The 538,579-nt window shown below is 42.7% G+C and overlaps 2 protein-coding genes across 7 annotated transcripts; both read left to right on the top strand.

Annotated features, from left to right (window-relative positions):
* The first annotated feature begins 51,869 nt into the window (after window positions 1–51,869).
* ACOXL (acyl-CoA oxidase like) lies at window positions 51,870–447,381 on the top strand. The gene is made up of 19 exons (XM_053588707.1): window positions 51,870–52,072; window positions 83,367–83,463; window positions 102,072–102,155; window positions 118,322–118,408; window positions 118,712–118,810; window positions 122,744–122,858; window positions 123,162–123,248; window positions 125,108–125,180; window positions 129,635–129,767; window positions 175,135–175,169; window positions 237,346–237,462; window positions 277,988–278,141; window positions 296,798–296,887; window positions 332,088–332,197; window positions 340,244–340,355; window positions 376,777–376,864; window positions 393,743–393,813; window positions 425,226–425,327; window positions 446,544–447,381. Exons 1-19 carry the CDS (start codon window positions 51,948–51,950, stop codon window positions 446,742–446,744), a joined length of 1,980 nt encoding a protein of 659 aa, XP_053444682.1. The 5' UTR covers window positions 51,870–51,947; the 3' UTR covers window positions 446,745–447,381.
* A 2,271-nt stretch (window positions 447,382–449,652) lies between these two features.
* On the top strand, window positions 449,653–494,542 carry BCL2L11 (BCL2 like 11). 6 transcript variants are annotated; one of them, XM_053588712.1, is made up of 5 exons: window positions 451,298–451,577; window positions 452,455–452,591; window positions 452,772–452,861; window positions 476,036–476,145; window positions 490,228–494,542. In XM_053588712.1, the coding sequence occupies exons 1-5, from the start codon at window positions 451,300–451,302 to the stop codon at window positions 490,324–490,326; spliced, it is 714 nt and encodes a 237-aa protein (XP_053444687.1). In that variant the 5' UTR covers window positions 451,298–451,299; the 3' UTR covers window positions 490,327–494,542. The 6 variants fall into 6 exon arrangements, with proteins under 6 accessions (XP_053444689.1, XP_053444687.1, XP_053444686.1 ...); XM_053588711.1 differs by having other exon boundaries at window positions 452,772–452,876; XM_053588714.1 differs by lacking the exon at window positions 451,298–451,577 and adding an exon at window positions 449,653–449,892 and having other exon boundaries at window positions 452,455–452,876.
* The last annotated feature ends 44,037 nt before the right edge of the window (window positions 494,543–538,579 follow it).

Genomic DNA, 538,579 nt, shown 5'->3' with positions numbered 1-538,579 from the left:
GGCAGAGACAGATGAGAGTCACAGACGTTAGAAGCTTGTTGCAGGAAGTTTCATATGCCATTTCTTAATCCTAGAAGGATTTTTAGTTTTTCCTGAGAGCTTCACATTATTATCTTTACACGGCAGGAATAAATGAAGAACCTCTGAATAGTTTTATACTTTGTTGAAAAAAAAAACAAACCTCTAAAAAGCCCAAAGAAATACAGGCAACTTATATAAATCAATATAAGCAAAAAGTACCAAAGGACTGGCATCTTTAAAAAACTCACTCAGGCCTCTGACAGCACTCGAACTTTCATCTGTTCTCACCCTTGTCCTTTTTAACCTTCTCTGCCCTTTTCCTTCTGGCCTGAGTTGACAGTGAAGCACTTGTCATGGAATATCTTAGAGTCTATTAAGTAGTAATCCTTGCTTCATGAATCCATCCCTTCCATTCCTTTTTGGCATCATTGTTGCCTTAGTGCTTCTATTACCTCATGTTCCCAACTCCCCCCAGAGTAGGAGAGTGGAGGGGTGCCTTGGTCTGGGTGCGAGCTATGTCTAATTGTAGGCCTTTCCTGCAACAGGTGCAGGAATGTGCAGCCATCACTCTCTCTTCCTCTCCAACTCTAATTCATCTCATAAGCTGATTTCAATATTAAATATCCATCTATAAGAAACGACTCTAATAGGTTTCTATAATTATTAGGAAGGCCAATAGTATCTTCATTTAGATACGGATTTTCAGTGACTTGTTATTCTAACATCATAATTTCCAAACTTATTGGAGAAGGAAAACCAGGCCTCATCAAAGTACATAAGCTCCAATCTAAGAAGCAGCAAATGGACTAATGGCATCAAATTTCAATCTCGGTGTCAATTTCCTGATCTATAAAATGACTAAAAAACATATAAGGCTGGAGATTTATACAATAATTATAATAGTTACAGGAAACAGAGGAATGATACAGGGGATGATAAACTATTGAGAATAAAGTTTATATGCAGAAAGGAGCTATATACCTCCATTTTAGAATTTTTTATTCTTGTGACTTCACAAGTTGCCTATGGGACAAAGGTCCAGAGTCCACCCTATATCAGTCCTCCTACAGCCTAGGAGGAAAGATAGAAGGGGGGGCTAGGGTTGTGGCTCCCTGTCCCCCAAGAACCTCCCCAGTAACCTTTAATAGCATGTGCAGTCCACCATGTCATGCTGGTATTTGCATAAAGAGCCTAGTGAAATGTTATTTCCATTTGGAGTTTGGCAACAGAGACCAGAGGCCCTATCTCTCTCTCTCCTTTTTTCTATTTTTTTCCTGTTGGAGACAACTTGATTCTTCATAAATTTAGTTGTGCATCATGGATGCTTGTATGCTACCCAAACTGGCCTATCTCAGCTCTGGGTACCTCTTCAGACTCCCTCCCTCATATCAACTACAAACGTCTTTGGCTTCTGTTCTTGTGCACTGGTTGGATCCTTCCATTGCTGTGTAAGTTGTGCTGACTTGAATTCTGGGCAAACTGTTCACTAATACTTAGGAAACCATCAGAAACCAGACAAGGCTGCCCATAGTCTCCACTGCTCTTTAACATTGTAATGGAAGTTTTAGCCACCACAATTAGGGAAGAAAAGGTGATCAAGGGTATCCATATAGGGTCAGAAGAGATCAAACTTTCGCTCTTTGCAGATGATATGATTGTATATCTGGAAAACACCAGGGATTCTACTACAAAACTCTTAGAAGTGATCAAGGAATACAGCAGCGTCTCAGGTTACAAAATCAACATTCATAAATTGGTAGCCTTTATATATACCAACAAGGGTCAAGCTGAAAAAACAGTTAAGAACTCTATTCCATTCACAGTAGTGCCAAAGAAGATGAAATATTTGGGAGTTTATCTAACAAAGGATGTGAAAGATCTCTATAAAGAGAATTATGAAACTCTAAGAAAAGAAATAGCTGAAAATAATAACAAATGGAAAAACATACCATGCTCATGGCTGGGAAGAATCAACATTGTTAAAATGTCCATACTACCCAAAGCAATATACAATTTTAATGCAATCCCTATTAAAGCTCCACTGTCATACTTTAAAGATCTTGAAAAAATAATACTTCGTTTTATATGGAATCAGAAAAAAACTCGAGAGAGGGTAGAGCAAGATGGCGGCTGAGTAACAGCTTCCCTGCAACTGGGCACGGTGAGTCTGGGGAGATAAGACTCCAGACATCTCTGCCTGGTGGGATCTGCCTATAATCATCCCTTTGAGGATACAGGGAGTCAGCAAGGGACTTCTGGACCCCAAGAGGAGGACAAAAATAGTGGAAAACTGGCAAGTGGTTGCGTGTGTTCCATCAACCTAATCCCTCCGGCAACCATAAGTACAAGCAGCAGTGAGACTGCAAACTGGGAAGGCCTTACCTGTGAACTGTTTTAGTGTTTTTGGACTTGGCCCTCAGTTGAACTGCCTTGGGGAGAGATTGAGCAGGAGTGCGGACAACTTTGGGCATTGTCTAGGGCCCCAGACTGAGCCGCTAAGCCAGATTGAGCTAATAGTATTTGGCTGTGGGCTGCAGGGAGCCATTGTGAGAGAACTGCTCCCAGCAAGCTCTGCCCTCAGGGTCCCAGAGCAAGGATCGGGTGGGAGCTAGCAACTTAGTGACTGAGCACCCTAAAGGCTGGGACTGAGCTGCTTTACAGCCTTAACCCTTAGGGGTAGAGTGAGACTGGTTTTAGCAAACTGGAGCCTGGGGCTATTGCCCAGGGTAGAGTGCCGTGGTATCACAGCAAATAGAAACTTCAAACTCCTGGGCTTGGAGCCACCTGGACCTCCATAAGAGCTGTGCCGCAACCCCTGACGTGCGATGCACATTTGCAGGGCTTTCACATGCCCTGACTGAAAACTACGGGAGCCGCGCAGCCCCACGTCCTCCCTCCTGTATCCTCCCTCTCTCCACACTGGCCCGCTCATCTGGCCAGGCATACTGGTAGCCGCGTGCCCTCTGGAGCCCACCATACCTCTGCGCAGAGCCCTTCTCCTAGGCAGAGACTGCTGGAGTCTTGGGCTCTCTGTGCCAAAGTCACTGAGTGCCAGGCACTCCCAGAACTGTGCACACCACCTCTCGCCCTGTTGCTGGATCTGGGTGTGTCACATGCCAGAGCTGCTTCCACAACCAGAACTCCCTAGCTGGGGCACCCACAGAGGAACTACACAGGGTCACTCCCTACAAAGATCCAGCAACAATAGAGTGATCATGCTGGGGTCTCATGTTGGAGAGACACCTTCCCAACACTGAGGATGGCCAGAGGCAATGGTGAAAAATAATCATGAGGCAAAATCAACAGAGAAACTCTGGCAATATGAATAATCACAGTAGATCAACTTCTGCTAGGATCAATGGAGCGGACATAGCATAAGATCCCATGCACAAACAAATAGCTGAGATGTCAGAAATCGAATTCAGAATCTGGATAGCAAATAAGATGGAATTAGAATTCCAAGCAGTAACTCAAAAGATATCTCAAGAATTCAACGAATTCAAAGACCAAATGACGAAAGATTTTGACACATTGAGACAAGAAGTTCCAGCCCTCAAAATTCTGAGAAACACAGTAGAATCCCTCAGTAACAGAATGGAGCAAGCAGAAGAAAGGATTTTTGACATTGAAGACAAAACTTTCGAATGCTCCCAAACTCTCAAAGAGGAAGAGAAATGGACAGCAAAAACAGATCACTCTCTCAGAGAGCTCTGGGATAATTTGAAGAAAAATAATATTCGTCTTATAGGGATGTCCTAAAGCGACAAAGTGGCTTCGCAAGGCACAGAGTCTCTTCTCCATGAGATTATGAAGGAGAACGTTGCAGACATGCCAAGAGATTCTGAAAGTCACATAGCAGACAGTTTCAGAACTCCAGCACGACTCAACCTGAATAAGACAGCCCCCAGAAACATCATAATCAATTTAACTAAAGTTAATATGAAGGAGAAAATTCTGAAAGCTGCCAGAAGAAAGAAAACCATAACCTACAAGGGCAAGGATATTAGAATAACTGCAGATCTTTCTCCTGAAACCCTTCGAGCTAGAAGAGGATGGTCATCGACTTTTAATCTCCTAAAACATAATAACTTTCAACCCAGGATCCTGTACGGAGCTAAACTGAGTTTGATTTATGACGGAGACATTACATACTTCAATGACATTCACATGTTGAAGAAATTTGCCATAACTAAACCAGCTCTCCAGTACATTCTCAGACCTATCCTCCATAAAGACCAGCGCAATCCTCCACCAAAAAAGTAAACCCACCCAAAAAATTTTGATCAAATTCCAACTTCCACAGTTGCAAAAGGATTAAAAATGTCCACCAGACTCTCGAAAGGCTTATCAATATTCTCAATTAATGTGAATGGTTTAAACTGTCCTCTAAAGAGGCACAGGTTGGCTGACTGGATACAAAAACTCAAGCTAGATATCTGCTGCATACAAGAATTGTATCTTACATTAAAAGACAAATATAGATTCAAGGTGAAGGGATGGTTATCTATATTCCAGGCAAATGGAAAGCAGAAAAAAGCAGGCATTGCAATCCTGTTCACAGATGCAATAGGCTTTAAAACAACTGAAATAAGGAAGGATAAGGATGGACACTTCGTATTTGTTAAATGAAATACTCAATATGATAAGATCTCAATTATTAATATTTATGCACCTAACCAGGCTGCAACTCAATTTATAAGAGAAACTCTAACAGACATGAGCAACTTGATTTCCTCCAGTTCGATAGTAGTTGAAGATTTTAACACCCCTTTGCAGTGCTGGATAGATACTCCAAAAAGAAGCTGAGCAAAGAAATTTTAGATTTAAACTTAGCCATTCAACATCTGGACTTAACAGACATCTACAGAACATTTCATCCCAACAAAACTAAATACACATTCTTCTCATCAGCTCATGGAACATACTCCAAAATCAATCACATCCTAGGCCACAAATCTAACCTCAGCAAATTAAAAAAAATAAAATTATTCCTTGCATCTTCTCAGACCATCATGGAATAAAAGTTGAACTCAATAACAACAGGAATCTGCATACCCATACAAAAACACGGAAGTTAAACAACCTTATGCTGAAGGATAGATGGGTTATAGACGAGATTAAGAAGGAAATCACCAATGTTTGGAACAAAACAACAATCAAGACATGAATTATCAGAGCCTCTGGGATACTGCAAAGGCAGTCCTTAGAGGGAAATTTATAGCACTGCAAGCCTTCCTCAAGAAAACAGAAAGAGAGGAAGTTAATAACTTAATGGGACATCTCAAGCAACTGGAGAAGGAAGAACACTCCAACCCCAAACCCAGCAGAAGAAAAGAAATAATCAAAATCAGAGCAGAATTAAATGAAATTGAAAACAAAAGAATTATACAACAGATCAATAAATCCAAAAGTTAGTTTTTTGAAAATATCAATAAAAAAGATAAACCTTTGGCCAACCTAACCAGGAAAAAAAGAGTAAAATCTCTCATTTTATCAATCAGAAATGGTAATGATGAAATAACAACAGACCCCTCAGAAATTCAAAAAACTCCTTAACGAATACTACAAGAAACTCTACTCTCAGAAATATAAAAATCTGAAAGAAATCAACCAATACCTGGAAGTACGCCACCTACTGAGACTTTGCCAGAACGAAGTGGAAATGTTGAACAGGCCTATATCAAGTTCTGAAATAGCATCAACTACACAAAATCTTCCTAAAAAGAAAAGCCCAGGACCAGATGGCTTTATGTCAGAATTCTACGAAACCTTTAAAGAAGAACTAGTACCTATATTATTAAACCTCTCCCAAAATATAGAAAAAGAAGGAATATTACCCAACACATTCTACAAAGCAAACATCACCTTGATCCCCAAACCAGGGAAAGAACTAATAAGAAAAGAAAATTATAGACCAATATCACTAATGAATATTGATGCTAAAATACTCAATAAGATCCTAACAAACAGAATCCAACAACATATCAAAAAAATTATACACCATGACCAAGTGGGATTTATCCCAGGGTCTTAAGGCTGGCTCAATAGACGTAAATCAATAACTGTAATTCAGCACATAAACTAAAAAATAAGGACCATATGATTCTATCAATTGATGCAGAAAAAGTTTTTGATAATATCCAGCATCCCTTCATGATCAGAACACTTAAGAAATTTGGTATAGAAGGGACATTTCTTAAACTAATAGAGGCCAGCTACATCAAACCCACAGCCAATACCTTTTTGAATGGAGTTAAATTGAAATCATTTCCACTCAGATCAGGAACCAGGCAAGGTTGCCCATTGTCTCCATTGCTGTTTAACATTGTAATGGAACTTTTAGCCATTGCAATTAGGGAAGAAAAGGTGATCAAGGGCATCCACATTGGGTTAGAGGAGATCAAACTTTCACTCTTCTCAGATGATACAATCCTATATCTGGAAAACACTAGGGATTCTACTACAAAACTTTAGAAGTGATCAAGGAATACAGCAATGTCTCAGGCTACAAAATCAACACCCATAAATCTGTAGCCTTTATATATACCAACAATAACCAAGCTGAAAAAACAGTCAAGGACTCTATTCCTTTCACAGTAGTGCCAAAGAAGATAAAATATTTGGGAGTATACCTAACAAAGGATGTGAAAGATCTCTACAAAGAGAACTATGAAACTTTAAGAAAAGAAATAGCTGAAGATGTTAACAAATGGAAAAACATACCATGCTCATAACTGGGAAGAATCAACATTGCTAAAATTTCTATACTACCCAAAGCAATATATAATTTTAATGCAATTCCTATTAAAGCTCCATTGTCGTATTTTAAAGATCTTGAAATAATAATTCTTCATTTTATATGGAATCAGAAAAAAACCTCGAATAGCCAAAACATTACTCGGTAATAAAAACAAAGTTGGAAGAATCATGCTACCAGACCTAAGACTGTATTATAAATCTATAGTGATCAAAACAGCATGGTACTGGCACAAAAACAGAGAAGTAGATGTCTGGAACAGAATAGAGAACCAAGAGATGAATCCAGCTACTTCCGTTATTTGATCTTTGACAAGCCAATTAAAAACATTCAGTGGGGAAAAGATCCCCTATTTAACAAATGGTGCTGGGTGAACTGGCTGGCAACCTGTAGAAGATTGAAACTGGACCCACACCTTTCACCATTAACTAAGATAGACTCTCACTGGATAAAAGATTTAAACTTAAGATATGAAACTATAAAAATACTTGAAGAAAGTACAGGGAAAACTCTTGAATGAATCAGCCTGGGTGAATATTTTATGAGGAGGACTCCCCAGGCAATTGAAGCACTATCAAAAATACATTACTGGGACCTGATCAAACTAAAAAGCTTCTGCACAGCCAAGAACATAGTAAATAAAACAAGCAGACAGCCTTCAGAAAGGGAGAAAATATTTGCAGATTTTACCTCCGATAAAGGTCTAATAACCAGAATCCACAGAGAACTCAAAGGTATTAGCGAGAAAAGAACACGTGACCCCCTCTCAGGGTGGGCAAGGGACTTGAAGAGAAACTTCTCTAAAGAAGACGGATGCACGATCTACAAACACATAAAAAAAAGCTCATCATCCTTAATCATCAGAGAAATCAAATCAAAACTACTTTGAGATATCACCTAACCCCAGTAAGAGTAGTCCACATAACAAAATCCCAAAACCAGAGATGTTGGCGTGGATGTGGAGAAAAGGGCACACTTCTACACTGTTGGTGGGAATGCACACTAATACGTTCCTTCTGGAAGGATGTTTGGAGAATACTTAGAGACCTAAAAATAGACCTGCCATTGGATCCTATAATTTATACCCAGAAGACCAAAAATAACAGTATAACAAAGACATCTGTACCAGAATGTTTATCGCAGCCCAATTCATAATTGCTAAGTCATGGAAGAAACCCAAGTGCCCATCGACCCATGAATGGACTAGCAAATTGTGGTACATGTATACCATGAAATATTATGCAGCCTTAAAGAAAGATAGAGACTTTACCTCTTTCATGTTTACATGGATGGAGCTGGAACATATTCTGCCGCACTCTCGGCATCAAGCCGCAGCGAGGTGGCGCTGTCCGCGTTGTAAAACGCATGGGTAGGTGGTCTGTGCTCCCCGGAGCGAAGCCCCCAGCACCCCTAGTATGCACAGCAGCGCAGAAGTTGCCTAGCATGCTGTTTGTTGAACGTAATTACTTAAGGTGCGGCATAAAGCCTGAGGAATGCCTGTGAATGAAACCTGTCTGTTCAGTTGAATGCCTGATTGTCTTTAGAAACTAAGAATAAACATAATGACTTACTGATCCATAATTAAACATAGTAAGAATGCCTGTGGAGACTCAGTGTCTCCAGGGGGAACGGTGCAATAGCACGCCCCTATCATAAATGTCAGTGAATTGAGACAATGCAGGAGCAGCAAACAAGATGTTCCATCCAGATATGTGCTTACACCACCTACACCCACCCACGACTTAAAACTTTCCACATACTTTTACATTTCATATATTTCCTAATACTATAATCACTTACATAACCCACACATATATGAAATCTTTTAATCACATTAGAAGTAAATAATTTGTGAATTATTACTAATACTAGTAGTTATAAAGAAAGAATTTTCACGTTTTAAAACTTTAACCTTTGAAGCATTTACTTAGATAAGGGGTAGTGAAAGACACAACTGATAACCAATAACCTTTATTCCCCCTTGCGGACAGAACCCCTTGCGGGCAAAACCCCTTGCGGGCAGGACATTGTGCAAGTGGGATGGTTGAATACTCACATCTACAAGGTTAGATAATAACTTGTAAGGCTCAGCAAGTTGTAAAAATACCTTTTGTAATTTGTAATGCTTTGTCAAAAATGTATAAATATCAACTCAAAATTCAGTAAAGTACAGCTGCTTCCTTCATCACTTTGCTGTGTAGCAGTCTGTCATTTATCCTGCGTCGACCTCTCAACCAACCTGTACCGTTCGCCCTGAGCACCCTCGGACTGAGGCCCATCGACCGGCGGTCCGCGGCAGCTGGCGCCCGAACAGGGACTCGAAGGACAGGTGATCTCTCTTTTTCTTTCTTTCCTTCTTTTCAGGTTGAAGGCGACTCTCACCAGGGAGCTGCAGTCCCGCCGGTAAAGGCTGACCGGTTACGTGTGAGCAATCCGCAGGTATCATGGGGCACGCATTGGTTAAGGAAGAGCGTATGCTCAGTATCATGTTACAGCGTTTATTGGATAAAAATGGTTTTCATGTGTCCCTCAAAAGGTTGGAGGAGCTTATGCATTTTATAAAACTGGTTAGTCCTTGGTTTCTGGAGGAGGGCTCCCTATCTCTTTCCGATTGGAAACGAGTGGGGCGAGAGATGCGAGCTTATGTACAGGAGCGTGGGGAGCAGGTTCTGCCCCCAGAAGCCTTTCCTTTATGGCTACAGATTAGGGAACTTTTGGCCGACAATACCTTTCTGGAGGCTTTTGTAAGGGAAACTGCCTCGGAGGCTGGAGGCCCCGAAACTAAGGTGGCCCCCATTTATGATGAGGTCTCTCCGGAGGCTATAAAGGAACCTGAGCCGGCACAGGATGCTGAGGGCGTAATCCCCTCTGCACCAACACTTAAGGAACTTTTGCCGCCACCTCCGCCAGCTAATGATGATTTTTCTGATAATGATGAGTGGGATGTGGTGGATGAAATGGCAAAAGAGGATGAGGAAGATGATTTTATTGATCATCGACGTCCTTACCCAGCAGTTCGCATTCCAATGGCAAAACCTAGACCGGCTTTGCGGGCTCCACGCCCTCGTGTACCTCCCTTACCCCCCGGGGGTTTTCAGGCCGCCGTTCGTGAAGCCCGTCAGCAGGGTGATTTTACTTTCGCTTTCCCGGTACGCTTTTCTGATGATGAAAGAGTTGCCCCGGTCTGGGAGCCTCTGCCTTTAAAAACACTTAAAGAATTACAGCAGGCTGTCCGTACATCTGGAGCCTCTGCTCCCTATACCCTGCAAATTGTAGAGTCAATAGGTAGTTTGTGGCTTACTCCTTATGATTGGCAACAAACAGCCAAAGCCACACTTTCTCCAGGGGATTATATCTTATGGAGAACAGAGTATGAAGATAGATCAAGAGAAAGCATTAAACAGCATAAGGGAAAGAGAGGTGTACAGCCAACCATGGCAATGCTGTTAGGAACTGATAATTTTGCTTCTACAGAAGCTCAAACTACATTACCCCGTCAGTTCTTGGAAATGGTCACTCAGAATGCCGTTGCTGCATGGCGTAAGCTCCCTCCTCCAGGTACCAACAGTACTACTTTGGCAGGAATAAAGCAGGGTGTGGAAGAATCATATCCTGAATTTATTTCTCGATTGGAAGAAGCCATTACTAGAATGCTCCCGCCATCTGAGGGTACAACATTATTGCTCAAGCAACTGGCTTGGGAAAATGCTAATACGCTGTGTCAGGATTTAATACGCCCTGTCAGGAAGACAGGCACATTACAGGATTACATTAAAGCATGTATAGATGCCTCACCGGCAATCGTCCAGGGGATGGCGTTTGCTGCAGCGATGCAAGGTCAGAAATTCAGTTCATATGTCAAAAATGCTTTTAATAGAGATCCCAGCAACACTTGTTACAGTTGTGACCCCCCGCACGCTGTGCCCACGTGTTATAACTGTGGAAAACCGGGTCACATGCAAAAGGATTGTAAGAAATTTACCAATAACAATAATGGGAACAAGACCCATGGAATTCCCCCGGGTCCATGCCCTCGCTGTAAGAAGGGCAGACACTGGAGAAATGAGTGTAAATCTAAGTTTCATAAGGATGGGACCCCCTTGTCAGACAAGGGTGCTAATTCTACTGAAGGCAACAAGTCAAAAAACTAGATGAGGGGCATTCTCCCAGCCCTAACCCCAAGGGAGAACTGGCTGCAATTGCTGAAGTGCAGCCTGGCTTACAGCCTTCATCTACATTAAACCCTCTAGCCCCTGAATTTACTATTCATGACCTCCCACGAGGGACTCCTGGCAGCGCAGGTTTAGATCTTGCCAGCTCTAAAGATGTGATTTTATCTAAATGGGATGGTGTTACTCTCATTCCCACTGGTGTTAAAGGTAAATTATTACCAGGCACAGTTGGCGTCATATTAGGACGCAGTTCTAATTATACTAAACATTTTGAAGTTGTTCCGGGAGTAATTGACTCAGATACTGAAAACACCATTAAAGTTATGGTGAAAGCCTTAGTAGAAACCACTCAAATACACAAAGGACAGAGAATTGCTCAATTACTGTTATTACCATATGTGCCACTTCCTAACTATCATTTGCAAGAGGCAAGAGGGCAAGGACAGTTTGGATCCACTGATCAAGATTGTGTGGCTCTTATTCATGACTTGTATGATCGACCATTTTTAAAAATAAAAATAGAAGGCAGGCCTATTAAAGGCTTGATGGATACAGGAGCTGATGTAACTTGCATAGCAGCTTCTGACTGGCCAAAGTCTTGGCTGGTTCATAGAACCGGTTCTTCATTGATTGGTTTGGGTTCGGTTTCTGGTGTTATGCGCAGCACATCTTATGTAGCCTGGGAGTACAAAGACAAGAAAGGTTATATTCAACCATATGTGTTGCCCTCTCTACCCTATACCTTGTGGGGCAGAGATCTTTTGCATGTTATGGACATGAAGTTGGTTACTGCTGATCAATTAAATGATCAATGTTTTTCATAGGGGCCACTGCAGAAAACTATGCCTGTAAAATAAAATGGTTAACAGACACTCCTGTGTGGGTTAGTCAGTGGCCCCTAACAACGGAAAAATTACAGGCATTACAAATTTTAGTACAAGAACAATTAGATAAAGGACATTTGGAGGAGTCCACTAGTCCGTGGAAAACTCCTGTGTTTGTCATTAAGAAAAAATCTGGCAAATGGAGACTTTTACAAGATTTAAGAGCAGTGAATGCCATTATGGAAGACATGGGTGCCCTTCAACCTGGGCTCCCATCTCCTGTAGCAGTACCTGAAAAATGGTCACTTATAATTATTGATTTACAAGACTGCTTTTTTACTATTAACTTACATCCTGATGACTGCCCTCGCTTTGCATTCAGTGTTCCTTCTCTAAACCTACGGGAACCATTTAAAAGATATCAATGGAAAACTTTACCTCAGGGCATGAAGAATAGTCCTACATTGTGCCAGAAATTTGTGGCAGCTGCATTGGCAGCACTATGTGAGCAATTTCCTGATGCTTACATTATTCATTATATGGATGATATTTTATTGGCTCACCCACAGCTATTACAAGTACAATTTATCTTGGAAAGAGCTATAGAGCAACTAACTAAGTTTGGCTTGGTTATTGCCCCAGAAAAAGTTCAAAGAGATAAGCCACTTAGTTACCTGGGGCAATGGATTCATTCAGACTATATTACACCACAGAAAGTACAGATACGGAGAGATAAGTTACAGACACTTAATGATTATCAAAAGTTATTAGGGGAAATAAATTGGATTCGACCTTTCTTAAAAATTACTACAGGAACTCTTAGCCCTTTATTTGCTATCTTGCAGGGGGACTCAAATCCGCGTTCCCCAAGGCATTTAACTACAGAGGCCTTACAAGCTTTAGAACTCGTTGAGCAGGCTTTAACCCAAGCCAGGGTTAAACAAATTAATTATCAAAACCCATGGTCTTTACTTATTTTTTCTACTGAATATACTCCTACAGCCTGCCTGTGGCAGGAAGGAATTTTAGAGTGGATTCATTTACCACATGTGCAAGCTAAAATTATTGCAGATTATCCGTACTTAGTTTCATTACTGATAGACAAGGGAAGAAAAAGATCTCGAGAGTTGTTTGGTAAAGACCCTCATGTAATTGTAACTGCTTACAATAAAAATCAAATTGATCAGTTATTTCAAAATAATGAAGATTGGGTTTTAGCCTTACGAGGTTATACAGGTCAAATTTTATATCATTATCCAAAACATCCTCTAATTGAATTTACAAAAACAGTTTCACTTGTGTTTCCGCTTATGTGTTCTAAACAGCCACTACCTGATGCAATAACCTTATTCACAGATGGCTCCTCATCAGGAAGAGATGTAGTTTTCAGCTCAGGTCTGTCTCCTCTCATTAAGGAAGTAACACAGGCTTCTGCTCAGCAAACAGAATTGTGGGCTCTAATTACTGCCTTTAATAACTTTAAGCAGAAGTTCAATCTATACACAGATTCTAAGTATGTTGCTTCCCTTTTTCCAGCCCTTGAGACTGCTCTTCTAACAGGTACTTCTACTATCTTACCTTTATTAAAGAAGTTACAAATTTTGATTCAACAAAGAAATAATCAGTTTTACATAGGCCACATAAGAGGACACACAAGGTTACCTGGCCCTTTGGCCCAAGGAAATGCCACTGCAGATCTTTTAACACGTACCATAGTGGCATCAGTAACAGAAGCTGAGGAAAGCCATGCTTTACATCATCAAAATGCTAACGCATTAAGAAAAATGTTTCAGATTACCAGGGAGCAGGCAAGACAAATAGTCTTGAAATGCAAGGCATGTCCTCTTACTCATCATCCTTTAAAATTTGGAGTCAATCCTCGGGGCCTGCGCCCCAATGTATTATGGCAGATGGATGTTACACATGTACCAAGTTTTGGAAAATTAACATATGTACATGTCACTGTGGATACTTTCTCACATTACATCTGTGCCACTGCAAGAACTGGTGAAGCCTATAAAGATGTTGTACAACACCTGTTTAGCTGTTTTAAACAGCTAGGTGTTCCTCTTCAACTAAAAACAGATAATGCTCCAGCTTATACCTCACGAGCATTTGAAAAGTTTTGTGTACAATGGAAAATTGCTCATTCTACAGGGATCCCTTACAATCCCCAAGGTCAAGGTATTGTAGAAAGAACTAATCAAGTATTAAAACTACAAATTGAGCGCCTGCAAAAGGCTCACAAGTATTTCTCTCCTCATCATATTTTAGCTCATGCTTTGTTTGTTTTAAATCATCTAAATGTTAACTCTAATAATCAAACACCAGCTTTAACTCATTGGCAGCCGAAATCAGCTGCTGCATTCCCGAAAGTACTGTGGAAGGATTTGTTATCAGGCCAATGGAAGGGTCCCGATATATTGATAACCTCGGGATGAGGCTATGCTTGTGTGTTTCCCCAGGATGCCGAATCCCCCATCTGGATTCCGGACCGACTCATCAAACCGGCTCCCCCGGAGGATCAGACACAGGAGACGACGCCTACGGCGAATGAGGAACCTGACAGAGCAGATGAACAAAGTGAAGGTGCTGCCGAGACCTCCCAAGATCACGTGGACTCAAGTCAGAACTCTAGTGAAACAAGCTAAACAACTTATTTTAGCACAAAATAATCCTTTAACGCCTACCATGTATTTTATAGCTTTTCTATCTCTTATATCTACTCCTATAGCGGAGGGTGCAGCATATTGGTCATACATTCCTAACCCGCCGCTACTCCACCCAGTGGGTTGGTTAGATCAAGATCCTGTTAAAATTCTAACTAATGACTCCCTCCGGCTGGGAGGCTTGCAAGACTCAGAGTCTAGAAGCCATGCTGCGGCGTTAATTAACTTCACTGGTAAAGCCGATTCAATACCTATTTGCTTTACCCTGAGAGGCAAAGCACCTCCTTCCTGTAAATTCAGAAACAATCATTTGGGATTATTCACCTACTTCTTGTACTGATCATGTATGGAATTATGGAAAATTCCATCGGTATAGATGGTCTGGTGCCCCTCAACCTATACGACGATGGTTTACACCTGGTTTAGTTGAACCCATATGGGTGGCACAAGGTCAGAATAAAACTCAAATACATTATGACTTATTTAGACTTGTCGCTGCATCAAACTTAATATTAGAGAAGAAACCTGGCATGACCAAACCTGCAGCAATATCAGTAAGAGTTTGTGTTGGATATCCATATGCTTTACTTTTAGCTCCTAATAAATATTTAAATATTACTCAACTAAAAAATTCTTATCACATAACTTGTACTGCATGTAAAGTAACTAATTGTCTCACTTCTACTGATTTGTTTAATGAAAGACTGTTTAATTCTGTGTTAATTGTTAAAAGACCTTCTTATGTAATGTTACCTGTAGACTTACAAGATGATCCATGGTATGATAACTCTGCCTTACAAGTTTTACATACTGTTAATGAATTAATTAGACCTAAAAGATTTATAGCAGCATTAATTTTAGGAATTTTAGCTTTAATTTCCATAGTTACTACGTTTGCAGTAGCTACAACTGCCTTAGTGCAGGAAGTACATACTGCACATTTTGTTAATTCTTTAAGTAGCAATATTACCTTAGCCTTGATGACACAGGCCAGTATAGATAATAAACTTGAAGCAAAATTAAATATCTTAGAAGAAGTAGTATTAGCTTTAGGACAAGATATAAAGTTCATACAACATAAACTACAGACTAAGTGTCACTCAGCTTTTCAAGCCATCTGTGTTACACCTTTACCTTACAATCTTTCTACATCATGGGAAAAAACAAAGGCACATTTACAGGGTGTGTGGAAGGACAATGACATAACTCATGATTTACACACCCTCCAGAAAGACATCACGGCTATAAGTGAAGCTCATCTACCTACCACATCTCTGGATGCATTGGCACAATCACTGACTGATAATTTCAAGGCTTTAAATCCCTTAACCTGGATTCAGTACATTGTGTTTATAGCTATTATTGGATGTCTGATATTCTGTGTTGTTTTACTGTTACCATGTCTCTTGCGTTGTGTGTTTTCCTCCATAAAGGCTGTTCGCCAAGACCTCTTTGAATTACGCTTCACAAACAAAAAAGGGGGAACTGCCGCACCCTCGGCATCAAGCCGCAGCGAGGTGGCGCTGTCCGCGTTGTAAAACGCATGGGTAGGTGGTCTGTGCTCCCCGGAGCGAAGCCCCCAGCACCCCTAGTATGCACAGCAGCGCAGAAGTTGCCTAGCATGCTGTTTGTTGAACGTAATTACTTAAGGTGCGGCATAAAGCCTGAGGAATGCCTGTGAATGAAACCTGTCTGTTCAGTTGAATGCCTGATTGTCTTTAGAAACTAAGAATAAACATAATGACTTACTGATCCATAATTAAACATAGTAAGAATGCCTGTGGAGACTCAGTGTCTCCAGGGGGAACGGTGCAATAGCACGCCCCTATCATAAATGTCAGTGAATTGAGACAATGCAGGAGCAGCAAACAAGATGTTCCATCCAGATATGTGCTTACACCACCTACACCCACCCACGACTTAAAACTTTCCACATACCTTTACATTTCATATATTTCCTAATACTATAATCACTTACATAACCCACACATATATGAAATCTTTTAATCACATTAGAAGTAAATAATTTGTGAATTATTACTAATACTAGTAGTTATAAAGAAAGAATTTTCACGTTTTAAAACTTTAACCTTTGAAGCATTTACTTAGATAAGGGGTAGTGAAAGACACAACTGATAACCAATAACCTTTATTCCCCCTTGCGGACAGAACCCCTTGCGGGCAAAACCCCTTGCGGGCAGGACATTGTGCAAGTGGGATGGTTGAATACTCACATCTACAAGGTTAGATAATAACTTGTAAGGCTCAGCAAGTTGTAAAAATACCTTTTGTAATTTGTAATGCTTTGTCAAAAATGTATAAATATCAACTCAAAATTCAGTAAAGTACAGCTGCTTCCTTCATCACTTTGCTGTGTAGCAGTCTGTCATTTATCCTGCGTCGACCTCTCAACCAACCTGTACCGTTCGCCCTGAGCACCCTCGGACTGAGGCCCATCGACCGGCGGTCCGCGGCAATATTCTTCTTAGCAAAGTATCTCAGGAATGGAAGAAAAAGTATCCAATGTACTCAGCTCTCCTATGAAGCTAAATTATAGCTTTCACATGAAGGCTATAACCCAACTGTATCACAAGACTATGGGGAAAGGGCCAAGGAAGGGGAAGGGAGTGGGGAGGTTAGGGTTGTGGGAGGGTAATGGGTGGAGCCACATCTACGGTGCATCTTAGAATAGGTACAGGGGAAACTTACTAAATGCAGAATGCAAATGCCTACATACAATAACTAAGAAAATGCCATGAAGCATACATTCAACAGTTTGATGAGAATATTTCAGATTGTATATGAAACCAGCACATTGTACCCTTGATTGCACTAATGTACACAGCTATGATTTAACAATAAAAAAAATTTATTACAAAAAGAAAAAATAACTTTGACATTAAAAAAAAAAGTTGAACTCACCAATAACAGGTACTTGCATACTCATACAAAGACATGGAAACTAAATAACCATATGCTGAATGATAGCTGGGTCATAGATGAGATTAAGAAGGAAATTGCCAAATTTGAACAAAACAATAATGCAGACACGAATTATCAGAACCTATGCGATACTGCAAAGGCAGTCCTAACAGGGAAATTTATAGCATTGTAAGCCTTTCTCAAGAGAATGGAAAGAGAGGAAGTCAATAACTTAATGAGACATCTTAAGCAACTGGAAAAGGAAGAACATTCCAACCCTAAACCCAGCAGAAGAAAAGAAATAACTAAAATTAGAGCAGAATTAAATGAGATCAAAAACAAAAGAATTATTCCAAAGATTAATGAATCAAAATGTCGTTTTTTTGAAAAATTCAACAAAATTGATAAACCTTTGGCCAACCTAACCAAAAATAGAAAATTAAAGTCCATAGTATCATTAATCAGAAATGGCAAAGGTGAAATAACAAGAGACACCTCATAAATTCAAAAAATCCTTAATGAATACTATAAATAATGTTATTCTCAGAAATATGAAAATCTGAAAGAAATTGACCAATACTTGGAAGCGCCAACTTCCTAGCCTTAATCAGAAAGAATTGGAAATGCTGAATAGACCTATATCAAGTACTGAAATAGAATCAACTACAAGAAATCTCCCCCCAAAAGAAGAGTCCATGACCAGATGGCTTCACATCAGAATTCTACTAAACCTTTAAAGAGGAACTAGTACCTGTATCACTTAACCTTTTCCAAAACATAAAAAAGAATGAATACTTCACAACACATTCTATGAAGCAAATATTATCCTGATCTCCAAACCAGGAAAAGACTCAACAAGAAAAGAAAACTATAGACCAATATTTTTAATGAACATAGATGCAAAAATATTCAGTAAGATCCTAGCAAAAAGAATCCAGCAACACATGACCAAGTGGGTTTTATCCCAGGGTCTCAAGGTTGTTTCAATACACGTAAATCTATAAACATAATACATTACATAAACAAACTAAAAAATAAAGACCATATGATTCTCTCAATAGATGCATAAAAAGCTTTTGACAATATCCGGCATCCTTTCATGATCAGAACACTTAAGAAACCAGGTCTAGAAGGGACTTTTGTTAAACTGATAGAGGCCATCTATAGCAAACCCACAGCCAATATCATATTGAATGGAGTAAAATTGAAAACATTTCCACTCAGATCAGGAATCAGGCAAGGTTGACCATTGTCTCCACTGCTTTTTAACATTGTAATCGAAGTCTTAGACATGACAATTAGGCAAGAGAAGGTGATCAAGGGCATACAAATAGGGTCAGAGGAGATCAAACTTTCACTCTTCTCAGATGATAAAATTTTATACCTAGAAAACCCCAGGGATTCAACCACAAAACTCTCAGAAGTGATCAAGGAATACAGTAGCATCTCAGGATACAAAATCAATACTAACAAATCAGTAGCTTTTATATATATCAATAATAGTCAAGCCAAAAAGAGAAGATGAAGTAATAGTTTATCTTCTTTGTGCCAAAGAATGTATTTGGGAATTTACCTAACAAAGGACATGAAAGATCTCTATAAAAAGAATTATGAAACTCTGAGAGAAGAAGTGCTCTAGTGGCACAATTGGTTAGCCCATAGTACTGACAGAGAAACTCTGAGAAAAGAAATAGCTGAAGATGTTAACAAACGGAAAAACATACCATGCTCATGGCTAGGAAGAATCAACATTGTTAAAATGTCCATATTATCCAAAGCAATTTACAAATTTAATGCAATCCCTATCAAAGCACCACCGTCATACTTTAAAGATCTGGAAAATATAGTAGTTTGTTTTATGTGGAACCAGAAAAAATCTTGAATGGCTATTCAAGACATTACTCAAAAATAAAAACAAATCAGGAGGAATCACGCTACCAGACTTCAAACTATACTATAAATCTATAGTGATCAAAACAGCATGGTATTGGCACAAAAATAGAGAGGTAGATGTATGTAACAGAATTGAGAACCAAGAGATAAACCCAGACATTTATTGTCATTTGATCTTTGATAAGCCTATCAAAAAATATAAATTGGGGGAAAGATTTCCTATTTAACAAATGGTGCTGGGAGAATTGGCTGGCAACTTGTAGAAGACTGAAACTGGACCCAGACCTTTCACCATTAAAAAACATTGATTCTCACTGGATAAATGATTTTAACTTAAGACATGAAACTATAAAGATTCTTGGAGACAGTGAAGGAGAAACAATTAAAGAAATTGGCCTGGGAGAATACTTTATAAGGAGGACGCCCCCCCCCCCCCAGGCAATTGAAGCAACACCAAAAATATATTACTGGGATCTGATCAAACTAAAAAGCTTCTGCACAGCCAACAACACCATAAAGAAAGCAAGCAGACAGCCCTCAGCATGGGAGAGGATATTTTGAGGTTATGCTTCTCACAAAGGTTTGATAACCAGAATCCACAGCAAACTCAAACTTATTAATAAGAAAATAACAAGTAATCCCATTTCATTGTGGGCAAGGGACTTGAACAGAAGCTCCTCTGAAGATGAAGGCCCATAGACACATGAAAAAATGCTCACTATCATTAATCATCAGAGAAATGCAAATCAAAACCACTCTGAGATATCACCTAACTCCTGTAAGAGTGGCTCACATAACAAAATCCCAAAACTACAGATATTGGCGTGGAAGCGGAGAAAAGGGAACACTTCTACACTGCAGGTAGCTAATATGTCCCTTTGGGAAAGAAGTATGGAGAATACTCAGAGATCTAAAAGTAGACCTGTCATTTGATCCTGTAATTCCTCTACTAGGTGTATATCCAAAAGACCAAAAATCACTTTATAATAAAGATGTTTGCACCAGTTTGTTCATTGCAGCTCAATTGCTCATTGCCAAGTCATGGAAGAAGCCCAAGTGCCCATCGACCCATGAATGGATTAATAAATTGAGGTATATTTATACCATGGAATATTATGAAGCCTTAAAAAATATGGAGACTTTACCTCTTTTATATTTAGATGGATGGAGCTGGAACATATCCTACTTAGTGAAGTATCTCAAGAATGGAAGAAAAAATGTCCAATGTACTCAGTAGTATTATGAAACCAATTTATAATCACTCACACTTTCACATGAAGAATAGATCACAACTATGGCCCAGAATGAAGGAGGGAGGAGTGGGGATGGTCAGATCGAGGGAGGGTGAATTGTGGGATTACACCTATGGTGCATAACGCAAGGGTACATGTCGGATCTTTTTCTGCATCAATTGAGAGAATTATATGGTCTTTATTTTTTAGTTTGTTTATGTGCTGAATTACATTTATAGATTTATGTATATTCAATTAGCCTTGAGACCCTGGGATAAATCCCACTTGGTCATGGTGTATAATTTTTTTGATGTGTTGTTGGATTCTGTTTGTTAGGATCTTATTGAGTATTTTAGTATCAATATTCATTAGTGATATTGGTCTATAATTTTCTTTTCTTGTTGGGTCTTTCCCTGGTTTGGGGATCAAGGTGATGTTTGCTCCATAGAATGTGTTGGGTAATATTCCTTCTTTTTCTATATTTTGGAAGAGGTTTAATAATATAGGTACTAATTCTTTAAAGGTTTAGTAGAATTTTGACCTAAAGCCATCTGGTCCTGCGCTTTTTTAGGGAGATTTTGTATAGTTGATGCTATTTCAGAACTTGATATAGGCCTGTTCAACATTTCCACTTCGTTATGGCTAAGTCTCAGTAGGTGGCGTACTTCCAGGTATCTGATTTCTTTCAGATTTTTATATTTCTGAGAGTAGAGTTTCTTGTAGTATTCGTTAAGGAGTTTTTTGAATTTCTGAGGGGTCTGTTGTTATTTCATCATTACCATTTCTGATTGATAAAATGAGAGATTTTACTCTTTTTTTCCTGGTTAGGTTGGCCAAAGGTTTATCTTTTTTATTGATATTTTCAAAAAACTAACTTTTGGATTTATTGATCTGTTGTATAATTCTTTTGTTTTCAATTTCATTTAATTCTGCTCTGATTTTGATTATTTCTTTTCTTCTGCTGGGTTTGGGGTTGGAGTGTTCTTCCTTCTCCAGTTGCTTGAGATGTCCCATTAAGTTATTAACTTCCTCTCTTTCTGTTTTCTTGAGGAAGGCTTGCAGTGCTATAAATTTCCCTCTAAGGACTGCCTTTGCAGTATCCCAGAGGCTCTGATAATTCATGTCTTGATTGTTGTTTTGTTCCAAACATTTGGTGATTTCCTTCTTAATCTCGTCTATAACCCATCTATCCTTCAGCATAAGGTTGTTTAACTTCCGTGTTTTTGTATGGGTATGCAGATTCCTGTTGTTATTGAGTTCAACTTTTATTCCATGATGGTCTGAGAAGATGCAAGGAATAATTTTATTTTTTTTAATTTGCTGAGGTTAGATTTGTGGCCTAGGATGTGATTGATTTTGGAGTATGTTCCATGAGCTGATGAGAAGAATGTGTATTTAGTTTTGTTGGGATGAAATGTTCTGTAGATGCCTGTTAAGTCCAGATGTTGAATGGCTAAGTTTAAATCTAAAATTTCTTTGCTCAGCTTCTTTTTGGAGTATCTATCCAGCACTGCAAAGGGGTGTTAAAATCTTCAACTACTATCGAACTGGAGGAAATCAAGTTGCTCATGTCTGTTAGAGTTTCTCTTATAAATTGAGTTGCAGCCTGGTTAGGTGCATAAATATTAATAATTGAGATCTTATCATATTGAGTATTTCATTTAACAAATACGAAGTGTCCATCCTTATCCTTCCTTATTTCAGTTGTTTTAAAGCCTATTGCATCTGTGAACAGGATTGCAATGCCTGCTTTTTTCTGCTTTCCATTTGCCTGGAATATAGATAACCATCCCTTCACCTTGAATCTATATTTGTCTTTTAATGTAAGATACAATTCTTGTATGCAGCAGATATCTAGCTTGAGTTTTTGTATCCAGTCAGCCAACCTGCGCCTCTTTAGAGGACGATTTAAACCATTCACACTAATTGAGAATATTGATAAGCTTTTCGAGAGTCTGGTGGACATTTTTAATCCTTTTGCGACTATGGAAGTTGGAATTTGATCAAAAATTTCTGGGTGGGTTTACTTTTGTGGTGGAGGATTATGCTGGTCTTGATGGAAGATGGGTCTGAGAATATTCTGGAGAGCTAGTTTAGTTATGGTAAATTTCTTCAACATGTGAATGTCATTAAAGTATTTAATTTCTCCATCATAAATGAAACGCAGTTTAGCTGGGTACAGGATCCTGGGTTGAAAGTTATTATGTTTTAGGAGATTAAAAGTCGATGACCATCCCCTTCTAGCTGGAAAGGTTTCAGCAGAGAGATCTGCAGTTATTCTTATATTCTTCTCCTTGTAGGTGATGGTTTTCTTTCGTCTGGCTGCGTTCAGAATTTTTCCTTCATCTTAACTTTAGTGAAATTGATTATGACGTGTCTGGGGGATGTCTTATTCGGGTTGAGTCGTGCTGGAGTTCTGAAACTGTCTGCTATGTGACTTTCAGAATCTCTTGGCATGTCTGGAAAGTTCTCATTCATAATCTCATGGAGAAGAGACTCTGTGCCTTGCGAAGCCACTTCATTACTTTCCAGGATCCCTATAAGACAAACATTGTTTTTCTTCAAATTATCCCAGAGCTCTCTGAGAGAGTGATCTGTTTTTGCTGTCCATTTCTCTTCCTCTTTGAGAGTTTGGGAGCATTCGAAAGCTTTGTCTTCAATGTCAAAAATCCTTTCTTCTGCTTGCTCCATTCTGTTACTGAGGGATTCTACTGTGTTTCTCAGAATTTTGAGGGCTGGAACTTCTTGTCTCAATGTGTCAAAATCTTTCGTCATTTGGTCTTTGAATTCGTTGAATTCTTGAGATATCTTTTGGGTTACTGCTTGGAATTCTAATTCGATCTTATTTGCTATCCAGATTCTGAATTCAATTTCTGACATCTCAGCTATTTGTTTGTGCATGGGATCTTGTGCTGTGTCTGCCCCATTGATCCTAGCGGAAGTTCATCTACTCTGATTATTCATATTGCCAGAGTTTTTCTGTTGATTTCATCTCATGATTTTGTTCACCATTGCCTCTGGCCATCCTCAGAGTTGGGGGAGGTGTCTCTCCAAGATGAGACCCCAGCAGGATCACTCTATTGTTGCTGGATCTTTGTAGGGAGTGACCCTGTGTAGTTCCTCTGTGGGTGCTCCAGCTAGGGAGTTCTGTTTGTGGAAGCAGCTCTGGTGTCTGACACACCTCCATCAAGCAACAGGGCGGGTGGTGGTGCCCGCTGGTCTGGGAATACCTTGTGCCCAGTAACTTTGGCACAGAGAGCCCAAGGCTCCAGCAGTCTCTGCCCAGGAGAAGGGCTCTGCGCAGAAGCAGGGAGGGCTCCGGTGGGCAAGCGGCTATCAGAGTCCCTGGCCAGATGAGTGGGCCAGTGTGGAGGCAGGGAGGGTACAGGAAGGAGGACGCAGGGTTGCGTGGTTCCCGCAGTTTCTAGTCAGGGCTTGCCAAGGCCCAGCAGGCCCGTGTTGGGGGTTTGGGTCCGGCACAGCTCTTACTGAGGTTCCGGAGGGTGCCAATCCCAGTTGCCGTGCAGTTCTTTTTTTTTTTTTTTTTTTTTGTAGAGACAGAGTCTCACTGTACCGCCCTCAGTAGAGTGCCGTGGCGTCACACGGCTCACAGCAACCTCTAACTCTTGGGCTTACGAGATTCTCTTGCCTCAGCCTCCCAAGCAGCTGGGACTACAGGCGCCCGCCACAGCGCCCGGCTATTGCCGTGCAGTTCTTACCGAGGTCCGGGTGGCGCAGCTCTTACGGAGGTCCAGGTGGGAGCTGATTGTGGTCTTAGCGCAGCTCTTACTGAGGTTAGGGAGGGCGCCGATTGCCTATTGGTTAGCAGAGCCCAAGATTCCTGAGGATCGCTGTGGGGACTCAGCTCTGACCTTGTTTTTTTTTGGTTCTCTTGCCCCAGTTCTTTTCTAAGAGCCCTGGTGAGTTAACCCTGAATTGCCATATCCGGGAGGTCCAACAATGGCCGCACTTTACTAGTGCAGCGAGCTAAGGCTCTTGTAAGGCAGATTAAGAAGGATGGAAAAGTCATACACTTCATTAATGAGTACATATGGGACCCTCAGAAAGATTCTCATGATGGATTTTATCAAGTGCTTTTTTCTATCTATCACGATGATCACGTTTTTTTTCCTTCATTCTGTATTGTCTTGGCTGATTTTCATATATTGACTTACCCTTGCATTCATGGGCTAAATCTCATTTGGGCTTGGAATATTATCCTTTTCATATGCTGCTGGATTTGGTTTGCTAGTATTTTGTTGAGGATTTTTGCCACTCTATTCATAAAAGATCCTAGTTGTTAGTTTTCACCGGTGTAATGCCTTTGTCCAGCTTTGGTATCAGGGACACACTGGCCTCATAGAATGAGTTAGGAGGTATTCTCTCTTCTAAATTTTGGAAGAATTTGCAAAAGTTTGGTATTAATTTCTCCTTAAATGTTTGGTAGGATTCTGCTATGAAGCAATCTGATCTTGGGTTTCTTTGTTGAAAGGTGTTTTGTGTTTTTTTTTTTTAATTATTTCTGCAAAAGGTGTTTTTTTTTTTTTAGACAGAGTCTCACTATGTCACTCTTGGTATAGTGCCATGGCCTCACAGCTCACAACAACCTCAAACTCTTGGACTCAAGCAAATCTTTTGCCTCGGCCTCCCAAGGAGCTGGGACTACAGGTTCCTGACACAATGCCTGGCTATTTTTTTGTTGTACTTGTCATTGTTGTTTGGCAGGCCCGGGCTGGGTTCAAACCTGCCAGCCCCGGTGTATGTGGCTGGCGTCCTGACTGCTGAGCTACAGGCGCAAAACCTGTTGAACTTTTTTTTTTAATGGAATATGGAATGCCTAATCCAATCTATTCACTTGTATGGTTCTATTCAGATTATCCATTTTTTAATTGGGTCAGTTTTGCTAGTTTTGTATCTAGGAATCGTCCATTTCATCTAAGTTATCTGTTTTGTTGGTGTACAGTTGTTCAAAATGCTCTCTTGTAATCCTAAGAGCTGATCACTTAGGCATATTTCTAGCACACACCTGCTGTGTGACCAGTCATGCTGTGACTCAAACCAGGCACCAGGTGTACCTCATAAATGTTAAATGATGCTCATGGTCTAGTACATCTTGCCTCAGTGCTCTGAGCACTAAGAATGGCATCATTTGAGAACATTCCAAATTTAGTTCTTAAGCCTGGCTTCAGATGTCCTCAGAGATAAGCTAGAATTGAGTAATGCAGACCTGCTGCACTAACTCCTCGCAAGGTGTTAGCATGAAAATGTAATATGGAATGCCTATTTAAGTGCAGTTCACGGTTGTGCACTGTTCAATGTATGTACCGGGGCAAGGGTGTACAAATATACGTTTTAAAAAATCCTTTGAAACTAAGAAAATGGAAGAATGAAGTAAGTTACCTACATGTGTAGATTTAGCAAATGAATTTTCCAGGCATCCAAGAACTGACTCCAGTTATCCATTACCAGAAAATTTCAAACTTTATAAAAATAACTTTGTTTATGGTGTGTTTCCCCTTGTCACAGTGAGGTGGGGCTTTCTACTAACTTGTGACCTTTTGGGTAGAAATCCCTAAATAAATGGGAGGACAATGAAGAGCCTGAGCTCTAAAGGAATCTCTTATGATCATCTGAATGGAATGGGGGCAGTGATGACAGTGGGAAGCCAGCAGTCGCAGGTGCACTCTGAAGCTCAGTTTGGCCCGGCTTGGGGCTCTCCAGCTTGAACCTTTTGTAGCTACCCTCGCACATCTAGGCAGTATCTTTGGAAACACTGCATGCCTTAGGCTAGAGCGGTACAGCTTCACACCCCAGGCAGGCTTCATCTCCCCCTTCCTGTTAACAATGCAGTGCCTAAAGTCTTAAGCCAGGTGCCTCAGTCCACCTCTATCTGCTCTGCAGGGGCAGCTGTGCTGTGACCATTTCCCCCAGTCTACACTGGGGGCTGGACAGGGTCCATCATGGGGTTCCTGCCTCTGGTGCCAGTTAGGTGAGAGCACATTAATCTCCTTCCCTCCTCCCCTCTACCCCTCCTTCTCCGCTTGAGTTTAATTGTGTTTTTCTCTTGTGTGGGCAGGTATTTGTTCATCTGCTGGGGTCATGTTAGTATTGAGAACCTTGGATACTTGCTTTTTCATTCTCGTGATACTTTACTAAGGAGAATGTTCTCCAGCTCCATCCAGGTTAATACAAAAGAAGAAATGTCTCCATTTTCATGGCTATCATTCAGCCAAAGCATAAAATGTAAAATTAGCAGCTTAACTCTCTAAACTTCTTTTGACAAATTTTCCAGTTTCTTCAGTTCTCCTGGCTATAGGCTGGTGAGACAAACTGATTTTAGAAATACTCTCCTTTTTTCAGGGCAAATGATATTTTCCATACTTCCCATACATTGTATAATAAACTCACCATTAGTAAATGGTGTTGATTTTTTTGCTATTAGACATGCTACCAAATAACAAGCTTTTGCAATGGAATCCATTTGAGTTGTAACTTAAAAAATAATTTTTGTTGTTGAGAAGACAGAATTGGCCAGGCATGGGGGCTCATGCCTGTAATCCTAGCACTCTGAGAGGCTGAGGTGGTAGGATTCCTCGAGCTCAGGAGTTCAAAATTAGTTGGAATAAATGCAAGACCAAATTTCTACTAAAAACAGAAAAATTAGCTAGGCATTGTGGTGGGCACCTGTATTTCTAGCCACTCAGGAGGCTGAGGTAGGAGGATTGTTTGAACTCAGGAATTTGAGGGTGCTGTAGCTAGGCTGACACCACTGCATTCTAGCCTGATGTCCAAAAAAAAAGAGAGAGGGAGACAGAGAGAGAGAAGAGAGAGAGGGAAGACAGAATTTTTTTTCAGTTCTTCTGCTTTGTCCTTATAACAAATCCTGCATATACACTGAATATGGTAGCATGTTTTTGCATATGCCTTTTGAAATTACAGTCTTTGAAAACTTGTGTAGGTGCTCTACAAATTAAGCAGAGTGCCTTACTATTTGCCTTGACCAAAAAAGTAGCCATCTGTCTACTTTTCTTTGAACAATCTTCCTTCATAGGTAATTTTTCTTTTGGAGGATTCTGTTTTCTCTTGAGATGTTGAAGAAGCCATGCTAGAATTGAAGAAATAAGAGTAGATAGGGACTACTTTTATTATGAAAATCAATTGACAGGAAAATGGAAAGCAAGTTTGGGGCCCTTCCGCATCTGCCCATGTAGAGTGAGGTGGAGGCCAATTGTAAAGAGCAGCAGGCAATGTATGAAGCACCACTGAGGTGTGGAAGTACCTTAATCATCCACTAAGAATGCCTTCTTAACACTAAACACCATTAAATGCCTAACGTTCCAATGGTAGGTAAAATATCATTGATCATTACTGCCTCATCAAGTCACCACAAGCACATGTAACATCTGATGGTGTCAATTTGACTGTCAGTGCTTGGAAAATACCACACTGGAAGCCACGTGCTGAAGCCACATATGTGTACAAATAGCAAGAGGATCTGTATGTTTATTTTACATGAGGTTCTGACTTGACGTTGTCATCTATAAAGTTTATGTTTGAGAACCATGCAATTGAGTTCCACCAAAAAAATCACAAAAAAAACTCTCTCTCTCTTTTTTTTTTTTTTGCAGTTTTTGGCCAGGGCTGGGTTTGAACCCACCACCTCCGGCATATGGGGCCAGTGCCCTACTCCTTTGAGCCACAGGTACCACTAAAATCTCATAATGTTTTAATTAAGTTTACAATTTTGTGTTGGAATGCAATCATAGTCATCCTGGCCTGTATGTGGCCTGGGGGTGGCAGGTTGGACATCCTGACATATGTCCTTATTTGAAGAGTAGAGGAGACACACAGAGGGCAGGCATAAGAGAGAACACCAGGCGATGATGGAGCCAGAGGTGGGAGTTACGCTGCCACAAGCCAAGAAATGGCAGGAGTTGCCGCAACCAGAAGAAGCTGCAAGAGAGAAGCACGGGACAGATTTTCTCTCCAACCTCCCTGAAAGAAACTAACCCTGCCCAGACCTTGATTAGGACTCCGGCATCTAGAATTGCAAAAATACACAGAGAAAATACACTTATGTTGTAAGCAAGCCAGTTTATAGCACTTTGCTATAGCAGTCCTAGGAAACAAACACAAATGGTAGCCAGATTTAAAAAAAATAATTAAAAAATAGCATTTCCTCCCTATTAAACATGTGGTATCCTGGGAAAAGCATGGGTGGGGACTCCGAGGGACCTAGCTTTGGATGGTGACTATATTTCTTTCTTTCTTTTTTTTGAGACGGAGTTTCATTATGTCGTCCCTCAGTAGAGTGCCATGGTATCAGTGCTCACAGCAACCTCAAACCCTTAGGCTTAAGCTATTCTCTTGCCTCAGCCTCCCAAGTAGCCGGGACTACAGGTGCCTGCCACAATGCTTGCCATTTTTTTGTTGCGGTCGTCATTGCTGTTTAGCAGGCCCGGGCTGGATTTGAACCTGCCAGCCTTAGTGTATGTGGTGGCACCCTACCCACTCAGCTTTGGGTGCCGCCAGTGACTGTATTTCTTATTATGCATGTAACCCCTGGCAGCTAACTCTGAACTATATATATACATATATATAAATCTGTACAGAGGCTGCAAGTTAAATGGGATAATTTACATCTTATTTCTGGGTAAAGGATAATTCAATCATCCGTTTGGTTTGACTCCTTCATTGCCAAATCCTAAAATATTACACATTGACATCTGTCTTCAAAGGCATCTGGATGGATAAGAAGATGAGAAGGCAGGGCACTGTGAAAATGCAGTTAACACCAAAGCCTCACTGCAGCTTTTAAGGTGGTTTCATGAGCAATGAAGATGTATCAGGCTTGTCATGCCAACTGAGTGATTATCAGCGTCAGGGGCTCAACTGATCATCAGTGACAGGGGCTCAAATATAGTAACAAGGGGTTTATGATATCATGAAATGTATGTCAATCTTGTCCCCATTTTTGGCACACAACTAAAATTCTTGGAATATTCAAAATGGTTAAGTATCTTTTTGTATGTTAACAAGTTGACTGGTGACCAGTTGACCCCTTGACACTGACAACCACTTAGTTGGTGTCCCAAGCCTGATGCATTTTCATTGTTCATGAAACCCCCCTAGAAGCAGCAGCAAGTTTTGGTGTTAACTGCATTTTTGCAGTGCCCTGACTTCAAGTTGAGGGCTGGTTCCTGGAAAGACCAAGGCAGGATCAGAGGGTTGGGATTTTCCAACCCTTCCATCCTCTCCTGGGAAGGGAGAGGAGCTGGAGGTTGTATTGTTTACCAATGGCCAATGATGTGGTCAATTTCACCTATGTTATGAAAATTCCATTAAGGGATGAGTTCAGAGGTCTTATGGACACTGAACATATGGAAGTTCCTGGAGGGCGGTGTGTCCAAGAAAGCAGGGAGGCTCTACACCCTTCCCTCATGCTGTGCCCTGTGAATCTCTTCATCTATAGCCTTTATAATGTCCTTTATAATAAGTCAGCAAATGTAAGTAAGTGCTTCCCTGAGTCCTGCAAGCCACTCTAGCAGACTAATGAAACCCAAGGAGGGGGTTGCAGGAAGTCTGATTTATAGCTGGTTGTTCAGATGCACAGGTAAAACAAGCTGGGCTTGTGACGGGCATCTGAAGTGTTCAGAGAGGTCAGTCTTGGGTACTTTCACCATCTCCAAGTGATAGTGTCAGAACTGAGCTGAATTAGAGGACACTAGGCTCATGTCCACTGCGGAATTAGTGCTTGCTTGGTGTGTGTAAACCTGTCCTCGCCCCATAGTTGGTCACAGAAGTTTTCTGTGATGTTGAGATAGTGTATAAGAAAAATGGTTTGTTTTTTTCTACAGGGCTTATTCCAGGGAATCCCACTCTTCATGCAGCAGGGGATTTAGCAATGGAGGAGACGAAGATCAGATTGCCTTGAACTAGTTGCGGGGGCCACCATAGTGTGCTGCTTCAGCAGAAATTCTGAGTGGTAGACCACGGGCATTCTCATAACTCCACCCAGTTTATGGAACTAAGGAAAAGAAGGAGAGGGTTCTGGGTTGGCCAAGCATCCTGGTTTTCCCCAAACTGAGGAATTTCAGTGGTAATACTAGGATAGTTCTGGGCAAACTGGGGTGGTTTGTCACCTTGTAGGCCCAAGAGAGAAGGGCCTAGATTCGTGGCTATGCAAAAATGGTGCACTGGGGCAAAGACTCAACTCATAAAGGCGGTTTTGACTGTGGCTTTCCATCTAGGGTTCAAGTGTTGATGCCATGGTGCTGGGCAATGTGAACGATCACTTAGTTGAATACGTGCCATGTCCTTGTATGACATGGTGGACAACTTGCTATGCCTTTCCACTTTCCATTCTCCTGTTTTCTAGTAACAATTTTCAAGTCCCTTAGCAAAGCTATTCCTCTCCTGTTCTTAATCTCTAAGTTCTCTCTCTCTCATTCTCTCTCTTATCACAGGGAAGCACATTCTACCGGCCTTCACCCACTCCCAGAGGAGGCGACTTTGTCAGGTTTGGAGTCTAATGGGGGTGGAAGTTGGTTTCTAAAAGTGGTGACTGAGAGAGAAGAGTGGCTTCAAGACAGCCCAAGCCCTAGTCAGGTTAGCATGCAGCTGAGTGCTCTTTGGACATGTGTGTTCACACTGTCCGCCTGTGTTCAATGCCATGTTTGACAGTGTGGGTTTATATATTGGTGCTGGGAGGAGGGCTAGGATTTAACAGGCCACCTGCGCACTTCCTTGTAAATGACTGCTGTACATCCTAGATGTGGTGCCCGTGTATAGCATATAGCCCCAACAACTGTACATGGTGGTCCTGCCTGCTTGCCTCCTGACTTTGATTCTGCTAATCCCACTAGTGGGAATACTCTCCTGCCCACATTTTGCTGTGTTGTACTCAACCTTCAAGTCTCAATGTTCCCAAATTGAGTTTAGGGGCACCAACCTTCATGTATTTATATTTATACTGACTTCCACTCCCCAGAAATAGAAGTTAAGCATAAAATCAGGGAGGTTAGAACAAGGTGGGAATATCCCTTTAGAAAGGAAGTATCCTTCAAACCAAGGGTTGGAAGACCTCTTCCTTGAAAGGTCCAATAACAAATAGGTTAGGTTTAGTGGGCCATATGGTTTCTGCTACTAACACTGAACTCTGCTATTTAGGGTAAAAATCACCAAGAACAAGTGTATAAGCACTTATGTGAGTGAATAAGCATGGATATGTTCCAATAAAATTTTATTTACAAAAGTAACATGTGGGCTGAATTTGGTCAGAGGCTATAGTAGGAGGAGCCCTGATTTAAAATAGAGCAGAGGTTCTCAACCTTCCTAATGCCTCCTAATGCCGCAACCCTTTAATACAGTTCCTCATGTTGTGGTGACCCCCAACTATAAAATGATTTTCATTGCTACTTCATAACTGTAATTTTGCTACTGTTATAAATCGTAATGTAAATATCTAATATGTGGGATGTATTTTCATTGTTACAAAGGGGTTGTGACCCACAGGTTGAGAACTGCTGAACTAGAGGTTTCAAGCTGCCCCAAAACTCCATGAAGATGTTTGTGAAAAACAGATGCCCAGGCCCTACAGCTTAAGAACTCTGATTCAGAAGATTAGGATGGAGACTGGGAAGTGACATTTCTTTTTTTTTTTTTCTTTTTTTTTAATTTTTATTAAATCATAGCTGTGTACATTAATATGATCATGGGGCACCATACACTTGATTCATAGATCGTTTGACACATTTTCATCACACTAGTTAACATAGCTTTCATAGTATTTTCTTTTTTTTTGTAGAGACAGAGTCTCACTTTATGGCCCTCGGTAGAGTGCCATGGCATCACACAGCTCACAGCAACCTCCAACTCCTGGGCTTACGCGATTCTCTTGCCTCAGCCTCCCGAGTAGCTGGGACTACAGGCGCCCGCCACAACGCCCGGCTATTTTTTGGTTGCAGTTTGGCCGGGGCCGGGTTTGAACCCGCCACCCTCGGTATATGGGGCCGGCGCCTTACCGACTGAGCCACAGGCGCCGCCCGCTTTCATAGTATTTTCTTAGTTATTTTGCTAAGACCTTTACATTCCACATTTACTAGGATTCACATATACCCTTGTAAGATGCACCGCTGTAATCCCATTAATCCCCCTCCCTCCACCTACCTAAAATAAATTTATGTTCAAACATACACAAAATTAGAGATTAGTGTCAATATAAGTAATATCCATTCCACCATTATGTGTTTCAACATTCTGCTCTTAACTCATCACCTCTTCCCCATTTTCTTCTCCAAGGAGGTATAATAAAGCAAGTCCCAAATATTGTATCATTTTGTTTGAAACGCTTACATATGTGTCTCTAACAGAAAAGGACTAAATACACACACACAAACCCCAACTCATAATGCCATTATTATATCAAAAATGTTAACAACAATTTATCAATATCTTCTAATATCCAGTTTATGTGTAATTTTCCTCAGTTATTTCAAAATTTTACAGGTGGTAAAAGTTGAATACTTTTTACATAATTCAAACAGGTCTGCACATTGGTTTATGGGGCTTTTGCTTTGTTGCTGTGTTTTAACTATAGCAGTGTTCCTTTCTATTTCTTATGCTGGTTCTTGATTGAAAATACTTGACCATTTGTTCCAAAGAACCCTCTAGGCTTGGTGCCTGTAGCTCAGGCAGCTAGGGCGCCAGCTCATACACCAGAGCTGGCAGGTTCGAATCCAGCCCAGACCAAAAAATAGCCAGCGTTGTGGCAGGTGCCTGTAGTCCAAGTTACTTGGGAGGCTGAGGCAAGAGAATTGCTTGGGCCCAGGAGTTTGAGGTTGCTGTGAGCTGTGACACCACAGCACTCTACTCAGGGTGACAGCTTGAGACTCTGTCTCAAAAAAGAAAGAAAGAAAGAAGGAGGAAAGAAAGAACCCTGTATAGGTTTTTTAGAGGGTTTGGTTAATTTCATCTTCATTTTTGTTGTTTTTGTTGTTAAACATGTTTATCTTAAGAATGGTTAGTGGGTTCAAATGTTATCAACCAGATCTACCCATTATAAAGTCCTCACCAATCAACATAGCTATGTTGATTAGTATGATGTAAGCACTCCAATTTGTACAAAGAATCAACACATTGAAAATGGCATAAATGTATTTATGATCTATGTATAAAAGACTTAATAAAAAAAAATAAAGTCCTGCGTGTCACACTTTATGGGGGCATGACATGATTGCAAGAGGGACTTTACCTAACAATTGCAATCAGTGTAACCTGGCTTATTGTACCCTCAATGAATCCCCAACAATAAAAAAAAAAAAAAAAAGTTAATAAAAATAAAGTCCTCACCAACCTCACACTGTGTGGGGTTAACAGCCAGTGGTGACCATGTCTTTCCCACATCTATCATCTCATTAGGGTTTCCAGGTTGCTTTCTAAACTGTCATTTTGTCACATTTATTAGCTGAAATTCTTTAATCAAGAGCTGTTCATCAAATATTTGGGTTCCCTAAGAATAGGAAAGCAAGGATAAATATTTGATTCTTTCCCCTTATTTATCAAATTTAATAATAATCATCACTTCATGATTAATGTGGGGGTTTTAGTATAAATATTTTGGATTTTTTAAAATTTGATGTGCTTCAATTCATTATAGTTGTTTTTGTCATTGTTCAAATTGTTCCTTTGGGCTGGTGGAGGCCTCATTTGTCCTTTTGATATACGCTCAGGCTTCAAGTATGACATCTTTGCTTTCTGACATAACAAAGACTCCCAAGGTTCATCTTGGACATTCCTACACTAGCTCTGGAATCAGCCCTTTCTCTAAGGAACTCTGGTGGAAAACAGTATTTAAATATAGCATATGGGCGTTGTGGGCCTCATTGCTACTGGGTGGGTGTCACTTCTAGGCCTTTTCATTGGCTAGAACTAGGACATACCTCGTCAGTGAATCATAAACCACATAATCACACTGTTTTCAATCCAAATGTAAGATAAAGATTTAAACTAAGTTAAGCCAAGTTTGCCTTAACTACTTTGGTTTTAATACCTGTTCTCTTTTATGCTAAACATCTTTGTTTTTGTGCATTTTTGAGACAGGATCACACTCTGTCACTCAGGCTAGAGTGCAGTGGTGTCATCATAACCTCCAACTCCTGGGCTCAAGTGATCCTCCTGCCTCAGCCTCCTGAATAGCTAGGACAGCAGGTGTGTGTCACCACTCCTGGCTATAAAAATCTTGGATTCTAATGCCATTTATCTAGTTACTTATTTGCTTTCTATCATATACAAAATAGTCACAAAATAATGCCATCATTGCTACTACTGACAAGACTATTGAATACAGTATACAATTTCTCTGTAGTTCTTTATTAGGCTATGTTCCTAGTGTACACAAAGTAAATGAATTTTAAAGTTATTGGAAACATTTTTTTTTTCTTTGCTAGTGGTTATGCCACCAATTTAAAATGGAGTTAAGTAGTTTGTTTTTGGCTTTTAGGGACTGCTTTTTTTTTTCTGTTAGATTTTACTTTTTTTCTAAAAGGTTATATAAAACGTTTACCTAGTTCCAAAGCCAAAATTATAAAACAAGGTCTGTTCAGAGAACTTGCTTTCCATTTTCATATAGAGGAGGTCCTCAGGACCCCTGGAGAGTGGATGAGATAAGAAATAGGGTCTTGTCAGGCGGCTAAGGCTCAGCATGGGTGGGTAAGGGGCAGACCAGGTAAATCTGAGCTGCTACCTTTTCTGGGACTCCCAAAGTACTCAGACTCGAGGGTAATGGGAAGTATTGGAGACCCTATAGTTTCCCACGTCATTTTTCCCAGGCCCAGCTCTGTCAGTCGCTTCCTACAGGGTGCCGCTGGTCAGGCCCTAATGAGGCCAGATGAGCCTGTGTTCTGATACCTGGACATTTCCAAGGCCTACTGTAACAGATAAGTTGGGGAACTTGACTCGATGGTACCAGTCAAGGATCCCGGGCACTCTGTGCACCCAGTGAAGTGTGACTAACTATAAATTTAGTCTCGAATAAAATGCTTTGAAGATACAACCACTTTAAGATAGGAAGATATTGTGTAACTTTGTAACCTACAAGGGGAAATCTGTTTGTTGTGTTCTATAAATGAGAAATAACATTGCTGATGTTTACTTTTACTGTGAAAATAAAAAGTAACAAAGGGAAAGAGGGGACCGAGCAGTCCTTTGGAGAGATATCCCTGCTGCTCTCTGGAATAGCTGGCTTTTCTATAAATAAAAGTGAAACTGTTGGGGCGGTGCCTGTGGCTCAAGGGGTAGGGTGCCGGTCCCATATGCCGGAGGTGGCGGGTTCAAACCCAGCCCCGGCCAAAAAAAAAAAAAAAAAAAAGTGAAACTGTTGATCTCACATCCACTTTTCCATTAATTGGCTTGGTGATGGGCAGAGGGCCTCCTTGGTCCAGCAATAGCCAGATTACTCCATCAGAGACCATGCCCTGCAGTGTCCTCATCTGGAAAGGGACTGGCTGGACAGGCTCCAAGGTGTCCCCAGTACTGACATTTTATGGTTCCACAATTTCTACCAAACACATTGAGGTGTGTCCCTGAGAACAGACTGTGCCTCATCATAGAACCCTGAGCCCTGTCTTACACTGTTTATGCCCCAGGCTTCCATAAAAGCAGCATCCATAACGTTCACCAAGGCCCTCAGGTCAGCCCTGCCTGGGTAGTATGATGTAGGGGGTGAGCCTTGGGTAGGGCACTCACAGGCCTAGCACCTCTGCCATTAGAGCCGTGCACCCTTGGGCTAGTTAGTTAACATTGTTGGCCACTTGTCCGTGGAAGCAGCTTAGAGAACCTGCCTACCAGATAAACATGGCTGGACCAAGGTTGATCGAGCCTCTCTGTATGTTCTTGCTGAGGGGTGAGGGGTTTGCCTTTTGTACAAGGGCCAAGAGCCCAGGAGCATCACGGAGTGAAGCTGGCAGCAGTCTGTGGCCTCTCTCTGTAGTGAGGGCCTGGGCTTCAGGGGAGTCCCTGGACCTCCCTCTCAGGGGCCCACAACTGCTGGCTTCCTTTAATCCCCTTCTGGCCCAGCTTCAGGGACAGTGGGTTAGCCCAGCCTCACTCTGCAGGCATTCCTCTGGCATCTTGTCAGGGAGGGTTTTGCACCTGAGCCTTAGGAAGCTGGCACATGTACTCTGTGTCTTTGGCCTTTTATATCCTACTGATGGCCTTGAAGGAAAAAATCCCAGCAGAATGTTTTTTTTTTTGTAGAGACAGAGTTTCACTTTATTGCCCTCGGTAGAGTGCCGTAGCATCACACAGCTCACAGCAACCTCCAACTCCTGGGCTTAGGCGATTCTCCTGCCTCAGCCTCCCGAGTAGCTGGGACTACAGGCGCCCGCCAGAACGCCCGGCTATTTTTTTGTTGCAGTTTGGCCGGGGCCGGGTTTGAACCCACCACCCTTGGTATATGGGGCCGGCGCCCTGCTCACTGAGCCACAGGCGCTGCCCCCAGCAGAATGTATTTTAGGGCTGCCTAGAGGTCCCTACCCTGTTCTGGAGAGGAATGCAGTCCTGGTTCTGTATGTTTTGCCCCGGGGTTAAGGCATCTGGGAAAAAGGCTAGGGAAGGATTCCCAGGAGGTGGGAAAGGTGGCTGCCAAAACTAAGCCCTAGGAAGCAGCTGGCTGGGGTGCTGGAGAGGGCACTACCACCCCGTCAGACCCCTGCACACCAAATGTTGCTACCCATTGGATGAATACGTTATTGGGACAATTAGTGAAATTTAAACAAGTTGGATTGCATACTATTATTGTATCAATGTTGATTTTCTGATATTGATCATTATTCTGTAGCTATTGAAATGAATGTTCTTGTTATTGGGAGCAAATAACAAGGGAAGCTGTTGCTTCTTCCAACCCTAAAAGCCCCTGAAGTTATGGAATCTTTATTCCCTTACACCCCTGCTTGCAAACTGATCACTTCTTTTCTGAACTCATCTCTTATAATGCCTTGCCAAACACAGCCAACAGCAGGCATCATGCAGTGCTAACCTTGCGTTTTCAGCATCTTCTTCAGGAGTGATGAGTTCATCAGGTGTGCCATCTTCCTAGCCTCTTCCTGGAATCCTTGGTGTGCCTTGGCTCACAGCTGTCTCACTCCAGTCTCCAGAGTCTCATCCCTAGAGTCTTCAAAACAACAAGACCCTGCTGACACTCTGATTTCAGACTTCTACCCTCCAGATCTGTGAGCGAATTTCTGTTTATTGAGCCCAGTCTGTGGTAATTTGTCACAAAAGCCCTAGGAAACTAGTACAGTGGATGTGGAACCTAGTTAAGTCAAGGTGACTCAGGGCAATTCTACCGGGTCATTTCATTGGCAGCTTTTCCTTGCTAATAACAAGAGATTCTCAGAAGGTACGGTGCTCCTCAGTGCTGGCTGGTAAGTACTTCTGGCTCTCCCTACTCTGGACACCTGGGAGGATTACATTTCTCTGGCTCTTGGAGGGAGGTGTGGTATGTGAACAGATACTTCCAGTATCTTCTGGGATAAGCTACATTATTCTTGTCACTTCTAGGTGTACCTTTTACAAGCTAGCAGATCATTTGAACCACTCCTTTGTATTCTGATGTGGTGACTAGTGATGCTTCAGCTGGGAGCTGCCTGGCTCCATGAGGCCTGGGGTGAGCAGGTGGCCTTCTGGGCATCTCTAACATCCATTTGTCAAAAGCATTCAGGTCAGACTCTTGATCCTATCCTTGCCACAAGCAGCAAGGGAGTAGAGTTTGAGATTCCCAAGGATCCCTTTTTTTTTTTTTTTACTTTTTAATAACTATTGTTATTATATATTTTGTATACAAATATTTTTGCACATGTATGATTTTCAAATATTTTTCTCATTGTCAGTTGTCTTTTCACTTTCTTTTTTTATTCCAAAATACTAAGGGGGTACAAATGTTTTTGGTTATGTAGATCATTTTGTAATGTTCCCATCACCCAAATAGTGTTCATCATATCTATTTGGCAGGTTTTGCCTCTCCCCTCCACCCTCTTTTCACCTTTTTCATGGTATCTTTTGCAGTGTATGAATTTCTAACTTTGACAAGTTAAATGTATCTATTTTTTTCAATGTCATGTCTGAGTAATCATTGCCTCACTGACGGTCATCTAGATTTACTCCTATGATTTGTTTCTAACAGCTTTATAGTTTGATCTCTTTCATGTACATGTATGGTCCATTTGGAATTAATGTTTGTACAGTATAGGGAAGGGGTCCAACTATGTTCTTTTGCATGTGGATATTCAGTTATTCTAGCACCATTTGTTGAAAACACTATTCTTTCTCTCATCAAATTGTCTTGGCACCCTGGCAAAAATCAACTAACTATAAATGTGCAAGTTTTTTTCTAGACTCTAAATTCTCTTCTGTTGATCTGTATGTCTATTTTTATGCCAGTACCACACTCTCTTGATTACTGCAGCTTTTTGTATGTTGAACTTGTGTCTTGAAATCTTGCTTAACTCACATATTACTTCTAACATTTTTGTGTATGTGTGGATTCCTTAGAATTTTCTCTATACAAGATCATGTCATCTGTGAATTGACAGAGTTTTACTTAATCCTCTTCAATATGGATGTCTTTTATTTCTTTTCCTTGTTTAATTACCTGGCTAGAAACTCCAGTTCAGTGCAAAAATGACATCCTTGTCTCATTTCTGATCTTAGAGGTAAAACATTCAACCTTTGACTATTAAGCATGATATTAGCTGAAAGGTTTTGTAAATAGATTTTATCAGATTGAGGAAGTGTCTGTCTATTCCTAGTCCATTAAGTGTTTTTGTCATGAAGCAATGTTGAATTTTGTCAAAGGCTTTTTCTACATCTATTGCAATAATCTTGTGATTTTGTTGTTTTATTTTATTAATGCAGCATATTACATTTGACTGTTTTTTGCATGTTAGAACAACCAACCTCCTGTCTTTCCAGAAATTTGTCCATTACATCTAGGTTATTAAATTGATTGGCACACAATTGTTCATAATATTCCTTTACAGTCCTTTTCATTTCTGTAAAAGGAATATTAACCCTTCTTGAACTCTTGATTTTAGTAAGGTACATCTTTCTCTTTTCTTCCCCTCTTTCTCTATAAGTTTTGTCAATTTTGTTGACTTTTTCAAGGAACAAACTTTGGTTTTGATGATTTTCTCTATTGCTTTTCCATTCCCTATTTCATTTATTTCTGTTTAATTTTTATTCTTTCTTTCTTCTTGCTTTGGATTTAGTTGGCTCTTCCCTGTCTAGTTTCTTAAGGTGGAAGATTAGATTGTTGACTGGGAGATCTTTCGTCTTTTTTAAATGTAGGCATTTATAGCTATGTAAAAATGAAGGAGAAATAAGATATTCTCAGACAAACAAAAACTCAGAGAACTTATCACGAGCAAACCTCCCTAAATGCTAAAAGAAATCTTTCTGACTGAAAGATACTCTAAAGTAAATTGAATCCACTTGAAGCAATGAAGAGCACTGATAAAGGTAACTACATAGGTGAACATCAAAGATAGTATAAATGTATTTTTTATAATCATTTTTCTGCTGTCTTATTTAAAAGACAACTGCATAAAGCAATGATTAAACATTCGCAGTGATGTGCATACAATCTATAAAGATGTAACTTATATGATTATAACAGCAGAAAAGAGGAGGGAGGGAGCTAAGCTAAATAGGAGCAAAATTTCTTTCTTTTTTTTTTTTTTTGTAGAGACAGAGTCTCACTGTACCGCCCTCAGGTAGAGTGCTGTGGTGTCACACAGCTCACAGCAACCTCTTAACTCTTGGGCTTACGGGATTCTCTTGCCTCAGCCTCCCGAGCAGCTGGGACTACAGGCGCCCGCCACAACGCCCGGCTATTTTTTGGTTGCAGTTTGGCCGGGGCTGGGTTTGAACCCGCCACCCTCGGCATATGGAGCTGGCGCCCTACTCACTGAGCCACAGGCAAAATTTCTATACTATTGAAATGAAATCGGCATTAATCTGAATTAGGCTGGTTTAAGTAAGGATGTCAACTGTAATCCTCAGAGAAACTAAGAAAATAACTCAAAGGTATATAATAAAAGAAATGACCAGGGAATTAAAATATTACACCAGAAGGTATCTATTTAGCACAAAGGAGGAATAGAGAAAAAAGAGATAAGACATAAAAAACAAATATCAAGATGGCAGATATAAATACTACCTTACCAGCAATTACTTTAAATGTATATGGATTAAACACTCCAACTAAAAGGCAGAGGTTTCTAGGATAGACAAAATACACAATCCAATTATATGCTATCTCCAAAAGACTCCCATTGGATTTGAAGACACAAATGGGTTGAAATGGGTTTAAAGTAAAAAGAATGGGAAAAAATACACTAAAATTAAGCTGGAGTGGCTTTATCAATAATATACAAAATAGACTTTAAGACATAATTGAAACTAGATAGAAAGATATTTTTATAAAAATAAAAGGATCAATTGGCCCAAAGGTCGGCCATTATCTCAACTGATTGTTCAGTTACAGATCAAACTCCTTATTCTACTCTTTTCCCTTTCTCACTACTGCACTTGACTAGCCTTTAAAAAATAAAATAAAAGGGTCAACATAGAAAGAAGATATAGCAAATATAAACATGGAAGCACTAACTATAGAGCCTCAAAATACGTGAAACACAGACTGACAGAATGACAATTCAACTAAAGTAATTGAAGACGTCAATATCTCACTTTCAGTAATGGATAGATCAACAAGGAAACCATCACCATACCTAATTTTAGAACATTGTCATCACTCCCCAAAAGAAACTCCATACCTATCATTCCCCATACACTCTTCCTAGCCCCAAGATACCCCTAATCTACTTTCTGATTTTTTGTATTTGTCTATTCTGGACATTTCATATAAATGGAATCATACCAAAAAAAAAATGGAAAAGGAAAAGAATAACAACAACAATAACAACAAAAAGAAAGTCCAGTGCAGTGGCTCATGCCTGTAATCCCAACACTCTGGGAGGCTGAGGCAGGAGAACAGCTTGAGGAGTTAGAGACCAGCCTGAGCAAAGCAAGACCCTATCTCCACTAAAAACAGAAAAATTAGCTAGGTGTGGTGGTATGCACTTTAGTCCCAGCTACTTAGGAGGCCAAGGCAGGAAGATTGCTTGAGCCCAGGAGTTTGAGGTTGCTGTAAGCTGGGCTAAGGTCATGGCATTCTTAAAAAAAAAAAAAAAAGGAAAAGAAATCAATATTCAGCCTATTGTACCTGGCTTCTTTCACTTAGTGTAGTCTTTTCAAGGTTTCCACATTGCAATGTGTTAGTACTTTCATTTCTTTTATTCAGTTGTACAGATTACCATATTTTGTTTATTACTTTATCAGTACATGGACACTTGGTTTGTTTCCACCTTTGCCTGTTATAAATTATGCTGCTATGAACATTCTTGTACAGGCTTTTGTGTGGGTGTATCTTTTCCATTCTCTCGGGATTATACATAGGAGTGGAATTGCTGGGTCATATGGTCACTCTATACTTACCATTTTTTAAAATTTCAGAATGTTACGGGGGTGTAAACATGTTGGTTATGTGGATTACTTTTGTACAGTTTGAGTCAAGGTTATAATTGTGTCCATTCCCCAGATAGTGTGCACTGTACCCATTGTGAATTTACCTACCCTCTTCTCCTCCCTTCCACTTGCTTAATTTCCAATGAATTTTACTACCATATGTACACATGCATACTGACTGTTTAATTCCAATTTAAAATTGAGTCCATGTGATATTTGTTTTTCTACTTCTGTGATACTTTACTTAAGAGGATGATGGTCTTCATGTCCAACCAAGTTGCTCCAAAAGGCATTAATTCATTATTTTTTAAATGGCTGAGTAATACTCCATGGTGTATAGATACCACATTTTGTTAATCCACTCATGTACTGATGGGCACTTGGGTTGTTTCTACATCTTTATGATTGTGAATTGTGCTGCTGTGGACATTCAGGTACAAGTGTCTTTTTCATAGAATGTCTTTTTTTCCTTTGGGTAAATACTTAGTAGTATTACTGGATCAAATGCTCTCTCCATGTTACTTTCCACAGAGGTTGTACTAGTTTGCTGTTAAACCAGGAATGCAAAGTGTTCGTTTCCCTCTGTATATACACCAGCAGCTGTTGGCTTGTGACTTTTGTATAAAAGCCATTTTCACTGGAGTTAGGTGATATTTCACAGTGGTTTTCATTTGCATTTCCCTGGTGATTAGAGATGTTCAGCTTTTTTCATATGTTTATTGGTCATCATCTTCTTTTGAAAAGTTGCTATTTGTGTCTTTTGCCCACTTTATTATGGGGTTGTTTGATGTCTTCTTGCTGATTTGCATAAGTTCTCTTTTTTTCTAACATTAGCTGAGTTTTCAATTTTTTTCTGCTCATAAATGACTCTGAAAAAGCCCATATGTGGTAACTAACACAGTTGTGGTCTAAAGGCAATGTCGAGGTCAGGGTATGCCTCTCCAACACAATTTGAGAGCACTGCTCAAAATGTCCCATTCTGGGGTGGGGCAGGAGAAAGGGTAGTTGCTGTAGTTCGCCATCAGGGCTTCTGGTGGCAGGGTGGCCCCTGGGACTGCTAACTGACAGCTCAGGATTCCCAAGACTGCTTAATGCTTGGTGTATTGGGGGAAATGCCTCCCATGTGCTGCCCTGGGGTGCTTGACCAGCACTATCATTCCATTCTGGCTAGGGGAAGGCCAAACTCCCAGCTGGCCAGCGCTGCCTGGCCCAGGGGTGGGAGGCAGCGCCTCACCCCAAGCAGCCCACCCCAGGAGGACTTTTTGGTGACCTGCCTAATGTAGTGTCAAGGCTGAGGCCTGGCGATGGCCAGCAAGGATGGTGGCAGGTGTGGGTTTTGATCCAGACCATGGTGCACTGCCTCTAGGGGGCGACTAGAGCATGGTGCTGGCAGCCCTCAGCCTTGTCCTGTGGGTGTTGCAGGCACTGAGAGATGAGAGCCCCCATCCTCAGGACACAGAAGGCGGTACTGGATAGGAACCTATCCCAGAGAGTTGGCTGTGGTCCACCTGAAAAAGAACCCTGCTTTCCCAAAGGGGGGCCATCTCAGCTGAGCAGTCACTAGGGGCCAGGATAGGCAGGCCAGGCTGACGCCCAGCCCCAGTGTGAGAAGGGGCAGAGTTAGGTGGCGATGGGATGAACACAGACAGGGTGAGGTGAGTACATGGGCAGGCAGGCATACATGCAGCTTACTGCCTGGCCTTCAGAAGGCAAAGCAGCCCTCCTTGGGGTGGCTCACAAGGTTCAGGTTGGGTATGCAGGTGTAGTGGATCATGGGCAGAAGTCCACACATCTGCACGAGCAGCTCCTCCTCCGGGGGTGGACGGTGGTCCCAGATCATCTCATTCACAAAACCCTGGCTGTCGGCCCAGGGTTTGGGGGCTCTGTCCATTGTGTACCAGGGCTTCAAGAAAGGCGAATGTTGCTTTTCCCCTTCTCTCCCTCCCTCCTTTTCTTTCTTCCTCTCCCACCCCTTTTCCTTACTTCCTTTCTTCTTTCTTTCTTCTGATTTCCTTGAAAAACACATAGAGCTGCTTTTCACCATCTTCTGAAACAGTACAGGTGTCAACTGGAGCTCTGAGGTTTAGTTTTATACAGTGTCCCAGGTTAAATGTATGGGACAGGCCATTTTCTCCCCCAGCAGCCTGAACATTCCACTGGTTGGTCACCCATATGACTGTCCCCAAGAGTTCATCCAGTGCCAGGCAGGCTGCTGTGACTCCAGGGCTTTTTGTGAAACAGATGAGGTAAAGTGATTTCTCTACTGGTAGGAGAAAGATGGCGGACCACATGTGCGAATAAAAGCCTTCTTCGTTGGCAGCCTCTTGGAGACCTCTGCCTTTGTGCCTTCCTTTCAAGACAGTGTGGCTTCTCTCCTACTTTTCCTTGGAAACAGAGGAAGGAAAGTTTGAACACTGTATAAACATCAGCATCCCCCAAAGCTCCTGCTCCTGGAGAGGGCGATAAGGTAGGCAAAAGGGCTGGGAAGAATGTTTATTCTGCTGGGCTGTGGATCCAAGCGTCTGGAAATCTTTGGTGGTGCCCAGTCCAGTTTAGAAAACATGAAGGCATCAATCAGCATTGAGCTACAGCGGCCCCACAAAAGAGCCATCTTACACTGACGATCAGTAAATGAAGGAGGACCTGCCAGTGACCTTTCTTTCATGGGACTAAGGCTATCTCAGTGGGTTCTGTGCCTCTCTTCTTAAAAAACAAACGAAAGAAAGAAAGAAAGGAAAGAAAGGAAAGAAAGAAAGAAAGAGAAAGAAAGAAAGAAAGAAAGAAAGAAAGAAAGAAAGAAAGAAAGAAAGAAAGAAAGAAAGAAAGAAAGCAAGCAAAGAAAGTAAAGAAAAGAAAGAAAAGAAAGCAAAGAAAAGAAAGAAAAGAAAAGCGTTCCTGGACTTTTGAAGAGGAGACTCTGGTTGGGTTTTGGCCCCTGTGGCAATGTTATTGTGAGGAAATAGCTTTTCCAGCTGATAACTTCTTAAACCAAATTTCTTCACAAGTCGAACCTTTAGCCCTCATTATCAGTCAGAGCATATCTTTGTAATTTGTGTGTGCAGAGGGTAAATAGAACCCTAACACGAGACAGCTATGTATATAAAAAGCATTAGGAGCAGCATTTCCCCCGTAATGACAGCATTGCTTCTGTGGTGGTGGGAAGGGTGGGAAGACGGGAAGGTTGGAAAGGTGTATAATTTTGGGACCCTGGCCTTTTGAAATTGCAAGAATAGTAGCAGAAATCTTTTGTTTAAAAAATGAATTAAAGAGGGATTACCAGCCATATTTGTAGAATGCCATCTTGTTTCCACGTATTTCCATAGACAAAGTTCTCTGATTTGTAAGAAGGATAGATTAAGTCTGAGTTTTGGAGTTATAGGCCTATCTCAAGCTGCTACTCCATATCTAGAGGAGCCATAGAATGAAAAACTTACATGGAGGGCGGTGCCTGTGGCTCAAAGGAGTAGGGCACTAGCCCCATATACCGGAGGTGGCAGGTTCAAACCCAGCCCCAGCCAAAAACTGCAAAATAAATAAATAAATAAATAAATAAAAATAAATAAATAAATTACATGGAATTGTTAGGAAAGAGGAAATGGTATAATTCTTTTAATTCTCAGAGTGATTTCTCTCTGAAAACCTCATAAGCAACAAATTCTGCACATTACACACACATCCACCCGTACTTCCTTCATGATATAGTACAAGTGGATATGCTGAAAGTCACTGGATGTAACAATATATCCAATGAAAAGGAAAGGAATTGCTCAGTTCTAGTTGAATACATTCAGAATCAGGACACTTTTTCTAAGACAGATATGAAACTTACGCCAAAATTCAAGGTTCCTTAAGTTTTGGTTTTTCTTTTTTAATTCACAACCTTTCTCTTTAGCTGTGGATGTTTTGCTTTAGTTTTGAGCCAGGAGAAACTAAAGGCATCGGGGAATTCTTAAGGATCCTTAGTATGTTGTGTGTTGCCAGAGTCCAAAGTAGGTTTCTCTACTGAAATAGGCAAAGTGAGGCTTCTTCTGTTAGCATATTAGGAATATATATATATCACCCCTCCTTACACGCCACATCACACATATTCATTTAGATGTTTCCTCCTCCAGAATGTGAGCTCTGTTGACACAGACAGGATTGTATATATATATATATAGAGAGAGAGAGAGAGAGTGAGTATATATATAGAGAGAGTCTCCATTGCCCACTCTAGAGGCTAGAGTGCCATGGAATCAACTCAGATCACAGCAACCTCAAACTCCTGGGCTTAAGCGATCCTCCTACCTTAGCCTCCCAAGTAACTAGGACTAAAGTCACTTGCCACAATGCCCAGCTAATTATATATATATAATTTTTTTTTTTTTCTTTTTAGTGGAGATGGGGTCATACTCTTGCTCAGGCTGGTTTCAAAGGCCTGAGCTCAAGGGATCCACCCCCCCTTGGTCTCCTAGTGTGCTACCATTACAGGAGGGTGTATTTTTAGACACATCTATTGAAATGAATATTGCCCTTTTGAGTCGTCACCTTCAACAACATACTTTTCTTGATTCTATTGCTTAAAAATAGTTCCTACAACTTCGAATTATCTTCAGGAACAGTTTGAATCAAACCACAGCTTGTTGCACACACCATGTTTGATCTTGAATTATACTCTCTGGCTTGATCATTCACCTTATTCACCAAACGTGACCCAGTATGTTTGTTGGTTTCATTTATGCAAAAGCAGCTATCAGGAGTTGCTTTTATAGCATGCTGCCATACTAGGCACCTTGGAGAATATTAAGAAATGGGTATGGGGCGGCGCCTGTGGCTCAGTCGGTAAGGCGCCGGCCCCATATACCGAGGGTGGCGGGTTCAAACCCGGCCCTGGCCAAACTGCAACCAAAAAATAGCCGGGCGTTGTGGCGGGCGCCTGTAGTCCCAGCTACTCGGGAGGCTGAGGCAAGAGAATCGCTTAAGCCCAGGAGTTGGAGGTTGTTGTGAGATGTGTGAGGCCACGGCACTCTACCGAGGGCCATAAAGTGAGACTCTGTCTCTACAAAAAAAAAAAAAAAAAAAAAAAGAAATGGGTATGAACCCTGTCTGTGCCAACAGAGCTCACATTTTGGAGGAGGAAACATCTAAATGAATACATGCGATGTAGTGTGTAAGGAGAGGTGATCAACTCACTTCACTTGGTGGAAGGGTGTGGGGGACTTCACAAGGGAGGTGTTATTAGAGATGTTTCTTGAAGAATGAGTAGTTACTGGCAGGTTAGAGAAAGTCCAAGTCCAAGTACAGCAACCATGTGTTGTCCTAATTATAATCAGTTTTATGTGAAATAGAAGGTGGCAGGAGATAAAATTTGAGAAGGAAGTAAGGCCTGTATCAAGAAGGGCTTTTTACCAGGCTAAGGAATTGGGACTCTTAATATATATATAATATATATAATATAATATATATATATATATATCTTCCAAATGCCAATAACTGAAGTATATATAAACAGAGGTGCTCTGCTTTAGGTGGGATTTTGGTGGTCAGAGCTCCCCTGTCTCCTTGTTGACCTTCAGATACTTCTTGGAAGGACTACGGCTTCATGGAGAAAGCTTAAAAACCACCATTGGAGGTAGTTTATTATTTAAAAGAAAATAACATGTTCAAACATGTCTTTTTAAAAGATTACTCTTAGAGCAAGAAAATTCATGAAAGGGGTGAGACTGACACAAAGAGACCAGTGTGGAGGCTGTTGCATGAAAGGTGGGTCTGAACTAAGCAGCTGGCAGTGGGGAAGGGGTATGGTTGAGTCAGACTAGGGAGAGAAGACAGACAGGACTTAATGTTCAGGTGTAGAGAATACAGGAAAGGGTGAGCAAGCGGAGAGACTAAGATGCTTGCTAGGGTTCTAGTTTGGGTCATTGCACTGAGAGTGGTGCAGTCACCACTCTAGAGAAATGCAGAAGGGGTTCAAAAATAATCAATTCAAATGTGGATGGATAAAGTTGCATTGGGTGTCGGGGCCAGACCTCATTAGAGAGGTCTGCTGAAAAGTATAGAGGTCATTAGTCTTCATGGGACTCTTAACGTCTTTGGAAGGGGAGATCACCCACAGAGAGAACCGGCAGAAAGGATGAGAGAAAAATGAAGGGTATAAACTCAAGATAACAATAGCTGAGGGCTCCAGAATGAGGAGCCTGCACAGCAGACCAAGGGTGAGCTAAGTGTTGGGCGGTGGCCTACGGGAGAAAGGTGTCTACTGATGGAGAGAGGTCAAGTAAAATCATAACCGATTCTGAAAATAAAACCCACCCTCAAAGGATAAATATTTCTACCACTAGGGGCATGCAAAAGAATATGCCTCTTGCTCCTGCCATATATGGAAGTTTTATGGCTGTAATTGTTTAGTGGTTGCCTAATTTCCTTTAAAATGTTTTCATTTAAAGTAATAGAGTTAAGAATCTCTTTGTTAAACTAGCACACAAGGTAGATCAGCTAAGGTGAAGATAAAATGAAACAATGGTAATCCAAAAAGCATGGGTAGGCCCAGGCAACTAGCTAATCCTCACAGGAACCTGTGGAGAGGTTCTGTTATCGTTCGCATTCAAGTTATGGAAAGGACCTACAGCGAAAAGGTGACAGCTGGGATTTGAATAGCCAACACTCTAAAGAATATGCTTAGTCCTTTCTGATCTCGCCAGCATCTCCATAGCTTACTACTGAAAAAGGATTATTCATGAAATGAGATTTAGCCTCCAGAGCACATTTCCGAAACCCAAGGGTTTTCCCCCTTGTATTTTGAGGGTAAGGGAGAAAGAATGTGTTTTTGGTGTAGGAGAATATTTAAAAATTGGTGCTGGTTTGAAAACAGTTCTATGTTACAACTGGTGGAAAAATGGCCTAGTAACATTTCCTGGGTAAAAGTCAACCCTTGAGGAGCTGACACTATTAACTAGGAGGACAATATCTCTGTTAATTACCTTGTAAAAAGAATGTTCTTTTGACACTTTGGAATTTCCTTTTGTGCAATGATTTCTTTTAACCCTAAATTTTATGAAATACTAGATTTTAGAGACTGAATGCTCAAAGTTCATCCTTCCTTTTTCAATATTTAAAAAGAAATTTTGTATCAATTCGTTTTTATCATTCATATATATTTCTCTATATTTTTACTGCTTATTCATTGGATGTGTTTACTTGTGACTTGTTTTCTGCATTCTTTTTTGTTTTAAAAATGTGATGAAAGTGAAACTTTTAAATTATCAATATGTTTTATAAAATTTACATACAATAAAATTCACCTTTTGGGGACATAAAAAAAAGGAAGAAAAAAAAGAAAGGGGAATGTTGGTTCCTTAGTTCCTCCGGCTCAAGCCACAGGAAGAAGTTGCAAAGAACAGGAAGGCAAGATTCCAGCAGAGAGCAACTCCCAAGAGGGTTGGAGGCCAACAAGAAGGGCAAGTGGGGCAGATTCTTTCCCCCTACCCCACATTTCTGACAGTCAGTGGGCTCTGGAGCTGCTTCTCCTGAGGTTCCTGAATTTTAATTGTCCTTTGTTAACTAAAAACTACTTCTCAGTTTCACCATTTAGTAACAGAAGTTGGGAAGCAGTTGCCTCTTCTAACCCTAAAAGTCCCTGAATTTGTGGACCTTTAATCCTTTCCACCCTGCTTGCAAACTAGTGACTTCTTTTCTAACCCCATCTCCTTATAGTGCCTTGTCAGACATGCAGTGTCAACAATGCAATGTCAATAGCAGCCAACACGCAATGTCAACCTTGTGTCTTCAGCATCTTCTGGAGTGATGAGTTCATCAGGTGTGCCATCTGTAGGTAACAGCTTTGTCAAATGTTTGCCTCTTCATAACATAACCTCCTTCTGTTCAGCATTGGCCAATAGCATCCTCCCTGATCCTCTTAGTGCTGAGGCCAGTATACCTCCTTTAGTTTTTTATTTCATTAGCTACATTCTTCCAGTATCTTCCACGATAGGCTAGGTAATAAACAATCCTCCAAAAAATCTTAACATAACAATGTTCATAACAATAAAGTTTTTTTAAAATTTCTCACTCGAGTTACATGCACTTGGAAAGCAATTTACCTTCACAGTTTATAGGTCTCTGGATCAAGAGGAACCACATGTTGACTAGATGCCCTAGGGACCTGGACTTGATGCTGGGATGATATGGGCTTCAATTGCCTCCCTGGAGGAGTGGAGAGTGTATTTTGCCTGTGGGAGGGACAGGGTGCAGATCTGTTACTAGCATGGCTCACAGGCGACTTTGGGTGTGGTCTCCTGGGGATATCTGGGCTAGCACTTCCCTCTCCCATAGAGTCAGGAGTGAACTGCTTTGTCCAGTGGATTGTGGGTGGAAGTACATATATCCCTTCCAGCTGGAAGCTTTACTGATATTGAAGGAAACACGCCCCTTCTATTGGGCACAGGTGCTTGGAGCTTCGGTATCCATCTTATGGCTGGGAGGAAACAAGATAAAAAAAAAATAGGTGGATAGAAAAATAGAAAGAACCTGAGTTCCCAGGGTAGAGCCATCAAATTAGCTTTTGGGACTCTTCTTCCTCCATGCTTCCTGTGTGAGAAAGCAAAGCCCTTATTTGCTGCATTTGGTTGGATGTTGGTCCTTGCAGCTGCACAAGTGTGGTGGACAGAATAATGGCTTACCAAAGATGTTTACGTTTGAATCCCCAGAACCTGAGAATGTGTTGTCTGGGCAAGAAGGGACATTGGTGATGTGATTAAGTTAAGGATTTTCCTGGATTACCCATGTGGGCCCAACATAAACAAGTCCTTTTAAGAGGGAGGCAGAAGCAGAAATTGAAGTGATACATTTTGAAGACAGAGGATGAGGCCAGGAGTCAACAAATGCAGGCGCCCTCTAGAAGCTGGAAAAGGCAAGGAAAGGGATTTTTTTTTTTCCTGGAGTCCCCAAGAAGGAATCCAGCTCTGCCTGCACCTTGATTTTAATCCCATAGAGCCACTGTGGACTTCTGACCTCCAGAATTGTAAAAGAATGAATCTGCACTATTGTAATCCACTTGGTCTGTAGGAATTTGTGCAGCCTCCCAGAGCTATTACTATATAGATAGGGTGATATCCACCAACCTAATGACAACAGACTACACCCACAGGGTCATCTCCCCAGCAAAGTGTCTTTGGAAGGGAAGAGCTAACATGTTTTTGTGAATTTAAAAGGAGAATCAATAAAGCAGTTAGAGAGAGGAAAGGATATTTTCCACTTAAATTACAACATTTCCTGCTGGTAGAACAAGAAAATAAAGGAGGTTCTTGAGAGCCAGTTTGGTATTGAAGTTGATTACCTTGTTCTGTCTGAAGCCCTCAGCTCCCCTGGACAGCAGGCCTGGGCGACCTCCAGATTACAGTGATATTAGGGTTCACCGAAAAGCCCAGTTTGGGCGTGGATTTGAGCTGAGGTGCAACTGAGCTGAGGCCAGAGCCTGTTCAGGACATCTTGCATCTTGGGAGCCCGGCAAGGTAGCTGGTACTGAAGCCCCTCACGACTCTGGGGGCCGGCACTCCCTCCAGGAATTTAATGCTTGTCTCTTGTGGCCCACAAACCTGGACAGACAATTGACTCTCCAGGGCAAGAAGGTAGGGTTTGCTGTTCCTCCAAAGCGCAAGAGACTGCAGTAGGAGAGCGACCCGCCCGACATCTCTCCAGCGGCGCCCTGGGAGTGGGGTCAGCGCAGGGTAGGACCGGGGAGGGGACAGGAAGGTGAGGCGGGCGGAGACTGGCCTGCCGGGGTGGAGATAAAGAGGCGTGCCTCAGAGCCCCTCTTGCAGGAGCTCGGAGGAGGCGGGGAGGGACGCCAGTCCCACTAGCCCCACTAGCCACACAGCAGAGACTGAGGCCGGAGCGCGATGGAGCAGGAGCCCGACCTGGGGCTCGGGGACTCGTCCCTGCACCGCTACCTGGACGGCGAGTTCTGGACCCTCAAGAACGAGCTGCGCAGGCTCCTGGGCGGCTGCCCGCTCTTCCGGCACAGGTACCGCGCCGCTGCCCCCGCCCCAGCCCGCGCGCGCTCGGGGCCGGCCGGGCGTGGCCCCGGGGTCCCAGCGCTTCCCTGCGGACACCGGCTGGGGCGCTTGGGGAGAGGGCGAGGTGGGGAGTGGGCTGCTCCTCACCTCCGCAGATGATGCACTCTCCTGCCCACATGTGTGGGAGCAGCCGGCCGCAGCCGACCTCCTCGGGCTGCGCGGGGGCGGGGGGGAGGGTGTCCCCTGCCTGGTGAGGTCCCTCCCACGCGAAGAGTCTGGGCGCGAGGTGGGCCTCAAGGTGCAGGCGCGGCGCTCGGGCAAGATCGGCCTTCTAAACCTCTGTTGCGTCCCCGCCATGCGGAAAAGCGACTGAAAAACCCGTGTCGGGTGGGTGAACAGGGACGGACTTGCCCTGCCCAGGGCGAGTCCGGGCGTCAGGGAGTGGAGCAGACTTCCAAGGACCCCTCGGAATCCCCGTGCGCCCAGTGGGCCGCTGAACAGCAGCGAGGATAGTTTGGTGCAAGAGGGACTCAAGTCCACGGTGTCATCCGATGCCACCACAGCCCTGAGAAGTAGGCAGTGAAGTTAGGGCAGCGCAAGTTTGGAGATGGAGAAAATGGCCCAGTCCCTGGCCAGTCAGGACCAGAACTCAGCACTGTGTGTCACTCGGGGCTCTTTATCCTGTGTTCCTCTGGGAGGCTGATTCCCTTTTCAGGCAGTCTGAAAAAACGCAGTTAGAGCCCTGCTTTGGAGTTTTAGCTTAGGAAAGCCATTTAAAAACAACAACAAAAAAAACACGCCAGTGTATTCCAGTTAGCCGGTGCCAGTTAGTCCGCATTTAATTTACCTCCCAAGTATGAGCTGGGCTGAGAGAGGAGGAGATGGCTTGAAAGTCAGGCAGATGGGGAAGAATCCCGGGTTCCTGCGCTGGGGTGACTTAAGGGCAAGTGGGGGCTTAGAGGAGTTGAAGAGTGAGGGGTTTGGGGACGGGGTCGTCTTCTCCAGTGACTTTCCCCCTCTCTTTCCCGCTCTCCCCCACATAGGGCGTCAAGTCGTGGTTCTCCAAGTGTGGTACAGGGACCCCGGGGGTATCCATTTCGGAAGGTTCATGAATTTGAAACTATTTTTTATAATAATAGTAAAGTGTTATTGGCTTTTTCCCAATCTCATTCTCTCCCTAATGTACAGTGGCAGTTTCCAAAGACTACATGGTGTCTATTATTCCTTTGGATAAAAAGTAGAAGCAGAGATGAGAATTCTGCTGTCCTCAAATTAAGGCAGGCATTCAGGAGATTTTTAAAAACGAGGAACAATACTACTTTTCTTCCTAATTTACTTTTTTTTTTTCGTTTTGGGAAACAGTTATTTTCATAAAAACACTTAATAGATTTTTTACTGTTATTTTTAAACTGATTAATAACTACTTAAACATTTTTCTGTGATAATTTCTAATATAATGAATATCAGTGGATATAGCCATCCACATAAAAGCTCTTTGGGGGCCTCAATAATTTTTAAGAGTTCTTCAGACCTATAAATTTGAGAAGTGCTGCTTTAAATCATACTGAGTTCTGTTGCATCCATTTACACAGAAATCTGCTCCTATGTTCCTCGGGGTTTTTATTTATTCCTAGGCTATCACCTGTTTGCTTTTTCAATTTGGATAACTGTTGTTTAAAATGTGGAACAAAATTCTCATGTCCAAACTATGGATTTGAGCCAAGTAGAAGCTACTTCCTGGTGGACAGGAGGACCTGGATGGGAGAGCTGGCCCAGCGGTTTATTTCTGTGTGACCACCATTGTGTGAGATTTCCCCCCCCTCACTGAGCTTACATGGACTCATTCATGGAACAAGAATAATACCTGTGCTGCTGGGTTGTTGAGAAGCTTAAATGAGAAAGTGGGTGGGTGTTCAGTAGACACTGGTTGTGGAAGGACAAAAAAAAAAAAAAAAACCCACAAGAAAACCCCCACCAAAAACAGAAAAGAAGAAAAAGCAAAAATCCCATTACCTGAACAAACACTTTTCTATCCTTTCCAGTTCTTGTTTATTTATTTCACAATTTCAGAGTGGTGATAATGGCTTAGACAACATATTCTTCCCCAAAGGGTTAAGGAGTCTGATATCCATCTACTTGAAAGATCACATTGTACTCTTAGATTCTCAGCCCATGTTAGAAGACAGTGATCTTGATTTCTAGATGTCTTAACGTTCTGCTAATGTAAAATGCCTTGTAGAAGACCAGAAATAAAACTTCCCTATTCACTGAGACAATGTAAGGCCTCCTGGTGGCTGGTCCCCACTGTACCCCAAACAGGGCTTTGCAGTTAAAGTAGGGGTGTGCATGGGAGGGAGTGTGTGGCAACACTGTTGTGGGTGCTCTGGGTGGGTATCTTGGGAAGTGCACAGGGCCAGATACTCCCACAACAGAGCTCAGGACACAGTTTTCCTTCAGAAGCAAAGAGCTTGGGCAATTTCCTATGCATACACAGGTGGCTGCCCCCCTCCGAACAGGGTTTCATCCCTAGAATGCTGGCCATTGGCTCCAAGGAGCCATGTCCATGTCCAGCTTCTGAGGAGTGGCTTGCCCTCTCTCCCAGAGTCAAGCTTTCCAGGCTCGACTGGAAAGTCGAGGAGTGAGAGTCCTCACTCCTTGCTGTTGGAGTCCTCCAGATCCTGGGCATGCCTGGGGCTGCTCAGGGTCCCACCTGTCCCAGCATATGTCCCATCAAGGATTCTGGGTGACATGGGGCTCCTCAGTGGGGCTTGCAGGAAATGTTAAAAAGCAACATCTGAAATGAGGTAAGCTTTTAAAACACTTTTGAGCTTATTTATTGGCAAATGGAAGCTCTTACCTGAGCTCTCTCCCTGGCCAGTGAGTGTATAGCCATGGTGTACATTCCTCAGCCAGACAACTTAAATAGCCCTTCTGGACAGTTCTGCTCTTCCCAGACCTTCTCACACCTTCCACGAGGCTCCCCTCTCCAGCTCCCAGCTGCTTCCCTCCTGCCTTCTTTCTCTTTATTCTCTATCTTTAGCTTTTCCCCTCGGTCTTTTTTATACATGTGTTTCAGGAATGTACTCTCCGTCTGAACAGTCAAATGCTATCGAAAACTCAAAAGTTTCCCAAAGGGTTGCCTTTCCTGACCACTTTAAAAAAAAAAAAATTGTGGTAAAATACATACAATATAAAATTTACCATCTTAACCATTATCAAGCATAGGGGTCAGTGGTATTTAGTATGTTGTTTAGAATATACCACCACCACCTAGCTCCACTTTTTTTATTCTCCGAAACTGCAATTCTGCGTCCATCCAGTACTACCTCCCCAACGCCTGGCACCCTCCTTGCATTTCCTATCTCTGTGGATTTGACTACTCAGGGTACCTCATATGACTGAACTCATCTAGAATTTGTCCTTTTGTGACTGGATTATTTCACTTAGCATAATGTCATCGAGGTTTATCCATGTTGTAGTATGAATCAGAATTTCTTCCCTTTTTAAGTCTCAATAATATTTCATTGTACGTATAGACCACTTTTTTGTTTGTTTGTTTGTTTTTTGAGACAGACTCACTTTGTCACCCTTGGTAGAGTGCCATGGCACCATAGCTCACAGCAACCTAAAACTCTTGGGCTCAAAGAGATTCTCTTGCCTCAGCTTTCCTGGTAGCTGGGACTCTAGGCACCTGCCACATGCCCTGCTATTTTTTGAGACTGGGTCTTGCTCTTGTTCAGGCTGGTCTTGAACTCCTAAGCTCATGCAGTCCACCCACGTTGGCCTCCAAGAGTGCTAGGATTACAGTGTGAGCTGCTGTGCCTGGCCCTAGACCATATTTCGATTATTCACTCATCTGTTGGTGGACATCTGAACCCCCATGTTCAATACTTTAGTGTGGCTATAGGCTCTTTTTCTACTTTTTCTGTTTTTCAGTGAGTTCAGGTACACATTTGAACATAATTTTAATATTAGTAAGATCTTACAATGTGTTCTACAGCTTGCTTTTTTATAATTTGACTCTTATTTTCATTAATGTAATGTATGAATATACTTAATAAAATTGTACTGTGAGATTTGTCATTTGGACTGACAACCACCCCCATCCCTCTTCTCTTCAGCTCTCATTTCCTTTCCTCATGGGCAACCACTATTAATTCTTTTTCTTCACTTATCTGTTACCTTCATAATCCTAATAACATGCTTAAATGGCCATCTCTCAGTTATATACCGGTTTACCGCTGTGGAAAATGAAGATATTTCACCATAGCACCACACTCCTTTTCCTATTCTCTGAAAATCAGTGTTCACCAGTGTTCACCCTATTTGACCCTATAAATATTGTTCCCAGCCATGGTTCATGTTGTACCACATTTAATTTCCTTTCTGTTATAATTTTTTATTTCTCTGGAGATAATTATCCCCCTTATTCATTTGCTTAGTTTTCTATAAACTCATCACTCACTGACCTCCACACTAGATAGATACAAGGTAGGACAGATCTATCACAGGACAGAACAGAACACCACTCAGTGTGGTCAGACCTGTCAGGAAGCTCGTGGTTCCTGAATTTTGGCATCCTCATGGGCACATTGATCCTGGAGCCTGTTTACCTGTCTCTTCACCATTATTTTGCATATTTTGAAATTTTCTTTGCATCTCTTCTGTGGTCCAGTCATTATTTTTCCAAGCTTTCTCTTTCTTGGGTGCCCTTTGTAGAGGCTTAGGAAGGACCACATTCTTTAATGCTGCTCCTGTTAAGAGGTGTGGTTTGTGTCCCCTCCTCTTAAATCTGAGAAGCTTTGTGAGTGCTTTGGCCCACAGAATATGGCTGAAGTGACAGTGTGCCAATTTGCACCAAAGAGTCTAGTACCTTCCACTTTCTGTCTCTGGAGGCCCTGAGCTTCCACGTAAAAAGTTCTACTAGCCTGTGGCTGCCATGCTATGAGGAAGCCAGAGCTAGTCCATGTAGACTAGTGATTTTCAACCACTGTGCCCTGGTGCACTGGTGTGCCATGAAAAAATTTAAGATCATTAATTAAATTATTTTCTAAAGAAGTTCAAAGCATAGTTAAGTGTATTTTTTTCTTTTACTCTTTTTTTGATAAACATAATTTAGGTGTGCCGTGGAAGTTTAACCATAGGTTCAAGTGTGCTGTGAGATTAAAAAAAGGTTGAAAAACACTTATATAGAGGGGCTACATAGGATGAGGTTAAGAGATGCTAACATTCTCAACTGCTCCAGCCCCTTAGCTGTTCTGAGCTGGGACCCCACACATTGGGAAGCAGAGTGACAAGCCATCCTTACTTTTTCCCTGTTCAGATTCCATAGGATAATAACACTTGCTTTAAGATGATAAATTTTGGGTACATTCCTACACAGCCACGGATAACCAGAATAGTCTCTCATTTAATTTTTTCCTGAAAAAGGGTACCTGCGAATTAACTTTTTGAGATCTTTGCAATTTTCATGTCTAACAATATTTTTTGTACAGCTGACTGAAAGGTTGGGTATAGAATTCTGGGTGGAAAAAATTTCTCTCCTATTTCAAAGGCATCATGGCATTGCTTTCTTATATCCAACACTGCTATTAACAAATTTGACTGCTTCTGTGGCATGACCTTTTAGATACGACATTTTCTTCCTTCCTTCTGGAAGCTTCTAGGAGTTTCTTTTCAGTTATGGAATTTCATGATGGAGTGGCCTGACATGGGCCTTTTTTCTTTCAGCCTGTTGGGTATGCAGTGGGCCTTTTTAATATGGGAAGTCATGTTCTCTAGTTAGGTATACTGTTCTTTCATCTGGAACTCCTTTTGCTCAGATGTAGGACCTCCTTGCCTTGTTCTCTAATTTTCTTGTCCTTCCTTTGTTATTTTTGATTTCTTTATATTTTTGTTCTACTTCCTGGGGAGATTTTCTCCACTTTATCTCCCAACTCTTCTTGAGCTACTTTAAAATTATCTGCTGTCATATTTTTAATTTTCAGAAGTTCTTTTAAGTTCTTTGTTTCTTTTTTAATAGTGTGTGTTCTTAATTTCTGCTTACAAAATCTCTGATTTCAGACAATATATGGTGGTAACTTTGGAAAGCTTGCTTTCTGTTCTCTTCTTTGCCTCTGTTTCCTTTGCATTCCCGTTCTCCTTCTGTACTTTGACCTCTGTATTTGAGGCTTTCATTGAATGTCTAGTTGGCCTTGGGTAGTTCCAATCTGAGCAAAATGAGTAATATGGGTAGAATGCTGATTGCAAAGGGCGGCGTTTGTGGGGTACAGGGTTTCTTATTAATATTTTGTTTGGGATGGCGTTTATTTCTCCAGTAATGACTCTTAATCTCCTGAGAAATGGGTGGGTGGAGAATGAGGGACCGGTCCTAGTCCTTTGGCCAGGATCTTGGAATCACACAGAGGAAGGGACTGTGAGCGGGGCTCCCCCTAACACAAAACGAGGCTGGTGAGAAAATTGTGCTCTTTCTTCAGACAGTGAGTGGGCTTCCACTTGCTGGAAAATGGTTATATGCCCTGATTTTGTTAGATGCAGTCACTTTATGCCATCTTCTGAGATGTTGTCTAAGGTTTCTACAATATGGAGGCCACCTCTCATGGGTGACTGCCCTGCACGTTGGTAAGTGGTGGCCTTGGGAAAGGGGGTCTTCCCCTTGCCCCAGTGCAACCTCACTGTTGTCCTCTGCACCACCCTCTCCTGACAGTAAACCCTCATGCTTTAATGGGCTTGGGGAGGGGGCTTTGGAGACCAACTTGCCCATTCGTAAAGATGGGAGCAAAGGCTCAAAGAGGAGAAGTGATTTCCTCTGTGAAGCTTTAATACAGAAAATAAAATGTTCTTTATTAAAATATATATGCCAGGTGTAGTGGCGTGTTCCTGTAATCTCATTTGCTGTGGAGATGGAGGCAGGAGGATTGCTTGAGCCCAGCAGTTTGTGATTAGCCTGTGTAACATAGTGAGACTTGTCTCAAAACAAAATAAATAAATAAATAAATAAATAAATAAAAAAGAACAATGTGGGCTGTGGAAGGGCTTGGAGTGGCAAAGCCAAGAATAAGATCTCTGGTCTTCTGATTCCTAAAGTGGTTATTTCCAGTGTGTTTCTTTGGAGTATGATGGTGGTGTGTTAATTTACTAGGACTGCTGTAACCAAGTACCCCGGACTAGGTGGCTTAAATAACAGAAAGTGATCACTGTAGAGTTCTGGAGGGTAGAAGTCCAAGGTCAAGGTGTTGGCAGGGTTGGTTCCTTCTGAGGGCTGTGAGGGAGACTCTGTTCCAGGTCTGACTTCAAATTCTGTTCCCATCTGTCTTCAAATTCTCCCTTTTTATAGACACTGGTCATATCGGGTTAAGGCCCACACTAATGACCTAGTTTTAATGATTTCCTCTGTAAAGCTCTTATCTCCAAATCCAGTCACATTCTGAGGTGCCTGGGGGTTAGGATGCCAGCATTTGAATTTGGGTGGGGACGCAATTTAGCTTGCAGCAGGTGGTGAGCGTTGTGTAGTAAGAACAAGAACTTGCATATGTGTGTGTTTGGGTAAAAGAGAGTTTTATAAGTGTAAGTAGAAACTCCTCACCTCTGCCCTTAATTGGAACATCATCTCTCAGGAAATGCTGGATCTCCAAGCCCAGCACAGTGGTCGTTGTTGAGTGGGAGCTCAGAGTGTGTGCTGACTAGATGGGCAGGAATGAAGACACAACAGATAGAAAACCTTGGGGCAGGAAGGGACATCTAGGGAATTTAATCTAAGCAACCTCTATTTTTTTGAGATAAAGTCTCACTATGTCCCCCTTGGTAGAGTGCTGTGGCGTCACAGCTCAGAGCAACCTCAAACTCTTGGGCTCAAGTGATTCTCTTACCTCAGCCTCCCAAGTAGCTGGGACTACAGGCGCCTGCTACAACATCTGGCTATTTTTTGCTTGCAGTTGTCATTGTTGTTTAGCGGGGCCGGGGCCGGGCTCAAATCTGCCAGCTTCGGTGTATGTGGCTGACGCCCTACTCACTGAGCTACGGGCGTTGAGCCTAAGCAACCTCTTATATGTTGTTTCCTTCCACATCGTTCCATACACCTGCTCAGAGAAGCATGTCGAGGGAGCCAAGGCTGGTGGTTTTTCAAGTGTTTAACACAGTGGTGAGAGAGGGGAGAGGCAGGGGGATTCCTGCACATTTTCTTGCTCATTAGTCTCACAAGCCTGCAAAGGACAGCATTTTTCGAGGTCCTTATCAGACTTCATGTCCCTTCCCTATGTAGTAGAGAGACAGTTAGCAGGGCTTTCAGTCCTGAAAGTAAACACAGCAGGAAAGACAAAGGGTTCCAAGTTTGGGGCCACTATTGCTGTCTCCTCTTATGTGAATCCACCAGCTAAAACCATGACAGTATGTGGATTTTTAAAAAGTCGTGAGAGAACAAAGCATGTTTTTGATATGGACAATTCTGAGAAGGCTTTTTAAATATCTGGAGAGCATTTCCTCCCAGGTCTAGGTGTTGGGACAATTACTATAGTGATGCTTTGTGCTCTATGTGACTTTATTAAAGGGCATTGTGAATCTCTTACATCACTTTTCTCTTAAAAAATTAAATGTACACTAAAAAAGTATTATTAACTATGCACAAAGGAAGTTTTCTTTTTCCCCCTCTTCCTTTAGCAAGAAGCTCTGGGGCGATAGGTCATGATTAACTGCTTTGCTAGATGGGGGGATTTGGGTGCCTCCTTGGGTCCTGATGTCTTTGGGTGGCCGAGCTCCTGAGGCCCTTCCTCATCCCACTCATCTAAGTGCCCCAAACACTTCCAGGGCCTGGGCAGTGAAAAGAGAGGGACAGAAGGTGGGTGAGTTTGGGGAATTTTCCAACTATCTTTTCTATCACACTAGAGTTTAGGGCTTTCCTATACTTTCAATAATAATAGCATCGTAAAATTTCTTGAGCATATATAAAGCTAGTGCAAAATAGATTAAAGACTAATATGTAAATCTACTAGAAGAAAACATAAGAGAAAGCCTTCTAGATATTGGTTTGGGCAAATATTTCTTGGCTATGACCCCCAACACACAGGCAACAAAAATAAAAATAAATGTTTTATACACACACACACCACTCACAAAAAAACACATAAAGAGCTTTAATGGATATCCGAAAGTAGGGAGGGTGGGAGGGGCATGAGAGATAAATATCTACACAGGGAGTACAATGTACGCTGTGCCGATGATGAGTACACTAAAAGCCCTGACTTCAGTATGATGCATTTTACCCATGTAGCAAAAAACATTTGTGCACCCTAAATTTTTTTGAAACAACAACAAAAGAAGTCTAATCTAAAAAAAAAAACTTAAATGTAGTTAAAAAGAAAAAAGATAACCTGCCAATTAAAGCATGATAGTCTATTAGTTGTAAAATAAATATATTCCAATTTCAGAAATGTTAAATATGAAAATAAATGTGTATCTAAGAATGACAAAAAAACAAAGAGCATCTGCACAAATTAAAGGGCTTCGGCACAGCAAAAGAAGCAGTCAAAAGAGTGAAGAGACAGCCTATGGAATGGGAGAAAATATTTGTGAACAATACTCTGATAAGGGTTTAATATCCAAAATGTATAAAAGACTCAAATGACTCAAGAGTAGTAAATAACTCGATTAAAAAATAAGCAAATAACCTGAACAGACATTTCTCAAAAGAAGGCACAGATGATCAATAGGTTTATGAAGAAGTGCTCAACATTGTTAACCATCAAGGCAATGTAAATTAACATTACAGTAAGAATTCAGCTCATACCTGTTAGAATGGCTCCTCTCAATGAGAGAAAATAGCAACTGTTGCTGAGGATGTGGAAAAAAGGAAAACCTTGTACACTGATGTTGGGAATGTGATTAGTACTGCCATTATGGAAAACAGAATGGAGGTTCTTCAATAAATTAAAAATACTACTATCACGTGATCCAGTAATTCCACATCTGGGTATATATCAAAAAAGAAATGAAATCAGTATGTCTAAGAGATATCTGCACTCCCAAGTTCACTGCAGCATCATTATTCACAATAACCAAGATATGGAATCAATCCAGCATTATTCACAATGGCCAAGATAAAGAAACAATCTAAGTGTTCATGGATGGATGAATGGGTAAAGAAAATGTCATTTATATACAATGGAATACTAGTCAGCCTTTAAAGAGAAGGAAATCTTGTAATTCAGAGGACGTCATGCTTAGTAAAATAAGCCAGGTGCAGAAAGACAAATACTGTATGATCTTGCTCATGTGTGGAATCTAAAGAAGTTTATCTCGTAGAAGCAGAAAGTAGAATGGTGTGCAGGGTTTTGTGATTTGGGAAAGGTGACCATCACCTCCCTCCTGGCCTGTGGGAATTGTCTCCTAACTCCTGCAGGAAGCCACTCAGGCATGGCCACCTGCTGGCCATGAGAGTTGGTTTAGGCAGTGATATGATCTGATTTTGGTCACTGAATTATGGGAATGGGGGTGGGCAGGTGCTTGTTCCTGGAAAATGCTTCCTTGCTTAGTTGAGAGATCAGTCAAAGGGGCACACCCTCTCATTTTGTTCAGGGTGGAGTTTGATTGTGAAGCTAGACTTGCTGCAGCCATTTTGTCACCATGAGGCAAGCCAGCCTTAGGAGGAAGTGGCCCAGAGAGGCAGAGTAGGGAGACCTTAAGTTTTGAGCTGCTCTTGGGTCCACTCCTGAAGTCTGGTAGTGCAGCCACCTCTGCTCCCTTATCTCCTTGCAAAGGAGTTTCTATTCTCCTCCCTCCTTCTATTAATGTGTATAATTTTCATTTTTATTTTTATTTACTTTGTTGCACTCAATGTCCATAGTATCTCTTTTTAAATTCTCTTCTTTGCATCCTCCCTTGTGGAAGATGATGAGTTTGCACTGTGGACCCCTGCAGAATTTGATACAGTCATGTTCCACCAAGAACAGCCTTTGGGTGACTAACTGGATTACATTCATATTGTAGATGAAAACAAGGAGCCTCATGTTAATGAAAAAAAATTAACAAGGTTTATACTGTGGAAAAAGGAGAGCTTTACTGCTCATACAGGGTAGCAGCCTGTTGGGTGGCCATTCCAACAGGCTGGGAAGCAGAGCCCAAGTGAGAAGCCAGGCACTTGCACTTCAAAGGACAGACAAAAGGAACAAGATTTTATATTGCGTGAGATGGTTAAATATACATACTCAACAAGCTATAGGAGGAGTCATGAATATTTATGAAGGAAATCATGCGTTTGTAATTGTGCTTTATATCTCTCCCATTCTATCGTAACTGGGAACTCAGTTTTAAGATGTTTGTGGGGGTCCTGATGGCCAAGAGGGGTCTTCTCAGTTAGCAGAGGGCTTAGGATTTTATTTCTAGTTCATACCTGCAAAGCCAGCAGCCTTGACCATCCCATGGGCAGAGCACAGCCTCAGGAGGGAGTGAAGGCCTAGCTACATCCATCTGCCACAGGACTAGGCGTCCCTCCAACGCACACAATGGTTGGGGCTGCAAGTCCATTTCTGTTTCGTCAACTAGCTTCTCATGTGCCATTCCTGCCTTAGCACCTCCTAAATGCACCCTAAAAATAACCCTCCTTGTTTCAAGCATCAAGTCTGATTGCTAAGCCCATCATTGTCCTGGAGGCTGGGCCACTGTGATGGCCTAAACCCATCAAGAGCCACCCTGGAGGGTCAACAGCAGTGGGGAAGAGCCACCAGCAAGTGTCTGTCAACAGACCTTCACCTAGTGAAGGGACGTTTTCCTGTAGCTTGCAGTCTGTGTTTTTGTCTTAAGAGATTGCATCTGTTTGCATCCTCTGCTCATGTGGCCTCTTTCTCCCTTCACTTCCTGCCGGCTCCCTTCCAGTTCTCTCCACCTTACCACCCCCTGAGCTGCCCTCCCCTCCTGGGGACTCCTCCCCCTGCCACAGATGCCCACTTCTCCGCATGTGCAGGGCAACGGAGTTCTCACTTTGCCTTCTTGCCCCCTCTAAGCTCATCCTGGCAGAACCAAGGGAAGATAGTTGCTGAACCTAGGGCTTTCTCTTGCCAGAAGCAAGCATGCCATCTCCGGGGAGGTGGCAACAGCCCTGGCCATTGGGATTTAATGTAAAAAATTTCTCTCTGTTCCATTCTGTCCGGGAATCCTTCCTTCACTCCTGTCTTCCATGTCTGCGCTCTTTGAGGATAGGAGTAGCCCAGTTTATCTCAGATCCTTAGTGCTTAGCAGGGTTGGGTGTGTAATGAAAGCTCAGTGGAGAAAAAAAAGAAGGATGGAAGGGCAAGGCTGGAAGACAGACAGAACATCCCTTTCCCCACAGATACCGTGCTGGAGAGCCCGGGATACAGGGGCGTGGATGGGAAGTGCCCTTTAAGGATTCCTTGTCAGGCTTTGTCTCTGGTGGAGGGAATTTTTCTTCTTCCTCCCTTTTCTGTCTCCTGTGTTTCTGCAACTTTTGTAGACTTTGCCAATTAACAACTATGTCTTCCTGGTTGAGTGACTTCACAATTACAGTTGAACCAAAGTACTAAGAAAGTCCTCTCAGCATCTTCTGTCTCCTCTGCTGGTTCAGGGCCTGCATTCTTTGACAGTTACCACAGATGACTCAACAGTTTCTATTTTCTATTCACCCTTGCACCAGGCTGTGCCTGTGGCTCCGGGTTGGGGGAGGGGTGAGCGGAGGCTTTGAGGGCAGGAGGCTGAGCTGTGATCATCACTGTGGTATTTACTAGAAGGCAGATGGTTTCTTTGCTTTCTTCCTCTGAGGGTTTGCTCTCCACATCCACCTTTCTTTCTTTTTTTTATTTATTTTTGAGACAGAGTCTTACCATGTCGCCCTCTGTAGAGTGCTGTAGCATCGCAGCTCACAGCAACCCCCAAACTCTTGGGCTTAAGCGATTCTCTTGCCTCAGCCTCCCAAGTAGCTGGGACCACAGGTGCACACCACAATGCCTGGCAACTTTTTTTTTTTTTTTTTTGTAGTTGTCATTGTCGTTTTAGCAGGCCTGGGCCAGGTTTGAACCCGCAGGCCCCGGTGTATGTGACTGGTGTCCTAACCACTGAGCTATGGGTGCCGAGCCACACATCCACCTTTTATTTGCACGCATGCTTGGCAGTGGGTACATCTCCCTTTGTCATGGAGTTGAGGCATTTTTGATTCTTGCTGCTTTCCGTAAGAAGAGATCCTGAAGCAAAACTTCCAATGGGACCAGGCAAAGGGGACAGGTTATTAAAGTGGGAACATGTTGTGAATTCAGGATTGATTTTGAAGTTCATGTTAGTGCTTCATTCTAGGACAGCTGTGCTCCCTGGAGTCACACAGTGATCAAGGATTATTCCTTGTCACGAGGGCACTCAGTATGTATCTGAAGATGTATTTTCCACTAGGCCAAAAGTGATTTTATGATTTAGATTTTGAGAAAATCACACATGAACACTGTTTTTAGAGTGTTTCTAGTTGTCTTCCCCCAAATAAGTGGCTGAAGCAAAAATCTTACTCAGTGGAGGTTTATTAAGCCAAAGTTGAGGATGCACACAGGAAAAAAACATGAACTGCAGACAAAACTGTATCTGTTTGTCCAAAGGGGAATTTTGAAGTCTCGGTGTTTAAAGGGACACAGAAGAGAAAAGGTAGGGGCTGTGGGGATAGTGAGACAAAATGGTTCCATTTTTTGTGAGGCCCAGGAAAACGTACATTTTACATAAGATGAGGTGAATATTAGCAGAGAAAAAAGAGAGTGAAGGAAGCATTGATTATGTAGATGTCCTTAGGTAGGTGAGAGGATGCCTGATCTTGTCTCTGTTCTTTGCCTGGGAAGTTAAACTTGCAAGTCCTTATTAGTATGGAATCTGAGCAGACTTTACTTATAGGAGCTAGACACAGCCTGCAGACCTCAAGTCACATCTTTGCTTACAGGTCAGCAGGAATTCCCTTAATGTGTGGGTGCCTAAGGCTTTTCTTTACCTTCTCTTTTGCATAAGGAGTTGGGTGGCCCTGAGATTTTGATTTTCTTTTTACATAGGTTTTTTTTTTCTTTTTAATGCACAAAGGTTGTTTTTTTGGTGGTTGTTGCCTTGGTTATTGTCTCTATTTAAAATAAACTTTTAATTTTTTAACATTTTTGAATTCATGAACTAAAATAAAATCCTAAGCTTCCTGCTGACTGAATGGACCCCCTCTTGGCCAAAGGGACCGCAGAGAAACCTTAAAACTGAGTTCTCCGCTCTGACTAGAGAATAGAGGGCAGACACACCTCACTGTGTCTTCTTTTTTCTAAGGACTGTGAGGTTTTCTTCCTACGGGCTAAATACAAACCAATCTCATGATCCGGCCCTGTTGGAATGGCCACCCACAGGTTATAATCGGTTATGAGAAATAAAGCTCTCCTTTCCAAATTATGAACCTTATTATTTCTTTAGTTAACAAATTTATAGAAAAGTTGCAAAGATAGTATAGAGAGACAAATATACCTCTTTCCTATTGTTAATACCTTACACAACCAGAGCACATTTGTCAAAACTAAGAAAGCAGTACTGTTAGTTAAACTGTTACTGTTAGTTAAATTCTTTTTTTTTTTTTTTTATTAAATCAAAGCTGTGTACATTAATGCGATCATGGGACACCATACACTGGTTTCATAGACCGTTTGACACATTTTCATCACACTGGTTAACATAGCCTTCCTGGCATTTTCTTAGTTATTGTGTTAAGACATTTACTAATTTTCACATATACCCTTGTAAGATGCTTATTTGAATTTCCTTAATTTTCCCACTGGTGTGAAACCCATCCAGGATATCATACTGTGTTTTCTTTTTTTTTTGTTTTTCTTTTTGTAGAGACAGAGTCTCACTTTATGGCCCTAGGTAGAGTGCCGTGGCCTCACACAGCTCACAGCAACCTCCAACTCCTGGGCTTAAGCGATTCTCTTGCCTCAGCCTCATACTGTGTTTTCTTTTGTTGCAACTCCTAAGTGTCCCCTGGTCTGTGACAGTTCCTTGGTCTTCCCATGCCTTTCATAGTGCTTCTTTCCCATGCTTTTGAATAGTGCTGGTCAGGTGTTTTGTGTAACATCTCTCAATTTGCATTTGTCTGCGTTTTCCTCATGACCAGGCTGGGATTATGGGTTTTGGGAAGAATACCAGGAGTGGAAGTGCCTTCCTGGTCACATCATCTTGGGGTGCATTCTATCAACATGACTCATCACTGGTTAACCTGAATCACCTGGCTGAGGTGGCGCTTGTCAGGTTTCCCCACTTAAAGTTACTCCTTCCCCCTTTGGAAGCAAGTTCTAAGTGCAGCCATCATTGAAGGGATGGGTGGCGTGGAGATAGTTAAGCTCTATGTTCCGGAGGGGAGAGTGGCTACACAAATTATTCATTATGAGACATTTTCTTTCATGTATTTATTTATTTATTAAACCATTTGCTTATATTGGTATAGCCTCCTGTATATTTATTTTATGTTTTGGGCTATAATCCAATGATACATTTTGTTGCTCAAATTGCTCCAGCTTTGGCCTTGGAGTCCTTCCAGTTGGCTCTTGTGACCCTCTGCCATGCCCTGTCCTTTTCTTAGTGGAGTGTTCCTTACTTTCTGACTCTATAATATGCTCTAGGCTCATTTTGCATTATCCCCACCCCTGTCCTAGAATCAGCCATTTCTCCAAGGAGCCCTTGGAGTTTCTTTTATTTGAGAATAGTACAGTATGACTGGGCGCGGTGGCTCACGCCTGGAATTCCTCACTCTGGAAGGCCGAGGTGGGTAGGTAGAGACCAACCTGAGCAAGAGCAAGAGCAAGACCCTATCTCTACTAAACATAGAAAAAGTAGCTGGATGTTGTGGCAGGTGCCTATAGTCCCAGGAGGCTGAGGCAGGGGGATCACTTGAGCCCAGCCGTTTGAGGTTGCTGTGAGCCAGGCTGACACCATGGCACTTAACCCAGGCAACACTGAAACTCTGTCAGAAAAAAAAAAAGGAGTAGTACAGTTTTTAGAGAACACATTTTGAGCATACACTTGTCATTTTTACTTAAGAAAACAATGGCTTTACCATATTTCCCTTTCTGGTCATCTGTTTTTTCCCCCAACACCTTATATTTAAAGATTTTAAATATACAGCAAAATCGAAAGACCTTGACTTTGAACATCCATAGAACCACTACCTAGATTCTGACATTAACGTGCCACTATTCTTGCTTTCTTACTTTGTTTTTTCATCTGTCCATCCTGCTATCCACCAGATTCTGTATTTTGGGAGGCTTTTCAAAATTGCAAACATAGGTAAATGTCCCTCTAAATAAACCAGCAGGTATGCCATTAACAAAACTTTAATATGTGTTCAGGTCCTTTTAATTTTCTGTAAAATTTCATACAATAAATGCAAAAAATTCTAAGTATACATTCTCAGAATTTTGACAAATGCATACACCTGTGTAACTCAAATACCTACAACATATATAGAACATCGTCATGATTCCAGAAATGTCACTCAGGCTCTTCCCAGCTAACCCCCTGCCCCTCCCTCTCGGAAGTAACAACTACTATAGATTTTTCCTCCCACCATAGGTTAGTTTTGTCTGTTTCAGAATTTAATATAAATGGAATCACACACAACAGATTTTTGGTGGTATATTAATTCAATTTAATTCCATACAGCACTGGGCATGAATGAGCTCTGACTACAACAGAGAATAAAGATGACTCTCATTAGCCATATTGAATGAAAGAAGCCAGACACAAAACAATTAATAGTGGAATAATCCCATTTCTTTAATATTCAAAAGAAGTAAAAAAATTATTTATGATGTTATAAGGCAGGGCAGCAGCTAGCATTGGGGAGTACTGACTGAGGGGGACAAGATCCTATGTGCTGGTTCTGTAAGGTGGGTTTCCTTGGTTTGGGGTGGGATTACACAGGTGAGTTTACTTTGTGATAATCCCCTGGGCCATCCATATAGGACTCATGCCTTTGTTTTTGGTGTATATTATTAAAGTGCTTTTAAAATAAGATACTAGTTCATGGCCATCAATTTTGTGTGTGTATTAGCTATGTATTGATATGTAACAAATTTCTCCAAAATTTAGCAACTTAAACAGCAATATGTATTGTCTCAATGGTGTCTGTGAGTTAGGAATTTCAGAGAATCTAAGCTGGGTGGCCCTGGCCTGGGGTCTCCCATACCGTTAAATTTAGGATGTTGGCCAGGGGTTGACACTGGCTAGAAGAACCACTTCTAAAATGGCTTAATGACTTGACCGTTGGCAGAAGACTTCAGTTCCTCCCCATGTGGACCTCTTCATAAGGCTGCCTGGGTGTCCTTGAATCTCGGCAGCAGGCTTTCTCCAGAGAAAGTGACCCAAGAAAGCTCAATATAATGTTGCCTAGAATAATTTATGTGTGTCCGTAGTAGTACAGTCCTTTTCATTGCTAAATTATATTTCATTCTATGAATAGACCATAGTTTGTTTACCTTTCTTTTACTGGCAGACACCTGGGCTGTTTCCAGTTTGGAGCTATTATGAATAAAGCTGATAGGAACATTCTCTAAGAATTTTTGTGAATGTGTGATTTTATTTCTCTTAGGTAAATACCTAGACATGTAATTGTTGGGTCATAGGATAGGTCTACGTATAGTGTTGTGAAATCTGCCAGATCATTTTCCAAAGTGGTTGTATTATTTACAAATTTCACAACAAAGTATGGCAGCTCTCATCGCTACACATTCTTGCCAACATTTGGTGTTGTCATTAAAAAATTGTTTTTCTGGCTGTTCCGGGTGGGGGCGTAGTGTTGTCTCATTATGGCTTTCATTTGGATTTCCATGACGTTTGATGATTTTATGCACTTTCTTGCTTTCTTTCTGGACATGTGTATATCCCCTTTTGTGAAGTGTCTGTTCAGATCTTTTGGAGGCATCAATTTTTTTTGTGTGTGTGTGTGTGTGTAATTCTATGCAATTTTATCCCATATCTACTTTTGTGTGATCACTACCGTGGTCAGAGCACACAACAACATCACACCATTAAGAAACTCTCTCTATTGTTCCTTCAGTGTCAGACTCTCCCCATAGCCCTGGCAGCTACTGATATGTTCTTTGTTATCATAATTTTGCTATTTTAAGGATGCTATAAAATTGGGCACATATAGTCAATTTTTTGAAATAGGCCCTTTTTTTAAACAATGCCTTGGAGATCCATTCAGGTTGTCCTGGGTGTCATCAGTAGTTCATTCCTTTATATTTTATGAGTAGTATTCTATTGTGTGGATATGCCAGTTTATTTATCCCTCAGTTGGGAGATATTTGGATTTTTCCAATTTTTGATTGCAAATAAAGCTACTATAAACATTGGCTATTTCTGGTTTATTTTCATTGGGAAACAAAAGGTTTCCTTTCTCTTGGGTTTATACCTCAGAGTGAGAGTGCAAGGTTGTGTGAAAAGTGTGTACTTAACTTTGTGGCAAACTGTCAGACTTTTCCAGAGTGGCTGTACCATTTTACATTCCTACCACATGTGAGTAAGAGAGCCGGTTGCTTGGCATCCTTGTTAATACTTGTTATGGTCAGCATCTTAATTTTTGTCATTCTCATTGGTATGTATGGCTTGATTATTTTTTTGCTTAGCATTGTATGGTTTGGCCCTGGCCCACATGACAGGCTTCCCGGAGAGGGATCTGTCTTGTGCTGGATGCCCACACCACACACCTTTTGAAATCTGCCAGATCATTTCCAAAAGTGATATTAAACATCTCATAGCTGTCAAATCCTAGTAATGCTTTTATGCAGTCCACATAGAAAAATAAAACACAACACGTGAATAGATGAGGACCATAAGATACATATTGGACACAAAACTTAAGAGATTCTTTAGAAGTCTCTTAGTTCTCGTTGGTGCATGCTTTAGCTCAGAGGCTCAGAGGTCTGCAAACTTGTTCTTTGGAATAAGACCTGTTTTCCAAGCTAAATCCTGTACAGACCACCAATTGATAAGTCAGGTGACAGTGGAGCTGCTGGGCAGAGCTGGGTCTTCTCTGTCTTTCATCATGGCCCCCACAGCTGTCCCTAGATACTCCTTAGCAAGTGAGGCCTGACTTTTAACCCCAGGTCTAACACCATCCACCCAGCTGTTTTAGGTGGGAGTGTTCCTAGGCACAGGGACAGAATATTTGCCTTGCTTCTACATTTCATAGACCCAAGAAGACAGAAAGGAGAAATTATAGCTGAGAAAATACCAAAAAAATTATTTATGTACCCATTGTTATACAGACAGCATTTGAGGTAACCTGCCAAGATTGTTGAATGTGTAGGTTTATATTTAAAGGTAGTAAATACATAATCGACTGTGTATACCCTTAGGGGTATTGAATGCTCGGGAGTGTTTCTAAAGCCCTGATTTTTCCACCTTTTGCTTTAGAAGTGTTAGAAATTTAGATATCGTTCTTATGATAAACAGACATTTAAGCTTTTAGGCAGACAGTTTCTAAAAGACTTTTTCACACAGCTTAATTTTTTTAAACTATGCATTGGTTCCCATGGAGTTCAAATGAAGAACAAGCACCATCTAGTGGTTGTTTTTAAATATACAACTTAAAGTACATTTTTTTTTTTATTTGATTTATTTATTTATTTTTTTTATTGTTGGGGATTCATTGAGGGTACAATAAGCCAGGTTACCCTGATTGCAATTGTTAGGCAAAGTCCCTCTTCCAATCATGTCTTGCCCCTATAAAGTGTGACACACACCAAGGCCCCACCCCCCTCCCTCCGTCCCTCTTTCTGCTCCCCCCCCATAACCATAATTGTCATTAATTGTCCTCATATCAAAATTGAGTACATAGGATTCATGCTTCTCCATTCTTGTGATGCTTTACTAAGAATAATGTCTTCCACGTCCATCCAGGTTAATACGAAGGATGTAAAGTCTCCATTTTTTTTAATGACTGAATAGTATTCCATGGTATACATATACCACAGCTTGTACATTTTAAACATGATTTTTTTTTTTTTTTGAATAGGTGTTGTATTAACCTGGTTCACAAGTCAGAAAGCCTAGAAAGGTGGAGTACTATTCTCCATTTGCTCCCTTTCCCTGACTTCCACCCTATTTACACAACAGGTAAATGTTGTTGTTAGTTTCTGCTGTGTCCTTAAACAAATTAAAAAATAATCACACACACATCTGCAAGCAAATACATACATAATCTTCTCCTTGCATTCTTTGTTATATAGTGCAACAATAAAAGTAATGTATATTCAGTTGTTTGTCCCTTGATTTTTTTTTGTTTAAAAAATATATCTCAGCAACTTCCCTATATTGACACTTAAATTTTTCTTTTTGTATAATAATTAAATGGATGAACCATATTTTAGCCGATCACTCTTTTATCAGGGGACTTCTTAGTGTTTTCATTGCTGTACTGTTGTGAATAACTATTTCTGCCCACATAACATTGTGCTCATCCCAACCTGGGCATTTTGGGAGTGGGGATGGGAAGAATAGACTCATAATTAAAATGTCCAACAAGTCTCTGTTGAGAATTTATTCAATGTAAGGAACTTGGGTGTGATAGTTGAGAGATGCTAGTAATAACACAGTTTTCTTGAGATCTGTTTACTTGATAGCTTTAAATAATCTCTTAAGTTCTTTTGGCCAGAACTCCTCTACGTATGTGTTATCTCTTACATTTCTGCATGGACTGTGTAACACCATTACTAGGATTTGACGTCTATGAGAGGTTTGGTGTCAGTAAGCTCTGGAAACTTAACAGTGTGACAATAGATGCAAATTTGGGATCTTAAAATAGATGAATAACAACCATTTTACATTAACATTACTGAAAAAGAAATGTCAAGAAAGTAGTGAATAATTTATGTTCCAGAATCTTGCCTGTGATGCACTTCATAGCATTCCTATAGGCTCTGATACCTAGCCCTTGTGGTTTGAGGTTTCTCTTGGATGATAGAATGTATAATTTAATACATATTAGTTTATATATTTTAAAGGGGCTTGAATGCTTATATTACTCCCTAGGTATATAGGCTCCTTGCATGTGTGAAGAAATTAGAAGGGTAAATTTCTGGCGGTGGAATTGCTGAGTCAAAAAGCAAGATCATTTGTAAGTTTGACAGATACCGTCTAATTGTCACATGTGGAGATTGTACCAATTTATACCCTGCCTCCCTCCTCCACCCCAGGGCTAGTGCACGAGGGTATCTGTTCCCAACAACCTTGTCAACATAATGTGTTATCAGACTGGATTTTGTTCATGTGACAGGTAAAAACTGGTATCTCAGTGGAGTTTTAGTTTGTGCTTCTTTTATTGCATCTGAGAGCAGGGATTTATAGGTATGTTTAAGTATTATTTGTATCTCCTAGTCTGTGAACCATCTGGTCACATCGTTTGTCGGCTTGGTCTGTTTTTCATGAGTTACAGGAGTTCCCTAATTAGGAAGATTGGCCAATTTGCAGTGACATCAGTAACACGTATTTTGTGTCCATTTGTCATTGTCTTTTGACTACTCTTACGGTGTTTTTGTAGTCAGGAGGTTTTTGTCATTAGTCAAATTTATCAATCATTTCTTTAACTATTGTGTCACATATAGAAAGGTTTTTAAAATTCAGATTATGAAATCATTCTTCATTGTTTTAAGGCTTTGTGATTTTATTTGCCTCCATGTAAATAATTGTTCTATTTGGAATTTTTTCTGGTATATGTTGTGAAATAGGGGTCAGATTTAATTTTTTTTTTCGGTTGGCCACCAAACTGGAATGTTTCAAGGCTGTTTTTCTTTTCCTATGGTTTGATACTCTAGGTTTGTCTTACATATATTAAATTTCCATATAAATTTATTTCTGTTTCTCATCATTTTACTTTATCCCATTGGTCTATCTGCCTATTTTGTACCATCTGTGTTACTGAGGCCTTAATCTCACTGTCTGAGAAGATTACTCTACAGCTCTCTACTTTCAGAATTTTCCTGGCTATTTTTATTTGTTTCCTTTCATATGTGAAACTTAAAATCCTTTGTTGGCATTTTCATTTGGATCATATTCAATGTATAAATTAACACAAGGAGAATTGATTTCATTATAGCATTGTCTTCTGTTAAAAAGCATGCTACACATTTATATAACATGTGTTCAAGTCTCTTGTGTCTTTTAGAAGTATTTTAAAGTGTTTTTCATATAAGTTCTGTATATTTTTAAAGTTTATTCTTAAGTATATTTTTATTTTGTTTTATTAGTTCTGTAAGTGGGATCTTTAATGTATTTTCTAACTGATTTTTAATGTATGTGTATAAAAGCAATTGATTTCGTCTCTTAATTGTTTATTTTACTAACTCTTACTGTTTGTGATAGCTTTTAACTGATTGTCTAGGGACCTTCCAGGTGTAGAATCATATGGTATCAGTTAGCTGTGATGCAAATATTAGTGGCTCAAAACAACAGTTGTTTATTAGTGATCATGCATCTGGGGTGATAGGGATGATCTTCCAGTCTTAACTGGGCACATTCATGCGTTTTAGTCAGCTGTGGCTTGGATTGGCAGCTCTTCTGACCTTGGCTGGACTCTTTCACATGTTTGAGGGTTGCCTAGAGGCAAGGTAGTCCAGGATGGCTATGACCAAAACAAGCGAGCTCTTCCCGTATGCCTCTTACTTTAAATCCACATTAGTGGGGTAGCCTAGGCCTATTCTTAGCTTAGCCCAAGCATATTCCCATGAGTATTGAAAAGGGGCAAGATAATTTTTCAAGTTTTTGCTTCTTTCAAATCTACCAATGTTTTAATGGCCAAGCCTAGATTAAATGGGTGAGGATGTAGACTCTCCCTCTTTAATGAGAATTATAATGTTAAAGAGCAGGAATCAGGGAGAAGTGAAGCACAGGTGCCATCAACAGCAGCTACCTACCACATGCCTTGTCCACAAATAGTGATACTTTTACCTATTTCTTTCCAAGTTTGATTTCTCTAATATTTTCTCTTGTCTAACCAGCAACCATTTATGGTCATTGTTTTCAAAGAGCCGTCTTTTATTAATTACTGCTTCTGTTTTCTGATTACTTTTTGCTTTTTCTTTAACAACTTATTTATTTTTAGTTTAATGTGTTCTTTTTCTAACTTCTTTGGTCAGCTGCAATAACAATTGCTGTTGATACCTAAAATCCCTTTACCAGGACAGTCTACTCATCTATTGGCTCTTCGGTGATCGATGAGCATTAACTCATAACTGAACACTTCTCCTTTGAATCATCATTGACTATGGGATTTGTCTTCCCTGGAAATAAGGTCATGCTTTTTCTTTGGGAATTCCCAGGAGCCACTGACTGACTCACAGAATGGGACAACTCTGTGGTGCCACTCATACTATAGAGCTATGCAGGGAAGCAGGCTGAGGCCAAACTTCAGCTGACCCACGCCTTTGCAAGCTTGTGGGTGGCTGGTACTGGTATCTGCAGTCCTCCTACCATACTGCCAGTTGCCGATGGCTTGCTTCCCCATCTGCACTTCTTTTTTTTTGTTTGTTTGTTTTTTTTTTTTTTTTTTGTAGAGACAGAGTCTCACTTTATGGCCCTTGGTAGAGTGCCATGGCCTCACACAGCTCACAGCAACCTCCAACTCCTGGGCTTAAGGCGATTCTCTTGCCACAGCCTCCCGAGTAGCTGGGACTACAGGCACCCGCCACAACGCCCGGCTATTTTTTTGGTTGCAGTTTGGCCGGGGCCGGGTTTGAACCCGCCACCCTCCGTATATGGGGCCGCGCCTAACCAACTGAGCCATAGGCGCTGCCCCCCATCTGCACTTCTAAAGAATGTTCTATCACATCTGCACTTCTAAAGAATGTTCTATTGTTTGCTCAGCAACTCTAGACCCACTCTGGCCTGGCCAAACAAGCAAACCTGTCTTCCCAGTGAGATGTGGACCTCTTCCAAGGTTTTCCTCCCTTGGGTGCTCTTCCTGAGCCCTAGGGTGCTGTATGGAGTTTTCCTGTATCTTATAGAGACTCTTTTTATCATAGTTACAATTCTTTATAGTAAACTCTGCCTGTTTAACCTACTGTGTGATTTCTGTCTTCTGACTGACCCCAGACTGCTACATTTTGTAATTTATCAGTTCTTGCTTTGTGTATTTCAAGGCTTTGTTATTTGGGATTACTGTGTCTTCTTAGTGGATTCATCCTTTTATCATTATACTATCTCTCATCCTTAGTGATTTTCTTCATTCTGAAGTCTACTTTATTTGATATTAAGGTAGCTACTTCTGCTTTTTGTTTTTGATTAGTGTTTGCATGATGTATCTTTTTTATTCTTTTACTTTCAACTTGCCTCCTCCATTGTATTGGAAATGGATTTCTTGCAGATAGCATGTTGTTAAATAATTTTATTATTATTATTTTTATTTATTTATTTATTTAATTTTTATTGCTGGGGATTCATTGAGGGTACAATAAACCAGATTACACTGATTGCATTTGTTAGGCAAAGTCCCTCTTGCAATTGCGTCTTGCTTAAATCATTTTAAAAAAATGTATTCTGCCAATTTCTTTTTTTTAATTGTGGTATTTACACCTTTTACATTTAAGGTAATTATTTGTACGTCAGTGCTGAAATCTGCCACTTTGTTGTTTGTTTTCTCTATTTTTTGTTTCTCTTATTTTTTAATTTTCTTACCTTCCTGTGGGTTATTTAGATATTTTTTAAGATTGCCATCTTGATTTATTTATTGTGTTGTTGAGCATATCCCTTTGTATCGTCTTCTTAGTGGTTGCTTGAGGTGTTGTGATATACACACGTAAGTGATCATAGTATATTGGTATTGACTGTCTTCCACCTTAAGCATAGAAACCTAACTTTCTTTTTTTTTTTCTTTTGTAGAGACAGAGTCTCACTTTATGGCCCTCGGTAGAGTGCTGTGGCCTCACACAGCTCACAGCAACCTCCAACTCCTGGGCTTAAGCGATTCTCTTGCCTCAGCCTCCCGAGTAGCTGGGACTACAGGCGCCCGCCACAATGCCCTGCTGGAAACCTAACTTTCTTTTAGGTCCCTTTATCCTTCTACATTTAAAATATAATTTTTTGAAGTGTCCCCTTGACCTACATGGAACACCACATGAGACTGTGTTATAATTTTTGCTTCAAACCTCAAATATGATTCCAAAAAGTCATGAGTAAAGAAAAGCAAAGAAGAATTAAATAAATGGTAGGATATTTTATGTTCATAGTTAGGCAGACTCAATATTGTTAAGGTGTCAGCTCTGTCCAACTTGATCTATAGATTAAATGCAGTCTCAATCAAAATGCTAGAAAGTTATTTTGTGGACACCAACAAACTGATTCTAGGGCTTATATAGAGAGGTAAAAACCCCACAATCATTAATACAAAATTGAAGGAAAAGAACAAAGTCGGAGGACAGACACTAACAAACTCCAAGACTTACTATAAAGCTACAGTAATCAAGACAGTGTGGTGGGATTGAAAGACCAAACAATTGATCTATTTATCAATGAACAGAATAGAAATCCCAGGAATAAACCCACTAAATATTGTCAGCTTTTTTTTTTTTTTTTCAAGACAGGGTCTCACTATGTTGCCCTTGGTAGAGTACTGTGGCATCACAGCTCACAGCAATCTCCAACTCTTGGGCTTAAGCTATTCTCTTGCCTCAGCCTCCCAAGTAGATGGGATTACAGGTGCCTGCCACAACTCCTGGCTATTTTGTTGTTGCAGTTGTTTAGCTGGCCTGGGCTGAGTTTGAACCTGCCACCCTTGGAGTATGTGGCTGGCGCTGTAACCACTGTGCTATGGGCACCGAGTCTTGTCAGCTGATTTTGGACAAAAAAAGCAAAAGTAATACAATGGAGAAAAGGATGGTTTTTTCAAATATGGTTCTGGAACAACTGGACATCCACCCACAAAAAAAACGAATTTAGACATAGACCTTATATCTTTTAGAAAAATTAACTCAAAATAGATTACAGGCCTATGTGTAAAATGTAAAAGTATAAAACTCCTAGAACATAAGAGAAAATTTATGTGATCATGTGTTTGGCAATTACTTTTTAGATACAACATGAAAGAAAGAATTGATGAACTGAACTCATTAATGTTAAAAATTTATGCTTTGTGAAAGATAATATCAGGAGAATGAAAAGATAAGCCACAGACTGGGAGAACATATTTGCCAAAGACATGTCTGACAAAGGATTGTTATTCAAAATATATGAAGAACTCTTGAAACAACTGTAAGAAAATAATCTGATCAAAAATGGGCCAAAGACCTTAACGGACACTTCATTAAAGAAGGCATACAGCTGATAAATAAGCATATGAAAAATACTCCATATGGTGTATCATCAGGGAAATGAAAATTCACAATGAGATACCACTACACATCTCTCAGAATGACCAAGTCAGAACACTGACAACACTGAATGCTAGCAACAAGAATTCTCATTCTTTGCTTATGGGAATGCGTAATAGTACAGCTGCTTTGGAAGTGACTGATGATTTCTTACAAAACTAAATATACCCTTACCACAAGATCGAATAATCACTCTCCTGGGTATTTACCTGAAGAAATTGAAAACTTATGTCCACACAAAAACATACACATGGATTTTACAGAAATCTTATTCATAATTGCCAATAACTTAGAAGCAAGCAAGATGTCCTTTGGTAGTTGAATAGGTAAGCTGTGGCACATTCAGCAAAGGAATATATTTTAGCACTAATAAGAAATAAGCTATCGAGCCATGAAGAGACATGGAGAAAACTTAAAGACTTTTTACTAGGTGAAAGAAGTCAATCCAGAAAGGCTATACTCTGCGTTATTCCAATCATATACCACTCTGGAAAAGGCAAAACTATGGAGACAGTAAAAAGATCAGTGGTTGCCAGGGTTTGGGGAAGACATAGCATAGAGGATTTTTAGGGCAGTGAAATTACTCTAGTGGTGGCTATGTGTCTAAATGTACAGCACTAAGAATACACAGTACCAATAATGAACCCTAATGTAAAGTATGGACTTTGGGTGATAATGATATGTCAGCATAGTTCACCAATTGTAACAAATGTACCACTTTGTGGTGGATGTTGGTAGCGAGGGAGGCTATGCGTATGTGGGGACAGGGAATATATGAGAACTCTTTGTACCTTCCACTGAATTTTTCAGTGAGTCTCAAGCTACTCTTAAAAATAAAACCTATTAAAAACTCAGAAGAAGTAGTCTAGTTTATTATGTCTATTTTTACCCATTCTGATGTTCTATCCTTTCTGAAGGTTCTAGCTGCCTTCTATCATCTTGTCTCATTTTTGTAGAGAACTACCTTTGCCGTTCTTTCAGAGTAGACTTGCTAGCAAAAATTCTCTTAGTTTTCCTTGGAGAATGTTTTAATTTTTCTTCCTTCTGGAAGGATATTTTCGCTGGATATAGGATTTGCCAGTGACAGTTTTTTTGTTTCAGTGCTTGAAGAATGTTAAACCTCTTCCTTCTGGTTTGCATGGTTTTAGATAAGAAATCTCCACGGTTTCAGAATAGAAATATTTCCTATTGTCATTCTCCTATAAGTAATGCACCATTTCTATTCGCCTTCAAGATTTTTTATTTTTGTCTTTTTTTTTTGAAATTTAATTATGATTTTTCTTGGCATGAGTTTCTTTGGGTTTATCCAATTGTTTGCTCAGCTTCCTGAATCTGTAGGTTTATTATATCTTTTGCAAGTATGGGAAGTTTTAAGCCATTATACCTTATAATACTTTTTCATTACCAAAGGAGATGTCAGCTCTGTTGTTATTGTCCTAAAGGTTTCTGAGAAATAGCTGTCTTATTTTTCAGTCTACATTCCCTTTGCTGTTCAGACTGGACCAATTCTATTGATTTGTGTTCTAGTCTATTCAGACTGCTATAACAGAATTTCTTATACTGGGTTGCTTGTAAACAAAAGAAGTGTATTTCTCACGGTTCTGGAGGCTGGGAAGTCCAAGATCAAGAAGCCAGCAGATTTGGTGTCTGGTGAGGGTCTTGCTTTCTAGTTCACAGATGCTGCCTTTGCACTGTGTCCTCACATGGTGAAAGGGGCAAGGCCAGCTCTCTGGGACCTGTTTTTAAGGGCACTAATCCCATTCATGAAGGTGACGTTCTTGTGACTTAATCACCTCCCAAAGCCCCCATCTTCTAATACAGTCACCTTGGTGGTTAGGATTCAGCGTATGAATTTTGGGGGATGCACCAACATTCAGACCACAGCAATCTGTCATCAAGTTTACTGATTCTTTTCTCTGTCACCTACACAGTATTACTCATCCAGCGAGGTTTTTTATTTTGGTTATTATATTTTTCAGTTCCATAATTTCTATTTTTTTATAACTTGCATTTTTAATGAGATTTTCTTTTGTTCCCTTATTTGTTTTACAAGAATTTGTAATTGCTTGTTGAAGCATTGGCATGATGGTTACTTTAGAATTCTGGTGAGATAATTCCAGTGTTTATTCATGTTGGTATTGGTATCTGTTGATTTATCATTCATGTTGTAATGTTCCTGCTTGTTGTGATGGTTCTTAGTACAATGGGTTATTTTTGATTGTGTTCTGGACATTTTGGATATTTTATTATGTGGCTCTGAATCTTTATTTATTTGTTTGTTTATTTATTTATTTTTTAGCAGGGAATCCCCTGTTGAGCTGTAGGGGGATGGTTGTGTATGTTCAGCTTCTTGTTGGGCTGAAAATACAAGTGGAAGTTCAGTTATCCCCTTTGGCCCTGCTGACACCTACTCAGGAAAAGTAGGAAACCTCACTATCTCCTCCAAATGAGGGTGTAAGACCAGCACTTCACTTGGCTGAGCTACCACAGGAGGGGGAAGTTGAAGGCTGACCCACACCACTTTGTTGTCACAGGTTGTAGGTAGAAGCTCAGCTCCTTGATGAGCTCTTCCTTTCAGGGAAGGGAAGCAGTAAATCAAGGCCAGTTAAACCTCCCTTTCACCACCTCATTCTTCCATTTTTGATACAATGTGGGGGTAGAATCTCAGTTTTTCACTGGGCCCTGCCAAAAAGGTGCTGTGTGAAGCACAGGGGTGACTAGACTTAACTCACATCTCCTTATAAAATCTTGCTGCTTCTGGGTATGGAGGCTACCACTGGACTCTGTTAATCTCCCTGGTACTACCTGCTTCTGCTGGGTGGGAGATAGATGATCACCTCCCTACTTGGCCCATGTCCACCATCAGGTAGGGAACATGGACCTGCCTGCTCTGCCAGGCAAGAGGTGGAAGGTTAGACCCCCACTCAGTCTTGCAGAGAGGAGTTGGAGTGTCACCTCCTGCTTCCTTGGGGCTGGTGGGTGGGGAGGAAAATCAGTGCCCTTATTCAGTGCCACTGAAATCAGGAGGGTGGGGAGGATGGGTGTGTTTGCTGATGTTGTTTTCTGTTGTAGAGCAGGTATTTCCAAGATTTTTTGTTGGTAGGACACTCTTTTCCCATCCTTCAGCTAGAGAGAACAGACTTTTCTTGGAGACCCTGGTTTGGGGGCTTCTGCACCATCCTATCTACCACATGTAAAGACGATAAGGAAGCCCAGGGAATCCATGCCAAAGGTGGACCTTCTTCTTTGCATCTTCCTGTGCTTGTTTTTGTGTAAACTCCAGCCAGGCCTTTTCAGTTGTAAAAGTGTGAATCTGGGAGGAATGGGAGTATGGGATTTTGGCAGAGCTGGAAGTCTCCTATTAAATACCTTTCCATCATGCACATACCATAAATAACAAGAGGAATATGTGTAATAGTAAAACGCAATAAAATAACTAGGAAGTGGTGAGCTTTAAGGATTTATTATCTTTTTTTTCCTTTTAAGAGACAGTGTCTCATTCTCTCACCCAGGCTGGAGTGCAGTGGCATGATCAGAGCTCACTGTAGCCTGGAACTCCTGGGCGCAAGTGATCCTTCTGCTTGAGCTTCCTCAGTAGCTGGGACTACAGGTGTGCACCACCACATTTGGTTAATTATTCTTAACTTTTTTACAGAGACAGGGCTCTTACTCTGTGCCAGGCTGGTCTTGAACTGCTGGCATCCAGCCATACTCCTACCTTAACCCCCCCAAAGTACTAAAATTATAAGGCATAAGTCACCATGCCCAGTACATTACCTTTGATTTTAATATGATTTATTTAAGTTTAATGTCATGTCATATCAATTAATTCTTAGTAATGGCTGTGTGTAACAACCAGTTTGCAAAATTTCTTACCATTTAACAATCGGATCTTAAGAGGTGACACAGCCCATCTAACATACCACTGGTTTTATTTAATGCAAAGATCACCTTTGGTCACAATTTCTACTTTGCTACAAGGTGATTTTTTTCTTGTGTTTATAGCTTATTGATAGATGTGTTGCTGAGTTAGTTACAGTTATCGTTCCTGTCTTACAGAGGAAAGGAGGGAGATAGCAGGAGGCTGAACCCCTTGATGTTGGTCATGCAGTGGCAGAGTCAGGAATCAAACCTGAGTGAGGTTCTTCTGGGTTCCACTATGCTTTGCATTGAGAGATCTTAGATGGCAGAGGTGGAACAAATCATTCTGCATCAGGTTAGGTTCATTGAGAAATAGACACCAACATGGGCTAAATGTGCAAGAAATGTGCTGAAGGAAAATACCCAGGAAGGATAAAGGGGAGGCAGATGGATGGGTGGGGAGACACTTCAGACCCTTCAGGCCGCAGGTCTGCCCCCTATAAAGAGAGAGAGAGAGGAAGGGGTGGACCTGGGAAAGCCTTCAACCTCAGAACAATGTGATAAAGTCTTCAAGGGCCAGTGGGAGGGGGGCTTGGGAGCAGAAGTTGCCCCTTGGGAAGACCTGGATGGAGCTGTGCTCAATCATCAGCTGGGAGCAGCCTTAGGGTGAACTCTGCAGCTAACTCAAAGGTGTGGCAGCTGCTGGCAGGTGACACTCCTTATGGTCACCACAGTCCACCCCTACTGCCTCCCTCTTCCCCTTCTCACACATGCCACTCTTGGGCCATCTCAGACACAGGAGAGTGTCTGCAGTCTTCAAAGCCCTACAGAACAGGAGATGCTGCAGTCTTGTTGTAAGATGCCCTTGTCAGGAAATCGTCCCCTCTCTCTTCCCACTTGCCCGGCTGTATTGAGCACATGGTCTGTGTGACACACACACAGTGTATATGACACACATAGTGTACACAAGATCAAAGAGACACAACATAGACATCTGCTCTGGGCTCTGGCTTCAAGCATCACGGAGCCTCCACTCAGTCACCAACAGTTCAATGCATTATTTTGTGTCTGTTCTGCACAGGTATGATTTAAGTTTGGACGAAATCAGAGCTTTGACAGTTCAGAGAGTGAATTTTACCATGGGTCTACCTCTGTTAAAGCGTGCAGTTCAGGAACAGGTAAGTGTCTTTGTTATTTTGGTATGTTTCTCTGTGTGTGTGTGTGTATGAGAGAGAGAGAGAGAGTTTTGTTTTGTTTTTTTAGAGACAGAGTCTCACTTTATCACCCTGGGTAGAGTGCCATGGCCTCACACAGCTCACAGTAACCTCCAACTCCTGGGCTTAGGCGATTCTCTTGCCTCAGCCTCCCGAGTAGCTGGCGCTGCAGGCGTTTTTTGTTTTGTTTGTTTTTGTGACTTGCATAAGCACATGATCCCATGTTTGGGCAAGCTGACAGCTGGTGTCTGCGGTGGGGGAGGGTCTCCTTTGGCCCCCTTTCTGCCTAACGCTCTTCCCTCCGTTCTCCACAAAGGCTAGGGAATAGGAGAATCAGCAGAAGTAATAACATAATTTGTTTATGAAACCAATATAACTTTAGGTAAAAGCTAAATAGCTAAGAAATAGAAATAACTCATTTAGAGGCTTTTAAAACATTTTAGAAGAAAGACTGCGCTGTGCAAGTTCCTTTGTGATGTCAGCATTGGGAGCTATGTATTTTAGCCAACTTTAAATTCATTTCTATTTCATTGGGCTTCACTGGCTTTCTTAACCTAACAGTTTACATAGGAAAACAACATTTCTCCTGGTGAGAGCCCTAGGGGAGGCCTGAACTGGGGTCTGCAGCAGCAGAGTAGCTGGCTGAGATGCTGTTGAACCTGTCAGGCAGTGGGTGGGGCCTCTCCCTGCCCAGTGTGGTCTGTAGAGGGAAAGTCTGAGGATTGTGGGGCAAGGTTCTCCCTCTTCAGGAGCCAGTGGGGGCTCCTTTCTCTGTGGGGTGTAGATCAGGGCCAGTGGGGGCCTAGAATCCACACTTGAGAATTGACCCCATACCCACACACCCTTTGGTAATTTGCCCTGAGGAGACAAGCACTGAGCCTGTCATTTTCTCAGGGTGGAATTATAGGCAGAGCCTTGACACTGACGGGGGGTTGGGGGGGAGCTGCAGTGTCACACTGAGATGGAGAGCTTGGGGAGGGATGTTCACTCGGCAGAGGTAAACTCCCATGTGGTAGAGTGCAGTGTGTTTGCAAAGCCTAAAAAAATCATTCCATACCAAGCAGTTCAGCAGAGATTTTCAAACTAGTTAATTGCCTCTTGATAGAACATACATTTATTGATGTGAATACAACCAAAAAAAGAAAAAACACCCACCTACCCTCTCTGCTTATAGACACTTTCTCTATCAAGAACCTGGTCTCCCAACGGTCAGTGTGGGGCTATTTGGAAGGTGAAATCTTGGCCTGTGTGGCCAGCCTCTTGCTCCCTTAATCAGCCCAACATGTCTATGGCTTAACTTAGTGTCAATACTCAAGACCCGGACATGAGAGCTGATCCCTTAATGAGGCTCGCTAATTGCCACCCGACCCACTGAGTCTGAAGGATTAGCCTCTCTAATCTTGCTCCTGATGAAGCGTGCTGAGCCCTGGATCCAATTATCTTTCTGTTTTCTGGGCTCCTTTAGAGGCCTTAGGCAGCCTGGACAACTCTCTGTCCCAAGTGATGAGATGTAATTCCTCCAGGAGGCACACGCTCCGTCCCAGTTCATTTCTGTTAGTTATCTCTCCCATTTGGCACCTCTGTCTGTGTGAATTCACCAACGCCAATAAACCCGATGGAAATGAAACCGTCCATCAGCGCCGCAGACTCATCTCGCATCGTGCGGGTGTCTGAGGCTCAGCAGCACATCTGTGTTTGAAGGCTCTCAGGTTCCACCCTGTAAGCAGCTGGAGGAGCTGTCCACAGCCAGTAATTCTAGAAGAAGTGTTACATGATTCATCTGCCTCTTAATAAAAAGATGGTGTCAGGGCCGTTCTGCCTGTGCGGGGAGTGGTGCCAAGTCTGCCCATCTCCCCCCAGCCCCCACTGCTGTTCACTCTCCTGGATGATCCGATGAGCTCTGAGGCAGAACTTGGTGTGTGATGTGTAATGATGATGTTCTCAGGGACAAATGAGGAGGAAGCCTCATCCTTCCCAGGTCTCTATGGATGGTGCACAGGCCAAGAGTAAGCCAGGAAAATATTTCCACTCTGTGTTTTCCTCTGTGCCCATCTGTAATAGATTCGAGATGTTCCAATGATTTTAAGAACAAAAACAGTATTCAAGTCTGATTACAGTGCATGCACGCGTGCACACACCATTATTGCACTCTGTACCGACTTCTGCACCTGCTGCTGGTGACATCACCTTTGTGCCTCTCAGCCAAGAGCTGTCTTGTTCCTCTGAAGATTTAGAGTTAGAACCTGGGTGGTGGGCATAGATGACTATTTGTATTTCCAGACAAGGAAACAAAAGACCCGTGTTGTACATTTACTTTGTGGCAGTGCCTTGTCCTGTATGTGGGGCAGCTTCCTCAGAGACACTTGTCCCTGGAAGCTGAAAGAGGCTGACAGCTTCACCAATTGTCTCCATCAAACAGAACAGCTCCAATTTACTGAGTACATACTCTGTGCCAGCCACAGTGTCAAGAACTCTAACTGGGTGATCTTATCCAGTGTTCACAACATCCCTCACGACATTTCCATTTTACAGATAAGTAAACTGAAGCTGAATAATTGGCCTAACATTAGTTATACAACTAGTGAGAGTTGTATATGTAACTAATGGAGCAGGGAATCAAACCCAGGTGGTCTGCTTCTTGAGCCCCCCACCCACCCCTACTACACACTGGAATCACCTGGGAAGCTTTCAAAACTCCTGCAGTCCAGGCTTCTGCTCGTGCCCACGTGTCTATCTCCCAGGTGATCTGGGGTGAGCACTGCTGCCTTCTGCCTCCTTCCCCAGACCTTGTCTCTCCCAAATTGTCCCCATTTAGCCTTTGGTCCCTGTTAATCATGATTTAGGGCTGGCTTATCGGGAAAAATTCCATCTCAACATTTCTTTCCCCCAGCAGGGAGCTGGCTGGGTCAGTGTAGGATGGGTTGGGAACAGGCATCTGGATAATGAAGCACCCGCCCCAGGACTCCATCCCTCTCACCCCACAATCATCTTCTCTCCCACCCTGAGCCCCTCCCCTCCTTAACCCCATGGTTCATGTTATCTAAACCAGTGTTTCTCAAAGCATCGTGTGAGGATCCCCTGGGTGTCCCTGGGACCCTTTCAGGCTACATGAAGAGTAGATAACCAATCTCCTGTGTGTAAGACTGGATTTTCATCATAAACGTTAACCAAAACAATACATCACAACAGATAGAGCAAAGGTAGACATGAAAGTGCAGCTTTTTCATTAAGTATCTGAACCAGATTAAGCCAGACATTAAAACAATTTGCAAATATGTAAAACAACGCCATTCTTCTCATTTTTTTCAAATTGTGATTATTTCTCAGAAAATGATGCTATTTACATTAACTCGTAATAGGTTTATTACTGTAATTTTAAAATGAATAAATATTTTTAAAGTCCCTAGTTTTTTTTTTTTTTTTGAGGCAGAGTTTCACGTTATCACCCTTGTAGAGTGCCATAGCGTCACAGCTCACAGCAACCTCCAACTCTTAGGCCTAGGTGATTGTCTGCTTCAGCCTCCCAAGTAGCTGGGACTACAAGCGCCCACCACAATGCCTGGCTATTTTTTGTTGCAGTTTGGCAACAAAACTATCTATCTATTGGTAGATAGAACCTGCATAAACAAAAGCTATTTGGAATCCTCAGTAATTTGTAAGAGTAAAGGTGTTCAGGGACTATACAGTTTTAAAAAGTTTTGATTCACTGTTTTCTCAGGAAGCCCAATTTTAGCAGCTCAAAGGGGAACTGGAAGAATATTGGCACTCTCTCTATATAATTATTATAATTACCTATTATTTTGATTAGAATTTTTAGATAATCTCAGTTTGGGGAGTTTTGTATTTAGAGAAATACTAGATGGGTGATCAGATCTAAAATAGAATAATATTCTAAGGTCATCTCACCTTAGAGGGCATTTGGGAATAGGGAACATGGTTACTTTCCTAATTAACCCCTGAGAAAAAACCCAGACTTTCTCAGGTAGTGTTATATTTAAGGTGAGGAGCTGAGCTGGGAATATGCCAAGAGGCTAAAGATGTTTGTTCCACCCCTGGTCCTTTACGCAGGCCCTGCCTAGGCCTCACCTGTTGCCCACAAATGCCAGTACCAGCCCTAGCTGATCTCGAAGTCGATGACCATTACACCTTCCCCACTCCTGTCCTGGTTTCCGACCCACTTACTTACTTTGGGCCTTGGCTCTGTCACCCTGACCTTGGCTCCACCCTTGGCCCTCTGGCTTCTGTTTGTACTGGAACCCAGACTCTTCCTAGTGGGCTGTGACAGGCTGCCTTGGCTCTCGAGCCTGTGTACTGCCTTTGGCAGGAGTCCCTGTCCCAGCTCCAGCTTTAGCTCTACAGATTTGAACACTGGCCACTTGGCCAACACTCTGGCCAGGCCAGCCCTGGCCCTGTGAGATATCAAGGAGGATTTGAACAGGGATGATGGGACTGAGTGGCCTGTTTACAGAAGTCCCTCTGTGTAGATTGGCACCTGAACTGAGCTGTCATCAATGATGGCCACAGGGATTACTTGAAAGGCTTGCCAGGGAGAGAGTTGGGACCTGCCCAGGGGCTCTGGTGTAGCTGAAATTATAGTGCTGTTTATTTTTTGACATTGCTATCATTCTGCATGCTGAAACTTTTAATTTTTAGGCGTACTTACTACTCTTAGAATAAAATATTATGTAAAAAAAAAAATAATTGTTTCTTGCTACCGTTTGCTAAGTGCCTTTGGTGTGCCAGGGGAGGTGATTCATTCATTTCATAATTATTTGTAAAGCACCTGTTCTGAGCCAGGCACTGTCCAAGGGGCAGTGAAAAAAGCAGGCAAAAAGTACCTGTCATTATGGAACAAGTCAGATAATAAGTGAATAAACCAGTACATTTAGGGTATGTCAGATGCTGATGGACACAGCGGATAAAAACCAAGCATGGTAACTTGGAAAGGAAGAAGTAAACAGCTCTCTGTTGGCACATAAGGTGATCTTTTATTTAGAAAACCCTAACGATTTCACCAAAAAAAAATCTGTTAGAACTAATCAACAAATTCAGCAACGCAGTAAGATTAAAAACTAATGTGCAGAAGTCAGTTGCATTTCTTTACACTAATAATGAAGACGCCATGAGGGCATTGAGAAAACAATTCTATTTATAATAGTGTCAAAAAGAATAAAATACTAAGGCAGACATCCTCAGCCTTTTGGCATATTCCTGGCTTCGCTCCTTGGCTTAAATATAACGCTTCCTGGGAAAGGCTGCTTTTTTTCCCTCAGGGGCTAATTAGGAAAGTAACCATGTTCCCCGTTCCCAAATTCCTTCTAAGGTGAGCTGACCTTAGAAAATTATTCTATTTTAGATCTGATCACCAACCTGGTATTTCTGTAAATACAAAAACACTCCACACGGAGATTATCTAAAATTCTAATCACAATAATTAGTCAAGGAGGTGAAAGAATTGTATATTGAACAATAACAAAATTATTGAAAGAAATGAAAGAGCAAAAATAAATGGAAAGACATGCTATGTTCATGGATGGGAAGAATTAATATTGGTAACATGTCAATACTACAAAAGCCATGCACAGATTCAGTGCAATCTCTTTGAAAATCTCAATGATGTTTTTTGGCAGAAATAGAAAAGCCCATCCTAAAATAGTGGCAGGGCTGGCACCTCACATATGTGATTAATGATCTCTGACAAGGGTGCCAAGACCATTCAGTGAGGAAAGAGGAGTCTTGTCAACAAACAGTGGTGAGACAACTGGACATCTACGTGCAGAAGAGTGAAGCTGGAACCTTACCTTACACCATGTGCAAAAATTAACTCAAAATGGATTAAAGACCTATTTAGAGCTGACACTACTAAATAAATAGAAGAACACATGAAGGAAAGGCTTCACAATATCAGATCTGGCAAAACTTAGATAGAACACACAAAGAATAGGCTTTTGAAAACATTTTTAGTAAAAATTTGTCTACAAATAGATTAGATTACATCAAAATTAAAAACTTTTATACCTCAAAAGACACAATCAATGGAGTGGAAAGGCAACACATGGCATGGAAGAAAATATTTTCAAACGTTATATCTGATGAGGGATTGTATCCAGAAGTTAGAAAGAACTCCTGCCACTCAATACAACAACAAAAACAAACAACTAGATTAAAAAATGGTCAAAGGACTTGAAGAGACATTTCTTCATAGAGATGGCCAATAAACACATGGGGAGATGCTCAACATCACTAATCATTGTTTTGATTAGAAATTTTAGGGGAAATTGTAAGTAGGGAAATGAGAATCAAAACCATGATGAGACACCACTTCGCACCCGTTAGGATTGCTATTATAAAAATAAAACCCAGGAACAAACAAGTGTTGGGGAGTAGGTGGAGAAACCGGAAGCCTTGTGCGCTGCTGATGTGGAGGTGGGAATGTGAACTGGTGCAGCCACCGTGAAGGCAGTGTGGCATTTCCTTAAAACATTGAACATACAATTACCACATGATCCAGAAATTGTACTGCTTAGAATTTCAAAGAAGGTGAAAGCAGGGATCCGAACAGATATTTTCACATCCCTGTTAATAACAGCATCATTCACAATAACCAAAACATGGAAACAACCTAAGTATCTATTGACAGATGAATGGACAAACAAAATGTGGTCTGTACATATAATGAATATTATTTACCTTTAAAAAGGGAGGAAATGTTGAGACATGATGCAACGTGGATGAACCTTGAGGACATTATGCTGAGTGAAACAACCTGGTAACAAGGAGACCAAGACTGTCTGACTCTATGTACATAGAGTGAGGTATCAACAGTAGTTAAATTCATAGAGACAGAAAAGAGAACTGTGGTTTCCAGGGTCTGGGCAGAGGGGAAATGGAGAATTGTTGTTTAACAGGTGCAGATTTTCACAGTGGCAAGATGTGAACATCCTGGGAATGGGTGGTGGACATAGTTGCATAACACTGGGAATGTACTTAGGGCACAGAACTGTACACTAAAAATAGCTGAAATAGTAAATTTTATGTTATGTGTATGTTAAAATTAAAAAATAAGCATGTAAAAGTGCTAGGGAGAGTTGGGGGGTGGCACTGGGGGAGTGAGCGAGGTAAAGGTTGGGGTGGCACCTGGGGAGTGAGCGAGGTAAAGGTTGGGTGACACTGGGGGAGTGAGCGAGGTAAAGGTTGGGGTGGCACCGGGGGAGTGAGCGAGGTAAAGGTTGGATGACACTGGGGGAGTGAGCGAGGTAAAGGTTGGGGTGGCACCTGGGGAGTGAGCGAGGTAAAGGTTGGGTGACACTGGGGGAGTGAGCGAGGTAAAGGTTGGGGTGGCACCGGGGGAGTGAGCGAGGTAAAGGTTGGATGACACTGGGGGAGTGAGCGAGGTAAAGGTTGGGGTGGCACCGGTGGAGTGAGCGAGGTAAAGGTTGGGTGACACTGGGGGGAGTGAGCGAGGTAAAGGTTGTGGTGGCACCTGGGGAGTGAGTGAGGTAAAGGTTGTGGTGGCACCTGGGGAGTGAGCGAGGTAAAGGTTGTGGTGGCACCTGGGGAGTGAGCGAGGTAAAGGTTGGGGTGGCACCTGGGGAGTGAGCGAGGTAAAGGTTGGGGTGGCACCAGGGGAGTGAGCGAGGTAAAGGTTGTGGTGGCACCTGGGGAGTGAGCGAGGTAAAGGTTGGGGTGGCACCTGGGGAGTGAGCAAGGTAAAGGTTGTGGTGGCACCTGGGGAGTGAGCAAGGTAAAGGTTGTGGTGGCACCTGGGGAGTGAGCGAGGTAAAGGTTGGGGTGGCACCTGGGGAGTGAGCGAGGTAAAGGTTGGGTGACACTGGGGGGAGTGAGCGAGGTAAAGGTTGGGGTGGCACCTGGGGAGTGAGCGAGGTAAAGGTTGTGGTGGCACCGGGGGAGTGAGCGAGGTAAAGGTTGTGGTGGCACCTGGGGAGTGAGAGAGGTAAAGGTTGGGGTGGCACCGGGGGAGTGAGCGAGGTAAAGGTTGGGTGACACCGGGGGAGTGAGCGAGGTAAAGGTTGGGGTGGCACCGGGGGAGTGAGCGAGGTAAAGGTTGTGGTGGCACCTGGGGAGTGAGCAAAGTAAAGGTTGGGGTGGCTCCTGGGGAGTGAGCGAGGTAAAGGTTGGGTGACACTGGGGGAGTGAGCGAGGTAAAGGTTGTGGTGGCACCTGGGGAGTGAGCGAGGTAAAGGTTGTGGTGGCACCTGGGGAGTGAGCGAGGTAAAGGTTGGGGTGGCACCTGGGGAGTGAGCGAGGTAAAGGTTGGGTGACACTGGGGGAGTGAGCGAGGTAAAGGTTGTGGTGGCACCTGGGGAGTGAGCGAGGTAAAGGTTGGGGTGGCACCTGGGGAGTGAGCGAGGTAAAGGTTGGGGTGGCACTGGGGGAGTGAGCGAGGTAAAGGTTGTGGTGGCACCTGGGGAGTGAGTGAGGTAAAGGTTGGGGTGGCACTGGGGGAGTGAGTGAGGTAAAGATTGGGTGACACTGGGGGAGTGAGCGAGGTAAAGGTTGTGGTGGCACCTGGGGAGTGAGCGAGGTAAAGGTTGGGGTGGCACCGGGCGAGTGAGCGAGGTAAAGGTTGTGGTGGCACCGGGCGAGTGAGCGAGGTAAAGGTTGTGGTGGCACCTGGGGAGTGAGCGAGGTAAAGGTTGGGGTGGCACCTGGGGAGTGAGCGCGGTAAAGGTTGGGTGACACTGGGGGAGTGAGAGGTAAAGGTTGTGGTGGCACCTGGGGAGTGAGCGAGGTAAAGGTTGGGGTGGCACCTGTGGAGTGAGCGAGGTAAAGGTTGGGTGACACTGGGGGGAGTGAGCGAGGTAAAGGTTGTGGTGGCATCTGGGGAGTGAGCGAGGTAAAGGTTGGGGTGGCACCTGGGGAGTGAGCGAGGTAATGGTTGGGTGGCACTGGGGGAGTGAGCGAGGTAAAGGTTGGGCTACACTGGGGGAGTGAGCGAGGTAAAGGTTGTGGTGGCACCTGGGGAGTGAGCGAGGTAAAGGTTGGGGTGGCACTGGGGGAGTGAGCGAGGTAAAGGTTGGGTGACACTGGGGGAGTGAGCGAGGTAAAGGTTGTGGTGGCACCTGGGGAGTGAGTGAGGTAAAGGTTGTGGTGGCACCTGGGGAGTGAGCGAGGTAAAGGTTGTGGTGGCACCTGGGGAGTGAGCGAGGTAAAGGTTGGGGTGGCACCGGGGGAGTGAGCGAGGTAAAGGTTGTGGTGGCACCTGGGGAGTGAGCGAGGTTAAGGTTGTGGTGGCACCTGGGGAGTGAGCGAGGTAAAGGTTGGGGTGGCACCTGGGGAGTGAGCGAGGTAAAGGTTGGGTGACACTGGGGGAGTGAGCGAGGTAAAGGTTGTGGTGGCACCTGGGGAGTGAGCGAGGTAAATGTTGGGGTGGCACTGGGGGAGTGAGTGAGGTAAAGATTGGGTGACACTGGGGGAGTGAGCGAGGTAAAGGTTGGGGTGGCACCTGGGGAGTGAGCGCGGTAAAGGTTGGGTGACACAGGGGGAGTGAGCGAGGTAAAGGTTGTGGTGGCACCTGGGGAGTGAGCGAGGTAAAGGTTGGGGTGGCACCTGGGGAGTGAGCGAGGTAAAGGTTGGGTGACACTGGAGGGAGTGAGCGAGGTAAAGGTTGTGGTGGCACCTGGGGAGTGAGCGAGGTAAAGGTTGGGGTGGCACCTGGGGAGTGAGCGAGGTAATGGTTGGGTGGCACTGGGGGAGTGAGCGAGGTAAAGGTTGGGCTACACTGGGGGAGTGAGCGAGGTAAAGGTTGTGGTGGCACCTGGGGAGTGAGCGAGGTAAAGGTTGGGGTGGCACTGGGGGAGTGAGCGAGGTAAAGGTTGTGGTGGCACCTGGGGAGTGAGCAAGGTAAAGGTTGGGTGACACTGGGGGAGTGAGCGAGGTAAAGGTTGGGGTGGCACCGGGGGAGTGAGCGAGGTAAAGGTTGTGGTGGCACCTGGGGAGTGAGCGAGGTAAAGGTTGGGGTGGCACCTGGGGAGTGAGAGAGGTAAAGGTTGGGGTGGCACCTGGGGAGTGAGCTTGTTAAAGGTTGTAGTGGCACCGGGGGTGTGAGCGAGGTAAAGGTTGTGGTGGCACCTGGGGAGTGAGCGAGGTAAAGGTTGGGGTGGCACCTGGGGAGTGAGCAAGGTAAAGGTTGGGGTGGCACCTGGGGAGTGAGCGAGGTAAAGGTTGGTGTGGCACCTGGGGAGTGAGCGAGGTAAAGGTTGGGGTGGCACCGGGGGAGTGAGCGAGGTAAAGGTTGGGGTGGCACCGGGGGAGTGAGCGAGGTAAAGGTTGGGGTGACACCGGGGGAGTGAGCGAGGTAAAGGTTGGGGTGGCACCTGGGGAGTGAGCGAGGTAAAGGTTGGGGTGGCACCTGGGGAGTGAGCGAGGTAAAGGTTGGGGTGGCACCGGGGGAGTGAGCGAGGTAAAGGTTGGGGTGGCACCGGGGGAGTGAGCGAGGTAAAGGTTGGGGTGGCACCGGGGGAGTGAGCGAGGTAAAGGTTGGGGTGACACCGGGGGAGTGAGCGAGGTAAAGGTTGGGGTGGCACCTGGGGAGTGAGCGAGGTAAAGGTTGTGGTGGCACCGGGGGAGTGAGCGAGGTAAAGGTTGGGGTGGCACCGGGGGAGTGAGCGAGGTAAAGGTTGGGGTGTCGCCGGGGGAGTGAGCGAGGTAAAGGTTGGGGTGGCACCGGGGGAGTGAGCGAGGTAAAGGTTGGGGTGGCACCGGGGGAGTGAGCGAGGTAAAGGTTGGGGTGGCACCGGGGGAGTGAGCGAGGTAAAGGTTGGGGTGGCACCGGGGGAGTGAGCGAGGTAAAGGTTAGGGTGGCACCGGGGGAGTGAGCAAGGTAAAGGTTGGGGTGACACCGGGGGAGTGAACGAGGTAAAGGTTGGGTGGCACTGGGGGAGTGAGCGAGGTAAAGGTTGGGGTGGCCCCGGGGAGTGAGCGAGGTAAAGGTTGGTGTGGCACCGGGGGTGTGAGCGAGGTAAAGGTTGGTGTGGCACCGGGTGTGTGAGCGAGGTAAAGGTTGGGGTGGCACCGGGGGAGTGAGCCAGGTAAAGGTTGGGGTGACACCGGGGGAGTGAGCGAGATAAAGGTTGGGAAACAGCATCCAGGAAGAGGGAACAGTAGTCAGCAGGGCCTGAGTGCAGAGAGTCCTGGGCTTGTTAATGGCACAAGAGCAGTGTGGTAGAGTTAGAGTGAGTGAGGACAGTTGGTTGAGGAGGGTGGCTCACTGAATCCTTTGGACAGGATAGCAGGGGAGGCCTCTGGAGGCACTGAAGACCTCGAGTGGCTGGACTAGTGAGGGTAAGATGTGATTGGCAGGGCTACAGGCAGGGGGTGAGTGAGAAGACGGAGCTGTCACCAGGAGAGAAGCAATGCTACTGGGAACCAGGGTAGCAACAATCAGTGTGATGAGAAGTGTCGGGATTAGAGATTCTACTGAAGGAAGAGCACCAGACAAATACTGATAAATAGAGAGAGAAGAATGAAAGGACCATTCTATGATTTTGATCTGAACAACTAGGAGGATGGGGCCACCAACTACTGGGGTTTAGAGCCCAGAGGAGTTGTGAGATTAAGTCAGGAGTTGGTCTTGGTATGTGATTAGGAGTTTGAGATGATTGGCAGAAAGAAATGGGAAAGGCACCAGCATAGAGATGAATTTAGAGCCATGAAGCTACATGGATCTCCAAGGCATGAGTGTTGACAGAAAGGAATATTGACAGAAAGGAGAAGGGCCCAGAATGGGGCCTGGAGGGCAGATGGGAAGGACCCAAGGGGAGGCAGGGGAGGAGCAGAAGAGGGCTGCCAAGCAGTTTGTGTGCATTATCCCAATAAATTCTCATGGCAAATATGTGAAGTACATATGACCCCTGTTCTACAGGTCAGGAGACAAAAATGTAGAGAGAAAAGGTAACTTGTCCAAAGTTAAATGGTGAAAAGAGCAGAGGCAGGATTCAAACTGGGCCTGGTGAATTGCACAGCCATGCATGGTGAAAGTCCACCCCATTATCAAAGTCCACATAATCTTTCTGTTATGGTGGGAGAAGAACAGAGGCCCAAGAGATTGAATATAATTCAGAGGCCCAAGAGATTGAATCTGTAACTCAGGATGAGTAGGAGACAGCCTGTCTTCCGAGTGTCCACTGTCTGGTGGGCCAGCAGGCAGTGTGAGCAGGTTGCCGGGCAGTGGCTCAGAGCTGGGCACTCACAAAGGTGCCCCCCTGGGCAGGCCAGGGTTGACACTGACCACCGAGGCTGCATAGAGCCACCATGACTTAGAATGTGTGTGTGGGACCGAGGGAGCCTGTCTGAATGACAGTGCCTGGGCACAGGCCAGATGTTAGGTTGTTTAGGCAGCATTGGGTGCAAGTTCAGCAAAGTGCTGACCAAATGCTCAGTGGTGTTATTGTTCAATCAGCCAGTTTTCAAGTAGCTATATGGTATGTTCACCTCTCACAAGGTAGAATCATGGGAACAATATTTACTCATGAACAAAATCTTAGAAGCAACCATTAATTTCCACTAAAATGAATGTAAACTACTGCACTTTCTCCTATCAGGAATGTGAGTACATGTATCAAACTAGTAGTGTCCATAAGATACAATCATTATTACTTGCTCCCAACAGTGACCAATTTTGTGATTACACTAGTCATCAGAAAAATTTCCAAAGGAATCTGAGAGGAGGCAGGTGCTGCAAAGACAAGTGGTATTAAATTTGAGGCAAGAATTTGGAAGTCCTACACTGCCGCGATCCTGCGATACTGTTGTTATGAGAAGAGAAGAGTCCTTAGAGCCACGGGAAAGTCACCTCTCATCATTGCTGTACTAGGCTTCCCTGGAGTCAAAGCCCTTTGGGAAGAACAGAAGTTCAAGGCTGCAGCCTTTTCTTGCGGGACTCTGAGTGCTCTGTGCTGGCAGCCTGCTGTGTGGACCCAGGACTCAGCAAGGAGTAAGATGGAGCACGCATGGAGGCCATAATGAGAGGGTTAGATTTTCTTGCAAGGGTAACTGGTGTCATTGGAGGTTTTCATCATGGAGGCGGGGAGGAGGGAGATATGACAGAATGCTTATTTATATTTATTGATTTATTTTTGAAACCCATCAATGGACACATATGTTTATTTAAAAAATTTTTTGACCCTTAAAGATGCTTATTTTTAAAATGTTATAGTGCCTTGATTGAAATTTATAAGTTGATCCAAAACATATGTGTTCTGACAATTAAGTTTAAGAACTCATTCTAGAAAAAGTGCTACACACCTCATTGCTGAATGTCACTATGGTCACCTTTGACATACGCCCCTTGGAGAAGCTATGGGTTACTACCTAATCCACTCCTCAGAGCAATTTTGGAACTCTTTTTTTCTGGAATGGCCTTCAGAGCTGTTGCCGTCCAAAAGTCTGATAATTGAGTTCACAAACTCATCCTAGAAAAAAATGCTCTATCCCTCATTGCTGAATATCACTGTGGTCACCTTTGAAGTTTTCCCCTTGGCCATCTGGTGCAGTATGATGATATTCAGCACCGAGGGATGTGGTGCTTTTTCTAGAATGAGTTTGTGAATTTAATTGTCAGACCTCTGTACAGTGACAGCACTGAAGGCCATTCCAGAAAAAGAGTTCCAAAATTGTCAGACCTCATATATGAACATGCAAAGAACTTAGAAAAGTTAAAACAATTTTTAAAAAGGACCAAGTTGGAAGACTCTCACTGCATTATTTCAAAATTTATTATAAAGCTACTGAACATTATGTGGTATCGGCATAAGGAAAGACAAATAAATCAATGGGACAGAATGGAGAGCACTGAAAGAAACAAACCCACATACATATGACCAATTTGATTTTTTAGACAATGTTGCCAAGACAATTTAATTGGAAAAGAAATGTCTTTGGAACAAATGACGCTGGAACAGCTAGATAAACATATAGGAAAAAAGTTAACCTTGATTCCTACCTCACCCTAGCCACAAAAATAATTTGAGGTATATTATACACCTAAACATAGACTCTAAAATTACAAAGTTTGTAGAATGACAGAGAATTTCCTTTACATTTTAGACTAGGTGGAGGTTTCTTAGAGAGGACCCCCAAATCGCTGAATGTGAAAAAGAAAGAATACTGCTAAATTGGTCTTCATTAAAATTAAAAATCACTGTTCACCAAAAGACATCATTAAGAAAACAAAAATGCAATTCAAAAACTAAGAAAAAATATCTGCAATGCATATATCTGACAAAAACTTGTGTCCAGACACAAAAGATTTGTATTCAGACTTTATGTATAAAGAATTTCTAGAACTCAAATGATAAAAAGACAACTTTTTTTTTTAAATGGGGAAAATATTTTAATAGACACAAATGACCAATAATCATATGAAAATATGTTTTTCATCTTTAGTCATCTGAGAAAGACATCTTTCAACCATAATGAGAAACCATTATGTTCTGGAAAAGTCTGGCAGTGCTGGCGAGGATGTGGAGAAACCAAAACTCTGATACATCACTGGTAGGAGCGTGAAATGGTACAACTATTTTCTAAAACTGCCCTTTTCTTACAAAACTACACCTCTGCATTAACCCTCCAAGTTGGCATTTCTGAGGATTTACAGAAGAGAAATGGACTTGTGTCCACAAAAAGATTTGTACGCAAAAGCTTATATCAACTTTGTTCATAATAGTCACAAATTAGAAACAAGGCAAATATTTCACAATAAGAGATTAGACAAATTATGGAATATTTTTAGATGGAAACAACTCATAAGAAAATGAACTATGAATATACACAATAACACGGATGCCATATTTGTGTGACAGAAGACAGACCCCAAAAAGCATATTCTGTGTCCTTCTACTGTGTACGTTCAAGAACAGGCAAATCTAGTGGATGGTGGTAAAGAGGGAACAGAGGTTGCCGGTGAGTGGGGACTCACTGCACAGGGGCATCAGGATCTCACTGTGGGGACTGGAATGCTCTGTGCTCCTGACTCGTGTGATGATTATGTGGGTAGGTAATTGACCAGAACTCATGCACTTAAGCTCTGTGCTTTTCACTTGATGTAAAATTTTCTTTAATACTAAAGTAATACTTTACTTAATAATAAGCAATAAAAATCTCATAATGCCTGAAGTTTGGGGCAGGGTGGACAAAGGAGGCCAAGTTTGGGGCAGGGTGGACAAAGGGGGGACTGTTATAATAGTTCAGGCATGAGAGAGTGGTGGGGAGATGTACCAAGTGGCCAGACTTGGGGCTTTCTGGAGAGAAGGTTGAGGCTGGTTAGCCCAGTAGGCAAGAGAGTCTTGCTTACAGCTCTAGACAACTGAGTCTTTGAAACCCATTTATTTGTGTGTTTTACTCTAACCCTTTTTTTCTAAAATAATTTGAAGCTAATTAGAACAAAGGACATGTATTCAATAAGGCTGAGAAGATATAACTAAAAATTGAAACCAGCTGAAAGAAGAAAGCAAGTATGTAAGTTTGGGGACTGCTATTATAAGACAGAGATCAGAACCTCTTTCTGCCCAGGCCCCTTGGCTGGAAACCTGACCTGGGCTGCTGATGGGTTGCCAAAGAGGCCATGCGGGTCTTTTAACATCAGAGGAAAGGCAGCTCAGACAACGCACACCCAACCAGGTCTGAATCATGTCGGTTTTACGTATTAGAGGAAGTATATATGTCTTTGAGAGACTCTTTGAGCTTATGAAACAAAAAATATACATTTGACAGGATTTGTAACATAATAGTACATCACAAAGTCTGCTACATCAAATGTTTTGCAAAGAAAAAGGAATATTTTAGGAAAATACCTCTGAGGCTGAATTTATTAAGTGGAAATGAAAATTTCATGGGCTGTAATTTTGCATAAACTATCAACTTGGGTATATTATCCATGTGTTTATGGGATTTACCTTCTGATGTGGAGATTGAGTTTGGTTTGAACATATCACATGTACATGGAGGCAGCTATTGATATGTGCAGTAGCGGAAATACTGGAAAATGTATGCAGCAAAACACATATTGATTACCGATTGATCATTATCAGTACAATTCAGTTAGTGCTGCCCATTCAATAAAAGGAGAAACATTCTTTAAGAACAATGAACTAATCAGAAATGTAAGAAGAAATGAAGAAAAGAGAGAATTTCTGTGTGAAGCAGATGTTAAAAATATACACCAATAAGGCCGTCATTCACATGAAGCCTCATCTCAGTTCTGGAACTTTGGTATGGCCTCTAGAAATGGACCAGTCCAAATGCACGGTTAAGTCAACATCAGAGAGTTAATGGCTCACACTCCTACAGACTTTCCCATCATGCCTAATAGCAAAGGTTACTGTCTCATGCAGAGACAGGGGAAAGGAAGTAATCGTCATAAACAATTTATAATTCTCCAAGATGGCTAAGTTTGGGGTTGATTTTTCAACAAATGTGCTTGCAATTTATTTCAAATGGTTGAGTAAAAGTGACTGCAGTTGGATACCCCTAATGACAAAGTCATACTCCTGCATTGACAATATATGTGAAGAGAAAGAAATATGAAGAAAACTGTGAACAGTTGGAAATGTTGAGGGATAAACTTACTCCTGATGGTTTAGTTTTGGTTAAAGCAGAGCAGGTGGATTCAGGCAAGGAAGGGTTTGTTGTGATGATTCCACATAGGGCGCCTGTCAGGAAGATGCCCTGGGGCACCATGACAGGTTGATGTCAGGTGGTTTCTGAGGACAAGGCTGGTGGTACAGAATAGGGGTGGATCAGTGATGCGGGCTGGGGCACTAGAGTCCCTGAGTGCCCTACAGCAGTGAGGGGCAGTGGCAGGATGTCCAAACAAAACTTGGAAGATCTGGTTTCTGATCCTTGCTCTGTCACTTACCATGTGACTCTGGATAAGTCAGTAGACCTCTTTGAGGCTGTTACGTGAGGTCGGCCCTTCCTGTGGTGTTCAGCCTCAGGAGTGTTGCTGTGAGAATTTGGGCACTTGGGCCCTCCACAAATGTCTGTGAAGATCTTCTATAGTTGTTTTTTTATTATTTGCTGCTAACTAACTCTCCAGTGTGCGCTGGGGCTGGAGTCATGCAGTGGTTCATACTCAAGCCTGAGATATTTTAGGAAATAATCAATACAAGATGCATTGGGTTGGAGCCATGATAAGAGTCATAAATCTTGACAGCCTGCTGTTTGATAAAATTAATAACATTTGAGAGAAACATTGTAAAACCCTACAGGAGGGGAAAATACAGAGTATGTTTGGGCAGAGAGCTTAAGCCAATGTGGAAACAGAGTCATCCAAGGAAGGTTGGTGATTGTCCTGTAGCTGGTGGGGCAGTGTACACACACACAGACACTTGCACACACCTGCACAAACAATGTACACACATGCACACGCACAGATGTATGTGTACACACAAATTTACACGAACACACGCACACATACACACATACGCACACACACACACAGGTAACAAGCACAATTTTTGTTGGCTGGGGCACGGAGCCAGGTGCAAAACTGTTTTTGTTTTTTTTTTTTCTTTTTTTTTTACAGAATCAGTATAAAATAGCAGTTGATTTCTCCATAATTATCAGAATTATTTATATTTGAGGTCTTGGCTAAGAGAGGCTGAAAGCAACAAAAGGTCTTGGACTATTGGCTCAGAAATCATCCTAGGAAGCCTGCCCTGTTGATATCTGTCATGCTTAGCTCTTATGAGATGACCTGATCCTTTAAATAAAAATTATCTCTCCTTTTTTTTTTTTTTACTCAAAAAAAAAAAAAAAAAAGAAGAGACTGGCAAATGAGGACAATTAGCATCAATTCCAACAACGGACAATTGCACTTTGCCCATTCAAGGGTCCACCATCTTCTAAGGAAATGCCTCTGCTTCTGAATTTTTGAAATGAAACAGGGACAGTACCTTTCCCTCCTCGTTGATGGAGTAGAGTGTGCTCCTATAGTGTGGGGATTTGTTGCTGTTGTGTTCAGTCAATAGGAAGCAGGGACTGCAGTCTCGTGGTTTTTAAAACATCAAAGACTTGAGATGGTCTATGGTTAGAAAAGAAAATGAAGAATATTGCTTTTCCTGCGACCAGAGTGTCCCCAGAGCTCCCCAATCCTCTGGCTCACATTAGGATGTTGCCAGAGCTTGAGCTGTTCTTGTTGGTCGGGATGTCAGTGCAGAGAGGGTGGGGCGGTGGTAACCGATGGAGGATTGGAGCAGAGCCGTGAGGGTGCAGGGCTGCAGAGGGAACAACGGGGAGTTGGAGGGGACAAACTGGCTGAAGGCAAAGCAGGGCCTGGACAGTTTGCCTTGACCTCCATGTGGGTGCAGTTGACTTTTGATTGCAGAAAAGTCTTTAAACACTGGGTGTGTGGTCAGAGACCAGAAGACCACATTTCAAAAAAGATGAAAATGTTTACTATAGTAGAGGGATGCGATTACTTTTTAATGTGAAAATTGCTTTCATTGTGCTTTTTATTATAAAAATGAATATGCATTTATTATAAAAACCGTGAATTTAAAGGGTCAGAAAACCACAAGGAAACCTTGACAATGGATCTGTCACGTTTTCAGGCAGAGAAAACAAAGAATTTTGTCGGTCGGAGCCTCGTCATCGGAGAAGTCCTCTCCATGGCGGACATGGCTACAGGAGTGAAGGTGAGAGGCGCTGGGCAGCCGGCTGTCGTGACCTTGTGCTTGTTATGGTTAGCAGGGAGTGAAATCTCTGACCCTGGCAGCTCTCTGTCTATTTTCTGGAATAGATTTAGGTAAAAAGGTACATCTCACAATTCGTCCCTCTGCCTTCCCCTTTAACCAGTATATCCAATTCTGTTTTTGTTTTGTCTTTGCTTTTCTTTTTTGTATAGTGTTACTACATTTGTACCAATCAATTATTTTCATTTATCTTAATGTTATAAAAACAGTATCCTTATCATTGGTGATTTATTTCCTTCGCTTAAATATGATTGTTAAGATTGATCCATATTGTTGCAAGTCTCCGTATTTGTTAACTAATTTTTTTAAAAAAATTTTATTTTGAAATAATTTTTGCAAAAGTCAAGAAAATAATGCACAGAGGCAAGTGACCTCTGCCCATCCTCCCCTTGTAGTGACATCTTCTTCATGTGCAGGGTGGTGCCATATAAAACCAGGACATTGACATTAGCGAAGTACTGTCAAGTTGGACGTGGATCCTACTCACACCCCCTGGCTTTTACGTGCACGTAGTTCGTTCTCTGTCTGTGTGTTTGTAGTTCTGTGCAGCCTGACCCCATATATAACTACCACAATGAGGATGTAGAACGGTCCCACTATCAAAAAGAAGCTTCATGGTGCTACCTAGTCCTGTTTAGTGGTATCCAGCCCACCTCACCCCGTCCTTTGGCAACCATTATTCTGTTCTCCAACTCTATGGTTTTGTCCATTTTGGAATGACGTCGAAATGGAAGTTCATTCATTTTCACCACTGTCTAACCCACAGCTTTTATCCGTCCACTTTCTCACGTTCTTTCCAGGTCTTTGCTAATGTGAAAGGTGTTGCTATGAATACTTTTGTTGTGTGGTGTTGAAGATGGGTAAGAGCTTCTCTGAGGTGTTCAACTAGAAATATAATTGCTAGTTATAGGATAAAGAAAGCCTAACTTTAAAAGGTAGTGTCAGTCTATCCTCCAAAGTCATTAGTTGCATTCACAGTCTCATCAGCGGCATGTACTCGTGTGGACCCACATCCTTTCTCACACTTGGAATTCTTAGACTTTTCTACTTTTGTCAAGGGAATGGGTATGAAATGGCATCCCACTGTGGTCTCATTTTGCGTGTTCCAGATCTTGAAGGTTAGTGGACAGAATAGCTCAGGTAGGCATAACTGTCACAGTGCCTCTTGGAGCCCTGAGCCTCCCAACAGAGGGTCATTTCTATGGCCTTGTATATGCTCTCCTTCCCCTCCCTGGCTACCACTAGGTCTCAAATAATTCTATATATTCAAACACTCAGTCTTGATGTCCCCAAAGGGGAGAAATTATAGTTAGGACATGAAGACAGAAAGACCAGATGGAAAGCCGGGTCATTGGCAATTATTTGTTTGTTGTAGATGTTTTCTGTGGGTAGGAATGAAAGACAAAGAAATCAGGGAATAGCGTCCTGTGGTGAGGGCATCCACCATCAGGTCCTTCCAGGGAGATGGGCCTCCCTGAGATTTCAGATAGACAGACACTCTTCTCTGTAGCTGTAGCTTTTAGGGTGAAGAACAGTCAGCTGAACTGCAGTAAGTAGATCCTGGTCCAGACTTGTGATCTGCAATTTGTCCTTTTACCCTGTCTCCTCCTGCCCCCCAATGCCACCTGCTTTCTCTTTGGCAAGGTTGTCACCATGGGGACATCTGCAAAGGTGGTGGCAGGGCCTGAGCAGGGCGTCTTCTCTGGTCTCCAGGGTCTTGCCCTGAGGCTGGTACACGAGTGCCAGGGAAAGTTTGAGAGGATGAGGGAGAGGTAGCCTGTGGTTTAAAGCAGACTTACGAAGCATTTCAACCAACTGCAATGTGTGCATCTAATTTAGATCCTGACTCAAACAACAAACTGTAAAGAAAAATTATATGTCAGTTGGGGAAATCTGAACATTGGATGTTTGATAATATTAGAGAATATTGTATTTTGTAGGTAGGATAATGGTTTTAGTTATGTTTTAAAAACAAGTCTTTATCTTTTATAGATGTGTAGGAAATATTTAGGGAGGACATGGTGTGATGTCTGGGATGAACACCAAGATGATCCAGGGTATAAGAAGGGAAAGTGTGTGTGGGGGGTTGGAGGGAGATGAAGCAAAGTGGACCATGAGTTGCGCATCCTTCAGTTCATTGTACTCTTCTGTTTCATTTAAAATTTCACATGGTAAGTTTTTTTTGAAAAGGTTTTACTCCTGAGTATTCTAGAAGGAAAATGGAATAGAAATAGTTCTTTTAAAATAGTTCCTTTATCATGTCACTCTGTTGCTTAAAACCTTCCCGTTACACTTTAGGAAAACCCTCCAATCCTTGACATGGCTCATGGCTCCGTGCAGGGCGTGGCCCTGGTCACCTCTCCAGATGTGTGCTGCTGCTCTTTCCTCTTCTCCCTAGGCCTCCTTCTGGTTCTTTTGCCCACTTTTGGACCACTCTTGCCCCCCACTCTACACTGACCATTACCCTCCTTCATCTGGCTGATACCTGTTCATGGTTCAGGTCCCAGTTGAAATGTCCTTCCGTCAGGGAAGCTCCTCCTAAACTTGCCATTTCAATCCCATCTGCTTAATGGCACCTGTCTTTGTTCCTTGTAGTTTTTCTTTTTCTTTTTTTTTTTTTTAATTTTTTTTTTTTTTTTTGTAGAGACAGAGTCTCACTGTACCGCCCTCGGGTAGAGTGCCGTGGCGTCACACGGCTCACAGCAACCTCTAACTCTTGGGCTTACGCGATTCTCTTGCCTCAGCCTCCCGAGCAGCTGGGACTACAGGCGCCCGCCACCAAGCCCCGCTATTTTTTGGTTGCAGTTTGGCCGGGGCCGGGTTTAAACCCGCCACCCTCGGCATATGGGGCTGGCGCCCTACTCACTGAGCCACAGGCGCCGCCCTCTTTTTTTTTATTAAATCATAGCTTAATCGTACATTAATGCAATCATGGGGCACCATACACTGGTTTTATAGACCATTTGACACATTTTCATCATACTGGTTAACATGGCATTTTCTTAGTTATTGTGTTAAGACATTTACATTCTACATTTACTAAGTTTCACATATACCCTTGTAAGATGCACCGCAGGTGTAATCCCACCAATCACCCTCCCTCCGCCCATCCTCCCTGCTCCCTCCTTTCCCTTTCCTCCTTCCCCCTATTTTTGGGTTATAACTGGGTTATAGCCTTTATGTGAAAGCCATAAATTAGTTTCATAGTAGGGCTGAGTACATTGGATACTTTTTCTTCCATTCTTCAGATACTTTACTAAGAAGAATATGTTCCAGCTCCATCCATGTAAACATGAAAGAGGCAAAGTCTCCATCTTTCTTTGAGGCTGCATAATATTCCATGGTGTACATATACCACAGTTTATTAATCCATTCGTGTTTTCATCAAAGCATGTACCCATTTTGAATCTAAGTAGCATTTATTCATCTGATTACTTTATGTCTCTTACCACCACTAGAGGGCAAACTCCTTGAACATTATCATTCCTACCTTCTTGGTACAGAGTGTCAACATGTGAGTATTAAATAAATACGTAGAACTGAAACAATATGACAATTGTTTCAACAATTTCTCAAAAGGCTAAACATAGAATTACATTATGACCTGGCAGTCCATTAACTAGATGTATACCCTATAGAATTGAAAGCAGGGGCTCAAGCAGATACTTGTATGCAAAGGTTCACTGTGGCATTATTCACAATATCTAAGGTGGAAACAAATCAAGTGTCCATCAATAGATGAATAGATAAACAAAATGTGGTGTATACACACGATGGAATACTATCCAACCACATAAAGGAATAAAGTTCTGACACATGCTACAATGTTGACAAACCTTGAAAACATTATGCTAAATAAAATAAGCCAGATACGAAAGGACAAATATTATATGAATCTACTTACATGAAACATCTAGAATAAGCAAATTTATAGAGACAGGAGGTAGATTGGAGGTTCCTGGAGCCTAGGGGGAGGGAAGAATCTGAAGTTATTGCTTAATCTGTAAAGAGTTTCTGTCCAGGATGATGCAAAAGTTTTGGAAATAGTGGTGATGGTTGCATAACATTGTGAATAAATGCCACTGAATTTTACACTCAAAGATGGCTAAAAGGGCAAACCTTATGCTATTTATATATTTTACTGCAATAAAAATAAGAATTAAAACATTATTGTTAACTCTGTTAGCTTTCCCACATATTGGTCATTGTGGGAGATTTTCCCCCACTATTTTTCCTGAACTTGGAAATCCTAGGCAGTTAGAGGCACCTGTAGATTGAGTCCCTGTATCTGGCCAGCAGCGCCATGGTTATCTTTTCTGTTGGTGGTGGAGGGAGATGTCCAGGAGGGCATGTGGTGTGCTGGGAATAGTTCCTGTGAGCTCTGAGTTGGTCGGGGGCTCCCAGATCCCACTGCTAGCCCAAGAGCAGCTGGTGGTTTCTGCCTTCTGCAGGAGCTGGCTGTCAACTGGAGGAGGGGATGTCAGCAGCAATGTGTCAAAGTCAACTGTGCCCCACAAGTCCAGTCCCCTTTTATCTCTCCCTCCAGGTCTGTGTTTGTACAGGGGCTTTGCATTTTCCTGAGTGCTTTGGACTCACATAGCCAAGTGCTGGCAGGGCTGGGGACTGGCTCTGGGCACAGCTTACAGTGGCAGGGGTGGGCATACCAGGGAGGTGCCAGAAGAAAAAGACTGTCTTTCTTTGAGTCCCCACTCTAGCTTGGGAGCAAGCCCAGGTCTTCTGCCAGAAATGTGGATGCAATCTGGAAGGACTCTAAGGCTGAAAAAAAAAATCACAATTTGCTTCCTTTTCTCCTTCCTTGCAGCTGCTCTCTTTTTCTTCATTTGAATCATCTTGCTATCTGTCTTAGCCTGCTTGGGTTGCTGTAACAAAATACCACAAACTGGTTGGCTTAAACAACAGAAATTTATTTCCCCACATTTCTGGAGGCTGGGAAGTCTAAGATCAGGGTGTCAGCATGGTCAGGTTCTGTTGAGGGTTCTTTTCCTGGCTTGCATATGGCTGCCTTCTTGCTGACTTCTCATTATGGAGAGGTGGTAGTCTCTCTGCCTCATCTTTTTTTTTTTTTTTTTATTAAATCATAACTGTATATAATGATATGATTATGGGGCATCATACACTCACTTCATAAACCATTTGACACATTTTTATCACAGTGGTTAACATAGCCTTTCCGGCGTTATCTCAGTTACTGTGCCAAAACATTTACATTCTACATTTACCAAGTTTCGCAAATACCCCTGTAATAGGCACCACAGGTGTGATCCCACCGATTCCCCTCCCTCTACCCACCCCCCCCCTTTCCCACTTCCCCCTATTGTTAAGTTGTAGCTGGGTTATAGCTTTCATGTGAGAGTCCCAAATTAGTTTCATAGTAGGGCTGTGTACATTGGGTATTTTTTCTTCCATTCTTGGGATACTTTACTAAGAAGGATATGTTCCAGCTCCATCCGTGTAAACATGAAAGAGGTGAAGTCTCCATCTTTCTTTAAGGCTGCATAGTATTCCATGGTATACATATACCACAATTTATTAATCCATTCGTGGATCGATGGGCACTTGGGCTTTTTCCATGACTTAGCTACTATGAATTGGGCTGCAATAAACATTCTGGTACAAATATCTTTATTATGTTGTGATTTTTGGTCTTCTGGGTATATGCCCAGCAGAGGAATTACAGGATTGAATGGCAGATCTATTTTTAGATCTCTGAGTGTTCTCCATATATCTTTCCAAAAGGAATGTATTAATTTGCATTCCCACCAGCAGTGCAGAAGTGTTCCCTTTTTTCCGCATCCACGCCAACATCTCTGGTCTTGAGATTTTGTGATATAGGCTAGTCTCATTGGAGTTAGATGATATCTCAAAGTAGTTTTGATTTGCATTTCTCTGATGATTAAAGATGATGAGCATTTTTTCATATGTCTGAAGGCCGTGCGCCTGTCTTCTTCAGAGAAGTTTCTCTTCAAATCCCTTGCCCAGCCTGCGATGGGATCCCTTGTTTTTTTCTTGCTGATGCTTTTGAGTTCTCTGTGGATTCTGGTTATTAAACCTTTGTCAGAGATATACCCTGCAAATATCTTCTCCCATTCTGAGGGCTGTCTGCTTGCTCTGCTTACTGTGTTCTTAGCTGTGCAGAAGCTTTTTAGTTTGATCAAGTCCCAGTAGTGTATTTTTGAAGCTGCTTCAATTGCCTGGGGGGTTCTCCTCATGAAATACTCACCCAGACCAATTTCTTCAAGGGTTTTCCCTGCATTCTCCTCTAGTATTTTTATAGTTTCATGTCTTAAGTTTAAATCTTTAATCCAATGAGAGTCTATCTTAGTTAATGGTGAAAGGTGTGGGTCCAATTTCAGTCTTCTGCAGGTTGCCAGCCAGTTCACCCAGCACCATTTGTTAAATAGGGAATCTTTTCCCCACTGAATGTTTTTAATTGGCTTGTCAAAAATCAAATAGCGGTAAGTAGCTGGATTCATCTCTTGGTTCTCTATTCTGTTCCAGATATCTACTTCTCTGTTTTTGTGCCAATACCATGCTGTTTTGATCACTATCGATTTGTAGTAAAGTCTGAGGCCTGGTAGTGTGATTCCTCCTGTTTTGTTTTTATTTCTGAGTAACGTCTTGGCTATTCGAGGTTTTTTCTGATTCCATATACAACGAAGTATTGTTTTTTCAAGATCTTTAAAATATGACAGTGGAGCTTTAATAGGGAGTGCGTTGAAATTATATATTGCTTTGGGTAGTATGGACATTTTGATAATGTTGATTCTTCCCAGCCATGAGCATGGTATGTTTTTCCATTTGTTAACATTTTCAGCTATTTCTTTTCTTAGAGTTTCATAGTTCTCTTTATAGAGATCTTTCACGTCTTTTGTTAGGTAAATTCCCAAATATTTCATCTTCTTTGGCACTCCTGTGAATGGGATAGAGTCCTTAACTGCTTTTTCAATTTGACTGTTGTTGGTGTATATAAAGGCTACCGATTTATGAATGTTGATTTTGTAACCTGAGACGCTGCTATATTCCTTGATCACTTCTAGGAGTTTTGTAGTAGAGTCCCTAGTGTTTTCCAGATACACAATCATATCATCTGCCAAGAGCGAGAGTTTGATCTCTTCTGACCCTATATGGATACCCTTGATCGCCTTTTCTTCCCTAATTGCGGTGGCTAAAACTTCCATTACAATGTTGAAAAGCAATGGAGACAATGGGCAGCCTTGTCTGGTTCCTGATCTGAGTGGAAATGATTCCAATTTAACTCCATTCAATATGATATTGGCTGTGGGTTTGTTGTAGATGGCCTCTATCAGTTTAAGAAAAGTCCCTTCTAGACCAATTTTCTTGAGTGTTCTGATCATGAAGGGATGCTGGATATTATCAAAAGCTTTTTCTGCATCAATTGAGAGAATCGTATGGTCTTTCTTTTTTAATTTGTTTATGTGCTGAATTACATTTATAGATTTACGTATATTGAACCAGCCTTGAGACCCTGGGATAAAACCAACTTGGTCATGATGTATAATTTGTTTGATGTGTTGCTGGATTCTGTTTGTTAGGATCTTGTTGAATATTTTTGCATCTATATTCATTAGTGATATTGGTCTATAATTTTCTTTTCTTGTTGGGTCTTTTCCTGGTTTGGGGATCAGGGTGATGTTTGCTTCATAGAACGTGTTGGGTAGTCTTCCTTCTTTTTCTACCTTTTGGAACAGGTTGAGTAATATAGGTACTAATTCCTCTTTAAAGGTTTGGTAGAATTCTGACGTGAAACCATCTGGTCCCGGGCTTTTCTTTTTAGGGAGGTTTTGTATAGTTAATGCTATTTCTGAACTTGATATGGGTCTGTTCAACATTTCCACTTGATTCTGGTTAAGTCTTGGAAGGTGGCGTGCTTCCAAGTATAGGTCTATTTCCTTCAGATTTTCATATTTCTGAGAATAAAGTTTCTTGTAATATTCATTAAGGATTTTTTGGATTTCTGATGAGTCTGTGGTTATTTCATCTTTGTTGTTTCTGATTGATGATATTAGAGATTTTACTCTTTTTTTCCTGATTAGGTTGGCCAGAGGTTTATCTATTTTATTGACCTTTTCAAAAAACCAGCTTTTTGATTTATTGATCTGTTGTATTATTCTTTTGTTTTCAATTTCATTTAATTCTGCTCTAATTTTGGTTATTTCTTTTCTTCTACTGGGTTTGGGGTTGGAATGTTCTTCCTTTTCCAGTTGCGTGAGATGTCCCATTAAGTTGTTAACTTCCTCTCTTTCCGTTCTCTTGAGGAAGGCTTGCAGTGCTATAAATTTCCCTCTTAGAACTGCCTTTGCAGTGTCCCAGAGGTTCTGATAGTTTGTGTCTTCATTGTCGTTTTGTTCCAAAAAATTGGTGATTTCTTTCTTAATCTCATCTCTGACCCAGCTATCATTCAGCATAAGGTTATTTAACTTCCATGTTTTTGTATGGGTATGCAGATTCCTGTTGTTACTCAATTCAAGTTTTATTCCACGATGGTCTGAGAAGATGCATGGAATAATTTCTATTCCTTTAAATTTACTGAGGTTAGACTTGTGACCTAAAATGTGATCAATTTTGGAGTAAGTTCCGTGGGCTGATGAGAAGTATGTGTATTCAGTTTTGTTGGGATGAAATGTTCTGTAGATGTCTGCTAAATCTAAATATTGGATGGTTAGGTTTAAATCTAAGATTTCTTTGCTCAGCTTCTTTCTGGAGGATCGATCCAACACTGCCAAGGGAGTGTTGAAATCTCCAACGATTATGGAGCTGGAGGAAATCAAGTTACTCATGTCTGTTAGAGTTTCTCTTATAAATTGAGGTGCATTCTGGTTGGGTGCATAGATGTTAATAATTGAGATCTCGTCATATTGAGTATTACCCTTAACAAATATGAAGTGACCATTCTTGTCCTTCCTTACTTTTGATGGTTTAAAGCCTACTGTATCTGCAAATAAAATTGCAACACCTGCTTTTTTCTGATTACCATTTGCCTGAAATATGGATGACCATCCTTTCACCCTGAGTCTGTATTTGTCTTTTAATTTGAGATGTGACTCTTGTATGCAACAAATATCTGGCTTGAGTTTTTGTATCCAGTCAGCTAACCTATGCCTCTTTAGAGGACAGTTTAAGCCATTCACATTGATGGAGAGTATTGATAAGTCTGTGGGATTTTGGGTATTGAGTTTTTCAAAGGTCCAGTGGACATTTTTAATCCTTTCGCCAGTGTGGAAGTTGGAGTTTGATCCGAAGTTTCTGAGTGAGTTTACTTTTGTGGTATAGGATTGGGTTGGTCATTGTGGAGGATAGGTCTGAGAACATCCTGAAGAGCTGGTTTACTTATGGCAAATTTTTTCAACATATGAATGTCATTGAAGTATTTAATTTCTCCATCATAGATGAAACTCAGTTTAGCTGGATACAAGATCCTGGGTTGAAAGTTTTTTTGCTTTAGGAGATTAAAAGTTGATGACCAGCCTCTTCTTGCTTGAAAAGTTTCAGCAGAGAGATCTGCAGTTATTCTAATATTCTTACCTTTGTACATTATAGTTTTCTTTCGCCGGGCTGCTTTGAGAATCTTCTCTTTCATGTTAACTTTAGTGAAGCTAATTATGATATGTCTGGGAGATGGCTTATTGGGGTTGAATCGTGCTGGGGTTCTGAAGCTGTCTGCTATCTGAATTTCAGATTCTCTAGGCATGTCTGGAAAATTTTCTTTCATAATTTCATGTAGAAGGGCCTCTGGGCCCTTGGCAGCCACTTCATCGTTCTCCGAAATTCCTATAACCCTTATGTTGTTTTTTTTCGAATTATCTGAGAGTTCTCTGAGTGAGTGATCCGTTTTTGCTCTCCATTTCTCTTCCTCTTTGAGAGATTGGGAGTGTTCAAAGACTTTATCTTCAATGTCAGAAATCCTTTCTTCTGCTTGCTCCATTCTGTTACTGAGGGATTCTACTGTATTTTTCATATCTTTGAGGGCTGTAAGTTCTTGTTTCAGTGTGTCTAAGTCTTTGGTGGTTTTGTCTTTAAATTCGTTAAATTCTTGAGACAATTTTTGAATTTCTCCTCGAATTCCTAATTCCATTTTATTAATCTTGTCTGCAAACCAAATTCTGAATTCGACATCTGACATCTCAGCCAGTTGTTTATGAATGGGATCTTCAATCCCATCTGCCGTATCTTTTCTTGGGGGGGTTGATCTATTCTGGTTATTCATGTTACCAGAGTTTTTCTGCTGATTCCGCCCCATGGTTTACTCCCTTTGGTTTTTCCCCTGGGGTTTTATCGAGGGCCCGTACAGTGATGTGGCCTGAGAAACTGGGGCCCTGTCTGGTGTGGTGGAGCAAAGTGGTTCTGTCTTGTTTTCAGCTGGTTTCTGTTCGATCCTATTACAACTTCTACTCTGGCTTGAAGTCTCAGCTGTGTGGAAAAATCAGCAATTAAGTCACCCCGCCTGCCCACCTCTGGCCCCAGTTGGAAAAGGAGAATCAAACCTTCCTACAATCGTACACCCAGGGCACCGCCTGAAAAGTCCTCAGTCTATTAGCCCAGTTCAAAAGGTCCGAATCAACTGTCTCAATCGGCACTTGTCTCAGGTTGAAAGGTTCAAGAGGTCTCTGGGAACTGGATCACAGGGGCCTGGTGACTCCTCTGACACAGCTCACCCCAGTGCAGCGTGGAGTCAGGAGGAGCCACCCAGCAAACAGAGCAGTCTGGGAAGGTTGACGTCTCCTTCCCCACTTTGCCCCTCCGTCGGACCTAGTCACTGGTATCTCTGCAGATGGCTAACCCAGTTGCCTGCAGTGAACAGACACTCCAGGGGTTTGCACCTGCCTGAATCGCAAGGAAGTCTGCCAGGCCCCCGCAGACTGCCGCTATCTAGCAGGAGGAGATGGGGCCTGACATCTTTGAGTGTTTGATGCAGGTGATGGGAAGGAGGTGTTCACTCAGGCTTAGCCCCGTCCCTGATGGATGCTGCTAACAGAACAGAACAGAACAGACAACTTTGTGAGGTCTGTCTCTGTTCCTGTCGTCGCCTACAGAAGACGGGCTGTTTTGAGTTCAAACGTCTTTGCTGCTGGAGAATTGCATCTGAACACCTCTCTGGGTCGGCCCCGCCCTGGAAGCTTCCCGGGTTTGTGAGCCGTGTCAGGAAATCCCCCGCTCACCGGTGGCCTCCTCTGGTTGCCCAGGGAGACAGGGGGTGTGGCCTCAGAATATCCAGAAGTGAGCGTTCTGCCGTTAAATAAAAAACGGCTGTTGATCTACCTCCAGGGAACTGCTGCTCTGGTGTGGGCACTCAGGCGACCCTTTTCTCCTCTGTCCCGTGCCCCAGAGTCAGCACTGAGCGGCCGCAGTTTGTGCTGGGTCCACACCCCTTAAGAGATCCCCCAAGAATCAGAACTCTTGGGGGATGGGCCCCCAGACCCCGATTGGGAGTGGGGGGGGGGGAGCTAGAGTTTCATTCAGTTTTACGCAATACTACGGGGGGAGGGCTCCTGCACTGCACCGCAGGGAAGTGCCGCCAAGGCTTGATTTCCCCTCAGCAGAGTGCCCTCTCCTCGCTCACGTATCCCAGAGTCAGCGCTGACCTGACGCAGCTCAGGCACTGTGCATTCCCCTCGAGAAATCACCCAAGGAGCCGAACTCCTGGGGGATAGGCCCTCAGACCCCGAGTGAGAGTAGGGGTTCTCAGCTCTCAGTGGGGAGGCCAGAGTCTTATTCAGTCTTGGGCCCCGTATGCCCGGGGAGGGTTGCTGCACTGCACCGCAGGGAAGTGCCGCGAGGCGTGACTCCCCCTCAGCCCGGTGCCCTCTCCTCACTTGCGCGCCTCAGAGTCAATGCTGACCAGTCGCAACTCGGGGACTGTCCGCTCCCCTTGAGAAATCACCCAAGGATCCGAAGTCCTGGGGGACAGGCCTCCGGACCTCAGTGGGCGGGAGGGGAGCGCTGGGGATTCAGGGTTGCCGGCAAAGGATTCCCAAAGTTTTATTCAGCCCTATGTCCGGCAGGAGAACGCCACGGCACCCCAGTAGGGGAGGTAGGTCCAGTTTTTAGAAGGTCTCTCCCGTGGAGTGTAGTGGGAGGGCCTTTAATTTCTGCCCACTTGTTCAATTGTGGGGCTCTTGAGCCGGTCTCATGGGGGAGGGGGACTCCCGTCCGCTTGGTGGTGGATTTTGTACCTTTTGTTTGCGTCCTTGTGATCACAACTTGCCTCAGTGGTGTTGATGTGCGTTCTTCAGCCTTCTCTCTTGGTGAGGCTCAAGTCCACCAGGATACTTACTAAATTCCTGTCCCTTAACTCTCCTTCTGGACGGGAGCCTTTGTTGAAAGCTGGCTTCAGTCCGCCATCTTGTCTCCCCTCCCTCTCTGCCTCATCTTATAAGGGCACTAATCCCATCATGGGGGCCACACCCTTATAAACTCTTCTAACCCACATTACCTCCCAAAGTCCTTATCTCCAAATACCATCACATATGATGGGATTAGGGCTTCAACATATGAAATTCTGGGGTGGGAAGGATAATTCTGAGTGCATTTATGAGATCACCCTTGTCTCAAAAACCACTTCCAGTGCCTCATTTTATCCCATTTGCTCTTGGAATGAAAAGCTCCTGAATGCACTTGAAGTTTGTTTAAGAGAAGGTCTGTTGAGCTGTTATATAGAAGGGCCTCTTGCAGCCATGGTACTGGCAGGCTTCTTGCATGAGGAGACCTCACTGGTCCATCATGGAAGGGACATGGTCAGAACAAGGTGGGCTCACATTCTGTCTGTAGGACTTCCCAGTCATGGCTCTGGCATGTTAGTTTTCTCTTTTGTAAAGGTGACATTGCTAATGCCCATTCATATGTTGTGTGCAGATTTCAATTGAGCCCTGTGCTAATCCTGGCACGTAGCAAGAGAGCGGTCCATGAGGGATGGGAACTGTAACCTCCTGGGACATGGGCAGAGGCCTCTTGTAAGAATCTTCTATCTAGTAGCTCTGTAGGTGAACGGAGGTGAAACTGACCTACCTTCCCAGGACTAGCGGAGCAGATTTCCCTCCCATTTTGGGGTGTCTCTTTCTAATTTCCATTTGAAAGCTAAGAGGCCCTGCCAGGGCCCTGTCCTTTGGCCCCTGTAGCCTGTCCTGACTGCACCTTCCAGCCTTCAAGTATCTCCAACTGTGGCCCCTGGAGGCTGCTGCTAGCCCTTGCTGGGCAATTCATTGTCATTATTTCACGAACCTGATGCTGTAGCTGTGCTTTTCCATTGAAGTGAGAGAGGAGAGAGCGGGCTTTCCCAGACAGAAAGACAAGGTGGGCGCATGCTCGAAGTTAGAGTTTTCGTTAGATTTTCTCCTTTTTATTTCCTTGCCCTTGCTTTTTCCAATCTCTCTTGGAACGGATGGACCTGTGTGTGTCCTGTTCAGGACCTGGGAAGTCACAGCAGCATTGTGACAGACACGGCGCCCTCTCAGAGGAGAACTTTGAACGCTCCCTCAGGATGGTTGGTGCCACCTCCTGTCAGGCTTAGCATCTCTGTCTTGACACACCTGTCCCTTCCTCCTGGCTCATCCCAGCTCCTCCTCTAAGCTGCCCCTCCACCTGGTGACTCAGGTTACAAACCCAAGGGTCTCTTGGAGTCCTTGCCTTCCTTCTCCTCCCAAATCCACCCCATTGGTTCTTTCTCCAGAATCTACCCTGAATCCCTCTGCTTCCCTCCCAGGAGGCACCTGCTGAAAGCATGTCAGGCCAGAGTCCACCAGGAGCTCTTCTTGCCCTTGGCCCAGCGTTGCTGTTTACCTGCCATTCAGAGAGTGTGGCTTTTGTGGGAGAAGAACCTCGCATTTGACCTGTGTTGGTTGGGGTTGCCCAGATACCACCTCTGTTAACTGTTGCAGTTTTCTCCAAACCTACAGGTTCAATCCCACAGCCCAGAGCTCCCTAAATACATTTGGTGAAAGGGGGATTTCAAAATGTGGGTTTTGAAATACTATGGGTTTTCCTCCTTCCTTAAACCTAGGAAATGAATATATTGTCAATAATGCATTAACCACCAGCCAAAGAGATTTAGCGGTGGAAAGTCCAACTTTAGTGTTAGAAAAAACACTTTTTTTTTTTGGCCGGGGCTGGGTTTGAACCCACCACCTCTGGCATAGGGGGCTGGTGCCCTACTCCTTTGAGCCACAGGCGCTGCCCTACATATATATATATTTTTAACTTAACTTCTAAGACGGTTTAGGGAGAAAACATGTTCTATTTGGATGGCTTACATTTCTGGTGCTGGAATTAGCAATGCAATTTGCAGTGCTTGTGACGATTCTGTGAAGTGTGCTGAGTCATCAGGGCATGAAATGTCTTCCCAGGATACTTTATGATTCCCCAAATGAAAAGCATTTCACTTGTCAGATGTGATTGGTGAAGTTTGAGTGTCCTGACATCAGAGCATTTTGGCTGCTCAGGGCTGTTGGAACCAATCAAGTGCCATTTAGGAAGTTAGCCCTAGGTTGATCGTACATGTGGGGGACAGTGGGTGCCTCCGAATGCAGTGACCCCAGGACAACAGTCCAGTCCCAACTTGCCAAAACAAAAGTGGCACTTCCTGGCTATTGTAACTGCTATATATAGAACGCATGATGAGCCGGGCATGGCTCTGAGCACTTTACGTGAGGAGTCCTGGGTGCAGCAGGCTTCAGGGGTGGGTGTGTGGGACCTGTCTCTCCCATCTCTGCCTCCCAGCCTCCACCTGGCCCCAGGGACTGGCTTCCTTTAGCAGCTCCTGGGGACCCGTCTCTCCCATCTCTGCCTCCCAGCCTCCACCTGGCCCCAGGCACTGGCTTCCTTGAGCAGCTCCTGGCCATAAGGATGCCAGCAGCAGAGGCCTCCATCCCTCCAGGTTCCACTGCATCACCAAGGAGGGCTTCTCTTTTGCAGTAACTCACCCACATGTTCCAGCTACCTCTTTGAGTCGACCCACCCAGGTCACATGTCTGTCCCTAGAGCCATCCTTATGGCCAGCGGGATGACCCAGATCCTAAAACTGGGGGTGGGGTGGACACCACACACAAACCATTTGGACCGATTCTTGTGGGGGATGGCTCCGAGGCAGAGGAAGACTGGGCTGTGTGGTTGGCTGGGGTATGGGGGGTGCGAGTGCTGACCTACAGACACAGTGGGTCCCTGCACTCAGTTCTTCTGTCTCTGCAACAGTCACCCTGCTCTTTCCAGATGGCCCTGTTTAAGCCCCTCTTCCTCATCTTCTTCCTCCTCCTCCCTGTCAGCACTACTTTTCCAGGGTTTCCAAAAGATCAGGTAGAGTGCTACGCACTCGCCCCTTGAGTTCTCACGGTACCCCTGTTGGGGAGCACCAGGTGTCAGGTGGCTGGGGTGGAGCCCCAGCCCTTCTCCCCTTTCTCGAGGTGTGGCCCCACAAGATACTTTCCCTCTGTGAACCCCAGTGTCCTCCACTGTTGAGTTGGGGTGATGAGGTTTTCTTTGCAGGATGCCGTGAGCATCGTCCAGCTTGTGTGCGTGGAGCTCAGTGTGTGGGTGCACTCCTCATTTGCTCCATTCGTCAGATGAGGAAGCTTGGGCTGCCGTGTCATCTGTCCAGGATCCCACAGCCAGTGGAGGCTGAATGCCTGGTCTATCCCATCGCCCCTCCCCAAAGCTTTCCTGCTTGCTGGCTGCTTCCCATGGTGGAGCTCCCCTGGCTGATGGGCCAGCGTCTGGGGTCACAGTGCACACACTTTGCTGCAGGCCTTCTGCATCCCTGGCCCTGAGCTAGAACTGGACAGACAGGGCAGAGTGAGCGCTCAGAACACTCAATGATGGGGTGGGGAGGTGGCCTTGAGCATGGAGGACTCCCTTGCTGAGTTGGGGTGGCTCCTCTGAGGCAGTGACCCACCATCCTTGTCTGCAGAGAGGAGCTGGAGCTTGCAAGTGGTGGAGGGGGAGGAAGAGGAAGCTTGCCACTGGTGGGACTTAGACAAAGTTTAGGGAGCCAAATAGATGCTCCTTGAATGGAGTGTGGCCAGTGATTTGTCATTTAGTTGTTGGCTCTTGCTAACAATTGCTTGTATTATCCTTGTTTGCAGTGTGGAATAATTTACTGGCTGTTTGGTGGTGCTGTCAGGAATCTCGGAAGCCCCAGACATGTTACTAAGTGGTTTCAGCCACTCCAGGTATGGCCTGGGCCTCAATAGATGCCTTCTATGGAGAGCCTTAAAAATCCTCAGTAGTTAGATGTATGTGTGTGTGTTTCAAGAATAAGAAAATAAAACAGAATTTGTGTTAGCAAAAGTCTCATACATGATGAGAATTCCAAGACTATCACTTTTTTATTGTGCGTTTGTCGTGTTGTTAAGCCTGTGTGAACTTGTCATCAGACTGAATTTTTTATAATTTATAAAAAATTTATAAATAACTATTCAAATCGTCACCCATCTGATCAGCTAATTCCCTTTCTAACATCTGGCGAACTCCAGGAGCAGAAATACACTGGGATGTTTGCAATGACCGAGAGGGGCCACGGGAGCAACGTGCGAGGGATCCAGACGGAAGCCACTTTTGACCGCTCTGCACAGGTGAGGACTCTGCCCATTGTCCTACTGGTCAGGGCTCTGACAGGAAACCTGCACAGAACCAGGCTCTCCCTCTCCAGCATCGTACCCTCTGTGTGTGCTCTCTGGGCCATGGGGCTCAGATGCAGAGCAATCGTCTAGGTGTTCTAGTCGAGGTGGGTGTATGCCCAAGCCCTCGTGAATCCAGCACCAGCCAGTGGTTAAATAGCACCCGTGATGTGCCAGGCACAGCTCTGAGCACACTGCGTGTGCTTGTTAACTTAATCCCTTGTCATAACTCCATGAGAACTACATTAAGGCCATTTCATTGTGCATGGTAACCTGCACTGACCTTCTACATGAAGGGTCAGCTTCACCAATCTTACTTTTTCATTTTCCTTTTTCTGATGTTTTTTTCTTTTCCTTTCCTTGTTTTCCTCTTCCCTTCTCTCTTTTTTTTCTGTTTTTCTTCCCTTCTTACTAATTGACAGAATATTCGCTCAGAATTGGTCTCTCTCCCCGTGATGGGTCTCAACCTGCATGGTGAACACTCTGTAACCCTTACGGCTCCCACGCTGTCCTGAACAAAGAAGCCACTGTTTACTCATGTCACTCTCCTTTATAGTTTCTGGCTTGAAACTGGGTAGTCCTAAGCATGATAAAGGGATAAACACGTTGTGAAGTTCTTTCTAGAAAGGAGGCCCTGTAAGTCAGTGTGTGTAAGCATGAGCTGGGTGTGGGTGTGGGCCTGGCGTGGACGTGGGGCTGCTCCGTCTGGCATTTTCCCTGAGTTAGTCCTTTAGAGTCTGACTGTTGTTAGCAGGGCCTCCTGCTAGGTGGAGGTGATCAGAGTCCAGAATGAAAGATTCAGGAGGAGGTTGTATTAGAAGATGCTCTGCTTTCCCTGCGGTTCTGGTGTTAGTTCTCTGCAGCAGCCAGTGATGTCCAGGGTCATGGTAAGAACAAGAACAGGCACTGATGTTTATTGACTACTCACTATGTGCCATGCTCTGTGTCAAATTCATGTAGTAGTATGCATTTTCTCCCAGGGACAATCCCATAAACATGACTTTAAACCTTTCATATTAACCGAGCACAGGTGTATTAGGCACTAGGTTAAGCCCTGTGTGTGCAACATCGTGTCAAATGTTCTGTAATCTTAGAACATATTAGAAAGGTATTATTGTCCCTACTTTACAGATGGGGAAACTGAGGCTCTCAGAGGTTAGAAAACTGACTCTGGTTACCCAGTTAATAAGCCAGTCTTACGTTCAGTTGTTACTGTTCAGTTAACAGTGTGGCTTTCCTGCTAGTGGTGCCACGCTGGCCTAATATCCTTCGGATTGGGGCTGGCTGGTTATTTTTCTCCCTGAGCTATGGTATCGAGGTCACCTTGCTGTCATTGATGGGGAGGGGAGAACCACCTGCAATTCTTATTTATTTGTTTCTTCTCACAATTATTTTTTTCCCACAAAAATAATTTCCTGTGTTGGTCCCCTTTTCCCCAAACAGCATAAATGATTTAGCTACCTGGTGTTTCTTGGCAGCTGCTGCTGTCTGACAGGGGAGTTGCAAAGTTGAAATCGTAATGACGGGGAGCCTCCGGTGAGCACTGTGCCCCCCTGAGGGTGGGAGAGAGAACCAGCCCATCATAAACTCACACCACCGAGAATTGACATAGCAGGGGATGGATTTCTCCCTTCATTGGGTTCTGTGTTTTCCCCTTCATTTCCCTTTTAAAATGTTAGAGAGTATTAAATGAGTGTTCTCTCCCTCAAGGACTGTTTGAATCTCTTGTATTTTCTTGGTTATTCATTCCCATAGGTTGGTTGTTTTATATTTATTTTGGGGGTAGGGTGGGTAGATTGGGTAGTGTTATGGATAGTTCAGGGGAAGAGAGAGTTTTATAATTACACTTTATGCTAACTAGCAAAAAGAAATGAAGTTATGAGCTCTCCAGCCCAAATCATCTTGTTTAGCATTTACAACACTGACCATTTTGCTGGCCTCCAATGAATAATTATTCTAGTACCTGACACTCAGGGTGTGTGGTATTTAGAGTGAGCTTTAACTCCAGGTTTTTGGCTGATGCAAACTTTCCAAATCAAGTATTTTGCCAGAAGTGACAGATCCCCTTTCCCAGGGTGTAGCAGATGTTTACAGGGGATGGAGGGCTTCCTGCCCCCTCCCCATTCCAACAGATCTCCTCTGCCAGGCCCGTGTTTCCTCGGCTACTTCCCTTTCTTCTCCCCACCTTCCACTCCAGGTGTAAGCTTTCCCCTGTCCACGTGGGTTGTGGCAACCATGGTGTCTTTTATTGTACCTAAACTCAAGGAATTCTTTTCTTTGAGAAGTCCTGGCTGGCTTGATAAGACAAGGGCAACCTCCAGAGACTTCTCTTAAAAAGATTCAGTTTGTCCATTTATGTTTCTGAACAGCCCTTGCACATGTTAAAAGTTTCTCTCTGCAAACCTATGTCAGAGAATGTTTTCTTAGGCTTCAAGACTGTATTTTTTGGCCAGAGGAAAAGTATTGTCCATATGCTTTATAGTCTGAAATCTGAGATAATCTTTGTGTGATCAATAGCTTGTTGGTTTAGTTCACATCTTTAACAGTGTCAACTACGATTGAATTTGCAGTTCAGCTCTGCCATTTCCCCTGGGCTCCCTAAGTTGTCCCGGGTACCCTGTATCCAGAGCTGGAAGTATGGTCAGTCCCTCCTTGGCAAGAGGTTTGAAGATAACCCTGGAGTCAAGTGAGATCAGGGATGACCACGAAGGGGAGTGTTTCCACTGTGAGCCTTGTATTGGCTTCCAGAGAGTAGGAAACAGGAGTTCTGAACAGACACTGAAAACAAAAAGCCTGCCTGTTCTTCCTGCTTCTTTGTGACCAGTGTTAGTTTCAGACTGTTTTGAGCTGGAATCCTTGGAGATATTCAGTGACAAAGTGCTTGGTACCTTCTGAGATTTTTCCCTCCTAAGATGGAGACTCATTTACAAGTGCTTTTGTTTTAAGAGCTTGACGCATGAACCTCTTGGGAGGACCTTTATTACCTTCACTGATCAGGAAAATAAAGAGGCAGGCTTGGAAACAGTCATCTGAAGGCTTAAATGGCTGATTTCTTTTTATAAAAACCAAAATTGTTATTGCTTGATATTCTAAGCAATGGCAGGAAGAGGTCACGGTTGCCTATTAGTCTTGCTTGCATCCAGGCATCCAGTTTTGGGCCTTTGGTTACTTGGTTGCTGTTGCACAGACCCTTGTGTTGGAGGCAGGGATGTTCAGGGCCCAGGAAACAGCAGAGGCCACGAGGAACCAAGTGATTTGCCCAGGAGGGGCAAACACTAGCAGTCAAAATCAAACAGACGGATGTGGACCCTGGAACAATCCATCTAGGGGCCCAGATCGTTGGCTGTTCCACCTTTTGTTGGTGGAACATCTCACACAGGTGGGGTGTATGGGGATTCAGGGGTGTGTGGAGAGCTGAGTATGGACCACCAGGGCTTTTTAGCAAGTTTGGTGTTAGAGTATTTAAAATTCAAAGCCTTAGTGTGAAAGTAGTCTAGAGAGAAAGACGTTGATAATCGAAGAAAGATTTCATACACGTCAGTCTGGCATTCTAAAGAAGAGAGACCAGGAAGGAGTGATAGTTTTCAGCTGTTGAAAAGTGGTAACTTACTCCTCTGATTGGATTTTTCTTTGAAAAATCACTTTAGTGTTCATTCATTTTCAGAGTTGAAGTAGAGATGATATGAGCGTTGAGGTGATAGCACAGTGGGGCTGGCTTCCCCAGGTGGAGGTACGGATCTTCCACTTGTCTCCTCTTTGCTGTGAAACCAACTGAACACGGTGCCCTGCACCCGGGGATCTATTTTCAAGTGTTTGTTGCCTTGAGCCAAGAACTTGAAATGAGCCGTAGGAACGGAAACACCCTGTCACTTTGCTCTTTCTGTGCAGGAGTTTGTAATTGACACGCCATGTGAAAACGCCAAGAAGATGTATATTGGAAACGCCATGCATGGGAATTATGCAGCAGTCTTTGCCCAGCTCATCATAAATGGAAGATCTCAAGGTTTGTTACTGACGCAGGCGACCAGAATAATTCTCTTCACTATTACTGTTTTCCAGTGGAAACCCACTTGGCGGGGCTTTTTTTATCTTGTAGAAAATTTAGTACTAACTTTATCTCCTAAATATACATGTTGATGGAATCTATTATTACATTTTGACATCACACCATTATGTGTAGTGCACAGTTGTGGAACTGAATGAATTTGGGGGTCAGAATAATTTTATTCCATTTTAGGAAATAAAGAAAGGCTTACTCATATCTTTAGAAAGGACAGCTTAATAACAACCACGATGTCTTTCTTAGGGCCCCACTGTTTCATTGTTCCTGTCCGGGATGAAAAGGGAACCTTGTACCCAGGAGTGACAGCTATTGATATGATGTACAAAGAAGGTGAGTCTGCAGGGAGCCCCTCTCCTGGGCTCATTCAAACTTCCCATCTGCTCCCCACCCCACCTGGGGAGATTCTAACCAAATTCATCTCACTGAAACAGTGAATGCCAACACTTCCCCCAGAGAAGACTCTGATTTTGAAGCCTCAGTAAGAAAGAGTCTTTTATGTGCAACTGTTAGAGAATGTTGTAGGTTGCCATTTGAGAATGTGGGTTGGTCTCATCATTTTCTCCCAGGTCCTCAAATTTCCTAGTAATGAGGCAGTTTTGCCCTTTTGCCCTGAACACTGTTCTGTCTTCTCTCCCCTTCTCAGACTGTGGGCTTTCAGAGAGCCTCTGTCGTCCTATCTTCTGGGCCCCTTGGCTGCCAGCCGGAGGCCTGTGCTCATGAGGCCCTTCAGGAGTGCTAAGGATTGACTCCATGCATCCGTGCATTGGTAGCTAGGGCTGCCATACCAATAGCTTGGGTGGCTTCAACAACAAAAATTTATTGTCTCACAGTTCTGAAGGTGGCAAATCCAACATTAAGGTATTAGTAGGGTTGGTTCTTTCAAGGGTGGTGGGAAAGCTGTGCCCCAGGACTTCTTTTGTGGCTGTAAACAGACACCTGCGTGTTAACCTGGTGTTCTCCCTGCCTGCACATCTGTCTCCACATTTCTCTGTCTTACAGGACACTGGTGATTTAGATTAGGGCCCAAACTGATGACCTCATTTTACCTCTGTAAAGACTCTGTCTCCAAATAAGGTCACATACACAGTTGTAGGGTTGAGAACTTCAGCATATGAATTTGGGAGAGGTACAATTTAAGCCCTAACACTCAGTGAGATTAGGCCATGCCTGTGGTCTCCAGTGGCCATCCTTGGCCAAAGGCAAGCCAAGCCAGAGAAGGCAGTCTGGGAGAAAAAGAAAAAAAGAGAGAAGAAAGAGTAGAAGAGAAGAGGGGAGAAGCCCATCATTTGGTGGAGGGGGATTGTCTCCTCCCAGCCCTAGTGTTTACTGACTATGGCTGTGGCTGCAGGTGGGTTTTGAGGGGGGTTAAATGCATCTCCCATGGGTGACTGAGTCCCGGGCTGGGCCTGGCCCCGTGAAAGTGCTTTTTATGTCAAGTGTTGCTGAGAGCAGAAGGGTAGGCTGAGCTCTCTGAAGTTGTGCCAGGCATTGAAAACTCTGGCAACGGCAGAAAGTCTGCTTTGGTGTCCTTGTAAGCCCCTAAATGCAAGTGTGTCCTTGTCAAGGGGTGATATTCTAAAGAAACATTTACTAAAGACAGATTTTTTTTCCCCCAGATTAAATCTCCCTAAATGTTTGTGGACAAAGAGTAGGCCCCAGACTCTGACAGGTGTCTTTACGAATTGGGTCTGGCAGATTTCGGAACCACCCCCACTGTCCCTATGGCCATTTCCCCAGGTCTGGTGGGCATCGCTTTCACCAGTTCACCCTGTATGCTACAGAGGGAGCACCGGGTGGGAGGACAGATTGGAGCTGGAGGGAGCATGTCAGCTTTCATCCTTCTGTCTTTAGCTTCCCATCCTTGGAGTTGCTTAGAACTCTCCCTTCCTCAGTCACAGTCGCTGCATGGGAGGCAGGTGCCCCTGCCAGATCCCCAGAGCATGTAGGCTGCCCAGGAGGAAAAGCACGTTCTTCTCCATTCTCACTAGGGAGGAATGAGCTAAGTGGGCCAAAGAAACAGGCACAGTTCATCAAGGAAACACAAACAACGTCCCCTCTCCCCAAATAAAAAAGCATCAACAATTCTGAAAGTAAAAAAAGGGCTTTGCATTTTAGTGGAGATAGGGCTGGGAAGTAGTAGGGACTATATCTCTGATGCTTCATCAATTGCTTCTTTCTGTTCTTTCTAGGTCTGCAAGGTGTGGATAATGGGATTTTAATATTTGACAAGGTTCGGATTCCCAGGGAGAACCTGCTGGACAAGTAAGTATCTCCTTCACTGGGTCAGCAGTGGACATGATCCGCCTGCTCTGCCAAGCTGGCCTGGTTCCTGGGTGGTCTTCCCCTAACCAACTCCACAAGTTTATTGACAGCTAACTGGAAATAGAAAAAATTTCAAATTATTCACCCTGCTATCGCCCAGATAGAATGGTGATTACACTTCAATGTACATCTGCCTTCCATGCCAATATGTCTAAATAGAGAGATGTTGGATTTTTACCAAATGAAATACACCTATGGATTCTGTTTTTTTTGTTTTGAGACAGAGTCTCACTGTGTCACCCTTGGTAGAGTGCCTTGGTGTCACAGCTCACAGCAACCTCAAACTCTTGGGCTTAAGCTATTCTCTTGCCTCAGCCCCAAGTAGCTGGGACTACAGGTGCCCACCACAATGCCTGGCTATTTTTTTTTTTTTTTTTTTGTCGTTGTTATTATTGTTTGGCAGGCTGGGGCTGGCTTCAAACCCACCAGCCTCCGTGTATGTGGTGTATGTGGCTGGTCCCCTAACTGCTGAGCTACAGGTGCCGAGGCCATTTTTAAAAAATTATTTTTATTATTATTATTATTATTTTTTTGAGGCAGAGTCTCACTCTGTTGCCTCAGGCTAGAGTGCTGTGGCCTCAGCTTAGCTCACAGCAACCTGAAACTTCTGGGTTCAAGCAATTCTCCTGACTCAGTCTCCTGAGTAGCTGGGACTATAGGAACCCACCATAATGTCTAGCTACTTTTTCTGTTTTTATTAGAGACAGGGGCTCAGTTTGCTTAGTCTGGTCTTGAACTCCTGAGTTCAAGCGATCCTCTTGCCTTGGCCTCCCAGAGTGCTGGGATTACAGGACTGTGCCACTGCTCCCAGCCCAGATTCTGTTTCTTAATAACTTGTAATTTCCATTTAACATTATATATAAAATGTTTTTATATAACAATAAACACACACACATATTATCATTTTTGGTAATAGATAAATAAATGATTATACATTATATATATACAAGTTATATAATCAATCCCTTTTGATTATGTAGCTTGTATTATTGGGCAGTTAGGTTTTTTCCTATTTTTATTTTGCTATTATAAGCAGATTAGTGCTATTGCTGCCCTTGTGGGTGGCAGGAGCTAAGGCAACATCCAGGTGTGTTCTGGGGTTCATGATGCTCTTTGCAGAAGCTAAGAAACACCAAGTTTCTTTCATTTTCTCAGCAGTGTTTCACATATCCAATAAAAATCCTGAGCCACAGTCATATTTAAATTGTGACAAAGCCAGCAATCAGGAGAACATAACACACAGTCTCCCTGTGGATTTTCCTCGAATGCTTTAGTCTTTTTTTGTTGCCTGTAAGTTCTTGCCAACAGATAAATGTGGTAGTAAATGCCAAAAGTTTTTATGGGAAACAAACTTAAAATGGACCAAATTCTGTTTAACATTTTTTCTCCTTGGAATTGGTAGGAAATAAAATGGAAACAACAAAAGCATGTTTGCATCTTTTTTTTTTCTTATTTATTTATTTATTGTTGGGGATTCATTGAGGGTACAATAAGCCAGGTTACATTGATTGCAATTGTTAGGCAAAGTCCCTCTTGCAATCATGTCTTGCCTCCATAAAGTGTGACACACACCAAGGCCCCACCCCCCTCCCTCCGTCCCTCTTTCTGCTTTTCCTCCCCCCCGCATAACCTTAATTGTCATTAATTGTCCTCATATCAAAATTGAGTACATAGGATCTTTATCTTGGTTGGTGCTGAACCCCCCAGATCCCCTCAGGAGCCCCCAGTGCTTGTGAGAGTGAATGTGAAAACCGCCAATCCTCCCCTGAGGTGTCTCCACATTTCCTGGTCACTTGTCAGCATCAGTCCACTCTGGGAGATGGGGAATAGTGAAGGAAAGCCACAGATGTGGTTCTCCTTGTAGCTCAACACCTGAATGAAATTTTGCCCAGTCTTCCACCAGAAACTGGACCATCTAGCTAAGCATGCATTCAGTGCACTACAAATTGGAGATTCAGGGTCAAGGAGAAAAAAAAAGATAATGAGCTACCTTGTTTGTAGAAAATGTGAGGACATACATTCTTTGATAAGCAAGATTTGATTACAACATCATTCAAGTTGCCCCTTCCTCCCAATACTATAGAATAACAGTAGCAACATAGGAGTTTTGAGACTTGTGGAGTAGCCCTACTTATGATCTCTCACTTGATAAAGAGTGTGTTAGCAAATAGATGTACAGTCAATGCAATGCTTGTCAAAATCCCAGCTGCCTCTTTTTTTTCTTTTTTTGGAGAAATTGAGAAACTGATCCCAAAATTCATATGGAAATTCAAGAGACTCAGAAAAGTCAAAATAATTTTCATGAAGAAAACCAAAGTAGGAGGACTTGTGTGTAATTCGAAAACTTGCTACAGAGGACCAGTAATCAAGACAGATTGGATAATCTTGCATAAGGATAGGTATATGGGATAGAATGAAAAGTCTAGAAATAAGACCTCACATATAGTCAATAAATACTCAACTAGAGTGCCATGACAATTCAGCAGGGAAAGAATAGTCTTGTTAACAAATGATGCTGGAGCAATTGGATATCCATATACAAGAGTGTGAAGTTGGACCTCTACCTCACACCATACAGACAATTAGCACAACATGGGTCACAGACCTAACTGTAGGGGCTAAAACTATAAAACTCTGAGAAGGGCGGTGCCTCTGGCTCAGTGAGTATACCGAGGGTGGAGGGTTCAAACCCAGCCCTGGCCAAACTGCAAGAAAAAAATAGCTGGGCGTTGTGGTGAGCACCTGTAGTCCCAGCTACTTGGGAGGCTGAGGCAAGAGAATCGCCTAAACCCAAGAGCTGGAGGTTGCTGTGAGCTGTGATGCCATGGCACTCTACTGAGGGCGACAAAATGACTCTGTCTCTAAAAAAAAAACCAAAAAAACTGAGAAGAAAACATAGCTGTAAATTTTTGTGACCTTGGTTTAGGCAATGATTTGTTACATGTGGCACCAAAAGAACAACTAAATAAAGAAAAGATAGATAAATTAGACTTTATCAAAATTAATAACCTTTGTGCATCAACGTATACTATGCAGAAAGTGAGAGTGGGAGAAAATATTTGTAACTCATATATATCATAAAGGTGTAGTATCAAGAGTATAAAGAAAACTATTACCATCCAGCAATAAAAAGACAAATAACCCAATTTAAAAATGTGCAAAAACATGAATAGATAAAAACAATTAGCTCATAAGTACATGAAAAGATACTTAACATCACTGGTATTAGGAAAATACAAGTCAAAATCACAACATCATACCATTGTGTACCCTTGAGGATATAATATCAGAGATGGACAGTGGAGAAATGACAATCATCATACATTCTCTGATGAGGGTGTAAAATGGTGTCACCGATAGGAAAAACAGTTTGGCAGTTCTTAAAAGTCAACAAATGACCCAGCAATTCTACTCCTAGATATGTATGAAACCATTGTCCTCGAGAGAGTTAGAAACAAATGTTCACTCAAAACTTGTACATAGATGTCCATAGCATAATTATTCATAATAGCCCCAACATGAAGACCATCCAGTGTCCATCCAGTGATGAAAGGGTAAATAAAATGAGGGATATCCCTACAATAGGATATTACTCAGCCATCAATAGGAAGGAAGTACTGAAACGTGCAGTAACACTGATGAACCTTGAGAGCATTATCCTAAGCCAACCTTCCTAACGCCGTGGTTCTCCACCTTCCTAATGCCGCCACCCTTTAATACATTTCCTCATGTTGTGGTGACCCCCAACCATAAAATTATTTTCGTTGCTACTTCATAACTGTAATTTTGCTACTGCTATGAATCATAATGTAAATATCTGATATGCAGGATGGTCTTAGGCAACCCGTGAAAGGGTCATTTGACCCCAAAAGGAATTGCGACCCACAGGTTGAGAACCTCTGCCCTAGGCCAAAGACACCAGACACAAGACCACATATTACGTGAAGGCGCCTGTGCGACTTATCCAAAGTAGGCAAATCCATAGAGATTGTAGCTTAACAGTTGCCAGGGGCTGGAGGGTGGGGAGAATGGGCCTGACCAATAATGAAGTGGGATGATGGTTGGACAAGTTTGTCACTATACTAAGATCCATTCAATTATATACTACAAAACGGTGAATTTGATTGTATGTGAATTGTATCTCAATTTTTAAAAAGTGGGCTAATGTGTTGTCTGCACACTCAGGCTCTGGTATTGGTTTAGTGTCTCTTATGGAAACCTTTGCCTCCTAGGAGTCAAGCCCCCACCCTTCCTCTGCTTTCTGTCTCATGAAGGGGATTCCAGGACAGAGAAATCCGTGTGCTTTCCTGCGTGTGCACGTGGGAGCCACCTGACCTAATTTCCCGTGGTGCCATGTACGGCTTTTATTAAACCCCTGCCTCCCCTTCCCACAGGTTTGGTTCTGTGGCTCCAGACGGACGGTACCATTCACCTTTTAAGAACAAGAGTGCAAGATTCAATGCCATGCTGGCAGCACTGACCCCTTCACGATTAGCTGTGGCTTTCCAAGCTATGGGTGCCATGAAGGTAGTTGACTCTGATTTCAATTTACTTCGCTGTTAATTCTCTGTGCGATCCAGGGATGGGTGATAGTTCCAGGAGCTGAACTTCTGAGCCTTTGTCGGCATACATGGCCGTGGTTAGTTCCTGAGTAGGTGCTGGCACTTCCAGGTAGCCATACGCAGGGGACATTACCACACTTTTCAGGATGAGACCCCCTCCACCTGCATCCCAGATGCATGCACAAATCACAGTGATGGACAGGGATGTGGTAACACAGCCATAGAAGATGACCCAAGGAGAATGGGTTGTTTAGGGCAAACACATCTGCTGGAAAGAGCTGGCTCATGTCAGCATGCCTTGTCTGAGTCCACTGGGGAGTGTTGATCCTCACATGGCTGTTTAGGGTGTGGCGTTAACTATCACAGGTTGGATTCCATGAAGCCAGACCTCCAGGAGCCATCTCACCCTCTTCTCCCAAGTTCCCTTATACTGGTTTGAATAAAGCAAACTTCCCAGGGCTCTACCGTTTGTTCTCTGGGCTCTCTTTGCCTGGGGGAAAAGTCTATTTTGAGCTCCACTGAGCTTTGTGAAGCTGGAAGAAAAATTGAGACTTCCTAGGAATATACATTTGTGGCTTGAGTCCAGCTTTTCCATCAAGACAGAGTAAATTTCATTCACCTGACTCTAGGCCTGACACAGCCTGCATTTTTCTGAATAGCAGGAAAATTGGACTCTACTGGCTTCTACAGGGTCTTCCATGCTTCACAGGCAGCCTGCCCTGGCCCGGGCTTCCCCTTACCCTGCTCGTCCCATGAGTGGGCACAGCGGTGACACTGACCACGTGTGTGCTCCCTCCTAATCCCACGACCTCACGCCCACCCAGGCCCTGCCTGGTTCCTTTGCAGTGGCTCTTTCCACGGGGTGAGGCGGCTGTTCAGGTCTGAAGCCCCATGTCAGGAGTGGCTCAGCTGGTCCTTTAGCTGAGCTGTCTGATCAGTGAGGCCCCAGGAAGCCTTGTGGTGAAGGCACTAGCACAGACAGCATCAAAATACTGAGGGAAACTGGTTCTTCAAGTCTGTAATAGAAACCATTTGAGCCATCTTCAGGACCCTAGAAAGAGGCAAAAAGAGAAACACCTAGAACTGGAGGCTGGGATTGCATTGACAGCAAGACGGATAACCCCCTGGTACAGGGTTATCACAGAGTATCCCCTGCAACCGCACAGACTCCCAGCAGACCTGACAGGGCTCCCTCTGAGGAGACTGCTGGGAGAGTCTAAAAAATGTGTGGGGGTCCTGGGCTGGGCAGGCTGCCGGCAACTCTGTGCTCTTGTAGTTGGGCACGGGTGATGGTGCGGGAAGGACCGCAGCCCTGTGAGCAGCCAGCAGCCATGAGCTCACTGAATCAGTGGTGTAGTTGTGCAGGGCACGGTGTGGGGTGGTGCTAACAGGGAGGGGTGAGGACCTCCCGGGAGGGCCTTGGTTATAAATATGTCACCAGATCTGGAGCAGTGTGGGGATGGGGAGAGGAGATAGCAGGTGATTTTTAAGTGGCTCCTGGTCTCCTTTCTGCCAAATATTATCAAGAGCCAGCCCCTGCCAGCCCCAGAGGGTCTCAGGGCCCACATTTGCACTAGCTCCTTCCTGAGCATCTGATGTGCATAGTTTGTTCCTGGCTACAGAGAGGCATTTCTTCGTGGTCTAAAATGGAGGGAAAAAGTAAAAAATGTATGAACAATGTAGAGGCATGGTCATGATTGCACGCTCTGAAGTCACAAAACTCTGGGCTCCCGTCTCATCCCCAGTGTGACCATCATTGGTGCTGTGGGCAAGTCAGTGACTTCTAAGCCTCAGTTTCTTCTTCTGTAAGGTGGATCTTGTGATGCCGCTGAGTGAAGGGATGGTGTGCAGTGCTGGCACCGAGAAAATGCTCTATAGCTGTTACTGAGAGAGATGGTTGTTGTTCCTGCTACTGCTGCTGTGCTGTGACTGGCAAGAGAAGGGCTGCCCACAGGAAAGGAATACCAGGCTTTCCCATGAAGCCAATGCCTGGAATCTCGGCCTCCAGGTAACAAGGCAATCTGAAATGCTCTGCAGAGGGGCATGGTGTCCTTTGGTTCCTAGGACCATAAAAACCAGGAACCGGCACCTGCCCTGCCCATCCACACCTTCTCAGGCATTGGGATTGCCAGGCAATGTGGAGATACCACATTGAGGCTGGCGGGGTGAGAGGGGTGGGGGTGGGGGGCTCAGACCCTGCGTAGTCTGGGCACTCAGCCGGACCGCGACCCAGCTGCTGTGATCTCATTGCAAGTGTCTCTGGCGAGGATGATCTCACCGGCGCTCTTGGCTGCTCCCCCTCTGCTGTGGCTCAAACACAGGACATATGTTTTCCCTGCTGAAACCTAAGACAGTCCTGTTTGTTCTGCTCTCGCCGATGAGTGGAAAAAAAGGATCCCTTTCTTGTGCATGCATTCCTTGTATATTAGAAAACTGTCACCGCGGCTCCCCACAGTGACATTCACTCAAGGCTGAGCATGCCTGGTCCTTTTAAACTTTGCCCAGATGTCCTTTTTTTCATGGTTATCTTTTATTTCCGTGACGTTCCTCGGCACTTTCAGATCTTCTCTGAAAGCCTTGCCGTGATAGCCATCCTCTAATTTGGGTCCAAAATGCCAGACCAAATAAATGTTTATTAGCAAGGACACACGGACTAGGAAATGAAGATGGGAGTGGGGCGTTGAGGGAGCTCTGCCCTCTGTACAGGAGAAAAGCAGGGACACTGGTGGGAGTAAGCAATGTAACTGAGGTCTAGCAGATCCTTCTGGGTTGATTTTGCATGGAAGTAAATTCTTTTGAGTAAGACAAGTTCACCTTTTAAATTAGGTGCTGCCCAGTAGCTGGGTCCCACCCGCGGAGCATGTGATTTGGCAGCTCTGGGGCAGGCTTGAGAATCTGAATTTCTGACAAGTTCCCCAGGGGATACACTTGCTCACCTTGTCTTGGGAACCCCTGCATAGAACAGATGGGGTATGGTGGTTGTAAATACCTGGCAGGCGCCATCAGAGGTCCCCTGTGTGATTCTCAGCATCCAGGTCCAAGTTCTTCCATCTCCAGGGTCCTTTGTGACCTCCCCACCCCTCCTCCTTGCCCATCAGCCCTCTGTTCCTTTCCTTCTCTCCCCTGAGCCACTGGGGGAGAGGGTGGAGCTCACACTAGCTGCCGAGTTGCCTGGGTTGCCCCCCATTTTGCATGGTTAATTTCCACATACATTTCAGAGCTCCTGCAATTGTCCTTTCTGTGGAAAGACCACAGCCTGCATATAGTCCTCTGTCACCTGTTCCCGAGGCACTGGACCCCTCCCCCCACAGCATTTATTACAGTATAACTAGTAGTGTAACAGGTGGCTCTGTGTCATCTGCAGCTGGGGCCCTGTGGCCTCACTCACTGCTGTGTGCTCAGCTCCCCACAGTGTAAGGGGGCATAGTAGGCAGCAGAAAATAGGAGTGAGGACAGAGTCAGGGTTCACATCTAATGCCCTGGCATAGCTCTTAGCAGAGGAAAGTCCTCACTCATGTTGGCTCTTGTGCCCCCTCCCCCAAGCCCTCCAGGAGTTTCTGCATTGAGTGGGAAGGAGGCTGTTGCTGTGTCTTGGCTATAACTCTGAATGCATCCCCCGCAACCTGCCCAGAACCAGGAGTCTCCTTCCCTGCCTTCTCTCTGTTGGTCCCAGGCTCTGGTGCTCCTGCCCCATACTGTGAACCCACTTGCTAGTGTGGCCTGGTGGTTCAGGGCAGGGGTGCAGTCACACAGTACACCAGGGGTGCACAGGGGCTGTGCTGAGGGTTGTGAGCTGAGAACACCAGGGCTCCTGGGCTGACTTCTCTGGCACAGACACACCGCTCAGCTGGCCCTAGAGACTGAAAGGCCAACTCCAAGTCCTGCAAGGGTGGAGTATGCAAGGTGGGGCAGCAGAAACTGGTTTCCCAGGGACTCTTGGAACTTGCCATTGGTGCATGACTTTTCTGACAGTGTACATGGTTGGATATGAGTCTGAAGAAGCCGTAGGGCAGTCTCTCCCACCTGTAAATGGGGGTTTGAAATGGGATAGTGTGTCCTTAAATGACCTTTCTGAGACTTTCTGACTGTAAGGGCTCATGAGGCATTAGAACAAAAAGGAGGTTGAGGGCATCTGAGTCTCCTCCAGAGCTGCTGGCCAGTGGCCAGTGAGGCCTTCAAACCACATGGGGATGGCCGTGTGGTCCCTGCCCATATCGGTGAGCTCAGGCACAGCAGGCTGTGTGCTCCCGCTGCCCTCTGGTCTTGCTCTGAGGCTTCCCCTTTGCCCACACTCTGATGCAGCCCCACAGATGTCCCTGCAGTCAATGTCTTAAACATGGTGAACACGCTTCTGGCTCCTGGCCATGTGGCCCTGTGCTACGGTGTCTATGTGCTTTAGTCACAGGCTGGAGCTGGTCAGCTGGCATTAGGGTGGGACATTCTGCCTGTTGTGATGTCCACAACCAGATGCCATGAAGCCTCCTCCTGAATGGAAGTTTACTCAGCCCCCTCAAATTAATAATCTCAGTTTTTGTGGCCATGTTATAAAACTATCTGGCTTTTGTCTGTTTCTTCTTGCTAGAAGATCATCTACTTTTATTTTGTTCTGGAATCACTTTATGTACATCTGTTCTTGTCACTTGGATTGATCTCATTTTTATCATCACTAACAGAACATTTAGTGGACAGGGAAAGTGTCTTTTTATTCAATTTCAGTGCAAGGGCTAGTAGAGCTGTAAATGTCATGGAAGTCTTTTTACTCTTCCACCCCTCCTTCCATCAATCCATCCATATTTCCATTTGTTTATTCACTTATCCATCCACCCACCTGTCCATTCACCTGTCCACCGATCTATTGGTATACTTACCTATCCATTCACTTGCCTGCCCATCCACCTGTCTACCAACTCGCTCATTCACCCACCCATCCACTCACCCATGCAGTCATCATCAGCTATCCCTCCATCATCCATTAGCTATCATCCCACTGCAAAAGTGCACCCATCCCACTACAAAGGATCTAAACACAGAGGTGATCAGTTCACGTATGATTTAGTAGCAGTTAGTGGGGAGCTATGAAGTAGTTTAGAGAAAAGCGATCACCTACCTCATGGACACCACATCCTCCAAAGCCTGCTGCTCTTCCAGCAGTACAGGGCTGAGTAATGAGCGTCTCTGTAAAGTCTTGCATTCCTCAGGGCTCAGCGTTTGGATTTTATGGGGCTGGTAGGAACAGGAGCCCTCTGATGACGAGCACAGCGAGACCACCACCTTATACAGTGTGGCATCATGGAGGGTGGTGTGAGGGGAGGCTTTGGGTTTCCTATAGTGATGTCCTGAAAATGTGTGGTAATTTCAAGTGTGTGTTTCATTGAAGTCAAGGAGGCAAAGTGACTGACATTTACTCTGTTGACATTGTCGTAACATGGCCAGTCCTCAATCACCTGCTCATAGGCAGAGCAGTGCTGGAGAGTTGAAAGTGATAGCCCATCCCCGTCTGTTTCTTGTCTTTTCAGACACGTACTTAGAGGATGTAGGGTCACGTTGCTCATCCCATTCTGCTCAGCTGACGTTATTCTTTATTTTGCACCCACACACCCGCACAGACATGGAGAATTGGCAATCAGGATGTGTGTGGTTGCTGGGATGTCCTGTGGAATGAAGGCTTGAGCCTGGGTGATCCTTGGAGGGGTTATCTGTGAAATACGTGCTTCTTGCTTCCTGGTGTGGAAACTTCCTGACTTGCCCACCAGAGGGCGGCAAATACCAACAATGACTTGCAGATGAGCCTCCCTTTAACTTTATTTACTTTGTTTCCTAAGAAGTGGCTGAGGTTTTGCCATTGTCATCAGTCTATTTAACTTCTTATCAGCTGCCGGTGTTGATTTTTAAAATATGTCAATATAAGAACAGGGTACAACAGCTGAGTAATTGTTGGACTCAATACCAAGATTCTAAATGGGATGTTGGGTTACTTTGATGACTCTTTCAGCTATAATTTGACTCATGAAAGTTTTAAAAAAAATAAACATAAGTTTGGCAGCATTTGGGGTGGGTATAAAATAGTTAAAATAATTTTTTGTGGTGTTTCTATAGTGGTTTACATTTTCAACAACTGAAATCGAAACTTTGTTCTAAAAGATACATCTGCTGCCCCTTTTTCTGAAGACCAGAGAGCTAAGGATAAGTACGTACAACCAGAGACAAGGGGCACCTGATGCGTCTATCTGAAAGGGATATTTGGATTTCCATTTTGAATTTACTTCAATTCCATGAACACATGCTGAGTGCTTTCCTCTTAGCATTGTAGGCAGTGCTGTGTTCCAGGTTATCTCTGTCACACAGGTATGTTGTGTTTCCCCAGGGACTGGGAAGTGTATCCAGGTAACTGAAATTCTCCAGCACTATGAGGAAGCCCCCAAGGGTTACTCTGGCAGGAGGGGAAAGGTAGTGGTGGGTACTGAGAATAACATGTCATAGAGTCGTGGGATTTTTATGGTTGGAAGGGACCTCAGAAATCGGAGTCTGATGATTAACTTTTATAGAAATATTTCTAAATGAGGCCTGTACGTCTGTGGCCCAAAGACCTAGGAGCTGGCATCCAGCCCTTCCCCTTCAAGTTGGATATCTGGGTCATACTCACAGATGGACAGCTCAGAGCTCACAGTGGGCGAGGAGTTTGTCTTTGCTGCCGTGTGATGTGGCCTGAGAACGTTAGATGTTTGTGACTATGGCAGCATTTCAAGGAGCAGAGCCTCCTTTCACTAAGTAATCAGAGGCTACACAGGCCTTGTGGAAGCCCCGGCCCCCGCCAACCCCAGGCTGTGGCCATGGCAGCGTGAGGGAGGAAGTGGTGCTGCTGCAAGTGCAGACTGCCTCCAGGCGCTCCGCCTGGGTTCTGCTTGGGACGGGGCTTGCCTGCCTTCCTCTGCTCCCATAGCCTGCCCACCTGGGGCATGTGCCCAGGCTGGAGCTGAGAGGAGCTTCACTGCTCCATGGGAGTCCTGTTGGCTGCCTCTGGGGAGCATGGTCTTGCCACCCAGAAGGTCAGAGATGGATGATTGATGACGGTCCTGCTGCCCTTAGGAGCTTTTCCTCCTGAAATGCCACATTACCTGTAGCACAGGGGCTCATGCAGGTCCCTGTTTCTTCCCTCCAGGCCCCGTGTCATCACTCCCATCCTTTTGTAGATTTCCAGAGAGAAAGGTGATAATAGCTCGAGCTGCAGTGAAATAGTGACTGACTTGTACTGAGTGCTTCTTGTTAAGGGACAGTTTTCTGAGCATATCACACATAATCACTCATTTAACCGTCTCAGCCACTCTATGAGTGCTGTCTGGATTATTCTCTTTTCCAGATGAGAAAACGGAGTTACAGAAAGATGTAACAGTTTGTCCAGAGTTTTCTGAGCCTCATAGTCCAGCAGTCTGGGGTCCAGCTGCACCTCACACAGGCACTGCTTTTGTAGTCCTCAGGTGAGCACGAGGTTCTCTGAGTGTCCAGCAGAAACTCTGCTGTCTGGTGTTTCCGGACCACTTTGGTGCACAGTCCTATTTGCTTTGGTTAACAGAACCAAACCAAAGATTACAAAAAAATTGTCCACATTTAGAAATGAGGAGATTCCACCCAGACTGGGATTTGGCAGATGCCAAATGGTTAGTGGCTGGGCCAAAATCCAGGCCTCCTTCTCCACTGTGACCTGGGACTTGATTTAGTTTTCAGCGGCTCTGCCTGACGGCTGTCTGTCACTGTGGTCCTGAGCATCTGTGTGCAGGGAGTGGGAGCTGGGAGGGGAGGGGAGGCAACCCAGTCCAGCCTATACATGGATGTTCTTTGATGGGGAAAAGGGCTGTTTATAATGAACGTTTATTGAGTGTGTCCAGTGTAATTTTTTTTGAGCTTGGTCCAACAAAATGATTTTAAATACCTCCGCTTACTACAATGAAATTTAACAAGCCAAAAAAAAAAAAAAAGTTCACACTTCCTTAGATAAATTTTAAAAAGTGAATTGGGCCTTTTAAATATGCTTCCACAAAGCCCTTACATGTTTTAAGAAGAGAAAGGAAATTATGGTTAGTGAACTATTTATATTTTATCCACTTTAGACATTTTTACATCTCTGCAGCGAAAGACGAGAGTTTAGTTCATGTACTCAGCCCTCTACCTCGTCCCCCTTTTCAATTTTTTTCTTCACAGTTTTTGATTTTTACATTATGATTTATTTTTGATTTTTTTAAATTTCAAAATATTACAGAGGTACGAATGTTTCGATTATAGGAATTGCTTTTCTGCAGTTTGCATTGATGTTATAAGTGTGCCCCTCATCCAGATAGTGTGTGATATATCCATTAGATGTGAATTTACCCTTTCCCCCACCCCTTAAACTTGCTTGCTTCCCATAGAGTTTGTTACCAAATGTGCACATGGGTGTTGACTGATTAGTTCCAATGTAATAGTGAGTGTACCTGGTGTTCGTTTTTCCATTCTTGCAAGACTTCGCTTAGAAGAATGGTCTCCAGTTCCATCCAGGTTGTTACAAAAGATATCAGTTCACCTCTTTATAGCTGAGTAATACTCCATAGTATACATATACCACATGTTATCAATCCACTCATGTATTGACAGGCACTTGGGGTGGTCCATAATTTTGCGATTGTGAATTGTGCTGCAATAAACATTTGAGCGCATGTATTTTTTTGACGAAATGACTTATTTTCTGTTGGGTAAATACTCAATACTGGGATTGCTGGATCTAACGGTAGTTTTGCTTTTAGTCTTTGAGGGATCTCCATACAACTTTCCATAAAGGCTGCACTAGTTTGCAGTCCCACCAACAGTGTGTGAGTGTTCCTTTTTCTCCACATCTATGCCAGCAGCTGTTGTTTTGGGATTTTTTTTTTTTTTTTTTGGAGAGACAGAGTCTCACTTCATCACCCTCGGTAGAGTGCCATAGGGTCACAGCTTACAGCAACCTCCAACTCCTGGACTTATGTGATTCTCTTGCGTTAGCGTCCTGAGCAGCTTGGACTACAGGCGCCTGCCACAACGCACAGCTATTTTTTTGTTGTAGTTTGGCCGGGGCTGGGTTCGAACTCACCACCCTCTGTATATGGGGCCAGTACCCTATCAACTGAGCCACAGGTGCCGCCCTGTTTTTGGATTTTTTGATAAAAGCCATTCTCTTTGGAGTTAGACGATACCTAATTGTGTTTTGATTTGCATTTCCTTTATGATTAGAGACACTAGCATTTTTTATATGTTTATTGGCCATTAGTCTGTCATCTTTTAAAAACTGCTGTTCATGTCTTTTGCCTGCTTTTTTATGGGATTATTTGATTTTTTTCTTGCTGATGTTATGGAGTTCTTGTACAGATTATAGTTATTAGCCCTTTACTGGATGTATAGCATGCAAATATTTTCTCACATCCTATAGCTCATCTGTTCACTCTGTTGGTTGTTTCTTTGGTTGTACAGAAGCTTTATTATTCAATCAGTTCCCATTTGTTAATTTTTATTGTTGCTGTGATTACTGTCTTCTTCATAAATTCTTTGCCTAGGTCAATGTCTATAGCAGGGTTTTCAACATTTTCTTCTAGAATTCATACACTTTCATGCCTCAGGTTTATGTCTGTTATCTATTACGAATTAATTTTTGTGAGTGGTGAGAGGTGTGGATTCTGTTTCAATATTTTCCATGTGGCTATCCAATTTTCCCAGCACCATTTGTTGAATAGGAATTATTTTCCTCAGTGAATGTTATTGTTGCTTTGTCAAAGATCAGATGGTAATCTGGGGATGGTTTTATATCTGGGTTTTCTATTCTGATTCATAGATCTGTGCCTCTGTTCTTGTGCCAGTGGGATGTTGTTCTGGTTACTGTAGCCTGGTACCATAGCTTGAAGTCTGGTAAAGTGATGCCTCCCAGTTTGTCGCTTTTGCTTAAGGTTGCTTTGGCTATTTAGGTTGTTTTAGTTGCATTGAATTATGAATGATTTTTCTAGATTTACAAAAAATAGAATAAAGCATAGAATTGCTTTTCTAGATTTGCAAAAAATAGTGTTGGTATTTTAATGGGGATAGTGTTGGATTTGTAAACCACTTTGGGTAGTATAGACATTTTAACAATGTTGATTCTGCTGTTTCATGAGCATGATAATATTTTTTCATTTGTTTACATCTTCTGTGACTTCCTTCCTCACTAACTCATAGTTCTTCCTGTAGAGGTCTTTTACCTCTTTGGTTAAATGTGTTTGCAGGTATTTTATTTTCTTTGTTGCTATTGTGAAAGTTATTGAGTCTTTTGATTCTTGATTGTTGTATATAGGAATATTATTTATGTACCTTGATTCTGTATCCTGGGACTCTGCTGAATTTACCAATTCTAGGAGTCTTTTGCTGGAATCTTTGGGTTTTTTTAGACGTAAGATTGTATTTTCAGCAAAGAGTGATGGTTTGACTTACCTTCATTTAGATATTTTTTATTTCCTTCTTTTATCGGATTGCTTTGGCTGGGACTTCCAACACTGTATTGAATAGAAGTGGTGACACTGGGCAACCTTGTCTAGTTCCAGATCTAAGCAGGAATGCTTTCATTTTTTTCTCATTCAGTATGTTGTTGGCTATGAGTTTGTCTTACACTACATATGAGTTTTATAATTTTGAGGTATGTTCCATCTGTGCCTATGTTATTAAGAACTCTTATTATAATAAAAGGGAGCTGAATTTTGTCAAATGTTTTCTCTGCATCTATTGAGATGATCATATGGTCTTCGTTTTTGCTTTTGTTCATGTGGTGAATCACATTATAGATTTGTGTATATTACATGATTCTTGTGTCCCTGGGATGAAATCCATTTGGTTGTGGTGGATTATTATTATTTTTTTGATATGCTGCTGAATTCAGTTTGGTAGAATTTTATTGATAATTTTTGCATTTATATTCATAAGGGATGTTGGCTGTAGTTTTCTTTTTTTGTTGTGTCCTTTCTTGGATTTGGTATCAAGGTGATACTAGCTTTGTAGAACAAGTTGGGGAGGATTCCTTCCTTCTAAATGTTATGAATAATTTCTGCTTCATTGTGCCAGTTCCTTTTTGTAGGTATGGTAAAATTCGTTTGTGAAATCATCTGGTCTGAAACTTTCATTGAAGATATTTTTATTGCTGCTTTAATTTCGTTACTTGATATTGGTCTGATTGGGAGTTCTGTTTCTTCCTGACTGAGCCTAGGGAGTTTGTATGTTTCCAAGATTTTGTCCATTTCCTCAATGTTTTCCTGTTTATATTTATAGAGGTTTTTATAGTACTTAGAGATGATGTTTTATATTTCGGTGGTATCAATTATAGTATCTTTTTCATTTCTGATTGAGCTTCTTAGGGTCTTTTCTGGTTTTAGTTAATCTAGCAAGAGGTCTGTTGATTTAGTTTACCTTTTCAAAGAGCCAACTTTTTGTGTAATTAATCTTCTGTATAATTCTTTTGTTATCAATTTCATTTAGTTCTGCTATGACTTGCTTCTTTTCTTCTCCTGTGTTTGGGATTGGTTTGCTTTTCCTTTCTAATTCCTTGAGACAATTCACTGGATTGCGGGTTTGTGACCTTTCTATTTTTTTCTTGTTTTTTCTTGTTTTAAGGCTATGAATTATCCTCTTAGGATCACTTTTGTTGAAGCCCACAGATTTTGATAACTTGTGTCCCTTTTGTCATTTAGTTCAAAGAGTCTTATGATTTCCATCTTAATTTCCTCCTTAACCCAATAACCATTATTTTTAATTCTTCCAAGGATTATTAGAATACCCATAAATAATCTTTAACCCCCATTTCCTATGCTAACAACTAAATTTCTTTTTTTTTGTAGAGACAGAGTCTCACTGTACCACCCTCGGGTAGAGTGCCGTGGCGTCACACGGCTCACAGCAACCTCTAACTCTTGGGCTTACGCAATTCTCTTGCCTCAGCCTCCCAAGCAGCTGGGACTACAGACGCCCGCCACAATGCCCGGCTATTTTTTGTTGCAGTTTGGCCGGGGCTGGGTTTGAACCCGCCACCCTCGGCATATGGGGCCGGCGCCCTACTCACTGAGCCACAGGAGCTGCCCAACAACTAAATTTCTTAACTCATTTTCATTTACTCCTCACTTCTAATCAGCTAATTATAAAAGTTTTATGGTGTCAAGGCTGAGGCAGGTTTTTGGGTGTGTTTATTTATTTATTTATTTATTTATTTTTATCGTTTCTTCTATAACCATCACCTAGCTTCTGGACTTTAAATTACACTGTTATGGGTAGGACTAAGAATTATTGTTCACTGTAGAAGCATGTAGTATATAAATATCATAGATTTCTTCCTTAGCAGTCCAATGTCAAAATAGCTTTACAATTTGAACAATAATATTTCTAGCATCAGGGTCAAATGGAATAACTTTTTTTTTACTCTATAAATTATTCCACATTAGTCATGTTTTTGCTGCTTAATATTTAGATAATTGTATTCTTTTTTATGGTTTTTGGTTTCTCCTGGTGTTTCCAGTTGCCTTTATTTTTTTCTCTGTTGGTAGAAGACACAGATGCCTTCATCATAGTAGTAGTAATATCTTCTAGTTTCTTGTTCATATGTTGCATGAAATTCATTCCAGTATTCTCCTAGAACAGTGGTTCTCAACCTTCCTAATGCCACAGTTCCTTTAATACAGTTTCTGTGGGTTGCAACCCATAGGTTGAGAACCTCTGTATTAGAAGATGTCATGGAGCCCACTGATTTATTTTAATTTTGATCACTTGTTTCTGAACTTGATGTATAGTTGTCATCATCTAAGTATTTTTCTTTTCTCTAGATTTCTAAGAGTAGTTCAGCTGTTTCTTAGATCTCTTATTATCTTTTAGGATTGCTTATTTTCTGGTTTTGTTGTAGCATGTGCTCCAATAATTTCTTCTGGAAGGATATGTGGGTAGTAGTATTTTGACTCCTTCTACGTCTGAAGTGGTCAATATTCACATTTGATTTACAGAGACTTCTAACGTGAAAACAATTTTTCCTCAAACTTGAAACGTGCAGTTCCATTGTCTTCTAGCATCAACTCTGCTAACAGAGCATCACATGTTCTCCTGTACTAGACCTGCACAGCGTCTCTGCAAGGTGTTTGTTTTAAATGTGTGAAAATATCTCTGTGATGTATTGTGTTCTGGATTTTAATTCATTCTTCTTGGACTTGGTAGGCTCTTAAATGCTGGTATTTCCTTTAATTTTTGAAGAATTTTCCTCTACTAGTTCTAGTGTTAATTTTTTTTTCTATTTTTCTGTTTTCTTGGAACTCTAATGATATGGAGGTCAGACTTTTTAGCTTGATTGCTTTTCTTGTTTTTTTGCTCATATTTTCCTATAGGTCTTGCTCTATATTCTAGAAATTTTATTTTTTATTTTTTTATTTGTAAATGATTTACTTTTTTTTTTTTATTAAATCATAGCTGTGTACATTGATATGATCATGGGGCATCATTCACTAGCTTTACAGACTGTTTACCAAGTTTCACATATACCCTTGTAAAATGCACTGCTGGTGTAATCCCACCAATCCCCTTCCCTCTACCCACCTCCCCCCTTCCTTCTCTCCTTTCCCCCTTCCCCCATTCTTAGGTTGTAACTGGGTTATAGCTTTCATGTGCAAACCCTAAATTAGTTTCATAGTAGGTCTGAGTACATTGGGTACTTTTTCTTCCATTCTTGAGATACTTTACTAAGAAGAATATGTTCCAGCTCCATCCATGTAAACATGAAAGAGGTAAAGTCTCCATCTTTCTTTAAGGCTGCATAATATTCCATGGTGTACATGTACCACAATTTATTAATCCATTCATGGATCGATGGGCACTTGGGCTTCTTCCATGACTTAGCAATTATGAATTGAGCTGCAATAAACATTCTGGTACAAATATCTTTGTTATGATGTGTTTCCTGGTCTTCTGGGTATATGCCCAGTAGCGGGATTACAGGATTGAATGGCAGATCTATTTTTAGATCTCTAAGTGTTCTCCATATCTCTTTCCAAAAGGAATGTATTAATTTGCATTCCCACCAGCAGTGCGAAAGTGTTCCCTTTTCTCCACATCTGCGCCAACATCTCTGGTCTTGGGATTTTGTGATATAGGCTAGTCTCACTGGAGTTAGATGGTATCTCAAAGTAGTTTTGATTTGCATTTCTCTGATGATTAAGGATGATGAGCATTTTTTCATATGTCTGAAGGCCACGCGCCTGTCTTCTTCAGAGAAGTTTCTCTTCAAATCCCTTGCCCAGCCTGCGATGGGATCCCTTGTTCTATTCTTGCTAATGTGTTTGAGTTCTCTGTGGATTCTGGTTATTAAACCTTTGTCAGAGACATAACCTGCAAATATCTTCTCCCATTCTGAGGGCTGTTTGCTTGCTTTACTTACTGTGTTCTTGGCTGTGCAGAAGATTTTAGTTTGATCAAGTCCCAGTAGTGTATTTTTGAAGCTGCTTCAATTGCCCGGGGAGTCCTCCTCATAAAATACTCACCCAGCCCGAATTATTCAAGGGTTTTCCCTGCACTCTCTTCTAGTATTTTTATAGTTTCATGTCTTAAGTTCAAATCTTGGATCCAGTGAGAGTCTATCTTAGTTAATGGTGAAAGGTGTGGGTCTACTTTCAGTCTTCTACAGGTTGCCAGCCAGTTCACCCAGTACCATTTGTTAAATAGGGAATCTTTTCCTGACTGAATGTTTTTAATTGGCTTGTCAAAGATTAAATAATGGTAAGTAGCTGGATTCATCTCTTGGTTCTCTATTCTGTTCCAGACATCTACTTCTCTGTTTTTGTGCCAATACCATGCTGTTTTGATCACTATTGATTTGTAGTATAGTCTGAGGTCTGGTAGTGTAATTCCTCCTGCTTTGTTTTTATTTCTGAGTAATGTCTTGGCTATTTGAGTTTTTTTCTGATTCCATATAAAACGAAGTATCGTTTTTTCAAGATCTTTAAAGTATGACAGTGGAGCTGTAATAGGGATTGCATTGAAATTATATATTGCTTTGGGTAGTATAGACATTTTAACAATATTGATTCTTCCCAGCCATGAGCATGGTATGTTTTTCCATTTGTTAATATTTTCAGCTATTTCTTTTCTTAGAGTTTCATAGTTCTCTTTATAGAGATCTTTCACGTCCTTTGTTAGATAAATTCCCAAATATTTCATCTTCTTTGGCACTATTGTGAATGGGATAGAGTCCTTAACTGTTTTTTCAACTTGACTGTTGTTGGTATATATAAAGGCTACTGATTTATGAATGTTGATTTTGTAACCTGAGACACTGCTGTATTCCTTGATCACTTCTAAAAGTTTTGTAGTAGAGTCCCTAGTGTTTTCCAGATATACTATCATATCATCTGCGAAGAGCGAAAGTTTGATCTCTTCTGACCCTATATGGATACCCTTGATCGCCTTTTCTTCCCTAATTGCAGTGGCTAAAACTTCCATTACAATGTTAAAAAGCAATGGAGACAATGGGCAGCCTTGTCTGGTTCCTGATCTGAGTGGAAATGATTCCAATTTAACCCCATTCAATATGATATTGGCTGTTGGTTTGCTGTAGATGGCCTCTATCAGTTTAAGAAATGTCCCTTCTATACCGATTTTCTTGAGTGTTCTGATCATGAAGGGATGCTGGATATTATCAAAAGCTTTTTCTGCATAGATTGAGAGAATCATATGGTCTTTGTTTTTTAATTTGTTTATGTACTGGATTACATTTATAGATTTACGTATATTGAACCAGCCTTGAGATTCTGGGATAGAACCGACTTGGTCATGATGTATAATTTGTTTGATGTGTTGCTGGATTCTGTTTGTTAGGATCTTGTTGAATATTTTTGCATCTATATTCATTAGTGATACCGGTCTATAATTTTCTTTTCTTGTTGGGTCTTTTCCTGGTTTGGGGATCAGGGCGATGTTTGCTTCATAGAATGTGTTGGGTAGTCTTCCTTCTTTTTCTACCTTTTGGAACAGGTTGAGTAATATAGGTACTAATTCCTCTTTAAAGGTTTGGTAGAATTCAAACGTGAAACCATCTGGTCCCGGGCTTTTTTTTTTAGGGAGGTTTTGTATGGTTGATGCTATTTCCGAACTTGATATGGGCTTGTTCAACATTTCCACTTGATTCTGGCTAAGTCTTGGAAGGTGACCTGCTTCCAAGTATTGGTCAATTTCCTTCAGATTTTCATATTTCTGAGAATAAAGTTTCTTCTAATATTCATTAAGGATTTTTTGGATTTCTGAGGAGTCTGTTGTTATTTCGTCTTTGTTGTTTCTGATTGATGAGATTAGAGATTTTACTCTTTTTTTCCTGATTAGGTTGGCCAAAGGTTTATCTATTTTATTGACCTTTTCGAAAAACCAGCTTTTTGATTTATTGATCTGTTGTATTATTCTTTTGTTTTCAATTTCATTTAGTTCTGCTCTAATTTTGGTTATTTCTTTTCTTCTACTGGGTTTGGGGTTGGAATGTTCTTCCTTTTCCAGTTGCTTGAGATGTCTCATTAAGTTGTTAACTTCCTCTCTTTCCATTCTCTTGAGGAAGGCTTGTAGTGCAATAAATTTCCCTCTTAGAACTGCCTTTGTGGTGTCCCAGAGGTTCTGATAGTTAGTGTCTTCATTGTTGTTTTGTTCCAAAAAATTGGCGATTTCTTTCTTAATCTCATCTCTGACCCACCTATCATTGAGCATAAGGTTATTTAACTTCCATGTTTTTGTATGAGTATGCAGATTCCTGTTGTTACTCAGCTCAAGTTTTATTCCATGGTGGTCCGAGAAGATGCATGGAATAATTTCTATTCCTTTAAATTTACTAAGGTTAGACTTGTGACCTAAGATGTGATCGATTTTGGAGTAAGTTCCATGGGCTGATGAGAAGTATGTGTATTCAGTTTTGTTGGGATGAAATGTTCTGTAGATGTCTGCTAAATCCAAATGTTGGATGGTTAAGTTTAAATCTAAGATTTCTTTGCTCAGCTTCTTGTTGGAGGATCCATCCAACACTGCCAGAGGAGTGTTGAAATCTCCAACGATTATGGAGCTGGAGGAAATCAAGTTGCTCATGTCTGTTAGAGTTTCTCTTATAAATTGAGGTGCATTCTGGTTGGGTGCATAGATATTAATAATTGAGATCTCATCATATTGAGTATTACCCTTAACAAATATGAAGTGACCATTCTTGTCCTTTCTTACTTTTGTTAGTTTAAAGCCTATTGTATCTGCAAATAAAATTGCAACACCTGCTTTTTTCTGATTACCATTTGCCTGAAATATGGATGACCATCCGTTCACCCTGAGTCTGTTTTGTTTTTTAAGTTAAGATGTGACTCTTGTATGCAAGAAGTATCTGGCCTGAGTTTTTGTATCCAATCAGCTAACCTACCCCTCTTTAGAGGACAGTTTAAGCCGTTCACATTAATGGAGAATATTGATAAGTGTGGTGAAGTTTTGGGTATTGAGTTTTTCAAAAGTCCAGTGGGCATTTTTAATCCTTTTGCCACTGTGGAAATTGGAGTTTGATGTGAAGTTTCTGAGTGAGTTTACTTTTCAGGTATAGGATTGGGTTGGTCATTATGGAGGATAGGTCTGAGAATATCCTGAAGAGCTGGTTTTGTTATGGCAAATTTCTTCAACATATGAATGTCATTAAAGTATTTAATTTCTCCATCATAAATGAAACTCAGTTTAGCTGGGTACAAGATCCGGGGTTGAAAGTTATTTTGCTTTAGGAGATTAAAAGTAGGTGACCACCCTCTTCTGGCTTGAAAAGTTTCAGCAGAGAGATCTGCAGTCATTCTAATATTCTTCCCTTTGAAGGTAATGGTTTTCTTTCTCCTGGCAGCTTTGAGGATTTTTTCCTTCATATTAATTACCTTTAGTGAAGGTAATTATGATATGCCTGGGGGATGTCTTAGTGGGGTTGAGTCGTGTTGGGGTTCTGAAGCTGTCCGCTATCTGAATTTCAGAATCTCTAGGCATGTCTGAAAAATTCTCTTTCATAATTTCATGCAGAAGGGCCTCTGTGCCCAGCGAGGCCACTTCATCTGTTTCTGGAGCCCCTATGATTCGGATATTCGCCTTTTTCGAATTATCCCAGAGCTCTCGGAGAGAGTGATCCGTTTTTGCTCTCCATTTCTCTTCCTCTTTGAGAGTTTGGGAGCGTTCAAAGGTTTTATCTTCGATGTCAGAAATCCTTTCTTCTGCTTGCTCCATTCTGTTGCTGAGGGATTCTACTGTATTTTTCATATCTTTGAGGGCTGCAAATTCTTGCTTCAGTGTGTCTAAGTCTTTGGTGGTTTTGTCTTTAAATTCGTTAAATTCTTGAGACAGCTTTTGAATTTCTCCTCGAATTCCTAATTCCACTTTGTTAATCTTGTCTGCAATCCAAATTCTGAATTCGATTTCTGACATCTCAGCCAGTTGTTTATGAATGGGATCTTCAATTGCATCTGCCATATCTTTCCTTGGAGGGGTTGATCTATTCTGGTTATTCATGTTATCAGAGTTTTTCCGCTGATTCCGCCCCATGGTTGTTTTACTCCCTCTAATTTTTTCCCCTGGAGCTTTGTTGAGGGCCCGTCCAGTGTTGTGGCCTGAGAAACTGGGGCCCTGTCTGGTGTGGTGGGGCTAAGTGGTACTGTCTTGTTTTCAGCTGGTTTATGTTCCACCCTAGTGAAACAGATACTTTGGATTGAAGTCTCAGCTGTGGAGAAATATCAGCAATTAAGTCACCCTGCCCCCCACCGGCAAACAATTGGAGAAGAAAAATCAAACCTTCACCGTGCACCCAGGGCACCACTTGATTTGTCCTCAGGCGATTGGTTCAGTTCAAAAAGGTCCAAATCAATTGTCTCAGTCTGCACCTGTCTCAGAGAGTTTAAGAGGTCTCTGGGAACTGGATCACAGGGGTCTGGTGATTACTCTGGTGTGGCTTGCTCCAGTGCTGGGTGGAGTCAGGAGAAGCCACCCAGCCAATAAATCAATCTAGGAAGGTTGCTGCCTCCTTCCCCACCTTGCACTACTTCACATCCAGTCACTGATAGCCCTGTAGTTGGCTGACCCAGTTGCCTGTAGTGAATCGGTACTCCAAGAGTTTGTACCTGCCTGAATCACAAGGAAGTCTGCCAGGCCGCTGCTCTCTGCCTCTCTCCAGCAGGAGGAGGTGAGGCCTGACAACCTCGGGCACTTGATGAAGGTTGAGGGGTTTTCACTCAGGTCCAGTCTCGCCCCTGATTAATGTTACTGACAACAGAACAGAACAACTCTGCAGTTCCCCTGCAGAAGAGAAGCTGAATTGAGCTCCAAATCAGCTTGTCTTTGCTCCTGTATTGTCTATAGGCTGACAATCCCCTGAGGGCCAGGTGCGTCTTAGGTTTAGTAAAGCAGACCTCTGGGTCAGCCCCACCCTGGGAGTTTCCCTGGTTTGCAAGCTAGAGTTGCCTCAGGCAAACTCAGAGTCTCTGGTTGCCCAGGGAGACAGGGGGTGTGGCTTTAGAATATTTGGTAGTGAGCCATATTGCTAGCAAAAGAGGGCCGCTGCTTTATGGCTCAGGCAATGGCTGCTCTGGTGTAGCTCCCCTCCGGCCAACCATCCTCTCTCCGCTCCCGTACCCCAGAGTCTGCACCCACAGGCTGCAGCCCAGCACTGTCTACACCCCTCGAACAATCGCCCAAGAGTCCGGACCCTTGGGGGACAGGCCTCCAGACCTTGGAGCGAGAGCAGAGGGGAGTGCGGGGAGTGCTGGGAGCCTGGGGTTGCGGGCAGAGAACACACAGAGCTTCACACAGTTTTATGCCTGGCCGTATTGTAACCAAAAGACGGCTGTCGCACTGTGCCTCAGGGAACTGCCACTCCGGTGCAGTCCCGTCTCCGCCGACCGACCAGGACTGGCCTCCAGACCCCAGTGTGAGCGAAGGGGAGCGCTGGGAGCTCAGAATTCCAGGTAGAGACTATATACAGTTTATACAGTTTTATGCCTGGCAGGAGGACACTGTGGCACCCTAGTAGGGGAGGTAGGTCCAGTTTTTAGGGGGTCTCTCCCGTGGAGTGTAGTGGGAGGACCTTTGAACTCTGACCGGTTGTTTGTGGGGCACTCTGAGCCGTTCTCATGGGGGAGGGGACTCCTGTCCTCTTGGTGATGGATTTTGTACCTTTTGTTTGTATCCTTGTGGTCGCAGCTCGCCTCAGCGGGTTTGACGTGCGTTCTACAACCTTCTCTCTTAGTGCAGCTCAAATCCACCAGGTTACTTGCTGAATTTTTATCCTTTAACTCTCCTTCTGGACGGGAGCCTCTGTCTCTAGAAATTTTATTGATCATATATTTTCATTTGTATAGTTTACAATATTTAAGAGCTCCTCTCTTGCCTATCCCTTTTCTATAACAGTATGTCATTGTTTTCTAGATGCACCTGCTCTGTAATCACTCTATAGACATTGAATGGAGATTGCTTTTTAGAGTTCTGTCTCTTGAATTATCTCTTCTTTTCCCTAGGGTCCATTGGGGTTGACTGGGGAAGATAGAGGGTTGAGAAGCAGAGGGATGGAAGCCAGAAATCACTGTTGATGTGAACTTGGTGCCATGATGGAGTTTTGAGTAGGATCAGAGCCTCTAAGGTTAGCCAAGAATGGAAGAGTCCCTGAAGACCTTACAACTGAGTTTTGTCTTCAAAGTAAAAATTGCTTGGCAAACAGAGTGGTGGGAGAAGGATATTCTGGGCCTCAGAAGGGAGACAAGGTAAAAATATAGAGGAACCGATGTGGTCCAACCAGTGTGGCTGAGCAGAGAGTTTATCATGGCAAAGCATCCAGGGTTTTCTATACAGGTCATGGCGGGGATAAGTTGAGTGAGTAGACAGGTGAGACAGAACCATTTTGGATAAGCAATCCTGAGCTGTGGAGAGCGTGTAAAGGGAAGTTCACCTGCAGAAGGACTGATGGTCCTGGCAGTCAGCTGGAATATTGAGGGTACAAAGGCAGTTGGGACAGTGATAATGGTCCAAGACATGAGATGTGGTATGTGTGGAGAAGTGGGGGAAAAGAATATGACACATATGCAGGGGCCAGAGTGGTGGGGACATGGGGCTGCTGAATTAGATGCAAGGGAACAAAAGATAACATTCGGTTTGTTCAGTAATGATGTGACTTGAACTTATCTAGGGAGTTAAGAAGGAGAATACCTCCTCTGCTCCTAAAGATATATCCCTAAATATACAACTCACCTCTTTCTTCTCGTTATTTGCTTCACCCATTTGGATGTGGAGTGACCTTATTAGGAAGTTTGAGAGCAAGACTGGGTTTCTATCATCCTGCTCTCCCCTTTCCCACTTCCACCTTCCTCAGGAGCAGTTGTTGAGGCTGGCCCCAGGGAGGGCGTCTTCTGTGAATACTCCTCCCTGTCTAGCACCTCCAGCGCTTTGTGGGCAAATATGTCTAAGGCTGGACATGTACAAGCAAGACCTTCTGCTAACAGGTCCTCGGCCACATCTTCCGGCCTCAGTGGCATCAGTACAAAAGGTCTTATTTTGGCCTCTGTCTTCTGCTCTTTGCTTTATTTCTCCATTTGTACATGGACCAGCTGGGGTGTCTTGAAAACTCAATAGAAAGAGGTGGTTTCTTTCATATATAAAATATATGTGCTGCCATGTCCCCTATGAAAAGCACAGTCCCAACTCCTGTGAGGCTATGTGGCTTTTTTAGATTATCACACTGCTTGGGGTGGGGGAGTCTTGCTAACACTGTAGGCAATTCCCTCTGGGTCAGGCTTGACCAGAGTTTGAGGGGACTCTGGTTGCAGCAGGAGGAAGTAAACTGAGGAGCGGGCACTCCCTGCCTGCAAAGCTGGCCCTCGATGGGGTTCCGGAGGGCTTCTATGGAAATGCATTTATTTGCTACTCAGCAGACTCGAGGTAAGAAGGTCTTGCCTAGGCTGCCCAACTGCCAAGACCAGTGATTGAGAACATCAACTTCAAGGGGACAAGATCTGTGTCTTCTTGGTTACTACTGTCCCCTCTGGACTTAGAACAGGGCCTCATACTTTAAGCACTCAGTGAATGGATAGATGGATGAATGGATTGGTGGATGGATGGGTAGATAGATGGATGGATGGCTAGATGAATATATGGGTGGATAGATGGGTGGATAGATAGATGTGAATGACTGAATATAGTTATGAAGGAAAGGCTTTGGTGGAGAATAAATTAGTTCAGTCACAGTTCTGTTGAGATGGGGTATGGGTAATTTGGAGGCATTTAAAATATACTAAATGCCCTAAAATCCCAAACTGAATCTTCAAAAAAAAAAAAAAATAAGCAATCATTTTCCATTTCTTATGTGCATATCAAAACCTGTGTTTTATAACTTTGGGACTTGCCCATCCCAGGGAATTTTCAGTCCACTCAGTTACGTATATGGGAGAGAATATTTTGGGTTTGTTTCCTGCAATGCTCACTTGCTCCTTGGCTCACCCTTGCAGATTGCTCCTGGGTGAGCCACCTGGGTATGATGACATTGTCAATGTGACTGGTGTGCTATTCTGGGAAGATGATGCACAGGTCTGGGATGGTCTCCATTCTCTAAAGACATCTGTGTAATAGGATGAAAGCTTCAGAGAGCAGCCCTGGCCCAAACTGTGGAGGAACTGGGTTAAGGAGAATTCTATCTGGGTGAAAGAAATTGATCTCATACTCTAGCAATACAGACCCAGTTGCAGCTCCTCAAACAGGACACCCTGCTGTCTCTGGGCTCTGAACAGGCTGACCCCTCTGCCTGGACTCCCCTCTCTTATTCACTGGTTGTGTCCGCATATGGATGTTGCTTCCCCAGAAAACCTCTCTGTCCTTGTGGCTGCCCTTTCTGCACAGAGCTCATACAGTGCCCAGCTTTTAGCCGTCTGCCTACTTGTCCATTAGCTACTAAACAGCAGGGACTTATACAGCATAATGCAGTAGGAGCCCTCAGTAGATGTCTGGGACTGAATGCAGCCCTGTGCCCATCATACGCATCACTGTTCAAACAAGGTTCAGGAGAAGGGAAGGGGGCTGCCAGGTGTCTGGCGGGCATCTGTGTGTATGCTCTCAGTCAGTTTCACAGCAGCCTCCTGGGACTCCTGTTCCCAGCTGAGAAGACGGAGGCTCTGCACGGTAAGGCTGCTCCTGTGGGGCAGTGCAGTGTTGTGCCCACCTCTGTCCCCATAGAACTTCTCTTGTCAAATGTTTTGATGTCGCACTGCAGAAGGGGTGCTGAACATGTTGGGGCCTCCAAGGGCAGCATCTTAGATGTCTGAGATCTTCTGTGCTTCTTGTTTTGGTAACTGTGCTTCCTGTGGGCAGGAACTGTGGGCCAATTTGTCCTATAAGACATCCGGAGGGTTTGATTCTATCTCTGGCATGGTGGGTGAACTTGATTTTTGCTCCTGGGGATATCCTAAGTCATGTAGTCAAGGTGATGTGCATTAGCTTCAGAGTGAGCCTATTTCCTTTATTAACTTTTATCTGGTAAAAATGTTGGAATGAATTGATTAAAAAATATTTGCATATCTCATTTCTTTGTCTAATTAGTGTTGTGAGAACTATGTCCCAGTTTTCATGCTTGAATAAATAACTCATGGTGTAAGGCTCCAAGGGCTGGCTCACTGTGGTGCTTTCTCTTTCTTAGGTTTGCCATCTCATCCCAACTTTGTTTCAAACTACACCCCCAACTTCTCTTTAAAAAAGATTGCTCTTGTCAGTTGAGAATACTTTTTATGGCCATGAAATACCTCCTTAGTCTCCAGGGTGCCTTTGTCAATGTTGAAGTATAATTCCAAAGACCAAATCACTAGAGATGCTTATTCAAAAAGTATGCTCTGTGCCTATACTCTGTTTTTAAAGTGGAATTAAAAAAATGGGGATGGATTTTAAGTGCAGCCTTTCCTCTGACTTGACCCCACCTTTACATACTTATATATCTCCTGGTTTATTCCCTACAGCTGGACTAAATAAGTTTTGGAGGTTGGAACACAGATATAAGTGCCTTCCCTTAAGGGTTGGCAATCCTATTGGAAAAGTGGCATGTGGACCTGAAGTGATTCCAAGCTGATGCTGGCGAAATAGAAGAAGCTTGTGACCCAGGGTGGCTGGCTGGGCTGTGATGCTGATTTAGGATTCAGCCTGTTGCACAGGGACTAAGAGGACAGGCTCCGTGATGAGAAGCACAACTGTCGGAGTGCTGGAGCAGACAGGTGCACTCAGTGCCTGGGGTACTGTTTGTTTCTAGGCTTCATTTTTAAAGTGAGATCCAGACAAATGGAGCCAGTCTGGAGACAATTCCCGGGACAGTAAAGGGGTTTGACAGGATGCCATACTTGGAACTGCTGGAGCATCTTGGGGGTGTTTAGCTGGAAAGGAAGAAGGTCCTGGGGAGGAGAGGCATGGTAGCAGCTTTCCCATACATGGGGACAGTTGGACAAGTCTGGGAAGGTGGTTTGGACCAGATAATGAAGTGACTCTGTTGCCTTGCTAAGGATTCTGCAGTTTGTTCTGTTGGTGATGGTGGCTCCTGGCAGTTTCTAAGGAGGGAAGCAGTGAGGTCTCCTATGACTCAGGAAACCTGCTTAGTTAGACATGGAGGCACAGAGGAGAACACAGACACGGTTGACATAGAGGCGAGAGTGTGTAGAGGGATCAGCACGAGGCTGGAGCATCTGTTTGCTGGAGCTAGGGGATTGGCGGACATTGTGAGGAAGATGGAGCTCTGGAGATGCTGGGTAAAGGCTGCATGTAAAGGATGAGCCAAAGAGGGTGAAGGGGAATCCAAGAGATGGGTTAGAGGGGCAGGAGGAAACCAGAAGAGCATAGCTTCATGGAAGAGAATTCCAAAGAGGAATGCCTGGTTGGCAATTCTAGGGTAATCTTCACCATTTGTTGAAGGATGCTCATTTGTTGAGTGCCAGACATTATGCTGAATGGTCAACATACATCATTTCCTTTAATTCTTGCAGGAATTCTACAAGGGAGGCAGTATCATTGATATTCCATAGGGAAGGGGTTGAGGATGATTGGGCATCTCAGAGGCAGTGAAAGAGAGAAAGTGGGCTTCAGTGTGAGGCAGGCTAGTGCTCTCTGGATAAACCCCTGCTCTCTCCACTGTGTTACCTTGTACACATCACTTCATCTCTCTGAGCCCCAGTTCCTCCTCCCTAAACTGAAAACAACACCCCCATCTCTTGAGAATATTAATGGGATTCTATGGGCCATCGTATCATCTTAGGTGAAGCCCTTCCCACTGTGCCTGGTGAGCAGGAGCCCTTCACAGACTTCAGTGTGGTCTCGTTATTTCCTGACATCCCCAGCTGGTCAGAGGTGGGCCTGGGATTTGAACCCAGGTCTGTGTGAGACCCTAGCCTGCACCTGTGCCTTCAGTAAGGGGTGTGCTTTAGAGGGAGGAGTGACAAGAGCATATCTGAGCCCAGATGAGAGCGGGAAAGAAGGAAAGAGGGTGAGATTGATGCTGCTGGGGAGTGGCAGTGACTGAAGGGAAGGTCACAGATGGACAGAGGACTTGAGAGCAAACACAGGTGTGGGGATGGTCCTGAAGCCAAAGCAGGCAATTCCTGCTCAGAGACGGAAGGGACAGAAAGTCTAAAGAGAGACGATACAGAGGAGTTGTCTGGCAGGGGCAAGAAAGTTGAGGACATACCAGCAGATGACCCCTGTGTTCTGAGAAATGCAGAAGTGGGGGCAAGATCTGGGGAGAGGGAGTGAGGGTGGAATGGAAAGTTAGGAAGAGAAGGCTCCGTCTCCATAGCCACCAAGGGTGAGAGAAGAAAGAGAGGCAGGAGGGAGAGGGGGGTGGGGACCCTTGCACTCCTGATAGCATGCCTTGGTCTCACTTGCTTTTGTGGCAGTGCCAGGAAAGGCAAAGGTGTGGTTTGTACTTGGGGATAGAGGTAGGGAAATGGGATGGTTGGGAAATGGGGATTCACCAGTTAGGTCATGGAAGAGCAGGATGTGGCAGTGAGGTGACAGCCGCTGGGAAGGCTTTAATGGCAAGAATCATCACCTACTGTGCATCTCACAAGGGTACATGTGAAACTTACTGGATGTAGAGTGTAAATGTTTCAACACAATAACTAAGAAAATGCCAGGAAGGCTCTGTTAACCAGTATGATGAAAATATGTCAAACAGTCTATAAAACCAGTGTATGGTGCCCCATGATTGCATTAATGTACACAGCTATGATTTAATAATAAATACATAAATAAATAAATAAAATTGTCACACCTCCTAAGGTGGATTCTACACCAACTGTGACTTTCTTACTTTCCGGCATTACAAAATCCTGTAGGTTCGTCTTGTATTCTCCCTGCTCCAGCCCTAGGATTAATCATTTCCCTGATTCCTTTTTTTGGAAGAATGTTCTGAGAAACCAAGATTTGGGTACTAGGTGTTTTCTCTGCTACTGGGATGTTGTGACTTGTAGACCTTCCCAGTTGGTAGAGAAAGGAAATATATGCCTGTATACTAACCTGTGTATACATACATATCTATAAATATGTACCAATTTGTATTGATACTAAGGTCAACATGAGTTCACATTGATGTCTCAATTCAGGTTCATTACCACATAGGGCATTCTAAACTTCTCTCCTTCGTTGTCTGTAACCTGCTCTGACAATGAGAAATCTAGCTCCAGCCAATCTATTTGCTTCATTGTTCGGTTCCAGCATATATATATAAGCCAGTTTCAGAATTGTTAACTCATGAGTGGGTGTGGTAGCTCATGCCTGTAATCCTAGTAGTCTGGGAGGCTGAGGCAGGTGGGTAGCTTGAGCTCAGAAGTTTGAGACCAGCCTGAGCAACAGTGAGACCTCATCTCTAATAAAAAAGAAAATTAGCTGGGAGTCATGGTATCCCAGCTACTTGGGAGGATGAGGCAGGCAGATCACTTGAGGTTGCAGAGAGCTATGATGCCACTGCACTCTAGCCCTGGCAACAGAGAGACAGTCTGTCTCAAAAAAAAAAAAAAAAAAAAAAAAGAAAGAAAGAAAGAAAGAAACAAAAGAGAATTGTTAACTCATATCCATGGGAATCAAGTTTATCATCTAAATACAGCTTTTTAGGTCCAGTTCACTTTGCTTCTAGTTTTACGATCTACTTCGAAGTTACTTAGTTTAGCACCTTTATTTTCTCCCTTCCTTCAATAAGGTTGTTTCATACATTTATAATACAGGTAGGTTTTTTTGTCACAATCTACACTGCATTCTGGGAGCTGCTCAACTTTTAAATGTTTTTAAAAACATTCACTTTTTTGTGTGAAAAATTGCATTTACTCTTTGTGCTATAAAATTCTGTGGATTTTGAGAAGTGCATAGTTTCATGACTTTCCCATTAAAGTATTGTATGGAACAGTTTCACCACCTCCAAATAATACCCTATGCAATCCTCCTCTATTCAATCCTCCTCTCTCCCTGAAACCATAGCTTTATTTACCATTTCTATAGTGTTGCCTTTTCAAGAATGTCATATAAATATAATCATACCGTAAGTAGTCTTTCCAGACTGACTTCATTCACTTGGCAAAGTGCATTTAAGAGTCACCTGTGGTTTGGCACGGCCTGACAGCTCCTTCTTTTTACTGCTGCATAGTATTCTACCGTAGAGTGTTCCACAGTTTGTCCAGTCACCCTCTGAAGGATATCTTGGTTGCGTCCCGTTTATGGTGGTTATAAGGTGCTATAAACATTTGTGAGAAGGTTTTTTTGTAAAGTTTTCAAATAAGTTTTCACATCATTTGGGTAAATACCTAGGAGTGCTGTTGATGGATTGTCTGCTAAGATTATGTTTAGTTTTGTAAGAAATTGCCCAATTCTCTTCTAAGGTGGCTGTATCATTTTGTATTTGTACGCGGGGTTAATGGGAGAGTTCTGATTCTCCTGGATCCTTGCCGGTTGTTGGTATTGCCAGTGTTCTGAATTGTAACATTCTAGCAGGTGTGCAGTGGTAACTCCTTGTTGTTTTAATTTGCATTTCCCTCACGACAAACGATGTTGGGCATCTTTCCATATGTTTATTTGCTCTCTGTGTATTTTCTTTGGTGGGTGTCTATTTAGATCTTTTTGCCTATTTTGAAATTGAGTTGGTTTTCCTATTGAGTTTTAAGAGTTCTTTGCATGTTTTTAGATATGTTATGTATCAGGTAGGTGTTTTGTTAAAATTTTCTCTCCTTAAATGGCTTTTTATTCTCTTAACAGCATCGTTCACAGAGCAGAAATCTTTAACTTTAATAAAATTCTATTTACTTATTTACATTTCCTTTCATGTGTGCTTTTGATGGCTTATCTAAAAACTTATCACAAACTCAAGGTCATGTTGATTTTCTCCTCTAATTTCTTCTAATGGTTTCACATTTTACATTTACATTTTTGACCAATTTTTGGGTTTTGTGTTTAAGTATAAGGTCTGTGTGTAGAGTTTATTTTTTTCTTTTTCTTTTCTTTATTCATTTCTTTTTTGCATGTGGATGTCTAGCAGTTCCAACACCATTTGTCAGAAAGACTTCCTGCCTTGGTTGAATTGCTTTTGTGCCCCTTTGTCAAAACTCAGTTGAATGCGTTGATGTGTGACTATTTCTGGGTTCTCTATTCTATTCCATTGACCTCTGTGTCTCTGGTTACCATGCTGTCTTGATTACTAGAGTTTTGAAATAATCTAATGGGAGGCCTTCAACTGTGGTCTTCTTCAATATTTTTCTGGCTATTCTAGGCCTTTTTTTCTCCTTATATAAATTTTAGAATAATTTTGTCAGTTTCTATAAAATCAGTTGGTGGGGATAACTTTGGGATTGGTCAGAATCCCAAGAATTGGCATCTTGACAAGTCTTCTAAAACATAAATACAGAATATCTCTTTGGTTATTTATGTCCTTTATATTGTTCATCTTTTAAATAATTTTTTTTCCTCTCCCTTTTGGATAATTTATATTAATCTATTTTTTTTGTTGTTGTTTTTTTTTTTTTTTTGCAGTTTTTGGCTGGGGCTGATTTTGAACCCGCCACCTCTGGCATATGGGGCCATCACCCAACTCCTTTGAGCCACAGGCACCGTCCTATATTAATCTATCTTTAATATCACTAAAAGATAGGGTTCACTTTAAGGTTCACTAATCAGTGAACTTGCATTTTCAGGTATATTATTCCATTCTAATTTTTTTTTTTTTTTTTTTTTAGAGACAGTTTCACTTTGTCACCCTTGGTAGAGTGCTGTGGTGTCACAGCTCACAGCAACCTCAAACTCTTGGGCTTAAGTGATTCTCTTGCCTCAGCCTCTCAAGTAGCTGGGACTACAGGTGCCCACCATAGCACCTGGCTATTTTTTGGTTGTAGTTGTCATTGTTGTCTAGCAGGCCTGCGCTGGATTGGAACCTGCTAGCTCTGGTGTATGTGGCCGGCACCCTAGCCACTGAGCTACAGGTGCCAAGCCTCCATTCTAAAATTTTTGTTTGTTTTTTGTTTTTATCTTTCATTTCTTTGCTGAGATTCTTTATCTTTTTATTAATTAGAGCATATTTTCTTTGACTTTATGGAATATGGTAACAATGTGTGCTTTAAAGCCCTTGTCTGATAATTCCAACATCTGGATTATCTTAAGGTAGGCGTTTATAGATTGTCTTTTTTTGGGGGGGAACGGGTCACATTTTCCTGGTTCTTTGTAAATGAATAATAAGGAGAGGTGGGATAATGAGGGGTGCCCAGTGTTCAGTGTTTAGAAGTCTTAGTGATTGCTCTGGAGCACTCAGCTGAGAGGAACTGGGCAAGTCTGGCGCAGAAGGACAGAGATAGCCTTTTGGAGACTGAGTTATGTTATATTCTTCTGAAGAAAGTTGCTGGTTTGTTTTAGCAGTCTGTTAACCCAGATGCAATGCCTGACCTTGAGCTGTGTCTTATTCTCCGTGGGTCTAAGTTTCTGTTCAACTCTCTCATAAGTCTTTGCTGCACTGCTCTGAGCACTGTGTCTGCTGCTTCAGTGCTCAGCCTCAGCCTCATCTAGAATTTGTGCCCAGAATTAGGAGATTCACTTCTTCTACTCTTTCTTCTCTGGGATTTCTTCTCATGCTCTGGTAACCATGGTTATCTTTGCTTTTTTCCCTTGTTCCTCCAACCAGAAAGCTAGCCATCCCATATGAGTCCTCAACTGTGGCTTGCTTTCACGACAAAAACCTGGGAAAACAACAGTAACAAACCCAGGAAATTCACTTGTCAGTTGCTCCTTTAAATTTTGACTCACCTCTACAATCTTTCTGCTTATTTCTATTCTTCTATCTATGTAGTCTTCCCCACCACCTCCTTTTCTGTATTTGGCCTAGAGCTTATAGTTTTTATCCATGGGAGGGTCAGTCTGGAGAAGGTGCACACTGCCATATCAGAAGTGAAATTCTGCCTGTTTTTTTTACTGAACACTTTTTTTGGAGGATCTTTCTATATTAGAATGTAGACAATATCCTCAGTCTTTTGAACAGTGCATAGTAGTCCACTATAACTAGACCTTTCCTGGTAAAGCATTTACGTTGTTTCTAAAGTTTCTCCTTTAGAGACAAGTTTCATCAATGTCCTTGTTTCCCATACAATGCTTTGAGCCTTAGTGGGTAAATGTCCTGAGTCCTCATCCACAGTGGAGAGGCTTTTCTTGGAGTCCTGAAAAATAAGTCATTTCCTTGGGAGTGGTGTGGTTTTTGCCTACCTCTGGTTGACTGAAGGCCCTGACCATGTTTCTGAGCACATCCAGTGGCCGGGGATGGAGGAGAGGTGGGATAATGAGGGTGCCCAGTATTCAGAAGTCTTAGTGATTGCTCTGGAGCACTCAACTGAGAGGAACTGGGCAAGTCTGGTGCAGAAGGACAGAGATAGCCTCAAAGCTATGATTTTATTAATATCCTGTTTCCAAACTGGTTATTTATTATCAAAGAGCAAAAGGCATCTTTGAGTAAAAATATAGCATATTAAAGGGAAGGTTTTTCTTTTTGATTCATTCTCCTCCAATTCCTCTTATGCAAAGGTCAAGATTAACTTTTCTGAGTGTCCTTTTCTTCACACACCTTTAGAATTTCTGGATCATCTCTAGGATCAAGTTCCCAATGGTTAGTATTATATTTAAGGCCCTCAAGACGCTAACCTGAAATACTCCCAGGTATTCAATTACCTTCTAGCTGGGTGACCTTAGGCAAGACACCTTATTCTCCATCTCCCCATCCACATGATGGGAAGAGCCATGCTTCCTTTTCAGAGCTGATGGGTCTAGATGGAGTGATGTTTCTGCAGCACGCAGCACAATATTTGATTTGTAGGAAGTGCCCAGCGGATGCCACCCATAGGTGTGCTATTGCCCAAACTTCCTGCCTGACTCAGACTCTAATATGCACCCTGTGTTTCAGATGCATTAAATGGTCGGTTTGCACACAGAAACACAACACTTACAACTTTGTTGTTGTTGGCCATTGAACCATAGCAATTCAGTGGCCATTTAGATGTTAGGAGCATGTCATATTAAAGAGATACAGGCATTATTCTGATAGTTAGGTATGTTGTTCCGCTCTTTTCTCTCTTGACTTTCATTTTTCCTTTTTAAAACAGCAGTTTTTAAAAGGTCTTTGGTGTTCATTTCATCTGCAACCTCTTTTTACATTGCTGGGGAGTATTTCCCACAGCCAGGTGCTCCGTGTGGATGTGGCCCTGAGAGCCAAGCAGTCTTGGCTGCCTTGTGGCAGCACCAGAACACAGAGGCCTCTGGGACAGTAGTTCTGTTGCCTGCCCTGAGTCCAGGGGGAAACATACAGACTTCTTGTGACTTAACCTGCATAGACAACTCTACAATACATTAGCGAAGATAAATGGAAGAAACACAAAACTCCAATTTTAACCAGTATTCCCTGGGCTCCTGCTGTGGTTCTGGCCCTCGATTAGACATGGGGTGGAAGATGAATGCCCACCCTCCAAGTGTTTGCAGGATGATGGAGGGAGATCTGTACACAGGTATCAGCACCTGCATGTGCCCTGCAGAAGTAGCCAGAAGAGTAACTGAAGAAAGTCAGGTGGAGCATGACAGTTTCCCAGGGTCATGTTGTCTTGAGGTTTCTAGGATGGATAGGACTTTGAAAGGTGAATGAAGGGAGATGGGCATTACAGGTGGACAAGGTGGGAGGTGGGAGGGAGTGGAGCCGTGTGCTGTTTTAGTGGCCTGAGGTATGATGGATAGGAGCGAGAAGGGTGGAGGCTTGGCAGGGGCCGGGGCAAGTGAGGTGGCCCTAAGAGGCTTGGCTTCATTATGTGGCCACTGAGAGTCCCAGAAGGGTTTTCAGTGGGATCTAGTGAGATCAGCTGTGAGTTTTTAGCTGGTGGAAGGTGGCCCCTTAAGAAGCTCTTGTGGAACTTCCTGTGAAGGCAATATTCTCAAGGTGGCCTCTGCTGGGTGAATGGGGAGGGACAGGCCAGGGCAACTCAGCTGGAGACATTGACTCCTCCCCTCCCCCCTAGCAAAGAAAGTGGCTGGACAGTGAGCTGAGGAGGGTTGGGGAGGGGAGGGTGAGAGGGAGAGTCACATGGTTTACTTTTTCATGTGGTTGTAACCTCAGTGTGGAAATACTTATTGCTTATGTTTTGACTTTTTCATATTACAGCCTAATCATGCTTTCCATGTTGCTATATTATCTTAATTGTAATTTTTAATTGCAAAAAATATTAAGTTAAAGTGTTATTACTGAGTTAATTATTCTCTTATTATTAGTAGATATTTACATTATTTCAGTTTTAACCTTTATATATAGGATTTTAGCATGCATATTTCGATTTTTCCTTCCTTTTGATTATTTCCTTAGGGAATAATCTACAGATATCAATATTGTTGTGACTCCTTAATTCATTTTGCCAAATTGTTTTCCAAAAGAGCTGTACCAATTTCTAAAGCCTCTGGTAGTCTATGAATAGGCTCCTTCCCCTTGCTGGCTTTGCCATCACCATGATGTTTTTTTCTAGATTGAATTCCTATAGATATCAACAATGACTAACAGATACCAGGTGTTCAGTTTGTGCTAACACTGTGCTGAGCACTTTACACACATCATCTCACCCAGCCTCCTTAGCTAGTCTACGAACAAGGAGCAATTGTCATCCCAAGTTAGAACTGGGAAACTGAGGCACAGAGAAATTGAGCCGTTTGCACTAGGTTGGATGGTAATGAAATGGTGCACTTGGAGGTAGAATTGAGGTAAGGTTTAGGGGGAGCTCTTACCATAGTACTAACTTGTACTGTTTTGCTGTTTAAATATCTATTTTGGGATATTTTGGAGAGGTGGAATATTTTCTCATACATTTGCTTAGTGATACATTCCCTTGTTTAGTGATTTTTCCTTTTGCATCCTTTATAGTTCTTTGTTTGCTAAACTTGTCACACCTTATGCCCACTCCAGTTTGGAGCGTCAGTGCACTGCAGTGTAAACAAGATGTACTTTAGGTGATGGGTTGTGTCCTCAGGTTTTTGTTGGGTCAAGGTGGCAGTTAGCGCTGGTGTTGCATCTCACTAATGGCCGTGCGGTGTGCTCACCTCCCTTTAGTGGTGCCACTTGCAGTGGGTTAGTCCTGGGGAAGTTGGCTCTTTCTCTCCAGTTCCTTGGAGAATTGTCTTGGACATATTCAGAAGCCTTGGGATGTTTCTTCTGTCACCTGATGAGATAGTGACAGGTGCTTTTGCACCAGTGTCTTTGTAAGGTGACTAGTTCTCCTTCATGTCAAATGACCACACCGCTGCAGGACTGAAATCTAGTCATGTTCTGCTGTGAACCTGCTCTGAGACTTGGGAAGCAGGAGAAAGGCATCCCACATTCCCCTTTGCTGAGTGTGTGTGTGAGAGTGTGTGTGTGTGTGTGTACATATCTGTCTCTGCCTCTCTCACATCCGTCATGCTAGACAAATCCAATTATCTCCCATCAAATCTGAAGTCACCACCTTTAGATTATACTGACCTAAATAATCAAAACCATGAAATGAAAACTTTGTGATCAGTTTTTGGAATGTGGGGGGGAACAGAATTATTTATAGAGATTTCTTCCTTGTCTTTCTATTTCTTTTTTGAGCCCTACTTTTGAGTTTTTGTTCTTTTTATTCATTGTGAATATGAGTGAAGATGGAACTTATTTTAATAATATCTCCCTGCCAAAGCTTTCACTTGTAGGGCTTGCAAAGATAGCATCTTAAGAGGAAAAAATGTTTTCAGGTAGGTGGAAAATCAAACTGTCATTCATAGAATTTTGCAATATAATATTTTCTCCATATTTTTTCTTTATTAGATTTCAAAATGTTACAAACTAATATCAGCCGTTGTTAAAGCATTTAGAGAAGAGAATAAGTGATAGAGAGTGAAAGTCTTTTTCATCCTCATCCTATACTACTCAACAGTTTGGTATTTAGTCTTCCAGACTTCTGTCCGTATAATTGTACAGGTAATCACCCAATGTCAGATATTATCTCAACATGTACCATACACATGTACATCGCATCTATAATTGCTCCTTCCTTCTCTTCCTTTCCTTCCTCTCCCTTCCCTCTTTCTTTCTTTGCTTAAAATTATGTTGTATCGCTTTCTACAGTGGATGTACTGAACTTTTGAAAAACAATTGTGTGTACTTCATAAAAAGCTTCATCTTAGTCTATATTCTTTATACCTCAGTCGAAGTTCAGTGTTTTTTTATATATATTTTTTATTTTTACATATACATGTATTTATTAGGTTTCCACTTTTTGCCTTTGCAAAATTAAAAAGGCTTAAAATTTAACAACAATAACAATGTTTAAGGACTAGAAACAAAAACCTCATAAAGAATGAATGAAGATAAATACATTCAAAAAAGAAATCAGATGATTGCTACAATGAAGTATTAAGCAATAATAATAATAGTAATGCAAAGAAAGTAGCATTCACATTGTCAAATAAGAGTATGTCTACTATAGGATGCTTTGACTCTGAGGTTCAGTATGGAGTCATCAATTAACTTCTTCTTACTATTTTTTTCCCCAAAGTCTCAAAAGTACAACTATAATAGATCACAGCCTTAAAAGCAAAACTATAAAACATTTAGAAGAAAAAGAGGAGAAGATCTTTGGGGCATAAGGATAGACAAATAATTCTCAGATGTGACTCTAAGGTAGCAGTTCTCTACCTGTGGGTCACAACCCCTTTGGGGGTCAAATGACCCTTTCACAGGGGTTGCCTAAGACCATCCTGCATTTCAGATATTTACATTACAATTCATAGCAGTAGCAAAATTACAGTTTGAAGTAGCAATGAAAATAATTTTATGGTTGGGGGTCAACCACAACATGAGGAACTGTATTAAAGGTTCGCGGCATTAGGAAGGTTGAGAACCGCTGCTCTAAGGCATGATCCTTTAAAAACTAAATTGCTAAGCTGTACTTTAGCAAAGTAAAACCCTTTTTCTCTGTGAAATACCTTCTTACAAGAATGAAAACGCAATTCTCAGATTGGGAGAAAATATTTACAAATCACATGTTTGACAAAGTATTAGTATGTAGAATACATAAAGAGCTCTCAAAACGTGGCCAGGTACAGTGGTTCACACCTATAATCCTAGCACTCTGAGAGCCCTAGGCAGGTAGATTGCTTGTTCTCAGGAGTTTGAGACCAGCCTGAGGAAAGGGAGACCCTGTCTCTACCAAAAATAGAAAAACTGGCCAGGCGTTGTGGCAGGTGCCTATAGTCCCACAGAGATGGTGGGCACCTGTAATCCTCACCTATTTGAGAGGCTGAGGCAAGATTGCTGTGAGCTATAATGATGCCATGGTACTCTCCCTAGGGAGACATAGTGAGACTCTGTTTCAAAAAATAAAAATTCAGTGGTAAAAAATTAATAATCCAGTAAGGAAATGGGGAAAGACACAAAGAGATATTTTATTGAAAGGGACAGACAGATGGCAAATAAGTTTATGAAAAGATGTTTACTATCACTAGCTGTTAGAGAAATAGAAATTAAAATCACAATGAGCTATTGCTATGCACCTATCAGAATATCTCAAATTAACAATGTTGATTCTTCCCAGCCATGAGCATGGTATGTTTTTCCATTTGTTAACATTCTCAGCTATCTCTTTTCTTAGAGTTTCATGGTTCTCTTTATAGAGATCTTTCACGTCCTTTGTTAGATAAACTCCCAAATATTTCATCTTCTTTGGCACTACTGTGAATGGGATACAGTCCTTAATTGTTTTTTCAGCTTGACTATTGTTGGTATATATAAAGGCTACCGATTTATGGATGTTGATTTTGTAACCTGAGATGCTGCTGTATTCCTTGATCACTTCTAGGAGTTTTGTAGTAGAGTCCCTAGTGTTTTCCAGATACACAATCATATCATCTGCGAAGAGTGAAAGTTTGATCTCTTCTGACCCTATGTGGATACCCTTGATCGCCTTTTCTTCCCTAATTGCGGTGGCTAAAACTTACATTACAATGTTAAAAAGCAATGGAGACAATGGGCAGCCTTGTCTGGTTCCTGATCTGAGTGAAAATGATTCCAATTTAACTCCGTTCAATATGATATTGGCTGTTGGTTTGCTGTAGATGGCCCCTATCAGTTTAAGATCCAAGAACACAGTAAGTAAAGCAAGCAGGCATCCCTCAGAATGGGAGAGGATATTTGCAGGTTATGTCTCCGACAAAGGTTTAATAACTAGAATCCACAGAGAACTCAAACACATTAGCAAGAAAAAAACAAGAGATCCCATTGCAGGTTGGGCAAGGGACTTGAAGAGAAACTTCTCTGAAGAAGACAGACACGTGGCCTTCAGACATATGAAAAAATGCTCATCATCTTTATTTATCAGAGAAATGCAAATCAAAACTACTTAGAGATATCATCTAACTCCAGTGAGACTAGCCTACACCACAAAATCCCAAGACCAGAGATGTTGGCATGGATGTGGAGCAAAGGGAACACTTGCACTGCTGGTGGGAATGCAAATTAATACATTCCTTTTGGAAAGATATATGGAAAACACTTAGAAATCTAAAAATAGACCTGCCATTCAATCCTGCAATTCCTCTACTGGGCATATACCCAGAAGAACAAAAATCAAATCATAATAAAGATATTTGTACCAGAATGTTTATTGCAGCCCTATTCATAATTGCTAAGTCATGGAAAAAGCCCAAGTGCCTATCGATCCATGAATGGATTAATAAATTGTGGTATATGTACACCATGGAATACTATACAGCCTTAAAGAAAGATGGAGACTTTACCTCTTTCATGTTTACATGGATGGAGCTGGAACATATTCTTCTTAGTAAAGTGTCTCAAGAATGGAAGAAAAAGTACCCAGTGTACTCAGCCCTACTATGAAACTAATTTAGGACCTTCACAGGAAAGCTATAACTCAGTTGCAACCTGACAATAGGGGGAAGGGGGAAAGGGTGGGGAAAGGGACGGGGGAGGTGGGTAGAGGGAGGGGGATTGATAGGATTACACCTGCGGTGCATCTTACAAGGGTATATGTGAAACTTAGTAAATGTGGAATGTAAATGTCTTAGGAAAATAAGAGAATGCCAGGAAGGCTATGTTAACTAGTGTGATGAAAATGTGTCAAACGGTCTATGAACTAAGTGTATGCCCCACGATCATATTAATGAACAAAGTGTATGCCCCACGATCATATTAATGTACACAGCTATGATTTAATAAAAAAAAAAAGAATAGCTCAAATTAAAAAAGTGACAATACCAAGTGCTTGTGAGGCTGTAGAGAAACAGTACCACTCATATATTTCTGTTGAGATGGTAAGGACCTTGGAAAACAGGTTGGCAGTTTGTTATAAAACTAAACATGCAGCTACCATATAACTGAGCAATTGCAAACTCCTGAGCGTTTATCCCAGAGAAATAAAAACTTATGTTTACACAAATACCTATACATGAATTTTAATAGCAGCCTTTATGCATAAGTTGTAACTGCAAATAAGCCCCCTCAATAGGTGAATGGTTAGACAAATGGTACATCATGTCATGGATTACTACGCAGCAATGAAACGGAACAAACTAACGACAACACACAACCTGCATTCAGGGGTCCTCAAACTTTTTAAACAGGGGGCCCTGTCCCTCAGACCATTGGAGGGCTGGACTATAGTTTAAAAAAAAACTGTGAACAAATTCTTATGCACACTGCACATACTTTATTTTGAAGTAAAAAAACAAAACGGGAACAAATACAATCACACTGCCTCATGTGGCCCACGGGCCGCCGTTTGAGGACCCTATTCTGACAGAAAGAATTCCAATCTTTTTTTTTTTTTTTTTCTGTAGAGACAGAGTCTCACTGTACCGCCCTCGGGTAGAGTTCTGTGGCGTCACGGCTCACAGCAACCTCTAACTCTTGGGCTTACGCAATTCTCTTGCCTCAGCCTTCCGAGTAGCTGGGACTACAGGTGCCTGCCACAACGCCCAGCTATTTTTCTCTTGCAGTTTGGCCGGGGCTGGGTCCGAACCCACCACCCTCGGCATATGGGGCCGGCGCCCTACTCACTGAGCCACAGGCGCCGCCCAAGAATTCCAATCTTAAAGGTTACAAACGTTATGATTCCATTTATATAACATTACTGAAATGACAAAATTATAGAAATGGAGAACGCAATAGTGGTTGGCAGAGACTGAAGAGGGAGCATGGGTGTGGTGATGAAAGGGTACTAGGAGGGATCCCGTGGGAGTGGAAATGTTCTGTCACTTGACTGTGTCCGTGCAGTATCCTGATTATGAATTTACATTAGTTTCGTGTGATGTTGCCATGGTTAGAAACTGGGAAAGGGACATGGGATCTCTTCTAATTTCTCTGTATAATTTCTTACACCTGTATGTGAATCTACAATTATCTCATAAGTCATTAAAGTACACATTGTTTTTTTCTCCCCCGTGACTCTCCTGCACTTCTGACAGCTGCTGTTGTATTTCACAGAATGTCTCATTTTACTCCATGTCCTATGTACTTAGGTGGAGGGTTTTTGTTTATTTTGTGTAATTGGTTGTTTTGTTAAGAGTTAGACTGAGGAGAATATAGCTGAAAGCTACGAAGGAGCAAAAGTGTTTTTCTGTCTTTCTTTGAAATAAGTTCCTTAAAAGTATGTTTGTGTCTTACATTGGAAAGTGATTGATTTCCTTTTCTAGGTTTTTACTCTTGACTCTGATGGAGGGCCTGAGGTCAAAGGGGCTCAACACACTTTAGTGGGGGTCTCTGACCTGTTGTGTCAGCTTATCAGTGGCCTTGAACTTTCCTGTTTTTAATGGCCCCCCAATCCACCTTAGAAATGCCCTAAAATACTTCTGTTGCTTACTGGCCACGTTTGAGGTTGTTACCAATAGAATTTGTGTGCTTCCCTTTTGGCCTCTTCCTCCTCTCCTGGCCGACTCTTCTCTGACTCTGTGATCAACAGATTTCACAAAACTAAGAGGTATTTGCCACTGAAAGCCCTGAGTTTCCAGGGTTGCATTATGTGACATCATAGGAAGTGCACATCCATTGTCATGGTGATTTGTTTTTAACAGTAGTTAAGCTTTCTAGGAAAACAGAGAGTATGGTTTTTTCATATTAGCAGATGGCCAGCCATTCATTATCAAGAGAAGCTAAAGAACCAAAATCCACAGTTATTTTGTTTGCAGCCTATTGGTCTTACATTCCCAGTCATTTGCAGCCTAAAGAAGGAAGAACAACCTGTGTTCTTATGTGGGAGAAACAACCACTGCCTAGGTTTCGTGTAGCTCTATGTTAATTTCCATCAATGAGCAACTTATGTATCAGCTATTGAAAGTTTCACATATGAATGGGTTTCTGACAAATGTGAAGAGAGCCTGCATATTATATTTATCCTTTCTTTTCCTAACTTTGATGGTGGCTTTATCTTTCATTTTTGAACATTTTTGATTTCAAAGTTTCAGGGAAGGGTAACATCACAAAATAAACTCAATAGTGAAAAATGTGTTGCTGTTTTTCTTCCTGGAGCCTGTCTTACCGTGTTTTTCCCCTTTTGGTGGGAACAGCTAACATATTGCAGAGTGTGGGGGGGGGAGGTGGGGGTTGCAACTGATGGAGGCTCCAAGGCTCACCCTTGGCTCCATGACACTGACCTTGCCCTTATTTGTCAACAGCACCCCGGGCTTAGCAGTTTGCAGACCCCTCTCCCTGCTGGGTGGAAGGTCTGGGCTCTGGTGAGCACCAGGAGGCCCCATCTGTTCCATGCCTGCCAGTGGTCCTGAGCTCACAGGGATTGTGGACCCTGACGTTGAGTGCAGGACGTTGACATGGCATTAAGAGGACAAGAGGGCAAAATGTTTCACTTTGAGCTGCATCATCACCATCATCTAGCAGTTACTAAAGACTTCTCCAGTGCCAAGGACATTGCTGAGTTCTTTCCATACATCATCTCAAACTTGACCACTGGAGGACCAGCTGAAACACCCAAGTTTCTGATTCAGTAGGTCTGGGTTAGGGCCTGAGGGTATGTGGTTCTCACAAGTTCCCAGGGGAGCCTGATACTGCTGGTCCTTAGCTTTAAGATCCAAGTTAATCTGCCGATTTTTCCACGAAGCAGGTAGCATTTTACCCACTTTATCATGAGGAAACAATAGCTAGAAAGGTCAGGAGACTTGACTACTGGCCACTGCAACTACCTAATCAGCAGAAGCAGCAAGTGCTACAAATAGAAAGGCCCTAAGAAGACATCAGGGTAGAGGCCTGGGGAGCCCTGGAGGGTGTGATGGGGTTTGAGAGGCAGCGAGGGGGAGTAAGACCTGGGGTGACGCCTGGGGAAGAGCATCCTTGGAGGGGATGTGGGGATGGCCTGGGGGTCACAGTGGGTATCAGGAGAGAGCAGTGCTAGAAGGAGACCAGACAAGGGTAAAAGAAACCTGCTCTGTGGATGACTTTCTCTATGCCTGCATGTCACGGCTCTGTCTGTGTGGGACTCTGCCCACCTGGCAGCATCTGTGTGAGCTTCTCTTCATGTGGGGCTCTGCGTGGGCGGTACGCTGCCCATCTCATGCCCCTTCTACTCCCCTTCATGCTCCTGTTCCATATTTTCTGTCAAAAGGGGGAAAGAACAGTAAAAAAAAAAATGCAGAAGGAAAACATAATAAAATTTCTCTTTGAGTTTGTTTTGTAATTCTTTGGGCCCTTGAATTAGAAAAGAAACGAAAGTAAGGGGAGAGCCACACAGACGTGCAGCAGAGAGGGGAAGCCTCCCCGCCAGCCCATGGGCTTTCCAGATTTGTCTCCAATGCTTGGGTTCCAGCTGGAGCTGTGTAGACCCGTGTGGGAGCTTGGAAGTAGAGTTTAAAGCAGGTTGCAAGCAGGTGGCCCCTTGGCCAATCCCTCTGACTGTGTTTTGTTTGGCTTCAGTAGTATTTGAAAAATATTCAAATTAGCTTAAAACGTGGGAGTTTCATAATAAAACCCTTGTTTTCCGGGTTTCCTTCAGGAATTGGGAGTACTATGACTGGGGCAGTGGCTGCTTGGTGGTAAAAGGGTCTGGCTCCCAGTGTCGGCCTCTTCAGCACAGGCTGGGGGCCCTGGAGTATGCTGCTGCCTCTGGTTTAGAAAGTTCTGGACTCGGACTTACAGCTAGTGACTTGAGGGCCAGCACTTGCTGGACTCTTCCTCTTCACTTGCCCCTGGCAGCTGTGTGAGAGATCACACCTTAAACGTGAAACAGGGCACAGTGCACAGTAAGGAACTGGTTCCCAGCGACACAGGGACCCTTGGTCAAACAGACATTTGGGAAGAAGTACAGAGTGGCAACCCATAGATGTGTAAAGGAATTTCTCTACTGGTTTTTAAGATAGTGTAAACCACTCCTTTCATTTTTTTTAAATTTATAATGTGTTTTAAAATGTGTTTTTTAAAATTATTATTATTATTTTATAAGATCCTTGCAGTCTGCATGATGCTTTATAGGGCATATCTGGCTACAGCTGGAGCACTTCTGGGTGTTTTATGGCAAATTATTCTCAGATTACCCTCTAATGCAAGAGGGTCTGCTTGTTGTCTGAGCTCCCTGGGTCATATAGAAACCCCTCCGACTTGATAGAAAACAGCTGCCTCAGTCAGCTGTTCCAAAAAAGGAGCATTTTCAGGCCTCAAGCAGCAGGAAAAAGGTTTTTGGAGCTGGAGATTTTGAAAAATGTTGAATTACTCTTTCCTTGCCATTAAAATGTGACTTAATTTTGTAACTAACAAATTGTATAAATCTAAAAAGAAGTACTCTGAATGGAGTTTAAGTGTGTTCTGGAAATGCTTACAGTATGTCCTGGGGGCGTGTTCCCCAGGGAGGGCAGCACAGAACTCCCGCTGACCTCCAGTCCCTGGGCCTCAGCCTGGCTGGGCTGGGGTCAGGGGCCAACCCACAGGCCTCCCTCCCCTCTCTCCTCTGGGGTCCCTGCTGAGCCCAACAAGAAAGGGGTCAATTGTCTGAGGCCTCCCTTTGTCTGAGGGGCTCCTTGGGCCTCTCTGAGTGCCAGAGTGTATTGGTGCACACGCAGGTGTGTGCATGCACATCTGTATGAGTGTGTGTATGTACCATGTGTGCGTATGTGTGTATGTGCGCTAGCACTGCATGCACATTTGAATACACATGTGCACACACATGCACTATCAATGTGCACGTGTGCATGTGCATGCACACATCTTAGTGTGAGGGTGCCTGAATTGTGCTTAATGCATTTCTGAGCTGCTGATGCATCTTAGCAGGGCGAAGGGCTCGTACGGCAAGCGAGTGAATCATCTCTGGCTCATCTCAGCAGATCACATAGCTGCCTTTATCTGGTATTTGCTATGGTACAGAAACCCCAGGGACTTTTCCCCCTACCCTGTTTCCCCCGTAGGCCTGGGGAAGATCAGGCTTATATAAGGATGCTCCTTACACAGCTCACTTGCCAGTGTTGCCCCACCGGTGTGTTCCAACCTGGGGTTTCAAGGTGAGATTTGTGCAAACTTTTCTGCACGGTCTCAGCCCTTTTGTGGGGCTGCCTAATTGGATCCAGTGCATTCGGCCCTGTTTCCACAGTGACTGAAATACCCTGTTACTGTCCACCCTATAAGTTGGTTCCTATGTAGTGCAGGGTTTTGCATCTGTCCCGATCATCATGTTTCCTCCAATGGCCTGTTCACACAGAGGCCTGCAGGGAGCTGTGGCTGGCCTGGCCTTCTGTGCGAACCGGCTCTGTCCACTGCCACTGCCATGATTTTCACTTTCTTCTTTAGCGAGGGTATCATTTTAAGAATGACAATAAAATATATGTGATTCAGAAGCCAGGAAAAGACTAATAAAAACTCTCCATTGAAATTCACCTTTGTGAAAGACACACCACCCGGGCCCCCTTAACCAGCACAGCTGCCAGAGAGCCACTTTCTCTGTGTGTTTTTTTTTTTTTTTTTTTCCCTGTTCTTGTCTTTCCCACCCCATTTCCTCTCCCTACTCCAGCAAGGGCTTATCTTTCAACTGGAAAAGCCACCAATTAAACTGTACTCCAAAGCTTATCAAAATATTCAGTCAGTAAAATTATCTTATAATTAGCCTAACTCTAAGCCAGAACTTTTTAATCCCGAGATATGTAAAGTTACCCAGCAGGCATGTGAAATCTGTAAATTGCTCCTTCTGACCTTCTGGCTATAGTTTCTGCTTTTCTTTCTTTCCCCAAGTAATTTCCTCCTTGTTCGTTAAATTCTTAGTCTTCCCTGAGGCATCTTCCTCTGCTGTTTGCTTAAATTTCAAAAGGGAAACAGTACTCCTGGTTTAGTTGAGACAGATAACTGAAGAGATTCAGGTGTGTGTGATAGGAAATCGACCCGATATCATCTATTCTGTGCCTGCACTTTTAGATTTTCTTTTTGTAAACTTGAGCCTTCTTCCCTCTGATTGCTGATGGTTCACAGTCATTCGGATGCCCGCAGTGGTAGCATATAGACTAATTATTCTGCAGCCCACTTACTCCAATAATATCTGGGGGACTTTGTAGTGTGTCGGGCTGGACGGTGACATTGGGCTTTCTTATTTCAACTCCCTCCCTCTGCCTCCTCCCCGCGCTCCTTCCAACCTCCCACTACCTGGGGACCCTGGTGTCATCTTGCACCACCTGTGACAGCTCCGTGAAAGTCACCTCCCTACCTCCAACCTCACTGGGGCTGACATCAAGGGAACTGCGAATGATATTTGGGGATTTAAAGGTATAAGTCTGCACATTGCTTGTTACATGATGAATATTTTCAAAGTTATCAAAATTAACTTAAAACATTAAATTTTGAAATATGCCAGCTTTTCGTAAGTGGGGTATTGCCTTTATTATTTATAGATTTTTTTCTTATCAGGCAGTAGGCATACACGTAATACACATACACGGATATAAATACACAAATATGGAAAAAGTGCTTCATCCTTACATTAATCCTGTAGGAAAACAATTATTTTGTCCTTTTTATAGTTGGGAAAATTGAGGCCCTGAGAGTTTCAGTAACTTGCTGATGCAGCTGAACTTGGCTGGCTGGCCTGGCTCTTTTGGAATCCACTGTTGCCCTAGTGGGAACCAGGGGAGGCCAGTGACGTGTGATTTGAGCCCCACTTGTACTTGAGAGGTTTTGCAAACAACCCTGCAGAGAAAAGAGGAAAATCACAGTTTCATGTCAACCTCCACTTGTTGCTGTGTCCAGCAATTGGTTGCACGGTGTCTCCATGTCACACATGAATTTCAGGCTCTACTTCTTTGCTGTCCTCAGAGGTGAAGCTTGTTGGGCTTGAGCTTCGGGGATCAGGGTGAGGCTGTGCTGATCCCTGCAGGGAGGCACTGGCCCAGGTGTCTAGTCTTCCTGGTGGCCTGGGCTCCACCTGGTGCTCTTGGAGGATGGGGACCCTAAATGGCTGTGTTCTACTAATGCTGAGCTTGGAGTCAGCCACATGCTGCAATTTCATCCTTTCATGGTTGTGTCTGAGAACTAAAAGAGCCCTGTTTGGGAACTCTTTTCTGATGAAGGACACCTTCTGTCTAATCCAAATGAAATACTTTATGCCTCTTTAAGAGCCTTTCAAAATACGATTATCTTTGAAGAGCTAAGTTGATATTAAAGAGCTGTCACTAAGATGCGTTATTTATGATGGATCAGGAGTGGAGAATTTTAGGAAATGTTTAAAAATAATCAACCACATGAAGTGAATTTTCTTATGAATTCAGCATATTCTTGATAGTATTTAATTTTTTTTCTCTCTTTTTAATTACAGCTCGGGTTGACGATAGCCATTCGCTATAGCCACAGGTAAAACTTTATATATATTTTTTATTTTTATTTTATTTTATTTTTTTGAGACAGAGTCTCACTATGTCACCCTTGGTAGAGTGCCGTGGCATCACAGCTCACAGCAACCCCAAATTCTTGGGCTTAAGTGATTCTCTTGCCTGAGCCTTCCAAGTAGTTGGGACTACAGGCACATAAATATTTTCTTCTAAGAAATATCCTTACCAATTTATAGCTTTGGGTTTGCTTGAGTCTCAAATTTTTCAGCTTCATTTTTGTGGCCGCTCTACCACAATGTTAGTGTCACAAGTGAAATTGTTCTAGTTGCTTGACTTACAAGAGTGCACTACTTGTTGAAGAAATAAGGTCTCTGCATAAAAGTGATGGTAGGTGGCACATTTTTAAAAAAACAAAACAAAGGGGATGCTCTTGGGATAGGGACATAGAAATGATTTTCTGGGTAATGTTTTCACTCTCCAAGAATGAGAACTGAAACTTGGGCAAGGCTTGGTTGTGAGGCCCTTGCCCACATCCATGGGGAGCCTCTCTCTCCTGTCTTAGTGCACTCGACAATGGTGAAAAGCCTTATTTTTGTCTTGCTTCATGATTTCTGCCTTTGACTCAGTGGCATCATCTTTATAAAAAAAAGTTTGTTTCTTGTGCTAGTATCAGCCTTTTCCATTTCGCATGCATCACAGTGCATTGAGATGTTAAATTAACTAAAGTAGGATCCAGCTCCAATGGAGGGGTGGTAAGCAGGTGCATAGGAAAACTGTGCTCCTGGCCTCCCCACCATACCACCCTCTGGACATAGGTTTGGCTCTCAGGGACATCTGGTCTTTTGATAAAAAAATACAGAGTGACCTGATTTCAAAACAAGTTGGCCTCCTAAAAATACTTGCAACAAATGTATATGTGGTTTCAACTTAAGTGTGAACCGGGCAACCACAGGCAATCCCCAAGACCTAGAATGCTGTGGGGAGCAGGGAGGACAGGCATTTGGATGGATTTGGTCCATTGAAATGAGCACACAGGAGGAAAGGTGTTCATGTGGGATGCTCCTGGAGACCTGTAGAGGAAAGCTGCTGCGGAAAAGCTCACAACTGTGCATGATTGTTCAGGGGAAAAAAATATCTTTTCTTTGCCCATCCCTAGGTTCATGGCTGAGGACTCATACAAAAGACAGACTAACAAGAGAAAAGTGTGCACATTTATTTACTATAAGTTTTACATAATATCAGAGCCTTCAAAGGAAATGAAGACCCAAAGAAATGGGGAAACCTATTTCTTTTTTTTGCTAGTTGGATGGAGAAGTGGACATTTCATGGAGAGCTATGACTTGACAAAGGGGGCAGGCATGAATGGTAATAAATCGGGTAGGGGGCACCTAACAAACAAGGTCCATCTCTTCAGATTCTTCTCTGTGACTCTGTGTCTTTAGAGATAGGGATCTTCCTTTCTACTGGGTAAAAGGAGGGCACCTCCCAAATGAGGGTTTTATAGCCTGCCTCAGGGGAGGAGGGTGAGGGGAAGGTGACAGTGATCTTCCTGCTCCTGCTGTTTTCCTCAAGTACCAAGGTGCCATGTTTTAGTGTAGTGTGTTCTGAACCCCATGAATCACTTGTATGTTTCCTAGTCCTCTGTGTGCACGAGGCATGCCCATGACAGAAGCAAGGTCACTGCAGCTGACGAGACACACAGCCATGGCACATGTAGGATCATGGTGTGTACACCAAGCCCTAGACCCTCAAACTGACTGGGTGTCGTGTACGGTGGGGGGATATGTTCTCTCAGGAATTTGCAAGAGCCCTATTTTCCAGAATATTCTAAAGGTGGGTTGCTCCAGAATGAGGTATGAGTGTATGTGTGTGTGAGAGAGAGAGACAGACAGAGAGGGAGAGAGAGAGAGACTGACTCTAACATTTCCTTTAATTACCTCTGAGTTTTCCTCTCAGTTATGGATAAGTCCTGTGTGTCAAGGAAGGCAGCAGCCTTTTTATGCACGAACTAAAGGCGCCTCTTCCCCAAGAAAGCTGAGACCTTTCTCTAGTTCAGGGAACAAGTGGCTCTTTCCCATAGCGGCAAGGGTTACTTTCCTATGGCTCTGTAGAGATTTATAACTTGTGCAGAAAGTCAGAGTCTGTATGTGGATTGAGAGTACAGATTTCTTTTTAATAGTCTTTGTCAGGTGGTTAGGCTGAGGGACTTTTGCTCAACCATCAATTTTGTCAAAATCAGGTGAAATGGCAGAGTGAGGTAGATGTGATGCTAGTTTTGTCACTTACGATTGTCTTGGCCCAGCCCTGCATTTGCAGAGAAGATTCTGATTCCAGTTCACACACCAGAGGCCATGGGAATGTTACCAACTCTACACTTGGTTGGAGGAGGCCCCGTGTTCAGCCTTCTCTGGGCTGAACACGATCTTCATCAGGAAAGGGGAAATGTCTTCTTACCCTGGACTGGATGGTAACTTAGATTATGATCCCCCATGGGGATGGGGGCTCTGGTTGAGTTCTGGAAGGGAGCAGTCTGCCTGGGTTGTGCTTGACTGTCCCCTTTGGTTCCTCTTTCCTCATAGCAACCCGGCCTTGCTGAAGAAATGTGGTTAGAAGACAGTGGTTATGAAGCTGAGAAGGAAAATTAGTGTGGCCCTACAGATGCTAAGGGGGAGTTTGTTGTGAGGAAGGGAAAGAAGTGGGTATCTGTGTGGGCCTCTATGGGCATTTCCATGCTCAGCTGTAGGGCTCTGATGCCTGTTCAGAGTTACAACTTGGGAAGATGGAGGGAAATTTCAACTTAGAATCTTCCGACTAGTCTGTGGTGTGAGCTTCAGTCTCACTGGGCCACGGCATTTCTTTCACAGTGCCTTTTGGAGAAACCAGTTGGATGCTGGACAATGGTTGTCAAGGGATCAGAATCACACAGTTGGCATCTTCTGCTGTATGTTTTAGCAGCTGAATGGTTCTGGACAAGTCACTTGTTTCTCTAGGCTTAGACATGGCCCCTGGTGGCAAATTTGTCTTGGGCAAATTTTCTAACTCTCCTATCCTCTCTCAATGCTTATCTGAAAATACCTACCATAAGGGTTGTTATGAAGAATGCAGATGGTGGGCAGAAAGCCCTAAGCCTGTACCAGGCACAGAGAAGGCTGGCAGTAAAGGTGCTGTGACTTCCACAGCACTAGCCGCCATGATGGTAGGCGTTAGTTGGTGCTGGAAAAAGACCAGGGCGGGCCCCAGAGTTCATCAACACCAAGTCTCAACCCTATAAAGAAGGTCATGGGGGCTGCTGATGGAAGTCTGTTGTAGAGAGTCAGGGCTTTGGAGTTGCTCCTCCTGTAGCCATGCTGTGGGGCCTGGTGCAATTCACACAGCTTCTTGGCACAACTGGGCTACCACTACCACACACGTCATAGGTCAGGGGTACAGAAAATGCAGTGGATGTAGCTTACCTCTGCTTCACAGAGTCCAGGGCCTCTGCTGGGAGGTCAGAAGCCTGGGCATCTGGAGGCTTATTCATGCATGTGGCTGGTAGGAGATGCTGACTGTGGTGGGGCCTCTGCTCCTCTCTACCTGAGCCATTTGGGTTTCCTCCCAGCATGCTGCTTGCTTTCTCAGAGTGAGTGACCTTGGAAGAGAACCAGATGGGAGTTGGTTCCCATTCTGAGAAGTCATAGAGCATCTCTTCCACTGGTTGGCACAATCACAAGCTCCCACCCATGGTTGAGGAAGGGAGCAGAGACCCCAGCTCTCAGCACAGGAGGGTCATGTGGTCACAAGAGCACATGGAGTGGGAGACTGCCATGTCTGCTCTCTGGAACATGTGGTCAGCCACAGAGCCCAGCTGAGTGTTGGGAGTTTGGAACACTTGTGGAAAGAAAGTCTGACATTGTCCTTGTGACGTGGAACTGACTGGTTGAGGATGTACAATAGGGATGTGTGAGGAAGGCTGAAGGACAGAGCTGAACTGATCAAGGATGGCTCTTAGAGGGGCAAATATTAAAGCATCCTCATTCCCCTGAAGTGCAGATGTGGGAGTGAGGCCCTTCTGACCCCCTCACAGGCTGTTAGTAGGGGTCCCTCAGAACACATAGTCTTTAAATTGCTGTCTGGCATTTGTATGGAGGAGAGGCAGAGTTGGGGGAGGCTGAGGAGTTGTGGGGTGATCCTAGATGGTCACATTGCTTTTATAATACTAGTAGTTTAGCCTTGAACCCAGGCTTAGAAGCCACTCCTCAAAAGCCCTGCAGAGAACTGGGCAGAAGGCAAGGCGAAAGTTTAGCAGTTGTGAGCTGTGTGTGAGCATGTCCGTTCAGGCCCAGCCCTCCGCCCGCATCATGGCTGGGTATTCCTGCCAGCCACCTTCTGTGCTCTGAACAGGACCCATCCTGGCAGATGTGGCTTTCCTTGTGCTGAATCTCCAGGGACATTTGTTTTCAGTCTGTCCTGTCCCCTATTTTGGCTCTGAGGTGTTTAGTGCAGAGCAGGAGTCATGAATATTCACATAAGTGCAGCAACAAACAAATAAAATCTTAATAAGTGGGAGAAGAGATACTGAAAGTGATGTGACAGAGGAGGAGGAAAGTGAAGACACCTGCTGTCACTCCCTTGCATGATCCAAGGTCCTTCACCATCTATCCTGGGGGTTGAGAACCTGGGAGTGAGTAGGGCAGCAGTTCTCAACCTGTGGGTCAGGACCCCTTTGTAATAATGAAAATACATCCTGCATATCAGATATTTACATTACGATTCATAACAGTAGCAAAATTACAGTTATGAAGTAGCAACAAAAATAATTTTATAGTTGGGGGGTCACCACAACATGAAGAACTGTATTAAAGGGTCACGGCATTAGGAGGCATTTGGAAGGTTGAGAACCACTGGAGGAGAGGCCCAGTGACACTAGCATTCACAAGAGACTGTCAGAGTCAGCTGGTATCACCTGCATAGGAGTCTGAAGACTTTAGGAGGACAGGTAAAGATAAGAAAGTGATTGGAGTAACTCAGAAGCAATGCAAGGCCTTTTTGAGATTGGTTGGGCCTCTAACAAAATGTAAATTTCTGGTTCATACAAGCCACAGTGGGAGAGACTCACAGAGGAGCACTTGACCTGCTCCTGGACCTACATCGTTCATACTGTGGAAACAGAGAAGGTGTTATCAAAGGGTTGTGCTTTCCAAAAATTACTTCTGAAATATAAAGAATTCTAATTTAAAAATTCAAAGAAGTATAACAGCATTTGTAAATTTGTGGTGGGAAAGAAACCCACATTCTGGGACAGCCTCATTTGCCAGGAACTGATGGCACTTAGTAAGGTATCACTGATAAGCCATTGGTAGGCTGGGCCTGACCACCTGCCACTCCTTCCCTGCGTTCCTTGTCCCCTCTTTGGCATGAGCGGGCACAGGAGGGACTGGTCTTTTCACTTAGAGACCTTCAAGTCACTTTGTTGCCTTGTGGTGACTCCTCTGCCTTTCCTGATTGGTCCTGCCACCTACCTCTTCCAGGAGGAGAAAGATGAAAGATGTGGGTCCCTGGTTGAGTGCTCTTTTTAAAAATCCTGTTAGCTTATTTGGGCCAGCTGAAACATTCTTTTGGTTACTTTTTTTGGGTAAAATATACTTAACATAGAATTGACCGTTTGTCTTAGTCTGTTCTTGCTGCTATAACAAAATACCATAGACTGGATAACTTATAAAGATCAGATATTTATTTTCTGACAGTTCTGGAGGCTGATCAGTTCTGGTCCAAGATCAAGGTGCTGGCAGGTTCGGTGTCTCTGCTTCCACAATGCCACCTTGTTGTTGGGGAGGAACACTGTGTCCTCACCTGGTGGAAGGGAGAGGTGAGGAACACTGTGTCCTCACCTGGTGGAAGGGAGACGGACAAGCCAGTTGGACACTTTGTGAAGTCTCTTTCATAAACAAGGGGGTTAATGCCATTCATGGGGGAGGATGGCCTAATTACCTCTTAAAGGCTCTTCCTCTTTATACTATCACATTGCCCATTTAGTTTCAATACTTGAATTTTGGAGGGGATATATTCAAACCAAAGCACCTTTTTAACCATTTTTAATTGTTTACTTCAGTGGCATTAAAAACATTCATATTATTGGGCAATTAATACCACTAGCCGTCTCCAGAACTTTCTCATCATCCCCAACTGTAACTTTATACCCATTAAACAATAAAATCCCCTTTCTCTACCCCCACTCTCCTCAGCCCCTGAGAATGTCATAGAAGTTCCTAGAATTTTCTTACTTCCATTATATGTGTATACTACATTTTGTTTATCCATTCATCTGTTGATGGACATGGACACTGGGCTTCTGCCCACTGTTGTGAATACTGCTGCCATGAACTGGGTTTCCCACCACCATCTCTCTTGACCCTGGTCCTCCCATTGGAATTTTGGAAACAGTCCCGGTAGTGACAACCTAAAGCCCCAAACCTTATGTCTAAATGTATTTCTACCCACACTGAGAAAAACCAGGGAGCCCTCAATTCCAGCATCTGGGTTCTGGGTAAACGTGACGAGGGAATATCCCTTTAACATCCTGCTTTCAATTCTTTTGGGTATATACCCAGAAGTGGAGTTTCTGAATCACATGGTAATTCTGAGTTTAATTTTTCTGAGGAATGGTTGTACTGTTTCCCTGTTGACTACTTCTAAAAAAGGGGTCATAGCTAGGGTTTACATAGGTCTGGGTCACCAAAGGCTCCTGGTTGCTATCGAGGGGTGGTTCCCATTTCCCTCATCATGTTTACCCAGAACCCAGATGCTGGAATTGAGGGCTCCCTGGTTCTTCTCTATACATTTAGACATAAGGTTTGGGGCTTTAGGTTGTCATTACCAGGACTTTTTCCAAAATTCCAGTGGGAGGACCAGGGACAAGAGAGATGATGGCAGGAAACCCAGCAGACTCCTGTAGCAGGTGGGGCTGGGGGTGGGGAGAATGTGGTTCTAAACTGGCAATAGTGGGGGGATGGATTCTCTCTTGAAGAGAAGTGGATTGGTGGGGTTTTAAAGAATATTAGTGTGGGAAGGAGGGAAAGAAGTCACTATAATCCTCTAACATTGGCCGGTAGGCAGGGTGACTCAGGCTTCTGCAGACACAGGGGTCAGTGTTGGGGTGGAGAGCTGCCCCAGGTTCACCGGGGGCCCTTGTGTGGCACTAGGAATGATTGTGCTTTTCATGCATATGCAGGGGGCTTCAGCTAGCACATCTTCCTTACTCACATGAAGAGTGTTGCGCTGTCACATCTCCCTCATTCAAATGAACCGTTGCAGGGGGCATGTGAATAGGCACGCACGCTCACCCTACACACAGCACATGTCCAACCACTTCCACTTCTGCCCGACACCTCTTACTCCTGCTAGACCAGTTATTTCATATCTGCCTGTGTGGTCCAGGAGTGTCCATGTCCGTGTGTGTGTGTGTGTGTGAGTGTGAGTGAGAGAGAGCGAGAGTGCATGGGTAGGGGCGGCTTGGAGGTGGGAAGTGGAGAATGCCCTTGTCACGTCCCAACAGCAGGAACATCGCTAAGCAAGCAGAGCTTCTGCCGTGACAGCACAAGCACCTAACAACAGCTCTTGCCTGCATTTCATTTGTGATCACGGCGTTGTAATTTACCTTTGTAAAGTCAAGTCATTTTCTCAGAGTGGAAAATTGTCTCTTGGTGTTCATGCCCCACTGTTTGGCTTGAGGTTTTTGGGTGGAATCCACACAATGGTGACAGCTGGGTAACCCCCAGAAGTGCCCTTTGCAGATAACAGGTCTCGGGGCCTCACCACCCACGCAGTGGGGAAATTGTTCCCACTGTGTGGGTGTTTTGTTTTTTTCTTTTTCTACCAGATATTGAAAGAGAATTTAGATGTTCTTCCTACTCGCCCCAGTGCAGCAGCCTGAAGAAGGCTCCTCCCTCTTGGTGGGTACCCCTAGGCAAAGATCAAAGAGGAACCAGGCTCAGAGGTGAACACCTCACCTTTGACACTCACTTCTCTGATACTGGAGAGACCATGTCAACCACCAGCATGGAATTTTTGTGTGTGCCTCTTATGCCTTATATTTCTAAGAAAAGCTCATAAAAGCGGAGGATGAGTACAGAGAACTAGCCCCTAGTAGAATGATTTTGCTTTCTTTCTTTTTTGGTGGTGGTGGGGGGAGGTTTGCTGTCTTTCTTTAATAAATGAGGAAGAAACCAAATTTTTCATTTGCTTCTGTGATAGGTAAATGGAGGTCCACGGAGGTGCGGCTTTTAGGCAAAGCCTAAAGGTGATTCTTCCCTACAATTAATTTCTTCCTATTGGTTTCTCACCAGAGACAGGCCAAATTTGGTGTCTTGTCCAGGCCTGTGCCCAATCTTGATATTGGACTCATTGGTATCAAACTCCTAAAAAGCCTTGGTATTCCCTGGAGGCTGGTGGGAGGAAGGGAGAGCCTGGAGCCTGTACCAGATCAAACCCAGAGAGATGGGAAAGTTGCTGGGCAGCTTGACCATTCCTGACCTGTACCCTCCCAGGCCTGCCCTGACAGCAGAGATGAAGACCTGGTGATATAACGGTCACTCTGAGACTGTGTTCATGGTTTTGTATTGAACGGGCCTAGATGGCCTAGCAAAAATTGAAGGGGTCGTGTACTTTTATGTTGTGATTTAGATTAGAAGCAGAGTTTGAAGTTCATAGATGAATCAAAATGCTTATTGAATGGACAGACGGCATCAATGAACAAATGAAATTGTCATTGTGAAATACAAAAGGGAGGAAAAGACCAGAAACAGGGCCATGAGGCCTATTGGATTTTGATTTCAAGTGTTGGCAAAAACCTAGCAGCTCCCATTTGGAGCTGGTTTGATCTTGTAAGGACAGCTGGGGAAGACTGATGTTCTCCACATTTTGTAAAAATAAACAAAAATGCCTTTCTGCCCTTTTTTCCTATTCCAGGGCAAAGTTGTTTCTGTCACTGGGGTGTTCTGGTCAACTATTCCATCTGTCTCTTTTTCAAACTTCAGAGAGAAGCTCCAGCAAGATTTATGCAGAAAGTTGCCAAGAAATTATTCAACCCCAATGGTATAATCTTAGAAAGGAGAGCCATCTTTTGGACAGTTGCATTTTTGGTAGCCTTAACACAAAATATTGCCCCTAATGGACAGACTGTGACTATTCACAGGGTTTCCAAGTTATGTGCTTTTATACTTAGTGAGATCTTTGAGGGCCGAGGGCTGTGTAGTCTGTGTCTCTTGGCAAAGCTTGCCACGGGGCTGTGGCTGTGCTGGATGAGGGGTGGCTGCTGTTTGGGGCTCAGAGGTATTAGGGAGTAGATGGATGTTTTCTCTTATGCTTCCTATTCCCCCTTTAATCTCCTGATTTCCATCAGGTTAGTGGCATTGTCCTTTGGAGACCTTCCAGCCTGGCCACATGGACATTCCCTAGTCAAACCTTCATGGCACTGCTGTTGCCGCACCCCTGAGATGGTCTCCCGGGAGTCTTCTGCCTGCCGAGAAGGAGCTCTTTCAGAAACACAGATGTGATCATGCTCCTCCCGCTGAGAAGTCTCCATGGGCTTCCTTCTGTAAAGAGCAGAATCCTGACCCTCAGCATGGGTTTCAGACCTCGTTCCCAACTCCTCCCTCCTCTATACCCTGATTTTGCTATTTCCCTTAAAGAATTCACTCTTCCCTATTTTGGGAGAGTTCACCCTTCAACACCTCCTTTGCAAAGATTTGTCAAGGACCTATGCTCCTTTCTGTCACTGGGTCTCAGGGCTGCTTCTCAGGTCAGACCCCAGCTCCCTGTCTTCCTTCTGTTTCAGGCAGTAAGTGGGAAAGGGAGACTGCCTTCCTGTCCCCTCCATGTGTCCCTCCACGTTAGCATACATCCTCAGAGCCAAGACCATTTGATAAAGCTACACTGAGTCTGAGGGTCTGGGAGGAATTTGTTAGTCATTCTTTTATATCTCCCTGGAAAATGACCCTTCACTTATTTTCAAAGGACTAAGGCACCCAAATCAAATCAATCTAGAAATTCAACACAACTCAAATTAAAATCCTAGTAGGCATTTTTGTATACATTGGCAAGCAAATTCATGGTTTATATGTAAAGGCAAAACACCTGGACTAGTCAAAACAAGCTTGAAAAAGAGCAGAGTTGGAAGACATATAGTACCTCATTTCAAGACTCACTATAAAAACTAGAGTAACTTCCTACACAGAGATATAAGTTAAAGGGACATAAGAAAGAGTTCAAAAGGAGACCCACAGATGGACGACCAATTGATTTTCAACAAAGGTGCCAAGATGGTGCAATGGAGAAAGGACCATCTACATAAATGGTACTGGAACAATTGTACGGCCATATAAAAAATCTGCACACTCCTTACCACATACCTCGCAGCATGTACAGCAAAGAACAAAGATGGAGCATGGACCTAAATGTAAAACTGAAAACTGTACAACTCCTAGAAGAAAACACAGGAGAAAATCGTTGTGACTTTGGGCTAGTTAAAGCGTTCTTCAGGCACACAAAGCGTGGGAAAAAGTTGGTAAAAATGGATTTTATCAAAATTAAGAACATCTGCTCTTTGAAAAACACTGCTAAGAAGTTAAAAAAGCCACAAACTGGGAGAAAATATTTGCAAAACATAAATGTGATAAAAGAGTTGTATATAGAATATACACAGAACTCTTATAACCCCTTAACAAGAAAATGAAACAAGTCAATTTAATAAACGGGCAAAAGTATTTGAATTGATACTTCACCAGTAAGACATGTAGAGAGCAAATAAGAACATGAAGAATTGCTCAGCATCACCAGTTATTAAGGAAATGCAAATTCAGACTAGAATACTGTGTTATACGTAGTGCCGTTGCATATGTATTAGAATGGCTTTAACCCCCGTGTCCTCAAATCGCACTCCCCTAAAAATGAACAACAACAGCCAAACCCCCCTAAAAAACAACCCTGACAATATGAAGTGCTAGTGAAGATGTGGAGGAAATATAGCTGGTACTTTGTTGGTGGCAGCAAAATGGTACGGTCACTTTGGCAAAACATTTTGGCAGTTTCTCATAATATTAAACACTCACTTACCATATGATCCAGTGATTCTGCTCTCAGGCACCCACACAAGAGAAATGAAAACATTCATCTACACCTAGACTGGAGTGTAAATGTTCTTATCCCTTCTGTTCATAATAACTCCAAACTGAAAATAATCCCCAATCTCCTCCCACTGGGAAATGGGTAAACAGACCATGTCACACTCAAACAGACAGATCCTACTCAGCAGTAAAAAGCCCTGTGCTGGGCCGAAGAATTCACACGCAAAGGTCCATATATCATGTGGTGCTTTTTGTATGATGTTCTGGAAAAGGGCAAGCGTAGGGAAGGAAACAGGTTAATGGGTGCCTGGGGATGGGCAGAGGGGCTGACTAGAAAGGGGCATGGGAGATTTTGAGGGTCACAGACATATTTTAAGTCTTCATTGCAGTGGTGACACTACTGTATGTTTTCCCAAACTGGTAGAACTGTGACCCCTAAAAAGGGTAACTGTTATTATAATTAACTTATACCTCAGTAAACTTGAATTACAGAGAGGGGAGTTCCGGGGCTGCTGTGTGGTGAGACCGCCTGTGTGAGGTCCTGTTGATGGTTCTGTTTTCCGAGCGCTTCGGAGTCTGGCCTGAGGGGTTTTGTCACGTGGAATTGGCTTGTGTTTTATATGGGGCAAGGCCTCCGGTTAGTGTTGAGCCCACTGTATCATTTTCGATGAAGGCGGGTTGTGAGGTGTGTGAGGGCTCCCTGCATAGCTCGCTTACCTTTCCAGGGCTCTCCACATAAACACAGGTGCAGTCAGATCTTCTGTGGGCCATGGATGCTCCAGATCAGGCGTCCTCAAACTTTTTAAACAGGGGGCCAGTTCACTGTCCCTCAGACGGTTGGAGGGCCGGACTATAGTTTTAAAAAAAACAATGAACAAATTCCTGTGCACACTGCACATATCTTATTTTGAAGTAAAATAACAAAACGGGAACAAATACAATCACACGGCCTCATGTGGCCCACGGGCCACAGTTTGAGGACCCCTGCTCCAAACGGCAGGTGCTGGAATGAGGTCCCCTCCCACTGGGGCGGTACAGCCTGAGGCAATAAGATCTAACCTTGTCCTTCACCCGACAGGCTGCTGGGCCAGAGGGGCTGCTGGAGTGGGCCCTCCCGTCTTTGGTCTTTGGTTTCCAAAGCTCCCAGGGGCACTGAGATGACGTCCCTCTGTAAAGCAGGTGCAGGTGGCTGAGACCACGTTCCAGGAGGCCCTGCTCATCTCAACCATCTGGAAAACTTATTGTCTGACTGGCTTGCCAGAGATCCAGGGAATTAAGGTGTAGCTGTTTCTGGATCTCACCACTGAGAAAGCAGCACCCTGTTCTGTCCTGGCTGCTGAGCTGAGTAGTGCCGGTGTCACTCCAGTTCCCACTTGGTTGATTGTCACCTCCGGATGGTGGGCAGAGGGCAGGGCAGAGAGAAAAAAGGCCTGTAGGGAGACTCCCAGTGCATTCCTTATTGTGCCTTTATGCCAGGCTCAGGGGAGGCTGGCTCCCTCAGTGGGAGTCCCCAGGGGTGACTGTCTAGGACAGCATTTGTGACAGCCCACCTGGATAAGGGAAAGCACAGGTGAAGGTCCAGCAGGGCTGGAACCCACAGAACACCTGGCTGGTTGCACCTGTGTTTATGTGGCGAGCCCTGGAAAGGTGAGCAAGCTACACAGGGCACCCTCACATACCTTACAACCTGCCTTCATCGAAAATGATACAGTGGGCTTTATCCGGTGGACTGCGTGACCGGGAGCCCGCAGCAGGTGCTCACCCACTCCACGAGGTGCTGGTGGTGAGTTTTCTAAGGCCCTATGTTTCTGTTGAGCAGGAGACAGAGGAGCTTTCTGGTCAGGCTGATGTGTTGAGGGCCTGGCTCATAGGCTGATATTCTATGGCCTTCCTTGCAAGCCTGGGTTTGGGTGTTTCTTAAGTTTCAATACACAGTTAAACTGGCAGTTGTTATGAAGAGACTCACATGCTGTGTTGGCTTTTGTGTTGACAAAATACTCTTCGATTGTCCCTGAAAATATTTTGTTCAATATTTGTTTGTGTGTTTAAACATAGAAATTAAACCAACTTTCAACTAATCATGCTACTTTCTAGGAGAGAATGGTAGCCTCTCCAAAACTGACCCAGAATCCATGTATGGCTGTCTGTGCAAAGGTACCGAGATTCCAGTGGACTGTAGGACCCACTGTCGGCCTCTGGAGCCAGCCGCAGCCTTGGCTGGTTTGGTTTGGGCGGGAAGGCCTGCCCTGCTGATAATCCACAGGTGAGCGGAGATAGTCAACAGGGCACTGATTATTTTACCTTGATTATTCTCTTCCCAGTTGTCTTCTCTTCTCCCCTTTTCCTGAATCTTAAAAGGAAAAAGACATGAAACCCGAGATAAGATTTTAAAAGAAATATTCTAATTGAATGCAGATTTAATTTGTTCCTTCAACAGTTCTTTTTAGTACCTATCAAGGGCAAGATAAGCACGCTGTGTCTGCCTCTGGTGACGCTAGTGGGATCGAGGTTTGGAAAGGGTTATAAAGGAAGCACTGAGCTGGTGGCAACGTCTGGAGCGGGCAGAGGAGACTGCCAGGCACACAGTGAGTAAAGATACGATGTCGGCGCAAAATCCAGACACCCCTGCCTTTGGCTCTGTGCGACACCCCAGGTAGAGCCCTAGTGCAGTGGTTCTCAACCTTCCTAATGGCATGGCCCTTTAATACAGTTTCTGTGGGTCGCGACCCACAGGTTGAGAACCGCTGCCCTGGTGCATCCCCATGTAGGAGGTTCCACACCAGGTGGACTTGGGGGTTTGAACTCAGACCTCTGATGCCCAACAGAAGACAGTGTCTCCAAAGCGTGTTACCTACGGCACTGTGGGTGCTGGGAGGATTGCCTGTGGCTCAGGGCTGCAATTCAGCTCCAAGCCCTGGGCAGGGGTGCTGATTTGCTGGGCACCAGCAGGGAGATTAGTGATGTTTGCAGAGTGTCAGGGCTGGTAGGGTAGGCAATGCTGAGGGAAGATTGGCTTTTCAAATGCATTTACTTAAGTAACAATTGAGGAGATTTATGGAAGTATGTTAAGGAGCCGTCAGGTGGTGGGATGAAGCAGCAGAAAACCTTAAGAGTGACCACCATGTGGAGGTCTGGAAAGCTCTTGCTCTCTCTCTGGGAAAGGTGGCCTCATCACCAGCTCCCAAGGGCCAGTCTCTGTTTCCTCCCCTGAGAAGGGGAGGGAGTAGTAGCCCCCATCCTTCTGGTGTGGGGCCAGGGATTCCGAGATTACTACTCTGCACACTCTGCCCCCAGGGTCTGTCACACCTGAAGGCCAGCAGCTGGGGTCCCCCAAGGAAGCCAACAACTTGTGCTCCAAGAAACTCTCCCAGTGGGCAAAGTGACTGGTCCCAAGGGACCTCTTGCTTGAAAGGAAACCTTTTAGAATCTTCTTTTTTCAGCCCAGGAGTTGGAGGTTGCTGTGAGCTGTGTGAGGCCACGGTACTCTACTGAGGGTGATAAAGTGAGACTCTGTCTCTACAAAAAAAAAAAAAAAAGAATCTTCTTTTTTCAGTGATGGAAGTAGGCAGGGAACGAAGGAAACATTGGTGCTGGAGACAAAACTACTCAGGAAGAGGGAAGCTCTTGTGTTGCTTCTTTTATACTTGTTAATGTTTTCATATACTGAAAGCCGGAGTAGAAGAAAAAGCAGTGATTCTGCCAGTTGTCAATAGTTACTTCTGACCTTGAAACCAGTCTTGATGTACACAGAACATCACTGTGAAATACTTCAGATGACAAGCTGTTTAAATGCTTCCGCATTTAAATGTCACAGCCCCTAACATAGGTGTTACTAATTCTGTTTTAGAGATAAGGACAGTAATGCTCAGAGAGGTTGAGGAATGTTTCTGGGGTGACACAGCCACTTAATAAAGAACATGCTTTTTCCGGTATACTAGGACTCTCCATGAACCTGGGCATAGCCATGAATATGAGATATCATTTGATAAAAAGCTCCAAACAAATCAAAGAGCAGCGGTGTAAGATGCAAGGATTCACCTGATAGCTTGCCAAAGAAATAAAATGTACGATACGTACTACGAAATACATAAGTCCCTCCCTTATCCTTGGTTTTGCTTTCTGGGGTTTCAGTTACCCACGGTCAACCTCAGTCTAAAAATATTAAATGGAAAAGTCCAGAAATAAACAATTTATTAGTTTTTAATGGTGCGGCATTTGAATAGTGTGATGAGCTCCTTCACCACTCCGTGGAAATCCTCCCTTTGTTCAGCATCCGTGCTATAGATACTCCCACTCTTTTGTCACTTACTGGTCATCTCAGCTATCAGATCAGCTGTCACGGTATTGCAGTGCTAGTGTTCAGTTACCCTTATTTGATTTCATAATGGCCCCAAAGTACAAGAGTAGTTGTGCTGGCGATTGGGATGTGCCGAAGAGAAGCGGATGAGTGCTTCCTTTAAGGGAAAAGGTGAAAGTTCTCAACTTCACGTAGAAAGAAAAAAAAAATCATATGCTGGGCAGCGCCTGTGGCTCAAAGGAGTAGGGCTCTGACCCCATATGCCAGAGGTGGTGGGTTCAAACCCAGCCCCAGCCAAAAACTGCAAAAAAAAAAATCATATGCTGAGGTTGCTAAGATCTATGGTAAGAACAAATCTTTTATTGGTGAAATTGTGAAGAAGGAAAAAAATTCTTGCTAGTTTTGCTGTCACAGCTCAAACTACAGAAGTTACAGCCACAGTACTCAATTAAGATGGAAGGGCCATTAAATTTGTGAGTGGTAGACATGAACAGAAATGTGTTCTGATTGACAGTCGGGTTCGGTTTCAATCATCCACTGGGATTTTTGGAATATATCCCCTGTGGTTACAAGGAGAGTACTGAAAAGGACAGAAGTCACTGTGTGCTAGGGGGTGTATTTAATGTAAAACCCAACTCCTGTATGGAATTACAAGGACATTGATGCTGCTCAGACTATCTGATAATTCTCTCTGTGTTTTAGAGAGAACTCTCTCCTTCATTCATTAAACAGTTATTTTGTATTAGGTAATATGCCTTTAGCTGTGAGTAACAGGAAACCCTGGAGCGACTGTTTTAAGCAGTAAGCAGATTGTTTTCTCCCTTAATGATTCCTGAAGTGAGGCAGTTTCAGGGTGACTATTTTGGTGGCTCAGTGACATCCTCAAGGATCAGAGTTGCTTGATCTTTCTTCTCTGCAACTTGTAGCATGTTGCTTTTGTCTTTGACTAACTCCCTCATGGCCGCAAAATGGCTGCTGAGGTTCTTGCTAACATGTGCAAATGTAATAAGATTGAGCCGAAAAGGCAGACCCATCTCTTCCTTTATGTCACTTTTTAGCAGCATGGAAACTTTTTTTCCAGAAACCCTTCATCCCTCATTAGCCAGTTAAACGCATCTGTCCATTCCTAAGGCCATCACAGATAAGGAAAATGGGATGACTGTGATTGAGTCACAGTGAAGCACAAGTGTCTATGGAGGCAGGCAGATTACATGAACAAGCCTGGGATTCCATTACAAAGGAAGGAGGGAGGAGGGCTTGGGCCAACAATTGGAAAAGTTGCTGTATATTTTAAAAATATTTCTTTTTTTTTTTCTTTCCTCCGAGGAACAGCTTAAATATACAAATATTCATTCCTACAAGCTGTATGAAAAATACTTTTCTTTAAACGTGCACATTTGTTAGCCAGGATTAAAGTGTTGAAAATTGGTATTTCCATATTAGGGGTTTTTTTTATTTTTACATATACATATGTTTATTAGGTTTCCATTTTTTGCCTTCACAAAATTAAAAAGGCTTAAAATTTAATAACTATAACAATGTTTAAGATAAGGTCTAGAAACAAAGAGTCAAAGTATCCTATAACAGATAAACTCTTATTTGACAATGTGAATGTTACTTTCTTTGCATTCTTATCATTGCTTAATATTTCTGTGCAGCAATTCTCTGATTTCTGAATGTATTTACGTTCATTCATTCTTTACGAAGTTTTTGTTTGCTAAAAATATTTCTATTACAGAAAATTTCAAACCCAAAGAGGAGTAGCATAGTGAATTCTCACTTATTTCTTGGTTTCCATAATTGTCGACATTTTGGCAATTTTAGTTCATCTCTACTCTCTCCTTCCTCTCCTGCTGGAGTATTTTAAGGTGCATCCCAGATATATATTATTTTTTACATGCTTTGGATATATTGAATACCTCCCATATGCCTAGTCATAGATAGAAAGAAGAAAACTGTTTCAGGCCGAAGTCGTGAAGACTGACCCTGCATTAGCTACTTTTTGCTAAAAGAGAGACAATAAAATTCTCTGAGACAAAGGAAAATGCAATATCCAGGGTTTTCTCCAAAGCTTTTGCTCTGGTTGCATCTGGAGTCTTTGAGATGTTAGGGAACAGGTGTCCTAGGAAGTTTGGGGTGGGGACAGGGAATCCCTCCTGCCCCCGCGAACAGACGTGGAAGCCAAGTAGAAGTTCCGCATCCCGTTTGTCATTTCAACACAGGCTGTTGAGGCGAATGCTTTCTAAGAGTGGGTTTTGGTTTGGTAACACCTGTTTTCTGCATGTTAATAGATTCCTGGGGTAAGATAGAGCCGGTGATGTCACCTGCAGGTGTGTGAGCCTGTGGTAGCGGTCTGCTGCTTGGCATTTGTTTCACGAGGCGTTGCTAGCCACATCTGTCCTCAGCTGTGAGCGTGCACGCACCAGCAGGCTGGAGGGAGGGATGTTTTTAACCAGAACAGAAAGGCAGATGTAACAAATTGACTCTGGGCTGGGTTGCAAACACATGTACTTTCCCTACAACCTTACTGATTTCATTTAGTTATGGAACAAAATATAAATGTTATTTCTTCAAAATATCACTGTGTCAGGCAGAGTGTATTTCCATGTACCCTTTTCTGAGTGTCTTAAGCCCATCCGTTTTATTATAGGATTGAAAGACCCCTCTTCCTCTGTGTGTTGAAACAGGAAGCTTGCTTTCTGATTTTCCTTCAGTTTTTAAACATTTAATCCTTTGAAGAGGGTTCACATGCTTCGCATGAGGTGGTACTTTTGTATGTAACATAAAAAAAAATTCACCATTTCTCTAAACGTGCTTCTCCATTTCTATATGGCAATTAAAGGTCAGATTGCAAAGCTAAATCAGTTAGAGCCCCGTGTTCAGGAGACATTGAATCTGAGCTGATTTTATCTGCCTGCATTTTGTAAACTTTTAGTGTTTGCACGATGAGTTTAAAAACAGAAGTCTTTTGCATGACTGTCTTTGAAAAACCTGAAAAAAAGAGAAAGAGAGTGGAGAAATGACATGAAATGATGCCATTTGACGTGACACTTGTGTAGTCCGGTGGCTTTTGTAGCAGTTACACTGCTTCTTAGCATAGCGGGTAAGCTGTGGTTGGGTGTCCTTTGTTTCGCAGGCTGTGCTTTTCGGGGCTATGTGAGAATCCATCCGACCCCAATACATTTTATTTGACATGCACAGCTGGGTTGCTGGAGGATAGTCCAGGCCATTAAAAAGAATGTAAAAGAAAACACAGACAATCTATTCATCAGAACACTATGAAAGGGAGACTCACTGGGGCAGGCCCTGGCTCGAGCGCACCTGGAGGGAGAAGGAGGAAAACCAACTGGGCGCCCAGGGAGAAGGGCAGAGGAAACGCAGCTGCTGTTGATCACGGCTGGGCCACGTGGCGAGCAGCTTTGCCAATGGTGAAACCCGATTCCCTTTCCAATTTGTGGAATCTTATTTAGGGCACTCTGCAAACAAGAGGGTTGGATGGCAGGCATGAGGTCTTGTTTGCTTGGGGGTCTATGCTCACCAGGTGCTTGGCACCCCAGTGGTACCCCAGGCTGGGCGGGGGGTGATGCTCACCTGGCAGCTCCCAACATTTCTGACCTTTTGGATCATGCTAGGACTCCCCAGGCAGCCCTCAGACTCACCATGAGGGAGGTAAGGGGGCAGCTTCTGGAGTCCCTGGGAAGTGCTCTCGTGCCTTTCTTCAGCCAAAAGGATGCTCCAGGGACCTCAATGAGCTTTACATAGCTTACACTTTCTGCTTCCTATTGTGATTTTGTAGCCCTGGTTTCACACTTTGTTTTTTTATCCAGTATAAGAAGTTTTCCATTTGTGTGTGCGTTTGAGATTATTGCCTGAACAGCCTTTGAGTATCTGGTGTAAACATGTTGGGAAAGGTCCTTGGTCACTTTAGCTGCAGGCAGAAGCTGAGGAGTCTGTGCATCACTTTGGTCACTTGGAGATTTCCAGAGTGGCCACTCTGAGTCTTGCCTTTCTGTCCCCAGCTTGGTCCTTTTGAGAAGATCTGTTTGTATGTAACCCACCAAGACGGATCTTACTGCAGAAGATGAAATGCTGGGGTGCCCAAGAACCTTGCTGTTTGGTCAGCACTCCATCCAGATTTACAGGGCAGAGACCACGCTTTGGAAAGAGAGACAGGCAGACTTGGGTTCATGTCAAGGTGGTTCTGTGCGAGTCAAGCTCTTACACAGAAACGCTCTCAGGAAGTGGCAGCTGGGCTTGTCTGCATCGTGGGGACCACACAGGGAGTTTGTTATTTAAAATGTCCCCCTCTTATCCATAGGTTCCTCTGTCCTCCCAGGCGGCAGTTGTGCTGGAAGTGAGTGGAACTCTATTGAGACAAAGTTGACAGTTAATCCTGAAAGAACTTCTAGGAGTAACAAGGTGTTTTGGTGGTTTTGTTTTTTTAAAACGTGTGTGTGTGTGTATGTATTTAATTAAAAAACAAATTTTTTTTTAATTTTTTGAGACAGAGTCTCACCCTGTGCCCTGGGTAGAGTGTTGTGGCATCATAGCTCACAGCAACCTCAAACTCTTGGGCTGAAGCAATCCTCTTGCCTCAGCCTCCTGAGTAGCTGGGACTACAGGTGCCTGCCCTATTGTCCCTCTATTTTAAATGGTTTTGTTTCAGAATTGATTTTTAGAAAATCGTGACTCCAAAACCAAACTAAGTTCCAGACGCATCAGTGGCATTTTCTGAAACCTTTCACTTTTTGTTATTTATAAACTCAATGGAAATTCTACAGCATATTAGGAAAAAAAAAACAACAACAAAGAAAAATATCTTGATAGATATGGCTTCGTAAGACCAACTCAGAAATAACCACCACAGAAAACCCAAGCTACTGATAATCCATGTGACTTTTTCCAGTTGGAGAAATTTAAAGTGCTTCACCGTTTGGTTAACTGAGCTCTGGGAAAGGACCAAAGGAAAGTGGCCCCCAGGCTGCCTTCAGGCCTTTGTTTGTTCCTTCCCCCCACTTCCCCTCACATGGGTTCTGCTTCCTGACCTGGGATGGGGGAAACTCAAAAATCTAACCCTGCTCCGTTATTAACTGGTAAACTTTTACATTCACACAGGGTAGTTGATGGGAATTTCAAAACACGGGGTTAAATTCTGCTCCTACAAAGATGGAACAAAAGCTCTCTGTCTCTTGGAGGTCACTAATCCGGTGTTCGCACCTTATTGTCACTACGTAATGTCTGAAAAACTTGGAATTATTTCCAATTAGTGGGTTTCAGTGGATCTTGCTCTCTGAGCTGCTGACCCTTGTGTTTGTTTAGCAGGATTTTCTCACCGGGCTTCACCTTGCTGGGCATTGTTTTGCTGTCAGGGTGTCTGCACAGCTCCCGGTGACCCCCTCAGAAATGTTCGTGTCCTGAGACTGGGGGAGCTGTTGTGAATTTGGTGATGACAGATGGCAAAGACATAAAAGGCACCTCTATGGGCTTTGTGAAAGGGGATTTTGAGCTCTCAGGGTCTTTTTTTTTCCTCTCTCCGTTCTGGAGGCACTTCTGTGATCGCTGACAGAGCTGCGATGCTGCCCGTTTAGAATAGGAGGCCTCTGAGGCGGAGAACATTCTGGAGCCAGAACACACCCCCTCGTCGGCACACTCTGTCCCTATCCGTCCCCACAGCCAAGTCTCAGACAGCCTGAAGGTCTCAGTCACATGCACTGTTGGAAAAGCAGGTGCTTCCCTGGAGGCCTAGCACCCTGGAGCACTGGGGTTTAGTTTGATAAGAATTTCACCTAACTTTTGGAGATTAGAGGGCCACAGTTATCAAGAAAGAGAGCAAAAGGGGGGCCTTCTTGGTGCTGCTTATAAAGTAGGAATTTGCAACTAGCTGCCTTCCTGGCTCTGGCTGAGACTTAGAGGCTTGTGGAAGGTGAACTGTATGTGTTGGACAGAAGCCCAGAGGAATAAAAAAGAAGGCATGATAGAGTTTTAAAACTGGTGCGAACTACAAAATCCTGTGTATGCCCTTAGTGAATCACCCCAGAGACACTCATTATATCCCCTTAGCAACCTGATGGGGATCCTTCTCATGCCCAAGTGATACCCCAGAATCTCCCAGAAAAGACTTATCTTCTGTGAAGGGGCCGTGGCTGGCCTAGAAGGGTAAGTGGACCTATGTTGCCAGTATTTACAAATTAGTAAAAAGCCACTCCTGGATTTCTGGCTTCTTTGGAAAACTGGGCAGTCCAGGAGCACCCTGGCCATCACCTCACTGGGCAGCTGACCACCACCTTCAACAGGCTCATCCTCACCAGGTTCTTTTATTTTTAATACACCTAGCCTACCTACTCATTTCTCTAATTAACTCCAGTTGGCATTTGAGTTTGCAAATCTCTGATTTGTTCTAATCCCTTCACAAAAACTGAAATACAAATTTGTAACAGGGACCTTAAGAATGGATCCTAATGAAATAATCCAGATGTGGAAAATGTTTCATGCTAGAAAGATGTTTCTCTCCATTATTGATAATACACAGAATTGAAAACTACCTAATAATAGGAAAGGGTTAACTGAATTATGATGTATTTCTATAATGGAATAATATATGGCCACCAGAGTGCTGTTTATGCAGCTGAATGGCAAACTATAGGGATGCTGCTTTAGCCAGTCTGCACTGACATGTTAGCATTCACTCACCGCTCATCTGGGGGTGTGAGGTGGCTGGCAAGCAGTTGTCTTCCAGCTCTGTTGATAGGTGGTTTTATTTGTTACATCTACATGGCAAATGATTTCTGTTTTTTCATGTTTCCGAAAGGACTTTTAAAATCAGGGTCTTCAGGGTCTTCTGGTTGCTGTGAAAATGAGTATCAGCTAGAGATAGAGGAATCACTATCCAAAAGCCTGAGTTTTCCTATGATAGAAATGTAATTACATGTTTCCATTTTAAACGTTGCAAGAAGGAATGGGCATGGTTGCCTGGGGTCCGTGTTGCCGCCTGGCTGGCCTGGGTCATAGTGGAGTGAGCCTGTGGCTGCCTTGTGCAGGGTGGCGGTCACCTGAAGCCAGTCCTGAGAGCTGGCACCTCAGACCCGCCTCTCAAGCCCTTTCGTTTTTACTTTACCTTCACTTTGCATTTCTCAATCTTTGAACTATGGCCTAATTTCACATTCCGAAACTGAGCATGGGTCTCAATTCTGTGAAAAGAAGGATGTTTCAGAGGAATGATGACTCACCTTTTATTTCGAGCTCAATGAAAAGCAGCCAACCTAAAAAGCACCGAAGGAATGAGCACTTGCGATTATTTCAGAATAATTCCATCTATTCTTAAGTGTTATTTTTCATCTTACAAGTGATACATGGAGCACATTCTTATTATAAACCTAGACCTCCTTGGCCCCCTCCGCTCTGCCCTTTCCAGACGTCAGCGCTGCTGACAGTTTAATGGGTTATCTTTCCAGACACTCTGTGTACATTTATGTGTGTGAGAGAAAAATACGCAGTTTTATTTGTGTGTGTATTTTTGCACAGAAGCGATAGCATAATCTATACTTTATTATACAACTTGTTTTCTTCCCCACAGAATAGTGTATCTTAACGAAGATCTGCCTTTATCTGTAACTGCTGGCGAGTATTCCAGGGTAGGTTTATTTAGCCTATTTCTTCTTGATAGACAGAAAATTAATTGTATCTCTCCATGTATCTGAGTGAAGTGTTGTTTCAGTGACAAAACCACCTTTTATTTCCTCTCTAGAGTGGTGGGTACTATTTAAAAAAAGAAAGAGAAACTAAAGAAAGAATGATTGGCAGGAGGGGAGCCAGGCCGGGCGTGCTCATGGCTAGAGCGTCCAGGCCTACCATGTGCTGTGGTGCCCGCTCTGTGGCTCTCAGGACATGGTGGTGGCATCCTGGCAGCAGTGTCAGTGAGGGGTCATGGGGAACAGGTTTATTTACCTGTGTGTATGTTTTCTGTAGACTTGATTTCTGTATAAAGAATTTCATGCAGTCATTAGAGAAAAAGTAGTTAACCCTGAGAATTATTTTAAGCATAAAGTGAGTACCACGCTGTAAAGGGAGTTTCCAAGTGAAGTTTATTTTCAAAGTTTGTATTATTGCGGTTGCTCTGTCGGGCTTTATCCTTTTCCCTAATCCTTCCCAAACTGTCATTTGTGGCACTGCTGCCTTTTCTCCAGAGCTGGCTGCCCGACCCCCAGTTCAAGATTGGTTGGAGCACCTCTTCCCTTCCTGGAGGAGAAGCCCAGCACCAACAGTATGAATGAGGGCTTGGTTTCTTCAGATGTGAATGCTCTTTTCTGCCCACCCATGTGAACCCCGGAAGGAATCTCACTTGCTGTCGGGTTTCAGGTCACAGCCAGCTCACCTGGTCTTTGTTTTCCATTCTCTTCTCCTAGTACACACACCTTGTGTTCATGTTTCTCTCCATTGCTCTGCTGGAGTTTCTTATCTTGCCAATACCACATATAGGCAGGGCTGGTGTGTTTCCCAAAGTGGTCTCTTTGTAAAAACCATCCATGGTCGTGGAGGTGACATTGTGACGGTGGCTGCTAACATTTCCTGGGTGCTCTCTGTGGGCTGGGTGCTGCTCTGAATGCTTTACTCCTTTTACTAAAGGTAAACAACCATGGGAGGTGGTGGTGTTTGCCCCATTTTGTAGCTGAAGTGACTGAAACACAGAGAGGGTAGGACAATTAGCCCAGGTCACTCAGCTAGAACATGGGGAGCCTCTCCCTCACTTGCTGCCCTCACCCCTGACCCTGGCATCCACTGACATTGTTAATACTCACCGTCTTAAGTTTCATCCCACGGATGGCTATGTGCATTACAAACTCTGTATAAACGTGATTGTTGATAATATTATTCAAGGCAGGTGGTTTGTAACAGGTGCACTGAGCAAGAAGTTCTCATGGGGCCCTTCAGAAAACTTTAGTAATTCCTCTGCATCCTGTTTAAAACCATGGGGATTGGTGGGCAGAGAACACAGGACAAGTCCCCCCATGCCTGGGGACAATTAGTGTTGTCCCCATGATTTTTTGGAGTATTTAGATCTGAGTTTTCCCCACAAGGCATTTCCTGGAGTCCCACCTGTTAAACAATGCATTTCCTCTCTTCTAGGCAGAAGGCCTTATATAGCCCCATCTCATTGCTTTTCAAAGGTAGCCTGAAATCTGATTTTTTTCTTTAGAATATGAAATCTTTTAATTTTTAACTGTTGGCTGTAAGTTCAGATTTTAAACAATCAAGGTGTGGATTGAGCAGAACACAGATGTGGACTGAATTCCAGGAGTGGAGAGGGGAGGGTATTAATTTGTGTTGTAATAAACTTTCTAGGGGGTTCCGATGCAGGACAAAGATTGAACACCACCCTCAACCATTTAGTTTGCCTACAGTTATGCCAGGAAAAGTCAGGACTAGAATCTGGGTGCTCTGATTTGTAGCCAACATCATCCTCATGGGCAACATCACATCTTTAGGGGTGTCCCAGGTCATATGGACACCTGCTCGCCACCCCACATGGCACCTGGGCTTGAAGGAGCAGAGCAGGTACCTGCTGGTTGTCACCTGCTGTTTGTAGATAGCTCTGTAATTTTGCTAAATGTGGCACTTCTCTCCTGTTTTGTAATTTCTGTTCAGAACCAGCTTTCTGTCTCGGAGTGTGGGATTTCTTCTTGGCTCCTGAGACATAGAGGGGCAGAGGGCACATGGAGGAGCCACCACCAGGTCTACTCACGTGTGACAGGTGGGGCAAGGGCAAGAGAGGATCCTAGACCCACCACTTAAATCTCCTTAGTGCTAGAAAATCTGTTAGTTGCCATGTGGGATTAATTTCATATGGATAGACTAATAATGGTCTTATTATATAGTTTTCAGACTTCGAAGTTAATATTTCTTATATGGTGGAGAACATTGTGCCAAGTAGGTAGTGCTGGTCAGAACTTTTTCAGAACGGTTTCTGTTTGATAAGAAATATTTCTCATTCTTAGAGTGAGACATCACATGCTGCAAAAATCCCTTTCTGTATGCTGGGTTGGGCAGGGCAGCTGTGTGACACTGGCTTTGTTTGCTAGTCTGGGGAAGGTCTGCAATGGAGGCAGGCACCTTGTCTGTTTAAGGCTGAGAAACATTTGGAAACAGTATTGGGACACCCCATGGACCTCACTGGCACTCTGCTACCAGGAGAGAAGCAGCCATTAATATGGAAAAATAAGGAGGTCGAACACACAGAGCAGATACAATAGAGCAAGTTCTTAGTGCCCTTTCTTTCAGGGGACAGTGGATTCGACTTGTCAAACTCTTGCCAGTTGGGAGAATTACTGAAGAGGAGCCTCCAGCTAACTATCTAGAGGAGTGCAACAGGTCTTAGATCACTGCCGCTAAGATGAAGGTCAAGTTCTAGGTCAAGATTACTGGTAACCAAGTTTGATGAAAACATTTCAAATTGTATATAAAACCAGCACATTGTACCCCATGATTGCATTAATGTACACAGCTATGATTAAAAAAAAAAAAAAAAAAGATTACTGGTAACCAGATGAAGGGCAAGAAAGGAAGCAGCTCTGCCTCCACAGGAGCCAGGAGCAGCAGCCTCCCCTTAGCCTGTGGTCACAGAAAACAGCCCACAACATGCTAAGACATCTCCCCTGACGCCCGCTTCAGGCACTATTTTTGGAGACAAACACTCAAAGCAACCTGGGAGTGAAGGGACACTTCCCTGCGTGCCCGAATCCTGCTGACTTGCCCTGCTGGGCAGAGGCAGCTGGGACATACTCCACCCACATGCTTGCTCTTCTTCTGGTTTCTTCTCATGAGTATGGCCTGGTGTCTCAGTTATCTACTGCTGTGTAACAAACCACTCCAAAATTCAGGGCATAAAACTCATGACTGTTACTGTTCACAAAACATGAGGCAGGAATTTGGAAATGTCGTCAAGGGTGCACCTGGGTGCATTCAGCTAGGAGCTCACCTCAGGCTGAAATGCTGAGCTGGACTCTAATCCCCCAGGGCTTCTCTCTGGGGGCCTTAAGCCACCTAGTCATCTAGGCTGGGCTTTCTGGCAGTTTCATGAACCAGCATGAAGAGTAAACAAACCAGAGTGGGAATGATGAGGAATTGAGAAAATAAATCACACAAGAGACATAGATTACGCAAAAGACAAAGAGATGGGATCGAGAGATCTGCTGCAGCCACCACCAAACCGTGTGAACAGCTTTATGTATATAGTACCTAAAAGAGGTTGCTTATACTAACAATGTTGCAAATCAGCAAGGAAAGCTAGTGGGATTATTTTCATTTTACAAGGCTGAGGGGAAGTAAGTCAGTTATGTAAAAGTTTTATCACAAACATTATTCGTAAGTACATGAATGGGGTGAAGATTAACTGTAGGGAGAGAAGGCTATGCATTTTTGGCAAAAGATAGGAAAGTATACAGAAGATATGTGAATTCTGGTAGAGGGAGCAAGGAGAAAGGACTATTATTGTTTTAGGAAGGGAGAAGAAGCAGTTGGAGGTCATTCCTTGAACGCACCTCCCGAGCTGTGAGGGCTCTTGTCGCCTCACAAACCACACTCCACGTGGCTGGGTGGCCCCTGAGCTCCCAGAATAAGCAAGCAGAGGCTTCCGGGTCTTCTGAGAGACAGGTATTACTTGTTCTGTGTTCCTTGGGTCAGAGCAAGGGCTGGGTCCATCTGGATTCAAGAGGAGAGAGATAAAGGCCATGTGTTGATGGGCGGAGTTTCAGGAATTTGTGGCTATCATGAGTTTGTTGCCTGGGTGCAGTTTGAGATGACACTTGGGCCTCCCCAAGGTTAGTGTTGTCAAGGAAATGGTGGATATGCCCAGCCAGGTAGCCAGGTATATCCTGTGGGTGTCCTGCCCTCCACAGTGTTGGCCAGAGTCATTGTTGCCAACTCCTGGTCACGTTGATGGGAGGGTGGCCTCTCACAGGTGCCCAGATCCACAGGTGGTCACTTGCCTTTGGCTCCAGGAGGCCTTAGGGCATGGTCAAGCTCCCTCTTCTCTAAGGTCTGGCCAGAGGCCTGAGTTTCAGTTCTTTAGAAGGATGTGTGATTGTTGTGAGTTCCTGTTAACCTGGATCTGGGAAACCCTAGGTGTGTGGAGGCATGTGGAGGATGGGGGAGGTTGGGAGGATGGGGCTGCTTGCTAGTGAAGCCCTAAGTCCCCTGTAGGCAAGATATCATTCCTCACTCTGTTCCACCAAAAAGTGTCCAAGGAGAGAAGGGAGCGATGCCCCTTGGGGCTGGGGAAACGGCACCAGGTTGCCCAATTGTGATCAAAATGTATTTTACTTTCATAGTCGAAATTTGTGTAGCATTTCTATTTTTTTTTTTTTTTGTTTTTGTAGAGACAGAGTCTCACTGTACCGCCCTCGGGTAGAGTGCTGTGGCGTCACACGGCTCACAGCAACCTCTAACTCTTGGGCTTACGCGATTCTCTTGCCTCAGCCTCCCGAGCAGCTGGGACTACAGGCGCCCGCCACAACGCCCGGCTATTTTTTGGTTGCAGTTTGGCCGGGGCTGGGTTTGAACCCGCCACCCTCGGCATATGGGGCTGGCGCCCTACTCACTGAGCCACAGGCGCCGCCCAGCATTTCTATTTTTTATTTTTCTACCTAAATTTGTTTTAACATAAAATGAGGTTTTAGTAGTCACATTGAGTCACGGTGGTGTCGGGAGATGTGCTCAGTTTCTCAGTCACACACCCAGCAGACTTCCCCGTGTCCCAGCAGAAAGCGACAAAGCTGAGAAAGTTCTTATCATAAAACTGTTTTGTCTGCACAGGCTCACTGGAGGTGGCATTCTCCAGGGTCCTGTCTGAGGTGGCCAAGGGCTTGTGGGCACCAGGCAGATCAGCATTTGTTGCTGGGGGCTCCAGTGGGAGGCTCAGGGGGAGTCTTAGTGGCAGCTGTTGCCAGAAGGCCTAGCCCCTGCCAGGGGGCCCAACCTTGGCTCCAGGGAGGCTGTGTGGCAAGTCACGGCCCACAGTCTGTCATGAGCCCCAGGTAGCAGGTCATTTACTAAGCCTGGTTTCAACAAGCTTCTTCAAGTATTTTCTTTCTTATTCCCTTCACCTTACCCCACCCCTAAGTATTTTCTTATTTACACCTTTCAAACCCCTGTGGCAGAGGTACTAGAATTATCCCTGTCTCTTTTTAGGGCACCTTGTGGTGGGTGAGTGGGGGCTGGGATTTAACCCAGGTGCTTCCTTGACCACTGGCCACACTGCCTGGCTCCAGAGCAGAGCCTGTAGGGCTCGGGGGGCTGCGAGCACCTCTGCTCAGCCCTCATATTGCACTGGCTCCTGCCAGAGGAGAGGGGGAAGGGGCCTCCATCTGGGTGGGGCAGGAAGGGCCTGGTCCTCACAATGTGAATCTGTTCATCATGTTGTCTGCGTCTATCTACCAGGTCCTGTTTATGCATAGGGAAACAGATCCTCCCAGAAAACAACTGGGCCACCCTGAGCTTTGAGATGTCTCTGAGGAAGGTCATGCAACCCCTCCCTCACCATTGTTTGAGGATAGGGTGTGAGGCAGCTCTGCGGTCCTGGCATCCAGCCATCCCTAGGGCCCTATCCATGCCCTGACCCAACTGGGTAGGGGATCAGACGCCCAGAGCACTGTGCTGAGTCTGGGGAAGAAAACAACCTCATCCCTGAGTAAGAGGGCTGAAGGACCCTGGTGTGAGCAGGTGGGCACTGCTTGCCTTGAGATAGAGGGCTGCAAGAGGGAAACATCCCTGGGCCCCTACATGGGGGCTGTGCAAGGCAGCAGGAGGCAGTGGGACAAACAGAGTGCTCTGGGTGGGGGATGATGGAGTTGTCCTCCAGCAGGAGGAGTGGGCACAATATTTGTGTGCTCCACATTGATAGGCATTGGCAGACAGGAGATGGTTTGGTTGCCTCGTTTCAGGCATGTAGAAAAGTGCCTCTCTCCTAGCCCCAGTCCAGCCCCTGGCCTCCCTCCTAGCTGCATCTGCTGTCCCTCATCAGAGCTAGGCTTACAGGCTGGAAAGTGCAGACAACAGAGTTTCTTTGGGAAGCAGAGAAAAGAATGGGCAGGGAAGTTGGAGTCAGGAGGCCTTAAGAGCCCATCTGCCATTCAGCCTGACCTTGAGCAAACCTTTCACAATCCTCATTAGACAGTGAGGGGGGAACTAGGTGAGCATTTCTGAATGTTACTCTGAGTCTCCTAGATCATCAAGAGCTGGGGAGGGGCTGTTAAATTATCATAATGACACTACTCAATTATAGCTCCCACTTCCTCTGGATTTTTTGAAGGTTGAAAAGTCAGAACAGCCAGCACTCGTGGTGGAGGCCGTGAGTGCTATGTGGCTGGTGTTTGAAAATTATTGGTTTTATTATTTGCGTCATTCTCTGAGTTTTGGGTCGATTCTTGGACCCTACCCTGGACTCCTAAATCAGCACCCCTGCAAGTGGGAGCCAGGAATCTGCCATGTAGGAACCTAAGGCTTCAGGCTCAGAGCCCTGAGGTGGGAGACTGCTGAGGTCTCTGCTGCATTCAGGGGGAGAAGGATTCCTTCCAGCAGCATGCCCACATCCTGCACCAGCTCTAAACTCGGCCACAGGACTCCATAACCTGATGGAAGCCTTCAAGCTGATACTATGTGTATATTGTGCTGATGACGCTGCAGAGTCAGAGAATGAGGCTGACTTCCCACCAGGATGCCCAGACCAGGATGTGGGCTCAGGTTCACAGGGAGAGAAAGGCCATGCATGTGTAAATGTTACAAGTCTCAGCTACCACTCTTGAGAATCTTTTTCTTGACTCTTGATGAGGCAAAGAGCACAGAGAGCATAGTTTCAGTTTTCTCTAAGTCGCCACACACTTCTACTTTCTTTATTAAGTGTATTTTGGGGCAAGGAAGCATGTAACTTTGAAGATCAGTTTGCAACAAGCTGTACAATGGTAAGAATATCTTCTTTACGTCTCTGACATGCAAGATCCACACAGATTCAGGCAGGGGGATGTGGAACCCTGGGGATCACCTGCCGGGCAGGTAGGCTCAGGCTGAGTGCACATGCAAGTGGTTTCTGACTGCGTTTTCTAGCTTCTCTCCTATGGGACCCCCTTGCTTCCCTGCTCTATTCCTGTCCTTCCAAGAGCAGACCTGCTTTTTCTAGCACCCAGCTAGAATTGCATCCTGCAGTGGTCTGGGGGCCAAGCAGGGCTCCCCTTGATCCTGGGGCTGTGTGATTTAGAGAAAGCCACCAGACCTCTATGAGCCTCATGTTTATCATTTAAAAAATACAGATAGTAAACTTCACTTTCATGGTACTTGATGAGGCCTTTAAAAGCCTTTGTAACCTCTACAGAGGATGAAGAGATTAGGATACAGAGCAGGTGAGTCCCTGGCCCAAGAACATGCAGGAAGAAATAGCAGAACAGTTTCTAGGGCCCTCTGGTCCCAAGCCTGTGTAAATCTGCCCCATTGGTTTTGTAAAGCACCAGCCCAAAAGCTTAAGGAAAAGCAGGCAGCCAGGAGTGACTCTGCTTTCAAGGAGATTAGATGTGTCATTGCATCCATGCCTCTTTCCGCACACTCTAGGGTATGTTGAAAAATATTCCTGGGCAGCTCCTGTGGCTCAAAGGAATAGGGTGCCAGCCCCATATGCCAGAAGTGGCGAGTTCAAACCCAGCTCCGGCCAGAAACTGCAAAAAAAAAATATATATATATATTCCTCACAAAGTCCTATGGTTGGATATATCCTCTGTGATAATGACTATTGACCCCAGAACATTTTTTCTGGAATTGAAAAACAAAGTCATAATGTCCCATTTTAAAGCCTAAACCAGGGAACCTGAGTAGCAGCTTTTCTTTGAGAAGCAGCAGCACAGGAGAACCAGGTCGAGAGAGAATGGCGGGCAGGGGAGGGAGGTGGCCAGCCACATGTGTGTATGTGGGGTGGTCAGGGCTGTCAGGGAGGGTGTGTGTGATGCTGAGGTGCTGGGTTGCAGGGCTGGGAGGGAGGGCTCAGGCTGGGCAGCGGGGCAGGCCTGAGCTGGAGGCCCACTCTGTCAGCTTCTGGGGAAAGCCCCCCTGTGGGAAGCTCCTCACTCCAGGCTACCCAAGAGCCCTGTGCTCTGTGGCTTGTGGGCTGTCAGGTGCTTCTCAGCAGCCCCTGGGGCCTCTGTAGCCAGCTGCTCAGAATAGAGCCATGGTTTGGTGTCTGGTCTCACTGACAATGGTATGGCAATGAATTCATCAGAATTAGTGAAATAGTTCTTAAAGGATTTTTGGTCCATTCATTTATTCAGTAATTTCTTTTGAGGACCTACTATGTGTTAAGCCTTGTTCTAGGCCCTAGTGATACTGTGGTAAACAAAACTGATGAAAAATCCTACCCTCGAGGACCTGATAGTCTAGTGAGGAAACAGGCAGAAAAATATAAGCAAAATAAAGTCATATTCATGATATTTAAACTGAGACTGAGAGGCTGGGGCTTAGTTCCCACCACTGCTCCCCTGTGTCCTGGTGCCTCATGACCACCCTGGACCATGCCTGCCTGTAGGCCTGTGGTCTCCCATGACACAGAACCTCAGCAGTGCTTGGCAGGTGACAGCTGAATGAAAGAAGGAAGGATCAGGCGAGTTTGGTTGTTTGCTGCAAGAGACCCTCCTGCCCTGGGATAGACTACAGCAGTGGGCATGGCTGCCTCTAAGGCGTGAGAGCGGCCAAGCACACAGGAGATCAGAGTCTGTGTAGGAATTTCAGCTAGGCCTCTAGCTCACAGTCCGCTGTCTGCCTGCCCTCTGCTCTGCAGGGAGCAGGGCATCTCTACGTCCTGATGCAAGCTGCCTTCACTCTTCAACAGCTCTGGGATGTCTGATGTCTTGTGTTCGCTTTCTAGAAAGTTCTCTAAGTTCTGTCCTAATCTATGTTGGTCTGATAAGAAATCACCCTACTATAGGATCCAAATTAGTTTTTGTTTAGTTTATTTTTTCAAACACTTGTAGATCTAGCTGAAAGCAGAATGTTCATCGTCCTTTGAATGGAACCACTGGGTTGATGAAACTCACAAGCACAGACACCGCTTGGGTCATCACAGAGAGCACATGTCATCACGTTATCTCACCTTTACAAAGGTCAGGTCCTCTGCTGACATGGAGGTAACACATTCCTCTGATAAAGAATGGAGGTTGAAAGGCCTGCAGGATGAGACTGCTCACCAGGATGGGGAAGACAGAGGAAGGAAGGGATACAGGGCCTGGTCTCACTGCCTGCTGGCATCTCAGCCCCTGGTGATCATGACTGCATGGGAGGACTGTGGTGCATCACATCTGTGGAGAGCATAGCATCCCACAGCTGCACAGTAGTCCGACTAGCCTGGGCAACAGAAAATCTGTCTCAAAAACAAAACAAAACAGACCAAAAAAAAAAACCCCAACAGATGTAAAAGATGCTCCAGAAGTAGAGTGAAAAGCAACAATCCCTTGTCTCTTTCCTGTCTCCACTCACCTTTCGGCCCAGTTACAGGAAGCAAGTGTGCTTCCCACATAGGGCAGTAAATAGTATATGCACTTAAATTATGTATTATTTATTTATAACTGTGTGGATTGTGTTGCTACTTCCTTGTTTTAACCCAGCAGCATGTCTTACAAATGTTTTAGTGGGGTTTATGTTTATGTTATTGTTATATGGTTTAGATAGGTCAGGATTTATTTAACCACCCTTCTACTGATAGACATTTGTGATTTTATGCGTTAGGCCCACTGCTGTGGTGTGGTGAATGACCTTGCGTATGCATATTTGTGCCCAGATGTAACGGTATCTGTGAGATGGATTCTTGGAACTAGAATCGCCACATGCAGTGGTGTGAACTATTTAAGCATTAGCAAACTACTCTAGGTAAGACTATGGCAACTAAACTCCTTCTGAGGCTGTAGGAGAGACTGGTACAACAACAGTGTTTGCTCCACCAAATTTGTGGTCATGTAAGTGTGGATTTCTGTGTACATTAAACCACACAGAAACATGGCAAAGAGGATGGGAAAATTTAGTGGGGAATGCTTGTGTCAGTATATATGGAGTTATACAAGAGTTTTAAAAAGAGCAGTGCCATGTAGAAAATGAATGTAAATGTATTCTCTGAGGACAGCCATGCCCTAAAAAAAAGCAGGTATTCCTCATGATGTGACTTCAAAATATAGTTAATGATCATGAAAGTCAGCCAGCTCTTATGGGCGACCTCTGTGCAAATCCCCATAATACATTTTTACATGTCAGATTTTCTTTTTAGCTTATGTTTTATTGTTTTCTCCCACCATTTTCAATTGTCAGCATTTTTTTTTTTTTCACATTCCACTATGCTATGTATTTCATCTTTGCATCATTTCCGGTACTGAAGTTGTTATGTTAGATACCAACCTTCAGGTAGTTCTAATTTGTTTTATGCACTTTTTACCAATGGGACACCACAAAAGCGTGTTATTACAACATTGACTTTGCACGTAAGCCTTGTGTATGTATGTAAAAAAGTTGAAGCTTCCTCCGTAAATGAAGAGACATATTTTTGCACATCTGCATCTGTGAAAGTTTCTCGAGGTAGGGGCTCTTAGGGAGACTGCCTATGTGACGGTGACTCATCCAAACCCCTCGGTTGTCCATCAGGATATTTCAGATGAACACAGCTGTATAAGCCTTTTCTTTATGACTTTGGTTTGGCTGCTCTTCTCTGTTATACCCATGCAGCTGAGCGTTTATGCTGGAAAATGTTATTATTGCCTATTTTATCGTGTAAAGAGATCTATGAAGTGTTCTGTCATGTTTTTATGTTTCTCAAATAACCCCCTTTTAAAAATGTAAATATGCTTTTTAAAGAAATTATTTAAATTATATTTTCCAGAATTATATTTTCAGGATTTTGATCTTTTGGAATTTCAACATTCAGGATTACGGTCCAAACCCACACATACGTGTGTGTGTGCACATACACAGGGGGACACACACAGGGGGACACATACAGGGGGACAAGCACAGGAGCACGCACACAGGGGGACACACACAGGAGCAGGCACACAGAAGAGCGCACACAGCGGGACACACACAGGAGCGCACACACGGGGACACACACAAGAGCATGCATACAGGGGGACACACACAGGAGCACACACACAGGGGGAACACACACAGGAGCAGGCACACAGGGGGACACACACAGGAGCACACATAGGAGCACATACACGGGGGACACATACACAGGGGTCACACACAGGAGCACACACAGGGGGACACACACACAGGGGGACACACACAGGAGCACACACACAGGGGGACACACACACGGGGGGACACACACACGGGGGGACACATACACGGGAGGACACACACACGGGGGGACACACACAGAGACATGCACATGGGACACATGGTGGCACAGACACCGGGGGACACACACAGAGGGTACACATAGGGAGACACACACGGGGGCACACACATAGGAGCACATATAGGGGGACACCCATAGTGGGGCACATACATGAGGGGGGACACACAGGGGCCACACCCACAGGGGGTACATACCTAGGGGCACACAGGGGGGCACACAGGGGGACATACACATGGGGAGCACATACGCAGGGGGCACACACTGGGCCATGTACACAGGAGGGCACACGTGCTCTCTGGTAGGCTATATGAGAGAGTCATTTATAAGGTGTTGGGAGGGTTGGAGAAGGTGGATGTCTTTTCTTCTTATACTATTTTTTAAACCATGTGCACATATTACTTTAATATTAAAATTAATTTAGCAATTTAAACAACTGATTTTTCATTGAACAAGTATTTTCTCTGGTAGCCTTTACCTGTGGATCAGGGGATTCTGCCCCACCAGCTAGACTCTGGACTTTCCCCTAAGGTCCTTTTGATTGCTGAGTTTCAGCCTTTGACAGTTAGTCCAAGGGGGGACTAACTGAAATTGTTGCCATCTGGTTTTCTGTAACCTTTCTAGGGGCTGCCGTCCAGTTTTGAGCTGTGACTCATTGAGCCCCAACCACAGACCAGGCTCATGTCCTGAAAACTGGGCTTTGGCTGATGTTTCTTGTATTTGCTCATGAAATCAGTCATTTGCGGTGCCCGCTTCCCCCTAGACAGATTCCTACTGGCTTGTCTGTGCGTTACCCCAAATGTCCCTCCATGTTTCTTGACCCAGGGTCCCAAGAGTACTGTTTGGTGAGAGGGCTGCGGAGGGCAGGATGTGTGTGTGTGTGGTGGGGGGTGGGGGGTGGTGTTTAGGGCCCTGCTGTTTGTGTCTCTCCAGGCAGCAGGTGGCCTGCCCTCACATAGTAAAGATGATCTGGGGTTTGTGAGGGGTATGTGTGTATACTTTGATCCGAAAGTGAAATCACTGAATCTTTTAGCAGGTTCTGAATTTTCAGATCTTTTCATGAGGAGTGGAAACCATCTTCTTTTAAAACATCAAAATTCTTTTGTGCAGGCCCAGACCACTGATCTAGAAGGACAGGACCCTGATATTTGGTTCTTCTGTATCCTTTGGTTTTCTTTCCTCTCATGGGAATGGAGAGTAAAAAGTCCAGCCCAAGACCCCGCTGTGTGCCCCCTCCCATGTGCTGTCCTTGTGGGCACTAGAACACATGGCGGCTCAGCATTATCCAATGAGAGGGGCTATTTCTAGTAGTGCAATTTGGGGAACTGATTTACTCTTACTTTAAATGGGTGTGTTGCCTCCTAGTGGGTAGAAAGCCCAGCATTCTCCTTTTGGATAATATCCAAATTTTGCTCTTTATTTTTCATTACAGAAAGCTTTGCTCACTTGCTTCTTGACAGTGGAGGGCATCTATTTTCTTCTCCTTACAGGTACACAAAATTCCCAACATGCATGTGAAGAGAAAGACAATTATTTGAATAATTTTAATGAATAAATATTTTAAGTGATTTCCCAAAAGACTACCTGCTGATAAATATTTAGTGTACTTTTAATGATGAGGCTGCATCTGTTTTCTCTCCTCGTTAGCCTGGGATTTGACAGTCAATAAAGACTCAGACATTTACTTCTTCTTAGAGGAAATGGCCTCATGGCTGACCCAGTGGCAACCTCCATTGCATGGGCATCAGCCAGAAGGTTCCTTGTAGAGGACTAGAGGGGAGGGGATGTGTTCAGGATCAAGTTCTGACATGACTTTGACTTGTCCTGGGACCTCAGGAAAATGATTTAGCTTTGTTGGGATTTGGTTTGCTCCAGAAATTTGGGTTTCCTAATAACTCCTTTGAAAGATTATTTCGTAGATTAACTGCTATAACCCTTGTGAATGCACCTAGCAGCGTACTCACACGTGGCAGTTAGAGGATCGTGCCATAAATTCTAGTTTACTTTCTTTATCTCCAATATACTTACACATAACAACCCAATAATAATGAGAATCTTTTTCAACACGCTAATGGGGTCCAGAGACTCACAGTGGCCTCTTGGTTTATATTGTACTGTCTTGACAGTAGTGCTAGAAGTTTGGTGTGGACTCCAGTTTGCATGAGCCTTAAATCCTTCTACTTCCCCATTAGTAGTACTGGTAAAGTCACGGCCATGCTTGCAGGACAGGGAGGAAAAGCAACGATCTCCTTTGAACATAACATAACTCTTGTGGTTTCCCTATGAGGAGGAAATCGCAGATTCAAATTATAATGGAACTTGAAGGAAGTTTTTAGTATCTGGGGGAAAACTTTGACAGACGGTGCCACTTAAAACTTATGAATAATGTACAAGCAAAAGGAAATTCATAGGAAAGCAAACCTGCCTGTCTAAAGAGAATTGCAGGAAAAACCAAAGATGCCAGCCTAGTAGCTTTCGTTCAGCAAATTAGCTTAATGGGACAGCTAAATTTAGCATACCTTCTGCATGGAGTGTTCTTGAAGTGGGTTTTGTCTTACATTTCAGAAGTCTTCTATTTTGTCATCAAAGCGCACATCTGGGGGCATTTTAATTGCTGTTTTGCACTCAGCTGTATGGAATCTGCAAGCACTCTGTGCGTTTACCACACAGCTGCACACAGATGACCACGTTATCTATGACAAATGCAGACAGTATCCTATCAGCAACAGCAAGGTTCTGGTTGTGTAGAATTGAAAAGTCAAGAAGTATAATTAACTGTCCAATTCTTCCTTTTTTTAGCTGCTTTATTGAGATACAACTCACACTCTGTAAAATTTCTCCGTTTCTAGTACACAATATAATGGCTTTCAGTTTATCCATTGAGTTGTACAACCATTGCCACAATCTAATTTTGCAATATTTTCGTCAAACCCCCCAAATAAATCTTGTACCCATTAATAGTCATTGATAATTACTCCTGCCCTCAACCTTATGCAATAATTAATCTACTTTCTGTCTATATAGATTTTCCCATTCTGGACATTCCATATCAATAAAATCATATAATATATGGTGTTTTGTGATTGATATCATTCACTTAGCAAACTGTTTTGTAGATTTGTGCATGTCATAGCATATATTAGAATTTCATTTTTTTTTGTATTCCAAATAATATTTTGTTGTATTGATAGATATGCTTACTATGTTTTATTTATCCATTCATCAGTTGCTGGACACTGAGGTGCTTCTACTTTTTGGCTATTGTGAATAATGTTCCTATCAGTGTATCTCACAGAGAAATGTATGTTCAGATCCTTTATCCATTTTTACAATTGGATAATTGATCTTTTATAAGTGAGCTGCATGAATTCTTTACGTATTCTGCATACCATTCCCATTTTCAGACATGTGATTTGCAAATATTTCCTCCCATTCTGTAAGATGTCTTTTCACTTCTTGATGAAGAATGGCAGTTCTTAGTTTTAATGAAATCCAGCTTATCTATTTTTTCTTCCATTGCCTTTGCTTTGGCCTAATCTAAGGTCATAAGGACTTACTCCTATACTTTCTTCTAAGAGTGTTAACAGGCTAACTTAAGTCTGTGATTCATTTTGAGTTAATTTTTGTATATTATGTGAGGAAAAGTCCCAACTTTATTCTTTTGCATGTAGATCCAGTTGACTCAGTAATATCTGTTTAAAAGACAATTCTTTTGCCATTGATTTGTCTTGGCACTATTGTTGAAGAATCATTAAACAATAGATGTAAAGATGTTTTTCTGGACTCTTAATTCTATTCCATTGATATACCTGTCTATCCTATGGCTGTATTACACTGCCTTGATTACTGTAGCTATGTAGTTAAGTTTCAAATTATGCAGAGGGAGTCTTCCAATGTTACACTTCTTTTTCAAGATTGCTTTGGCTATTTTGAGTCCCTTCTATTTCCACGTGAATTTTAGAAGCATTTTCTCACTATCTGAAAAATAAGGCATTTTGGATTGTGATGGGGATTATATTCAATCTGTAGATAAATTTGGGGAATATTTCCATCTTAACAATATTAAGTCTTCCAGTATTGAACACGAGATACCTTTCGGTTTATTTAGATCTTTACTTTCTTTCACCAATTTTATAGTTTTTTCAATGAATAAGACTTAAACTTCTTTTGGTAATTCATTCCTGAATATTTTCCTGTGGGGCTATTATAAATGAAATTATTTCTTTAAATTTATTTTTGTATTGTTCATTGTTAGCATATAGAAATAAGGTTTTTTTGTTTTTTTTTGTATTTATCTTGTCTTTTGCAACCTTGCTGAACTTATTAGTTCTAAACAGATTTTTAGTGGGTTCCTTAGAATTTTCCATATTCCAGATCATGTCATCTGTAAGTAGAAATAGCATTACTTCTGCAGATGGAGAGAACTTTCTAGATACCTAAAGGATAAATACAAATTGCTTTTCTTTATTCCTACTTATACTTTTGTTTTCAAATCTAGTTTTTCCATTATCGATATATTTATTCCGTCTTTTAGGGTTGCTTTTATATGATTTCTATATTTCATATTTGTCATTCTTTTACTTTCAATTTCTTTGTATCTTTGGATCTAAAGTGTGTCTCATATAGAGAGAATTTTGTCAAATCTTTTTTTTTTTTTTGGCCAGGGCTGGGTTTGAACCCGCCACCTCTGGCATATGGGACCGGCGTCCTACCCGCTGAGCCACAGGCGCCGCCCTGAATCTTTTTTTTTTTTTTAATGTCTTCAACATTTTTGCTCTCTGTTTGTGTATGTACCTCTTTTCACTTATTCTGCTTGAGTTAATTTGAACTTCTTGGATGTGAAGATTATGTTTTTCATAAGATTTGCTAAGTTTTCAACCATTATTTTTAAAACAATTTTTTTCTCTCCTTTTCTTTTTCTTTTGGTACTTCCATTATGTGTATGCTAAATGTCTCACATTATTCTGAGGCTCTCTTCACTTTTCTTTATTCTTTTCTCTCTGTTTTTCAGAACACATAGTATCTATTGATTTATGTTCAAATTTACTCATTCTTTTTTCCACTGGCTCAGATCTTGTGCTTCTACTGTAAAAATTTTGCATTTCAGTTATTTATTTTTTAACTCTAGAACTTCTATTTTTTAAGATTTCTTTTTATCCATATTCTTTATTTGATTAAATATTGTTATTATACTGCCCTCAAATTTTTAAAGATAATTTTTTTTAATTTGTTTGAACATACTTATAATTGATTTGAAGTCTTTGTTTCCTAAATCCAACCTATGCTTAACCTTAAAGGCAATATTTATTGCCTCCTTGGCAATTGCAACAACAACAAAAATAAACAAATGGGACTTCATTAAACTGAAAAGCTTCTGTACAGCTAAGGAGACAATAACCAAAGCAAAGAGACAACCTTCACAATGGGAAAGGATATTTGCATATTTTCAATCAGACAAAAGCTTGATAACTAGGATCTATAGAGAACTCAAATTAATCCACATGAAGAAAGCCAACAATCCCATATATTAATGGGCAAGAGACATGAATAGAACCTTCTCTAAAGATGACAGACGAATGGCTAACAAACACATGAAAAAATGTTCATCATCTCTATATATTAGAGAAATGCAAATCAAAACAACCCTGAGATATCATCTAACCCCAGTGAGAATGGCCCACATCACAAAATCTCAAAACTGCAGATGCTGGCGTGGATGTGGAGAGAAGGGAACACTTTTACACTGCTGGTGGGACTGCAAACTAGTACAACCTTTCTGGAAGGAAGTATGGAGAAACCTCAAAGCACTCAACCTAGACCTCCCATTCGATCCTGCAATCCCATTACTGGGCATCTACCCAGAAGGAAAAAAATCCTTTTATCATAAGGACACTTGTACTAGACTGTTTATTGCAGCTCAATTTACAATCGCCAAAATGTGGAAACAGCCTAAATGCCCACCAACCCAGGAATGGATTAACAAGCTGTGGTATATGTACACCATGGAATACTATTCAGCTATTAAAAAAAATAGAGACTTCACATCCTTCGTATTAACCTGGATGGAAGCGGAAGACATTATTCTTAGTAAAGCATCACAAGAATGGAGAAGCATGAATCCTATGTACTCAATTTTGATATGAGGACAATTAATGACAATTAAGGTTGGGGGGGGGGAAGCAGAAAGAGGGATGGAGGGAGGGGGGTGGGGCCTTGGTGTGTGTCACACTTTATGGGGGCAAGACATGATTGCAAGAGGGACTTTACCTAACAATTGCAATCGGTGTAACCTGGCTTATTGTACCCTCAATGAATCCCCAACAATAAAAAAAAAAAAAGAAAAAGAAAAAAAATAGTAAGCTTAAAAAAAAAATCATTTATCTGTTTATGGGGATAACAAGTTTACCTGTTTCGTTGCATATTTTGTATTTTTTTAACTAGAAATTTTAAATAATCTTATTGTAGCAACTCTGGATATGGATCCTCTATTCTGGGGCTTATTAGTGTCTGCTTATTTATTCATTTAGTGACTTAGCTGGATTATTTCATGAAATACACTTCTGTAGTGTGTGGTCTCACACCCAAGAGGGCACAACTTGGAGCATGTGACTGTTTACCTGAGTGCCTGCGATGACAATAGTGTCAGCTAGGCTCTATTGGATTATTTCTTTTCCTCATCAGCCCCATACACTTTTGGATGGTCTGCCTCTATTAGTATCACACCATTTGTTAGCCTCCATTAATCACTTGTGGTTATTATATATTTTTTAGCAATCCCCTGGAGCATATATTTTGCCATAATTCGTTTCAAGTGAAGTGGCATCCCTTTGTAGGGGCAAAGCATTTCTAGTCTTCGAGGTTGCTCTAATCCCAGAGGGCTCTTCTTAGCTGTTTCTTTCCCTGTTGTTTTTTTTTTTTTTCTCTTTCTTTTCTGTTAAACTTATTGCTGACCTGCCATTTTTCTGAACTGTCACCTTTAGCTTATTGTTAAAAGAATTATGAAGCTACTAGCGACTCTTGGTTGCTTACTACCAAGATTGCCATCATTTGTAACAACACTCATAGGCACAATCTTCCATATGCTTTGTTTTAAATAAAGCTAGTCTCTTTAGGCAAAGCCACAGAGCAAACTCTTCATATGGCCTGTCTCTCTTCCTGAGCAGAACCTTGGCACCACTGCCTCAGAGCTGGAGGTTGGACAATGTCTTTCTTCCCCTGAGGACACATCCCTGCTTTCTAAGCAGGGATTTGGACTGCAATGGTATTTACTGGTTATCAGTTTATCCTTCCTGGTATGAGACTGCCAACCTAGTAGACTGGGGCAGGATGTTCAGGACCCAGTGTTTATGCCCTGCTGTATCTGGAGCAGAGCTTCTGCCCTATGGGAGGGCACTGGGAGGGGGAAGGAGCTCCAGTTCTCTTGGGGCTATAACTGCCTGGAGTACAGCTTCTGTAATATAGAGCTGGTGGTGAGGAAGTAGGGGAAGCAAGGGGAAACCATAGCTTTGGATTAGAAACTTATGGGGGAAAGAGCCATCCTAGCCACACTGCTCAAAGTACAGCTTCCATCACAGTGAGCTCTTGGGGAGGGGTAGAGGAGTGGATATAAGTGAATCTTAGCTCAAATACCACAAACTCTTACTGTTTTTACTGAAATTTATATTTCCTTGAATAGATGTTTTTCCACTTTCTGTAAGTCTTAGGACAGTTTTCAGAGACCTTGAGTATTATTTTAAAAATCATTTTCAGGAGTGGCGCCTGTGGCTCAAAGGAGTGGGGCGCTGGCTCCATACTGGAGGTGGTGGGTTCAAGCCCTGGCCAAAAACTGCAAAAAAAAATTATTTTCAGCAATTAAATAAGATGTTCTTTGGTATCAGTACCATTATATGCAGATCAGCAAAAGCAGTGAAGTCCAGCCAGAGATGAAAATTGGGTTTCCTTTTTGAACAGTGTTCAGAAATGTCATAACACAGGTCTAGTCCATGGCAGAGGTGGCGTAAGGACCCTGTCCTCCTGAACCCTGCGTGTTCTCTATGGTTTAATGTCCACTATCCTCCCTGAATCTTTTTAAAAATGCATTCACCATGGATGTCATCTTGTGTTGCATTCTTTGGCAGTCAATAATTTGGATAACTTCTACTATCCTAAGTTCTTACACAAAAACTCAAATGACCTTATGAAAGTGTATTCCCAGGTCATGTCCCTAGAAAGCAGATAAGTTATTTTTTGTCATGAACATAATATCTTGTTGATTTTGGAAAGGAAAATTTTAATTGTTAATTAAATTTTTAATCATTGTTAATTTTTGTAAGGAAAACAATAGGTATTTCCTTTAGTTTTCAATTATGTGCAAAGATACATCAGTACTAAGAACTGAAATTGGCTTTTCATAACCCAAATGATGGTCTTATCTTTTGGGTTCTCTCCGGAAAGGATTGGAGCCTGGTACCACATTAGGCAGACAAAGGGAGGTAATGGAACCTGGGTAGCAAAGGAAGAATATCCTAAAACAAAGATCTGGGAAACCTGCCGATGTATTAGGCACCACACAGGCTCAGAGGCAGCAAACCAGCTGGGGGTCTATTGGCCAAATGCAGCAGACGGTACTTTTCAATGTTATGCTCTTGACAACAGATGTGTTCATCCAACATCTCACATCCAGACTCTGGGCATAAATGGAGCCCAACAACTGGGTAGCTGGAAACTTTTAAATGGAGGATGAAGTCTTTAGATTTTGCTGGGAAGGGTAGTTATTACAATAGACTCACCCACAGAGATTTTTTTCCTTAAAGAAACATTTCTGTTCCCTGAAGGTACATATTCTGTTGCCAATAGAACAGCAAAGTTTGCATTTACTTATTATTTCTATTGTGGAATCAAACATGAATAGGATGCCTGGAAAAAGCTTCTGCTCTATGAGTGGGGGCTGGGCCAGAGAAGGGAGCCCCAGTATTTAGGACTTGTGTTTATTTCCTGGCAGATTAGAGAATAAAGGGGGAGAGAGGTTAAAGCAAGGACTTGTCTGCCAAGTCGATTGAAAGGAGGATGATCAAGGGAATTGCCTGGGACCAGGGAATGGCTATTTTAAGCAGATATAAACAAGTATGTTCACCTTTATAGATCCTTCTTGGGTCAGCCAAGTGGCACTTGCTACAGTTAACTATGTTGGTATATTTATTCCTGTGTCCCACTGGGTTGACTTAAATCTCTCACCTCTGCTCATCCTTAAAAGTTAAACCACAAAATAACATAGGCAAAATAAAAAAATGACCCATTTTTTCACATTACTTAAAAAACATTCCTAATAGCAAAAAACAAAACAAACAAAAAAACCTCTCAGCAAAAGTGTCAAACTAAATTGTTTATATAAAAATAAAATGTACATATTTTGAAAGCAAAGCTAAAAACATGACACAGTAGGGACATATCTAAACAAATGGAACTGGTAATGGTTTGATTTTCTTGATATATAAATAGCTTTTATAGCTAAATAAGAAAATGTAAATGGCATAGTATATAAATGGGCAAACTATAGACAATTTGAAAAAGACATGTGTGGCTAATGAATATGTAAACATACTAGATACATTATTAATAACCAAAGAAAGGTAAATGAAAATGAGATAATATTTTACCTCATTGAATTAGCAAAGCCATTTGAAAGGGTAATATGCATCTTTGATACGTTAAATTCATTAGGAATGCATCTAATACAGTGGGAAAAGGAATCAAATGAATTCCTAATCAGGAATTCCTTTCCCAATTATATTCTGGGAGAAGGAATAAAAATTGGTATGATTGTTGTGGAAGGTGAGTTGGTGATAAGTGTCAAAAGCTATAAATTAAATTTACAGTTTAAGGATTTTTTTTTATGGGTTCATATGGGGATACATATGACTAGGTTATATGATTTGCGTTTGTAAGGTAAAATTCAAAGTCTGAGTTGTAGTTGAGTCCTTCATCCAGGAAGTGTGCCATATACCCACACATGGTACCTGATAGATAGGAACTCATTGGAACCCTCTCCTCTTCCCTTTTCTTAAATTTAATTTTGCTTTTCTCTTGTGCGCGCCTGTAGTTGTTAGTCTACCATTTTCCGATTAGGACTGAATACATAAAGTTTACAGCTTTTGATCCAGTAATTTTTTTCTAGAAATTTACCTTAAGAAAGTAATTATAAAAATTGTATTTCAAGTATATTTAATCTCATGGGAAATTGCATACGATAAAATATTAGGTAAATAAAAAAGCAGGATATAGAACTCTCCATGAAATATTCCTAATTGAATATACTAATGCATATTGAAATATTCCTTATCTCTTGATTGTAACATATGTACCCATTTTACTTTTTCTGACATTGGATTGCCAGTAATTTTGTACATATTTACCCTGGAATACCTCCTTATTCCTGATAGATTATTATTAAATCAGAGGTACATATTTAAAAGGGAGGGAAATAACATATATATTATATATTAACAGGTATGCATGATTTTTTTTCTCTTTGTCTCTATATGGAAGGTAAATAAGTTTAACATTATCAGTCAATTTCCACACTTCTTCCAGGTGATCTTTCTAAAATTCATATCTAAATATGCCATGTATAGAAACTTGTAATAGGACTTATGTTTCCAAGAAGATGGATTATATGTATTTTTGTCTGCTCTTCCCACTAAAGACAACTAAAAAGCCTGGACATCACATATAAAACAACCTAAGACTTTGAAATGTGGAGCTTGGAAGACAGGTAGCTGGGGCCTTGAGAATGATGCAGAGGTGAATTCCCTGGAGTTTTGTTTTGCCTCATATATCCCAGACTGGCTACTGGTGAGGCTGACCACCAAGAAACACCAAAGGGAACAGACCAAAAATATGAAAACAAAGCCACAACAAATGCTGCTTTCTGTAGATAGAAGACCAGAAATGAGACACCTACCAAGAGAGTAAACTTTTAGCCAATATGTTCTATTTTAGTCAAACTGTGGCCCCACTTCCCATCCATGCTAGCAAAAGCTGAGTAGAGAGCCTGGACTTCCGCCCTCCTCAGGCTGTACTGAGGTCCCTCACTAGAGTGGTGTTAGAGGAGGGCCAAGCAGGGAGCTGGAACTTGCATTCCCACTCTGCTAGATGGTAACAGGCCCTAGCCCCTGTGATTTCAGGAGACACCATGTGAGGAGCCAAAAAATCTACCTCTAACCTGGACACTGCTCCCACCTCCTGCTGTGAAGGTGTTAGAGGAGGCAAACTGGAGAGTTAAAGCCTTTATTGCCACCCAACAGTCACGACACTGCACACACTGCTGTGTCAGTGGAGACCACATGAGGAGCCAGAACTCTCAGCTCTTCCCAGCAGTAATAAGGAGTCCACCTCTACCACCTGGGTGTCCATGGAGGACAAATGGGGATCCTAGATGTCTCCCTTTGCCTGTCAGTAATGACTCCTTTCCCTACAACAATAGTTATCAGAGAAACCCAGATGTTTAAATAAGATCCAGAGTCTCACAATATGGCATGAAAATGTACATGTTTCAAATGAAAATTTACTCATCATGCAGTCTGGGAGGCCAAGGTAGGTGGATTGCTTGAGCTCAGGAGTTTGAGACCAGTCTGAGCAATAGTGAGACCCTGTCTCTACTAAAAATAGAAAAACTAACTGGTCATGGTGGCAGGTGCCTGTAGTCCCAGCTACTCAGGAGGCAGAGGCAAGAGGATCACCTGAGTCCAAGAGATTGAGGTTGCTATGAATGATGGTGCCATGGTACTCTACCCAGGGAGACAGAGAGTCTCAAAAAAAAAAAAATTACTCATTATATCAAGAATTAGAAAGATCTCATAATGAATGAAAAAAGATTATCAATAAATATGAACACCAAGATGGTAGAGATGTTAGAATAATCTGAAAAATATTTTTAAGCAACTATCAGAAAAATGCTTCAAGGAGAAATCAGAAACATTCTGAAACATGAAAAAATTGAAAATCTGAGCAAAAAATTTGAAAGCATAAATGAAGAAGTAGAAGATATAAAGAAGAACCAAATGGAAATTTTAGAATGGAAAAATACAAAAACTTAAAGAGGCTCTCTGGTCCTCCTGTTTGACAGACAGTCACATCTTCTCATGTAGCGCCAGGTGCACCCCTGAGATACCCTGGTTAAAGTGAAGGCTGGAATAAATGGCTTTGGCTGTATTGGGTGACTGGTCACCAGTGTTACTCTTAACTCTGGCCAAGTGGATATTGTCACCAGTAATGACCCCTTCACTGACCTGGACTACATGGTCTCCATGTTCCAGTATGATCCTACTTATGACAAGTTCCATGGCACAGTCACGGCTGTGAATGGGAAGCTTGTCATCAATGGAAATCACATAACCATCTTCTAGGAGCAAGATCCCACCAAAATCAAATGGGGTAAATCAGGTGCTGGTTACATTGTAGAGTCCACAGAAGTCTTCACCACCATGGAGAAGGCTGAGGCTCACCTAGAGGGGATTGCCAAAAGAGTCATCATCTCTGCCCCTTCTGTTGATGTCCCAATGTTTGTGATGGGTGTGAACCATGAGAAGTATAAAAACAACCTCACCATTGTCAGCAATGCCTCCTATACCACAAACTGCTTAGGCCTCCAGCCAAGATCATTCATGACAACTTCAGCATCATGGAGGGACTCAGGACCACAGTCCATGCCATAACTGCCACCTAGAAGACTGTGGATGGTATCTCTGAGAAGATGTGGCATGATGGCCAGGGGGGCTCTCCAAAACATCATCCCTGCCTTGACTGGTGCAGCCATAGCTGTGGGCAAGGTTATCCCCAGCTGAATGGAAAGCTCACTGGCATGGCCTTCTATGTCTGTTGATCATGGACCTGTCCTGCTATCTTGGGAAACCTACCAAATACAATCAAGAAGGTGGTGAAGCAGGCATTGGAGGGCCCCATCTGAGCATCCTGGGTCACATTGACCACCAGGTTGTCTTTTCCAACTTCATCAGTGATACCTACTCTTCCACCTTTGATCTGGAGCTGACATTGCCAGACCACTTTGTCAAGCTCATTGCCTGGTGAATTTGGTGACAATGAATTTGGCTACAGCAAAAGGGTAGTGGACCTATGTCCCACATAGCCTCCTTATGTCCCCCTGGACCACCAGCTCTAAGCCAGAGCATGAGAGGAAGAGAGAGGCCCTCGGCTGCTGTGATGTCCCTGCCTACTCAGTCTCTACCTCATTGAGAATCTACCATTGACACAGTTTTCATACCAGACCCCCTGAAGAATGGTAGGGGCTTAGGTAAACCCACTTTGTCATGTATCATCAATAAAGTTCTCTGTACTCTGCCAAAAAAAAAAAAAAAAAAAAATCCGAAGAAGCGTCTCAGTGGGTGTTGGAAAAATGTTCAAAGAAATAATGGCTGGAAACTTCCCAAATTTGGCAAAAGATGCCATTAATAGATTCAGAAACTGAGGAAATCCTAAATATGATAAACGCAAAGAAATTCATACCAACACAGATCATAGTGATACATCTGAAAATTGAGATAAAAAATCTTGATAATACCCTGTTTCCCTGAAAATAAGACATTGTCTTATTTTAAGGTGTGCTCCCAAAGATGCACTAGGTCTTATTTTCAGGGGACGTCTTATTGTTCCTGTAAGTAGGTCTTATTTTCGGAGGATGTCTTATTTTCGGGGAAACAGGGTAGTAGAGAGAGAAACAATTTGAATCACAGAAGATTTCTTATCAAAATCCTTAGAGGCCAAAAAGAAGTGGCATGACATTTTTCAAGAACTGAGAGAACTATCAAGCCAGAATTCTGTATCTAGCAAAAATGTTATTCAAGAGTGAAAAGGAAAGCAAAACAGTTTCAGATGAATGAAAATGAAAATTTATCACTAGCAGATTTATCCTGAAAGAATAGCTAAAGAAATTTCTCTAAATAGAAAGCAATAAAAGAAACTCAGAACAGCAGGAAGGAAAACACACTGAAAAAACACAGTTAAGCAAAAATAGAGATAAATATAATAGACTTTCCATTCCTTCTTGAGTTTTTAAAATTAGGTTTGACAGTAAGCAAAAGTTGTTACACAGCCTATTATGGTTCTAAATGAATTGAAGAAAATATTTAATACAATTTTACATGGGGAAGGGTAAAGGGACATAAGAGAGACAAATTTTCTTTTTTTTTTTTTAGGTTGGTGGAAAAAATAATTTTATTGAAATGGATTCTTTTTTTTCTTTTATTGTTAAATCATAGCTGTGTACATTAGTGCAATCAAGGGGTACAATGTGCTGGTTTCATATACAATCTGAAATATTCTCATCAAACTGTTCAACGTAGCCTTCATGGCATTTTCTTAGTTATTGTATATAGACATTTGTACTCTGCCTTTAGTAAGTTTTGCCTGTACCCATTCTAAGATGCACCGTAGGTGTGGCCCCACCCATTGCCCTCCCTTCAACCTAACCTCCCCCCTCCCTTCCCCTTCCTTGGCCCTTTCCTCATAGTCTTGTGCTATAGTTGGGTTATAGCCTTCATGTGAAAGCTATAATTTAGCTTCATAGTAGGGCTGAGTACATTGGATACATCTTCTTCCATTCCTGAGATACTTTGCTAAGAAAAATATGTTCCAGCTCCATCCATGTAAACATGAAAGAGGTAAAGTCTCTATCTTTCTTTAAGGCTGCATAATATTCCATGATATACATGTACCACAATTTGCTAGTCCATTCGTGGGTCGATGGGCACTTGGTCTTCTTTCATGACTTAGCAATTATGAATTGGGCTGCAATAAACATTCTGGTACAGATGTCTTTGTTATATTGTGATTTTTGGTCTTCTGGGTATAAACCTAGTAAAGGAATTATAGGATCAAATGGCAGGTCTATTTTTAGGTCTCTAAGTATTCTCCAAACATCCTTCCAGAATGGTATTGGCACAAAAACAGAGAAGTAGATGTCTGGAACAGAATTGAGAACTAAGAGATGAATTCAGCTACTTACCATTATTTGATCTTTGCCAAGCCAACTAAAAACATTCAGTGGGGAAAAGATTCCCTATTTAACAAATGGTGCTGGGTGAACTGGCTGGCAACCTGTAGAAGATTGAAACTGGACCCAAACCTTTCACCATTAACTAAGATAGACTCTCACTGGATAAAAGATTTAAACTTAAGACATGAAACTATAAAAATATTTGAAGAAAGTGCAGGGAAAACTCCTGAAGGAATCCACCTGGGTGAATATTTTATGAGAAGGACTCCCCAGGCAATTGAAGCAGTATCAAAAATACACTACTGGGACCTGATCAAACTAAAAAGCTTCTGCACAGCCAAGAACATAGTAAGTAAAGCAAGCAGACAGCTCTCAGAATGGGAGACAATATTTGCAAGTTATACCTCTGATAAAGGTCTAATAACCAGAATCCACAGAGAACTCAAACGTATCAGCAAGAAAAGAACACGTGATCCCATCTCAGGGTGGGCAAGGAACTTGAAGAGAAACTTCTCTAAAGAAGACAGACACACGATCTACAAACACATGAAAAGAAGGTCATAATCCTTAATCATCAGAGAAATGCAAATCAAAACTACTTTGAGATACCACCTAACCCCAGTAAGAGTAGCCCACCTAACAAAATCCCAAAACCAGAGATGTTGGCGTGGATGTGGGGAAAAGGGCACATTTCTACACTGCTGGTGGGAGAGACAAATTTTCTATATTTCATTTGAACTGGTAAAATTCTGACACAAGTAAGATGAGATGAGTTATATATGGACTAATGTAATACCTACAGCAATCACTAAGAACACTATACAAACCCTATAGACACCTCAAAATGGAATTTTTAAAAATGTTCAAGTAACCTAAAGGAAGGCAAGAAAAATAAATCAGAGAAATGAAAAAACAGAGCAATTTTTAAAAGTCAGACTTAAGCCCTAACATATCAATAATTAACTATAAATAGCCAAATAATTCAGTTAAAAAACAAAGCTTGACAAAGTGGATTAAAAAACATGACTGAACTCTATGCTGTCCACAGAAAACTCACTTAAATATAGCACCATAAGACAGTCGAACGTAGGCTTGGCGCCCGTAGTACAGTTGTTATGGCAACAGCTACATATACCGAGGTTCAAACCCAGCCTAGGCCAGCTAAAAAAAAAATAACAATGACAACTGCAACAAAAAATAGCTGGGCATTGTGACAGCAACTTGGGAGGCTGAGGCAAGAGAATGCTTAAGCCCAGGAGTTTGAGGTTGCTGTGAGGTGTGACACCACAGCACAGCACTCTACCGAGAGTGACATAGTGAGACTCTGTCTCAAAAAATAAAAATAAAAAGAAGGTTTAATATATGTATTATAAAATACAGCAGAATGTAAAATATGTGAAGTAAAAACTAATAGAACTGAAAGGAGAAATAGACTAACCCACAATTATAGTAGGATACTTCAATATTCATCTCTCAACAGTTGGAAGAACAACTGAACAGAAAATCAGTTTAGATAGAGAAAAACTCAACACCATCAACCAATAGAATCTAACTGATATTTATAGAACACTCCATACAACAAAAGCAGGGCGTGCATTCTTTTTAAGTGCTCATCTGACATTACCAATATAGACCATATCCTATGCTATTAAAAAACTACAACAAATTTTTAAATATTGAAGTTATACTGAGTGAGTTCTCTGACCACAGTGTATTTAAACTAGTCATATGTGACAAAGGTAACAGGAAAAAACACTTGCAAACTAAACAGCACATTTTTATTAGTAAATAATCCATAGTAAAAAGAGGAACTCTTCAGCAAAATTTAAAAAAATACACTAAATTGGATAGAATTGAAAATACAATATATGAAAAATTGAGGGACACAGCTAATAAGAGGAACTTGACATACGTAGTGAAAAATTAGAAAATAGGAAAAGTCACAAGCCAATATTTAAGCTTTCATCTCAAGAACTCTCTTAGTCTATTTTGTGCTGCTATAACAGAATACCACAGACTGGGTGACTTATAAAGAACAGAAATTTATATCTCATCTGGAGGCTGGAAAGACCCAGATCAAGGCTCTGGCATCTTGTTAAGGCCCTCCTCTGTGTCCTCCAGAGGGAAGGAATGCTATATCCTCACATGGTAGGAGACAGAAGGGCAAGAAAGTGCCCTCTAAGAAGCCTTTCACAACAGCATTAATCTGTCATGAGGACACAGTCTAACACCTCCTGTTAGTCCCCACTTCCCAACACTGTTGCCTTGGGGATTACATTTCTAACACAAGAATTTTGAGGGTATATATTCAAACCATAGCAAGAACCTAGAAAAGCAAGAAGAAAATAAGCTAAACGAAATGAAATAACAGGGATAAGAGCAGAAGTAAATGAAACTGAAACAGAGCAATAGAAAATATCAATGACCAAAGAGCTGGTTCTTCGAAAAAGCTAATAAAATTGGCAACCTTCCAGTAAGGCTGTTGAAGAAAAAAAAAAAAACAATGACCACAAATTACTAATATTGGGAAGGACATGGGATATTACTACAGACACTGAGAATAGCAAAATGGTAGTAATAGAATCTAGAAACAACTCTGTAAACATAAATCCGAACACTTAGATGAAATGGACTAGTTCTTCAATAAACACAAAATACCACAACTCACACACATTGTGTAAGATAATTTGACTAACTTTCTAATTACTAAGGAGTTGACCCCATAATCTTAAGATGTTTAAGAAAATCTCTGGGCCAGATGTTTTCAGTGGAAAATTCTACCAAACATTTAAAGAGAATTAGCCATAGTGCTATACAGCCTTTTTAGAAACAGAAGTGGAAGGAACAATTTCCAGTTCATTTTTTGAAGATAGCAATATACTCATCCCCAAACCAAATAAAGACAATATAATAAAAGAAAAATGTAGAACGATATCCCTTATGAATATAGACATGAAAGTCCTTAACAAAATATTAGGAAATTCAATTTAGCAATATATAAAAAGAGTTATATAAATCATGACCAAGTGGGATTTATGCCAGGAATGCAATGCTGGTTTAATACTTAAAAATCAACCAGTGTAATCTATATTAACATACTAAAGAAGAAAATTTCATATCAGTTGATACAGAAAAGGCATTTGAAAAACTCAACATTCATTAATGATAAAAATGCTCATTCATAAAATTAAATAGGTATATCCTCAGATAAAGAGCATCTACAAAAAATGTATTTAATGGTGAAAGACTGAATGCTTTCCCCCTATGGTTATGAATTAGGCAACGGTATATGTTCTTATTACTTCTCTTCAACATAGTGCTGGAAGTTGTAGCCAGTGCAATAAGGCAAGAAAAGGAAATAAAAATCATATAGATTGGAAAAGGACTTATAAAACTGTTTCTATATTCAGAAATAAGGACTTATAAAACTGTTTCTATATTCTATTCAGGTGAATATATGGAGAATATCCTAAGATATTTACAAAAATGCTTAAAACTGAGTCGAGCAAGGTTACAGGATGCAAAAATGAACATACAAAAATCAATGTATTTTTACATACTAGCAATGAACATAAGGGTACCAGAATTAAAAATATACAATTTTGCACACAAACTTTATGGTCACCTTGTATAATACCATTTACAACTGCTTACAAAAATTGAAATGCAAATTTAACAAAACATGTGTAAGACATATATACTGAAAGGAATACGATACTTATGAAAGAAATCAAAGAGGACCTAAATAAATGGAGAGATGTACTATGATTCTGGGTTGAAAGACTCTGCTGTTGTTTTAAGGGCATTTACCTTTGAGGCTGTGGATTGAGAGGGGAAGTGGAGGTTGAAGCCAGCCCTTAAGCCTCTTGGACAGTTCCCATTACCAAGAGGAGTCTAAAGTTAACCTGAAGCATTAAGTCATGGATGTACCTCTGAAGGGCACTTTTTTACTTGACATTTGTCTAACAATGCTCAAACGCAGTGATGGGAACCTGGAGAATGCTGAGGTCCCACATTTGTCACCTTCCTTTCATTGGTCACACGTAGTGTTCAGGCTTTGTGTTTCTAGCAGGTTCTGGCTAGCTGTTGCAGCAGGCTGGACATACATAGACCGCGCACCTGCCAGAGAATGGAGAGGAAAGAGTAGGGAAAGCCTGGCTCCTAAAGGCACTGGCCCTCTTGCTTCCTCATTCTATTGGCTGAGGTGTTGGGGCTTCTGCAAGATCTCTCCAGTGGTGCTGATGATGGAAGATGTTTCTCCATAGAATTTTTTAAAATATGAAAATAATTCAGTGGTGAAATTATTAGCCTGCCCCAGGCAATCTTAGCTATAATTTATGACTCCATGTCTCCCATTATAATTTTGTTTTGCATTCATTAGTATACAATTTTAAAAAACTCACGAAATCACAGTTCTGACGACTAACATTAACCACTGTGTCAGTCACAGATATTGCTGAGGCTGTAATTCTGAGAAGGGAGTTAATTTCCCTTGTGTGGGAACCATCTGAATAACATTCAGATTCCGCTCTAGGGCTGGCAGACTGAATCTGGAAAGAACCTGCTGCTTCTGTGGTAACAGGATGTCTGAGAGGCTCTGTCCATACCGCCTTCTGTGGCTTTGTTTTGCCCACTTTGTCTCTACCTGGGATTTGGGAAGAGGAAAATTGATTGATGTTTGGGGAATACATAAAAGAGGCAGATGCTGTTAGAAAGCTTTGCAACACTTTTTTCTAACATTGGTAGACATAGCTTGCTCTCATCTCTCGCAACAATTTCATTATCTTTAAGCTTGGGTGGAAGAGACTTTGCTCTGAAACTCTTTTTACAACAGTTTTAGTGATGCTAAGTCAGATAATACTTTGTTTAGGTCAAGGAAAAAACGATTGCTTTTATGAGGAAAATTTAAAATGGCTTTTCTACCTCAAGGATGAGTAGAGTGGTGGTTAACATTAGGGACTCAGGGAGTGATGGCAATAACTGTGATGGTGATTCCTGCCATGCCCTGAACGCTTGCTGTCTGTGAGGCATGGTGTTATACCTCACTTAGTCCTAAGGTCATTATCAGCCCCTATTTATAGCTGAGGAATCCAGGGCGCAGACAGTTTGTATAACTTGCCCAAGATACATGTAACACACTGGCAGGTGTTAGGGTCTGTGTGCAAACCAGGTGTGTTTGATCCACACCCTGAGTTTTTAACCATTCTGCCTCCCCTCTTGTGATACAGGTGGGGACATTATGGTAACCTGGTCCCAGGATGGTCTCCCACAGGCAGCATGAGGCAGCAGAGAGGACAATAACAAACTCAGTAGAGAGGCAGCCAGGTTCCTTGGTGTTTATTTTAAATATGGGTGAAACATAGCATGATGGGTTAGACCCACTCTAATTGAGCCCTTAAAGAATAAGCTGGAATTGGGCAATCTGAGATCCAGGTGAACCCTACTGGTCCTTGTCAGTCAGAGCTGTAACATTGGCTGGGAATGACCCACTCAGTAGAAATTTGCAGATGGTGCTGCAGGTTACTCTGTGTTGTATTATCTCTTACCTAAAGGGCTTCTGGAGGCTCTACCTGGGTCCTTCATCAGCTCGGTGGCGAAGTGACCTGATCCTACTAACCTGTGCATTTGTAGCCTGCTCCATTCAGCAGCGCCCTTGCTGTGCTAATGGATGGGTAGATGGTCTTTGCAGTCTTGCGTAGTACAATGTCAGTCCCTGCTGAACACTGGCCATGACTTTAGACCTATGGGCTTGTTGTTGTTGGTAGGGGTGGAAACTTTATATTTCTAGGGTTTTGATTTGGCATGAACTTTGAGAAAGGAAAATAAGGAATGGCAAGGGCTTTTTCTCTAAAGGGTTGTATTCTCTGGCTAGCAAACATGGTCTCTAATGTCTGTATTTGGAGGTTTGGGGGTGGGAGGCTGTCCCTGCTCTCAATGTAGATTTTGTGACTTTGACACCAAAGCAACAAACTCTGATTTTGTTCCATATCTGAAATATTCCCGTGTTTAAAATTGTTATTGTCATAAAACTCATCATAACCATTGTGGGTCATCTATTCTGTCCTTATGTGGCTAGGGTGATCAGCTGCTGAGGAGGGAAAAAAGGGGTTTGGAAGGTGCAAAAGTTATGTGTTGGGATCTCTACAGGTTATGAAGAGTACTTTGAGAACTCTATTTGATCCCAGTAAGCCTTCTATTAAAGAAGTATTTGTGTATATAACACACACAGGCATACACTACCCCCCCCAGCCCCCCCAATTTTCATCTCCTCTACAGATGGACTGAAAGTTGCCCACTGTGAGAATTGACACCTAAAACTTGCTGGACACGAAATGTTGAGGCTATTGTTTCAATGGAAGATTGCTCAGAGCAATCTTGCTCAGGGCAAAGTATTAAATGTTCAGTTTAAAAACAAACAAACAAAAACCAGCCAGAGTTGTGTGCAGCCTTGCCCCTCCCATGATCCCAGGCTGGATCTCCGAGTGGGGTCAACTGGGGTTGGGTTCCGAGAGGCTTGGGGATGAGCATCAGGGTGTCTGACTCTCACATATTACTTGACAATAAGGAGCCAGATTTTTGCATCCTTGGGCCAAATCTTCCAGGTTAAGCCAGTGGTATTAAAATGTCCTGCTTTGTAAAAATATTTGCTCTCTGAATATTTATGTCCAGGAGTGCCTCAAAGGAGGGAGATAAACAGGGACAGATAGGCTATGGGCTCTCCGAGAGGTTGGAGAGTTCCCACGGGCCACTGGAAATAGAGTACCATGGCTCCCTTGAACCCAGCCTGTGGCCTGATTGTTAATGAAGGAAGGCAGCCACAGAGGAATGGGCCCCGGCTCCAAGAAGGAACTGTGCTTTTGTGTGCAAAAGTCAGCACCTTGGCAGTGAAGGAGAAGAGTTTCTTCTCTTCCCTCTGGCTGCGGGGGCCTGCAAACCAGCTTGCGCCCCAGGATGTCTGAGATTCAAGGGCAGAGGCTCAGCCTGGAGCCCGCTCCTTCTGATTTGGCTGCCATCCACAGCAGACTGATGCCATGATGCTGCAGAGCGAGAACATGTGAAGTAATTATCTTTTTAGTAGGTCACTTGCCTCCTTTGGGAGAAGAGACTAGAGGGAGAGCAGGGAAGGCGAGCGCAGCCCCCTCGAGGCTGTGCCTGCAGTAGCTGCCTTGGTGATTAATAGCTATGTCACATCCCACGAAAGTTGCTTTAAGCAGCCATGTTCAAAATTGAGTGGGCATGAAATAAAACAACCCCAAATAAATGTTTCCTCTATTCCTTAGGAGTTGCTATAATCCAGACATAGCTTTTCAAATATCTAATTTTAAATGGCATCGTTCATCGCACTCTCCGAACCCTGGCTTATTTTCGAGTGGATATTGTTCTATGTACACATACTGCTTTTTGTTAAAGACCATGAGAAAAATTTGAGCTAAATGACTTCAGGTGTTTTTTTTTTTGTTTGTTTCTTTTTTCGGTGCTAAAATAAAAATTATGCTTACAAAGAAAAATATAGACTTTAAATGTGTTTTTAAAGAAAAATAGGAACCCAGTGTAGGAAAAGGACAGGAAGCATCTTGTGTCGCCATAGATCAGTGGTTCTCAAGCTTGCTAATGCCGCGACCCTTTAATACAGTTCGTGTGGGTTGTGACCCACAGGTTGAGAACCACTGGTATGGATCATAAACCGGAGCAATGAGAATACCTGGCAGGAGTAGTTGCTGGTCAGCTGCAGGATTACTGCCCCGTGAGCTGTGTTCAGGGAAGCATGCCAGGACGCTGGCAGACAGAGGCAGAGGCCATCCTGGACTGCCGAGGCCCTTGGTATAGTCAGCAGGGCCTGGGAGCATAAGCAAGAGGATGATCATGGTATAGCAGGGCGTGATCCTGTACAGGCTAAGCCCTCTTAGACCCTGATGTTGAGGCCTTTTTCTCTGCCGCCTCTGCTGCAGCTGGGCTGCCAGCTTGGGGCTCATGGTGGCAGTCACAGGGCTGACCTCTGGCTGTGTCTCCAGGTAGAAAAGCATCATTAGCCCTTAGTGTCAGGTTTCCCCTGGGAGAAGCTGGAGAGCACATCTGATGGGTGACAAGCCAGGGTAAACACCCTGTTCAACGCTTTAGGGACCATCAGAGTCTTGGGCCAGAGGCAGGAGGGAAGGAGTTGGCCGGTGCCTGCCTTTTGCCTTTCCCACCTGGTTTCTTCTGGTCTCTGGTGGACAAAGGCAGTGATGGGGTGGGCTGTTGGGCATCAGGGGAGATTGTTGCCTTCCTCTTTCATCCTTGTTCTGACTGTCCCACTCCCACCCAGAGCTCTGATAGCTAAGAGTTGGGTGTGTTCAGCATTTAGTAACGTGCAAACACTCCAGAGAGAAGTGGGGTGAATGAGTGGAAGGGTTGGTGTGGAGCTGCTGAGAGTTGGCAGGACATTCATCTGCTGTCCTTTCCTGGGTGCTGACCCCAGCAAGGCTGGGGCACCTGGAGCAGGCTTTCTCTTAGCCAGCTATGAGTCCAACCACAGGCACTGTTTGAAAATGCAGCTTTTATGACTACCAAGGTGTGGTGGGACCAAGAGATCAGGAGGCAGCAGCCATTGGAAAGATAGTTTGTTGTTCACAGCTTCCAAGAGGAGGGGCACGTCATGCCAGGCAGAGCCGTACAGGGCCACCAGGGAAGCTCCAGGGTAGTCAGAGGCAGAAGTGAGCAGAAAATGTGGGTGTGAGCCTTTATTGTGGTTTCCACAGGGAGGTACGGGTGAAGCAGGTCGCGGGTTTAGGACTGGCTAGGGCTGTCCTGAGTTGTTTGATGCCTGCCCTGAAGAGGTTAGGGCAGGGTATAGGGGCCCTCAGTAGAAGAGCCAGATGAAGGACTTCTCTCAGCACAGTTGTGGGCTTGGATTGATTTGGTGGTATCTGAGAAATGCACTCAAAGGGGATTATTGGCTGTCTTCAGAGATTAACTCTCCTTAGGAACTGCCATCCCTCCAGAGTCAACAAGGCCCCCAGGTATGGAAATGTCAGAAGCACATGGTTTGTTGAATGTGCCAGCCTGAAAGGAACAGGTGCAGGGCCTCGTGGGAGGGAGAATATGAAATGCTTGGGCGTTCTGAGGAGAAGCGGCCTCTTGCTTTGGGTGGCTTGGTTCTGTTTGGTGTCTTCAGGAGTGTGCCAAGCAGAAGGGGAGGGCCAGAGAAGTCTCAGTGAGGGAGAGTGCTTTTGGCCGAGCCACCAAAAATGAGTCCAGTTAGACACTGTCCAGTTAGGCAGTGATGGGTGAGGTCGGCTGCAGGCAGAGTCCTCCTTAGACAGAGGCCCAGGATGGGAAGAGTATCTGAAGGGGCTTAGCGGGATAAATGCCTGGGACACTCAAGTGAGGCTGAAATGGGCTGTTGGCTGCCAAGTATGAGCTGGCTGGAGTGGTTTTGCACCATAGAATTCTCCCCGTAAATTCATAGACTCATGTAGAATGCCTGTGCTTGGCTGTTTATCATAGTCACAGAGCATAATTAACGGACTTGGATGCTGATGTAAATTTATTCTGGATGAAAAAAAATGCATCCTAACAGGGCTTGAAAACTCAGTGCCTTCCAGGCCAAGAGGTAATGCTGGTGAGTAGAGAAGGCTCTGGGGACCTCAGCGGACAGTGATGCCTGAACAAAAGGAGTTGGTGCCTCTGAGCTCTGGCAGATCCCTTCAGGGGACCGAGGTCCAGAGTTGTCCGATCTTCCTAGGGCTGGAAATTCAGGTTTTTGTGAAATCTCCTGATTTTTATGAAATTGCCTGGTAACTTGGCAGTGGATCAGGAGGAGGTAACTCCTTCCTGCATGACACTTTCCAGCTGGACCCTTGGTGGCCTCTTTCAACTCCACGTATGTCACCCCAATGGAGCTGTAAATGTCAAAGAGGAAATGGGCCTACAACACAGTGTGCCTATATTGGGGAAACCGAGGCACAACAGATCAGGCATCCAAAGGCCTTCCCTGCGGTCTCATGCAGGCCACCCTCTGTGCTGCGTCTGTGTTTTCTCATTTGCAAAACTCATCCCCTCCTGCGTTAATCCAGCAACTATCTAGCGTCTGCCGCCAAGGCTGAGACTTCCCTCCCAGAAACAGAAAACTTGGTGGGATGCTGTTCAAAACTGTATTTCTGTTGTAGTTATTTTTCAGCAAAACAAAAACTGAAAGGTTCTGTGATGGGTCTCTTATTTTGCTGTCACTGTGTGGGTGAAGAGCGCAGGAGGAAGTGCTGGGGGCTGGCGGGGGGGGGAGCACAGAGCTGTGCTCAGGGGTCATGCTGCACATGCTGCCTTGCCTGGGTCTTCTCCGTGTCCCTGGCTGTGAGCTCAGAGGCTGAGACTTGGCCTTCCTGACCCTGGAGACGCTCAGTGCCTAGTGCGATGCAGACACTGAGCAGACACACAGATGTGCCCTAGGGGAGTGAATTGCAAGTAGCTGTGTCTGGTTTTGGTAGATGACATTTTAGCCACAATGACCACAGGTACAGCTACATTATAACCACAGTATTTAACAGTGGAAGTTAAGAGAGCTGGACAAATGGAATCTATAAAATGACTACACTAACCAAAATACCATAGACTGGCTAGTGTAAACAACAGAAATTTATTTCTCACAGTTCTAGAGATTGCATATCCAAATCAAGGTGCTGCCAAATCCAGTGTCTGGTGACTCCTCCTGACTCGCAGGCGGCCCCCTCCTTGCTGTGTCCTTACATGGTCTTTTCTCACTGCGTGTGTGTGGAGAGAGTGGGATTCCTCTTCCTCTTCATGTAAGGTCACCAATCCTATCAGGTTAGGACCCCACCCTTGTGACCTCATTTAACCTTAATTACCTTCTAAAATCCCTGTCTCCAAATAATCACGTTGAGGATTAGGCTTTCAACATACAAATTTTAGGGGCACCTAAATTTCATATCAATTATCTAATGTTATGATGACATGGTTATTGGGTCCATGAAATTTTTTTTATCAGTTTCATCATGACTTTTAGCAAAAGCTGAGAGGTCTCCCTATAGACCGTCAGACCTCTTGCAGAATGCTGTGGTTGGGTGTACACTTGGATGGAGGGGAGGGCGTGGTGAAGGGCAGGGTGAGGTAGTGTCCCCAACAGTCCATGGGGCTGTTACCCTGTGCCTGGGGAAACATCTCACAGTTCATGCTCTTAGAAAACAAGCTTGTGCTCAAAGTGCTCACAAGTATAGTCCTTGCTTGTTATGTATATCCTCAGACCCACAAGATAAGGACAGGTTGTGAATCCTAGTTGCCTTACGCAGTAAAAAGATTATGGTGCTTTTTTTTTTTTGCAGTTTTTGGCCGGGGTCAGGTTTGAACCCGCAACCTCCAGCATTTGCGGCCGGCGCCCTATTCCTCTGAGCCACAGGGGCCACCCTATGATGCTTTTTTATTCATTACAGATAAAAACAGTATTAAAGTATATACTTATGTTTTAGAAAGTCTTTATCAAATATGCATACTTTTTAAAAAAACAATTATTCATTCTCCCCTCTTGCTTTGAGAGGTTGATGGATAACCTCATCCTGCTATGGTCTAAAGCACAGTTTGCTCTGTCCTTTCAATAATATAGGACTGTGCGTGCATGTATGTGCGTTCATGTGTACATGTGTGTGTGCACGCGTGTGTGAGGCGTTCTTTCATAAATCAACGTTAAGCTCAGAGCTATCCCCAAATAGGATACTGCCAAGAGCAAGATTATAGAGTATCATCGGGCTATATGGCGCAGTGAGTGACCTCTACAAGAGGCCTGGATTCTGCAAGATTTGTCCATGGGCATTGCCTGTGGGAACGATACCACAGCACTTCATAAATTACTCTGAGGAAAGCCTTGGTTCACCCGACATAGCTGCCTCCAAGTACAATCAATGCACCTGCTGTCTACATGGCACAGGGGTTTAAGGCAGGAGGCAGAGAATGCCTTTTCCCTGTAGAATTGCAAAGGGGTTTAGGTAGGTGGAAAGTAATGAGCTGCCTGTGAATCTGACAGGAGCACCAGGGTTAATGTCACCCTCCTTGTTGAGAATGTCCTTTTGAAATATGTTCTAGGGTATCGTTCCTGTCCTATTAATTATGTCACAATCTTAGTAAAGCTGAATAATTAATGATCGTAGGGCACTTGGAACTATAAAATGTCACGTAAATGTTAAGGAGTAAAAATTACTCTGTGTGTTAACTAGATCAGTTGCTTTAAAAATATTCCATGGTGGGAAGGTTAATATCGAGGAGAGCTAAAAGGCTTTCTGTCGGACTTGCTTCAGAAACTGTGGATGTCCTTTTTGTCTTAACCACAATTTAGGAGATTCAGGTTTCTGTATTCCAAAGCACTTCAAATGCAAATGGTTGGCTCTGGAAATGAAGTCACCTACTGGATTTTGGTGAAAATGTGTCTTTTGACATGTGAAAATGTGTCTTTCTCTCTAGCCGGAGGCAATTTGGGCCCAAAGCCAAGGAAGAGGTGAAGATCATTGAACACCAAATGCAGACCCTTCGGCTGATGCCTCACCTGGCTGCAGCCTTGGCTCTGACCTTCACCAGCAGGTGAGATGGCTCTTGGGGTTTGCTCCCTCAAGGTGAGTGTGATGCCCTGGCATGAATAAGGACTCAGAGGAGAGGCAGGTGTGGGGGACTTCATTTTATAACTATAATCAGGAATGAGTCTGTGGTTAAATCCAGTGCCCAGATTAAAAGTGAAGTCTGAATCTTCATAGTCTGTATGTCCAGGGGAATGGAATCCACAAAGAATTTGAGAAGACTTGAATCAACATTTATTTCTCCAGAGTTTCTAAAAGTAACAGACTGAACAATTAAAATTTACCTTCTGTTAAATAAAATTTACAGTAAAGTTTTCACAGGGAGGTAAAGGTGGGTGTATGTGGGTTGGGGGAGGAAGAAGTCAGGATATTGAATAAAATAGCAGTAAGTGTACATGGAAATTCCCATTTTACCACAGCCGTTCATCTGTGCCTCTCAGCTGTGCCTCCCCCAAAGTGCCATGTTGGGCAGTTGTCTGTCCTGTTATCATCACCCCTGCCTTCTAAGTATAAGAAACTTGGGGATTTGCCTAAGATCATAGGGCCCAGGGGAAGGTGAACTGGGAATGGAACTCTGAATTTTGGACCGTATCCTATATCCTGTCCTCCCTACATAAGCAATTCTATTTCTCAGTGTTAACTACAATACCGTATTTTCCCATGTATAAGGTACACTTAGGTTTTTGGCCCAAACTTTCAGGAAAAAAAGACCTTTCATTTATTTTTTTAATTCAAATTCAAACCTTAAAGTTTGCAGTGTATGAAAACTGTTTCAACATTTTCCAAGGGAGTTTCCAATAATTTTTGTCAAAATATCAGCTAGATGGCTAGCTTTTACCCAAAGTGCATGAAGAGAAATATGTTGTTCTTCATTGGCCAAAAATGCTTTCATTGCATGTTCATTATAAATTTAACTGAACTATTTAACATACTCCAAGATATTATTTTGCATATGGATATTGGTATCGATTCCTAGAGTTGTACTTTTAACTTATAAGCAGAAAAAAATAATTTAAAACATTTCTATAGATATGGAATTAGTACTGTTCATTTATAATGCACACCCTTATTTTACCCTCAAAAATTTTGGCAAAAGGCTTGGGGCCTGTAGTACAGTGGTCACGGCATCAGCCACATACACTGAGCCTGGTGGGTTTGAACCCAGCCCGAGCCAGCTAAGCAATAATGACACCTGCAACAGAAAAATAGCTGGGTGTTGTGGCAGGCACTTATCATCCCAGCTATTGGGGAGGCTGAGGCAAGAGAATTGCATAAGCCCAAGAGTTTGAGGTTGCTGTGAGCTATGACATCACGGCACTCTACCGAGGGAGACATAACTTCTCTGTCTCAAAAAAAAAAAAATTGGGCAAAAAAGTGTACATTAATGGGTATATTGTGTACTTCCTGTGTGAAGAAAACAACTACAAGTTCAACCTTAACCTTACAAAAGCAAATTATGTAACTTGATTGTATGTACCCTCCTATTAACCTGAAATAAAAATTTCCATAAACAGTCCCCCCAAATGTATTATATATGGCAAAATATTTTAAAAAGTATATATATATATGTGTGTGTGTATGTGTCTATGTACACTTTTTTTTTTTTTTGAGACAGAGTCTTACTCTGTCACCCTGGGTAGAGTGCCCTGGTGTCATAGCTCACAGTGACCTCCAACTCTTGGGCTTGAGCACACTTTTTGCTTCAGACTCCCACGTAGCTGAGACTATAGGTGTGAGCCACCACATCTGACCTGGTAATTAATATTTGAATAACTTAGAATTGGTGTGTGTTTGAAATTTAACATACTGATGGGTACGTTGGTGTCAGGGTTTATAACAAGATGGTAATTGGAGTGAGTAACCTGGCATATCTGGTGTGCTGCTGATTTATAGGTTGCCCAGCACTGCTGGCCTGGCTGGGCAGGGCTGGATGGGTGCACCACTGTTCTTACTACACATAACGCTGGCGAGTACAATGCTAGTATTTCATGGTGCATGAACTCTGAATCTTGCAGGTAATAACACTAAGATCAACCATGTCACCTCAAAGAAAAGTTAAAGCACTTACGTCCAACACCTGTTACTTAAAATGTTTCTGAATGGTTTTTGAGGTTTGATTTGCATTCAGTAAAATGCGTAGATTTTAATGTACAGTGCAATGAGTTTTGACACACATATACACTTGTGTAACTAACACTGAATCCAAATAGAAAACATTTCCATAACCCCAGAAAATTCCCTTGGTTCCCTTTGTGGCTGACCCCCTCACTGTCCCTTAGCAGAAACAACCAGTTTTATGATTTTATTCCCATAGGTTAGTTTTGCCTTGGGAAAAGCAAAACTAGTCTTAAACTTGATACAAATGGAATTACATGACGTGTTCTTTTGTGTCCAGTTTATTTCACTTAACATTATGTCTTGGTGTTCCTTGATGTTGTTAATAGTTTAATTTTTATTTCCAAGTAGTAGTATGAAATGAATAAACCACAACTGGTTTATCTGTTCTAGTTATGGACATTAGAATTATTTTCAGACCTTTAGCTACTATGAAAAAGCCAAAGTGAGTATTTTTGTACAAGTCTTTCAGTTTTCTTAGGGTGGATACTTACAGAGGACTTACTAGGTAATTTGTGTATGTGTATGTCTAACTTTACAAAAATTTTATAAAAACTTTTATAAAAACTTTATAAAAATTACTAGGTAATTTGTGTAAGTGTATGTCTAATTTTATAAAAAATTGTTAATTTTTCAGAGAGGTGGTACCATTTTACATTCCCTTAAGCAACGCAGGAGGGTTTCAGTTGTGTCACTCTGACCAACATTTATTATAGTTCTCTCTCAAGTACATCTGGACTAGTAGTTAATGAAGTGGTATCACACTGCAGTTTAAATTCACACTTACCAGGTGGCTAATGATGTTGAGCAATTTTCATGTGCACACTGGCCATTGTCTGTCTTTTGTGAAGGATCTGTTCACATCCCTTGCGTATTTTCCTAAATTGGGTTATCTATTTATTATTGGCTTGTAAGAGTTGTCTGTATATTCTAGAAGCAAATTTCTTTGCCAGATATACTCATTGAAAATACTGATGTCCTATCTAGGTTTTGCCTTTTCTTTTTTTTTTTTGAGAGGTAGTTTTAGTATATCGCCCTCGTAGAGTGCTGTAGCATCATAGCTCACAGCAACCTCAAACTCTTGGGCTTAAGCGATTCTCTTGCCTCAGCCTCCCAAGTAGCTGGGACTACAGGTGCCTGCCACAACACCCGGATATTTGTTGTTGTTGTTGTTGCAGTTGTCATTGTTATTTAGCAGGCCCAGGCCGGGCTCGAACCCTCTAGCTTTGGTGCATGTGGCTGGCACTATAACCACTGTGCTATGGTTGCTGAGCCGCCTTTCATTTTCCTAACAGTGGTTTTGGGAGTAGAAAATGTTAATATTGATGAAGTCTAATTTATCCTTTTTTGTTCCTTTATGGTTATTGCTTTCTCTGTCTTTTCTAAGACATCTTTATAATGACAGCTTTATAACAAGTCTTGACATCAGGTAGTATATCTTGTCTTACAGAAACAAAAAGAAATATAAGAGAATATTATGGGCAATGGTATGCCAAAAAATTAGATAACCTGTATGAAATGGATGAAGTCCTAGAAAGAAACAATTACCAAAAATTAATAAGGAATAAATAGAAAATCTGAATAAACCTATAACAAGTAAAGAGATTGGATTAATAATTTTAAAGTTTCCCACATGGAAAAGCCTAGGCCAAGATAGCTTTACGGGTGAATTCCACCTAACATTTAAATAAGGATAACAGTTTTTCATAAAATCTTCCAAAACACAGAAGAGGAGAAAACACTTCCCACCTTTTTCTTTGAGGCTAGTATTACTCAATACAAAAATGAGGCAAAGCCATAGGACGGGCTAAAGCCTCCACTGCTACCACCACATTGAGTAGCAGTGGCACGAGGGTATATCCTCTCTTGTTCTTGACTTTAGGAGGAAAGCAGTCAGGATTTTAGCATTAAGTATGAATGTTTACTGCAGAAGGTTTTTTTGGTTGTATTTTGTTCATTTTAACTATTTTATTTTAGTTTAGTTTATTTTTAGAGACAGAGCAGAGTCTCACTTTATTGCCCTCGTTAGAATGCCATAGTGTCACAGCTCTAGCAACCTCCAACTCCTGGGCTTAGCCCATTCTCTTGCCTCAGCCTCCGAATTAGCTGGGACTACAGGCGCCCGCCACAACGCCTGGCTATTTTTTTGTTGTTGTTGCTGCAGTTTGGCCGGGGCGGGGTTCGAACGCGCCACCCTTGGCAGATGGGGCCGGCTTCCTACCCACTGAGCCACAGGTGCTGCCCTGCTTTTATTTTTGTTTTGATGCCTTTCATGAGATTGAGAAAATTCCCTTCTACTTCTAGTTGGCTGAGCACTTTTTTCATAGATGTTTAAGATTTTTCTTCTTCATTCTCTTAGTGGAGTGAATTGCGTTGATTACTTTTAAAATTGAGCTAAATTTGCATTCTTTGAAATTCTTGGTCATACGCATTATGTTTTTGTATTAATGGATTTAATTGGCTAATATTTTGATAAGGATTTTTGTATCAATGTTCATGAGAAATATTGATTTATAATTTTCTTTCTTTGAAATTTCCTTGTAAGATTTTGATATCGTTCTTCTGGATAGATACCTAGTAATAGGACTGCAGGATCAAATGGTATGTCAACTTTTAGTTCTTTGAGGATTCTCCATACTTCTTTCCAAAAAGGTTGTGTTAGTTTGCAATCCCGCCAGCAGTGCAGAAGTACTCCCCTCTCTGCACGTCCACACCAGCATCTGCAGTTTTGGGACTTTGTGATGGGACCTAATCTTATTGGGGTTAGGTGATACTTCAGAATGGTTTTGATTTGCATTTCTTTGATGATTAAAGATGATGAACATTTTTTCATGTGTATGTTGGCTATTTGTCTGTCATCTTTGGAAAAGTTTCTGTTCAAGTCTTTTGCCCACTTATAGAGGGGGTTGTTTGCTCTTTTCTTATTGTTTAATTTGAATTCTCTGTAGATTCTAGTTACCAGGCATAACATGCACAAATCTTTTTCCCATTGAAGACTGTTTGGTTTGTTTATGCTACCCTTAGCTGTGCAAAAGCTTCTTTGCTTGATCAAATCTCAGTTATTTATTTTTGGTGTTGCTACAATTGCCAGGGTTGGGGTGGGGGGTCTTCCTCATAAAGTTTTTTCCCAGGCCAATATCTTCAAGTGTTTTCCCCACGCTCTCTTCTAGAATTATTTATTTATTTTTTTTAATCTCCGTACTCATGTTTTATGTACTTTATGTATCATCAATAGTTGCTTTTACTGGCAAAACCTAAAATATTTCCTTTTTTCTTTAATTAAATCATAGCTGTGTACATTAATGCGATCATGGGGCACCATACACTGGTTTTATAGACCGTTTGACACATTTTCATCATATTGGTTAACATAGCCTTCCTGGCATTTTCTTAGTTATTGTGTTAAGACATTTACATTCTACATTTACTAAGTTTCACGTATACCCTTGTAAGATGCACCACAGGTGTAATCCCACCAATCACCCTCCCTCTGCCCACCTCCCCCCACCATCCCCTCCCTTTTCCCCTTCCCCCTATTCTTACGTTATAACTGGGTTATAGCTTTCATGTGAAAAAATTAGTTTCATAGTAGGGCTGAGTACATTGGATACTTTTTCTTCCATTCTTGAGATACTTTACTAAGAAGAATATGTTCAAGCTCCATCCATGTAAACATGAAAGAGGTAAAGTATCCATCTTTCTTTAAGGCTGCATAATATTCCATGGTGTACATATACTACAATTTATTAATCCATTCGTGGATCGGAGGGCACTTGGGCTTTTTCCATGACTCAGCAATTATAAATTGGGCCGCAAATAAACATTCTGGTACAAATATCTTTGTTATAATGTGATTTTTGGTCTTCTGGGTATATACCTAGTAGAGGAATTATAGGATTGAATGGCAGGTCTATTTTTAGATCTCTAAGTATTCTCCAAACATCTTTCCAAAAGGAATGTATTAGTTTGCATTCCCACCAGCAGTGTAGAAGTGTTCCCTTTTCTCCACATCCATGCCAACATCTCTGGTCTTGGGATTTTGTGATATGGACTAATCTTACTGGAGTTAGATGATATCTCAAAGTAGTTTTAATTTGCATTTCTCTGAAGATTAAGGATGATGAGCATTTTCTCATATGCCTGTAGGCCGTGTGCCTGTTCTCTTCAGAGAAGTTTCTCTTCAAGTCCCTTGCCCAGCCTGCCATGGGATCATTTGTTCTTTTCTTGCTTATACGTTTGAGTTCTTTGTGGATTCTGGTTATTAAACCTTTGTTGGAGACATAACCTCCAAATATCTTCTCCCATTCTGAGTGCTGTTTGCTTGCTTTACTTACTGTGTTCTTGGCTGTGCAGAAGCTTTTTAGTTTGATCAGGTCCCAGTAGTGTATTTTTGGAGCTGCTTCACTTGCCTGGGGGGTCCTCCTCATAAAATACTTGCCCAGACCAATTTCTTCAAGGGTTTTCCCTGTACTCTTTTCTAGTATTTTTATAGTTTCATGTCTTAAGTTTAAATCTTTGATTCAGTGAGATTCTATCTTAGTTAATGGTGAAAGGTGTGGGTCCAGTTTCAGCCATCTACAGGTTGCCAGCCAGTTTACCCAGCACCATTTGTTAAATAGGGAATCTTTTCCCCACTAAATGTTTTTAATTGGCTTGTCAAAGATTAAATAACGGTAAGTAGCTGGGTTCATCTCTTGGTTCTCTATTCTGTTCCATACATCTACCTCTCTGTTTTTGTGCCAGTACCATGCTGTTGGATCACTTTCGATTTATAGTATAGGCTGAGGTTTGGTAGCATGATTCCTCCTGCTTTGTTGTTATTTCTGAGTAATGTCTTGGCTATTTGAGGTTTTTCCTGATTCCATGTAAAATGAAGTATTATTGTTTCAAGATCTTTAAAGTACAACAGCGGAGCTTTAATAGGGATTGCATTAAAATTGTATATTGCTTTGGATAGTATTTAACATTTTAACATTTTAAGAATGTTGATTCTTCCCAGCCATGAGCATGGTATGTTTTTCCATTTGTTAACATTTTCAGCTATTTCTTTTCTTAGAGTTTCATAGTTCTCTTTGTAGAGATCTTTCACGTCCTTTGTTAGACAAACTGCCAAATATTTCATCTTCTTTGGCACTACTGTGAATGGAGTAAGTCCTTAACTATTTTTTCAGCTTGACTATTGTTGATATATATAAAGGCTACCGATTTATGAATGTTGATTTTGTAACCTGAGATACTGCTATATTCCTTGATCACTTCTAAGAGTTTTGTAGTAGAATCCCTGGTGTTTTCCAGATATATAATCATATCATCTGCAAAGAGCAAAAGTTTGATCTCTTCTGACCCTACATTGATACCCTTGATCGCATTTTCTTCCCTAACTGCGATGGCTAAAACTTCCATTACAGTGTTAAAGAGCAGTGGAGACAATGGGCAAACTTGTCTGGTTCCTGATCTGAGTGGAAATGATTTAAATTTAACTCCATTCAATAGGATGTTGGTTGTGGGTTTGCTGTAGATGGCCTCTATCAGTTTAAGAAATGTCCCTTCTATACCAATTTTCTTAAGTGTTCTGATCATGAAGGGATGCTGGATATGGTCAAAGGCTTTTTCTGCATCAATTGAAAGAATCATACGGTCTTTGTTTTTTAATTTGTTTATGTGCTGAATTATATTTGTAGATTTTCATTTATTGAACCAGCTTGAGATCCTGGGATAAAACCGACTTGGTCATGATGTATAATTTGTTTGATGTGTTGCTGGACTCTGTTTGTTAGGATCTTGTTGAATATTTTTGCATCTATATTCATTAGTGATATTGGTCTATAATTTTCTTTTCTTGTTGGGTCTTTTCCTTGTTTGGGGATCAGGGTGATGTTTGCTTCATAGAACGTGTTGGGTAGTCTTCCTTCTTTTTCTATATTTTGGAACAGGTTGAGTAATATAGGTACTAGTTCCTCTTTAAAGGTTTGGCAGAATTCTGATGTGAAGCCATCTGGTCCCGTGCTTTTCTTTTTAGGGAGATTTAATACAGTTGATCTATTTCAGAACATGATATAAGCCTGTTCAACATTTCCACTTGATTCTGGCTAAGTCTTGGAAGGTGACGTGCTTCCAAGTATTTGTCAATTTCCTTCACATTTTTATATATCTGAGAATAAAGTTTCTTGTACTATTCATTAAGGATTTTTTGAATTTCTGAGGAGTCTATTGTTATTTCATCTTTGTCCTTTCTGATTGATAAAATTAGAGATTTTACTCTTTTTTTCCTGGTTAGGTTAGCCAAAGGTTTATCTATATTATTGACCTTTTCAAAAAACCAACTTTTGGATTTATTGATCTGTTGTATAATTCTTTTGTTTTCAGTGTCATTTAATTCTGCTCTAATTTTGGTTATTTCTTTTCTTCTACTGGGTTTGGGGTTGGAACGTTCTTCCTTTTCCAGTTGCTTGAGATGTCCCATTAAGTTGTTAACTTCCTCTCTTTCCATTCCCTTGAGGAAGGCTTGCCATGCTATAAATTTCCCTCGTAGGACTGCCTTTGCAGTATCCCAGAGGTTCTGATAATTCGTCTTCATTGTCATTTTGTTCCAAAAATTTGGCAATTTCATTCTTAATCTCATCTCTGACCCAGCTATCATTCAGCATAAGTTTATTTAACTTCCATGTTTTTGTATGAGTATGCAGATTCCTGTTGTTACTGAGTTCAACTTTTATTCCAAGGTGGTCCAAGAAGATGCAAGGAATAATTTCTATTCCTTTAAATTTACTGAGGTTAGACTTGTGACCTAAGATGTGATTGATTTTGGAGTATGTTCCGTGGGCTGATGAGAAGTATGTGTATTCAGTTTTGTGGGATGAAATGTTCTGTAGATGTCTGCTGAATCCAAATGTTGGATGGATAGGTTTAAATCTAAAATTTCTTTGCTCAGCTTCTTATTGGAGGATCGATCCAACACTGCCAAAGGAGTGTTGAAATCTCCAACTATTATGGAGCTGGAGGAAATCAAGTTGCTCATGTCTTTTAGAGTTTCTCTTATAAATTGAGGTGCATTCTGGTTGGGTGCATAAATATTAATAATTGAAATCTCATCATATTGAGTATTACCCTTAACAAATATGAAGGGACCATTCTTATCCTTCCTTAATTTGTTGGTTTAAAGCCTATTGTGTCTGCAAATAGAATTGCAACACCTGCTTTTTTCTGATTACCATTGTCTGAAATATGGACGACCATCCTTTCATCCTGAGTCTATTTTTATCTTTTAAGGTAAGATGCGATTTTTGTATGCGGCAAATATCTGGCCTGAGTTTTTGTATCCAATCAGCCAACATGTGCCACATTAGAGGACAGTTTAAGCCATTCACATTAATGGAGAATATTGATAAGTCTGATAAAATTTTGGGAATCGAGTTTTTCAAAAGTCCAGTGAACATTTTTAATCCTTTCGCCACTGTAGAAGTTGGAGTTTGATAAAAATTTCTGAGTGAATTTGCTTTTGTGGTATAGGATTGGGCTGGTCATTATGGAGGATAGGTCTGAGAATATCCTGAAGAGCTGGTTTGGTTATGGCAAATTTCTTCAACATATGAATGTCATTAAAGTATTTAATTTCTTCATCATACATGAAACTCAGTTTACCTGGATACAGGATCTGGGGTTGAAAGTTATTTTATTGTAGGAGATTAAAAGTTGATGACCACCCTCTTCTGGCTTGAAAAGTTTCAGCAGAGAGATCTGCAGTCATTCTAATATTCTTCCCTTTGTAGGTAATGGATTTCTTACGTCTGGCTGCTTTCAGAATTTTCTCCTTCATATTAACTTTAGTGAAGTTAATTATGATATGCCTGGGGGATGTCTTATTCGGATTGAGTCATGCTGGGGTTCTGAAACTGTCTGCTATCTGAATTTCAGAATCTCTTGGCATGTCTGGAAAATTCTCTTTCATAGTTTCATGGAGAAGGGCCTCTGTGCCTTGCGAGGCCACTTCATCACTTTCAGGGATTCCAATGAAGCAGATCTTAGCCTTCTTCGAATTATCCCAGAGCTCTCTGTGAGAATGATCTGTTTTTGCTCTCCATTTCTCTTTCTCTTTGAGAGTTTGGGAGTGTTCAAAAGCTTTGTCTTAAATGTCAGAAATTCTTTCTTCTGCTTGGTCTACTCTGTTACTGAGGGATTCTACTGAGTTTTTCAGATCTTTGAGGGCTGCAAATTCTTGCTTCAGTGTGTCAAAATCTTTCATGGTTTTGTCTTTAAATTCGTTGAATTCTTGAGACAACTTTTGAATTTCTCTTCAAATTTCTAATTCTGACTTTTGAATTGCTCCTCGAATTTCTAATTCCAAATTTTCCTCCATTCTATTAATTTTGTTTGCTATCCAAATTCTGAATTAGATTTCTGACATCTCGGCCAGCTGTTTATGAATGGGACCTTTAGTTACATCTGCCATACCTTTCCCTGGGGTGGGGGCTTGATCTATTCTGGTTATTCATGTTGTGAGAATTTTTCCACTGATTCTGCCCCATGATTATTTTACACCGTTTGACTTTTCCCCTGGAGCTTTGTCAAGGACCCATACAGTGCTACGGCCTGAGAAACTGGGGACCTGTTTGGTGTGATGGGGCTAAGTGGCTCTGTCTTGTTTTCAGTTGGTTTCTGTCTGACCCTAGTGAAACATTTACTCTGGGTTGAAGTCTCTGCTGTGGAGAAATACCAGCAATTAAATCACCCCACCTCCAACAGGTAACAATTGGAAAAGGAACATCAAACCTTCCTACAACCACTCACCCAGTGCACCACTTGGATAGTCCTCAGGCATTTGGCTCAGTTCAAAAAGTCCAAATCAATTGTCTCAATCAGCACCTGTCTCACGTGGGAGAGTTTAAAAGGTCTCTGGCATCTGGATCGCAGGGGTCTGCTGACAACTCAAATATGACTTGCTCCGTTGCTCCGTGACATCAGGAGGACGCACCGAGCAGATAGATTCATCTGGGAAGGTTGATGCTTCCTTCCCCACCTTGCACCTCTGTCACACTCAGTCACTCATAACCCCTCAGGGCTGTCACCCAGTTTCCTCCAATGAGCAGATACTTCAGGGGTTTGCACCTGCCTGAATCACAAGGAAATCTATGTCTACTCAGCCAGGCCGCTGCTCTCTGCCTCTATCCAGCAGGGGGAGGTGAGGACTGACAACCTCGGGCACTTGATGGAGGCTGGGTGGTGTTCACTCAGTTCCAGCCCCGCCCCTCATTGATGTTACTCACAGACCAGAACAACTTTGTGGGACTTTGTTTCTGTCCCTGCTAAATTCCCCTGCAGAAGAGAACCTGTTTTGAGTTCCCAGAACCTGTGCCTCAGGCCCTGTCTGTGCTGCTGTATGGTCTCAGCTGTTTGTATTCGTAGCACGGTTACCTGTTAGATCTAGCCTCTACTTGCCTTCCTTTGTTTAAGCTGATGGTCTTCTGGGGGCCGGGTGTGTCTTAGGCTCAATAAAGTGGTCTTCTGTGTCAGCCCCGCCCTGGAAATCTCCTGGCTCTGCGCGTGCATTTTCTAGTCCCCACGCTCCACCCAGGCCAGTACTGCCTCAGGCAAACCCTTTACTCCCGGGGCCTGCATTTCCATCCCAGATCTGTTCCGCAGTGGTTGCCAACTGAGAAGATACCTGGCCTTCTCTGGTTGCCCAGAGAGACTGGTGATGTGACTTCGGAATATCCGGGGGTGAGCCCTATTGTTGCCATAAACGGCTGCTGCTCTGCTCCTCAGGGCACCACCGCTCCAGTGTGCTTCCCTTTCAGCTGACCGTACTCTCCTCATTCCCATACCACAGAATCAGTACTGACCAGCTGCAGTCCAGGCCCTGTCCACACCCCTTGAGAAATCACCCAAGAATCTGGACTCCTGGGGGACAGGCCTCCAAACCTCAGAGTGAGAGTGGAGAGGAGTGCTGGTAGCTCAGAATTGCAGGTAGAGAATATATACAGTTTTATGCCTGGCAGGAGAGCGCCATGGCACCCTAGTGGGGGAGGTAGATCCAGTTTTTAGAAGGTCTCTCCCTTGGAGTATAGTGGGAGGACATTTGAACTCTGCTCATTTGTTTGTGGGGCACTCCGAGCTGTTCTCATGGGGGAGGGGATTCCCATCCACTTGGTGATGGATTTTGTACCTTTTGTTTGTATCCTTGGGGTTGTAGCTCGCCTCAGTGGGGTTGTTGTGCATTCTTCGGCCTTCTTTTTGTGCAGCTGTAATCCACCAGGTTACTTGCTAAATTTCCATCCTTTAATTCTCCTTCTGGATGGGAGCCTCTATGCAAAGTTCTCAAGGTACTGAATCCCCCACATTTGTCCCCATGCCAGCTGCCACGATGTACTCTCTTCTGGAATTTTTATTGTTGTGTGTCTTAAATTTACATCTTTTGTCAGCACGAATCTATTTTTGTCAGTGGTGAGAGGTGTGGGTCTAGTTTCAGTCTTCTGCATGTGGATAACCAGTTCTCCCAGCACCATTTGCTAAATAAGAATTCTTTTCCTCAGTGCATTTTTTTGTTAGGCTTATGAAAGATCAAATATGTGTGATCAGATATGTGGCTGGGTTTATATCTAGATTCTCTATTCTATTCCATAGGTCTATGTCTCTATTTTTGTGCCATGCTGTTTTGATCACTTTAGACTTGTAATGTAACCTGGACTCTGGCAATGTGATGCATTTTACCACAAAGACATTTGCACCAGAATGTTGTGGCTTAATTCGTAATTGCGAAGTTGTGGATACAACCAAATGTCATCAACCCATGAAAAGATCAACAAATAGTGGTATATATACACCATGGAATACTATTCAGCCATTAAAAAGATGGATTCTTTACATCTTTTACATTTAGCTAGATGGAGTTGAAGCACATTCTTTTTAGTAAAGTATCACAAGAATGGAAGAGCAGGAATCTAATGTACTCAATACTAATGGGAAGCCAGTAGATGGTCTTATACACGCCTACATAAGAGAAAAACTCAAATAAATTCAAGGTGGGAGGAGGTGGAACAAGGGAGTACAGAGGGTGGGGGGAGGGAGGAGAGAGGGATGGGTGCTTTCACTTAATAGACATAATGTTAGGGCTCACCTCTTGGGGGTGGACATAAGTGTAAGAGGGACTCTACCTAACAAATACAAATATTGTAACCTAATTCTTTGTACTCTCAAATTAACCTGAAACAAAAAAAAAGTAAAAAAAAAAAAAAGAATTTATTTTCTTAAGGAGTTGTGTGAGATCAATATTATTTCTTCCATAAATATTTGATAGTATGTAGTATGGTATCATCTGGGCATGGGTATTTTTTTTTTTGTTGGAAGACTTTTATAATTATCCTATTAATTGTTTTAAATAAATATGAGAATCTTCATGTTGCCAATTTTTTTTTGTTTGTTTTGTTTTGAGACAGAGTCTCACTATATCGCCCTGGGTAAAGAGCCGTGGCATCATAGCTCACAGCAACCTCCAACTCCTGGCTTTAAGCAATTCTCCTGCCACAGCTTCCCAAATAGCTGGGGCTACAGGTGCCCACCACAATGCCTGGCTATTTTGTTGTTGTTGTTGTAGTTGTCGTTGTTTGGCAGGCCCTGGTATATGTGGCCAGTGCTCTAGCCTCTGAGCTACAGGTGCCCGAGCCAGTGTTGCCAATTTCTTGTCAGTTTGGTTAGCCTGTGTTAGCCTGTATTAAAGGAATTTGTTCATTTCTGCTAATTTATAAAATTTATCTAAATTACAAATAATATTTTCTTATTATTAATATGAGTGTTTATAGGAACTGTGGCAATGTCCCCTCTTTTATTCCTGATAAAGTTTTTGGCTTTTCTCTTTTTTGCCAGTTTTACTAGGTATTTATCAGTCTAATTCAGTGATTCTCAACCTTACTAATGCTGTGATGTATTTTCATTGTTACAGAGAGGTCGTGAGCCACAGCTTGAGAACCCCTGAAGTTAATCTTTTCAAAGAACCTACTTTTGCCTCAATGCTTTTCTTAAGTTTTTGTCCATTTTCTAGATTAGTGATTTAAAAATCTTATCTTTGTTATTTTCTCACTTTTACTTGCTTAGGTTCTTTTCCTACCTTCTGAACGTGAAAGCCTAAGTTACTGATCTTAAACTATTTTTTTTCTTTTTAAAATAAAAATTTGAGACTTCCTCCAATAATTATGTTAGCAATTCTTTGACCCATGGGCTATTCAAAAGTGTGGTGGTTTAATTTCCAAATATTGGGAGATTTTTTACATATTTTGTTACTGATTTTTAATTAAATTCTACTTTGATTAAAGGAAAAATTCTCTATTACTTCAACCTTTGGAAAATTGAGGCTTAATGTGCACTTAAAAATATGTGATAAACCCTTATTGGATGTCGGTTCTAAAAATATAAATTAGGTCAAGTAGTTAAAATGGTTTTGAAATATTCTATACCCTTATTGATTTTTTGTTTACTTATTTTATCAATAACTGCCAGAGAAGTGTTAAAATCCTTAACAATGATTGTGCGTTTGTCTATTGTTTTTTTCTGTTAGTTTTGCTTCTTTTACTTTTAAGCTTTGTTACTTGCGCATAAAGATTGCCTTCTAGAGGAATTTAACTTCCCATACTTATTAAATATTTTTCCTCATTTCTGATAATGTTTCTTTTCTTGAAATCTGCAGCGTCTCCCAAAAGTCACTCCTGAAGTGTCCATACATAGGGAAAATGGGAAATTATAGCTAAATGTAACTTTATTTACAAAATAGTCATTACAAAATTTTACAAAATATTCTCTGTTAGCCGCCTGTGTGTAAAATTTTGTAATGACTATTTTGTAAATAAATGTACACTTAGCTATAATTTCCCTATTTTTCCTATGTATGGTGACTTTAGGAATGACTTTTGGGATACCCTACACTTTCTTTGTTATTAATATAGATATACCAATTTTCTTATGCCTAATGTTTCCATTGTATGTCTTTTTATATCATTTTATTTTTAACGTATTATTGCATCAATCTATGTGTGTTATTGTGGAAATTTTTCTAAGCAGCATATGGTGAGCTCTTTCTTTTTATCCAGTCTGATAATCTTTTAGTTTGGGGTGTTTGGCTCATTTTTATTTACTATAATTACTATGGTTGGGTTACGTCTACCATTTTGCTGCTTGCTTGGCATTTGTTCTGTCTTTTCTTGTTTTCTTCATTCCTCCTTTGCTTACTTTTTGGAGGTTATTGACCATTTTTTAATGTTCCATTTTACCTCCTCTCTTGCTTTTATCTGTACTTGTCTGCCTTTTCTCTTTCCTAGTAGACACTCAATATTATAATTATAATATAATTATATGCATAGTACCCTGTCCACTTTGAATTGCTGTTTCACCCTTTTACAATGCATATTGTAAATGTACAAAAATATAGTTCCATTTATCTATTTCTATCCTTTGTGCAATTATTATTATATATTTTACTAATATATCTATTAGAAACCAAATATTTAATTATTTGTTATTACTTTATCACTTTGAAAGCATACTGGCCAACTATTTTGTTTGGACTGCTATGATGTTTTCTCATCATCAGTCATACTGAGGTTACAGATATTAGAGAATAACACATAAAATGATGTACCCCTCTTATCACATCATGTTCTGGATACATGATATCAATGTATTTTATTTCTGGTGATGTTAAGTTTGATCGCTTGGTGAAGGTAGTGCTAGCTAAGTTTTTCCATTGAACAGTTACGATCATCCCCTTTCTGTACTCTATTCTTTACACACTTGATCTTAGCCAAAAGGCCGAGAAATGATCTGTACTCTATTCTTTAAAAATGATTCACTAAGTCCAGTCCACACTCAAGAGGAGGGAAATTAAGTTCCTCCTCCTGAAGGACATATTTTGGGGGAAATACTTGGAGGCTCTATAAGCATTCTGTTTCTCCTAAAGTCATACCCAATAATTTAAGCATTCTTCAATGGATCTCACCTGCAGCAGTTATTACTGTAGTCTTTCAGTGGTGATTTTCTATTACCCAAAAAGTGCATGTGTGGTGTGTGTGTGCACACTCACACACAGAGAACTTCTTTTGGGAGAAAGAGCTGCCTCTTTTCCCCTATTTACTTATTCATTTAATCATTTATTTTGGGGTTACAATTAATTACCATAAGTATTTGGTTAATTTAATTGTTACAGCTTTGGCCACTGGGAACCCTGTTTGGTGGCTTCTATATCTTTTGATGTAACCTTCCTTCCCTCCTTCCCTTCCTTTGTTCCTTCCTAAATGGTATTTAGAACCAAACTCTGGGTGCTAGGTGTGCTGGCTATACTGGGGCATCCTGCTCCTAGATCCTCTCAGGGATGTGGCTATGAAATGTATGTATGTATGGTGTATGTAGTAAAACTTAAAAAATGTGTTTATAGTACCTTTCACTCCAGTATGGTACCACAAGATTTATTCTGGCCGTTTCCTTTTTTTCCTTATTTCCAAGTTTTTTCTGACTGTGAGAAATATGGCTCTCAGTATCTACCATATGTTCCTTGTTTGACTATAGTATGCTTGTGAATTAGTTTCAGAATTGCCAATCTGTATCACTGTAAGGAGAAAAGTTCCCAGCCAGATTATAACATTAGCATACAGTTCTTTTTTCTTAAGCCTTAAAATACTTACTGAAACCTCTGTTTTCCTAAGTATTTTAGGCTTGCTTCTTTCTTCTCCTTTACTTCAGTGTGGTCATGTCCAACATTTGTAATACAGTTAGCTTTTGTTTGTCACAACTCCCTCTGTGTTTCCCTAACACCAGGATTTTTTTTAATTGTATACATAAAAATGACTGTGTTGTACAGTCCCATAGGTTTTGACAAAGGCATAGAGTTGTGTGTCTACCACGGCAGTATCAAACAAAATTGTTCTGGCATCCCCCAAATTCCTTTGTGCTGTCCCTTTGTAGTTAACTCTTTCCCACAGTCTCATCCCCTAGCAACCTGTTTTTTATACTTATAGTTTTTCCTTTTCTAGAGTGTTGTATAAACAGAGTTATATGATATGTAAGCTTTTGAATTTGCCTTCTTTCCCTTAACAAAATGCATTTCAGCCCAGCACGGTGGCTCACGCCTGTAATCCCAGCACTATGGGAGGCTGAGAAGGGAGAATTGCTTGAGCTCAGGAGTTTGAGACTTGCCTGAGCGAGAGTGAGACCCTGACTCCTAAAAAAAATGGAAAAACCCAGCCAGGTGCCATGGTGAGCGCCTGTAATCCCAGCAGCTTCCAGAGGTTGAGGCAGTGGGATGCCCACAACCTGAGTCTGAGGTTGCAGTGAGCTATGACACCACTGCACTCTGCTCAGGGCACGGGGCGGGGGGTGGGGGGGACTCTGTCTCAACAACAACAACAAAAAACCCCCAAAAACCCAAAATGCATTCAGACCTATCCATGATGTGTGAGTCAACAGTTTCTTACTTTGTGTTGCTAAATAGTAATCTATTTTAGGGATATACCAGAGATTATCTATTTATCTGTCCAGGTTGATAATTCATCTGTCCTTGATAATTATAAATAGGTTTTGTGTATACATAACTTTTGATTCACTTAGGCAAATATGTAGAAGTAGGATTGCTAGGTCATACAATAAGTGTATGATTAACTTTATGACAAATTGAAAACAGTTTTAAAAGTGGTTGTACTACTAATATTTTGTATTTTCACCAGTATGTATGAAAGTTGCAGTTCTTCTGCAACTTTGCCAGCCTTTGTTATTGTCAGGTTTGGTTTTGTGTTTGTATTTATTTATTGTTGTTCTTTCTAATAGTTACATCTGTTCGTAGTTTTGTATAATAATAATATTTGTGTCTTTTTATGTGCTTAGGTGCCATCTTTACATTCTCTTTGGTGAAGCATCTGTTTAGGTCTTTTGCCGTTTTATAAGTTGGGTTGTTTGTTTTCTTATTATTGGATACGAGAGTTCTTTATATATTCTAAGTAGATTGTCTTGGCATCATGATGTTACTTGCAAATATGTTCTCTGGGTCTGTCACTTTTCTTGTTATTCTCCTAAGAGTGCTTTAATCCGAGCAATAGATTTAAATTTTGATTTGTCTTGAAATTGGATAGTGTGAGTTTTCCAACTTTGTTCTTTTTTGAGATAGTTTTGGCCATTCTTATACATTTTAGAATCCTCTTGTTTATATCTATAAAATACATTGCTGATATTTTCTTGGGATTTTGTATTGAAGTATAGACCAAATTATGGAGAATTTTTCTCAATATTGAATCTTTCAATTCATGACACTACATTTTCGTTTATTTAGGTCTTCTTTGAATTCTATTTTGTAATTTCTAACTTATAAACTCTGCATATATTTTATTACATTTGTATATAAATATTTGACCTTTGGGGGGGCACAACTGTTTATTTATAGTGTATAGGGATACTACTGACCTTAATTCTAGGAGGTTTTGGAGGGATAGATTGTAATAGATATAGGATTCTTTAGATTACCTATTTTTATTTAGTGATTTTTATTTATTTCTTCTAATTTGTTGAAATAATGCCATAGTTTTGGCTATAGTGTTCCCTTATCTTTTTTTTTACTTTTTATTTTTTTAATTTATTTTTTTATTGTTAAATCATAGCTGTGTACATTAGTGCAGTCAAGGGGTACAATGAGTTGGTTTCATATACAATCTGAAATATTCTCATCAAACTGTTCAACGTAGCCTTCATGGCATTTTCTTAGTTATTGTATGTAGACATTTGTATTCTGCATTTAGTAGGTTTCACCTGTACTCATTCTAAGATGCACCATAGGTGTGGCCCCACCCATTACCCTCCCTCCACTCTAACCTCCCTGCTCCCTTCCCCTTCCTCGGCCCTTTCCCCATATTCTTGTGCTATAGTTGGGTTATAGCCTTCATATGAAAGCTATAAATTAGCTTCATAGTAGGGCTGAGTACATTGGATACTTTTTCTTCCACTCTTGAGATACCTTGCTAAGAAGAATATGTTCCAGCTCCTTCCATGTAAACATGAAAGAGGTAAAGTCACCATCTTTCTTTAAGGCTATATAATATTCCATGGTATACATGTACCACAATTTGCTAGTCCATTTGTGGGTCAATGGGGCACTTGGGCTTCTTCCATGACTTAGCAATTATGAATTGGGCTGCAATAAACATTTTGGTATAGATGTCTTTGTTATATTGTGATTTTTGGTCTTCTGGATACATAGCTAGTAAAGGAATTATAGGATGAAATAGCAGGTCTATTTTTAGATCTCTAAGTATTCTCCAAACATCCTTCCAAAAGGAATGTATTAGGGTGCATTCCCACCAGCAGTGTAGAAGTGTACCCTTTTCTCCACATCCACGCCAATATCTCTGGTCTTAGGATTTTGTGATATGGGCTACTCTTACTGGGGTTAAGTGATATCTCAAAGTAGTTTTGATTTTCATTTCTCTGATGATTAAGGATGATGACCTTTTTTTCATGTGTTTGTAGATCATGCGTCTGTCTTCTTTAGAGAAGTTTCTCTTCAAGTCCTTTGCCCACCCTGAGATGGGATCACTTGTTCTTTTCTTGCTAATACATTTGAGTTCTCTGTGGATTCTGGTTATTAAACCCTTATCAGAGGTATAACCTGCAAATATTTTCTCCCATTCTGAGGGCTGTCTGCTTGCTTTACTTACTGTGTTCTTCGCTGTGCAGAAGCTTTTAGTTTGATTAGGTCCCAGTAATGTATTTTTGATACTGCTTCATTTGCCTGGGGAACCCTCATAAAATATTCACCCAGGCCGATTCCTTCAGGAGTTTTCCCTGCACTTTCTTCAAGTATTTTTATAGTTTCCTGTCTTAAATTTAAATCTATTATCCAGTGAGAGTCTATCTTAATTAATGGAGAAAGGTGTGGGTCCAGTTTCAGTCTTTTACAGATCGCCAGCCAGTTCACCCAGCACCATTTGTTAAATAGGGAATCTTTTCCCCACTGAATGTTTTTAATTGGCTTCTCAAAGATCAAATAACGGTAAGTAGCTGGATTCATCTCTTGGTTCTCTATTCTGTTCTAGACATCTACTTCTCTGTTTTTGTGCCAGTACCATGCTGTTTTGATCACTATCGATTTATAGTGGAGTCTCAGGTCTGGTAGCGTGATTCCTCCTGCTTTGTTTTTATTTCTGAGCAATGTTTTGGCTATTCGAGGTTTTTTTCAGATTCCACATAGAATGAAGTATTATTTTTTCAAGAACTTTAAAATATGACAATGGAGCTTTGATAAGAATTGCATTAAAATTATATATTGCTTTGGGTAGCATAGACATTTTAACGATGTTGATTCTTCAGAGCCATGATCATGGTATGTTTTTCCATTTGTTAACATCTTCAGCTATTTCTTTTCTTAAAATTTCATAGTTCTCTTTATAGAGATCTTTCACGTCCTTTGTTAGATAAACTCCCAAATATTTCATCTTCTTTGGCACTACTGTGAAAGGAATAGAGTCCTTGATTGTTTTTTTGGCTTGGCTATTGTTGGTATATATAAAGGCTACAGATTTATGGGTGTTGATTTTGTAGCCTGAGACGTTGCTGTATTCCTTGATCACTTCTAAAAGTTTTGTAGTAGAATTCCTAGTGTTTTCCAGATATACAATCATGTCATCTGCAAAGAGTGAAAGTTTGATCTCTTCTGACCCTATGTGGATACCCTTGATCGCCTTTTCTTCCCTAATTGCAATGGCTAAAACTTCCATTACAATGTTAAAGAGCAATGGAGACAATGGGCAACCTTGCCTGGTTCCTGATCTAAGTGGAAATGATTTCAATTTAACTCCATTCAATACGATGTTGGCTGTGGGTTTGCTGTAGATGGTCTCTATTAGTTTAAGAAATGTCCCTTCTATACCGATTTTCTTAAGTGTTCTAAACATGAAGGGATGCTGGATATTATCAAAAGCTTTTTCTGCATTGATTGAAAGAATCATATGGTCTTTACTTTTTAGTTTGTTTATGTGCTGGATTACATTTATAGATGTACGTATATTGAACCAGCCTTGAGACACTGGGATAAATCCCACTTGGTCATGGTGTATAATTTTTTTCATGCGTTGTTGGATTCTGTTTGTTAGGATCTTATTGAGTATTCTTGCATCAATATTCATTAGTGATATTGGTCTATAATTTTCTTTTCTTGTTGGGTCTTTCCCTGGTTTGGGGATCAAGGTGATGTTTGCTTCATAGAGTGTGTTGGGTAGTATTCCTTCTTCTTCTATATTTTGGAAGAGGTTTAGTAATATAGGTACTAGTTCTTCTTTAAAGGTTTGGTAGAATTCTGACATAAAGCCATCTGGTCCTGGGCTTTTCTTTTTAGGGATATTTTGTATAGTTGATGCTATTTCAGAACTTGATATAGGCCTGTTCAACATTTCCACTTCGTTCTGGCTAAGTCTTAGTAGGTGGCGTACTTCCAAGTATTGGTCGATTTTTTTCAGATTTTCATATTTCTGAGAGTAAAGTTTCTTGTAATATTCATTTAGGATTTTTTGAATTTCTGAGGGGTCTGTTATTTCATCTTTACCATTTCTGATTGATAAAATTAGAGATTTTGCTCTTTTTTTTTTCCTGGTTAGGTTGGCCAAAGGTTTATCTATTTTATTGATCTTTTCAAAAAACCAACTTTTGGATTTATTGATCTGTTGTATAATTCTTTTGTTTTCCATTTCATTTAATTCTGGTCCGATTTTGGTTATTTCTTTTCTTATGCTGGGTTTGCAGTTGGAATGTTCTTCCTTCTCCAGTTGCTTGAGATGTCCCATTAAGTTATTAACTTCCTCTCTTTTTGTTTTCTTGAGGAAGGCTTGCAGTGCTAAAAATTTTACTCTTAGGACTGCCTTTGCAGTATCCCAAGGGTCTGATAGTTCGTGTCTTCATTGTTGTTTTGTTCCAAAAATTTGGTGATTTCCTTCTTAATCTCGTCTATAACCCATCTATCCTTCAGCCTAAGGTTATTTAGCTTCCATGTTTTTGTATGGGTATGCAGATTCCTGTTGTTGTTGAGTTCAACTTTTATTCCATGATGGTCTGAGAAGATGCAAGCGATAATTTCTATTTTTTTAAAATTTGCCGAGGTTAGATTTGTGGCATAGGATGTGGTTGATTGTGGAGTATGGTCTCTAGGCTGATGAGAAGAATGTGTATTCAGTTTTGTTGGGATGAAATGTTCTGTAGATATCTGTTAAGTCCAGATGTTGAATGGTTAAGGTTAAATCAAAAATATTTTTTGCTTAGCTTCTTTTTGGAGGATCTATCCAGCACTGCTAAAGGGGTGTTAAAATCTCCAATTACTATGGAACTGGAGGAAATCAAGTTGCTCATGTCTGTTAGAGTTTCTCTTATAATTTGAGGTGCATTTTGGTTGGGTGCATAAATATTAATAATTGAAATCTCATCATATTGAGTATTACCTTTAACAACTATGAAGTGTTCATCCTTATCCTTCCTTATTTTGGTTGTTTTAAAACCTATTGCATCTGCGAATAGGATTGCAACACCTGCTTTTTTCTGTTTTCCATTTGCCTGGAATATAGATGACCATCCTTCAATTTTAGTCTATATTTGTCTTTTAATGTAACTTGAGATTCTTGTATGTAGCAGAGATCTGGCTTGAGTTTTTGTATCCAGTCAGCCAACCTGTGCGTCTTTAGAGAACAATTTAAACCATTCACATTAATTGAGAATATTGATAAGCCTTTCGAGAGTCCGGTGGACATTTTTAATCCCTTTGTGACTGTGGAAGTTGGAATTTGATCAAAATTTTCTGGGTGGATTTACTTTTGTGGTGGAAGATTACACTGGTCTTTATGGAGGATAGGTCCTAGAATATCCTGGAGAGCTGGTTTAGTTATGGGAAATTTCTTCAACATGTGAATGTCATTAAAGTATTTAATTTCTCCATCATAAATGAGACTCAGTTTAGCTCGGTACAGGATCCTGGGTTGAAAGTTATTATGTTTTAGGAGATTAAAAGTCGATGACCATCCTCTTCTAGCTTGAAAGGTTTAAGCAGAGAGATCTGCAGTTATTCTAATATTCTTCCCCTTGTAAGTAATGGTTTTCTTTCATCTGGCTGCTTTCAGAATTTTCTCCTTCATGTTAACTTTAGTGAAATTGATTGTGATGTGTCTGGGGGATGTCTTAATTGTGTTGAGTCGTGCTGGGGTTCTGAAACTGTCTGCTATCTGAATTTCAGAATTTCTTGGCATGTCTGGAAAGTTCTCTTTCATAATCTCATGGAGAAGAGACTCTGTGCCTTGTGAAGCCACTTCATCGCTTTTGGGGATCCCTATAAGATGAATATTGGTTTTCTTTGAATTATCCCAGAGCTCTCTGAGAGAGTGATCTGTCTTTGCCTTCCATTTCTCTTCCTTTTTCAGGGTTTGGGAGCATTCTAAAGCTTTGTCTTCAATGTCAGAATTCCTTCCTTCTGCTTGATCCATTTTGTTACTGAGGTATTCTACTGTATTTCTCTGATCTTTGAGGGCTGCAACTTCTTGTCTCAATGTGTCAAAATCTTTGGTCATTTGGTCTTTGAATTCGTTGAATTCTTGAGACATCTTTTGGGTTACTGCCTGGAATTCTAATTCAATTTTATTTGCTATTCAGATTCTGAATTTGATTTCTGACATCTCAGCTATTTGTTTGTGCATGGGATCTTGTGCTGTGTCTGCCCCATTGATCCTTGGGGGAGTTGATCTACTCTGATTATTCATATTGCCTGAGTATTTCCATTGATTTGACCTCATGATTTTTTTTCACCATTGCCTCTGGCCGTCCTCACAGTTGGGGAGGTGTCTCTCCAAGATTAGACCCCAGCAGGATCACTCTATTGTTGCTGGATCTTTGTAGGGAGTGACCCTGTGTAGCTCTCCTGGGGCTGCCCCAGTCAGGGAGTTCTGGTTGTGAGAGCATCTCTGGAGTGTGATACACCTGGGTCCAGCAACAGGGCGGGGGGTGGTGCACACGGTTCTGGGAGTGCCTGGCATCCAGTGACTTTGGCACAGAGGGCCCAAGGTTCCAGCAGTCTCTGGCCAGGAGAAGGGCTCCACGCAGAGGCAGGGAGGGCCCTGGAGGGCACATGGCTGCCAGAGTCCCTGGCCAGATGAGTGGGCCGGTGTGGAGGCAGGGAGGATACAGGAGGGAGGTTGCGGGGTTGTGCGGCTCCCAGAGTTCCTGGTCAGGGAGTGCGGTGTCCCGGAGGGCGCGGGTTGAGGCCCGTGTACGGAAGTCCGGGCAGGCATGGGTCGCGGCGCAGCTCTTCTGGAGGTCCAGCGGGTGCCAATGGCCCCTTATCATCTTTTTAATATCTGTAGGATGAATAGTGATTTCTCTCTTTCTTTCTTGATATTTTGTGTTTGCTCTGTATTCCTGTACCTACCTTCTCTCTCTTATCTGTTTGAATAGAGGTTTATCAATTATATCAAGTTTTCAATATTTAGTGTGGTTGATTTTCTCTATTGTTTTATGTTTTAAATTTTATTTGTATCTGCTCCAATGTTTATTATTTCTTTCCTTATGCTTGCTTTTGTTTAATTTAATGAGCTCTTTCTTTCCCTCTCCCTTTCTCTTAAGGTGAAGTTAGGTTACTGCTATTAGACATTCCCTTTTGCCCAATGCAGTCAATTAATACTAACTTTTCTCTTTAAGCATTGCTTTTGCTGCATTTTCATTTTGATATATTTTTATTTAGTTAAAAATAGTTTTAAAATTTCCATAAGACTCCCCCTGAGTCTTATGACCCATGAGTTATTAAAAAGTGCTGTCATGCTCCAACAACATCCTCTGTATAAATTTTATTCTTTGAAATTTATGGCTCAGTATATGTAATATTCCATGTACACTTGAAAAGAATGTATATTCTGATACAGTTAGGAAGAGAGTTCTATAAATGTCAGTTAGATCAAGTTGGTTAATTGTGCTCTGCAGATCATACATATCCTTAAAGATTTTCTGCCTACTTGTTTTATGAATGACTAAGAGAAGAGGAAAATACTTTAACTCAAGTATTTTGAAGGTTTTTGTTGTTTTTAATGTATACACAGAATTGTTATTTCTTCTTGGAGAATTGACTCTGTCATTATGTAATTTCTCTCTTTATCCTTGAAAATATTTCTTGTCCTGAAGTGTATTTTGTTATGTCAATATAGTCACCCCAAGTTTGTTTTGTTTAGCATTTTCATAGTATAGGTAGTCCCTGAGTTATAAACATCTGACTTACATACAACTTGCACTTGTCAACAGAGGTTATTACAGTGAGTTCCTGAGTTATAAATATCTGACTGATCTATGACTCGCACTTATAAATGGAGGCTATTACAGGTAATAAGTAAATGTACCTGTTCCAACAGGTACATAAAAATTCAACTTAAGAACAAACCTATAGAACCTGTCTTGTTTGTAACCCGGGGACTGCCTGTGTACATTTCTTAATACTTTTATTTTAGCCTACCTACATCATTAAAGTGGGTTTCTATAAATAACATATAATTGAATCTTGCCCTTTAATCCAATTTGACAATATCTGACTTTTAGCCAATGACTAGTTGCATAGGAAATGATTATTGACATGTTTGAATTTAAATTTATTATATTAATTGTTTATTTTTACCTATGTATGTTTCTTTTTTTCCATTTTTCTACCTGTTCTTGGGCAGGTTGAACCTTGTGTGTTATTCCATTTTATCCCTTTTATTAACTTATTATTTATACTTTTAAAAAACATTTTAAGTATTGACCCAGGATTTACTATATACGTATTTAACGGATTAGAGACTATTTTCAGATATTATTATACTTCTTCCCATGTAGTGTAAGGACCTTAGACATTGTTTTCTTAATTCTTCTCCCATATTTTCTGCTATTATCGTCACATGATTTGCCTTTAAATATGCTGCAAACGTACTATTTTAATTAATAAATTTAATTATAACTAATAAAAATAAGAAAAGTTTATTTTATTTTATTTTAATTTATTCCACTTCCACCACTGTCGATGTTTTTTGTTTATCCAAGTTTCTAACTTACATCTTATTTGCATACATATTTAACAATTTTTGTGGAATAGGTCTTGCAGCAATCAATTTCCCCCATTTCTATTTTTTTGAAGAAGTATTTTATTTATCCATTTTTTCCTTTATAAGATGTTGCCAATAAGTACAGAATACTGTGTTAATAGTTTATTTTTCTTTGAGCACGTTGAAAAGATGTCATTTGACTGACTTTGTGATTCCTTGGTTCTTGTAAGAAAACAGTCATCATTCTTTCAGCTGTTTCCCTACATGTAAACTTCTCTTATGCAACTGTAGCTGCTTTTAAGATTTTCCTCTTCTTTTCCCCAAAGTTTGGTTATGTTGGCCTACGTGTGGTTTTGTGTGTCTATGGTGTTTGGAGTTTGTTTTTGAGCCTCTGGGTTCTGTGGGTTTAGGTTTTTTCATTAAATTTGGAAATACTCTGTGCTTTATTTCTTTAAATATTTTTTCCCCATTTCTTTCCTTTCCTTCTGCTCTAATTATACAAATGCTACACTGCTTTGTATTGTCTTCCATATCATTGGAATCATGTTCTTTTTTTCCTGTCTTTTTTCTCTATGCTTCAATTTGGATAATATCCTTGGATCTATCTTCAAGTTCTTCATTCCTTTCTTATGCAATATCCAATATATTAAAAAATGCTTATCCCTCTGTGGAATTCAGCTCATTAAGGCTTCTTGCAGCCTTTGCTCTTTGATAGCTCTATAGGAAAATATTTTTATTTTGTATATTTATTTCTTGATAGGTGTCCTCCTACATCCTAACCCTGTGATATTTCCTTTAACCTTAACGAGTGATTGTCAGTGACTCGCTACATAGCTTCTTTCTCCCCTTCTACTCCCTTTGACCTTAGACTTGTAGCCTTGCTTAAACTGACCCAGATAGTTTCTTGATACATAGGTTGGTTTTCAGTAGTTTTCAACCTGGATGTACATAAATATGTGCCACCAGGTTAAATGGGAAGAAGGAAGCTTTGTAGTGAGTCACTGACAACCTTAGATGTTTCAGTTGATAAGGTTCAAGGAAAGGTCACAGGGTTACAGAAATCAAGCAGGTGGGAAGGAGGAGAAGGGGGTAGATGAAACCACGCCTAACAGGTACAATGTGTACACTATCTGGGTGATGGGCACACTTAGAATTAAGTTGTACAAAAGCAATTAATGCAACTAAAACATTTGTATGCTTGTAATATTCTGAAATTAAAAAAAGCAAAAAACTTATATCTAACTGTTCATAGCAATGTCATTCATAATAGTCAAAATGTGAAGCCATTCTAAATATCCATCTACTGGTGAATAGATAGATAATCAATATGTAGTATATCTATAAAATAGAATTTTATTCAGCAATAAAAGAAACAAACCACTACTACGTTTTATAACACAGATAAAGCTCAAAAACATTAATCTCAATGAAAGAAACCAGACACAGAAAACGACATATTGTATGATTCCATTCATATTCAATATCAAGAAAAGGCAAATTTATAGAGACAGAAATCAAATTCTGGAGATGGGAATAGGAATCAGCTGCACGTGGGCATAGGGCATTGTGAGGTTTGATGGAAATATTCTAAAATGGAATTGTGTTGATGGTTACACAACTCTATATAAATTTACTAAAAAACTGTACACTTGAAATACGTCAGTTTTATAGTATGTAAATTATATCGCAATAAAGCTGTTGAAGAAAAAATAACATCATCTGATGTATTTTTCAAGCAAAAATATTTTTTTGTACTACTCCCATTGATTTTAATTTATTTGAATGTGTCTCAGGCATCCAGAATGTGTTTATTTGAGCACCCAGGATGATTTGAACACCACGGTGTTGAGAAGAATTGAGAACCACAGTGTCTTTTTAGGAAGCTTCCTAGCATGACACGGAAATTTCGCAAACAGAAGAAAGGCAGCAGCTTTAATTATCATGACAGTTTTACACTGGATCAAAATAACCTGATGATGAAAGCTGAGAATTTTCTATATGCATGTGGAAGGAAAATAAAACTCTTCTTTCAATTTTGCCCAGTGGAACTCGTTACCATTACAAAGAAGCAAAGCTATCCTTACAGTCACTTATCTAGTCAATTATTTACAAATCTGGCATAGAAGTTACTAGGCCACATAACAAAATGTCTCATATATTCAATATTTATAAATTGCATATATTTATAACAAAGGCGTGACAGGTATCAAAATGTTTCCTTTTGCTTCAGCTATTTTTATTTTTTGGCTTGATGTAAACTTGATTTTATAAGAGCTTTATTATACTGTTATCAAGAATCGAAATTTCTTTTGATTTTAGAAAGATGCTTCCCCAATACCAGTATCAGAGTCCTGGGGAGAAGTTACAGTTCTAGCTTTAGGTTTCAAGGGGAGAAACAAGAGGTGGTTAATAGAAATTAATTAATAAAAATTTTCTTGGCGCCCTTACCATGTGTGTTGAACAGGACAGTTCAGATACATACCCTCACCAGCTGTCAGTCTAATCGCCCCAGGACCTTCTAGTCTTCCTGCCCTCCTGGCCTAGCTCAGTGTGCTCATGAAGCTCTGAGGCTCCTCCCCTTCCTTACCCTTCTTTCTTTCCCTGTATACTCACTGTTGCAGCGGGGAGTTAACCTGTAGAAAATCCGGTCACAGGAATCCCCAGGAAGGCAGTGAGGGGAAGAGGTCATCTCCATTTTAAAGCGGGCCTAGGGAGAAGTTGGCGCTTTCTTTGACATATTCTGGGCTTCTTATTTCTTTCTAGTTTATTGTCCTGCCGCTCCTCCTCTGACTTGTGAGGAAACAGCTTTGTAAAGTTAGTTGCAACATCAGAATATTTTATGCTAACTACCTCTCCCTACACACCTTTCCTTTTCCTTTTTTTTTTTTTTCTCTACTATGGTTCTCAAGCCTTGGATAGGTTCCCATCTCCCGCTTTCTCATGGGTGTGTCCTGCCAGTCACCTGGCTTCAAGGTGCAGAGTGTGGGTGATCGGAGGCTTGACAGGGTAGATGTTTACTCAGTGTACTTAGTCCTGCCGGGGAGAGCACGGGTAGATCCAGAGATTTAGGTGTAGGGTCTGCAGTTAGGTGAGCAGGAGAAACAGGCCTCCAGCCAGGGTCAGCTGCCCTGGCCTCTCCTCCCATCTCATGGGATTAGAGTAGTCAGCCCTTCCTTTGCAGTGAAAGGCAGTGATAGATGTGAGTGGGGATGGCTTCTTTGAGTGCACAAGTATTTATATTCAGCAGGTGCACAACACCTTGTTTGCGGGGTTGCCGGGTAAAAAATGCAGATGCCCAATTACATTTTTTTCCATCTTTTATTTTTATTATTAAATCATAGCTGTGTACTTTAATGCAATCATGGGGTACAACGTGCTGGTTTTATATACAATTTGAAATATTTTCATCTAGCTGGTTAACATAGCCTTCACGGTATTTTCTTAGTTATTGTGTTAAGACATTTATATTCTACATTTAGTAAATTTCACATGCTAATTTTAATTTCACATTTTAATTGCAGATAATCAGCACATAATGTTTCAGTCCATGGATAGTACACTTAAACTAAAAATTATGTGTTGGTTACCTGCAATTCAAATTCAGTGGGGTGTCTTCTGTTTCTATATAAATCTGGCAGCCCTACTTGCTAGGCCCTGGATGTTTGCTAGGGCTTGAGCTAGATGGGGTCCCTGCCATGTGGCTCTTACAATGCCTGTCTAGGGTCTGATCATATCAGGTTGGCCAGCAGGCCTGGGTCAGAGGGAGGTCTTTCCCCCTGTCTTTCCCCAAATACCTCCTGTAGGGCTGGAGACAGGAAGGACCCCCACCTCACACTGCTCATATTCTTTTGCGCTCAGCCAAGGAGCAGAGAGAACCTGAGGCCTTTTGGAGAACCTGAGGCCTGTCTGTTGTTGGAAGAGATGGGACCGCTGGCTGTCCAGCGTTGGGCGGTGCAGCGTAGTGAGGAGAGGGCCGTCTCTGGTGGCTGTGGGGAGCCTGGAGGAGCCAGCCAGGGCTTTCCCCCACCCACCCTCTCCAGAGGAGGTGTGGCCCTCCCCCGCTCCTGCCTTCATCACTCAGCCTGTACCTCAGAAGACACTTCATAGCCCTGCCAGGGTGGCACCTGTGGCCAAGTAGGATTCCTGCTTTCTGTCTCTGTCCATTCCTGCTTTCCGACTCTTTCCAAGAGTCACCGTCCCCCACCTGAAATGAAATCTGAAGCCCCACTTTCCTGCTGGGACCTTCTTGTGGCCCTTCCAGTGTCTTCTATACTGGATAAAACTCAAGCTTTCTCCTGTGGGGCCTGTGGCATGTGAGGACTGCTTCCCATGCTGGCTGCTGGCCGCAGTGCCTCCCCAGTGGGCACCTGACGTCCGGCCCTCACAGGATGGGCATGCTATGACCCCTGCTGGTGCCCTCTATGTTCTGACTCACCAACCGTGGCAGCAGAGTCCCTTTGTGTGGTGGTCCTGTGGCTGCTCACCGTTTCCCTGAGCTTCTCTTTTTGGGACACCCCTTCAAGATGGGCTGCCTGGTTCCCATCCTTGCACCTCTTTTCACTATCCAGGACATGATATCTCTACATCTCCAGTCAGCCCTGCTGCTCCACATCCCCCTCAGGTAGTCCAGGGCACTGCAAAGCCCTGGGCCCACATCTGCCCCTTCCTCAGGCCCCTCCGACCTGTACATACTGGTGTCCTCTGACTCCATCCAGAGGCCAATCCCGAGTGCCTCACAGCAGTGGCAGGAGTGAACTCATTGAAGGGTGGACAGTTGCCAAACTGCCCTGGGTTCCACCCCCAGCCCCTCCACTTACCAGCCATATGGTGAGTTCCTTCAGAGTGTGAGTGCAAGAACCTACTTCAGAGGGTCATCCCGGGAGTAAATGAGCCCCCACATGGAAATGCTCTCAGGGTAGGGCACACCCTACATGCGCCAGCATAGCATTGAAGAGAAGCTCCTTACAGCGTGTAAATCCTGATCCCATCATTTGCTAATCGTATGACTTTGAGAAAGCTGCTCACATTTCTGTGCCTCTGTTTCCCCATCCATAGAATGGGAATGATAATACTGGACATAGAGGGTTATTAGAAGAATTAAATGAGTGAGTATTTGAGCCTACTCAGGATGGTATACATATGGATGCTATATGGTATAATATATGCTCAGTAAATGTCGGTTATTATTGCCATCAACCCTGAGACTCCTCAGACTGTCATCCCTCCTTCCCACCGATTGCCACATTTTGCTGATTTTACCTCCTATATCACTCAAAGCCCTCTTTCCCCTGTCATCTCACCTGGACCATCACAAGCCCCACATCCCGACTTATCCAGCTTTGCCTTCCTCAAATCTGTTTTCCGAGCGTCACCAGCCCCCACTTGAAATGAAGTCTAAAGCCCACTTTCCTTCTGGGACCCTCCTGTGGCCCTTCCCATGTCGTCTAAACTGGATACAACTCCAGCTCTCTCCTGTGGCCATGGAGCACCTTCCCTCTCCTCCTCCCCTGTCTGCCGCCCTCCACTCCATGTCCTCCTCACGCCCACTACTCCTCGCATGCTTGTTTCCCTCCTCCAGTGAGTTCTGGTTATCTCTGAGACCAGTTCAGGTTGTCATGGCCAACACATCTTCCTGGAGCCTCCCCTGGAATATGAAGCCCCTTATTAGCTTCTTAGAGCAGCACCCTTGGCCCCTCTTGTCATTGCCCCGTGACTCTTTGTGACTGTGCATTCTGTGAGCACCAAAGTCGTGCGTCCCTCATGTGGCCTCCACATCTGGGAGTGCCTGGCCGTCTCTGCCGGTTACTGCAGCTAGTGGAATACAATTGCCTGCGTAGCTATATCCCACCAGGCTGTGGGTTTGGTTGGAGCTTTGGTTTTGAATCATGGGATTGTGTCTGAGGCAAAAGTTTCATGTTGTGAAGGCGTCCAAGAGGTAGCTGGCCAGGGAAGTTGGCAGCTGATATCTCCCTTTGGAATCATCTAGTGGGATTTGCTACAAAGATTAATTTCCTAGTTTAGCAAATGACTAACAACTAAAAAAGAAAAAAAAAGATACTTGCAGGATACTTCCAAAAGGATTATTTTGGGACTTCCTCTCCTTTTGTTTATTCCAGGCCCAATGGGCACCTCAGGCAGGCCAGTCTGGGGCTCTAGTAGGAGGGGCCACAGCACTGTCCACTGGAGTCAGTCATTCCCTTGGGCCTTCTCTTCCTACCCAACACCTAGAATGATAAAATTAAGATAATAGCTAACACGTATTTAATATTATTTCCTGATACATGGAACACATTTAATAATATTAAATGTTTAATAATGTTTTATATATGTTAACTCATTTAATGTCTCAAGACAAATCAACAGGGCAGAGATTTTTCTCTCTTTGTTTTTTGATTGATGTTTCTACCGCACCCAGAACTGTGCATTACACAAAGTAAGATCATATTAATATTTGTTGAATAAATGAATGGGTGGAACAGCACTTTACAGTTTGTAGAAACTCACCCAGGCTTCCCTTTGTCAAAAAATGAAGTTTAGGTTAGTGAAACACTTCAGACCACCTTCATCAAATGGATACTACTATTTGTACACTGTATTGTTTTTAATATAATTCTAATATCTTATTGCCAAAAAGTGTTGTTTGATCTTTTTCTGTAAAATAAATGTTTGTAAATTAAACCCTGCCTTTTCATTGATTTTGGTTTTATAGCTGTTCCGTCTTCATTTCTCATGAGTATTGCCGTAATGGTAAGGCGTAAGACTCGTGTTTGCTTTACCAATTCTTCAAGCAAATGTGACCCATAAGCAAATACCTTGCATTTCTAGAGAAATTACCTATTAAATAAACATCTTGTCACTTTACTCCAGCTTAATGATTTTAGTTATGTGGTTGGATAGCAGCCTTTGCTTTTGCTGTAGGATAAGACTCAATGCAACATCTTTTGCCTGTGTTGGGTTTGCCATGTATAGGTTTTATTGAAGAAACAAGGATATTCAGACATTAGAAAATGCTCTGTGGATGGAAGAAGGCATATAAATAGCTTGAGCCAAAAGTTTAGTTTATTATATGTCAAACAAGAAGCATTATAATGAATCAAAGTATGTGCCGAAACTATCAACATAGTTTTGCCATCTTAACAGGAGCGGTGAAGAAGCCTGTAGAGTGAGTGGGGATGAAATCGCAACAGGCATTTTCTATGGCTTGTTGAGAATTATATATTTTTTTCTTGCAAGGAGTTGTCCAAATCCTAGAAGAAGTGGTAGTCAGTCAGTACAGGTCTGGTAAATATGGGGGGTGACAGAGAGCTCCTGAATCCAGGTTCTATAGTTTGAGCACTGTTGTTTGTGAGACAGCGTTGTCTTGCAAGTGTCCTGTCTCTATTGACCTATCTCTGCTGCTTAATTGCAAGCATCCTCATCATTTCATCCAATTGGTTGCAATAGGCATCTGCTGCAATTAACCAGATTTCATGAAGCTGTAGTGGATAATACCAGTGCTGGACCCCAAAGTAAACACTGTTAGTGTTTCTTGATGAATATTAAGTTTGGGACTATTTTGACACTTTCTTATTCAACCATTGTGCCAAATGCTTGTGATTGTCAGAAAGAATCCAGTTTTTATCACATGTATCAATATGATGTAGAAATGGTTCACCTTTATGTTGTGGCAGCAAAGAAAGGCAAGCTTGGAGGCAATTTCCCTCTGACGCTCATTTAATTCATGCAGAACCCATTTATCCAGTTTCTTTTCATTGCTGATTTGTTTGCATGGTCCAGAATTGCTAGAATAATAACCTCAAACCTTGCTGTTAATTCACTTGTAGGTTGAGATGGATTTACTTCTACTCCAGCTTTCAGTTCATCATTATCCCCCTTGGTCTCAGGTCACCCACATGACTCATTGTTACCATTAAAATAACCAGAATAGAACTTCTCAAACCATCAGTGTACTGAGCATTCATTAACCACATCCTTCTCAAACACTTCATTGATATTTTGAGCTGTCCATGTTGCATTGGTTCCACAATGGAACTCTTTAAAAAATTATGATTTAATAAAAAAAATAAATAAAAAGGAAGGGTATGTAGGAAAAAAATAATAATATGAAGTTTTGACTTATTGATGGTTTCACAAAAATTGCTCTAAAATTTCTTTTGAAAGATAATCACAAGCCAAAAGATGTATGTGAAAGTAGGAGGATGTATCTTCACAATAAAAACAAAACAAAACAAAAACCAAAAGCCAAAAAGTGTCAAAGTGAAATGTCAGAGATCAGTGGTGAAACTTAGTACTTAAGGATATTGGACATTTCTACTTAATAACCTACGCCATGAAGTTTATAACATATGTAGAAAATATATGTCTATATCTATGTACATTGCACATTTTTAAATGTATCTTCATATATAAAATTTCAACAGTAGCACAATGGTTGGGAGAGTGTAATGCAGGTATCTTGTTTTGTTACAAGGTTCTTAATGTGTGAAGTTGTATAACACTCTTTGACGCAAGAATGTGATAGGTCAAAGTTGCAGATTTAAATCATAGAACAATCACCAAAAAATAATAGTGGCATAGTTAAAAAGCTAACAGTGGAATACTAGAAGTTATTCAATTAATCAAAGGAAGACAGGAGCAGAGGGAAAAGGGAACAAAGAACATAATGGGAGTAATAGGAAAGAATTGCAGGATAGTAGTTTTAAATTCAATCATGTTCACTGGTAATTACATAGCTGTAAAGGTTTTAAACAGTCCAGTTAAGTTTGGAGATTGTCAGACAGGATTAAAGAAAAAATCAAAATTCAACTAGATGCTTTCTACAAGAAATCCACTCAAAATACAAAGACAAACATATTAAAAGAAAAATAAAAAAAATTATACCTACAAACACTAACCAAAAGAAAGCTGAAAGGGACATATTAATATCAGATAAAATAGACTTCAGGAACAGGGATATTACCAAAGATAAGTAGGAACGCTTCCTAATGATAAAGCAGTTTGCTTATTAAGAATCCCTAACAATCTGAATGTGTGTGGACTTATAAAATAGCTCCAAAATTCATGAAGAAAATTGATAGTACTGAAATTAACAAATCCAAAGTTATAGTTGCAGACATCAAGTCTTTTGTTTGAGTAATTGATAAAAACAGGAAATCAGTAATGATATTAAAAATATGAACAATAGAACTAATGACTTAAATGTTATTTATAGAACACTTTATACAACAATAGCAGATTAAATATTCTTTTCAAGTGCACATAGACTATCAAGACAGACCATGTCAATTGAAAAGGATCAAAATTATACAGAGTATATTTTTTGATTAGAATGGAATTAAATTTAGAAATCAATAACAAAAAAAATATCTGGAGTAATCCTCCAATATTAGGAAACTAAATGACACACATAATTCATAGATTAAAAAAGAAATCACAAGAGAAATTAGAAAATGTTTTCAACTAAATTAAAATGAAGCACAAGACGTCAAAATTATTAAGAAAAGGTGCTTAGAGGAAAATTTACATTTTTAAAAAGGTCCCAAACCCATACCCATGTGTAAATTTCCATTTTATAAAGCTAAAAAAAAAAAAGAACATGTTAAGGCCAAAGTAGAAGAGAAGAAATCACTGTAATAAGAAATGGCTAAATGAGGATGCAATATACTAAACAACATATTAACAAATTGAATGAAAAATTAATGTTTAAGTAATGTACTTTGGTCAAAATTAAATCCAATTTATGTGAGAATTGGTTACTATTTTCTTTTCCTTTCCCTCACCCCCTCCCTCCTTCTATGTCTGCTCATTGCATCCTCATTTATAAGTGAAATATGTTTGTAATTTCCCCTTTATTATAATATTTTTTTTCCAATTTTAGTATCAGGTGTATCCAGATGAAGTAGAATGATTTTGAATTATTTCTTTTTCTATTGTCTATAAGATTTGGCATGATCTGTTTTTTAAATTATCTTTTATTTTTATTTATAAATATTGTCTATTTTTTGAGACTTTGGGAAAAAAATAATAATAAGAAGTTAACTGATGACTCCATACTGAATCTCAGAGTCAAAGCATTCTATAATAGACATACTCTTGTTTGACAACATGAATGTTACTTTTTTTGCATTATTATTATTATTATTGCTCAGTATTTTGTTACAGCAATCATCTGATTTCTTTTCTGAATGTATTTGTCTTCGTTTGTTCTTTACAAGGTTTTTGTTTCTAGTCCTTATCTCAAACATTGTTATTGTTATTAAATTTTAAGCCTTTTTAATTTTATGAAGGCAAAAAGTGGAAACCAAATAAACACATTTATATGTAAAAAAAAAAAAAAGGAAAGAAAGAAATGGCTAAACAATATAGAAAACTTAAGTCAAGAACCTTTTTTCTTCTTTCAACAGGTAATTAAAATTAATAGACCTTTACTTGATTAAGAGAGATACAAATTGCCAATATTTGTTATAAAAGAGGGGACATCTGTGTGGATCTTATGCATATTTGAAAGAATAAAATTAAACATTATTTTTATTGATGTATTCAATAACAATATGAACTCAACAAATTTCTTTTTTTTTTTTTTTATAGCATCCACCCCTGCCACCAACCCTCATGCCCACCTCCCCTCAGCATCCCCTTTCTTTCTTTATTTCTTTGCAGTTTTTGGCCAGGGCTGGGTTTGAACCCAACACCTCTGGCATAGGGGGCCAGCGCCCTACTCCTTTGAGCCATAGGCACTGCCCGACCAATCTCTTGAAAGATACATATTACCAAAAACGACTCAAAAAGAAACATAAAATATGAATATCCCTATCTGGCATTACTGGTGAAATCTATTAAATATCTAAGGAATGAAAACATACCAATTTTACGCAAACCTTTTTTGGAAGATAGGGAAGAGAAAACTGTTCAACCCATTTTACAAGTATTACCCTGACCCCATAAACCAGACAAAAACATGAGACCAATATCCCTTAAGAACAAACAATTTGCAATTGCATCACCTCTGTAGATGGCTCCAAGCTGATGAAGAACAACCAATGAATCATGACTCAGCACTAAATCTCACTTCCTCTCACTCTTAACAACTCTCTGGCCTCCCATGAGACCAGACTTCAAGGTCCTTCTCTGGATTCTTCCAATGAGTTTGAGGTGCTTACGCGGGGCTTAATGTGTTGACCACCCTTGACTTTACTACCTGGTCCTTGAGTTTCTTTTGTGTCTTGGGGTTTGAACAGAGAGGGAAAAAAAGAGTTCAATGAAGTAATTCCCAGTAATTGATCCAGACCACCACTTAATGTGTTGACCACCCTTGACTTTACTACCTGGTCCTTGAGTTTCTTTTGTGTCTTGGGGTTTGAACAGAGAGGGAAAAAAAGAGTTCAATGAAGTAATTCCCAGTAATTGATCCAGACAATAACTCATTTTAAAAGAGACTTTAAAAATAAGATGAAGAGGAAGGTGTTCATGGAGACAAAGGGAAAGCGGACCCCTTCGACTATAGTGTTTTGAAATACCATGAAAATGAAAATCAGAATTGAGGGGCAGGAGTTTATATGGAGGGAAACCAACAAACGGCACTCATTGTACAGTGGTCATGTCCACAGGTTGCTGGAAAATGAGGGAAATCAATGACACCATTTTGAAAGAAGAAGTTGGTCACAATATGTATTGTGCTGTAATGAATTTCCAACAACTTGATGGCTTAAAATAGCACACATTGATTTTCTTACCATTCCAGAAGTCAGAAATCCAAAACAGGTTTCCCTGGTCTAAAATCAAGGTGTCAGCAAGGTGCCTTCCTTTTGGTGCTCTAAGGAGGACCCATTTCCTCGCCTTTTCTCGATGCTGAAGGTGGCCTCCTTGTCTGGCCAGTGGCTCCTTCTTTTTCTTCCTTTCTTCCTTTCCTCTCCTCTCCCTCTCCCTACATTGCCCTCAGTAGAGTGCTGTGGCGTCACTGCTTACAGCAACCTCAAACTCTTGGGCTTAAGTGATTCTCTTGCCTCAGCCTCCCAAGTAGCTGGAACTACAGGCGCCCGCCACAACGCCCAGCTATTTGTTTGTTTGTTTGTAGCTGTCATTGTTGTTTAGCAGGCCCAGGCCGTGTTCAAACTCACCAGCCCCAGTGTACGTGGCTGGCACTGAGCTACGGGCGCAGAGCCGCGGTGGCTGCTTCTATCTACAGGTGGCCAGCTGACCCTTTCTCCTGCTGTGCCTCCTGACTGCTTCTGTTGTCACATGCCCTCTTCTTGCGTCCTCTCATTCTAAGGACTGTTGTGATTAACACTGGGCCACCCGCATACTCCAGAATCATCTCCCCCTCTCAAAATCCCCAATTTAATCACCTCTGCAAAGTCCTTTCTGCTATGAAGAAACCTATTCACAGGTCCAGGGATTAGGAGTTGGATATCTTTAGGGGCCATTATTCTGCCTTCCATACAATTCATTCTAGAATTTTCAATGAAAGTGGGATTAAAAAAATTATAAATTAAGAGACATATACATGAAACTTCTTGTGTATGTGGATGAAAGAAAACAGTATTTTGCCACATATGATGCATACTCACTTTTTTTAATTTTTATTAAATCATAGCTGTGTACATTAATGCATATTCACATTTTTGGCCAAACTTTCAGAAAAAAATAAATCTTTTGTTTAAAAAAAATTTTTTTTTTTTTTTTGAGACCAAGTCTCATTTTGTTGCCTTTGGCAGAGTCCTATGATATCATAGCTCACAGCAACCTCAAATTCTTGGGCGCAAGTGATCCTCTTGCCTCAGCTTCCCAAGTAGCTGGGATTATAGGCACCCTCCACAACACTGACTAGTTCTTTTCTACTTTTAGTAGAGATGGGGTCTTGTTCTTGCTTAGGCTGGTCTTGAACTCCTGAGCTCAGGCAATCCACCCACCTTGGCTTCCCAGAGTGATAGGATTACAGGAGTGAGCCTTGTTTTAATTTTTTAATTCAAAATTTTATTTGTTTATATTTAGGGACTTATTTTTTGTATCATAAAGGAATTTTAGCATTTATTTTTTAATGTGGTACAAGAAACTTTGTGTAACAAATAATTACAAAACATAAGAACAGATGCAAGATGTTAGAAATTTTATGTACTGCTGATGAATTTATGGCATTTATTTACCCATTATACAAGGCCAAGGAACTCTTCATCACTGTCAATATCAGAAGTATTGTCTTTCTTAATTTCTACATTACTGGTGTCTTCTGAAGAGTCACGTTTCTCATTGCAGTAAATTTTATCATCCTCAGTTCTACCCATAGCATTGCTGATGCCACATTTTGAAAACAATTTCACAACCATTTCCTTCTTGACACTGTTCCATGATCTTAGGATCCAATCACGAACCTGGGTGATGGAAGCCTTTTTTTTTTTTTTTTTTTTTTTTGCAGTTTTTGGCTGGGGCTGGGTTTGAACCCTCCACCTCTGGTATATGGGGCCAGCGCCCTACTCCTTTGAGCCACAGGCACCGCCCTGGATGCTTTCTTGATTCTGCCTGTAGGTGTTAAATTATTGTCAGCTGACCACATCCATAATGTCCACTCTTTGTTCATTGGGGCCTTAAAGGACATCTTTACTGATACATCAGGGGGTAAGCCATCAAGAGGAAAGCCCACATTATACAAAGTGCAAAAGCAATCACAGTGGGGTTGAAAACTCAACTTGCTGTGCTACCTGGTGGGCTGGTTAGCAAATTGGATTTTCAAGTGATTGTTTTTGCACTTTGTATAATGTGGACTTTCATTCCAAGTTGATCCTAAGTTCAACAAGACTGATTACCATATTCCAGGGCATTGTTTTGCATTTTGATATCATTATTGCTTTCTAGAGTTACACTCTTAATGCATAAGCATCAATAAAAGAATGAAAAAACATTTTTGTAGGCACAGAATTAGTACTACGCATGTATAATGCACATCCTTATTTTTCCCTCAAAAATTTGGGCAAAATATGTGTATTGTACTCGGGAAAATACGGTATTTTGGAATATGATCTGTGTCGACCAAAAGAGGAAGAGAGTTAAACATAGTTCTCTCTTTGTACTGGGTCAAGAGGTGCCTGGACAGATGCCCAGGAGTGATGAGGGCTGTAAATGGACTGGCAGGAAAGTAAACATAGGCAGAAAGCAAAGGTTTTCCAAGGGAAGGATGGTATGGCGGAGACGCATGGTTGTGGATATAGTCACAGTTCTGGTGATGGTGTTTGAAGGGCTGCGGAGGCCTCTGGCCATGACCTCCAGAGGAGCAGTGTCCAGCCTTGCACTCTACCCCATCCTGCCTGTCTTTGGCGTGCTCCTTCACAGCGTGCACTGTTGTGTTCATCATGTCTCTGCTTTGTCTTGCAGGTATGCTGGGGCCCTCCTGGACAAGGACATCTTCCAGGGGAAGGAGCTGGTCAACAGCCGCTCGCTGCAGGCCCTGGTGGCAGGGCTGAAGGCCTATAGCACCTGGGAGAACATCAGCTGCCTGCAGGACTGCCGCGAGTGTACCGGAGGCATGGTGAGCCTGGGGCCAGCGGGCGCATGGGTCCCCAGCATACAGCAGGTCCCAGGGAGCACACCCTGCTGTGGGCGGGGCCTAGGCTTGGGGGTCAGATGGAGCTCTCACCTCCTCCTGTGACTCTGGGCCCCTTACTTGTTAGCCGTATGGTCCATGTGTGTCCTCCTCATATGATGCTGCTGGGACTGATACAGACCATGTTTATAAATGCTTGGCCCACACTGAGCATCAGCAGGCTTGCTGGCGGTGGTGGCTGACAGTCTGGGAAAGGGCCACTGTGGGTTTTAATCCCTTGGTGAGAACACTGGAAATGACCCCATGGTTGTCCCACTCTTGGGGAGGAGGCAGAGGCAGAGGATGTAGAGACTGCCTGCTGTGTCTCCAGCCCTGGACTGAGGACTGGTTGTACAGTCAGGACCACAGGTGGGAGAGATCCCAGTGTGAGTCTCTGGGGAGACAAGGGGTCTCTGAGGGTAGCAGGGATCTGTGGCCTGTTCCACACAGCTCTGAGAGCAGAGGTGCCTGCAAGACTCAAGGGGGTCTCTGAACCCTCGTGGGAGCCATGAGATGGGGCCCCAAATGGTATGTCTGAGAGCAGGACACATGGGGCAAGGAGTGATGGACTTGTGACTAGCTGGCATGGCAGGACTGCAGGTGTCAGCTGTGCATTGCGTCCAGGCCACACCTCCGGGGGAGAATGGAAAGAGGGTGCCCCTGTTGGGCCTTTGGTCTGAATTTAAAACTATTGAATATTTGCCCCCCAAAAGCAGCTCTAAACCTGAAGGGGAGGAGGAGGAGTTTCAGCCTCAGTGGAGAAGGGGCAAGAGCAAGTCAAGACAGCTATAGAAAGTGAAAGAGGAGGGGCAAGTTTTTGGCAACAATACCCTGCCCTCTGCCCCAGAGCTGGGGGACCCCGTGGAGGGGTGGGAGAGGCTAGGTCTTCACAGGAGGCAGAACGGCAGTCAGGGGCTGAGAGTCTCTCCCAGGTGAATGGTGGTGTCTGCCCACCTGAAAGCCAGCACAATCATTCTCTTGAGGGGCGAGTAAAGGTGTGTCCATGATGGTGGTTGCGGGTGACATCCTGTGCGGATGCTGTGTGGAGTCCACATGGCACAGAAAGAATGGAGAACAGAGTTACAGCTTTCGCTGGGCACAACCGGCCAGGAGGTAAGGTCCTCTGAGGCCGCCAGGACAGTGACCTGTTGCAATTTTCCTTGGCAACCTGATGGGTCAGGAGGCCTCTGCCATGGGCTTGGTTTCCATCTACAGCTCAAGGTCCCTTTAAACCATAAGCTGGGAATAGCTGGGGTTAGAACCCGGGGTTCAGGGTGAGTAAGGTGGTTAGGTCAGCAGGTGAGACCTGGAGTGACCCCTCAGGCAGGGGCAGCCCACCCAGGGGAAGGTTATGGGCTCTTGGAGTTCCTGAGCAGCTCAGATACAGTAGTCCCCATGGGTGACTCAGCCTGAGGGTCCACACAGAGCCACCCGTGGGCTTTCAGTCCTCAAGGCTTGCTCCCTTGGCTCATTCCTTCTACTCAGTCCATGGGCCAGCATGCCCAGTGTTCTTGTGCCCCCAGACCCCTATGGCCTCCCTATGTAGAGGCTCTTCTGCACCCCTGTTGTCCTCATGAACCCCCTTCCTCTGTCCTGGCCCCAGGCTTGTCCTAGGAGGCCATGTTCTCCTTTGGTCATCCTGAACCCTGGCAGGGGTGCCCAAACTATCACTCCCCGCTGCTGTCCTGTGGTTCTGCCCCACCATGCCTGCCTGTGCCACCCAGGACTACCCAGAAGTACAGAAATTGCCTCTGCCTGCCTGGAGAAGAAACACAATGCGAGGGCTGCTTCTCCAGGCAGGGAGACCAGCCCTGTCCCCCCTGGGCCTGCAGACTCACCGAGCTCTGATCCCTGGAAACTCCTCAGCATCATGGGCCAGAGGGTCCTAGGAAGTGAGCACTGTGTCCTATACTCACAAGGCCTCTGACCGACCAAATATGTGGGCTTTCCACATCAAGTGGTTCTCAAATTCTCTGTGGACCCATCTGCCACCCTCTGATTTAACTCATTCTGACTCTAACTACCTGTAGTGTGTGCAGACACCAATCGTACCACCTTGGACACCAATCACAAGAACTGGGTCTCCTGATTACCCACACTTTTGTCCAACTTGGCTATAGATTGGGGTTCCCATGCCCTTCTCCTTAGGGTCACCAGTTTGCTATAACAGCTCATGGTACTCACTTAGCGTTGACCAATTTATTGTAAAGGATATAGTGAAGGATACAGACAGGCAGCCAGATGAAGTGATACATAGGCTGTGCTCCAGAAGGGTTCTGAACATGGGAGCCTCTTGCTTCTGGCAAGAGGGTGCTTCTGGGTGGCACGTGCCACCCTCCCAGCACATGCATATGTCCACCAGCCTGGGCCCTCCCTGAACAGGGTAGCTCAGGGATTTTCACGGAGGCTTGATCACACAGGCATGATCGATTACTAACTCAACCTCTGGCCCCACTCCTTTTCCCAGAGCATGGGGTGGGTATAAAAGTTCCAAACTTTTCATCGTGGCTTGGTCTTTCTGATGACTGACCTCTGCCCTAAAGCTGCCCAGGAGCCCACTAGGAGTTGCCTGAGTAGATGTTCCCATCACGTAGGAAAGGCCAAGGGATTCAGGAGCTCTGTGTCAGAGCTGGAGGCAAAATGTTACAAGAGTAATATTTTGTTGCTTGAAGAACATTGATAGCAGTGATGTCAATGCAGATTTTGAAGTAACGTTTTAATGGCTTGGTACCATTTATCATGCAGAAAATTTATTCAGCCAATCCCTCAAATTATGTCAATTTTTTTCATCATTATAAGTGACATGACGGGAAATATTCCAACACTTCGGTACCCAACTTTTATTATTTTTTTGCATGTCTGGGATTGTTTTGGGGGGATCAAGCGCTTAAATGATAATTGGTATTATTAACAGAGGTTATACCAGATGTCCACTCTCACTACCCAGCAGTTGAATGCAGACTACTTAATCGTTTCTAGGCAAGTGGCTTTCAAACTCTTTTGACCGTGGCCCAAAGTAAAAGGTACACTTTTTATTATAACCCAGTATTTATAAACATTTACATATAAAATAGAAAAAGAAATTTCATAAAACAGTGTTGGCCTCACTACTGTGATTTGCTTTCCTATTTTGTTTTTATTGTTATGTAGTTTTAACAAAAGCTAGTTGTGGTGCATTAAACTGACTTCATGACCTCCTGGGACATCACATCCTCCTGTTTGCAAAACAGTCTAGACCCATTGGTCAAACAGAAATGGCCTTTGCTATGCCTATCTGAGAGCCATCGGTCAGCAGAATGTCTGTGGTAATAAAAAGAAGCTGAAGTTTCAGAGGGAATATAGCCCAGGCTATAGTGTGGCTTCTGCTGTGACCAAAATATCTGATAATTTTGTTTTCACTGGAATACTACTAATTTGGCTTTTTGGAACTTAAGATTTTGTGTTTCGAATGGGACAGAAATAAAAGCCTTTAAGTGTCTCCTAAGCAACAACCCTTACAAAAACTGATGAATTCTTTATATTTGCTTGTCTTGTCTTGGACAAGCTTGTCCTTGGGGAGAGGGAATGAATGTGTACAGCAGCTTCGCAGTAGAGCCTGGGTGGGGGTTCATGCTCTTGAACTGTGGAAACCTTCGGATTCTGTAGCTTCACAAATGTGGATTCTGTAGTTTCCATAACATTTGCTAGTTGGTTTTCATAACATTATCTCCCTGTGTTAGAGAATCATGAGAAGGTCTTAGTTTGGCTCTTTCTACAGGAGCCTCTGCAGTTCTTGCTTTCTTGAGAGGATGGGCTGAATGTTGCAAGAGTTGACACTTTGTTGGTTGAAGAACAGTCTTAGTGAAGTAGATAAATGCAGAGTAGAAACAGAAGGGCAACCCTGGAATTAAATCATATTTTAGCTATTTACCTCCTTTGTTTCTGAGCTCTAATTTTTCTGATTATCTCTACCTTTGTAGCATAGTCTATCACTTTTTGTTCATAAAACCTGAGATACATGAGATTTTACACAAAAAAGAATTGTTTTGCAAAATATGATCATGAAATGAACAACACAGGTTAGAATTTCCTTAGTTCATGTACATACAAGAACTTCATAGCCTTAATGACTGCTGAGTAAACATCATTGCTAAGTATTGCTAGGTTCTCTTTATGTGTGGAACGGTACACGAGGTACATGTTCCCAAAGGCTGGGTAACAAGAGGGGGACACTGTACACTCCATAGAATTGGGAGGTCCTGGGATTTCAGCCAAATGAACATTAGGGGGCTTGTAACCGAGATGCCAACTAGTAGGCAGCAGATACTGTCTCGACTGAAGCAACCAAAAAACGCAAGATATATACGCACGAAGTCTGTAAGACCCTGGACATCAGGCAATGAAGGACAATGATCTTTGAAAAAGAGAAAATAAACCAGATGAGCTGTACAATATTCCCAGTTTGCTGCCTTGAGAGAGTTTTCAGGCCATGCCTGAGGAGGGGAAACTGAGGCAGATCCCAGAAAATTCCCTGAAGACATGAGGCTAAGCACATAAGGAGATGAAAGCCTGCTGAGTTTACAGGACAGAATACGACAGGAAAGAACTGGACAGGGAGAAAAATCAGAGTTCTGTAGCAGGTACCCTGGAATAGTCAGCCAAACATTAACTAGTGCCTGTGTGTGAGGAAACGACTCTAGGATGAGGAAAGAATCACCCGAAAGGATGATAGGGAAGAGGATCCAATGTTCACATGGGGATGGGAATGGTGGCTTTTCCAGCCAGTCTGGAATATCTTTATTTATTTATTTATTTATTTATTATTATTTTTTTTTATTGTTGGGGATTCATTGAGGGTACAATAAGCCAGGTTACACTGATTGCAATTGTTAGGTAAAGTCCCTCTTGCAATCATGTCTAAGACTCATAGATTGTTGAAAAACAGGAATGCTGTGTATAAAAAAAAAACAAAGATAAGCAGATTACTCATTGAAACAAGACAAGTAAGGTGATAGTGGAACAACATCTTTAAAGAACTGAAAGGGAAAAAAAAAATCAATCTAAAATTCTATATCCAATAAAATGAGGCTTCAAAAACAAAGGTATAATACATTTTTCAGACTTGCAAAAGTTAAAAGAATTCATCACCAATAGATCTCTACTATGAGAAATATTGAAGACAATTCTTTAGACAGAAGGAAAATGACATCAGATAGAACACTGATTAACACAAAGGAATGAAAAGCACCAAAAAATAGCAACTGTATGGAGAAGCTCATGATTTTTTCTTAGTATTTAAGTCTCTTTGAAAGATAATCAACTGTTTAAACAAAAATAATAAAAAGATAATGTGAGGTTTATAAAAAACTATGTAAAAGTAAAATGCATGACAACCAAAGCATAAAGGCCAGGAGGGGAGAAAAGGAAATACTCTACTGTAAGTTTCCTTAACTCTCTGTGAAGTCATATAATAGCACTTGAAAGTAGATGGTAATAAGTTAAAGATTGATACTATAAAACCCAAGGCTACCTCTGAAAATATATATATTCCATGTTCTATGCAGTTCCTGCTGCTGCCAAAAAAATTAATAAAATAATACAACAAAGACATAACTAATGAGATGGAATTATAACAATATTAAGTTAATCTAAAGAAGGCAGGAAGAGAGGAAATTTGGAAGAATGAAAAGATTGTTCTAATAGAAAGCATATAGCAAAATGACAAGCTTAAACCTGCCCATATTGATAAATACTTTATATGTAAATATCCTAATTAAAAGATTGAAAGATTGTCAGATTAAATTAAAAAGTAAGACCCAACTATACAAGAAACACACTTCAAATATAGAGGCATAAACAGGTTAAAGGTAAAAGGATGGAAAAACAGGCACCACGCTAACACCAGTCAAAAGAAAGCTGAAGTGACTATTCAAAGTAAATTCCCGAACAAAGACTGTTTCTCAGGACTAATAACGTCATTTCACGGTGACAAAGAATCCAGTTCATCCAGAGGATATAATAATCCTAAATGGTGGCTACCAAATAACAAACCTATGAGGTAGCTACTTTGGTCATGCCCAATTTACAGATGAGGAAACTGAGGTTGGACAAGAAGATCCAAGAAGATCCAAAGCCTGATGTGTCTGACCTCAGAGTGCACGTTGCTGTGGCAAAGCGAAGTCCAGAGGAGAGTGGAAAGTCACAGGGGGGCCCAGGGCAGCTGCCCTGTGTGGAATGAACAGGAGCCACTAGGTGAAAGAGACCTTATTGCTCCCTGCATTTAAACACAGATCTCACTCCAGCTTTAAAAGCCTCTTAAGGTTAGGAAGTCCAGACCTCCCAAAGACGAGGCGCTAAACTCCATGAGCCTTCATGCTTCAGATACCCAAGATCTGCCTCTCCTTCTAGTTCTTTGGGCCAACGAAAAGGCAGATACTTCCCACATCAGACACAGCACCTGCAGCGAACAGGACCCAAGTATGCCCTGGCCTGGGCCATCACGGCTCTTTGCTTCTCATTTGTTTTTGTTCATGGTCATCATACAGCCATACTTCCTGTATGTGCAGGCACCTGTATAAGTGTTTTCCTTACATAGTATAACTTACCTAATTCTCAAATTGAGTGAATGCTATTATTAGTCCTACATTACACAGTGAGGGAACTGAGGCCAGAGAGATTGAATAACTTGCCCAAGGGTAAGCACAAAGAAGTGGCAGAGCCAGGTTTCAAAACCAGAGTTCATCTCCAGAGCCCATATTCCAGTCCATGCTGCCTTTTATAAATTGGGTTGTGCTGACTTCTGCCCTCCACGCTGCAGAAAATAGCTAAGTTCTCCTTAGTGGGATAAGCACAGTTTGAATGTAACCCTGTGCCTTTGCAACTGTGTGAACCGGGCAGGTCCCTCACTTCCTGCGCCTCAGTTTCCAGGTCTTGTCCATGGGCGCGTCTTGCCGAGCTGCCCAGTGATCAGCATTAGACTGGACCTTCCTGTGGTGGTGGAAGTCGTCCAGCAGGACCAGCCCTTTATCCTATTAGATCCTCTGATGATTTCCTGCTGTTTCCTCCTGAGTACAGCTGAGGGAGGCAAGGTAGGATTTGGGTAGATTACTTACCCCAAACCTCTCTGGTGAGTTGGGAGAGGCGGGAACAGGAGTTGGCAAAGCCCAGCCTGCTTTTGGCACACAACAGGGTGACGGTCCCAGTGGCCAGTGCTTCATGCTTACACATGTTTCGCATTTCGGCTTCTCATCTCAGTATGTAAGTGGAGAACCAGACTGGCCTCATTTGAATGTGATGAAAACCCTCCACCTGCCCACGTGGGAATGCGGCCTTCGCTGTTCTCAGTTGGCCTCTGAGAGCCGAATGCCGCCGGCTCTGATCAGCTGCGTGACTCAGGCCTGGGCCACTTCTCTTTGTTTCTCACCTCCTTGCTTATCAGAGCCAGAAAGCTCTTAAGACTGTTGAAGTTAGCTATACTTTCACATTTCCTCTTTTCCCCATATTCAAGCTAGCCTAGATCGAATCTCCTGAACTCCTCGAGAGAAGGATAGGAGAAACGGCCCTGGCTACACTGTTTCTGCCTCATGGGGAGAGGAGGCATTCTGACAGATGGGATAGGTGGCCTATCATGGAAGGGGTGAGTGCCCCTGGGTTTGGTGTGGGTGGGGTCTCATGGTCAGGGCCCTGTGACCTTGAACTTTACCACAGGGAGCCTCAGTTTCCTTATCTTTCAAGGCCTAGAACTTGGTAGTTACTCAATAAATACTTGTCTTTCCTTCCCTCCCCTTTGGCTGAATGTGATAACAGATTACACTGTGGGATCTTAACTCTGCCCTTCCCTTTGCTCCTCCCACACTGTGGCCCGTTAAGACACATGTGGGAGCTTCCTGGTTAGGGACTGCTCAAAGGGGCAGCTTTGAGCCGAGAAGGCGAGTCACATCCTCCATCAGTGCTGACTCCAAAGCATCAGAGTCTACAGAAGTAGGGAAGGGACCTCAATACACCATGTGGTTCCTACTGCCCCTCTGCTGGGGTAGAGCAGGTGCTGGGGCCCAGCTACCCGCCTTGGGCCTTACACAGTGTGTCTTGTCCCTTGAGGGCTGTGCCCTCTGGGGCCGTCTTGTCTCTGCTCCCAGCTGCTCCCTTTCTCCTCAGTGTGTTCCAGGATCTCCCGCCCACCCCCAAAAAAGCAGTACTGGCCAAAGCAGAGTAAAGAAATAGCTGTACAAAACTGGAGCAAACTGAAGTCTCAGGAAAGATCTGCAACCTGCCCTGGCATGATGGTAAGGTTATCAGCTCCTTTCTAGACAGGGAGCTGCTGTTTGCTGCTTGGAAATGTCACCCAGCTGGGTGATGACTAATTAATTATATTTAATGATTGCATAAGAGAATGCTGAAGAAACTGCAAGTGTTTGTCAGTTTTTTTAAAGTAGGGAGATGCTGAAGCCTAGCTTGTTCAGTAGACTCAGTCCCAGGACGAGTTCCTCGGGGACACTCAGCACCACCTCATTCATCTGGCATCAACCAACCCTTGGAACACAGTCGAGGCCTGAAATAAACAAAACAGATCACTGGGAATCCCAGGGAGATGTCTCAAAGCCTGTGCGCTGCAGCCCAAGCCCTAACTCCACTTCTGAGGGCGCCTGGCCACCTCCTTCCTGCTGTTGATGCTCACATGTGGCTCTGGGTTTACCAGGGTGGTGTAGGAGGGGCAGAGGGCTTTCTGAAGGTGCTAAAAGCACTCAGGGGCACCCGCTGGGGTGGAAGAAGATTCAAAACAACTATAGCATAAATCAGACTCAAAAATCCTGGACCATCCATGGTCAGCCCCTGCTCATCCAGAACAGAGAATCCTCCACAGTCACTTGAGGGCCACCTCTCTGTCCTGGATACTACAGACTGTTCTCTGGGGTAAAATAGCTGGTCTTTGTTTCAATACCAAGATTCTCACAGCAATGCTCTGGACATGCATCTTTCAGAGCAGACCAGCAGGTCAGCCAGACTTTGATCCGACATGGCAGAGGCCACTTCCTCATCCAATATCTTAAGAAGAAACAGAGTGAAGAAAAGTGCTGACTGTTACTGTGGTCATGTGTGGCTACACGTCCAGCCGGCTGGGGGTGGGTAAGTTAGCAAGGCAGGTGAGTGGCACCAGGCAACTGGTGGCAGGTGGAAGGAGTTCAGGGTCTGAGGCAGGTTCTGGCAGACCTGAGAAGGGTCTGTCTGGGGTCCCAGTATTGACATATCCCCCCTGGTAGAAGGGCCTTCTCAGTGTTACCATGACGTCATCAGCCAGATTCTTTGCTTAGCTCCATCCTCATTTTTCTGGGACACCACCTGGCTTCTCTCCAACTCCTGCCCTTTCCATTTCTTCAGTATGAGATCTTTTTCTGGAGGGGTTGAGACCCTTCAAGAAGAAGCCCAGCATTCTGGGCTCTGGATTAGGCTCCTCTTCACCTCTGTGGCTCCTTTCTGAGCATTATGCTCGCAGGAACCTGTCTGGCTGTTGAGATTTATGACAGCACAGTAACAATCACTATATCTATAAATGATTCAATTTTGAATGAACTTTGTGCTAAGATTAGAGGAATCCACTCTTATTTTCTGAAAGAAGTTTTTATTTTGGACTCTGACAGTTCTCAGAGCCACTGCTAGATAAAATGCTAGAGGCCTGTGTGCGTGTTACCCCCTCAAGTCCTCCACCTGTCCTGTGAATAGGCATTACTATCCTTATAGTTTTCCCATGGGGGGAAGAACTAAGACTAGAAGTGAGATATAATTTATCCAGATAACTTGTGCAGAGGCAAAGGTTATAATTTAGGCCTTCAAAGCCAAGGCTATTGTCCCTAATTAAGGACTTTGCTCCCCTTTGTTTGGTGCTGTGGGGACTGATATCTTTGTTCCCTGGCCCTCTGGGTTCTGTGTTAATGAATGTTCTGTGCTTAACACTCATTTAACATAATCTGTGACTTTTAAACAAATCTGTGTCTTTTGCCGTTTATCTGTGGTCCCTAGAAAAAATCGCCCTCTTGTGAGAAAGTCCATATGTCATCTTTGTGAGTGTCTTATGTTAGCAGGCCCTATCTTGTCAAGCAAATTAGGGAGAGCGAGTAGCAGGCAGTAAAATTGACCCTCACCACTGACCTGATAAAGAAAAGAGAAATTGCGAGAATGACCCAAGGATAATCTATTTTATTGGCAACATTCCTTTGCAAGTCTCAGGCCAAACTTTTAAGGGCATAAACAAGGCGATTATAAATTTCATATGGAGTGGCTCGCATCCAGACATATGAGAGAGTAATGGGGAGAGCTGGCATTCATCCTGGGCCAATTTGCCAAATTTGAATCTACTGTATATTGTTGATCTTTCTCATTTTACCCTGCCTCAAGATAGTTCATAACTCTCCAGAAGGATTTAGCGCCTATCACAGAAAGAAAACAAGGAGGAGGAGCAGAAGGAGGCTTCGCAAGTTGACTTCTCAATCTGTGATCGGCTTAGTTAAGATTCTTTTGGATGCAAGTAAGAAAGGTCCATTACAAACTTGCTCAAGCAAGAAAGGAGAATCCATCTGAGAAAGGAGAGAGAAGAGAGAATGTTCTGGAATTTAGGACTTATGAAGACCAGGAGCTGGGATGGGGTTTGGAGTCCAGGTGTCTCTGCAGAAGGTCTCTCCATCTCTAGGGACCTGTGGTCTCAGCCTTTGCGTCTCCTGATTTCTGCCTGTTGCCCTTGTTCATCTTTGCATTTGTGGCTGCCCCTTGGCCATGGAATGTATCGCAGATTCAATGCTGAATTCCCATCTCAATTTGAGTTGGATTCCTTCCAGACTCAGTCATTTTTGGTTACGGAGTGAGCTCACGTATCGTGAACATGCCTACTGGTGCCTTGTCTCCGTGGGTGCTGAGACAGCTCTCAGAGAATAGTAGCTGAGCAGATACCTGTTATACATATATGTATTTTCTGAATAACGTTTTGTAGCTGGTATATAGAAATGGAGTTTAATTTTGTATGATGGTCTTATATCCAACAACTAATAATCTGTTTGTAGTTCTTTGAGGTTTCCTATGAAGATGTCATGGCATCTGTGAAAAATAATAGCTTGGTTTCTTCCTTTACAATTATTTACGTTTGTTTCTTTGTCTATGTTTTTAGAGTGGTGAGGACCTCTAGTGCAAGGGTTCAAAGAAGTGGTTGATAACAGGCACCTGTATTTTGTTCTTCATCATAAAGGGGATGGATGTGTTTACTCTTTCACCATTAAAGATATTATTTGGTGTGGGTATTTTGAAGACATTCTTTATCATGTGAAGGAAAGTCTGTTTTACCCTTAGAAGGAGGCTTGGGAGTGAGTGTGTGTGTATGTTTGTGTGTTCATCTTTTTGGGTTGGTGTTAAAGTTGAATATATTTGAATTTTATAGAATTATTTATCAGCTTATATTTTATTGAGATAATTGTACCTTTTCTTCCTTTAATTTGTTAATGTTGTGAATTTACATTAACAAATTTTCTAATGTTAACAAATCTTGAGTTTGGGGGTATATTCGACTTAGTCATGGGGGGGAGGTGTGCACACTTGTGTGAGTGTGTGTGTGAATTTAATTCATTTACATTGCTGATTTTGTTTGCTGGCAATTTAGTGTTTTCTCATCTGTGAGCGTGCATGAGGATGTCCTGTGTCATTCCTTTCTAGGACCACCCTTATCTACTTTGGATATCCAAGATATACCACCCTCATTAAATGACTTGGGGTGTTCCTTCTTTTTTCTATTTTCTGGAAGAGTTTTATAGAACTGAATTATCTGTTCTCTGACTATTTAGTACAAATAACCACGAGTACAAATGTTCTCTTTCTGAGGTTTTGTTTCTTTAGTGGTTATAAGATATTCACATTTTCTATTCCTTCTTGTGTCTATTTTGATAATTTGTGTTTTTCTAGTCATCTGTCAATTTCTTCTTAGTTTAATAAAATTTATCAGTTAAAGTTCATGGTGCCCTTTTATCTTTTTATTTATTTATTTTTTGATTTTAGGTAAGATAAATTTATGTTGTTGAGGATTCATTGAGGGTACAAAGAACCAGGTTACTGATTGCATTTGTTAGGTAAAGTCCCTCTTATTGTGTCCCGTCCCCAAGAGGTGTGTCACATGACCCATGAGCCCCCAACTTTTTCCCTCCTTCCCTCTCCCTGCATCCCACGTCCCCCACCCCCTACTGTGTACTGGGTCATCAATTGTCCTCCTATCAGAATTCTCCATTCTTGTGATGCTTTATTAAGAATAATGTGTTCCACTTCCATCCAGGTTAATACAAAAGATGTAAAGTTTCCATCTTTTTAATGGCTGAATAGTATTCCTTGGTGTACATATACCACAACTTGTTAATCCATTCCTAGGTTGGTGGGCATTTAGGCTGTTTCCACACTTTGGCGATTGTAAATTGAGCTGCAATAAACAGTCTTTATGTCTTTATGATAAAAGGATTTTTTTTTCTTCTGGGTAGATGCCCAGTAATGGGATTGCAGGATCAAATGGGAGGTCTAGTTTGAGTTCTTTGAGGATTCTCCATACTTATTTCCAAAAAGGTTGTATTAGTTTGCAGTCCCACCAGCAGTGTAAAAGTGTTCCCTTTTGTCTTTCCAACCCCCACCGTATCTGTAGTTACATATACTCCTTTTGCCATCTCTAATATTGTTTATTTTCCCCCACCCTCCGTATCTCTTGATCTATTTTTGTTTTGTTTTGTTTTCCCCCAAATAATAAACTTTTGGCTCTGTTGATCCTTTCCTCTGTATCAGGCTTTTCTATTCTCATTGATTTTTATCTTCAGTATTTATTTCCTTCTACTTTGGGGGATTATTCTCTTGCTCAGCCTATAGTATCTTAATTTGAATGCTATTATTTTCTCCATTTCTCTTTCTATATCATAAACATTGAAATTATAACTTTTCTTTTTAAACACTTCTTTGGCTGTATTAACCATGATTTGATGTATACAATTTTCATTTTATCGATTCTAAGTTTTTTAATTTTCATGATCACTTATTAGTGACTCAAGAATTAGTTTAGTATATTTTTCAGTTTCCTAATGTCTAGTATCTTAAAATAATAATAATAACCAACATTTGTTGCATTCTTACTATGTGCCAGTCACTAGTCTTCAGACTTCACTACTGTAGACGCTCCCTCCTGGACACACTTGCTGTCTGCTCTTGGACGCCAGCTCTTGGCTTGCTCCATTTGCCATGTTGCTTCCTCCCTTTCCCTCTGCCTGATCTTTGTACTTTCCTTGTGCAAAGTTTGAATCATAAAATATGTTTTGTGAGGAACTCACTGAAATAGGCCACAACCTTAGCGACATTCACAATTAGTTGCTGAGAGGCTCGATGTAACCCAGAAGGCAGAAAGCAGGGTAACCGTGTACTGAACATGCGTTCTCTTCATGGGGTGGGGTGCATTGTTTTTCAATATTTTTTTTTAATCCCATGGCACACTTGAACCTATAGTTAAACTTCTGTGGTACACTTAAATTATGTTGATAAAAAAAAAAAAAGAATATACTTACCATGCTTTAAACTTCTTTCAGAAATAATTTAATTAATGGTCTTGACAATTTTTCACAGCCCACCTAAGATCCTCTCATGGATCATGGATGGCACACTGGTTGAAAATCAGTGCTCCAGTGGTACGTCCCTTCCCGAGGTTTTTCATACTACCTCTGTGGTGAGGGTGCTCTAATTTATATTTCCATCCCAGACATTTTCTCACATCTCCAGATTCTTGTATCTAACTTTCATTTTTGCTGGTCCACTGAGATGCCTCCCTGATTCTCATTCATGTGTCAGCGCTGGAGCTTTCTCCACCAGCAGACTGCTCCTTCAGGCCTCTCCACCCTGTCAATCCCACACCATCTACTTGCTTGTCATAGGCCACCTCCCTCTTTCTCAGGCATATCCTCCTCTTGCCAAGCCCTCCACACAGACCCTACACCATCAGCTGCTCTCTTCTCTCTCCCTCTCTCTCTCAGTACATATGGTCTATGATTTGTTCAGCAGTTAGAATCATCTTTTAAAAACACAAATCATCTTACTCCAAAGCTTAGAATTTATTTTTAACTTTACATTGCGCCTAAACTAACATAAAATGAATCCCCAAGATGGCTCCTGAAGCTGCAAGTGATTTGACCCCTGACTGCTCCCCAACGTTCTCTTTGAGCCACGCTCCTTCCCCAACCACCTGCAGCCCAGCCTTCTTCTGTGCCCCTTCGTGCCTCAGGGTGTCTGAGCAGCTCTATCAGACCCTTCCTAGCTTGGCTGAATTCCCTCCTCCAAGGTTCCAAGTTAAACAAGGCTTTGAAAACCTTCTGTGGCATCCAAGTTGGAAGATGCTTCTCTTACTATTTTTTTGTTTTCTCACAGACACCCCAATGTTTTCTGTTCTGGAACTTGCCACAGACTTTTCTTACCGTTTTTTTTTTTTTTTTTTTTGTCTACCTGATCAATGCCTGTCTCTCTTATGAGGCCGGGGCCATGTCTGTGGTTCACTGTAAGGTTCACACAGTGCCTGAGACACAGGGAGCCTTGGTGTGCATTTGGTGATGAAGGATTTTCTCCCTCCCACAGTGCCTGAGACACAGGGAGCCTTGGTGTGCATTTGGTGATGAAGGATTTTCTCAGGTCATAAATCCTGAGAGTGCAGAGCAATATCAACAGGGTCACCTGAAAACATGTGGCAGGGTGGGATAACCCATCATTATGTCCTCTGGAACCTGAACTCTGAATCAAAGACCTAGCCCAAATCTTGGCTGCTATAGAAGGTATTGTAGGGAATTGCCACACCTGGTTCCCCACCCATCCAGGTTCTCCACCACAGGGAACAGTGGAGATATATACAGATAAAGTTATACAGCTCTAAGGCACAGAGGGCAGGTTAGCCTCTATATTTTTAATTGGCCCTCCCCTAACAATTATGTAAGATTGATTTCATCTGTTTCTTCTTCTTCATATTAACAAAATTTGCCCTCAATTTGTTTAAAAGGGAGGAAGAAAGCCTGTTTCTAATTTGTTCTGATACATTTATTAAATGTAATCATACAGAAAAAAAAATTCAGCAATGTTAAAAACAGCAGGAAAATATTAAACTTCCCTTGTACAAAGTTTGAATCATAAAATATGTTTTGCGGGGATCTCACTGAAATAGGCCACAACCTTAGTGACTCTCACAATTAGTTGCTAAAAGGCTCGATGTAACCCAGAAGGCAGAGAGCAGGGTAACCGTGTACTGAACGTGAGCTCTCTTCATGGGGTGGGGTTCTGCTTACTTTCTTCTGGATGAATCCTTCTTCTTCCAAACTCCCTTTTCTCCCAGTTCCCCCCACCTCAGTAAGAATAGGGAGTATACACATAAATGCCCCTGTGTAGGAGTCTGATGTGGAAAGACGCAAAATGTCATTTTGTAACAGAAACCTAAGGTGCTATCAAGTGCTTGGAGATGATGGCTTAGAAAAAGATTTTCTCAGACTCCAAAATATTTGTTCATGTTGGAGAAGCCGCTAACATTGACTTAACTCTGGTTATGAACAAATCAGATTTGAACAAACTTCACATATACACTGTGTTGGTCCTCTAGGGCTGCCTTACAAACTTCCATAGACTAGGTGGCTTAAACAACAGGAATTTATTTTCTCACATCTATGGAGGCTGGAAGTTTAAGATCAAGGTGTGGGCAGGGTTGGTTCCTTCTGAAGCCTCTCTCCTTGGCTGGCAGATGGCCGTGTTCTGCCTGTGTCTTCAGAGGGTCATCCCTGTGTGTGTGTCTGCGTCCTATACTCTTCTTACAAGGACGTCAGCCATATTGAACTGGGGACACCCAATTACCTCCTTCAATCTTAGTTCTGTAAAGGTCCTATTTTGAAATATAGTCAGATTCTGCGGTACTGTGGTTTGGGACTTCGGCATATGAAGTTTGAGGGACACAATTCAGCCTGTAATGTGCTTTCTATACTGTTTTCATAGTCCTTTCCGAAGTAAATTTTCAGTTTTCATCTGAGATATACTGAGGGCCAAATGATCAGGTCCTGCAAGGGAGAGATTCCCACCAGACAAGTACACAGTGAGAGCCCAGCCCAACCCACCCCAGAGAGGCCGCAGCAGCCACGCGTCATCCCTGGGGAGCCCCACAGGCCTGGCTGGTAGGCCAGTCTGTGAGCAGAGCTGTCCGTGGCAGCTGGAAGAACCACGATTCATTTGGTGTCCCTCCCACTGTAACCAGCACCACCTCAGCTGAGAAGGCGGGTGTGTGCTGAGGGAATATCTGTGGCCCCCAGTTAAAACCAAGACAGTTCTGAGGCTTGGAGAAATGAGACAGAATCCTCAGGGAGTGAGGGTGTCTGAGGGCTGGAGGTCAGAGGGAAAATGCCCTGTGGCAGGAGTGGGCATGGTTATTTCCCCAGAAAACTTCAGACTCCTCTGGACAACACCATGGGAAGAGTATGTCCCTTGGTATTGGGGGCACTGAGGAGGCAGAAGCAGATTCTCACTGAGGACATTTGACTCTGGGAGGGATGAATTTGGGAGAAGAAAGTATGGTACCTAGCCCAACTCCCTGTAGAGGGGCCCCCCGCCCTGTCCAGGGCCTATCACTCTTTTCTACCTAATACAAAAATGGACTCAGTCCAGATACTTCATCCTGGCTTACCCAGGCCTACCAGCCTACTCCAGGCAGATGAGGCTCCTGAATTAGTTGAAGAACACAGACAGAGGGGGCTTTGGGGACAACAGGGCAAACCTCAGGATCCAGCCTGGTGGAGTGAGGACACTTTCAGACTGGCTTGAGGCCTTACCTGGGTTTTGAAGAAGGATCAGGATTGCAGGACCTCAGCTCACCACAGCAAAATGTGTAGCAATAAAAGCATTTTATTTCTTCCACATTTTTGAGCATTCAACAGCTATGTCTCTAGATTTAACAGCCTCTGTTCAACGTGGTAGATTTAGTGTTCATCTTTTTCCACACCAGAACTTGAGAGTGATTCAAGAACTTTCAAACACAGTCTCTAAGCCTCACTTTCTTCATCTATAAAATGGCGTAATGCCTACCTCACAGGACAGTAGTGAGGATGAAAAGGATTAAGTGAGATAAATGAAGTTTGTATAAGGCCCCAGCATAGTATCTGGCTTATAGTGGGCACTTAATATATGATCAAATTAGAAGGATGAGGTGAATCAGCTCCAGTCTGGGGGAGGGGAAGCACTCTGAGCCATGAATACCTTCTATCAGAACCTGATTTCCTGCGGGTTACTCATAAGGTGGGTTTAACTCTGTGATTTGGGGGTGGGAAGACATAAACTTCTGGTTGGATATGTCACTGATCTATTTATCTGTAAATAAAATCAATTTCACCTTATGAAAGTAATTAAGAATCCTGTGGGGTTTGTGATGAAGACTCCCTCACTTCTGTACACCGCCGGTAGTGACACCGTCCAGCAGATCATGATGCTGTGGGGCAAGGAACAGTGGCTGAGCCCTAGAGGGTGGCTTTCCTGTGGGAGCAGGGCTGATGCTCAAAGCTTTCAAGGCTCTGCAGGCAGTAGGACTCTGGAAGACCAGACTTCTGGGACCCTTGGGGGCATTTTCAGAAGGGAAGCAGGTCTCCTTTGGGGTGCCTGGGGATTGCAGAACACGACTCCTGTGGGCCCATTTGGTTTGGAAATTTTAGCAGGGGAAACCTGTCATTTCTTATTTGGAGCTAAAAGGCTAACTGTAAGTGCTTCTGAGAGAAGTAACAACACGGTGGTTTACAACAGACTTTGGCAGGAGTGATTTGTGGAAGTGAATTTGGACAATGGGAAAGGTTCAATGAGCTGGAAGGTGCTGGTGCAGAGGCCTTCAGAAGGGGAAGGACCTGGGGCCAACCAAAGGCAAGCTTTGCTTCCCTTATGTTTTGCTTGGGGCAGGCCCTACTTTCCCTTGAGCAGCTGATTCTCCCATTTGTGTGCAGAAGCACTACCCACACCTGGAAAATAGCAGTGGCTTATTGCCATTTGAATAATGATTTCAGGGAGTTTTTAAAAAAGCAAAGCAAAGAAAAAAATCAGCTGGAGTGTGGATTTATGGTGTTGAGTATTTGAGGATATTAAGATGCAGAGTGACAAATGGCAATTTAAGATTTTTCTGTTACTTCCCACGAAGTTTTGTAGGTACACTGCTAATTTTTAGAAAGGTTGTCAGGGGTAGGGAGCATCATTCTCCTGCCTGTGGTTAAGTGTGATCACTAATATCTTGACTTTTATTACAATTCATAAGATTTGGAAGAAAGAAAAAAATAGTATAATGCATTGAAATATTTCACATCCATGCCAGTATTGAAATATTTTGGAGAAATGTGACATGCCTGTTTTTGAATGTTTTTACTGCCAGTTAAGGTAAGACCCAAAATAATACTTAGGAACCACAAGCTAATATGAGTGATCTAAATTTGTACAGTAGTTATGCTGGGAAGGAAAAATATGGTTATTTCCTTCTTTTTGATTTTATGTATATTTTTTAATTTCAAAGAAAATGTTCATCCTGTAAAATGATGGGTTGCACATTCAAAATGAGGGTTTCTTTTTCCTTTTTTCTGCAATAGGGATACATGATGGAAAACCGAATCTCAGGCTTAAAGTGTGACACAGATGTGTTTGTAACTTTTGAAGGTGACAACATTGTTATGCTTCAGGTAAGATTCAGAAAATGTTCTTTTTAAATGACATAATTTTCAAGATCAGGAGTTATCCAGAAAGCAGATAACTGTGTTTTATCTTTATCCGATGTCTTTATTTAACTGGCAGGTGCTTTCCCATTAGACACTTGATATTTGCAGTGACTAAATGGAGGATTAAATTATCTCTCTCTTAGCTGGTCTTTGATATTGAATTATATCTTGGCTTGGGAAACTACTTGTACATATTAAGTAAGATCTTAAATATGTAAGGGCCTCAGAAGAACAGGCAAAAGACATGAAAAACCCATTTACAAAAGGACGATAGCTGATCTGCCTCACTAATGACCAGGAGGAGGCATATAAGGAAATATCGCAATACTGTTTTATTTGTTTTATCAAATTGGCTCATGTTTAAACTTAAAGTTTAAATATGCTGAAGTCCTGGTGTTAGTGAGGGCACAAGGGGCCGTCCTCTCACATGCTGATATTGGACTATGTGTAATTTGACTTCTAGGACACTATTCTAAGCTAATAAACTTAAATATAGAAAACTTTAAGGCACAAACATTTTATCAGTACATTATTTATTATAGCAATAATATGGGAATCTAGGGCGGCACCTGTGGCTCAGTGAGTAGGGGGCAGGCCCCATAAACTGAGGGTGGCGGGTTCAAATCCGGCCCCGGCCAAACTGCAACAAAAAATAGCTGGGCCTTGTGGCTGGCGCCTGTAGTCCCAGCTACTCGGGAGGCTGAGGCAAGAGAATCGCCTAAGCCCAAGAGCTGGAGGTTGCTGTGAGCTGTGACAGCACAGCCCTTTACTGAGGGCAAGAAAGTAAGACTCTGTCTCTAAAAGTAAATACATACATACATGCATACATAAAATGATAATTATATGGGAATCTAATTTCCAACAATAAGAAAATAATTATACTGTATAAATCATATTCTGGCCATTCAGTGGGGAAATTATATAACCTTTAAAATTATACTTGCAAAAGTTACATTTATAACAGAAATTAAAAACTTACAATGGTAAGTAAAAATGATACAAAATTATACAGTCTAATATCGCCTGATGATAGGGTTAGGGTTATTGGCTAATGTGTGAAAGTGAATAAATGTGTCATTGGGTAATTTTGTCACAGGGTGAACATCATAGAGTGTGCTTACTCCAGCTTAGATGGCATAGCCCACTGTATGCCTAGGCTAATGGCATAGGCTATTGTTTTCTCATAGGCTACAAACCTGTACCCCATGTTACTGAACTGAATACTGTAGGAACCTGTAACGCAATTTTTATATTTAAGTAATTGTGCATCTAAACATGTCTAAGCATAGAAAATGTAATATGTTGCACTATGACATTACACTGGCTACAATGACTGTAATGTCACTAAGGAATAGGAATTTTTCAGTTCCATTATACTCTTAAGGGACCACAGTTATAGACCTGTTCATTATTGACTGAAATGTCATTATGCAACTACTTACTGTATATAGTAAGTGATCATAATTTGGGGTTTTTAAATAAGAATAATAGGGACTTTTGGCCTGTTAAGATAGAATAGCCCCATTCTCACTGATCCTCCCAATTACCTGGAACCAATGAGGTGATGTCAAGTGGAGCTCATCACCGATGTGCTGACCCACCCTGAGCTGAGTTCCTACCCCCACCTGACATCAATTAGACTGAAGTGTGAGTGGAGAATGGTCATCGTTCTATATTCTCCCAGTCTGTGGTGTTGGTGGGTCCATGAGGAGCAGAAGTTCCACACCCACATGATGAGAGGAAACTAGACCAGGCAGTGCAGAGCTGAGTTAGGGTACTTTGATTCTTCCCCTCTCTGCTCCCTAGTCCCCAAAGGGGACATTGTTGAAGAGCTGAGTCTCCAACCGTACCTGGGGTCAGTAGAATGAAGCGGTAGAAAGTGGGGTAGTTAATACTCTGCTTCCCCTTCCCTTGGTTTTAACAGGAGCAGGTGAGGAGCTGAGACTCTGCCTCACCCAGCATCAGTGAGGCACAATTAGGTGGTAGGAAGAGAGCTGACTCTCACCCTGCTTCCCCACTTCTGTATCCTGGTGTCGGCAGTGTAAACAGGGTGCTGAACTTATACCTGGACCAGTCTGCAAAAATGAGTCAGTGTTCCTCTTTCATCAGGGAGGTGTTGGTGGGATTCAGCAGGAAGGTGAACACACCCACCAGGACCTTTTGTTATATTTCAAGGGTAAATGCAACAGCATCTCATAATATATTATCCAAATACCCCAGATGCAATAGAAAAATCACTTGCCGTAAAAGAACCAGGAAAATTACAACTTAAGTGAGAAAATTAACAGATTCTCACACAAATAAATTTTTAAAAATATCAGATTTATTTGACAAAGATTTTAAAGAATCCATCATAAAAGTGCTTCAAAGGTAATTACAAATACTCTTGAAACAAATTTTAAAGATAGAAAAATATCATCAAAGAAATATTAAAAAAAGAGACGAAATGCAAGTTATAGAATTGAAAAATATGAGGACTAATGATAATAGTTCTTATAGTTCAATATTAATAATCAATAATTAATGATACCAATTATTACTTTTACACATGAAATAATAATTTTCCAGAATGACCCTAATAATAGAGTGGATATGAGAGAGAATGCAATTAGTGAACTTGAAGACTGATCAACAGAATTTACCCAATCTGAAAAACAGAAGGAAAAAAAATGAACGGAATTGAAGGGTTCTGTGGAACAATAACAAAACTGCTAGCATTTGGATTATTAGAGTAATCGTAAGAACAGAATTGTATTGCTCAATATATAGAGGGAATACTTCAGACAAGTGTATTTAAGAAGCAAGGAGGGTGAAGAGGCCTAACTGTAAGTGAAGTTTCTACACTGGTGGGGTGCCATTGCTCATGCCTGTAATCCAAACACTCTGGGAGGCCATGGCTGGTGGATTGCTTGAACTCAGGAGTTTGAGATCAGCCTGAGCAAGGAAACCCTGTCTCTACAAAAAATAGAAAAACTAGCTGGACATTGTGGTGAGTATCTGTAGTCCCAGCTACTCAGGAAGCTGAAGCAAGAGGATTGCTTGAATACAGGCATTTGAGGTTGCTGTGAGCTATGATGATGCCACAGCACTCTTCCCAGGGTGACAGAGTGAGACTGTTTTAAAAATTAATAAATAAATAAAAATAATAAATTTTCCACATTGCACTCAAAGTGGTAAAATGTCAATACCACTAGACTATGATGATAGATACAGATATATAGATAAATTGACAGATACATATACAAAATATAATATATATAAAAATGTTTATATATAAATAATAAAACCGTACAACATGTTATTGTGACATACTGGGAAAAATCCTAATAGAAATGAAAGAAATAGACAAATCAACAATTATAGGTGGAGACTTTAACATTTCACTCTCAGCTATTGACAGAACTACTAGACAGGAAATCAGAGAGGGTGTGGAGAAATGAACAACACAAGCAAACAGCAGGATTTAATCAGCATTTACAGAGCGCCCAGTCCTACAATGGCAGAATACACATGAAAAGACACAGAAAAGGTCACATGATCATATCCACTTATGCAGAAAAAGCATTTGACAAAATATAACAAATATTCGTGATAGAAACTCTCAGCAAACTAGGAAAGAAGGGAATTTTCTCAACTTAAAAAAAAGAGCATCCTGGGCGGTACCTGTGGCTCAAGGAGTAGGGCACTGGCCCCATAGACCAGAGGTGGTGGGTTCAAACACAGCCCAGGCCAAAAACTGCAAAAAAAGAGCATCTATAAAAACTATTGCTAACATCATGCTTACTAGTGGAATGTTGAATGCTTTTCCCTCAAGCCTGGAAAAAAGCAAGAATGTTCACTGTGAGTACTGTTATTCAACATAGTGCTGGAAGTTTTAGTAGTGCAATAAAGCAAAAAGAATAAATTAAAGCCATAGAGTTTAGAAAGGAAGAAGTAAAACTGCCCCTCTTTGCACATTTCATGTCTGTCTACAAGAAAATTTCAAGATATCTACAAAAAGAGAAGGTCAGGTGTGGTGCCTCACTTGGAAAGGCCAAAGCAGGAGCATCACTTGAGCTCAGGAGTTCAGAGACCAGGCTGAGTAAGAGTGAGAACCTATCTCTACAAAAAATGGGGGAAAAATAGCCAGCAAAGTTTTTCTGTAGACATAGACAAGCTTATGGTAAAGTTTATATGGAAAGGCACAGAATAGAATAGCTACAATAAAATTCTGGAAAAAAAGACTCAAATGAGAGGAGGGGCTGCTCCCAGTGTTAAGACCCTAGGTGTAGCTGTAGTCACCAGTACACTGCGCCACTGGTGAAGAGATGGACACCTGGGCAGATGGACCAAACAGGAAACCCAGCCACAGACCTGTGCAATTTTTGACAAAGTTGGAAGGCCCTACTGATTTTTGACAAAGTTGGAAAAGCAATTCAATGGAAGAAAGACAGGCTTTTTAACAATTAGTGCTGGAATAATATAGAACAGTCAGTCAATGAAAGGAACCTCAACCCCCAAGTCTCCTACATTATAAAAAAAAAATGAACTCAAAATAGATTACTGACTTTCAGGTAAAATGTAACATTATAAAACTTTTAGGAAAAAACTTAGGAGAAGATCCTTGAAACCTGAGACTGGGGAAAAAGTTCTTAGACTTGACATCAAAGGTGTAATTCATAAAAGAAATAATTGATTAGGAGATTAAAGATGGCGGCCGAGTAACAGCTTCCTTGCAACTGGGAACAGCGAGTCTGGGGAGACAAGACTCCAGGCATTTCTGGCTGGTGGGATCTGCCTATAATCATCCTTTTGAGGATACAGGGAGCCAGCAAGGGACTTCTGGACCCCAAGAAGAGGACAAAAACAGTGGAAAACTGGCAAGTGGTTGCGTGTGTTCGATCGACCTAATCACGCTGGCAACCGTAAGTATACGCAGCAGTGAGACTGCAAACCGGAAAGGCCTTACCTGTGAACTGTTTCGGTGTTCTTGGACTTGGCATTCAGTTGAACTGCCTTGAGGAGAGCTTGAGCAGGAGTGTGGAGAACTTTGGGCATTGTCTGGGGCCCCAGACTGAGCCACTGAGCTGGGTGCAGGAAGCCATTGCAAAAGAACTGCCCCAGCAAGCTCTGCCCTCAGGGTCTCAGAGCAAGGATTGGGTGGGTCAAAGTAACCTACTGACTGAGCAGCCTAAAGGCGGGGGCTGAGCTGCCCTACAGCCTTAATCCTTAGGGGCAGAGTGAGTTGGTTTTGGCACACTGGAGCCTTGGGCTGTTGCCCTGGGTAGAGTGCCGTGACGTTACAGCTCATAGCAACCTCAAACTCCTGGGCTTGGCTCCGCCCAGACTTCCATAAGGGCTGTCCAGCGACTCCCGACCAGTGACCCACACCCACCAGGCTTCCACATTCCCTGACCAGGAACTGCGGGAGCCACACAACCCTGCGTCCTCACTCCTGTGTCCTCCCAGCTTCCACACTAGCCCGTTCATCTGGACAGGGACTTTGGTAGTTGCGTGCCCTTTGGAGCCCTCCCTGCCTCTGCGCAGAGCTCTTCTCCTGGCCAGAGACTGCTGGAGCCTTGGGCTCTCTGTGCCAAAGTCACTGGGCACCTGGCACTCCCAGAACCATGCACACCACCCCCAGCCCTGTTGCTGGATCCGGGTGTGTCACAAACCGGAGCTGCTTCCACAACCAGAACTCCCTAGCTAGAGCAACCCCAGAGGAACTACACAGGGACACTCCCTACAAAGATTCAGCAACAATAGAGTGATCCCGCTGGGGTCTAATCTTGGAGAGACACCTCCCCAACTCTGAGGACAACTCTGAGGCAATGGTGAAAAACAATCATGAGGCAAAATCAACAGAAAAACTCTGGCAATATGAATGATGAGAGTAGATCAACTCCCCCAAGGATCAATGGGGCAGAAACAGCACAATACCCCATGCCCAAACAAATAGCTGAGATGTCAGAAATTGAATTCAGGATCTGGATAGCAAATAAGATCAAATTAGAATTCCAAAAGTTATCTCAAGAATTCAACAGATTCAAAGACCAAATGACCAAAGAATTCGACATATTGAGATAAGAAGTTGCATCCCTCAAAGATCTGAGAAACACAGTAGAATCCCTCAGTAACAGAATGGAGCAAGCAGAAGAAAGGATTTCTGACATTGAAGACAAAGCTTTCAAACGCTCCCAAACCCTCAAAGAAGAAGAGAAATGGAGAGCAAAAACAGACCACTCTCTCAGAGAGCTCTCAGATAATTTGAAGAAAACCGATATTCATCTTATAGGGATCCCCGAAAGTGACGAAGTGGCTTCACAAGGCACAGAGTCTCTTCTCCATGAGATTATGAATGAGAACTTTCCAGATATGCCAAGAGATTCCGAAATTCAGATAGCAGACAGTTTCAGAACTCCAGCACGACTCAACCCAAATAAGACATCCCCCAGACACATCATAATCAATTTCACTAAAGTTAATATGAAGGAGAAAATTCTTAAAGCTGCCAGACAAAAGGAAACCATTACCTACAAGGGGAAGAATATCAGAATCACTGCAGAGCTCTCTGCTGAAACCTTTCAAGCTAGAAGAGGATGGTCATCGACTTTTAATCTCCTAAAACAAAATAACTTACAACCCAGGATCCTGTACCCAGCTAAACTGAGCTTCATTTATGATGGATAAATTAAATACTTCAAAGACATTCACATGTTGAAGAAATTTGCCACACCTAAACCAGCTCTCCAGGACATTCTTAGACCTATCCTCCATAAAGACCAGCGTAATTCTCCACCACAAAAGTAAACCCACCCAAAAAATTTTTGATCAAATTCCAATTTTCACAGTCACAAAAGGATTAAAAATGTCCCCCGGTCTCTTGAAAGGCTTATCAATACTCTCAATTAATGTGAATGGTCTAAATTGTCCTCTAAAGAGGCATAGGTTGGCGGACTGGATACAAAAACTCAAGCCAGATATCTGCTGCATCCAAGAATCGCATCTTACATTAAAAGGCAGATATAGACTCAAGGTGAAGGGATGGTCATCTATATTGCAGGCAAATGGAAAGCAGAAAAAAGCAGGCATTGCAATCCTGTTCGCAGATGCAATAGGCTTTAAACCAACCAAAATAATTAAGGATAAGGATGGACACTTCATATTTGTTAAAGGTAATACTCAATATGATGAGATGTCAATTATTAATATTTATGCACCCAACCACAACGCACCTCAATTTATAAGAGAAACTCTAACAGACATGAGCAAGTAGATTTCCTCCACTTCCATAGTAGTTGGAGATTTTTTTTTTTTTTTTTTTGTGGTTTTTGGCCAGGGCTGGGTTTGAACCCGCCACCTCCGGCATATGGGACCAGCACCCTACTCCTTGAGCCACAGGCACCGCCCAGTAGTTGGAGATTTTAACACCCCTTTAGTAGTCCTGGATAGATCCTCCAAAAAGAAGCTAAGGAAAGAAATCTTAGATTAAAACTCAACCATTCAACATCTGGACTTAACAGACATCTACAGAACATTTCATCCCAATAAAACTGAATACACATTCTTCTCATCAGCCCACGGAACATACTCCAAAATCGACCACATCCTAGGCCACAAATCTAACCTCAGCAAATTTAAAAAAATAGAAATTATTCCATGCATCTTCTCAGACCATCATGGAATAAAAGTTGAACTCAATAACAACAGAAACCTGCATACCCATACAAAAACATGGAAGCTAAACAACCTTATGCTGAAGGATACATGGGTTATAGATGAGATTAAGAAAGAAATCACCATATTTTTGGAACAAAACAACAATCAAGACACGAATTACCAGAACCTCTGGGATACTGGAAAGGCAGTCCTAAGAGGGAAATTTATAGCACTGCAAGCCTTTCTCAAGAAAACGGAAAGAGAGGAAGTCAATAACTTAATGGGACATCTCAAGCAAGTGGAGAAAGAAGAACACTTCAACCCCAAACGCAGCAGAAGAAAAGAAATAACCAAAATCAGAGCAGAATTAAATGAAATTGAAAACAAAAGAATTATACAACAGATCAATAAATCCAAAAGCTGGTTTTTTGAAAAATCAATAAAATAGATAAACCATTGGCCAACCTAACCAGGAAAAAAAGAGTAAAATCTCTCATTTCATCAGTCAGAAATGGTAATGATGAAATAACAACAGACCCCTCAGAAATTCAAAAAATCCTTAACGAATACTACAAGAAACTCTACTCTCACAAATATGAAAATATGAAAGAAATTGACCAATACCTGGAAGCACGCCACCTACCAAGACTTAGCCAGAACAAGGTGGAAATGTTGAACAGGCCTATATCAAGTTCTGAAATAGCATCAACTATACAAAATCTCCCTACAAAGAAAAGCCCAGGACCAGATGGCTTTACGTCAGAATTCTACCAAACATTTAAAAAAGAACTAGTACCTATATTACTAAACCTCTTCCAAAATATAGAAAAAGAAGGAATATTACCCAGCACATTCTATGAAGCAAACATCATCTTGATCCCCAAACCAGGGAAAGACCCAACAAGGAAAGAAAATTATAGACCAATATCACTAATGAATATAGATGCTAAAATACTCAATAAGATCCTAACAAACAGAATCCAACAACACATCAAAAAAATTATGCACCATGACCAAGGCGGATTTATCCCAGAGTCTCAATATACATAAATCTATAAATGTAATTCAACACATAAACAAATTTGAAAATAAAGACCATATGATTCTTTCAATTGATGCAGAAAAAGCTTTTGATAACATCCGGCATCCCTTCATGATCAGAGCACTTAAGAAAATTGGTATAGAAGGGACATTTCTTAAACTGATAGAGGCCATCTACAGCAAACTCACAGCCAATATCGTATTGAATGGAGTTAAATTGAAATCATTTCCACTTAGATCAGGAACCAGGCAAGGTTGCCCATTGTCTCCATTGCTCTTTAACATTGTAATGGAAGTTTTAGCCATTGCAATTAGGGAAGAAAAGGCGATCAAGGGTATCCACATAGGGTCAGAAGAGAGCAAACTTTCACTGTTCGCAGATGATATGATGGTATATCTGGAAAACACTAGGGATTCTACTACAAAACTTTTAGAAGTGATCAAGGAATATAGCAATGTCTCAGGCTACAAAATCAACACCCATAAATCTGTAGCCTTTATATATACCAACAATAACCAAGCTGAACAAACAGTCAAGGACTCTATTCCTTTCACAGTAGTGCCAAAGAAGATGAAATATTTGGGAGTATACCTAACAATGGACGTGAAAGATCTCTACAAAGAGAACTATGAAACTCTAAGAAAAGAAATAGCCAAAGATGTTAACAGATGGAAAAACATACCATGCTCATGGGTGGGAAGAATCAACATTGTTAAAATGTCCATACTGCCCAAAGCAATATATAATTTTAATGCAATTCCTATTAAAGCTCCATTGTCATACTTTAAAGATCTTGAAAAAATAATACTTCGTTTTATATGGAATCAGAAAAAACCTCGAATAGCCAAAACATTACTGAGCAATAAAAATAAAGCAGGAGGAATCATGCTACCAGACCTGAGACTGTACTATAAATCCAAAGTGATCAAAATAGCATGGTACTGGCACAAAAGCAGAGAAGTAGATGTCTGGAACAGAATAGAGAACCAAGAGATGGATCCAGCTACTTACCATTATTTGATCTTTGACAAGCCTATTAAAAACATTCAGTGGGGAAAAGATTCCCTATTTAACAAATGGTGCTGGGTAAACTGGCTGGCGACCTGTAGAAGATTGAAACTGGACCCACACCTTTCACCATTAACTAAGATAGACTCTCACTGGATAAAAGATTTAAACTTAAGATACGAAGCTATAAAAATACTTGAAGAAAGTGCAGGGAAATCTCTTGAAGGAATCGGCCTGGGTGAATATTTTATGAGGAGGACTCCCCGGGCAATTGAAGCAGTATCAAAAATACACTACTGGGACCTGATCAAAGTAAAAAGCTTCTGCACAGCCAAGAACATAGTAAGTAAAGCAATTAGACAGCCCTCAGAATGGGAGAAAATATTTGCAGGTTATACCTCCAATAAAGGTCTAATAACCAGAATCCACAGAGAGCTCAACCGTATTAACAAGAAAGAACACATAACCCCATCTCAGCGTGGGCAAGGGACTTGAAGAGAAACTTCTCTAAAGAAGACTGACGCACGATCTACAAACACATGAAAAAAAGCTCATCATCCTTAATCATCAGAAAAATGCAAATCAAAACTACTCTGAGATATCACCTAACCCCAGTAAGAGTAGCCCACATAACAAAATCCCAAAACCAGAAATGTTGGCATGGATGTGGAGGAAAGGGCACACTTCTACACTGCCTGTGGGAATGCCCACTAATACGTTCCTTCTGGAAGAATGTTTGGCAAATACTTAGAGACCTAAATATAGACCTGCCATTCGATCCTATAATTCCTTTACTAGGTCTATACCCAGAAGATCAAAAGTCACAATATAACAAAGACATCTGTACCAGAATGTTTATTGCAGCCCAATTCATAATTGCTAAGTCACGGAAGAAGCCCAAGTGCCCATCCACCCACGAATGGACTAGCAAATTGTGGTACATGTATACCATGGAATACTATGCAGCCTTAAAGAAAGATGGAGACTTTACCTCTTTCATGTTTACATGGATGGAGCTGGAACATATTCTTCTTAGCAAAGTATCTCAGGAATGGAAGAAAAAGTATCCAATGTACTCAGCCCTACTATGAAGCTAAATTATAGCTTTCACATGAAGACTATAACCCAACTATAGCACAAGACTATGGGGAAAGGGCCAAGGAAGGGGAAGGGGAGGTTTTGGTGCAGGGACGGTAATGGGTGGGGCCACATCTATGATGCATCTTAGAATGGGTACAGGTGATTGCACTAATGTACACAGCTATGATTTAACAATAAAAAAAGCAAAAAAAAGAAAAGATGAAAAAAGAAATAATTGATTAAACTGGATTTCATCAAAACTAAAAATTGGTATTCTGTGAAAGACTCTGTGAAGAGGATGGAAAGACAAGCTGCAGACAGGGAAAGACATCTGCAGATGACACAACCAGGAAGGGACGTGGGTCTAGAATACAGAGAACCCTCAAAACCCAGCAGTGAAAAGCAATTGCACTAGAGAGCAGTTAAGACATTTCACTGACACAGGTATGCTGATGGCACGTGAAAATACATGCCACTTTAGTCATTATGCAAATCAAAACTCCTACAAGATATCACTACACTCCTATCAGAATAGCTAAAATAAGTAAATATTAATAATGTGTAATGCTGACAAGGAAGAGTAGCCTGGATCACTCATCTGTTGCTGGTGGGTATGTAAAATGTTGGAGCCACTGTAGAAAAAAGTACAGACGTTTCTTAGAAAGCGAAACGTGTTAACACTGCAACCCAGTAATTACACTCTGGGGTATTCCCTCTGAGAAATGAAAAAATAATGTTCACACAAAAGCCTGCATGTGAGTGTTCATAGCTGCTTTACTATGTGTTCCAAATAGCCGAAAAGTGGAAACAACCTAAGTGTCCTTCAACAGGGAGTGCTTAAAGAACCCACCATGCACCCACACCATGGACGATACATGGTGGTGAAAAACAAGGAGCTGGTGATGATGTGACTTGGAAATTGGGTTAAAGAAACCAATCTTAAAAGGCTACACACTGTAGGATTCCACTCACATAACCATTCTTTAAATGACAAAATTATAACAATGGAAATCAGATCAGTGTTGCCAGAAGTGATGGAGAGAAAAGAGGACACGGATGGGGCTAAAAAAGGTAGCTTTCAGGAACTTGTGATGAAACTCTTCTGCTCCCTCACTGAGATGGTGGTCACACAAATCTACACAGGTGATACAATTGCAGAGAATTAAACATACACATGTGTGTGTGTGAAACCACATAAATTCGGTGGATTTTACCAATGTTGTTTTTCCTAGTTAGGATGCTATTAAATACTGCACTGAGTGCTACCTCTGGGAGAAACTGAGTGAAGGGTGAATGGGATCTCCAAATTATTTCTTGCAGCTGCCTTATTACAGTTGCATTCTTGCAAATGAATTTACAATTTTATAAGAAAATGTTGGAAAAGGAGAAATAAGACAAAAATCTATGCATATGTAAGTTTAGAAAGAAATAGAGCAAAACACTGATGTCTCTACCCTGCATCTTTATGTTGTAAGGGCTCTGGGTGAAAGAATATTCTTTCCATTTTTGTGTATTGTTAAAATGAGTTGTAATGAGGATGGCTGCTTTTTTTTTTATTGTTGGGGATTCATTGAGGGTATAATAAGAGGTTACACTGATTGCATTTGTTAGGTAAAGTCCCTCTTGCAATCATGTCTTGCCTCCAGAAGCTGTGGCACACACCAAGGCCCCACCCCTCTCCCTCCATCCCTCTCTCTGCTTTTCCTCCCCCCCATGACCTTAATTGTCATTAATTGTCCTCATATCAAAATTGAGTACATAGGATTCATGCTTCTCCATTCTTGTGATGCTTTACTAAGAATAATGTCTTCCGCTTCCATCCAGGTTAATACGAAGGATGTGAAGTCTCCATTTTTTTAATAGCTGAATAGTATTCCATGGTGTACATATACCACAGCTTGTTAATCCATTCCTGGGTTGGTGGGCATTTAGGCTGTTTCCACATTTTGGCGATTGTAAATTGAGCTGCAATAAATAGTCTAGTACAAGTGTCCTTATGATAAAAGGATTTTTTTCCTTCTGGGTAGATGCCCAGTAATGGGATTGCAGGATCAAATGGGAGGTCTAGCTTGAGTGCTTTGAGGTTTCTCCATACTTCCTTCCAGAAAGGTTGTACTAGTTTGCAGTCCCACCAGCAGTGTAAAAGTGTTCCCTTCTCTCCACATCCACACCAGCATCTGCAGTTTTGAGATTTTGTGATGTGGGGGATGGCTGCTTTTTATAATGCAAGAACTGCTAACCAAAAGAGGAATTCAGGAGAGGCAAGATGGCTGACTAAAGCCAGCTTTCCACAGAGGCTCCCATCCAGAAGGAAAGTAAAGGACAGAAATTTAGCAAGTAACCTGGTGGATTAGAGCTGCACCAAAAGAGAAGTTTGAAGAACGCATATCAACCCTGCTGAGGCGAGCTGCAACCCTGAGGATACAAACAAAAGGTACAAAATCCATTGCCAAGCAGACGGGAGTCCCCTCCCCCATGAGAATGGCTCGGAGTATCCCATAAACAAATGAGCACAGTTCAAAAGTCCTCCCATTATATCCCATGGGAGAGACCCACTAAAAACTGGACCTACTTCCCCTACTAGGGTGCCATGGCACTCTCCTGCCAGGCATAAAACTGTATAAAACCTTATATGTTCTCTACCTGCAATTCTGAGCTCCCAGCACTCCCCTCCACTCTCACTCTGAGGTCTGGAGGTTTGTCCCTCAGGAGTCCAGATTCTTGGGTATTTTCTTGAGAGGTGTGCACAGAGCATGGACTGCTGCTGGTCAGTGCTGATTCTGTGGCATGGGAGTGAGGAGAGAACAGTTGGCTGAGAGGGAACCACACAGGAGCGGCGGTGCCCTGAGGCACAAAATAGAAGCAGTTTTTTGGCAACAGTAGGGCTCACCCTGGATATTCTGGAGTAACACCCCCTGTCTCTCTGGGAAACCAGGGGAGGCTGGGCATTTTCTCCAGTGGCAGCCACTGATGGAACAAATCTGGGATGGAAACGCAGACCCTGTGAGTAAAGGGTTTGCCTTTACTGAGTAAAGGGTTGCCTGAGGTGGGACCAGCCTAGGTGGAGTGTGGGGACTAGAAAATGCACACGCAGAGCTGGAAGATTCCCAGGGTGGGGCTGAACCATAGGACCACTTTACTGAGCCTGGGATGTACTGGCCCTCAGGGGACCATTAGCTGAGACAAAGGAGGGCAGGAAGCTGGAACTGACAGCTAACTGTGCTGTGAATACAAACTACAGCCAAGACCGGGCAGCAGCACAGACAGGGCCTGAGGCTCAGGTTCTGTGACCTCAAAACAGCTTCTCTTCTGCAGGGGAATTTAGCAGGGACAGAAACAAATTCTTCAAAGTTGTTCTGTTCTGTCAGTAACATCAATCAGAGATGGGCCTGGAACTGAGTGAACAGGCCCAGCCTCCATTAAGCACCCAAGATTGTCAGGCTTCACCTCACCCTGCCGGACAGTGGCAGAGAGCAGCGGCCTGGTTGAGGAGACATAGATCTCCCTGTGATTCAGGCAGGTGCAAACCCCTGGAGTATCTGCTCACTGGAGGCAACTGGGTGTGACAGAGGTGCAAGTGGGAAAGGAGGCATCAACTCTCCCAGACTAATTTATTTTCTGGGTGTGTCCTCCGGACCTCATGGAGCACCAGAGCAAGTCATATTAGACTTGTCCACAGACCCCTATGATCTAGTTGCCAGAGACCTTTTAAACTCTCCCACCTGAGATAGGTGCTGACTGAGACAATTGATTTGGACGTTTTGGACTGGGCCAATTGCCCAAGGACTATCCAACTGGTACCCTGGGTGTGTGGTTGTAGAAAGGTTTGATTTCCCTTTTCCACTTTTTGCCTGTAAGGGGCAGTGTGACTTAATTGCTGGTATTTCTCCACAGCTGAGACTTCAACCCAGAGTAACTGATTCACTAGGGTCAGACAGAGACCAGCTGAAAACAAGACAGAGCCAGTTAGCCCCACCACACCAAGCAGGTCCCCAGTTTCTCAGGCCGTAGCACTGTATGGATCCTTGGCAAAGCTCCAGGGGAAAAGGTACAGACACCAGTCCCACCTTTTGGGCAAAGGGCTGGTTAATCACTACTCCTGGAGCCCCGAACCCAACTTTTCTTTATCCACTCATCTAGTCACCTGGTGTAAAATAATCATGGGCCAGAATCAGAGGAAAAACTCTGGTAACATGAATAACCAGAGTAGGTCAACCCCCCCACCAAGGAAAAATACGACAGACATAACTGAAGATCCCATTCATAAACAGATGGCCGAGATGTCAGAAATCGAATTCAGAAATAGGATTGCAAACAAGATTAATAGAATAGAGGAAAAGTTAGAATTAGAAATTCGAGGAGCAATTCAAAAGTTCTCTCAAGAATTCAACGAATTTAGGGATAAAATCACCAAAGATTTTGACACATTGAAGCAAGAATTTGGAGCCTTCAGAGATCTGAAAAATACAGTAGAATACCTCAGTAACAGAGTGGAGCAAGCAGAAGAAAGGATTTCTGACATTGAAGACAAAGCTTTTAAATGCTCCCAAACTCTCAAAGAGGAAGAGAAATGGAGAGCAAAAACAGATCATTCTCTCAGAGAGCTCTGGGATAATTTGAAGAAGTCTAATGTCTGCATCATTGGAATCCCTGAAAGTGATGAAGTGCCTTTGCAAGGCACGGAGGCTCTTCTCCACAAAATTATGAAAGAGAATTTTCCAGACATGCCAAGAGATTCTGAAATTCAGATAGCAGACAGTTTCAAAACCCCAGCACGACTCAATCCAAATCAGACATCCCCCAGGCACATCATAATTAACTTCACTAAAGTTAATATGAAGGAGAAAATTCTGAAAGCAACCAGACATAAGAAAACCACAGTCTATAAAGGGAAGAATATTAGAATGACTGCAGATCTCTCTGATGAAATCTTTCAAGCCAGAAGAGGGTGGTCATTGGACTTTAGGACTTTTAGTCTCCTAAAACAAAATAACTTTCAACCCAGGATCCTGTATCCAGCTAAACTGAGTTTCATTTACAAAGGAGAAATTAAATACTTTAATGACATTCACATGTTGAAGAAATTTGTCATAACTAAACCAGCTCTTCAGGATATTCTCAGACCTGTCCTCCATAATGACCAACACAATATTCTACCACAAAAGTAAACTCACTCAGAAACTTTTGATCAAACTCCAGCTTCCACGGTAGCAAAAGGATTAAAAATGTCCACTGGACTTTTGAAAAACTCAATACCCAAAATTTAATGAGGCTTATAAATATTCTCCATTAATGTGAATGTCTTAAACTATCCTCTAAAGAGGCACAGGTTGGCTGATTGGTTACAAAAACTCAGGCCAGATATCTGCTGCATAAAAGAATCTCATGTTACCTTAAAAGATAAATATAGACTCAGGGTGAAAGAGTAGTTGTCCATAATTCAGGCATATGGAAATCAGAAAAAAGCAGGTGTTGCAATTCTATTTGCAGATACAATAGGCTTTAAACCAAGAAAAGTAAGGAAGGATAAGAATGGTCACTTCATATTTGTTAAGAGTAATACTCAATATGATGAGATTTCAATTATTAATATTTATGTACCCAACCAAAATGCACCTCAATTTATAATTTTACATCATGACCAAGTTGGTTTTATCCCAGGCTCTCAAGCTGATTCAATATACGTAAATTTATAAATATAATTCAGCACATAAACAAATTAAAAAACAAAGACCGTATGATTCTTTCAATTCATGCAGAAAAAGCTTTTGACAATATCCAGCATCCCTTCATGATCAGAACACTTAAGAAAATTGATATAGAAGGGACATTTCTTAAACTGATAGAGGCCATCTACCGTAAACCCACAGGCAATATCGCATTGAATGGAGTTAAATTGAAATCATTTCCACTCAGATCAGGAACCAGACAAGGTTTCCCATTGTCTCCATTCCTCTTTAACACTGGAATGGAAGGTTTAGCCATCACAATTAGGGAAGAAAAGGCGATCAAGGATATCCATATAGGGTCAGAAGAGATCAAACTTTTGCTCTTCACAGATGATATGATTGTATACCTGGAAAACACCAGGGGTTCTACTACAAAACTCTTAGAAGTGATCAAGGAATACAGCAGCGTCTCAGGTTACAAAATCAACATACATAAATGGGTAGCCTTTATATATAACAGCAGTAGTCAAGCTGAAGAAAGAGTCAAGGACTCTATTTCATTCACAGTAGGGCCAAAAAAGATGAAATATTTGGGAGTTTATCTAACAAAGGACATGAAAGATCTCTATAAAGAGAACTATGAAACTATAAGAAAAGTAGTTGCTGAAAATGTTAACAAATGGAAAAGCATACCATGCTCATGGCTGGGAAGAATCAACATTGTTAAAATGTTCATACTACCCAAAGCAATATACAATTTTTATGCAATCCCTATTAAATCTCCACTGTCATACTTTAAAGATCTTGAAAAAATAACACTTTGTTTTATATGGAATCAGAAAAAACCTCAAATAGCCAAGACATTACTCAGAAATAAAAAAAAAGCAGGAGGAATCACGCTACGAGATCTCAGACTGTACTATAAATTGATAGTGATCAAAACAGCATGATACTGGCCCAAAAACAGAGAGGTAGATGTATGGAACAGAATAGAGAACCAAGAGATGAACCCAGCTACTTACCGTTATTTGATCTTTGACAAGCTAATTAAAAACATTCAGTGGGGAAAAGATTCCCTATTTAACAAATGGTGCTGGGTGAACTGGCTGGCGACCTGTAGAAGACTGAAACTGGACCCACACCTTTCACCATTAACTAAGATAGACTCTCACTGGATTAAAGATTTAAACTTAAGACATGAAAGTATAAAAATAATAGAAGAAAGTGCAGAGAAAACTCTTAAAGAAATCGGGCGAATATTTTATGAGGAGGATCCCCAGGCATTTGAAGCAGCTTCAAAAATACACTACTGGGACATGATGAAACTAAAAAACTTATGCACAGCCAAAAACACAGTAAGTAAAGCAAGCAGACAGTCCTCAGAATGGGAGAAGATATGCAGGTTATGTCTCCGACAAAGGTTTAATAACCAGAATCCACAGAGAACTCAAACGGATAAGCAAGAAAAGAACAAGTGATCCTATTGCAAGCTGGGCAAAGGACTTGAAGAGAAACTTCTCTGAAGAAGACAGGTCCATGGCCTACAGACATATGAAAAAATGCTCATCATCCTTAATCATCAGAGAAATGCAAATCAAAACTACTTTGAGATATCATCTAACTCCGGTAAGATTAGCCCATATCACAAAATCCCAAGACCAGAGATGTTGGCGTGGATGTGGAGAAAAGGGAACACTTCTACACTACTGTTGGGAATGCAAATTAATACATTTCTTTTGGAAAGGTGTTTGGAGAACACTTAAGGATCTAAAAATAGACCTGCCATTCAATTCTATAATTCCTGTACTAGCTATATACCCAGAAGACCAAAAATCACATTGTAACAAAGATATTTGTACCAGAATTTTTATTGCAGCCCAATTCATAATTGCTAAGTCATGGAAAAAGCCCAAGTGCCCATCGATCCACGAATGGATTAATAAATTGTGGTATATGTACACCATGGAATATTATGCAGCCTTGAAGAAATATGGAGACTTTACCTCTTTCATGTTTACATGGATGGAGCTGGAACATATTCTTCTTAGTAAAGTATCTCAATAATGGAAGAAAAAGTATCCAATGTACTCAGCCCTACTATGAAACTAATTTATGGCTTTCACATGAAAACCAGTTATAACCTAAGAATATGAGGAAGGGGGAGAGGGATATGAGGGGAGAGGGGAGGATGGGCAGTGGGAGGGTGATTGGTGGGATCACACCTATGGTGCATCTTACAAGGGTACATGTGAAACTTACTACATGTAGAATATAAATGTCTTAACACAATAACTAAGAAAATGCCAGGAAGGCTATGCTAACCAGTGTGATGAAAATATGTCAAATGGTATATAAAACCAGTGTATGGTGCCCCATGATTGCATTAATGTACACAGCTATGATTTAATAATGAAAAAAAATAAAAAGAAAAGAAAACAAAAGAGGGATTCAGGCATTTTTAGGACACTATTCAGGGATCTGCACAGTCCATTGAGAAGGAGACTATCACGTGGTTCTCAGCGGCAGCTCTTCTCCCCCCCGTTATTCTTGTTTTTAGAAATATCCATAGTAAAGCAAACTATATGGGGAGAATTAAGATTGGCAATTAAACTTGTGCTAGGTTAAAGTTGGTCTGTTCTTTTGTCTCCCTCCTGCCTAAGTGTTGTAACAAAACCACTTCTTAAGAACATTCAGTAATTCAGACATTCTACTAATTCGCATTCTTCATCTCATCTGATGATCTAAGCGTGTGAATTTTTTTGAAAACTTTCTTATTGGAAATATATTTTAAACTTCAGCATCCCTTGACCCTGAAGTTGTGACTTAGTGCTTTATTGCAAGTTCCTGTTTGTGGGCATTACAGAAAGGCTGTTTACTTTGTTACGGGAGTGGTCACAATTTCTAACTGTGAACAAAAGTGGAAGCCAGGGGAGAAATGGCCTCCTTCTGTTTTTCATGTAGCAAGGAGTGTGCAGAATGAAAGGCGGAGCTCTGGTCCACAGACAGTAGAAACACATGGGGATGCTGGAGGGTGTGTACCACCACGGAGAGGCAGAGCGCCCTGTGCACCGAGGACACACACACGTGCTCCAAGACCTGGGCTGAGGACGGAACCAGGGGACGTCTTGGTTTCATAGTCTGCTAAGGAGATCACTAGAGCTTTTGAGTCCAGACTGTGTGAGTCTTCCTTGACCATTTTGCCAGATAAATATCTTCCAGGCATATACTGGAAAAATGCTACCTCAAGCCATAATCCAGCTGCAAACACTTCTTGTATAAGTAGTGTGTGCTGGGGGTCGCCAAGGCCACCCACAGGATTGATGATTTGCTAGAACTCACAGGACTCATGTATAGTTGTCCTGTTATTATTTATTACAGCAAAATCTTATGTAAAATATGCACATACATGCATAAATTGCAAAATCAGCAAAGAGAAAAGGCACATGGGCTAAAGTCCAGAGGAAATCAATGGCAAGTTCCGAGAGTCTCTGAGAGTCCTCTTTCAATGGAGCCAGCCAGGACATGCTTAATTACCTGAGCAACAAATTGTGACAACATGTGCAAAATGATGCTTATCCGAGAAGCCTGCTAGCCACTCAGCACCCAAGGTTTTTACCAAAGTCAGGTAGGCACCCTCTGCCTAGTATCAAGTTGCAGACTTTCAGAAGAAAAGCCGGTGTTCAGCATAAATTACCTGGTTTGGGCACAGTAAGGGGATGCTGGGACCCCTCTCCCAATCCCAGTTCCGAGGATGCCAACCAAGTGCCTCCTTGCCAAAGAGCGCAACCTCAGGCCTGCCGTGTTAACTTCTGTCTACACGAGGTGCCACATGATGAGGCTATGCCCTTCCTGTTTGTGTTGCTAAGAAGAGGGAAGATAAAACTTGGTGTTGGTGTTGGGGGAAGCATCAGAAGGAAAGTAGCAGACAGCAAAACTTGCAACACAAATAGGAGGACTGGACTCTGACAGAGGGACTTCTGGTTGGGGGTGACAACGTAGGCACCCATGCTGTGGCTCCTTCCTTTTCAAATCCCACTGAAGTGACTAGATAAGAGTACTCAAAGGGATTAGGTCTGCAATAGCATTGACAGGGAGAGGAGCCTTCAGAAGACCAAGGATTTTTATTAACTTCTGGAGAATGTCCCTGGTGGTCTAGTGGTTAGAGGGTAAAAGAAAAAAAAAGACTTACAAAAAATTTCTAGAGGATAAAAAGTATGGCATGAAATTGGCATGAAAGGGATGGGCTAACCAGCTGTGGTCTGAATGTTTGTGTCTCCCCCACAATTTACAGTGTTGACACTTAACCCCCAAGGTGATTGTATTAGAAGATGGGGCCTTCGGGAGGTGATTAGGTCATGAGGGCTCTGCCCTTCTGAATGGGATTAGTGCTTTATAAAAGAGAGCTGCCTTGCCTCTTACACCATGTGTGGGCACAGCGAAAAGGTGCCATCTATGAACTGAATCTGCCAGCACCTTGATCTGGGACTTCCCAGCTCCCAGAACTGTGAGAAATAAATTTCTACTGTTTATAAGCCACCCAGTTTAAGGTCTTATTAGTAATCTGAGCTAGAGGGGGGATTGTCCCAAATCAGAGAACCTGACCACAGCAGTTCTGCTCCAGGAAGGAGCCTTAACAGCCTGCCTAGGGAGGGCTTGGTCCCCTGGGGTGAGACTCGGATTACTTAGTTTAGTGCTAGGGTGGTGGTCAGCCTGCCTGCTTACCATCGGTCAACACCCTTCCAGGAATCCTGTCAGGCTTCATGCCCTGGGTTGGACCCAGAGTTTTTGGCTGCCAGGCATCCAGGGGTGATGCCTATATGGTGATAGGGGGTAGTGCTGGTACCTGCACTGGGACACATGGCCTTCTACTTGTGTGTTGGAATCTGCCCATTGTGGGGAGTACACCCTTCTCTGGGCTGGGTTCTGCTTCCAATACTCCTTATTGAGGTAGAGATGGAAATTTCAGGAGACTGGAGGATGGAAAGTAGCCAATGAGTTTCACACTATTCTGGTATTACCTACAGTGCTTGCAGCCCCCACCTGAAGGGGAAACCCTTCTGCAGTTCTGAAGGTGCTGGAGCTGTCATCCCATGACTGGGGACATGCGCGATAGAGTTTCTGCAGGCTTTACATGTCTCCCTTTAAGTAAGATGGAAGGTTTCCTGACCCTTGCATTATTTCCAGGGTCAAAGGTTGTAGGCGCTTGGTGAGATTTGATTACACCCTCCACCAAATCCAATTACTACCCACACCCATGAAATCTCATTATAACTTTCTTTTGCTTCATTAGAGATACACCAGGACAGGTCTCTTCTTAATCCACTCTGGCAGATTTCCTGAAGAATATCAGTCAGAAGCTTTGCGTATATTGCTCATTACCCCACAGTGCAAATATGTAAAGATGCAAATAACCTACCATTAACATGCTTAAAATCCAAGACGGGGCATCCTCTTCCTGACTGGTCAGGGTGGTTCTGTCGTAGAGAATTCTGTCTTGGAACTGCTGATGGCCAGATGGGAGCCCGGCAGTGATGCCATCAAGCCTAGTGTCCAAGAAAGCAAATAATATTTCCTCCAAGCAAAAGCGACTGCTGGCTCTTTTCAGTGCTGGGTTACAGCAGGCAGCCAAGAGAACAAAACTTTTTTTGTGCTTAAAACACTTACACTCGGCCGAGATATGGGAGATGTGGTGTGGGACAGGACAGGCCTTTCCTGCACGGGTTGGAAGGTCAGCTTTTCTTCCCCTGGTGGGAATCCTGAGCTGTGCTGTGGGGCAGGCCAGCTGGTATGTGCCATGTACTAGCAGTGGGGCTCAACCCAGTGGAATTTTGTAATTTCTATTAAATTTAAACTGAGGAAGAAAAAAAGACCAAGCAGATACCTGTTTTCCTATAAGAAAGCTGATTCCTATCATGATTTCTGACCCTGTGGTGTATTTTTCTAAGGTTGTTCAGAGAATGAGCAATCAAGCATTAACAGATATTTTGTTGTTCTGATTTTCAACTTTTACAATGAAAATTTTTGGACAGAAATTTTAGGACAAAGTTGAAAGACTAGTACAATGAGCATATGGACATACTCTCCACCTGGTTTCATCACATGTTAACATTTCATCATATTAAAATTTTTGCTACCTTCTAAGTATCTGAGAGAGAGAGAGAGAACATGAAACAACTTGAAAGTAAATTGCAGATATCAAGATACTTTGTCTGTAAAAATCTCAACATTCATTTTCTTAAAAATAAGGACTTTTTCTTATAAAGCCATAATACCATCATCATACCTAAGAAAATACGCAATAATTCCATAATATTATCTAAAAGGATGATCAGGCAATTAAGGAAAAATCAGCAGCATGAAAAAGAAGGAACAAGATGAACAAACAGGACAACTAACACTAGAGGGAGCAGAATAGAGAAACAAAAACCAATCAGTAACCCTAAGGATGTCTGATGCCACATTGTATTCATGAAACAAGAATAGCCTGCGATGACAGGCAAGCATTGAGAAAACCGTAATGTGCCTGGCAAATTAAAAGTATACATTTGTAAAGTAAAAAGTCCAATATAGGGAATAGAGAACAAATTTGAGAAAAACTTCCCAGAATGAAAGATCGGAAAGATCAAAACGAGGAACATGAAAGGGAAAGGCTAAGAAATATGGATAATCAGTCTAGGAAATCTATAACATTCCCAAGAGAGAGGGAATAGAGAATGCAGAGAGGCAGGTAAATTGGAGAATGAGAAGAAAATTCCTCAGATCTGAAGAGAGGCAAAAATCCTAAGATCGGTAGGACTCACCAGAAAACATAGGAGCCTAAAACCAGCCCGGAGAATTTTAGAACATTAGGAAAAAGAAAGGGCCTGAAACCTCTCAGGCTGAAACATGTTAAATTATTTACTGTGGAATAAGAGATTGATGGCAGAGCTCTTTGCAGCACTGAAGGATAGAATATTGCTTTTCTCTTCTATGGTACCCGTAATACATCCTTGAAGAGCTTGTTCAAATTCATGTTCTGGGATTGGAGAATTCTGCCTTTCCCTCCGTCCCCTTGGTGTTGCCATGGCTGCTGATCTGCAGGCTGCCCTTGAAGTGGAAAGTCTTTGGAACCATACCTTTAAAATTCTGAAGAAAGCTATTTTGAATGTGAGGGCTTATCGCTAGCCAAATGATCGATCAAATATGAGGCAAAATTAGACAGTGTTCAGTAAAGTTACCTAACCATGCATTTTTCTGAAAAATATGACTTGTGGATGAAGTACAGAGGCGCATTAAAGAAATTAGGAATTTGTAGTACAGACTAAAGTCTGGTATGCTGATGCCCCCAGCTTTATGTTTATTACTAAGAACTGCCTTAGCTATACGGGTGTTTTTCTGGTTCCATACAAAATGCAGAATCATTTTTTCCAAATCTTGAAAGTACGATGTTGGTATTTTGATAGGAATGGCATTGAATAGGTAGATTGCTTTGGGAAGTATAGACATTTTAACAATGTTGATTCTGCCTATCCATGAGCATGGTGTGTTCTTCCATTTGTTAAAATCCTCTGCTATTTCCTTTCTGAGGATTTCATAGTTTTCTTTATAGAGGTCCTTCACCTCCTTCGTTAGGTATATTCCTAGGTATTTCATTGTCTTTGAAACTATGGTGAAGGGAGTTGTGTCCTTAATTAGCTTCTCATCTTGACTGTTATTGGTGTACACAAAGGCTACTGACTTGTGGACATTGATTTTATATCCTGAAACATTACTGTATTTTTTGATGACTTCTAGGAGTCTTGTGGTTGAGTCTTTGGGATTCTCTAAGTATAAGATCATGTCATCAGAAAAGAGGGAGAGTTTCACCTCATGAGATATCATCTAACCCCAGGGAGAATGGCCCACATCACAAAATCTCAAAACTGCAGATGCTGGCATGGATGTGGAGAGAAGGGAACACTTTTACACTGCTGGTGGGACTGCAAACTAGTACAACCTTTCTGGAAGGAAGTATGGAGAACCCTCAAAGCACTCAAGCTAGACCTCCCATTTGATCCTGCAATCCCATTACTGGCCATCTACCCAGAAGGAAAAAAATCCTTTTATCATAAGGACACTTGCACTAGACTGTTTATTGCAGCTCAATTTACAATCGCCAAAATGTGGAAACAGCCTAAATGCCCACCAACCCAGGAATGGATTAACAATCTGTGGTATATGTACACCATGGAATACTATTCAGCTATTTAAAAAATGGAGACTTTACATCTTTCGTATTAACCTGGATGAAAGTGGAAGATATTATTCTTAGTAAAGCATCACAAGAATGGAGAAGCATGAATCCTATGTACTCAATTTTGATATGAGGACAATTAATGACAATTAAAGTCATGGGGTGGGGGGAAGGAAAAGCAGAGAGCGGGAAGGAGGGAGAGGGGTGGGGCCTTGGTGTGTGCCACAACTTCTGGGCACAAGACATGATTGCAAGAGGGACTTTACCTAACTAATGCCATCAGTGTAACCTGGCGTATTGTACCCTCAATGAATCCCCAACAATAAAAAAAAAAAAAAGAAAAAAGAAATTAAGAATTAAAAAAATTGTATGCTAGGCAGGGGTGGTGGCTCCCGTCTGTAATCACAACACTCTGGGAGGCCAAGACAGGTGGATTGCTTAAGCTCAGGAGTTCGAGATCAGCCTGAGCAAGAGTGAAACCCCATCTCTAAAAACTAGCAGGCTTTGTGGCAGGCATGTTGGGAGGCTGGGGCAACAGGATCATTTGAGCCCAAGAGTTTGAGGTTACTGTAAGCTGTGACTGCCACAGCACTCAACCCCAGGGCAGCTGAGTGAGACTCTGTCTCAAAAAAAAAAAAAAATATGCTATCTGGAACTAAGCCAAGGGGAGTGTGTAAAGAACAGCTGAATGGTATGGCACCCCCAAAACATGGCAACCTCAAAAAACAATTAGTTCACTTTGGAACAGGAAGCCTGAGGGATTAAAAGAATGACTTTAAGAAGGAGATTATTTCTGTTCAGCAAAAAAGAGCAAAAAGATTTTAGTGACAGGGTGGAAAAGGCATGTTTCTTCTTGAAACAAGAGAAAAAACTGTTCATTAAGACTCCAAGAAAAACAAAACATCTCAAGAAAAGCATGCCCCAACTATGAAGCAAACTAAAACATGGCATGAGAATCTGTTTGACCTTGACATTTGGAAGTTTCTCCTTCTAGCTAGCAGAACAAACACTATTTAAAAATGATAACTTCTGGAATGAGGGACTGGAGGTAAGGAATTGAGTAGGGGACTTTTACTTTCTTTTTTTTTGTAGAGACAGAGTCTCACTTTATGTCCCTCGGTAGAGTGCCATGGCCTCACACAGCTCACAGCAACCTCCAACTCCTGGGCTTAAGCGATTCTCTTGCCTCAGCCTCCCGAGTAGCTGGGACTACAGGCGCCCGCCACAACGCCCGGCTATTTTTTGGTTGCAGTTTGGCCGGGGCTGGGTTTGAACCCGCCACCCTCCATATATGGGGCCGGCGCCTTACCGACTGAGCCACAGGCGCCGCTCGGGACTTTTACTTTCTAAGGCTATTTTATATTGTTTTGAAATTTTAAAAGTCAATTTCTTTAAAGCTATTTAAAAAAAGTTCCTCCCTTAAATATAAAAGTAGGGGAAGGAAGAGAAGAAAGGAAGAGTAGCAAAGAAAGGAAGGCCTTTCCCAGAGAACAAAGGCCCATGTATGCCGTGCACAGGCACAGCCACCTGGCTCTCCAGCAGAACTGCTATCCCCACTCACACCAGAGGGAAGAATTCAAAATTCTTCCGCTGACAAGCGGACTTCAGGTGCTAGAATGAGACCCTGAGGCCGGTCCAGGAAAAGCAGTGCATGTGCACTGGACCTTGGGCTGAAGAACTCAGACTGTAGGGAGAAACTGGGTAGTGAGCCTGGAGGAGGGTTCTCACTGAGGCCCAGCCCTCTGGCTATAGGTGAGCCCCAGGGGTCAGTAGGAGAAGATTCGGAGAGGCCAAAAGGAGAAAGTACAGATACCCTTAAAATCATAGGTGAAGGTTAGGTCCACCCACTCACTTTCCGTCTTCTCCACTCACATGGCCATGGAGTACCGGTTTTAAAGGGCCTGTAAGCAGGATGACAACAGCAGGGATGACTGGTGCAGGGGTGACAGGGCCACGGTTGACAGTTCTGCTTCCGTTAAGGAGAGCTGGGGGGAGCTGAGGCTTAGCAGAACCAGGGGAAACAATTCAAAGGACCTTTTCCGAGATTTACAGATGAGAATTATATCTAGAATCATCTCTGATGATGGCAGAAAAAATTAGGGGGAGGTGTTGAGATGTGTGCCATAGGGCCAGAGAGGCAGGCAGAGTCCTGGCTCGTGAAGGCCATGGGTCCCAGGCCAGGGTGGGGCCGTTGGAAATGGAGTGAGGAGGAGGGCTGGAGGATCTGTTTGGGGCACAGAATTGATCTGATGCATTCCCAAAACGTGATTGTTCATTTGGGGGGACTTAGAGAAGGTTTGGGTAATTTTGTTCATATTTTTGGAATTTGGAGGAGTTTTGGAATGGTTTTAGGAAAGCTGACCACGGTCGTTTGAACAGACATGTTCTAGCTTTTTCTTTCTAAGTGCACTGACCCGTGTGTAAAGCTGGTTCTTATTTTTTCAAAACCAGATGTTGCAGCATTTAAATATTTAAAGCTTTCTTCAAGGGTTTCATGTGTGAGATTGTGGAGCAAGGGAGTCTTCTGCATCTGGGCTGTTTGTTTATCTTCATTTCGCCGCTCCCCAAAGTCAGGCCTTGGGTTTCTACACAGATTCTGAGTTTTGCAACAAGTTTGATTTTAGAATTTCTTTTTCCAATTTAGGTCTGTGAGTTCTTGACAAGTGTGTTAGTGGTTTTTTTTTTTTTTAATTTTGATGATCATTTAAACAGAAATAATTTAAGTGCTGTGTATAAATCATGGGGGTGACACCCATGTAACCAGGGACTGTGTGGGATCCCAGACATTGTGTTGTGTTTGTAAGTCCTGTGGTACCAGATAGCACCACCTGGATCACCAGGACCTGATGAGGAAAGATCAGATGTAGATTTTCTATGATAAAGTGAGGGTCCAGGCATGGTATGATGTGCTGCTTGAAGCAGGTGTCTTAGACCAATTGTGCTGCTGTAAGAGAATCCCACCGGGTAATTGATAAAGAGCAGAAATTTATTTCTCACAGTTTTGGAGCTGAGGAGCCCATGGTCTGGATGTGGCACCTGGTGAGGGCAGCTTTCTGCTTCCAAGATAGTGTCTTGACTGCTGTGTCCTCGCATGGCAGAATGCAGCAGAAAGGCAGGCGATGGAAGGCTTCGTGAAGCCTCTTTACAAGGGCGCTGATCCCATTCAGGAGGGAGCAGCCCTCAGCACCTAATCACCTCTTAAAGACTCTGCCTCTTTTTTTTAGACTCCGCCTCTTAATACTATTGTGTTGGCAACACCTGAATTTTGGAGAGGACACCTTCAAATCATGGCCAAGAGAAAGAGAAGTGAAGGAGGGGGGCCTCTTTCCCAAACCCTCAGAGGTGCGGGTATGACATGTCCCCCCCACCAAATAAACTCACATGGGCCAGAAAGGACCAAGTTCATGCTGCCAAACATGGTCTGCCACATGCTATTAGGGCTGTCGATTTGAATCTCATTGGTTTTGTAGTTTTGCTTGTATTTCATTTCATAGTTTATAGTTGAATAAGAGCTATAAACATAAGGTGTTTATATCTAGTTTTATGTTTGAGCATGTTTGAGTAACATAATTTGAAACAATTTAAGTCAACATTGGGGGTTAAAGAGAATTTTTTTCCCTTCAGAAGCGTTTACATATTACTCAAGTTATAAAAAACTTCTTTATTTTCTAACGTTCTCCTCTCTGCCATTTAACTCTTTATGTTGTCGCACTTGAAGATTTCAGTTACTTTCTGTCTTCAGTAAAACAATAAGTACACAAGTCACATCTATCCCAGTGACACTGAGTGGTTTGTTGTTGTTGGGCCTTGCATGCCAGGAGGGGACTGGTGCGCGTGCACCACGGAGGAGACTTGGTGCAAGTGAGGGAGACGTGGGAAACCCCTGAAACGGCAGCCAGGGCAGCCCTATCCTGCACGGGGGAGCCGGGTGCAATGGCTTCAAGGAATTGGATCTAGACCCAGTTGCTAGTGGGGTTACCAGTCAGGACACCTCTATCTACCCGTAATCCGTATCTGTTGTGGTTCCAAAGTGGCTGGAACTATGAGAACACCTGCCACCCTCCTTGGCGACCCCTGGGCTGGCTCAGAGACCTGTCTGTCTTTGAGTCCCTGGCATCTGTCCTGTGTTCAGCGACTCTGACACAGTAGTGGTTCCTGGCCATCTCAGTGGTGTCTTACAAGAGCTGCCGTGTTTCTAGGGGCAGCCATAGGAGAAGCCTTCCCTGAAGAGGTCAGCTGAGTTCCTTGCAGGTCCTCTTGGTGCTATGCCCTAGTACATGAGAGGCTGCTGGTGAGTAGCTGGCATTTCTACAAGCTTTAATGAGAGGTTTGGGCCACAAAGAAAAGTCAGTGTGGGGCTTGGAGGCCAGCAGGGGCTGCCCACAGGATAGATGTGTTCCTCAGCTGGCCTTCACAGTTTGGGGTACACTGGGTCAGACACAGGTGTGGATGGAAGGGGGCAGGGTCATCCCAGCTATATGGGATCCCCGGGCCAAGCCCACACCAGGGGTCACCAAATCAATGGCCTTTAGGGTCAGGTGGGGCCTGAATCACTGCAGCAAGCCCCTGAGTCTCAGGGGATGGCAGGAGCTGGTGCACACTGGGGACCTTGTCTCCTCCCAAGAGGCGGCAGCTGCTCTGCTCCACTAGTTGCTCTGGGGGAATATGGGTTCAGGCTGCCAAGAAATTCCACTGTTTCAACAGAAGGTAGCACACAATTTCTTTTTAATATGAAATGGCAGAGAGTAGGTATGTGTCAGACCAAAGCCATCTGTGAGGTGGGGGGAGCAACACAGCCTTGCACGCAGACCCTTAACCCCGACTCTAGAAAGTTTCTCCTCTAGACAACATGGCCCTAGGAGGTGACAGAAGGAGTTGGTGTCTCTCCCTAGGGAGAAGCTGACTTTTCTTCCTTAGGGCAATGCATTCCTGGGAGTTCATCAAACTTAGTAGGGACAAAACAAACCACTTTGTTGGGCCTGTGGACTGTGCGGGTAAGAAGTTCTAACAGGAAGATGCACAGATGGTTCATCTGGTGGCCTCTGGGCTGATGCTGTCACTCAGCTCCCTATCACCCCCTGATAAAGTCAGCTCTTCAGCCAGGGCCAAGACCCTGCCCAGACCTTCCTGCTGCGCACAGGCCTGCACTTTCAGCCTGTCCATGCCTCTCTGCCTTTAAAGACACTCTGTTCACAGCCCTGGATGTCCTTACCACTCCTTCCATTTTATCTCAGTCTCAGAATTTATGTCAAGTGTGAGCCCCTGTGTGCACCTACTGAGCTTTCTGTCCACCTCTGTCACCTCATCACATTGTATCACGCTGCTGTCTGTGCCTGCCCATCTCCCTGCACAGCATGGGTCCCTGACTATCTTTGTATCTCCAGTGCCCAGCACAGAGCTTGGCATATAGTAGGTGCAGCTTACTAAGGAATTACTAAGAGCAGGGATTCTGGGTTAAAGCCCCAGCCCCACCACATCCTGGCTGTATGACCCTGGTAACTGGCTTAACCTCCCGAGGCCTCAGGAATCTTGTGTGGACAATAGGGTGATTGTGTTAAATACCCGCTGTCATGAGGATTAGGTTAGTTATTCCATAGAAAGAGTTTGGGGAAGGGTTTATGCTTAGTAGATAGATATTCAAAGAAAATGGCTCTTGCCACTATTAGGTATTGAGTAAATTAATGAACACATGATTTAAGCTTATCTGTTCTTTAAGGCTCAGGTTGAAAGCTTCCTCCTCCATGAAGTTTTCCCGGATCCTTACAGTGAAGGGATCTGTTTCAGACTTGCTGCACTTCTGAGCCTGCCGTGTTCTTCACAGAGGCCACCGAGCATGGCCGTGTGTGTGTATACTCACCCCTGTCCGGCCCGGAACCCCCAATGTATCTTATTCATCCTTTTGGCCCCCCACACTCAATATAGACAGTAGGCACTTGTACACAGTAAGTGCTCCATGAATGTGGGCGGGATGAAGGAGGAAAAAAAGGAAGGGACCTCTTTGTTTTCTAATCAGGAAGCGATACTAAGAAGTAAAGTTAAAATTGGGACGGATTTATCTAAAAACAAACAAAAAACCCCTAACCACTCTTAAGTTCAATCAAATTGTGCATTAATTTCTGCTAGGCCTAAATCACCATTTCAGATCTATCCATGCTCCTTAGTGAAGTTCAAATCCATGCTCAAGGCCCAGCAAGTACTCAGAGCATCTTACATGCTGGTTTATGTGTTAATATAGTCTTTCTAGTCCTTCAGTCCTTCCTCTTCTCTCCTCAGCTCCCTTCCCTGCATCCATCCCTTTCTTTTCCTCCCCCCTTTCTCATCCTCTTCATTCCCCTCCTCCCTCCCCACCCCATGTCTTTCATTTCTTCTAGCCAGGAAATTTTTATAGACTCTCCTTATAGAAATCCTGCCTTGATAGAATGCCCAGCATCTGAAGGAGGTGAAAGGTTAAAATGCTTTCTGGAGTATCATGTCTACTTGATCTTGTCTTTATCCTTGCACTTCCCGGTGACCCCTGAGTTGCCCTTCAGAAACCTAGCTTGCCAGGTAGAGCAAATAAAAACAGGATTCCCGGTTACATTTGTATTTCAGGTGAACAATAAATAATGTTTTTGTGTAAGTATGTACCCAGCAATATTCAAGTGTTCAGATAATTCACTGGGTGTCCTTTATTTTATCTGGCAGGCCTGTTGGAACCCCTAGGGCCAGGGCTGGCTTGTGGGGTGGGGCCTGTGCAGTGGTACAGGGCCCCACGCTCTGAAAGGCCCATGCGTGGTTGAATGTTCTGCTCTCACCATCTTAAAATTCTTAATTTTTGAACAAGAGACCCTGGATTTTCATTTTGCACTGGGCCCCAAATTATGTAGCTAGTCCTGCCTAGGGCTCTTTGGAACATGATCTTGAACCCAAGGCCATAAATACTGCCACTTTGAACTAATCCATTACCCTGTGTGGTACAAACCCAAGTGCGGCCCCACAGCCTGGATACAGAATGGATATCTGGTGTTTTTTCATTAGGAATCATACTTTTCTATTCTAATTGGCTCTAAGTGTTTCTGCCTTGGCAGCAAACCCCAATTGTTAGACCTTTTAATCCAAGTCTCACTGTACCTAGCATAAATCAGTGAAATACTTAGTGTGTGGAAATGTTAGTGGCTTCATAGATGCCTTGAAAAGTGATTTGACCTAAAAAAAACCCAAAACCTTTTATTGGTGTTACATAATCGGTGCTGTGTGATGGAAATGATATTCATTATAAATGCACGTTTATGATGTCACCATCCTGCACAATTGTTAAAACTCATAGTTTCCGAACGTTGGCTATAGATGAACTTGATTCCTCCTGCAGATGGGATCTTTTTTAAAAGAAAAGAACATGGCTGTTCTGACTGTTCAGTTCTCTTCAGAAAGGTGCTCCTGAGCAGGTGTATAAGAAAATAAAAGAGAATTCACATGTAGAAACCAGGAGCCACAGAAATGCCAGCCACAATCACCTTGAGAGACTTAGTATCGCAAGTTGTCTTAAGATAATCTGATATTAATTAGAACACCAGACTTAGCTAAAGATATAAAAAATAATATTTCAGTTTGCAAAATCATCTACTCTTACGTTCATTTTAAGTAATGAAATCTCTACTAAATCTAAAACATTTCATGAATACAAATGTTATTGAATTTCCTGGGTTTGGTGACCACTATTATGTGAGAGCTCACTTTTAGGGGAATCTGGGTGACTGGCTGACTTCTGACTTCTCTCTGCTATTTTAACTTTGCAACTTCTGTGAGTCTATAATTATTTTAAAGTCAATATGTAAAATTTTACATATACACACACATACTACATAATATATTATAGGAATATCTTCATTGCATGGCCAGGCTAGGTGGTGACCCATCTATCTTTACCCCTCCCCCCAGTCATTTTTCAAAAAAAGTCCTGAATGTAGAGACTGTAATACCCAAATCTCACAGTAGCTGATCGCTCCAATCACTTAGTCTTTCACCAAGGGGGCATCAACAGCAGAAAATAAACTCATTTTTTAAATCATGTTTCCTTGTCTCATGACCTAGAAAAAGAGCAAAGATCTGAAATGAGTCATTTGCTTTCCTGACATTAGCCAAGACCCAATTTATCTCCCTTTTCTCTTAAGTTTAGCACCCAGACTTGATTATCATATCATTCTAATTTTAATTCTAGTTAGAGTGAGTTCATTTTCCCAATTTAAGTTACTTACATGGAAAAGGCGGAAGTAGTGACAGAGGTTAAAGGAGATTATCAAGGAATTGAGCACACTGGATGAGACAGTGGGAACAGGAAAGGAATTTGTTCGTTCATTTATTCAGCTTCCAACTCTGTGTCGTATGTTGTCTGATGGTGCGAGGATGCACACGCTCTGCCTCCCGGCTCTCATGTTCCAGGCTGCACAGATACCGTAAGCCAGGAAACAAGTCCTGTTCTGTGATCACTAAATAAAGTGAGGAAAAGCTATGGAGGGGCAGGAATCAGAAAAAGTAATGTGTTAGTGCTGGTAATGATGTTTCTTTTATGGCAAGAGAGAGACTGAGTCAGAGCCATCATAAATTTAATTGATTCTCAAAAACAAAAAATATATAAATGTTAACCCTAGTGTTGTGTTAGTTAAACAACTTGACTGCTCTATCGTTTTAATTCTAGTTAACATTAGTTCATTTCCCCCATTTTCTCTAATCCTGGCAGTGTATGATGTTTGGACTTATTTTGTAGAGCAGCAGTCTTAAAAATGTTCACATCCTTTGACCTGTAATATAGCGATTCTCAATCCCACCAAACCTAATGCCCTCTTTTAGATAATAAACATTTTGTAACACTCTCTTTACTAATCCAGAAATAAAGTTATGGATCTCATAACCTATCTGGAGGCATCAGTTCAAGAAGTCAAGACAATACTTCAAGGCAAACAAAGGAAAGTAATTTATAATAAAGTGACCACAAACACAGCAAGACATAACCATGCCTGCATCTATACTCAGAATTATCATGACAACCTCAAATGCAGACTGTGGCCCAGGCTTACGGACCAGCCGCAACCAGGAACATTGTAGGTTGCCATGGCAACAGAAAAGGAGAGGATGGCGAAGGCACTAGTGCCCTGGTCTAATCGGCACCCCTAACTTCAAAGGGACAGGGCAGCTTAATCCTTCCATAGGCCTGGGACGGGGAGAACCCGAAAGTTTTGGTGAACCTGAGTTGGGCTCTGGGCACTCAGTTTCCTGTGTACATTTGATGGCATGGCCATTTGACAAGACACTAGGTGTGGTGCAGTTCTCTGTTGGTTGAAATCGTCCCAAGCGTTGCATGGCTGGCTCTGTCCAACAATGCCAGTAAAGCTACCCTAGTTGCCTGGACAGGTTTTCAGCCTCCCTCTCATAGGTGGGGTAGCTTTCTTAAAGTAGCTCTGTATCAGTCAAGTTCATGGAGATTTATTCTCAGGTAATAATCCAAGAAAGGATGATGCTGTTTGCCTGACTATACTGATATCAAGATTATTATGACAGTGTAGAATGAGAAACCACCTGAATATCTGACCAAATGTGTAGTGAGCTATGACTCATCAAAATGAAGAAAATTATACACCCATTAAATAAACAGAATCCTGTACAGCAATGCAAACCAAAAATATCACATGATACACTGTTAATTGAAATCATATATAACATTTTATGTGATTTATGTACAAACATGCATGCATATGAAACAAATAAGAAATACTGTGAATTGATAGTTGAAAGACAATGAATTGGCTAGCTATTGATTTGTGATAAACCACACCAAAACTTAGAGCCTTGTGATAACCATTTGTTAGCTCACCATTTTGTAGGTCTGCAATTTGGGCTGGGCTCATAGGGTGTGGTTCTTCAGCTGGCCTTGCCTGGGCTCACTCAGGCTGTGGCAGCAGCACATGGGGTGTGGTCTGGGACAAGCTGGTCCAAGGTGGCCTCGCACACACATCTAGCAGTTGCTGCTGTCAGCTGAGCTTTCTCTGCAGTGGGCTAGCTGTGGACATCTCAGTGTTTTAGGTCCAAATTACAACTTTAAAGCTGCTGAAGGCAGAGATTGATAGAGATTGTTTTATTTGTGCATTTTAATACCATTTTCCAAAGGCCTAATTGACCAGACAATGTCAGAGGCCAAAAAAAGAGAACAGACTAGCTATCTGGAAGGCAAACAGGTTTTATCTGAAGTGTCAACTAAAATACAGACTTGGTCCCAGGGGCTGATAAAGGCAGGGAGAGAGAAAAACAAAGAGCTTTAAGTATAATGAAGTTGCCAAGGGGTAGAATGGAAAGAAGTGTGATAAATGCTCCACATTTGCTGTGATGAAATCAAGGTCCCTACCAGGATGGGGTCTTATATTGGATTCCTTCCAATGAGTTTGCTTGTGGCCAATGGCTGTATCTGGATGCAGTGTTTGAAGACGCTCTGGCCTTTTTTACATTGCAGAGACATGGTTGATGAGTGGTAATTTCTTTGCACAGATTGTGGGGCGGGAACTGCTGACCCAATATACCAAACACCGCGAAGAAAAGCCACTCTCTGGCCTGCTCCAAAACTGGGCTGAGTCTATGGGTGACAAGCTGAGAACCAGGTATGTATTGCCGAGGCCACCACCGTCACTTACCTCCAGTGTCTTATTATTGAACCTTGGTTGATAGAGCCTTGGCATAGCACAACTCACTCTTGTTTGAAATTTTAAATATTTGCTATACGCAAAAATTCATATATACATAAAAGTGATGCTCATGTACTCACTATGGAACTTAAACAGTAAGACATTGCTACTTCTGTCTTTCCACTTGTGTTCCTTCTTAATACTTCTTCACTATTCCAAGTGTTTTACAGGTTGTGATTCTGAAACCCCCATGATGTAGGTTCTCATTTCTATCCCATATGAGGAAACTGAGGCACAGAGGTTATGTATTTTGCTCAAGGTCACATGGCTAGTGAGTGGCAGAGTTTGACCCCAACCAAAACCTTGGTTGTGTTTATTGATCTTTTTGTACTGTCTGTTAGCTTTATAGATAAGGCATAATACGAATGCGTGGTATCCTGCAACTCAATATATATTGCTTCATCCGAATTGTTATGTGTAGCTGAAGAACTGCTCTTCCCAGTGGTCCATAACATTCCATTGTGTGTATATGCCACAACTTCCTTACCCACTCGACTCTCCACTATTAGTGCATATTTAGGTTGTGTCTGTTTTTTGTTTTTTGGTTTTTTTTTGATATTTTGCACAAAGTTATTAGTAAAACTCTTATACATACTTTCTGGGAAATGTGTGTAAGAGTTTGTACAGGGCTTTCAAACTTAGGGTAACATTCCTTAGAGCAAGAAATACATTTTACAGCCTCACAGATGTGCACACATTCATAAGACCCCCACCTCAGACATGACTGCCTGAGCAAATTTGGTTTCTGCATGAAACCAAATGCCTATTTGCCTGTTGATTATTGCTAATGATGCTCTCTGATATTTTTTTAGTTTCAATTTTTAAGAATCCTAATCTCAGTACTTCAAACTAATTTTATGGCCTACTAGTAATTTGCAATCTGTTGTTTGAAAAACACTCCTTTAGGGTGTATATTACTTAGGAATAGAATTGCTGTGCTGTGAAGTATGCCAATGTTCAACTTTACTTGAGAGTGCTAAATTAATTTTCAAAATGTTTGTATACATTTACACCCTTCCGAACAGCATGTGTCTTGTGGAGCTGTATCCTATTCTTATCAACACTTGGTGTTATCAGATGACTTAATTTTTGTCAATACCATATTTAAAAAAGGGTTTCCCACCATGATTTGAGGAGGATTTCACGAGTTTATTGGACATTTGTATTTCTCCTCCTCCTCCTCCTTCCCCTTCCTCTCCCTCCTCCTCCTCTTCTTCTTTTGACATGCTCTAGCTCGGTTGTCCAGGCTGGAGTACAGTAGCTCATTGCAGCCTCAATCCACCCACCTCAGCCTTCTGAGCAGCTTGTATTTCTTCTTATATGAAATGCCTCTTCATGTTTTTTACCCGTTTTTCTTTGTGTGTGTGTTTGTCTTACTGATTTTTAGGGGTTATTTATCTTTTGTTGTTGTAAGTGCTGTAATTATCTTCTCCAAGTTTGTGGTTTTTCTTATAATTTATGGTACCTTTTGATTAACATAAATTCTTAAATTATAATTGAACTTAACCATCTTTTATACTTAACACGTTTTGCACCATTTACTCTGAGATCATGAAATCTATATTCTTTAAAGTTTGAAAGTTTCACCTTTCACATTTAATTCTTGAATCCGTCAGAAATTTTTGTCTGTGGTTTGAAGAAGGGATCTAAATTTTTTTCTGTCTTAGGGGTCGTCAATTGTTCTAGCTGTATTTACTGAGTTGGCCATACTTCCCCAGTGATCTGCAGTTTCCCCTTTGGCATTTATTAATTTTTCATATAGCCAGGCACGGTGGCTCAAGCCTGCAATCCTAGCACTCTGGGAGGCCAAGGATGCTTGTAGTTTCAGCTACTTTGGAGGCTGAGGCAAGAGGATCACTTGAGCCTAAGAGTTTGAGGTTGCTGTGAGCTAGGATATTACGCCCCTCTACCCAGGGTGACAGAGTGAGACTCTATCTCAGTAAGTAAATAAATAAATTTCCATATGTACAGATACATACATATCTGGGGGCTATTTTGTCCCTATTCTGCTTGTATATTCTTGATCTAACAACACAGTTACCCTGGCTTTATAATTAAATATTACTATAGTATTATTATATTTGAAATATAATTCAGAATTGTATTGGCTATTCTAGGTCTTTTGTGGCTCCATATAAGTTTTTAAATAAGTTTATTAAGTTTCTCAAAGACAAAACAAAAAGACAAATATTGTAGCATTTCACTTACATGAAGCACTTGGGTGGTCAAAGTAGAGTCTTGGTTACCACCAAGAAGAGGAGAGAAAGGATAGTTACTGTTTAATGGATACAGAGTTTCAAGTTGGGATGATACGAGATTTCTGAAATAGGATAATAACGATGGCTGCACAACAATGTGAATGTACTTAATACCACTAAACTGGTTAAAATGGTAAATGTTTGTTGTGTACAATTCGCTGGTTTTAAAAACCTATTGAAATTTTCTTTGAAAGTGTATTAAATCTATATATCTGCAGACAATTTGACATATTTATAAAACAGATCTTTCTCTCAAATAATCTTCAAAGTGTCCTGTCATGTTTTATAATTTTTTCTGTACATACTATGGCCTTTCATAGATTTATTACTAATTTATATTTTTAATTAGAATGCTTTAAAATTATTTTTGTTGTTAATGGTTTATTATATATGCAGTTGGATTTTGTGTATAAATCTGATGGTAAAAAAATACCTTTTAAATGTGCCTGTAGATTCTTTTGTGTTTTAAATCCCATAGACAACCACTTCTTGGTAATAATTTTTTATGTCTTTCTTTCGAATTGTTATTCCTATTATTCTTTTCATGTTTTATTGCAAGGTCTAGGACCTCCAATACAATTTAAGTAGAAGCAACCATACATGTTCTTTTGTCTTATTGCTGGTTTTTAAAAAATGCGTGTAATATTTCTCTATTAAACGAATGACATTTTCTGAAGTTTTTGATAGACACAATCTATAATACCTCCTAAAGAACTTCATACATTTTAATGTATTTTTATCCTTACTAGTTGAGTTTTATCAAATGATGTTTTTGCATCTTTTGAAATGATCTTATGATATTCCTACTTTATTAATTTGATGAATAATCTTGGCAAATCTTCAAATGTTAAATTACCCTTATGTTCTTAAGAAACACTCAATTTTGTTTATGCTGTATTTATATTTTTCTGAATTTGGCTTTTTAGTATTTTAGGGGGGAGGAAAGAGATGTATACTTACTGGCTTACTATTTCTCATTCTTGTATTTCCCCGATTTAAGTTTACATTAACGTTTTACTGCTCTCCTAGAGTAATTTGGGGACCGGTTCTTATTCTGTGGAAGAATTTCATAAATTATTCGAAAATGATCTTGGCCTTGGGGAATATTTTCAACTATTTATTAATGAATTATTTTAAGACTAGTTTTTTTTTCTTCTTGTGTCAGTTCTGGGAAATTGTATTTTCCTAGGAACTTATCCATTTGGTTTTTAATTTAGTAGTATCAGTTTTTTCTTATGATTCTGTCATTATCCTTTTGGCTCCCCCTATATCTATAGCTGAGTTTCAATGTCATTCCTAAAAACGTTTCTTGGGCCTTTTCCTTTCCTTGTTGTTGTTGCTTAATCTCACCAGGCGTTTGCCTGGCTTCTGCTTTTATTGATCCTTGCTGTGGTGGTACCCTTGTTTCTTATGTCATTGATCAATCCTCATAAATTAATTGTCTCCTCTATTCTACTTTTGGGAACCTTACTATGCGCTTTCTTTTGTGTTTTTTTAAATGATTGATTTTATTTGGATAGGGATTATTTATCTGAACAACCCAAATGCATGGAAATAATTTACAAAGAAACGATGCATTAGAAACTATAACCCCACATCCTGATTAAACACTTGAAAAACACGATAATGATGGTATGGGACTTTTAATAACCATCAGGATGCGCTTAACTTTTTCCATCTATCTTAAAGCTTGAGAACACAAGCTCCCACATTCTAGGACCATGTCACTGAAGTCTCTCTCAGTTTTAATGTCTCAGTTCTTTTTCTCATGCACTCTAGACAGTCTGCGTATCTTTTTAATATTTCTAGCCTGGAGTGGGAATTTTATAGTACTAATGGCTTTCCCCTCAACTTACTAGTTTGAAAATTGTCCAACACATAAGGAATTGAAAGAAGAGTACAATTCCCTACAAGAATCTGTTCCATCCTTTCAGGAAACTGGTTCCCCGACTGGCCACAAATCATCTGCCCTTTCATTTCTTTTCCAGATAGCAGAGCAGGGCTTGTTTCCATCATTTTGAAAGCACGACACGCTCTTGCCCATATGCAAATCTATATTCCTAGCACATTTTACAGGACAGATTTGAGAAGTGCCAAAGGCAGTATTCCAATTGTAAATATTTGGAAAGTTCCAGTTCATTTATTTTGGTCTTGGTTATTAACCTCCAAAACAGTACACATCTCTCTCCCACACATACAGGTTTTACTTGATTCAGTCTGTCTGTGTTTATCCATTTAAATCCCACAATTTTACTTACTCTGACTTTTATGTTTAAAAAAAAAGCCTTTGCCATCCAACTTAGTTTTAGCGCTCATTGTGTCCTGGCACTTCTCTGTGCATTGCTGAGACACAGGGATGGGGGTGCTCCGCCTTGTGGAGCCCACACCCCAAGAGAACAGCACTCAGTGATACCCCCCAGAGAAGTGCCTGCGAGCAAGTGGGGACGAGAGGAAAAACGTGCTGAGAAGACCTCTGCACCCTGAAACTCCTTCCATGGGCAGCGTGTGTGTGGACACCCCGAGGCTAGCCCTCACTTGGACCTGGAAGGAGTCAATCGTGGTACTGAAAAGGCTCCTTGAGACCAGTGAGGCAGATGGGGCTCGGCAGGGAGAGGAGGTCTGGAGGGAAGTGGCTCCTCAAACTCCTGCCCTTGCCAGTCCCTGTGAGGGCTGCCTCTTCCCCTCCCCCAAGGGAGCCTGCCACTGGGCCCTCACCACTCTTATCTGCCCACAAACCCCAAGGAGGTGGTGGGTGTCGAGAAAAAGAAAGTCAGGATTCTGCATTGCATTCTGATGTTTTATTGTGCTTTGAAAATTTTCAGATATTCAGCAAAGCTGAAAGAATTTTACCATGATCATTCATATACCTACTGCAGGCGTCCTCAAACTTTTTAAACAGGGGGCCAGTTCACTGTCCCTCAGACCGTTGGAGGGCCAGACTACAGTTTAAAAAAAAAAAAAAAACTATGAACAAATTCCTATGCACACTGCACATATCTTATTTTGAAGTAAAAAAATAAAACAGGAACAAATACAATCACACCGCCTCATGTGGCCCGCGGCCCACAGTTTGAGGACCCCCAAGTCCTACTGTGTAATTCTCCTATTAACAAGTTACTGTGCTTCGCACATCCCTATGACACGTGTAGATGTAGCCATCCCTCAGCTCACCCATCAGGTCACCTTTTCTTTCTGATGCATTTCAGAGAAAACTGTAGACTTCAGTACTTTTAAGTAATTTAGCTTGAACATAGCTAGAGTTTAATATTTGATTAGGTTTTATTCTTATATAGAATTTATATACAATGAAATGCACAAGTCTCATGTGTACAATTCACTGAGTTTTAGCAAATGCATTCACCTGTGTAGCTAAAACTCTCCTTAAGATGTATTCATTACTCCAGAAAGTTCTCTTGTCTTCTTTCTTGTTAATCCCTATGACTACCACCCAGACACAGCTACTTTTCTGATATTTTTACACCACAGATTAGTTTTTCCTTTTCTAAGTTGTCCTGTAAGTGGAACCACATACAACATATTCTTTTGTAGCTGGCTCATGGATGTGGCATGATGCTTTCTGAGATTCATCCATGTTGTCATTACATTTTATTAGAGAGTAGTATTTTATTTTATTTTATGGATGTAGTAGCATTTGATTTTCATTCTCTTACTGATGAGTAGACGACAGACATTTCCAGTTTTCCCTCTTATGTATAGAACTGCTATGAGCATTCTTATACAAGCCTTTTTGTGAACAGATGTTTTCTCTTAGGCAAATAGTAGGGGTGGAATGGCTACATCCTAGTGTACATGTTTAGTTTTATGAGAAACTGAAAACTTTTTCCAAAGTGATTTTGCCATTTTATACTCCCATCAACAAGAATGAGAGTTCTGATTTCTCCATATCCTCAGCACCTTGTGATGTCAGTGTATGTAATTGTTATCATTCTTGTGGAGGTATGGTCCTACCTCATCACGGTTTCCATTTGTAGTTCCTTGATGACTAATGATGTGCACTTGAATTTAATCTAAATTTTATTTAAAAATAGAGTCGTGTGGACCTTCTGCAAAAGTATACAATTACAAGGAGGTTGCCTTTAGCGATAGTCCCCTTTTTAAGAGTCGCCTACCCTGAGTGAGTTCCTAAGCTCCAGGGTATGTTTGGGGATGACGTGTGACTCACAGCAAGTGAGTGGGTGAGACCCATTTCCTGCAGCACATGCAATTCACATCCTCAGGTGGACAAATAGTGGTCAACGATCAATATCCCAGGAAAGGTAGTTTCTACCCACTGTCTTTAGTTTTCATGGTAGCAGCCCTGGGAATGTCTAAAGAATAAAGATAGGAAAGTTCTTTGACTGAGGCAGCAACCCCATTTTCTGGAGCTCAGATTCAGAATGGGCATTGATATCATTGAAGTTTCCAGGTAATTGGCATGTAAATAATCTCCCCTCTTCTCTGTCTGAATGGAGGGAAATTATTAATGAGCACTTGGCATTCTCAAAAGTACTACATCGATTGCTTCTTAAAGTTTCTCTCTTACTTTCTGATTAAGTAACAACTATTTGGGTTTTTAAAATATTTTAGTTAATGGAAACTTAAGTTATTTGGGTCTTATAATAACTTATTTTCCCAGAATATGAGGAAAGTGAGGGCACGAGGTGGGTACACTGTGGGAGACCCTAAGTGGTAATTAATGCCTTACACGTTTGTAAAGGTTACCTAAAAGTTCATGGTGTAGAACAGCACAAAATTAGCACAGAAGGCAGAGTTACATTATGAAAAGTCCATAGGCTTTTGGGAAACTTGGTTGTTTTGAGTCTGTTTATGCTTAAGTTCTTAACTCTCCCCACCTCCATTTCCTCATTTCCCAAATATGGATGTTGGAAATTATTCCCAGTTGAAGAAAGTCACCATGCCTAAGGCACACTTTACCCTGGGCTTGCCTGTAGCGCCTCTTCCCTCAAATACTGGTGTCCTCTGAGACAAAACCCAAGCTGACTGCATTGTGCCCATTCACCTTGAGCAACCTACCAAATCTTGCTGAGCCTCAGTTTCTTGTACTTTACATTTGATCATTACAGCATCATAGAATTATTGAGAATATTGAATAACACAGCAAATAATTAGTGCAATTCCTAATACGTAATGTATTTAACAAATTCATTGACAGATACTTTGTAACAGATATGTTTTATTGTTAATATCCAGTTATAGTAACTATAATACATGTCCAACAGTGGTCGAGTAAATTATGATAATTATATAGCTCTTATTAATGAAGAAAGACTATATAAAACATTGAACATGACTTATAATACAATAGTCAGTGGAAAAAGCAGGAAACCAAATTATCTCTGTGCCACAAGGTCAATCACATAGAATAAATTAGAGGCAAGCAGTCACCAGAAAAATGCTGAAAAGAAACACCAATACAGGGTGGTGCCTGTGACTCAAAGGAGTAGGGCGCTGGCCCCATATGCCGGACATGGCAGGTTCAAACCCAGTCCCGGCCAAAAACTGCAAAAAATAAAAATAAAAAAGAAGCTCCAGTACATCCAGTGAGAGATAAGGTGGGGAGAGTGTGTGCTTTTCCACCATTTCTCTGTGGGAAGAAAATTCCTGAAACCCCAGCCATTTCTTTCAAATGAAATTCTTTGATGAGGCCAAAGTAATAATGACAGTCACTGTGTTTTTCCTGCAGTTTCCTGGCATTTAACGTGGACACCGTCGGTAATCTCGCCTTTCTGTTGAAAGCAGTGAATTTTCGTGAAAGGGTTCTACAGCGAGGTTTGGTGGCCAGAATTTATTATAAGGTAAATATACATTGTGTTATATTTTTCCTTTTGACATATGTTTAAGGCATATGCTAATTGGTGAATTATTTGCTAAATTTAGAAGATGAGTCAGCTGAATTACAAGCTTCTGGAAATGGCCAGAGTTCTTACAGCCATTCTGCATCATGGGTTTTTGTTCTCAAGGCCAGGATGCTAGTCTTTAGCCCCCTTGATGTCGTCCTTTAGAATTTTACCCACAATATTATTTAGATGCCATGGGAGTTGATGGGTGAAGTTACTTTTAGCTCTTACTGGAATTTAAAATTCATTGTTTTATATATATAATGAATACATTAGTCTGGGGGGGGGATTGCATCAGGCATACGTAAAAACTAGCATTGGGTTAATCTGAGATGCCCTCTATTTCTTATTAAAATACCCAGGAAGCTCTACAAAAATTAACACCTTGTGTCAGAATTGATAGAAATCTAGAGAAAATTTCCAACTAGTCCAGTGGCAATGTGGTGGTTTGAGGAAACACCCCGTACCCCAGCAGTTTGTGTTTCATCTTCTGATCCAGCACAGAATAGCCAACAAGACCCTGGGCTTTACTCCTGTCACCCTCTGTCCAGGCTCAGGGGCTCAGGTCTGCCATAACCAGAATCCAGGCTGTTGCTCTCCTTCTGCCTGGGAGGCAGTTCCATGAGAGCCAGAACTGGGCCCCTACAACTCTCCACCCCCAGTTCTTACCTTTTTATATCAATTTCAATTGCCCAGGACCATACACCCTGGCTGGGGAGTGGTACAGGATGTAGAAGGGCAGAGGATGTAGGACACATGGGGATGGGCATTCTCTTCAGAAATGCTTTGAAGGCAGAACACTCCTGGAAACAGAAAGCAGTCAAGATCTGCCCTTGTGGAACAAAACCACACTGGCTGAGAACCTGCTAGAAGTTGGGCTGGGGGTGTAACTCATCCCCCACGATAACTTACAAATCAACTCATCCCCCAGGCATTGATCTGAGGTGAGGCTTCACCAGACCCTAGGAACACAGGAAGGTGTAAGTCATTCCGTGTATACTGTCCTTATCAAATGTGGAGCCAGCCAAAATAAGAAGATGGAACCATGGGAAAACTTGCTGTAAGTGCAGCAGAGAACAGAGCTGTGAACTAGCTTTCCAAGACAGTAGAGGAAAATGCGAAAGATGAAATGGTGAGAGAAGATAACAGAGCCAGAGTGAAATCGTAGAACACTAACCTATGGATAACAAATACTTCTGGAAATGCTGAAACAAAAGAAGCAGAAATAATAATCAGAGCCATAGTAGAAAAAGAATTCCCTTAATATAAAGGAAATCCAGATGTTAATGGGGAAAAAGCTCCATACCTGGACATAGCCTAAAAATCTAGAATAAAGAGACTATTATGTAAGCAACCAGACAGAAAATAAAAATTTACTCACAAAGAGGAAAAATTAGGGTACTTCTGTCTTTATTCACTAGCTCCAAATGGAGTTATAAGTACTATTCTAAGGAGAATACTTCATAATCTAAGCATACTATTCCAAGCCAAATTTGATTCATGAGTCTACAGGCAATGAAAAGGCATTTTCAGATATCTAAGAAACAATTTCACTTCTAAAAAAATTATTCAAAGACCTCTCTATAGAACACTAAATTAAAATAAAAAGGAATAACTTAGAAATAAGGAAGTCGGGGGGAGGAGACAAGATGGCTGACTGAAGCCAGCTTTCCACAGAGGCTCCCGTCCAGTAGGAGAGTTAAAGGACAAAAATTCAGCAAGTAACCTGGTGGATTTGAGCTGCACTAAGAGAGAAGGTTGAAGAACGCACGTCAACCCTGCTGAGGTGAGCTGAGACCACAAGGATACAAACAAAAGGTACAAAATCCATCACCAAGAGGACGGGAGTCCCCTCCCCCATGAGAACAGCTCAGAGTGCCCCACAAACAATCAGGCAGAGTTCAAAGTTCCTCCCACTACACTCCATGGGAGAGACCCTCTAAAAACTGGACCTACCTCCCCTAATAGGGTGCCACGGAGTCCTCCTGCCAGGCATAAAACTGTATAAACTGTGTATAGTCTCTACCTGGAATTCTGAGCTCCCAGCGCTCCCCTTTACTCACACTGAGGTCTGGAGGTCAGTCCCAGTCAGTAGAGAGGGGACCACACCGGAGTGGCAGTTCCCTGAGGCACAGTGCGACAGCCGTCTTTTGGTGACAATACGGCCAGGCATAAAACTGTGTAAAGCTGTGTGTGGTCTCTGCCCGCAACCCCAGGCTCCCAGCGCTCCCCGCACTCCCCTCTGCTCTCACTCCAAGGTCTGGAGGCCTGTCCCCCAGGGGTCCAGACTCTTGGGCGATTGCTCGAGGGGTGTAGACAGTGCTGGGCTGCAGCCAGTCGGTGCAGCCTCTGGGGTACGGGAGCGGAGAGAGGACAGTTTGCCACAAGGGAGCTACACCGGAGAAGCGGTTGCCTGAGCCATAAAACAGCAGCCCTCTTGCTAGCAATACGGCTTACTACCAAATATTCTGAAGCCACACCCCCTTGTCTCCCTGGGCAACCAGAGACTCTGAGTATAGGATTTGCCTGTGGCTACTCCAACTTGCAAACTGGGGAAACTCCCAAGGCAGGGCTGACCCAGAGGTCCGCTTTACTAAACCTAAGACGCACCTGGCCCTCAGGGGATGGTCAGCCTATAGACAATACAAGAGCAAAGACAAGCTGATTTGGAACTCAATTCAGCTTCTCTTCTGCAGGGGAACCGCAGAGTTGTTCTGTTCTTTTCTGTTCTGTTCTATCAGTAACATTAATCAGGGGCGAGACTGGACCTGAGTGAAAACACCCCAACCTTCATCAAGCGCCTGAGGTTGTCAGGCCTCACCTCCTCCCGCTAGAGAGAGGCAGAGCGCAGCAGTCTGGCAGACTTCCTTGTGATTCAGGCAGGTGCAAACTCCTGGAGTACCGATTCACTACAGGCAACTGGGTCAGCAAACTGCAGGGCTATCAGTGACTGGGTGTGACAGAGCCTCAAGGTGGTGAAGGAGGCATCAACCTTCCCAGACAGATCTATTGGCTGGGTGGCTCCTCCTGACTCCACGCAGCACTGGAGCAAGCCACACCAGACTAGTCACCAGACCCCTGTGATCCAGTTCCCAGAGACCTCTTAAACTCTCTCACCCGAGACAGGTGCAGACAGAGACAATTGATTTGGACTTTTTGAACTGAACCAATCGCCTGAGAACAAATCAGGTGGTGCCCTGGGTGCACAGTGGTAGGAAGGTTTCATTTTTATTTTCCAATTGTTTACTGGTGGGCAGTGGGGTGACTTAATTGCTGATATTTCTCCATAGCTGAGACTTCAATCCAGAGTATCTGTTTCACTAGGGTGAAACAGAAACCAGCTGAAAACAAGACAGAACCACTTAGCCCCACCACACCAGACAGGGCCCCAGTTTCTCAGGCCACAACACTGTACAGGCCCTCAACAAAGTCCCAGGGGAAAAACCAGAGGGAGTAAAACAACCATGGGGTGGAATCAGCGGAAAAACTCTGATAACATGAATAACCAGAATAGATCAAACCCCCCCAAGGAAAGATATGGCAGATGCAATTGAAGATCCCATTCATAAACAACTGGCTGAGATGTCAGAAATTGAATTCAGAATTTGGATTGCAGACAAGATTAATAAGGTGGAATTAGGAATTCAAGGAGAAATTCAAAAGTTGTCTCAAGAATTTAATGAATTTAAACATAAAAGCACCAAAGACTTAGACACACTGAAGCAAGAATTTGCAGCCCTACACCTGCAGTGCATCTTACAAGGGTATAGGTGAATCCTAGTAAATGTGGAATATAAAGGTCTTAGCTAAATAACTAAGAAAATGCTATGAAAGCTGTGCTAACTAGTGTGATGAAAATGTGTCAAACGATCTATGAACCAAGTGTATAGTGCCCCATGATCATATTAATGTACACAGCTATGATTTAATAAAAATAAAAAAAAGAAAAAAGAAATAAATAAAAATTAAAATAAAAAAAAAGAATTTGCAGCCCTCAAGGACATGAAAAATACAGTAGAATCCTTCAGCAACAGAATGGAGCAAGCAGAAGAAAGAATTTCTGACATCGAAGATAAAGCCTTTGAATGCTCCCAAACTCTCAAAGAGGAAGAGAAATGGAGAGCAAAAACAGATCATTCTCTTAGAGAGCTCTGGGATAATTCAAAGAAGGTGAATATCCAAATCATAGGAGTTCCAGAAACAGATGAAGTGGCCTCGCTGGGCACAGAGGCCCCTCTGCATGAAATTATGAAAGAGAATTTTCCAGACATGCCTAGAGATTCTGAAATTCAGATAGCGGACAGCTTCAGAACCCCAGCACGACTCAACCCCAATAAGACATCCCCCAGGCATATCATAATTAACTTCACTAAAGTTAATATGAAGGAGAAAATCCTCAAAGCTGCCAGGAGAAAGAAAACCATTACCTTCAAAGGGAAGAATATTAGAATGACTGCAGATCTCTCTGCTGAAACTTTTCAAGCCAGAAGAGGGTGGTCACCGACTTTTAATCTCCTAAAGCAAAATAACTTTCAACCCCGGATCTTGTACCCAGCTAAACTGAGTTTCATTTATGATGGAGAAATTAAATACTTTAATGACATTCGTGTGTTGAAGAAATTTGCCATAACCAGACCAGCTCTTCAGGATATTCTCAGACCTATCCTCCATAATGACCAACCCAATCCTATACCACAAAAATAAACTCACTCAGAAACTTCGGATCAAACTCCAATTTCCACACTGGCAAAAGGATTAAAAATGCCCACTGGACTTTTGAAAAACTCGATACCCAAAACTTCACCAAACTTATCAATATTCTCCATTAATGTGAACGGCTTAAACGGTCTTCTAAAGAGGCATAGGTTAGCTGACTGGATAAAAAAACTCAGGCCAGATATCTGTTGCATACAAGAGTCACATCTTAACTTAAAAGACAAATAAGACTCAGGGTAAAAGGATGGTCATCCATATTTCAGGCAAATGGTAATCAGAAAAAAGCAGGTGTTGCAATTTTATTTGCAGATACAATAGGCGTTAAACCAACAAAAGTAAGGAAGGACAAGAATGGTCACTTCATATTTGTTAAGGGTAATACTCAATATGATGAGATCTCACTTATTAATATCTATGCACCTAACCAGAATGCACCTCAATTTATAAGAGAAACTCTAACAGACATGAGCAACATGATTTCTTCCAGCTCCATAATAGTCAGAGATTTCAACACTCCTTTGGCAGTGTTGGATCGATCCTCCAACAAGAAGCTGAGCAAAGAAATCTTAGATTTAAACCTAACCATCCAACATTTGGATTTAGCAGACATCTACAGAACATTTCATCCCAACAAAACTGAATACACATACTTCTCATCAGCCCATGGAACTTACTCCAAAATCGATCACATCTTAGGTCACAAGTCTAAGCTCAGTAAATTCAAAGGAATAGAAATTATTCCTTGCATCTTCTCGGACCACCATGGAATAAAACTTGAGCTGAGTAACAACAGGAATCTGCATACTCATACAAAAACATGGAAGTTAAATAACCTTATGCTGAATGATAGCTGGGTCAGAGATGAGATTAAGAAAGAAATCACCAACTTTTTGGAACAAAACAACAATGAAGACACGAACTATCAGCACCTCTGGGACACCGCAAAGGCAGTTTTAAGAGGGAAATTTGTAGCACTGCAAGCCTTCCTCAAGAGAACGGAAAGAGAGGAAGTTAACAACTTACTGGGATATCTCAAGCAACTGGAAAAGGAAGAACATTCCAACCCCAACCCAGTAGAAGAAAAGAAATAACCAAAATTAGAGCAGAATTAAATGAAATTGAAAACAAAAGAATAATACAAAAGATCAATAAATCAAAAAGCTGGTTTTTTGAAAAGGTCAATAAAATAGATAAAACTTTGGCCAACCTAATCAGGAAAAAAAGAGTAAAATCTCTAATCTCATCAATCAGAAACAACAAAGATGAAATAACAACAGACTCCTCAGAAATCCAAAAAATCCTTAATGAATACTACAAGAAACTGTATTCTCAGAAATATGAAAATCTGAAGGAAATTGACCCATACTTGGAAGCACGTCACCTTCCAAGACTTAGCCAGAATCAAGTGGAAATGTTGAACAGGCCCATATCAAGTTCGGAAATAGCATCAACCATACAAAACCTCCCTAAAAAGAAAAGCCCGGGAACATACGGTTTCACGTCAGAATTCTACCAAACTTTTAAAGAGGAATTAGTACCTATATTATTCAACCTGTTCGAAAAGGTAGAAAAAGAAGGAAGACTACCTAACATGTTCTATGAAGCAAACATCACCCTGATCCCCAAACCAGGAAAAGACCCAACAAGAAAAGAAATTTGTAGACCAATAACACTAATGAATATAGATGCAAAAATATTCAACAAGATCCTAACAACACAAACAATCCAGCAACACATCAAACAAATTATGCATCATGACCAAGTCAGTTTTATCCCAGGGTCTCAAGGCTGGTTCAATATACGTAAATCTATAAATGTAATCCACTACATAAACAAATTAAAAAACAAAGACCATATGATTCTCTCAATCGATGCAGAAAAAGCATTTGATAATATCCAGCATCCCTTCATGATCAGAACACTTAAGAAAATCGGTATGGAAGGGACATTTCTTAAACTGATAGAGACCATCTACAGCAAACCCACAGCCAATATTACATTGAATGGAGTTAAATTGGAATCATTTCCACTCAGATCAGGAACCAGACAAGGCTGCCCATTGTCTCCATTGCTTTTTAACATTGTAATGGAAGTTTTAGCCACCACAATTAGGGAAGAAAAGGCGACCAAGGGTATCCATATAGGGTCAGAAGAGATCAAACTTTTGCTCTTCGCAGATGATATGATTGTATATCTGGAAAACACTAGGGACTCTACTACAAAACTCTTAGAAGTGATCAAGGAATACAGCAGCATCTCAGGTTATAAAATCAGTATTCATAAATCGGTAGCCTTTATATATACCAACAATAGTCAAGTTGAAAAAACAGTTAAGGACTCTATCCCATTCACAGTAGTGCCAAAGAAGATGAAATATTTGGGAATTTATCTAACAAAGGATGTGAAAGTTCTCTATAAAGAGAACTATGAAACTCTAAGAAAAGAAATAACTGAAAATATTAACAAATGTAAAAACATACCATGCTCATGGCTGGGAAGAATCAACATTGTTAAAATGTCCATACTACCCAAAGCAATATATAATTTCAGTGCAATCCCTATTAAAGCTCCACTGTTATACTTTAAAGATCTTGAAAAAACAATACTTCGTTTTATATGGAATCAGAAAAAACCTCAAATAGCCAAGACATTACTCAGAAATAAAAACAAAGCAGGAGGAATTACACTACCAGACCTCAGACTATACTACAAATCGATAGTGATCAAAACAGGATGGTGGGGAGGCGGAGCAAGATGGCGGCCGAGTAACAGCTTCCTTGCATCTGGGCATCGTGAGTCTGGGGAGATAGGACTCCAGCCATCTCTAGCTGGTGGGATCTGCCTATCATCACCCCGGGGAGGATATAGGGAGTCAGCGAGAGACTTCTGAGCCCCAAGAGGAGGACTAAAACAGTGGAAAACAGGCAAGTGGTCACATGTGTTCAATCCATCTAAACCCGCCCGCAACTTCCACAGGCACGAGAATTTAAAGAGCAAGAGGAAGTGAAAGGAAAATTTAGGGCAAGGAAACAGATAAAAGAAATCACTCATGAGAAAGAATCAGCAGAAAACTCCAGGCAACATGAAGGACCAGTCCAGAACAACCCCGCCAAGGGACCATGAGGTAGCTACTGCAGATGATTCTACCTATAAAGAAATGTTAGGAATGACAGAAAGGGAATTTAGAATACACATGTTGAAAACAATGAAAGAAATGATGGAAACAACGAAGGAAACTGCTAATAAAGTGGATAATAACCAAAAGGAAATCCAAAAACAGAATCAAATAAGAGATGAATGATATGAAGAATATTAAAAGGATATAGCAGAGCTGAAGGAACTGAAACAGTCAATTAGGGAACTTAAAGATGCAATGGAAAGTATCAGCAACAGGTTAGACCATGCAGAAAGAAGAATTTCAGAGCTAGAAGACAAAGTTTTTGAGATAAATCAGATAGTAAAAGAGGCAGAAAAGAAGAGAGAGCAACCAGAACGTTCACTGTCAGAATTATGGGAGTTTATGAAGCGTTCCAACATACGAGTTATAGGAATTCCAGAAGGGGAAGAAGAATGCCCCAGAGGAATGGAAGCCATACTAGAGAATATTATAAAAGAAAATTTCCCAAATATCACAAAAGATTCTGACACACTGCTTTCAGAGGGATATCGGACCCCAGGTCGCCTCAACTCTAACCGAGCTTCTCCAAGACACATTGTGAAGAACTGTCCAAAGTCAAGACAAAAGAAAAGATTCTGCAAGCTGCCAGGAGTAAGCGCCAGTTGACCTACAGGGGCAAATCCATCAGAGTGACTGCAGACTTCTCTAATGACACTTTCCAAGCAAGAAAACAATGGTCGTCTACCTTTAATCTACTTAAACAGAACAATTTCCAGCCCAGAATTCTGTACCCTGCTAAGCTAAGCTAAGCTTAAAAATTGATGGAGAAATCAAATCATTTACAGATACATAAACATTGAGGAAATTCACCACAACAAGACCAGCTCTACAGGAAATACTTCAACCTGTTCTGCACACTGACCACCACAATGGATCAGCAGCAAAGTAAGAACTCAGAAATTAAAGAACAGAACCTAACCTCCACACTGATGCAAAAGATAAAACTAAGCAATGGACTCTCACAAAATAAGACGAATAGAATGCTACCACACTTATCAATTATCTCAATAAATGTTAATGGATTGAATTCCCCACTGAAGAGACATAGATTGGTTGACTGGATTAAAAAACACAAGCCATCCATTTGCTGTCTGCAAGAAACACACCTGGCTTCAAAAGACAAATTAAAGCTCCGAGTCAAGGGTTGGAAGACAATTTTTCAGGCAAATGAAATTCAGAAGAAAAGAGGAGTTGCAATCTTATTTTCAGATACATGTGGATTTAAAGCAACTAAAGTCAAAAAAGACAAAGATGGTCACTTTATATTGGTCAAGGGAAAGAAGACATTTCAATTCTAAATATTTATGCACCCAATTTAAATGCTCCCAGATTCTTGAAACAGACCTTACTCAGTCTGAGCAATATGATATCTGGTAATACCATAATAACAGAGGACTTTAACACTCCTCTTACAGAGCTGGGCAGATCCTCTAAACAGAAATTAAACAAAGATATAAGAGATTTAAATGAGACCCTAGAACAACTGTGCTTGATAGACGCATATAGAACATTCCATCCCAAAGATAAAGAATATACATTCTTCTCATCGCCCCATGGAACATTCTCCAAAATTGATCATATCCTGGGACACAAAACAAGTATCAACAGAATCAAAAGAATTGAAATTTTACCTTCTATCTTCTCAGACCGTAAGGCACTAAAGGTGGAACTCAACTCTAACAAAAATGCTCACCCCCACCCAAAGGCATGGAAATTAAACAGTCTTCTGTTAAATAACAGATGGGTGCAGGAAGAAATAAAACAGGAAATCATTAACTTCCTTGAGCATAACAACAATGCAGACACAAGCTACCAAAACCTGTGGGATACTGCAAAAGCAGTTTTGAGAGGAAAATTCATCGCTTTAGATGCCTGCATTCGAAAAACAGAAAGAGAGCACATCAACAATCTCACAAGAGATCTTATGGAATTGGAAAAAGAAGAACAATCTAAGCCTAAACTCAGTAGAAGAAAAGAAATATCCAAAATCAAATCAGAGATCAATGAAATTGAAAACAAAAGAATCATTCAGAAAATTAATGAAACAAGGAGTTGGTTTTTTGAAAAAATAAATAAAATAGATAAACCATTGGCCAGACTAACGAGAAATAGAAAAGTAAAATCTCTAGTAACCTCAATCAGAAATGATAAAGGGGAAATAACAACTGATCCCACAGAGATACAAGAGATCATCTCTGAATACTACCAGAAACTCTATGCCCAGAAATTTGACAATGTGAAGGAAATGGATCAATATTTGGAATCACACCCTCTCCCTAGACTCAGCTGGGAAGAAATAGAGCTCCTGAACAGACCAATTTCAAGCACCGAGATGAAAGAAACAATAAAAAATCTTCCAACCAAAAAATGCCCTGGTCCAGATGGCTTCACTCCAGAATTCTATCAAACCTTCAAGGAAGAGCTTATTCCTGTACTGCAGAAAGTATTCCAAAAAATTGAGGAAGAAGGAATCTTCCCCAACACATTCTATGAAGCAAATATCACCCTGATACCAAAACCAGGAAAAGACCCAAACAAAAAGGAGAATTTCAGACCAATCTCACTCATGAGTATAGATGCAAAAATTCTCAACAAAATCCTAGCCAATAGATTACAGCTTATCATCAAAAAAGTCATTCATCATGATCAAGTAGGCTTCATCCCAGAGATGTAAGGCTGGTTTAATATACGCAAGTCCATAAACGTTATCCACCATATTAACAGAGGCAAAAATAAAGATCACATGATCCTCTCAATAGATGCAGAAAAAGCATTTGATAAAATCCAGCATCCTTTTCTAATTAGAACACTGAAGAGTATAGGCATAGGTGGCACATTTCTAAATCTGATTGAAGCTGTCTATGACAAACCCACAGCCAATATTTTACTGAATGGAGTAAAACTGAAAGCTTTTCCTCTTAGAACTGGAACCAGACAAGGTTGTCCTCTGTCACCTTTACTATTCAACATAGTGCTGGAAGTTCTAGCCAATACAATTTTATGAGGAGGACCCCCCGGGCAATGGAAGCAGCTTCAAAAATCCACTACTGGGACTTGATCAAACTAAAAAGCTTCTGCACAGCCAAGAACACAGTAAGTAACGCAAGCAAACAGCCCTCAGAATGGGAGAAGATATTTGCAGGTTATGTCTCCGACAAACGTTTAATAACGAGAATCCACAGAGAACTCAAACGCATTAGCAAGAATAGAACAAGGGATCCCATCGCTGGCTGGGCAAGGGACTTGAAGAGAAACTTCCCTGAAGAAGACAGGCGCGCGGCCTATAGACATATGAAAAAAGGCTCATCATCTTTAATCATCAGAGAAATGCAAATCAAAACTACTTTGAGATACCATCTAACTCCAATGAGACTAGCCTATATCACAAAATCCCAAGACCAGAGATGTTGGCGCAGATGTGGAGAAAAGGGAACACTTTTGCACTGCTGGTGGGAATGCAAATTAATACATTCCTTTTGGAAAGAGATATGGAGAACACTTAGAGATCTAAAAATAGATCTGCCATTCAGTCCTGTAATCCCTCTACTGGGCATATACCCAGAAGACCAAAAATCACATCATAACAAAGATATTTGTACCAGAATGTTTATTGCAGCCCAATTCATAATTGCTAAGTCATGGAAGAAGCCCAAGTGCCCGTCGATCCACAAATGGATTAATAAATCGTGGTTTATGTACACCATGGAATATTACGCAGCCTTAAAGAAAGATGGAGACTTTACCTCTTTCATGTTTACATGGATGGAGCTGGAACATATTCTTCTTAGTAAAGTATCTCAAGAATGGAAGAAAAAGTACCCAATGTACTCAGCCCTGCTATGAAACTAATTTAGGTTTTTCACATGAAAGCTATAACCCAGTTACAACCTAAGACTAGGGGGAAGGGGGAAAGGGAGGGGAAGGAGGGGGGAGGTGGGTAGAGGGAAGGCGATGGGGGGAGGTGGGTAGAGGGAAGGGGATTGGTGGGATTACACCAGCGGTGCATCTTACAAGGGTATATGTGAAACTTGGTAAACGGTCTGTGAAGCTAGTGAATGATGCCCCATGAATATATCAATGTACACAGCTATGATTTAATAAAAAAAAAAGAAAAAAGAAATAAGGAAGTCAAGATATAAGAGATTTTGGTGGTCCCTGTAAATACATTTGGTTTTTAAAAAAAAATAGTTACAAAATTAAATATAGACGCCAAAAATGTTTTTTGGAAAAGACATTAATTTTTTTAAAACTTGACCAACTAGTACTGCAATAGATTGGGTCTATACTATTTTTAAGGTAAGATGAAAGATAAAGAAAAAATATGCTGAATTTCTTACTTATAATTGCAGGGTAGGCAAAAGAACCTTGCTTTGCTCTCACTTTGATAATTAGAGAAACATAGGTTAAAATGTGTGTTCCATTAATTTGAAAGCCAGCATGGATACTGAATACAGGATGCTCGTTTTGGCCAGAAGTTTTTGTAACCAGAGGCAAACAGAAGAAAGAGAGATCAGAGAGCATGTTTTCAGAGGGCTCGAACACACTCCAGTGCTGGTCCTCTGAATGGCTGGGACAGTTACCTGGTTAACCGGTCCCCACTGCCAGTCGCTCCTTGGTTTGAGAATTTCTCCAGGAAAATCTGCTTCCTATTAATTGTGATATCCCATTGTCTCTTCTAATTTAGTTCAATTCAAGACCCCTCTTCCTCCCTGGAAAATTAACGCTTTGATGTTGAACTGAGTGATCTGGTAATTCCTTAAAAACAACAATTCCATTACAATATGATCATGTGATCTCTTCATTCAGCCCACAATAAGCACTGGAGAGGCAGCTTCTGACACATTTCCATCAAGTAGAAGGCCATAAATCCTTCCAGCTCCCACTCTGGGAGGTGGGGGATTAGATTTAAAATGGGCTATGATATGAAATGAAAGAGGTTTCAATCCTCCTAGGAAAAGCATAGACTCTCAGATTAGATTAAAATGCACATTTTGTATAGAAACAAATCTAATTATATGCATTGATATGTAATTATATACATCAAAACAAAAAAGGACTTTTAACTGGTTTTTAAAAGGTGAGTAAATACATGTCAGACAACAGCAAGACAGTTTCAGGTATCTTTTAGAAGATTGGTATATTAGTTAGCTAGGGCCACCATAACAAAACACCATGGACTAGGTTCCTTAAACAGTGGGAATTTGTTTTTTCACAGTTCTGGGAGCTAGAAGTCTAAGATCAAGGTGCCAGTGGGTTTGCTTTCCTTGGAGGCGTCTCTCCCTATCTTGCAGATCGTAGCGTCATGCTGCCTCTCCTGGCCGTCCACCTGTGCATCCACAGCCCTGCTGGCCCTTCTTCTTACAGGAACACCAGTCATATTGAATTAGGGCCCCACCCTCACAGCCTCATTTTAAGTTAATCACCCCTTTAAAGACCCCTCACCTCTAAATATAGTCCCACCTGAGATAATGGGGATTGATATATCAGCCTATGACTTCAGAAGGTCACAAGTTAGCCCATAAGAGTTGGCAATATTAATCTTTAAAATAAAATAGAACTCAAAAGCAGTATAAAGCCAAATTATGAGCTAGTATGTGTCAAACGACATATTATCTGTAGTATCCATCTTCTAAAATGGTTCAAGAAGCCCACCTCCTGAACGTCACCCCCTTGGGTATTCCTCGTCCGCATTGTATCAGAAAAAGCATAATGATTTCCATCTTGGTCACTCTGTCATGCTGTGCTCATGCTGTGCCCTCTCTCACCCCTCACTGTGAGAAAAAAACATGTCACAAACGTGTCCTACAGAGAGGCCCATGTGGCAAGGGACTGAAGCCTCCTGCCCACAATCACACGAGTAATCTTGGAAGTATGTCCTGCAGCCCCAGTCAGAGCTTCAGAGATGGCAGCACGGGGTGTGACAGCCTGCTGCAACCTCACAGGAGACCCAGAGCTGGCACCAGCTTCTGAATTCTGCCCTTCAGAAACTGTGTGAATAGTAAATGCTGTTGTTTTAATCAGCTAAATTTGGGGTCAATTAGTTACATAGCAGTAGACTAATTGGATTTGGGGACCTGGAAGATGGGTGCCTGTGCAAAAAAATCCAAGATTTGGGTATAGCTTTGGAACTGAGCAGGGCGCTTTGGGAAGAGTATGAGTGGAAACCCAAAATTCTTCAAAGAAATTGTTAGTAGAAGTCATACGGTCTTTGATAAAACTACCTGTGACGACTATCAGGAAAGTGAGACAAATATTATTGGAAACAACAGGAAGGGGACCCTCATTATGTAGTGGTGCAAATGCAGTAACATTGTTGCCTGCAGTTATGTGGAAAGTAGAAAATGTACCCAATCAACTAAGTTATCCAGTTGAAATTTCCACCCTGCATGTTGGAAATGCTACCTGCCTTCTTACTCTGGCTTATAGTCATGTGCAGAAGAGAGAGATAAGGGGAAGAGAGTTTAATATTATGAGATTTGGATTTGATGTGGCTTTGAAGATTCCTGAGCTCTCCATGAGGTAAATACATTAATTACCTTGGGCTACTGTAACAAAGCACCACAAATGAGGTGGCTTAAAACAACAGAAATTAGTCCCTCACAGTTCTGGAGGCCAGAAGTGTGAAATCGTGGTGGCTTCTGGGCTGTGCTTCCCTGGGGACTCTGGTAAATCTTCTTGCCTCTTCCTAGGCCTGTGGCTACTGCAATTCTTGCTTTTCCCAGTCCTGCAGGTACATCGCTTCCTTCCCTGCCTGTGCCGTCACATGGCACCGTATGTGACTCTCCCTATAAATCTCTGTCTTCTCTTCTTATCAGAACACCACCAGTGTTGGATCAGGGCCCAATCTAATCGCCTCATCTTAACGAAACCCTATCTTCTACAAAGACCTTGTTTCCAAATAAGGTCAAATTCTTAAGTACTAGAGGTCCTTCAACATATCCTTTTGGAGGACACAATTTAACCCGTAGAAGGAAATAATGCTAAAGTTAAAAAATTAAAAAGTGGCTTCAAAGCAAAGATTCTAATTCTGGAAACACTCAGAAATACATAATCTATGCATAAGATTAGCATCCAAGGGGTAATTATAAAATCCTTTAAGAATTGAGCAAGATCAAAGTGAGTTTTCAGTCATGCAAAAGGCCTTCTGAAGAGATTAAGGGTATATCTCACAGATTCCTAATCAAAATATAGAGCATCTAGGAATTTTTTTTTTTTGGCCAGAGCTGGGTTTGAACCCACCACCTCTGGCATATGGGACCAGTGCCCTACTCCTTTGAGCCACAGGCACCGCCCAACATCTAGGAATCCTAAGGACATTATGCTTCAGCCTTCTCAACACCCCAAGGATCTATGTCAGTGAGATTTTGGGGTATAGCTTTTGTCTAATAGTGTGAACCCCTAATAAGATTTATAGGAGATGCATGAAGTTTTTAAGAGAATTATACCAGTCAAACATCTTTTATCTTGTGCAGAAAGGTACGGAAACAATACAAAATGAATAGAGACACCAAGTTTCTACAATCAGGAAGCAAGCTGAGACTATCACCCAGCTACAAACATGTGCTACCTTTTATGAAAAAGCAAGGATGGGGTGGTGCCTGTGGCTCAGTCGGTAAGGTGCCGGCCCCATATACCGAGGGTGGCGGGTTCAAACCCAGCCCCGGCCAAACTGCAACCAAAAAATAGCCGGGCGTTGTGGCAGGCGCCTGTAGTCCCAGCTACTCGGGAGGCTGAGGCAAGAGAATTGCCTAAGCCCAGGAATTGGAGGTTGCTGTGAGCTGTGTGAGGCCACGGCACTCTACCGAGGGCCATAAAGTGAGACTCTGTCTCTACAAAAAAAAAAAAAATAAATAAATAAATAAAAAGAAAAAGCAAGGATGCCTCAAAGGGAAGTACCAAGGACCCACACAGTAGAGCCGAGAGTCATGGAGAATAACACTGTTTGGGCATGAGAAGGGCTAAGTCTTAATCAAGGAACTTCAGACATTGTCCCAGCTGAGTTTCAGAACTTATGTGGACCACTGACTCCTGTGTTCCTCCCATTTTCCTTCTTTTTGAGCAAAAATACAGCAGTTTTCCTATCCTGTCTCACCATTGTAAGTTAGCTGTGTCGGGAACAGATAACTTGTCTCCTTGGTTAACAGCCTGCAAATTGAGAGGGACTATATTTAAGGAAAATTATAGTTAAAAAATTAAAACATACCTTGGCTGTAGCTCGGGTAAATTTAAGTGGATTTTGAGCTAACGCTGTAATGGGATACAACTTTCATGGGTGTCAGGAATTTGTGAATATGTTTTTAGAGGAATGTGAATCACTGGGGGTCACAGGATGGGCTATGATAGCCCATTGAAGGCTCAAAGATGGACTTCAATGATGCTTTCCAGGTCATACCTTTCCATGGTACCCCCATAGTACCCAGGTTGGTCTGAAATTGGTTTATAAAAGGTCATGGCTTGTGCCTTACTTTTTCTCTCTCTGTCGCATATTCTTTCTCTCTCATGTCATGGCAGCCCATGTGGCAAAGAACTTCTTATCAAAAGCTGCATGAATGAGCTTGGAAGTGTTATCTACAGCTCCAGTCAACTCTTTAGAGACCACAAGGCCTAGAACAGGCAACAACGTGACTGCAACCTCATGAGGAAGCCTGAGGCAGAAGCATCCAAATGAGATAGGTCCAAATCCCTGGCCCTCAGAGACTGTGTAAGATAATTAAAGAGTTCTTGTTTTGAGGTGCTAAATTTGAAGATAATTTGTTGCACAGTAATTGAGAACTTATACAGCATCCAAAAGCAAAAACTCTTTAATAGTTTTGGCATTAACACATATATTTGTGAAACAAAAGGTAAAAAGGGATAATGATCTTTTTAAGCAACATTTCCATTTAAAAATATGAGGTAGCATTCATTCTATGTCAAGAAGAACATGAGTACACTGGATCCGAGGCTTCTAGTTTTTCAGTTATTACAGAGAGCACTGTTATGAATATTCTTAGTAACGTGCAGTTTTTATACTGCTGAACTGTTTTCTACAATGTTGAACCAAATGGTACATCCTCTGTACTTCATCAGGGTCCTCAATTCTCTATACTCCCTTTTCCTAATGCTTTATTTCTCCCGCTTTCTATCTGTTAATCTTTAAAGTTTGGAAATCTGTCACCTTCTCAGATTTTCATTTTAGGAATACAAGATGAAGATTCCTTATCCAAAATACTTGGGACTAGAAGTGTTTCAGATTTTGGATTTGAATTTTTTTTTTTTTTTTGGCTTTTGGAATGTCTGCATTATAATTATGAACATCCTGAATCTGAAAATCTGAAATCCAAAACACTTTCATGAGCATTCCTTTGAGAGTGTCATCAGAGCTCAAAAAGTTTCAGATTTTGGAGCATTTCAGATTTTGGATTTTTGGAACTGGGGTGCTCAACCTATATTAGAATAATAGATTCACTGTAAAATATTTACCTTACTTTTATTTGCAGCATGATACATAGAATTAAAGGCTCTCTGATACTTTATTAAATATTCAAAAGTTTCTGTGTGTGGCATGCCTATAATGCCAGCACTAAGGGAGGCCAGGATGGATAATCATTAAAGGCCAGGAGTTCAAGACAAGCCTGGGCAACACAGCAAGACCTCCTTTCTACAAAAAGTTAAAAAATGGGCCCAGTGCAATGGTGCACACATACAGTCCCAGCTCCTTGGGAGGGTGAGGTGAGAGGATCACTTAAGCCCAGGAGGTTGAGGCTGCAGTGAAATACGACTACACCACTGCACACCAGCTTAGGGGACAGAGTGAAACCCTCTGTCAACAATGATGATGATGATAATAATAATATCAGAAGTATTTTTTGCTTGTAGTTGTTTCCTGTCAAAGAACAAATTGTTCATTTTTGGTAAGTATGTATTTTCTGATTTTGAGGGAAGAAAAGCTTTATATGCACAAGAGTGTCTTTTTCAAACATTAGGCTTGTAGGATGGTGGAAAAAAAGTAGGGGTTAAAAACAGATAATTAAGTCTTATCACTTCTGAGCTACAGCTTTCACATCTTTAATTTGGGATAAGAGTGGGTACACTTCAAACTTGTTGGAAGGATGAGATAAGGTAGAATATGTAAAAGAACATTTTCTTAAAAAAATTATAAGCCTAATTACTTTGGTTGCTACTGGCAATGTAACCATTTTTATGGTCAATTCAATTCTATATTCATTGAACATAGGTAGTTTTCTAGGGCTAAGCATGAGAAGACCACAAAGATTATTTAGTTATGCTCCTGCCTTGGGATAAATCCACATCTAGTTTTAGCCCAAGGCAAAATAAAATATGTGCTCAATTAAAACAAAATCTACAAAGTTAGAGGAAAAACTATGCGCTTCTTTTATATTTTAACTTGTATTTGTGGCCCAGCTGCTTATTGGCTTCTGTCTACCTGCATTAGTTTGTTGTATCTTAAAATAAAATGACTCTGTTCAGCAATTTGAACATCTGACTCAAATGGAGTCTGAACAATAGTCTTTGGACAGTGTCCAGGGGAGGATGATTTCATCTAGAATTCCAGGATCTCCTAAAAACAACCCTGTGATTTGGTTTAAAATGTAAAAGAGGCAACAACACAAGTGGCCTTCAGAAGTCTGCTTTTCTTCTCAGCTTTAATTTTCTTCAAAAGCGCGTTTTACTTTAGAGATGTGTGGCCAACCGTTCTTAGCACACTTGAACCTCATCTGCCCCTTACACTGGAGTGAATGCTCAGGACGCACAGTTCAGGGTCGGCATTAGAGAATCGAGAAGGCCCCTGAGTCTTCATGAAAGAATAAACCTTTGCTATCAGCTGATAATGCATTCTCCTGTGGAGTAGGCAGAATTTCACTCAACATGGAACCAGCAACTGCCCTTCCCTTGGTGTATTGGTGGCCATGGAGGTGCCCAGTCCTTAGTGTCCCTCAGATTCTCCACTCTCCAGTTTTCCAAAATCTCATTGTAAACAACTGCTCATCACAGTTGCGGAATCGTTTCCCCATTAGTGGAAAGAGAAATAGCAATTGCTTGTCACCTGAGAATATTCTGTTAGGAACTTCTGTGAGTCTATGAAGTAAATTGATGGAGAAAAAGATTCAGTAATTAATATGTTTAGTAAACAACTGTTTATTTTTCAATGTGCATAACAAAAATTGGGCAAGTGAATGGATGAATATGCAGATAAGCTGAAAATAGTTCTAGTTCACCAGGAGTTAATTCCTATTCTTTCTCTCATCACTTGTAATATTCTCCCGTCACACCAGTGCTGTCCCGCACTTCAGGACATAGAAGAATCACCTAGGAAAGACTGATTTTAAAAATCTGTGCCCACCACTATACTGCAAGGCTGAGTCTAAAGCAGGAGGATCCAACTTTCTTTTTCGTCTGCCACAGATTGGAAGAATGAGTTTTCTTTGCTGTATACAGCAAATACACTAATAAAATTTGATTTGCACAAAGATACGTCCATGGATACTTTTTGTGATATTCGACACCACGGATAAGCAAGAAAACTTGTCATCAGGTTCGAAAACCCCGCAAAGGAAAAGGGAAGTGATTTACAAAGGAATATCATGAATCATCCTGAAAATCCAGGGTCAATAGACTAATTTGGAAACAACCACCCTATTTTATTTTTTCTCATTCAGAATTGGAGAGTTGGATGGAGAATTGGTGGCGGCTGGAAATAAAATAGTTAGAAATGTAACTTTCTAGAGCTTCCTGGATAGAAAAATTACTGTTGCCCACAGTTCTTATTGTTGTGGTCAGCATGCAGCCTGACTACCGTGTGTGTGTGTGTGTGTGTGTGTGTGTGTGTGTGTGTGTGTGTGTGTGTGTGTGTGTGACTTTAAAGCTGATAATGTAAATCTTTAAATCATGATAAAACCACAGTGCTTTAGTAAAGGCTGTCTTTCGAATAGATGCTGCTGCTGATCTCTGGTAATTTTAGTGTCTTGGCTGACTTGTTGGGGGTTGCAATCTCACCTAAGTTCCTGCCTGCGGAAAATACAAGCTGTCTGTGTTGGTGATGGGATGACTCACACATGGCAAGTGCCTGGGAAAAGGACCAACAGAATGTCCATCAATCAGGAGTCTTCAGGAGCTTTGGTCGGGCAGTTGTTGGAGATCAGGAGAGGAGCTGGGAAACACCATTGTTTGAATGCTGAGAGAAAACGCAGTGCTGGTTTGCTCTTGGCTGTGCTGAGAGTTTGCAGGTAGGAACCGGGAACAGAGGGTGATAGCAGTGGGTTAGTGTTTGTTAGATTTTTAAAAACCAATCCAGTGGCCAAATGACAGATATTTTACTAAAAATTGCAGAAATGTCAAGAGCTTTGTTCCAGAGACAATCATTAAAGACAGGAAATAAGATTAGAAACCAAATGTTCTGAGTACATAGTTTGTGTTGAGCTCAGCGCCTCTTCTTACTGCCATGGCGGCATTGGTTTAAGATGATAAGCTGGGGAAAGAGCCCTCTGGATACCTTCAGAGCATGGGTGGCTGTCTGTGTAATGGTGAGTCTCCCTCTCTGCTGACTGGTCCTTGAATGTCTGTAATGGGGAACATTCCATTACTCAGTGAGAGGTAGAGCTTAAAGTCATGGAGGTACAGAGAGAGGGAAAGGGTGATGTCACAGTAAGCTACAGACGGAGGCTGAGGAAGGGATAGATGGTGGTCTGGAGAGACCCGGGGTGGACAAGTGGAGGGACCTGAGGCCGATCATGCCCACCTCACAGGTGTACAGTGCTCCCAAGTCTTCGCTTGGCACTTCCCTCCTTGTGTGGCTGGTCACAGAAACGTGTTGGCTTCCTCTCTCTTGCTCCCTTTCCCAGACAACTGTTAATATTAGGAGTTGCATTTTCTCCTTTTCTTTCACTTCTTTCTCCATCTTTCTCTCATAGACAGCACTCTTAAATTGCTTTCTAGGGTAAGCCATTATAGAAAGAAATGCAAAGGAAAGAAAGAAGGGGAAATGAGAGAAATAGGAAGAGGAGGTGATAGTCCTGATAATTACACGCCAGAGCTAGAATGGGCCCTTGAGGACAGACAGTCTAACTCATTCATTTACAGATAGGGGGCCTAAGGATCAACAAAGTTGATGATTTCTTCAAGGTCCTAATAAAAGGGATTACCTAAGGACTGAAGCTAAAACTGCATAAAAGAGATTAAAAGCAACTCAGAAAAAATTCTTCCTGACAAAGCATCAAACCAAGCCTCCACAAATACAAATTTATCTGCTAATGTTTTAACTGGATGATAGACTAAAACTCAACCCTCTTTAGAGGACAAGAACAGGATATAGTATCAGTATCATTATAGTGTTCAGTATGCAGTAAAATACATGTATTACCAGATATGTGAAGAAATAGGGCTATGTGCTTCATAGTCAAGAGAAAAGTGATTCAATAGCAAACAAAACAAAACACAAATGACCCAGGTATTGAAATTAGCAGACAGGGCTTTTTTAAAAATACAATGAATTTATTAAAGAGTAGGCAGGAACCTATGAATATAATAGATAAGGAGATAGAAAATTTCAGAAGAGTTTTGAAAACTGTAAAAAAAAATCAAATAGGTATTCTAGAACTGAAAAATACAATGCTATTAATAAAAAAAAGTTGAATGTATTAACAACACACTAGACACAACAGAAGTGACAGTGAACCTGAAGACCTAATAGATTAATAGGAATCATTTGAATTAAATCACAGAGAGATTTTTGAAAGATTAAAATGATACAGAATATATTCTGTTGACAATGGAATTAAATTACAAATAAATGAAAAAGAAATCTCCAAAATCTCCCAAATATTTGGATATTAAGAAACACATGTGTAAATAACCTGTGAATTAAAGAAGAAATCACAAGGGGGAAATAGAAAATATTTCAAACTGAATAACTTTGGAGAAAATTGCTTGAAATGCACATGTCTGATAAAACACATGCATCCAGAATATATAAAGAGCATCTACAAGGCAATATGAAACAACACAATCCATGAATAACTGCACAAATACATGAAAAGACACTTCATAAAAGAAGGTAAAACAATGGCTATTGAGTGCATAAAACTTTGCTTAGTATTATTAAAAGCACAATGAAATATGATGGCACCCCACAGAAATGGGTAAACTAAAATGATTGCTAGCACTCAGTTATGGTAAGATGCAGAGTCACCAAAACTCTCCTAATGGCCATTGACACTCTGAGATAACAATCACCACCTCTTTGGAAAACAGTTGCGCAGTTTCTGGTCAGGTTAAATGCATGACCCAGTAATTCCCTCCCTAGATATTTGGCCAAGAGTTTAGGAATTCTAAAACCTGCTCACAAAAAAAAGACTTATACAGGAATTTTCTTAACAACTTTCTTAATAATAACCAAAAATCAGGAGCTGTGTACCAAATGTTCATCAATGTGGGACAAATTGTGAGACATGCTTATGTTGCCTACAATGGAATACTACTCAGCAATGAAAAGGAGCAGACTCCTGCTACATGCAATAGCATGTGGGAATCTGTTGTAAATATACAGACATGTTTAGTGAAAGAAGGCTGCCACAAAAGAGTTAATACTGTATAATTCCATTTATGCAACATTCCAAGAGGGGCAAAACTCGTTGATGGTGACATGGTGATCACCATCACCAGGGAAAACCTGGGAAATGCTTGATCCAGGTTGTTCCATGAGTATACATGTATATGTAAAAAAGTCATCAATGCCAGGCTCACACTTGTAATCCCAGCACTCTGGCAGGCCAAGGCAGGTGGATTGCTTAAGCTCAGGAGTTCAAGACCAGCCTGAGCAAGTGTGAGACCCCATCTTTAAAAATAGCTGGGCGTTGTGGCGGGCACCTGTAGTCCCAGCCACTTGGGAAGCTGAGGCAGGAGAATCACTCGAGTCTAAGAGTTTGAGGTTGCTGTGAGCTATGATGCCACAGCACTCTATCAAGGGCATCAAAGTGAGACTCTGTCTCAAAAAAATAAAAAAATCATTGAGTCGTAAACTTAGGATTTATGCATACTAAATATCTGACTGTGCTTTTTTTATATCTCGGTGAAAACATTTAGAGATATAACTTGAACAGTGCCATATGGCAGTTAGGTTGCATGCATTACAGGCATTTTATTTTTTAATATAAAGAACTAGAAACTTAGAGATCCTTCAACTGTGGAATCTGCCCATCCCCAGGTGAGGGAAAGAAGCAAAGTTTAATACAACAGCTAATGTTCACCAAGTGTCAATTCTGGGCCAGGCTAGGTGCTAAGCACTTCTCTATGTCACACCAACATACAGCAGTGGGTGTCCAGACCAGCTGGCAGCATGGGATCCAGACAGCACGGCTACCAATGGTGTGAGTGGTGTGAGCCGGTGGCTAGGGTCATTGCAGTCTAGCAAGAGGTGAGCTATGGAGGGCTGGTCTGGAAAACCCTAGAAAGTCTGGATGATCTATGCATCAGAGAGGATGGGCCCCAGGAAGCAGGGTCCTGGTAAGATGGTGAGAAAGGGCTGGTCATAGGCAAGTTGCCTGACAGGATAAGAGAACAAGATAGAACGCAGTTTCCAAGACAGGCAAATCTGCAGGGATGTGGGCCACACTCAGGGCTCATGATTGAAGAGCACATTGTCACAATGACATTTTTGGAGTTTACTGTACACCATTAGTAAGTTTGACTTGGTGTAAGTAACTGAACACAGTACTAGTTTCTTGAAGTTGATTAGGGAATGGGCTTGTCCTAGGGCTGGACACTTCTGAGATGGTAGTTTTGGGGTAAACAGGAATAAGCCCATTACCCTATTTCATCCTGTCTGTCACAGGCCAGCAGGCAGACTCCTGCCCACCCCCATCAACTTTATTGCAGGCATTTGCTAAGTTCCTTCCAGGGTGAGGAGCGGCTCTGTGTCTGGCCACACAGCCAGCAACCAGATTGTAGGACTAAGAAAAAGGAACCAGTAAAGTTGCCAGGCCACACAGAAAGCTCAGTAGTGACTGGCCTCCTGCCTCCTGCCTCCAGCAGCACAGTAGGGTGGGGAAACCTTGTGGCCAGAGGCTAAGCTGGGGTAATGGTTCCTTCCTGGGACAAGGCAGTTAGGACCAAGCACACAGGTCACATGTGGCACTGGGACACAGCCCTAGTGCAGAGTGGGAAGTTAGACCCGCCTCTGTCAAGGGCTCAGCTCTCTCTGAGGGCGCTGTTGACTGCAGCCCTCTAGCTTAGTGGCTTGGCTGTGACTGAGGGACACTCACTGACCTAGAATCCAGGGGTCAGTTCCAGGTGACCTGCTCAGATTCCTGTTGCTGCTCCCTGTTGACAGCATCTCAGGCAGTTACAATGACCTTGTTCAGTTGTTACTGTTCAGCCCCTGATGATGGCTTTGCTCCTTACTCGAGAGCATCTCAAATCCTCTTCCCACCATATGCATAGGAGCTCACCAGTTGTCTCGAAGTCCTGAAATGTGTGCAGGTTTTAGAATTCCTAAAGTCTTAGCCAAAAATATAAGCCCCTAAATGACAGATTAAAAAAAAATGCTTAGTTGAAGCTTCAGATATGCATATATTTATCATATATTTAAATAAACAATTAAGGGAAAAGAGACCTGTGAATTTTTATTTTCACTGACTAGGTCCTTGTTTGAAAAATGCTGCTCCTGGCTGGGTGCAGGGGCTCACCCCTGGAATCCTAGCACTCGGGGAGGCCAAGGTAAGAGGATTGCTTGAGGTCAGGAGTTTAAGACTAGCCTGAGCAGGAAGGAGACCCTGTCTCTACTAAAAATAGAAAATTAGCCTGGGTTTTGTGGTGAGTGCCTGTAGTCACAGCTATTCAGGTGGCTGAGTTAGGAGGTTCCCTTGAACCCTGGAGTTTGGAGTTGCTATTAGCTAGGCAGACACCATGGCACTCTAACTGGGACAACAGAGTGAGACTGTCACAAAAAGAGAGAAGAGAAAAATTCTGCTGCCCAGTGACTTGCCATGTGCCAGGCATTGTACGAATGTCTGAGACATAGTCTCTGTCCTGCAGGAACTCTCACTGTGGGAGCAACAGGTGGCAATAATATTGGGCAGGGGCAGGGGGAATGTGGGGAGAGGGTGTGGAGCAGGAGCTGCCCTGTTCTGTGGGTTGGGGCTGTTCTGGCTCTAGACTGGAGCCTAGAGTCCAGAAAGATAAATGGCAGGGCAAGCCACTCCCCACCATCCCCAGGAAGGGAGTGGGGCCAGCCTCTGAGGGAAAGCCGGGGACGATAGTGAATGCCTGGCACTTTCAACCTGAGCATCAGGCTTACCAGCATCCCAGGTCATGGGCTGGAGAGGCTGGTGAGACAGGGTGGCTGTCTGTGCTCCCGGCATGAGCTCTGACCTTCTTTCCTCTGCAGGGGCTGTGGCCTCATGGCTAGGGTGTCATGGGACAGTCTTTCAGTGATCAGTGCTGAGAGGGTGACCCATTTGAAGCCCACAGGAACCAGCCTGGGAAGAATGAGATGCAGCCTGAGAATGGATGGCAGCAGAGGAGGTAGAGGGAACAGAACTGACTTGGGACAGTTTGTCGGGGAGCAAGCAGGAGAAGAGGGCCCCGGGGCTCAGACTCCTACTCTGGGGACACAGGATGCCCCTAGTGGAGCTGGAAATGCAGAGCCCTCAGGAGCCCCAAATTGCAGCAGGGTTAGGACCCTCCATGCCAGTTCCCACTTCACTTGATTTGCCTCACATCCCCTGGGGGGTGAGCTTTCTGCCTGTACCCACTGCCTTTCCCAAGAATGCCTCCTACAGCTGTTTCACGGGCCGGCACCAGCTGAGCTGCTGCAGGCATTCAGGAAACAAAGATCTTGAGGACTAATTTCTTTCCCATATTAAATGTACACTTTTCTGCCTTATGTCAGCTTTAAGCAGTCACTAAGGGCAGTCAGGTTCCATAACACAGTCTTCAGCTGAACGTAAAGATCGTATTATTGAAACAAGATCTTTCTAGCTGACCGTGCTCCAAATACATGCTTTGGTGCCTGTGAAATCTATTTAAGGCCTCCTGATTTCCCCCTTCTGTTCCTCCATCCACCAGAACAGTTAAGGAGGAACTTTTAAAATAAGGAAACTGTTAAGAAAGGGAGAATGTATCAAACATTGATTTACAGATCTGTTATTGGAAATTATCAAGATCGATTTCAGGAGCATGGAGTTCAAATGTGCGCTAAATGGCCAAAGAGAACATGTCATCCCACAATCATTTTTCTATTCCGAATGGCTCAGTAATGAAAAGCAGACCCTTCATTTGCCCAGAAAGGGGAAAAAGACGAGAAATTGGGAAGTAATATATTCAATTATAGAAGAAGCTGTTTGCCAAGACACTATTGATTTCATGTTCTGACAATTTCAGTTAAGCCTCTGCAAGAAAAAGCTTCAGAAACAGGTCAGATCAAACACGTGCAGGCTCCCACTGCTGGATTGTGTCCTCACTAGGAACGGGTTCTGTCCTTGGGGTGTGTTCACATTGCTGAACCCCAGACCAGAGCTCGGAGGATAGTGTGGGTGAGAGAAGAGGCTGCAGAGGCCCTGGTGGACCCATGACTGCCATGCAGTGAGTGACTGACCCTGCCCACTGAATTCACACTATTTCTCTGCCCTTCTAATCCAGTTTCTTTTCCACTCCCACCTGGTGCATCCCCTTCTACTCTCACCACCCATCTCCCGGAGGGGCTTCCTTCATGTGGTCATAGGTCCTGACAGGCTCCCAGTGCTGGGTGCTTGGGTGGTCGTGGTCCTGCCCTGGAATGCAGTGCTATGGCAGCCCGGTCAGGGCTTCTGTGGTGGATGTGCCAGCTTGGCGGGAGCCCACAAGAACCGCTTGTGGGGAGGTGGAGATGATGGGACATTTCCTGGAAAAGGTGACATTCTTGAAACTAGGAAGAAGGCATCAGGTGGAGAAGGAGGGCACAGTGGTGGGGAGAATTCCATATACAAATTCATAAAGCAAGGAAGGGTGGTGTGTGTTCTGCACCTATCCATGGTTCAGGATAGAGGAAAGCCGTGTGTGTCATTGCACATTTGTTGAGAAGTTACTCTGCACCATCACTGTTGGTCAAAATGCTGTTTCTGCTGCAGTGGGCCAGGCTGTCCAGCAGTGGGGACCCCTGTGTGAACACTGGCGTGTATACTAACACAGGTGTGCTAAACTGGTGCTTTTGGGGCCTGGAGACGAGAAGGGCCAACAGGGCTTCCCCAGACAGATCATACTCTTTGGAGCCAGATCTCCGTGTGTTCTAGTGTGTAGCCTAGAGACAGCTGCTGCTTCTGAGACTGCTCTGTAAAGTCAGGGCAAGCACTTCGGTGCAGGCGGTGGGCACACGGGACGTGCTCAATGTGTCCTGGTTGCCATACGCCTTCATACCACCCATAATCTGGCATTGTGTTTTCCAAGAAAATGTGTTATGAACTCCAGCCTTGCCCTCAGGGGCACACCTCCCCAGTATTGAGGGGTGATGCTGGTTGGTCCTCAAGGAGAGTCTCCCAGACAGCAGGGGCTATTCCACCTGCTCTGTCCTGTAGAGCTGCTACCTGCCACTTTCTGAGGGAGGGAGGGATTCTGGTACAGTGAAGGCTTGTGCAGAGCTGGGGACAGGCAAGGGTCTGAGGATGGGGTTGAAGCAAGAGAGCAAAGGGGAGCACCCTGGGCTTTGCCCTGAGCTCAGCACTTCCCTGAGCCTGCCCCAGGTTCCAGGACACATTTCTGTCTGGGACACTGGGAGGACACTGACTTCTCCTCGTAGGAACAAGCTGGAATTGTAGACGTAGGATGCCCCCTGTGTCTTTTCTCCCATATTTGTTTTTAATATGTAGCAGGATGTTGAATGAGCTTTGTTTATCTTGGAATTGTAGCTCAGGTTCAAAGCTTAGGGCAAAGGTGCAAAGAATCCCACATTCCCAGTTCAGAAGCCACCAGTGAGCCGCCAGCTGTGGGACCCAGATGCCCCTGCTGTCTGGGAGACTGTGCTTGAGGACCCACCAGGATCACCCCTCATTACAGGAAGAGGGGGTCGGCTTTGGGGGAGGGCAGAGTTCAGAAAGAGAGGCTGCTGGAGGAGAGAGGAGGCCCTTCTTCCCAAAGCCATGCAGAGGAAAGCAAGTTTAATCAGGAAAAAAAGTCTAGGAAAAAAGGGAGAAATAATTTGAAACACAAACATATGAGACAGGAGTGAAAGAGGTGGAAAGATGGAAAGATCAACACGATGGAAAGGAGATAGAAATATGGAAATAAAAATACAAGAGGAGAGAGAAATTCTGGAAAAGCAGAAAAAATACAGAAAGGCAGAAAAACACAGAAAATTAAAAATATAGACGAGAAAGCCCAGACAGAAAAGACAAACAGAAAGAATTCATCTGGAAAAGAGAAGAGAGAGAAAAAGATGAAAAAATATAGAATAGAAAAAAGACATTAAAATAAGAAAGAAAAATGAAATACAGGAAGGCAGAAAAACGTATAAGACCCCACACACACATATACACACACACACACACACACTCAAAAGAGGGAAAGTCAAACAGGAGGGCGGTGATGGGGGCTGAGCAGGTCAGAAATGACTGTCCCCACCTCCCCCCTGCCCCCCAGCCCTGACCTGGTGGGTGGGCGTACTATCTGTGAGGACTCCTCTGAGGCAAGCTTCTGGGGACCGTGGAAGGAGGGCAGCCATGTGCTCTGCCCACAACAACCAGTAACGATCACAGAGAGATCTGGGCAGGACCCAGAGGGACCCTGGGCCCCCTAGCCAGGGCTGAGAGGCAGCGCAGAGGGCCACTTGGCATCCCAGTAGTGGGAGGTGAGGCCAGGTGTACTCTGCTGCAGGGAGCAGACCGGGGAGCCCAGGCCACAGGTGACAGCTACTACAGAAAGGAGAAAATGAAGGACACGGAGAAAGAAAAAGGACTGTGTGTCCTGGAGAGATTTGGCTTGCAGTATTTCTCATGAGTTTCCAACGTAGTTTCCTGGCAGGAGTGAGCCCTGCCCAGCCCAGCAGAGGGGCCACTGAAGACGGGAGAAGAAGCTCTCCTGACAGCAAAGAGCAGAAGGCAGGGAAGAAATTATTGTTTGACCTACTTTTACTTATGTTTGAAAATGTTTAAAAATAACTCTACATGGTACTACCCCCTGTATGTGATGGACATAATTTAAGACGAGCGACATCTGACATGTCTCCGATGCTGACCTCCAGGCTCTGGGAAGGCCTCTGTCTGCCAGGCATGAATATCACTATTGCCTTCTGATTTTATCCTGTGTCCGCAGCAAGATTAGAAGGGAGGGGACAGACGTGGGAGTAAGCACAGTACAGTAACTCAAAGGATGTACAAATGGATCCTCCCTGGGTACACAGGGAAGAGTTTTTAAATGCTGCCAAGGATAGGAGCCTGACGGACTCAGAAGGTGGTCACAGAAATGACGACTTCCAAAAGGCCTGATGCATTTGACAGAGGACCCCATGCTCAGGTTTCTGCTTGTCCTATTTTAAGCAAGAAAATGGACCATTCACGTGGACATCTGTAGCTCATGGAAGAGGTGCTGGGCTAGGAGGCTGGGTAAGGAAGGGTTGGGGAACACCTGTGCGTCTGGATGGGCATGGGGATGTGTGGGAGGAGGGGCCCCTGTGGGAATTCATAGTGGGATGAAGAGCATGGTACTAGGGCAGGGGCAGGAGGGTGCTGGGTAGGGAGTAGGACAGACAGTGATTGCCAAGAGGGACACTGATCCCATCAATGTGGCTGGGAAATGTGGTAGATATGGAGCACAGGACTGGAGGAAGACCTGAGCCAGATTGGGAAACTGAGGCTGTTGCAGTTGGGGAACCCACTGAAGGGGTCTAGAAATGGCTGGCTGGGGAGATGGCCAGGGATGCTCTCAGACTTAGACTGAGCATGGAAAACTCAGAGTTGAGACATTGGAAGGGGGCACGGCAGGGCTGGGAGAACTTAGCAAGGATGATCAAGCACTCATCTCCCAAACAGCTGCCACCTAAGGCCTGGCAGGGTGCTAGCGCTGGGCACCCAGTCTTCCCATTGAACAGGCCAAGAAAGGACTGTAATATCCTCTAAACAATTGGGGGGAGGAGGTGCTAGACTGTGGTGCTTTAACTAAATGGGGCTGCTGTTCTTCCCTAACAAGAAGACAGAGGGGGCGCCCAGGGCTTTATGACTGAAGCAAGGCGTGAGCTCTTGCTGTTCTTCCTCTGTCCCTGCATTGTGGGGTGAACTGTGTACCCCAGAAATAGATATGTTTAAATCTTATCTCCCACTACTTGTGGATGTAACCTTATCTGGAAATAGTCTTTGCAAATGTAATCAAGTTAGGACAAGGACATACCGGTGGGAGCAGGATGGCTCTAATGCAGTATGATCAGTGTCTTTTTTTTTATTATTATTAAATCATAGCTGTGTACATTGATATGATCATGGGGCATCATACACTAGCTTCATAGACCATTTGACACATTTTCATCACACTTGAATGAACGGGAGGAAAAAAGCAGAGATTCAAGGGAGAAAGCCTTGGGACAGGGGAGGCTGAGGCTGGACAGGTGCTGCTGAGAGTCCAACCCTCCAAGGCCCGCCAGCAGCCGCCAGCAACTGGAAGAGGCGAGAAAGAGCCTCCTGAGAAAGCACATCCCTGCTGACACCTTGATTTCAGACTTCTAGCCTCCAGAACTGAGGGCAAATAAATTTCTGTTGCTTTTAGCCACCAGGATTGTGGTAACTTGTTATTAGCAGCCCCAGAAACCAATACACCCCCACAGTGCCGCTTTTCACCCTTCTCACAGTCCCTGGGTGGCTGAGTTCCAAGCAGGTGGATGGGGCAAGGACAAAGGAAAAAGGGCACAGGCCAGTTCAGGCCAGCTCTTGTCATCAGGAAAACAGTAGTTTTCATGGACACACTGCCTAGTAGACAGCTGCCTGCTCTCATGGGCCATGAGGGTCTGGCGAAGTGAGCATTAAAAAAAAAAAAATCCCAGCATATAGATATTAAAAATTATATATGTAATCTCAATGGAAGATGTTGATTAGTGAATAAAGAAAGAAGAAATGAATACCAACACATAATATTATATACAGGGTGGCCATAAAGTTTCAAACAGTTGTCTTGTAAATTGCGCACAAACTTTATGGCCACCCTATATAATTTACATATATTAAAATAACTAATTTCAAGTGTACAATCAATGAGGGTTTTTTTACCTTAAATATATGCAATTTTTATCTGTCAAGAATACCTCAATAAGGCTGAGGAAGGAGAGGATTAATCAGCAGTATACAAAATAAATCAGGTACGTGTAGAATGTCCTCCACCACGGAGGACGACGTTCTACCAAGGTAAGGGTGATTGGGAGATTCAGCTCACAAAGGGTCTGTGAGTGAAGAAGTCTAGTCGGTGAGTTTTGACAAATGCGTATGGTCATAACCATCACCACCGTCTAAACATAGAACATTTCCAGCTCGCCAAGAAGTCCGTTCTCTCAACCCCAACTCCTGAAAAACCTTATCTTTCTTTTACTATAAATTCGCCTTTTCTATAATTTAATATAGATGGAATGACATAGTACCCAGTCTCTTGTCTCTGGCATCTGTCCCTAAACAAAACGCTTTTGAGATCCATCCAACTTGTGTGCAGATAGCTTGTTCCTTTTTATTGTTCAGTAGTATTCCTTTGTATAGATATTTACAATGTATTCACCCATTAACCGGGTAGTAGAAATATGGATTGATTTCCATTTGGACTATTACTAATAAAGCTTCTGTGAACATTTTCATACAAGTCTTTATGTGGATGTATGTTTTTATTTATCTTGTGTAAATACCTAGGATGTATGTTTTTATTTATCTTGTGTAAATACCTAGGAGAGGCATGGCTGAGTTCTGCTGTGGGTGTATGTTTTAACTTTGTAATAAATTGTCAAACTGTTCAGAGTAGCTGTACCGTTTTGCATTCCCGCCAGCAATGATTTCTGGTTGCTCCACATCCCCCAACACGGGTCTTGCCCGTCTTACTCATGTTAGCGATTCTAGTGGGTGTGTGGTGGTATCTCACTGTGGTCTTAATTTGCATTTCTCAAATCTTTTTCTTGCATTTATCTTCTTTGGTGAAGTATATGTTCAAATTTTTTGTTCATTTTTTAAACTGTGGGCTCTGTTTTCCTACTCTCTGAGTTGTAAGATTCTTTGTAAACTCTGTTTAGAAGTCCTTTATTATATGTAGGGTTTGCACATATCTTTTCCTAACCTAGTAACTGCATTTTCATTTTCTTAGCAGTATGTTTAAAGAATCGATTTCTAATTTTGATAAAATTCAAGATTTTTGTGTTTTATAAAACCTTCCCAAGATTTTTTTCCCCTATGTTTTTTTCTAGAAGTTTGTAGATTTAGCTTTTATGTTTAAGTCTAGGATTCTCTTTGAGTTAATTTTTGTGCATGACATGAAGTAAGGGTTAAGGTTAATTTTGTTTGTTTGTTTTTCCATGGAGATGGTTCAATTGTTCTAGTGCCTTTTGTTTGTTGAAAAGATCGATTTTCCCCCATTCAATTACCTTGGTACCCTTGTAGGAAATAGTTGACTGTATGGTTCTATTTCTGGACTGTCTACTTGGTTTCATTCATCTGTATTTCTCTTCTTACCCTCATACCATACTGTTGCATTTACTATAGCTTTATAGTAAATCTTAAAATCAGGTAGTGCGAATCCTCCAACTTATTTTTCCTCAATTTTTTTTTTTTTTTTTTTTTTGGCTATTCTAGGGCCTCTGTATTTCCAGGCAAATTTTACAGTCAGCTTGCAAATTTCTATCACACATGCAAAAAAGAAAGTCTGCTGGCTTTCATTTTGGTGGGCATTGTGCTAAATCTGTATGTCCAAAGTGACATGTTAGCAATATCGAGTTTTCTGACCTATAGGCGCAGCGTATCTCTCCCTTTATTTTTTAGTGTTCATGTATAGTTATTACATGTATTTTATAAAAGTATCCCTAAGGTATTTCAATTTTTTGATGCTATTGTAAATGGCATTTTAATTCTGAGTTCTAGGTCATTGCTAGAATATATTAACAGAAATATAATTGATTTTTACATATCAGTCTTGTACTTTCTGACTTATGTTTAATTCACTTATTAGTTCTAGTAACTTTATTATATATTTCTTAGGATTTTTTTTTTTTTTTTTTTTTTTTGTAGAGACAGAGTCTCACTTTATGGGCCTCCATAGAGTGCCGTGGCCTCACACAGCTCACAGCAACCTTCAACTCCTGGGCTTAAGTGATTCTCTTGCCTCAGCCTCCCAAGTAGCTGTCTTAGGATTTTTTTATAGAGACAATCACGTCTTTTTGAATGAAGTCAGTTTTACTTATTCCTTTCTAATCTCTATGCCTTTAATTTCCCTTTCTTGCCTTATTTCCCTGGCTGGATCCTGCAATTCAATGTTGAAGAGGAGTGGTGATGTGGACATCCTTATTCACTTCTTGGACTTGGGGGAAAGCACTCAGCCTTTTACCATTAAGTAGGATGTTAGCTGAGGGTTTTCTGTTGATCCTATGAGAAGTAAATATTTTTCACTGGCTATGTTGCTGCCCACATCTTTTCTAGAAAAGAAGGAGAGAAATGGAAGTAGGGATCCACCATAGGAAAAGGAAAGGTGTTTTTTTTCTTTCTTTCTTTTAATCCGTCCAGATCTCTATCTTAGCTGTGTGATGATTTATTAAGAAATAAGCATATATTAAAAATAGGGGGGAAAGGAAAGAACTAGGCATATAGTTTCATTAGAGGCTTTCAATGTGGGATGGTATTTACACTAAATGTGACCACGTGATGTGTGATAATACATCTTTATAAGCAGCATGTTGGGAGGGGCAGATTTGCCAGGGAACTAACCCCCTCAGTCCATTGGGAGGCAGTGTAGCCCATGGTTAGGAAAGTGCACTGAAGCCTGGGCACCTGGTCTGAACCCAGCTCTGCAACCTTGGGCAAGTTACTGAGCCTTCCTGTGTCATAGTTTCCCACCTACAAAATGAAGATATCGACAAAACCTACCTCCAGGGCTTGTGAAGACTAAATGAGCAAATAAAATTAAGTGCTTAAAGCAGTGCCTGTTGTCTGGTGTGTTTTAAGAACTTCGTTTGCATAAGGCTGTATTTACAGCAGATTTTTGGTAGCAGATTCATTGCCCAAAGTAAAGCACAAGCATTTCATTTTTAAAACCTTGTGTTCTGAAACCTCTATTAATGGGGGGGGGGGGGTATTTCTGTTGTTTTACAATATTGTTTGCGCAGTAAATGCATTTTAAAATCTTGTGCATTGCATAGGGGGATGAACTATGGTCCCAACACTGCTCCTGGGTCAGACTAAGTGGGTGTGTAGACCCCTGGGAAACCCCCAGCTGGCTTCAGCCTATTATGTCCTGCCAGTAAATTATAATTCAAGGGGGCAGAGGCATCTGAGTTGCTTTCCTGGGCATCTGTTGTAGGAAAGCTGCCTTTCCATGAACATGTTCCGAGGCCTGGGTGTGCTCCTTCCTGCCTGGGGTGGGTGCCCACTGCCAGCGGGGATGACTGAGCCCACAGCAGTACCATGATGCTGACATATAAGGAAAGGCACTTAGGAGCTGCTGGCAGGCCTTCGAGGGGCCTTCCCCTTCTCTTGAACTTGTTTTTTCTTTTCTCTCTTACTTTTTGAGGGGTGCAGTCCCAGTCACTTTGCAATGGGCTCATTGCAGGATGAGTCTTTTTGGAGGAATGGTTCTACATTGTGCAGTCAATTATCTGGTTTTCTCTTGATCAGGCCTGTGAAAATTTTTACTCTGCACATTGAGGTTTTTAAAAAAATCAAAAAGTACCCTCAATTTTCTTTGCCCATGTATCTGCAGTGTTTTATTCTTTCCTGCGTCCCGTGCGGTGGTGGGGAGCAGTCCGTGCAGGATTGGGAGAGGCTGTGCACCAGTATTGCCTGCTGTCATCCTTTATAGTGTGAGAGATAGGGAGACTTTTAGCTCCTCCTTCCAGCACTTCAAGGAGTGTTTGGCCAGCTCCCGTCCTCCCCCTGCTGAGGATATTCCATAGGCGGGTCCCTGAGAGTTGCATGCCACCGCTATGCCTTTTCAGTTGTAATTGTGACATTGAGGCAGAGGGACGTTAATGCAGGGAGTGAGGCAGACATTATCCTCTTTCTAGACTGTCGTGAGATGCCCCGGTTAGGTGTGGAACTCAAGGCACACAGGACATTGTCCTCCGAACTATGCCCACCGCCCCGGGTGATCATGCTGAATTATACATGCGTAGAGGCTTTCTGTCAGTGCTCTTTTTTTCCACTGGAGCACAAAGCACTCTGTTATGGGAGGGATTTTACACAGCAGGTTTTCCAGGCCCTGCAGAAACTACAGAAGTATAGGGGAAGCAGGTTACTTTCCAACTCAGAGGGCTCACCAGGGTGTGAGTTTCAGACAAATGGAAAGCAGATACACTGAGTGTAACTTGCTATTTGAGTGTTATTTCCTTAAGCACACAAAAAAATTACTCAACATCTACCTAAATATGAAACCATTAGGTTTTGAAACAAAGAAAGGCAAGAAGAAACAAAGAAAAATCAGAAGGGCCAAATTTAACTCTTCTCGGGTCAGATAAGAATCTGCCTCTACGGGTCAGATAAGAATCTGCCTCTAAACCTCGGTAACTACCAATTTTGTGATTCAGCATCTTTGTCTTCTCTGTGTATTTTCTTCATTCTGATTTCACTCCGGTTCTCTTTCCTCATTTCCCTCTAACTAAAAAACACAAAACAAAGGGGAAAAAGAAGACTCCCTGATTACAGTGACTGATAGGCCATCCCATACAGAGTAGACCCACAAAAGCTATTCATTAGATGAAAAAATGATGTCACCTTACTGTGGCTCCTGTTTCTATGTTTATGTCAATTCCTCATGGACGTCAAACGTGGCAACTACCTAGTGCCAGTTCTTGGGAAGTAACAGATATTCCAGAAACACTTTGAAAACAAATGGAAGCACCTGATTACAATGGAAGGAAGGAAGGAAGGGTAGGAGGTGGGCTGGTTATGTTGAGGGTTAGATCCAAGTAGCTGCTTCTGCTATTTTGCATCCTTAGGGCAGCAAGTGACCCAGTTAAAACAGCCTCTGTGCACGTGCCCTCCCCTTCACATTGTTTCTCGAACGTCTGCTACCTCTCAAGAATTGGCAGAGAGCAATCCCATATTTGATGTGTGTGAGGAGTTAGTATAAATGTGGAGACTGGACTCACAGTACATGTATGACATTTATTCATGGAACAAGTAGCTTCTGCAGCTCGCAGAGGCCCAGCCTGCAAGAGGCCCCGTGCCATGCCAATGCTCAGAGTTGTGTTATAATATCACACATTGGATATTTGCCATCTGTCTTACTATTTAATTCAATTCTTTCAGAATATCACCAACAGGTTTTTTGTTTTGTTTTTTTCTGTCAATTTGACAGGTGATGACCAAGAAGGAGGACTTTTTCGATGCCTGGAACTCGTGTCTGCACCACGTGGCTTCCCTCTCTCTGGCACACACTCACCGAGGTCAGTGGCTCCTATTGAATTTTTGTAATTGAGTGACTCAGGGGTCTGCAGGTCATGTGGAAGCACAGCTCTGCAGAGAAAGGACAGTCACTACACCAGTCTGAGGCCTCTTATTGAATGCAGGACCCCCAATAACTTACAGAGACTTAAAGCTTGTAGTAAATCAACTCTCAACTTACCAGGAACACTGACCAAATGATACCCCAAAGCCTGGCATGACACCCATCAGGGACAGCTCACTTAATACAACCTGACATTCGCAAATGGCACAAGACAGGAGCCAACTGGCAAAACGCTGGCCTCTCACAAGTGGCTCTCTGCCCAACAATGACTGTCATTCCTAAATAAACACACGGGAGGGTGTGTACACAGATAACATGAGGGTGTTTTAATAGGGCCACAGCCTGAGGAATTTTAAGTATCAGAACCATTTAAACCTAATCCTCACGTTAGCAAAAAACTGGGTCAGCCTTGTAAGCAGTGGCTCTCAACCAGGGCGGTTTTGCCCTCTAAGGGATATTTGGCAATGTTTGGAGACATTTTTGGTTGTCTCACTGAGCGGGACAGCGGTATTGGTGCATAGGGGGTAGAAGCCGAGGATGCTTCTGAATACTGTGGAGTGCACAGGCCAGTCCCCCCATCCTGCAAAGAATTACCCAGCCCGAAATGTCAATGATGCTGACAGTGAGAAACGGAATATTCATTTCAGTCTCAATAGACAAAAAAAAAAAAAAAAAAAGTGAAATATTGAAAACCGAGTAAGAGCCATGAAAAATTATCATTGAAATTATTACTTAATCTCAAGAATAATTTTTTTTTATTATCGTGCCTTTACTATCTGGGGAAAAAGAATTAAAAGAGGAGGGGAGATGTTACTGAGCTGATTTGCTGCGTGGGGTTTTCTATCACATAGTGTCATTGCTGACCCCAAGAGGGGCACTTTTGGTCACCCCTGTAGCTGGCATCTCAGGCACTATCTTGTGGAGGGAGAGGAGGAGACAGAGGCTCCTTGGTGAGGTCTGTTAAGACCCAGGGTAGGTATTATGGCCAGTAACCCTGGAATGCCTGCATCTCACCCAGCACCCAGTCTGGCTACAGCCTCCCTCCCCAACCAGGCAGTTCTAAAAAAACAAAACAAAACAAAACAACTCCCAAATGGCGCATGATTAAGAGCTGCAGGAATGCCCAGGACCCTCCCTGAGAGCTCAACTGAGAGCTGGATTAGAGGGGCTCACACTGAGCTCAGCCCCTCCCTGCCTCTAAGGACCAGCTCTTGGGAACTTGCACACTTGGGTGAGCTTCCTGACATAGGGCTGAAGAAGTAGGGCTGGAATTATAATGTGCTGAGAACATGGGTTCCTCCTGGGGACAGGAAGCAGGAGCCCCACAGGAACACCGCTCCAGAGACCAACCTTGCACACAGTGACCAAAACCCTGGAGTTACTGTGGCCACATTGGCCTTCCCGATTCTGATTGAGTTCTACCTTCTGCTTCCTGGGATGGAGGAGAGCAGCAAGGAGGAGGACCAGGAGCATCAGAAACAGGGTGGAAGGTCCCTCCTTTTGGGGCATTAGCTACGAGATTAGTTTCCCTCGTTTGCAGACCCAGAAATTTTAATTTATGGCATATCCCCAGTATATCAGCCTCAGGGAGATTGACTTATCTTAATCAAACTCAAAAGTGACTGATATATAAATCTGAATGCCAGGTTATTAATACCAAATTAAAATCCAAATGCTGAATTATCCTTACATGCCCTGCCTCTTCTATGGGCAAATCTCCATATAGAATTCAATTATAATTAGGAAGTTGTAGCAGGTTGCACTGTCTGGACAGCTTGTGCCCTTGGGCCTGGCTGGAGATCTGCGTGTCCACTGTGACCTGCTCCAGATCCTGGAGTCCACAGGGTATCTGCTTCCCTGGATGATTTTGGTGCACTTTGCACCAACCTCACCACTTTAAGAAACACTTAAAGAAAATTTGTAAACCACCCCTATTTGTTGGTTGGTTATTTTTTTCGGATTTCTTGATCAGGCTGAAACTTAACTGAGATGTGAAACAGCACTCAAGACACCTTTACTGAAGGCGAGTCTATCTCAAGCCTTCCCATCCACTGTGTGTAACTTGTGCTGGCTTTGTGTGACTTCGTTCTCAGGGGTACAGTGGCCAGGGTGCTGGGGCTCCTTCCACTGAGCCTCTACATACTGACCTCAGATATCGCCCATCCTGGGGCATCAGGGAGGACCATATGGACTCCAGGTGAAAAGCTTCTAAACATTCAGAGATATAATTAAGCTGGAAAGGGGGAGGTGGATCAAAGAAACATGACAATTCAGCCTCCAGGTGCTCAGCCTGTTTGTTGAGCACATAATGGAGCTGAGTGTGAGGGTTGAGAACATGGACTCTGGCGTCTGGTTATCTGGGTTCAGATCCTAGCTTTACCTCTACCAGCTGTGTGACTGTGAGTGATTTACTTAACCTCTCTGAGCTTGTTTCTTCTTCATGCATAAAATATGGATATTATGGCATTTATATCATGGGGCTGTTAGAAGGAGTAAGTGAAACGATGCTCCCAAGCTCTGACCTTAACGTCTGACCCATTGTTATGTTTCAATACAAAATTGTTATTACTCTTAATTTCTACTTCATGAAAACTTTAGTTACCATAACCGAAGTAGAATATTTTGACCTTGTTACTTGAAAGGAAGAAAAAGAAGATGAAAAAGCAGGTTAAGTCTGAATGTATGAGGTCTTAACATCAGGAGGAAACATCGGGGATTTAATGTTTTCACGGCACAAAAGAAGTCTGGATTGATCCCCAGACTTTTCAAAAATGATTAAGTTCAGAAAATTGGCTTCAGGTTCAATGCCAGGTAAAGAGGATTTGGACTTATCAAGTAACAGAAGAAAAATAATAACAAGTAGTTCAATGACAGAATTTAGAAAGCCCAAGCATGTTTTGAAAGAGAAATATATATACCAGGGGTGTCAAAAAACATTTACACATTTTAAGAGATGTTATCAATGTATTACTTTTGAAGTTGAATTATCATAGTCATGGATTGTATCAACACCTTATAATTGCAGAAGTCGAATGTGACTTGTATTCATCTTTTGTTATTGGTATATATGGAGTATTACAATTTTAATACAGTTTTTTCCTTTCTTAAAATATGTATCTTTTTTTGGCGAGGGGGGGGGACTTCTGTAGAATGAGGAGTTCTATACAGATATAGGACGGGCCCTAAAGATAGGTATGTACTGAGCGTGTACTAGGCAGGAAGAGCTTTGTCAATGTGTCATTACATTCAAATAGCATGCTACCTCTCAGGTAGGGGTCTCCAGGGGATGGGAGCAGAAGTAGAAGGAGTCCATCTGTCTTTGATGACTGGGTCCAGATGTTGCCTGCAGAGATTTAGAAGGAAGAACCCATAGGAGGGAAGGGAAGGATCTGTCTGGTAAAGCACAGACCTTCATGTCACCCCAGATGAAAATGAACTCAGAATCTAGCCATTTTTATTAGGAACAAATGGAAAAAAGTCTTCTGGCATCTGTATCCGTTTGTCACCTGAAGACTAGGGAAAACCATGTTTGAAATAAAAATGTTAAGTAGTCTCTAGTGGTTTCTGTAGTGGGATGTAACCATTACAATGATAAATTGTTATTTTTCTGTGATACACATTTTTATCTTGCCCTAGAAATAGCAGTTCTGAAGCTTGGTGCTGTCTGAACCCCTAAGGGTGTACCAGTTCCTAAACAAAAAAGAAGAAACTAAGCACTTTTATTAAATAAATTACATCCACCATTTTCCAGCTCTGTGTACAATTGTCTCTTCTCTCATTCTCGGAGCTTGTGAGTAGTTCTCATTATGCAGCAGGAAGTCCCTTTTCTGGTTCTTAATGAAGTGACTAATAATTTAGAATGTTCACATGAAGAGCAGGTTGTAATTATAATTAGAATGTATAATAGTGTGGATTTCTGCCTATCGGGGATTAATTTCAGACTCCTCTCAAGGATGTATTTGTTTCAGAACAAGACTTTCTTTGTTAATAAAAACATGATCACATGCATTATTAAAGCATTATTTCTGTATTTTATCCATTAGCACTTGTTCTGGTATTCTTCATGGGATCAGCGTTTTCCTCCCAACTCTTAATGGGGCTATTCTTTATACAAAGGACATTCACCTTGATTTAGGTTTAACTTTGGCATTCATCTTCTAGGAAATTATGAGAATATTCTTCCCACCTCCTTGAATATGTGCTGTATTTTGCAGGCTCAGAAAAAGAAAATGCCACAGCCCAACCAGGGGTCCTGTGTGAATCTGGGTACTTGTTCCCTTTTACTCAAGTAAGATCCTGATACCTCTCAGCAGAAGGGCAAACTTGACCTAGGTGGAATCAAAAGTCGCAAGTCAACACTTCTTTGACCAACGGGTTTCTGCAAAGTTTTGCTGTTACTGCTGATGGTGGAGGCCTGGGGAGGTGGCGTCCAGGGGCGGGACCAGAGCTGCCATGTGGGCGGTGACACCTGTGCGCCTCCTCTCCCACTGGCACCCATCTGCTGCTGGTGGGATGAGTCTCAGTGAGGCCACACACAGTGGCCTGAGGGAGGGAGGGAGCTCAGGCACTCTCTGTCTAGCACCCATCAAGTGTGTGGGAGGTGGAAGCCAGGACGGTAGTCTGGTGAACAGAGATGGGCCAGATGCAATTTGCTGCTAGATCCCTACAGGCCCCAACATTGGGGAAGAGAGGGAATGTCCTTGGCTTTGTTTTCTCCACCCCAGTCACCTTTGGGCGGTGCCTATGAGAGAAAGGTGCATCTGGGAGATGAGGGTGGCCACTTCACGCAGTGCCCGTGGCTGGGAGCAGCCAGGGGAAGGTCTGCCTGTTCTGCAGAAGTCAAAGGCGTCTGGGGACCTCTGGTCTCTGATGCTGTAGGTCTGGAAACCTGGGAGCTGGCAGGATATGGGGGGAAACAAACGTGGAAACTCCCCTTCTGACTGCACTCACAGAATATTTCTTGGAGCTGGAGCAGTGAAGGTGGCAGCCAGCAGAAGTCAAAGGGAGGTTCCCAGTGAAATGGAGACAGCCGGAAGCAGGAACGCGGGCACACTTCGTGCTAGCACCGAGGATGGCTCTTAGGAAAAAGGAATGATGACAAAACGATGTGACCGAACCTGAAGCACTGCGGTATGTCAAACTTGGCAGAGTATGTGACCTTGCCAATTGGATTTTTAACTTCAAGTCTCGTTAGTGAAGAGAAATGAGAAAAGAGAAAGTATACCGAGCATCCTACCGTAGTCCTGGCCTTGCTGGTCTGGGAACATGAGCCAGACCGTGCCTCTGGGAAGGATTCTTCTCAGACCACGCAGACTGCATCTGTCAGCTACAACGCTGGGGCTCCTCCCCAAGCCTTGCCTTCTTCCCATGGCTGTGTAGGTGAACTTGAGGCTGGAGTCAGCTGGGCCCCGGGCCTCCAAGTGCTGTTTTCTGAAGAAGTACCGTCATGCTCCCTAACTAGAGGGCAGAGCCCCTGACAACCCTCACCATCCCAGAAAGTGGGAGCTTGTCACCTACGAAGGGCTGCCTTGAAGGATTTTACTAACTCACTCTCCTTTGAAGGAGGTGACAATTTATGAGGTATTTTTTTATTGCATATGACCTGGAGACTATTTTACTGGAAAGAAGGGGAAGAAAGGAAAAAGCAAAGTCTAACTCCTGAATGCTACATGTTTTATGGAGGACTATTAAGAACAGAATTTAGCGACTGTACTTGACCCAGATAGTAATGAAATGCCACGCATCCTCTGTGCCCCAGTATATTGGCGGACTGTTCGGATCACAGCAGTCAAAGCCTTGCTAAATGCTTGACCCTTGTAATTTATTTAATCTCAGCAGTAATCTCGCAAAGCCCATCAAGGGACTGAAACTCAGAGGGGTGAACAGTGGCCTGGCATCACACACACAAATAAGTTGTGCTATTATGACTTTGCCCTGGCCTGGCTAACCCTGAGGCTTTACTCAGACAAGCATCGGAGTCTCCCCACCCCCATCTACCACATTCCCCAAGGGGCTTTCCTTCCTAGGAAGAAATCCTGGAAAATGGAAATTCTGGCGTTCCTGAGCTTTTGAAGGTTTTGCCTATGTATTTGTTTAACACATTCTTTCCTATTTTAAAGTTGACAGGCACTGACGGCTCTTACTGCTCTTACCATATCTGTCCCTGAAGAATGCTTCATATTTTTTCTATCTCACAGGGTTTCTGTGAGGATTAAATGAAAGGCAAGGGTAGAAAGACCATATCATTGCAAAGGGAGCCAACCTTGAGGGAGAGCTCAGCGTACTGAGCCCTGTGCAAAATGGGGAAAGAATCACTATCTTCCCAAAGTCCGTCTGAGGAAACTGGGGCTCAGAGAGGTTTAGTAACTTGCCCAAGGTCACGCAGCCAAGAGGGACAGAAGGAAGATTCAAATCCCTGCAGACTGCAGCTGTCTGCCCACATAGCAGGGCCCACAGTGATTGTTGGACCTGAATCTGGTAGCTCAGCATTGCTAAAAAAAGGAAAATAAAATAAAAGTAAAATAAAATAAAGTAAGCACTCCTTACTTTTAAAAATGTGTTTTTGCTCCTTTTTGTCTTGCTGTGTGATTGAAAAATTGTATCTTGTGTGATGGACTGCAAAGATCTGATCTGTAATGATCAGATCTGTGAAAAACTTAAAGGTTGCCACAGATAGAACAAAAATGGGTATATTTTTCAAAATTATTTTTTAATAAAAGGAAGAAAATAAACATAAAAAAATAAAGATCTGATCTGTAATCCATGCTCTCTTTACTTCTTCTAATACCTAAGTAGTTTCAACATAAGGTTAGATTAGCACCCAAATTAATAGGCAAAAGTAACAGATAAAAGTTAAAAAAAGAAAAAGAAATGTTTTATACTGAATAATTATGTACTGTATTCTGAGTTTCCCACTAGGAATATGATTAAAGATAAGACCTTCTAAACTGCAAATAAAAATTGAAGCATAGGAACTCTGAATTTAGCATAGCAACTCAAGGTACAATTTTAGATTAAAAAATATTATTCCATGCCACCTATCATAAAGTTAAACTTATTTGCAATAAACATAAATGTAAAATTAGGTTTTAAAGGACAACATGTTCTAATCTCGCAAAACATTTAGCAAATAACCTTTGAGTTCACATGAGCCACCCACACAGAAACCAAAATGAACTACAGAAAAAAAAAAAAAAAACGTAGAAAAAGCAACTGTCTGTTGACAACCAGATTTTCTTTCAGCTCTTTGAGTTTTCTGTCTATAAATAATCCGTATGTTTCAAATGTGACCATTTTCTCTAAAGGTGCCTCCTGGCCTGTTCTCACCTCAGTGTGTCTTACAAACAAGAATTAAATGTGTAAATCATGAAAACTACAGAGTTTCTAGAGGAGAGATCTTTAAGAAACATGCTTTTTCAATACCAAAAGTGTCAAAATGAAGCATTAAGATGATGTATTCTTTCTTCAGTGCATCTGTTTATCTTTTGTGAAATCTCAAGTTTGATAAATCACCAGAGATAAAAACATCATTTTTAACCTATCTGAGATCCCAAGTGCCAGCAGGAAAAATAGTGCTGTGTCTCCTTTTTATGAATTTACCTCTGTCTTTGCTTATGACTTATGAGATTTTATTTGCAGAGAAAACATAATGCTCTGTTAACTTGAAAATGATGGCTTTGACTGAGAAACATGAGAACTGAAAAGAAAAAAAAGCAGCATGTATCTTCAGAGATAGAATCGTTTAACAAGTTTGGAGATCTGATCAAAGTGGCAAAGAATGTTAGATGGGGAAAACGATCACCAGATAACGCAAGTGAGGTTTTCACCAGTAGTTCACCTTCCCCTACGGACACTCACAACTCCTGATCTGGTTCATCAAAGTGGATATTAAATACTTGATGGGGAAATTTTATCTAACATTAGTTTAAGATTGGTGAAGCAAGTTCTTGGGCTTCATTTTTGCCTTTGAAAATAACTCAGAAATTCTCTCTTCATTGGCAGCCTGGAAAGTAAAGAAATTCTCAGAGATGTTTGTAATTTCTAAATTCTTCTGTGTCCAAGAATACACCAAAAAAGACTTGGGGCAGCAACGGCTTCTGACCAATTCTTACTGTGAACGGGGGGGGGTTAAAATGCATGAATCAGATAAGTGAGTCAAGAAAATATAACATGGGGGGGAGGGCTTTTAAAAATATTCAAAATAGCTATTTCTCAGTATATAAAACAGTTCCTTGGTGCAGTGGATATTAGAGTTCCTTGCTTTATGTGTATTTTATTATTCTCCGGTGTTGAGTAATTTAAGACAAATTAAATTTTATGCAAACCTAATCCAGCTGGCTGTGAGCATGCAGTTGAGTTTTTCTGATAATTGGCACAAAAATCTATTTTAGGGAGACACTTAGGCTGTGTCCTAAGCACCAGAAGTGCCTAAAGTCCCAGCTGCAAACAACAGTGGCAGCTGTGAGCCGCTGACCCCAGCCTGCTCTGTTCTGTCCTCTTGCAAGAGGCATGAGGACTGTGTTGGCCCTGAGGATGGAATAGAGATGCTGCTTCAGACTGTGGGTCCACAAAAACAGGATGTCCTAGAGAACTTGAGATTCACTCTCTCAGACTCCTCTTGTTGCACAAAGAACAAGCATGTAAATGATGGAGCTGCCCCACTGAGGCAGTGTCAATTCAATTGTCCTCTGGAGACAATCCTCACGTGGAACACCTTTCCTTCACTCCCTTAGCCACCCCATCCTACCCTATATTTGGTGAAGGGCTGCTATGTGTTGGGGAATAAAAAGGCCAGTAAGAAATACCCCTATTCCTAAGGAGCATTCATGAGACCTGGGATGAGAGTGCCTACGGGCAGGTGTCCCAGGAGACACAGAAGGAACGTAAGCCAGATTGGGGTGCAGGTACCAGTGGCTCCTCACATGTCAGGAGAAGCAAGCAGCATCAGAGGCCTGGCCTTTTGAAGGGCAGCTAAGATTTACCTGTCATGTGGGTGGAAAGCACATGCCTCTCCATCATGATGTGCATGAACAATCTAGGGGGGCTGTGTTTGGGTGTGGCCAGTGCACAAGGTCAATATGAGGCAGGTGTCAGGGTCCCGGGAGCCTGTGTTCCTGCTGAGGCCAGTGGCTTTCACTGTCACCTCCTGCCTGTGGTGGGGAGCCTGGAGAAAGGATGGGGAAGATTGCTCTGGCTGTGGTGTGGAGGTAAATAGGAGGGGTGGTGCTCTGAGGACATTAACCGGAAAGTGAGGGAGGTAGGCGGGGGTATGGGGACTGGGTTCTGGAGATTTGGGGCTGAAGGAATCTGGAGGGCATCTAGGGTGGCTGGATGGGAAGGGCGAGGTTGGAGGAAAAGCCAAGATTGATGAGGGCAGGGATTAATTCTGGGCATCAAGGCAGAGACTTAAGTACTAGATTCAACTTAGCTCGGACATAGGCACGTGCACAGAGGGATGCCGTAACAGGTAATGACAGAGAGGCCTGCAGGGCCCAGAAGTATCCAAGCCCATGGACATTCTGTTAGACTGAAGGGTGAATCTCTGCAGAGTAGAGGACCCGTCGAGGCCCCAGGCAGTCCCTTATCTTCCTGATTTAGGGGTGACATCTGGAGTCCACCAGATTTTTGTTTTCCAAAAGTGGTCAACTCCTGTTCCCCTGATGGGACAGGGGTGGTGGGTGGCCTCCAGCTGATCGTCACTGTCAGAGTTGTCTTTCTAGACAGCTGTGTGGGGATCTGCAGGTGGGATGAGCCAGTGCCTTGGGGAAGGCCCAAGTTGGCTGGAGGTGACAACACTGGAGCTCTACACCTTGCTCACAGGCCCAGGAAGCAGTTGTTGGCCATGGTGAGCCAGGCGTGTGTCAGGTGAGGGAGCCAGTGCCCTGTCCACCTGAGGGGGGCAGCCTCCCTGCACGTGGGAGTGAGGTTTAGAAAGGGGCCCAGATGAGCTGTGCCCACATCTCTTTCTGAGTGAACAGCCACATTTGCCCCAGGAGGAAAGGACTCTGCCTTTCAGGAAGGACGGTGGCTATTGTGCTTTCTCAGCCAAAGACCGCAGGTGGCTCCCTTTAGCAGCTGGCTTTGTGGAAGAGAACTCTAAGAAGAAGGATGAGTGTCTTGGTGTGCAACGCCCCACACATGGAGAGAGGGAAGCTGATTTGGTCCCCAGGGTCAGAACACTGCAGAGGGTTTGGCCCCCTTAGCATGTTCTGGGCACCGCTTGCCTGGATGGTTTGGTGGCCATTACCCTCATCTTTCCTGTGGCTCAGAGCGGGATCGAGGCTTCCATGGTGTCAGTGAGACCCATCACTGTTCTCACCCCAGGGATCAGTCAAACTGGTGTTTTGCCTGCCTGGAGAGGTATAGTCTCAATTGACATGTTCCCCTTCTTACAGGTTTCAAAGGAGTGGAGGGAATACTTGTTAATTTGCTTACCAGGTTTTTCATACCTCCTATTTGTGAAACTTAGAGCTTAAATTATCAGACAATGTAGGGACTTTCGGTCCAGCAGAGGGAATACTATGGAACACAGGTGCCCTCATACTTGTGTGAGAGGGACAGGGTGTTTGCATAGTCACAGGCCCCCAGATAATTCCCGGAAGGCCCATCAGGGTGTTGAAGTGTGCATAGGATTCCAAAGGTGGGACCTGGCTACAACCATGGTGGGAAGGGGCTGCAGAGTAGACAGTGGCAGAGGTGACAAAGTGGGAGGCTTGTTCGGAGGATGACAAGGTGCCTACCTTGTTAGAAGAAAAGGGTTTGGAGGAATGGCCAGGAAACAGTGTGAGAGAACTGGCCTAGAAAAGCAGACTGGGGCGGGTCCTGGGGTGCTGGGCACTGCATTATGGAGCCTGGCCTCTGCTGGAGAGTCACCATCACACCCAGACTCCCAAGAAGGAAATTTTTCTGATCTCATGGGACATGTGCTCTGAGTGAGAAAGACCCAGGGTGGGGATGTGGGGGTGGAGACCAAAATGAGCAGGTGTGACCAGCAGGCCCAAGGACAAAGACCTGCCCAGAGGTGGTGTCAGTGGGACTGAAGGAGGGTTCACATTGGAAAAGCAGTGGTCCAGCTCCACCCTGGAGGAGGCTGTGCCTTGGAAAGTGCTGAGACCCCAGGAGTCAGGCCAGGAAACCTGTTGAGACTTGGTTATAGACAGGCTGGTCCACCAGAGATCAGGCACCCCTGTATCCTGTGAGCTCAAAGATGGGGTGGAGAAGGGGAGGCCTGCACACACCATGCTCTGCCACTCGTTGGAATGGAGGATGTGAGCCAGCAGCCCCAGAAGAGCAGTTTGGGGACAGGGCAGTGAGCTGGGCCCTGCCCTCACACAGAGGCCCCCCTACGGCCAGCGCCATACCTCTCCCCACAGCCCAGCACAGAAGGCTTCGTTTACCATAACAGCTACTTGCCAAGAAATTAAGGCCCCTGTTTATCCCCTGTGTTGATTTTGGAAACAAAGCTAGCGCTCTCTCTGCAAATTGAAGCCCTTTTGTTTTGTTTTCTCTCTTTCAACATTTCCCTATTATGCTGTGAATCAGGGGTGGGTGGGGGACTTCAGCGGCCTAGAGTGGCAGACAGTTCTGCAAAAGGAGCTGAGGAGACTGCTGTCACATGCAGCTGAGAGCAGAGGCAGAGGGACAGTGGCCACTGTGTCCCACCCTATGCCACAGACTCAGGGGAGAACTGAGCACAGCAAGGGACCCTGGCCAGGACCCTGGGGGTGGGCACCATGGGAGAGGCCAGCAAGGGGTGTGGGACCTGCAGCTCCTGACACCAGGGAAGCCTCAGTTGCTCCCGGAGAAGAGGATGGGCCCCCCAGGTGGAGCTGTCCTTCAGGAGAGATGTTACCCTCCACCTTCTGCTGCCTGAGAGAAGGCTGCATTGTGGAGCCTGGCCTCTGCCAGAGAATCGCTGTCACACCCAGGGACTATAGGGACCTGAGGTGACTACAGACCCACACTCATGGACTGGGACAAGCCTGTGAGAGGGACAGGGTGTTTGCACAGTCACAGACCCCCAGATGCTTCCCAGAAGGCCCATCAGTAATGGGTCTTGAAGTGTGCATAGGATCCCAAAGGTGAGACCTGGCAGTACATGACAGGAAGGGGCTGCAGAGTAGACAGGGACAGAGGTGACAAAGTGGGGGTCTTGATAGGAGGATGACAAGCTCCTAGGTGACATCTTCACTGTAGGGACCTGAGGTGACTGCAAACCCAGTTGGGACGACCTTCACTTTTCAGAGACAGGTTTACTGGCTCCTGAAGGAGTCAGAGTGCGTCTCGTACCTCAGTGTCAGGTCCCTCCCTCTAGCAGGAGCCTGCCCCTCCCAAGCTGGGCTCCGGGCAGGAGTACCAAGCAAGCTGACAACGTGTAGAAGAGAATCTATTCCACCTGCCTTGACAGCGTCATTCATCCAGAAGGTCAGATTGGAATCTAGAACTGTCAGGCTCTGGCAGCTGTGTAAACTCTGCGGTGTGGTGAGAAGCAGCTCCTCTACCTGCCCCCTTCCACTGCACTCTGATCCACCCTGTGTGGGTCCCTCAGTCTAAACACCCAAGGTTGCAGCCCTGAAAACAGCTGCCCCCCGGCCACACCGTGGGTCTAGGGATGCACATGCCTGTGTAACCCTCTTACCCCATCAGAAGCACAGGGAAGAGGCTTAAGCTATCAGGGCCAGGAAAGTGGGCACTTGGAGCTGGTGCCCAGGAAAGTGGGCACTTGGAGCTGGTGCCCAGGTTGGGTACAGGCTCCAAGTAGGCACCGTAGCTTCCTGAGAAGGGCTAGGCTGGAAGGTTCCTAGCACAGGGCTACGTACAGCTTGGCTCCCTGAGCAGGGCCCTATTACCCAGTGACATGGCACAGGGATGGAGAGAGACATTCTAGACAGTGTGGGTCATATGTCAGGAGAACTTGGACCTGCTAACTTAGTGATAGGTCCCTGATCCTCCCAGGGATATTTCAAAGAGGAAAATAAGTACAAAGGTGGTGTGCGTTGGGGTGGTCTCGTTTTCCCTCTCTTACATGCAACAACACATCATAATGAAATGTCTTCCAGGTGCAACCATTTACTTGAACTTTAGGTGTCTCCTGTTTTGCAAGGTCCTATCTACCTTGCAGAAGGGGCTACAGTGGTGAGGTGTTGTGCACAAGCCACCTGCCAGCCCATTGCTGCACACATTCCAAAGGAGAAATGTGTGTTTCTTGCTGTTTCACGTGTTTTCTCCCAAATGACCACTTTTTACTTGAATCGTGTCTTCTTTCTCTGCTACTCCCTCACCTTCCTCCCAGCCTCAGAGCTACTTGTCATCCAAAAGTTTCTCATTCTCTCTATCTTTGCCCCATAAAGTTGGACACGTCCAACCAATGCAGACAAGTGCAGGCCTTGGCCTCCACTGTTGACATGAATGATGCTGGAACACTTCTGGGCAGTTAAAAACAATAACTGTTGAAGCGAGAAAATGATTCCATCTAAAGTCCCTTAGGGAAAATCTTGTCCCTGGGGAGACCTGCTGTGTTGCTGGCACTGGTTTTGTGGCATATCTAATTTTCATTGGGCAGGCAGCCCCTTGAATCAGCAACAAAGGCAGAGGAAGGTGGATACCATAAATGCTTTCGTTTTGAGTTTTTTTCCTATTTTAAGTCAGGGAGGGAGGAGGGAGAGGACATGAAATGTCAACTTGTCACGATGTTTCTCCCTACGTCAGTGAGTAAGGTAGCAGGGAAAGTGGCTGCCCAGGCCTGGTGGAGAGGAGCTATCTTGAGATGTTCATCCCTGTCCTCACCTTTTTGAGGATTTAGTAGAAACCAACATGGAATGAGGTAATAGCGGAACCCACGGTTGGCATAAGAGCTCGTGCCACACTGACACCTAAGGTAGGGGCAGACAGCCAGGACGTAGGTGCATTCTGCTTGTGTTGGGCCTCCATCCTCAAGGTTGACTTTTGTCATCTGCGTAGAAAGGGCATAGGTTGTTAGCCAGCTGTTAAGGGAAAACTCCATCTGCATGGCCCTGTGCTCCTTTAAATGTGCTTCAGACTTCAGTTCCACAAAATGGGGTCATGGCCTTGGGCATGCAGGATATGATGGGGACAGAACAGAGTCTGGACTAAGACACAGTCCTCAGGCCATTCCTGAGGCCAGGGTGTCACATAAATGTAAGAACCAGAGACTGATTAGAAAAGAAAAACCCTAAGACATCAAATGGGCACAGGGAAGAGTTAGCGAGAGGAGCACAGGACAGAGTGTCAACTCGGTCCTGGCACCCACAGTTTCCTCACCTGCAGTCTCTCCGTTAGTCCTCACACCAACTCCTCCTAGGCTTCGAATGGGACCGAGGAGGAAACAGAAACTCAGCAAGGGCATGTGACTTGTCCAAGGTCAAGTGCCCAGTAGTGCCAAAAGAGAACACTTAAAGCCATGTCTGTCTGACTCTGAGCCTGTGCTGGCCACTGCTCCAACTGCTGGATCCATAAGAAGACTGGGATTGGGGCTGACCAGAGGGAAACAGAGAGGGGTCACATGGGCCAGGGACTGTGCCATGGATGAATGGTGAGGGGCCATCAGGGAGGGTGGTTCACACTGGGGAAGACAGGATAAGCCTGGAGGGAAGAGGGAAAACACCAGCCATGAGCTGGGGGGCTCTGGCCGAGCCAGGTTCGGTGTGGTGGCAGCAGTGGGCATCAAAGCTAGCAATCAAACTGGCAGGTGCTTGGGGAAAGGAGCGCATCTGAGACCTTGTGCAGCGAGCATCAGCAGGGTTGGTGCCAACAGGGAACAGTCTAAGATTTGGGCTCAGGGCCCTAGTGAGTGGTGGAGAGGCCTGTGGGATCAGGCAAAGGCAGGAAAGGGCTGACTCATTACGAAAGTCAACTAGTGCTGATTGAAGGCACAGAGTTCACAGTAACTTGAACTGGGTGTCCTGTCTTGTGAACAATTAGAAGTGTCACAGCGAAGCCCAGTGCAAGGGCAATCAGAGGCATGAACGTGGGGTGCCCACAGAGAGGAGAGAGCTGAGGGTGAGACTCAAGTAGCCCCCATAGGAAGCAAGAGCAGATGCAATGATTTCCATGAACCACACCAAGTAAGATTCGAAGCCACCACATAAATCTTTCCTAAGTAAAATAGCCACCTTTAAAAAGATAATCTGAAGAAAACCTAACACCTGAACTTATAGACTGTTCCTCACTCGTCCTCAGACAATAGTCGGATTTCAATATATTATCCCACCAAATCAGGTCACGGCAAAGTCCACTGCAGAGCCCACAGAAGGTTTGGGGGGGATATAGCGATCTTGCCCCCAGAGTTTTTCACAGACTGATACGTTCTGAGTGGGTGAGGGCAAATGTGTTTTTGGAAACTCAGCATAGCTTAGGCTCTTATCTCATTCTACAAGTTTCTGTCGAAGTTTATGGACAAAGTTTTTTGGGTTTTTTTTAAAGGTTATATTGAGGATTTTACGTAATTAATATTAGCTTCAGCCAGTTGAAGACTGATGGACATAGGCATTGGAGAGTGTGTGTGAAGCGGCAGCATTGCTCACTCTTGATCCTGAACATGTTTTGACTGGATAAGAGCAAAAATTTACACCGGGAGGAAAAATCAGCAGAGTCTACAGTGGACAGCAATTGAGATTACACAGAGTCATTTCTTCAGAGGGAAAACAGTTTGAAGAATTGTATATTATAAGTAGCATTGAAAATGATACAAAAAACACTACCCAATGTTTTCTTGATGAAAATTATTTACTGCTGATATGATTATCTTTAAAAGATCTGTGTTTATGTATATGGCACTCAGAAATGCTTGGGGTTGTAACAGTGGAATCAGACAATCCCTCAGTCTTGAGTCTGGCTGGGCTCAGCTCTGCCTACCTTTGGGGGGGTCTTTGGAGGTTGAAGGAACCCTGGGTGATCAGTGGCTTAGAATGTAGCAATAAAAGGCAATCTAGATTGGCTAACTTAGTAAAAGCCTTAATTCCTGTCAAATAAGTGGATTTAAGTGTGAGGGCAGCAAGGAATCACATAAGCATTTTCAAGAATGAAACTATAGTCAGCACAGGGTACAGGAAAGGTAGTCTGCAGCTTGGTGCTTATTTAGAACAAAATCAAAATTGATGCTCATACAAGTGGACCTTTGGTGAGAGTTTGGCCACAGAGATAGAGAAGGGGAGTGAAATTTGTGTAAATTGTCTGTATTAACATTCCTAGAGCTTTTCTAGCTAATTTAAATTTTTTTAATAAATGTCTTGATAAACACAAGACATTTTCTTTAATAAACCTTCCCACCACCATTCTATTGGAGAAGATGGGCTGGAGAAAGAAAACTTGATATATTTTGGAGAGTCTGTGAGGTTTGCTTGAATCAACATGTGGAGTCATATCATGTTTGCACCAGGAGAAGAGTCAAAGCCATGGAAATCCTGATGCAAGGTGGATCAAAAATTGAGTACTGCCAAGTTTTCAAGGGCACATGGAATCCTTTTGATGGATAATGCAGGAAACAGGGAAAACAGCATGGTGTTTGGAGGACAAGATAGCCCACATGGGGGCTGAACCCAGGTCCTCCTCCTGTGGTGCAGGGTGGAGCTTTGCTGATAGGAGTGGCCTTGTGGTCCATTGTGATGGGCCCAGCTGGTCAGGTGGAGAAGTGAGTGCAGGTCCTGACTCACACAGGGGACAGGCAGGGAACTCTTCCATCCTTCCTCCAAGGCAGGATGGACAGCGTGCCAATTATAACGATGGTGTTCTTCCACAGATCAGAAGTGCTCAGAGCCTGAAGGGAGGTGGTTCACCATTTCTTTCTCTTCCCTTCCAGTGACCTTAGAGCAGTTCTCCCTGGCAGTGAAGCGGTGTCCTGACCAAGAGGACCGGGCTTTGTTAATGAAGGTAGGTTATCAGATAAAGAACTTATTTCCAAAAGGCTCCTAGCACTTTTATTGCCCCAAGGAGAGTTTCATTTTTACAAGCGGGAGTAGATTTATCATCTCTGAATTTTGTGCTCCATGGGGATAAACTTGTCATCGGTGAGTAGGAGGGTTGCTGGTTAATGAGCACAACCGTCGTCTGTGGAGTGCAGGGAAGTGACAGGAGAGTGGGTGTCAACTACTAGCAGGGAGTCTATTTAATTCTCCAGAGGGCTCAGTTGGTTCTATTTAAACTTATCTGACAGAGTCTTGATTCTTTTAGCAGATTTATGAGGCTTGGCCAAATTCCACGTCTCCCATTATACTTTTTAATTAAGACAAAGGATTCCATACGTCCCCAGTCTGCCACCTCCTACTTTTGTCACCATAGGGAATGCTATACAAACTAGACAGTTCATATTAACCACTGGGATGAGCATCTTATGTCATTGATTCCTTGCCCTTGAGTGGAAGACACACTCTTTTTATTCCCCAGTAACAATTGTTTTATTTCCTTCCAAATGACAGGAACAGAGGCATTTCCAAATGGTACAACCTACATTTTAGGTTGCACATCTAGGTGAGCCAAAAGTGTGGAAAAACTTGGCAAGCAGCCACATGAATTAGATTAAAATGTTGCCTTTGAAGGCAGAGAGCCGTAGCACCACAGGGGTGTGTACACACTTTTCTACCAATGACTAAGACTCATGTTTTCACCTAGAAACTGTGCAGACTGACCTTGAGGCACAAGCATTTCCATGATGTCATTTCAATGCTGTACCATCAGGAAACCACATGTACCAGGAATTGCATTTTTTACCTAAACATCAGTTTCTTTACCAGGTGTCATCTGACTTTAGAAATGGGTGGGAAAAAAAATAGGGTGTCACTCTGAGGTATTTTCAAGTCATTTGCCTAAGACGTGATATTTTTGGTCTGTCTTTTTTTTTTTTTTAAGCTTTCAGTGATGTTAATTTTATGATAAAGAGGTGCTGCTGATACCAAGTGTTGGGGTCTTCTAGGAGACCTGACTCCCCACAGTCCTGAGTGTGTAAAGCACTTAGAATGGCAGATTCCGGCACATGAGCTTGGTGTTGGGGCTTTTCCACACTCAATTCTTCGTTCCTTGCCCTGAGCTCTGTTCCACAAGGACCTTTCCTTCCAGGTGCAGCCTGGCTTTCTGTGACCTTGAAACAGTTCTCAGGCCCCAGACTCTCACCTCTTTACCCTGCTTAGTGTTCAAGAGAACAAGGACACGTTCCGTGTGGTGCTGTCTCTTACCACCTACCATCTACTCCTCTTTGTTTCTCTCTTCTTCTTTTCCTACTACTCCCTCCCTCCTTTATTTTCAGGAGGTGAAACTTCTGGGCCCTGCCTGGTGCTACGGGTGAGCCCTGCTTGGAGGTTACATGGGCATCTCAGAGGCAGAGTGGGGTAGAGAGGGCAGGTACAGAGCCCAGCCCCAGGCAGCCACAGCTCCAGGCTGCTTCCAGCTTCCTTGGGGCCTCCTCTCTGAGTCTCTTGAGGTCTACAGTGAGAGGATGGAAAGAGGCTTTACCCAGAGCTCCCTCCTCCTCCCACAGTGGCACCTCCTCCCTGACCCTCCCACTGTCCTGGCTGGGTTGTCTAGCATACTTGGTTAGACACCCACAGGTTAGGGTTAGGAGAGGAAGGTTAGATGGCCTGAAGTGTCCTGGAATCTGCGGAATCTTCAGTGACAGTCAGTATTTTGTGTCTTCTCTTTTGGTTTCTGTAGACTGTGTGGCCACAGCAATCAGGGACGATGTCTGTGGGTGTTCTCTCGATATTTGCACATATTTGAACAGGCACCATCAAAGAAGTTTCACTGAATAAAAATATGTGTTCAGTTCATATATACTGAAACTATTTCATAATCTTTTTCAGGAGGCTGAGGTTTGTTTAATGTTACACATTGGAGGACGCCATGTGGGTGTGACAGTGGTGTGCAGAGTTTGTGTAGATGTCATGTGAGAGAACTTATTCAGGGTAACCGTAGAGCATTTTGACTACACTAGATCGTATGTTGGTTTGCCCTGCAGACTCTCTGCAGTAAACTCAACCTCATAAAAACTGGTTGGAAGCCAAAAATATAGATCTGGAGCAAATATGATATTTTTTAAAATTATATTTTGCATATGCATAGTGCTGCATCCCTACATGGTCAAGGATAATTGAGACCTGGAGACAAATATTTTGTTCTAATCTGTGAAGTCCCCCTGTACACTGAAGAAGATGAAAGAGACGAACATGCAGCTGGGTGGATGGTTGAGCCAACATCAGACACAGTGAAACAGAAACAGTGAAACTTCCCAGATGGTAGAGACCAGAGCCTTCATCAGATGACCAGGAAAACATGAGAGCAAGGAAGAAAAGTGACTAGCCACCATTGCATAGCTAGTTAGCAGGAAACAGAACCAGGACCAGAAAACCAGAGTCCCTGATTCTTGGATTGGACTTCTTCCTGGGGCATCTCCTCAGGTGTCTGAATTCTTAGGAAAATCCACCACCCCACCCCTGCACCCCCACCAGAGCCCACATAGGAGGTGAGATGGCAATGGAAACACAAGAAGTACTATAGCAGCTGCCTTGTTAATCACACCCTCTGGCTGAGGCTGCTATAAGGCAGGGGAGACCAGGCTACTCTGTGACTTAATTTGCTCACCTACAAGCAGAGGTTAAACCTGTTACTGACTTAAGGTTTGCCCACCCACCACTGTAGCCCTGGAAAGGGCTAGGGAAGAGATACCGGGGCCGAGACAGCTGTTATTAGGAGTTGTCTTGTAGTGAGATTTCACTACTATTTGAACTCTACAACATATTGAAATTCCAGAAATTATATATTTGGCCCCATTCACTTTTGAGCTCTGTCCTTACTTGTGTCTTAGTTCTATCTGCCAGTGAATCTCTTTGGCCCCTCGTGGGCACTGCCCTGAGGAACCGTTCACCCTTGTCTCCACTCACACTCCCTGGGGACTCCAGGTGCTACCTAAGCTCCATCCTCAGGTCCAAGCAGCAAGTTTAAACCTTAGTAGTCTCTGTCCTCCCCACCCCTGCAGAGTGGCCGATGGGGCCTCCCTGTCCCAGGGGGGAGCATTCATCTATTCACCCTCTGAAACCTCTTCTAGAGCCAGCCTCTCCCTCTGCCCAAGAAAAGAGCACCTTGGTTTAATCCTTGAGGAGCAAGTTGCAGTCTTCACTCTGCCAGGAACCACTGTGTTGCCTTGAGCAGGTCACTTTTACTCTTTTAGCCTAGTGTCCTTTTCTGGTAAAAGAGAATGTGCATTAGAAGTCCCCACAGACCATGCCAATATCTATGTTCTGCAAATCTATGGGTGAACATTGCCAACAACCCTGCAGTACTAGATATTCTGGCCTGGCCCTCTCCCACCTGTCTCTCCCCTCTAGGCACTGCCAGTGAACCTTCTCAGGGCTCCACATCCTACGTGCCACTTTCTGGATTCATTTCCAGCCTGACTGCCTCTCTTCTGTGAAGAGGATGATCACAGAACTTACCCTCCAGACTCAGACTTTCTGGAGCATGAAAGAGATACCATTAAAAAGCACAGCTTGGGTGAAAGGCCTGGCCCTTGGCTGTCCCAGGCATGCCATGGTGCTGGGCAGCCTATTTTTGAATCAAGTCCAAGCCCCTCCCTCAGCCACATGGCCCGACCTTGCCCAGCAGTCTGTCCTCTTAGTGCTCAGCCCACACCTTGCCTCCATTCCCACCACCTTTTCTCCTGTTTTTAGGATGGAAAATGGCAGGAAGACTGGTCTCTTGGGGCCAATCTGCATTGGATCATAATTTTCTTTTCTCTTTTTCTTTCTTTTAATTTTTTTTTTTTTTTTGAGACAGCGTTTCACTGTGTTGCCCTTGGTAGAGTACCATGGCATCACAGCTCACTACATCCTCAAACTCTTGCGCTTAAGCGATTCTCTTGCCTCAGCCTCCCAAGTAGCTGGGACTACAGGTGCCCGCCACAATGCCTGGCTATGATCATAATTTTCTAAACTAAATGTACATGATCATACCTCCTAATTTTGTTCTTGCACATCTGGGAGTTTCTTACACACCTGGCAATAGATGCTTCTGATTTGGGTGGGAGACACCAGCCAGGGTCCTCAATGGATCTAAAACTTTGTGAGGCATCACCTGCAGGACCTCCTTGCCTTGCTCAGAGAAGCTGGAAACACCAGTGGGATGCTTGGGGATGAGTGGCCTTGCTGGTGAATGCTCCCTGGGACAAGAGACAGGAGCTCTGGCTGATGTTTATACCTGGAGCAAGAAAGTGGGACAAGGCTTGGCTCAGAGTAAGGCTTCCTGCTCCAGTGATGCTGAGTGAGTGCCCAGAAAGTTCCCCCATGCACTTGCCCCCTGTGCAGCCAGGCCTCTGGCTAGGGGCACCAGGTGAGGGTGAAGGCAGGCCTGTCTCTAGGTAAGATCTGCTATCGTACCATATTTACGTAGGAAACAGTAACAAAAACCAAGCTACCTGTATGAAAATCAGTAAATAAACCAGCAGCCAGCTGGGCTCATTTTAGCACTGCCTTGAAACTCTGCTTTCAAGACGCAGACCTGTGGCAGGGCTGTCACACTCAGGTAGCGACAATGTCCCTTCCTGGTCTCCATGCACAGACTGACTGGTGGTGAGAGGGGTGGTATCTTGATCTAGGGAGACACACTGAGTGGTTTTCATGTCTGCTGTCTACCCAGTAGGCCATGCAGGGGCCCATCAGGCTGGTGGGCAATGGGCCCAGGTCAGGTGAACCTGCAGAGATCATTCCCCAGGACAGAAGCTGTGGGGGGATGGCAGCTGCTAGAAGCTTCCTTAGCATTTTTTACCAACTAAGTACTAATGCTGCCCCAAATGTGCAGAGGCACATGGGCAGGTGGAAGGGACGCCAGGCCTCCCTCTCATAGCCCCTCACCACTGTGGTCTGGCCAGACGCAGCTCCTTCTCTGTCTAGTGATGTTTTAAGAAATCAGGCACACTTGAGTCTTTCTTAAAAACAAAAATCTCCAAGGGACCAACAGTACACTACCCCTCAGTCCTCCAAATTTACCAAATACAGCTTCTTCCCAGGGACTGGCATTTTCTTCCACCCTGATGGAATCCTGTCCGGAATGAGGGTTTTCATGGGGGAAACAATGCCTTTCCCTCAGCAGGGTAACGCCTGTGCTCTGAGGGGAAAGGGGATTTTCCACATGACCGCCCCACCGCCTCTTCTCCCCGCAGAAGGTTTAGACGCGCCCCAGCAAGCTAGTTGTCTAGTGTTTCTTAAATTGTCATTGTCACAAAGATTCTTTCTGCTTCACTTCTCCCTAAGTCCTCCTCTTCACTGCCCCCACTTTGGTCCTAGGAATAGTAATTGAGCCATTCAGTGCCTTGTATAGGGACTGGTCCTGCACAGCCACACAGGGGCCCTTTGTCTGCCTTTGTGCTCAGAGCAGGCCTCAGAGCCTTCAGTTCTCAGAGGGTGCTCACCCCGGCAACCCAGGCGACCCAGGCATCTAAGCAGGGTGTTTGCAGGGGACTGTCCCGGCCTCACAGGCGGCTAGGAGTGGCAGTTTGAGCCTGTCAAGTGGGCGAGGTGGGGTTTTTCCCTTTCCTGCTTTCTAACTGCTCTTTCTTCCTTTTCTCAACATGTGTAGGTGGTAGCTGGTTTAAGCACCAAACCTAGCAGCCAATGGTTAATTACAGACACCTCCTGTCACACGCAGAGCAAACTGTGATGTCCTCCTTTCTGCAGGTGGCCCTTGGCATGCTCGAGGACCCCATCTTGGCCCCATGCCTTTGTGAGAGCCCTCGGTCCTTCAAGCCAAGGCACCCAGGGCTGCCCACTGTGTGTGCAGCACACAAGCCCAAGGCCACCACCCGGTCATCTGGGGCTGGGCCTGTGACTCTCACACAGAAGAAAAGTGGTTCTCTTTTAGGGACGACTGTGTTTCCAAACCCCATCCAGGATGAATAGTGTCGGTCCCTGTTCTGAATTCCCGTAGCATAGGTGATGCAGGGTGGCAGGGGCTGTGGTGTTGAATCAGTCCTGAACCCTGCTTTTCTTTCTTTTCCCCTTCTCCACTTCTTGCAAGCTAGAGTCACACAAAGAAGTGAGCAGGTGGTCGACAGTTTCCTAAAATTGCTCAACAAATGTTTACTGAGAGCCAGGTAGTGTTTTCCTAGTACCTGGCTCACTTCTAGAATATATTCCAATGCTTTTATATAGAGTAAAGAAAAAGAGCCACAGGTGATATAGAAATCAAATTTCAGACCTGTCCTTCCACTAACAAATGTTGTTTTCTCATTCCTGTACCCTTATGCCATTGGGACTCTGGAATGCCTCTTATACTTTTGGAGGTCCTCCTCCCGCCCCCCACCGCCAAGTGCCAAGACTGTGCCAAGGTTCTGAAGGGCTCAGTTCAAACCAACCCCTCAAAATATCAGTGACAAAAAAAAAGTATATCAGTGACAATTATCCCTTCCAATGAAACTTTACTTTTGAAAAAGAATCTTTGGGGCATAGGACTAACTCTTCATCTCAAAATAATGTATCTCTACCAGTAGAACGTCAGACTCCACAATAAATCAAAAGTCTCATTTTGGTGTCTATTGGTACATACCTGTCCAATCACTCTCAAGAAACATTTAGGGGTGCCTTCTATGTGTCAGGCACTATACTAGGCTCTAGGGGGATGTAAACATTGATAAGACCCAGGCCTCCCCTGCAGAGGCTCCCTGGGAAAAAGGGAGACAGATACTCCAGTTGAGTGCTGAGAGGGAGAGAATTGGGGAAACTAGAGGAGCACTCAGCTGGGCACTCAGATCAACTTGGGCTTGGGAAAAACTGCCCCAAGGAGGTGGCATTTGAGCTAAGTCTCTGTGTCTCTGCAGGAAATTAAATTTAACCAACTGTGTGGGTTCCACTGAGCTTCCTGGTGGAGTGGATGTGACAAGTTGTGTTCTGAGTTTTCCATTTATAGAGTGTTTCTGATGCACTGATGTATACCTTGAGAGCTGACTACCAAACTATGGGCCCCAGGCAACTGGCTCTCCAAGAGAGGGGTATCCAGAGGCTTCCATTCTCGCTGTGCACCTTTCTCTGTAGCTATCTTGAAATTATAGTATTCAATATTCCTTCCTTGGCTTAGAAGACTTTAAGGCAGTGGTTCTCAACTTTCCTAATGCTGGGGCCCTTTAATACAGTTCCTGTGGGTCGGCACCCACAGGTTGAGAGCTGCTACTTTAAGGTCTTCCAGTGGTTAATGTCAAAATCAGGTGACTCTGGGAGGGAATTCAGCAGAAGCCATCACCAGCAATTATTAGTTGCTTTAGAATTGTTCTGGGAGCATGGTGTCCAGGCCAGGGCCATGAGGAGAGAGGGGTGGGATGCAGTTAGGAGGAGAAAAGTGGAGAAGTTTCCTATCTTGCAGCAAGAGGATCTTCTCTTCTATCTGAGAGCCTGCACTTCACTGAGCTCCCCCACAAAGCTCCCTCATCAGGAGAAATCACCTGTGTCTTTCCAGTCCAAAATGCCATCAGGAATAAGCTTTTCATGTGCCGGGTCCCCTAAGAGGAGCACACAGTCACACAATGGCAGCAGTATGCAAGCACATTACACCTGCTCTGCCCTGACGTTTCATTGTCAAGCATCTAAACAAACATCTATGTGGAGAACCAGCCAGGAAACACAAATACTGGTGTCCAGAAAAGAAGTCGGCTGCCCTGAGCATGAAGGGCTTGACCCTCTGGGATGCCAGCCTGGCACAGGGCTTGCAGGTCAGGGACTTCTTCCTGAACATGCTGTTTCTCAACTCCACTGTGCACAATTCCAGGAGGAATATTTTATTTTGGGCTGCTTTAGAAGACAGGACAGCAGGAAAGGAAATTACTTGAGACAAAAGAAAATGAGAAGGATTTGGTAGAAGTCACTTATAGGAAACAGAGAGCATAATTTGGAGAACTAAAGATTGCAGGAGGAGAGAAGAAGGCCTGGTCAGGACTTGTCATCTCACCATTTTAAATAGAGATCAAGATACTGAAGTGGGTAGGCAACTTGGTGTGTTCGCGAAACCTTTGCCTGACGGGCAAAGGGGAGCTAAGAACAGCCTGTTCATGGTCATTTGATTAATGCTTTACATTTTGAAAAAGCTTTCACAGAAAGTATATCATTCGATATCAGGATTATGAACAAGTTATATGAGTAAGATGAGCCTCCTATTAAAATGAAAGGCACTCAGGTTGGGTGAAAAATAACACCCAACTGTATGATGTATACAAAAAAGACAGACTCCTGTTCCTGAGAAGACGGAGTAGGCATATTCAACCCTATGCTTTCTCCTAAGTACAATTACAAACTCTGCATATTATATATAAAACATATATAAGAGGGTTCTGAGAGGTGGAGGCTAGAAGGCAGACCATCTAGGGACCTCAGGATCTGGGGAATGACACAGCAGGGAGTTCCCTGGGTTTTCTGCATGCCTCATATTTTCCAGAGCTGGAGCTGAAGACACTGGCAACCTGGAAAAGGCTAATGCACAAAAATCACCCCCCCCCAAAAAAAAAAAGAAAAAGGGAAAAAGAAGAATAATTCTACTGTAGCCAAGGCAGCCTGGCAAGACAAAAGAATTTTATAAAATAACTGTATTACTCCAGCCAAGTGCCATAGAAAAGTCTGCGGCCCCACATTCACCCATGCCCAGAAAGACCAGTGGGAAGCACAGACATTCGTGCTCACTAGGCTGTGATCAGGCACGGTCGCCCCAGCACTGGGGTATGTCCGAGGAGGCCCAGTAGGGAGCTGGGGTTTTCATCTCTATTTGCTAATAATGAGGCCTTCCCTACCACCCTTTCATGCTACAGTGCTGTTGGAAACCCCATGGGGAGCCTGGACTTATTCCCCTACCCAGCAGCAACCTGGCTGTCCTACCTGACGTGGTAGTGCCAGAGCAGACCAGACTAAAATCGTCAGCATGCTCACCTCCACCCAGTGGTAAGGAGGTCACACCATGGTGGTCAGTGGAGGCCTTGTGCAAATTCCAGTGAAAATTCAAGAGGAAATCAAGGTATTCCTAGAGGAAGGAAACTAAGAGAATTTATCACTGGAATAGCTACTCTATAGAAGTGGATAAAAGAAGTTATCTAAACAGAAAAGACATAATAGAAGGAATCAAGAAAATTAGGAAAGAAAGAATTTGGTAACCATAGGAAATAAAATCAACCAGTTCCCCCCTTCTTTTTAGTTTTCTAAATCATGTTTGACAATTACAGTGAAAACACTGTCTGATGTGCTTTTTTTTTTTTTTTTGAGACAGAGTTTCACTTTGTCATCCTCGGTGACATCACAGCTCACACCAACCACCAACCTCAAACTCTTGGGCTTAAGCGATTCTCTTGCCTCAGCCTCCCCAGTACCTGGGACTACAGGCACCCGCCACAACGCCTGGCTATCTTTAGAGATGGGGTCTTGCTCTTGCTCAGGCTGGTCTGGAACTCCTGAGCTCAGGTGATGCACCACCTTGCCCTCCCAAGTGCTTGGATTACAAGTGTGAGCCACTGTGCCCAGCCTGCCTGATGTGGTTCTATGTGGATGTCAAGAAAATATTTTAGACAATTATGTTGTAAGCAGAGGAGGATAACAGGATGTAAAGGGTGGTAGGGTTTTTACACTTTACTCGAACTGTTGATATAAGTAGACTGTGATAAATTATGTCTAAAAATATAATACCTAGAGCAATATTCTTCAACATTTTGTATTTCATGGCATACTTGAACCTGAAGTTAAACTTCCATGGTACACTTTAATTCTGTTGATCAAAAAAAAAAAAAGAATATACTACTGTGCTTTGAACTTCTTTCAACAATAATTTAATTAATAATCTTTAAATATTTTTATGGCACACCTAAGATCCTTTCCTGGCACACAAGTTGAAAATCACTAACCTGGAGCAATTACCAAAAAAAATTTGAAAAGGTGCACTCCAAAACACCCTGCTTAAATAAATCAAAATGAAATTCTAAAGCATGCCCAAGTCATGCACAGTAAGGCAAGGGAGGGAAAATAGAAATGAAAAGACAAAGAGAACAAACAGAAAACAAAATGGCAGGCTTCAGCCCTAATATATCAATAGTTACATTAATTTTAAGTCATCTCATTACAACAATTTAAGATAGAGATGGTCAGAGTAGATTACAAAACATGAATTCATTATATGCTATCTATAGGATGATATAGATAGGTTGAAAGTAAAAGGCTGGAAATTGGCATATCACGGAATCATTAATCAAAAGAAAGCAAGAGTGGGCGGTGCCTGTGACTCAGTGGGTAGGGTGCTGGCCCCATATACTGAGGGTAGCAGGTTCAAACCTGGCCTCGGCCAAACTGCAACAAAAAATAGCCATACGTTGTGGCGGGTGCCTGTAGTCCCAGCTACTCAGGAGGCTGAGGCAAGAGAATTGCCTAAGCCCAGGAGTTGGAGGTTGCTGTGAGCTGTGATGCCACAGCACTCTATTGTGAGACTGTCTCTAAAGAAAAAAAAAAAAAGAGTAGCTATATTAATATCAGATAAAGTAGATATCAGAGCAAAGAAAACTATCAGAGACAGGTTAAAACAATATATAATAACAAAAGGGTCAATCTACCAAGATGATATGGCAGTGCTAAGAGTAAGCATCAGACATTACTGCTATAAAACATGTGAAGGAAAACTGATGTGATAGAATCAAAAGGAGAAACAGGCAAATCCACACACACAGTTAGAGACTTCAACACCGCTCTCAGCCATTGACAGAACTAGGCCAGGTGTGGCTCATGCGTGTAATCCTAGTGTTCTGGGAGGCTGAGGCAGGCGGATTGCCTGAGCTCAGGAGTTCAAGACCAGACTGAGCAAGTGGGAGACCCTGTCTTTGCTAAAAATAGAACTATTAACCAGGTGTTGTGGCCAACGTCTGTAGTTCAGTTACTGGAGAAGTTGAAACAGCAGGATCGCTTGAACCCAGGGGTTTGAGGTTGCTGTGAGCTAGGCTGACTCCAAAGCACTCTAGCCCAGGCACCAGAGAGAGAGTCTGTCTCAAAAACAAAACCAAAATAATTGACAGAACAACTAGACAGAAAATCTAAGCAGCACCATAAATACACAGGATCCATAGACCACAGTGTTCCATGGAACACTGTACCTAACAACAGAATATATTAGTTTCAAGTGCCCATGGAACATAAACCAACATAGACTATACTTAGAATATAAAACAGAGCTCAAAAACTAAAAATCTCAAAGGAAATAAAAAATACATTGAATAGAATGAAAATTAAAATACAACATGTCAAATTGGTGAAACACAACTAAAACAGTATTGAGAGGGAAATTTATAGCTTTCATGAAGAAAAAGGAAACATTTCAAACCACTAACCTAAACTCCATCTCGGTAATCTAGAAAATAAATACTAAAGTAAATCTAAAGAAGCAGAAGGAAGTATATATTACAGATAAGAGCAAGAATCAGTAAAATTGAAACAGAAAAAAAAGAGAAAAGCAATGAAACAAAGAACTAGATCGTTAAATAAAAATCAGTAGAAGAGAAACCCTTTGGTAAGACTAATGAGGAGAAGACACAAATTACCATTATCAATCACGGAACAGACGATATCAATATTAACCCTGGAAACATCAAAATGGTAGTAAGAGAATACTAAGAAAAATTCTACACACATACATTTGGCCATGTAGGCAAAGTAGACCAATTTCTCAAAAACACATTCTACCACAACTTACTCACGTGAAGTAGATAATTTGGATAACCCCATAACTATTAAGGAAATTAAATTTATAATTTAAAAACTTCAGAGAAAGAAAACCACAGGCTTAGGTGCCTTCACTGGATAATTCCACTGAACATTTATGGAAGAATTCATACCAATTCTACACGAGTTTTTTCCAGAAGTGGAAGAGGAAAGAACACTTACCAATTCTTTTTATAAAGCTAGTATTTTTCTGATACCACCAAAATATACCACCAGAATAGAAAGGGAAACTACAAACTAATATCCTTATACATATAGAAAAAATTCTTAACAAAACATTAATAAATAGAATTCAGCAACATATAAAAAGAATTATATACTGTGACCAAGTGTGTTATACGCCAAAGATACAAGGCTGGTTCAGTTTTCAAAAACAAATCCATCTCATTCTTCATAATGAAAGGCAAAAGAGAAAAAAATCACATTATTATATCATTTGGCACAGAAAAAGCATGTGACAAAATTCAATACCCATTCCTGATAAAAACTCTCAGACAAATAGGAAGAAAGTAGAATTTCCTCCACTTGGTAAAGAGTATCTACAAACATCCTATAGCTGACATCATATTTTGTGGTGAAAGATTACATGCTTTCCCCTGAAAGTCAGGAACAAGGCAAGGATGTTTCGTCTTGCTAATCCTGTTCAATATTGCACTGGAAATTCTAGCCAGGGCAATAACATAAGAAACAGAATAAAGGGCATATCCTTTTAGATCAGAAAGGAAGAAAAAAAAAAAAAGTTCTATTTACAGATGACATGATTGTTTATGTAGAAAATCCCAAGGAATGTATAAGAAAGAAGAAAGGAAGAGGAGGAGGAGGAAGGAGAGGAAGAAGGGGGAAGGGAAGGAGGGAGGGAGGCAGGGAAATTTCTAGAACTAATAAGTGAGTTCGGCAAGGTTGTAGATACAAAGGTCAACACTGAAGAATTGTGTTTCTCTATACAGTTGTCCCTAGGTATCTGTGGGGAATGGGTTCCAGAAAACCTCCTCAGACACAAAAATCAGCCAAAATCTTTAAGTCTCTTATATAAAATGATGTAGTATTTGCATATAACTTATACACATCCTCTGTCAGAGATCCTCAAATTGCGGCCCGTGGGACTCATGAGGTGGTGTGATTGTATTTGTTCCCATTTTGTATTTTTACTTCCAAATAAGATATGTGCAGTGTGCACAGGAATTTGTTCATAGTTGTTTTTTTTTTTTAAACTATAGTCTGGCCCTCCAATGGTCTGAGGGACAGTGAACTGGCCCCCTGTTTAAAAAGTTTGAAGACCCCTGCATATGTTAAGTCATCTCTTATAATACTGAATAAAATGTAAATGATATGTAAGTGGTTGTTATATTGTACCATTTAGAGAACAGTGACAAGAAAAAAATCTATACATATTCAGAACAGATGCATCATTTCCCCCCCCCAAAATATTTTTGATCAATAGTTGGTTGAATATACGAATGTAGAATCCATGATTCTGGAGGGTGGGATATACTAATAATGAACTTGGACACTAAAATTTCACAAAATACAGTTTCTCAAGAAAAACCTATTAGGTATCTTAATAACATATGTATAGGACATATATGCTAAAAACTACAAAATGGTGATGAAACAAATACAAGTAGATTTATGGAAATGGAGAGACATACCATATTCATCAGTTGAAGATTCAGCATAGTAAAAACATTATTTCTCCTCACACAATTTCCATTAAAATCTTCACAATATTTTTTATTGCTATAGACAAAATTATTTTAAAATGTATATGGGAAGGCAAAGAACTAGAATAGCTAAAAAATTTTTGAAAAAGAACAAAGGAGGAGGAATCATTCAATGCTATTTCGAGACTGCAGTAATCAATACTGTATGGTATTGGCAAATGAATATACACATAGATCAAGATCAAAATAGGGAATGTAGAAATAGTCCCACACAAACATGCCAAATCAACTTTTGATGAAGTGGCAAAAGCATTCCAGTGCAAAAAGATGGCCTTTTTAATAAGTCATGCTGGAGTAATTAGACATCCATTGGCAAAATAAGAAAATAGCTATAATGCTATTTCACACTTTCTTTTTTTCTTTTTTTTTTATTTAATTTTTTTTTTATTAAATCATGGCTGTGTACATTGATATGATCATGGGGCATCATTCACTAGCTTCATTCTAAGTTTCACACTTTATTCAAAAATGGAACATGGACTTAAATGTGCATAAAATGTAAAACTATAAATCATTTATTTAAAAAAAAGTACATATGAGAAAATCTTTGGGAACTCTGGTTAGACAAAGAGTTCTCAGGCTTAATGCCAAAAGCATGATCCATAAAAGAAAAGTTGATAAACTGGACTTCATCAAAATTAAAGATATTTGCTCTGTGAAAGACCATGGTAAGATAATAAAAAGATGAGCTACAATCTAGGAGGATGTATTTGTAGACCACATAGCACATTAATGAGTAGGAATAGTACCGGGAATAGAATATACAAAGATGAATCAAAATTCAACAGTGAAAAATATCCAATTAGGAAAAGGGCAAACCATGTAGACATTTCACTGATGAAGATAGAAATGGAAAAGAACACCATGAAAAGATGTTCAACATCATTACCTATTAGGGAAATGAAAATCATAAACCACAATAAGATGCCACAGTTGACCTATCAGAATGGCTAAAATAAATAAAAGTCATAACACACTCCTACATTGCTTGTGAGAACATAAAATGGTACATCCACTCTGGGAAAGAGTAGGGCAGTTTCTTAGAAGACTGATCGTATGCTTACCTTGCAGCCTAGAAACTATACTCTTGGGCATTTAACCCCAAAGAAATGAAAACTTAAGTTCACACAACAATTTCTGTATTAAAGTACATGAAGGCTGTATTCATAATAACCCTAAACTGGAAACAACCCAATTGTCCTTAAGGAAACTGGTTTATGCCCATACCAGAGACAAAACAGTCCTCTGCAATGAGAAAGAATGAACTATGGATACATTTACTTAGGTGAATCAGTAGAAAATTTTGCGGAGTGGAAAAAAAGACAAAACACCAAAAGATTGCACACTATGATTCGGTTAATACAGCATGCGTGACATGACAAAACCAGGTATATGTGGAGAACAGATTTAGTGGCTGCCAGTGTAAGAATGGAGAGGTATTTGGAGGCATGAGAAGGAAATAGATGTGGCTATAAAAAGGTGACATAGGGATCCTTGAGGTGATGGACTTTTTTTTTTTTTCTTTTTAGTTTTAAGATAGGGTCTCACTCTGTTGCCCTGGCTCAAGTACAGTCTGTAATGGCATCAGCCTAGCTCACAGCAATCTCAAAATCCTATGCCCAAGCAATCCTCCTGCCTCGGCTTCCTGAAGTGCTGAGATTATAGGCATGAGCCGCTGCACCCAGACTGGTGATGGATCTTATTGTAGCAATGTCATGTGTTGGTTGTGATGTCGTACTATAGTTTTATAAGATGTTACCACTGGGAGAAACTGGGTAAAAGATACATGAAATTATCTCTCTCTATAATTTCTTACAATTGCATGTGAATCTACAGTTAACTTGAAATAAAAATTTTCATTTAGTTAAAACAAATTGCTAAAAAGCTAAAAAAATGCTCTGTAAACCAAGTGGCTCAGAAAAGCTCGAAAGAACAAAGAATGGCTAAATTCTAATAACAACAACAAAATTGGGGATATGGTATTATATACTGGTCTAGGTTGAATTCAAGGCAATAAAAACCATTACATGAGAAAAGATGCAATACTGTAAAGGTCAGAGTGTATAACGAGGATTTGACTCTCATACATCTGAGCACAGTATGAAATAATACAATCTATACGACATAACTGTAGGAAAATCCAGGATAAATCCCAGAAACTCTAGACTGCTGTGAGAATTTTAACTCACCTCTTGCCAAGCCATAAAGAAATTTTGAGTAACAATAAAGTTGAGCTAACAGACATATATTAGATTTTGTGCCCTGACAATAGAGATTACATCTTTACAAAATCTCATGAAAGTTTTTTTTTTTTTGTTTAACCAAGATAGATCATATAATCTATAATGAAAACCTCAATAAATTCCACAAAGTAAACATAGTTTGGGTAACATTCTTTGCTTCAACGAGATAACATGAGCAATAAAAACATAGAACCAAAAAACCCGGGCTCAGTCACTTACCAATTTAGACACTCTTTTAAAACTAACATTTGATCAAAGAAGAAATTTAAATTGAAAAGACTAAATAGGTCAAAATTAATGATAATGGGAAATATGAAACAAAGAGAAAAATAAAACACTCCCTTAAACCTAAATGAGAAAGGATGAATGAAATATCCAATTTAAAGCGCATTTTTATAAGTGCTATGAAAATAGAAAAATAATAAATATGAAAGACATGAACTAATAAATCAGAAAACAGTAGAAGCCTAAGCTAATTATCTGGAAAATAAATGACCAATGAACTAAAATCACCACTGGCTCACTTAGTCAAGGGAGGTAACAAAGATACCCAGAAGCAGAAACAAAAAGATGGAAATAAACACAGGTACCAAAAAGACTTGTAAGCAACATGAAACAGTATTCTATAGCATTGGCACCTGTGGCTCAAGGAGTAGGGCGCCGGTCCCATATGCCGGAGGTGGCGGGTTCAAACCCAGCCCCGGCCAAAAATCACAAAAAAATAAATAAAGTAAAAGGAGCAAGCAGAATATTGGAAAAAAAAATTTTTTTAAAAAAAAAAATAAATAAAATACAAACGCAGGCTGGAATGGGTGGTTGCTTTAGGAACATGTTAAGTTGCTGGAAGAAATTGAAAATCTAAAAGTTTCCTACCAGTGGAATAAAGTACCCAAGACCAGTGCCTTCAGTAAACATCCACTGAGTCTCTGTTACATGCCAGGACACTGGGAAGTCTAGGGCAGGGGAAGGGGCCCTGCTTTAAAGAGCTGACTGTGAGCTGAGGGTGTGGGAAACATAAGGAAACCCTCAGTTCCTAAGAGCTGGTGGCCAGGGTGGGTGGAGGGGGAGGGGAAGCCTGGGCACAGTAATGGCACGGCTCTTCACAGCTTACTTCTTTCACTCCCTTTAAGACCAGGACCCTCCTGAGCTTTTCGTTTCTTACCAGGGTGACAGCCCTGACTCATCCCTATCAGACTGTTGGGAGGAGAAAGAATCATGTATGCCATGTGGTCCTCAGAACCTGGCACCTGAAAAACAGCCCACAAATGGAAGCTACTCTTGCCTGTGAAAACCAAGAGGAAGAAGAGGAGGAGCTGCTCTCTAAGGCCATCAGGAAAGCTTCCTGGGATGGTGGGAGGGGTCAGAATCCTGAAAGATGCACTGGAAGCAGAGCCTATTCCAGCTGAGGGGCAGAGTGTGCCACAGGCAGGAAGGGAAGAGTCGGCACGGGGCATGGGGCATTTCCCACGTGGTTTTCTGTGCCTGGGGCACTAGGAGTGTGGTAGGAAGTGAAGCTGGGGCCAGGTCACAGAGGGCCTTGTATGCTGGGGTAAAGAGATCAATGAGATTTAGCTGAATGTTCTTGGATACCCTGGTGTAAAGTAAACCAGGTGAGCCTCAAAATTTCAGCACCTGAAACCAATCTGTAAACGAACTATCTTAAGCTACTCAGCAGAGGTTTGGGATGAACCTAAAGGGCTAAACTCCTAGACACAGAGAAGACCCTGATCTGTCCTTTTGTGTGGCCCCATAGCTAGAGACTGCAGACCTGAGAGTCCGGTGGCATGGCCTGAGGTCCCTGAGAGTTGGTGGCATGGCCTGAGGTCCCTGAGAGTCAGTGGCATGGCCTGAGGGCTCTGAGAGTTGGTGGCATGGCCTGAGGGCCCTGAGAGTCCGGTGGCATGGCCTGAGGTCTGGCTGCAGAGCTTGGGGAGGAGGCTCTTCAAGCTGTTTCTGGGTGGGCTATGCCCAACAGGTTCTTCCAGTTTTGTTGCCAAGAAGTCTTTCCTGACACTTCACCCAGATGTTCACTGAGGGCTTCCTTGTACCTATAAATTCTTGAAAGCTCCTTTTGACCTCATCGCTATTCCAGGCTTCCTCTACTCGCCATACAATCTAGAGGAGTCTTCCCAGCTCATTCTGGCCTTCCCCCCTACCTGCTGTTGTATTTGACAATGTGGGAAAATGATAACAAATGGACGGATGGGTGGGTTGATGGTTGAGTACATACACACATACATAAATGGCTCTTGCCTGAGGGACAAAGATTTCATCTGCATTTTCCTGAAATAAAAGTGGATCTCTGAAGTGAAAATGTTCCATGGTCTCTGCTTCCTGATTGCAAATGCCCTTCCAATGGTATATTAGTTTCCTGGGACTGCTATAAGAAAATACCACAGACCGGGTGGCTTAAACAGCAGAAATCCAGTCTCTCATATTCTGGAGGTTAGAAGTTTGAGGTCATGGCGTCAGTAGGTTGGGTTTCTCTCAAGGCCACTCTCTCTCTCCTTGGCCTGCAGATAGGCATGTTCTCACTGTGTCCTCCCCCAGCCTTCTCTCTCTGTGCATGCAAACCCTGGTGTGTCTCCTTTTTCTTACAAGAACACCAGTCACACTGGATTAGGGCCCCACCCATTAGCCTAATTTTAATTTAAAATCCCCTTTAAAGATCTCATCTCTCTATACTACTGGGGTTAGGACTTAAACATGTAAATTTGGGAAGTGGCACTATTTTGCCCATTACATTTGGCTTTTAGCCCTCTAAGTAAATGGTATAAGTCCAAGGCCAGGGACAGGTGGGAAATTGGGGGTGGTAGTAAGTTGAGTTGGGTTCATCCTAATTCCAAGAAAAAGCACCTGGCCAGCTGTTTTAGTCACCTGACCTCTCTTCATTCAGTACTATTCTGAGCCAGTCTACACAGTGGGTAGCACGTGGTAAGGCCAGCACTCTGTAACACAAGGAGGTGGAGAGATGGTTTGCTGGAGCATGTCAACCACAGGTGTTGCAGCCGGCTGTGTGACCCCAAGGAGAAGCAGAGAAGCAGGGTTCAGAACCAGCAGAGCACCAGTGGCCTCTCTGTCCAAGCTTATTCGGCATGCCAGTGAAAAGATGTCTTTGCTTACCTTCTCTGGAGCTTTCCCTCTGCCTCCCTTTGTGCTTGTCCATTTTGTTTCCTGCAGATGGATTTTTTTGTACTTTCCATTTCCTGTCATCAGGGGAGGCCAGAATAGAGCAGTGGCTATTCAATAAGGCAGAAAACAGGATGCGCCTTGGGTCTGACTTTCTGTGGCCCATCCTTGCCTTCCACCATGGCCAACATATTTGATCCCCTGTGACATAAGCATGTGGTCCATTGTCACCTGACAGTCCCCCATGAAGAGAAATAGTCAGTCACCTGTGCCACAGAACACAGTGGTGAAGAGAGAGCCACTCTGAGCTCCTCAGGGTGCAGAGACTCAGCGTAATGTCTTTGAGATTCAAGCCAAGTTATGGCATGCATCAACAGCTAATCCCTTTCATTGCTAAGTGGTAGTCCATTGCATGGATGTAACACCGTTCGTTTATCTGTTCACTCATTGAAGGACTTAGGGTTTGTATACAGCTTTTGACAATTGTGAATAGCCATAAATATTTATGTACAGATTATTATGTGAACATAAGTTTTCATTTCTCAAGAACAGTGCTTTTCAATCTCGGCACTACCAACCTTGATGTTTTGGGCCAGGTACATCTTTGTTGGAGACAGGGACTGACATTGCCAAATGCAAAAGTCATTAATGACAGAACTATTGCTCTTCAGTATATACCCAAGAGTAAATGTACCAACTCACGTGGCAAGTGTATAACTTTGTAAGAAACTTTATATGGTAGAACCTCTGTAAGTTGATTGCCCAAGGGACTGTAACAAACTGGTTAACATACAGAGGTGGTCAACATAAAAAAATTCCATTGAGTGCATGTGGTACATGTCTGGTCTATGAAAATTAAGTCAACTTAAAGAAGTTGTCAATGTAGGGAGATGGTCATCTATCGAGGTTCTACTGTATTCCCAATGTATGAGAAATTCAGTTGTTCAGCATCCTTGCTAACACTTGGTTTTGTGTCAGTGTTTTTAGTTTTTGCCATTCCAGTAGGTATATAGAAGCAGCTCATTGTGGTTTTAATTTGCATTTCCCCTGTGGCTGATGATGTTGAAAATCTTTCTTCATGCTTATTTGCCATCTGTATATCCTCTTTAGTGAAATATGTTCAAATCATTTTTCCAGTTTTAATTAGATAATTTTTTTCTTACTATTGAGTTCTGAGAGTTCTTTATAAAATCTAAATACAAATTCATTCTTGGATACATAATTTACAGATATTTTCTTCAAGTGTTAGGGTTAGGTCTTTTCATTCTCTTACCAATGTCTTTGTAGAGCAAAAGTTTTTGATTTTGATGAAGTCAAATTTATCATTTTTTTTTCTATTTTATGAATTATGCTTTTGGTATCATATGTAAGACACCAAGATTACCTGCTTAATCTCAGGTCATGAAGATTTTGTCCCATGTTATTTTCTAAAATTGTTAGAGTTTTCTGTTTTACATTTAGATTTATAATTTATTTTGAGCTACTTTTTTGTGTAAGATGTGAAGCTTACATCACACTTTATCTTTTGTCTATTCATACCCAGTTGTTTCAATGTCATTTGTTGAAAATCCTTTCTTCTTTGAATTTTTTGCATTTTTGTGAAAAATAATTTGGGCATATTTGTGTGAGCCTATTTCTGCATTTTCTATTTTGTTCCGTTGATCTGTATGTCTGTTTCTTGACTACACTATCTTGATTTACGGTAGGTCTTAAAAATCAAAGTAATTCCTCTGACTATTCTTCTTTTGCAAATTGTTATTTCACTTTCTTTCCTTTTTCATAGAAATTTTAAAATCAGTGTGTCTTTATCTATTAAAAAATTCTGCTGTGAGTTTCATGAATTATATGAAATCTGTGAATCAATTCAGGGAGAATTGACAAATATACTACATGTATACTGACACTTCCAAACCTTCGTATTTGTTCTTTGGTTCCTTTCATCAGCATTTTTAGTTTTGAGCATAAAAATGGCATGTTTTTGTAGATTTGTAACTAAATGTTTCGTTTTAGGGGAGCTATTGCAAAAGGTATATTGTTTCAAATTTTACTTTCTAATTGTACATTGCTAGTACCTCAAAATATAATTAACTTTCTTTTGTTTTGGCCCTATATCCTATGACCTTGCTAAGCTCACTATTAGTTCTAGAGGATTTAGGATATTTGAGGGGATATTTTCTTGTGATTTTTTTTCTGTTTCTGGTTCTCTGTAAATAGGAACAGTTTCATTGTTTCCTTTCCAATTTCTGTGCCTTTGCTTTCTTTTTCTGGCCTTATTGCTTTGGCTGGGATTTCCTACATGATGATGAACAGAAATGATGACAATTGACATTTTTACCTTGTTGTGGATCTTAAGCAGAAAGCGTTCAGCTTTCATCCAGTAAATATGATAGTCACTGGAGTTTTTTAGTAAGTTTTTCTCTTATAGTTGTCCTTAATCAGGATAAGACAGTTCCCTTCTATTCCTAGTTTCCTAAGAGTTTATCATTATTATTATTGTTGTTATTATGAAGATATATGGAATTTTGTTGAATGCTTTTTCTGTATCAACTGATATGATCATGTAGTTTTTTTTTTTATTTTTAGGTTGTTAATATGATGAATTATAGTCATTCATTTTTCCTATGCAACTGGCCTTGCATTCCTAGGAGAAACTCTACTTAGTCATGGTGTATTCTTTTTATATTCATTCAATTCACTGCATTCAATTTACTGATATTTCTTTCTGTAGGGGATTTTTATGTCTATGTTCATGAGAAATGTTAGTCTGTAGGTTATTTTCTTCATGAACTATCTTTGTCTAGTCTTGGTATCTTAGTAATGATGATCTCATAAAATAAATTGGGAAGGATTCCCTCCTCTTCTATTTCCTGGAAGTGATTGTGTAGATTTGGTGGTAATTTTATTTAGATGTTGGGTAGAATTCACCAATGAAACCTTCGAGGCCTAGATGTTTCTTTTTCACAATATTTTTAAACTATGAATTTAGTTTCCTTAATCTTAATCATAATCTTTACTAAGACTTATTATGTATTTCATCTTGTATGATTATTGGTAACATGAATTATTCAAGGAATTGCTTTATTTCATCTAAGTTGTCAAAGTATGTGTGTTAACTTGTTCATAGTTTTTTACTCTTATTATTTTGATTACTATGAGGCGATAGTGCTTTCCCTCCTTTATTCCCAATCTTAGTAATTTGTGTCTTTCCATTTTGTCTTCATAAGCTTGTAAAGACTTTATCAATTGCCTTTCAAAGAACAGGCTTTGATTTTCATTTTTCTCTATTATATTTCTGTTTTTATTGATTTCTGTTCTGATATTTATTATTTCTTTTTTTCTGGTTGCTTTAGGTAAATGCTTATATTATTGATTTATACCTTTCATTCTTTCCTATTTTAAGAAATAATTTCCTACTATACATTTGCCTCTGAGCAGTGCTTTTCGTGCATCCCACATCTATTTATATGTTGTAGTTTCATGTATCTTCTCTTATTATTTCTTTTGAGATTCCCTCCTTGACCTGTGAATTATTTAGAAGTGTGTGATTTAATTTTCAAGTATCTATAGATCATTCTTTTGTCTTTATTGATTCCAAGTGTAGTTCTATTATAATCAGAGAACATACCACATATGCCTTACATTTATGACTTACATTTACAGTTTTAATTGTTAAAATGCATCTTATGACCCATGATATGATTTATCTTGGTGAATGTTTCCTATGCCCTTGGGGAAAAAAAGTGTATTTTGCTGTTGTTGAATATAATGTTATGTCAGTTAGATCCAGTTGGTTGATACTGTTCAGTTCTTCTGTATCTTTGCTGATAGTCTGTCCATTAGCATTCTGACTATCAATTGATATTCTCAGTTCTGTCTGTTACTGAGAGAGCAATGTCAACATTTCTGACTGAGCCTTTGGATTTGTCTACTTACCCTTTCAGTTCTGTCTAGGCTTTGCTTCTTGTATATTAAAGTTTTACGCACACGTTCACATTTAGCATTATTATATCTTCTTGCTTCATTAACCTTTTTATCATTATGTAATTTCCTTTTGATTTCTGAGGGAAAAGGGAATTTTTTGATTTTATCATTATGTAATTTCCCTTTCCTCTTAAGTCTACTTTGTCGATATTAACATAGGGACAGCAGGCTTCTTTGGATTAGTTTTTGCTTATATGAGGTGTAACAATTAAGTTCATGAGCTTGCTACTTTGTGCTTACCTTAGCAGCACTGTACAATGCACTTGGCACGGTTTTATAACCTTGGTATATCAGAGTCTCACAGCTTCCATTATGTCAACATGTGGCAGTGTCTTGCTGAGTGGCATTTATTGTTGTTGTGTATGTTTTTGTGTGCCTTGATGATAATGTCAGAGCTTGAATTAGAGTAACAACAAACATTAAATTTCTTTTTAAAATTGGCAAGAGTGAAGTGAAATAAGGGACATGTTAGTCCACGTTTAAGGGGTTAGTGACATGAAGAAAATGGCAGTGTTCGAGTGGATTAGATGTTTTTCTGAGTGGAGAGAAAGTATCACTGATGAAGAGAGGTCAGGGTGGCCAGTAACAAGCAGAACTGATGAAAACATTGAAAAAAATCCATAGAATTGTGCATCAGAATCATTGGATAACTGTGAAAAGCACAGCAAACCAAGTAGGCATTGACAGAGAAGAAAATCTTAACATGAGACAAGTGTGTGCAAAATGGTCCCAAAGGAGCTCTCACCAATGAGAAAAAAAAAAAAAAAAAGCAAAGAAGAGTTGAAATATGCCAGTACCTTTTGGAAAGGCAAGATGATGTTTTGGGCTGTGTTATCACTAGTGATGAAACATAGGTTTACCAGTACCACCCTGGAACAAAGAGTCAAAGTGCATGATGGAAGTCAGCCAATTCTTCACATACAAAAAGTTTCATCATTCCAAATCAAGAGTCAAAGTGATGTTGCTAACATTTTTTTTAAATATCTTTGGGATTGTTCATTATGAATTTGTACCAACTGGACAAATACTTAACCAAGTTTACTATTTGGAAGTGCTGAAAAGGCTTTCTGAAAAAGTTAGATTGAAAATGACCTAAACTTTTGGCCAACAACTCATGGCTCTTGCATCACAGCAATGCACCAACTCACATAGCACTATCTGTGAGGGAGTTTTTAGTCAGTAAACAAATCATTATATTGGAAAACCCTCCCTACTCACCTTATCTGAGCCCCAATAACATTTTTCTTTACCTGAAGATAAAAGAAATATTAAAAGAAAGAAATTTTGACAACATTCAGGACATCAGGGGCAATACAATGACAGCTCTGATGGTCATTCCAGAATAAGAGTTCCAAAATTAGTTTGAAGGGTGGACTAGGTCCTGGCATCAGTGTGTATCTTCCCAAGGGGAATACTTTAAAGGTGATCATAGTGGTATTCAATAATGAAGTATGTAGCACTTTTTCTAGGATGAGTTTTCAAGCTTGTCAGACCTTGTATCTCTTTTTCAATAGTTTTAGTTTTAACTTACCATTGCTATTATATTTGAAGTCCTTCTCTTGTATACAGCTGGAGTTTTTCAAAAATTCAGCCTTCTGAAATTTTCTGTCTTTTGATCAGTATATGTAGACTATTCACATTTAATTTGATTATTGATATGTTTAAATTTAGGTCTAGCATTTTATTATTATTTGTTTTCTGTTTGTTTCTTCTGCTTTTCATTCCTCCATTTCCTCTTACATGTTGTATTAGTTTCCTACAACTTCTCTAACAAATTACCACCAACTTGGTAGAATTTATATTCTCAGTTCTATAGGCTAGAAGTCTGAAATTGGTATCATTGGGCCAAAATCAATCCTGGTGTTGGCAGGATTGTACTGCCTTTGGTAGATCTAGAGGAGAATCCATCCACATTTCTTATGTTTTCCAGATTCTATTTCCTACTGGCATTCTTTGACTTGTGGCTGCCTCATTCTAATATCTGTCTCTGTCGTCACATTGCTTCCTCTATCTATGGAATATCTCTCTTATAAGGATACATGTGATTATATTTAGGAGCTATATGGATAATCCAAAATAATCTCACCATCTTAAGCATCTTCACTTAAAAGCCCTTTTTTCTTATATTTACTATTTGTAGATTCCAGGAATTAGGACCTGTATCTTTGGATGGATATTATTCAGCCTATATAACACACACCTTCTTTTGATTACATGAACCTTCTTTAGGATTTCATTTTGATCTACTTATAACTCATTGAGTATATTTTTTCTTTGTAATGGTTTTTCTAGGGATTATAATGTGCATACTTAACTTTTACAGTTACTCAAAATCAATATTCTCTCTCTTCAAGTAGAATGTAGAAATCTTACTGCCAACGTGTTCCTTTCTCCTCTTTTTGTCATAGGCATCTTGTAAGTACATCTACATACTTTGGAAACCACATTAGACCGCATTACAGATTTTGTTTTCAAACATTAAATGTATTTTAAAAGGATTTGTGCAAAGAATAGTCTGATATATTTATCCTATATTTCAAATATTTGCCCGTTCTGTTGTGTTTCCAACATTCCTCATTGATGTTTCCCATTTCCTGTTGCTTTTTCCTTCATTTTCCTTCTGGCTGAAGAATATCTTTTTCACAATTTTTACAAAGATGATCTACTGGCAAAAAATTCTCCAAGTCTGTATTCATTCATAATTTACTTACTTTGTCTTTATTACTGAACAATATTTTTTATGGGATATGGAATTCTGTGTTCACAGTTGTTACTTTCAGTACTTGAAAATGTTATACCACTTCTTTCTAGACTCCATAGCTCCTTCTGGGAAATCTAGTCATTCATATTGTTGTTCTCTGATAGGCAACACATTGTCATTTTTCTCCAAGTGCTATCAAGATTTTTTTTGTCTTTAGTGTCCAGATGTTGATAATGTTGGGATCACACATGGATTACTTTGTGTTTATCCTATGTGGAGTTCACTGAAATTCTTAAACCTACACATTTGTATTTTTTGCCAAATTTGGTATTTTTTTTAAGCCATTATATTCTCAAGTACTTTTCAGCATTGCCTTCTTTTTCCTCTCCTTTCATGATTCCAGTGATAGTCACACAGGTCCCTCAAGTCCCTGAGGCTGTGTTCTTTTTTTATTTATTTTCACTCTATTTTATCTTTGTTGTTCAGATAGGGTAATTTCTATTATTCTGTTCACTGATTCTTTTTTTCTGTCCCTTCAATTCTTCTGCTGAGCTCATTTTAATTTTGATTAGTATATTTTTAAATTCTAATATTTGTTTATTCTTTCTATTTTCTATTTCTTTACTGAAACTTTCTGTTTTGCCATTTGTTTCAAAAGGGTTTGTGCTTGCTTATTAGGAAATTTTTATAACAGTTACCTGGAAGTTTTTCCAGGTAATTCCAACGTCTGTGTCATTTCACTTTTGGCATCTGTTGATTGTTTTTTCCCAGGCAAGCTACATTTCTCTTTTCCCTCAAAAGCTGAAAAATTTAGGGTAAATTGGTACACATTTTGAATATTATGTTATGAGGTTCTAGAGCTTGTTTAAATCCTATGGAGGATGTCAAGATTTTTGTTTTCGCATGTGATGTACCTGTTTATGTCTGTTCAATGCACCTCTGTTCATTGTGGTTCTGTCAGTTTAGTCTTCAAAGCCTTTGCAGCACTGTTCAAATATATTCTGTGCACTATTCCACTGGCCATTCTGGCACCTGGATTCTCATTTTTCTACTAGTTGAGTTCTCGGAACCCATAGTCTATATCTTTAGAAAGAGTTGTCCACTTTTTTATTTTCCTTCCAGAAATGGGCGTTACAATGTTGTCCAGGCTGGTTTTAAATTCCTGGACTTAATCAGTTCTCCCAACTCAGCCTCCCAAAGTGCTGGGATTACAGGCATCAACCACTATGCCCATCCTATTTTTTTTTTTTGTAGAGACAGAGTCTCACTTTATGGCCCTCGGTAGAGTGCCGTGGCATCACACAGCTCACAGCAACCTCCAACTCCTGGGCTTAAGCGACTCTCTTGCCTCAGCCTCCCGAGTAGCTGGGACTACAGGCGCCCGCCACAATGCCCGGCTATTTGTTTTTTGGTTGCAGTTCGGCCGGGGCCGGGTTTGAACCCGCCACCCTCGGTATATGGGGCTGGCGCCTTACCAACTGAGCCACAGGGGCCGCCCCATCCTATTTTTTATTAATTCTAAAAAGTGAAGGTGCTATGAAGTGGCAGATAGAAAAAAATTCTTTGATTTCTGGAAGAATTAGTTCTAACTCTTGCTCTATCATTTACCTTTCCTTGAGCCCTGTTTCTTTATGTATATAACGAGGCCTGCATCAGTGATCCCCAGGAATACTCTCAGGTTCAGTAATTTGCTAGAAGGGCTCACAAGACTCAGACAAGCTATTATATTCCTATTTGCAGTTTATTATAGCAAAAGGATAGAAATTAAAATCAGCAAGGGTAAAAGGTGTAGGGGTGGGTAGAGTCCAGAAGAGACCAGCAAGCCAGTTGACCTCTCCTGTAGCAGAGTCTAGACAGCACTTAATTCTCGTAACAATTATATGTGAAAACACATGCAAAGTAGTCGCAACCAGGTCACTCGAGCCTTGATGTTTAAAGTTTTTATTGGGGATCAGTCATGTAAACAAACATGTAGTATTCATGTGACTTACCTCAGCTCCTTAGATCATAGTCCCCCAGAGTTTTACCCAGTGGTAACTGATATAGCATGGGCCAAAAGCTTAGGCATACAAAAATAACCCTTTAGCATAAATCATATTGTTAGCATAAACTTTCTGGCATGACCCAAGTCCTTAGGCATACCATAACACTTATCAGGCAAGATACTCCAAGGGCTCAAAAGCCCTTCTCCCAAGATCCAGGCAAGGACCAGTTCTGAAGACCTTGGGATTGTACAGCATTTGAGCAGTCCAGGCCTGCTGAGTTAACTCTTTCCTTCAGAGGCCTACAGTTTCTATCTTTCATAATTATTGTGAGGTCTAAATGAGCTGGATGTGAAATACCTTGCATTGCCTAACACATAGTAGGTGCTTAATAAATATTGGCTATTATGACTCTATGAACAGAGATTTCAAAGAGGCATATGAACTTGACAGGAAGAAAAACAATAACATGTCTTTTTGGCAATACATCCAGGAAAAAAAGTTATGATTTGGAACACCTTTAAAGAAACCAGGGTAGGACTAGAGAGGGCTGTCTGCTGGGCACAGGTCTAGGGAGAGCGTATATAAACAATATGAGGAGTGGAGTCATGGCTGGGAGAGAGTTTCCAGGGAGAAACACAAAGAGTAGCATTTAATAAATGTTAGGATGGGCAAATCCCAGCATGACGTGCGGCTTAACAAGGTATAAAAATCTAAAAGGCCATTTGTAGCTACATTTAAGAGTTTGACAAAATGGACCCTTAGTACGGGTAAGAAAAATGGATTTTAATAGACGGCAACAAGAAAGCAGAGCTCTGCATCCCCTATGATGTTCCTGTCTTCTCTGTGAGGGTTACTGTCCTCAGTTGGGAAGGACTTATCATTGAAAGAGATTTGAAACCAAGGAGGATGAAAGAAATGCCAGAAAATTATAAATGAGCAAATGTCCACATTTTCAGAAAAAAGCAGATTTAGGAGACTGTATACTCTTATATTGATGTAAATCCAAGTTAAAATTCTATAAAAGACCATTCAAAATAGTTTCCATGCAATTAGAAAAAAGAAAGGAAGTCCCTAGAGCCTATCTGTCCTCACTAAGGATAAGCCTTACTAAACTAATCTTTCTTCCTTTCTTAACCAGGTTACTAGAGGAGAAAAAGGGGGGAAATTGCTGCTGTGTCTCAATTTTGGCAAACACTTTCCCAAATTCTCGAGATCTCCTTATGGACAAGCCTGAGAATATGAGTTAGACAACATTCTGCTAATAGGTTCTCAGATAATGTAAACAAAAGATGTAGACCTATCAGCTAAGCTCTGTGGGGTAAAGACATAGACCAAATGAAAATGACACAACATCTGAGGTGACTAAATCAAGGTTCACAGAGATTTTAAGGGGTTCATGACAAGCAATACCAACAAGATGACTTTAAATGAAGAAATTAGAATTACCCCTGTAGGGATGTATATATGTATGTGTGGGTTGGTTTAAAACAGTTTATGGAGGGAAAGCCTTGGCTGGGAGTGGCAAATAATCAAATGTTTGATATAAACCAAATGTGCATGATCCTTTCGTTGATTACTTAAAAAATATGATGTGGCTACTATAAAAGCGAATTCTGTATAGAGTCCTAATTCAGGACAGTGATAGTGCTGTGGTCACCACAGTGATGAGACAACTTACAAAATTGGTACAGCGTCTGTTTAGTTCTTATCACTGACCTTGTATTTTTGTATACCTGAGCGATAAGGGTTAACTTTATGGACATAGAAACTCACAGTAGGGCGGCGCCTGTGGCTCAGTCAGTAAGGCGCCGGCCCCATATACCAAGGGTGGCAGGTTCAACCCCGGCCCTGGCTGAACTGCAACCAAAAAAAATAGCTGGGCGTTGTGGCAGGTGCCTGTAGTCCCAGCTACTCGGGAGGCTGAGGCAAGAGAATCGCTTAAGCCCAGGAGTTGGAGGTTGCTGTGAGCCCTGTGACGCCACGGCACTCTACTGAGGGCCATAAAGTGAGACTGTCTCTACAAAAAAAAAAAAAGAAAAAGAAACTCACAGTAAATACTTTCATAGTGTATATGAAGTTCATCTAGAGATGTGTAACTCAGCTGGGTCACATAACAGACATTATTTATTATTTTCATAAGAATTTATGTTTTCAGGATAAATTATAGTATTTTCAGTCACTCTTAACCATGTCTGAAGGGTCAGCTAACATTTTTACTGGTGTCGTATAAAAGAGCCAGAGGAAGCTTACATTGACCAAGCAACAACTGCCCAGACTCCAGCAATTTTCATAAAGGATTTATAATTACTCTTCAATATCTTTGATCAATAAGCGTCTAGCTACACTGTGAGCCTTTTTGGGAAGACTGAATAGCTGAGGCTCTTCCTAATGATGCTATTCCTGGGAAGTCTCAGAACCTCAAGAAAAGAAAGAAGAGACTGCACTGTCGGCGAGACTGCGAGGCGCTTGACTTCCGAGTCGGAGAATCCATAGAAGACATACTGCCTTCTGTAATGGACATCACCTCCACGTGTCAGAAGGAGAGGGTTTTGTTGTTGCTTGGTTTGATTTTGAGACTGTCTTTCTTCTAAAGACTCATTGTCTTTTAGAGATAGTGAGATGTTTATGGATAAAGTGATAAGGACTGAGGGTTGCTTCACAGCGATCCAGAAAAGATGAATGGGTGGAAGTAGAGACAAAACAAGACTGGCCACTGTCAAAGTTGGCTGGTGGAGATGTGAAGGCCCATTAGACTATGCTGTCTATTTTTGTGTCATTTTGGAATTATTGAGTATTAAAAACTAAGTGATGCTGGGCATAGGGGCTCAGACCTGTAATCCCAGCATCTTGGGAGGCTGAGGCGGGTGGATTGCTTGCGGCCAGGAGTTCAAGACCAGCCTGCGTGATATAGTGAGACCCTATGTATACAAAAGTTTTAAAAAATTAGCCAGGCATGGTGGCACCCACCTGTAGTCCCAGGAGGCTGAAGCAGGACCTTTGCCTGGAGTTCAAGGCTGCCATGAGCTATGGTCTCACCATCTGACTCTAGCCTGAAGTGACAGAGTGAGACCCTATCTCTTAAAAAAAATTAAAAAATTAAGTGAAGTGAAAAAAACATTAAATAAACACTTACTTGTTCCTATAGGAAAACTCACTTATTGTTGCTTGGTGCCATGATGTCATTGCAGAAGCTATGTGTGTAGGTTTCAGAAACATAACAGGAAAAACGTATTGAAACAAAATGTAAATGAAGAATGCTATTTTTGGTGATAGTTTAATCCAACCGTACTCAATGGAAAATATCAATAGGATGTTGTTCAGAATGTGCATTTAGAGTAACCTTTCATAATTTGCTATGGAAGGCAAACAGAAATACTACAATTATATTTTAAATGATTTCCTGTGTGGACTTTGAGTCTAAATGACCAGGGGTGGAGAAGGACTAGGTGAGAGTATTACAGGTAAAATGCAAGTTAGTATTTCTTGAGCTGGGGACATAGATATGTGCCCAACTCAAGCACATATCTATGCCTTGTTCTACTTTTGCACATGTTTTAAATTTTCCATAGAATAATAAACAAAGAGACCCTTTTAATAAAATAAAAATAAATAAATTTTCCATAGAATGATTTTTAAAAGTAGAACATATTTTCCAATATTTCATATTTTCCTAATGTGGCCATTTTGCCTTAAGAAAACCTTATGTTATGATTTTATGAAATGTAATATTATGTTATTTCTTTTTCACCTCGTCTGGTTCAGTATTTTCTAATATATTGCTATTTGTCCATTTTCTCTCCCCTTCTCCAACCCTGTAGTTTTGTCTTTTATATGGGACCAGGTTGGTGTTCCAGGAGCGGGCCTGGTATTTAGAACATAAATACTTGACTCCCACCACCAGCAGAAGGATCCGGAGTCAGGTAAGGACCCTTGGGGTACAGAAGAAACCCTTTGAATGTCAGCCTTGAGCTCTTTGCTTTCTTAGAAAACAGTCCTGTCAATCTTTTAGTGGTTTCCACTCATGAATTTTTATGCCTCTGGGACTTCACATACATGTTTTCTTTGCCTACCATGATCATATTACACCTTATAGAGTTTAGATGACAAGGGAATGACTCACCGTACATGAACTTTCTGACATGAACAGTGAAGGAGACAATCAGGGTGTTTTCCTTGTCTTGGCAAAAAAGGTATTGATGATTTTCTTTTTTCTACTTCTTCATATTCAGAAGAAAGACCTGTGGTATTTTTACATCAATAATAGCGAAGAGAATTTGATCTGGTAGCTACAGAGCACCTGAAAATGAAGGTGGGCTGGTGACACACCACCAAAATGCTACTCAAAAGAGAGGAATATGAAACCGCATCCCGGTCAGTAGAACATGCTCTGGGCACCTGCTCTCTGCAGGCCCTCTGCTACACGCTGAAACACGAACAGAAGAAAGGCACAGTTTCTGTATTCTAGGAGCTCGGTGTAACTGGGGACACAAAACAGCCTTAAAAACACATATACCCTCACAGGAGAGAGGAAGTTTTTGAACAAGCATGGCCACAAGAAGAAATTCAGAGTTCAGATGTCTTCAGGGTGAATGTCATTCTGTGCTAGACTTTGAAGAGTTGATAATTAAGACAAAGTGGAAGTGGTAGTTTAACTGAGTCAGGAAACGTAGTTGAACCTTCACAGACAGGTTGATGAGATGAGTGTGATCATAGAAATGGGACAGACGGGGGAGAAACAACAAAGAATTCACCTGTCTGATGAGCCAGACTGCGGTGGACCCTGAAGAACCTTGAAGAATCTTTTTCCTTTTCAGGGAAACAGAGATTATGGAGAAAGTATATGAAATAATGTTTCGGTCATGTATTGCTATGTAAAAAATGACCCCAAACTTATGGCTTAAAACAGCCAGCACTTATTATTTGTCTTAGTCAATTTTTTTTAATTTTTATTTATTTATTTTTGCTGTGACAACAGAATACCACAGCATGGGCAATTTATAAAGGAAAGAAATGTATTTCTTATAGTTCTGGAAAAGGGAAAGACCGGAGTCAAGGGGCCTGCTTCTGGCAAGGACCTGTGTGTAGCATCATCCCCCAGTGATGGGAAGAGAGAGAGAGAGGAGCTGAACTTATCCTCTTATCAGGTGCCCACTCCTGTGATCATGGCATTAAGCTGTTCATAAGGGCAGAACCCTCAGGACCTAAACACCTCTTAAAGGTCCCACCTTCCAACACTGTTGCATTGGGGGGTCAAGTTTCCAATACATGAACCTTCGGGGGTACATTCAATTCCTGGCATCATTTCTCACGATTCTGCAGTCTAGACAATGCTCAGCTAGAAAGTCCTCCTCTACCCAGTGTCTGCTGGGGCTAAGTACCCAGCGTGACATCTTCTCTCATATGGCTGGAGCCTCAGCTGGCATGACAGGGACGGACGGGCATTGTCTCTTTCCAGGCAGCCGTTTGGGGGCTTACTCAGAGGATGGTAGTCTCAGAGTGATCAATGCTTCACATGATGGCTGGCTTCTAAGGAGAAAGTGGACGATGCTAGTATTCTTTTTTTTTTTTGTAGAGACAGAGTCTCACTGTACCATCCTTGGGTAGAGTGCCATGACGTCACACGGCTCACAGCAACCTCTAACTCTTGGGCTTACGCGATTCTCTTGCCTCAGCCTCCCAAGCAGCTGGGACTACAGGTGCCCACCACAATGCCCGGATATTTTTTTGTTGCAGTTTGGCCGGGGCTGGGTTCAAACCCACCACCCTCGGCATATGGGGCCGGCACCCTACTCACTGAGCCACTAGCACCCCCTGATGCTAGTATTCTTAAAGGCTAGGCCCAGAGCAAACATAACGTTACTCCTACTGAATTTTGCTAGCCAGAGGAAGTCACAACTCTGGCACAGATTCAGGGCTGGAGCAGAGATTTCACCTGTCAGCACGAGGAGTAGCATGTCATGTAGGAAAGGAAAGAATTGGTAGCAACTATCTTTGGAGGCTACATTCCACAAACAGAATTCCTACTTTGGGAAGAAGGAAAGAGAACCCTTTGCAATTAAAAGAAAGAGAAAAAAAGACTACATAAGAGAAGATTTAAAATCTGTGTCATCAGGTGTTTCAGGGACATAGAATTAGACAGAGAATCCATCAGGGGAATGTTGAGAAGAAATGAACTTTCATATAAAACATTGCAGTGCTTGGGTATTCTTACAGTGCAGCACGCTTTCCACACTTTTCATTTACTGGATCATCATGGCAGCCTACAAGATAAGCAGAGAGGAGCCAGCCACTTTGGAACAAGCTTTATCTGTAGGGCTATCGGACATCGCAAAGCCTTCTTTGCCAGATCTATGAGCTGCTATCCCTGAGCGCTCTCTCTTTTCTGGTGTCCCCAACAGGGAGAAGAGATTGGAGCTTCCTTTCTTTCCCATTTTCACCACATCCTTTTGCAGGGATCTCAAGGCTTTAGAGAAATTATTAGCAGCTTTTCTTCACTGTCTGGGACGTTTGGTCAATTGGAGGCACTAAATGGGAGTGTGCTTGTGAAGAAGTATAGATGATCCTGGGACGATGGGCCTTACTGAAGCTGGTCTACGTTTTATATGATATCTCTTCAAGTTTACTCTTCAAGAGGATCTAATGTAATGGTTAATTCATTCCCCCAATTTTTAATTCCAGTTGTTGAAATGTTTATTTTTAAAAATGTGTGTTTTCTTTTTTATATCACACATGCCACTTTTTAGTTTTCTGTTCCCCAAAGATATATTCAATAGTGTCTTTTATATATTGAAACATAGTTGTTTTATACTCTGTGTAGGTAGTAATTCCAATACCTTAAGCTTCTAGTTGTTTACTTCCTTTTGTCTGTTGTCTCTGCTATGTGTCTTATTATCTTTTATTGTGTGTTGGTCATTTTGTTTTGAAAAATAATGTGTAAGCTTTATGTGAAGGCCAAATTGAGGGTACGTTTTCTTGCAAGACATCTGAAAGCACTCTCAGTTTGAGACCCACCTTAAACCAAATTCAAAGCTGAGTTTTCCTAGGAGACCCAAATACTTAAAATAAAGGCAGCAATTTCTTTACCTTCCCTCAGGGTTACAGTTCTATAACATCCCAGCTGAACATGGCAAACATCTTCTGTTAAATTCCTTACCTAGTTCTGGCCCTGGTTGTTGACTATTGTCACCTTCTGCCCCCTGCCCAACCAGTGTCAAGCTCTGATTTGCTGGAAATGGCAAATGGCTTTAGGGCAAATACAATTTTCTTACTTATTTCCCCAGGTTCTTTTCCTTAAATTTTGGCTTTATCAGTGACTTGTCAGATGATGTTTTGAAAAGATTTCCCATATTTTCTTCAAATATTTTTGCTGTTTTTAGAAGGAAAATTTGTCAAAAAAAAAAAATATATATATATATACAAAACAAGCCCTTTATTTTCAGAAATACAAAATTCTTCCAATGTTGTTCTACATGGTCACATAGCAATCCAGGAATGATTTTCGTTTGCCTTACACATACATGAAGCCCAAAGTGGCAAAATAACTTGCTCAAAGTAATGCAGCCAGTAAAAATCCTTATCTGTTTGACACCAAACATTTTAATTTTTTTCGGTAAAAATGAGCATCAGCCAGTAACTACAAGTATGCCCAGTGTCAATTTCTTAGTTTCTAAGACCATTTTCCAATAAAAGGAACCAGGGTCCTTGGAGAAATTGCTAATTCTAGGGCTGAAGCAGTGAATATACAGATGAGCCTGGAGCATCTTCTAGTGTCAGAAGAAAGTGCTCAAGAAAAAACAGAAAACAAAAATCTCACACCAATAAGAGTATGTCTAAGGGATACAGGTAGGAGCCAACTGAAAGAGCGACCAGTGAAGCAACCAAATAAATAATGTAGTATTGGATAATAACTCAAAGTATAAAGCAATTAAATACAAGTCCGTAAGGATAAATATAAATGATTAAACAAATAAATAAATGGGAGAGAAAGAGAAGAATTCCAAATGATGTATGTAGATGCTCATTCCTCCAGGAGGTGAAACTCAATTTCCCCTCCCTGGGTTGAGTGTTGGACTTAATGGATTTGCTTTTTTTTTTAAGGAATAGAGTATGGAAAGGGGAAATTGTTACTTTAAGGTGGAGAAACCTGCTAAATCCAAGTGATTAAAGTTAACCAAGTCATTAAAGTTAATATTACCAGGGGCCCATGATGTACCTTTTGATACTACGTAATGAAGAAGGTGCTTTCCTCTTCCCCTAGTCTTAATCATAAGAAGAAAACATCAGACATAGCCAAATTGAGGAATGGTCTGCACAATACCTGACCAGTTATTCCTCAAAACTGGCAATGGGTGAAAGACAAGGACAGTCTAATCAGAAGACACTAAGAGACGTGGTGACTAAATACAATGTGGTGTTTTGAAGCAGGAAAAAGACAGTAATAGAAAAGCTGGTGAGATCTGAATAAAATCTGTAGCAGGCATCCCTGCTGGGTTCTTCATTCTTACACTGTACCATATTTACATAAAATGTTAACGTTGGGGAGACAGGGTGAAGATCATGTGAGAGCTCTGTATGATCTTTGGAACTTTTCTATAAATCTAAAAGTATCCCAAAATTAAAAATGTATTTAAAAAAAGAAAACCAAAAGTCAGCAGAGGGGATCAAAAGCAGCCTGGATTGATTCTAAATAACAAAACTTTCCAGAATACACAGAAATTACGCTGACACTCCAGTCTAGTGATAAGCAGAAATGCATATATTTATACTGAAACAAAATGATCTCATTTCATTTTCAGAAAGATTCTCAAGGTAAATAAAGTTGATATAATCCCCTTTCAACAAAAGAGTAAAATTAAGAAACACAGAAGTTAAGCGACTGTCCGAGATTCTCCGTGAGCATAACAACCTGAACTACTAACCCCAAAAGGAGGTGGATTAGGCCCAAGACATCACTCGCTTGTTTTCTGGGAGCACTGCAAAACAGTGAGAGGTTAAAATTCTTTCCCAATGCCTCCCTGATATCCTAAGACAAAATCCACCCTCATACACAGAAGGTAGCCAAGTGCCCAGTTGTCCAACTGAGGCCCACAAGAGAGAGGGTTGGCTTGGGGTTAAATTTTTTATGTTCAAGCCAATCACCCACCGCCTTTCAGACATGATACTAATGCCTTTTTTTTGTGCGAAACTTCAGTGTCGACAGAGCAGGTCCCTTCTTCATTGTCTCACAAGCACCCTTGGTGTGAACAACTGTTACTATACTTCAGGCACCAGGAACCTGAGGCTGCCTTGCTGCTCAGTTCTGAGTGCCGCGAGCTGGGGCTTCCACTGCCGTGCTAATGTCCCCAGGACTGAGGAGCAGGATGGGCTGATCTCCTTTGATGCCTTCTCTGTGGGAATCTGGCTCAAAGGCATCCAGTGGTGGTGTCCCTGGGGCTCCCATCATAACAAGGTCCCGAAATACACAAGTTTCCCTGTCCTGTCCATTAAATTTTTTTTGCAAGGGTATGTATAAAACAATTGTTGTGTTCTTTCTTCTTTACAAAAGTTAGTGTCCAGCCATTATCCTGTTTCAGTCTTTATTAACCCAGACATTTGTATGTATTTTGCTTCAGATGATTAGCAGCATCAGAGAGTGACCATCAACTGAGGCTCATTATAAGGAAGAAAGCCTTTCAAAATAATCCAACAGTTAACAATTATGTATCTTCATTAAAACCAACTTTATTTTGCTTTCAGAAAAAAAATAAAGTAAAAATCTTAGCTTCTTAAAGCAGTATATTTTAATGCAAATGAAACCGGGCTGATAGTCTCTTACTTTATTTATACCATCCTTTAAAATAGATGGAGGTTATAGAGTGGCCTCGTTTTGCTCCCTGAACTTGCCCTAGCTGCCCTGCTCTGTTAGCGCCCATCGGCACTGGGACAGTGACTCCACTGGGACGGATGCAGAATCAGCAGGTACACGTGGACGTGTGGTCAGCCCACACTAAGAAATCAACACAGGAGGAAGCTTTTCAGTCTGTGTGTGTTGAGAGAACCACAGCCCAGCTGTGGGTTACAGATCAAAAAAGGACCCTATTCATTGTGGTGAAAATAATACTTAGCAAAATGTTGAATCAGGTTCTGTTTCCTGCCCTGAATTCAAATAATGGAACCACGTGAGCATGCAGGTGATGAAGGACCTGCAGGGAAATGTGGCGGCTGCATGACCCTGGCTCAGCAGGAAGGAGGGTCACTCCTCCACTCTCCAAGGCCACAGGGAATTGCCTGTAAGAGAAGCAGTGTTAAGAAACCAAAAATTCATTCATGAAGAGAGAAAATAAATCATGACCATGGCCAAGAAATCTGGACACCCTCCCCCCATATTTGATCACATTTATACCCATAGCTGTTACCTCTTCACCCAAATGTTGCCTTCGCGCGTTCTGTTGAGTCTTGACCTGCCAGTGCCTAGATACACTGTTTCTGCTTGTGCCTTAGCCCACCAGAGTCTTTCTCCCATGCCTGTGAGACTGTTCTCATTCTGGTGTGTCCACCAGTGTGCTGGGTGAAGCCAGGATCCACTACCACAAGCCCACGTCCTGTTTTGCAACCTTGCCATTATGTAGACAAAGGAGCGGGCACGGCCCCCAGCAGCCTCCATTTGCCCCAACCAAAAGGCGACATTCATTTTCTCCCTGAATGTGTAAGAGCTGCTCAGGAGCCCAGCATGCAATCTGAACTCTGGCTGTGTCAGCTCAAGCCTAAAAGGATCGGTAGAGCTTGGGTTTTAGTTTCAGTTCAATCAAATGGTTGAATCATAGAGAAGGAAGTGTTTGAGCCACTGATGGCTGGGTTGTTGAAGTAGTTCTGAGTAGACATAGCCATTGGTATGTTGCTTTTATTCCCAGGAGATGAGGCTTAGAGTAAGAATGGGCAGGAGGGTGGCAGATATCAGGACCCCAAAGCCAGGGTAGGGTGCATCTTGGCTCCTTTGAGATTAGAAGATTACACTCATTTATTATTTTGAGTTAAGCATAGACCACAGTCATTGCTTAGTGGCAAAAAGTCTTGGGGTGGAAGAAACAACACAGGGGAGAGATTTAAGGGAAAGTTCTAAGCTGGATAGATGGTGCTTCTCAAAGCTGAACTTTAAGGAGAATAGGCACCCCACAGCCATACTGATGAGGCTTAGAAACAATACATGTGCCCTGCACTTCCTACAGATACCATGCTGGCTGTTTTCCATGCTGGACTGAACGTTTCCTTTTAATGAACACCCAGATTTTTCTGTCTTTCTGTTTCCTTTTCCGCAAACCACCTAGATCAAGGTGGCATAGTAGATGTTCAGATACCAGAATTAAGTGGAACACGAACTGAGGTTCTATTCACAGCATGTTAAAAACATTCATTGACCTTGGAATGAGAAGTGGGGTTTCTCAGTCCCTTGGCCTCACCTACATCCCACACACTCCTGCTTTTCTTTGTAAGGAATTCAAGAGGGAAAAAAATCCTCCCTCTCCCCGCCACACACACACACCCAGTAAGGTCCTTCTGATTTGGCTGCAAGCAAGTGATGAAATTGTGAGAACCCTTGGCCATGTCTCCAGGCTGAGTGGGTGAGGCAATGTGGGGTGTAAGCATATTCTAGGTGCAAGGGTGGGGAAGAACAGCTCTCATGGTAAAAAAGTTGAGAGTGTTACTGAAATGACACTGCAATGGAGTGGTCACACTAGGAACATAACTGGGAGTCAAACTTTAAAATCCTCTTTGATTTGAAAGCATCCCCAGAACTGGTTGAACCTACTCTCTCTTCGTAGGACTCCCCATTCACCTCCAGAAGACAGTAGGAACCAACTGGAATATGAGTGTGTACTGATCCAACTTCTCTTCCCGGTGCTGAAGACTCTAAACGGGATGGGAATACTAGCACCAACAGGGGATATGAGTACCGACAGAGAGCTCCCCTCCCCTCTACTCCTGACCCAAGCATGATACTTAATGTTGTAAAATATATTATTGAGCCTATAAATGCCAGTCATGAGACCAGCCTGAATAAGAGCAAGACCCCATCTCTACCAAAAATAGAAAAGAATTAGCCAGTGCACACCTGTAATCTCAGCTACTTGGGAGGCTGAGGCAGAAAGATCACTTAAACCCAGGAGTTGGAAGTCGCTATGAAATATGATGATGCCACTGCACAATACAACTCTAGCGGGGGTGACAGATGGGACTCTGTCTCAAAAAAAAAATCTAAATTGTTTCTGTAGTTTTTTGGGAGGGTATTTTTTTTAATTAAACTTAGAGATTAATTTTGAGAGAGCAGATTTTCATAAATTAATGTGCACTTGTAAGAAATGATGCTAAAATGTTATGTTCCTTTATCTTTCCCCCATTAGTAACATCTTGTAAAATTACGGTACAATATTACAGTTAGGATTTATGTGGCTGTATTTCTGCATTCTCCTGTTTGATCTTTGTATCTATGCGTCAGTTCTTCTGCCAATATCAGACTGTCTTTTCTTCTTGTTCCTCTCCTTCTCTCTCTCTCTCTTTTTTTAATACACAGTCTTAATTCTATTACCCAGACTAGAGTGCTGTGGCATCAGCTTCCCTCACAGCAACCTCAAACTCCTGGGTTAAAGCAATTTTCCTATCTCAGCCCCCTGAGTAGCCAGGACTACAGGTGCCTGCCATAACACCCAACTAATTTTTCTATTTTTAATAGAAATGGGGTCTCACCCTTCCTCAGACTGGTCTCAAAGTCCTGAGCTTCAACTGATCCTTCCACCTCAGCCTGCCACCAGGGTGGTAGCATTACAGACATGAGCCACTGTGTCTGACCTGTATACAGTCTTCATTACTGTAATTATCTAAGTCTTTAAAAATGATAGCTTGATTTTTCCTACTTTATTCTTTTCAAAATTGTTTTAACTATTCTAATTTATGTGCCTTTTCGTATAAATTTCAGGATAATCTTGTCTATATTTATAGAAAATCTTGCTGGGATTTTGATAGGAATGACATTAAACTTACAGATCAATTTGGGCAGATATGACGATTTTGATAGGAATGACATTAAACTTACAGATCAGTTTGGGCAGATATGACATCTTACTATTTGAATCTTCCTGTCTATGAATATGGTATGTCTCTCCACTTACACAGATCTACTTTGATTTCTTTCTTCAGTATTATACTGTGTTCAGCATACAAGTCCTCGTCCTATACATGTTTTGTTGGATTTACATCTAAGTATTTCTTTTCAGTGACTGTAAATGATATTGTGTATTTTGGTTCATTGCCCACGTGTCCATTACTATTAAATGGAAATACAATTAATTTTTAAATATTGATATTATTATTAAATGGACATACAATTACTTTTTAAATATTGATCTTATATCTGATGACCTTGCTTCACTGACTTGTAAATCTAGGACTTTGGGTAAATTCGTTGGAATTTTCTACATAGACAAACGTTAGCTGCAAATAGGGAGAGTATTTCACTGGTTAAAAGATTCTGTGTTGATTAATTCTTATCTTTCAGCACCTGAATACACTTCTGGCCTCCATGGTTTCTAATGAAAATCTGCTGTCATTCAAATTGTTTTTTCCCTCATAAGTTGTCATTTCTCTCTCTCTACTTTTGAGATTTACCAAACAAAACAAAACTTTAGTTTTCAGAAACGTAACCATGATGTGCTTAGAATAAATGTCTTTGGATTTAGCCAATTTGGGGTTGTCTCAGCTTCTTGAATTTGTTATTTTCTAAATTTCTGCCAAATTTGAGAAGTTTTCCGCCCTTTTTCCAAGCACTTTTCAATCCTCTTTCTTTTATCTTTCTAGAACTCTGATGACACTTTTTTTTTTAAATAATCACAAAGGGCCTGAGCCTCTTTTCATTTTTTTCAATCCATTTTCTATTATTGAGATTTAGTCATTTCTATTGTTCTATCTTTCAGTTTACTGACTTTATTCCTCTGTCCCCTCCATTTTGCTGTTGAGACCACCCATCCACTGAGTTTTTAATTTTAGTCATTGTGTTTTTCAGTTTTAAACATTTCCACTTGGGCCTCCTTTATGTCCTCATTTCCCTTGCTGATATTTTCTCTTTCATAACTGAGCCTTCCCCACTGCCACTGGTTTTAAGCACATTCCTAACTTGCTCCTTGAACCTCATTTTCATGAGGCTGCCTTCATATCTTTGTCAGATAACTCCAGAATCTCTGTCATCTTGGTGCTGGCATCTATTGATTGCTCTTTCTTATTCATTTTACATCTTCCTGGTTCTTGGTATCATGGGTGATTTTTGATTGAAACCTGAATATTTTTGGTTATTGTATCATGAGACTCTGGATCTTATTTAACCTCCATTTTAGCTGGCTTTCTCTAACACTGTTGGGAAGGGGGGACATTACCTGATTATTGCCTTATAGGAAAAGCAGTACAGTCTCTTGACTTAGCGTCTGCTGGCATCCACAGGGGTAGGGATTCCTTGCTATCTGTGGATAGAAGCAGGGGTGTCAGTTACCAACCAGCCTTCCACTGACACCTCCCTGGTGGAGAGGGCGGGAGAGGCTTACTACCACTCGCTAAGTGGCCTCCACTGACACTGGCAGTGGCTTTGTTAATGAACCATGAGGCTTCTGAGTCCTGACAGTCACCAAGCCTCTGGCAGCACCCCGTCTGTTAGAAGGAGGGGTGCCTCTCTCCTGCCAGGTAGCAATAGAAGTCTCAGCTGTCCATGTGGCTTCCCCTGATACCATGGTGGACACCTCACTATTGACTGTGGAGGGTGAGACACTAAGCCCCCTATTCAGCCTTTGAGCCATGAGTGTGGGAAGGGGACATAGTTTTTTCTATGATGTTTGGTTGGAGTAGAGCAATTATTTTCTGTAAGCTTCCTATCTTGCTAGACCATGCCTTTCTTGGTGTTTTGGCTAGAGATGTGGGCTCTCGTTTAGCATTTTGCTTACATCTGTTGTTTCCAGGTTGCCAGCTTCTTCAGCTCCAGGGTGGGACATATGCAGCCAAAGGAAAACCCAGAGAATCCACCATTGTGTAATTCATTTAGTCCCAGGCAGTCTGTTTCTTCTCTTCACCTTTTGGAGTCTTCTAAGATTTGTTTTCCAAGTAACATCCAGGGTCTGCAGTTGTGCTTAGTAGGAGAAATGGGGAAAAGCGTGTCCATCTTCTCAGAAGTGACTTTTGAGAAAAGACCATGTATCTGATATGATGCTTTCTGGGGTGCTCTCTGTGTACATCTGATCCTAGCTTAGTGGTCTCCATGGAACACCACTTTTCCAGTCTCATTTCACTGGAGGCATCCCCAACCCCCTGTTCTGATGCTGAAGAGTCTGCCTGCTGTTGTGTCATCCAGTGACACTACCTGACTTCATCTGGAGGATCCTTTGCAGTCTTCGCAGGCCTGACAACCCATATAATCCTAATTCCCATAAGTCTAAGCAAGGAATTTTCCTAAGGGAAGAGTTGGCCTTTCTGTGGCAAAATGAGTAAAATAAATGTAGTAGGATTTTTCAAAATGAGAAATATTTTTTCATTAAAAAATTATATTTTTATGTTTTCCCCACGTTTTAGTTGCCAAAAGTTACCCTTTAAATAAAATGATGATTTTAGAAAGTACTTTTTCGGTTATCTTTACTTAAAAAAAAAAAAAGGAAAAGTTGGAAATGATATGTTGGTTCCCCCAAAATTGCTTTTTTCCCCTTTATTTAGCTATAATTTAAAATATTGAAGTCAATTTTATATACATTGATGTGTGCAAGTCTTACTGGTACAGTTAAGTGAGTTTTGACAAATGGTTAACTGTGTAATGCAGACCTCAGTCAAGTTACGAACGTGTCCATAACCTTGGAAATGTCCCTCGGTCACTTTTTCATCAGTCCTTCACCCTAGCCTCTGAGGTTCTGACTTTGTCACAAGAGCTCATCTGCCTGCTCCAAAGTTTCATAGTAATGGAGGCAGATAGGCATGCTCCTTTGGGTCAGCATAATGTTTGTGAGCTGCCCTTTTTTTTTTTCTGGGTAGTATTTCCTTGTATAGCTCCAGCCCCTCCCACTCCTAAACACTCATCTCTCTAGGACTTTGCTAGGTCAGAGTCTCCAGGAACTGGATTGGTTACCTCCAGCTGACCTCAGCTATGTCATTCCATAGGTATTAAGGTGCAGTGTCTTATTACTCACCTGCAGGAAGAAAAAAATTACTGAGGACTTAATACTACTTTTTTCTTGCATTAACACAATTTGATTGTGCTGAAAATACTTTTTTATTCTCCCGTTGATGGACATTTAGTGTGTTCATGGACTGGTGTTGTCATGAATAAGATTATCGGGAATATTCATGTTGAAGATGTTCTATTATATTGAATTTAGAAACATTTCAACCATTACAACTTCAAGCATTTTATGTCTCTCTCTTTGACTGCAGGGATTTCAATTGCATGTATGTTAGATTGCTAATATAATCCCGCAGGACACTGATGGATGTTCTGTTCTTTTTTTCTTTTTCTTCCCTTTGCTCACTTGGAATAATTTCTACTGATCTGTCTTGAAAACTATTGATCTTTGTTCTTCACTGCTCCTTCTGCTGTTAAACCCATTAGTGAATTTTTATCTCACATATTCCATGTCTCTGTTCTAGAATTTTCCTTTCATTCTCCTGTAGAAGTTACATTCATCTCATGAAATAGCCCATGTTAATCCATTATATCCATTTTTTCTTTACAAATTCTTGGACATACTTATAATAGTTGTTTTAAAATTGTTGCTAATTCCAATTTCTAAGCCTGTTTTTAATGGTTGTGCTTTCTCTAGATTTGAGGTCACATTTTCCTGCATTTTCTGTAGATCTTATAACTTTTTTTTGCACTGTAGACAATATCTGTAACAGACTTTATTTCCTTCTTTTTTGTTTTTGGTCTGGTGGTTAGGATGAGGGGCTGATTACTAAGATTCCTCCTACAGTCAAGGGAAGCAGTGGCTGCTCTAATTTAACTGAGTTCACTATGCTTAGTCTACTCCCTCCCACACCCCCCACTGCCTTTTTGATCCTACCAGCAGTTGACTTGCAGGGATGCTGGACTGTGGTCTCAGATATCTTGATTACCTTTGGGTTCAACTCCAGCCATCCCCAAACCTGGGTACCTGAAGGACACACGGGATCATACAAGCTTGCTTTGCTTTCTGGTCCCCATGAATTGCTGATTTCATAGTAAAATTCTGGCTTAGGGGTTGAGAATCTTTAGGCCAAATGTTTGTTTTTTTGTGCTCAGGGTTATTCCTAATTCCAGTCCCTTTGGCCATTTTCCTTATCCCTTCAAATTCTGTCTCTGGCAGGCCCACTCTTCCCTCCACCTGCACCTCAAACAGGCATCTACCCTCATGTGCAGAAGCCTCCGTGCCTTTTTGTTTACCAATTGAGAGCTTATTGCTGTCTGATACCACTTCACTAATGCTTACTTATGCACAGTGCTTTTTCCGTAGCCCCCATGACACATACGATTTTTATTTTGTCCAACTTCCTCTGTTTATTACCAGTGGGAGCATAGTTCTCTTGAATACTTCTGTTTTAGCTAGAAGTAGTATTCCTCCCAAATGGCTTCTGAAATCATTTGTGTCCACAAAGTTAAAAACTTCAGGACCTGATGATACAGAATTTGTCCATAACCTTGATTGCTTCTTATGTATTTTGTTCTGGCAGTTTGGGGGGCTTCTGCCTCTTAAAGAAAATTTTTGACTGAAAATTGTTCCTTTTGGGGTATGTTCACATTTGCATTTGTAGCTAAACTATCAGTTGATTTAAAGGCCATGTTTTTTCACATGGAAAGATGTGAAGCTAATAGTGAAGCTTTATTATAACTACCTAATCAAATATTCTTTCTAGTTTCACGTAGATGTCTTTATAGAAAATGCTACCAAGAGAGGCATTGTGGTTACTTTAATTCCATTGCCAAAACTTTTATATGGTTTCCTGTATTGTAAAGGGAAAGCTATATGCGCTTGTCTTCTTTTTAAACTTTTCCTCTTATGAATCAGTAGCAGTATGAATAAATGTCAGACGTTCTTATTAAGTGGTTAAAGTTGATGCCTCTGTCTCAGCGTTCTTGTTTTAGGTAGTGATGATTAAGCAGACTTTGTCACAGAAATGCCAGAGTTATAAAGATATCATCTTTATTACTAACTAGAGAATACACTATATTAACAATATTAATATTTATACTCAGCCTGTGCCAAACTCAATCCTTCCATGTTAGAGATAAGGAAGAAAGGCTTAGAAGTGGCAATGCCAGAGTTCAAAGCCATACCCTTTACTGACGTGTGCATTTTCAGTAACACCTACAAAATAGCCAAATTGTGTACTCTTTGAAAAAATTTCAATAGGCTCAGCGTCTGTAGCACAGTGGTTATGGTGCCAGCCACATACACCGAAGTTGGTGGGTTCGAATCAGGCCCGGTCCAGCTAAACATTAGTGACAACTGCAACAAAAAATAGCTGGGCATTGTGGCAGGAACCTGTAGTCCCAGCTATTTGGGAGGCTGAGGCAAGAGAATTGCTTTAGCCCAAGAGTTTGAGGTTACTGTGAGCTGGGACACCATGGCACTCTACTGAGGGCAATATGGCGAAACTCTGTCTCAAAAAAAAAAACTTCAATAGGAAGAACATTTGGAAGATAAATTTGTTCTTCTTACATTAAACTCTCTAGTTAGGCCAAACAAAGGTAATTTCGTTCTTTGTTAAGGAAGGCAATTTCCCTGTTCTAACATTTCAGATTATGCTAAATATTTTTTATTAGCTGAAGAACTAATGAACATAAAATATCATTTAAACTGACTTAAAGAAATTATTAAACTAGAGTCCCAATTATTTATTAGAACTACAGAATTTACTTTCATGCTAATGAAACCTGGTTGTGGAGAAAATCATGAGAATGTGTGTGTTCTTGGGACCAAGAGACCCCAGCAGGCTAAGGCCTGACCCTACCCTGAGGAGCTGGTCAGAGGTCAGTAAAAACAGGAATGTCCCCTATTGTCAGGTAAATGGAGATAGAGTCACATCATGAGGTGTGAGATTGTGCCTCAAGTGAATGTTTCAGGTTTGTTTTTCTTTACCTGGACCACTAGTCAGGCAGTAGGGGCTGAGTTGGCAAATTAGCCATCACAGACCTACCATGCTGGCCCGTTAGGGAATGTTTGTCTAAAGGAAAAGCAGTTCTTCAGGAGAGGAGAGTAAGGAGGAGGTAAGTCACATCAAGGTTTTCACTGGTTATAATTTGGCAGTCTGCATGTTGCTCTTTGGAAGGATTTGAATTGTGTTTGATGACATGAGGTGGAGGTCCAGGGGAGCAGGGAGGGCCTGTCAACCACTGCAGAAAAGTTTTCCCAACTTCCTTATGGAGAATCTACTGAGCAAGTGGCCCTCCCTCCACAGGAAGAGAATTCATTATGTTTTGAATACCCTCATATCAGAATCTTGTTAGGATGGGCATATTTTCTGGAGAGTTGAAGCCTTGTTCTTTTTTTTGTTTTATTTTGTTTTGTTTTGTTTGGAGACAGTGTCTCACTATGTCACCCTGGGTAGAGTGCCAGGGCATCACAGCTCACAACAATCTCAAACTCTTTGGGCTCAAGCGATTCTCTTGCCGCAGCCTCCTGAGTAGATGGAACTATAAGCGCCTGCCACAACACCCAGATATTTTTTGTTCGGAGTTGTCATTGTTTAGCAGGCTGGGGCTGGGCTCGAACCAGCCAGCCTCGGTGTATGTGCCTGGCGCCCTACTCACTGAGCTACGGGTGCCGAATCAGAAGCTTTGTTTTTCTGCAGGAAGAGCCTCCAAGCCTGCCCTTTGCATCAGGGCAGCTGGATCTGAAGCCCATGTCCTTGGCACCTTTCTCTAGTGGCAACATCATAGAGATCCCTCGGGCCCCTTAGTCTGTGGTCCTTTTAGGGATCCCCAGCCAGTGGGGCTAGGCAGACCCAAGTTCTCCAGCCTGGGCACACACAGACTCTCAATTCCAACTTAGGGAGAGCATCAAGGGTCACACATCTGCTGCTGTGATGGAGGCATTCCCTCCAGTGACTGGAAAGAGTGAGCGCTAGAGAAAAGGCAGGACTGTGGAAGCAGAAGGCTAGCTTTAAAGCCCTAGTTGTGCCAGTTATGAGGTATGCGGCTTGGAGCAAGGAGCTCAATTATGTAGGCCTTAGCTTCCTCATTTGTAAAATGGGGTGATACTGGACAAAGTTGTTAAAAGTACTGAAAGAGACAGTGATCATAAAGACCTCTGGAATCTGAGCCAATGCCAATCTGAAGCAGTGTGGAGAAGAGTACAAAAGACCTTGATTTCATGTGTAAAGTGCCACCTGTTGCTTCATGACATCCTTATAAAGATGCTAGAGATGCACCAGGCTGCCAAGTCAAGAGCAGCCAAGTGGCTCCTTTCTGTACCTTGTTGCCTTTACGTACCTGGCCATCTGGGATGGACCGTGGAAGTCACAGACACTGCATGGCAGAGATAGATCCTTTAGATCCTTGGCAAAGGCTGGAGCAACAATCTAAAGATTATTAATCAGGGATTGAGTTTTTTCTGTTTTCTGCTTCTGAACAACACAAGCATGAAATAACATGGGGGAGAATAAAGGTGGGCAAAGGTGGCCAGAGGCATCTACCAAAATGCCAGTTATGTGTCACAGCAGAAGTAATGGTGATATATTACAGCCACAAGTAATATAGAAGCTTCATTTTCCCAGCCCATCACATCTTTTAGAGTAAAAAAAAAAAAAAAAATGTGTTGCTTAATTGTGTTAAGTTTTTTCTTCTTTTAAAGTTTCTAGTTCATTAACTAATCTAAAATCCAAAGTTAGCTAAAAAAAATGGACAGAAAATTATGTTAATAACCCACCAATATCTAACTGTCTTGCAGATTATGAAAGTTGGATGCATAAAGATTCCTTTTGAAAGGAAGGTCTAATTGATACCGTATAGCTATTATTGGTTTTGTTTGTTTGTTTGGTAAGGCTCAAAGTTTCCATTCCTATGCTGTAACCAGAAACAGTGATTGATACCAAATTCTGTGGGTAGGCAACCTGGATGGTTCTTTGGCTGGTCTTACCTTGAACACCCCGGTGGCTGCAACCAAGTGCGTTCAACAAGACCAGAAGGTCCAAGAAGGCCTCTCGGTGTATGCTGGCTGTTGGCCAAGGCCCTAGTCCTTTTCCACATGGCCTTTCATCCTTCAGCAGGCTAGGCTAGGCTTCTGTACACGGAGTAGCTTTAGGGTGATGAGAGAGTAAAAATGTGGGTTGCAAAGCTTCTTCAGGCCTAAGTTCTAGAATTTACAAAGTGACATTTTCTCTATTTTATTGGCAAAGCAAGTCACAAGCCAGCCCAGATTTGTGGGATGTAGAAACAGACTCTGCCACAGTGCCCAAGCAAGAAAAGGGGTAATTGAGAGACAGGTCAAATCAGGGTAACGGACTTTACACAGAAAACAGCATGATGTCATCTGCTGCTGTAAACAAAGGTGGGGCATAAGGGGAGAGGCAGGAAAATCTCCCACAGCGTCCTAGGAGTGGCTATCGTATCTCCGCAAAGGTACTGGATAGTTCACACCTTGAGAATTTATTCTTAAGATTGACTGATACCATACTGTGTTGGAAAAATGGGGTTTGTTTAGAAACCTGCCAGTCTTAAATCATTGCCCATCCTAGGCCATTCTACTTTTCTAACAGGAATAAGGAAAATGCAGGGAGAGTTAAACAGAGAACAGAAAGAAATTGAGTACCGCAAGTAGGTCAAGATGAGAAGCCCAGTGATGTTATAAATCTCCCATCCACATTCACACGATGTCTCTTGAGGACTCAATGGACTGCTGCTTTTATTAAAGTAGATATTCTCAAACCCCATTTGCTGGCTATTTCCAGTGGATCTTATGTACTTACTGTTCACAGAGCAATAGTGTTCATGTTTAGATCTGCCCTTTATTTATTTATTTATTTATTTATTTTTTGCAAGAACCCATAACTTGTTCACATTCTTTTAATTTTAAAGGGCACCTTTTCATTTGTATTTTTCAAAAGTTGGTGAATTTTCTTTGTAAAGATGTGCATACATTTTGGGTATTCTGTTTAGCATGAGTGGGTCACAAACTGGCAAGGCAGGGGCACCCCTACAATATGTGCGATTTTTATGATTATAGTATGAACTCACATGTTTTGTAATAAAACTAAACTTTAATAATATTTTGCTTAGCCCTAAATAAAAATACATGGTGGTGATAAAAATACTATACTGTAACTGTACATGTATAATAATCAATGGTACATTAGCATCTCAAGTTTATTTTATATTCAGGAGATCACATTTTAAAATTGGCATTAAAACCCCTCACCAGCTTTATGATGTAGGAGACTTCTGCCGGCAGTGTGCACCACTACACCTCTTTAGCCCAGCATTATACAGGGCTCCAGTACATACTTTATGAGCGAAAATTTGCAATTATTGTCATCCTTTATTCTGATAGGCAGAAACAAAGCTGGGTGAATATCTGGAATCAGAATCAAGTAATCATTGTAATAGGAATGATACTTGATCTCACCTAGACATTAATTGTTTGGGGGGTTCCTGCTGCAGTCCATGAAGTATAGAGAAAGCTAGAAGGCATATTTTGGACAACCCTCGAAGTTTAGACTTGGAGCAGTGGTTCTCAAACTTCCTAATGCCGCATCCTTTAATACAGGTCCTGTGGGTTGTGACCCACAGGTGGAGAACTGCTGATTTATTAGAGTGTCATTGGAGGAGACACTCTGAATATTTATGAGCAAAGAAACTCTCCTTTTCATCAGCTGTTGGGTTCCTTATTTTTATTTTTTAGAAGTTTTCATTATGTTGAATAGAAATCTGCCTCCTGTAATTTCTACCTCCTGCCCTAATTCTGTATTTGGCATGAGGCAACTGAAACCCATACTCTCTTTTACACAACACTCATTCAAAGCATTGAATTTCCCCTACTGGTGAATATATGGTTGGTTCAGTTTCATAATGCAAAACCAAAGGAAAAATTATCTTGAATAATTATATGGTAATATGTGGAAAGATTCGGAGCTGTATACACAACTCATGGTTTTGAACTGTGTGGTTAAGGACATTAAGAGTTGACAGATTAATCAGGGATGTGTTGAGTATTAGTTACAAATGTTGAAATCTTGGTCAGTGAAAGTTCATTTTAGTGTATCTTGCAACTATGATCAAAGTATTTTCAGTACTGATTTGATGATGCTTAACCACAGTGTGTGAAGAATGAAGTGTTTCATTAGAGATTACTAATGTAATAGAGCACAAGATATATTGTTAGGCTATCACAGTTCATGATTTTCTCCAACTCTATCTCTACTCCCCACTCCCCCATCCCACTTTGGGGACCTCCTCCCATTGACTCTGAACACCTAAAATGGCATTTTGGACATCTGCAAAGGAAACTGGTCTTATCAGTGCACCTTTGTGACGACCATCACATGAGGGAAAAGGGAGGGTTGGTATAAGTGATGTATTTGCGCCTGTGGCTCAGTGAGTAGGGCGCCGGCTCCATATACCGAGGGTGGCGGGTTCAAACCCAACCCCGGCCAAACTGCAACCAAAAAATAGCCGGGCGTTGTGGCGGGCGCCTGTAGTCCCAGCTGCTCGGGAGGCTGAGGCAGGAGAATTGCCTAAGCCCAGGAGTTGGAGGTTGCTGTGAGCTGTGTGACGCCACGGCACTCTTCCGAGGGCAATAAAGTGAAACTCTGTCTCTACAAAAATAAATAAATAAATAAACCATGATGGGCAGCGCCTGTGGCTCAAAGGAGTAAAGCGCAGGCCCCATATGCTGGATGGAGGTGGCCGTTCAAACCCAGCCCCGGCCAAAAACTGCAAAAACAAACAAACAAAACACCATGATAATCTGGTGGTTTGCAATGATTTGGGGAGCAAAAGAAATTTATGAAGGGCTGAGAACTGAAAAAATAGAGGAATACAGTGTGTAGCCAGTTAGAAGGAAGGAAAGGAAGCAGTCCCTCTGCCCTTGTTTAGTTTTAGAAAAACAGTCTATTATTGTTTCTCTGGACTTTTTTCCCCCTCAGAATTAAAAAAAAATACACTACCATGGAAAATGAAATAAAAGTACACCCCGTGCAGCTTCTTCAGAACACTAGCCTGCATTTTTTTTTTTTTGTAGAGACAGAGTTTCACCTCTTGGCCCTTGGTAGAGTGCCATGGCATCATACAGCTCACAGCAACCTCCAACTCCTGGGCTTAAGCGATTCTCTTGCCTCAGCCTCCCGAGCAGCTGGGACTACAGGTGCCCGCCACAACGCCCGGCTATTTTTTGGTTGCAGTTCAGCCGGGGCCGGGTTTGAACCCGCCACCCTCGATATATGGGGCCGGCGCCCTACCAACTGAGCCATAGGCGCCGCTCTGCTGCAAATGTCTTATCCATGCCTTCCAATGGCGGCCAGAACAACCGAGGGCATGGGGGAGGGGGTTCCTTGGTGTTTGCGTAACAGGTCGGTTTTCTGCAGCAGCCAGGTGGAAGGTGACCAAAGCCGCGTAGTCTTGATCATCCGGCCTTGCCAAGTTTCAAGAACCTTGGCCTGTGGCCTGCCAGGGTCTGCGGAGACTTGAGCAGGTCTCCCCTGGTTCACCTGTGCTGAGGCTCTTTCTAGTCAGTTGCCTCTGAGCACCAGAGGGTGGCACCCCAGGCACTCCAGAGATGGAAAGGAGGGGACGCGACCGAAAGAAAAGAAAGGAGCGGTGGGGTGTGGAAGGAGGAGGAAAGGGGAAGAGAGGAAAGGGGAGAAGAGAGGAACGTTAAATTCTCAGACCTTGGTCTCGAGTTCCCAGCTAAATTCCCATCCCCTTGCGGGAAGAGTCTGAGTTTCCCCTGGACTAGGTATCTAAGCTAGGAATTTCTGAGATAAAAAAAGGCTACTGAGGGTTATTCATGACCAAGGGCTTCTATACTCCGGGGTCTCCTAGAATCCCAAGGAAAACTCCTTTTCATGGCTGCTGGGAATGCAGGTGCCTGGGGGTGAGCGAAAAGTCACTGGCACTGGATAGTTGTGAGAGTGCGAACTTCTGACCTGTCCCCTTGTGTCGTGTTTTGCAGTTGCTGGATTTGTGCGACTTGGTGAAAGATGATGCCCTGAGGGTGATCTCTGCCTTTAACATTCCACACACCAACCTCCACGCACCAATCGCAGGAATCCCCAACGCGCGGGCCGCCTGGGCCTTCTACCCTTCGCCGCTGCAGCCGCTGGCCCGGGACCGGGCGCGCTCCCAGAGGCCGGAGCTGGAAGCCAAGTTATAAAGGGTGTGGCGGGAAGTGCAGGGGCCCGCGCACGGCTGCCCTGAGGCTCGCCGCAGTGATGTCCCCACTGAGGCTGGGCTGGCGCGCGCTGGGCTCCTGCCCTTGGGGATTTTGGTCGCTGAGCGGAGGTCTCCTGAGGCGCGCTGCAAACTGTTGGGAAAGGGAGCCAGGAGGTAACTTGACAATTATCCTATCCCAGCAACTTCACTTGCCCTGGCCACGATCTCTCTTAACTTAGCACCTGAACCCCCTAGACAATCAGGATGGACTTCCATCCAACCGGAGGAGATTGCCCCACAGCCGGGTCCCGCCAACGGTGTCCTGCGGTCAGCGGTGGCTCAGATCCCCCTACTCCTCCCGGTGATTTCGAAAACCTGTGGTGCTGGGTGAAAAAAAAAAAAAAGTCATTCTCAAACAAAAGAAAGCTCCATTATCTCCGAGAGAGGGGGGGAAGATTGATTTCAGCAAGTGATGCTTTTCCAGTGAATGAGACCTTCTTGAGTCTCGCAGGAAATGCATCGACGGGAAGATAGGAGTGGGAGCCTGGAGTTTTGCTCTAGGCAAAGAACTAGAGCTTGTTCCTCCACCCCCACCCCAGACCGGCGGTTTCCGGGCCGCAAGACAACACGCGGGAAAACATTTTTACCATATAAAGCTGTAATCTGTCTTTAGAAGTGCATTGATATAAACTTTAATAAATTAATCGATGTGGAAGGTGATCCCGCTGCTTGAGAAAAGGACGGGGAAGCAGACCTGGCCATTACCCTGGAGGAAGTTGGTTTCTGAAATAGGAGAGACCACGCGGCGACACCTGCGGTCCGAGATAAGGGACCCATTTGCCACTTCCCAGATCCCCATAACATGATTTTTTTTTTTTAGAAAAAGAAAAAGGAAAGGGAAATTTATTACTCTTTCCTTTCCACGTTTCTTGGCAGAAGTAGGAAGGGCCACCAAGCTGCCCGCGTTAGCGAGGGCGGCGTCCAGGATCGGTGATCTAAAGCCTTCTCTGCTCTCCCGCCCAGTTCTGGGCTCCGACCAGGGGCCGCCGCAGGAGGTCGCAAGGGCTCGCGGTCATCCCTTGCCTGGTCGAACCTCCTTAGCACAGCCTGGGTCGCGGGGGACACAAGAACTACCTCTTTAGAGCTGGCTTCCTTTTTGCACCCCAAATCTGAGCGTTTAGCCAATTGCTTTTCCCCGACGCCTTTGTTTTTTAAAAAGCTTACAGGGTCGTGGGAGCGAGCGACGCGGGGGCGGCGGGGCTGCACAGGAACAAACAACAGGGCTTTCTTCTACGCGGTCTTTTTCCGGTCCCTATTTGCGTTGTCAGCCCCAGAGGAGCACTCGCGCGCGCGGTGGGCTTCTTGGGGCTCTCAGCCAGCGAGCGCAGCAGGTCGCGCTCCTTTTCCGCGACGCGACTCAGGGCAGCCAAGGAGTACAGTCCGCCCGCGGCCGCCACCGAAGGTCTGGAGCTGGAGCTCCGAGCCGCCGTCAGGCCAGACCTCCGGCCTCCGAATCTACTTCGCTGCGTTCCCGCCGAGGCCCTTTCCCTCTTGCAGCGAAATACCTGGGTGGGGCTCCACGCGCGTAGTCCAGCCCCGGGAACCCGCGGCCTTCTTTACCCTTGTTCAGGACTCATCTGAGAATGCCCTGAGAAGACTTTTACCTGGGCCTGTGTCATGCTGACGCTATAGATCTGCTTATGAACATAAAGACTGACCCGGGGGCCCAACCACGGGACGTCTGTTCACTTGCTCCTCCACGCCGAATCCCCTTCCTTCTCTTCAACGGCCGGCCAGGGTGCGGTCTAAATTGAGTTTCCCTAATCCATCTAGCTTGATCTCCCCTGCAGGATGTTACATTTCCCTGCCCCAATCTCCTACACCCCCGCTGCGGTCGTGCTCAAGTCCGGGGCTGGGACATGAAAGTGCAGAGGCAGCGTGCAGGAGAGGTGGAGGCCGCTGGCCAACGTAGGGAGGTCGGGTAGAGGGGTGCAGCTCCGAAGTGGACTGGAGTGGGACGTGGATTGTACTCTTGGTGGTAAGAGATGAGGTCGCCAGTGCAGAGGGGGCAGGTATCGCGCCCCCCACCCCCACCCGGCAGCCCGAACTCAGCGGCTCCGCCTTCACTAGCCTCAGCGAGCCCAGCAAATCTCGAGGGTCCCAACTGAGCCTAGGCACAGCCTTGTTTTTTTTTTTTCTGAAAGGAGTTTTTTTTTAGTTCTTTTTTTATTTCCCTATTTTACCTGCTCTACATCCACCCGCATCCCGCCCCTCACCCGGGATAGCTCACTGCTCTTTTCTCGACACCCCCGCCTCCCGTCACCGGCTCTGTGTCTCAGGCCGACTGGGGCGAGATAAAAAATGGAAAGCCCCGGAGGAGGTGGCAGAAGAGGGTGCCCAAGAGTCCGGAGCCACCAACCCTCGGAGGGAGGAGAGCTCAAAGACCTCACACCTGCGCCTTCTCGTGGGCCAGCCCGGTCCCCGCTCCTGCCTAGGCTGGACTGGTGAGAGTCTCCCTCCAAGCGCAGTAAGGACGCCGGGGCGCCTCCAGAGGCTCTCCACCGCCACCGCGGCCGGTCGGCCTTAGAATGTGTCCCGAGCGCCCTCTCTGTTCGCACAGGCAGCGGTCGCCACCGGGCTGGGAGAGACGAGGGTACACTTCGGGGTGGGGGATGGGCAGGCACACAGCCGTCCGCAGGCGGAGTCACTTGCAGGGTAAACACGCCAGGATCCGCAGGCGCGCGCGGCTGAAAGCCTAGCCAGCCCCAGCGCCTTTACCTGTCTGAGCCTGCAGGCTCCAGCGGCCGCGGCGCCGCGGGGGCGGGGCTTGCCGGCCCGCGCGCCGGGGCGGGACCTGTTATGGGCGGGGCCCGTTGTGATTGGGCACTGGTGCGGGGCCGCCAGCCTGAGCAAGGCTCTAGTGCCGCGCAGGTTTCACTTCGTTCCGCGCAGCCTCCGGGATCCAAGCTTGTCCTAACGCCGGGCCACCGCCGCATTCTTGCAGCACCTTACGAGCCCTGCTACACAGCAATCAGCACCGTCTCGAGCTGTTGGGTTCGCCTCGCTCCCGCCTCCACCGCCTCGGCGCCCTTCCCCTGGCCCTCGTGCCCCCAATGTCTGACTCTGATTCTCGGACTGAGAAACGCAAGGTAAATACCTCCGAATACCGGGGAGCGGGCCAGGGACGGATGGAAATAGGCACCGGAGCGCGAAAGGCTCCACCTACTGCCCGCTTCCCGCGCACGTGCGAGCGGAGACCATCGTATTGGTCCCGCTTGCCGCTGGGCGGGAGGTGGCGATCCGAGTTGGTCAGGTTGCCTCCCGGGGAGGTCAACTTTGCGGAAGGGTCGTGACGGCTCTTGGCCTAAATGACGCTTGGGCCGGGATGCAGCGCGCGGGCGTGGTGGTCGCGGGTCGAGCTGGAAGAGGCAGCGCGTACTTTCGGCTCCGGCAGCAGTCCACGGTACAGGGCTCACCGCCCAGCCTGGAAGTCGCGTCGCCTACCCCAGCTACCCGGAGCAGCGGCCGCGCGGTGCGAGTGGTTTTCGTGTCTGGGCTCTCCTTGGGTGCACGGGCTTGTTGCGCAGGGTTTGAGGAACTGCAGTGGTGGTTTAACTCACGAGACTGGGCTTTTCATTTTACTCATTTAGGCCGAGGTTTCGGAGCCGCTGGTGCATTCGCGCTCTCGGACGTGACTGGGAGCTCTGCTTGGTCTGCGGGCTTTCTGCAGACATTGCCAGCTACACAGTCCACAGACAGCGAGAGACCTAGGTCCTCTCCTGACCGCCGGGATCATGCAGGGAACGAGCTGTGGCCAGCAGCTCGGTCGGTGAAGCCGGGCTGTCTTAATGGCTTGAACGTGCTCGAGAGCACTGGGCCCCATTTGCAGTATTGGCTGGCGGCGCTGTGCCCCCTGGGACCTGTTACCCCAGGGTTGGCGCTGGTGACGGACAGATACCGAGGCTAGGGGTGTGGAATTGTTCGGAGTCTGCTGTGGTAGCGATGTGCGAGTCCGTGCCCGGGATTGGCTGCATAGATTTGGTGCGCGTTGGCAGCGCACGGGGAGAAAGAGGGAGGAAGTTGTTGGAGAAGGATAAATGCTGCAGCTGGGCCCGGGACGGCCGTTGGGGTCGCATTCCTGTTGGCCAGACAGAAGACCAGCCTGCCGGTCCGGGGAAAGTGCAGATCCTGCTTTGTCTCCAGGTGACTGGCTGCCCGGCCCAGCGGGAGCTGCTGAGGCTTGCGCGGGGTCCCGATGGAGCACAGGGACGGGGCGAAATAGCCTGGTAGCCCGGCCCCCAAAGCCTCTGCGGTGGTTGCCGCCGCCGCCTGGGTAGCCAGAGAAGCGCTCTAGGCGAGTTTGTCAACAATCGCCTTGCTTTTGACAACCTGACCCGTAGGCGCCGCCCCCACCACCGCTGCGGATTGGCTGGGACTTGGAGAGACCGCGCTCGAGCCAATTGGGAGCGCGGGCACCCGGCGCCCTCGGCGCGGGGAGGTCTGCAGTGCAGCCGGCGGGCGTTGAGCGCTAGGGGAGGAGCGGGAGGAGGCGGAGGATGTTCCCGGCGGCTGCGGCGGCGGCGGCGGCGACGGCCGGGTTAGCGCGGGCCAGAAGCGCGGCGCGCGGAGTCCTCGGCTGCCCGGCGGAGCACGGCTGTCGGGCGGGAAGGCGCGTGCTCTGCGCTGACCCGGGGACTCTGAACCCGAGTCCTGGGCTTTGTTTCCCGAGTTACCTTTGCGGAGACGTTCAGGGGCCGCCGGGTCGGCGACGGTCGCGTTCCGGACGCCGCAGGACCCGGGCCTGGACTTCACGCTCAGCGGGGAAGGAGCGGATGTGAGTTTCGGCGAGCTTGCCTTCTGAAGGGAGGGTCTTAGGGGTGAAGTTGGCGAGCGCCGGTGTCGCCTAGAGTGCATAACTAGTTGTGAACTTATAGTAGGAGCCCGGGCATGGCCTCGGGGGTCCTTCATTTGGAGGTGTTCACCTACAGTACGCTTGCACCTTGGAGAAGTTCCATCCGGTTCGGTGCTCCACGCGGGCCCGGAGCGGGAGGGAGCACGGGCGCAGAGCGCCTGAGCCAGGCTGAGCGGAGCTCTGAGTTACAAACTCTATTGTGACGCACTTACTACGACTGACGGCCGCTGCCAAACCTTCTCCAGACTTGCTGCCCTCAGCATTTTCGGCAAACAATGGGGCCGGAGCGGGGAACGCGGCCAGCCGCCTGCAATCGCTTCATCTGCCCCCGCTCCTGTGCTCCAGCGCGGTATCTGATCCCGGGAAAACAGAGCCCGCTGGGAGTTTTTGACTTATTCTAGTCGGTTCTGAGCAAAGAACACATGTGAAAAGACTTCAAGCAAGCTGCTTCTCTTACAGCTCGCGCGCACGCACGTGTGTGTGTGTGTGTGTGTGTGTGTGTAAAAGCACCAGTTCCACAAGCAGTTGACATTGTTGTGTTTTGTTTGACGGTATGAAGTTTAGACCCACTCCTGACCAAAACAGATATAATCATAGCATTGTTGTTTTAGCTGCATTTTCACTCTTATTTGGGAGCCTGTCAGAGAAGTATACAAGGTAGCAACTTAATTTTAAAGCATTTGAGATTAACTCCTCTAAGAATTTTTAATAGAGGACAGGGTGAAAGGTAGCTAATTTTATTTATTCTTTGTAATTGTTTTGCCTAAGATAACAGTTTTTCTTTTGATTTTACTTGCAGAAAAAAAGACCAAATGGCAAAGCAACCTTCAGATGTAGGTTCTGAGTGTGACAGAGAAGGTGGACAATTGCAACCTGCAGAGAGACTTCCCCAGCTAAGGCCTGGGACCCCTACCTCTCTACACACAGAGCCCCAAGGTAATCCTGAAGGCAGTTCGGAAGGCGAAGGGGACCGCTGCCCCCAAGGCAGCCCTCAGGGCCCACTGGCCCCACCTGCCAGCCCTGGCCCTTTTGCTACCAGATCCCCGCTTTTCATCTTTGTAAGAAGATCCTCCCTGCTGTCTCGATCCTCCAGTGGGTATTTCTCTTTTGACACAGACAGGAGCCCAGCACCCATGAGTTGTGACAAATCAACACAAACCCCAAGTCCTCCTTGCCAGGCCTTCAACCATTATCTCAGTGCAATGGGTAAGCAATACCCGGGTAAGAGGCAGTTGGCATGTGGTTGTTTGAATATCTGTTTAAAAACTGTGTATAGTACTGAAAGGCCCCTTTCAGAATCTCGTAACTGATTTATCCTATTATTTGTTGGAAATGGAGAATGTGTCAAATATAGTGTCAAATTATCACTTTGTAAAGTGTTATTAAGTCTTTGTGGCTGCATGAATAGAGATCCAGACATTAGCTTTTAGACAGGTAGAGCTTGAATCTCAGCTGCCTTCACTAACTACAGTATAATACCCACAGTGTGTTGTTTTAACCACTAGGCTTTGCATATTAATGCCATTTTGCTTAAAAGGAATCTGGTCAGTTACAGAAGATACCTTAGTAATGTGACGAAAATAATGAAGAAAGAGATGAGACAAGTTAATCATTTCAAAAAATGAGCTAGTTCGTATAAGCAGTACCAACATAGAACCATGAAAATAGTTTGGTTTCTGCTTAAATTTCTCTTTGGGTTTATTGCTCAGAAGATTTGGACATAGTATTTAGGAGATTAGATTGTAGATTTTTATGTCAAGGATTAAAAGCAGTTTTGGGGTCTGAACCAAGAGTGACAGATGTTAAGTAGTTGGCGGGAGTTGTAGCAAGCTGAAGAGCATTTACCCCTTCTCCTGTATGGCGGCCCCTAATCGTGACTGTGAGGGCCTGTTGTCTCAGGGTGGCAGGTTTTCCTATACTGCAAGATAATCTAGGAATGCAGATTTTGATGCCAAAAACCCTGTTTCAACATTGGCAACTAATTTATATTTTTGAAAACATTGTACAAGCCAAACAAACATCTACAGGTTTGATTTAACACTTGAGCCTCCCACATGTGACTTTTTTCACAATTCTGTTAATGTAGGTCTGTGTTGCTTTAACTGGCTGTTCCCTACTAATGGAAAAGGTTCTTGTCTGGATCAGTATTCACCACAATCACTTATAACCATTTGTCCAGACTAGCCTGCCTTAAATAAATGAGATAAGTAAGTTGGTAGTGTTGTTGATTAGGAAACACAGTATAAACTATTAAAATTTAGGTCACACTTGTCTTGCCAAAAGGCTAAAAGTCATCAGACCAGATACTTGAATTCTGGAGCACACTGGCAGACCTTGCATTTGTAAGTACTATACAGCTCTGTCTTCGTAATCCTCAGTAAAATAAAATGAGCAGAATTGCTCCAATTCCATATTACAGAATTGGAAAGAACCTCAGAGAGATGGTCACTTGTCAGAGGTTGGGCACACTGGAGAAATGATAGGCAAAAGTGGCAAAAATACCAACAGCTACATGTGTTGCTACTCATTTCTTGCCAAATTTTGGGAGATAACTTTCCTTCTTCCCTTATTGCTGTTACTATTGCTTTTTCAACTCATTTCAGCTATAAAAGTTGTTGGTGCCTGTAACTATTCTTCTAACCATGAAAATGTTCCTGCATAGCTACGAACCTACAGCATTCTTGCTTACGCTAAATATGGTGGTTTATGGTTTGCATGCTTAAAAATCTTTGTATTTTAAGGACCCTCTAAAAGTTATTAGTTTTTCGCTACAGACCTATATGCATCAAGTGGTGTTTTAATGCATGAAAATAGTTTCTCTTTCTTTAGTAACTAGGAATAGTTAGTGAGTTAGTATATTTGTCAATGTAAATATAGGCATGAGTGTTTTGCTTGGTGACAAATACTAGTTAACAAGCTAATTATACAATATGCACAGTTACTTGAGATAACAGATGTAGAGCTTTGAAGATCACAATTAAACTATTAAGTGAAGTTAATGGTTATACCTATGCAGTATAGTAATGGATGCCGATGTGTAATTTTATAGTATTAACTACATTTCATAAGATTGGTATGATAACTTAGAGTTTAATGCATGGGATTAAATGAGAAATTGTAAGGACTTTGAAGTTAGTGTACCAAGGTAAGTTTTCAGTGTTAATAAGTTCTTGGGAGATTTGTTTTGGTAGAAGATGACTTGGATTCAGTGGAGGGGAGAATTAGCGGAGGGAGGAAAGAGCTTAGCAAGATGTAAGTTTATTACATTGAAGCATAAAAATTACAACTTTTGTAGACTATACGTTTTTTTCTGGCCATTCTCAGAATCTTAGCTCAGGGCCTGAAGGCCCGTAAAATATGCTGAATTGATAAGTGGTTCTCTTATTTTGATAGCCATTTTTAGTATTCCTTACTCAACCATATCCATTAAGATCTTCAATGAAGCTTTTGATAATGTATTGCAAAATACATTTTTCACAAAGAAGTCTTTATGATTGGTTTGAACCAGTAGAACACAAATGTGAGGATTATAAAGACGTTCTCCTTAGCTAGCGGCTGCTTCAACCACAAAATAGTTTTCTGCTCAGCAACTTGAGGTAGAGAACAGTGGGTCTTAAAGTTTTATTCTTGCATCTTTGTTTTAATGAGAAAGTAAGGTTTTATGTGGGATGCACAGCAATTAGGTTTTTGTACTAGAAATGTCTTCATGTTTTCCTTCATGTCTCTGATTTCTCTGAAGACATGTTTAAAGAACATTATATTTATCTCTGAGGAGATAGAGTTTTATACTTTTCCTCAATTTGCTCTCCTTACACTCTGGGTAAGATTAACTTGACAAGTGATCTCTTCATCTGTGAATAACTGATTCTTTTAATCAGAATCACCCACCTGTGTTAGTTTACCAAGTGCCTTTTTGGGTGAGTGTTTTTAATGCAAATTGTTTATTAAATCCAGCACAAAGTCTTATTCTGAAGTATAATCAGTGCAGTTGGAAATAAGTATTGAGAATGTCCAGGATATAGTTGCACGCTTGTTAATATCTCTCTCGTGTCATGTTATAAATGCCTTAATCTTTTTATTTGTTCCATGACACATCTGAATTCAGTTACTTGCTTTCTTGTCTCTGCCCCTTGGAGTCTTGTAGGTCCTTCTCTTGTAATTGTCCAACCCCCTTTTTAGAGGGGGTGCCTGACAAAGGGGAGGAGCCCAGGAAATGTAGAAAGTCAGTCCAGCTCTGCCTAGTAGGCTTTTAAAGGAGCCGATTCTGAGGACAAATAAGGCAGGTAGCAAGTAGAGACTCTGCCCTCTGCCCCTCTTAATATTAATCCCCAAGATCCAGCTGTAAAGCCTGTCACATAGGGGTGGCTAGTAAGGTCTAAGCTCAACACTGCTGGCCAATACGGAAGCCACCTGTGTGTCCAGCACTTAATGTGAGACTAGACCAAATTGAGATTTGCTCTTAGTGTCAGTTCTTGATAAATTTTGAGGATTTAATATACAAAAAGGAATGTAAGATGTCTCAGTCATTTTCATATGAATTGCATATTGAAGTGATGTTTTGCATATATGGGTTAAATATGAGTTTTTTAATCGCAGTAAAGAAAAGGCAGAAAACCACCTTCATCATTGGTTTCTCAGTTTGCAGTTTAGTAGTGTTGAATGCATCCTCATTGTTATACAGCCAGTCTCTAGAACCTTTTCATCTTATAAGCTGAAACTGTACCCATTAAACCACTCCCTGCTTGCCCTTCCCCAGCACCTGACAAGCACCATTCTTCTCTCTATCTCTGAGTTGGACCACTTCAGGTACCTTCTATAAGTAGAATCATACACTGTTTGTCTCTTGGTGACTGGCTTATTTCACTTTCCATAATGTCCTCAAGGTTCATTTTATCTTGTAGCATATCAGAATTTTCTTCCTTTTAAAGACTGAGCAGTGTTCCAATGTATGTACATACACGTTTTGTGCATCCATTTCTCCATTAATGGATTGCTTCTCCCTGTTGGCTGTTGTGAGTAGTAGTATGAACATAGATATCCAAATATCTGTTAAGAGTTTTAGCCTTGAATTATTTTGGGTATATGTTCACAAGTGGGGTTGCTGAATCACACGGTAATTTTATTTTTAATTTTTTGAAGAACCACTGTTGCTGTTTTTCATACTGGTTATACAATTTCACATTTCCACTAACAAGTGCACGAGGGTTCCAGTTACTCCATGTTGAGTGTCACTGACACTTGGTACTTTCTGTTTTCTTTGGTAGGTTTTTTTTTTTTTTTTCTCTTTTTTGAAGTAGCCACCCAAATGGAGGTGAGATGATATCTCATTGCAGGTTTGATTTGTATTTATCTGGTAATGAGCATCTTTCATATGTTTGTTGGCTACTAAATAAACTATATATATGGTATGAATTTTACCTGTTTCTTTTTGCTGTAAGTGTGGGTACTAGAAAAATGTAAAATTAGGTCTGTGGCTTGTGTTCGTTTTTCCTGGACAGGCTTGCCTTGCAGATGGAGGAGCTGGAATGTGTAGTGATGCTTCAGCAAGCAAGACCTTATTCTTTCCACTCAGGGCAGCCATTTCCATGGAACTTAACTACTTGGCTAGATTCTGTTGACGTAAGAGAGTGAAACATCTTAAACATTGAATGAACTTTGTAAGCAGCTACATTTTCCAGGCAGATAGGGAGTTTTGTTTTACCTCTTTAAAGTCCGTGTCTTTCTGGGGTTGGAGAAGCCAATAGTGGAGGAGCTTGGTTCCTCAGTACTCAGCTGCCTGGAGCCTTCCAGTAGAAGGCTCTGCTGAGGGCCCAGCTCCTGGTCCTCAAGCCTTATTGTCTCTTATTTGGAGAAAAAAAGGACAGTTTGTAGCTCCTGAATGGGAATAGCAAGTGACAAAAGAGAAAGCTGTTTTTCTTCACTAGTTCCAAACAGTATTTAGTAATTATTTAGTAATGATGTCTTTCGTTCCTAGAGGATATTGTCTATTATTTAGCAATTACTAGTTGTCTTGTTTGCAGTTTTATATCTTTTTAGAAAACATTTTGTTTTCAGATAATTATAAATCTACATGCATTTGTAAGAAATGATACAAAAAGATCCCAGACACCCTTTGCTACGTTTCCCACAAGGGTAACATCTTGTGTAATGATAGTACACTGTCAGAGCCAAAAAATGACTTTGATAGAATCCATCTACCTTATTCAGATTTTATCTGCACAGTGTGCTGTGTGTGTTTACTTCTGTGCAGTTTTATTAAATGTCTAGATTCATGTGGCCATCATCCCAGCATACAGAGCAGCTCCATCACAAGCATTTCTCACGATACCTCTTAGTAGCCACAGTCACCTCCCTTCCTTTTTTGTAACTGCTAGTCTGATCTTTGCACTTGTACTTTGGTCATTTCCAGTGTGCTATATAAATAGAATCATACCACGTGTAACCTTTTGAAAGTGGCTTTTTTCACATAGCATAATTCCCTTGAGAACCATCTGAGATGTGTCTATCAATAGTTTTTGGTTGCTGAGTAGTATTCCTTCCATAGTGTAGATTCACCACAATTTGCTTAACCATTCACCTGTTGAAAGCCATTGGGCTATTGGCAGGTTCTGGTAGGGCCCTGGCATAGTTGGTACTCAGGGAATATTGATGGTACTGTATTTTTACTTTGAGTTCCACATGGTTACTTGTAGTGTATAGAAATACAATAGTTTTTTGTGGGTAGATCTTGTATCCTGTAGCCTTGCTAAACTCAGTGATTGTAGATTTCTTGGGAAAGTATGTACTTGTGTAATCTGCAGATAGGAACAGTTTTATTTCTTTCTTTCCAATCTATTTATATATTTTTTTCTTGCCCTCTTGCACCTGCTAGAATGTCTAGTAATTAATGTTGATGAAAAGTGATGAGAGCAGACATCCTTGTTCCTAGCTTAGGGTTGGTTAGCTTTCTGACTTTAACTATTCATTACAGATAATGTTAACCATACATATTTTATAGATACTTCTTAAAATCACTAGGAACTTTTACCTTTATTCAGTATGTGAAAAACATGTTGAGTTTTTACCATAAACGGAATGAGTGTCAGATTTTATAAAATGTTGATTATGCATCACTTGATACGATCACGATTTTACTTAGGTTAGCTTGTTGATGCAATGTTAAAAACTACCTGGGGTAAATCCTACTTGGGCAGGATGTATAATTCTTTTCAAACACTACTGCATTGAATTTGTTAATATTTTGTTGAGAGTATTTCCCTCAAAGTTCTTGAAAGGTATCTGTCATTTTCTTTTAGGACTGCCTGGTTTTTATATCTGAGTCTTAACAGTAAGTTAAGAAGGGTTCTCTTTTCTGTTTTCTAGAAGAGATCCAAGCTGGGAGATTTGAGATTCCGTTTTGGGGTGTTTTTAGATTACAAATATTTTTTAGTGTTTGTAGGACTGTTCAATTGTTTATTTCATCCTGGTTGAATTTTGGTAGATGGTTGAATTTATGAATATGAAAAGAGTTCATAATACTCCCTTATTATCCTGCTTCATTTCCGGTAATGGTAATGTCTATCTTTTTTATCTTGGTGTTTTATTGATTTTTTTCTTTAAAGTTTTTTGTCCCGATGATTTTTTTTTCTGTTTTTCTATTTTCAATTTTATTCGTTATTTCTTCTGCTTGCTTTGTGTTTATTAGGTTCTTTCCCTCGTTTTTTGAGCTAGGAACTTGGAATAGTGTTTTAAGACCTTTCTTTTCTAATGTAACTATTTACTTCTACATATTACTTTTCTACCATTGCTTTAGCTGCATCTCACATGTTTTGGTGTGTTGTACTTTTTTTTGTTTTCATTGAGTTCTTTTTTGTTTTAATTTTCTTTGCGATGTCCTCTTTGACCCTAGGTTATGTATTAGTGTGCTTTTTTAATTTCCAAGTATGTGGAGGTTGCCCTGTGCTGTGTCTATTACTATTTTCTTGTTTGATTCTATTATGGTCAAAGAACATAATCTATGTGATTTTAGTTCTTTTAAATTTGTTGAGGTTTGTTTTATAGCTCAGGATATGGCCTGTTTTATCCATGGGTACTTGTAAAAACAAGTCTGTAGTCTGTAGCTGTTGGGTAGGGTGTTCATTACGGAGACATCATTCAGATCTTACTGGTTGATTGTGTTTTTCACTTTAACCTCCTTGCTGATTTTTCTGTCCTCGAGTTCTGTCAATTGCTGAGAGTGTGGTGGTAAAGTCTCCAGCTATCATGGTGAATTTGTCCATTTCTCCTTTTAGCTCTATCAGATTTTGCTTCATGTATTTTGAGGTGCTGCTGTTTGCTGTTTACACATTTAGAATCATGTCTGCTTGTTGACTTAATCCTTTTATCACTGCTGTAAAGTCCACTTTATTGGATTATTTTATTTATTTATTTGCAGTTTTTGGCCAGGGCTGGGTTTGAACCCACCCCCTTCAGTATATGGGGCTGGTGCCCTACTCCTTGAGCCACAGGCACTACCCCACTTTATTGGATATTAATGTAGCCATATCTGTCTTTTAAAAATTTAATATATTAATGTTTATATGGTATAAGGTTTTCTGTTTTTTCACTTCCTACATATATTGTTTTGGGAGTAAATTTTTTGGGTATAACCTATCTTTAAGATAAAGTTGTTTCATCTACTCTGCCAAATCTGTCTTTTAAGTGGTGTGTTTAGACCATTTACATTTAAGGTAATTATGGAAGTGTCCCATTTTATTGTTTTCTGTTTCTCGTTTCTCTTTATTTTAACCTTTGGGTTATTTGAACATTTCTTAGGATTCCTTTTTCATTTATTTTTAGTGGTTTTTAATATATTGCTTTGTATTGTTTTCTTGGTGGTTGTTCTAGCTATTACGATATATGTGTAATGTATTAAAAATCTGCCAGTTTTAGTGGTAACAATTCTTTGTGACTTCAACTGCAATGTAGAAGCTTTTACCTACTTAAGGTTCTTTTACCTGCCGCACTTTTCAAGTATAATTGTCTTAAGTATTTCCTCAGTATATGTTGGTGTTATAATTTTTGCTTTAGCCATGAAATATGATTTAGGAAAACTGTTAAGAAGTAAGATATATTTACTCCCGTTTTTTCCCATCCCAGTGTTCTTTGAAGTTCTGAGTTTTCTTCTATTCCTTTCTGTTGAGAGAGCATCCTTGGTCATTCTTCAGTGATAGGTCTGTTAGCAACAGATCCTCTTAGCTCTCCTCCCGAGAATGTCATTATTTCCCCTTCATTCCCGAAGGTTATCTTCACTCATGACAGAATTCTTGTTGACAATTTCTTCAAGTACATAACAAACGTGCCCTTCTTTCTGGCCTCGGTGGTTTCAGATGAGAAATCTGCTATCATTTGAATTGGGGTTCTCAAGTAGGTTGTGTCTCATTTCTGTGTGGCTGCTTTCAAGATTTTTTTCTTCATTAGCTTTCAGAAATTTAATTATGACTTGTCTCACCATAGATTTCTTTGGGTTTATCTCGTGGGGGTTTACTTCTTGAATCTGTAGTTTCATGTTTTATGCTAAGTTTGGGAAGTTTTTAGCCATTTTGTCTTTGAAGACTTTCCCAATCCCTTCCCCTCTCTCTCTCTCTCTCTTTAGGAACTTTGATGATAAGAATGTTAGTACTTTTGTGTTCTTCCTTGAAACTGTTCATTTTTTCCCCAGCCTTGTTTTCTCTCTGGATTGAATAAATTCTATTTATCTGGTTTCATAGTCACTGATTCTATCCTCTGTCATTTCCACTCTCTTGTCAATCCCATCTAGTGAGTTTTTAAAATTATGTTTAATTGTATTTTTCAATTCTGAGATTTTTGCCTGCTCCTGCTAGGTGAGTGGAAGTTCAGCCTAGATGATACCATCCCAGCAAAAGTGAGGCACCCAGCACACTGCTTCACTGTGTTCACTGTGTCTGATTCGGGATGTGGGCTCAGCTGCCCTGGCCTCTGCTGATACCTGGAAGGGAGAAACAGTGTAGGCCCACATCACACCTCCTTGTTTCTGCAGGATAGAGGGGAAAACTCAGCTTCTCCTCCCCCTTGATACCAGGGAAGGGGTGGCAGCATGCTGTCTAGCCCCACCTCCTGCCACCTGGTTCTCCCTCTTTGATGTTAGGTGGAGGAGTTTTCCTTCATTTTCCTTAATGCCAGATGGGGCAGAGACTCAGGACCCACTGGGTGCCCACTGATGCTCAAGGCTGAGGTAGGGAGAGCCATTGGGCCCCTGAGCCCAGGGTGTGGTGTGCTGTGGTGAGTAGTGTCAGCTCACCCCACCTTATACCTTCTCCTTGCTACTTGGTGGGAGTGGAGGCTTGACTCACTGCTACTCCCCGCTAATGCTGCCCTGGAAAGGAAGTTTGAGCATCGGCTGCTTCTGTAGGGAAGGAATGTTAGACAGTTGCCCACGTGGTCCCACAGACACTGCTCAGGCAGGTCAGCAGCATGGCCTCAGCCTGCTTCTGCCAGGGAGGGGCTGGGAGAGTGGCCTGCTGACCTTATCTGCTGCTGGAGTCAGCTCCTCCTTCCACTAGACTGGAACATCAGCTCCCACTCTGCCACGCTGAAACTGGGGCCGTGCTGGGGTGTTGTGGTTTCTCCTGTGGCTGTTTGGCTGGAGTAGAGCATTGTCATCGGTTTCTGTTGTTAGGTACCCTCTCCCCTGTCCTTAGTTAGGAGGAACAGTCTGTCTTTGCAGTTTTTTCTCTCTGTGCCTGCTGGAGATTCCCAGTTGGAGGCTTCTACAGTGCTCTGTCCTGGATGTATGGGAGACGAGAAAACCAGAAAACTCACCGCCCGTCATGCCTCGAGTCCTGAGCTCCCCAGCCCACCTGCTTTCCCCTGTTCAGTTTTCCTGCTGCTTCTTGTGTTCTGTCCAGTGTTTTTAGTTGTGAAATAGAGGAATGGGGCTTCACCATCAGTGACATTAGAGATCTGTACCTTCCTTTAAATATTTTTGATTGATATTTATCTCAGTCCATATAAGGCTGCTGTAACAGAACACTGTAAACTAGGTGGCTTATGAACAACAGATACGTATTTCTCACAGTTGCAGAGACCAAGAAACCCGAGAACAAGGCAGACTCGGTGTGCCGTGAGGGCCACACTTTCTAGTTCATAGACCAGTGTGCCCTCAAGAGTGAGTGTTTCTCTGAGGTCTCTTTTGTGAAAGCGCTGATCCCATCCCATCCCATCCCATCCTGTCTCCTAATACCATCACCTTGAGGGCTAGCTTTCAACGTAAGAATTTGTGGGGGGGGACATGAACATTGAGATCATAGTATGATTGGCTCTGTCTACAAAGATAACTGAAATTTCAGAATCACCTCTTTCACCCCCTTATATTTTTATTCTGTATGGGATAAAGACTTTAATGTTGGGAAGAGAGCTAGCTATAATCCAGTCTACTTTCTTCGGGTAATAACTGCAGTATCTCTTGTTAGAACTGTGTTGTGTGTGTGACTAGAGGGTGTGCTCTGCTGCTTTCAGATACCCCTCCTGAAAATGTATAGGTAACTCAAGTCTGATTTTACTTGTCTTAGGGAACTTCTTATTAAAGCCACAAGTCCTGGGCATCCTATATAATTTGACTGTAAGGCAGGAAAAAAGCAATCCATCTGACTACTTCTGTATTTAGGATCTTGCGGTAGAAAGTTTGGGCCCTGACACTGGCCATTCGGACACTGGACAGTCTGATGCCTTGCTGCTTGAGCTGCCTTAAGGCTATCAAGTGGGAGCAAACATCTAGTCTCACATCCATGGTCTGTGGTTATCCCACCTATGCTGGGATAAGACTCCCTGTGGACCACTGCCTCTCAGTACCCCTGTTTCTCCCATGCCGGAGTGAAGTTGTCTTCACTACTCCTCTGTTAGGCGAGCCTCAATCTCTTCACCCATCTCTCATGTGATGGTTTTCCTAGTCTGTTCCACCTTCTGGTCAGTAGCCGAGCCACGTGGTAGGGCATGGGACGTCAGACTGCTTTCTTTTTCTGTGCATGTCTCATTACATTGTTGACACAAGGCAGACTTCTGTCCTTTGAGACCTAGAGGACTTGGTCCTAGGCCAGACTATCATCTGTGTGCCACCCACATATCCTCAGACCCTGCTCATTCCAAAGAAGGACCTGACATTCCCTTCTTTTGCTGGAAATGCTAGCCTAAGCGTATAACAAGGGAGTTCATCACAGCGTTAATTATGCCAGCCAAAAAACTATCAGCAGTCCTAATGAAATGGGAGAATCTCTAAATGATTAGGCATCCTTTTGACAGACTGTAGCACTCTCTTCCTTATGGTGTTAAAAGACTAATGGCCCGGGGAAATGCTTCTAGCCTAATGTTGTAAAAAAGGATGCAGAATTGTTGATGATAGCCTAGTTTGGTATTAGAGAAGGTCACAGACATAACAGTAAGATAAGGAGAATGTATCAGACTGTTAATAGAGGATATTGTTGTATTCAGAATACAGGCAGTCTTTTCCGTATAACTTTCTGTATCTGCAAAATTATAACTAGTATTTATAATTAGGACAAAATAAATAACATACAATGCACATTCTTCTTTTAGTTTTAATCTTTGTTTTTGGCATATCCAACAGCCTCCCCTGGACAAGTGTGTCTTGTTTGTATGACTCAGGATTAACTGTCACATCCTTTGTGTTGGGTAAAGATTTTGTCCAAGTGAGATCAAGATTTGGGCCCATCAGCTTATCACCAGAAATACTCCAGACGGATTTCAGTGCACTAATTTTACTCTTTGGGGATCTGCCTTTATTTTAGCAAAGTGAGCATTTTGTTGTGGAACATCCATCAAGTGGGATCACTGGGGGATTTGGTGCCTGCAGGCTGCCCATCTCCCTGAAGCAGGGTACAGTGGGATTCTGGCTTTCTCTGTCCACTGAGGGACCTGGGGGGAGCTGTGAGTCTGTCTGGCCCTCATTTATCCATCGAGTGAGGACCATAGTGCTCACCTCTGAGGGAGGTGGGAGTTTGTAAATAAGCTAATAGAAAATGTCTGATAGCAGCTTGATTCATGATCTCTCCTTGCTCCTCAGTGCACATTACAGCCCTGAGGTCGGCAGGCGTGACTGTAATGAAGTGTTCTCTCCTGCTCTCCATGGAAAGGAACAGTCGTTTCAGGAGTATAGAAAACTCCTGGGGATGTGAGTTCATATGGAAATGCTAGTAGAACTCTCATCTGTGAGGTCCTGGAACAAACAAGCAAAAAAGAAGACAATCTTTTCTAGAAACTAGCCAGGTGGGGAGATCTGAATTACCCCTAACCTACTGGCGAACCTGAACATTATCCTGAGAAGAACCCTAGCTTCATTGGCAAATCTTTGGACCAGGGAGAGACATCTGGAAACCTCATCCTGCCTGGCTCTGTGTGTACTGGGGCTGAATTGGGGACACCTGTTGGAGATGACCCATTTATTTGGCAGAAAGTTGATTATAGTTCAGCATGTGTATTTTGGAGAAAGGTCTTGAGACATGAGACAGAGACCGAGCTACGGTTTTCTGCAACCCAAAGTTATGTTAATTTTCCCCCAAATAAGGGGCGCATTGATTGCTCATTGATCTCCCATTAGATGCCTATCATATGAATAAAGCTGCTTTCTACCCCTTTTTAAAACTGCCTCCCCCCATTCCCTGGGGTAATTAAATAACCTAGACCATTAGCCATTTATTTAGCTCCTGGTATTTCTGAGTGAGTGACTTGTGGATCCTTTCTTTTAGTAACTAAGACGGCTGAGGTCAACAATCAGTACAAACAGTCTGTACATGGTGAACCAGCTTAACCCCTCTGCGTAAGAGACCGTGTTGTCAAGATTTTGACTGTTTGCTCAGGATGTCTTGGCATCACCAGTGTCCTCTGGGAAATCCAAATTCCCGTTGTCAGTGTCAGTTCTCTGCCCCGGACCCATCTACTCGGTTCACAAATAGAGTTGTGGTTTGCCGAGGCAGCAATGACGAGAATGAGCCCTGAGACAGGGCTGCTGGCGGCAGCCCCCTCCTCTTCTTGCCTTCATGTACGGACCAAGAGACCGGACTGAGGGTGCTCAGGAGAGGGACAAGCACGTCTGTGCTCAGAGTCGACTTGCCTGTGTATCTCATGGGTTGTGTCTACAAACCTGAAGTTAGGGGCTTTATGTCATTTTCAGAGTGAGGAAGCAGACCTTGGACATTTGTACAGAGGCCTGGGCCATGTCGAGTATTGCAGCCTGAGCTTGAACTTGGGTCTTTGGCACTGGCACCCTGCCCTCTGCACAGTATGTAATGTTGGGTGCAGTTTGACTTTGTTACTCTGCCTTAGTGAAAATGGTTTTAAAGCTAAAATTAAAAAAAAAGAAAGAAAGAAAACCAAACAAAAAACAGAAATGACCGTTTCAGTCCAATAGGTTATATGTGTTAAATTGAAACAGGTTCTTTAACATGATTCTCAACTATTTAAATTGCCTGAGAGCCTCCCCCTACCCAGTGTGATACGTTCCTGGGCCAGAGAGTGCTTCTCATTCCAGTTCCTAAAACATTATAACATAAGCAATTCAGAGATGACTTAATGATTAATTTGAGACTTCTTTAAAGAAGCCAGTTGAAGCGGAAGGGGCTGTTTTCTCTTAGGAGCACATGTGTGATAGTGTATGAGGTGAGTGAAGCTTGACAACTTTTCTTTTGTTAAGTGAGTTGTTTTCTGTGGGAGAATTGTGTGGGAGAAAAGACAAAAAGGTTTTTTTCTCATAAATTTGTCTGCTTGGGAAATGTCCCTTGGGAAATTTCTTAACACAAAGTTGTCTAGAAATGAATTGAGGATATATACAATGTTAATAGTATATATGTGAATTTAGACTTAATTGTTACTTACACTTGAGCATAAATTCTGCCAAATTAGTCCAAACAATGCACCAACTTAAGAAAATAGTTTGGTACACAGCAGGATTGCAAATATTTGTTGCTTTAAAGGGAATCTAAGTGATATTAATGTAATAGTGTGTGAGTGCCAGCAGGCCTTTCTTTGTGCTTGGATTTTGGCAGTGTGCTCATTGGAAGCTCAGCGCTACCTGTGTTTTCTCTGTAAAGAAAGCCTGGCGTAGGCAGTGCACTGTGCTGACCAACCTTTATGTTCTCTTGATTCCTCTCTTCTGGTGGTATGGCATGAAGTGTGAACAGTGGAAACTTCCAGCAGGTGACACATTCTGTCTAGATCCTTCTGTTGACTGTTACAGCCCCGGGGACCTGGCTGGGGACCAGTGTCCTCTCCTGGAATATGAGGATGTTGTGGCCACCCATGTGGTAGTGGTTAGAGCATTTAGGGGAAGTTTTGGGGCTGAGGAGCAGGCCTGCATTGTGTGAGAACAACCCCAGTGTCATCTGTGTCACACAGTGTGTTTCCCAGTACAGGGACAGCCAAACCATTTCCCCTCGTATACAGAATAGTGAGGCAGCAGGGCTGGGCCAGCAGCGTGTCTGCCCTGGAGAGGTGAGGAGGAGGAAGAGTGCGTGAAGTGCGTGAGCCTAAACAGATGCAAGACCCTCCAAGCCACAGACCAGACAGACTTTCAGCACAAAATTCTGTATATTTTAAACTCCTACTGGAGCTAATGTTGATTCTGTCTTCTTTTCTTTTTTTCCTTCTATGACAAAAGAAGTCTACCTAGGTGGTGAAACATGGCACAATTTATTTATGTAACATTTTTATGGTTTACAGACTAGGCCACTGATTCTCCCTTACAATTGCCCATTGTAGGGAGGTTCATGGATGCTCCCGGCCAGCAAAAGCTAGTCGGTGAGAGAAGGAGCTTGGGCTCAAACCATCCTTCTGGCCCAGCTTTCCATTGTACCGTGAAGATTCTCTGCTAACTTGAGCCTTCCAGTTTCTTATTTTTAAAGCTGTGTTTAATTCTTACTACATGTCTTATTATTGTTGTGGGGATTGCTTGTGTTTGCCCATCTCCCTTAGTGGTGGGGGATCTGCTTTTAGCATAAATGTACCTAATGTGCTTGCTTGGGAGACAAGGATTTTCCAGGGAGCAGTCACATAGCCCAACTGGGACAGACAGAGGTTTTTAACGAGAAATATTTAAGCTATTAAACATCCAAACACAACAATGACATCTTTGTAATTATGTAAAATAGCGTCTGGAATCAAGTGAAACGTTTTTTTTTCCTTTTATACAAAATGGGATAAAAAGAGGCAGCTGCCTTTTGTGAATTTGTTTTAAGTGAGAAGATTTCATTGTATTTCCTCCTTACAGTATGTTCTCAGTCATCATGTATCTGTGTTAAATGAGTCCTTCACTTTGTACATAGCCATTATGAATTGCAACTGTGTGAATAAAATTGATAGGCTTTCCCCATGTTTTACTTTGAAAACTGCTCAAGGTGTAGATTTTTAGGATTCTGTTCTTGCTCATGTTTTTGACTCATGTCTTGGTCTTTCCTGTCGTTGAGATGAAAACAGGGTAATGTTTGGGACCTTAATGTGAATTTAGGAGCAAAGATGTTTGTCACCTGTTTCCTGCTGCCAGTGCTAAATATCATAGAGGAAGCCACACTTAACTCTGTAGTCAAATTTTTATATTTGTAGTTTAAATTCTCATCTCTCCCCTCCCACCACCAACACTACCGCGAAGATCTGATTTTTGGCAAGAGGCAACTCACAGTTACCCAAAGCTAGTAACTTCAGATTTTTAAACACTTTATCTAAGGAATGGTCTGGTCTTAAGTAAATTAACATATATAGAGTTGTGTATTTATTTTTCAAAGGCCTCTAAAAAAAGCATTTCTTTTCTTTGGGGTCCTCAAACTATGGCCTGCGGGCCACATGCGGCAGTGTGATTATATTTGTTCCTGTTTTGTTTTTTTACTTCAAAATAAGATACGTGCAGTGTGCATAGGAATTTGTTCGTAGTTTTTTTTTTTTTTAAACTATAGTCCGGCCCTCCAACGGTCTGAGGGACAGTGAACTGGCCCCCTGTTTAAAAAGTTTGAGGACCTCTGCATGGAGGCCAATGGCAAGCTGCTTACACTGTCAGCAAAAGGGATATGAGGCTTATATCTTTGTCCTTAAGCATGTTCAGAGATGGTCTTTATTTGTTTTGGCCTTAGTTTTAGAGTTTTTGTTTTTCAAAATAAGATGTCATAGATTCTTTTGATCCTCTGAAAATAATCTAACTCTACAGAAATAGAGGTGGACTGTCCCAGAGATGTAGTGGGAAGAGGGTCAGTTGAGGGGAAGTAGTACTATCCCATGTCCTGCCCTGGCCAGACTCAGTGAAGACCACTGCCACATGCTATTTAGAGCTGCAGTTTCAGTAGCACAGCTAGGGGACCAAGGTAGAGACAGAGGGGCTTTGCAGAGCATATCATAAAAGGCACATGGTTTAGGACCAGGTTTGGAGCTTGTGGTATAGTAGCTTCTTTGACAAAAAGACAGGTGATGATTGGGAGATTGAGAGGGATCATAGAATGTCTTTGTAGTCCCAGGGGGCAGAATCAAGATTTGGTAGGGGTTAGAAGGGAACTCCTTTGGCTCAGTGGGTAGGGTGCCGGCCCCATATACCGAGGGCGGTGGGTTCAAACCCAGCCCCAGCCAAATTGCAACAAAAATATAGCTGGGCGTTGTGGCAGGCGCCTGTAGTCCCAGCTACTTGGGAGGCTGAGGCAAGAGAATGGCCTAAACCCAGGAGTTGGAGGTTGCTGTGAGCTGTGATGTCATTGCACTCTACCCAGGGTGATAAAGTAAAACTCTGTCTCTAAAAAAAACAGAAGGGAACATTTCCGTTCCCTGCACGGAATAACTTTGTAGCACTGTGTCCTTCAGTACGGATCAAGTGCATTAGGAAATTTGCACCAGCCCCAGGAAGAAGACATGGGGGCCAGGAGTCGTGGAGGGCTCCCAGCTGGCGCAAGGTGGTGGGTTTCTGCTGTGACTCAGCTGGGGCTGTCCTTGGATACAGGGATCACAACTCAGGGTCAGGGTTTGCTCCTGGCCATGTCCCTGGCTTCTAGTAAATGTGTTAATATATGGGTTGGAGACAGCTAGGTGACATGGATAATTAGGTCTTCCGATGTTGAATAAGAAATGAGTTAAAAGGCATGGCACATTAATCTTAATGTTTAGGTTTGTACTTTATTATAAGAAACAGATAACGGTAAAAGTGGGAAAATCTCGTGAACACTAGTTTCCAGACTTCTGTCCAAGTTCACAGCCTTGGTTTACTGGCAATTTCCAAACGGACTGGAAATTGATGAAAGCAGCTTGTTTTGACCTTTTAACTCATGACTACATAAAGGGAATAAGTAGTGCACATTGAAAGAGTAAGTATAAAAACACTGGCTTCATCTCATAAACTTTATTATTGGTGGTATTTTATCCTAGCAGCTGTTTTAAAGCCCTGTCTTAAATTCATGTGACTGCCCAGGCTTAACACAAATGTGTGCCGGGGAAAAACAGATTGAGGAAACTCTGAGTACTAATGTTTTATTTTATTTCTAATAGCTTTCATTGTCATCCAGTGGCTCAGTGCAGTTGATAGAGGAAGTGCCAAGAAATAAAATAACACAAGTGAGAAATAGGCTTGGAGAAGTTGGGGTGTGTGTGCGTGTGTGTAATTTGATTTCTGAGAACCATCAGAGTTGAAGATTTCCAACAGGTGATGCTGCAAGCATTTAACTTGGCTGTGAAGCAGTTATTCTCCTTTGCCTTATGGCTAGCTAGGAATAAACGTAGCTTGATCACTCAGGTGGTGTGCATAGAGAAACTTAGCAGGCTGGCCTGATAGCTTTCTTCCTTTTGTAAGCTGTGGATAACTCTCAAATGAGAAAGATATTTTCGAAAATATTTCTTTAAAAGCAAGGGGATTTTTAAGTTGCATAAACATCTCAGGATTTTTATGTCTCCCGGTGAATGTTGAGCTTCAGGATGGCGCCTTGCAGAGCAGTGTGTCCTTTAAACAATCCAGGGAATCAGACAGATGGGCCTGTCTGAAGGAAGGGCCGTCTTCCTACTCTAAGCCCCTCAGTCCCTAGCTGAGCCGGACTTGTGGTCCCACAAGTGCCAGACAGAGTGTGCACTAACTTGACTCACGTACATGCAGTCCCCGTTACAAACATCCAGCTTAGCATACAGCTCACACGGATGAATGGGGGCTATTACAGGTAATAGGTAAACGTACCTGTTGCAACTTAACATACAAATTCAACTTAAGAACAAACCTACAGAACCTATCTTGTTTGTAAGCCAGCGACTGCCTGTATGTCCAGCTGTGTGTTGAAAATATTCCGTGTCTCTGGGGACTGAGAAATCCTCTCCCGGTTGTGAGTTGCATATTGATTCAGACCTTAATTCATGTTGACTACTTTAAAACCTAATCTTGATTCTGCCCAAGTATTTGTAGATGACTGAACATATGAAAACAGTACAGAGTGAAGCACTCTCATGAATTTTAATTCGGTTTTTGGTGTTACACTTAAAAACTCCTGTGATGAAAAAGTGGGAACTTGAACAGTAGCTGCCCTTTGGGAATGCATTAAGGCTTGTGATGGCTTTGACAATCCTGTCCCCAGATTGAAGTTGGAGTGGAGAATGCTTACATGTGACATGCCCCTACTCCGCCCAGCATGCGTGCCCGAGCCATTAGATGTCATTTCAAAGCACTGTCACGGAGTGCAGGAGTGCAGGACGCTGGGTTCAGAAAGACGAGTTGAATGTTATGATGTGACTTCAGTTCCTTTGAGCACCTGCCATTTGTTAGAGTGGGGTGGAAGCTTGTGGGCCTTTAAGAGAGTTCACAAGGTTTAATTTGACTGTGATGTTGAGCTCGTTATGAATTGGCAATCTTGTGTTTTGTTTTTTTCCTCTGCCTTGGCTGGCGGCAGCATTACAGAAAGGCCTTTCTGAAAGCCCCAGCTTGATTTCACTATCAACCACTTAACCACGATATTAATTTTTTCACTTACTGAACTTTTAAGATTTTAAATTACCTTAGAAGTTGGAAAATAGTTCCATTGCAGAACCAAAACAATTGATAATTAAGAAAGGTTGTGTCTTTGGGTAACTAAATTCTTTGGCATTGGAAAATGCCTTCCTCTCCCCATTCCCTTACCCTAACTGGTAGAGAAAAATGGATTAATTATACCTCATGGTATTTTCCATAGGAAATAATGTTACCAGGAAGTTAAGGATTTCAAATAATTATTTTTAAGAGTTTTCATGAGAATTCAGCTAACATAACACACTTTTGGCAAAATTGCCTGTGTGTGACATGTTACATTATGAAAGTTTTGATCAGTGCCTTTTGTTCTGAGTAAAGAAAAAGAAAGCCTGGATCTCGGACATCCCCTCGGGCTCAGGCTGGCACTTTGCAGGACTGGGGGGCTTTCTCTGCAGAAGGCAGTTTTAGAGTGGCTTCACCTTAGAAGCTGTTATATTTCATTGTGCTGGGTTATTGTTAAGTTTTAGTGCCAGGTTTGTGGAATAAAGTGCTTTCTTAAATGCTGAAACTACATTTTCTATAGGTAAAAGCGCACCTTTTGAGAATTTCCCCTTGGTAGAATTTTCTTGTGTTCATGTAAAATTGCCTTCTAAGATACAAATGTGATCTGTCTCCTTAGTAATAAGAGCTTTTATTTTAAATAAAGAGCAAGTTCATTGACCAAGTACCAACATTTATGGTTGTCAGACAGGTTGCAGATAAAAAGGGAAAACTTTTATGCTTGCACTTACCTTTCTTATAGAATAGAAATGTGAAGGTAAATTACCTTTGTGATATGTTGACTTAAATGGGAGAAACCTAGTGGGATTACAGGAGTGAGAATGGAGGGGCATGGGTTTTGAGAACTCCCTGCCCCAAGACCCGTGAGCACCTACACCTTTGCAAGAGTATGCCTGTGGTTGCATTTGCCGTCATGGTAGTCGGTGCTCTGGGTGTGCCTGCGGGACAGAAGTAAGCAAATTGGTGCTAAAGGGAATCAGAGCCTTAATTCTGGCACTGACCAGTGCCACCATGGGGTGGTCTGGCTGCTACTATTTAAGTTGGTCATCCATACCCCATTCATTTGCTCTTGTAGGTGCTCATGAGACCAACCAAACAAGACAATCCCTACGATTAAACTAGGGATAAAGGTATTTCTTCATGTGAGCAATCATCTTTGAAATGTATATCATACCTCTATGAATAGATTAAAACTACTCTTTTAAGGTATAGGAATTAGGATGTCTTTCAAAATATTTTAAATAGAATTTTTGCCGTATAATCTTAATAAGCATATGCTGCTTTGTATCTACTGTTGCAGAAGATGAATGTTCACCATTCGTTTTAGTCTTAATAGATTCAGGAGTAAGAACTATATTTGCTTCTCAAACATCAAACTGGTTTTTAAAAAACAAATAATGGTAGTGACTATGTTAGAGTAGCCCAGACAGACCAGTGTCCTTTGTAATTTGTGTTGTTTTTGTCTGTGATGAGTTCTAAAAACTACCTGTAAGTATAGTGGGTAGCTCACCTGCTAATCCATAGCTATTGCCAGTTAGTTGCAGTGTGTGCTACACTTGGCCTAAACCATTATCTTTGGTTAATGCAACTCTCCTGACTCTTAATTGTTTCCTGAAGACGTGGGTCAGGGCTCCAGGGAATCTGCAGAGTTTCTTGCCCTTTGTACAGTGTTTCTCAGTCTGATCCGAGACGTAGGCAGTCTCTTCTGCCTCCGACCAACAACACCTATTTTTTGTGTGTCCCTGCCAGACCTCCTGGATATGTTTATCTAGAACCTTTATTGAAGCAAGTTAGCAGTTAGCTGTTGAATTTGTCTTTCCATAGAAGAAATGGGCCATCTGTTTATCCACTTCCCTCCAAAACAGCTGGGCATTTATATCTCTTAAGATGGACAAGTTGAATGTTTCCCTTTATCTGCTGGCTAGATCAGTGCACTCACTAGGTGTAGTTCTGATAAGGTGACCAGCTCCTTTGATGGTGTTTCAAGTTGCCAGCCCAACATGAGCCAGATGGAACTTTCTAAACCACAGATACAAGTCAGGGTATTAAGTACAATTCAGTAGACTTCACTGTGTTCTAGGAGCAATTAACAGGGGGGAGTGATTTTTGTTTTGTGTTATAAGAAGTAAAAAATGTAAGTACCCGTGTCTGAGAAAAATTGAACATTTGGCTGAAATTAATCCACAAAAACTTAAGCCCCTTGGGAGCAGGGCATGGCCTCCTTAGGTGCTGTGTGTAGAGTATCTCCTAGAACATCTGGCTTATGGACGGAATAGATTAGTGAATATCTTGATTTATTAAACATGAAATAACTTGGCCAGCAATTCTTATCAGTCAGCCAACTTTATAAGACATCCATCTGTATTTTACAGATTTCCTTTGGATAATTGGCATTGTCTTTGTTTCTGACTCTGGGGTTAAAGACAGATTTCTCTGTCAACCGTGTGTGGTAAGAAACAGGTGGGGCTCTGAAGCCCCAGGGAGGTGGATGGTGGTGGCCTGTGAGCAACCCTAAGGGGTCCTGCTTGCTGGACATAAACCCATGTACGTAGGTAGGTGCCCATCTCCCTCCGGGGCCTTGAGGAAGATTGCAGGAGACCCTCATGTAGTCAGCACTCAAGCAAAAGACCCTTTCTCTGGATGAGCTAACTTTTCAAAAGCTTCTGAGTCAGAGTAGGAGCATTTGATTGCTGATAGTGTGATAGGAACAGTAATGACAGAGTAAATCCTTCAAGGGCTGTACACTCGGGAAAAGAAAATCAACTGTGACACCATGATCTCCTGATTTCGCATCTACCCAGAAATTTTGTTTTCTGCCATTTTAGTTGTTCAAAATGTCATAGATTAACATTAAGATTATTTGAGCAACAAAGGTTCAGCCAAAGGAATTTTTTACATGGTTGGATGTATTTGCAGGGGCCGTGCCTGACTTGCTAAAGTGCGCCCCTCCCCCATCAGCCTTTCTTCTCCACCAGGGCAGCTTTTGGCATCTTTCCCTCTGGCTTATTCACAGAGTGCAGATAACTCTGGGGCTACGGTATTTCTTTGTGCCCCCAACCTGTCCACCCCAACCCTTAGGGCTCTTGCAATTCCCTACCTCTTTCAGGCCCTTGTCTTTGTGTTACTGTTGCTAAATTCACTTAGATGGGGCCTGGGGGACAGAGAAGATGGGGCAAGAGTTTTCAGAAGAATTGGGGAAAGCTCTTCAAAGCGTTCACTTCTAAGTGCTTGTATAGAGGTGTAAATCGATATCATGTTTACTGATGTTTTACAAAAATACAAAACAGAAAGCTATTTTCATGGTATTTTGAAGTCCAGTTATAGTTTTTTGCATATTTTACTCTGGTTAAAACATAACATGTGTTTAATCATGCCCCCTTTCACAGTCTAACGGGAGGCGCATGTGAATAGCCGTCGAAATCCAGGAATCTTAGTTCTTTTCGTGTGCTGTTCGGCCCGGAGTGTGATGCTTTTCCCTCCATAGAGAATATTATCTTCCTAATGCATAATAGGATCTCCGCACAACTATTTATGTTTTCCTTCACTTCTGGCTGCCACACAGCTTATAATGGTCTCATTAGCAAACAGCTGAATGTCCTGGGTGTGAGTGTTAATGACAGCCTAATGAGGGGGGATCCTCCCTCTTTTTTCTTCTTTCAAAAATGCCATTGCTCTTAGATCTAAAACATTTCCGCTCCCCATGTGCTGTTTGCAGACTTGAACCCATCTTTATTGGCTCCACTATTATGGAGATAAAACATGCAATTACGCTTTCATTTGGCCCTTTGGTAGCGCTGCTAATGGCTGTCTGTAACACTGCACCCACTTCCATGGCTGCCTGTAACACTGTGCCCACTTCCATGGGAACCAGGTTTCTCAGGGTTTTGTTCATTTTGCTTTGGATGGGACAGCCGTTTCATCTCCTATTCCTGTGTGACACGTCAAATTTTTCTGGTGATAAAATTAATGTGATTATTTTGCTGACAGACTAAATTGTTATGTTCTAATAGTGGCGCACGAATTTTATGTCCACCCTGTATGTGTTAAGGATATTTCCTAGGGGATATTTACTGTGCCATTTTTTTGTGAGTGCTTTCTCAAAATGGAAGCATGTAGGAGAGAGCTTTGATGTTTTTAAATCTTGGAATTTGGAATCTCCAGTTTGAAAGGGAAATTATTCTGTACTGCTTGTTCTTTAACCAAAGTTTATGTGCTTGACTCTGCCACTATCACCCTCAATGCATCGTGGTCATTCTTGAAGTTAGGGAGCTTCCAGAAACAAGAGTGTGGGAGATGGGCTTGCTTCTAGAAACTTAGCTTTGGAACACTCTCAGTGATCCAGGGACCACAAAGTCATTGCCATTTTGTTTTTTTTCTAATGCAGCTTCCATGAGGCAGTCTCAGGCTGACCCTGCAGATTTGCGCCCAGAGATGTGGATCGCCCAAGAGTTGCGGCGTATTGGAGACGAGTTTAACGCTTACTACCCAACGAGGGTAATGATCTCTTCTTTACTCTGGTTTTTCCTCACACTCTCCCTTCTGCCCCATAGTTTTCAAAAAGAGAAAATGATTAAAAGATGTTGCCTACTGTGACCTTTCCATTGTTGCTTCTTTCCTATTTTCTGTTTTATGACTGAATTTAAGGGGTGGCTATTAAGTAAAATGCAGTAGAAAGCAGCAGAAGAATTTTATGTGCACAGATTTTAAAACATCAATCCCAAAATAGGCTTTGAAATAGTCCCACATAAATATTACTAATAAAGTCTTCCGTCCATGCAGGGAGTGTGTTTCTGCACTCCCTTTAGGCAGTTTGGCGAAAGTTAAAGAAATTTGAAATTTTCTGTCACCACTCAGCCTAACGGAGCAGTGCTGGTACTGATATGAAGGACTGTCCTGGGACCTGCTGGGTGGGGCAGGGAGCCAGTCCCCCTCTCGGAGTCCATGATTGTCCTTGGACATTTATTTATTGAAATATATTAGGAAACTACTAATTAGTAGCCTGAGAGTCATTGTGCAAGAATTTTAAATAAGGGTAGTTGAATGCTACGTAAGTTTTGAGCTTTGTTCTTGATTAAAAAAAAAAAAAAACAATTTAGCGTTATGTTTGTGTATTTTTTGTTTATTTTGCCTGGGAGCTGTGTATTTTGAAATGTGTAGACTTTGACTTGGAGTTAGAGTCATTAGCACATGTGACTGTTTCCTCTGTGGGATATGCTACCAAATGTGGGTATAATGTTATTTAGACTTGTTCACAAATTTGTTAACACCTCATATAAAGATACTTCGGTGGAATTTTTTTTTCCAAAAGGAGAACACACATTATTTTATGGACAGCGTTCACAGTCATTAACGTCTTTGACTCTTGTTTTGTCATTTCTAGCTCTTTTTTCTGAATATTTCTGAATATTGTTTCATATAAGTACTGACTAAAGATTATTTTTAATCTGTCTTTTTTTCTGGAGAGAGGTCATGCTTAGGGTATACCAGTGTTTATATCTTACTTTAAGATGTTGGTCTTTTTTTCAGCTTATTGGCTCAGTAAATGATACTCCTTGCTAATTGCTTTGCATCATCCTTATTTTCCTGTCTATATACAATGCCTTTTAAGCTTCTTTTAGACCAATAGAAAGACATTTTCCCATTACAAGGAAGTCTTTCAGTTCTTTCTCTTTTTTTGTTTGTTTGTTTGTTTTGGGGGGGGTTGTTTGTTTGTTTGTTTCTGGCCCAGGCTGGGTTTGAACCCGCCACCTCTAGCTTATGGGGCTGGCACCCTACTCCTTTGAGCCACAGGCGCTGCCCAGAAGTCTTTCAGTTCTTCGCTACAGAGTCTCTATAAGGGAGTCAGGAAACTTTCTGGTAATAAATCTGATCCCCTTTCTGCCTTCCTGTGGGGAGGGTGGTGTGTGTGTGTTTGCTGGGAAGTGTGCTGTAGTAGTGATTATGTCACCAAATGGGAAGCATCACATTGATGAATGGGCTTAGAAATTTCTTATGATACTGTCTTTAGCTGGCAAAATCCTGATACCTCTACCGGACATGGACCAGTTCACAGAACATAAATTTCTTCTTGGCATTGAGCTGAAATAGTAATTTTTTTTTTGAAAGTTGGTTGATTTTGTAATTTGTTACCAAGTCACCGTTCCTCTGCCTTGATTTATCTAAAGGGTTTTTGGCTCTCCTGATGAGAAAGAAGCAGGGCTACCATGTGTTCAGGATGGAGGTGGGGAGGAAAGAGGTCCTTCAGGAGGATAGGCGTATATATATATATGAGTCCTGTTTCTGGGGGTTGTATACAGAATCCAGCAGGACAGGGCATTTCTGATGGGCTTGGAGACCCCTCTCAGCCCAGGCCATGGACTGACCATCCTGCTGACCTGTCTTCTTCTCTGGTCTGGAAGCGGCTTTGTGGCTGCCCTTGGAGCTGGATCTGCCTTAGATGGGGCTGCCCGAGAGGGATGAGGTGGTAGGCCTTGATGCCCGCATATTGCAAGCCAGGAGTCCTGGACACTGAGGTGAGCCAGCACAGTGCTGCACTCTCAGAGCTTATGTCAGAACTTTTGGCCACAGAGTAGATATGTTTAAGGACACTTGGTAAAATTTCTATTTAAACCATGAAGTTGGAATGAATGACTCCACAGATTTTCTTGTGGGCCTGCCCAGATATTCCTCCACAGTGGCCATGTGTGGTCAGTGACAAGACCTGGGCACAGAATGGCATGGGGATTGGGCATATTTAAGACCCTGGTTGTCCCCTCACAAAGGCTGTCACACGGTGAATAGTTTGTCATGTGCAAGATGAAGGTAGGCTGTTGAGTGGTGTTTGGTACCTTGCCTCTCCATCGAGTACAAGGTAGCAGCATGTGCCAAGTTCATAGCCTGCCTTCCCTTATCTCCCCGTGTTATTTCACAGTTGAATGTTACGTGTGTATGTTTAACATAGTTGTGTCTTTTTAAAGCAAGATTCGACTCAAGTACTCTTCACACTTTCGGTAAAACAAATTTGTTAATCTCATTACACTATTTGTAGGATTTTGTTATTTTGCATTTTGTGTATCTTAAAAAAATAATCCAATGCAAAAATGCAATCACTAATAATTAAAAAGGCTTTTGCCTTCTTGGTAGGCTGAGATATTGGGGGGAAGGAGTAGGGATAGATTCTAGTTTATAACCTATTTTTCTAAATTGAAGGTAAATATATTCTTCAGATTTTATAATATGAATTACAATTTTATAATCCAATCGAAAATGCTGGATGAAACTCTGGGTAATGACACAGGGACCTCCAAAGCCACAGGTAGATGCTCTCTTGATAATTGTCAGAATTAGAGCAGTCCACTGTAATCCCATGAATGGTCCATTGTTGAAAACTGGGGACAGATATCTTGGGGAGGAAATGAGGGCCAGTTTGGAAAATAATGAGTTAAAATCATGTACTGTCCTTATGAGGGAATTATCACCTCTTGGTGGGCCCATGTACATTGCTGTACTGCTTTAGGACAGATGTTTGTTAGCCTTTTAAATATTTACCGTCTTTATTTGTTTGCTTAAACTGATAACAATACCTTTTCTAAAGTGTGAGTCTTCTGTTACCATGAGCCTTGTGAAGCCTGACAGGGTATTTTCCCGTTTTTCCGGTTAGAGACATAGAGGAAGTTGTCGTGTAGTTGTCATGTATTGAGTCCACTTAAGGGCAGTGGGGAAGCATACGACACGGAGCCGTGGAGGCTGAGTCCTTGAAGGAGGAGGTGAGAGGCTCAGGTGAGCCCAGGTCTCAGCGCGTGTCCCCTCTCCTCTGATTCAGCGTTCCTCTCCCAGGTGGTCCATCCCCTCTGTGCATTTGGAGTTTCACTAAAACAAGTTACATGGATTTTTGACAACTTTTGCTTTTAAAATAATTTCAAACGCAAATAAATGTTGCGAGAATGGTATAAAGAACCACCCTGTTATGTCTGCCTCATTTGTTTCAAGGTTCTCCCTCTTCATACACGTGTACATACTATTTTCTAAACTGTTTGAGAATAAATTGCACACACAATGGCCCTTTACCTGCTCTTGAATACTTCAGTGTATATTTCTTAAGAATAAGAATCTTATCTTACATAACTGTAGTGTACTTGTCAAAAATTAGGAAATTAATGGTGTTACAGTACTCTCACCTGATCTATGACATTATTCAGACTTTACCACTTGTCCTATCAATATCCTGCTTAAGAAAAAATTTTTTTAAAAAGGTATTTTCTGGCCCAAGATCCAAAATTGAGGATTATGCATAGAATCGAGGTATTTTTTTTCTCTTTGGTCCCATTAATGTGGAGCTGTTGGTCATTGTTTGTCTTTTGTGACAGTGACATTTTTGAAGGGTCAAGGCAGTGGTAATTGTATGGGCTCCCTGAATTTGATTTGTCATGTCGTGTTTCTGCATGATGATACTCCAGGTTTGCGTTCTTGGTAGAAATGTTGCAGAAGTGGTGTGTCCCCTCGGTGCAGCACCTCAGGCGGCACATGACGTCGGCTTGTCCAGGTTTGGCCTGTGGTGGCCTCAGCACTGGCGCATGTGGAATGAGCTGTGGGGTCAAGCCCTTAAAAGGCATTTGTTGCTCAATGAACTGTGCCCACACAGTGTACTGAGTATTACAGCTCCTGGATGCAGCTCTGCTCTGTGGGGCAAATCCTAGAGACTCTGAGGCTGGGACGGGACAGCTGTCAGTGGAACGTGGGTAGCACAGGGATGTCAGTATGTCTGAAGGATAGAGAAGTTCTCTGGAAAGCTAAATCTTCATTTTGGAATCTGTGAAGAAGGCAAAAGGCCTGTCTTTAGCGGAGTGGCCCAGACTACCTATACCTTCTTTGAGTGGGTCAGCATGCGCCAGCCAGGTTTCTCGCTGTTCTGTCCAGTTTCTTCCCTCACTCATGGAACCGTGTGAGTGCACCCGCTGGTTCATCTGCAGGCCGGCAAGCACAGTGGGTCATGGTCTTCCGCAGGTACAGAACACAGGCTCTGTAGGGATGGTGTCCTCTTGGATGGGAGTCTTGGCCATGGGCTGGGGTCTCTGGTCTGAGGCTTTGGAGAAAATGTGAGGCCTTTCAGAAGGTAAAATCATCTTGTTCTTGTAGTAACTAAACCCCTTCTGCAGCCAACATCCCTCCCTATCACCCACTGTCCCTCAAACCAAAGTCGGGATCCTAGAAGAATGATTGTCACTGACTAATAAAAACCTGCAGTGGCCTTCTAGGTGCTTCGCAGTCGGATGCCCACCTCTGTGTGCAGGTAGACTGCTCCTGGTCAGCAGTGACTTGAGCGTGACCCGGCAGTGGGCAGGAGTGGACAGCTGCACTATAGTGTATAGTGTATAGCAGAGTGTCTAGATGGGGCAAAAAATGAGTGAAAACCCTTTCATTGTTTGATCTCAAGATACACTGTATCTGTTGTTTACACTGCCTACTTCCTACCCTGTCCAGGACATGTATAGGCATGAATTGATTGAAGTGCATGTAGACCAAAGTGTAGCCCTGAGTCAGACAAAGTAGAGTGGAAAAAAAAAAAAAAAAAAAGAGTAAAATGGCCTGCAGAGTGGTTTTGATGGAAATTTAGTTGAAGTGTCAATACATTAACTTTTTCCTATGCTATATATGAACTTGCAATCTTTATGTCCGCTTCCTTTCTAAGAAGTGAAATGCCCAGTGCCGTCTCATTCTTGTTTTTATAAATGAAAGTCACTCTTCTATCATAAAGAACTTACAAGGGTGAGGCCTTCAATTACAGCTTGCTTGGTAATCGCGCAAAATGGAACACAAACCCAGGTATGTGTGTTCTTGGCATTCTTTGGAGGCCTTCATTAACTGAACGTTGGAATTCAATAACATAAGCCGCTTTCTTTTCTGTCTGTGAAAAGAATAATGAAAAATGTCAGATATTAAATGGAAACTAGACCTAGCTCACGAAATGATACTTTTACTCACAGGCAGTTTTCATAGCAAAAGCGATCATAAATAGCTGGAAGAAATCGATATCTGCCATTTATCAGTGACCCAGGTTCCCTCAGAGTTAGAGGAGACAGGTCAGCGTTTTGGTTTTAGAGGCCTTTGACACCGACCTTATGCCAGGTCATTTCCGTACTGCACCAAGAAGGTGAGGAGCCCTTTGGTTCTTCCCTCAGACCGTGGGGAGAGCACATTGTTCACATCACTCCACTCTCCATTGCTGGCTTTGCCAAGGGGGGCTTTCTGCAACTTGTTGAGAACAGTGTGATGTCACAGGAAAATACATGTCGGAGACGTTCAAGGGGATTGGAGTCAGATCTGTCCCCTAACCTTGAGGGGACCCGCTTTATGGTCTGTCCCTTAGGGGTGTAGTGAAGATTAAAGGTTAGAGAGGAGCGAGGAAATGGCATTCGTCATCATCCTAATTGTTTCCTCTTACTTTGAGCTGTAATTGAAATGTTTCTCAATTGGTCTTTACCCTTTAGAAGGGGAGATGCCAGGAATGCTGTTCACCAATCTAAACTTGTAAATACTCAAAACTGTTTTCTAAACAAGCTGTGTCTTCCACCCTATGGATTTGTGCTATGTCTGTGCACTAGGGTGTGTTTGAGTGGCTGGCATGTGTCTACCCCTGCAGAGCTGCCTTGTGGTTGTGGGACACAGGCCATTTACACGCAGCCAAGAGGAGAGGCACCTGCCTGGAGGGGACTTTGGGAGTCTAACTGGGGATGTTTTTTTTTAATCTCTTGAGGAGGAAATGAAGATCGCACACAAAGTAAGGCTTGGCCCTTCTGCACACATACAAAAATAATAAGCCTCTCACATCATCCTTCGCTAGACTTCTACCAGCTGAACCAAAGCAGAGAGGTTTTAGTTGTGGTTAAAGTACGTTACGTCTCACTTATCTGAGGCTGGAGCATTTTGGAACAGTGTGTTCCTGTTCTGAAGCTAATATTTCATGGTGCCTCACACAGGGGCTGTAAGAACAGTTTCTGTCTTCTCTGTGGTTGGCCATAGGATGGTGACAGACTTCAGAAGTGCCAGTCAGGAGTTAGCATTTTCACCAGCATTGGAGTCTGGGGTCCAACAAGCAAGAAACCGGCCAAACTGAGGTCTGGGCACCGCCTGAGGGGCATCAGTGCACAGTCGCCTCGACTGGGAGCAGCCTGGGAAGAGATTCTTTATCTCAACAAAAGCCTTCACTATAATTGTTGCTTTGAAATGATACAACAAAAATAGGATAAAAGTTTGGTTCGTGCAAATGCAGTTTTTATGTGATTTTTGAAGACCACATTGTCACCACAACAGGTGAGCTGTGGCGCTGTTAGCTTAGTGTTATGGGGATAGTGCTTTCCTGGTTTGGGGTGGAGGCACATTAGCTCCCCCAATGCCCTCTCCCCCAGCTGCTGTGACATCAGAGCACATTGGGTACAAGCTATGCAAATGTCGCTGTTACTTTGGTGATAAATAGAAAGTGAATTTGGTCTTTGGGCAGTTTTTGCAGCAGCATTGGCCTAACATCTGAAAACAGCAGTGATACTGAATCAGCCTTGCAATGTGAGCTGAGCTGCTGTTTGTGTGCTGTTCTGGTGCAAGTAGAGAGAGCACGGATCTTCCTAAGGAGATCCGCGTTATGGAGGGCGGTCTTCCATCAGATCCTGGGGTCACTCCTGTCCCTCCCCCTTTGGTTATTCTAACACTCAGCACTGTTCCTGAAGACACCACGATGGCCCTCTGGTATCCTTGGCTCATGGATGTCCCTCCTGAGCCCTCTATCCTATGGTCCCCAGGGACCAGAACACCTTCTAGATAACATTGCGTCCTCAATTGCCCAGACCCACAGCAGAGATCCCTCAGTCATGGGCCTGGTCTCATAGTCAGATTTCAGATTCAGTCTTCCATACCATGTTACCACTTAGAGATAAAGCTATTTTTTAAAAAATACTAAATCTGAAACATTTAGTCCTGAAATTTTCTAAGAAGCAAGTTTTTTAACAAGTCAAATTCCCGAGTCTCAGAGTTCTGTAGGTGTACCTTGCTTTTTGATTTGTTTCTCAGTATTTGGAATTGACCTCATTTTGATATGATAATAAAGATAATGTCGTATTTCCCTTGTTAACTTTAACTGCCAGGAAACTCTTGCCTGAACCGTGGCTCTGTTGCAGCAAAACTCACCTCTAGTCTTAGGATAAGGGTCTTCTTGATGTCATTTCTGATCTCCCTTAAACTTTGTGTGTTACATTGTACACATCTGGGTTTTTTTGTTTTGTTTTGTTTTTAGAGACAGAGTCTTACTTTGTCGCCCTCAGTAGGGTGCTGTGGCATCACAGCTCACAGCAACCTCCAACTCTTGGGCTTAGGCAATTCTCTTCCCTAAGCCTCCTGAGTAGCTGGGACTACAAGTGTCCGCCACCCTCGGTATATGGGGTAGACGCCCTACTCACTGAGCCACAGGTGCTGCCCACACATCTGTGTGTTTTTTATTGTAACCCCCCTCAAGTGATGCTGAGTGTCCATTTGTATTGTACTGATGGAGTCATTTGGCCCAGCAGGTTTGGGCCCTGCCTTAGGAGCATATGGATTGCTGGACTGTGTTCTTCGCTGTGCCAAAGTCTGAGCTTAGTCAGTGGAATCAGTTGGTGATTCTTAATTCTCATTTCATAAGCTCAGTCTGTGGCTTCATTTAGCCTAAAACAAGGCTTCCCTCGGATCCGAGGATGGATGGGCCCTTTCCGGGCACAGTCAGGAGGAGGGGGAAGAGGCACTTGACTTCATACTGCTTTAGGCATTTAGCTTTCAGGTCACCTCTATTTTGGGATCTTACACATTATCTCAGTGATGGGTGTGGGTCCCAGAGTATATATCCTGGCCCCGTTCACTATCTGCGAAACAGCCTGGGGAGAGTTACGTTGGGGTGGTCGTGAAGACTGAAAATCATATGCTACGTTGTTTCTAGTAGCAGTGGCCGTGAGTGATGATTCTTCATTCCTAAGGTGGACACCCAAAATCCAACAGCCTGGTGTGTCCTGGGCCGCCTCATAGAGGCCAGACTCATCTCTGCCTGCAGGAGAGTGAAGCCAGGTCCAGAGCTGCATTCTCCATCCTGGAGGCCAGCCCAATCAGTTCCCTGGGGTCAAGGCCTCGTTTGTTTCCCAAGCACCTGCTTCCCTGAATGGAGCAAGAAAATGTGTTTTTGCTATGATTGTTTGGGCACTAAAATGTGATTAAATTTCCCAATACTTGACTGATGGCCCCAAACATAAATAGATGGTCCCAGTGCTATGGCTGTGGTGGTGGCTTGTGGCCATGTTTAGTCACCCTGCAGCCCCGTCCTCAGGCCCGTGTGGCATGGCTCCTGTCAGCAGTCATGGTTTAGAGCAGTGATTCTCAACCTTCCTAATGCCACAGCCCTTTAATACATTTCCTGTTGGTCGCGACCCACAAGTTGAGAACCGCCGGTTTAGAGAGTCTGTGTTCCCCTCCTGCACTTGGAGTTCCTTGTTACATGTGGGCTGCTCCAGCCCCTGGTCAGTCGGCAGGAACCCCAGTCTGGGACTTTCCCTTGGCAGGGCCCCTCCCCAGCTGACACCCAGGCGAGTCTGTGTCCTCTGGTGTCATAGGAATATATCAGAACTATTCCAGAATTCCTTGCCACATACTCTAGACACCATCTCAAAGGGCATTTTCCCGATCTTTGGAGAAGAGTGCCTCAGTCTGTATCAGGGCAACTGGAGACTGAGTCCTACATCTTTCCACTTTGAGGGGAATTATCTGTGGGGCGCAATCCTGTGGCTTGGCGTTATTTCTTATTCTGGTTTGTGAGGACTCCAGTGCTCCCTGTTGAGAACGTCCTCCTCGCTGAGCTGTCCACCCCTCTCAGGGGCAGTGTTCTGGGGCCTCCGGCCGTGCTCAGGTTGTGGTGTTGCAGGGTCCTTCCACCTCTTGTCCTCCTGAGTCATTCTCTTCTTCTTTCTAAGCTCAATACAGGGTTTCATTTCAGTGCTTTCCTGCGCTAGTACCCCCACCTGCCTCTATGGCCAATGCTTCTTTTTCTGTCATTTTATTTGCCTCTATATGTCTCGGCCATATTAATCTTGTTTGCCATCTTGTGCTGGTGGCAGCCCCCGCCTGCCAGACCTAGTTAGGTACACAGACAGAGGCTGTGGAGTCCGGCCTGGCAGCATGGCTGCCGGAGCCCCTGCCCAGAGAGGGGCAGGGGCGATCAGGAACCAGCTCCTAGAGGGAGACACAGAGCTGTGAAGGCTGGAGGGTCATCTGTGGACACATGGGATGGCCCAGCCCTCATGTAGCTCCTGATTGAGGCCTTTGAGGTGAAGGTGCCTGGCAGAGCGGGGCCCTCCCTTTCCGGCACTGGTGAGGTCGTGAGGGAGGGGAGAGCTGTGTTTATGTCATGGTTACATGAGTTGCACTCAGTTGCAAATTTGGTTATTAAAAATAATTTTCTGCACCCAAATGATTCATTGTAATATATCTTTTAAAGGTATTTTTGCCATTTAGACTAAAATGGAGTTACCCAAGTCTGATCTAAGAAGTGCTAGTGAAAGACTTGATGATGGGCAGGAATGAAAGGGCATGTTAGTCTGCGAGGTCTGCTCTCCACAGCACCCTTGACACAGGACTCATGTGACAGAAACTCACCTTCCTGCAGCTGTGGAGGCTGGAAGCCTGCGATCAGGCGTGGGCAGGGCTGGGTCTCCTGCGGCCGCTCTCCTTGACTGGCTTCTCTCAGTGTCTTCATGTGGTCTCTGCTCTGCTCTGTGTGTGACTGGGTCCTAATCATCTCTTCTTACAGGGACACCTTGGGTTAGGGCCCACCCCAGTGACCTCGTGTTTCCTTACTCTGCTTCTGGAGACCCATCTCCAAGTACAGTCTCATTCAGAGGTACAGGGCTCGGGACTGCAGCATGTGATTTTGGGGGACACAGTTGAGCCCCTCACAGAGAACATTCAGAGGGGGAAGCCATTACCTCTTCAGGGGGGAGATGGGACTTCTTTCCTGATGATACTTATTTTAGTTGTGTTAATTTTTTTTAAATTTCAGATTAATACAGGTGCATACAATTAGACTACATTGTGTTTGTTAGGTGAAGTCCAAGCTGTAGTTGAGCCCTTCACCCAGGAGGTGTGCCATACACCCGTATATTGTACCCTATAGGTGGGAGCTTGGCTGCCTTTCCTGAGTAAGACATTAAACACAGCCATAAAGAAAGATCAGGGAAGGCAGTCTGCCTCTTGGATATTGCCCTTTTGGAGCGGCAGAACTTAAGTGTACCATCAATACACAGATGCATCTTCCAGCTGATTAAGAGCCACCGGAGCAGATGCAGGCTCCTGGTGCACCAGGCGGGGCAGCCCCGCAGACACAGCAGGTCTCAGGAGAGAGGGCCAGGTGTCCCTGCTGCTCTGCTGCTCTGCTGCTCTGCTGCATTTATTGTCCTAGTCCCACTTCAGCACTGCAGATTATAGCACTCGGCTCAGCCTTATTGTCACTTGCATGTAACTGATGACTGCCCCACAATGCAGCAATTTTTCATTTTCAAATTCTGTCTTGGACATGCTGCTCTGGCCAGAACCCACGGGGTATAAGCTGACTTTGACCTCTCACCAATGCACTTCATCTTCAGGGACTTTCTCTAATTGCTTTGAACTTTCTCCTTACCCTTCACCCTACCCCAAAAGGCCCTGGTGTAGGAGGTGAATGGTAGCAGCAGGGAGATCTCCCCCTCGAGCTGGTCACACTGTCGGTGACCCTCAGGGTGCTAAGGGCTGGGTTCTGCATCCTCACCCTGCATGGCTCTCTGCCGCCTGCCCCAGTTGAATGTCATCACACCCCGACAATAAGAGGTGCCAATTTTTATGGCTGTAGGAATTAAGAGGGCAGTGAGTCTGCCGGAAGTAGGAGCTGCCTGTCCTCCAGCTGTCTTCTGCAGTACGGGCTGCACACTCCAAGCCAGCAGCAGCCCCACCGGCTGTGCCAGCTGTCAGGGCTTTCTGGGCTGGCACAGCTCTTTGAATCAGTGGTAATGGCTTCCCCCGCTGAATGCTGTCCAAAAGCAATTGCTTGTCGGCTTAGCAGCATGAGCCATGTCGTCATGCCTATGTCTGAGAGGGCAGGCGTCCCAACCGCCCCAGACAGCTGTAGCATCTTCTCATTAGATAGGGATTGGGCATTGTTTTTGCCAAAATTTCTTCTCTTCTCCCCCACCCCTCTCTGCTTGTCGTTGAATACTACCTCCGAATCCTCTACAGTTGAGAAGAAAGCAAACCTCTGAGAAGCCTGGTAAAATTCTCCTGTGAGATAACTTACTTACCCTCAGTCCCAGCCACCTGCTGCCCTCAGAGGGTGGGTGGAAGCCTTCTGCCCTCACAAGCTGCCAGTACTAGAACGTGAAACTCGCCAAGCGTAAGCTGTTGGAGTCTGTTCTTCATGTGACCCAGTCCCCTCATGGGTATCACTTTGACTTTACACACCCAGTCAACCCCATTCTCTGGCCACACTGAGGACAGCAATGACACCAGGGTGGCATTAGGCCTCCCACCTTGGATCGATGACCTAGCCCATCATAGCACACACTTTCTTCATTTTAGTAAGTCGTGGTTTTATTTTGAATAAGCCTCTTTCAACCTATTAATATTAGTCTACACTAAAATTAAACCTTCCCCTAAATTATTCTCACACAGAGACAGCAAAGTAATTTTGAAAGTTAAATCAAAACAAAGCAATCTTGTATGTCAAACAGATAAAAATCACAGACTGTGGTTACTGAGTGCCTCTGCAGGAATCGCTTATATAAAGCTGATTTCCTCCAATCTTGTTATGGAAGGAAAAGGGGAAATGCCCTGGCCTTATCACAATCCCATTCTGTCAAACAGGCGCTTGAGAGCTTGTGTAAACAGTGGCAAGAAGGCAGCGCCGGCTGCAGCCGGTGTCTGTGGGGGCTGTTCGGGGTCTGAGAAGAGATCTCAGCCTGATTCATGGTCAGTGGTTACTACAATGGTGTGTTGGAAGGGTCCCTCACCAGAACAAGAAAGGACTTGGTGCAGAGCTGTAGAGAGTCACCAAGTCTGGTCTTAGGTGTGGATTAGTCATTAAGGAAATGACCTGGCAGGTTTCAGACTCGCACAGTGAAACAGGTTGTAGCTCTCACAGCGCTGCTGCCTTCCTTGGTTATTCTGTATTTATACCTGGCACTTTCCCCAAGATGGATTGGAACCCAGTGGGGGAAGACCTGGTGACTTTGAAAGCTTTGTCATCTGGCCATTTCCTTTGAGCAGTTCCTCAGCTTGTAAGGCACATAGGATTGTCACCTGCAGAAGGAGTTTGTTGTTGTTATTCTCAATTGGTCTTTTCTCCTACGCTGGAGTATGGAGTGTGAGAATGCATTTGGAAGCCTTGTATCTGTGACCGTGGGCACCCTGCTGGGGCCCAGTGTTTATCTCGGCTGGGCAGCCAGAGGTGCAGTGGTGCATTGCTGTACCACTTTATTTAGCTTCTTAGGACAGATCACCCCAAATCTCTGGTTTCTCAAATAAATTACAGCTACCAGAAATTCACCCTTGGGGGCAGTCTGGAACATATTTGAATGCAGCTGACTTGGGTGGTGAGGTGGTTCCTTCACGTCTACCAAGGGCAGTCTTTACTTCCTTCTGTCCCCCTGACCCCACCTTTTGTCCCGGCTCAGCAGCTCCGGCAGCTGGGGGTGGCAGTTCCCCAGCACTGTACGTATGCTGGAGGGGATCCTCTGTACGTTTCTCAAATGTTCTTTTGGTTGCCTTTCTTTTTTTTTTTCTTTCTTTCTACTTTTTTTTTAATTGTTAAATCACAGCTATGTACATTTGTGCAATCAAGGGGTACAATGTGCTGGTTTCATATACAATCTGAAATATTCTCATCAAACTGTTCACCGTAGCCTTCATGGCATTTTCTTAGTTATCGTATGTAGACATTTGTATTCTGCATTTAGTAAGTTTTGCCTGTACCCATTCTAAGATGCACGTAGGTGTGGCCCCACCCATTACCCTCCCTCCACCAAAACCTCCCCCCTCCCTTCGCCTTCCTTGGCCCTTTCCCCATAGTCTTGTGCTATAGTTGGGTTATAGCCTTCATGTGAAAGCTATAATTTAGCTTCATAGTAGGGCTGAGTACATTGGATACTTTTTCTTCCATTCTTGACATACTTTGCTAAGAAGAATATGTTCCAGCTCCATCCATGTAAACATGAAAGAGGTAAAGTCTCCATCTTTCTTTAAGGCTGCATAACCAAGAGATGAATACAGCTACTTACTGTTATTTGATCTTTGACAAGCCAATTAAAAACATTCAGTGGGGAAAAGATTCCCTTTCTTTCTACTTTTAAGGGAAAAAATCATTTGGTATGCCTGCCCTTGATGTACTTACTGAATCTTTCCTTTGCAGGGGAAATGGAAACAAGTTCCCTTAGTTTTAGGGAGGAATTGCACTTCAACAACACACTGCTCTATAAGGGGTTCCTTCTATAGCAATTAAGATGGGATTGGTCATTCTCGCTAAAAAAAAAAAATAGAAATTAAGCAGATTTCTTTATGCTTTTTCAGGTATTTTTTCATAATTACCAAGCAGCCGAAGACCACCCTCAAATGGTTATATTACGACTGTTGCGTTACATCGTCCGCCTGGTGTGGAGGCTGCATTGACAGGTCCTTCTTCGCAGAGCTGAGATGTGTGTGGACATTTTGCTTGTGCAAACCGACAAGCCCCAGCACCGCCGTCTCTTGGTGCCATTACTACGCAGCCAGCTGTTCTTTCCCAGAGGAGGAGGCGTGCGGTGGGGCGGGCAATGTGGTCAGAAGACACCAAGCTGGATGTGAACTTGACCTTTCTGTTCATCGCCACACGGCAGGGTTTTCTAATGGAAATTGTGAATGTAAATGAGGGAGGATTCTTTTTTTTTTTTCTTTTTTTTTTTTTTAAATGTACAAACCATGGTTCTTTGGAGCAGGATTTTATGCAAGAATGGTGTTTACATGCGGTGTATTTTTTCCCCCCACCTTCTTTACTAAGAACACATTTATCAAAAAGGAAATGGAAACTTTTTAACCAACTCATGAATGGTTTTTGTACTAAAAATTTAAGAACCTGTTGCCTAATCTCAGAGGATTATGTAAACCCTGCAGTAGAAACTGAGGCAGGTAATTTATAAAGCTGCCTTAGTTTATTTTTAGAGATTACAGAATTTTTAAATAGGGAGAAGTGAGATATTCCCTCTCCCTTCCTTGCCATTGCCTCTTTGACCTTTCTTTCTTTTCAATTAGTATTAATACCAAAAGAGTTTCTATGAAATTAAACTGAGGGGCAAAAAGTCTGTTGTCAGCCTGCATTAATACACCACTCCCTTTTTGTAAATATTTATGTAACTCCTTAAATTCAGTTGCACCAGTGGCAAAATTTCAGGCTATTTTTGCATGTCTTTCCTTATCTACTTTTTGTGTTGCTTCTATAGTCTGCACTCGAATGCACAGATTTGGTCCAGGGCGTTTTTGTGATGAAACGTAATGGGGTCAGAACAGGAGTTAATACCTACCTGTATCACACACAGCTCGGTTAGTCTATTCCTAGCTAACGGGGAAGCACCAGGTGCTGTTTCCATTCAGTTTTGGTGGGCATGTCATACGTAACAGCAGGCCAAGGATTATGCCCCTCTGTGCTGTTGGCTTTTCTGGCTGCAGGCTATCCTGTGGTCCCAGGATGCACTGTCACCATAGGGTCACATGCGGTCACCATGCCCACAGGCAGCAGAATCCAGCTGCAGGCATCTAAGCCCATGCCCTCTTGGGGATTGGCCCAGGCCAAGAGCAGGGCCTCAGATGGCCATTTCCCAGGTCTCCTGGCTTTTAGTCCAACCCAGAGTCTACCTGACCTGTGATGCCTGGCATTTGGTCTGCACTCTTCAGGGTCCACTTTGAAATACAGGCTTATATTCCTCTTCTGTCACCTTTGGAAGAGTTCCACTGGGCAGAGGTCTCTTCTTTCCTTTTCTTGGGACAGTTGGTTTTTCGGGCCCTTCATGCTTCTCTGCCTCTCCTCCTCAGCTGCCCTTAGGATGGCAGTGAGTGAGAAGCCCATACAGCCGTTTCAGAGGTAGCCAATTAGGGAAGCCGGGTGCGCAGGAAAGAAACGGATTAGGGAGCAACGAAAAGAAGGGGGGAGGATTCTGTGAGCTCTGCAACTCTTAAAATTTTAGACAACTTCAATCATCAAGTAACATTTTAAAAGAAATTCATGAATTTTTCCAATGAGTCAGCAGTGCCAACAACTGTTGTATTTACTTTTGCCCCATAGAGGGCCGATGTTTTCACATTATTAAATTAAGTGGAAAAATATATTCATTTGTACCTTTGTAATTTATATATATACACATATATATACTTATATATGTATATGTATGTATTTTGCATATATACTTTTTCTTTTAGGTGGAGATGATTTGATTCTTTTTAAAAACTTTCTTTCCCCAGCAATCTCCTTGGGCTTTTGAATATTTTTAAAGCTGTGTTTTGGAGCTCAGCTTGTTCCCTGACATATCTTGAACACATTGGTAAGGTCATGCCAAGCCCACGGCTGTAAAGTGGTGGTAGAGTGGCAGCTGTGGGCCGGCTGGACACACACACCAAAGACGAGTTTGGTTCTGGGCGCTGCCCCCCCAGGATCTCTGTGCTCTGTGCCAGTCCCTCAGACTGCAGCACTTTACTCTTATTTCCTCAACTCTGCAACTCCCGGGGCCGAGGTGTGTGCAGCCCTGTGGCAGGCACAGGGGACTCTGCTTGCCTGGTACCCGAGGGCTGTGTGTCCTACAATGGATTGTTCACCTCTGGCCCGGTAGCCTCCTGGCCTCCAGGATGGCTGTGGAAGCAGCTCATCGGGAAATAAGAGATTCTATAAATTGAAGAAGTATTAACGGACAGGATGTTGGCACCAGAACTTAGAGAGATGACTGGATGTCTTTGTACTGTATGTACCTGTTTATTCAAGATGCCTCCCTTGCAGAAAGTATGCCTACCCTGGGTATACCTTTTACTTTTTATTTTTTATTATTATTTTTTAATTTTTTATAGAAAAAATTAGATCCTTTTTTTGAAAACGTAATGCGGGTTTTGTGCCTTGACAACCTCTCCCCATGTGAGGTTTATAAAAAGTGTCCTGTGACTCAACACCAAAATGCAATAAACACACAAAATAACTTCATGAGTGATTCTTCAGATTTCCTTCCCAGAAACGAGTTGATGAAGAATTGGGCGGGGGGTGGGGGGTGTGGAAAAATTAGTTTAAATTCCTTCTGAGTTAAAAGAAAATACACAGTGGAATACAATTTTCTGCTGTTTCTCCTTAATATTGTATATATTTTGACTATTTATTAGATTAGTAGGTCATATTTTACTTATCAACTGAGCCAGATGTCTGTGCAATTGTGTCTCCTTTACCTTTCTTGTAAAATTTTGTACAGCATAAATGAGTAAAAATCACTGTTTTTCTAAACTTTTTCAGAATCAAGGATTGTAAATATTGTAGATTCTTTTTCTGTGTAATGTGTCCTACTGTTTCATAATGCTGTAACTTGTAGAAATATTGTATATTTATTTTCTGCTTATTTAATGTCTTAAGTTCTGAAAGTGTTGACACCCCTGCCTTCCCACAGATCGCTTTAACTCCCAAGGTGTGAGGTGCTGACTGGTGAGCTCACTGCAGGCCACATGGTCTTCCAGGGTGGCCCTCCAGCTTTGGGTCCTGGAATTTCCAGTCAAATGGGTTTCAGTTCTTGGGCTTTGCTGCCCTTGTAGTGAAGTTTGTGTTTAGATACCAATGAGAAGATGTATCCTGGCAGGCTACAAAATTTTCCCAAGAAATATCCAGCAACCTTCTTTTGTTCCAGAGCAGCTACCTAGCTTCTTGTAGAAATAAGTTGTGCTAATTCTGGGCCTTATCTTTAAAAAGACAAAAGTATTAACTTATGGGAAAGTTTTTTTTGTTTGTTTGTTTTTTGCTGAAAATTTATCCCTGACAGCTCAGTGTTGAGAGAAATAAAAATGTGCTACTTCTGGAGGTGCTGCCTGTGGTTGCCCAGGGCAAGAGCCAGGTAGGACAGGGGGCTTCTGCCTCAGGACCACCGAATGCCACTAACCCCTCGCAGGCAACTGATAAGCAGTTGGGTTTCCCCCACCTGCTGCGTGGCTTCCTGTGCTTTGAGGTGTGGACTGAACTGTTGGTCTTCAGGAGTGACTTTAGTTCACTGCCCACCACCACCATATATTTGGTCAGCCTGCTTCAGGCCTATGCCCTCCCCTTCCAGAGACTGGATGTCACGATGTGAAAGCTCATGGGAGCTTTAGGGACATTTCCCAGTGGTTCCATGCGGGTGGTTCTGCCCTCCCTGCTGATTTAGCCCAGTGCCTGTCTCTGTGTGTGTGTGTGTCTGTCTGTCTGTCTCACATCCAACGCTGAATCGTATGGAGTCTAATCCAAACAGCATTGTGTATAAGAAGCATCCTTAAGCTTCCAGCTAAGTAACTTGACTACTTTAATTTGGGAATTTCAGACTTTAGAAGCAATCTCTTAGGTATTGTGTCCAGGTTCTGTGACCACTGGTTACTGTATCAGAACTCATCAGGTACCCATTTATAAATAGCACTGATCTGTTGTATACTGACCCTTCACTAACCTGTTTCTTAAGACCCAGCGTATGTAGCATTTTGTATTGCAATTTCCCTGGCTTACTTGTGTTTTGCACTGATGAATTTTGACAGGGTAATTGCCACTTTACTTGTGCAATACTGCTGTAAATAACTGCAGATTTTTTTAAGAAACTCGATCTTTTATGTTCTTAATGAATTTTATATAAATAAATTTTCAACTGGTTTTGGTGCGCTCTTTGATTTGTGTTCACAAAATGGCATAGAAACAACAAGTTATACACAAACACATACGTCTGCCCTTATCAGTCATAGAATGTGTGAGCTGCGTGTGGCTCAATTTCTTGAGGGTGAGTCTGTAGTATACTTAAAAGCAAACCACTCTAAAGATTTGAAGTGGCTGGCACGACTGATGTTCAGTATTCTGCCCACAGAGTCAGATATGACTCAGCACTTGGATGGGGGGAAGGAAACAAACTAGGAACCGGCTCCACACTGCATCGGTCAGTGATTACGTTATGGCAGGTGCCCAGCCACCTAACCCCATCTCATAGAACAAGAAAGGGCTTGTCTGCAGCACCCGCTCTGGACAAAAGGGGTCGTGGGCCCTGGACGTGAACTGATGAGGGCTTACAGATGAACTGTGGAGCTCTAAGCTCCTGGGTGTGCAACGGGTGGAAATTGATGTCGGGATGATTGAGAGAAGTGAAAGCCTGGTTCAGGGGCATAGGTTATAAAATCCTAGTAAATAGGTGTATATTTAACTACTTTCACTCTGAGGTAAGTGCTAGGAAAGTGACTTCACTTTGTTTTAAGCAAGTAATATGTTAATACCTTTAGTGAGGTGAGCAATATATGAGTATGGTCTTATAAATTTAATTACTAACCTATTTCAAATTACATTTATTTCAAATTAAGTTGTTCCAGCTGCCACTTGCAGTTAGTTCTACCTCCTCACCAAGATAGGAGTTTGCATTTCGCCGGACTCTTTGATCTGCAGTGTACGTGTGTGTGTGTGTGTGTGTGTGTGTGTGTGTGTGTGTGTGTGTGTACTTATATGGTGGTTTGGCTTCTTTTATAAATGCAGTATCTGTATACATGGATCTCACTTAGTAATAGGTCATAGATCTTTCCATGGGAACTCTACTTCATCCTAACTACAGTGTAACAGTGCTCACCAGTTTCCTGCCCTGGTGGGACAGGGAGGTGGGAGATGAGCTTCCACAGACTTGTAATCACTGTGTAGATGGCTGTTCCACCTCACTTGGCCCCCCGGCAGCCTGCAGGAAACCCACCTGCCTGCAACACTCAGACCCCTGCAAGCCAATGCCAGCCCAGTGGGTGAGGAGTGAGTGAGGGTGGTGGTTTAATGTGAATTTTCTATTTATGAGTAGGATAACAATTTTAGGCATTGTTGGCATTTGCCTCTTTTTTTGAAGGCCTGTGCTTATTTTAAACTGAGGGGTTTTTTTCTATTAATAATTAGCTTTTTAAAAATTCTGGGCAAAATCCTCTTATATATTGGGGATATTTTTCCTTCTGTCTTTTACTTACCTCTTTTCCCTGACATTTTGTTATGAAAACTTGGAAACATACAGAAGAGTTGGAAGGGTTTTATACTCACTACCTAGCTTCTACTGTTAATGTGTTGCTATATTTGAGTTAGTGTCTATCCATCCATTAATCCATCTGATTTTTTGCATGTCAGAGTAAGCTGTAGTCATCAGTACCCTTATTCCTGAAACTTCCACATATATAAGTTTAGAGTTTGTTAATGTTTTTCTAATTTTTTTCTTCAAGGATAAAAATTACATATAGTAAAATATATCTTTTGAATAAGGATACAGCTGTCACTCAAACTCCTATCAAGATAAAAAACATTGCTGTCACCCAGAAAGTCCTCTACAGCTCCTTCTCAGGCAATCTCTCCCCTCTTGCCCCTGGGGGGTGACTTTTATTTTGAAGTTTTTTCCCACTACAATTATTTTACCTGGTTCTGAAATTCATGGAATGGAATCATACAGTATGTGGTCTTTCACGGAGTATGAGATTTTTGAGATCCATGTGACCATAATCTCTCCCTTTTTATTACCAAGTAGTATACTATTGTATGAACAAACCATACTTTGTCCCTTGTCTTACTAATAGACACGTGTCTTCTTACTAGTTTGAGACTTCGATAATTAAGCAGCTATGGAGAGTCTCACAAAGAGAATACAAAACCCTTTCTATGAACATATGTTTTTAGTTATCTGCATTTTTCTTAACTTCTTTTGATATGCTTTATGTCGAATTTCTCATTTTGGAAATCAGATTATTGATCTTACATACATTTCTCTATTTTATATCTTAAGGTGTAAAACTTCCCTATGAGAAAGTTTTAAATGTATTTTCTTACATTTTTATTTATCTAACCCTACAGTTTGGTCTTTCTAAAATCTTAATCTACCTGGAACTTATTTTTTTAGTGATGTACAGTATGAGTCTATGAATTTCCCCCCAGCAGCCAGCACTGACGATTTTTTTCTCCACCAGTCTGAAATGGGCCCTTTGACAACACAACAGACCCTCACATATGGTTCTGTTTCTCAATTCTTCTTCCCTTTTCCATTAATCTTGTTGTTTAATCTACATTGTTTTAATTACTATATGTTGTGAGTTTCTTGCCCTTTTTAAAATTTTAAAATTCCCATGGCCATTCTATGTTTTTCTCTTGTATATGCGTCTTAGAGTTAGTTTAAACTTCTCAGAAAGCTCTTTGGAGTTCTCTTTTGGGGTTACAATGACTCCAAGTTTAGGGAAGAATTGTCGTTTTTCCAAGTTGTTTGCTGAGGTGCGTAGTATTAGATTATTAAGTAAGAAATGTCCAGGTTCCTTAAGTACTATGTGTGCCAATTGGTATCTCTGACTTTTCATGTTGATGCTCTTGTTTTATTTTCATTGTGAAGGTACACACTCAGTCTCTCAAAAGCAGGTTTTGGATTGTGATTATCTTCCAAATGTTTTTTAGAGCAATTTTTGTAGAACCAAGGATAAGTCCAAAAATTGTGGAACCAATGCAGCATAGATAGCTCAAAATATCAACAAAGTGTTTGGGAATGTTTGGGGAAGGCTGTGGCTAATGAAGGCCCAGTAGTACATCAGTGGTTCGAGAAGTTACATTCTGATGATTTAATCTTGAAAATGAGCCATGTAGGCAACCTGAGACGGATGTGGATAATGATGAGCTGGAAGATGTAGTGGAAGCGAATCCATCTCAACCTATGCATGAATTAGCAGCAATGTTTGATGTGACTATTTCCACATTATTGGACCATTTGAAACAAAGCAAGGTAAAGAAGCTGGATAGATGGGTTCCATGTGCATTAAATAAGCATTGGAAGAGATATCATCTCTAAGCCTGCCTTTCTTTGCTGTCACAACACAAAGGCAAACCATTTCTGTACCGTATTGTTACATGTGATGACAAAAGTATTCATTGTTGACGATTGTAAGCGTTCGGCACAAGAGTTGGATAAAGATGAAGTGCTGAAACACAGTCCAAAATCAAATATTCATCAAAAAAGCTAACAGTGTCTGGTGGTCCATCCTCTACACGTCATGAAACCTGCTTCGTCAGTTGCAGTGGACGTCTATTGCAACCAGGTGGGCTAATGATGAGGATGCTCGTGACTCAGCAGCTGCACAAACATAGCAGCTCAAAATCCAGAAGCTGGACTTGGAAACTCTATCCTCCAATGCATTCACCAGCCCTTGCACCAGCTGATTACCACTTCTTCCAGGTATTGGACCACTTCTTACAAGGAAAAATATTCAATTCTTAACAAGATGTAGAAAATGCTTTTGGCAATTTCGTTGCCACCTGCTCTCCAGGCTTCTTCACTGCTGGCATAAAAAAGCTACTATTAAGATGGCAAAACCACAGTGATGGTTTAGGCACATTAATTGTGCTGCTGCTTGTTTGAGATATCATAAACTAGGCTTTTGATTTGAAATTAAATGTTAATATTTAATGACCTAATTTTTTTAATCTCGCAATTACATTTGGTTTTTAATGCTTTTTAGTACGCTAGGTTTTTCTTCCTATAAATCCTGCACATTTCTTGTTAGCTCTTTCCACAGGGAAGGATGTCCACTCAGCACCTAGCACCTGGCCCTTGTTCCCACCACAATTTCCCTTTGTGCGCCTGGTGCCCACTGCCCCTACCACCTAGGAAACTTCCTCTCTCTGCACTGCAGCCAGGCCTAGTAGCTAAAGCTCAGCTGATTTCAGCTCTTTCCAGCATTTTGATTCTAGAGCAGTGAGGTAAGGAGGGCCCTTAGGAGGACAGCATCCTTGAGGCTGCAGGAACATGTTGGTGTCCTTGGCTGTGGTCTCCAGGCTGCCTGCAGGACAGGAAGCCCAGAGTCCACTCCTCCAGGACATTCTCTTTGAGCCAAATTAGCCAGAGTTTGTTTCTGTTGCTGGCATCCAGAGCACTGACTCATCCCTACCTGTCAGAAGGACTAAATAAAAAGATTGCATGAAGTTCTATATAAACCATATGAATCCAGAAGGTGTGGAGTGACAGGTTGACTGTGAAAATTTCCCACTAGCTGAGACCTGAAGGGGGCTGTGAGGAGATGGAAAAGAGCAGGACCAGAGGACGGCCTCTCATCTTTTTGGGTAACTTCTACCACTTCTCCTTTCCCTGGAAACTCCTTTTTTCTCGAGGCAAGCTCTTAGTCTTAGAAGAATTTATTACCAAGGGCAAGATAAAATATGTTAGAATGTTGAAGGCCCTTGTTTCTAGGCATGTTGCCAAATGATTACAGGTATTACTGAAAAGGGTCCAGAAAGGCAATCTAATAACCACTTGACCTCACATCTTAAAACAGATTTGGGAGGAATTACACCATATGATTATAGTGTAATAATACCACCATAAAAATGTCATATTCCATTGCAGACATTGGAAAGCTTATGCAACCCCATTATTCTTTTAGTAGTTTAGGTGGCAATTTTCCTAAAAAAAAATTAATTGAATCCAAGTATTTATTGAGGTCCTACCATATGCCAGGCACATACAAGAATATAAAAATGCTGAAAAGTAGGACATGCTAGGAAGGCTCTGTTCTTCAAGGTCTCACAACCAATAAGCAGAAAAATGGCAGTGAAATTCTCTAGGAGAATTCCCAAGCTGTCTCAGGAGCTTGGAGAAGTGAGAAGGATGGGCCTACAGGTCATGGCATGTCTCGCCCACTTCCCACCCAACCCTCTAGGGCACCTATGACAACTAACCCCTGGGTACCCGCTATGTGTCAGGCACTGTTCAAAGCATCTCATAACTTGTGTTCATCTCAGAACAAACAGACCTTCAAAGTAATTGCCATTATTACCCCCAAGATAGGGAAGCCAAGTCACAAAGCACACAAGCCACTTCCCAGGAGCGCGCAGCTCCTCAGTGGTTCTGTCAGAGCGTGCACATCTGACTCCTTGTCACCTCTCAGGGCCCAGGGGAGCAGGAGCAAGAGCAGGACCTCAGAACAGTCCCTGGCATTCTGGGGGTGGTGACTCTGTGGCCTGATTCAAATCCATCTTGAGGATTGTATCCGTCCACCCACATCTCACTGGCATCTCCAGCTGCCAGGCCATTGCAGCTTCACCAAGGCTCACCTTACTGTAGGGTCCCTGCGCTGCCTCCTACGCTTCTAACCTGGTCTGCAGGCCTCCTGTGGGCTGTGGTCTACCCAAGATTCCTGGGTCTTGCCTGAGCCTGCTACCTGCTGTCCAGTCCCCTGACAGGTGTGGCCTGACTGAGGGTATGGTCCTCCTCTTGCCTGCCTCACTGTACTCACTGTGCCACTGGGAGGAGCAGCCTCCCAGGCAGCTGTTCATGTTTGAGGTCGTTTTAATGGTGACGTACCTGTACCAAGGTGTTGGAGGGGTGTTCAAAAGCCCATGGGAATGGCGTCCCCAGCCAGGAGCCTGGAGAGACGTGAGGTGGGGAAGGCCTGGCATCCTTCAGGATCAGAGCCTTCTGACCCCCATTCATGTCTGGGCCTTGAACTCTTTTCTCTCCAGACTCAGAGCAGGGAATTGTTCTAACCCTCGAGCCTCCCAGCCCTCAACATCTTACCACACTCACCGGGCAGGCCTGCATAGCCCGTGAGCCCAATCTCCAGCTGTGTGTCTCAGCCAGGCCCACACTTTCCCTGGGGCGACAGTGGAAGGTGGGACTCGGGGTTCTGGTCATCAAGTCCTCTATGTCCCCCACTGTGCTCTGAAAGCCATAGGGCAGCAGGTAGGACTGGACTCCCAAGGGCTCATTAGGCTGGTCCCCAGTAGCTGCTGCTCTCATGGAGAGCTGGGTCTGCCCCAATTTTCTTCTTTTCACTTTAATAAAAATTTATTAAGGTGTAAGTACATAGAGAAAAGGGGACAGTGATGCATAAGCTTGCTTGATGAACTTTACACATGCATATGGCTAGGGGGTCATCTCCCCAGTAAAGATACAGAACCTTTCCAAATGTGAAAGCAGCTGGGTCCTGCCCACCTGACACCCATGGCTCACTGGACCTTCTGGCTCCTGTGCTGTGGGCCTGAGGTGGGGGACCTACGGGAAGAAGCTGGGGACAGTGCCTCCCACTTGTCATGGTAGGTCCTCCAAGGGCACTCAGGGGCCTCCAGACCCGCAGAAAAGGCAGCCATCCCCATTCGCTGAGTGAGGATCTCTAACTTGGTCAGAAACTCCTTCTGCTGTCATTCAACCATGACCGTCAGCTCTGGACATGTCACTTCTGCCACACAGCCTGACACCAAAAGCCTTAGATGTAAAAGATCTGGCATGTTTTCTTAAAAAATAAGTCAATTCTATTACCTTGAATTCTGGACCTTGGAAAGAAGAGGGTGGTGAGCAAAATCCTCCTGGGGCATTGGATGTCATTTTGAAAGGCTTTCTGAGTAAATAATAATAATAATAATAATAATTGTTTTTCCTCTTCGATCAGCTCCTATAAAATCTTTATCTCATTTAAGTATAGGTGAAAGGATTCTATTGTCTTTGACTCAAACGATCTAAACAGACTTGCATCCATTCATTGGTTCACTCACTCAACAAACGTCCCTTGAGTGTCTATTACGTGCCAGGCACAACTTATTCCAAGTGCTCGGGGTGCATATTCAGTGCTGCTGGGGGCCTTAGGGTAACACCAATGAACACCTCAACAAGCCAAGTGGAAGGTGCGGGAAAGGGAGGAGGCAGAGTGCAGTGCCCTGGGTCTGGGGGTGGGATCAGCATCAGGAGGACCTCTCCTCTGAGACTTCAGCATGATGAAGGGGCAGTTACAGACAGCAACCAGAGACAGGAAGGCCCAGCAAGAGGCTGCTGCCGGACAGGAGAGGGAGAGAGCTAGGAATCGAGGGATGCAGAGGCCCTGAGGGGCAGGGCAGGCGCAGGCCTGGGACATGCCCGAGAGACTCTCGCTCTACACCCCCAGGATAGTGGAGGGCTCTCATCACAGAAGCAATATCCTTTGATATAGCCTGTTTTGGATCGGTACCTCTGAAGTCCAGATTAAAGGAGATGGCAGGAATATGACAACTGAATGCAATGTACCACCTGGGATTTTCTGTCACTGTGGAGGACAAGATTGGGGCAAGTGGTCACATATGAATGAGATGCGTAGATGTGATTATATAATACTCTTGCATCAGTGTTAATTTCCTGATTTTGATCTATGAACTAGGGTTATGTAAGAGGATGGACTTCTTTTTAAGAGATACACACTTAAGTATTTAGGGGTGAGAGGCACTGTGTCTTCAGTTTACTCTGAAATGGTCAGAGAAATGGCTGCCCTTACATGCAGGCTGCCCTTACACGTGAGCGTACTGGGGTGTGTACAGCGAAGGGAGGGAGAAGGAGAGAGTAACTGTGGCACCATGGTGACATTCAGGGAATCTGGGTACAGACTATAAGGAAATGGTCTAATGGTCTATACTGTTCTGCAACCTTGCTGAATGTCTGAAACCATGTCAAAATTAAAAAGCAAAAAAATAAAGGCACCACTAGCCGTGCATGGACCGTGATAGGGAGCGGAAGAGTCAGCCCAGGAGACGGGAGACCCAGCGTGTGGACCGAGAGGAGAGAAGCTTTGTGGGAATAGGAGACAGAACATCCCAATATGGAAGGTGAGAGGACAGAAGGAATCCAGGATTCCCATGGAAGATTCCGGCCAGAGCAGTTGCAGGGGGTGGCGTTTCCCCAGAAGAGTAATGGGGAGTGGGAAGAGGGCTGGGATGGAGGGGAACACAGGGAGAGTCACCAGCTGACTCAGGGATGGTCTAGAAACAAGGTGCTATCGATTCATTTCAAGGGGAAATGTCGGGATTTTGGAAAGAAATTCTAGCAAGGTGAACTGCAAAGCATTGTCTGTGTGAAGCAAGCCTGCAGCATAAATATTTAGGCATTTGCTTGAATAAGCCACTCTCGTATAAAACACAATCGAGTCAATGAGGCCTTGAATTCTGAGAGGTGGATGATGGCCCCATGGCCTGTATGGAGTATCTATTGAACTGGCCCAGACAAGGCACAGGAGGGGGGTCCTCAACCCCAGAAGGCCTTAGACTCCCCCAGCTTTTACAAAGCACCCGCATGTTGAGGCCCACCTCTCTGAATGTGCAGTAGGCCCCAGTGTAGTATTTGTTTCAAGCTCCCTGAGTGACTCCAGTGTGTGGCTGGGTTTGCCCAGAGCTCCCCTGGGTGACTCCAAAAACGGCAGCAGCAGCAGTAGTGTTGGAGTGAGCAATTCTCCCCAGGTTGAAGGACAACCCTCAATGAGGTACTTTCTATTTGTTTACATTTCTGTTGTCCTTGCAAAATGTTTGATTCTCATTCTGTTTCTCTTGCTGGTTTGCCCTGGCATGGGCATCCGTGCCTCCTGCCAAATTCAGGGTGAGTGGAGGACAGAGTGGGCTGCAGGGCCTGGGGCCAAGGCCAGGCATGGTGCAGGTTAGGCTGCCTGACTGTGTGCCTGGGAAGAGCCCAGTCGATGAGTCGGGTGAGTCAGAGCCGGCTATTGACAAATCCAGAGGGCTCAACGAGGTCCCAGACAGGGTGAGGAGTGACTGGGTGCACCCCAGGGGAGATGGAGGAGCAGAATGTGTGTGTGTGTGGACAGCAGGTGTGAATGAGCCCCCATAGCTCAGGTGGGAGTTGTTGTGAGGGCCTCTCCTGATCAGGGAGAAAGTATCAGCCTCCCCCAGAAAACAAGGGCAGGAGGACACACAACAAGGCTCTGAGAGTCCACGTTCAAGGATGAGTCTTTAGGAGGCAAAGTGACTATTTGTATAGGGGAAGAGCTCACAACCCACATTGCCCTGAGTTAGAAACAAAGCTCCTGAAGGTGAACTTCAAGTTCTAATTGCTCAATACTGTGCAATGACGCCATGTCAGCCCCCCCACCCCGAAACTGCCTCTCTGGGAGCCTCCCCAGGCTCACCCTTGGTTTCTTCAAGTCTCTCTGAAAGCCAGGCTGCTTGTCCACCCCCTAGCCCATGAGACTCAGGCCAGCAGCTGCTCCCCGGTAACTCCTAGCCTGACTTGGGCTCCTCAGCCAACCTCTGGGGCTGCCTTCTGATGGCTTACAGGTAAATGTTCTTGTCTCTGCCAGCAGATCGTAATCACTGTATTTGAAATTATGTCTTCGTGTCTGCTGGGCTGTTAGGGTCAGCCAGTGTCCCTCCAGCCCAGCAAGACCTGATGGTGCCTGGAACTCAACATACAATTGCTGGGGGCGTGAGTGGCAACTAAATGTCTCATTAGTGGTAAATCATCTTTTCGTGGTAAATCATCTTTTATGAAAGCCCAATCTTTTCTTGGTTCCTTGACCCTTTTTGCCACTTTAAAAAGAGTAGTAAGAACCCTGAGCCTGCTCAAAGCAAAAAACCTCTTTTAAGGAGCGAGTCCAATCCTTGGCCAAATGGCTCAAAAGCAACCACATTTTTGCTTCGTTGTAGCCCCTCCTCCTTCCATACCTCACCTGCTCAATCCTGGACCACTGTGCCTCAAAAGCCCTTCCTTTTTACAAGCTGCTGCCCTGAGCCACAGCACGGCCAGGATCGTGACCAGTGAATTCTCCTGCTGGTGATGGCTGGGTGAAAGCAGGCTCTCTGGCAACTCTGGGTAGTATATGTATGTTGGACAATTAAATTGTTTTTAAACTTGGCAGTTAGAACAAAAAGGAAGGCTTCACTATTCATGAGAAAATGAATCCCCAAATGATGGGCTCTTTCTTGGAACATACCACGTGCTGTTTCCTGGAGCACCTCAAGCTTGCTCCTGACTAACCCTGCTGCCTGCTCTTTCTAAAGTGTTCCTGCCCTGCTATCTCCAGGGCTGGCTTTTTCAGCAGCTTCAGGGCTCACCGTCACTTCCCCAGTGGTGCCTTCCCTAACCACCCGTTCAACCCCACCTTTAGTTTTATTCTCTAGGTAGTAGCTTTGCACACACTCTAGAGATCTTAGCTCTGTTGTGGGCTAGAACTTGGGGCATTGGACCTTCGGCTACAGGATAGTAGTGAAAGGCTTAGGTCCTTGTCTCTGGGGTCTGGTGATTGACAAGGCCTGGACTGTATGTTTCATGGACACAAGGACTCTGAGCCCAGTTACCTGCATCCCAGCATCAGTATATAGGAGGTGCTCAGGCAACTGTGGGATGACACAGCTCTTGTTTCAGGGACAGAGTATGGCTACCTTAACTCCCTGGACAAGTTAAAGTTACCAGGTTGGGCAGTTATGATAAGCCTCCCATCTCCCTCTAGATCTTGGCAGCCTCCCTTTGTGGGCCTTGATCATGGGTGGCTTTTCCCAGTGCACTGACAAGTAGTACCCAGGCAGAAGTTTTTCAGAACCTCCTTTCAGAGGAAACTGAGCTCAATGCCCTTGCCCACTAGCAGGCCCAGCAGCCCAGAGGCACCGCATCTCTTATCCGATGGTGTCTGGGAAGAGGCCCCTCGTAGCTCTTTCTCAGAGCAGCAGAGGGAACAGGCCCTACTGTTCTTACTGTCACAGCCCTGTTGCCTCCATGTAGGTCCAACTCACTGGACTGATGTGTCTATCGGGGCTGTAAGTGTTCACACAGACAGACAGAGAGCCTGAGGCTGAAGGAAGCACATTCACCCCTCATGACCCCAACCCCATGTGTGGCCAGTGTGGCTGATTACTCATGGGCTGGGAAGGAGGGAGGGCTGGACCTAGAGGTAAAGTCTCACACCATGGAGTCCTGAGCAGCAGAAAAGGATGGAAAATGAGCCCAGTGTGGATTAACTGAACACATTCCTGGCCTGCAAATCCCCTTTACTAAATGCACAGATGTAAAATCTGAAAAACTTTGGCCTCAGTGACTTGTGTATGTCAACTGAGGTAAATAATACCACACTGATGTAAAAATAATCCACAAGGCAGGAAAAAAAACACTTTCATTATTATGAAATGATAGTCAGATTACATTTTTTCCCTAAAATTACTTCTCAGGTTCCATAAATAGGTCTATTATAAAGGGTGAGAGAGGGGAACACCATTCTTAAAATACAACTTTTTAAAAAATTATGTATGGGTTTTTTGTTTTGTTTGTTTTTGTGGTTTTGGCCAGAGCTAGGCTTGAACCCAACACCCCCAGTATATGGGGCTAGTGCCCCACTCCTTGAGCCACAGGCGCTGCCCTGTATGGGGGTGTTTTTTAGTCTGATTTTGAACACTTTGAAGTACTGAAGGACTATATAAATTAAGTTAAATGCTTATTTCCGAGAAATAGTCAAATAATACTCCATTACCCCGAGACAGAATTCTATGCCAGTGTTCCCAAGTGCCAAGAACCTTCTTTATCATGTTTTCAGTGATCAAAAATTATTCTCCTTAAGCCTGCCATGATTTTTCAGTTGAGAAATCTCCATGGCGGAAGCAAGCCTTGCCCAGCAACATTATCCTGAATGGATGGGTCCCATTTCTTGCAACTCAGAGCTGGACAGGGTTGGACAGGAGAGTAATTATCACTGCTCAGCACAGTCAGCCTCTCAGGGAGTTAGTGTCTGACAGCCTAGAGCCACCAACTCTTCCTCTTCTGGGCTGTCTCTTCCCCCGGCTGGCCACTCTCTGTAAGTTTCATCCTGGTGATCGAGTCAGTACTGAGTTCTGAAGCGCTGGCCTCCCCACCTGCTGTGCCCACCTGCGTCAGCACCCATGAGGCCCTGGGCCTGGGCCCAGCCTACGGCCAGCAGAGGAAGAGGGACCACAGGCCTTTTGGGGACACACTGCCCTCTCCTCTGATATCATCGTGTGTGACGTTGGTGACCACTCTGGACATTGGCCCCTCTCACATGTCATATATGTAGGAATATTTGTGTCATCTGTGCATTTCTGATGGTTGGTGGCAGTGTCTCTTACTAAATCCAGCTATGCTGGGCAAGGGATACACATAAGAAAATAATAACTGAGAGCACAAAGCAACATGAAGGCCAAAAGAACGTGTGTGTGTGTGAATTCTGCATCTTCATGTGTGGGTGTGATGGAGGTTGGGGAGGACACCCCAATGATTACTGGTCACCTTCCTTGTATCTGCAGTTTCCAGGCAGCTTGTTTTTCTGGTGGCCATGGCACCCTCTCAAGGTGGGCATTGTGGAGGCCCAGACACATAAGGGCTGCCATTCAAATAACCACAAACATGGCGTCTTAAAACAACAGAGATGTATTCATTTCCAATTCTAGAAATCACACATCCAAAATCAAGATGTCAATGGGGCCGTACTTCCCCCAGAGGCTCCAGGAGAGAATCCGTCTTTGCTTTTTCCAGCTGCAGCCACTCTAGGCATTCCTTGTGTGGCTGCATCACTGCAATCTCTGCCTCCATCTTCACATGCTGACCCCGTGTGTGCGTCTCCTTGTGACATCTCCTCTTTTGTTGCTTAGAAGAACACTTGTTATTGAATTTAAGCTCACTCAGCTGATCCAAGGTGATGTCACCTTGAGAGTCTTAACCCAAATAAGGCACATTTATAGGTTCAGGGTGTTGGACGAGGATCTATCTTTTGGAGGACACAATTCAACTTACCACAAGGGGTGACATTTAATACTTGCTAGCACTTTTTCAGGTGTTTTGCCTGAATTATCTCCTTTTGTCTTCAAAACAACGTGAAGAGGTGAGTACAGATTATTGTCCGCATTTTTAGAAGTGAAGATACCAAGTGCAGAGAGGAGAAATAAGTCTCCAGGGTCACACATTTGGGCAGTGGCAGAAACTGGGTGGACCTGGGCTGTCTCAGGCAGTATCATCATCTGCACCTCCCTCCCAGGTGGGGTCCCCGCCTCACCCTCCTTATGCATCATCACCCTCAGAGACATCTAGGACAGATGGACCAGGCAGCACCGCAGCCCACCACCCTGGAGGTCCCTCCCTCCTGGGCCTCTCAGGTGCCTATCCTGCGGCCACACCTGGACCATCTCACCCTCAAATATGATTCCCAACACTTCCCCCTGCATCCTCCCAGCCCTGGTTGAGTTTCCGCACCCTTATTGCTCCTGCTCCTTGGCTTTTCTGAGAATTTCAGTGTCAAGGCCCTCCCGCCTCCCTTCCAGGCCTCCCTCTGGGCCCTTCTTCCCTTCTCCTCCAGCCCCTGCTCCACGGTTCCTCAGAACTACTTCAATGTGAATTCTCACAGTCTTTCTCTCTTTTGTCACAGTCCCTTGGCAGAAACCTAGGCCTGAATGAATCCTCCCATCCGCCTTCTCCAAGCCTGCCCCAGAGTTGATGCCTGTTCTGGCAGAGAATCTCACAATAGGACTGGTTGCTCTTGCTCTGAATTTGCCATCTCAGCCCACACGTTGGCTCTCAAGATGGCCGGGCTCTGCCACTGTTCTCCCTAGTAGTCCACTGGCCACTCCTGAGTGCCCACATCCCTTCTCTTTCCCTCTCACCTCCTCTCCCAGCCTGTACTCTCTCTACTTCCATGTCTTCCCACTACTGGCTCCACTCTCACCTCCCCCACACCAGGTGCACAGACCTGCCCACTGTACCCTCTTAGCATCTCCTGCGTGGATGGAGGAAGCCACTCATCTGTGTTCTAGATTCAGCTCCGGTAGCCTCTCCACCCCCTCCAGCTCCTTCCACATCAGCATCCCCTTTCTCTAGTCAAGTCCAACCAGCATCCATATATGCTCCTCCTCCCACCTCCCGCCCCTATCCTTGGCAGCTACCTCCCAATCCCTCTCCTCTCTGTTAGAGTCAAATCTCAAAAGGATTTGATTTATTCACAATTCACACGGGCTCCATCTCTTAATGCCCTTGCACTCTCAGGCCCAATGGAGCCTGGCTGTGCTCCTCAGTGCTGACCCAACTGCTTAGTCAAGGTCACAATGACCCCATCTGGCCAGGTCCAGCCCTGCTCTTGGACTTCATCATAGTCTTAGACACAGTTGACCCTTCCCTCCTCCCGCACTGCTGTCCTCTCTCAGTCCCTACCACAGAACACTCTCTTGGCTTTCTTCACATCTCCCTGGTTAGTCCTCAATTCGGGGTCCACATCCTTTTTGTGACTTCTGAAGGTTGGTCTTCCCCAGACTCTCCTGGGTCCTTTCTTCACTTTGAAGGTGATTCCATGATTTAAATGCTATTCTCATGTGGGTGTTCCCAAACCTGCACCCCAGCCTGGCCTCTCCTTCAAGCTTCCTGCTGACTTGCACATCCTATTGCCAGCTGACATCTCCACTCTGACATGGCCCAAATTGGCTCATTCAGAGCAGAACCCCCAAACCTTTGCCATCCCAGTAAATGGCATCCCACCCCCACCCCAGGTGACTCAAGCCTCTCTTCCTGAGTGGGTCCTCTTCTACTTTTGTCTAACCCTTTGATAAGTCTTGCTGATTTCCACTCTAACATATATGTTAAATATCTCTCTTAAAATAGCCAAAACTGGCTCAGAACCCATAGCTCAGTGAGTAGGTTGCCGGCCACATACACCAAGTTTGGCAGGTCTGAGCCCGGCCTGGGACTGTTAAACAACAATGACAACTGCAACCAAAAAATAGCTGGGTGTTGTGGCAGGCACCTGTAGTCCCAGCTACTTGGGAGGCTGAGGCAAGAGAACCACTTACGCCCAAGAGTTTGAGGTTGCTGTGAGCTGTGATGCCATAGCACTCTACTGTGGGTGTAGGGTGACATTGTGAGACTCTGTCTTAAAAAAAAATAGCCTAAAGTCTCAGCCCTACTCTCTACCATCAGCTCTGATACTCTGCCTAGATGCCACTCTTCCTTCAGCTGCCTCGCCCTGCCAAGCTCTTTCTCACTCAGAGGGCTGGTGCTTTGTCATTGTTGTTGTTGACTCCCTCCCTCACTTCAATATAGGATTGCAGAGAGCCAAGGTCCTGAGGATGGATGCATCTGTAGGGAACAGAGCAGTGACTGGCATGCCAGAGATGTTGAATTAATGATTGGACAATTGAAGAAAGGAAGCCATGACTTAAACCACATCTGTCTGATTTCAGAGTAGTTATTTTCCCACAGCCCACTAGCCTTCCTTCAGCAGGTAGAATACTGGAGGTGTTTGGGGTAGGACAGGGCCGCTCTGGATGAGTGGGTCAAAGAAGGCCTCCTGGAAGAAGGAAGCAGGGTCTAGGAAGAGGGACCCAGTTGTTCCTTGTGCCCTGCCCCACTCATGATGAAAGGACATTGAGTCTGAGTTGAGCTTGCTTCCCACTGGGATCCAGCCTAGGCAAGGAAGACTTTGGACATCAGCTCTTCTAAGACCACACCCAGCACCTTTCTTCAGGCATTCAAAAGTGTTTTCAGACACCTGTGCCCTCCATGTCTACCCCAGAAGGTGATTACTGTAATATCTGAGACTTTCCAGCCTCCTTTCCTTACCACCCTCCAAATCCTGCCAGCCTCAAGGCCCAGGCCCATCCAACTCTGCGATCTCTTACCCAGCCTTCCAGGGGACCCTTTACCCCTCTAGTGAGTCACTACCATCTGGTGTCCCAGGACTTTACTTTCCTCCCCTGCACTAGCTATGCCTCCCAGCATCTCTGAGTGAGTTAGCTGCTCTGCAGGCACAAGCCAAGATCCCTGAGGCTGAGTGGAGGGTAGATCAGGTTAGGAGCAAGGCCTCGGTACTGAAAGTCCTCCACAATTTCATAGGAGCCCCTGCTCCCCATCATTCTCATAAGAAGACATGAGCTGCTGAAGCCTCTACTGCCTGGAGTATTCCAGGCACTCTGGCAGGAGGAAAGGGATGTGGCAAATTGTGCATCAGCTCTGAAAGCATCCACCCAGAAGTCCTTTGTGTGTCTTCTGTATTCATTTCACAGGGCAAAGCAATCACATGACCCTGCCCAACCTGAGAGGTGGGGAGAAGTGAGTACAATCCTGTAATGTGCTCAGAAGCAGAAGAGATGGATGCATTGCTGAGCAGCCCACACTGAGTCAGAAGTTGCAGAAGGTCACAGGCTGCATATCATCTTAGGCTTTTTCCTCCCGGAAATATGTAGCCTATAGCTAGGTAAAGATGCCACCCGAGCAACATCTCCCTCCAGGCCTGGCCGTCTTCCCCTTTCCTCTAAGAGAGTTGAGATTATTTTAGAAGTTTGGCCAAAGCTATCAAAACTCTGGCACTGTTGGATGAAATTTATGGCAGCTGACCCCTCCTTGATCTATGCTTTTTAGCCACAAATCCTATTTCTCCCACTGTGAGTGTTCACCCCTCTGTCCACCTTCAGCCTTGTGCTCCTACTAGGGCTTCCCAGGACCTGGGCCAGTTCCACGTGTATGTGACCCCCAGAATGCAGCACAGCTCCCTGCCATGGGCTCTCCTGTGCTGATGCCGAGAACCTCTCAAAGGCCAGGCACTGAGACAAATGCTCCATCATGTCATTGATTAATTCTGTCACAAGCCAGCTGGTGGAGGCTGTCAGGCCAGTTTCACAGAGGAGGACCCCAAGGTTCAGGGAGGCTCTCAGTGGACTTCCTGTCTAGCAGGAAGCAGCATCTCCAGGCCCTTTCTGAACTATCCAAATGCCATTCCAGCCCTGCCTCATGACTGGGCGCACAGCCGAGGGGCTGAGAGGGTGCCAAAGGTCAGCCTGGGAGCACGTCACCAGCTCCGCGGGAACTCAGTGTTCTGTGTGGGGGCTGAAGTGCACAGATAATGGTGGAATTTACCTCTCAGGACAGCAGGCCTAAGTGTGACTTTTGTTTGATAAGCTTGGGTTTTATGTCTTTAGGAGCAAACCAACCAACCATGAAGCGGCAGAGTGTTGGAGTGAGTCCCGGCTGAGCCTGCGCCGGAGGGAAAGGCTCAGGGCTCTGCCCCCGAGAGCGGGTGGCAGGCAGGAGGGGCGGGCCTCACAGAGCTGCCCTCCTTGGTGGCTGGAAAGTCTCAGATATTACAGTAATTACCCAAAGCACCTCCACGGAAAAGGCTCACTAATGACAAAAATCACAGTAATATTGACCACATTATACTGGCACCAGGCCAGACCAGATATTAAGAGGGCTGTGTTACTAACGTGTGTTACTTTTTTGAATTATCCTATTATATAATTATATATATGAGGAGAGTGAGGCAGAGGCATGTTTAAATTGTGCCGAGCCCATCCAGTGTGGGGATGATAGAGCCGGTTAGAAACTCAGTAGGGTAGAGTAGAAGCTCCCTCTGTACTGTGGAATGTTGACAATGGATGATGGTGGCAGTGATACAGATGGTGGTGATGATGATGATGACGCTGACTGATGACCCTATACTCTTTGCTAATTGGTTACTCCATTCATAGCCTCTTCCAGAAGTCCAAGACCACACTAGCAGCCCAGCCACAGGGGTATAGTGGGTTTGCTTACAGGGCCCAGGTAGCAGGAGAGCATGAGCGATCCATTGCGTGTTCAGCCTCATCTCCTCCCTCAGTACCGTGGAGCCGGAGCTGGGAGGCCACTCATGTGAGCTGGCTAGAGGAGGGCCAACTGCTGGGCGCAGCTCCCAGCCCTCAGCGCTGGCCATCTGCTCCCTGGTCCTTTCCCCCTTACCTGCTTCCCCAGCTCTAGCTTGTCTACCCAGCCTGGAATCCGTGTCTTGACCTTTCTGCCGGCTTAAAGCCTACTCAGCCCATAGCACCCACCTCAAGGACACATGTTCTGTTGGTTGGTTCTTCCACTGATTCATCCATTGGTCCGTTCAGTGTCTTCAGTGTGCATTTATGAAGCCCTGCAATGTGCCAGGTGTGTGTGGCATGGAGAGGTGAGCACGGGCTGGAGCCAGATGCAGGGGCAGTCCCATCCTTCTCAACTGTGTGACTGGACCAGCCGTTCTCCTCCAGAAAATGTGGGTCACGAGTGACACTGTGTGAAGTAAGTAAAACAACAGTTTCACTCAGCAGCCCCTGGCAGCTCCACCGCCTATGCTGACTCCCTCCCTCAAATCCTCCCCTCGTGTCCTCTCATTCCTCTGCACTCTCCAGCTCCTGGCTCCCCTGGCCACTTGCTTGAATGGGTGTACATGGTTGGTTCTCCAGGCCACTGGGCAATTCCACGGAACACAGGCCTTTCTCAGAGTCCTGTCCAGAATGGCGGAAAGAACAGAGGCCTTTGGGCCTGACAGGGGCCATCCTGGTGAGCAGACTTGTCAAGCCTGCCAGGAGGACACAGCACAGTCCCCTCCTGCTCCCAGCCTGTTGAGTCAGTTGGGCAGGGCCAGCCATCTGTGATGGTGACCGGGTGAGGACGCCATCTCACTGTGATGCCCCATGCAGAGGCTGGTGAAGGGTGTGAGTGGTGGAGGAGTGTGGTGGGGAGGGAATGCTGGGATTGCTCCTGATCCTGTTTTGTACCCTGCAGAATTAGGGACCAGCACTGTGGGGATAGGGGAAGCCCCATCTTGAAGGCTCCGCCCTTGGCCTGGTAGAGTGTTGTCTCCCTTAGGGGCTGACTCAACCTCACGGGAATGAATAGCTTTTCAGGGACCCATGGACAGCCCAGACTAAGACCCTCCTTCCTCCATGTTGGCAGTCACTCTGGTTGATTCTGAGCACAGTGGTCGTCCATCAGCTGGTCTTTCCAACATGCCTTCCCTCGCCTCCAAGTTAGACCTATAGGACAAATACAAAGGGTGGTAAGAACTAATAAAAAGCATGCAGGTGAAAGGACAACAGGATGAGAAACCAACGCCTGTTCCCCCTGAGGATGCTCTTATGTCTCCTGACAATTCTTTCTACAGTAAGCAGGAGCACAAAGAAGGAAGAGAGGAAGAAAAAGGCAAGCTCGTAACAGGGGGATTCTAATGAAGGGAGAAAGCAGGCCCTGCAGTGCAGCCAGCAGCTTCCCACATGGGCTTGGAGGGTGAAGCCCTGGCCAGGCAGAGTATCTGCAGGGAGTGAGTTCAGGGCAGCTCAGGCCTGGCAGGGTCCCTGGCAGCAGGATCCAGGAAGGGAGCAGGAGCCAGGGAGAGAGCTGAGAGCAGAGCCTACAGCCAGGGCAGCTTCTAGACATTATCAAATCACACACTAAAACCTGGACCCTCCATGGGAACCACAGATTCGAATGAGTGTGTGGATGGGAGGTTAAAAATTGTATTATTTTTTCCTCATTTGCTGAAAGCTTTGATCACTAAAAGTAAAAAATATACAGACATGCTCAGGCACTCACGCACACGTACACACTCTACTACAATGTCTGGCGTGTTCTGTCTTTGTCAGAAAGAACCCAGGTGTTATCTGTGAGGTATGCCCACATCGAACTTGGATGAGACCAAAATAATGTACTTCCGCCCTGACCAAACTACCTCTTCTTTCCTTGCAATAAACTGCATTTATCTTTCTTTCAAATCTAACCTAAGTTGATTAAAAAATGTTAGAAATAATTACAAGCTTATAGAAATTGTGACAGTACTGAAACTGTGAAAATTAGTCGTGACCTGACCTGGCCACTTTACTTTAAGCCTAAACCCCAGTAAAATTGATTTTCTCCTCTTCTGGTGATCTATTGTTGTATAATGAGTTATCCCAAAACTTAGTAGCTTAAAACAAGACCAATCTTTATTTTTAGTGGCACTCATTTTGGGGGCTGACTGGGCTCAGAGGGGCCATCATCCCTCTGGGTCCTTGCAGTCGGGTGGTGGCTGGGCTGAAGTCACCCAAAGGTTTGCCACTCACAGCACTGGTGGTTGATGCTGGCTGCCCACGCGATCTCAGCTGAGGCTGTTGGCTGGAACACCTCGTGTGGCTTGGGCTTCCTCACAGCATGAGAGGTGGTTCCCAAATGTGAACGTTCCAATACGACCAAGAGGAAACTCCACCACCTTTTGTGACCTGACCTCAGAAGTCACAGGTCCCCTGAGATTCAAGGAGGTGGAACGTAGACCCCACCTCTCATTGGGAGGAGGGGGAGCATTTGGGATAGAGCTTATTGCAACCACCTTGGATGATGCTTTTTGGCTGTGTTCTCAAAGTATGGAAGGGGTATTATCTTGTAAAACTCTCATCATCTCTATCACCAGTGCTCCAATGTACATGAGTCATGGGGTCCCCAGGCCAACCTTACCCTTTGCAAACCAGCTCTGACTTTCAGCTGTACCCTCCAAAGCCCAGGCCCCTGGCTGTTCAGCCCAGAGCCCAGAGGCATATGCCCTCCTGCCCCAACTTTGCCACTGTTGTTTTCATCATGGATCTTCCACACTGAGCAGCACAGTGAAAACATCCTGCGGTCTGCAGACATGCATCTCAGCTCTGCGTTTCTTCTTTTCCTCCATAAAATGGGGATGATAATCTCCAGCTCTCAGGACCACCAAAATGACGTGGAATGAGGGGAAGTTGGCAGATCTCTAGCATACAGAGAGTGTCTGATATTGATGGCCGAACTGGCTGATCTCTGTCCCACTTTGTAAAGTAGATCAGGGAGCCATTATTATTATAATCATATGCATTTTGTACATGAGAGGAACGGGGCCCTACAGGGTGTGATTCATTGTGGAAGTTCTCTCACCCTGTCAGCAGCCCAGCTGCTCTGCCCTGGTCCCATGACCTGGGCCTGGTTCTGAGAGCTCCAAGTGCTGTCAGAGATCTGCCCGATTTCTGCACATCGAGGAGGAACATGTTGGGGAGCTCTGGAAACAGCTGCTGGAGATCTCTGTCCAGAACTAGCTCCGCTGGTGTCTTTAGGCCCTGATTCATAGACCACAACTGCTACCAGCTCAGGTCATTTTAGGAACATGCCTGTGTCCAGAAGTGAGGCCAGGCAGCTCTAAGCAGAAGCTATAATCTGGTTTCACCCTAGGGATGCTAGGTATTTTTCTGTGACTTGCCACATTAAATCACCTAGAGGATTAAAATGCAGATTCCTAGGCCTCCATCCCCTCTGATTCTGATTCATCAGGGGCATGTGTAGACATTTGCATGTGAAATCTCCCAGGGAATGCTGGGGCCCCTTGGAGAGCCCCCTCATAGGAGCACAGCAGCCTGGCAGAATGGTTAGGACTGTGGGCTCTGATGCCCCATGGCAGAGTTTATATTTTGGGCCTGTACTTTTAGCACTGTGGTACCTTGCCTTGTTACTTAGGACACCCTGTGCCTCAGTTTCCTCATTCTCAAAATGGAGATCATGATGGTAGTGTGATCAGTGCTATGATAAGGATTAGATGAGTTGTTATCCCAGAACCTGGCTCGTCACTAGGCATCATCCAAAGCAGGGTGGGGTGGTGGAGAGCATCTTTATTTTTTGGCTACCTCTTGTGAGTTCTCTGGAATAATGAAGGCAGAGCCTTATCCCCACCTGTGGGAGGAAGGAGGGGCCTCCTCATCTCTTCCCCTGGGATCCCACAGTTCAATGGAGACAGCATAAGCCAGACAGACACGCGGCAGGGATGTTTTCCCAAAATACAGATGAGTGCAAAAAAGGGTTTCTGAGGTTACTATACACACACTCAAATCAGAGCTTTTTTTGTTTGTTTGTTTTTTTAACACAAGATGGAATTCAAATACAACCTGGAGATGGCTTGCAGGAGACCTTCCACAGAGGGCAGGTAGATGACCCAGCTGCCCACCACATGTCCTTGGCGTGGCCTAGACCCACAGCCACTTCTGTGGCTGAACCAGGAAGTAAGAAGCCTCATCCAGCGGCTGCCACTGCCAAGGGCCAGTCCCTTCCAGGCCCAACCAGAGAGAGGGATGGGTTCTCTGGTGAGTTTCAGTCAGCTATGGAGCCTTAGCCCAGCTCCAGGGACAGGAGAAGAAACGAGCATCTGTGTGGCCAGCGGGCAGCACATAATGCTTCCCAAGATGTAACATGCTTCCTGCTCTGCTCTTCCCTCTGAGTGACCAGATGAAAAGCAATTCCTTTTCCCTGGAATTGCTCACCTGGACAGGTGAAATCCCGGCCTCAGGGCAGCAAGAAGTTTACTGAGGGTGCTGGCTCCACCATCATTAAAACAACTGCAGCAATACCCTCCAGGGAAGTTTCCCACACTGCGTTGGGTGGGTCTCAGGAATCTTGCTGATCTCTACTTCTCTGCCCTTTAGAGGGTTGTAATTGTTCCTAGACAGGTCAAATTCTGAAGATGGGTCTCAATTCTTGCTAAGTATACTTGAATTAACTCTGTGATGGTCTGAATATTTATGTTTCCCCAAATTCATATGTTGAAATCCTACCCCCAAGGTCATGAAATTTGAAGATGTGGCCTTTTGCGAGGGGATTAGGTTGTGAGAATGGAGCATGAATGGGGTCAAGGTCCCCAGAACTCTCTCACACCTTCTGCCAGGTGAGGACACATGGGAAGAGAACTTACTCATGAACCAGGAAACAGGCCCTCTCCAGATACGGAATCTGCCAGCACCTTGATCTTAGATTCCGCAGAACAGAGAGAAATGCATGTTGGTTGTTTTTTTTTTTCAGCTTTTGGCCGGGGCTCGGCCTGAACCCGCCACCTCCGGCATATGGGCCCAGCGCCCTACCCCTTTGAGCCACAAGCACCGCCCAATACATGTTGGTTTTTTAAGCCACCCAGTCTGTGGTATTTTTGTTATAGCCGCCCAAACAGATTAAGACAAACTCCTTAGATAGAGAGATCTTGGGGGAAATTTTCACATCTACATCTGTCCTATTTCTATTTTCCATATTTTTTTTATATCTTATCTGTGCTTTGTTTGTTTGTTGTTTGTTTAGACAGAGTCTCTCTCTGTTGTCCAGGCTAGACTGCCATGGCCTAGTCATAGCTCACACAACCTCAAACTCTTGAATTCGAACAATCCTCTTGAGTAGCTGGGACTATAGGTGTGTGCCACCAAGCTTGGCTGCTTTTTCTGTTTTTAGTGCAGACTAGATCTCACTCTTGCTCAGGCTGGTCTCAAATTCCTGAGCTCAAGGGATCCTCCTGCCTTGGTCTCCCAGAGTGCTAGGATTACAGGCATGAGCTCCATTATTTTCTACAAATTGTAGTCCCACTAATTCATTGAATATTTAAGTCACTCGATAGGTAAGTCACAGGTGTGTGGCTCTCCATCAATCCACAAAATGTCCTCAAAAGGTAAGGACAGCTCTGTGAATTGGAAGGTTCTCTCAGGTTGCCTGAGCAGTCGGGGAGAACAGCTGCCCTCCCATCTCCTGAGGTATCTGCTTCCTCCTGCCCTGTCTTACTGCACTCAGAGCAGCCCTGTGAGGTTGGCATCCCCAGTTTTCAGATGGGGAAATAGAAGCACAGAGGGAGTGAGCAACGGAGCCGACATTGCAGCACTGGTAAGTGATAGGGAGTCACATTGCACCCAGCTTGTCAGTCTCCATAACCCCTACGCCCTGAGCCTCTCACCCTTTCGCTCTGCTTCCTGTAACAGCTTGGAGTGGTTCAGCAAACCTTTGCTGAGTACGGCATGGATCCTTCCTGGTTTTTGTGCACAGATCATGCCCACTTATGAGCCCAATCCGCATGTGTTCACTACAGATCTTGGCCATTGACACCACACAACCCTAGCTGCTCACATAAACCATCTAGGGAGCTTTTAAAATTTCCAATACCAGGGACTATTCACCAAACTAACTAAATCAGAATCTCTGGGAGGATGAGACAGGGATCAGGGATTTGTAGAGCTCCCCTGGTGATTCCAGCAAGATCCAGAACCACATTTTTATGTCAAAGCAGCCAGAATTAGAGGCTCTCCATAGAAGAACCCCCTTCTTACAGTTCAAGCTGATGCCCTTTCTAAGTGAACTGGATACTGCCCTCCTGCAGTTAGAAATAAAGTGCATCTTCACTTTATGGGGGCAAGACATGATTGCAAGAGGGACTTTACCTAACAATTGCAATCAGTGTAACTGGCTTATTGTACCCTCAATGAATCCTCAACAATAAAAAAAAAAGAAAGAAAGAAAGTGCATCTTGATGTTTGCCTGATTTCACCATCAAAAATCAGCCAAATTGCTCATTGAGCCACAATTAGAAAGCGTAACCCAATACTTGTTTTGCCAAAGCCCAAAGGTCTATTTCTGGCAAACATTCTCCAATCTGTGGTCAGATAATACTAAATACATGTAATGTTGGCCCAGCAGCTATACTTTGTTGGTACTCACAGATGGGTGGCCCCATGGCGAACTCTTCTTTAAAGCTGTCTTGGCTGTGCTGTTCAGTGGAATGAAACCCACTGGAGCTGGGAGGGCGGGTGGTGATGATAGACCCCTCTCTCAGGAATGGAGTAAGTGCCCGAGTGCCTTGCACCAGCCACCACGTCCAGGCTGGGCTCATGGTGTAATGTAAGTGGGTCTTATTTGGTTAAGCTCTTGTTAGCTAAACAGATTTTGATGACAGAACTTGGGAAAAATCCATAAGCTCTCTTATGGATTTTTTGGGCTTTTCCCCCAAATGTATTCTGTGATTGGGCTCATTGTATGCTGACACTTTCACATCCTGCTTTTTCTACTTACTGCTCCATTACCTTGCTACACGGGCCTCAAATCACCAGTTATTTGACCATTTGCTATTAGTAGCCACTCAGACTGCATTCATGTCTTCACTGTTACAAGTTACATTTCAGTGTACATTTTATGAATGCGAGGTTTTCCTTTTTCTTGACTATTTATTTCACATAAAGCTATAGAACTGGAATTACCTTGTAGCAACTTTTAAATGACTTTATTACTAAATTGCTTCCCCAAAGAGTTGTATTAATATGTATTACCATTAATGGTAGATATTTGCCAGATCCCATAAAACTTTACCAGGATTGCGTGTATTTTCCGGTAAGCTGTGTTTTGGTGACTTAGGATACAATATAATGCCACATTGTTATCATAAAGTGTGCTTCTTTGTTTTCTAGCAGGTTTAATTCCTTCTGCCATTCATTCATTCATGTGCTTAATGATACCTTTATTTATTGGCTGCCCATCCTGTGCCAGGCACCGTCTTAGGCACCATTCTAGGACAAAGAGCAGTGAACAAAATAGACAAAAGTTCTACCCCCTGCCCAAGGAAGTTACCTTCTAGTGAGTATTTTCCTGTATTTTCTGTGTTCTGATAACCACATGGTTCAATGATAGCAGAAGGTGGGAGCTCATGCGGTTTCCCCACATGCCTTTAATTCATAAAGTTTGGTGTAGCAAGGGTTTCTTAAAGATCTTCCTTTGCAGGTGACAGACTGCAGGCTTGTGTTGCCTGACATCCCTCGCCTGACCTAACACCCTGGATCCCCAGTCCCTGGTCATTCTAGCACTGTCCACCCTCCCTGTGTAGATGGAAGGCAGGCAGAGCTGGGGGGAAGGCTGGGCTGGTCACTATCCAGGGCTCCAAAGGGTAAGGGACACGATATCAACCCTGCCAATCTCCAGAATTCCACCATCTGTGCCTCCCCAGAAACAGCAGCATGTCACAACCACTTCTCCAGATAAAAAAAGCTCAATGGTGAAGGATGTCTGTTTTCAGGGCACTGAGGACAAGCCTGCCAGTCTGTCCTGCCTGGCTGCGAGTTGGAGGACCTGTAATCTCCTAGCCTAAATGAACTGCCCACTCCAGCATGCAGTTCCAAACCTGCCAGTTCTGTAGCTGTGCTGTCTCTCCAGAAAGTCAATCAAGAAAACATTAAGCATATTCTCATAACTGAGGTTAATCACTGTAGCCAGTAGGCAGGGTCCCTAGGAACACTCTCACACTTGTGCCTAGGGTGGCCGGAGAAGCGGGTGGCCCTCTCTGTGGCATTGCTGGGTTTTCAGATCAGTAGTGTGGACACACTGGCCAGTTCACCCCTCTCCCCCACAGTGTTCTTGGCTCCTTCTATGTCTCTTATTATGATTATTTTTAGCCTCAAGTATATAAGAATCCGCATACTTCTTATAGGAAACTTGGAAAATAAATACAAAAAGAAGGAAATTAAATGCTCAAGAGTTAGCCACTGTGGACATTTCAGTACACATCTTTAAAGGGATGTGTGTATACATGTATGTAAAGAGAGACAGACAGATGGGTAGATGGCGTCATGGTCTGAATGTGTCCCCGCAGAATTCATATGTTGAAACTTAATTGCCAACCTGATAGTAGTAAGAGGTACCTTTAGGAAGTGATTAAGTCTGAAGGAGGAGCCCTCACAAACGGGATTAGTGACCTTACAAAAGAGGTGTGAGGGAGGTGGTTTGCCCCTTCCACCGTGTGAGGGTGCAGAGAGGACACATGCGTGAAGCAGAAACGAGCCCTCACCAGGCACCAGAACTGCTGGCACCTTCATCTCGGACTTTTCAGCTTCCAGAACTGTGAGCAATGCATTTTTTTTTGTTCAGAATGTATTCGATCTAAGGAATTTTGTTACAGCACCCGGAACAGAGCAAGACAGACAGCTAGCTCACTAGCTAGAGATGTCTAGATATGTAAAATGGGGTCACAGCAGTGCATGCCTTTGGTAATATGCTTCTTTTCCACTTAGAATTTCTACTGTGACCATCTCTCCTTGTTCTTGAATATCCTTCTTCAACATTTTCATGGGTACATTGTACTCCCTGGATTGGAGAACTGCAGCATGTTCACCCAGGCCCCATTCACAGAGCCTTATGAAGCTACATATACATGGCAGCTTTAGCCAAAGAGAGAGGTTGATAGAACTCCAGAGCCTTTTTATTTAATTTTGTTTCTAAATTTAATGGGGTAAAAAATTGGCCGATTATTACTGGCTAACAAAATTTATTCTTTGGAAGGGTTTAATTTTCACATGCAGTGAATTTGTCATGAAGTGCCAAGTATGTGCCCAAGAACACTCTTGGATCTGGAGAAGTGAGGGGCTGTGAAAACCATTGCACTGTGTGTGGACCCACGTTGGGAGTCTGCTGGTGGGGGGAGATCATGTTGTACCACAGACAAAAGGTGTGCATTCCATCCTAATTCTTTTTCAGTAAACCAGTGCCTCAGACTAATGCTCTTTCTCCTTAAGGAAACAGCATCTCTTGATACATAAAAATCCCTTTCCCCTCCACCCTGCTCCTAACAGAGATTCTCACGTTCTGATATTGCTACTAAATGTTTGTGTTTTGTTTCAGTCTTGCCCCAAATAGAAGTATAGAAAGAACACAAATCCGAAGTGAGAATTAAAGTTTGGACTTGTTTTGAAAATACCTCTTAAAAATAAGAGTTTTTGAACAATAAAAAGTATTGATAAAATCACACATCCGACGTAAAACACACTCTCCATCCCCTCACTCACATTTCCTGTTTTGGTTAACACATTTTAATTGACTTCTTTGGTATTTCCTCTGCTGCTCTTCTACCTGCACATCTGGACTCAGTGCCAGGAATTGTCCCAGAACCCTGAGCCCACGAGCTCCAGCTGAGCCTGGGGCCACAGCCTGGCCAGCAGGATAGCAGGAAATTTGACATAGCCCTGCACCAACCCAGCCAGGTAATAAATAGACCCGCCATGGGTTCTTAACCCTAGTTGCTCATTAGGCATGGGGGAATTTTTGAAAAGTATGAAGGCCAGGCCACTCTCAGAGATCTGGCTCTAAGAGGTCCTCGGTGGTCCAGGACATTGGTTTGGGTCTCACTGGCTTAGCTGCCCTCACCAGGACTCCACTTTGTAAGGGCTCATCTTTCCCCAGGCAGAAAATAACAACCCAGGTGGAAAATAATGTCTTCCATCTGTGGTCGGTCAGGGTGGAAGGAACTGTTTGTTACGTTGTACAGTTTTACTACATGACTGTTCACCTAGTCTTATGAAGTTTTTTCCCCCAAATGTAACACCTTGAAAACCTTCTCTCTCTTGAAAATAAGATATCATGGTATTGGCAAGCCCTGGCTCCCCCTGTCACATAGCAGTCTGGCAGGGACCAGGTCCTTCTTTCCAGTGGATACAGGCACTCAGTGACATCAAGGTCCCATGGTCTGAGGCAAGCTTCGGAACAGTGTTCTGTCTGTGTCCCATCTCTATGTGGCTCTTTATAAGTTTTGTTTTAATGGAGACAGTAGTTACCATATTACATTCGCTAAAACTACTACACATTCTCTTTGGAAGTGTACAGAGAAATACATTGCAAATACACACCTCTAATTATTCCCAAACATAAATACTATAATGACCTTTTACATGTTGGATTTCTCAAGGCAAAATAGGGGAAATATACTCGGTGTGGTTGATAGTTTCAGAAGATGGCTGCCGTTTAGTCCTTCTATCTCTACACACACACCACAGCCCCCTGAGACCAGGAATCTATTTTGCCCTTCTCCCCAAGTCTGCACTGGCCCTGAGACTGCTCTGCCCAAGAGAATCTTGTAGAATCATATCCTGAGTCTTCTGAGTCCAGGTCTTAAGCGGGCTGGCAGCTTCTGCTTCCCTCCTTCCTCTTGGATCCAGCCTCCGTGGCCCCAGAATCCTGGGCCATGTAGAGAGCCATGTGGAAGAGAACACAGGCATTGTAGTGACAGCCCAGCACCAGCTGCCGGCCCAGCCAGCAGGCAGCACCTGCGCCAGCCACATGAGGGGACATGAGCCACTGCTTGGAGACTCACTCAGCTCAGTTGAGCCCAGATGACTGCAGCCCCTGCTGATGCCACGTGGAAAGAAAACCTGCCCAGCTGAGTCCAGCCAACCACAGAATCCTGAAAGATAATAACATGACTGTTATTTTAAACCAAACCAATAGGATAGGAAAAGACAGAGAAAACACGCATGAGAGAGAGAAAGGCTGAGGTCTGCAGGGCAGGATGACAGCACAGAAATTCTGGCAAGAGTCAGAGTCTTGGGTCCTGAGGCTAGAAACTCAGGCAGGACTTCTGTGTTGAGGCTGGAGGCAGAATTCCTTCTTCCTCAAGCAAGCTCAGTCTTTTCTCTTTAGGCCTCCAGCCAATTGAGCAAGACTCACCTGGGATATGAAGGGCCTGCTTCTCTGCTCTTGTTTTGCTTTACTCAGAGCCTGTGGATTTAAATGTCAGTGACATCTTCACATACCTTTGCAGCCAGATTGGGACTGGGGTCTGACTGAACAACTGGATACCATGGCCTAGCCAAGCTGGCGCATGAAATGAGCCAACTCAACAATGAGGCACCCTGGCTCTCAGGCCATAGACAGGCCCATCGCGCTGCAGTTACTGCTGGAAGCAACAAATGGACATGAGATGTTCAGGGCCAGGCCCAGTCCGGTGCCATGGGCTACCCTGGCTTCTAGCCCTTGAGTGGAGGAAAGATGAAGAGCGTGCTGATTCAGACAAGCCCCTGGTTCTTCTGAGTCAATGACATTATAAACTACAGTCAGCCCCTTCTCCATTTCCCTCTCTGAGTGAATTCAGGCCTGAAAAAAGAAGACAGAGAGGAAGAGAGAGCGTGCACAAGGAGGAAAGAGAGGACAGTCGAGATCTGCAGCCAGGCTGACAGCACAGAAGTTGCCCGAGATGGTGTGGATTCTAAATTCACCCCTCAAAGTGAGGAATGTAAGACCCGGGAGTCGGGCTGGCCGTTCGTAATCAAGTGGTGCTATGTGCCCAAGGGCCACTTTCAGAATTCCCAGGTTGCTGGCAAGGGCGAACTGCTTCTAGAAAAGGATGTCCAATTTAGCTTCAGGTGGAATTTGGTTTCAAGGATAACTAAATAAAAAACAAAGTTGTCTTTTTTTTTAAAGGACATCTGTACAGGTTTGTAAAAACAGACAGCTGATGAACTGCCCTCTTCTAGTCCCTCCACGCCCTCTCCTTAGGCTGGTCTTTTAATCTCACGAACCTGATCGTGAGATTCCCTTGCTGAAAATCCTTTCTTGGCTCCTTGTCCCTCATGGCAGGTCCCCAAAATGCCATGTGTGGCGAACCAGATGGTTTTAGGTGGCATTGGGGGAATGTTTTATTTTAATAGTTGTGTTTTTGTTTTTATGGTTATCTTTTACTTAGGACAAGTAAGATGGTTTTCCATTTTTTTAGTGGTAGAATAAAATTTATTTCTTTCTTAGCCGATTTGGAGAAACACATCAGTGATCTAGGTGGTGGAAAATGGCAGTAGTCATGCAGGGGGACTCACAGGCCTGAGCATGGGGACCATCTCCTGCCCCCTCCCCTGTCTTCTCTCCATTGGAGCCCTCACCTTTATCTCCCACAAGAGCAAAGAGCCAGCAATTTCCAGGACTAGCCCTTATGCTGCTGCTAATCCCACTGCCTGAAACTTTCTACCCCCATCCTCCATCACATCCAATCAGAAAACTCCGGTTTGCCTTTCAAAACCCAGCTCGGAGTCACCACTATGAAGAGGTTTTCCTCGAGTGCCCTCCACCCATGAGCCCTGACAGAACTGGTCCCTCTGCTGTGGAATCCTGGCCTTGGCCGGGAGGCTCGTCCTCCACAGCTCAGGTGCATGCAGCTGGGGAACACTGCAGGCCTTAGGACAGGAGGAAAAGACCCCAGCACAATGAACTGGCCCCTGAAGCTGGTGTCCAAAGGCAAGGTATAAAAGAAAAGGAGGCTACTTACTTTTTGCCATGAGCCCGAAGTGGTAGCTGGGCGCTGTCTGAAGGGCTCCTGCTCATCCCCGTTTACCATCCCTCAGGAGAACACTACCTCTCATTTCCCTTCTCCCCTCTCCACCCCTCACCTCTGTTCGCAGAAGCTGAAGAGAAGCCGAGGCCTGTGTAATGTGTGTCCCCTTCCCTCCCAGCTGTTTCCCTCGCAGCAGGGAAATCCTTCCTGTTCAAGCTCCCACCAAAAAGGGAACATCCAGACCTGCCTTTAACAAGAGCCCAGATCTGCAATCCTGTTTTCAGAGGGAAACCCTCCTGGTGCTGTCACCAGGGCTACCAGTGTGAGTGGGGGGACAGCAGGAGGGAGTCTGGACTACGACTGCATCTTCTCCAGTGGAGCTTCTGTTCCAATGGAGCAAGAAGACCACGAGATGGGGAGCACTGGATTTATCCCCCTTATGTCAAAGTGGAAGGCAGACGGGCTTCTGCGGTTTCCAGTTCATGTGCCTGACTCCTGACAAGCAGCAGGTCTCAAACTCCAGATGTACCGGGTAGGGCCACAGTACCTCAGCCCAGGCTCTGGGTTGCCTGGCTGTGAAAAGGGCGTATGGAATGGGCACGGGTAACTTCTCTGCAGGCAGGGCCTTACTTTCTTTTTGAGTCTGCTCTTTCCTTATAGCTGGAGTGGGGCTATCAACCAGGGTGAGCTTGTAACTAACTGGCCAGAAAGCCCTAGTAATTGGTCCTTGGGTGGTCTAGGAACACTCCTTTCTGGGTAACTGGTATGGACCCTGAGGACAGGGAATGTCTCTTACTTTGAAATCAAAGATGGAAGGATGAGACAAGATAGTGACCTAGAGGATAAAGTCAGCATGGGAGAAGGTAAAGCTGAAGACAGCGGTGAGAGAAGGATGGAGCAGGAAGGGAGAGATTCGAACCCAGCCCCCGAGAGCGAGTGGCCTGTCCCCTCGGAGTAACCCGACTCACACTGGGGTTAAGGGACTAGCAGATGAGAGAAAGAGAGAGCACTTGATTCCATGCCTGGCCCACAGCAGCCCATGAAGCAAGAATAGTCCCTGCTGCCCCACCCCCAGTTCTGCCTGGAGTGACTGGCAGGTGCAGAGGGTCCTGGTTCCATGTTCAGAGCCTCAGCGGAAGCCCACCTCTCTGCAGAGGAGTCACCCAGTGTCACTATGGCCAGGCATGGAGAGTCCCTGGGCTGTGGTTAATGTGCTGTTGATGCCTCTGAGACTCACTGACTGACAGAGGAGGCAGGCCACGTTGTAAAAGGAGGGGCAGCCTTCCAGCACTTTCCAAGCACTTACCAAGAACCTGTCATCGCTTGAAGGCCACCAAGTTTGTTTCTAAGGAGACTCTGGACTGGGGAGTCTGCTAACCTCGCAGAGCCTCAGCCCCTCCAGAGGAACTCCCTTCTGGCACATGGTAGAAAATGGAAAAAGCGTAGCTCCCTGCCCTCCTTCTTTATTTTGCTCTATAATTTTTTAGATGGAGACATAAATTACATGCAGTAAAATCTATGAGTAGGAAGCAAATCTTGTTTTTATGTCTCACCCCATGCAAATAGCACCCACGCCAAGACCGGGAGAAGGACAGGGTTCCCTCTGCCTGCTAGTCAGTAGGTAAATACTATTCTTACTTCTATAATGATACATTAGCTTTATCTGTTCTTGAACTTCATACAAATGGAACCACACTATGTTCCTTTTATGTGTGTCCAGCGTATTTTTGAGATTCATCCATGCTTGCGGGTATCAGCAGCTCATTCTTTTTCATTGCTGAGTAGTGTTTCATCATAGGGCTATATAGTCATGAGTCAGATAACAATGGAGATATATCCTGAGCAATGTGGCATTAGGTGGTTTCATGTAGTGTGGACATCAGAGTGCACTTACACAAACCTAGATGGTGCAGCCTGCTACACACCTAGGCCATATGGTATGGCGTATTGCTCCTAGGCTACACTCCTGTATAGCCTAGTACTGTGCTGAATACTGTAGGCAGTTATAATATGTCTAAACATATTTAAACATAGAAAAGGTACAGTAAAACTTTGGTATAAAAATAAGACTGGTATTCCTGTTTAGGGCATTTACCATGAGTAGGGAGCTTGCTCTGGGTGAGTCAGTGAATGACTGCTGAGTGAATGTGAAAATGTGTCATAGGACATTACTGTACACCGTGGTGGACTTTATAGACACTGCATACTTAGGCAACAGGAAATTTTCAACTCCAGTATAATCTTATGGGACCACTATTGTATATGTGATCTCTTGTTGGACAAAAATCTTGGGGCATGACTGTATGACATTTGGGTGTGTCTTGATAGACATTTAGTAGATGTTTTGGTTATGTCTTGTTTCTAGCTATCACAAATAAAGGGTTTGAGCATTTCAGTGGATATTTACGTCTCTTTGATAAAAACCTAGGAGTAGAATTGCTGAGTGATTCGGAAAGTGAATGTTTCATTTTCCTAGAAGATCCCAAACACCAGTCCAATGTAAATATATCATTTTGTTATCTTACCAGCAACGATGGCTCCATTTGCTCTGCCTCTTTATCAACATTTGGTATTATCAGTCTCTTTAGTCATTTAGATGAGTGTGGATGGTATCTCAGTGTGGTTTTCCTTGATGAATATGGCTTGAGAACATCTTCATGTGCCATTTAGGTATCCTTAGGTATCCTTTTTTTGTGAAGTGTCTGATCAGTCAAGTCTTTTGCCCATCAGAATTTTTTTTTTTTTCATTCCAGAATGAACTGGAATGTTTTCACTTTTTTATAGGAATGTGATGAAAGTTATTAGGTATTATACTTTATTACTTTTAGATTATTTGCATTAAAACCATAAATTTTCAAATACGTGGTACAAAATATAAGAAACAAAATTCTATGTTTAAAAAAGTCTTCAGGGCGGCGCCTGTGGCTCAGTCGGTGAGGCACCGGCCCCATATACTGAGGGTGGCGGGTTCAAACCCGGCCCCAGCCAAACTGCAACCAAAAAATGGCCGGGCGTTGTGGCGGGCGCCTGTAGTCCCAGCTGCTTGGGAGGCTGAGGCAAGAGAATCGCTTGAGCCCAGGAGTTGGAGGTTGCTGTGAGCTGTGTGAGGCCACGGCACTCTACAGAGGGCCATAGGGTGAGACTCTGTCTCTACAAAAAAAAAAAAAAAAAGTTTTCAAAGCAACCAGCATCAACACTGATTTCTTCCATTCTGATGAGATAAACTGAATCTGTCACATAAGGTTATCATTGAGATGAAAACTTCCCATCACTCAGTGACTTAGTAGCCATTATAACATTATAGTGTAACCTGTCACTCACCAGGGCTGTAGCTGAGATGGCAAACCACTTTAACCAGGGTGCATATGACGAAGTCATTGAGGACCTCCCAGAGGTGGTTCCTCAGGAATTGACTAATGAGATGTTGTTGAAACTGGAAGAGGAATGCAGAGTTGAAGAAGAGGCAAGATAAGGCCAAAGTGCAGGAGAAAAAGAAGAACCTCCAAGGAAATTCACAGTGAATCATTTAGCAGAAGCTTTTGCAGAACTCAACAAGCTCCTTAAAGAATTTGAAAATATAAATCCCAAGACCAAAAGATTTTCATTAATAGAGAGTATTATTTGCTTACAAGCAAATCTATGATGAAAAAAAGGAAAGAAACCAAGAAAACCACCATGGACTATTTCTGAAAAGAACACCTTCTTAAGAAGAGTCTCAAGTAAATCCTTCCATAGATATTCCAGAAAAAGTCACTGTTATCATGGGAGATGACTGCCCTGAAGGCAGTCATCTGCCAGTGAGACAGGATGTGGAGGGAAAGACAGTAATGTTCCCATCTTGACCCTGTGTAGGCCTAGGTTGATGAGGGTATTTATGTCCTACCTTTCAGCAAGTTGAAAAAATAGAAAACAAATTTCAATAGAAAAATTCTTATAGAATAAGGATATAAAGAAAGAAACTATATTGGATGGTTTTAGTGTATTTTAAGCAAAGTGTTAGTACAAAAGAGTCAAAAAGTTAAAAATATTTAGAAAGCTTATGTAGTAGGAAAGTTGTAGTAAGCTAAGGTTAACATATTATTGAAGAAATAAAAATATTATTTCTAAATTTAGTGTAGCCTACGCGTGACTAGAGTCTGCAGTAGAGTACGGTAAGGTCCTAGGCCTTCACGTTCACTCACCTCTCACTCACTGACTTCCAGTCCTACAACTTTATTCTTGGTAACTGCCCTATTCAGTAGATCATTTTTTTATCTTTTATACCATATTTTTGCTATGCTTTTTCTATGTTTAGATATGTTTAGAAACACAAATAGTTACCATTGCATTCCAGTTGTCTACAATGTTCAGTATAGTAACGAGCTGCATAGGTGTGTAGCCTCGGAGCAATAGTCTGTACCATATACCACATATTTGTGTATATCCACTCCATGATGCGTCCGCCATGATGAAATCTCAATGACGCGTTTCTCAGAATGCATCTCTGCTGTTGAACTGTATCCACACACATTTGTTGGTTAATATGCCCATATCTTGTCGGCTCTGTTTCTGTGGAGAATCTGGACTATCAGACTTGACAAAAATCTCAGGGCAAGTCTGGAATCTTACTGACTCTTCTTCTGGCTGCCAGGTATCAAAAAAAAAAAAATGAACCTATGAACTGGCTTTAATTTTTCAAAAATTTCAGACCCCCCAGCTCTCTCTTTCTTCTTGGGATCAGAGGAGCAGAGGGAACATCTCTTCATCTCTCTGCAGGCCAGGGGCAGCTTATCAGACAGGATGGCCTTTTCCACAGGCTGAAACAGCTTCTGCTTTTATCTGCATGGCTTCCCAAAATCTGGGTCCTGAAAACTTACATTGAAAGGGAAGAACCTATTTATTTAGGGACACGCAATCAAGAAATTGGGTGTTAGTGTAAAGGAGTCCTTTATGCATTGGAGTTTGAACCTCAGTCAGATACGTTGTAGGAGAAAGAGTTTTACCTCATCTGCAGCTGCCTTTTAATAAACATGGGTTTTAGTTCCGATGAAATCTCACTTACCTTTCTTTCACATGTTTTTGGTTATTGTTTTGTTGTGTGTCTGAAAAAAATCTTTGTCTACCCAAATATCACAAAGATGTTCTTCTATGTTCTCTTCTAGAACATTTTAGTTTTAGTTTTCATACTTAGGTTTATGCTCCATCTCAAGTTAATTTTAGCATTTGGTGCACGGTAGGGGTCAAGATTTTTCCACATGGATAACCAGTTGTTCTGGCACTATTTATCAAAAACAACATCCTTTTCCCCATTCAATTGTTTTAGTACCTTTATCAAAACCCAGTAGACTGTAGGCACAGTCATTTTATTTAATTTTTTAAAGAATTAATGTAACTTTTTATTAAGATAGAATGTTTTTAGTTAAATATGTGAGAATGGTCAAGTAAATCAAATGGTTCCAAAAGTCTTAAAATGAAAACAGTAGTCCCCTGATAGTTTTCTTGCATAAGCAAGTGCTTTACACCACTGCTATCATCACTTTTACTCCCTTATTGTCCCAAAATAGTTATCTGATTTAGGAGTTAAACAATTACTCATTGTTGAGAAAAACAGCTTTTACTTTCTATCTTGTATTTTTTCCCCTTCTTCTTGGAATCAATGATCGCCAAACTACCCTCACCCTGTTCTATTGCACTTACTTTATCTTCAATCAACTTAGGTACTTCTTTCCAAATGCCCCAAATCTATCAATATTTTATTTTTAAAAGAAGAGGTCTCACTATGGTGCCCAGGTTGGCTTTGAATCTCCTGCACTCAAGCAACCCCCCTTGTGAGTAGCTGGGTCTATAAGGAGCATGCCACCACACTCGGCAGACATCGTCATTTTAATCCAACAATTCTTTGGGTGGGTGGTTCAGGCACTGGCATTGGTCTGGAACAACTGTACCACCTGACAAGAGGGCATCAGGCTTGCCCTAAGTTTATCTGTATTTCAGATGAACCTGTCCTCCTTCTGCAAAGATGCCTGGTTATTTCCATTTCTCAATTGCCTTTGTGAATTATTGCTTGAAAGTCTTCTGTTTCCATCAAGCCCTAGTTTTGTTGTTGAATGTCTGAGGCGCTTGGCCTCTCCCTGCTTTGGGTGCCTTATTGGTAAAACGTTGTAATGGTAATAATTGATGCATGGGGCTATCACAGGATCAATGAACACATGCAGTGAACATACTGGCTATTGCCTATTTCTTGCTCACCACTGGGAACTCCTTGAGACCAGGGATGATGTTTTATTGATCTCTGTATCTCAGTGCTGGAAAGAATACTTGGCACACAGTAGGTGTTTATTAAATGTACAGAGAACAAACACTATTCTTTTAGATGGTCTGGATATAACCGTTTATATGGTAGCCTGCCTTAATTTATCCCTGCCAAATTCAGTGGCTATGTGCCTTCATCTAATTTGACACAGTCGACCACTCCTTTGTCCTGAGAACTTTTATTCTCTTTGCTTCTAGGACACCACACATTCTTTGCTCCCTTCCTACTGCACTGGCTGCTGTTTCTCAGTCTTCTTGGCCAAGTCTATTGCCTCTGTGCTCAGGGTGCCCTGCCCTGTCTGTAATTTCCCGCTCCTCTTTTTTTCTCCCTTGGATACCCGTTTACTATGACTCATGAGTGCCTCTATCCCCCCAGAGCCCACACTCTATGTATACCATGACCCACTCAGTTTAGAGTTAACAAGCATTTCAAATTCAAAGTTGTCCAAAACAAAGCACAAGATGTTTCCGCATCTGATTTTCCCTTACCCTTTCCTTTCCTGGGTTCTCAGATTTCTCAAAATCCTGCAAGTCAGCCTTGGTTCTTCTCTTCATCCTCATGCCCCAACTCTAGGGCTTTATCAAGTCCAGTCTGACTCTACCTCTAAAACAATTTTTGAATGTATCCATTTGTTTCATTCTTACTTAATTCATCAGTCCAAGACCACCATCCTTCCTGCTCGGGCCATGACTGTAGCCTCTGGCCTGCTCTCTAAACTTCCTTTCTGGAGGAATCTGATCATAACACTCCCATGTACAAAACCCTGTCTTAGAGCAAGGCCCAAACTCCTTCCTTATCTTAAAGGCCCCGTGTCAAGGGCCTCTGTCTGGGTCCTAGACAAGTGAGTTTATGTATGTGGGGATCTGTAGGATGAGAACACAGCATTGCTGATATCCCTGGAGGCCCATCCTCCCATCCAGTTACAAGACATCTCAGAAGGTTCCGGAGGCATCAAGTCCAGTCCAGGCTTGTCAGCTCCTCCAGAAGATGTTAGTGGAAATTGCACAGATCATGCAGCTGAACAGAACTAATTACCTGGAAAATATTGATGAGTAAAATCCACCCATGGCCATAATGGTGATTATGAAGCAACAGCAACTTGGTAGTGGGGAAAGGGCATGTTGAGTTGAGGAAGGTTTGTGGGTCCTCTGTCCAGACTAGCCTGGGCTCAAACCTTGTCCTAGTGAGACCTAGGGCTCCCTGTGCTTTATCTCTAACATGGGGCAATACTGCCCTTAGAAGTGTGCTCTGACAGAGCCTTCTTGTCAGCAAGGGACAGAAATGAAGTAAGTGCTTTGTTTTCCTGCTCCTAGAAAAGTAAAGTGTAGTGATTTGTACAGAGGTGTAGGCACCGATGAGAAGTTCTAGAAACCCAGGCCTATGGGTGCTCTGCCTCTTCTCCCCCACCTCACCATGGTGTGGCTTATTCTGGAAAAGGCTTTGCAAAGGGATGAGATCTTCTTAGAAGAAGCAGACTGCTGCTTTAGATGGCTGTGTCTTGGTAGGACCACCTTAGTGACTCGACCTGGCACATTTGGGGTGACAAGAACAGCCCTGAAGCCTGAACTCCTTCACTGCTCAGGAGAGTTCGAACATAATGCTGGAATTGTTCTTTAGTGAGAACAAAATCTACTGAGTGAAAAAAAAGAAAAAACAACTTTAAAAAATTAGAGAATGAAAAGAACAGAAAAGAAGTATATCTTATAGATTATTTAAAAGTGATCATAATGAAGATCATTAATTTTTTTTTAAACAAACAACCCATGAGACAGTGGTTAGTTCTGATATAGTTGTAGGGAACTCTAGTTTGCGGTCAGCCCAAGGTACTTTCCGTGCACATGAATCACCACATGCACTTAACTTGGGCAGAGCTCAATTTCAGATTCTCTAACCAAAGAGAAAAGCCCCAAGTTGGGTTAACTGGCAGCCACATGCTATAGACAACCCAGATCTTGGAAGGGAAAAAAAAAGTGTGTGGAAACAAACATGTTCTGGTGGTTTCTAACATAATTATTGTCTCTCACAGTGATTTGCATAATGTTGCAGAGGTGATATCTGGCAGGCTAGAGTTAAATATATAGATTTTGTGTGCACCTGTTTGCAGGCCAGCTAGAGAACAGCCAGAATGCATGTGAGAATAGTCTTAGTGCCTTGTTTTCTTCTCTTTATTTTTTTGAGCAGATTTATTATGGCATAACTAACATTTAAAAAACTGCACATATTTAAAGTATATGATATAAATCGTACTCAATATAGTGAACATTTCCATCTCTTCCCAAAAGATGCCTCATGTACCTTTGTAATCTCCCTCCCAGGCCTCCCTTCCCCTCTGCTTGATTCCTATCACTGTTAATTTGCATTGTCTGTAGTTTTATGAAAATAGAATATGCAGTACGTAGTCTTTTTTTGTCCAGCTTCTTTTACTCAACATAATTATTTTAGAGATGTAACCTGTTGTGTTCATCAATCATTGCTTTTTTTTCCCTCTCTTTTTCTTGAGTAATAGCCCATTGTACAAATATACCACAATTTCTTTATCCATTCATCTACTGATAAACATTTGGGTTGCTTCCAGTTTGGGGCTACTACCAATAAAGCCACTGTGAATATTTGTGTATATGTCTCTGTATGGACATCTGTTTTCTTTTCTCGTGGAATTGAAAGGCTGGGACATGTATTAGGTGCATGCTTAACTTTTTAACTTTTTTTATTGTCTTTTTTATTTATTTATTTTTATTGTTGGGGATTCATTGAGGGTACAATAAGCCAGTTTACACTGATTGCATTTGTTAGGTAAAGTCCCTCTTGCAATCGTGTCTTGCCCCCAAAAGTTGTGGCACACACCAAGGCCACACCCCCTCCCTCCTTCCCTCTCTCTGCTCTTCCTTTCCCCACCCCTCCATCCTTCTTTCTCTCTCTGCTCTCCCTAACTTTTTAACTTTATTATAACTTTATAATCTGTTTTCCAAAGGGGCTGCATAATTTTTCATTCTCACTAGCAGTGCATGGGAATTCTAGTTCCTCCATGTCTTCACCAATGCTTGATATGGTTTGTCTTTTTACTTTCAGCCACTGTAAAATGTGTGTACTGAGGCTGGGCACTGTGGCTCATGTCTATAATCCTAGCATTCTGGGAGGCTGAGGCAGGTGGATTGCTTGAGCTCAGGGGTTGGAGCCCAGCCTGAGTAAGTGCAAGACTCTGTCTCTAAAAATAGCTGGGCCTTGTGACAGGCACCTGTAGTTCTAGCTACTGGGGAGGCAGAGGCAAGAGGATCTCTTAAGCCCAAGAGTTTGAGAGTTTGAGGTTGCTGTGAGCTATGATGCCATAGCACTCAACCCCAGGGTACCTGACCAAAATTCTGTTTCAAAAAAGAAAAAGAAATATGTGTAGTGGCATCACATGGTGGTTTTAATTTAATTTAAATTTAAATTTAATTTAATTCCCTAATGACGAATGATGTTGGAGACATCTCTTTTTCATGTGTTTATTGCCATGCATATATCTTCTTTAGGAAAATGTCTGTTTAAATATTTTGTCCATTTTATTTTTTATTTATTACTTTTTTTTTTTTTTTTTTTTTGCAGTTTTTGGCCAAGGCTGAGTTTGAACCCGCCACCTCCGGCATTTGGGGCTGGCGCCCTACTCCTTTAAGCCATAGGCACCACCCCCTCCATTTTATTTTTAATTGGGCTTTTTTCTTATTATTAAGTTTTGGGAGTTCTTTATATGTTTTGGGTATAAGTGCATTATCATCTATATGCTTGCAAAAATTCTCTCCCAATCTGTGGCTTTTCTTTCATTTTTTTCTATTTTTTTTTTCCAACCAACAGGGTAGGCACAGATGTGGCTTAATTTGTCAATCTCTTAACAGTGTCTTTCAAAGATGGAAATTTTAAAATTTGATGAAGTCTAATTTATATTTTTTAATGGGTTGTATATTTGGTATAATATCTAAAACCTCTGCCTAATCCAAAATCACAGTATTTTTGTCATATTCTTTTATATTTCCTTCTTATGGTTTATAGTTCTAGATAATCTTCAATGCACTTTGAATTGCATTTTTATATGATGCAAGTTATGGATCCAAGTTCATTTTTTTAAAATATAGATATCCAATTGTTACAGTACTATTGATTGAAAAGGCTATCTTTTCTCCATTGAATTGCTTTTATACTTTTGTCAAAAATCAGTTATCCACATTTTTATGTATATGTCTATTTCGGGACTTCCTATTTGGTCCATTAATTTTTTTTATCTATCTTGATGCTAATGTCAGATTTTTTTGATTACCTGTAGCTTTATAATAAATCTTAAAAGCAGACAGTTTTAGCCTTACAATTTTTTTCATTTTCAAAGTTATATTGGCTATTCTTTTTTAATGTATTTCCATATGAATTTTAGAATCTGTTTTTCAGTTTCTACAAAAAGCTGTTAGAAGTTTGAATAGCATTGCATTGGGAAGAATTTTTTTTTAGCAATACTGAGCCTTCTGTCCAATGAACAAAGTATCTCTCTCCACTTGTTTATGTCTTCTTTAATTTATATCAGGAATATTTTGTAATTTTTAGTGCATAAGTCTTGCACATATTTTTTAGAATTACCATAAGTATTTTATAGTTTTGATACCATTGTAAATGAATTAGATTTTCATGTCTGATAGTTCACTAATAGCAGATAGATAGAAATACAATGATATTTTATATGTTTTCTATCTCTTGGAGTCATGCTAAATTTACTTTTGAATTCTATTATGTTATTTGTATATTCCTGAGGGTTTTGTGTATACTTGATTTTGCCAACCATGACTCTTTCCAGTCTACACCATTTATTTCCTCTTCTTGATTTACTCTGCTAACAAGTATTTCCAGCAGGATGTTGAATAGAGTGGTGAGGTCAGATGTCCTTACTTGCTTCTTGATTTTAGGGCAAGAAAATTCTATTTTTTAAATCATGAACTATAATATTATATGGAAGCTTTTCACAGTGGCCCTTAAATAGGTTGAAGTGCTTTTTTTTTTTTTTTTTTTTTTTTTGAGAAAGTCTCACTATGTCGCCCTTGGTAGAGTACTGTGATGTCACAGCTCACAGCAACCTCAAACTCTTGGGCTTAAGCAATTCTCTTGTCTCAGCCTCCCAAGTAGCTGGTACCCACCACAATGCCTGGCTATTTTTTGGTTGTAGTTGGCCTGGGCTGGATTCCAGCCTGCCAGCTCTGATGTATGTGGCTGGTGCCCTAACTGCCGAGCTACAGGCACTGAGCTGGTTGAAGTGCTCTTCTATTCTTAGTTTCCTAAGAGTTTTTACTCAAAAATAAATGCTGAATTTTTGTCATATATATTTATTGAGATAATCACATAATTTTTCTTTTGCTGTTAATATGATTGATTGGGTTTTGAATATCAAACCAACCTTGCATTCCTGAGATAAGTCCCACCTGGGGGACTTATTGTTTCATCTTTTTTGTATATTGTTAAATTAGATTTGTTAAATTTTCAGTAGAAATGTTGCATTTATATTCATGAGGATTATTCATCTGTAATTTTCTTTGTTTGGCTTAGAATCACAGAAATGATGGGCTCATAAAATGATTTGGAATTATTTCTTTGATTTTCTGAAAAAGTTTGTGAGGATTGTTGTCCCTTCTTCTCCTAATCTTTATTGGTGGTCAAAAGTGATATCATCTCAACTTGGAACTTTATTCCTGGGTACATTTTAAGCTATAAATTCAATTTATTCCATAAACAAATAAATTAGGTTGTTTCTTTTTGAATGAGCTCTGGTAGGTTGTACCTTTTGAGGAATTTTTCCTTTTTATCTAAGTTTTCTAATTTATAGGCATAAAGTTGTTCATGATGTTTTCTTATTTTCCTTTTATTATTTGTAGAATCTGAGTGATATCACCTCTATAATCGTTAATATTAGTTAATTTGTATCTTAAATATCTTCTTCCTAATCTGTGTCATTAGAGGTTCTAACATTTTATTGATTTATTCAAAGAACTACCTTTGGGTTTTATTAATTTTTCTCTATTATTTTTCTGGTTCTCTTTCGTTGATTTTTCACCCTAATCTTTATTATTTTTCTTATAATTTTTTTTAAGGCTTAATCTGTTCTTCTCTTTTTCTAATTTCCTAAAGTGGAAGTTGAGGTCATACTTGAAACCTTTCCTTTTTTAAAAAAAAATAGACATTTAGTGCTATAAATTTCCCCCTAAGTTTTGTCCCATTCCACAAACATTGACGTTTTGCTCTCATTTTAATTCTGTTTGGAATACTTTCTAATTTTCCTTTTGATTCCTTATTTGACACCTTAATTATTCAAAAATGAATTATTTAGCCTTTTCCAAATATTGGAAAAATTTCCAGTAGATTTCTGCTAATAATTTCTATTTCGATTCCAGATTATTCAGAAAACATACTTTGTACAACTTGAATCCTTTAAAGTTTATTAAGCATTATTTTATGGCTCAAAATATAGACTATATCTTAGAAAATGTTTCCTACGTCCTTGTAAATGATGCGTATTTTGCTATTTCTCAGTGATGTATTTTATGAATGACAAGTGGGTAAATATTATTGTTAGTGTTGGTCAAGTCTCCTACATCCCATTGATTTTCTATTTACTCATTCTATCAGTTATTGAGAGATAAGCCACTCCAGATTCCTTATTGAAAGAGGTATTTAAACCTCTAACTGGAAAGGTGTACCTGTTAATTTTTCCTCCTAGATTTCTTTATTTCTGTTTCATGTATTTTGAAGCTCTGTTACTGGCTTCATAAATATTTAGAGTAATGATAGTCTCTTGATAAATTGATCCCTTTATCATTTTGAAATGTCCTTCTTAATCCCTGATGATTTTCTTTACTTGAAATCTACTATTTTTTTTTGTACATTGATGCATTTATGGGGTTCAGAGTACTGCTTCAATATACAATGTGAAATGTTTGCCTTGAACTAATTAGGTAGCACATCCATCACAATTATACTCATTTCTTAATAGTTTTGAAATGTACCATTGCATCATGCACATTAGGTGAGGTCCCCCCAAAT

This window comes from Nycticebus coucang, chromosome 4, assembly GCF_027406575.1.
Source record: "Nycticebus coucang isolate mNycCou1 chromosome 4, mNycCou1.pri, whole genome shotgun sequence".
NCBI lineage: Eukaryota > Metazoa > Chordata > Mammalia > Primates > Lorisidae > Nycticebus > Nycticebus coucang.
This window is presented reverse-complemented; position numbering and strand designations above follow the sequence as displayed.

What these genes read in the sequence shown, in the direction of transcription:
- ACOXL (XM_053588707.1), top strand. Translation starts at nt 51,948, where the DNA reads ATGGAGCAGGAGCCCGACCTGGGGCTCGGGGACTCGTCCCTGCACCGC. An exon ending in TGCCCGCTCTTCCGGCACAG is followed by an intron (nt 52,073 to 83,366) that starts GTACCGCGCCGC and finishes TGTTCTGCACAG; the next exon opens with GTATGATTTAAGTTTGGACG. An exon ending in AGCGTGCAGTTCAGGAACAG is followed by an intron (nt 83,464 to 102,071) that starts GTAAGTGTCTTT and finishes TCACGTTTTCAG; the next exon opens with GCAGAGAAAACAAAGAATTT.
- BCL2L11 (XM_053588708.1), top strand. Translation starts at nt 451,300, where the DNA reads ATGTTCCCGGCGGCTGCGGCGGCGGCGGCGGCGACGGCCGGGTTAGCG. An exon ending in TCAGCGGGGAAGGAGCGGAT is followed by an intron (nt 451,578 to 452,454) that starts GTGAGTTTCGGC and finishes TTTTACTTGCAG; the next exon opens with AAAAAAAGACCAAATGGCAA. An exon ending in ACGCTTACTACCCAACGAGG is followed by an intron (nt 476,146 to 490,227) that starts GTAATGATCTCT and finishes ATGCTTTTTCAG; the next exon opens with GTATTTTTTCATAATTACCA.